This window comes from Sorex fumeus, unplaced genomic scaffold (assembly GCF_029834395.1).
Source record: "Sorex fumeus unplaced genomic scaffold, SorFum_2.1 ptg000055l, whole genome shotgun sequence".
NCBI classification, from domain to species: domain Eukaryota; kingdom Metazoa; phylum Chordata; class Mammalia; order Eulipotyphla; family Soricidae; genus Sorex; species Sorex fumeus.
In genome coordinates this window covers 5,284,143-5,860,858 of record NW_026606112.1, presented here as the reverse complement: position 1 = coordinate 5,860,858, position 576,716 = coordinate 5,284,143, and the positions used below count along the sequence as shown (strand labels likewise).

Below are 576,716 nucleotides of genomic sequence, written 5' to 3'. Positions count from 1 at the left end.
AGCGCCTGACTGGTTCCACCCCTCTGTCTGGGCATAGGTTAGTGGGGCAGGGTGTGTATGTGTGTGTATATGACAGAGAGAGAGAGAAAGAGAGAGAGATCTTCCTTCTTCCTCTTTGTTTCTCTGTTGTCATTGTTCCTATGTGTCCATTTCCTGTGTGAGGCTTCCTCTTATCTGCTGATATTCTCCACCCCAGTCATTCCATCCTCTATTCCTTATTGGATATCTTTTTCTGGTGGATGCAATTAAAATGACAAATTAGGTTACTTTTAGATCAGCTAGTTTATCTAGCACTCCACTTTTCCACTTCCAACGTGTCATATAAAATAAGGTTGCTTCCCTGTTCCCACAGTAGAAAAGAGACAGACCCTCCACAGCAGTTCCTGCAAAGACAGTATTAGGGAGCACTTGGTCTTTGATTTAAGGGAAATACATTTATGTTTTATTATGAGCCTATGGGCTCGAGCGATACCACAGCAGGTAGGGCATTTGCCTTGCATATGGACAACCCATGTTCGATTTCTCCATCCCTCCGATTGACCAGCAAGCTGCCAATATATGAGATATGCCCACATGGCAGAGCCTCACAAGCTCTCTGTGGCGTATTTGTTATGTCAAAAACAGTAACAAGTCTCACAATGGAGACATTACTGGTGCCCACTTGAGCAAATCAATGAACAACAGTAAGAGAGTGCTATGAGCCTATATTTTTCAATCCACCATCTTTGTAGAATAAACCCATTTTATTGGTAAAAATAGTTCCTTTCTGTTTGAGATAAACACGAGTAAGCTACAAAAGCAAAGTTCATTGATTAGAAATAAAATCTCCTTCTGCTAATATTTTATTTAAAAGAATTATTTCGTTATAACATCTTGTCATTCAAATCTCAAACTTTGAATTTTATCTTCTTCATAGCAACAGAAGCCTATAGAACAACACACATAGACACGTGCTCGCACACACACCTGAGTCTCTCTAGAATATTAAAAATCTTCTAATCAGGTATTTCATAAACTGCTTGCTAGAATTGTGATCATAAAGCTGTTTTCACACAGAGTCTCTGGGCCAACTCTACCAGATGTTTATTTCATGAATAATTGTTTTCTACTAAAATTAGTTTATTTCAAAGCAAGACACATTAGAATGTTAATTTCTGTAAGACTGCTGTGACTTAGGTAACATACCTCCAATGTTGTATTCATGAAGAGCTAAGATTCATTTAATTGCAATTAAGATTTCTCTAATTTAGAATTAAATTTGGTTAAAAGTAGGCAATTCAAATGTGGCAAAAATCTTTAGACATTATTAAAAATCTACATAATTTTTTATTTCCTGGCTTGATTTTTTTGAAAGCATGAATTTTAATATATTTCCATTGGAAAAGGAAGAAAAATAAGAGTCAATCAGAAGTCAAATTCAGCTTTTTTGTTATTGTTGAAAGAGCTAGCTAATACACTTTGGGGGAAAAAATTAAACTTTTCAGAAATATTTCATTCTTCTTGAAATTATTGGCCTAGATGAATATGACTCCAATCATAACTCAAATTCAGTAAACCACCTCTCTAGGCATTTTTTATTTATTTTAAGTGTTAGACTGGTTTCTTCCTAAACCAGTGTCTTTGAGATATTTAAAGCAGATGATAAAAAATACAATTCTTCTGATAGATTTTTCAAATAATAAAATGTAATTTTTCAAATAATAAAATGTAATTAAATAGAATAAACATTTTAATATATGTTCTATTATAGTGATTCTCAGTTAATAAATTATTTTTTTCTATAAACTGTGAAATGCTATAAAAAGAAGTCATCCCAGAGCACTCTGGATTCTTCAAAACTACAGATAACAATCAAATACAGACTGATAAAAGAAAATAAGGAAGATACATGGGAGAGACCCAGTAATACTACCCCGACTCTGAGGCCTCAGTCACCATCTAAAATAACCTCAGTTAGAACTAAGTATGTTTTGGGGATGGGGGGTTCTTATGGGAGGTTTCTGGGTAGGGTCTAGTAAACAAAGCCATGACTGTAACAGGAGATTTTGTTTACCTCACTAAAAGGTGAGCTAAGAAAATGAGGTCTTTACAGTGAAGGAGACACCCCCTTACATAGAAAAATCTTCCTTAATACACATAAATATCTCCTAAAACTGTGACTTCCATTCAACCATTAGAAGCCTTTCTTGAAATAAAACTTAGGTCAAAAATATATTTTGAACTGATATATTTTTACTCAATTGTAGTTGCATGTGAAATTATTTCCAAATATAAAACACTATGGATAAGCAATCCATATACATTGTCATTTGTAAATACTCATTTGCTTTTTAGCAAGTGAAGTCACTTTACAGCAAATAAAACTGAAAAGTTTACTAAGTACTTTGCATTTCTTTTAGAATTGAGACCACTAAGAGCAGAATAGGTAACTTTTCCAGGCAGAGATTAGAACTACATCAGATGTGACCTCTAATTCCATGTAATCTCTCTCATTACATACCCACTGTTTCTAGAAAGTAAAGCCTAGATTCTTACTCAGCACCAAGAATGGCAATAATTCACAGGCACCTCAAGAATGACAAATATGGTGTTATGTTCTGAGCTACTGCTATGGACCACAGATGCTCAAAAAGTTAAAATCTAATTGGAGGGGCTGGAGGGATAGTATAGGGATTAAGGATCATACCTTGCGTGGAGCTAATACTGATTCAGCTCCCAGAACCACCTGTTCCCCCCCAGCACTACTGATTGTGGTCCAGATAATCCCTAGAACTACAGGGCCTGAGCGACAGGCCTATGCATTGGACCATTCCCAGTTGGCTGAAAGGCCCCTGGTATTCCTGAGCACTATTTGGGAGATCTCCCACATTTAATGAATAAATACATTTTTAAAATTAACCTAATTGGAATAGTAACACTGTCCTCTTGTTGTTCATCGATTTGCTCGAGCGGGCCCAGTAATGTCTCCATTTCGTTGTTACTGTGTTTAGCATATCGAATACATCATGGGTATACCTTGCCAGGCTTTGCTGTGTGGACGAGATACTCTCGGTAGCTTGCCGGACTCTCTGAGAGGGGCAGAGGCATCGAACCCAGCTTGGCCGGACTGGCTGCGCACAAGGCAAACGCCCTACCGCTGTGCTATTGCTCCAGTTCGGAATAGTAACAACTCTAGCAAAATAATAATAATAGAGGACAATAATTTCCAGTTGGGAAAAACAGGGACAACTTTAAGGAGATTTATTTTAGTGAGTTTTTCACATGGTCATACAATTTTACAGAAAAGAGTAGCAGGAGAAGATATGTCTGATGCGATAAACATACATACGTGACAGACATGTAACAAACATACAAAAGGAAGAAATAATAGCATTGTTGGAATAATGAAAACCATTTTTACATGCTATCATGATTTGGATAGCATCTGCAATGAGAAAGTTAAGAAAGGTATTTGGAGTTTGATGATCTTGGCACGTTACAAATTTTTAAGGAATGTAGAAAGATCATACCAGTTGCTACTGGAAGCAAATAATGAACAGAATGCACCAACGTGGCTCATTTAATGACTCTACAGTTGTGCTGTTGGCTAGACTGCAGCTAAAAATGTGAGGAAAATTTTTGTTTATTTTAGGAATTTTGGTGTTACATTCTGTAGAAATAGGCAATGAGATGAAATATTACCAGGTTACTAAACTCAGTTTGCATAATCTTTTGAAGTCAAGTCTTGTAAACTTTCTGATGATTCTTTACAAATTTGGTGGTACTCCTGACATTAATAAGTGATGTTTTGAAAGTCAAACTAGAAAGTTAGTGAAGTAATAAATTACGACTATAGTTGATGTCGTTAACTATTTGGAGTTCAACAGTCAAGGTTTTTTGGTGTGTGAGAGAGAAAAAAATATAATAATTAAGTGACTAAGCTACCCAATAATTAAAACAGAGTTTTATTATAAACCTAAAAGAGTATTTACATCTTTTTGTTCATGTTTTATAATCTAGGGGCACCTTTATGGAACAATTTTGTCCCATTTTTAACGAGTTCAGTATTCCTTTGTATTATTTTTTTATTGTTGTTGTAATTAAGGTAACTGATATCACAGCAGTAGGGTATTTGCCTTGCGCACAGTCAGCTCGGCTCAGCCGGGTTCGATTCCTCCACCACTCTCAAAGAGCCTGGCAAGCTACTGAGAGTATTCAATATGCCAAACACAGTAACAAGAAATCTCACAATGGAGACGTTACTGGGCCCGCTCGAGCAAATCGATGAACAATGGGAGGAAAGTGTTTTTTTTTTTGTTTTGTTGTTTACAGGAGTGTTAATGTTGCTGGTTTTAATATATAATTACCACATTTTCACCACTACCAGAGTGCTCATTATCTTCCACTGATGTCATTATATTATTTCTAAGCCACCCTTTACCTCCATATATACCCAATTTGGTAATTTAAGTTTTGTAATTCAAGGCCACAAGTTTATCATTATCGCTGTCTATTACCTGATTGTTTCTCTATATACCATAGATGAGTGAGATTATTCAGTATTTGTCTTATGCCCTCTGACTTATTAATATTTATTTATTTATTTTCAATTAAGATACTATGAGTTGCAAAGCTGTTCATAGTAGAATTGTTTTAGGCATACAATACTGCAACACCAATTCCACCACCAGTGTTTCCAGGGTCCCTGCAATCCTCCATCCTGGCCCCTTGTCAGGCATATAACAAATTTATTTCAGATTGCTTGCTCAAACTAAAACAAAGAAAGAAAATGACCAATGGAATTATCAGAAGATAAGTCAACAGAAGTCAATTTGTCGTGATTAATTCTGTCTAATGTTAACCCATGTATATAAGAAAATTCAAATCATTTAATATAGTGTAGTAAAATACTGCCTATTCTCATTTACATAACTAAGTTTTCAACTCTGGCATCAAAAACATTGTATTGCATTTTCTTTTTTACTTGAAACTTATTGTGGTAATCATCATATCTTCCCTGTCATAAATGGGGTTCTTTTTAATTTTTTGCTCTCTTGTCAAGCATATTACAGATTTCATATTACTCAGTTCATAAAAACTTAAGAGAATGGCAAATATAATTATTAGAAAACAAATCAATAATTCAATTTGTGATAATTAATTACTGTATATTTTCAATCTTTCTTTATCTAGTAGAGGACAACCATATACAACATTAGTGAGTGCCACATCCAATACCATGTTTCTCCTGTTCTTTAAAGAAGCTCTTTTAACACTTGCAAAACTGATTCCAAGGCTTTGAATTCCCTGAGCTGTTGCCTATCCATGAAGCTTTGTATAATTCCTTGAAATTTAAATGATATTCTAACTGGATAGAGTATTCTTGCTGAGATGTTCAGTTTGTTGAGCTTTTGTACTATGTCCTTCCATACTCTACTGGTTTGCAGTCTCATTTAATAGATCAGCTGTTCATGTTATGAGCTTTCCTTTGTATGTAAATTCCTTTTTGATCTTGCTGCTTTCAATACTCTGTCTCTATCTTTAGATTTTGTCGATTTGAGTATAATCTGTCTTAGAGTTTTTCGAACTGGGTAACTTTTACTGAGACCCTTAGGACCTCTTGGATCTCAGTGCCTATAATCCTCAGCTCTGGGAATTCTTATTGACGATTTCTTTAACTATTGTTTTCTTCATATTTGCCTTCCTGTTCTTCAGGGACGCAAGTGATTTTCACATTGTTATTCTTAAACTCATCCTATAATTCTCTTGGTTTTTTTTTCATTTCTTTGCAGATTTTTTCTATTTTTCACTTTCTGCTATTTCCCAATGGTTTCCTCCTTGGAATTTCTCAATCCTTTGCTCAGCTTCTGTTACTCTGCTGTTTAGAGTTTCTATTGATGTTTTTATGTCACCTACCATGTTCTTTATTTCTATAATTTCTGACTGTAATAGCTTTTTTTTTGTTTTGACTCTCATATATTCTTGTGCTTTGCTTATTACCTATGCTGTCTGTCATTTCTTTCAATTCATTGAATAACCTCATCATAGTTGTCACCAAAGTCACTGTCTGGGGATTTACTGGTGCTATGTCTTCAGCGATATTGTTTCCGCTCATTGAGCTTGGTGGGCTTCTACATGTTTTCCCCAATGGTTTCTAGTGTTCTTGTGCTGGAGTGAGTTTCTGTACTTAGGCCCTGGGAAGTAGTGACGGATTAGCTAGGGATTGTTTTCTGTTTTCTGAGTCCATTCTCTCAGAATGACAGGAAGAATAACTGTGAGCAGCGTGAAATTTGTTGAATGAAATTATCGGTTCAGGAGCTGTTGTGACCCTTAGTATGACACAGGTCTCGTGTGAAGTCTTCTGGGACACACCCACGAGGGAGGAAGCCTCCTTCGTGTTGGAGATCGAACTCCTATTGAGAACAGGCTGGATGCTATCAGCCACAGGCAAGCCTCACCTGGGATGGTGGGACAGCAAGTAGGTTAGGAAGAAGCGTGGTGTGGGCCCTTAATATGAAGCAGTTCTGCTGTACAGGCTGCTGGGACCCACCTGGGAGGGAGAGGCTCAGACTCCTGTCTGAGCTCTGCCTCCAGATCAGAGTAGGCCTGGTGCTATCAGGCAGAGGTCAGTCTCACCTGAAATGGTGGAGCAGCAAGCAGAAAGTCAGCCCTCCGATTTATTTTATTCACAGATCACAGATCACAGATCATCCTGTTATTTGTCGATTGCCTCGAGCAGGCCCCAGTAACGTCTCCTTCATCCTAGCCCTGAGATTATATTCAAGGCTCTTTAGGAGAATGAGACCCATCATTGTTACTGGTATTTGGCATATTGGGTACACCACGGGGAGTTTGCCAGACTCTGCAGTGTGGGCAGGCTACATTCGGTAACCTGCCAGTTTGTCAAAGTAGGAATGAGATGTCATAATAAAATGTCGAGCGGCCCTCCGGGAGCTGGTTTTTATAGTCTCAGAGTCTTGGCCGCTGATGGGATTACACGGCGCCAGGGGGCCAGGTGGTGAGTGTGACCCCCGCCTACTGGAATTTAGAGGATCTGGGTGGAGGATGCTCGACTCCAATCCGAGTAGGCTTGGAGATCTCGGCCCCGGAACCCACGTGGCTTTGTCCCTCTGCCGGTACCTTCAGGTGTGCGGAGAGTGGTCTCAGCATGGTGTGGCTGGTCCTGGAGGTCTTCAGCTGCCGGGGCCCTGGTCAGGGTGGGGAGGAAAGCTCAACCTGCTCCCCTCCAAGTGGCCCCAGCGAGGAATAGCCAGGCGCGGGCGCAGGAGACTGCACTGTTCTCCCTCCGGGAGCTGGTTTTTATAGTCTCTGAGTCTTGGCCGCTGATGGGATTACACCATGCTGAGACCACTCTCCGCACACCTGAAGGTACCGGCAGAGGGACAAAGCCACGTGGGTTCCAGGGCCGAGATCTCCAAGCCTACTCGGATTGGAGTCGAGCATCCTCCACCCAGATCCTCCAAATTCCAGTAGGCGGAGGTCACACCCACCAACTGGCCCCCTGGCGCCGTGTAATCCCATCAGCGGCCAAGACTCAGAGACTATTATTTTATTAAACATGATAAATAACTCTAAGCTCCATCCAGGTTGCAGTGAACTGCTGGGTTTTCCCTCTTTTTTCAACTGCCTAATATCTGTGTGTGTGTGTGTGTGTGTGTGTGTGTGTGTGTGTGTGTGTGTGACAGTTTGTTTGCCCATTCATCTGGTAGTTAGACATTTGTGTTATTTTGAAATCCTTGTTGTTATACCAAGCATTGCAATGAATATAGATTCTTTTAAAGTGATGCTGGCAAAGAAAAACTGTCTAGGGCAGGATGCTTTTGAGTCAGTGCCAGGTTTCAAGTATACATGCATGAAAATGCAATAAGGATTTTCAAATTTGATGATGGTATTTCTATTTCATTTTTGTTTGTTGTTTTTTCTTTTGTTTTTTGTTTGTTTGTTTGTTTGTTTGGGGGGCACACCCAGTAGTACTCAGGAACTACACCTGTCTTTGCACTCAGAAGTCACTTTTGACAGGTTTGGGGGAACACGTGAGGTCCTGGAGATCAAATCTGGGTCAATCATGTGCAATACAAGTGCCCTACCTGCTGTACTGTGTCTCTGGTCCCAGTATTTCTATTTGAATGCATGGTTTCTTGTGACAATATAAAACATGAGTTCCAAAATTAATGACAGTCACTATTTAGTAATGCAGCTTAATGTTATTAAGGGGTTAATGTGTATTAAGTCAAAAATCTTATCCAGTACTTTGTAGCGTAAGAATCAGAAGTGCAGGGTGATTAGGTGACTTGCCTAATGATGGAGTTGGAATATAAATTTAGGTATACTGACTATAGACTATATGTTCTTAACTTCTCTGCCATGTTGCTTCTTTGGAGGAGGGGAGAGGAAGTGAGGGAAATTCTTATTAAAAGGCAATGTAGCAAGAGAGCAGGAATGTCTGTTAAATCAATAAACCCTTATATTAAAGCAAAGTCAAAAGAAACATAAAACTTAGTAAAGATAAAAGTGTGTGTTTCTGTTAATCTTCTGAGAAGAATTAAGGCTCCATGGAGAGTAGGGCAGAAAATGTCAAGGTTAGTCTGTGACATCTTCTTGTTCTCGGAAACGAAGGCTACTTCAAGTTTGTTTATTGTAAGTTGAAATAAAAAAATCTAGATCCAATGAGTTTCCATTAGATATCATTCACTATTGTTCCCAACCAGACTGCAGGGATGGTACTGTGCAGAAATCTTTAGTTCAATTGTTGAAATTAAATGAGGTGGAAAATTACTCTGAGTTGGTGACGATTTTGAAAATGAAAAAAACATTGTAAAACATATTGAAGAAACTCATATACAAGTGAGTTATTTTACAAGTGAAAAATGACCAACAACATGAATCAATAATCTAGGATGGATATCATTAGTGATTTGACTTCTCCATCAAAGTTATGTATTCAGGACCATTGAAATAGCTAAAGAACTATGGTCCCAGGATTCAAGATCAGAAATATCCCCAATAAAGGGCACTAAATCAGAGGGCAGCTATTGATTCACTGCAGAGAAATGGCCTTTCTGGAAGGACATAGCCTTGCTGATCTATCTAGGAGGCATGGAACAAAAAGGGCCTGGATATGTATAAATATAGATGGTTAATAATATACATTTTCCCCCTAAGTTTTCTCTAGTGGTACCCTGATGACTAAAGGTCTAGGCACAGCAAAAAATAAGTTCCGTCTAGAAATCTCTGTCCTTACTCATACATAGTGTCTAGAGACCTCATCTTCAATGGAGACTGCTGTGAGTTGGGGCAGTTATCAGTTCATTTCCAATCACCATTTTTAAAAATTCTTGGTGAATTCAAAACTAAATTGAATCCAGCACTATGCTGACTGTGTTAATAATATCTTCTCTCTGATTTGTTATATATTTGAAATAATATGATATGTAGTGTGCCTTAGTTCTTTAATACTTGGTAGATTTTTCAATGCTCATCTACTCGGCTTTCTGTATCTGTACTTCTTAATTTGATAGATTAATTAGAATCAAGTTATATGTCTATAATAATGGCAAATTAATAGAGAATTGCTAAAGATGGTACCTGGAACTTAATAAAATCTCAAAACTTGTCTTTTGTTACTTTTATTGCCATTGAAAATGTATTAAATAGATATTCTAGAATAATCCACATTATTGAAATAATGACAATAGTTAAGTATCATTGCAAATTTTTTATCATTAATGTTAACTTATGTGTCACAACATTATTACCCAGCTACACTCTAGATCTTTAACTATTATTTGGAATAGGTGTAAAGTTCAATTATATGAAGACATATTTGAAGAATATTATTTTTTCTATTAGTTTCTATTATTTATGAAGCATATACAGTTTCTACATAAGAAACCATGCATAAGTTTTTAATCCAGTAGAGATAGTTATTTTGAATTCATAATTTAACTTCTCCATAGCATCAAAGAAATAACTGGGCAACTCCTACCTCAGTATATTAGGAGAAAATCAGAAAGTTTATTTCATACTTCAATATTAGATAATGTTTATCCAGACAGGTTCCAAACATGAGTTCTCTAGTAGGTCACTGTAATATATGGTATAGAGTATCAAAGTGCTGGGGGCTCAGGCCAGGAGTTCAAAGGACTGAAGTGCATGCTTTGCATGCAGGAGCCCCATGCTCAGTCTCAGCAAGGTCTTCTTAGCACCCATAGTTGTGGCTTCAAATAAATAAAATGTACTAGGCTCTTAATATATATAATTTTGTTCATTGTTATTAAAACTTAAATGATGGACATCAACAGCTCTCTCACCCCCTTCCCTAGATACTGTTCACATATTAATATTTAGTTGACCCTAAAACTACTACAAGGACAATTGGAAGGATTCCAAGTGTTCAAGCAATGAAACACTAGTTACTATTTTAATGAATGCTTAAATGTAATGTGCAAAGTTATCTCTCATATTAACAAAAACTGCTTCCTCTCTTTCTACAGTATATACAATCTAAATAAGCTATTTCAATTGATCCAAATTTTGTATTCATTCATATCATTCAATCATCTGGATATTACAACATGAAGTATGCATGTACTGGAAAATATCAGTTATTTTTTATCCACTGTTATTGCAATCTACCTCAAAAATTGACTTTGGCAATATTCTATCATCCTGTCATCTTCAATTTTACAGCTCTGGTGCCCTTAATAAATTTATGGCTGAGAGAAACCTGCAGAATCAGAATACCACCTTAGGAGGAATTGAGCACTGGCAAAAAGCTAAATGGCCTTTACCCAGCCGGAAAAGATTTCAGACTTAGAGATTAATGTCAAATCCATCAACCCAAACCACAAATCAGATTGGTATGACTTATGACCTCCCTACAAGCTCTTTAAAATTCTACTCATGAACTGGACTGATAATACAGTGGGTAGGTGGCTTGCCTTGCATACAGCCAACTCAGGGTTAATCAAAAGGGTTAATCACATATGGTTCCCCAGTTCCTGCCGGAAATGACACCTGAACACAGAGCCAAAAGTAAGCCCTGAATACTGTGGATTATGTCCCCCCTCCAAGAATTCTACTTCATTTCTAGAAATAATAAATAGAAATGAAAAGCAAATCAAGGCAGTGCTTCTTAATTGGCACATTCTTTAGATGACTCTTTGTGGAAAGAATTCAACTGGTTTCTGTGAAGCAAATATCAATAGAATCTGGCTGCTGTCAAGAATCACAGGAAAGTTGAGATAAACTTAAGACAAAATCTCAAGTGACATATTGAAACCCAACCAAGTTGGATACCAGGTTTCAGGTTTCTCCAGATTGCTAAGTGGCAGTTTTAGTGAAGAAGGTATTTACTGACAAAACATTGTCTTGGATAATAAGCCAGGTAGCCCAAGACATACGCTAGATGTTCAAGGATTGGAGCAGCTCTTAGGAAAACACAGTTTCAGTTTTAGGAGAAAGGATGAAAGGCCTCCAATCACTCCAGAGAAAAGGTTGTGATGAACACATGCAGGGAAGGGGGAGGTGAGCATCCTCAGAGTGCCTGAGTTCAGCTTAAAGCTCCACTCAGAAGTGAGAACATTCTTCTTAATTGTCTCCAAGATGGGAATGTGGAGGAGACATGTGCTCAGTAGGGACTCTCGCCTGTTGTAGGAAAAGACTGGAAATGAATGAGTAGGATGTATTTACATACACTATACTGAGCTTTACAAATTAGCTTCATTGATACATCTTAAAAATGAGGAGTGCAGCTCAAAATATTTACCAGCTACTACTACAATTTGGACAGTACAATTCTGTGCAATTTACCTGACTTTACCAATGAGTGCCAGCAGTGGGCGCTCTGCTCAAGAGGTAAATTGAACACAGTATGGCAGGAAAAGTAGTGGCAAATGGACACTGTAGGTGAGAAAATCAAAAAGCACTCAAGACTTTTTGTCTTTGCTTTTGCAAGGCGAACTCTGTTGTTACAGAGTGATAACAGCCACTTAGAGCCATTGAAAGTTGGCTGTGCTTTGATGGTTTTAAGCCATCCAGAGGTTCCTAGTTGATAAATTCTAAAACATTGGGATCTGGCATATTACTGACCTATTGGAATTTAAGTAATGTTTATAATGGTTTATTTTAAAAGCCTACAAAAATGGAAAGTGCTAAGTGCTGCATGTTGAAATATTTGTATGTGGAATGTGAGGTGTTCCAGTGGCATCCAGTTGTTCCAGTGCTAATCAAACTGTGATTAAGTGAAATGTATGAACGCGTACATCCACACACACACACACACACACACACACACACACACACATGCACACTCACACACACACACACACACACACCCCTCCTGTATATGGATGCACAATTTTTATTCAAATATTATAGCACTTTTTTTCTCTTCATTCTTTCTAATTGCCTACTATTTTACATAATAATTATCATTCAAAACCTTATTTATATCCCTCCTTAGAATATTAGTTTCATAAGACCTGAGCTGGGTTTTGTTTGGTTGGTTAGTTTGTTTGGTTTGATTTGGTTTGTTTGTTTGTTTGTTTGTTTGGCTTGGCTTTGTTTGACTGTTTTTTTCCTGTTTGGGTTTTCTAAGGGGCGGGGCTCATTGTTTCATCCTTCATGGTTAGAACATCTTGGGGCACATAGAGATTTTAGTAGCAAATTTACAAACAATTGATAATGATCTTTGTATTATTAAGGAGTTAATCAGTCTTATTACACATATTGTAGGCAGATAGATAGGGATTCCTGAAGATGTGGAATAGAAAAAAATATATATATCTCAAAGTTAAACTAGCCCAAAGGCTTGGAGACATTTGAAACTTAGGAAACATACTGAGAAGACTGGCGATAGCTTTGAGATTCAGAAGTAAAGGCCCAGAGCAGCAGGTGGACACCCTTGGAGGAGCAACTCCAAGGCAGGAACAAAGGCCATGATAAAGATATCAAAAAGTCAGAAGTTGGGGCTAGTAGAGTGGGTAGGGTGTTTGCCTTGCATGCAGATGACCCAAGTTCAATCCCTGGCACCCTAAATGGACCCTAGGCTGACGAGGAGTTATCTCTGAGCACTGCTTGGTGTGACCCCAAAAAGTGCAAACAAAAACCTCACTAAGTGCATGAAACTTCCCCCATCCAGGCAGTTACTCTCATCTCTATGTGAAATGTGTAATTTCTTTCTTTTACTTCTGAGAAACAGGCTGGAGCAATTGCACAGCAGGTAGGGCATTTGCCTTGCACAAGGCCAACCCGGCCGACCAGGGTTTGATTACTCCACCCCTCTCAGAGAGCCTGGCAAGCTACCGAGAGTATCTCACCCACAAGGCAAAACCTGGCAAGCTATCCATGCCATATTCGATATGCCAAAACACAGTAACAAGAAATCTCACAATGGAGACGTTACTGGGCCTGCTCCAGCAAACCAATGAACAACAGGAAAACAGTGCTGCAGTGCTACAGTACTACAGTGCTAACAGTGCTATTTCTGAAGCATTCTCCATCTTGGGGCTTTGACCATATCTAGATGTGTACTTAACTCTTCTCACTTTGGAGAAGACTGTGTTCTTCCTTGAGTATTTCCTCTCTCCTCTTTTTCACAAATAAATTTACTTTATTTCACTATTCATCTCCTTCCTAAAATTATTTTCTATAAGGACGGATGATGGGCCAATCTAGTCAGAGGTTAGAACTCTCTTTTCCTGCAAAGAACAAACTCCTCACATTTTCTTGAGAAATTGGATGGCAGGGATTAATTCCTGAACCATGTAGAAGAAGTGGAGCTCAGGTGCAGTCTGATAAATTCCTAGTGGAGCTGTTGAGTTGCAAATGTCTATGCCATGGAGGTGCTCAGGGCAGGCCTGGTCGTTCTTGACTCTCCCAGATACTTACCCAGGTAACCAAGGCATGTGAAAAGAAAGGCAGTAGAGTTCCCTCTTGAAGCTACTACTTCTCTTCTCATCACTTCAGGTAAATCACATGAACAGAAAGCATTATATGAATTGCCTCATTATTTTTTTCTATTCTTACGTCCGTATAATATTTTGCACAAAAAATGGGGTGAGTTCAACAATAGTCACATAAATGCTGACTCCACAGCACCCCAACCTGGCATTCCTACAGGGTGCCTCCCCATTTGCTCAAAAATTGTCCTAAACATGCATCACCCTGAGGGAAATGTCTCTGCCATATGTTGTTGTTGTTGTTGTTGTTGTTGTTGTTGTTGTTGTTGTTTGTCCCTTCTCCACCTGATCCATGCCTCAAAACAGAAAATGGCTGTCCAGGCAAACACTCATCCTAGTGCTAGTTCTTGCTTCTCTCGTAGCCAACAGTCCCCAGGATGCAGAGTAGTATATCAGTTCATGCAGGAGGAAGATGCCCCTTTTCTCTTCAGTGCTGCTCCTCTCCAGTCTCAGATCCAAGAAGTTTTTTTTGTTTGTTTTGTCAACTTCTGTCTTTCATTTGTCTACAGTTTGATCAAAATCAAACCCCTAAGACTGGGGCAGTAACCAAGAGCAAAGATCTGTTCCTCGTTTCTTATCGCACTCCTCTTTTCTTATGCCTATTTAATGACTTGTCCTGAAAATTTCTTTTCTCTACATTTAGGAAAACCAAGTCTCATTTAAGTTAGTCACTAACTCACCCATTCTACAAATGCCAAATTCTAAATTCCAGTTTGAATTCTTTTTAAGATACCTTTGTACCCTACAATAATGCCATCAGGTAGGTACTATGATTCACACTTACAGATGAAGAAGTTGACATTTATTCAGTTAGAAAAAAAATTGCTTAAAACCACAGAATTAAGGATGTAATAAAAGTGCATAGTTTTTCTTTTATCTCATATCCGTGTTCTAAATGACTAACACATGTCTGATTAAACAAACATACTAAGCAGCATAATTTTTCCCTCAAGAAACACTCTAATACAGAAAGAAGGGAACAAAGTTAAGTCTTAACTGGATGACAGAAATAGGTGAAGGAACCAGAATAATGTAATAATGTTTGTCATGAGCAAGGGGTAGACTGTAGTCATTTCCCTTGTAGCAAGGGGTACTTTGATTCAGCTTCAATTCCAGAACCTCATCATTCTCCCACTATTAACAAGACTAAGAACTGAATTTATTCAGACAATAGAGCTTGGAAGGATACTAACACAGCCTGGCTCCCATCTAGCCTCTCTCTGTTGAACTCATCCAGTCTATTTTCTTTTCAGCTGTTTTACCTCATTATATTGCAACTTTAATCAGACAGATCACTTTCTTAAATCGTTGTTAATTTAATTACTAAAAACTGTGTAATCAGGTACTTTGAATATGCAGAACTGGTTTGTAATTAGTAAATGAAAGAGACCAACTTAAAGCTTGGAAAATTTTAATTTAATCCAGATGAACTCTTGGACTTCACCCACAGGAAAGATTGTCAATATAAAGGTGGAAACAGCCTGTCTCATTACATTTATTTATAGTGTACATCTTTCTCCATTTTAGATGCACAGCACCTGCTTGTAGTGATTACAAATGTTTTTAATTAATTTAGAAACAACCTTTAATCATCTCATTCATCTTTCTGATAGTAAAAGATGCTCTCTGGTTTATTATTCTTTTTGTTTCATAACTTTAAATTTCTCAAAATTATGGGCATCTTAACGGTTTCCTTAGAAATTAAATCAGAAGAAGAAAAAAAAGTATGTGCATAAAATAATAATTAAGTTTAACTCCAGCTCAGCTCTTCATAAATCTCCAAAAATACCTTGCAAATGCTATAATTCAGGCAAATTTAGAAAGCTACTGTATCAGCGTGTATTAAAAGAGTGTCAAGGGAAAATGCAAATTTACATGCCTGAGGCAAAGACTGTGCCAAAACTGAGGAGGCTACAGAGAAAAGTTAAAGCATTAACAGATGCTAGACTGGGCATATTAGCACAGAGTTTCTCCAGTGTATAAACCTGGGAGAGGAGAAAACTGAATTATTTGTAGTGGGATTGTTCTAGTCCACTTTCAATGACTCTTTCCCTATTTTCCTCCCTCTTTTCTTTGGTAATTCCTTTGACATTGATTCACTTCCAGCATTTTCTTCTCTCCTTTTGATTTCTTCTTTCTTCTTTCAACCCACAAAATCTTATGAAGGCAGTGAACAGGAAATGGTAAAAATGTTCTAGTCCTGGGGCTGGAGAGATAGCACAGTGGGTAGGGCATTTGCCTTGCACACGGCCGACCCAGGTTCGATTTCCAGCATCTCATATGGTCCCTTGAGCACCGCCAGGAGTAACTCCGGAGTGCAGAGCCAGGAGCAACCCCTGTGTATCACCGGATGTGACCCAAAAAAGCAAAAAAAAAAAGTTCTAGTCCCCTTTCCTGTCTCAGATCTCAGGACTGACAGACTAGCTCAGGTAAGATTGAGCCTTTAAAAAGTCAAGATATTGGGGACAAAGAGATTGCATACGTTACAGCACATACCTTGCACGAGAGTCATTCCAGTTAAAGTCCTGGCATTACATGGTGTGATATATAGATTATACATATCCACATATTTGAATAGGGCAAATTAATAAGGTAAAAATATATATAATATTTCAACAAACAAGGAGGATTATGGAGTTGTGATTTCTACAAGCTCTCAGCCAGTTTTAACTATATTTGTTTGTTTGGGAGTTTACCATAGAATCTTACAACTGGGGTATGTGTGTGTGCGTGTCTTTGTGTGTGTGTTGTTTTTATGATGCAAAATGTTTTATAATGTGTGTATAATAAAGCTGAATTTATATGCCATACACTTGTTTCTCCATTTTGAAATTTCTTGACTCCAATTGATCTTAGGTTCCATTAGGCGTCTAGTCTTATTCTCATTTTTTACGGTGTTCTATAACACATTAATTCCTTTGGTAAAAATCATATTAAACATTCCAACATTGTATATGGTCTGTAAGAAAAACCTAATCAAAGATGGAAGGGGAAATAATTCATTACCATTTTCTTGTAAGCAGAATAAAGGTTTACTTAAGGAAGTAACAGAATCTGGTTACGTTCCATAATGGCTCTGTAAAGAAATATTTTCCCACAAAAGGTGTTTAGGGGGCTGGAGACAGGGGTTAACATTCACACATTGCATGGAGTCAATGCAGGATTCATCTCCAGCACCATATGGTCCCCTGAGAGGGACCAGAGTGGGTCCAGAAGCCCCAAGCACACACTAGTGACCTGGGAAACCCCTAGCACCACATCACAGGGCCCCAGCAGTGCCACATCCTCTCAGGTTCTTGCATTGAACTCTGGACCTAGATGACCAAGAATTGTTAGGAAGGGCCCTAAGCCCTCTGTGTACCATTTGGGAGACCAAAATAAGATCCTAAGCAATAGTACAATTGGTAAGGCTTCAATCCCAGGCATCTCATATGGTCCCACTAGCCCTGACAGGAAAGATCCCTGAGCACAGAACCAGGAGTAAGCCCTGTTCATCCTTAATATTGTGGAAGAAAGAGAGGAGAAGGAAGGGGAGGAGAGGAAAATGGAGGGGAGGGGAGGAGAGGGGTAACTAACTTTTATTGTTTTAGTGAATCACAGTGAGATATAGTTACAAAACTTTCATGTGTGAGTTTCAGTCATACAATGATCAAATACTCATCCCTCCACCAGTGCACATTTCCCACCACCAATGTCCCCAATATCCCCCCATCTCACCCCTCCCCCTGCCTCTGTGTCAGGCAATTTCTCCCATACTATCTCTACTTTGGGACATACGGTTTGCAATATAGATATAGAGAGGCTATCACATTTGGTCCTTTATCTACTTTCAGCACACATCTCCTATACCAATCAATCACTCCAACCATCATTGACTTAGTGATCCCTTCTCCATACCAACTGCTTTCTCTCCCAGCTCATGAGGTAGGCTTCCAACCATGGAGCAACATTCCTTTTTCTAGTCTCTACTGTCCTTGGGTATCAGTCTCATATTATGTTATTTTATATTCCACAAGTGAGTGCAGTCATTCTATGTCTGACCTTCTCGTTCTGAAAAATTTCGTTTAGCATAATACTCTCTATGACCATCCACTTCTAAGCAAATTTCATAACTTCATCTTTTCTAATAGCTGCATAGTATTCCATTGAGTAGACATTCCAAAGTTTCTTTAAACAGTCATTTGTGCTTAGGCGTTTGGATTGTTTCCAGATTCTGGCTATTGTAAAGTGTGCTGCAATGAACACACAGGTGCAGATGTCATTTGAACAGTGGTTTTTTGCACCCTCGTGATAAATCCCCAGAAGTGGTACTGCTGGGTCATATGTCTCAGATCTCAGGACTGACAGACTAGCTCAGTTAAAATTGAGCCTTTAAAAAGACCCGTGGCAAAATGGGGATGGAGCCAGTCCTGTCCTTCCCACCCCAATGAGACCCCAAGTCATCGCTCATGATGGTCTCTCTGGTTCCTGATCAAGCTGCTTAACAGCCATGATCCCAGAGACTCAGAAACAAATTTCGAAACCCAGCGGCTTTTGGCAGAAATGCGTCCAGACCATGCAGTCGGTGGGCCACCCCAGGGGGGACAGGGTGTTGTCCCTCCACCTGCTTCCCCTGAAGGCTCTGTGGCTGTCATCCTCCAGAGGCCATTGGACAGTCAGGCTTGGTCCCGCAGTGACGAGACATTTTGGGCATCACGGGATTGGGGTGGAGCCGGTCCTGTCCTCTCCACCCCAATGAGACCCCAAGTCATTGCCCACGAACAGCCTTTCTGACTCCTGATCAAGCTGCTTAACGGCATGATCCCAGAGACTCAGAAGCAAATCTCAGAACCCAGTAGGTTTTGGCAGAAATCTCTCCAGATTTAAGTGTTAAAATTTCGGAATTTCAAAATCACACAGCCACTACTGCAGCCACGCGACATCATATGTTATTCATAATCAGCAATAGAAAACAAATTGTCTACTATTGCCTTTTCAGCAGATCTGAGTGTTGGGGTAAAATATCAAATAATAATGGTGGGTCTGGTGTCAAAATATTGAATGTGATCAAAGTAGAGAGTAATGTGGAAATCATCTGTCCCACATGTAGGAGAAGGGTGTGGGATGGGAGTATACTGGGGTTGTTGGGGGTGGAGAATGGGCACTGGTGAAGGTACAGGTGTTTCATTGTATGACCGAGACTTAGACTCTAAAGTTTTGTAACTGCTCTCATGGTGATTCAATAAATAAAATTATAAAAAATGAAAAAATAAAGTAAGGTGTAGTTCATGTACAAGTCAATCAGCTAATCAGTGGCTGAATAAATAGCAGTACTCCTACATTAAAAAAAAGACCCGTGGTGGTGGAAAATGGGTAGAAACTCAATTTCTAGTTTTTTAAGGAATTCCCATATTGTTTTCCAAAAAGCCTACCCCAATCAGCACTCCCACCAACAATGAAAGAGAGTCCCTTTATCCCCACATCCTCATCAGCACTGATTCTTTTTGATGTGTGTCAGTCTCTGTGGTATGAGATGATATCTTATTGTTGTTCTGATTTGCATCTCCCTGATGATTAGTGATGTAAAATGTTTTTTCATGTGCCTTTTGGCCACTTTTATTTGTTTATTATTTTTTTTGAGGAAGCCTCTGTTTATTTCTTCTCCCCATTTTTTTATGGGGTTGGAGGCTTTTTCTTGTACAATTCTACTAGTGCCTTGTGTATTCTGAATATTAACCCTTATCTTATGGGTCACTTGTCACTTGTCATCCCATTGTTCATCCATTTTCTTGAGCGGGCACCAGTAACATCTCCATTCATCCCTGTCACGTGATTGTGTAGCCCAATGGCATATTGGGGGCTCCTTTAGGGTCAGGGGAATGAGAACCATTATTTGTTACTGTTTTTGGCATGTCAAATACATCACGGGTAGCATGCCAGGCTCTGTCATAAGGCAGAAAACTCTCAGTAGCTTGCTGGGCTCTCCGAGAGGGATGGAGGCTTTTGTGGCTTCCAGGAAAAACTGATGGGTGTTGGGTAAATATTCTTTCCCATGATGTGGGTTCTCTCTGTATTTTGGCAACTGTTTCTTTTGAGGTGCAGCAACTTCTTAGTTTAACCTAGTTCCGTTTGGAAACTTTTTTCACTCAGATCAGTTATGCACCACACTTAGAGAGCTGCTTTCCAATCTCAGAATTGATGATCAAGTGTAACTATTATGTAGAATGTCTGCTCAGAGTTGAGGATCATAGATGATTTGCATACCCTGTAGCAGGTCATCCACACTCTCCAAATCTGGCCTTGAGAAAAGTATGGACCATAAGAGTGAGGCATTGAATGCTGCATGTGTGTCATCTCGTTTATGCCACACAATGGCCTCGAGAGATATTTTCTAACTTCAATTTTTTTTTATTTTTTTATTAGTGAAACACCATGAGGTACAGTTATAGACTTACAAATTTTTGTGCTTGGGTTTCAGCTATCCAATGATCAAGTATCCATCCCTCTGCCAGCACCCATCCTCCACCACCACGGGTCCCAGAATCCCTCCCACCCCCCATTCCCCGCATCCCACCTTGCCTCTGTGGCAGGACATTCCCTTTTGTTCTCTCTCTCTCCTTTTGGGTCCTGTGGTTTGCAAGAGAGGCATTGAGTGACAATCATGTTTGGTCTGTAGTCTACTTTCAGCATTCTAACTTCAATTTTTAAGGATAAAATTGAATTGTTGAAAGAGTAAAAAAAAGTTGCACATTTGTCTGATTATTTACCTACAACTCTTTGTAGTAAGCCATAAAATCATCTGAAATTTCATCCCCTGTCATCTTTCCCATCATTTCCTTTAATTCCAGAAAACTTGATTTACCAGATCCCTCTCCCCATGGATTCCTCTTATTGTTTTCTATTTGTTGTTGTTGTTGTTCATATTTTGTTTTGTTGGGGCCAAATCCGATGGTGCTCAAGGCTAAGTTCTTGCTCAGGCATTATTCCGAGCAGGACAAAACGGACTATATGTGGTGTCAAAAATGGAACCCAGGTCAGCTGCTTTCAACAGAAATGTCATATTCCCAGTACTAGATCTCCTGTTCCTCCTTCTTCCTCTTTCATTTTAGGTTGCTTCTATCTAGTTCCCTTCAATGATCTCATCTTGAGTGAAATAGAGGTTGCCCAACAATGGTCTAATGAGATGAGTCTTGAAGGTGAAGTTCAACATAATTCAAGCCTTATGTATCCAAAGCTAAGTTCCTAAAGTTACTTTATCTCAAGTCAATCTCCAGGGTACAATACATTAGTGCCTTAGACATACATAAACAAGTGACAGATGAGAAAAAAATCAGTCTAAACAGTTGGTGATATACATTTTATGGTATAAATATAATTCAACAAAAATAAGAAAGATGTGAATCCAGAAAAACAGGAGAATATAACATCTGGCTGATGACCTCCTCATCGGAAGCATGGAGTTCTTTTTTCGAGTTACAGTGATAGAAGTAAGTATACCAAAAGAAAGCCATCTGATACAGTACTCCTTTGTTCATTACAGTAGGAGCAGAGATTGTTGTCAGATCTCAAGTCTGCTGTCATTACCATACACCTGACATAAATAATGCAAATAGGAGTTGTGATCGATAACAGACTATAAGTTTATGCTCCTGCAAATTCACCTTTACTCGTTACCTCAATCTTCATAAGAAAATATTTAGAGGTGGGGGCACAGAGAGGCATTTTAGTTTAGGATAGATCGTGAATGTAAAGTCCCAGAGTGGATTTATGTTCCTATAATAAAGAAAGTTCCTATAATAAAGGAGTTGTCTGTATGAGAACACAAGAAGGCAGCTGTCTCCAAACCAGGTTTGGGTACCTCATAATGGATCCAATCTGCTGAAAGATGATCTTAGATTTTCCAGTCTCCAGAACTATGAGAAATAAAAATCTGTTGTTTAATCTAGCATATTCACATATGTTTATATATTATCCGAGGAACTTATGACAAAGTCTAAATATTCTTTGGTAAGAATTTGCTCCAAGCTCTGAACACAGTGTATAATTAGAAACCTACTCACCGAGAAATGCTGGTATGATCAAAGTTAACACAAGAAAGCACTTAAAAGGTAGGGAGGAGAAGAATAAATTTGGAGGGAAAATCATGAAAAAGCTCTGGTTGAGTTGAATCCTGGCATATAATTAAAATGATGCTAATACTAGAAAATAAGAATCCTTGCAGTTGACAGTTGTCCCCAGTTTCTTACTGAGAAGTCTCTTGTCTGAGACCTCTCAGTAAGAAAAAAAAGGCATCACAATGCAAGATCACCAATAATTCTGTAGAAATTTAACTTAGACAAGCTTTCTGGTATTTTCTCCTCCTGCTGCTAAAACCCAGAACAGACACCTTAAATTACAATGCCCCAACGTTCAAACAATAGAATCAGCAAAGACTTCATGGGGGGAAAGTACTTTTTGCCATTGCAATTTGTCATTATTAAGTGAATATTATTTAAATAGACTACTATAAAAAATAGACTTGGGACATTGGTGGAAAGAAGTGAACATGGTTGAAGGAATTGGTGGTGGAACACCATATGTCTAAAACTCAACCATGAATTTACTTTGTAACTTTGTAATTCATGGTGACTGAATAAAGAAAATTAATAAACAAAAAGGAACAGTGATTAATTTTAAATTACATGCTAGAGAAATTCTCTCTCTCTATTTTTCTCTCTCTTTTTCTCTCTCTCTCACACACAAATACACACACACACACACACACACACACACACACATCCCACATTCACATTCACAGACCACACAGTTATCCAGAACTATCTCAGAATTTCCAGATTAGGATTACAGGTTTCTATCAGAAAATTTCTCTTATGGACAATGACTTACTGATCTACCATTACCTAATACTCAGGTTCTGGTGGTACTTTAGTCTGCTTCATCAACTTTTATCAAGATATTAATAGGCAAATGTTTCTCCTTATTGATCATGATATCTTTTTTCCTCTTCTTCATTTCTTTTTACTGTTTTGGAACCCATGTGATGCTGAGTCACTTTCAAGGCTTACTCCTGGCTCTGTGCTCAGGAATCACTTTCCTGGTGGTGCTTGTGGTGTTGGAATCTAAGTGTACTTAGCCTACAGTACTATCTTCTCTCTAGGCCCATGTCACTCCTTTCTTTACTGTTGCCTGAAGGGAGGGACTGAGAACCCCAAGTGGAATTTCCCAAAGAAAACACTGCCCCTAGTAGCTTATGTTAGCACAGCTATCTCTGGGCACCATTGCCCTCTCCCATCCCTGGGTTCTGGCTTCTTAGCCAAGACTTCCAGAAAGCCCTATACAAAAATAAGAATGAACAAATACCTCACTCAACACTTTATGTAACCTTCTGAGGACAATGCATCAATACCAAGTTTAGTAAGTCACTTTATTTATTAGCTTAGACCTTATAGGAATATAGGTTTAAACACTAAGAGGACTCTAAGAACATATGCCTACTACTCTAATGGATTCCAACTTTTTAACAAAATTCTGTTGTTTAGTAATTGCATTTCTTAATAGTTAACTTAATTCTTCTGTAAAATAGGAATACTAGAGTATTTCTAGATACATAATTTTTCTTAGAGTTGTTTTGAAGTTAAAATTAAATGTTTTTTTTGACCTGGTCACAGTGTCTAACATGAGTCTCTAACAAGGCTGCTGTTGGAGAGAGCTTAAGTGTTCTGTCCAAGTCTTCCCGCATGATTCTATGGGGGTGGTAAAGGAGGAAGGGTTTAGGATCTTGATTTCCTGTCTCCTAGAAAGGTGCAGTCTCTTCAGCACTTCTTGGTTTGCAGATGGGAATAGTGAAATTAGAAGGAAAGAAGGCAAAATCAGCACAAGAAGAAATAAAAAGGAGGAAGGAAAGAAGGAAGGAAGGAAGGAAGGAAGGAAGGAAGGAAGGAAGGAAGGAAGGAAGGAAGGAAGGAAGGGAAAAAGAGAAAGAAAGAAAGAAAGAAAGAAAGAAAGAAAGAAAGAAAGAAAGAAAGAAAGAAAGAAAGAAGGAAGGAAGGAAGGAAGGAGAGAAAGAAAGAAAGAAAGAAAGAAAGAAAGAAAGAAAGAAAGAAAGAAAGAAAGAAAGAAGGAAGGAAGGAAGGAAGGAGAGAAAGAAAGAAAGAAAGAAAGAAAGAAAGAAAGAAAGAAAGAAAGAAAGAAAGAAAGAAGGGAAGAAGTAAAGAAAATTTTAAAAACTCCACCGATACTTTCTCCTCCCCTCCCCTGAGAAAAAAATGAGTAGTGTCAGAACTACTGCAGTGACCCAGACAATGATCTTTTATGTAAATGGTAACAAAAGAAAGACTGTCCCTTTTTTAATTTTGCTTATTAGTCAAAACAAAAATAACTCAGCTCTGCCATAGCTAAATTTGGGTTTTCCTCCTTTCTCTCTCTCATCTACTCTGTATCCATCTTTCAGTTCTACCTTCACAATTCCAGGGGGAATTAAACTTTTATTGATAATTGAACTTGAATCTTGCTGCGTAAGATGTCGAGAGCTGTTCTGAGATTCTGAAGACACTGATGTGGAGAGGAAAACCCTGATGGAAACAGGCCTGGAGGGGATTCTGGGTGCAGCTTTGACTCCATCTTCCTTGGTCAAGCCCCACACACCGTGATTAACACATTAATGAGACCTGAGTAAAGTTAGCTGTCTACTTTATTTCCTTAAAATTGGTTATGTCTGTCCCTCTGATTATCACTTACCGGGTGTGACCAATGTTTGAAAATAACATCAAGAGGAAACGGGCTATGGCCATTGATAATTTTCATGCAAATGAGTGAAAAGCACTTTCTGTCAGGATCCACAGTTTAGCTTGCAAAGCATAAGCTGAATTTCAGTTCTTACTTGTCCTCTCTGCCCTAGGTATCTTTGTGCAAAAATAATAATCACAACAGCAATAATGATAGCAGGTGAGTATGACTTTATGTAGCAGTACTAGTGCTCTATTTCATGACCTCTTTCCTGATCTTCCCTTCATAACTGTTTATGTGGCAAGTAGGTTGTGATTTTTAGCAAATATCTCAATGTAGTTTTGAGTTAGATTCAAAGTAATAATTTTTCTTAGTACAGTGAAAAGCTCAATAAGGTACCACATAGTCAAGAACAGAAGGCATAATGATTAGATTCATTTTTTCCTAGACATGTTTGTTAACATTTTCCATGTACTTTTAGCCATGATCTATGAGGACTACTTTTTACTTTATACATGAGAAAATTTTTAGTGAGAGAGAATTAATTTGAGGATGTTGGATCAAAGTTTTGAATCCCTGTTGATCTAACTATTCTTACCTAAATTTCTAGACCAATAGAATACGAGTCATTGCAAATTTTATTGATATGCAGTTATAATACTAAACAGAACAGAATGCAATAGTATCCCTATGGATAAGACTATAATTTTTCAATTTTCAGTTCTTCTGGTTATAACGCAACCTAGTATCAATATGTCTTCAACACATTTCCTAATCTTACCCCTCCCATGAACAGAAACAGATTTTAGCTCAGGACCTTTAACAAATGATAGCATCTCGATAAAATCTACTATAAATCTGAATCATAACAATGTGTAGAGCAAAACACAAAATCAACTATAAATTGATCTTTGTCACACCTATGAAGCTCTATATTTCTCAACTATTCTCTCCCACTCAGCTAACCAGTTTTCCTCGTTCTGTTTTTAATTTCTTAATTCTTGCTTCCTTTATGATTTTACTGTATTTGAAGAAACCACTGTTCTGTTTTTCCCCTCAGCACTGCTACACAGAGAGAAGTGACCTTGAATTTTTCTTGTAAGTTTTGTGTTTGGGAATAATTACGGCTAAATTCTAAATACCACACTCTTGACATTTCTCAAAGCAAGATCATGCAGCACAGAATCTAACTTAAATAATTACAAGGAATGTGGCAGTGTCATGCATAGACTCTGAAGTCTCAGTGGAGTGAGAAGGTCCTAAACAACGCGTTTGTTCATTAAGGAACCAGGCATATCCCCATAGTTTTCTTGTTCACCAATCCGTAGGGTATTGTTCTTGTTCCAAAGTTGGGTTCTGAACACATTATATTTTAGCCTGTAGTAAGGGAAAAGGGAGGAAATTTAGTGTAAGCAGAGTAAACCTTTAATACTGGGGAAACAGCATTGGAAAGATGTCTGAAACATCAAGTCTCTGCTCCTTTTGGTAAGAGCTAAATCAGGAGTGAAGTGGGTAAGACAATGGAATTTTAGCCACGTCAGACTATAGTGGTGTAAACCTGACATCTTTAATATCACACTAAACATCATAATAATGAAGCATTAAGATTGTATGCTCCTGTGCTTCCCATATGAGCAAGCAAGTAAAGATGAAATCTGATAGTTACCGGCAAGCAGTAATACAGGACAGTTTTATACCATCATATTTTTCCCAGACACATATAAACAAGAGGAAAATGTCAGAAAATAAAGACTGCACTATCTGAGGATGGGAAATTAGGTTGCATGCACTTTCTCAACTTCTTATGTGTACATCTAATCCAATTAGGGACTTCACATTTTAATATTTGGTCATCAAGCTAGGAGTCAAAGGAGTATACTTTCATAGAATTCAGAAATAGTTTTGGCATTTTCACCCAGTTTTATTGAAATTTAATTGAAATATATCTTTTATGGTCTAGAGTGATAGCACAGTGGGTAGGACATTTGCCTTGATGCAGTCAACCCCAATTTGATTCCTCCATCCCTCTCAGAGATCCTGGCAAGCTATCAAGAGTATCCCGCCTGCATGGCAGAGCCTGGCAAGCTCCTAGACATGGCGTATTTGATATGCTAAAAGCAGTAAGAAGTCTCACAATGGAGATGTTACTGATGCCCGCTCAAGCAAATCAATGAACAATGGGAGGAGAGTGCTACAGAGTGCTATTGAGATGTATACAATTTTAATGAGACGTATACAATATTTACATCATGGTATAGGTTTTGAGTGTACAGTATGCACACTATGATTTATGTATAACAAAATAATGACTATAGCTACTTTGATTAGCATTGACCACATCAGACACACAAAAAAGGGAACATGGAATTTTTGTTTATTTCAGATTGGATTAGAATGGTTCCAAGTGTCTTTGATAGTTATGAATCATCTATTTCTTTCCAATAATACCTTTGCAGTGAAATTTAATAGCAAGACTGTGGATAAAAATAATGTAGAGAGATAAAGATTAGGATACTGTATAAGGGAAAATTTAATTATAGAATCATAAAAAACATAAACTAGATATCTGAAAAATATGAAAACTTGGAATAAACTATAAGTTTCTGTGAAGAAGAGAAAATGAAATGAGAAGTAGAACTAAGAAATAAATTTATCCTTAAAAAATTAAGAATCTGAGGACCAACTTAACATAAGAAGTAAGAAGACTTATACAAAGAAAATTATAAATAACTACTAGAAGATATAAAAGAGGACACGAGGAAATAGAAAGACATCTTTGTTTTTCTGTTTTTGGGGGGGGGTGTCACACCTGGCGATGCACTCAGGAATCACTCCTGGCAGTACTTGGGGGACAATATGGGATGCTGGGACTCTAACCTGGGTCAGTCACATGCAAGGCAAATGCTATACCCATTGTGCTCCAGTCCCAAGACATCTCTTTTCATGGACTAGATGGATAATATTCTCAAAATGACAATCTTGCTCAAAATATTATACATAGTCAATGCAGTACGATAAAACATTTGTTATTCTTTTTTTTCCCCTTTATTTTATTTATTTTTTTTTAAAGTTGTAGATTTACAATTTTTTGTGCTTTGGTTTCAATTATACAATGATCAGATACCCATCCCTCCACCAGTGCCCATTTTCCACCACCATGGATAATATCCCTCCCACCCCCATCCCCCCATCCCCCCTGTCTCTGTGGCAGGGCAATCCCCTGTGTTCTCTCTCTCCTTTTGGGTGTTGTGGTCTGCAAAAGAGGCATTGAGTGGCAAACATGTTCAGTCCATAGTCTACTTTCGACATGCATCTCCCCTCCTGGGAGGATCGTCCAAACATCCTTTATTTGGTGCTCCCTTCTCTATCTGAACTGCCCTTTCCTCTAGGATACCCGGCTGGCCTCTAAGTTATGGAGTAATCCTCCTGGTGCTGATCTCAGCTATTCTTGGGTATTAATCTCATACTTTGTTACTTTATATCCCCCAGATGAATGCAATCTTTCTATGTCTATCCCTCTCTTTCTGACTCATTTCGCTTAGCATGATACTTTCCATATTGTACCACTTGTATGTAAATTTCATGACTTCATCTTTTCTAACAGCTACATAGTACTCCATTGTGTAGATGTACCAAAGTTTCTTTAATCAGCATGCTGGAACATTTGTTATTCTTAAATTTCATTTTTCATTTCATTTCATCATCCTGTTATTCGTCGATTGCCTCGAGCAGGCCCCAGTAACATCTCTTTCATCCTAGCCCTGAGATTATATTCAAGGCTCTTTAGGAGAATGAGACCCATCATTGTTACTGGTATTTGGCATATTTGGTACGCCACGGGGAGTTTGCCAGACTCTGCCCTGTGGGCAGGCTACATTCGATAGCCTGCAAGTTTGTCCAAAGTAGGAATGAGATAATAAGATGTCATAAAAAGATGTTCTGCTGTTTTCCAGAAGGGCTGAACCAGTGGACATTCCCACCAACAGTGAAGGAGTGTCCCTTTCTCGCCACATCCACGCCAGCATCGGTTGCTTTTGTTCTTTTGAATGTGGGCCAGTCTCTGAGGTGTGAGATGGTATCTCATTGTGGTTTTGATCTGCATCTCCCTGATGATTAATGATGTAGAGCATTTTCTCATGTGCTTTTTTGCCATTCGGATTTCTTCTTTGAGAAAGTTTCTGTTCATTTCATTGCCCCATTTTTGGATGGGGTTGGATGTTTTCTTCTTGTGGAGTTTAACCAGTATTTTGTATATCCTGGATATCAACCCCTTGTCAGATGTGTATTCGGCGAATATCCTTTCCCATTCTGTAGACTGTCTTTGTATTTTGGTCACTGTTTCTTTGGAGGTGCAGAAGCTTCTTAGTTTAAGATAGTCCCATTTATCTATCTCTGTTTTCACTTGCTCGGCCAGTGGCGTGGCATCTTTGAAGATACCATTAGCTTCAATGTCATGGAGGGTTTTGCCAACTTTATCTTCAATGTACCTTATGGTTTCTGGTCTGATGTTGAGGTCTTTAATCCATTTTGATCTTACTTTTGTACATGGTGTTAGGCAGAGTTCTGAGCCTATTTTTTTGCATGTAGCCGTCCAGTGATGCCAACACAATTTATTAAAGAGGCTTTCCTTACTCCACTTCACATTACTTGCACCTTTATCAAAGATTAGATGAGCATATGATTGAGGAGAAATGTCAGTGTATTCAACCCTGTTCCATTGGTCTGCAGTTCTGCCTTTGTTCCAGTACCATGCTGTTTTAATTATTACTGCTTTGTAGTACAGTTTGAAGTTCGGGAGGTTTGTTCATTGCAGCCCTCTTTACAATAGCCAGAAACTGGAAGAAACCTGAATGCCCAAGAACAGATGACTGGTTAAAGAAACTTTGGTACATCTACACAATGGAGTACTATGTAGCTCTTAGAAAAGATGAAGTCATGAAATTTACATACAAGTGGTACAATATGGAAAGTATCATGCTAAGCGAAATGAGTCAGAAAGAGAGGGATAGACATAGAAAGATTGCATTCATCTGGGGGATATAAAGTAACAAAGTATGAGATTAATACCCAAGAATAGCTGAGATCAGCACCAGGAGGATTACTCCATAACTTAGAGGCCAGCCGGGTATCCTAGAGGAAAGGGCTATTCAGATAGAGAAGGGAGCACCAAATAAAGGATGTTTGGAGGATCCTCCCAGGAGGGGAGATGCATGTCGAAAGTAGACTATGGACTGAACATGTTTGCCACTCAATGCCTCTTTTGCAGACCACAACACCCAAAAGGAGAGAGAGAACACAGGGGATTGCCCTGCCACAGAGACGGGGGGATGGGGGGATGGGGGTGGGAGGGATATTATCCATGGTGGTGGAAAATGGGCACTGGTGGAGGGATGGGTATCTGATCATTGTATAATTGAAACCAAAGCACAAAAAATTGTAAATCTACAACTTTAAAAAAAAATAAAATAAAATAAAGGGGAAAAAAATAAAAAAAAAAATAAAAAAAAAAAAAAAAAGATGTTCTGATAAGACGTCGCACCGCCGCGAATGCGGCCGCGCGGTTCCGGGAGCTGGATTTTATAGTCTCTGAGTCTTGGCCGTTGATGGGATTACACAGCACCAGGGGGCCAGGTGGTGGGTGTGACCCCCGCCTACTGGGATTTGGAGGATCTGGGTGGAAGATGCTCGACTCCAGTCCAAGTAGGCTTGGAGGTCTCGGCCCCGGAACCCACGTGGCTTTGTCCCTCTGCCAGTACCTTCATGTGTACGGAGAGTGGTCTCAGCATGGTGGTGGCTGGTCCTGGAGGTCTTCGGCTGCCGGAGCCCTGGTCGGGGCGGGGAGGAAAGCTCAACCCACTCCCCTCCAAGGGGCCTCGGCGAGGAACAGCCAGGTGCAGGGGCAGAAGACTGCACTGTTCTCGTCCAGGAGCTGGATTTTATAGTCTCTGATATATTCTGATATATTCTTAAATATATATGTAAATTAAATGTTGCTTAAATTCATATGGAGAAAAAAATCCCCAAATATTCAAAGCAACCCCAGGGGAAAAAAAAAGATAGAAGGCTTCTCTCCCCACAATTTCAAACTGTACTATATAGCACAGCGGTAAGGCGTTTGCCTTGCATTCAGCCGGCCTGGCAGAGCCAGATTCTATTCCTCTGCCCCTCTCGGAGAGCCCGGCAAGCTACCGAGAGTATCTCACCCTCACGGAAAAGCCTGGCAAGCTACCCATGAATTACTCAATATGCCAAACACAGTGACAACAAGTCTCACGATGGAGATATTATTGGGTCCACTTGAGCAAATCGATGAACAACGGGAAGACCATGCTACCATGCTACTATAAAGCTAGTCATCAAAACAGTGTGGTATTAGTTAAAGGACACACTGTCAGACCAATGGAATAGAACTGAAAGTCTAGAGACATCCTGAGGTATAGGATCTGTTATTCTCCAATAAAGGAAGAAAGAACATAAAATGGTGCAAAGAAAAGTCTCTTCTATAAATGTCTTTAAGAAAACTTTTGTCACATACAAAAAAAAAATTCTGACCCATTTGTGATTCCATGTACAAAAGTCAAATAAAAATAATTAAAGACATCAACAACAAACCTGAGTCCATAGGATATATTGAGAAAAACAGAAAGAACACTTACTCTCATCGAATCTATAGCTATCTCAATGATTTGATGCCATTGGGTCAGAATATTTCCGAGTGTCTTTGGTAGTTATGAAGCATCTATTTCTTTCCAATATCACCTTTACAATGGAATTTAATAGCAAAGCCATGGAAAAAAATGTAGAGAGAATAAACTAGAAGTCTGAAAAAATATGAAAACTTGGAATAAACTAAAAAGTTTTACGAAGAAATGAAAATGATTTTATTAGAATGGTCCCAAGAGACTTTGGTATTTATGAAGCAATATTACCAATATTTCTTTCCAATATTTCTTTCCAATATTACCTTTGCAGTGGAATTTCTTTTGATGAATCACTGTGAGACACAGTTACAGACTTACAAACTTTCGTGATTACATTTTAGTCATACAATGATCGAGTATCCGTTCCTCCACCAGTGCCCATTCTCTACCACCAATGTTCCCAGTATCCCATCTGCCATCCTCACCCCCCTCCCCTCTGTGGCAAGCACATTTCCTTTTTTTTAAATTTTTATTAGTGAGACACCATGAGGTACAGTTGTAGACTTACAAATTTTGTGCTTGGGTTTCAGTTATACAATGATCAAATACCCACCCCTCCACCAGTGCCCATTTCCCACCACCATGGATCCCAGTATCCCTCCCACCCTTCATCCCCCCCCACCCCACTCTGCCTCTGTGGCAGGGCATTGCCCTCTGTTCTCTCTCTCCTTTTGGGTGTTGTGGTTTGCAAAAGAGGCATTGAGTGGCAATCATGTTTGGTCTATAATCTACTTTCAGCATGCATCTCTCATCCTGGGAGGATCCTCCCAACACCCTTTATTTGGTGCTCCCTTCTCTATCTGAGCTGCCTTTTCCCCTAGCACATGTGGCTGGCCTCCAAGTCATGGAGCAAAATTCCTGGTACTAATCTGGGTCATTGTTGGGTGTTAGTCTCCTATTTTGTTACTTTATGTTCCCCAGATGAATACAATCTTTCTATGTCTATCCCTCTCTTTCTGACTCATTTCACTTAACATACTTTCCATTTAGTACCACTTGTATGTAAATTTCATGACTTCATCTTTTCTACATAGTGCTACATAGTACTCCATTGTGTAAATGTGCCAAAGTTTCTTTAACCAGTCATCTGTTCTCAGGCACTCAGGTTTTTTCCAGATTCTGGCTATTGTAAAGAGTGCTTCAATGAACAAACAAGTGCAGATGTTACTTCGACTATACTTTTTAAGCACATTCCCTTTTGCTCTCTCTTTCTCTCTTTTTTGGGTGTTATGGTTTGCAGTACAGGTACTAAGCTCCCATCATGTTTGGTCCATAGCTTACTTTAACCACACATCTCCTATCCCGAGATAGTCCTCCAAGTAGCATTTACTTAGTGGTCCCTTCTCTACCCCAGCTGCCTTTTCCCCCAGCATGTGATGTTGGCTTCCAAGCCGTGGAGCAATCCTCCAGGCCCTTATCTCTAGTATCCTTCAGTGTCAGTCTCACATTCTGTTACTTTATATTCCACAAATTAGAGCAGTCATTCTATGTCTGTCCCTCTCTCTCTGTCTCATTTCACTTTAGCATGATACTCTCCATGTCCATCCACTTACGTGCAAATTGCATGATTTCATCTTTTCTAACAACTGCATAGTATTCCATTGTGTAGGTGTACCAAAGTTTCTTTAACCATTCATCTGCTCTTAGGCACTCGGGTTGTTTCCAGATTCTGGCTATTGTAAATGGTGCTACAATAGACATACAAGTGCAGATGTCATTTCTACTGTATGTTTTTGCATCTCCAGGATATATTCCCAGAAGTGGTATTACTGGGTCAATGGGGGCTCAATTTCTATTTTTTTTGAGAAACGTCCATATTGCTTTACAAAAAGGTTGACCCAGTTGGCATTCCTACCAGTGGTGAAGGAGAGTCCTCTTCTACCCACATCCACACCAACACTGGTTGCTTTTGTTCCTTTGGATGTGTGCCAGTCTCTGTGGTGTGAGATGATATCTCATTGTTTGATCTGCATCTCCCTGATGATTAGTGATGAAGAGCATTTTTTCATGTGCCCTTTGGCCATTCAGATTTCTTCTTTGAGAAAGTTTCTGTTCATTTCACCACCCCATTTTCTGATGGGATTGGATGTTTTCTTCTTGTAGAGTTCAATCGGTGCCTTATATATCCTTAATCTTAACCCCTTCTGAGAAGTGTATTGGGTGAATATCCTTTCCCACTCTGTAGACTGTCTTTGTATTCTGATCAGTGTTTCTTTTGAGGTGCAGGAACTTCTTAATTTAAGATAGTCGAATTTGTTTATTTGTTTCCACTTGCTTGCTCAGTGGCATTTTGTCCTTGAAGATACCTTAGCTTTAAAGTCATAAAGAGTTTTCTCGACCTTTTCTTCAGTGTACCTTATGGATTCTAGTCTGATGTTGAGGTTTTTAATCCATTTTTATCTGACATTTGCGCATAATGTTAGATTGAGTTCTGAGCCCATTTTGTTGTATGTAGCTGTCCAGTTTGGCCAGCACCATTCGTTAAAGAGCCTTTCTTTGCTTCATTTTGTATCTCTTGCTCTCTTGTCAAAGATTAAATGATGATATATTTGAGGGTGTGTGTAAGGATATTCAACCCTGTTCCATTGTTCTGTGGATCTGTCTTTAAAATATCATGTATTTTAATCATTACCACTTTGTAGTATAGTTTGAAGTTGGGGAAGGTGATGCTTCCCATCATTTCCCCCCCAAGAATTGCTTTAGCTATTCGTGGGGGGTTGTTGTTCCATATAAATTTCAGGAGTGTTTGATCAATTTCTTTGAAGAATGTTATGGGTACCCTTATAGGGATTGCATTGAATCTGTATAATGATTTTGGGAGTATTGCCATTTTGAAAATGTTAATTCTCCCAATTCATGAGCAGGGGATATATTTCTATTTCCTCATATCCTCTTTTATTTCTTGAAGTAGCATTTTGTAGTTTTCTTTGTATAGGTCCTATACCTCCTTGGTTAAGCTGATTCTGAGGTACTTGATTTTCTGAGTCAGAATTGTGAATAGGATTGCTTTTTTATATCACTTTCTTCTCTCTCATTATTTGCATATAGGAAAGCCATGGACTTTTGGGTGTTGATTTTATAGCCTGTGACTTTACTATAGAAGTCTATTGTTTCTAGAAGCTTCTTGCTTTAGAAGCTTTAGGGTTCTCTAAATACAGTTTCATGTATTTCATAAATAGTGAGAGCTTGATTTCTTCCTTTCCTATCTGGATTCTCTTACGATCTTTTTCTTTCCTAACTGCTATGGCAAGTACTTCCAGTACTATATTGAATAGAGGTAGTGAGAGTGGGCATCCTTGTCTTGACCCTGATCTTAGAGGGAAGGCTCTTAGTGTTTCCCCATTGAGGATAATGCTTGCCATGAGCTTGTGATAGATGGCTTTGACTATATTGAGGAAAGTTCCTTAAATTCCCATTTTGGTGAGAGTTTTCATCATAAATGGGTGCTAGATTTTGTCAAACGCTTTCTCCGCATCTATTGATATGATCATGCAGTGGAATTTAATAGCAAGGCACTGGATAAAAATAATGTAGAGAGACAAGTAAACAGAAACAAAAACAAACAACTGGGACTAGATCAAACTAACAAGCTTCTTTACACTTACTCAACTATAAAAGAAATGATGAGAAGAAAAAGGTAGCCAAAAAGTTTCACATATTGGGAAAGAATATTTTCTCAGCACCTATCTGATAAAGGATAATATCCAAAATATATATAAAGCGCTGGTAGAATTTTACAAAAAAATAATAACCAACCCATAAAAATTTGGGGGGAAGAGATGAACAAAAACTTCCCCAAAGAAGACATACAGATGAAGAACATGCATATAAAAAAAAGCTCTCCATCATTTATCATTAGGAAAACGCAAATACTTTTCAGACCTATTCATATAGCAGCACATTGCACAATTGCACAATTGCACAAAAACAACAATGAGGTATCATCTTATACCAGTGGGACTGGAACTTCACAAACAACAAAAATAATCAGTATCATTGAGGATATGGGGGAAAAGGACCTTCATTCACTGCTCATGGGACTGTGAACAGGGCCAATCTTTTTGGAAAGCAATATGAACACTTCTCAGGAGACTAAGAATTGAGTTTTCATATGACCCAGAAATTCCACTTCTTGCCATTTACCCCAAGGATCTAAAAACTCTCTCAGAAAAGACATTTGCACTACTTTGCTCATTGCAGCACCATTCACAATAGCTAGAATTTGAAAACATCCCAGGTGTCCATAAACAGATTACTAGATAAAGAAATGATGGTACGCACACACAATAGAATACTACTCAGCTATAAGAGACGAAATTGTGCAATGTGCTGCTATATGAATAGGTCTGAAAAGTATTATCCTGAGTGAAATTAGAAGGATAAGGAGAGACACAGGAAACTCTCTCTCATGTGCAGGATATAAAGATGCATGGTAAAGAAAAAACAGTTGCCTAAAGGCTACTGAGAACTGGTTTTCATCAAGAAGTTTACCACAGTGAGGATGGGGATAGGGGAAATCATGGGGTGAGGAGAAGACATTGGCACAATGATGGAGGGAAGCAGATACTCTGGTGGAGTGTGCGGCTAATGTTTTAATGCATAAAATCCTACTATTATTAGTTTTGTAAACCACAGTGCCTAAAAATACTTACAGAGAAAAAATTAACTGAGTAAAAGAATATGAAAGACGTGGATATCACTTATCTCTGCTTCAGCTAGTGATTTCCCTGGGAAATGTCCTTATTGATGTGTTATTCAATGTCTTATGCTCTATATGTAATAATGACATAATACCAATTGCATTACTGACTTCCTGAGATCAGCTAACAAAGCAAAATATGTACAACATTGAATTAGGCCCTTAGTAGACTCTCAATTATTATTTACAATAATCATCATAATAAACAATAAGTTCTAAGGATTCCTTTGAAAATAAAACTGTATTCAAATGTATATTTTAATAATTCACGATACATATAGAATGCACACAGAAAAATCAGTTTTAGTTCCTATTTAGATATTAATTTCATTTTTAGGTTTTTATGTTAATAAAACTGTATATATGACTGCACAAAGAGGCATCACCTATATTTCAAGATGTTAATTAGTTAGAAACTGACCTTTACTAGAGAGATAAGAATGTATTGAGACTAAATGAAAAGATGTTTTTTCCACACGCACTCAGTATTTTTAGAAAACAAGCCTGATATGCTTAAGACTATTTTGAGAGTGACACTGTGGTGAAAAACAATACAGAAATTCACTTTGCTAATTAGAGCATATGTAACTAAACAACTCTGGAGGGAATTGATCTTGCTGGTTTTCGTGCTAAAAAGAAATACTTCTCAGGTTTCATCCAAGTGAGATAAAGTTAGTGAAAAATCTGGTGAAGTGAGGATGAGCAGAAGTTGACATATTTGAATAGTTTTGCTGGCATATGTCAGAATCTTTTTTTAAAATGCTAGAGGGTCTGAAATCTTTTGGGAATTAAAGGCAACCATGAAAACAAGACAAGAATACCAGGTTTGGGTCAGGAGACAGGGTCACATCTAGTACCTGGAGCACTCTCTAGCCAGAACATCTCAGCACTTTTGCTTCTGTTACTTAATTCCTCTTCCTCCAATGAAGTGGTATTTTTTAGTAAATTATGAAATCCTACTTAATTTTAATATTCTAAGTTTCTTTGTTATTTCTTCTAGAAGAGAAAAAATACTGAATTCAAAATTTTTCTAAGTATAATTAACAGGATAATTCTGAATTTCCGTTTGGGTCAGCTTTACATAATGGGTTAGCAGAAAATGATAGGATGTTTCTCCAACTTCTCCTTTTTCATTTCTGTGAGTCTATTTGTCATTAAAAAAAACACAACTGTTATCTCACACTGTCAGCAAAAATTAACTCAAAAAGAACAAAAAAATTGAATGTTAGACTTTAATCTATAAAATATATCAAAGAAAACACAGAAAACATAAGCAAACTCTCAAGGATGATTGGCCTCTATTGTGGCTGCCAAGATCCAATTCTACTGGCAAGAAAACAAATGCAAAATAAACAAATGGGATTCCATCAAAATAAATAAGTGAATAAATAAATAAATAAATACATAAAACCTTTCCTATGAAAGAAACTATCACTGAAACATAAAGACACTAGTCAATGGGGGGGAAGTTGTGTGCCATATATCTGACAAAGGGTTACTATCCAAGCATACATAACATAAGCCACTTACAAATGCAAGAACTAAAATCAACACCATCCAAAAAATGGGGGAAGAGATGAATGGACACTTCACTGGAACTGAAGAGGAACAAATTGGAAGGAGGAAGCAAATATCACTTGTATGTGGCATGTGAAGAGAACAAGAAAGGAAAACAAACTAAATAAACTGAAAGCAAACCATCAATTTCTGACAATACAACTGAGGTCAATGTGTCGGGGACCAGAATGAACAGAAAGAGCCCAATGTCTCCTCAAATAAATAAATAAATAAAGGGAAATCAGAAAAATAATACAAGGGTCAGGAAACTTTGTTGATCCCCCACTTCAATCTTTTGCACTGTGAGTTCCCCCAACACAACTGGGAGTGGTCTCCAAGGACAGAGCCAGGAGTAACCCCTGTGTATTGCCTGGGAGTGGTATGCTTAATTAAGGTCGTTTATACTAATATATATTGTCGTTAAGGAAACAAAACTGCTATCTCATACCATATGCAAAAGCTAACTCAAAAAGGTTTAAAAAATTGAATGTTAGACCTTAATCATAAAATGCATCAAAGAAAACAAAAAATAACATAAGCAAACCCCTCAATGATAACTGAAAAGAATTATATATATATATGCATACATATGCATACATATAGTGGTTTCCACACTTCAGAGATTAATACAGTATGTTTCTAATGTTAATTTTCAAACTGTGTTCATATAATACAGGGGACCCCAGGAGCAGGTAGCAAATAGTTATCCAAATTAGTTTCTTTTTGTCAAAGCACACAGTTTTGTCTGTATGTTTGTTTCTTTCTTTGTTTGGGGTACCATCCAAGCAGCGCTGAGGAGCCCCCAGGTCTACACCCCATGACTGTGGGCCAACCAGGCCATGCAGTCCAGTGCCAGTGTTTAAAGATGTGATGCTGCTATCACCCCGTGGTGGCAGGTTCACTGGAGATGCCCCAGTGGTGATTGGGGGAACTAGTTGGGCTATAGACCCAGCAATGCTTGGGGTATTACATTGTGCCAGGTATCTAGCTGACAGTGGACAAATGCCTTCCTCACCCCTATATTATCTTTTAAGCCCCTAGAATGTAAACGCCATGTACCGAAGGCATTGTAGCTTCCTACAATAGTAACATTTTTCACCAGAGTGGCACATTTGCTGCAACCATGAACTACATCGATTCGCCATAATCATCTAACACCCGTAGTTTATATTACATTTCTGAAGTCGACCTAGTTTTATACTACTCCCCAATATTTTGATTGTATGTCACTGATTTAAACTGTCTGAAGCAGCGTCCTAATTTAGATTCAGTGTGGGCAGATGGTTCCTTATTTTGGACCAATATATGCAAATAGAGGGAAATTCTCATTATCTTTGTTGTTGCTTACAGTTCACCTGGGTTTTGAAATACAAAGCCTCTGCTTCATTCGACAGGTACTGACTCATGGCATCTGGCATCAGAAGTCGTACCATTCATGTTCTTGTACTACATCTAACATTTTCAGGACTAGCTGGGGCCAGGCCTAGAGAAAGAAGGTTACGATGGTTGTATGGTATTTGATTTATCAAGCACAACTAAAGGACAAAGGAATAAAGGAGTATTATGAGAACATCTTTTAAGAGGACAGACTTAAAGTCAACATTGGCAAAGGTGGGAAGTAAAAACAAAAGAAGAATGTAGGCCAGGAATAAATTAGGGAACACAATGCTGAAAGGAGAAAGTTACATGGCATTTATAAAAATTATTTACCTTTTAGAGTTAGAGATGTAGCTCAGTGGTGAAGCATTTGACTTGCCTGAGTGTGACCCTAAGCTTGACCTCCAGCACCACAAGTTGAAACAGTTGGAAGGAGGAAGCAAATCATTCAACTTTGTTTTTCAGTGTCTTGGAAATCAAAGGATGGGTAAGAACACTGGAAGCTAATCTCCCACAAGGAGAAATTGTTAAAATAGATGCTACATTGAGTTTCAATAGAAATGCGGAAGTTGATTAATCCATGAAGCAATAAAATGCTAAGTGGGATGAAAATCACATTGGAAATAAATTAATTAGCAGATTTGAGATAGTCTAAAAATTGAATCATTATGAGGCGGTGGTTGTCACTTCTCATTAAGCCTTTTTACAATTAAAATTTTTTAAATGCTTCTGTGCTTTTGGAGACAGGAATACACTTTTCTAATTCAATGCTTCAAGACATGGGTAAATGAAAGAGCTGGTGAAGAGAAAAGAAAGAGTAAAATAAATGTGTTCTCTCTTTCAATCTGTACAAATGGACTCACACAATGAAAGATGTTTTAATTTATTTAGCAAACCCCGTTCAGCAGGCAGCAAGTTGATTTCAGAGATAGTTCTAAATCTCTTCATACTTAGAAAACTTTGGTTTATTACTTAGCATAAATTACATATTATGAAATATTTCTTATAAGGAAATGTAGCTTGAGTTATGTCAGAAAATATGAAAAAATGGAAGGAAAAATAAGAGGTTCTAAAATATAAATGTTATTTTTTTCTTTTTGGGTCACACCCATGAATGCTCAGTGGTAACTGCTGACTCTGCACTCAGGAATTACTCCTGGTGGTGCTGGGCGACCATATGGGATACCAGGGATCGAACCTGGATTGGCCACATGTAAGGCAAATGCCCTATCCCCTGTGCTATCACTCTGGCCTGGTTCTAAAATTTTTCATGTCAAAAAATTTCAAGTAAAAGACATGAATAAGGGCTGAAGAGACAGTACAGTGGGCATTGTGCTCTGCCAATCTGGGTACCATCCCTACCATCCTAAATGGTCCCCCGAGCTTGCCAGGAGTGATCCTGAGCACAGGGCCAGAAGTAAGCACTGAACATCACTTGCTGTAACACACACACACACACACACACACACACACACACACACACACACACTACAAACCAAAAAATAAAAAGAAGAGTAATAAAGCATGTGCATGTGAATACTATCTTAAAATAGGAAGAAGTGAGTCCCACAAAATGCTTTCTCTTCCTGAAGCACTTACTTGGACCACCCAACACTTCTGCATTCTGTAAATCGGCACAGTCTTTGCCACGGGGTAGATTATAACTGCTGAATACAGATCACAAAGAACTCATCTCCGTGATACTTGAAATTTATGACAGAGGCACTAGTTTGAAAGAAATAATATTGTGAGAGTCAAAACAAATCCCTGAAGAATTTCAGACTTGAAGTTTATGCCATATGGGAGACAAGAGGAGAAAAGACCAAGCTAACCCTGTCCTCTGAATAAGATCTTAGAAATTAACTGAGGAGAAGTTGGCTAGATAAAAGGGAGTGTTTTCTCCCATGTCCCTGATGAGGAAACTGAACCTTACTCCTAACCTGATATTTAGGGACAATTGAGGAGTTTCTAAAAACTTTCTATACATTGCAGTTCTGTAATTTAATTGATATAGACCAGATGAACTAGATGTTTTAATGCTCTTTTTTTGTTTTGTTTTGTTTTTGTTTTGTTTGTTTGGGGGCCACATCCAGCTGTGCTCAGGGATCACTCTTGGTGGTACTCAGGGGAACTGATGCAGTGCCTTGGGGACCAGAAACCAGGTCTAACTGGAGTTGGCCACATATATTAAATCTACATTTGTATGGAGACACACATTTGGAGAATTGAAAACCAGGTGAAGAAAAATACCTTTGAATCCCAGAACTAAGGCATAAACTGGTTTACAGTGAAAATGGTTACATATGAAATCTCTCAGCCCCCTCTCCTAAAGCATCCTAACCACTCCTGCTACTCCACAGGAAGAAACCCAACTTCAGTGTAGGTTGCCAGGGCAGGCAAGGTGAAGCTGTAGGCCCAAGAGCTGACAGCCTTGAGCCTTGCATCAACTGAGATGCTGAGGTGATTGAGTGATCTCTGGGACCAAAAAGTAGTGAATTGGGGATGCTGAAGGTATCTTAAGGAATGATGCCTGGGGTCAGCATAGGTGCCTGGTGGGCAGTGATTTCTTACCCTTTATCCACATTCCTTGGTGCTAGACCAAATCCTTCAAAATCAGGCAAAGTTTGGCATTGTAGGAAATGATTAAATGAGAAAATCAGGAATTGATGATCAAATCCTAGAACTGACAACATGAGGAGTCATTAGAGGACATAAGATAAAAATTAAAATGTCTTTAGTAAAAGTTAAAATCAGTCTTCTTTCTACTTGGAGTACGTGCTTAAGATATCAAACAACATAGAGTCAGAAAGATAGCATCAAGTTCAAGCATGTCCAGGTTATTCTGGTGGTCCTCAGGGGACTATAACTGCAGGGAGAGAACCCTGGGCCCCTGCAGGCTAAGCACACATGTTAGTTAGTATATTGAGGTACAACTCTGACCTTTGTGAAAGAATTTTTTTATAAAATAGCATATCATTGAAATATTAAAAAATTACTCCATGGAAACAAAGTGTGAATTGAAAGATGCCTAGATTGGATGTGGTATATTAAAACAATGGAATACTACTCAAATATTTTAAAAAAATAATACCTTGCCATTGTAACAACATGAATGGCCCTGGCAGGAATTAAACTTAGTCCAAAAAATCAGGTTAAAAAAAAACTGTATCATTTTCTCTTATGCATGTCTACATAGAAAACAAATGGATGAACCAAATAAAATAAAAGATATTTTTTAGAATAAATACTAATTAGTGAGTACCAGAGGGAAGGGGAAAGAGAGGTGAATCAGTGTGGGAAATGAGAGAAATTGGTGAAGAGTAGAATTTGGCATGTGGTGGAGAACTTGAATGTATTGTATTAAATGTAATATATATATATATATATATATATATACATGTTGACTTTTAATGATGCACAATGAACAATGTTACATTAGAATGCAATGTTGTTACTTAAAAAAAAACAAGATAACACTTTATCAATTTCCATATGGGATTATGTACCTAATTTTGTTGGGTACTAGGCTACAAATTACAAACTAGTCTTTGTCTAAAAGATAAAACATTTTTAATTTTCCTCATGATATAACCAGTTAACTATAATACAATGTCAGCACAATTACTAGGTGAACCTAGGATTAACTATGCATACACAATAGTGCTATTCAGTCATCTTACTTAAAAACAATTTATTGTTTATCTTGAGACCATGTATAGCATTGGTTTCAGCTCCTTGATTATATTCAGGGAATAAGATTCTTTTTTCTATATTACCTGTATCCTAGCAGATTGCTTGTTATGTTTCACATTCATGCTTAATTTTTTAATAATAAAACTTTTCTTTCTCTAAGAAAGAAAAAAACCCTCAAATTCTTAGCACATATAGAATATTGTTGGAATTGTAACTTTTATTAATATATGATTTTTGGAAATCTTTGGTTGTCTATAATATAAATCCATTTCAGACCAGCTCTTCCTTAAAAATATTAATGAAACCCAAGTATCCACATTCCTGTAGAGATGAGGAAACTGAGGTCTCCTTCACTGAGAACCCAATGAGTAGCAGCTAATAGTAACATGAATGAGCAAGTGGACAGGGCTGCCTATGTGGCAAAGAGAAGCCCCCTGCTGAGATGTAATGATGAGGTCTGAGTCTCAGCAGCATCTGAAATAAAGTTCAACTGAAAACGCAGGATAACTCATTTTCAGATAAAGACAGAGAACAACCTGTGCCGCGCGCGCGCGCGCGCACACACACACACACACACACACACACACACACACACACACACAGAAAACATATGCAGGAAAAGGATAAAAGGGAAGCAAGGGGAATCTGTGAGATGTAGAGGAAATCACTGTATGATGATGAGTAGGTAATTCCTCCCAAGTCCTTATTTATGAAACTATTTCTCCTTAGGCAGTGTGAACACAGAAAGTACTTCTCACCATTTTCAGTAGAAAATAGGGACCCAGAAAGTCTAAAAAATTCCCAATAGGCTCTTCCTTCCTTTGGACTTCCATAATCTTTCCAGGGCAGCACTTTCACGTTTTGTGTTCTTTTTACTGGGGCATAAAAAGCAAATATGGATCAATAATTATTTCACTCCTTTGATAAGAAACCAGGCTGGAGCAGGATATGAAATAAAGTAGTAAAGTAAGTAAAGTAAAGTAGAGTATCAATAAAAAGTGAATTTTCTTTTCTCTTTCTTCAAGGCTCCTTAACAATTTTCAGGTCACCAGTATCTCTGGGAAAGGGCAGAACAATAAAGCTCACACATAAGTAATTTACAAGTATGACAAAACATATATTTATATTGGTTCATTCTCGGGTTGGAATGATAGCACAGCGGGTAGGGCATTTGCCTTGCAAGCGGCAAACATGGCTGACCCGAGTTCGATTCCTCTGCCCCTTTCGGAGAGCCTGGCAAGCTACCGAGAGTTATCTCGCCTGCACGGCAAAGCCTGGCAAGTTACCCGTGACGTATTCGATATGCCAAAAACAGTAACAGTTGTCACAATGGAGACGTTACTGGGCCCGCTTGAGCAAATCAATGAACAACGAGAGGACAGTGGCAGTGACAGTGGTTCATTCTCAGTATCCATGGTAAATATATTCTTCAACATCACCAGAATCATTGAACTAGCAAATGCTAAACTATTGTTTCTAGGTGAAATAAGACCAAGTTCCTGGTCATATCACTGTCATCAAATGATGAGCACATAATCTTGCCTTAATTTAATATGTTCTGTATATTCAATAGCATTGAATTCACAAGCACCAGCACTATAGCTTATGTCTGAACAGAATGTACCCAGTGGGTAAGGCACCTCACATTCTTGTTTCAAGTAGACACTAGATAACACTTAAGCACACTTGGAGGGCATTTAAAGAGCAAGCTCGCCAACAAAATAGACCAACAAAATGTGTAAAATATGACACCAAGGAGAAAAGATATATGGAAAGGACACTGGCTGTCAGTATTGAATCAAGAAGGCTGAGTGTTACCTTATTCAATCTTAACTGAGAACATATGTCAGACAACTCATATTTTTCATTACTGAATATCTTCTAACAATTCTAAAAGTCCTGGGAATATTGATCTGGGGTCCACAAATAAATTTTAGTAAGAAAACAAGCTTGAAGTAAGGAATCTGTAAATAATTAACATGGAATGCATCTAAGACTGCACCGTAAGGTGTTAGTAAATGCAAATCAAAAAGGCAATTTCCACAGTGGAGCATTGAAGGGTTTTCCTTTATCTGATGTTCAATCGGATATAGAGAATCTTCAAACCCTCTCCTCATATTGTTATCACGGCAAATAGTTTTTTTTATGAAAACAGCCCCAGCAATAATATAAGCATTGCACCCCAATACCTGCAACTTAGTCAAGCTGAAGAAGGCACTCTTATAGTTTATTTTGCAACAGTCTAAGTGGCATTCAGCAAAAAGATATCATTACTTAAACTAGCAAATATGTAGCTAAAGTGATTTTGCAAGTGTGGTTGCAGTTAAGAATCTTGAAATAATGTGGTTGCCCTTAAGTACACATGTATGTTCAATACAACCACATGAAACGTTAAATGTGGAGAAACTTTCCAGGGTGCAGAGACCCATAAATAAGAAAAAAAGACTCCAAACTGTATATACTGACTTTGAGGGTGGCAGAAGGAGAGCATGCACTAATGAATGCAGAGAGATGCCCGAAGTAGGGAAAGGGAACTGAACGGATTCTCTGCTAGAGATTCCATAAAGAAATACAGAACTGGGGCTGGAGCTAAAGTACGGCAGGTAGGGTGTCTGCCTTGCATGTGGTTGACCCGGGCTCGATCCCCAGCATCCCATGTGGTCCCCTGGACACCACCAGGAGTAATTCCTGAATGCAGAGCTGAGAATAACCCTTGTGCATCACTGGATGTGACCCAAAAAGCAAAATTCAAAAAAAAAATACGGTACTGAATTTTAGCTTGGTGAGAAGCAAGTTGGAATTTTGACCTATAGAACTATAAGATAATAAATGTGTGACACTTAGACAGCCAGTCTTAGATGATTTATTATAACAGAATAGAAATTGAAAATAATACTTTTCAAAGTAGTGACTGGATCCAAATATTAAATTGGAAAATGGAGGTACCTTCTCCAAGAACCAGAGAGAATCTACAGGGATTTCCCTGCAGGAATAGAGATCACCATGGCACCTTCAGCTAACTTCCCGTTTATTGGTCACCATACTGGAAAAGTCATTTTGTTTATCACTATTCTACATCACTGTTTACCGCTGGAATCATTTTTCACTTAAATGCTTTCCTCCCTAAAATTCTTTTCACCAGACCTAACAATTGCACAGCTATTATCAATTAATTCACTAGCAACAAAACTCTGTGACTCACAATAGGACAGTTTAACCCAGCCGAACAGCTGTGACTTTCAGGAAGTGGAAGACCCAAAATAGCTTTCCTGTTGCTCTAATGCCATTAGTTTCCTTCGGAGGGAATATCTGCCTCCTAAACTTGCTGCTAAAACATAAATACAATTCTATTCTTTGTCCAGAAACGTGCTACTCCATGTATAAACATGCATTTCATAAGGGATTAAGTTGTATCACTGTCCTCACCTTGGTCATCGATTTGCTTGGGTGGGCACCAGTAACATCTCCATTGTGAGACTTGTTGTTACTGTTTTTGGCATATTGAATATGCCACAGGGAGCTTTCCAGGTTCTGTCATGTGGGTGGGATACTCTAGGTAGCTTGCCTGACTCTCTGAGAGGGATGGAGGAATCGAACCTGGGTTGGCTAAGTACAAGGCAAACTCCCTACCCGCTGTGCTATCACTCCAGCTCTCATAAGGTATAGTAAATGGTAATCAAGAAAGACACAATCATTAACTCCAAAGAAATTATATTGAAACTCCAAAGAAATTATACCAAAGACAACAGATGATGTTTTAATACAATGCATATGTTCTTTGACAGGTTTCTAATATGACCTTATTGGAGAAACACTCCACCCAATCTTAAAAAAGGTTCTCTGAAAGAATGACACAGAAATTAATGTTGGGATAATGCATATAAATTCCCTAAACAAATGGGATCATAGAGAATATTTTATATATAATAGCTATTGTCATGTTTTCAAAGTTAGGCCTCAAGCTAAGTTTGCATATACAATTTCATTTCACCCTCAAAACAACCCAAATATATAGTGAGTCTATATATTGTTCTGAAGACAATATATCTTTAAGTTATTGGGCAGACTTGAATCCAAATAATTTGAGTCTTTTCAAAAATTTTTAAATTAATTTTTATTAAAAAAACATGACTTACGATGTTGTTCATTATACAGTTGCTTCAAATTTTTAGTGTTCCAACACCACCAGTATGATTGTACCTCCACCAATCCCAGCCTACCCCCCAGGCACATAACAAATTTACTTTATATTGCTTATTCCAACAAAAGTCTAAGAAATTGCAAATAGAATGAACAGAAAATAAATCATTTAGAGCCAATTTGTGATTACTATATAATTTTGACCTTTGTAAATAAGAAAATTAAAAACATCTATTACAACATAATCCAATACCTATGCTCATTTACATATGTAAGTTTTCAACTCTGGAATCTTAGGCATATTACATTAAATTTTATTTTTACATGAATCTCATTATATAATAATGAGAGCTCAAATAATCATATCTTATTTGTCATTAATAAAACTATTAAAGCAATTCTGTCTTAGTGTTTTGTGGATTTTACTGGAAATAAGTAAGGCCTACATATGTACAGTTTTCCCCTACACTATATATAAACACTGAGGTTTGCAAGGTTGTTGAAGATTATTTGTTTCAGGCATTCAATATCCCATTACCAATCCCACCATCATGACAGCTTCCCTGTACTATTGCCTCCTTTTATCTCAAACACCCCTTAAGTCTGACCTTAAAGCAGGCCTTCACTAATATATTTTATATTGCTTGTTAACAATGTTTTGCTAACAGAAAGATCGAAATATGTCTCCTTAGAATAAAATTAATGTAAGTTGTTGTATCTCACTAGGGTGATATTAAGTCCTTATAAGAGAGATTAGTAATATGTTCTTGCAGCTTCAGCCTTCTGATTTTGTTTTGTTAATTGAGATTGGTTGCATTCTATATTACATCCCATCCAATCTGCTATGCCATTACTAGTTTATTGGTGTTGTAGAGTTTGAGATGTCATGTGGTGATGAAAGCAACTGCATGCTCCAGGAAGTCCAGAATTTTTAATGGGGTGGTAACTTTGGGGTGTGGACATGACCGTCAGGGTTTCTGAAAGTACAGGGAGATGCGGGGAGGTAGCCCATGTCAACTCCAAGAAAGCCTAGAGACTTCAAAGTCACAGAAACCGCATACCTGAATTTTTGGCAATTTAATTTCCCAATGAGGTCTGTCCTGAGATGGTGGAGTATGATCCGGGGCATGGCATTGATTTTGAAGTGTAGGAGAGAGCAGCTGCTGGGGATCTCTTTGGACAGGCACTAGGCTGACCCACCCCTCTCTGGGATACCCCAGATATCTCACCCATGTGCAAGTGTCCAAAAGGGTTTTTTTGTTGTTGTTTGTTTTTTTTTTCAGCTTGATGATCTCTTTCAAGACTTATGAGTCTCTGGAGCAAACCAGTTTAGATGAGCTTTCATGGCAGAGCCAGAGGTGGTTCCCTGACTCTGATGATCACATCACGCCATTTTCAACGCTGGAGATGAACTGTTCCTCGGAACCTGTGACAGAAGAGGCGTTGGTGGTGCTGGTGTCCTTGTCAACACAAACTTGGCCATGAGCATTGATTCATTCGAATGCCTAACAACCCAAATCGGATGATTACACTTGAATAGATGTGGCTCACTGCCGGCAGTTTCTATCTTCGTTGTCTATGCACCAACATCCAATTACGATAAAGAAGTAATTGAAAAGTTCTACATGGAGCTGGAGAAGTTCTATAAAGAAGACCACACCTTCTACAAGATCATTGTCGGTGATTTTAATGCCAAGATAGGACCGAGAAGATTGGCCAAAGGAAGAATGATGACAGATTATAATTGTTACATGTTGTGAGGGTTGCATGGCACAAGCCATAGTGGATGTAAAATGAGTGTACAAATGTTCACTATTCCCTTCTTTTCCCTTCCTAAAAGAAACAGGGAAGAGTATCTCTAAATGAATTGAACCAACACAATTACCAAGCCACAAATTTTAAATTATTGTACATGATTTATACTTGAAATCTCAAATTTTATTGATCCAGAAAATCAACAGAGACATTGTGTGATATGAAAGAAGGTCACTGGAGAAAATATACGGATGTGGGAGATTCTAGAATCTGCTATGCTACAAGTAACTGAAGCCCCTTTCTCTTAGCTTCAGTTTCCTCATCTAAAACTTGAGCAGTTTGAACTGCATGGTCTGTGTACCACCAAATTTTAAGATCACTTAATGTCCTGAATATCCGAACCATAGAAACTCAAATGGTTTTCTTAATGAAGCCAAAGCCTCACATAACAAGTCATACATATTTTAACATATATACAAAAATAAAAGCTTGGGAAATGCAAAGAAGCTATGTAGGAGGATGATACATAACATAATGGGGGCGGCTGAGGCCAGATACAACCAGTGCAGGTTGGGATGCAGTGAAGGAGGATCCATCATTCACTGTTGGTGAGAATGTCATATGGTTCAGTTTCCAAGGAAAGCAGGACAGGGACTTCTCATAAGCATTAAAAATAAAAATTCCATGATCCAGGGATCCCACTTCTACTAAGCTACACCAAGTACACAAAACACTAATTCAGGAAGCTACACACACACTTATGTTCCTTGCAGTGCTATTTATCATAGTAAGGCTTGGAAACAAGCCAAGTGCCCCAAAACAGATGAGTAGATTGAGATCATCTTATGCATACACAATTGAGTACTACTCAGCTGTAAGAAAAGATGAAATCGTATGTTTTGCCACAACATAGATAAGTTGTGTTAAATTATGTTAAGCAAAATAGGTCAGAAGACCAAAGGCAACTGTCAGATAACCTTGCTCATGTGTGGAATATAAAGAAACAAAGCCAGGGACTGGACAATGGACACTCTAAGCAAATCTTTAGACCAACAACAGACTTGTGTCTACCAATAGATAGTGAAATGAGGTGGGGTGTGGGAAAGATAAGGGCAGACAAGAAGGGACCCGAAAACAATGTTGGAGGAACATTTACATTTTGATGGTAGGTGTGATGCAGTAGCATCTTATGCCTAAATCATAATAGTAACAATATTTATAAATACAAATACCTTAAAAACTATGTTTCTTTATGTATAAAATGAAAAAAACTTTCTTTTATAGAGAGTTGTATTCAAATGAAAGGGTTTCTCTTCATGCCCCAAAGAAAAAATAGAGAATTTGGGGGTGTTTTCCTGCAAGAAAAATGAAATACATCTTTATTTATTTTTTGCTTTTTTTTTTTTTGCTTTTTACATCTGGTAATGCACAGGGGTTACTACTGGCTCTGCACTCAGGAATTACCCCTGGGGTGCTCAGGGGACCATTTGGGATGTTGGGAATTGAACCTGGGTTAGACACAAGTGCCCTACTCACTGTGCTATTGCTCCAATCAACCCCACATCTTTATTTCTTTTTTGCACGTTTCTCTTGGGGTCTATCTTGTGCTCATCAAGCATGTCTCGCACTCTGGCCTGGTGTCTGCTTTCTTCCACCTTGATCCTTCACGGCAGATACTTTCAGCTTCATGTGCTAAAGTTGGATCTTCAAGAGTCAGTTGTATAAAGAGGCTTTTCAGTGACCACTGATTGTTTAAATTAAGAAAATGTTGAAATGTTGAAAATAACATTTCATTTTTTACAAGTAAGTTGGTTATAATATTAAAATGCATATACTTAATGCTGGCAACAATATATGAGGTGAAGTACCTTACTTAATATCAGTTTAGTCAAGAGTCTTAAGGCCTCTGTATCCTTTGACAGAGGAACTCCACTCCCAAGATTTCAACAAAGTGAGATAGTAAACTGTTTTCCATTAAAAATGCAATGTGTCATGGGAAAAAGATTAAAGTAAATAGAGAAAAATAATTTTTTCAAAAAGTATGACTAATAAGAGTTGTATACTTCAGACCATGGTAGTGAGCAGGTTAAACTTTATATTTTATTTATAAATATCCTATATGAGCATATTTTGCCTTTATAATTGAATAACTTAGTGCAGTTGAGAAAGGGTCATGATCCTTTCAATAATGCTTCTTTTTCTAAAAAAATTTGGGGATTATTTATATTTATAATTTTACCAATACTACTATTTTATACTTGCAGTGTTACTTCACCATGTCCCCAGAAGTATCAGATCGCAGTTTAATGACAATAATAAAATTTTACATTGAATCACATAGAGAATTTAATTGAGAGACTTTCTGGAGTTTACATAATTCTAAATGTATTTAAATCATATCAATGTTTCTAAACTGCCCAGAGTCCTTTTATTTGTTCCAATAGTGTAGCATCTTGAATGTTTCCTTATAAATTCATATATAAATACAAATAGAATTTTACACAAATCTTTCTTCTACTTGAGTTCCTACTTAATATTCCCTCATTCTCTAAATTTAGAAGTACCACTTGACTTTTTTTCTGGCCATTAAATTTTCACAGACATGCAAGTATCAGCAAATTTATTTTTCTCCCAAACAGGTTAATGCTCCAGTTACCTGCTGTCCAGATAGTTTTTATTAAAAAGTAGCACAGTTCTCCCTATGAGATTTCAGCATCACATGGTAGGAGGAACTGAAAAATTAACTAGGTTACAAGGATTTGTTGAAGTGTCTGATCCTTGCTATTTTATTTCTGAGATGGACGCAAATTAAATTCTTATGTTAAAAAATTACTTTGAAAGCACTTCTTTATTAATGTATTTCTTTTTTGCTAATAAATAAATAAGGTTATAGTACTTTTCTTTATAAAATTGTATGGTTTACTGGACAAAGTTTATTCTTATTAAGTAAAGATTTTTGCCTTTTATCAAACTAGGTGTTGTTGCAAATTTTTCTATGTAGACATCTTTGAAACTTTCCCTCATCCTGAAGTTTTAATTACATCAAATAATACTGCTTGAATTTCTATGATTTTTGGAGCTCAGACCTGAACATGATAGCCTAAACCCGAGTGAAAACTTTCCTTTTCCACTGATCTTTTAATATGTTCTTTCTTGAAGTTTTTGGGGGGGGGGGGTGGGAACAGTTCAACTAGATAAATTTAACATTTTGATCCCCTATTACTCTAACTCTTGCTATAGGTTATCTGTATAATAATCAGTTGATTCTTCTTACCAAAGTAGTTGACTGTTTATTTAAATTCTCTAATGTTTAATGATGCTTACCCCCGCCTCCACTTATTGAAACATACAATGTTTTACTTAAATACTTGAAATGGTAGAACAGCAGTGATTCATATGTTGCAATTTCACACTTGTCCCATAATTCCCTATCAGTGACAATCAGTATCTTGGACATGCATTTAATTTTGTAAAATGTTCCAGAAATTAAACATAGATATGCCTGGAATATCATATGAAAAATAGACCATGCGTACATGAAAGTCTGTCTTCCTACCCAAACTCATCCCACTCCTTACTGGTTAAATAACATACTGAATATTAGTCACATGTTTTTTTCTATGTACCCATGTTAACATAATGATACATACACAGAAACATATTTTTAATAAGTAAATAATATAGTATTTAGTTAAAAATGAATCACCTGTATATTTTTTTTCTTAAACCAGATATTCATTTAAAATGAAAAGAAAGAGCTATGAGGGTAGGGAGAACTGGGAGACAAGATGGACAGATGGTTTGTTTTACACTGAAAATATCATAAGAATATATAGGCACATTTTCATGCTGTGCAAAGCTTCTTAAATTTAGCAGTGGAAGATTAAGTGCAGAATTTTCATTTCTTTTTTAATAGTCTTTTCTTACTAATGCTGGAAATGAAACCACAGAGAGATTCATATAAGGGGCATTGATTAAATTCAATTTCAGTTTTTATTAGGTACTTTAACAAGATGACTTATTTCTCTATGACTTAATTTATATAGTAGGCTTTGATCTTCTAAAGAAGGAAGTTAAAGGTACCTATCTATCGATGGGAATAGAAAGAAGGCATTTAAGTACTATTTTATTAATTTATTTAAATTTTTTTTATTTAAGCGTCATGATTTACAACACCATTAATAAGTTTTAGGCAAACTAGCACAGCGTCAGGGCGTTTGCCTTGCATGCAGCCAACATGGCCAACCCGAGTTCGATTCCTCCACCCCTCTCGGAGAGCCCGGCAAGCTACCGAGAGTATCTCGCCCGCACGGCAGAGCCTGGCAAGCTCCCCGTGACGTGTTCGATAAGCCAAATACAGTAACAACAAAGTCTCCAATGGAGACGTTACTGGGCCTGTTCGAGCAAATCGATGAACAACGGGAGGACCGTGACCATGACCGAGGCAAACAATGATCAAAGTCCACACCTACCATCAGTGTCTCAAGATTCCCTCTCACCACCCTTAATCCCACTACTTTGACAAACTCAACTCTATTGGTCAACTCTCAGGTTCTCTGCCATTGGCTATTTGTTACTCCCTTACTGTTTCTTTTCATTTTACATATGAGAGAAATCATTCTGGTTTTGGTTTTTGCCTTTTGGCTAGTTTCATTTGACATGACACTCTCTACTTCCATCCAAATAGCGGCTAATTTTTTCCTTATATCTATATTATATTTATAATTATATTACATTATAATTATATATACTTATATTATAGTTATATCTATGTATATATCATCTATACACATATATACATAGACACACATGCACATATGCACACACAACATCTTGCATACACTTATCTGTTGTTGTTCATTTGTGTTGTTTCCAAATCTTGGGCATTATGAATACTGCCACAATGAACAAAGGAGTGCAAAGAGCATCTCAATTTGAATATTCTTTTCACATAATGATTGTGTTGCACAAGATGAATGGAGTCTGAGTTCACACATACTTCATGTCATAAAAATCGTTAAATAAAGTATGAACAAGGGCGGAGAAATAGTACAGAGGTTAAGACAATAGACTTGCACACAGCTAACTCCAGTTAAATTCTTGATATTGTCTAGAGTTCTCTGAGCACTGCTAGGAATGATCTTTAAGCACAGAGTCAGGAATAGTTCCTGAGACTCACAATGTGTACCTCAAAACCAAAACTAAAAATAAACTTACAAAGATGTAAAATATTTATGTTATTTTGTGAAGCAAGTTAATTTTTATTGAAAAAAATACTTGAGATATAAGGAGAGAGAGAGAGAGAGAGAGAGAGAGAGAGAGAGAGAGAGAGAGAGAGAGAGAGCATGGATTCTCCCAAGGGGTAAAGCAAAGGAAAGAGGCGAATACAACTCATGTTCAAGAGAGAATGTAGTCTTGGAAAAAACTTTCATTAGAATTTATGAATAGATAAACAAGAGATAAGGAGTGCATTGATACATATTTAGTTAGAAAATGGAGAAATCATTATTTTTTCTAAGGTTTATTGAAGGCTTCTGATATCCTTAAACAAGCCAGCATTGACATTTTTCTCTGTAATATATATATATATATGTGTGTGTGTGTGTGTGTGTGTGTGTGTGTGTGTGTGTGTGTGTGTGTGTTTAAAAAGATCTTACTAGTTGAAAACACCCCAGATGTAATTCTCATTTTAATGATTACTGTTGGTCATAATACATACCAGGAACATGGAAGAATAAAGAGAATAGGTTAAAGTTTTAGTGATATTTATAAGGCTTTGTGTTATATATATGGCTTTACCAGGCAAATGGGCTGGAGCAATAGCACAGCGGATAGGGTGTTTGCATTGCATGCAGCCGACCTGGGTTCGATTCCTCCACCCCTCTCGGAGAGCCTGGCAAGCTACCGAGAATATCCCGCCTGCACAGCAGAGCCTGGCAAGCTACCCATGATGTATTCGATATTCCAAAAACAATAACAACGAGTCTCACAATTTGTTGTGAGACGTTACTAGTGCCTGCTCAAGCAAATCAATGGGATGGACAATGGGAGAATAGTGCTACAGTGCTACCAGGCAAATATGTGTAGCTATATATTTTTTCTCAGGAAAGTCCTTCTTGACTAATCTAAATTGTTTTAAATTTTATTTTAGGCATTGTAATTTTCAATATTAACACATACAGAGCAATAGCGCAGCGGTAGGGCATTTGCCTTGCGCGCAGCCAGCCTGGCCGGGCCAGGTTCGATTCTTCCGCTCCTCTCGGAGAGTCTAGCAAGCTACTGAGAGTATCTCACCCCCACGGCAAAGCCTCACAAGCTACCCATGATGTATTCAATATGCTGAACACAGTAACAACAAGTCTCTTGATGGAGACATTACTGGGCCCACTCGAGCAAATCGATGAACAACAGGAGGACAGTGTTTTACAGTGTTTATGTTTTGCAAAAAAAAATAAAAAATAAAAAAAGCACTCCACCTTCTCCCAGTGTCAGCTTTCATCCATCATATCCCAGTGTCCCCCACCCAATCCCCACACACCCATCTATCAATATGCTTCCTACTAAAGGCCAGTTCTCAGTTCTGTTGCCTTTGAGTATTTGTTGTTTGTTTACTTTGTTATCTCCACATACCACATATGAGGAAAATTATTCTGTGTCTGTCTCTCTTTCTGACTAACTTTACTCAACATGATATGCTTTAGATCCATCCGTGCAGCAGCAAACTGCATGATTTTATCTTTTTTATAGCTTAATAATGTTCTAAAGTGTAAATGTACCACAAGTCTCTTTAGCCAGTCATCCGTTCTTGTAGCCTTGGTTTATTTCCAGATTTTGGCTACTGTGAATAGTGCTGCAATGAACATAAAAATTAAAATGTCTTTTTTGAAGAAAATTTTTGGATGCTCGGGGTAAATGCTAAAGAGTGGAATTGTTGGGTTATATGGAAGATCAATTCCTAGTTTCTTGAGAAGTGACCATATTGTTTTCTAAAAGGGATAGACCAGTGAACATTCCCAGCAGCAATGGATAAGACTTCCTTTTTCCCCCACTTCCCCACCAATACTGATTGCTTTTAATCTTTGTGATGTGTGCCAGTATACTGGAATGAAATAATATCTAATTGTTTTTATTTTCATTTTCGTGATGTTGAATGATACTGACTTTTTTTGACTTTTTTTTAATGTGTGCTTTGGCTATCTGTATAGCTTTGAGCAAGTTTCTGTTCATATCTTCCCCTCTTTTGATGGTTGTGGCTGTCCATCTTTTGTAGTTTTAGAGTGCCTTATGTATCTTGGATATAACCCTTTGTTAGATGATAAGTAAGCAAATATTTTTCTCCTAGTCTCTGGGGTGTGTTTTAATTCCGCTCCTCATTTCTTTTGCAGTATAGAAGCTTCTTAATTTGATATAGTCATGATTGTTTAACTTTTCTTTTATTTTCTTGGTCCATGGCACTTGAAGCATTGAAGATGTCTCCAGGTTCGATATCATGAAGGATTTGGCCTCTGTTTTAGTCTGATATCAGGTCCATTTTGATTTGACTTTTGTGTGTGTTGTTAGAAAAGTGTCTGAGATCTTAATCTGAATAGAAGGACTTTTTACGGGTGGTATATCTAACCACCACTACCACAACAAAAAATAAATATTGTTCATATTAATTTTAAATATTATTTTAAAATACTTTACAATCATTTATCTCTACTTAATTAGGGCTCAATTTAAAGAACAGTTTGAATAAATTAAAGTACCTAAAAAGAAAATGTCATGCCCACTCTTATCCAATATTCTTACTCAAATAGTCTAGGCCTTCATACAGGTGAGCACAGATTTCTCAATAGACATTATATTTTTGGTTTTGGGGATACACCTAGGAATGTTCAGGGCTTAGTATAGGCTCAGAGATTATTTCTGATTAGGTTCAGGATACAGTGTGGAGTATCAGAGATCAAATCTGAGTCAGTCTTGTGCAAGGCAAGCATGCTACATACTGTACTATGACTCTGGGTCCTCAATACACATTTCTATATAAAGTCATACTATCACCACAAGCAAATACAAATACTGTTTTCATGATTCAGTAAGAATAATTGAAAAAAACCAAAGTGTTTTAGTTTATGATCTTGATCCAGTTAAGATATTTATTATGCTCTTTCTTTTCTAGTATCTTAAAAATCAGAATTTCTATTTCAAGGCACAATCTCTTCTTCATGCTTTGTGGGCTTTAAATCCTGTTACTTTTTTTAATCCTCTCCACTTGACCCCATGAAAGGAACACTGAAACAACTCTGTCCAAGAAGCTCATCCTATTCCTTTCATAAATGAAAAGACTCAAAAAGCATATCACCCTATGTTGGGTAAGTATGTCACTTCTTTGATTTATTTTCTTCACCTATAAAATTTGGATAAAGGCATCAACCATAACTAGATTCTCCAGAAATGGTGATAGGAACTACCATTATAGCTGCAAAGAATATATTTCCTTATAATAGGTATCAAAATAGTATATTTTATATGCCAACCTCCAAAAATGATTTTATGCAGAAAATAAGAACAATCCAAGCCAATGATTTAGAATTATATATAAGTATCTTGTGTTATATTTCTTAACCATGAGTAATTTTGTTGTCATGTAAATGCTGCTTACCAACAAACAAAGCTAAAATGTCCATCTTTTTTATAAACTAGTAGTGGATAATAATAAATAAATTTATCTTTATTTGCTTTTTTAAATCATGTAATATTTATTATATTTAATAGCTCTTTCCTCTAGTATCAAAATGATAATTTATATCAAATGATAATTTATATCTGGTATAATATGCATTAGTACTTCTCAAACTTATGAATGACCTGGTGATGTGATAAAATGTACATATAGCTCTAGAGCACAGTCTGAGATACAGTACTATTTAAAATTTTTTTTGTTTTATTGAGATAACCTTTATGTCTAATATTGCATAAGTTTAATGTATACAAAGTGAAGACTGATACATATATTGGTGGTGAAAAATTTACACAGTAACACTAGTTAACATCTTCACCACCTTACGCAATATTGTGTGTATGTATAAGAAAACATTTTTTATTTAGTCACTTAAGTCAGAAGTAGAAAATATCGGTATTATTTATTATAGTCACTATGTTGAGCTTTAGATTCTCAGATCTTTTTCATCTCATAACTGGAAGCTTATATCTTTGACCACCCCAACATCTTTCATTTCCCTCAACCCACCCACCCCATCCCATGGAAACTATCATTCTACTCTCATCTTCCTTTTAATTTACTTAGGTTTCACATATAAATTGAAATTAGAAGTTTTTTGTCTTACTCTCTGAATTATTTCACTTATTATAGTACACTGAAGGAATATCCATGTTGTAAAAAACAAGTGTTTCTTCTTCTTCATGCATAAATATTTCATCACATGTACATAATATGTATGTATAGATTATAAAGTCTCCTTATCTGTTGATCCATTGATGGATATGCAGTTTCAATGTATTTGCCACTGTAATTAATGCTTCAATGAGCAGAGGTTCATATTGGTTCAATTTTATTTCCTTGGAATACATATTCAAAGAAGAATTATTGAATCATATGGATATTTAATTTTTAGTAACCTCCATTCAGTTGGTATATACTAACTAAACCAATTTAACTCCCATTTCACTGTATAATGATGTCCTTTTTCCCGAAGAAAATTTCACATTTTTTTACCATTTTTGTAATTTATTTTTCACTGGAAACACAGTAACTCTTATTCTTACCATGTATTTAGCAAATCAAGCAAAAAGTCATGCCTCTCATATTATTTATATTACCTGTCCTTACAGCTGTAAGGTTATATGAGTTTTGATTGGCATTTCTCTAATAATTAGTGATTCTAAGAGCACTTTTGCTGATACCTGTTAGTAATTGATATGCTTTCTTTGAATAAAGGTATTCAGTTCCTCTACCCACTTTTAAATGCATCAAATATTTTCTTACTATTGAGTTATATGAGTTTATTTTATATTTTGTGTTTTAACTCTTATCAGTTTGATGATTTTTAAGTATTTATAAAAAGTTTCACGTAGCAAAACTTGTTCACAAACCTGCTTTGGACATGGAGCAAATAAAACAATAACAATATTTACATAAGTCAAGTAATTTGGGGGTTAAAAGACTTAACTTCTAGTTTTAGATTAGTTATCTATAAAACACCCAAAACAACAAAGTTTAAGTGACTATGATAAAGAAATCAAACGTTGTTTTATTCCTAGTTAGCTGAAAATATTAGAATTTAGTAAACATGCACACATTGGGTACTGAATAAATCAATGGCTGACCAGCATTTGAAAATACCATAGCATCTCTGTCTTAGAATGTTTAAAGATCTGCTTTTCTAAGTGAAAACGATGGACATTTTTTATTAAATACCAGAACTTGAAAATTATTTTCAATCTTCATTTTTTGTGCAGCAGGCAACTTGACAAAATATGTATCAGAACCTGTCATTTTCAATAAAAATGTGTCTATAATTAAATATTTTTTACAGTTGCATAACCTAGAGTTTACACTAACAAAATAAGTTGAAATGGAAGACAAATGATGAAACACATTTCTGACTATGCAGCTCCATGAAACTATACATTGGAATTTGGTTATCAGTAAAGGTAGCTTCTTTTATTTATTTATTTATTTATTTATTTGCTTTTTTTTTAATTTTTATTAGTGAAACACCATGAGTTACAGTTGTAGACTTACAAGTTTTGTGCTTGGATTTCAATTATACAATGGTCAAATACCCATCCCTCCACGAGTGCCCATTTTCCACCACCATGGGTCCCAGTATCCCTCCCACCTCCCACCCCCCCATCCCACCCTGCCTCTGTGGCATGGCATTCCCTTTTGTTCTCTCTCTCCTTTTGGGCGTTGTGGTTTGCAAAAGAGGCATTGAGTGGCAATCATGTTTGGTCTATAGTCTATTTTCAGCATGTATCTCCCATCCTGGGAGGATCCTCCCAACACCCTTTATTTGGTGCTCCCTTCTCTATCTGAGCTCTCTTTTCCCCTAGCATGTGTGGCTGGCCTCCATGCCATGGAGCAAACCTCCTGGTACTAATCTTGGGTGTTAGTCTCCTATTTTGTTACTTTATGTTCCCCAGATGAATGCAATCTTTCTATGTCTATCCCTCTCTTTCTGACTCATTTCTCTTAACATGATACTTTCCATCTACACCATGGAGTACTATGTAGCTGTTAGAAAAGATGAAGTCATGAAATTTACATAAAGGTAGCTTCTTAAAGGCAGTCTTCACTAGAATGATAACAAAAAAATTTTTTTAGTCCTTGGATGCACCCTTACAGACTAGTAAATATATCATTTTAAAATTATATAGCATTCAGTTCAAAATCTGTAGGGTGTAATCAACCTTTTAAACAAAAGAACACTGAATTACAGTGAAAGAAAATAATTTTTCATCAAGAAATGCACAAAATTTATCAAGTTTCAGTCATAGAATTTTCTTAGTACAAAAGATCTGACATTCTTTTATTGAAGAGACATTGAAAGTGAGTATAGTCCTGTGTATCTCAGATAATATCAACGTGATTCATCAGTGGACAGAATAACAAGTATTTAGTTGAATTATTGATGGGATTGATTTGACACGTTTTTAAATTTTTTTTATTTAATCACCGTGAGATACAGTTACAAAGCTGTTCATGGTTGGGTTTCAGTCATAAATGTTTCAACACCTATCACTCCACCAGTACGCATTTTCCATCACCAATGTTCCCAGCCTTCCTCCTGTGATCATCCTTCTCCTCCTCAAGACTGCTCCTTTATGGCGGGCACTTTTCTTCTTTCTCTCTCTCTCCTTTTGGGCATTATGGTTTTCAATACAGGTACTGAGAACTTATTATGTTTGCTCCTTTACTTACTTTCAGCACTCAGATTTACCCAGAGAGATCATTTCCAATTATCATTGTCATAACAGTAACTTCTCTCTTTCAAATGCCTTCTCCCCCAGCCCTTGAGGGAGGCTTCCACCTTGGACCAATCATCCTGCCCCTTGTTGCTTCTGTCCTTGGATATAAGTCTCAGGCTATTTTTTAAATATCCCACAAATTAGTGTAGTCATTCTATCTCTGTCCCTCTCCTTCTGGCTTATTTCAGTCAGCATGCACTCTCCATATGAATCCATTTATAAGCAAATTTCATTGCTTCATTTTTTTCTGGTGCTGTGCAATAATCCATTGTGTACATAAACCATAGCTTCTTAATCCAGTCTTTGTTCTTGGGTACTTGAATTATTTTCAGTTTCTGGCTATCGTGAATAGTGCTGCAATGAACATAGAAGTGTGGATGGGATTTCTGCTGTGTGTTCTTTCACCCCTGGGGTATATTCCCACAAGTGGCATTGCCGGGTCCTATGGGAGCTCAATTTCTAGGTTTTTGAAGAATGCCCATATTGGTTTTCAAAAAGATTGAACCAGTCTGCATTCCCACCAACAATGAATGAGAGTCCCTTTCTCCTCACATCCATGCCAGCACTGGTTGTTTTCTTTTAGATGTGTGCCAGTCTCTATGTCATGAGATAACATGATTGCTGTGTAATTTGCATCTCCCTGATGATTAGCAATGTAGAGCATTTTTTCATGTGCCTTGTGGCTATTCAAAATAGCTTTAAAGATATACCTGAAAAACTGAAATAAGAAAAGCATGTTTATCATAGAATTTTTTTGTCTTGGTTGTGGTTTAATTTTTCCTTCATCAACTGTATTTTGACTTCTTGTTACTAACCAATGTCCTATCAATGCCTGTTATAGCAGTTCAAAAGTAAAATAAAACCTTATGAGTTTGTTTAATTTTCTACCACATAGAAGTAAGTGTGATCAAATGCGCTTTTATATAATGAGAACTAAACTGTTTCAGAATTTTGAAGTTTACAGTCAGTATATTTTATCAACCTGAATGGGAATGTTAAACTATGGCAATCTTTTCATTCAGTGTATCACTAAACAAAAGACAAATAAAAAATTGGTTTGAGATAACTGGTAAGTTTAATATAAATTCCAGGGCAAAATTTTATGCATTTTGAATGACAAAGACAATCCAGAAAGAATTGTCTGCATGGTTGTAGGTAAGCATTTGTCCTTCAGTTTGGAGGTGGTAAAGTGATGCCTATAGAAAACAATTATTTTCAAGAATGGTGTCAAAAACGTGGGAGAAAATACAGATTTTAAAATATGAGAAATATTTTTGGACCAAATTCATCAGTGTTTAGGGTTTACTACTGGATCTGCATTTACAGATCATTTCTGGTGGCTCTGAGAAATAAATGGGGTACTAGGGATTGACCCCAGGTTGCTGGTATCCAAAGCATGTGCTCCATACATTGGACTATGTCTCTAGTCCCCAAGAAATAATATTTTTAAAGGACTATAAAATATTACTTGATCACTTGACTTCTCATTAATCATTGATTTGCTTGAGCGGGTGCCAGTAACATCTCCATTCGTCCCTGTCGCATGCTAGTGTAGCCCAATGGCGTCTGTTTATTCTAGGAACACAAAGAGCCTCAAATCGATTGTTCAAGGTCTTGACGAGGAAATCTGACCATCTTGTAGGTAGGCGGCCATGCGCTCTTTTGACATCCCGTGGAATCCAGTGAGTAATGGCTCTAGTCCAGCTGTCATCTCAAAATGGCATTATGTGTCCAGCCCATCTGATTTTAGATGACTTGGCAAATGAGACAGCATCCCTGATTCTTGACTGTCAACAGAGGTTGGAACTCCAAATTCTTTCTCTCATTTGAGTGAAACGTGATACACCAAGCACAGCTCTTTCGATTCCTCTTTGGGAGACCCGAATAGCGTTCTCATACTGTTTTCATAGGGCCCAGGTCTCTGAGGCATGTGTTAATGCAGGAAGAACAGTGGAATCAAAGAGATGTGCCAGGGCTGGAGGTTCTTCATCCTCTTAGCTCTTTCTTCGACACTGTTGAAGGTATTCCAAGCCGCTCTTCCTCCTGCGCAACTCAGGTGCCAGGTTATTCATCATGTTGATGACCTAGGTACACATAACTGTTGCATTTGGAGATGGTTGTTCCGTTGAGAGTGAATGAAATGTCAGGAACAAGACTGTTTCTCATAAACACCGACTTCGTGAGATTCAGCTGCAGTCTGACCTTTCCATACTCACGGTCAAAGCTGGCCAGCATTTGTGCCACTTGGCTGATGTTTGGTGTTATTAGAACGATGTCATTAGCAAAGTGGAGGTGGTGTAGTTGCTGACCATCTATCTTCACTCCCATTCCTTGCCATTCCAGTCAATGCATGATGTTCTCGAGGGTGGCACTGAAGAGTTTCGGTGAAATGGTATCACCCTGCTGAACCCCTTTCTTGATATCGATGATCACTTCCTTGTAGAATGGTGAGATCCTGGTAGTGAACCCATAATACAGCTCACAGAGGATCCTAATATATTGAATATGAATGCCCTGATTGGCTAGGGCTTCAATGACCGCTTCCATCTCAACAGAATCAAAGGTCCTCTTTAAATCAATGAACGTTAGACAGAGTGGCATCTTGAACTCCTGAGAAACCTCAATGAGCTTGGTCATCGTGTGGATATGGTCGATGGTGCTGAACCCTTTGTTGGACCCAGCTTGCTTGCATAGTTTTCCTTCATCTAGTGTTTTGCCAATCCTATTCAGGATGACTCGAGTGAACAGCTTTTAGATGACAGACAACAGGCAGATCGGGCGATAGTTGCCAATGTCGTGGATGTACAAGAAGTGTACAGTAGTACAGTCCTGCTGGTTTTCCATTGGGAAGGAACCTTGCATTCAGACAGGTAGCACGTGAAGAGCCGAGCCAGAGTACTGATGAGTACTGACAGCAGGTTCTTCAGGTGTTCAGGTCTGACCTTGTCTGGGCCAGGTGCTGTTCATTTCTTTACTGACAAAATGGCATGTCGGATTTCTGAAGGGAGAATGTTGGGAACGACATATCCATCCTGTGGAATTTGGTATGTGGGCAGGTGGACGTGGCTATCGAAGAGATCTGAGTAGAAGTCATGGATAATCTTCTCCATTGCCCTTCTGGAAGATATGAGGGATCCATCAGGACATTGCAGGGCAGTAATCTTGGTTTTGTAGTTGACGAAGGACAGGCGGGTGTTGCGAATGTTTTTTCCAGCTTCTGCCACATCTGCCAGCACTGCTGCTCTTCTCTCTTTGAGGTCTTCCTTTATTGCATCTCTGCACTACTTTGAGGGCTTGGACATTCGCTGGCATTTGCCCGAGGCATTTGCCGAACCACGTTGGAGAATAAGTTCAAGAGTTTTCAAAGACAGGCATTTTTTTGTGGCTAACTCTCTCTTGGCGTTCCACACACAATCATGGAGGTGCTGAACCAGTCGATCATATTCCTTGTCAATGTTGTCAATGACAGCATCTTCCTATATTGCAGCAATAGTGCCAAAGAGCTCCCAGTTCGTGGTCATTCTGGGAGTTCTCTTTACTTAAACTTTGCAGCCCTTTCTCCCTGCTCTGTGAAGTAGAATTTTGTACGGAGATGGTGGTCAGATCCTGTTTGGAATTTTGGGACAACAGTGACATTGGTCTGGCAAAACTGCTGCTTGAATTTTATGTCGTCAATTACGTTGTGGAACCATCCACTTGGAGACTCCCATGTCCAACCTTTAGATTATTTGTGACATTTTCAGGAAGTTTCCATTTTTTGTTTTGTTTTGTTTTTTGTTTGGCTATTTCTTACTTCTATTAATTATGGTCTTGAAATTTTCTATTGAATTGAGAAAGAAGAAAGAGAAAAATGTAAGGAATGAGTTTATTAATTCAGATATATATAGAAGTCTTCCTGATAATACATGATCATGTATAGCATACATAGACTAACAATTTTATTTAGAATAAAAACAGTTTGTATTTAATCTTACACAAATCATTAATATTACCGTATTACCAGTTCATAAAAATCCGACCTCTCCATTTGATAAAAACATTTTATTAGAAGTTGGAGCAATAGTATAGCAGGTAGGGTATTTGCCTTGAATGTGTCCAACCCGAATTCTAACCCTAGCATCCCATATGGTCAGGAGTAATTCCTGAGTGCAGAGCCAGGTATAACCCCTGAATATTGCCAGGTGTTATCCAAAAAGACAAAAAAAAATTATAGTCTTTCCTTTATCTGCTTTTATGTTTTTTTCTGAAGATATGAAGTATACTTTTTTTTTCTTTTTTTATTAGTGAAAAACCATGAGGTACAGTTATAGGCTTACAAATTTTGTGCTTGGGTTTCAGTTATACAATGATCAAGTGCCCATCCCTCCACCAGTGCCCGTCATCCATCCCCACGGGTCCCAGCATCCCCCCCCCAACCCTCATCCCCCCGAAGCATACTTTTTTAATCTTTTGGAGATTACTTAGTTGAGGTTATCCCAGGTAGAACCTTGTCACTTTAGCCTTATCTTGACCACGAAGTAAACATAAGGAAAATAACATGAGAAACTTAATATAACACCTGGCACATTGCATTCATTTATTATTTGCAAAATTAGTATGGAACGTGATATAATTTCTCCATTTGCAGTTGCACAAATTGGAGCTATTTTTTGCAAAATTAGATATTTTTAATGCCTGACACAAGAAAATAAATCTTCGGGCCAGACTTCAGCATGACTGCAAAATATTTAGAAATTTTAAACCCTGACACAGAAACTCAATTTTTTCCCCCTTTAGCAGATGTGAGTAATTTTCAAGACAGTTCTAGTGGCAAGCACTGGGGGCCTCCGCCTTCAATCACATGAGCTAAGATGTTGTTTCCCAGCTTTATAATTAGAGATTATTTCACAGTGATTTTCAGTGTAGATAAAATTGAGCTCACTTGAGATATGACAGCCATCATCTTGTATTTTCACTAAACATGCTCTAGATCAGGTGGTTATAGAAATAAGATAGGAATTAGCATCTAAAAATTTAAAGATGATTGCAAAATCTCTCCCTTAGAAAATTATGGGTTTCCCCTGAGCTCAACATTTCTAAAATAAATCAGCATTGCTCCAAAAAGCAGCCTCTGCTGTCTGATGCATTGCATTCAAACATTCATTTCCATGCACTAAACAGTCGGATTTCTGTTGTTCCCAAATATAAGGTGGGTCTGACGCTTGAGAAGTGGGGGGAAGTTGACTGACGGTGTTATCAAAGCCCATATGCCCCCTGCATAATTTTCCCACTTCTTCCTCTCCAAATGTGTCTCTGTATAATTAATTTCAACTGCTCCCATCTTTTTTTTAAATTTTATTTTTATTAAAAACACTGATTTACAAAGTTGTTCATTATACAACTTTGTAAATCAGACATTTATAGTTCCAATACCACCAGTGTGACCTTCCCTTCACCAATGTTCCCATTTTCCTTCCCATCCCCAATCTGCCCTCTTAGGCAAATAACAAATTTATTTTATAACAAAATTATAATATAGCTCTCGCCGGGCATCCTCGTGAGCGCGACATCGTCTTTAAACCCCGTGTGGCAATCCTTGATGCACCGCCTTGATGCCCAGGGAAGACAGGGCGACCTGGAAATCCAGCTACTTCCTAAAGATCATCCAACTTCTGGATGATTACCCCAAATGCTTCATCGTGGGCTCCAGGCAGATGGATGATCGTGGGCTCCAACTTCTGGATGATTACCCCAAATGCTTTATCAATGTGGGCTCCAGGCAGATGCAGCAGATCCGCATGTCCCTCCGGGGGAAAGCGGTGGTGCTGATGGGCAAGAACACCATGATGCGCAAGGCCATCCGCGGGCACCTGGAGAACAGCCCCGCGCTGGAGAAGTTGCTGCCGCATATCCGTGGAAATGTGGGCTTTGTGTTCACCAAGGAGGACCTTACTGAGATCAGGGACATGCTGCTGGCCAATAAGGTGCCAGCTGCTGCCCGTGCGGGAGCCATTGCCCCCTGTGAGGTCACTGTGCCAGCCCAAAATACAGGTCTGGGGCCTGAGAAGACCTCCTTCTTCCAGGCTTTGGGCATCACCACCAAAATCTCCAGGGGCACCATTGAAATCCTGAGTGACGTGCAGCTGATCAAGACCGGAGACAAGGTGGGCGCCAGCGAAGCCACGCTGCTGAACATGCTCAACATCTCGCCCTTCTCCTTCGGGCTCATCATCCAGCAGGTGTTTGACAATGGCAGCATCTACAACCCCGAAGTGCTGGACATCACAGAGCAGACTCTGCACTCCCGCTTCCTGGAGGGAGTCCGGAATGTGGCCAGTGTCTGTCTGCAGATTGGTTACCCAACTGTTGCCTCAGTGCCTCATTCCATCATCAATGGGTACAAGCGTGTCCTGGCTTTGTCTGTGGAGACTGAGCACTCCTTCCCCCTTGCTGAAAAGGTCAAGGCCTTCCTGGCTGATCCATCTGCCTTTGTGACCGCTGCCCCCGTGGCTGCGGCCACCACTGCTGCTCCTGCTGCAGCCGCAGCCCCCGCCAAGGCTGCAGCCAAGGAGGAGTCGGAGGAGTCGGACGAGGACTTGGGATTTGGTCTCTTTGACTAATCACCAAAAGCAACCAAAAGAAGCCAGCTTCATTTGTGAAACAGAAATAAAGGCTTACTTCTCTAAAGAAAAAAAAATTATAATATAAATCTACTTTATATTATTTGCTCCAACAAAACTAAGAAATGGCCAATAGAAAGAACAGAAAATAAATCAGTAAGAGCCAATTTGCAGCTACTATATGATTTTACCTATGTAAACAAGGAAAATAAAACCCTGTAATACAATTCAATAAAATGCTCCTCATTTACATAAGCAAGATTTCTGGAATCTAAGATATATTGCACTAAATTTTATTTTATATTTGGATATCATTATGGTACTCATACCTTACCTGTCATTAATAAAACTTTTCAAAAAAATCTGTGCTAGTGTATTATGGAGTTTACATGAAATAGGTAAGGCCTATTTATGTAAATCCTTCTCCTCCCATCTTACCACAACTTCCAGTCTTTCAGTAAAATTTTAAAAAATAAGGGAATATTTCTGGTTCTATTTAAAAATAAATAAAATATTTTTTTAACAAATTTTTAAATTTTTAGATTTTCTAATGGGGTTGAAGTGATAGCACAGCGGGTAGGGCGTTTGTCTTGCCCGTGGTCAACCTGAGTTCGATTCCCAGCATCCCATATGGTCCCCTGAGCACTGCTAGGGGTAATTCCTGAGTGCAGAGCCAGGAGTAACCTCTGTGCATCACGGGGTGTGACCAAAAAAGCAAAAATAAATAAATAAATAAAACTGTCTAGTAGGACCATCCTATAAATAAAATCAGTTTTTTCATTACTGATTATATTTTTTTGGTCAATTTACCAAGAAAGGGAGTCCATCAATGTTCACTGGATTTCTAGTTCAATTGTGGGTCTGTCAGTGTTTGGAAACAATAAGTTATTTGCTTGCATTCAATAAGGTTCTAGATTTCTTTGGGAGAAATTCTATGAAATGCTTGAAATATGAAAATTCTCGAAGGCTCATTATTCCTCTTTATAGCTTAATTATTTCCATTATTACCGTTCTCATCTTTACTCTGATACTCAAGTCTATTCCAAAAGCCTTCTTGTCATGACTATTTTTAATGGCTGTAATCACCAAAGGATACTTAAAACAAACAGGATCTGACACTTCATCTGGGTGTCTACTGACTTCTGGAAAACAAAAAAATTACATAAACAAGAACACTTATCTCACTATTGTCTTCTCCTCATTCACTTGAGGATGTGCAGTAGTATTTGTAACAAAGGATGTAACACAAAAGGTAACCTATAGAAAGTGTGGGAGATCATCCCTCTAAACAAAAACCCAATCTCAAGATTGGGATGGTCCCCTGGCAAGACAGTGTTGGTCTTAGAATATAAAGGAGCAGAAAAACTTGCCCAGAAAAGAACAGTTTCTGGTCTTTTAGAGAGAAGGCAACACAGGCAAAAACAGAATAGGAAATTCTCACATCTTTCTTCCCTCTGTACTTTAGGGGTGCCTGATGTTTATCTGCATAAAATATCCCAGTCTCTGCTCTTAATGTACCCATTGAATTTTGATGTGCTGACTAATTGTTCTTAATGTCTCTGTCCATTTAAATAATAACTCACGTATCGTGCTGAATAAATGGCCAACCTGTGTGCTCATTCATGACTACCCAGATTACCCTAAAGCTTCAACAGCTCACATGTGTTTGTTTGTCTCCTCATATGTTTGTCTCATTCTCTGCTGCAACTCCCTCTGGATGGAGGTCAAAGGTAACCAATTCTATGGGGTTTAGTGTGGGAAAGTGGCTATAAGAAAGAAATTTGCAGAACATATATAATAAGTAAAATATATTCAAAATATTTAAGAAATTCATAAAGATCATGGCAAAATATCAAAAACTGTCAAACAGCAAAACATATATAACTCGATTTAAAAAATGGACGAAGAACATGACCAACATACCTGTGAAAAGGGGCTCAGCATCACTGATTAAGTAAGTAGGAAATGGAAATCAAAACCACAATTAAACATTATTTCACACCTTTTAGGATGGCTAGTCTCTGGGGAAAAATAATCTAAAAAGATTTGTCAAGAATGTGTGGAAACTGGAACCCTCTTACACTCTTGGTGTAATGTAAATGGTACAGCTGTTATATAAAACAGTATGGAAATTTCTGAAGAAATTAAAAATAGTACTACCATCTGATCCAGTAATCCCATTTCTGGGTATATATCCAAAGGAAATAAAAGTACTGTCTCAAAGTGATATCTACATGCCCATGTTTTTTTGCAGCATTGCTCACAATATGGTACAGAAATGTCAAACATATTAAAATATGTTTGAAATACAGAAATATTTCTAGGATACAAAAATAAAAAAAAATCCTTAGGTATGGAAACAAAATAAGTGCTCATCAATGAATGAGTCTAAAAATTGACACATATCTGCAATTAATACTATTTAGTCTTTAAAAGAATGGACATGCAGGGCCTGGGAATGTGGATAAAATGGCTAGAGCACATGCTCTTCATGTAGCAATCTGAGAATGGTGTCCACCCCCTAACCCTCAACCCAACATGTCCAAGAGCAACGCAGCTCTGGGAGGAGCTCCCAAGCACTGCTGGGTGCCACTCCAGGATAAAAATCCATGGGGGCTGGAATGATAGCACAGCAGGTAGGGCATTTGCCTTGCACGCAGCTGACCCGAGTTCAATTCCCAGCATCTCATATGAACCAGCATCTGGTTCATACTCCAGCACCACAAGGAGTATTTCCTGAGTGCTGAGTGCACGAGCCAGGACTAACCCCTGTGCATCACCGGGTATGATCCAAAAAGAAAAAAAAAGGTTAAAAAAATCCTATCATTGGTAATAACAACTACCAATTGTGTGCTAACCACAACTACCAGGAACAAAGAATCATCTCATTCAACATGACAGTGGTGCTGAGACTGAGACACTCTAGATAAGACTGAAGGTAATGGAAATGAAGAGAATTGGAATATTAGATATATGGTAATATATCTAATAATTTAAAATTGGTAATAATATGAATAACCCAGAGGATAACCCAGAGGACATTACGTGAAATAAGTCAGTCATGAAAGGACAAACTTTTCATGAGTCCTGTGCAAGTTACATAAAATAGTCAAACTAGTGGACAGAGTCTATCCTGATGATTGCAAATATTAGAAATACAAGAAAATGAAAAGTTATACAAGGGGTATAAAGTTTCAGCAGTACAAGATGAATTCTTCCTAGAGGACTGTATAACACAGTGTTTCTGGTTAACAATAATTTATGCAAAAAAAAATTTAGTTCAAATAACGTTGGTTTACAGCAGTGTAATGTTTTTAAATTTGTTTTACTACACCATCCACTACCAAAGTGCCAATACATTTTCATCACTGTCCATAGAAACCTTCTCTTTCAGACCCATCCTGCTAACCACATTCTTTACCAGATTGTAAGGATTTGTTTTCATTCGTCTTTATCTATTTGTGTGTGTCCTTTTGTAAAATTAAGAGAAAATCCTATGTTAAGTGTGCTTAGCAAAATAAAGAATGGGAAGGTGCAATGGAATTTCTGGAGATAATAAATAAGTTTTTAACCTTGATCGTGGGGAAGTTTTACAGATATGCATGTTGAAATTAATCAGATTATATGCATTGTCTAGTCTAGTCTTTTGTATGTAAGGTACCCCTCATTTAAGTTATAAAAAAAACTGGGAATGTGTTTAAGACGTTTGAATATTATCTTAAAGGCACACAGAAGTTAAATGATGTTTTGAAGGTGTTATACGACAAAATCAGATTCATATCTTTTGGCATGTAAGACAAATTAGTTATGTTGTAATAAATAAAAGGGGAGATAATATCGACTGAGATTAATACCAAAGGGACATTATTGCTTGTCACAACATGTGAAGCAATAAACATATGAACACGTCAGAATGCATCTGCTTATCACAACTCTATGGAGAAGTTTTAGATAGTTAGTGGTAGAGGACAGAGATGTTACTATAACATCTACAATGTACAGAACAACTACCAGGAACAAAGAATCATCTCATTCAACATGACAGTGGTGCTGAGACTGAGACACTCTAGATAAGACTGAAGGTAATAGAAATGAAGAGAATTGGAATATTAGATATATGTTTGTGAGAAAACTTATTGTACTTAAGTTATTAGACTGGGCAGACATAAGAATCAAAAAAAGTTTGAGTTTTTGGCTTGAACACTTAATGATTGGTGATATAGTAAACTGCGATAAGGAAAAATGTTGAAACAGCGGATTTTGGATCGAGTAGGGTGGGGAGGAAGAAAAAATTCCATGTTGAGCATTGGAGCTACATGCATACATTTCCATCATAAATGTAGATAATTCTAGAATTTGGGAGAAAGCAGAGAGGGGTAGAGTGGGAAGAAAAAAATCATGTTGAGCTTTGGAGATACATGCATACATTTCCATCATAAATGTAGATAATTCTGGAATTTAGGAGAAAGCACAGGGTAAAGTTAAACATTTAAGATCTGTTAAGGGGCATGAACTAAATATATCCCATAGAGCACTCAGCAGTATAGAGCTTGACATATACTGTCATTATTTAACAAATGCTCTTGCAATTGATGTTATTGGCATGTAGGTTATAATTTAATCCAGAAGTATAAGTAAAATTGATTGTTTTAAAAAAGTGAAAGAGATGATACTAGAGCCCCGAGCAATACTGGGAGTGGAGGGAGATGGCAGGAGCAGGGACTGGGGTTTGCAGTGGGGGGGGGGGGGGGGGGCGGGGGGGGTTAGGTGCTGGTAGAAGCAGGCAGAAAAGGATTTGAAGAATGTGCCAAGCAGTTGCTGACAGTGGAGGAAGCCCAGGAACAAGCATGCATCATTTTTTAAAGGGAAGAAAGTTTCTCATGGAAGAATCAGTCATAGAAAATCCTTCCTTGAGTCTGAGCAGACTAGAAATATTTTTCCAAGTAAGTTTGAAGAGGATAAATGCAAGTTTGGTCATGATTATCACCCATTGCCTCTTTTGCAAACCACAACACCCAATAAGAGAGAGAGAACAAAAGGGAATTCCCTGCTACAGAGGCAGGGTGGGATGGGGGGATGGGGGGTGAGAGGGATACTGGGATCCGTGGTGGTGGGAAATGGGCACTGGTGGAGGGATGGGTGTTTGATCATTGTATAATTGAAACCCAAACACAAAACTGTGTAAGTCTGCAACTGTACCTCATGATGTCTCACTATTAAAAATTTTTAAAAAAGTATTAAAGAATACTGAATAAAAAAACAAATAATAAGGTAAAAAAAAGGTAAAGGCCCTCCTGTTGATCATCGATTTGCTCGAGCGGGCCCAGTAACGTCTCCATTGGAGACTTTGTTGTTACTGTGTCTGGCATATCGAATACTCTCGGTAGCTTGCCGGGCACTTCGAGAGGGGAGGAGGAATCGAACTCGGGTCGGCCATGTTGGCCGCTTGTAAGGCGAACGCCCTACCCGCTGTGCTATCGCTCCAGCCCATTCAGTATTAAAGAATACTGAATAAAAAAAAAATAATAAATAAATAAAAAGTAAAAAAATAGTAAAATTGAAAGTATCACTGATAACTACAGAATATTCAAGGAAGCTACATAATTGTTTAATTGTGCACACTTGCACACACACATTCAAGACTCTAGAAAAGCAGAAATGCAATTAGCCTGAAAGATTTTCTAAAATGCCCATCAAGTTGTATTACTCCTACCTTTTGCCTTGTGATCTTGGAAACATTTGTTTGCATTTCAGGATCTTAATCCTATCATTTCTAGTTTATGGTGAGATCAGTAAAAAAAATAATAATAATAAAAATGCAAGTTTGGTAAGGTAGTAGGGAGAGATTGAAGTGGTGAAGAATAAACATTGTAACTTTCTAACAACTCTTCTGAAATGCCTCACTAGAAAGGGAAAGGACTGTAGCTCCAGAATATATGGATGGTTCCTTACCATCCTTGTTTAAGATCAGACAGATATGGCATGTTAAAAATTTAATGTCTTTGATAAGTATGACTAGGTAAAAGATGAAGATAAGGATTGGGTAGAAAGAGAATAATTTCTGAAGCAAGATCTCAACAAAAAAGGGGGGGATAGCAATTAAGTAAGATGCCTAATATACCAAAATAATGAACAGCTTGCGGATTTTATAGGTGAAGAAAGTTGATTTAGCGAGCCCTCTAGAGAGAATTTTAAAAAGGGCATTTCCATAGGGTGTCCTTTTGCTTTTCTCAGTTTAAGTAAAGTAAAGGCCCTCCCGTTGTTCATCAATTTGCTCGAGCGGGCCCAGTAACGTCTCCATTGGAGACTTTGTTGTTACTGTGTCTGGCATATCGAATACTCTCGGTAGCTTGCCGGGCTCTCCAAGAGGGACGGAGGAATCGAACTCGGGTTGGCCATGTTGGCTGTGTGCAAGGCAAATGCCCTACCACTGTGCTATCGCTCCAGCTCTGATTTTTATTTTATTTTATTTTATTTTATTTTGGGGGCTTGGGGCCACATCACTTAATGTTCAGGGCTGACTCCTAGCTCTGCATTCAGGGGTCACTCCTGGCAGGGTCCAGGGACCTTATGGAGTGCTGGGCATCAGACTCAGGTTGGCCAAATGCAAGGCCGACAACCTTCCTACTGTACTATGACTATAGTTCCTTAGTTTTATGGTTTTTAAGACAGAGATTCATTAGAAGTCTCTTTTAAAGATTCTTCACACCAGATCAAGATATTGTCTGTGAGTCATCATAAAGAGAATACTTCTGCTCATAATTGTGAATACATTCCAAAATTTATTTGGTTATTGAGAGGAATGTGGCTTTGAAATTTTACTAATGTATTAAAGGGTTTATGGAATGATATGGGCAGAGTGATACCATATCAGGTAGGGCGTTTGCTTTGCTTGCGACCAATCTGAGTTCGATTCCTCTGTCCCTCTCAGAGAGCCCTGCAAGCAACTGAGAGTATCCTGTCCACATGGCAGAGTCTGGCAAGCTCCCCATGGCATATTCAATATGCCAAAAACAATAACAAGCCTCACAATGGAGACATTACTGGTGCCTGCTGGAGCAAATCAATGAACAATGGGAGGGCAGTGCTACAGTGCTACATGGAAGGATATGAATCCAAAGGATTGAAAAATCACCACTGCCTTCATTTTCAGTCTCTTGGAACTGTATGCTGTAGGGGAAGAAGACAGACTATGAGGATCTTATCCCAACTATGTCATTGATCACCTACTATGTGACCTTGAGGCTACTCTCTCTGATCCCAATTTCTTCATCTGAAAAGGGAGTATTTATAAAAATACATGCTCATAGGAATTCATGGAGTAGTAAATGAGACAAAGCATGTTATGGCCCTCAAGAAGCATTACTATTATTAGAGTGGAGGATTTGTCCTTGCTAGGTCAGTGATATGAACGTTCTATTTATTTTTATATTCACTTTGCACCTAGCTTTAAGTCATTCTCTAAATGTCTAACATTAATTCAAAATCATGACAACTGACAAATAGCTTTAATATCCAGAATAATTGAGCAATAAAGCATTCTCTCGTTTTCTCCAAAGGGCATTGTCTATCTAAAAGCATCTACCTAAATCCTGAAGACAAGAAGGAAGAGATAGAAACTGCCTTTGCTGGTCTATTTGGAGGCCTTCCATTGTCTGCCCTGGGGCGCTGGCCTCTCATTCATTATTTTTCTTCCAAGAAGAAAGCACAGAAAGAAAAGTACTCTCAATAAAAGTCATTGATCAGAACACCTTGGTTTGATTGTCATTCCATATATTAAATAACACTGTCTTTTGATAATATACCTTATTTTATGTTTCTGGGAAAAAAACATAGTGAAGAAAACTCAGAAGCAATGAGAGCATCAAAATGGCCTGTTCGGAAGACACAAACAGGGCAAATACCATGATCCTTCATTACTCTAGAACAAACAATCTAATGACTCAGTTTCACTCCTTTGACTCAAACATGCCTAATATGAAAGTTAAATACATTCATAATTCAACATTTCATTGTGCCATATACAAAAAATTGCTGACTCAGTTTCACTCCTTTGATTCAAACATGCCTAATATGAAAGTTAAATACATTCATAATTCAACATTTCATTGTGCCATATACAAAAACCTGCTAACCATCTCCAATATTCAGACCCCATACGATTACTTAAAGAATTTCTTAAATCAAGTAATTTCTGCCTACTTTAAATGTCTTTTTGATTAATTCTTTCTACTCAACAAATAATTGGCTGCTGCATGCTTATAAACTTTAGTTTTTCAAATCAGGGAATTAACACTAAAGGGCAGGAAAAATCACAGAAGGAATAAGGAAAGTCATAGCATGACAACAAAGATCAGAGAAAATAGTTATCAGAATTTTGAATTAAGTTTAAAATTAAATGAAATCCTACTCTTTATTCCCATATTTTTTGAACTAGATCTTATAAAAATAATTAGAGCTCACACATCTAGACCCAAAACACAAAGAGCATCAAATGCTATCTCAGAATATCTATTTTCATTATTTGCTTTTGAATCCATCAGAATATTCTATTCCTATGATGACCTAGACAGTACTTCTCATGCTGTATTTTATATGTACATTCACTAGAATTTTTACTGAATTGATGATTTACTGGATTTTGAATAGGAACCAGGATTCTGTATTTCCAACAATCTGTAGTACCTTTTGGATTTAATGTTCACATATTGCAATTTCTAAGTTCAAGTAAAATCACTTCTGATGATTCACTTCATTGCTGCAGTTTTTGTTAAATTTGCTGATCCAGCATCCAGTGCACAACTTCTATCAGAATCATCATAGAAGTAAGAGTTTTCATAGTGTCTTAATAGTTTTCTAATCTCTAATCAAACATGGGGACTATTTGGACCTAAGTAAAGTAAAAGTAAAGGCCCTCCCGTTGATCATCGATTTGCTCGAGCGGGCCCAGTAACATCTCCATTGGAGACTTTGTTGTTACTGTGTCTGGCATATCGAATACTCTCGGTAGCTTGCCAGGCTCTCCGAGAGGGGCGGAGGAATCGAACTCGGGTCGGCCATGTTAGCTGCGTGCAAGGCAGATGCCCTACCCGCTGTGCTATCGCTCCAGCCCTAATTACCTAAATAATAATAATAATAATAATAATAATAATAATAATTACATCTTTGCTGGTTGGGTACATAATTTTCTAATTAACTTTAATTTTCTAATTTATTTTTTGCTTTTTGGGTCACAGTTCGTAATGTTCAGGGGTTACTCCTGCTCTGCCCTCAGGAATTACTCCTGGCAGTGCTCAGAGGACCACATAGGATACCCGGGTTTGAACCCGGGTCAGCCACATGCAAGACAAACACTCTACCCACTGTACTATCACTCTGGCCTCTAACTTTACTTTTTAAATTTTCCTCAGAAAAAAATCTAAGGTGCAAGTTTATGTCCTACTCATTATATGAGAATGTTAATATTTTTTTTAATCTGGTGGCTAAAAAGATAGTACAGTGTGGAGGGCACTTGCCTTGCACTCAGCCGATCTGGTTCAATCTGGGCATCAAATATGTTCCTCTGAGACTTCTGGGAGTGATTCTGAATACAAAGCCAGGAATACGCTCTGAGCAGTATCAGATGTGGACCCCCAGAACACACACACCCACACACATACACATTTTTAATCTTCAGTGACACAACTAACATAAAAAACATTTCTAATCTGAAGTGACATAACTCACATAAAAGAAATCTAAAAGAAATCAGTACTACGTATTTAATTGAGATGGAGTAAAGAGTAAGGGAGGAATTAAGCTATTGATTATTGTATTAATTGATTCTAGAGAAAATATCTGGTGATATTCATGAACAATGAAGTCCTCATTCAAAATACCTAGATATAGCAGAGGCTAGAATATGCTAATTTTTCAATTGCTCTATCCTGGCATTGTTTTGCCAGAAAAAAAATCAAAGGAAACAAAAACTAATATAGAAAGAAAGCTTTTAAATAAGCAAAATGTATATCTCAAAACTTCTTTCTCTGCAGAATATTGCAGCATCCTAACTCTCCATTGTTTCTTTGTCCTTCTGCTACACATGCTAAGTGCTAACCTTAGATAACCCAAGAGTCTGTCTCTTCAGTGTCTGCATTCTACTTGCTGAGATCCATTGCTAAGCTGATTGATAGCACTTTCAATGTGCAATTCTCAGTCTCAACTGAGCTATCCACATCCCTTATGATTTTATCACATTATTCCAACCAGTACATTCCAATCAGCTTCTGCAGACTCATTCTGCCCTTCACACTCCTCAGATGGCTACATTGTCGCATGGCCTTTTTTATCCTCAGTAAATGGTCATAGTAAAATATGGCTTATAGTTAAGATCATGGGTTCAAAGACAAAACTTTCTGCGTTTGTATTCAGGTTGCAGCTATCTGTCTAAATATAACTGCAATCTAATATTTCTTAAGTAAGTTCTGTGCCTTGGTCTCTTACTGATAAAATGGAGACAATAGTAATAGTTCCTGCCTTACAAGGTTATGGGCTAGAGCGATAGCACAGCGGTAGGGCATTTGCCTTGCACACAGCCAACATGGCCGACCCGAGTTCGATTCCTCCGCCCCTCTCGGAGAGCCCGGCAAGCTACCGAGAGTATCTCGCCCGCATGGCAGAGCCTGGCAAGCTCCCCGTGAAGTATTCGATATGTCAGACACAGTAACAAGAAAGTCTCCAATGGAGACGTTACTGGGCCCGCCCGAGCAAATCAATGATCAACGGGAGGGCCTTTACCTTATAAGGTTATAGTAAGTAGTAAATGAATCAGTATACAGAATACATATTATTTAATTTAGTCACTATGAAGTTACAAAGTTAGTTATGATTGGGTTCAGGCATTCAATGTTTCAACACCAATCCTTTCGTCAGTGTCCACTTCTCTCCATCAATGTCCTCCCATCTCCACTTGTCTCACACCCAACTGTCTGCTTGATAGGATTTCATATGTGACTCTTTACCATCTTTCAGCACCATCTACTCCTAATTGAACGCTTCTTTCCACCACAGGTATCAAACCCCAGCCCTCTCGAGTGGCATGTTTCCTACTTGTGAGTTCAAAATGTGGGCCTCCCTGGACTCCCCAGCAGAGGAACAAAGAGATGGGGGACCACTAACTGATGATCAAAATGGCCTGTTTAATGCAGAGCTGTTGGCATACTTATAGAACTTCTGGAGGGGTCCACGGTATAGGACTGCACGTAGGTGTGATTGACCATTTACAGAGGTAAAGCATTTAAACAGAGACAATTCTCTTGGAGGCATTAACTCAAAGAGACACTCTGTCTCCAAGAGATATCTATGTTGTTTTTTTCTTTCCCTTTAGTTGTACATAGTAAACAATTAAGTTTGCTTCTTTTTAATACTTTCAGTCATTTGGATAATCACAGTAAAAGATATAGATTGTAAAATTTAGTTTTCTTTGGCTCTGAGAGCAAGCAATTTTTTTTTTACTGCAAATCCCAGTCTAAGTCCTCAGGCCAGTACAGTTTTTCTTTCCCCCTGGGAGTCCTGTCTTTTAAGTCATAACAACTTTATCAAGACTGTGTTTTTATGCTTCCTAGCATGGTCCATTTTGATGCTGATATCTGTGCCACTATCTCCTGGTCCATCCAAGACCCACAGCAGTATCCCCTTTTTGGAGGATGTTAGGAATTATGGCAACTGAAGTCTGAGTCAAGTAATTATGACAGATGCCCAGGAGCAGATATATTTCAGAGTCAGTCAACTCCCAAATACTAGAGGCATAGTATGAACAGTTTTTCTGTGCTTAAGCAAAGAACACTTCTCTATGGTAAAATATGAAAAGTCTATAGGGGAAACAGAAAAGCAAGTAATTTACTGAAAATACAAAATTGAGTACAACGAGAAGTTTTGACTGACTTGGGGAATGTAACAATGAGAGTTAAAGCACAAAGGAAAGGCTAACGATGAACTGAGGGAAATAGGGTGCTATAAGAGCACTGTAAGCTTCTCTGAGGAGAGGAAAAAGGGCAATTCACTGATGACGCCTAAAACACTTAGGGTTAATATCTAATACTACTGAATACCAGTTCTCATAAAAAAAAGTATTTATTTTTTAATTCTTTGTTTTTACTCCTCTTTTCCTTTTTAAGGTCACATACAGCAATATTGAGGGGCCACTTCTGGCTCTGAATTACGCCTGGTGAGGCTCAGGGGACCCTATGGGATGCCAGGGATTGAACCAGTTTGGTCGTGTGCAGGGTTCAACCCCCTCATTAAGAGGTAAAAGGTATCGTCGATTTGCTCGAGCGGGCCCAGTAACGTCTCCATTGGAGACTTTGTTGTTACTGTGTCTGGCATATCGAATACTCTCGGTAGCGCTTGCTTTAAAAATAATTCTTCCTGTCAATAAACTGCCAAAAGTTTATTATTATCATCATCATCATGATTATGTTTTCAAAGGAAAAACAAGTCACCACATAGAAATTTCCTTAGCCCCTCCATCCTTATATCAACAAATCCATCCAACACCAAACATTAATCATTACAGTTTTATTATTTTTCTGCTTAAACTTTTATTATGAGAAAATACCATGAAGTTTCATCTTATATGAGCTCTTCTCGGGGATTATTCATGGCCCTGTGCTCAGGAATCACTCCCATTAGAACTTGGGGGACCATATGTGGTACAGGTAATTCCACCCAGTTCAGCTGTGAGAAAGGTGAACACCTCCCCAGTCACAGTATCCCTTCATTCCCAAGCACAGGAAATAGCTTTAAAATAAAAAATGTTGTGAAAGAACAAAGCTGAAGAACTCAAAGCATCAACTTCAAGATTTTGTAGAAAGTTACATCAATCACTGAACTTGTGAAAGTAGAAATACATGCTAAATGGAACAGAACAGACAGTGAAATTATAAAGTTATTCTTAATAAGTTTCAGGCATAAAATGTTCAACACTGATCTCTTTCTTCCACCCGTGTTCCCCCATAACCCCATTTCCCTCCCACGCACCAGTGTACTTCTGTAGGAGGCTCTGTTTTAGGCATACATACATTCTTGTAATGTGGTTTACAGTAGTGTTGCTGATAGAGTTTCATGCATAACACTTTTGCCACCCTTCAGTACCACCTCTTCCCTCCACCACAGACATTACCTCCTCCATGTTCAATCCCCCGGATCTCAAGTGGCATGTTTCCTGCTGAATACTAGTTCTCAGGCCTTTTGTTTACATTGTCTTTGTATATTCATTATTCCACCCTTGTGTTTCTTTATATCCTGCATATGAGAGAGATCATTCTGTGTTGCTCTCTCTCTCTCTCTCTCTCTCTAACTTCACTCATCATGATACTCTCGAGGTCTTTTCAAGTAGTAGCAAATTTCATGACATTATCTTTTCTTATGGCCAAGTAATATTCCACTGTCCATATGTACTATAGTTTCTTTATCTGGTCATCTATTCTTGGGTACTTCGGTTGTTTCTAGATTTTAATTATTGTGGATAGTGCTACAAGGAACATAAAGGTGAAAATGTCTTTTCCACATTTTTGATAAAGGTACAAAAATATATCAATATTCTTTTCAGCAGATGGTTCTGGAATTCATTGTGTTCACCTAGCTCTTATAATTTTATTATATTTGCAATGAAAATTTAGTGCTTCAAGCAAAGGAAAAGAACTTTAAAATTAGTTAATACACACTGTGTAACTGACTTTGCAGTGCCACATTATATATGTCCAAATATAAATTCAAGATAATGTTTAATTTAATAACTTGGGAGAAAAAAGACATGTTCGATAAATCTCAAAAAACTCACCAAGTTGTACCAGAGGCTTAACATTATAGTATTTTTAGTCTTTGGGTCACACCTGATAAATTTTAGGGGTTACTCCTGGTTCTGCACTCAGAAATTACTCCTGGTGGTAATTACGGAACCATATGAGGTTCCAGAAATAGAACCTGCCGGGGTTGGGTCCCTTGGGGTGGGGAGGCCTCTGACCCGCACCACAGCCTGGCATGGAGTACATTACTGGATAATTGTGTGAAATTTATCCCAAAGAGTTTTATGCCAGAAAAAATATGCTCAATATATAGTGATGATTAATTTTAGAACTAGCCCTTCACTGTGGGCTATTTATTCTGTTTTCTGCTTGATTTCAGGCTAATGGACAAAAGAACCTCTCCTTTTAGTAGGATAGAGAGAAGTTCAGATTGTAATCCAGTCAATCACTAACTTTAACCTTCTCATGTATGATACAAAGACAAATATCTACTTCTTGAAATTGCTTTGTGAATAGAAGGAAATATAATATACAAGGTATACTTTAAATACATATATCCTATTTTTCTCTTAAAAAACACATTGGTTCTCAACAAGTTCAAAAAATCATAATTATTTATTATCATCTACTTTACAGAATGTAAATATTTCTCAAATTAGTCTCATTAATTTATTTGACTAGAATTAGAGCATTATTCTAATATTAGATATGGATCATTTCCTGTAAGCTGACTCGTAGCACCCTGTCTCAACCCCAAAATAATTTGACCAGCTTCTGTACCCTTGAGCACAAAGTTCAAGTAGCCGCTGTAATAAAAAATTAGACACCAGGAGCTTTGGCCAAGGAAACAGAAGTTGGCTTCTTTCTTAAAAAGGAAATTAGCAACCAAAAGGTCTAAAGAAAGAAAATTCAGGGCAACTGTGAACATGATTAAATAGTTGGAAAATGAGATTTGTGGAAAACAGTAATTTTAAAAATATAAATTGTTATAGATTTAATGAGGACAACTCATTGATGATCACGAAGCACATAAAAGTTGATGCAAAAAAATAAAATTGCTTCTTGGTTTTCTTCCTATCCAACAAGGACAGGGGCTCTGAACATAATCACAGCTTAAGGGATATAGGAAATATAAATATAGGAAAAATAGGAAAACTGATGTTGAGAATAAGACTCACAGGCTTCTCTGATTCTTATTCAGACCAATTCTGTGTCAGGATCCAAGAATCAGATGGACATGGTCTCTGTCTTTGTGACATTCCAGCCCAACCAGATGTTAAGTTATGTAGAGAGTCCTTAGAAAGGCAGACTAAAGATCATTTCTTAATTTAAGATTTTTAAAATTTTCCACAGCATCTAGTTGGTAAAGATAATGAATTACATATTCTTCTTCATGCAATTTAAATTCCCTTCAAAGCTCTCACTCTCACCATCTCTCAGCATTCCCATAATATACCCCAACCATGCACAGTTCCTTTCATACATTACTTAGAAATGTGTTTTGCCTCCAGTATTTTTTATGTTGAACACACTTCCTCACCATCACTGATTTCCATGAACAGAATCAGTCTTCTTTTAAGTAATGGATGCATTATTTCTACATTTCAGTATGTCTAATAGGCTGAGTTCCAAGGAAGTGAGAATTACAGAACATTATTGAATTAGAGTGCAGTCCATATTATGTGATCAATATATGGGTGATCAGCATAAAAATAAAGGGGAAATGAAAGAAGGGAGGAAAAAGGTAATGGAGAAGTGAGGGGAGGAATGAATGAGGGGAAGGAAGGAAGGAAGGAAGGAAGGAAGGAAGGAAGGAAGGAAGGAAGGAAGGAAGGAAGGAAGGAAGGAGAAGCGAGGGAGGGAGGGGGAGGAGGGGGAGAGTGAGGAAGGGGGAGGGAGGGAGGGAGGGAGGAAGGGAGGGAGGGAGGGAGGGAGGAAGGAGGGAGGGAGGGAGGGAAGGAAGGAAGGAAGGAAGGAAGGAAGGAAGGAAGGAAGGAAGGAAGGAAGGAAGGAATTTATCTTAACAGTAATCCCCCCAACCAAGGCTTCTTTCCACTTCCTGCCCAATCCATCCATGCTTACTTCTGCCCTCAGCTTGTAACCCACTATAGAAACTAAAACAAAAATAAAATTTGCTTGAGTCAGGAAGAATAGGCACACGCCTACAGAGTGATTTTTATATTAATAGATTTAGATAAAGGCCCTACCTAAGAAGGAAAGGAAAAAGTTTCATTTCTCAGATCTGAGGAGAAAACTTTTTAAAAAGAATATCAAAGTCCTATAACAGATCTAGAAAAATTGGCAGGTCAGACCTATGACCTCCTTGACAGGCATCAAAGAAAAATTGAAACTTGTATTTGTTTCCTATAGCATTGTTATCAAATTATCACAAACTGGCTTACACAGTGGAAATTTATTACCTCACTGTTCTGGAGGCCATAAATCTGAAATCAATGCAGCACAGGGTCAGTCTCACTCCGAAGGCTCTGTGAAAATTGCTATCTTCATAGCTTCTTGTGTTGACAATCCTTGCTACTCCTTAGCTATGTACCATAACTCTAGTCTCGGCCTCCTTATCTACATAGCTCTATTCCCTCTGTGTGCCTATATGTGTCTCATAGGATCACCAGTGGTTGGATTTAGGGCCCCACATCCAGTATAAGTACATCATAACTTGCGTCTTAATTTCTTTTTCAAAGGCCTTGCTTCAAAGTTCATCCTCACAGGAATCAGAGTTAGGACTAGAAGGTACTTTTTGGGGGGATGTTTAAAAACCACAGCATATTCCTAAATATTATTTCTTGCTAGTCTACAATGAAACATCTCTTGAGACACTATTGTGTTTTTTTTTTCAGTATAACATGGTTTTGCTGAGCTATTGCAAAAAACTCCATTAAAAGTTACTCAACAGTAGAATTTTCTAATTAGTGATCTGAAAAGTATTATGCCTGAAGCTATAATTAACTGCACCATGTCTTATGTATTATGTCTCTATGAGGTCCCAAACAGAGAATATATATATGAGTATTATAATATAAATTATAATATATTTTATAATATACTATATTATGGGGCTGAAACGATAGCACAGTCAGTAGAGCATTTGCCTTGCAAGGGGCTGATCCAGTTTCAATTCCTCCATCTCTCTCGGAAAGCCCAGCAAGCTACCAAGAGTATCCTGCCCGCACAGCAGAGCTTGGCAAGCTCCCCATAGCATATTTGATATGCCAAAAACAGTAACAACAAGTCTCACAATGGAGATGCTACTAGTGCTCGCTCAAGCAAATCGATGAACAAAGGGACAACAGTGCTACAATGCGACAGTGCAGTGCTACTGTATTATATGTTAAAACTGTAAGTTTAATATAAGTCATATATTCTATATTATATATATTAAATATGCAGGCATATCATCTTGCACATTTACAAGAAATTTTATCCTAGATAATTATAGTAACTTCTTAAGAAATCTTGGTGCCAGAGTGCTGGTACAGGGATTAAGATACTTGCCTTGCATGCAGTTGACCCCCATTCAATGCCTAGCACCACATATGGTCCCTCAACACCACCAGAAATGATCCATGAGCAAAGAGATAAGAGTAGTCCCTGAGCACAGTCAGGTATAGCCCAAAACTTGAAAAAAAATAAATCTCTGTAAAGTATTGTGGTTTTGTCTATAAATAAATATAATTCATTTGTATATAAACGAATATACAGTAAGAAGCACGGCCAACCTGGATTCAATTCCTCCATCCCTGTCGGAGGAAGGATGGAAGGAAGGAAGAAAGGAAGGAAGGAAGAAAGGGAGGGAGGGAGGGAGGGAAGGAGGGAGGGAGGGAGGGAGGGAGGAGCAAGCTCTCAGGGTGCCAATCCTATTCATGAGGGCATCAGTTTCATTCAGCACATCCACCCTTATGACCAGAAGCCCCTCCCCAGATCCTTAATTCCAAGTGTCATGAGAATTTAATGTGGGAATTCTGAGACACAAGCATGTAGTCTATAGAAGCCATAGGGTATGAGACTTTTTTTAAAAATTATTTCTACCATTTCTTAGCTGTATGACATTGTGCAAGTCACTTAATCTTTCTGAGCCTGATTTTCTCATGTGTAAAATGGGCATAATATTAAAATCCCCCTGCACTGGGTTACAATGAATCATTAGAGAATTTCATATCTATAAAGTATTTAAAACAGTGCTTGGCACATTATGAAGTGTGTGTGTGTGTGTGTGTGCATGTGCATGCAAGCATGAGCACACACTCATGCATATGTGTCTAACTTCTCATAGCAATCCTTATAGGACCTGTGCTATTATCCAATTATATAGATGAGGAAACCAAGACAAACAGTAATAAAGTATTCTATCTCAGGTCACCAAGCATGTGGCAGAGCCAGGAATAAACTTTAGATGGCTTTGATTTTAACACAAGATCTTGGAGCCGCCCAAGCAAAGCTCTCTGAGACTTTTTTCTGAAAGTCCCAAAAGACAAGATCAAATTGACAAGATCTGGAAATGGAATTAGTCCCTCTCCCAAGGGGTGCTAAAGATGTTGCTGTCACTCATTCTTGACCTAGACTAGATATGAATGCGGAACTTAGAATGAAAGGCTCCATGGGTCTATTTTGTCCTGGGCTTACTAGGTCCCTAGAAAGTTCTCTAAATACTTTCAATCAAGGGCTCAAAAATATTTTTAAAAATAACCTGGCACATACAATTAGAAACTGGTATGTGGGGAGTTAGCTCTGAGCTGAGATTGTCCATGATTATCAAGAAATACTTAAAAAAATGTGTTTTGAAGAAAATATACTAGACTCAAAACTCACATGGGACTGTGGCATGACTTGGCAGCAGAACCTACGGGAGCTCAAGGGTAGAGACTCTGAGCCCAGAGACCTTCCTTGTTTGCTGAAAAGACCCCAGACCAAGTACAGGGGTAGGATTATATGTATAATGACTTTACAGAAATATGTCAGGGGAAATATTCTAATAGCAAATATGAGCTAATTTCTTTTATATAAAAAATCTGTGTATGTCTGAAGAACAGATAAAAAATGTTTATGCATGGGACTACTATAGTTCCATAAACATAAAGGGTAAAATACTTGATTACTGCATCAATACATGCTGTAATAATGTGAAAAGAAGACAAGGGGGTTAGCTCACAGACTGAAGAAGGCTTTTCTGATTCCTGCTGACAGCTTTGAGCGCTTACATGGAGATTCCTGCAGCCAATACAAGCAGTGTCCCGTTTTAAATCTATGGATCTTCTAGTTACTGACTGAACTAACTGAGTTATAGGAAGAGTTATAGGAAGGTTATGAGTTAATAATCTAATCCACGTTATATTGCTTCTCTTATCCTGTCTCCTCAAAATCAAAATGAGAAAACTAATACGAATCTCATAGGTCGCCATGAGAATGAATTTTGATAATTACAAGAGCTCTTACAACAGTACTTGAAACATAATAAGTACTAAAGGGGTTCTCTCTGTACCCCAGCCTCCTGTCTGCCATAGAACATGATGTGTGATATGCCCACTGTGAAATACTGCGATGTCCATAAGAACAGGGAAATTTCAGTTTCTGAGATTTCAACTACTAAATTATCACTGCCTGTATCAAATCAAGATATTCAGAATCACCCTGTGGGTACCAAATAACTTACAGAAATTAATTTCTGACACATGGTAGTAACTTTGTAAAAGAATGAAGGTATACGTCTTCACCAGGGCAACTCAGAGGGGATCAGATTGAGTTTTCCTCCCCACCCCCCGGCAACCAAAAACCAGTCGATGCTATGCTCATGGTCACTCTCCACAGGCTTGGATGAGCTTCTTTCATGAGAAAATCTGCAGAAAAACCCAGGTATGAGGGATCCATAACTGAAATATCCAAGCTCACTTGGAACAGGAATGGGTCTCTTCCCCATATCTCCCTAGTTTATCGGTAGCTTGGCATTCACACCCACAAACTGCCCCTAGCACCATATAATCTCATCAATAGCCATGATTCAAAGTCTCAGAAATAAAGCTCCAGAAAAAAGCGAAATAGAATAGCCTGACCCCTCACCAGGCCGCTTTTCACTGGGGCAGCCTAGGCCTCATCCATGAGTGAATCTGCTCTATAATTGTATTCTACATTTTAGAATTTCTGCGGTGAACATAAATATTCGTGGCCACCTGACCTCTCATAGTCTACACCACTATTGTATCAAGAGTAGCACACTCCATTTGACTGGCTTTAACAAACGTGTTAGTAACCTCTTACAAAAGGGCTTAATGGCTCCAGGATGAAATACAGCAATCTTCACACAATCTTGCTCTAAGGAAATTTTATTGGAACATCTTTGGCAGATTATTCATAACAAGCAATACAAAATTAATGGTTTTGGGTCTGCGTTTATGGGCACATTTGGGATTTGGGGTGAAAACATTTGAAACATTTGGAAGGAAGGTGCAATGGTGGCAGGGTTGGTGTTTGAACATTGAATGTAATGAATTATTGTGAACAACTTTATGAATATAAAATAAGTTTGAAAAAATGATAAAAGGTATAAACACTTGTGAAAGACAAAACTGTTGCTTAGTTAAGACACTTTTTAACTTTCTTAATTTATCAGGGAATTGCTCGAGCAAATCGACAATCAACGGGAGGGCCTTTACCTTATCAGGGAATATTTGAAAAAAATGAAGAAGAAGGAGGAAGAGGAGTATGTGGAGGATGAAAAGGAGAATGAGTAGTAGCAGCAGCAGTGGTGGTGGTATTTAAGCTCACTTAGAAATTTGGTGAAAATCTTATTTCAGATTATTGAAAAGGTGATCAATGTCATCAGCAATGTTCTCTCTCCTTTTTCTGACTTGCTCTTCTCTGTACTGGCTATATTCTTAGGCAAACCCTCAACTGAGGTGCCCAGTGACCACTGCAAACTCACATGGCCTTAATCCCATGTTCTAATAGTAAACATTTGGTCCATTGACTTTGAATCCCATTTACATTTCAAAAGAATCCATTGAACAGTTTACTGTTTAGCAGGAAATGTTGCAAAAATATAATGATGCACTGGTTCCAATACATTCCAAGGTAACTGATAAACAGTAATATGACCATTTGAAGACTGTATTGGAATGAAAGTGTTGGTAGAATATATGCCACTAGGAACTAAAGGGGTAGAAACAAAAATGGCCTCACGCACTGTCATTCCCAAACACCCATTTGAAGGATGTGTTCTTCCTATCCCTCAACATTAGTCTCTGTGCACCTAAAGAAGCTAGCTCCAGGGGAGAATCTGTGCTTCCCATTTCTATATCATTAAGCCGTGTGGGTATAAGGTCCTAGTTTTTAGAAGAGAATGTTCCCATTAGAGAGGAGAGTAAGGGTCTTATTAAATTCTTGGCTACCACTCCTACTAAATCTCAAGCTGTTCATACCAGGAAACCAGCAGACAAGAAAAGCAGTCCTGTTTTCGAGCACGGGCATCTTGACCCTCAGCGGAGAGCTGTCACCCAGAGAAAGATACATTAACACCTGATGGCCATGGTGGATGTTTCTTGGCACTTCCCAAACCTATTTTGATGCTCCATGTACAAAGACAGGAGTCATAATCTAAAATGAACCTGAGACCCATTGGGTATGCCATGAACCAAGTCAGAAGAGTGAGGCTCTCTAGAGTGTGGAACAGAGGTAGGTTATAAGGGGTATCAGTTCTGACCTTGAGACCAGAACTCACAGCTACAGCTGTAAGAACTAGAGTTTATCCTGTTACCCTCCCTTTTGCTTGTTTGCTATGGTAAAGAGGCCCAGAAATCTTGAAGCATTGATACCAGAAAGATGACCTCTGAATATAGCAAGTGTATGCAAGCACTTCATTGTACACCTCTGTATATGTGGTGGGATCTTTGGTGTATTACCTGGATCCCTCAGAAATGACCTTGTTCACTTTGCAACTGCTGGGAGGGTAACAATTCCACTGAATCAAAGAAAGAATTTTCCTTGACCTGTGGCAAAGGGAGTTTGTTACCTTACTCTAGAGATTATCTCAATTTTGCACATAGGTAGAAGACATCTGCTTCCCTCCCTCTAGTTCAGGATAATCTAAATGTTCATCACAGCATCAGAGATACCCATGAAGTCTCCATAGGAGCCACTCGCCAGAGCTCTTGATCTTTCTAGATGTGTCCTCCTAGTTTGCTGGACAGCAATGTTCCTGAGATGATGTTTCAATGCCTCTTCATCTCAGACACCCCTCATCTGAGACAGTAACTACTTCTGAGGACTGTTTATCATATACTCCATTCTGTGTGCATATTAACTCATTCAATGGTCAACAAAAAATATTTTCCCCAAATGAGCCTTAAAAACCTTTACATTCAGATCCTGGTTCTTTATGAGAAGGTTGTATAAAGCAACATGAACCATTAGCCCTCATTTTGTTTTAAATTGCAGACTAATGTTAATAATTATTCTAAGAACTGGATTTTTTTCTCAAAATTAAAAGTTCTTTTTCTTTTGGATATAATGAAGTATTGCTAGCTGAAGCTAGTTTGACATGGTGACAGATGTCAGACTGATGAAAGGTGTGCAGCCTGATTTAAAACCAAACCCCAAACCCTTTTAAAGAACAATAAAACATATTTTACATGCAAAAGAAAAAAAACCTTTAGATTTAGAGAAGTATAAATGACTAAGGTAAAGTCTACTATTAGGTTTGAAAATTAAATATAGAATAAATATATAATGCATATTTGTCTCATAGAAATGAGGTATCATTTTTATCATTATTTGAAAGTGCATGTGGCCATGCAGACTCACTGTATCGCTGTATCACCGTCATCCCATCATTCATCTATTTGCTCAGGCAGGCACCAGTAACATCTGCATTCATCCTAGCCCTGAGATTTTAGCAGCCTCTCCTTACTTGTCCTTCCCAACGGTGCCTCATTGGAGGCTCTTTCATGGTCAGGGGAATGAGACACATCATTGTTACTGTTATTGGCATATCGAATACACCACGGGAGCTTGCCAGGCTCTGTCATACAGGCAGGATACTCTTGGTAGCTTGCAGGATTCTCCAAGAAGGAGAGCTAGACTATAAGATTTAGTTTTATAAGACTATAACATTAAGTTTATCATTATTTGCAAGTGTATATGACCATCTGTGACATAAAGTATAATTGGTGAGGTTTCATTTATACTCCACATGAACTGAGACTACTGATAGTGCCTAAAACACTATATATTCGTCACTTCTCTATAGGTTATAATGTATTTTCTTACATTCCAAGTGTTCATATATTTATTGAGTCAGAATTACAGTTTACAGGGCTGGTAAAAGATAAAATTAAAAGGGCATGAAAGCTAATATTTAGTTAATGTATACTTTACCCTAAACTACTGCTTTTTAACTCTTTTACTGTAATCCACAGTAAAAATAATTTTTTCATGGAGACCCAGTATGTACATGTATAGATACAAGTATGAGAAGCTGGAACAAAAATTACACTAGCCTATGCAGACTTTCACTGATATGACCTGCATGTAGATATTCTATATTCTATTTCTGTATGTCTTAAAAATAGCTGCTATTCACCATATTATTTTCATGCTAAATAATCATACAGAGAAATTTTAAAAGTATTGGTCAATACAAAGTACTTCTTATTATATTACTTTAGCACTGTGAAGCCTTCCAAAGACCTTATTATTATCATCCAGCACTTTTTTCTCATAAGTTATATGCTTTCAGCTACTCTAATATCCTACAACTAATAAATAACAAAGATGGAATTTAAACAGATTAACTTATTACATGATTTTATATATGTTTTGGCTTAAAAAGAAAAATACCAAGAGAATATAAAGAAATATCCAGATGGGGGGGGGGGGGGCTGGAGCGATAGCACAGCGGGTAGGGCATTTGCCTTGCATGAGGCCAATCCGAGTTTGATTCCCAGCATCCCATATGGTCCCCTGAGCATGGCCAGGTATAATTCCTGAGTGCAGAGCCAGGAGTAACTGCTGTACATCCAGATGTTTTCTCCATTTGGGGTTATCTTTCGGTGAAGGACTCCCAAAGTCACTCTGAACAAAATTTGGCCAATCAAGTTTGGATACCATAGGTGCCAGACTGAACTGGATCTCCACAGGTGGCTTCTGACCCTGCTCCCTACATTGGTATTTCATATCAGCTTCACTATCAGTTGTGGGAGAGGAGTCAGAACTAGAAATTGCCCTAAATGCAAAAAAAAAAACAAAAAGAGCCAGTGACTTAGCCAGATGGTAACTAATCTTTTATTTCTCATGAAAATTTGTGAAATTAATTACACAGTTCAAGAAAACCAACCTTATCTAATCAATGTGTTTTTAAACTCTGTGTGATCTAGAGGTAAAGCTAGCACTGTTTCTCCTCATTCTGGTTTAATGCACCATTTCTTCGGTTTCCTGGGAAGAAGAGAACTGTCAAGTGAGTTGATGCTCCTATTCACTCTGGTAAAAAAAAAAACAAGTAAAAAAAAGTTGTCCTGATGGAACATAAGCATTTTATTCACTCTGGAGTCCTTTGGATAAACTCATGTGATTTAGAGGCTTCTGGTCACCGGGGTTCCATCTGGGGGAGGCGGGATGCGGTACCTACCCCATCTGGGGCTTCCCGATGATCTCAGCTCTTTTTGGAACCTGGTTTTTTTTTTTTTTCCTTCGGGATCTGTGGATCCCGCCCTCCATGTTGTTCTTCTCTTCGGCTGAATTCTGTACAAAACTCATGTGATTTATGGTATATTATGAGAGCATGTGTATGTTTTAACATTTGTGAGAAAGAAAGAAAGAAAGAAAGAAAGAAAGAAAGAAAGAAAGAAAGAAAGAAAGAAAGAATCATGCTAAGCAATGTAAGTCAGAAGGAGAAAGACAATACCTGATGATCTCATTAAAGTGTGGAGAATTAAAAAACAAAACAAGGGAATAGACAAAGCCAAATGAAAAATAAGTACTTGAACTCTTATTGCAAAAAATGAGGTTACCAAAGAGGAGAAAGGAAATAAGATAAAAGGATGGAGAGATTTCTTTGTACAATGTAAAAGATATAATTACTTTGATGGTGGAGGTGATGTTGCAACATACATTTGAAGAGGTAAAAACTGTACTCTTCAAACATATACTACCTTGTAAACCAACCTTACCTCAAACTGTATTTTAAAAAACCTTATCCATCTACAACAATTTACAAGAAATCAGAAATTTATGTTTATTTCACAACAAAAATAAAAATATTAAAATAATTGGATGCTAAGACTGATACAAAGATACAACTGTACTGTTTAGTAAGGGCTTAAAATGGTTATTGTTGAATTGGGTAAATAAATATCCTAACACTCAACAAATACAATTATATAAATATAATATATGTATATAGTATACATATGTATTAAAATACTGGTTGAATTTCTTACATATATAGTATTCATATCTGATCTTTGCTGAATAAAATGTCCTCCTAAATATAAATGTCTTGGCTGATAATAAACTCATGTCCAGAGAGGTTACTTTGCTTGCTCAAAATGACAGATTTAATTAGTCAAAACCAACTTGCCTGATGAAAGAGAAGCACTTAATAATCTTCTAAATAAGAAGTATGTCTTAAATCTCCTTTTATTCTTAATGTTGTTATTAATAACCTCAGCACTTAAAATGTGAAAGTGAAGTGATAATGTCTGAAGTGGTGATTTGGATTTCTGATCATGTTAGGTCCCACAATGTAACTGCCAACAAAGTAGATTTGTGTAAACCTTGAAGTTTTGTGGCAAGAAATAAAGCACCAATATCTCACTATTTGCTTCCCCATATAAGGTAAAGGTAAAGGTAAAGGCCCTCCCATTGTTCATCAATTTGCTTGAGCGGGCTCAGTAACGTCTCCATTGGAGACTTTGTTGTTACTGTGTCTGGCATATCGAATACGTCACGGGGAGCTTGCCAGGCTCTGTCGTGCGGGCGAGATACTCTCGGTAGCTTGCCGAGTTTATTGAGGGTATAGAAGTGTCAAATCAATTACTTTTTTCATCTCTCCAGATTCTGAACAGATTGAGAATTACAAAGAAAAAAAGAGATATGAAATATTGATCTGATTACTAATAAATGTAACACAGAGGAGAGAGCTTGGATATAAGAAACGAGATTGGTTCCTAAAATTTACTCCTATCCACTCACTGGCATTAAGAGGGCAAAGAATTCCTGCTCCAGAACACTTCCACTGGAAAGGAAGAAAGGAAGAAACTATATGGGCTGTGGTGTTCTGGTTAGGCTATTCCCAGAACAAGAGCAAATAAAATGCAAGGCAATGTCATACGCTGACTTTTTCTTATTTCCCTCGTTAGAGAGAAAAAACATAGGGAAGCTCAGAAAGATTTATTTACCATGTATCTTTATGAAGAATGGACTAAAGTATGCCTTGGACACACAATATTGGCAAAACAAGGTTCTCCTTCTATTAGAGTAAGAGAAAGAATCCAATGCCATACTTCGAATGGGAAACTCAGGTATTCAGAGCTTGCAAGTCTATATATAGTGCTAAAGTGAAAGGATGATGATACATCCTAAACTAAAGAAAAGTACGGTATGTTGCATGATCGCTATCTCTCTCGAAATCCTGAAGAGGAAGTGGGAAAAGACTAACAAGTGCTTACCAAAATATGGCCAAAGCTATGAATGAGTAAGGAAGCATCTTGGTATATATGACTGGACAGAAAAGAAAACAGAGAAACAAATACCCCAATCTCTTTTCCTATACATAGTTCTCCTTCCAATGCCACCCACCCTCTTCAAAGACAACTTGATGATGTGTCCCAGAAATGTCAATCTGACAGGACACAGGACTCAAGGCCAGGGATTTTATCTTTCATTTCAACAAAAAATTTTAGGAGGAAACAAATAATGCTGTTTTATGAAGGGAACAAAAGTTTTTGTTTAAGATCACTGTATTGAAGGAGAACATAAGCTTCTTCAAAAAGAGTCATCAAGAGTCATGTAAAGTTAAAGGGATTGTACACCCAAAAGAAAAGTGCATACAACTTCAGAAGAGAGTTTATACAGTTGTTCTAGAAAGTTCATTATTGGGGCTGTAGCGATAGCGCAATGGGTAGGGCGTTTGCCTTGCACGCAGCCAACAGGGTTCAATTCTAAGCATCCCATATGGTCCCCCAAACACCGCCAGGAGTAATTCCTGAGTGCAGAGCCAGGAGTAACCCCTATGCATCATCGGGTGTGACCCAAAAAGCATAACAAAAAAAGAGTTTATTATATAAGTTCTTTTCCATGCTACCTTTCCTTGGGCTCCCTGTGCATGTAAGAATTGTTGCTATGGTGTTGCCAAGGAGAAGGACTCTGAAATATAATCTGTTCTTTTCAGAGGTTTTGTTCCTGTTTGTGAACAGTCTCCATTGGGAATCTTGACTTAGGTTGATTCTTGAGCTTTGGGCAAACCAGAGGATAACTCTCATACAGATGATCATTCCTGGTCTCTCCAAACATCTGTTGGTTTTATATCTTTGTAAAACTTTCCTTACAAGTCCTCCCCCTTCACAGCCTACCTCATTTTCATTTTTTTCTGGAATTATATATAATTTTGATCTCTAAATTATATTAAATATTGTAGCAACTAAAGATTTTCCATTATACTTTGGTTGAGAGGCCAGAGTTATAGTACAGTAGATTAAGGTGTTTGCAGCTAACCCAGGTTCAATTCCTGGCATCCCATATGGTCCCCCCAGCACCACCTGGAGTAATTCCTGAGTGCAGAGCCAGAAGTAGCCCTTGAGTATTGCTGGGTATAACCCAAAAAGCCAAACAAACAAACAGAAAAAAAATGAGTTGACTATTATGAAGTCAATTTGAAATAAAACAATGTCCTATGGTCTGAAAACCAAAGTCAAATATCACTATGTTTTATTGAATAAACTTTTACTGTCTCTACCCATTTTAATGTCTCTGCAAATTTAAAAATTATCTCTGCCCTTTTACAAAGCTCCCATTTTAATTGTAGGAGCAATGTCATCAGCTAAAAATGTTTTATTTTCTGGGCTTCCTTTCCTGAGGTACAGACAATATACTTCTGCCTGTGTGAAAAATGCAGTAGTCCATGGAAAGATTATAGTTTCATGACTGTAGAACCAAAATCTCTCCAGAATAGGTCATTTGACTTCTTTTCCCCTTGTAAGTGTCCTTGCTTTTTACAATGTAGAAGAGAATCCAAAAGCACAACCTTTTCTCAAAACCAGCAGTACAACGACTCAGAGGACAAAATCTTACAGTTAAAGAGTGCATAATAGAAGTACAGAAAAAGAGAAGATGTCCTTTAATTTTCCTGAGCAGCCCTGTGTATCCTCTACCTTGTTAACAAGTGAGGTAAACTATACAAATATTTTAATATTAAATATAAGGCAAATAAATTGCAAACTGTTTAAGTCATCAATAACTTGGGACAGAAGAAAATAGTGATTAGAAGATTAGGGGATTAGGAGAAGTGAAATACAAACACGAAGGTTCATAGCTATTTAATTTTTCTGTAGCTTATCATCTCCATAAGTAGAGAAGAAATAATTGTTTTATTGCATCACATAAGGGTCTCAAATAGAAAGCAGTTATACTGGCCATGCTATTAGAACAATGTTACAGAATTACATGGGAGGTTAAGCATACACATACAGGAGATGGGACTTCGGTCTTAATGGCTACACTCCACAAAACAGCTGTACATTGTCCATACTGGTTGTCTGCTATCAACTTTTTCATGATGAATCTGTATTATCAGTTAATTCCTTCTGGATTAAAAAATAGCTGATCAGAAAAAAAAATGTACTTTCTTTAGGATTTGACTGAGCAACATGCAGGCTGGAGATTTTTTCAACTATCAGATAGCAGCCATGGATGCCTGAGTAGACTGGGCTTTCATTTTGATGTTTATTTATCATCCACATGTATCTTTTTTCTTTGTCACCTCCATTCTGTTATCAGACAGCTCCTATTAGATTGATCACTCCCTATCTCCTTTACTTCACCAAAGCTATTTCTAACTCATTCTAGCTTCTGATTTCCTCCTAAGACTGCTTCTGAATTCATGGGACTTGGTTTTAAACTCTGACATAAGGGAAGGGATAGCAGACAATGAAAAAGAACAGTAAGGTTCCTCAAAGGACTCTATGTCTTCAAGCAGGTGAGTGGGAGAAGGAATGGACTAGACCTGAGGGGCAGTGATGGAAAATTCTGAGCTTTGGTGGTTGTGGAGATGTAATTTTTGTTCACCAAATGTACAGTCATTGTATATCACATTACTGTGTTTCCTCAATTATATAATTAAAATTATATTGTTATAAATTAAATTATAATATTATAAATTTAAATTTTATTTTAATATAATTAAAATTATTTTAGAGAAAATTAAGAAAATAAAGGAGATATGAAAGGATTTCAAACAAAGTAAAATATGCCAGATTTTTTTTTTATTATTCAGGTATGGTAAGGGGAACATTCAGGAAACAACTACCAACTGAGAGTTTCTGCATGGCTAAAGAAACAAGGGCTAAAGTTAAATGATACTCAACTGTATGAGAGAGAATATTCACACTCAACATATCAGATAACGGGCCAATATCCAACATCTAGTAAGTACTCACAATGATCAAGCAAAAAATACAAAAACACTGTAAGATATGGAGAAATGAAATGAAGACACTTCTCCAAAAAAAGACAGACTGATGGCCAACATACATATGAAATACATGCTTATTACCATGGAAATCCAAATCATGACAACTATGATTCATCATCTTACACTAGTGATTATGGCAATATAGGTCTTTAAAAAAATGGAAGCAATCTGTGTTGACAGGGATTTGATGATGAAAAAGAAATTCTCATTTACCAGTGATAGGAATGTTGTCCGGTTCAACCCCGATGGAAAATAGTATGGATATTCCTCAGGAAAGTTAAAATAGGGCTGCCATGCCACCTAACAATTCCACTTCTTGGTATCTACTCTCAGTATACAAAAACATTCATTCCAAAAGACTTATGCACACCATTATTTATTATAGCACTTAACATAATCACTAGGATATGAAATCAACCTATCACATTATGGATGAGTGGATAATGAAGGTGTGGTGCATATGATATGAAATAGACTACTTGACCACAAGAAACTACAAAATCTGCTATTTGTTGCTACATAGACAGATGTGGAAGCAATCACATGAGTTAGGTTAGAAGAGGGACAGGTACAGAATGACTTTTATTATATCTGGATATAAAGATATAGGAAGAAGATAATAAGTGGTCAGAGACTATGGAGGCTGAGCACTTTTTTACAGAACTGAGCTTAATATGGAGATAAGGTTAGGGGTGACTGCTCCAGAGCAGGGTTGAATATTGTCTGTATGAAGCCCTCTCATTAACAATGCTGTAAATCAAGGTTACTAAAATTAAAAATAAGAAAAATTTTAAAAGATTAATATGTGCAATGCCACAATATCATACTATATCTATTATAAAATATATAGAAAAATAAACATTAAAAATAAACATTAAAATAATACTTTGTTGTTCACCGTTACCAAGAGAAAGAAGTACACTGTGCCCTGTAGGGGAGTCCTGGGGTTCAATTAAGAAAGAGAGGGGCTGGAGCGATAGCACAGCGGGTAGGGGGTTTTCCTTGCACGCGGCCGACCGGGGTTCGATTCCCAGCATCCCATATGGTCCCCCAAGCACCGCCAGGAGTGATTCCTGAGTGCAAATCCAGAAGTAACCCCTGAGCATCGCCGGGTGTGACTCAAAAGAAAAAGAAAAGAAAAAAAGAGGTAGAAGTGAAGAGAAAGTATTAGCAAAGGTTTGTAAAAAGGAATAAAATGACAAGCTAAATGGTTTAATTTGACAAGCTTGAATGATTTCTTAACTGGGTATCAAGATGGTCAGTCCCCAGTTGTCTGGTATCTGACCTAGAATAATCAGCAGAATATTGTCTCCTGAGAGTGTTGGAACTGGATAGAAGAGGAAGTTCTGGGGATGATATCCAGATTGGTTGACTTGCCTATGAAACTCAGCAGCCAGACAAATCATGTATTTTCTCTAAAGAACTAGCTAGCCTTGAGAAGGCAAGCCCTTTTCTCATCAGTGAGATTCCCAAGTTATCAAGATACAGAAAATAAAAATATGATCAATATAGATTTAAGCTTCAGTCTTGTTTATGGATTTGCAGTATTAATTTATGTGTGTTTTAAGTTTTATTCTATGGGTGCTGGACTAATAGCACAGCAGGTAGGGCGTTTGCCTTGCATGCAGCAGACCTGGGTTCAATTCCCAGCATCCCACATGGTCCCCCAAGCACCACCAGGAGTAATACCTGAGTGCATGAGCCAGGAGTAACCCCTGTACATCGCTGGGTGTGACCCAAAAAGAAAAAAAAAGTTTTCTTTTATGGCTGTAGATATCCAGTTCTTACAATTTTATGGATGAGAAAATTATAAACTTTTAAAAATATTCTTTCAAATGAATTTACTCAAGTGCTGATTGATTGGCTAAACTGGGAGGGTCTTTATCATCCAGTTAGTTGTTATGATTGAGAAGAAGACTCATCAGTTAAGTCTTTGAATAAAAGGATACTTCCTATTTGCATTTAAACAGGATTATTTGTAGCACAAAGTGTTACTACTACTAATATATAATTATTCTGTGTCATAAGTTCACTCAAACACCAATTACCTGACCATCTTGCTCCAAAAAACTGCATATTTTTTTAGAAACCATACTGTATTTTATTGGGGGAAAAGGGAGTATAATAAACCCCAAGAGTTGATAGAATTACTTTTCCAATTGAATATCATTCTTCCTTTTTTCACTGTCTTTTGATCTTCATTTTCTCCTGACTGTGAGCCCCTTGAACATGAAAACTGCCTTCCTAATATTCATAAGTCAGGAATGGTAAGGCTTACTTACTTATCGAAAGAACTAATAGAGAAGTTGATTTAAAAATATAATAAATTCTCATAATGTATATGAATAGCACTGTAGCACTGTCCTCCCATTGTTCATCAATTTGCTCAAGTTGCACCAGTAACGTCTCCATTGTGAGACTTGTTCTTACTGTTTTTGGCATATCAAATACGCCATGGGGAGCTTGCCAGGCTCTGCCGTGCAGGTGGGATACTCTCAGAAGCTTGCAGGGCTCTCTGAGAGGGACGAAGTAATTGAACCCGGAGTTGGCCACGGGCAAGGCAAATGCCCTACCGGCTGTGCTACTGTTCCAGTCCAACGTATATGAATATAAATATCAATGAGTTTATTTTCAATGTGGGAGAAATTTCTCTATAATTTTGCTATATTAACTATATCAAATTTCTTTCCCCATTTATTGCAAACATAGAAAGCTATTAGTGCTGGAGGGGTGGGTTTTGTATCCAGATCCACAGAGCAGGAGGAGGTAGCCACAGTAAAAAGTTTGACCTTGCACATGGCTGCAGAGATCAGAACTCATAAAAGTCTGCAAAACTTCCTTCAAGGAAACTTCCTTAAAGTCAACTTCATTCAGCTGTGAAGCTGTCCCAGAGACCCACTTGATCTGGGAAGTGTGAGAACTGGTCTCTGCCCCCCAGGGGTTTTGAATAAACTGGGGTTCTCAGCTGGCTCAAGGGCAAGGTCTTTGCAGTGAAAGTCAATCCTTATCTCCACCCTGATTCTTCCCTCTGTTGTCTTTTCTTGCAGAAAGGGATTTCAGAAAAAGACAGTAGAGCAGATAATTTTATTAAAGAATGATGAAAAGGCCCTGTAAGGAGAATTTGTCATGTACCGGGGTGGGAAAAACAGATGTCTCTGCAATGGAGTAGCAGGAGTTTTTTTCCTGAAGCTGATAACACAGGCCTTCCCCAGGCAGCCTTGTCTGGGACTGGGGGCTGAGGGCAGGAACTCCTTTTCAGATCACATCTTGTTTTTTATAGCTTCTTGAAATTTATTGCTAAGGGCCCTACAATCTGAATACCTATTTCAACATGAAAATAATAGATATCTCCCTGATGATTAGTGATGAACAGCATCTTTTTAGCTCATACCACAGAGACTGGCACACATCAAAAAGAACAAAAACAACCGGTGCTGCTGCAGATGTGGAAAGAAAGGGACTCTCCTTCATTGCTGATGGGAATGACGACTCGTGCAGCCTTTTTGAAAAGCAACATGAACATTCCTCAAAAGACTAGAAATTGAACTCCCATTTGACCCGGCAGTACCACTTCTGGCAATATACCCCGTGGGCCCAAATACACACAGCAGAAATACCATCCGCACTTCTATGTTCATTACAGCTCTATTCACAATAGCCAGAATCTGGAAATAATTCGAGTACCCAAGAACAAAAAACTGGAAAAAGAAACTGTGGTTTATCTACACAATGGATTATTACAGTATTAGAGAAAATGAAGTCATGTAATTTGCTTATAAATGGATGGACATGGAGAGTGTCATGCTCAATGAAAAGAGCCAGAAGGAGAGGGACAGATATAGACTGATTGCACTCATTTATGAGATATCACAATCACGATCATCCTGTTGTTTGTCGATTGCCTCGAGCAGGCACCAGTAATATCTCCTTTGCCCTAGCCCTGAGATTTTAAAAAGTGCCATATTCAAGGCTCTTTCACGGTTAGGAGAATGAGACCCATCATTGTTACTGGTATTTGGCATATTGAGTACGCCACGGGGAGTTTGCCAGACTCTGCCGTGTGGGCAGTTTACATTCAGTAGCCTGCCAGGTTGTCCAAAGTAAGAATGAGATAAAAAGATATCGCTTCCGGGAGCTGGGTTTTATAGTCTCTGGGTCTTGGCCATTGATGGGATTACAAGGCACCGGGGGCAGTTGGTGGGTGTGACCCCTGCCTACTGGAAGATGGAGGATCTGGATGGAGGATGCTCAGCCCCAATCCGAGCAGGCTTGGAGATCTCAGCCCCAGGACTTGCATGCCTTTGTTCCTCTGCGGTACCTTCATACGTGTGGAGAGTGGTGTCAGCATTGTTGTGGCTGGTTCTGGAGGTCTTCGGATGCTGGGGCTCTGCTAGGGGCAGGCAGGGAAACTCAACCCATCCCCTCCAAGGGGCCCCAGCAAGGACAGATTTTTTAATATGAGATATTTAAAAAAATAATATGAGACTAATAGTCAAGGACAGTAGAAACAAGGGGCAGGAGGATTGGTTCAAGTTGGAAGCCTGCCTCGAGTGCTGGGGGAGAAGGGAGTTAGGAAAAAGAAGGGACCACTATAAATAACAATGATAGTTGGAAATCATTTCTCTGGATAAGAACTGAATGCTGAAAGTAGGTATAAAGGAGCAAACATGATAAGTCTCAGTGTCTGTATTGCAAACCACAATGCCCAAAAGGAGAGAGAGGGAGAGAGAGAGAGAGAGAGAGAGAGAGAGAGAGAGAGAGAGAGAGAGAGAGAAGAAAAGAACCTGCCTTACAGGAGGCAGGCTGAGGAGGGGTGGGGGTTGATGGCAGGAGGGAACTAGGGGATACTGGTGCTGGGAAATGTACGCTGGTGGAGGGATAGGTGTTGGAATGCTATTCGACTGAAATCAAATCATTAACAGCTTTGTAAGGGTTTAACTCACAGTGATTCAATTAGAAAACTCTTAAAAATAAAAATAAAATAAAAATACATACTTTACCATTTGAAAAAAAAACAAAATAGTTATAGTAACCAATACAGAACTATAGAAATCACTGCTCTTAAATTTCCCCTATCAAAATGCCCAATTCACAATTTTTTCGTAACTCCCAAACACAAATTTGTATTAATTTGACCTTGCATTTGTATAACCTGGTAGAAGCTACAAAGTTCTATTAATACAAGATCTCATTTAATCTTTACAAACACCTTGAGAATTAATTAGGGCCTGCGCATGCTCTCATCAACCCAGTCATTAACTCAATAATGAGCTTCAGAGATTTTGAGGCTCAAAAATATAATCATCTTAAAGCGAGTGGAATTTTTTAGGCCCAGCATTGAACATGTCATTAGGCTACTGTACTTAGAAATCTCAAAGAAGGAAGCAGTAGCTCAAACTATCCTGTGAATCTATCTCTTATATAACCACCACCACCACAACAACAAAAACCCAACTTTTATTCTAAAGGTTAAATAATCCACCCCATTGGTGAACACCAGGGCAGTGATTCAGGTTCAAACTGCCTGTTCCAATGTGCCTGATTAAAATTGGTCTATTAGAATCATCAATACAGTGACAAAATTGAAGACTGCAGGTTCTTTGAAGTTACTGGTGTATTTACCATTTAGTTCCTTCATTCTCTGCACGTTTCTAATTTTTAAGATTTCCCTGCAATTCCATGCCCTTAACTTTTCTCTACCTTCCATAATTTTTGAAAAATAATTTAATAAATGTGTTCACTGACTAACAACAAAAGCTTAGTTTTATATCATTTGACAATTTCTGTAATGTGAACATTCCATCCATTGCAAATGTTGAAGACCGTCATCTTCAATAATGGGTTACAAAACTTCTAAAAGATGAAGTGACTAAATCAATGACAATGATTACTACCCATCTAAAAGCTTTCTGTGTTTGCATTAAGGCAGTACCACTAAGGCAGTGCCTCTCTCTGAAGTGTAAACTCACCAAGCACAACTTATATGGAAGATAGGTGTGAGACAGGTCAGTGTAACTGCGGTACACAATTGACCTAAATAAAAAAGGAAATCTGAGCATTTGTCCTCTCATGGAGAAATATTTCTTTGTACAGCCATTGCAAGCTTACTAACATTCTATTATTCTCTTAAGAGAATGTGCTTGTACAAAGACTATTGTACAAAGACATCAATGTGCTTGTACAAAGACTATTAACTTGTATTTTGTCTTTTAATACTGATAATCCCCCTTTTCTGCTTTTTTTCTTTTTGGGTCACACCCAGCATTCCACAAGGGTTACTCCTGTCTCGTGCACTCAGGAATTACTCCCGCAGTGCTCATAGGACTATATGGGATGCTGGGAATTGAACCTGAGTCAGCCGTGTGCAAGGCAAATGCCCTACCTGCTGTGCTATCACTCTAGCCCCCCACCCGGCAAGCTACCAAGAGTATCCTGCCCACATGGCAAAGCCTGGCAAGCTACCCATGATGTATTCGATATGCCAAACACAGTAACAAGTGTCACAATGGAGACATTACTGGGCCCGCTAGAGCAAATTGATGAACAACAGAACAGTGTTACAGTCACAGTGACAGTTTTTCTTATGCTTATTGTCCTTCCTTTTGGTATATAAGCCATTAAGATATTTTTCAAAAACCATGTGTACAAGGACACCCAAATACATAAAATGAAAGTGAAAGAATAATACATTCTGTAGTTTTCAATGTAATGAAGTAGGATCTTTAGGATCATTCACTATCAAACTGACTTCAGAAGATTTCATTTTAAATGTGTCAGGAAGGGACATTGTGCCACTTTATCCTAAAAAGAAAAATAGTTCCTTACACATACATATAGTTTTGGTTTAGCAACCTAATATATATTTGTTAATATATAATAAAATATTTGCAATTTTTAGCGTGTTCTTCAAGATATCTGTTGTTCCCTAATCTTGACTCTTCTCTGTATAAATTCATTCTGAGTCTTGATGCCATTCATATCCTCAGTGTTTTCATATTTTGTTCATAAGGAAAAGCAAATGTGCAAATCATTTATTTTGCAAGACTAAGGCAAAAGTAACACTATGATCACAAAATTTGTTAGACGGTTTCAAAGAGAAAAAAAATAACGCAGCATCATTAGCGAACTCCCCAGGCAGAAGCTCTGATATATCACCTTTGATTAAATGTAATGCATCACATATTTTTTGTAACTAGATCTGACAGTTCCCTGAGTATATCAACTCAAACTATTTAAATACTGCTTTTGGGGCAACTAGACTTTGTAAATTTAAGACATTAATTTTCTTAGACAAGAATAAAAGATACTCTCATTCTCTTTAAAAATTCCTGGAAAAGAAAACCATAGCATCTCATGAGTAAAGGAACATTGGTGTTGACCTAACAGTATAAAAAGTTCCACTTAATTGGGAATTCCTTCTATACTATCCCTAATGAATAGTCACCAGCCTTTGCTCATTCACTTTCTATAAAGAAGCACTGCTGTTTTTGTAGAATCCTATCAACCAGGATTCTGCAATAATTGAATGATAAAATGAAAGTAAAAATTCTTTGGAAAAGAACACTATTAACTTATGAGGTTGATCATATCTATCTATCTATCTATCTATCTAATGAACAATCCTGAATCTTCCCCTTATACAAGGGGGTAAAAAAGCATGTTAATTTAGACAAGTTGCTTCACTTTTCAAATTACTAATCTATAAAATAATATGCAGCTTGGAGTGATTGTGAGACTTCACAAAATAGTAGTATGAGGTCCCAGAGGATGGTTCAGTGGCTAAAAGTGTCTGCTTTGCCATGTGAGACATGAGTTTAATCCCTGTACTGAAACCTGTATTTAGTATGGTCCCAATAGCTCTGTTTTCTAGAAACCAGCCCCGAACTCATGAACTGCCACAAGAAAACATGAGATCTCCAACACCCAGATATCTATTATGTAATACACAAGTATACATAATCTATGTATATGTATAATAAACTATAATCTATAGTGGGCAGGAGTATGATGTCAGTGAGCACATTCATGAGCATACAACCCCCAGTGAGCATTGCAAAGAGAAAGTGTACAAGCACTGTGGCTGAGTGAGTGTGATTCCCAGCTAGCATGTATCCAAACACTGCAGCCGAAGCATGTGACCCCTGGTACTGTGACTGAGCATAAATTCTGCAATCCAGTTAGCAACCCCCAGCAAGCGAGCAAGTATCACAACCAAGCATGTTTGAGGCCTTGATCAATTGCAGTAATAACAACAGCAAAGGAAAAGGAAGAGAGAAAAATGTATGTATTTTTGATGCAAAATGCTTTACAATAATGAAGACAAGAAAATAGTGCAACAGCAGTAACAGTAATAATAGTAATTGCTATTATCTAAAGAAAAGAATAAAGCTTTTGATGACCATGTACGTACTAGTAAAGACATAGCTTTTTGTAGTTTTTTACAATTTTTATGATTTTTTTACAAAATACATAACTCTGTGGCCGCTAGTACATTTTAATGAATCCTAATATGTCTATTGAATATCATAATTTTATGGCTGTAAATCCCCTATCAAGTCTCACTGAAATGGATACAAATGTCAAGAATCAAAAAATCCACATACCTTCATCTTCTTTTCCAATGAATTCTTTTGAATATATTTCTAGTACTCGGGTTGGCCATGTTGGCCGTGTGCAACGCCAACACCCTACCCACTGTGCTACTGCTCCAGCCCCATTATTAAACATATGTTTTAAAATATGCTCTTTTTTCAAGGCCCAGCTTGTGTCTCTCTCTTTTCAAGAAGCGATCTTTAAGACTATAATATTTTACTAATCATGTCCCAGTTACCCAGGCTTGGCCAATGCATCGATGCGAAAATCAGGTCAGCACAGTAAGCTAGAGGTGGCCTTGGGCCTTTCTCTGGTAGGGACCTGGCATGGAGAAGTCCATCCTGATCCCAACCAGGTAGGGGAGAGATGCTGGTTTCCTCGGCTTTTTCTTAATGCTGAGAGCTGGTCCCAGGTGATGGTCACAGATCTGGAAGTTGCTTATTTCCTATAGAAGAGATGTTTTCCAGTTTTTCATTCAGAGAGCCAGTCTTTAGGGTTGCCCAGAGGTTTGCAGGCCACGAACTGCTTCTGTAGGTTAACCTTTGTACTTAATTTCCCTGAGATCTCACATCTATATTAGGGACAGACTCTACTACAGAAAAGAAAGACTTCCTATCTGATTTATGTAGACATTATTGCCTTGAAACATTTAGAAATATACTAGAGGTGTCAAGATGAGCAGAAAGTGTTTCTCACTTTACTCACAATAGGATGCAATGTACCCATTTTGAGTCAAATGCAAAAAAGTTATTATTAAAATCTGTAGAGGCAGAATGTACAATTTAACAACATTATTATGTTTAATCTATTTAGTCCCATGTTGAAAACCTTTATTTCTTCCATTTGAAAAATAATTGCTAATTTTTTTTTAATTTACTATGACAAACTTGTAGACTGCAGTACTTATTAAAATCTTTCTCTGCGCTTAGCTGAACACAAGGCAAGTACCCCTTGAAGATTTAAAAGGATGAAATTTCTAGGTGGAGGAGGGTGGATAATTCAGGCTAATAGGTGGAGGGTGGGGGATGCTAATGTACTTTTGGGAAACAATACAATTTAAGAAAGGATTGCCTCCAGTGAAGTAGCCCAAAGGCATGAATACCACATTCCTTTGAAACACAAATTCTGAGCTCTTTGGTCACCTCCCATTATTCATCGATTTGCTCAGCGGGCCCAGTAACGTCTCCATTGGAGACTTTGTTGTTACTGTGTTTGGCATATCGAATACGTCATGGGTAGCTTGCCAGGCTCTGCCGTGCGGGCGAGATACTCTCGGTACCTTGCTGAGCTCTCCGAGAGGGGCAGAGGAATTGAACTCGGGTCGGCCATATGGGCTCCGTGCAAGGCAAATGCCCTACCGCTGTGCTATCGCTCCAGCCCATACTGAGCTCTTTGGAGAGGGAAAAAGGAGACAACACCCAGAAGCAGAAATCCTAGGCACCAGCCAGAGAAGAGTGGGCCTCAGAAAAGAAGTTGCAGAGGAATCTATGAGATTATAGAAAGAACCATCAACAGTGCAAGAGATTAGACTATAAACAGATCATCAACAGTTTAAAGTATTTTTTGCAACAATACCTGGATTAATTTATATATATGCAGAGAACTCCAAGAAAAAATCTTTTGGATCAATTGCATAAAACCTCCTCCCAAAGCCATTCAGGGCTGGCTCTTTAAGTCGCTGTTCTCCCTTGAACATCTCTTTTCTTTTCTTTTCTTTTCTTTTTTGTTATAATATTGTGATTTGTTAAAGTAAACACTTGACAGGCAGAACCAAGACAATTATAGAATGCAGTTTATATAAAAATGTAATGTCTATTTGATTATATCTATGTTAACTTCACAATGTATTTTTTTTATTGAATCACTGTGAGCTACACTTACAAACCTTTCTTGTTTGAGTTTCAGTCCTACAATGATCCCTCCACCTGTGCACATTTTCCACCACCAATGTCCCCAGTATCCCTACTCTTACCCATCCCATCCCTTCCTCTGGCAGACAGTTTCCCTTTCACTCTCTGTCTACTTATGGACATTATGGTTTGCAATACAGATAAATGAGAGGCATCATGTTTGGTCCTTTATCTACTTTCAGCACACATCTCCCATCCCGAGTGATCCCTCCAAGCATCACTGACTTAGTGATCCCTTCTCTTTCTCAGCTGCTTTCTCCCAGCTCATAAGGCAGGCTTCCAAACGTGGAGCAATCTTCCTGGACCTGTCAATACCATCCTTGGTTGTTAGTCTCATATTAGGATATTTTATATTCCACAAATGAGTGTAGTCATTCTATGCTCTACATCACTAATCATCAGGAAGATGCAAATTGAAACAACAATGAGATATCATCTCACACCACAGAGACTAGCACACAAAAGAACGAAAACAACCAGTGCTGGTGTGGATGTGGGGAGGAAGAGAAGCTCTTTCACTGTTGGTGGGAATGCTGACTGTTCCAGCCTCTTTGGAAAGCAATATGAACATTCCTTCAAAAACTAGAAATTGAGCTTCCAAATGACCCTACAATACCTCTTCTGGGAATATATCCCAAGGATTCAGAAAATCACAATAGAAATGACATCTGCACCAATATGTTCATTATAGCACTATTCACAATAGCCAGAATCTGGAAACACCCCAAGTGCCTGAGAACAGACGACTGTTTAAAGAAACTTTGGTACATCTATACAACGGAATACTATGCAGCTCTTAGAAAAGATGAAGTCATGAAATTTATTTATAAGTGGTTGGTCATGGAGAGTTCCACGCTAAGTGAAATAAGTCAAAAAGAGAAGGACAAACATCTGTTTTCTATGTCTCTCCTTGCTTGCTGTTCCAAGCTTCCCTTCTTTCTTGAACATGTATCCCCACTTTGCATCTTTCTTTTATTGATGAAAACTATCTTGCTTCATACACACACACACACACACACACACACACACACACATGCACACGCACATCCATAATACTTTTCTCTGAACCAAGCTGTATATATTTTGGTTGAGAAAATTTCTGTGTATTGCTCTTTCTATTTATTGCTCAGGGCTGGAGCGATAGCACAGCGGTAGGGCGTTTGCCTTGCACGCAGCCAACATGGCCGACCCGAGTTCAATTCCTCTGCCCCTCTCGGAGAGCCCGGCAAGCTACCAAGAGTATTCGATATGCCAGACACAGTAACAACAAAGTCTCCAATGGAGACGTTACTGGGCCCGCTCGAGCAAATCGATGATCAACGGGAGGGCCTTTACTTTATATATTGAAAGGCGGGTAGGGTGTCTGCCTTGCACTCAGCCAACATGGCCGACCCGAGTTCGATTCCTCCGCCCTTCTCGGAGAGGCCGGCAAGCTACCGAGAGTATTCGATATGCCAGACACAGTAACAATTATTTGATAGATCTTAAAAATTATTGAGAGGACTGGAGAAATAGTACAAGAGTTAAGGCATATGTATTTCATTTGGCCAATATCAGTGCAGTAAGATCTCACCACAATGTCCCCCAGTAATTTCTGGAGGTAGCCACGGCAACTCCTGACCATCTCCTCTTAGGACATCACACCAGAGGCCTCCGAACACTATCAGAGTTCCCCTGAAAATCTCTGGCACTACACCTTCAAGTCCTCACATTAAATCACCATCCCAGGAACCAAATTCTCTGAGAGTGGCCCCCATCTTAAGCATCATTGGAGAACATTCCATCAACCTAAGTATAAAAATACATTTTTCTCTTGATATGACACAAATGGCTCTAATATCTAATTAAAAGCATTATGTCAACATGAGAAAGTGAACCTAAAATGGTCTAAAATCTTGCAAAACCACTTCCGTTTGTTTCCCTGCCCTTTTATTTTGCGTTCCCTGGCAAAACAAAAAGGAAAGAAATTTTCAAAGCTCTAAGACAAGTGGTTACTTCAAAGGTTAAACAATCAATAATCAGCTGAGATGCATTTTCTGCACAGTTCTTCTCTGCTCTACGGGGGATATCTGTGCACACAGCCATTGTGGATTTAAAGAGAACCAGCTCACTTGTGCGACCCTGTTGGAGCCATTAGAAATTGCTGTTACCTGGTGAGTGTGCTTTTTGAAGACTAGCAAGACCATTACCACATTGTCCCTGTAAGTTAGAGAAACACACTTCATTCAGTTAGTGGATGTCTAAGAACAGTATTATTTCTTCCATATGGACAATTTAAAAAATTGTACGGGAACCAAAATTACTAAGATTCACAATTCTAGGAATCATGGTCTAAATTTCTCAAGTTTGCTATAAAGTTACAACATATTTACATGTGGGATCAGCTTTAGATTGAAATATAATGTCATCAAGTGTCAAATGATTCAATAGTCTAGCTGAACCAACGCCAAGATGCAGGAGGAATCAGTGAAGTTCAAATAGTGTATGGCTAAACTAGACTGTTCATTATTTTAAGAGCTTTCTGTGCAAGACCTGCATTTAAATCAAAGTTGCAGGAATATAAATCTTTCACTGGACTTATCTTTCAAATTAAGAAGCCTGTGAGCTCTATTTATTTTTGTCTCCAGCATAGTTTAAATAAGGCTTGTGGGCTTTTCAGTGGTACAAGTATTCTAGCTGATTGCCTCTGTTCCCAGGAAATGGTGTATTTAAAGTTGGTCCTTTTGTGGAGACAACTGCTGATAAGCAAAGCTGTTTCCTTGGAAACATCTAAGCAGCATCTGTCAGCTTGCTGAACATCTGAAATTCACAACAATTGATCCTCAGCAGCCTGTACCTGGCCAAGCAGTCTCAGAGAAGGGAGTGGTAAGCTGGGGGTGAGCAGCAAATCTGAATATTAATTGAACAGCAAATTTCTCACTGTCAGTCTTCATGAGGATTCTTCCTGACTCATTATATTATACTGGAATTTATAATTACTGACTGAGACACACTATTTAAAATTCAATATATAACAAACCTTTTCTTTGGGAAATGGTTATTTTCTGGTTTATACTTTTGAAACATGAGTGACTCAAAACTGAAAGCCTAGTTTTCCCTGAAATGTGGAAAGCACTTAGTGTGAATCAGGACAGGCCTACAGCTTCTCTAAAATGGACAACATTCACCACAGTTTTTCATCTACTTCATTTAAAAATAAAATTTGTGGGGCTGGAGCAATAGCACAGTGGGTAGGGCGTTGCCTTGCACGTGGCCGACTTGGGTTCGATTCCCAGCATCCCATATGGTCCCCCGAGTACCGCCAGGAGTAATTCCTGAGCGCAGAGTCAGCACTTACCCTAAGCTTTTTGGTGTGACCCAAAAAGACAAAAAAAAAGCAAAAATAAAAGTTGAGTGATTGTTGGAATAACAGAGGGGGAAAATATCATTATATCAAAGTCATTGTTCTGTATCAGTGTAGTGTTGTTGTAAATAACCAGACAACACCATGAGCCAAAACATGTTCATCATACGTTCTCATTCATCAAATGTTGCTCACCTTTGTCACCAACAATGTAAAACACATTGAAAGATAGCTCCATGACAATTGGGCCCTAGCAAAGCAAATCCCAGCCCATATCCCGTCCTGCAGCTACAACAGGCTAGCAACACCAAGTACCCCCATCTCCTCCTTGCATCTGGAATTCACCGGATAAGGCCACAAGGTCGGAGAAGGCCTAATGAGGTATTTTCTTGCCCTGGAATTCACCTAATAGGGCCATAAGGCCAGAAAAGGCCTAATTGACTGCCCGTTGGGAGGGCCTGGTGACAGGTACAGAAAAGAGTGGCTGGTGCTGATGGCTTGTTGCAAAATGATTGGCTGCCTGCGTGCAGCATCTAATGTGATAATTCAAATGTATTGGGTGATTTGTGCGCGGGCTTTCTGAAATGCGCAGGAAGATGCCCTATAAAAAGCCCCCTTTGAAGAGACTTGGGGTTCTCAGTCACTGACGGTTTGCGGTCATGCTGTGAGCCCGAGCATGCTTGAATAAACCTCTTGCTTTTGCATGGACTTGGTCTCTCAGAGTTTTCCTAGACAGGTGAGGCTGTCCTGAGCTCAGACCCTAACAACATAAAGAAAGAGTTAAACATTAAGAATATAAGAGCTTGAATAACAAAGAATATAAGACTGTGTGATAACTTTGCCTTATGTTCTTCTTGAATAGACCTCAGAGTATTATCCCTGGATCAGCAGCAACATCACATGAACATTTGTTAAGAATATCTAGTTTTTGTATGGCCAAGATCTACTAGTCATTAATTCTGGACTAGTCGTCTACCACTTGAATTCTGACAAGCCTAAGAAATTCTAATACGTACTCAATTTTTGGACCCCTTTCCAGGACATTCTGATGTGGACTTGATTTTGAGAACCACTGATATAATTCACAAATGGCAGGGTAGTGACACAATGATCTCTTAACATGGCTGGAGTGGATACTTTGATATTGAATATGTTGTAGACCTACAATAAATAACATAAAGGTATGAAGGCTGTCTTGGAAGAGTATTAGCAAAAGGAATGAGTGAGCTCAGAGCACTGGGCAACCATAGCATGTGAGACCAGAAAATTACCAAGTAAATTATCCTAATAGAAAGAGAAGGAGAGAGAGCCTGGAGTGATAGTACAGCTGGAAGGGCATTTGCCTTGCATGCGGCTGACCCAGGTTTAATTCCCAGAATCCTATATGGTCCCCCGAGAACCTCCAGGAGTAATTCCTGAGTGCAAAGCCAGAGCGACCTCTGTACATTGCCGTGTGTGACCCAAAAAGCAAAAAAAAAAAAAATTAAAAGAGAGAAAGAGGAGACAGAGGCAGAGAGATAATCATTGTTCCATTAATCAAGAAAGAATACATTAGTGAAGGGGACAATAGCATTGTTCAAAATCTTAGTCATGAGTATCCTCCACAGCCAAAGTCAGTGGTAAGAGAGATTGCTATGGAACAGGGCCCTTGCTCTCAATGAATCAATACTGATAATGGTATTCTGACACATCAGAAGCCAGGTATTGCACTTGCCCTTCTGAGTCAAGAGTAGGTAATCATTATAACAGGAGAAGCTAACATAGCAGCAATAAGATAATAGACCATTGAGTTCTATGGCTCATATAGTTGAACAGTCAGTGAGGACTTAGCTTAACTTAACTTCAGCTTTTTTGATCAAGAGTTAATGAATGACGGGTACTTTGGATGATCATGATCCTTCTTCTACCACTCAGATCTGAGTCTCCCTAGACTAGAAAATAAAATGTAGCACTGTAGCACTGTCCTCCCATTGTTCATCAATTTTCTCGAGCGGGCCCTGTAACATCTCCGTTGTGAGACTTCTTGTTACTGTGTTTGGCATATCGAGTACATCACGGGATGCTTCCCAGGCTTTGCCGTGTGAGCAAGATACTCTCGGTAGCTTGCCAGCCTCTCCGAGAGGGGTGGAGGAATCGAACCCGGCTTGGCCGGGCCAGGCCCCGCGCAAGGCAAATGCCCTACCAAAATGTAAAATACCATAAACATTAAGGCCTGACTGAAATAACCTTTTTCTATTATGAAACCCTGTCACTGTAAAGCAAGTCTTTCAAAATGCCTCTATAATGGAATCCACGGTGCAATTTCTACACATGTTGTACTCCTTAACTACAATGGAAACTTCCATATATCTCTTTAATTCATATAATAAAATCTACTGTTCTTTAAACAGTAGCATCAAGAAACATCACACAAAGAGAAATAAAAAGGGAGCAAGAATATACCTCCGGTAGACTGTGAGTTTTTGAAGTGTAGGTGTCATCCCATCCTCTGCATCCCTGTACTGGATATGGCACACATAAAATAACTGCAATTGAATGAGTAAAATGAATACCATGTGTCTAATGCATTGCTGTCTCCCTGGAGATTCATATTCAATCTCATTTGATTCTTACACCTCCACACGTGGGCAGATCAGTTGTCATAATATCTGCTAACATTTATTGAGCCTATTTTAAACCCTCACAGAACACTTCCACCCAGGCAAATTTATTTATTATCATCCTTATTTTACAATTAGGTATTTAGATACAGGAAATTTAAGTTAACTGCACAAAAATCACTCTGCTATTAAGAAGTGAGTTTTGATTTGAATGTTAGTAGCCTGAACCCTAAACTTTGACCTCTTATTATTGACCAATGCTGTTTAATTGACACCCTCGTCTAAAAAAATAAACTGTTTTAAAAGTAACAGATCAGTTCACAAATATTCTAGCACAAGGTTATGAATCATCTCTATTGTCTTGTTTCACATGTATATCTAGCATATCAATGAGTGGATAAAAATGTTAATCACAATGAGAGAATGAAGACTATAATCTCATATGAAAATACTTTTTTCTTGAGTTTAGGGGCCTCCCAGAGGGTGCTCAAGAGGTCCCTCCCAGCTATTCTCTGGAATACTGTGTTCTTTATGGACCTAAGAATATAATGTTGCTTGGACCTTTTAATACCAGGAACTACCCAGGTTTTCATTAGTGCTTTGGGCTTCTAGGGCCATATCTATAAAAACTTTTTTTTTTGAGGGAGGGCTTCCGTAGCAGTGATCAAAGCTTATGATTCGATGAAGGTGGAAAGATGGAGAACCAGGTAAATTTAGTGGTCACTGAATCTCACTCAGAGAAAAGGTAGCCTATCAGATAATGGGGTGGCTGGTGGTGGGATATGACAGCAGATAAAAGAAAGCCCCCAGCCCCATCTTGCTCTCTCTCTCCACTCCCCCCACCCCAACACTCTTTCTAAACTCACTCACCAGCAGACTACAGGATTAGGTAGACCACCCCCTCCTCCCACCTCCATTCCCACCCCCCCCCCCCCACCCCCCGCTCTCCAGACAAATGACCAGGTACAGGCCAGCCTTGTAGGCCCAGACTAGTGCAGAATATTGGCAGGGCTCAGACATCCAGAAAAGCACGTATTCAGGTAAGTTTGAATGCCCAGATAGTGACAAGTTGCTCATCACAGGAGTCTCACTCACTCACACGTGGCCATGGCTGAGACCAGGAAAGACAGGACAGGATGGCAGGAGTTGCTGCAGTATAGGTGGAAGGTCCAGCAATGGGGACAGATCCCAGGGACCTCACCCTTGTACACAAGACTGTGATTGGAGACTGAGGAGAGCATCCATGGGATAGAGGGAGGTATAGGAAACAGGACAGGGAGATCATTCACTGGACGGAGCAGGATCATTCACATCAGGGACAGGATTGATGATATTATTCCAAGGTATAGGAGAGGCCTGGACATTTGGAGAGGGACCCAAACCCATCTAAACTGTACAATAAATTATCTTTGAAGTTTCACGTGCAAATCTTTTATACAATTCTGAAATATCCACCAGTGCAGGAAAATCCTTTTTTGTGCAAACACTTATACTCAGTGATCACTCTTGGAGATGCTCAGGGGACCATATGTGGTGCCAGGGATCAATCCAGGCTGGCCACATTCAAGGCAAATGCCTTTCTCACTATACTATTTCTGGCCCAGAAAACACTTTCCAAGTGTTGTGTTCATTCCTAAATACCAGAATCTTAAACACGTTTATATATAATATATGTGTCTATATGTGTCTATATATGTATTTATCTATCTTATAAATTAACCAATTTTATATATATTATAAATGTTTTTAATGATTTGAACAAATGGTCAAGTGTTTGAGATTAATATTCATTAATATCCATTTGGGTCCAATCAACTCTGATAAATTGGTCAGCAAACCAGGATATATGTAATGAGCAGTCATCGGTTTCTAGTTTTTTGAGTGATTTAGTTCCATTTTCTTGTAAGAAGAAGGTGTTTATTCAGCTATAGAATCATCTTACTGAAAGTAATAACTAGCAAAAACTCATAAAAAGATGAAGAAAATTAAGATTTTAAGTGGGGAAAAAAATTCAGAAGGAATAGAAAATCATTTTCCCAAATATAGTGATTTCCTATGTCAGAGTTCTTTCATTATCTTTTAAAATTATTAGACTAATTAACCATTCTGCTGTGCGTATAGAACTACCCTCTAAGGTGGTCTTTGTTCCCTGTCAAGGTCCTTTTCTTCTGTGCCAGTTTAAGTCATGCAAATGATAGTCGATGAATTCATTCATTTCATTGTAACTGTGACTTGTTCATTACTCACTGTTCTTACAGAAATAAAATGAGTCTACCATGATGTCCATAGTTATCATCTCTCTCTATTTCTTATTTTTGAACTATGACTCCTGTGGTTGTAAAATCAGACTTTATGCAAGACTAAATTGCATCTAATCAAACAGAGGATCTGTTTTACAATAAAAGCAGTAAGTGTATGAAATAAAATCGCCCTTCAAGGAATTTTATAAAATGTTCTCTCGCTTCTTTATCAAAATAGCATTCTTTATTCAGTAGCTTACTGGGAGAGAATGGCCACAATGTCTTGTGTTGTGAAACTTTCTGCAGTGCTTTGTGCTTCCTCTTACCTATGGGAGAAAAATAATCATTAAATCTCTATGAAAGACAGTCAGCAGAAGCCTGATGAAAATGAATATTGTGGGCTTAGTCACTAACCTCAAATTCCCCACAAATCTAGCCTCACTACAAATTTCTTTAAGTGATAAAAAAAACGTATTTCTAATTTTGTTACTTTTATGTTACAGAATTTATGTAAGTGTGCATATAAAACTATAAAATAATAGGTAATTATGTGGACTTAATGTTTCAATAATGCATGTCCTTTTCATGCAAGTAATAAATACCTGTCAGGATGTTTTATATTGTATTTCTAGGTGAATTATATTCCAAAAAGGCACAGACAACTATATAAATGTTCTTTATTTTCCCTATGGACAACCTAGTGCCCTTCTAGAGGAGAAAGACTGTAAGAGAAATTTTGTACCAGAAACTCAGCTAACAACTAAGATTCGCTAAAAAAAAAAAAACTCATGCTACTATTGAAAAGTAAAGTTAACAAAGGAATCCCCACATACTTTTTTTCAATAATATATTTGAAAATTTTTTGCTATCTTTTTGAACCACACCCGTGTGGCTTACTTTCAGGATTCACTCTGGGCTCAGTGTTCAGGGGTTACTACTGAGAGTGCTTGCCAGGAATTGAACCTGAATCAGTTGCATGCAAGGCAGCTACTTTACACGTTCTACTTATCTGCTGTCCTATCTTCCTAACCCTTTAAATGATAGTTTTCAATCGAGACACTGTAATTTGTATAATAGTGATTCTGGAAAAGTGTTCCAAAACCAATCCCACCAACCAAAGTCAATATCCCTCCACAATGCTCCAAATTTTCCACCCACCCCCACCCCCATCCTGAGTCCTTTTTAACATCCACATTTTTTCAGTTTTATTAGTGTACTTTGGATCTTTGGGTTCTGTGATTGCAGTATTGTTGGTTCTGGCACGCACACACACACACACACACACACACACACACGCACACACACACACACACAAACACATACACAAAACATACCACACCTCTACATCAATGCTTCCAAATCTCCTGACTTCTACCTCCTCTCCACTTCTTCTTTTTTTTTTTTTAATTTATTTCTTTATTGAATCACTGTGGGAAAAGTTACAGAGCTTTCGGGTTTAAGTCTCAGTCATGTAAATATCAAACACATTTCCCTTTACCAATACTTATTTTTAACCGCAAACCCCAATAGAACCCCACCTCCCCCCCCTCCCAATTCCTGTGAGGCAGATGAGTTCTAGTTAATACTCTATCTACTTTGACTAGATACATTGTTTCGATAGAGGATGCACAATTATTGTTTAGAGTTTACGACCCCCCCCCAATCAGACATGCTAAAACAGCGTTGTGAAATGATTTGCTTTCTACAGCTGGGTTTAAGAATAAAATGATGTCGCGCGGCCACGATTGCGGCCGCGCGGTTTTGGATTTCTGCTATTTTACTTATTAACCCTGGAAGTATTTCTATTAAAAGTTAGATAGTTAAGAGATTGGTTTCTGTGCTCTGGAGTCGTGGCCGTGCCGGATAGCCGCTTGTGGGGGGCAGCTGGTGACCTCGGTCGGGCGTGAAGGACGGCCCAGAATGCCCCCCTTCCCGTGAGGTCCCTGCCGCTCCCACCCCCGGCTCAAACCTGCTGTCCACAAGGCTCCCGTGCGGCCGCCATCTTTCTTTCCAGAGAGGATTGGACGAATGGGGAAACACCCTTTCCCCTCCGGACAGGCATGCTGGCGCGGTTTAACACATAGTCCATTTGCTTTTCTGCTCCAAGTGGGTGGCTTTCTGTGCTAAGTCCTTGTGCTTCCGGGGCCCTGGCCGTGCCGGAGAGCCGCTCGTGGGGGGCAGCTGGCGACCTCGGTCGGGCGTGAAGGGTGGCCCAGAACGCCCCCTTCCCATGAGGTCCCTGCCGCCCCCACCCCCGGCTCAAACCTGCTGTCCACAAGGCTCCCGTGCAGCCGCCATCTTTCTTTCCAGAGACTCCACTTCTTCTTACTTTCCCCTTTATTCTTTCTCTGGTCTTTTTATTTCTTTTCATTTCAAGTGCCAAAAGTTGCCCAACTTTGATACCTTGCATTCTCTTGTCTTCTTGTTTTACATATCACAAACAAGTAACATGAACCAGTACTTGTTCTCCTTTTAATTTACTTCACAGATATTCTCCAGTTCCATCCAAGTTACAGGTGATTGTATCATTTGATCATTCTTTGCAGCTACATAATATTCGTGTGTGTGTGTGTGTGTGTGTATAAAATAACTTCATTATCCACTCATCTCTCCTTGGACAACTGGGTTGCTTCCATGTCATATTTTACTGAGTGCTGCAAAGAATAATAGTAGCACTGTAGCACTGTCCTCCCATGGTTTATCGATTTGCTCGAGCAGGCACTAGTAATGTCTCCATTGTGATACTTGTTGTTACTGTTTTTTGGCATATTGAATATGCCACGGATAGCTTGCCAGGCTTTGCTGTGCAGGCAGAATACTCTCGGTAGCTTGCCGGGCTCTCTGAGGGGGCGGAGGAATCAAACCCGGGTCAGTCATGTGCAAGGCAAATGTCCTACCTGCTATGGCTCACCACAAAGAATAATGGTGTGCATAAATCCTTTCAAATGATTTTTTTTAATTGAGTTTGTGTGTGTCTATGTGTCTGTGTCTGTGTGTCTGTGTGTCTGTGTGTGTGTGTGGTTTTGGGGTGATACCCAGCTTTTACCCAAGGTTTACTCCTGTCTCTTGTAAACCATGGACTATAAATCATGTATTACATTGCAAAAATTCCTGGTTTTGCAAGCCTAAAATATTCAAAAATAAAGATAAAAATTAGAAATATCTGTATTGGTAGGGATGTGGTGAAAAAGGAACTTTCATACACTGCTGGTAGGACTGTTGTTTGACTCAATCCCTATGGAAAATCATGTGGAAATTTCTCCAAAATGTAAGAATTAAGTATCCATCCAAACCAACAATTCCCATATACTTTTAAACCTTAATGTGTGTTTTGTTTGACTTACCAGTACTGGTTTTCTTAAATAAGAGACACTGAGATGTTTCCAAGTCATATTTAGTACCTCGAGGGATTAGAATGCAAAGTGCCAAGCTGTTAGATCTTCTCCTTCTTCAATTTCTCAAATGTTTTCCATAAGTGAAATAAAAGGGAGAGTCTAAATTATTTCAAAAGCATGGACATCACCAACGAAACAAAGTCCACCACTTAGGAAGAATCTACTTATCCCTGCCAGTGGATTGAGCTCTCAGGATTACGCTTGTCACTACTCATGGTCTAGCAAAAGAGTCAACAGCTCAGCTCTGACACATAGAGCAGTGATTTCAAATTGCTGTAGAGCAAAAGCTTTGTCTCCCCCGAGGGTATAAAGCAAGGAAGCAACTGCAGCTTTTAGCCTTTGAGAATGACTATAATTTCTCCAACCTGTGGAACCATCCTTCTCAAATCCAAATCCAAATGAGAAGTGGAATAAATAAAGTAAAGGAGAAAGGGACAGTAAAGTAGGAATTATTTTGATTTTGCCCAAGATTTGGGGCTTTGAAATTTGAGTTTCCCATAGTAAAATCACACAATTAGAATTAGGAAAAATTTCTCTCAGACTGATCTTTTACTCTTTCAGCATCACCTAATCAATGTAAAATGATACTGGAGGGAAAATTGTGTTTGAAAAAATTCTTATTTTTATTTCAACTGAATGCAATCACCTGATGATTGTTGTGTTTTTGATAAAGCTCCTCTCCAGAACAATCTGGTGAGATATTCAATGATATTCCAGTAAAGCAGGTGGTGTTGTCCTTTCCACTCAATCAGTTTTGCCTCTGATGATTCATAACACATCATCAAAATAATCTGAACTTTAATACTTGCTTCGAACCTCAAAAATATCTTTAAGACTCATAGCCTGCACTACTCTGATTTTAGCAATCAGAATTCGCCTAAAATGACCATCATGGCACAGCATTCCAAAACTTCTAGGTGTTCTAGAGTGGGAAGGGAATATTCTGGCATCAAATCAAAAACATAATTGAACCAGAACTGAGAATGGGATCACTGGTAAAGCTTCACATGTGAGAGGTTTGGAGTTTGATCCCTGGCACCACAGAAAATAAAAATCATCTGGCAGTTCTAATCAAATTGGTGGTTTGTAAATTGGTGGTTTTCAACCTTTCTACAGCTGTCACTTTGCCCTAGGAATGGGACAACTGACTAAAGACCACTGCTTTATAAGATATTTTATAAGCTATAATATAAACTATAATATCCTAATATTAAGACTTAGAACATGCCCAATTTTGCCTACAATGCACAAAAATGAATTTCCTAATTGTAACTTAGTGAATTTAACCTGTAAACAGCTCTGTACTAGTTCATTTGATTCCTGGAATTAAAATAACTGGAAGAAAATAAAACCTACTCTTCTTTTTCTTAATAGAAAAAATTGCATTTCAAAAGCCAAGTACAAGTTAACATTTCAATCAGCATGGAATAGTATTAGTCCTAGGAGATGATTTTCAGCAATAACAAATACCAATTTTTAAACATTGTCAATTTGATAAATGAAAACCTTTAGGCTATTCACAAATTTTTTGCCTGGTTGGCAGTCAACTGAATATTTTCTTATAAGTAGTCACTAATGATATTTTAGTTATAACATCTTGCTCATTTTAATGGACATTTTATAAACAATAATTTGCAAGAATTTTAGATATTAGATATTGCAGATTTCATAATTTTTATAGGCATTCCAGTTTGTAATTCGCTTATAATTTTGAGTTTTTATGAATGTAATGTATAAAATTATTTAATATAAAATACATTGTTTCCACATACACCAATTTAATAATATGTTTATGAATAGCATATCCTTTCCTATCTTGAAACCAAGTTAAAACTTAATTTTTAAATTACAGGTGACAATCTTATTATGCTGAAATTTTCAGGCTAGTGAGGCTAAGAATATGGTTTTTGCTGTGGGAGATGGATTGGCTGATACTCCGTATGTGGTGATGGGGGTGGAGGTTACTCCTCACTCTGTGGTCCAGGTCTCTCCTAGTAGTGCTGGGGTAACAGGCTGTGCTTGGGATGGAACCTGGGTCAGCCAATGCAAGAAAAAACCCTAATCCCTGTGCAATCTCTCTGACTTGAGGTTGGCAGTGTTAGCCATTTAATAGAGTAATCACTACTGCCATATACTAAATATTTGAGCTTATGATATTTTCCAAGTTTTTGATTTTCCATTTCCTTGCTATTCTTTTGTTGCTATAAAATATCTTTATCTTCTCTAATTATTTAAAAGTTATACATGCTTATTTTGTGCTCACAATTTTTTTACCTTTAAACATTCCCCAACTTCTTTTATATGATATTCTAAAATTAGCATAATCAAAAATGAAATAGCAATTTTTATTATATTTGTGAATGAATAAGTCAGGGATTTTAGCCAACTTTCATTTTCTTCCCATCTCATGTCATTTGTATTATTTCATAAAAGATGTTTGGGGTAGTAATTTGATTTTATCATTATGTCACTTCTGTTTCAATGTATTTTCATTCAATTTTGCCTCCTTATTAATAACATGAGAATTCACAGAATGATCAAGACAAAAAAGTATGAATAAAAGGGAAGCTTTGTTATATTGATTAGAAATCATTCCATACTTTAATATATCCTCAAATTATGTTGATTGCATATTCATTTTAAATCTACATTTTAAACTGACTTTATTTCATTGGCTCACAAGCAATTTTCACTGGTAACTAATCTTAGAAGGGATGTTATACTACTAATGGTTTAGTATACATTCCTTATGCCATCTGAATGTAAGCTATGAAAAAAAGCTTAGGACCAACCCAAGACCCGTCAAAATGTTATATGTCTCTCCTTTCAAAAGACAACTCAGAATACCTACAACATAATCATTTCCTGAGATTTACCACCTGCCATTTTTAGAAATTATTCAAGGTTAAATTACCATTGTGCTTTTTTGGACTCCTTAGAGTGTTGTATATATTAGCTTCTCAGCAAAAACTTCTAGAAATATGAAAAACCATTGTAATTTATTTCATTGTTTCCTCAGGGAGGAAAACAGTTTGATGTTATTAAATAAGAGGCAAGTTATCGAAAGAGTGACTTTATTGTTTAGTATCATTTCACAGGTCACTGCTTTTCTTAAGGGAGTTTCTTCTGATCAGCAGTATAAACGTACTTTTTTTAAAAATTAAACTTTATTCTTTTTTTATTGAATCACCATAAGATATAATTACAAGCTTTCATGTTTTAGTTTCAGTCATACAATGAGCAAACACCCACCCCTCCACCAGTGCACCACCAATGTCCCCAGTATATACCCCCTTTCCAATCCTCCCCCTGCCTCCATGGCAGACAATTTCCCCCATACTCTCTCTCTACTTTGGGGCATTATGGTTTGCAATACAGATGCTGAGAGGTTATCACGTTTGATCCTTTATCTACTTTCAGCACACATCTCCCATCTCGATTGATTCCTCCAATCATCATTGTCTTAGTAATCCCTTCTCTATTCCAGCTGCCTTCTCCCCCAACTCATGAGACAGGCTTCCAACTATGGAGCAACATTTCTGGCCTTGTGTCTACTGTCCTTGGGTTTCAGTCTCATATTATGTTATTTTATATTCCGCAAATGAGTGCAGTCTTTCTATGTCTGTCCCTCTCTTTCTGACTTATTTCATTTAGCATCATACTCCCTATGTCCATCCACTTATAAGTAAATTTCATGAATTAATCTCTCCTAACAGCTGCATAGTATTCCACTGTATAGATATACCAGAGTTTCTTTAACTGGTCGTCTGTTCTCAGGCACTAGTGTTGTTTCCAGATTCTGATAATTGTGAACAGTGATGTAATGAACATATAGGTGCAGATGTCATATCTATTGTGCTTTTTTGCACCCTTGGGATATATTCCCAGAGTGGTATTGTGGTGTTATATGGAAGCTCAATCTCTAGTGATAAACGTACTTTTATAAATCAAATAAACTATTGTTTTTTTAAAAAGTTTCTATAAATGTTTTTTATATATTATTGAATAAATTAGTTATTTTAAATTTATCACATAATGGAGGATCTGAGGAACTTTGGTGGTGATGAGTTGTGGTAATTGTAAACCCAGAAGTCACAAACATTAACAGCATAACCTTTTTACCTAAATCACACTACATTTTTAAAAAATAAAAACAAATTTATCATTTGGTGAATCTTCTGTGGAAGTATCATCAATTCCTTTACATATGCTAGTTTTCATATATCAAGATAATTTAGTTCCAGTGTGTTCCTCTTGATTTATGAGATGCCATAATTTAGAAATTATAAATCCAACCTGATCAGGCCTCTTTCCGGACCACTCAGGCCGAGCCTCATGCATGAGTGAAGCCCCACAGAACCAGGTAAAGCAGAACTTTGTGACCTTGGACTTCAGGCTCAATGGGACCTGGAAACAGAGATTCTTTGCCTTCTTCCACCAATCTCCGGCGACCCAGGGATCACACCCAGAAGACCCACTCTGCTGGTATCAGGTAAATACCTCATCGGACAACCTCCACTACCTCCACTACTCAGCTGCCACCATTCTCCAGGCCGCGTGACACATCATAAGACACTTAATACCTTCTTCCATTATCACAGCATCATATTTGATAGGGTTCAAATATGGCGTGAACCATGGGAATACCTGCAAGGGCAATTAGAGGTCACCCTAAAAGCCTCTATCCCTCTTGAAGAGCCTGGCAAGATACTGAGAGTATCCTGCCTGCATGGCAGAGCCTGGCAAGCTATCTGTGCCATATTCAATATGCCAAAATCAGTAAAAACAAGGATGAGGAAGAAGAGGCTGCTAAAATCTCAGGGCTGAACTGGGCTGCCAAAATGAAGGACTAAAATGACTGTCTGTACTTTCAACACATATCTGCTGGCATTGAAGGATTCATTGAGGACCTGATGGTGCAAGCACATCATTGGTCTGACTGAGACGAGAAGGCACCAATCACATCATGCCATTTCAACACTGGAAAAGAGCTGTTCTTCAGAACATTCGACAAAAGAGGCATTGGTGGTGTCGGTGTCCTTGTCAATATAAACTTGGCCATGAGCATTTATTCATTTGAATGCCTAACAATCCGAATTGGGGGATTACACTGAATAGATGTGGCTCACTACCAGCAGTTTCTATCTTCGTTGTCTACACACCAACATCCAACTATAATGAAGAAGAAATTGAGAAGTTCTACATGGAGCTGGAGAAGTTCTATAAAGAATACCACACATTTTACAAGATCATTGTCAGTGATTTTAATGCCAGGATAGGACCGAGAAGATCGGCCAAAGAACTCCACATTGGGACTCATGGCCTAGAATGTAATGAACAGGGTGAGAGACTGTCTGAGTTCATAATGTCGACAAAGACCATTTATGGTAACTCACAGTTCCAGAACGCCGAATCTAAACATTGTACATGGGAGTCCCCAGTGGAACAGTTCCACAATGAAATTGACCACATCACATTCAATCGACAATTTTGCCTGACCAATATCACTGTTGTCCCCAAATTCCAAATGGGATCAGACCACCATCTCCTTTGTGCAAAATTCTACTTCAGGGAGCAGGGAGAATGGGCTGCAAAGTTTAAGAAGAGAACTCCCAGAACAACCACCAACAGGGAGCTCTTTGGCACTATTGCAGGAACATAGGAAGATGTGTCATTGACAACATCAATGAAGAATATGATTGACTGGTTCAGCACCTCCATGATTGTGCGAGGAATGCCAAGAGAGAGAAAGCAACAAAAAGACACCTGTCTTCAGAAACTCTGGAGCTCATTCACCAACATGGCTTGGTGAGAGCTTCAAGAAACCACAAGCGAACATCTGAGCTCACAAAGTAGTGCAAAGAAGCAATAATGGAAGACCTCAAAGAGAGAAGAGCAGCAGTGCTAGCAGATGCGGCAGAAGCTGAGAAAGACATTTGCAATGCCCGCCTGTCCTTCGCCAACTACAAGACCATGATGACTTCCCTCTTATGTCCTGATGAATCTATCACATCTTCCAGAAGGGCAATGGAGAAGATTGTCCATGACTTCTACTCAGATATCTTCGATAGCCATGTCTATCTGCCTATATGCCACAGGATGGTTATGTCATTTAATAGCCATGTCCACCTGTCCAAATTCTGCAGGATGGTTATGTCATTACCAATATTCTCCCTTCCAAAATCCAACACGTCATTTCATCGGTAAAGAAATGAACAGCACCCGGCCCAGACAAGGTCAGACCTGAACACCTGAAGAATACCATCAGTACTCATCAATACACTGACTCAGCTCTTCACACGTTACCTGTCTGAATGCAAGGTTCCATCCCAATAGAAAACTAGCAGGGCCATTCTACTGTACAAGAAGGGAGGCATCCATGACATTGGCAACTATTGCCCAATCTGCCTGTTGTTTGTCATCTACAAGTTGTTCACTCGAGTCATCCAAGGACAACCAATGCGAGCAAGACAGGTTCCGAAAAGGATTCAGCCTGATTGACCATATCCACATGGTGACCAAGCTCATTGAGGTTTCTCAGGAGTTCAAGACACTGCTCTGTCTAACGTTCATTGATTTAAAGAAAGCCTTTGATTTTGTTGAGACTGAAGCGGTCATCGAAGCCCTAACCAAACAGGGCATTCAAACTCAATACAACAGGATCCTCCATGAGCTGTATTACGGATTCACTACCAGGATCTCACCATTCTAAAAGGAAGTGATCATCGACATAAAGAGAGGGGTTCAGCAGGACGATACCATTTCACCAAAAACTCTTCAGTGCCACCCTCGAGAATATCATGCGATGACTGGAATGGGAAGGAATGGGAGTGAAGATAGACGGTGGGCAGCTATACCACCTCAGTCTACCTGGGTTCGATTCCAAGCCTCCCATATGGTCCCCTGAGCACCCCCAGGAGTAATTCTTGAATGCATGAGCCAGGAGTAACCCCTGTATTGCCGGGCATGATCCCCCCTCCAAAAAAAAGCAATGATAAACTTTTTAAAAAGCAAGAGTAAGAGGAATTTTTCCTTCAATAACAGAAAACACTCAGGAGTGATTCCTGAGTGCAGAGCCCATGAGCATTGCCAAGTGTGGCACTAAAACTTAAAAAATAAAATAAAACGTTTGTTAAGCAGTAGCAGTTTTGTTAGTTCCCACCCTAAGAATAACTAGAAAAACAGAAAGGAAAAAAAAAAAACAGAAAAATTCAGACTAGAAAATTCTGCAGCCACAAATGCTACCATAAAAAGATGGAAGTCCCATCATAGGAGTTTAGCACTTGGGGTATGTGTCAAAAATTAACCAGCAAAATATATGTAACTCTCCCATGTATGACAGAGAAGTGATTGATGGTGCAATTGCAATTGATCAAAGTGAGGGTAGCATGACAGGAAATAAGTGAGAGATGGGGAAACACTTCTGGACTAAGAGCAGGTTATTGGGTTAATATTGCCTGACTCTACCCCTTAAAATCAGGCAAAGAGATTAGTTACAAAACCTAAAAGAGAGCTGTAGAAAAGGGCTGCCTTGCAGAGAGATATTGCAGCATATAGGGGCTAAAGACCCAAGTGTGGTCCCCCAACCCTGCCAGGAGTGATCCCTGAACACAGAGTCAGGAGTATGCTCTGAGTAACAACAGCTGTGGGAAAGAAAGAAAGAAAGAAAGAAAGAAAGAAAGAAAGAAAGAAAGAAAGAAAGAAAGAAAGAAAGAAAGAAAGGAAGGAAGGAAGGAAGGAAGGAAGGGGAGGGGAGGGGAGGGGAGGGGAGGGGAGGGGAGGGGAGGGGAGGGGAGGGGAGGGGAGGGAAGGGAAGGGAAGGGAAGGGAAGGGAAGGGAAGGGAAGGGAAAGGGAGGGAAGGGGAGGTGAGGGGAGAGAAAGGGAGGGGAGTGGAGGGAAAGGGAGGGGAGGGAAGGGGAGGGGAGGGGAGGAGAGAGGAGGGGAGGGGAAGGAAGGGGAGGGGACGGGAGGGGAGGGGAGAGGAAAGGTGTGTAGAGGGGAAGTGGAATAAGAATGGGAAGGAGAAACAAAATAGAAAAAGAAAAGCAAGAATTGGGGGCTTTTGTAGAATGCAGCAGTAGGGAAGAAGCTGACAGGTTACATCACGTCCTCACCTCATGTTCCCTCCGGACTCCTGACTCTTAATGGTAATACCCATTATCCAAGCCTAACAAGAGGAAAAGGAAGGCCACTGATACTCTTTGTAAGGGATTAGTTCTTGGGGCTAATTAGAAAAGGGCTAGGTAATTGTTCTGAAGGATAAGGACAGAATAGCTGGATAGCAGATCTGGAGGAGGTGACCATCACCCAGAGCCTGACTAAAGCACTTGGATTGTCTCAATACCCACAATTATGACAGGAAGTCAGGCACAGACTGGGGAGCAGATGAAACCCCCCACTCCAACTCATTCCTTTGTTTCAGATTCTGAATGTTTGCATTTTAGAAAACAAACTCAAAACAGATGTATGTAACACACTGCTTACATGGTTTGAACACTAGATTTGAGTCAGCCTCCTGGCCTAGCTGATTTGGATTGAATTTCCAAATCACTAAAATTGAATTAATTCCAGGCTGATGGTTTTCTAGGCACTGAAAAAAGTAAAAGTAAATTCTTTTTAGTAGACGATTGCATTAGGTCAGATGCAAAATGAATTCTATAAATTATTCTTCAAATGTAATGTTAGGCAGAAATCCAGGAATATCTGCATAAATAACCATGGTTCTGTTAGACACTAAAATTAGATTCAAGAAGGTATTAAGAATTATCAGACATAGACTTGAAACACAAACACCCAACAAACATGAGAAATAAAAAGTATAAAAACTTGGTAGAGAATAGAAAACAGGAAATCAGCAGGACATTGAAAAACAGTTGCATAAAACTCAATAATGTAACTATGACTGAGTAGGTCTAACAGCAGATCAAAGACAACTGAGCTTTACCAATAATGGCAACTTTCCCCATCTCCCTTTCTAGTTTGTTCCTTGGGTCCTTGCTTAATTTTCATGCATATGGCTATCCTGAAAAGTGACAAGGAGACCCAGGGGGATAAATTTACTACCAGTAAGCAGACAACTGCAAATCTGTAGCTCATCTCAATCCAACACAGACAAAGGAATCTCTTACCCATTGAACCGAACTTGAAGCTTTACTTTGTGAACGTTCATGTCTTATTTTTCTACTTTTATCTAGAGATAGAGTCAACGGCACACATTTACATTTATTTCTGGTTAGTTGACTGTAGTTCTTTTTGTTACAAACTTGGAAGGAACAAGACTGGAAAATCAGTGCCAAAGAACTCTGAGAAAGCAGTGAAGATAAACCAGTTAGAATGGGCTACAAAGATATTTGAGTCTTATATGAATATCTGGCTATAAGTTTCCCTTGAGGAGCAGACCTTCAGGCAGGTAGACAAAATGATGCGGTCTTTGCATTTCTGTCAGCTTTTTTTCTCAAGACACAGCTTCCTTGATGGCCAGGGGAGCTGTCGTCATGGTAGCAGGGATAGAGTTTAAATCTCCAGTAATCTTGGTAGCCAATTAATGACATCTTCCTGCTTCTGTCTTGGAGGGGGCAGACACGCATTCTCCTATATTCTGGATTTAGGTTTGCCTACCCTGCCAGGACACTTCCGTCAGATATGCAATCTCTTGAAGTCATAGAATGAATTAGAAGAGGAATAGGTCTCCCAGCCTTTGGGGCTCTTTATAACCCAGACCCCCCAAGGCAAGAAAAGGGTATTATGACAAATAAAGGAATTTGGTATCATTTTCAAGGAGAAATCCAGTTATTCCTACAAAAAAGTTGGGGAGGGGGAGTGGAGCAAGAAAGACAATGTCTTGGAACTACCAGTTTTCAGAAAACTTCACAAAACATCTCTATCTAATAGTTGAAATTCTGAAAAATTACAGCATCCAACAGTGTCAGAACAATTATGGATTGACTCCTTTCAGAAAGGAAATTTTTTTTATTATTTTCTTTAATTTTTTTTATTTTTTAAATTTTTTTAATTTTTTAAAAAAAATTTTATTAGTGAAACACCATGAGGTACAGTTGTAGATTTACAATTTTTTGTGCTTGGGTTTCGATTATACAATAATCAGATACCCATCCCTCAACCAGTGCCCATTTTCCACCACCATGGATAATATCCCTCCCACCCCCATCCCCCCATCCCCCCTGTCTCTGTGGCAGGGCAATCCCCTGTGTTCTCTCTCTCCTTTTGGGTGTTGTGGTCTGCAAAAGAGGCATTGAGTGGCAAACATGTTCAGTCCATAGTCTACTTTCGATATGCATCTCCCCTCCTGGGAGGATCCTCCAAACACCTTTTATTTGGTGTTCCCTTCTCTATCTGAGCTGCCCTTTCCTCTAGAATACCCGGCTGGCCACTAAGCTATGGAGTAATCCTCCTGGTGCTGATCTCAGCTATTCTTGGGTATTAATATCATATTTTGTTACTTTATATCCCCCAGATGAATGCAATCTTTCTCTGTCTATCCCTCTCTTTCTGACTCATTTCGCTTAGCATACTTTCCATGTTGTACCACTTGTATGTAAATTTCATGACTTCATCTTTTCTAACATCTACATAGTACTCCATTGTGTAGATGTACCAAAGTTTCTTTAACCAGTCATCTGTTCTTGGGCACTCAGGTTTCTTCCAGTTTCTGGCTATTGTAAAGAGTGCTGCAATGAACAAACAAGTGCAGATGTCACTTCGACTATACATTTTTGCCTCTCTGGGATATATTCCCAGGAGTGATATTGCTGGGTCAAATGGGAGCTCAATTTCTAATTTTTTGAGAATCGACCATACTGTTTTCCAGAAGGGCTGAATCAGTCGACATTCCCACCAACAGTGAAGGAGTGTCCCTTTCTCGCCACATCCACGCCAGCATTGGTTGCTTTTGTTCTTTTGAATGTGGGCCAGTCTCTGAGGTGTGAGATGGTATCTCATTGTGGTTTTGATCTGCATCTCCCTGATGATTAATGATGTAGAGCATTTTCTCATGTGCTTTTTTGCCATTCGGATTTCTTCTTTGAGAAAGTTTCTGTTCATTTCATTGCCCCATTTTTGGATGGGGTTAGATGTTTTCTTCTTGTGGAGTTTAACCAGTATTTTGTATATCCTTGATATCAACCCCTTGTCAGATGTGTATTCGGCGAATATCCTTTCCCATTCTGTAGACTGTCTTTGTATTTTGGTCACTGTTTCTTTGGAGGTGCAGAAGCTTCTTAGTTTAAGATAGTCCCATTTATCTATCTCTGTTTTCACTTGCTCAGTCAGTGGCGTGGCATCTTTGAAGATACCATTAGCTTCAATGTCATGGAGGGTTTTGCCAACTTTGTCTTCAATGTACCTTATGGTTTCTGGTCTGATGTTGAGGTCTTTAATCCATTTTGATCTTACTTTTGTACATGGTGTTAGGCAGAGTTCTGAGCCCATTTTTTTGCATGCAGCCGTCCAGTGATGCCAGCACAATTTGTTAAAGAGGCTTTCCTTACTCCACTTCACATTATTTGCGCCTTTATCAAAGATCAGATGATCATATGATTGAGGGGAGATGTCAGTGTATTCAACCCTGTTCCATTGGTCTGCAGTTCTGCCTTTGTTCCAGTACCATGCTGTTTTAATTATTACTGCTTTGTAGTACAGTTTGAAGTTCGGGAGGTTGATTCCTCCCATTTTCTTTTTCCCAAGAATTGCTTTAGCTATTCGTGGGGGCTTATTGTTCCATATAAATTTCAGGAGTGTTTGCTCCATTTCTTTGAAGAATGACATGGGTATCCTTATAGGAATTGCATTGAATTTATACAATGCTTTCGGTAGTATTGCCATTTTGACAATGTTAAGTCTCCTGACCCATGAGCAAGGGATATCTTTCCATTTCCTCATGTCCTCTTTTATTTCCTGAAGTAGCGTTTTGTAGTTTTCTTTGTACAGGTCCTTTACTTCCTTAGTTAAGCTGATTCCTAGGTACTTGATTTTCTGGGGCACAATTGTGAACGGGATTGTTTTTTTCATGTTGGTTTCTTCTCTCTCACTGTTTGCATATAGGAAAGCCATGGACTTTTGGGTATTGATTTTATAGCCTGCAACTTTACTATACGAGTCTATTGTTTCTAGGAGTTTTTTGGTGGAGGTTATTGGGTTCTCTAAGTATAGTATCATATCATCTGCGAATAGTGAGAGCTTGATTTCTTCCTCCGGAAGGAAATTTTGACCAAAGCTCCAGGAATGAAATTATGCCTGAGGACTATGAAAGCATGTAATAATGGGTATTTAAAAAATAAGCTAAAATATCAACTACAACCTTAGAAAAAATAAGACTAATGACTATTATAGTGGTATTATAGTGGTTTTGTATTTTCTCTTTGTATGTGAGTGAGAATGATTGCCAGATGTGGGCCCCAAACTCCAAAATAAATAAAAAAGTAATAAAATATAATTTAAGATGTATATCATTTCTAGAGATAAAAAATGAACCCTTCATAGTTATCCAAAGCCCAACTTACCAACACGGTTTTTTTAAAAAATAATTTAGTAACATTTATTTTATTTATATATACATATATGTATATATAAATAACAAACAGTAATAATATAAAATTTTGGCAAATATCACAATCACGATCACGATCATCCTGTTGTTTGTCTATTGCCTCGAGCAGTCACCAGTAACGTCTCCTTCGTCCTAGCCCTGAGATTTTAAAAAGTGCCATATTTAAGGCTCTTTCACGGTTAGGAGAATTAGACCCATCATTGTTACTGGTATTTGGCATATTGGGTACGCTACAGGGAGTTTGCCAGACTCTGCCATGTGGGCAGGTTACATTCTGTAGCCTGCCAGGTTGTCCAAAGTAAGAATGAGATAATAAGATGTCTGGGAGCTGGGTTTTATTGTCTCTGGGTCTTGACTGTTGATGGGATTACACAGCGCCGGGGGAGGGGGGGGACAGTTTGTGGGTGTCACTCCTGCCTACTGGAAGGTGGAGGATCTGGGTGGAGGATGCTCAGCCCCAATCCGAGCAGGCTTGGAGATCTTATTGGCAAATATAGGTATATATAAATTTTAAAAAGTAATAATATAAATTTTGGGCAAATATCTCTGAAGAGCAAAATTAGCAAAGAATTCGATAAGAATATAGAAGAATTAACAGAATTGTTGAACATAGTATGATGGAGATTTAGAGAGAGTTAGACACCTTGTACAACATCTGCTGACTATACATTCTTTTACAGAGCACTCCGGAATGCCAGAATGTGTATTTTTAGCTGAACAAACGCAGGAGCAAAAAGCAAACCCCAACACACTTTTAAATGTTTTAATTTTTAATTAATAAAAAATTCATTTTAAAATGTTTAATTTAATATACATATATAAAAATATATACGATATAGACTGTAGATCTATATATACATACACACAAACTGTAAGTTTAAATAAGATTATAGAAAAGATTGTGCCCATCTTTTCACACTGGCATTAGTGATATCACACTAATAGCTCAAAATTAGATATGTGGGCATTTTTTTAGTTTTCTGGTTTGTTTTTTAAAATATTTGATTTTATTTATTTAAAAAAAAATTTTTTGCTTTTTGGGTCACACCCAGTGATGCTCAAGGATTACTCCTGCTCTGCACTCAGGAATCACTTCTGGCGGTGCTCCAGGGACCATATGGGATGCTGGGAATCGAACCCGGGCCGGCTGCATGCAAGGCAAATGCCCTACCCTCTGTACTATCGCTCCAGCCCCATATGTGGGCAGTTTTTACCTTAGCGATCAGTCAGTGCAGAATTTCTTTATTTTTTTTTGAGTTTGTTGTTAAACATTTGCCAACATACCAACAATTTCAACCATTATGTACCAGCTTCTGGAATTTTGTCTTTGCCTAGTCTTTGAGAGCAATATGAATAGTAAAAATCATAAAGGTATTATTTACATCTAAAAGAAAACAAAAAATGGAGAGTTGTCATAAATTATCAGTTGGTGCCTAAGATACAACTGTCTCCTTTTTACATGTATGAAGATTAATTGTTTAGGAGAATCTGTTTGGTTGTTGCCACAGTAAGGTTTTTGATTACTCTAATATTTAGATATTTATAGTTTACTTCACTGCTGCTATTATTGCTACAGTTCATTCTACAAAATAAGGCATATGTGTGATCACAGTCCTTCATCCCACATATAAATCCTGCTAGTTTATGGAACCAATAAACTCTGGACCACTTTTGAGCATATATTTTTATATAGTTGGAAAAGTAATTAAGTCATCCTTATTTTTCTTATTTTCCACTCCTTTAGTATAAATCATGCTACCTATAATTATACGCTCTTTAAAATTTTTTGGCTTACTCATAACTCTTACAACTTGACTGCAGTTCCAAAAATGATACAGTGAACATGAGCGGCATAGCATTGAAATCAAGATATGCATTTAATTTACCAAAACCAATTTTTCTTCAAACAATGCTCTCTTGGGCATGATAATAAAATCTATCAAGTTTTTCATCTAGCCTAAAATTAATAAACATTTTCTTTCTTCACTAAGCAAGACTGTAATAGTGCTAAGGTTAAAGATTCATTATGAGATATAATTATGAACCACAGGTATTTGGCTTCAAGCAGTCATTCATTTTGTTTCTGTTTGAAAGATACTTTTATTTATCTGACTAGGGGTTCTTCTTTCTGGACTACTGAGTATGAATTACTTCTAGAGGCCAGACATGTCCCTCAGTGAATATTTAATCATGATTAAGAGCTTCCTCAGAAAGCTTGCCAGCATTGAGTGTTCTCTGGTGCAAAATTAAATTTAAACTAATAGCCTTTCATGACTCTCTGGATAATAAGAAATCGAGGGCCTGCATGTCAAAGATAACAAGCTGGTCTACTAGTACCACCCTAATGCTCTTTGCACTATAGGTGAGAGAAACTGCCCTATACCCCCACTTCAAGAATTAGAATCAACAAATATGGGTATTATGGAGCAAACGTTGTTAATGGAAGAGTAATTTTTTTCAAATTTCTTTCTTGTACAGCCTAAAACTTTAAGAAATATTTACAATCTTGTAAACTATTGCTTCTTCAATAGGCAAAAAAAGGATTTAAAATTTTTAAAGAATTTTAAAGAGCTTAATAGAATTATTCTGATCCTGAAAAATCTAAACCATATTGTGTGCAATTATTTACTATTTAATGAGAAATAATAAACACTTGGGGAGCAGGGGGATCAATAAAAAATAAAGGAAACAGACTTTGAATTCTGTTCGCACAGAAGTTTCATGAGAAATGATGTCATCTCCATTAAACAGATGAGGGAAACGGAGGTTTAAGGAGAAAAAGTGACTGAGTTACCCAACTAGAAAGTGCCAAGATGGGACTAGAAGCCTAAAGTGAGAAACACAAAAGATTATCAAGGACTAAGTAATGGCAGAGAAATAGCACAAGAGTTAAGGCAGTTGCCTTGCATGCATCCAGCACTGCTTCAATCCCCAGTATTGCAAATGGCCCTCAAGTACTGCCAAAAGCCAAGAGTCGTGGGATCAGAACAATAGTACAGCAGTTAAAGTCCTTTACTGTGCTTATATATATTATAAGACTTACTAAGCCATCTCTGTTTGTTCTTTCCAGACCAGGAAACTGGAAAATATAAGACTAAGAGCTAGAACCAGGACCAAGTCCTAAGTACTGCTGGGAATGGCACTCCTTCCCAGCCAAGAAAAAAAAAAGGCAAGAATCAGACCTGAGTATCATCAGGTGTGTCCTAATCCCAATCTAGTCATATGGGGTCTTTAATTCCCCTACCCCTAATATTTCTTCATTTCCTTGTAACATTCTCTGAATATCCAAAGGACAAATGGAGCCCTATTTGTAGAAAAGTAAGTTTTAATGGCTGTTACTTTTACAACCTGAGCCATATCCCCTCTATAGTACATTGAGTTCACCTGAAAGCCCAGTGTTCTGAGTCATAGTTCAACTCCATTCTATTTACCAAATTCCAAGAGACTTATAAAAATCACATTACTGGAGTTACAATGACGAGAAAACAAGTTCCACAGAAGGACCTGCTGGGAGGGCAGCTGGAAAGCGTCCTGAGCAATTACAGATCAGCAGCATTTCGTCCTGTTTCATCTGTGAAATCACAGCAGATTTGGAGTCTGCAGAAGAAATATCAGAGAGTGCATGGAAAATCACCAGTGGCTAATGAAAATGTCTCCCAGTGCCATGTGTTGTGTAATTCTTGTGCCCGTCTCACCTGCTTTCATGCCAATTACTAGCAAAGCTCCACTCTAAAACAATAACATGTAAGAAAGACCAGAGGATAGCATCATTTATTCTAGTAAAACAGGAAGATTCTACTTTTTATTTTGTCCAGTTTTTTTTTCAATAATATCCCATTAGCTTTCCACTATCAATGATGATTCCGGTAGATATTCCTATATCTCACTCAGATTTCCAGGCTCCTCTTTCCAGCTGTGCAAGGGTATTGATCTCTACATGCCTGGGGTTACCCTCTGCCATGTATTTGGATTTACCAATGAAAAGCATGCAAACATTACGTGTTCTCAGAGTATTTAATTTTTCCTGATGGAATCTCAAACTCTACATCTTCCTATCGCAGTGATGGTGGACACAGAGTTGGTGTGGACTTGTCATAAGGGTTTAGTAGCCCAGAATGCTGAGCTAAGCTCATGGATGGATATCAACTCCCCAGTGAGTCATCTGAAACCACAACAGCAATGAAGCATGCAGGAAATAAACTCCCCTTTTGTGTCATTATTGGTGAGCCCCCTGGGTGGCCACGTGAGGCTGGGAGGAGATAGAAAGTCACTACCTCCCAATCCACCTCTGCCACCCAGGACCCTCTTTGGGGTTCTTGCAGAAAAGAAATTCAGGAGTAGATGAGCAGTAAAGCAAAAACAGTATTTGAAGGTTTTTGAAGGGAAGGAGGAAAAGATGAGAAAAAGTGAGAGGGAGAGTGGAGAGTAACATGCTCAAGAGAGTGGGCGGGCTTCTCCAAGGGTGAAGAGAGCCCTTACACATATCCCAACATTTGATATGAATGCATGAAAGTACATCCCTCAAGAGAGGAGATAAGACATGTGCTAGGGCGCCACATGTGCTTGGCCACATGGGCACAAGCAGCACAAGGGCTCAGGCAGCATATTCACACCCTTTCTTTGTTCAGGTTTTTCCAAACTGTTCCCCCATGGGATTTCTACCGAGGTTAAAAGGCTGTTGCTAGGGAGGTTGCCAATGGTGGGTAGAATTCAGAGTGGTTGATGGTCTTCTTAGAAATTCCTTCCTTGGCCTTTTGCTTCTGTTAGTGCTGTTGGAGGGGTATCCAGCCTTCTCTGCATCTGTTGCTGGCTAGGTGAATCTTAATCAAGTCTCAGTTCCTGTTTTCAGTAAAGTTGGCTTTTTGCAACTTCAGGGCTATTGATGTTATTATTTCCCAGGAAATTCATTCCATTGCCTTGAGGGAGGGAGCCTTTCCTTCCTACATGCCTGCCTACATCATTGAGGTTTCTATATTGTCAATAATTAGATGTAACAAAAATCAGTCCACCCTATTGCAACATGGGCTATCCCTTATGTTGGTTCTTTGGTGGAAAAGAGTAGAAAACTTTATTTCAACAAATAAAGCAAATAAGAAGTTTTTTGTAACACCTGTTTTATAGAATTCAAACCAAGACAGGTAGAATAGTTCAATGTTATTTCCCATGAAACAATTTCCTTCCATCTCTGGTTGGGGTACTAGATCTCATAATACCATATGGATTTTGCTCCTCAAGGCATCAAGTCCATGTTTCAATCAGAAGGAACAATCAAGGCTTATCTCTTCCTCTGGGAGGAGAATCCTTCCCCTGAGATTTGTGTCTCCATTTTATTGGCAAGAAATTTGTGCTCTACTTTGTAAAGCAATCTGGTAATAGAATTTATCTTTGTACTCTCTAAATTGGAGAAAGAGAAGAATAGAAAAATGGGTTCGGGAATAACCAATCTATATTTCTGTCACTATGTGATTATGAAGAATATTAGTGTATTTTACGTAGTTCCTGGAGCGATAGCACAGCAGGTAAGGTGATTGCCTTGCATGCAGCTGGCTGACCTGGCTGACCCAAGTTCGATTCCTCTGCCCCCTTTGGAGAGCCTGGCATGCTACCAAGAGTATCTTGCCCGCATGGCAAAGCCTGGCAAGCTACCCGTGACATATTTTATATGTCAAACACAGTAACAAGTCTCACAATGGAGACATTACTGGACCCGCTCAAGTAAATCGATGAACAATGGGAGGACAGTGCTACAGTGCTAAGCAGTTTTTAAATTCAGATTATTCTTAAAGAGCAAATAGCTCACAGGACCAAGATTTAAATATAACAATAAAGAAGATAAAGATACTTTGAATAAGAAATTATATGCTATGTCAAAATATACACATATTTACATATTCATAGTAGAAAGAGCAGAGTGAATGGGGAAAAAATGGAGATGTAAACAACAGGAGATGTAAACTTGGTACTAAGGGATTGGTAAAATCTAATGCCAATAAGATTGGCACTGTCCAGCAGGGGTCAGTCACAGAGAATGAGACAAACGTATAAGAAGACTAAAAAAGCACACAAAGACTGTCCAAGATTTAGGTTCCCTGGGTAGCAATCAGTGGTCTCACAGCCTGGCCTCTTATTCAATGCAATACTGCTCCCCCACCCTGACCAGTGTCCCAGTAGGTGGGCCTTTAAGTTCAGAGAGACATTAAACACAGTAAGCACATCAGCATTCAATTGGTAAAGAGGTCTTTCACATAGCCTATCAGACACAACTTTTAAAAAATAAAGTCTGTGACAGATTCCTATTCTATTTTCAACCATGCTGCCCTACATCTGCAAGACCCTAAATAGTCTTATTCTATGCTTGCCTGGCCATACATTTGCAGTAGCAGATACTTGTCACCTATGCTATTCTTTCTTGTTATTCTATTCTTTGCTGGGTGCACATTTGCAAACCGTTTGCATTCTGACCTAAACTATTTTACCTCAAGACATATTCCATTTCTGGGGGGTTTTTGGTTAGAAGGATAAATTCCCAAAAGCTCTTGATAGGAAAAAGGATGGAGAGTTTATTCTAGACAAAGGAGAGAAATATTTATTTTATGTATTACCAGAATTGAAAGCCTCTAAGATTATCCAAGCTTCATAACTTTTAAATAATTTTTTAAATAGTGCAGCAATACTAAAGAGAATATGATTTGACTATTACACTAGTTTCCACCACCCCCACCAACAATAAACTATACAGAGTAATGTGGAGCTAGAAACACGGGATTAAAGGAACTAGAAGATTAGATACAACCTTCACTTGTAAAATGCACTTAAGTTCAAAAGTGTGGTTCCCTTTTTATTGTTGTTTTTATTTGAGGGTCAAACTTGACTGTGCCCATGGTTATTCTTGGCTCTGTCCTCAGGAATCACTGTAGGTCAGGTTTGGAGGATCATATGTGGTACCTGGAATTGATCCGGAGTCAAATGAGTATTAGGCATGTGCCTTACCCGCTGTACTTAACAGAACCTCTTAAAAAGTCTGTTCCTCTTAAAAGTGCAACTTTAATTAAGAATCATAATTTTTTCTCGAAAGGGTCCTACAGGTAGAGCCATATAAGGATCACCAACATTTTCAATTACATCACCTAAGTGTTCTTTAGTTGGTACCTCCAACTTCAAAGGAAACCTCAGTAACTGAATCCATATATTATTCCTCCCTTCCACTTCCTCTTCTCTCCCTAGATACTGGAATACAGGGGGAAAATGCAGACTGTATCACTCATCAAAACTTCTGGATACATACAATTAAATCATGAATGGGAAAAACATGGACTTTTCCCACTGCAACTATACATATTTTATTCATTTGCACCAATTCCAATAGCCCTAGCATCAGACAATTTATCTGAGAGAAGAAAAACCTCTAAGGAAGGCAAGTATTTTGAAAGATCCATGAAAATATAAAGCATGTTCTCCTTGCCTTTATACACCATTGTAACTAATGCAGTTCATGTAGCAGTTACTTCATAAAAACTGATTGACTAGTTGGTTGAATGAGTTCAGAAATGAAAGAAGAGGATATGGAGTTTAAAACGAGCTAACAGAATGCAATTCATTGCAATGGTTTGTACTGTTGCAAATTCTTATAGAAATTGTTCATAAACAAAGAAAGTATAAGTTTATGGAAAATAATCTTATTTACTTTCAACAGGCATTGTTGTGTTTTTCATGTACTAACTCATTTAGTCTTTCCTCCACTGCCATGGAGGCTGACTAAGATTAATCAACTAAACCACATGCCTGAGAACAAAGGGACTTTGAATTTCCCCAAGAGAAATTAGGGTTGTGAGTAATAGACTCGGATGGAAGCCAAAAGTGCCTGCCACACTCACAGAATGAGTAACATCACCGAGACTGAGCCCACATCTTCTGTCTCAGACTAATGAGCCCTCACTATCCCCTGCAATCTGCTTCACAGAACAAAACCATATATGGTGAGTCAAGAATATATTAAAGTTCTTTATCATTCATACCTAAAATATTCCATTCATTCAAATCATGTCAATTGAATCAGATCACCACTTTCTTGGCATGGATGCAAAACTATGTCTCACTGATGTTTCTAACTAAGGTTACCCGATGAGGCAACGATGCTTTTAGAAGTAATTATTCCATTTGCAGGAAGCCTCATATTTCTCCCTGGAATACTTAGAAGTCACTCCACTTGCAGCTCTCAGGTTTGTGGAACACTGTGTTTTCCATAATATTGGTAGTGGTGAATGTAGGTAAGTTGAACAAGGGAAAATTCAGTAAGCCTAGTGAAATGGAGCAGGGAAAACCTCTTTTGCCAGCTGTGCTGGCAAAACTGGATGGCTACATGCAAAAAAGTGGGCTCAGATCTCTGCCTAACACCATGCACAAAAGTAAGATAGAACTGGATTTATGACCTCAACATCAGACCGGAATCCATAAAGTTCATTGAAGACAAAGTTGGCAAAACCCTCCATGACATTGAAGCTAATGGTATCTTCAAAGATGTCACGCCACTGGCCAAGCAAGTGAAAACAGAGATAGACAAATGGGACTATCTTAAACTAAGAAGCTTCTGCACCTCCAAAGAAACAGTGACCAAAATACAAAGACAGTCTACAGAATGGGAAAGGATATTCGCCAAATACACATCCGACAAGGGGTTGATACCAAGGATATACAAGGTACTGGTTGAACTCCACAAAAAGAAAACACCCAACCCCATCAAAAAATGGGGTGAGAAAATGAAGAGAAACTTTTGCAAAGAAGAAATCCGAATGGCTAAAAGGCACATGAGAAAATGCTCTACATCACTAATCATCAGGGAGATGCAGATCAAAACAACAATGAGATATCATTTCACCCCACAGAGACTGGCCCACATCCAAAAGAACAAAAGTAACCATTGCTGGCGTCGTGAGAAAGGGACCCTCCTTCACTGCTGGTGGGAATGCCGAGTGGTTTCTATACTTTTGGAAACCAGTATGGACAATTCTCAAAAGATTAGAATTTGATCTCCCATTTGACCCAGCAATACCACTCCTGGGAATATATCCCAGAGAGGCAAAAAAGTATAGTCAAAGTGACATCTGCACTTGTTTGTTCATTGCAGCACTCTTTACAATAGCCAGAATCTGAAAAAAACCTGAATGTCCGAAAACAGATGACTGGTTAAAGAAACTTTGGTACATCTACACAATGGAGTACTATGTAGCTGTTAGAAAAGGTGAAGTCATGAAATTCACATACAAGTGGTACTACATGGAAAGTATCATGTTAAGCGAAATGAGTCAGAAAGAGCGGGATAGACACAGAAAGATTGCATTCATCTGGGGAACAGAAAGCAACAAAATGGGAGACTAACACCCAGTAGTGGCCGAAATTAGTACCAGGAATTTTGCTCCATGACTTGGAGACCAGCCACACGTGCTAGGGGAAAAGGAAGCTCAGATGGAGAAGAGAGTACCAAATAAAGGGTGTTGGGAGGGTCCTTCCAGGGTGGGAGAAGCATGCTGAAAGTAGACTATAGACCGAACATGATTGCCACTCAATGCCTCTCTTGCAAACCAAAAGGACAGAGAGAGAGAGAGAGAGAGAGAGAGAGAGAGAACAAGGGGGAATGCCCTGCCACAGAGGCAGGGTGGGATGGGGGGTGGGAGGGATGCTGGGACCCATGGTGGTGGAGGATGGACGCTGGTGGAGGGATGGGTACTTGATCATTGTATAACTGAAACCCAAGCACTAAAATTTGTAAGTCTAAAAAAAAAGTCTATAAATGAGCAGAAGTTTGAAATTTTGTATGTTAAAAATATAACCTATTTATCTTTTTTAAAAAAGTGCCCCATCAGTGCTTTGAAAGCACAAACCATATTCTTTTTGTCTTTGTAAGCAACTGAATCTTATGAGAATAAAAAAAATTGTCAAATATATCTTAAGGGAAGAGAGCTGAATCTTTTTTTTTAATTTTTATTAGTGAAACACCATGAGGTACAGTTGTAGACTTACAAATTTTTGTGCTTTGGGAGGGAGAGGGAGGAAGGAGCCAGATAAAGCTGAGAGTAGCTCCTTTCAGATGTGACCCCAAAACAGAGAGATAGAGGAGGGGCAATTATAACTAGTTGGTATTGAAAATAAGAAACCAGAAGCAGCAACTCCACTGACTTTTTACATCCCCTGAGATTAGCCCTTGCTAGGGCCCTTCACTCCTATTTTTCTCTTCCATATCATCCAAAGAAGTCTTCATCCTTCAAACACTGTGCCCCAAGGAATAGTCCTGTGTCCTTTCTTTCCCCTTCTTTACACACATTTTTAAATAATATTTCCAAGTAAGCAAAATAACTAACGAAATAAGAATAAATGAGAATGGGATAAATAAATCATTAAGGAAGCGTCACCACCCTCTTCTGTATGTCACCACCTTCTTCTGTGCTTGAGTGATAATAAGTATAGGGATGAATTCTACTTGCCTAGCATGCAGCCAGTCTCAGTGGAATCCCTTTCGCTTCATATGGTTCCCAGAAGCCTCACCTCTCTCTCTCTCTCTCTCTCTCTCTCTCTCTCTCTCTCTCTCTCTCTCTCTCTCTCTCTTCTCTCTCTCTCTCTCTCTCTCTCTCTCTCTCTCTCTCTCATTATTTGTGTTATATTGGCTGTGCTTAGGGATCTCTCCCGACTGTGTACTCAGGGAACCATATGCAGTGTCAGGGATTAAACCAGGCTCATCCACTGCTGCATTCAGGACAAGGGCCTTAACCCCTGCACTCTCTTTCCAGCTCCTAAATCAATGCCTTTTATATTTACACCTCGTTCCTTCAACAACAATTTATCCAACGTTTAATATGTGGCAGGTTCTCTTTGCACAGATAACAAAAAATATACTTGCAAACTTTGCTCCTGTAATACTACTATAGCATCCTAACAGTTGAGGACCCCTGGCTGGGAAACAGAAAATAATTCAATGCATTACTAAGTCTTTTATAAAGTCAAACCTAAACTGTCAACTGTGTGTCTTCAGTTCCAAGATGTCAGGAACAGAACTCTCTCCACCCACACAGTGCCACAGCGGTATTCTAAGATAATAGAAACTCAGCATCAATCACGAACACTGACATGGTTTGCCTCAAACATTAAAAATTTCAGGCCAAAAGGATTTCAGACACAATACTATCACAAGAATTAGATTTTTTAAAAAAGATGTCTTATATCAGTAAGTCAGATTTTAAGTGTTTTAGGGAAGAACAAACAATAGAGGGGGGCCAGGGATCCCCAGTGGAAAGATGACACCTAAGAAGGAAGAACTGGATGATGTCATGTAAAAATCAGGATTGACGAATTAGGTTTCAGGGAAGTTTTGGATCACTGTCTATTAATACTTCTCAGCAGGCTCTGTCTAGACGTGGAGTGCTGGTCAATTGTCCAGACCCTGTCAGAATCTTATTCTTATTCTGAACCGATGCTTCATTATGCAGGGTAATTTAGTATTATCAATAAAGGAATTTACCAGATGACTCATGGAATTTGCAATGAGCTAAGGAGCTCTCGCCTTTAATGTCTACAAACAAGATATCAGGTTGGGGTCAGGGTCTGATAGTGACCATATTTTATTTTAATTACAAAGGAACACTTTAGGCCTAACAGATAAAATGCCCTTTAATATCTGTGAAATCAAAGGATAAAGTCTATTGTGACACATTAAATCTAAACTCTATTGTGACACATGCAACTCACAGGAATTGCATCAATTCAGTATATAACTGAGAAGTCAGTAATTTGATCCTAGTGAATGGTTAATACACAGCGGATAGCTTGCCAGGCTCTTCCGTGCGGGCGGAATACTCTCGGTAGCTTGCCAGTCTTTCCGAGAGGTATAGAGGCTTTTGGGGTGACCTCTAATCACCCTTGTAGGTGTTACCATATTTGAACCCTATCAAATATGGTACGACAATTCCAGAAGATGGGTATTTAGTGTCTTATGATGCGGTCGCGCGGGTCCGGAAAGCGTCCTGGAGTGTGGCGACGGCTGGGTAGTGGAAGTAGTGTCGAGAGTGGAAATCTGCCAGTGGGGTATTTATCTGGGTAGGGTGGGTCTCCTGTGCACAATTCGATCCCTGGGTGGTTGATGGAAGCAGACAGGGCAGGGTAGGGTGGGGCTCCTGATTAGAATCCCTTTGTCACCTGTGGTGGTGGGAGCAAGCAGAGAAGCTCTGTCCCTGGGTCCGCCGAGCCTGGAGTCCAAGGTCTCAGAGAGTTCCACTTATCTTCCACTGGCAAGCTACCGAGAGTATTCCGCCCGCACGGAAGAGCCTGGCAAGCTATCCGCTATGTATTCGATATGCCAAAACCAGTAACTACAACTGGTCTCATTCACCTGACCCTGAAGGCTTCACCGACATGGCAGCACTGAGAAGGATGAGAAAGGAGAGGCCGACAAAATCTCAAGGCCGACCTAGGCTGCCACAATGAAGGAAGACAAAAATGATCGTCTGTACTTTCAATGCACGTACGCTAGCATCAGATGCATCCATCGAGGACCTGATGGTACAAGCGCGAATGATCAAGTACGACATCATTGGTCTGACCGAGACAAGAAGGCACGAATCTCACCATGCCGTTTTCGACACTGGAGAAGAATTGTTCCTCGGAACATGCGATAAAAGAGGTGTTGGAGGCGTCGGTGTCCTTGTCAACACAAACTTGGCCAAGAGCATTGATTCATTCGAATGCCTAACAACCCGAATCGGACGTTTACATTTGAATATATGTGGCTCACTGCCTGCAGTTTCTGTCTTCATTGTCTACGCACCAACATCTCATTATGATGAAAGAGAAATCGAGAAGTTCTACATGGAGCTAGAGAAGTTCTATAAAGAAGACCACACCTTCTACAAGATCATTGTGGGTGATTTTAATGCCAAGATAGGACCGAGAAGATCAGCTGAAGAACTTCACATCGGGACCCATGGCCTAGAATGGAACGAACAGGGTGAGAGACTGTCTGAATTCATCATGTCGACCAAGACCATTCATGGTAACTCACAGTTCCAGAAGGCAGAATCTAAACGATGGACATGGGAGTCTCCTGGTGGACGATTCCACAACGAAATAGACCACATCATATTCAATCGACGGTTTTGCCTGACTGTTGTCGCTGTTGTCCCAAAATTTCGAACGGGATCGGACCACCGTCTCCTTCGTGCAAAATTCTACTTCACAGAGCGGGGAGAAAGGGCTGCAAAGTTCAAAAAGAGAACTCCCAGAATGACCACCAACTGGGAACTCTTTGGTACTATTGCAGCAACATGGGAAGATGCCATTGTTGACAACATTGACGAGGAATACGATCGACTGGTTCAGCACCTCCATGAATGTGCGAGGAACGCCAAGAGAGAGATAGCCACAAAAAGTCGCCTATCTTCGAAAACTCTTGAGCTAATTCGCCAGCGTGGTTTGGCGCATGCCTCAGGCAACCGCAAGCTAACGCCCGAGCTTGCAAAGCAGTGCAGAGATGCGATCAAGGAAGACCTCAAAGAGAGAAGAGCAGAAGTACTGGTAGATGCGGCAGAAGTCGGGAAAAGTATTCGTAAGGCCCGCCTGTCCTTCGCCAACTATAAGACCAAGATGACTGCCCTCCGACGTCCTGATGGATCCATCACATCCTCCAGAACGGCAATGGAGAAGATTATCCATGACTTCTACTCAAATCTCTTCGATAGCCATGTCCACTTGCCGACATACCAAATTCCACAGGATGGGTATGTCGTTCCTAACGTTCTCCCTTCCGAAATCCGACACGCCATTTCGTTGGTAAAGAAGCAAACTGCACCCGGCCCAGACAAGGTCAGACCTGAACACCTGAAGAACCTGCCGTCAGTACTCATCAATACACTGGCTCGGCTCTTCACTCGCTACCTGTCTGAATGCAAGGTTCCGTCCCAATGGAAAACCAGCAGGACCATACTACTGTTCAAGAAGGGAGACATCCATGACATTGGCAACTATCGCCCGATCTGCCTATTGTCTGTCATCTACAAGCAGAACACTAGATGAAGGACAACCATGCGAGCAAGCAGGGTTCCGCAAAGGATTCAGCACCATTGACCATATCCACACGATAACCAAGCTCATTGAGGTTTCTCGGGAGTTCAAGATGCCGCTCTGCTTAACGTTCATTGATTTAAAGAAGGCCTTTGATTCTGTTGAGACGGAAGCGGTCATTGAAGCCCTAGCCAATCAGGGCATTCAAGCCCAATCCATCAGGATCCTCCGTGAGCTGTATTGCGTATTCACTACCAGGATCTCACCATTCTACAAAGAAGTGATCGTTGATGTCAAGAGAGGGGTGCGGCAGGGTGATACCATTTCACCAAAACTCTTCAGTGCCACCCTCGAGAACATCATGCGACGACTGGAATGGGAAGGAATGGGAGTGAAGATAGATGGTCGGCAACTACACCACCTCCGCTTTGCTGATGACATTGTTTTAATAACACCAAACATCAGCCAAGCGGCACAAATGCTGGCCGACTTTGACCATGAGTGTGGAAAGGTAGGACTACAGCTGAATCTTACGAAGACAATGTTTATGAGAAACAGCCTTATTCCTGACGCCCCATTCGCTCTCAATGGAATGACCATCTCCGAATGCAACAGCTATGTGTACCTAGGTCGAGAGGTCAACATGAGAAATGACCTGGCACCCGAGCTGTGCAGGAGGAAGAGAGCGGCTTGGAACGCCTTCAAGAACGTCAAAGAAATAGCTAAGAGGACGAAGAACCTCCGGCTCCGGGCACATCTCTTTGATTCCACTGTTCTTCCTGCATTAACATATGCCTCAGAGACCTGGGCCCTACGCAAACAAGATGAGAACGCCATTCAGGTCTCCCAAAGAAGAATAGAAAGAGCTATGCTTGGAATATCACGTTTCACTCAAATGAGAGAACGAATCCGGAGTTCTGACATCCGTCGACGATCAAGGATCAGGGACGCTGTCTCATATGCCAAGGTGTCGAAAATCAGATGGGCTGGTCACGTAATGAGATTTAAAGACGACCGTTGGACTAGAGCTGTTACTGATTGGATTCCACGGGATGTCAAGAGACCGTGTGGCCGCCCACCTACCAGATGGTCAGACTTCTTTGTCAATATCATGAACGATCGGTTCGAGGCCCTCCATGTTCCCGGAGCGAAGAGATGCCATTGGGCTACACTAGCACGCGACAGGGACAAATGGAGACATTACTGGCGCCCGCTCGAGCAAATCGACGACTAACGGGAAGTTAAGTGATTAAGTGATAAGTGAATGGTTAATGAACTATATTTAGATGCAGTAATCCAGGTAAAAAGAATTATTGGGTGCTCCCCTCCCGATAAGTTTCTAAAAAGAATGAAGAAGAAATCTAATGTTTATTAAGTGGCTCCCATCTTTACTTTTATCAAATAAATCTTTATAGAAATCCTGAGTTTAATAATACAATCATTTAACAAATAACCTTAGACAGAAAATTTAGAACACTTGAATAACTTACCTTGGTCACACTGTCCAAAAGGCAGTGAATATATAAAAACAAGACTTTCTTCTCCTTGAATGCTCAAATGCGTGTCTAACATTGTTTGCCACTATCTGAGTCTCCCCAGTGGGTGGCTGCTGTAATCCCCAGACTTAGAGGAATTATAATTTAGTTAAGAAGTTTCTCTATAGAAGATAAAGAAAAGGCAAAAATGTAAGATACTGCCTTATGTATATATAATGTGTTGCAATTCCAACATGCAGCATCTATATTGATAATCAGCAAGCTCCTGGCACATATATTTCAAACGAGTATTCTCACATTTTTAAAGATTTGATATTTGAAACCGATCATCTTTAGATTTATAAAACTTTACTGGGGTTAAAACAGAAGATTCATCATGAAAACATTAAATCAGTCCATTCCTATACAAGGTCAGGATCTACAATATTCAGGGCAACACAGCCCTTTTTGAAAAGGGCTATTAAATAATGTCCCATTAGTTCAAGGTCAAAAATAAAAGGATGTGCAGTGATGGTACAGTGGTAGATTACTTGCTGTGCATGCAGTCAATGTAGGTTCAATCCGCCACATCCCATATGTTTCCCTGAGCTCACCAGGAGTGATTCCTTGACGCAGAGCCAGGAGTAAGGCCTGAACACCACTGGGTGTGACCCAGACAATGACAACAGCAATAATAATAATAATAAAATTATGTGCTACATTGGTATCATAGTTTGTTAGCATAGCTAAGAGAGAGTTATTATCAATGATTTAGAAAATTCAGTCAGGGAAAGGGTGCTTAATATTGAGGATTGATCTTTCATAGTGTTCTGCTGACATTTCTGCAAATCATGTAAAAACCGCTATGTCAATCATGGATCACTTGATGTCCTGGAAGGGGAACTCAGATCATGAATGGTGGTGGGTCAGAAATACTGACTACTGAACCATCATTATCATTATTGACTTATCAAACCATAAAAACACAGTTTACGTCCAACACAGCGATCATGCCCTCTTTAGGCTCAAATTTCCATTGAGAGATTTAGGCTCTGTGTGTATTAAAATAGAAATTATTGTCATGCTCAATATCAGGTTATTTATATAAGTATATAAACTTCTGAACTGCCATTGTCACTGTCCTCCCATTAATCATCGATTTGCTCGAGCGGGCCCAGTAACATTGCGATACTTCTTGTTACTGTATTTGGCATATCAAATAAGTCATAGGTAGCTTGCCAGGCTTTGCCTTGAGGGCGATATTCTCTCAGTAGCTTCCTAGGCTCTCCAAGAGGGGTGCAAGAATCGAACTCGAGTCGGCCTGGTCAGTTGCAAGCAAGGTAAATGCCCTACCCACTGTGCTATCAATTCCTCCGTCCCTCTCAGAGAGCCTAGAAAGCTACTGAGAGTATCTCGCCCGCATGGCAAAGCTTGGCAAGCTACCTGTGACATATTTGATATGCCAAATACAGTAACAAGTCTCACAATGGAGACATTACTGGGCCCACTCAAGTAAATCGATGAACAACAGGAGGACAGTGACAGTGGCAAACTTGTGAAGGAGATACTATTATCTTAATTTTTATGGATTGATTCGAAAGCCTTGAGAGCTTGTTTGAAGGTTCCAGCAGGGGAGCGCAGATACTTGTATACCCTCGACCGAAGACCAGTCCATCTCTATTCAGGGAAGGCCATCCTCTTTGGCCGAGCACGCAGCTTTGGGAGGGACACACATGGAGCGGTGAGGGAGGAAGGGGACACCCGCCTAGCTAGCCAGATCAGCGGAATCAACCCTGGCGATCAATGGGGTGACAGATAACACAGCCGGTAAGGCGTTTGCCTTGCATGTGGAGGACACGGCCAACGGGAGTTCAATTCCTCCACCCCTCTAGGAGAGCCCGGCAAGCTACCGAGAGTATCTCGCCTGCACTGCAGAGGCTGGCAAGCTAACCATGGTGTATTCAATATGCCAAACACAGTAACAAATCTCACAATGTTACTGGGCCTGCTCTAGCAAATCAATGAACAACGGGAGGGCAGTGATAGTGACAGTGATTTGAAAGCCATGTCTAGCAGTGCTCAGGGCCTACATAGAGTAGTTCTTAGCATTGTTCAGGGAACCTTATACAAGGACTTGAACCCAGGTCTCCCACATGCAACGCTTGTACTAAGCCTTTTGAGCTATCTCTCTGGCTCTATCTAATATTTAAATGGAGAAAGTAATATTACTAGATCCCAAACCCATACAGGTCAGTAAATAATAATATCTCACTATCCACGATGATAACAGTCTTGTTAGTCTTATAAAAGTACATTAAGAATTAAATAATATAATAAAAGACCGTATCTTCTTGATCATAAACATTTTAAAACAATAGTATATATTATTAAGGAAACTCTACAAGGAATAAGATATCAACAGATTAAATATGATGGAAGAACTTATATAATGTTCTTATTACAAAAAAAGGATAATTACTGGACATGCTAGAGATGTTAGCAAACCCTAAGTTGGTAATAAATTGTAATATATGTCTATGAAACCAACACATTGTACAAGTAAGCTCACACAATGTCATATATATGTGCATTATGTGGCAATGTATTTGAAGGAGCAAATACAATGACTGGGAAAATAATTCTAATGATAGAAAATACACCCAACATTTGTAAGGCCCTGAATTCTCTCACTATAACCTTGTGATTCCCCAGGCTCTGTAATGGGACCTATTTTTAAAATCTCACAGTACAAATAGATGTAATCAAGCAGGTGGAAATTATTTATTTTCACAAATTATAAGGAAATATACCTGAGAATAAAGAGACACCATTTTTACCTTCTTGAGTAGTGGAATCGAAGAGAGAGATGTGCCTAGAGCCGGAGGTTCTAGGTCCTCTTAGTTATTTCTTTGGCGCTCTTGAATGAATTCTAAGCCACTCTCTTACTTCTGTACAACTCAGGTGCCAGATCATTCGTCATGTTGACTTCTCGACCTAGGTACACATAACTGTTGCATTCGAAGATGTTCATTCCATTGAGAGTGAATATACGTCAGAAACGAGACCATTTCTCATAAATATTGTATGATTCAGCTGTAGTGCGACCTTTCCACACTTATGGTCGAAGTCGACCAGCATTTGTGCCACTTGGCTAATATTTGGTGTTATTAGAACGATGTCATCAGTGAAGCAGATGTGGTGTAGTTGCCGACCTTCTATCTTCACTCCCATTCCTTCCCATTCCAGTCATCACATGACATTCTTGAGGGTGACACTGAAGAGTTTTGGCGAAATGGTATTACCCTGCTGAACCCCTCTCTTCACATGGATGATCACTTCCTTGTAGAATGGTGAGATCCTGGTAGTGAATCCGTCATACAGCTCAAGGAGGATTCTGATGTATTGAGTTTGAACGTCATGTTTGGCTAGGGTTTCAATGACCGCTTCAGTCTCAACAGAATCAAAGGCCTTCTTTAAATCAATGAACATTAGACAGAGCAGCATCTTGAATTCCTGAGAAACCTCAATGAGCTTGGTTAGCATGTGGATATGGTTGATTGTGATGAATCCTTTTTGGAACCCGGATTGCTTGCATGGTTGTCCTTCATCTAGTGTTCGGCCAATCCTATTCAGGATGACGCGAGTGAACAGCGTGTAGACAACAGACAACAGACAGATTGGGCAATAGTTGCCAATGTCGTGGATGTCTCCTTTCTTGTACAGTATAATAATTCTGCAGTTTCTCCATTGGAATGGAACCTTGCATTCAGACAGGTAGTTTGTGAAGAGCCAAGCCAGTGTATTGATGAGTACTGATGGCAGGTTCTTCATGTGTTCAGGTCTGACCTTGTGTGGGTCAGGTGCTGTTCACTTCTTTACCAACAAAATGGCTTGTCGAATTTCGGAAGGGAGAATGTTGGGAACAACATATCCATCTTGTGCGATTTGGTATGTGGGCAAGTGGACGTGGCTATCAAAGAGATCTGAGTAGAAGTCATGGATAATCTTTTCCATTTCCTTTCTGGAAGATGTGATAGATCCATCAGGACTTTGGAGGGCAATCATCTTGGTTTTGTAGTTGGCAAAGGACAGGCGGGCATTGCAAATGCTTTTCCCGACTTCTGCTGCATGGGACAACACTGCTGCTCTTCTCTCTTTGAGGTCTTCCTTGATCGCTTCTCTGCACTGCTTTGCGAGCTTGGACGTTCACTTGCAGTTGCCTGAGGCTTGCACCAAGCCACATTGGCTAATGAGCTCAAGAGTTTTCAAAGACAGGCATCTTTTTGTGGCTATCTCTCTCGGCATTCCTCACACAATCATGGAGGTGCTGAACCAGTCGATCATATTCCTCATCAATGTTGTCAATGATGGCACCTTCCCATGTTGCCACAATAGTGCCAAAGAGCTCCCAGTTGATGGTCGTTCTGGGAGTTCTCTTCTTAAACTTTGAAATAGTGCCATCAGTCAGGCAAAATCGTCTATTGAATATGATGTGGTCAATTTTGTTGTGGAACCGTCCACCAGGAGACTCCCATGTCCAATGTTTAGATTTGGCGTTCTGGAACTGTGAGTTACCATGGATGGTCTTGGTCGACATGATGAACTCAGACAGTCTCTCACCCTGTTCATTCCATTCTAGGCCATGGGTCCCGATGTGAAGTTCTTCAGCTGATCTTCTCAGTCCTATCTTGGCATTCAAATCACCCACAATGATCTTGTAGAAGGTGTGGTCTTCTTTATAGAACTTCTCTAGCTCCATGTAGAACTTCTCGATTTCTCTTTCATCATAATGAGATGTTGGTGCGTAGACAACGAAGATAGAAACTGCAGGCAATGAGTCACATCTATTCAAGTGTAATCATCTGATTCGGGTTGTTAGGCATTCGAATGAATCAATGCTCATGGCCAAGTTTGTGTTGACAAGGACACCGACACCACTGACGCCTCTTTTGTCTTATGTTCTGAGAAACCGTTCTTCTCCAATGTCGAAAACAGCATGATGTGATTGATGCCTTCTCATCTTGGTCAGACCAATGATGTAGTACTTGATCTTTCGTGCTTGCACCATCAGGTCCTCGAAGGTTGCATCCAATGCCAGCGTATTTGCATTGAAAATACAGACAGTCATTTTTGTCCTTCTTTGCTTTGGCAGCCTAGTTCAGCCTTGAGATTTTATCACCCTCTTTTCCTCATCCTTCTTAACACTGCCATATTAGTGGCTCTTTCGGGGTCAGGGCAGCTGGGTAGTGGAGGTAGTGGAAGTAGTGGAGGTCTTCCGATGAGATATTTATCTGCTACTGGTAGGGTGGGTCTTCTGTGTGTAATCCCTGGGTCGCCGGAGGTTGGTGAAAGCAAGATGAACTGGAGATGCTAGTGGAACGTCTGGGGGAAGACACATCTATTGAGTAGTAAAATATTAAAATAATGTTACCATTCTAACAAGTGTTTGGTAAAACCATTATTTCTAATGATCAATGCCAATATTTTGGGAGAATATTTGTTGGAATAAATCTGGAACCACAAGTTGCTACTGTGAAAAGTTTGGTGCTATCTCCTAAAAAGTTCAAATGACAGATTATAGAAAAAGAATTTTGTAAATCACAGAATCATAAGAAATTGTGAAAACTAGGTCTTACTAATATGACTGTTGTAAATAATATATATGAACTATTAGAAAGCTGTTAGAAATATGGATTCTAATTATCATATATAATGAGACTTACAAAGGTTGTGGTTTAATGTTGGTGAATTAGAAATAAAATCTATATTTGTATAAATAAAACATGGCGGGGACTGGGCATAGATACACACATAGATATATAATGCCCCATCCCTGATTCTGGTGTTTTCCGAAGAAAGAGTTCATGGAGGGCACTAAATATTTAAACCAGGTGTTTATTTAAGGAAGAAAAGGAGGCAGCCACCATACTGTGGCTAAACTGAAGCAGTAATTTAAGAAAATAGGAAGTAGCAAAAGCAATCTGCAAGCACAGGAAGAGGGGGTCCAAAAGGGAACACCAAGGCTGTCTTTTGTTTCACTTTTTTTTTAATGGTTCCAGATTTCTCATCTTTTCTATTCCTTTCCACTCTCTTCCCCAAAAGTGTGAGGGTATTTTGGCATGAGAGGTCCTGAACCTATCTGACTATTTCCATGGGTTTCCATGGCAACTCTAACTGTCATGAGACTGGTAGGCATGATTCTGCTATATTAAAGGATTGTAGTGATCGTGTAATGAACTAGAATCACTCAGTAGTCCCTGACTACACAAAAGAGACCTTGTCAGGTGTCATAAAAGTCTATTGAAGCTTCTTTGCCACTGAATTTGGACTGGTGCTTGGTTTGGGACCTTTCCCTGGCACCTTTGTTCCATGCTGTCTCATGGTCTCATTACCTGACATCTACTATTTTCTATTTACCACCCTAACAATATGTATGTTGGAAATAGTTAGGTCCCATATGAATTTTGAAAACCTAGAAAGACATTGGAGGTAGGGTGCTGGTGGAGGGATGGGTATCATTGTATAACTTATCATTGTATAACTGAAACCCAAGCACAAAAATTTGTAGGTATATAACTGTACCTTATGGTGTTTCACTAATAAAAAAATAAAAAATAAAATATGTTGCTTGTAGTTGGGTTGATATGCTGGTGATAAGCATATTTTGTCCTTGAATTCCCACCACTCTTGCTTTCTTCTTAGTAGTCTATGTAACAAAAAACTAATTACTGAATTGCATTTTCATCTATTTTTCTCCTTCTCAGGTTAAATGAAACCATATTGTTGACGTTTTGAGAAGACAGTGACTTTCACTTTAATTTTATCTTCTATACCAGTGTTTATGTTTTTCACACCCCTATCCTACTTTGCCCCTTACCGTCTTCCTACCCTAGGTAACCTCAGTTCTGTTGTCATAGTCTAAGAGAAAATAATTCTTTTTTATAATTAAAATTGTCTTGGAGAAAACTATGTGAAAGTCAAGCAAAGTCATTTTGATGCTGATATTTATTATCAGTGATTATTTTGCTAATGATTCTTTTAAAGTGACCCACTGATGATTATGACTGAGGGCAATATTGATACTAATTATGATGATCATGATACTGTAAGCTCAGACGAAAGCCTAAAATTTTCAAAGTTCTTGTACTGTGCCATTCCTTTGATCCTTAATATGATCCTAGGAGATCAGCAGGACAGCTGTGATCCTTTACAGTGAGGTATTATTTACTGTATTTGGCTTTCAGCTCTAGCGATATTGCTTTCTTCATCTGAAAATAAGGACAACAGTGCTTCCTCAGTAATTTGTATATTAAGGAAATACTCTGAGTAGCCTTTAGGCATTCTGGAGAGTGTTTTGAAATTTGTGAACCTCATTGCCAAATGTTCTATCCATCACTAGAAGAGAAGTAGAATTGGAGAGGATGGTATAATTTCCTAAAAGCATGGGTGCCTCAAAGGGAAGTTCATTCTAATTGGACCCTGTGCTGACTACCTTAGTACATTCACTCAGGGCTTGGACCAGGCCTCTACTTAAAACAAGCACTGCCCAGAATTATTCTTGGGACAAAACAGTAATGGCCTCTGGCTCCAAAAGTATTGCTTTAATCCAATTACTCTCCCAAGCATTAAACTTAATGATTCTAATTAAAAGTTTCAGGGGGTTAACTTACTGAAAAAGTTAATCAAAAGGTGTAAGGATTCCCTTTCCTTCTTCTGGGAAGTATCTTTAAACTGACTGTAGGATAACATTGGTTTGTCCTTTCTCCCTGGCTGCAGGGAGTTTAGGTTTAGGGAATAATACTCATCACAATGCTCCAGAGGCACTCCCATTCCTCTGTGTTTATGTGGAACCTCTTTCTTCAGCTCTCTTCTCCAACCAGTTAATCACCATTTTCCCCTAAGCAGTACCTGTGACTTGTAAAGCCAAATTCCTCAGAAATCTCTGATTTTGTAAATATTGCTTTTTTCACTCCTCTTATGTCCTTTTGCATAATTTACTTCAGAACAATGTCCTTTTTGTATAGGAACAGGAAGACATTTAATGCTATGCTTTTGTAACTTGGGAGTTAACTGACTCCGAATAATAATTCACTCCTGGGCATCTGTTTCCTCAACTTAAGCCTCATTTGCCCTTAGTTCCTAGCACCCCCAAAGCAGGGTCCTGACGAGGGACTGGATGGACCCAGGGCAAGCTGTAAGTTACCCTGGCATCAAAATGGACCAGGCCAATCACCATAATACTTTATAAGTTAAGAGCATGGTCATGGACAAATTTTGTCATGATCCAAACAGTAACAACTGAATTAGAACCCTGCGAGGATTAGGAAAGACTAATCTGGCCTGAGCACTGTAGTCAGAGATCTATAGCAAGATGCCCCCAGGAGAGCCATCCTGTAAGCTTAATTACTGTGTACATACAAAATTATTAATATTATTAAGAAGTAGAATTAAGATGAATGTTTAAATGGTTGTTGGACTAAGGAAAGGAGAAAAGCACCCATAGGTGGTATTTTCCCCTTAAACGGTTCATCTTACTGAATAAAACTTTGTCCTGGAAGAAGCTTCCCCTGAGACAGGAACCTTACATCCATTGATTATATGTCCTCACCTATGTGTAATTGCTATCCCAACCCCCTCATGATTTGGGAGATAACTAAGGCTGTAAGAGTGGGCAAGAGGAGAATCAGAGGGAAGAATGATGAAACAGGATCCACAGGATCAGGGGGAATGAAGGGGAATCAGGAGAAGGAGAATCAGGAGAAAATGAAGATGAGATGGGAATAAACTGCAACTGATCACCAACCAGCCTGGCCTTTGTTTCCTCCTTCATCCGACCATTGCCATCAGCCGTCCTCAGTGGGGGAAGCGGAGCAAGACCACCAAATGCAGGCGGAGGTGGGTGGGAGGAGAGAGCCTGGGCTTTTGTATTTGTTTTTTGAATACACAACTGACCCTCAGCCACTTACACTGGTCTATAGGAACCCTTCATTAACCATGGCCTCTTAAATCCAAAGAGACCATTAGCCACAGGATACATTGAAAATTCTCATTTTATATGTGAAGCCATTATTTTTGGTTCCCTTTCCCTAGTAATTTAGAATTATTGCTCAGTGACTCAGTGCTTCCCTTTCTAAACCTATTTGCTAGAAAGAACAGCAATATATCTTGTGGCTCAAGACAATATATCAATGTTTGGGAAGAGGGAAATTATGCACTTGACAATTTCTCCTCCCATTTTTAGAATCTGTGCAGATCCACAAAATGTTACTATGTTACTATGGTAAAACCTATCTTTATGTCCTATTAAACTTTTCTTTTTAACCAACTTTCATTATAAAAAAGGCTAAAGCAATTCTCAGGAAAAACAATATCAATAATTTGAAAGAAAATGTCACAAAACAACGGAATGATAGTAAAAAGTCACACTATGTAATGAATCAATATGAGTTATAAAAGCAAAATAAATCTGGGCATTTAGACAAAATATTAAAAATATTTAAGTTATAAGAGCATAATTTTTCATCCTAAAACCATTATAGTACTCACTTCTTAAAAGTATAGGGAAATTAAAATTAGTACATGCTAGTGAAGCTATCCTGCTTTTTAGAATGAGATTATACCATAAGAGAAGAAGGAAATAAGTTTAATCATTTGTATTCAAAGTTATCCCAAAGTACACAGTCCTGATGGCCCACCTGTTCTAAAGCCAAAAATGGCAGAAAAATGTCTTTTAAAATTTTTATGTAATAAATGAGATTGTTTATTGACCAAAGATGCAAAAGAGTTTGGAGGCTAATCCTGGACTCAATAGGAAAGACTGTTAGGATTAATTAGGGATATTTAACACTGGGGTGGAGCAATAGCACAGCGGGTAGGGCATTTGCCTCACACGCAGCCGACCTGAATTCCATTCCTCCATCTTTCTCAGATTGCCTGGCAATCTGAAAGTATCCCACCCGCACTGCAGAGCCCGGCAAGCTCCCCGTGGTGTATTCAATATGCCAAAAACAGTAACAGCAAGTCTCACAATGGAGATGTTACTGGTGCCCACTCGAGCAAATCGAGGAACAATGGGAGGAGAGTGCTACAGTGCTATTTAACACTGGAGGAGAAAGTGGTAGAAAAAATATTGAATGAATTTGTTCATCTTATCTCTAGATGCATATCTGATGACATGGGTGAAATGTCTGCACCTTCTTGTGCATCATTCAGCTATGCATCACTTACCTCACTCTGGGTTCCAGAGAATGCAAATTTTCAATTTTAAGAGATAATACCAAATTGCTTTTCCAAGTGTTTGTACTGATTCACCTTTTCACTAAGAGGGCTCCTCAAGATGAGGAAATTTTCTCAGGTGTCTTATCATAAATTTCATGGGAAAAAATGGATCCAGCCATTTTGCCCCCCAAACCTTTCCCATTTATTACAATATGAACTACAGAGGGAGGATATATTTAGCTACTAAGAAAGAGAAACTTTATAATGGTGTTGAGTAGAATTCTGGAAACACTAGAGCTTTCAGTAAGTGGTTTGACAGCAATAGACAGAGCAATATTGATCAAAACAATGGTTTATATTTAAAATTTATCATATAACGTGAGAATTCTGCATTATAGGGAAAATATTGAATTTTACATCCAATTAAAAGTTAAATATTTAGAGTAGTCAGAAAGCCAATTCTATTCCACCCTTCTCAATCTATGACTGCTTTGAAAATAATTGAGTGTGATAAATCCAGCTTCGAGAATAATTTACACATCAACAGTTTTTCACTTAAATATTATTTGCCTTGAATGGGGAAGGGGTGCTTTGCATGCTTTTGTGTTCTGTAGGTAAACTGAATATAATAATCTAAAAAACCCTGGGAAATCATGTTTACAACATCCTTTCTAGGACATTTCTGATCTAATGTCTTCATAGAGAATTGCTCATCATTTAAAGATGTGCTGGGGCATAGTGATAAACCACCTGTTTTAAAACATATTAGATATGGTTTTCAGCTAGTTCTGCAGTAAGAAAGCAAAGTGAGAACATCTAAAAATGTTGTATGTAAAATATATTAATAATAGACAAAAATGGTAAGGTTTCAGTCTAGATTAAATATCTGTCATTATAGTTTATATTTATAAATGCCAGCCTGTATGTATTTAAACTGTATTGGAACTTCAGAATCTCTTGATATTAGAGTAAAAATAAAAGGACACATTTCAAACCACGCAGTGTGCGTATTTCACATTTTTAGAAGTTGCTCCTTTGGATTTGCTTGATCAGATTTTTAAATACAAGATATATTTTAAATACAAATATACCTAAAATATATTCTCTTATTAAATATTTTAGTTGGTCCTTGCACTTTAAAATGGGTTCTTGGTTTTACAATAGCATGCCAGATTCTTTCTTGATCTCAATCTCAAAGCAACTTGAAAAAAATCTATCTTGGGGCTGGAGAGATACAGAGAGGTGCTTCTGATCCCATTTGATCCTTGGTACTGCATGGTCCCCTGAGCATCACTGGGGTGGCCTTGGTGAACCCCAGCACTGCAGAACTGAGCACGACTCCATCCACAGACCCTCACATTAAATTCTCCAGTTGGCTGAGTATTGCTGACACTGACCTCTAGGTGTCCTAAACATCACTTGATAGGACTCCCAAATAAATACATTAAAAAAATGTAAATAACTAAAACTATTATTTTAAGGTTTAGTAAAACATAGAACTGGAGCGATAGCACAGCGGGTAGCGTGTTTGCCTTGCATGTGGCTGACCCAGGTTTGATTCTTCCACCCTCTCAGTGAGCCCAGCAAGCTACCGAGAGTATCCCTCCCTCACGGCAGAGCCTGGCAAGCTCCCCGTGGCATATTTGATATACCAAAAGCAGTAACAACAAATCTCACAATGGAGAAGTTACTGGTGCATGCTCGAGCAAACCGATGAACAACAGGAGGACAGTGCAACAGTAAAACGTATGAAGTTTTGAATAAATACATAGTTTTAAATGTAGAAGTACTGCTATTTATTTAGCCATTGATTAAGCTGATTGAATGGGGCATGAACACATTACTTTTTTTAAATTGAATCACCGTGAGATACAGTTACAAAGCTTTCATGTTCGAGATTCAGCTGTACAATGATCGAACACCCATCCCTCTACCAGTGCACTTTCAACCACCAGTGTGCCCAGTATATCCTCTCCCTGCCCCCCATCCCAGACCACACCCTGCCTCCATGGCAGTAAATTTCCTCAATACTCCTCTCTACTATGGAGCATTATGTTTTGCTTGAATTTTCCGACCCATTCAAGTCTGCCTGCCAGGGGCAGATGCTAGATCATGGTTGGGTTCCACAGACATTTCTGTAGGGCACTAATCCATTTTGGGATTCGATTGGGTGTGTCTGGACCAAGGCTGTTGGTGCTCAAAGGTGGCACTCAGAGGCACATTGTGGGCTGACAGAGCAGGCAAGGAGTTGGGGAGGGACAGCCAGGCACCTGTGCCATGGTGCAGCATGGCGATTTAATCCTGGAACCCACATACCTGGGCCTTGCTTGTGGAAGCTCTTGATCATCAGGATTCCACCTGGAGTAGGCAGGGACACTGCACCTGCTCCATCTGGGATGCCCTGGTGAAATTCGCTTGGTATGGGGTCCAAAGAGATCTCCGGCTCTGTGCTGTCTTCCAGAACTCACTACTGCATCTCTGGCATTTGATCTCTTTTGAGATTTATTTATGGGTTTCTGAAGCACGGCCAGTAATAGAGTTTACAGGATGGCGCTAAAGTTGGTTCGTGGGGATGACTGCCAGTGCTCCCATGTGTATTGGGAAGTGTGGGGAGGTAGCACACCTCAACTCCATGAAACCCTGGATATTTCAGTCACAAGACCCGCATACCCAAATTTTCAGCAGATTATATCTTGATGAGGTCTATCCTGAGATGGTGGAGTCAGACCAGGGGTATGGCAATGATTTTGGATTGTGGAAGCAAGCGACTGCTGGGGCCTCTGCTTAGGCAGGCACACGCCAACCCACCCCCCTCCGATTTACCCAGTCCGTTCATCCATGCATGGGTCCAAGATTAACCTTGGCTTTTGGTCTCTTTCGAGATTTATCTATGGGTCTCTGTAATAAGACCAATAAATGAGCTCATGTAGCTGAGCCAGAGGTGATTTGAGGGCATGGCTTCCACATCCCTAAGTTTTGGCCCTTTAACTTCTTGGTAAACTTCGTCCCAAGTTGTTGGGGTCAAACCAAAAGCACAGAGGCAATTTTGGGGTGTCAGGAATCCTGAAGGCACCATCAGGTTGCTGATACACTCAACCCGCAGGTGCAGGTTGACCTGTTGGTGGCATCATACCGCCCCTTGAATAAATACATTTTTAATTTTAAAAATTGTTCTTTAAATTTTTTGTTGTATTTTCAATTAAAGTTTTATTTGTAATTAATTTAAAGTAAGTTAAAGCTACTGATTTTCCTAAAATCGCTAAATGTAATCTCTAGCTGATAGAAATAACAAAACTGAGGGCTACTATTTAAAGATCTGTTTCCAAAGAAGCATCCATAATTTTGCTGACCTTTATGATATCAGATTCGCTTTTTATCTCATTTTAGTTCAGCACCAATCATTTTTCTTTTCTTACATTATAGTCTTTGTGTGTGTGTGTGTGTGTGTGTGTGTGTATGTTGGATGGGGGAAGGGGAGAAAGCGTGGGAGAGAAACCATATCTTTCATGTTTTATAATGTTGAAGACAAAGTCCACATGTTCCAGTGGCTAAGAAGACCTAAAATGCGAAATCAGTATTTTTCCTGGCTGTGGGTAAGCAGGTTCTTCACTGGGATTGTCAAGGTCCATCTCCCCCATTACTACAGCTCATTTTCTTTATGGCGCCGAATTTGGAGATCCATCTGCCTTTTTTTATTCCTTTGGAACTGTGGTTTCATCTAGTTTGTGTCTCATCCCACTTGCACAGATTGACTCTGTTAAACCACTAGAGCCGGTTTGTGAAGTGCTTTTCTTTCTCACATGTTTTTTCACCATTATCCAAGTACTACAGTCATACTACACAAGTGTGGCAAGTCCAAGCAAATCCAAAATAAAGACTATTCAACAGTTTGGATTCAGATTCCAGTAGCATTCTCTTTCCAAGCCAATGATAAATGAGATATGTTGCCTATCCAGAAAGTGGTCATTTATCACCCATTAGGTAAAGCTCTGTTATAACTGTGACCATGGAAGGATCTGGTAATGAGAAAAATATCCTTTTCCTCCCAATCCTGTTCTTTTGTACAATGATTTTGATCCATAAGCTTACTTACCAATTAGGATAGCAAACCACCCCCTGAACTGTGTAAACAATCTTTTAAACTGGGAATAACATCTAGGACTCAAACTTCTCTGTTTTAACTAATTTAACAGAGTTACCTCTTCCCTTACATAATTTAGATTTCCCCCACACCAATATTGAACTCCTGCTGACAGTAATGTGGAACACATTAATTAATCATTTTCTTGTCATTGTAATCTGGGGAGGTGGAGGTGGGCAGAGAGATATTCATTTCCAAACATATAATGCTTCTTTCTATTATCAATAGGAGAAAACTGTAATGAACATGTTATATTTGTCATGAGCAACTGTTGTGAGAAGAAACATATGATATTGATGCAGAATATCTATATGTTCTAAATATGCAATACTGAGTGTGTAAATACAGCCTAATTAAAATAACTGATTTTAGGAAATAACCATGCAAACATGAACTCCTAGTGATGTTAATAATTTCCAAATCAAGAAAAACTACATTTTCTAAGGTTTATGCATGAAAACTGACAATTGAGTTTTTAATCATTTGTACACTTAAAAAAGACTTGCTTGTATGTGTGTATGTGGACCAATTTTATCTTTCTATGCATGTTTGAAAAAACCTCTGGTGATGTACCTCAGCATTTAAGGGGTTATAGAAGATTGTCATTGCACACAAATCCAACATCATAAAGCTAATACATTTTAAGAACTAAAATCACAGGGGTATGGTGTGATTTTATCCCAAAATTTCCACTGTGCCTTTGGCCAGACCAAACAACTTGGGGCCAAGTTTGCCAATAAATTCAATGGCCAAAAGTTAGGTATGTGGGAGCCATGCCCACAAACAACCTCCTGCTCAGCTATACAAGCTCATTTACTGGTCTTATTTCAGAGACCCATACATTTTGATAGATATCAAAAACCATAGTTAATCCTGGACCCGTGCATGGCTGTACAGACTGGGGTAAATCAGAGGGGGAAGCTTGGTCAGGGGTCTGCCCAAGCAGAGCTCCTGGCAGCCACTTGCTTCCACAATCCAAAATAACCACCATACCCCCGGTCTGACTCCACCATCTCAGGACCTACCTCACCAAGATATAATCTGCTGAAAATTCGGGTATGTGGGCTTTGTGACTGAAATCTCCAGGTTTTTTCAGAGCTGGGTTGGGCTACCTCACCCCTCCCCACTTCCCAATTTTTTTAGGAGCACTGGCAGTCACCCTCACAAACAAACTCCAGTTGGTATGTAAGCTATGCACGGCTATACTATGTAAGCTATACTATGGGCATTGCTTCAGAGATCCATAAATAAATCTCGAAAGAGATCAAAAGCCTCAGTCAATCCCTGACCCATGCATAACTGAACAGAACAAAGGTAAATCAGAGAGGGGTGGGTCATCCTGGTACCCACCCAAGCAGAGTCCCCAGCAGCCACTACTTGCTTCCACAATACAATATTACCTCTATACCCCCGACCTGACTCCACCATCTCAGGACTGACCTCACCAAGATATAATCTGCTGAAAATTCAGGCATGCGGGTTTTGTGACTTAAATCTCCAGGCTTTCTTGGGAATCAGGATGGGCTACCTTCCCCCACCTCCCTGTACTTCCAGAAGCCTCAGCAGTCATATCCACACCCCAGATTGGCCAACCCATTGAAAAGCTATTTCAGCCTTACCATCCTGATAAAAATACCGAATGTCCTGAACAAACACCATGATGTCTTAGAACGTGTATTGCAAACCATAATGCACAAAAGAAAAGGAGAGAGACCAAGAAAGAAAGTGCTTCCCATAAATGAAGGCTTGGGGTAGGGAGTTGGGGTATTGGGGGATGGTGGTAGAAAAACAGGGGACATTGCTAGAGGGAAATGGATGGTGCTGGATCATTTTATTACTGAAATCCAATTATAAACAGCTTTTTAAGGGTCTATCTCACTGATATTCAACTTAAAAAACTAATGTGGCATTCATGCCCCATTCAATCTGCTTAATCAATGGCTGAATAAACAGCAGTACTCCTACTTTTTTTTTGGGAAAAAGTACTAAAAAAGAACTAAAATCAGTTCTTTTAATCAGATATAAGTCCTTACTGCCACATATTCATTCTGATACCAAGAAAATTAAAGCTCGGGAAATTACTATTCAAGAGGCTGGAGCTCCTTTCTGTCCCAAGCTTGTCATTCATGTTTCTATTGAGCCTTTAGTGTGACAGCTGAGACAGCAAAGAGAGATGGTGTGGAAGGTTCTCTAATTCTCTGCTCTAAGCCTTCTGTATTGTACTGAAGATATGTTATCCTATTTTTCAGTTGAGGAGGCATAATCAGAAAAGTTGAGTTCATTAATTAGAGACAGCAGTTAAAGTGAAAAATAAACAGGCTACCAACAACTATAACTGAGCAGTCTTGTTATCAAGTGCCTGATATTTTGCTTCAATTTTTGTTCTTTTATTGAGGAGAAAATTTATTTTCGGCATGTCTGTAAAAGTGACCATGCTTTCATTCATAATAGTATAAATCAAATAAGGGATGAATGGGAATTGCAGAGGCAGGAGTCTGTATATACCTCTTGGATTACTCTTTCCTATGCTGTCAGTGGTTTCTCTAGAGACTTGGAGTTGTTCTGGGGTTACATGCTTTACTGAAGGGTGATTCTAGAACCATTCCAATTGATTTTGGTTATATCCATCACCATCTCTATAAAATAACTATAACAGCAAACAACACTTTTGGTGCTCAATATATTGGCTTATAGATGAAAAACATAAGCTAATCAATTTAGTTGATATATTCAGAAAGAGAATGATGTACATGCAGCTGACCCCTGCTCACAATGTTCTAGAGCAAAGTCAAGTGGGAAAGACCAGCCAACCACCTGCAACCGAAAGCACCATCGATTTTCTTCCATTTGTCTCTTCCACTCATGCTTCCTTTCCCATTTGAACCTCTAATAGAGTGTTATTTTTCACAAAGCAGAGACCAACTATTTTTTCTGTAAATAAGTCCACAATGTTGCTTTAAAAGCTATTTCTCACTGATTAAATAAACCATATATTGATGAATATAAGAATATAGAAATAATAAGTACTGATTCTACCCCAAATAAAAAACTGGGTTATCATGAATAAATCATGTAATCTGTATGAGCTTATTTTTTCCACCTATAAAAATGAGAACTGTTACTGTGTTTGGCATATCGAATACGTCACGGAGAGCTTGCCAGGTTCTGCCGTGCGGGCGAGATACTCTCAGGCTCTCCGAGAGGGGCGGAGGAATCGAACCCGGGTCGGGCATGTTGGCTGCGTGCAAGGCAAACGCCCTACCGCTGTGCTATCGCTCCAGCCCTAAAAATGAGAACACGAACCCTAATTGCAAGATACAAAATAATGAATAAATGTGACCATTCATAGTAAATTACATTCCATATAAGTATTACTCTTTCAAACACTATCAGATTGAGATTTGTTTCCAGCCTTGTTTCAGATGACAAGATAAAAATCAATGACTATAGCTCAAGTTTATTTCAGTGATACTTGTATATTCTAGGTTTTGCACTAATATAACTTGGAAAAGGAAATTATTTGTATTACTTGATACCTAAATTAAACGTCAATAAAATAAGTGACTGTTGCAGGTCTTCACATCTCTGCTGATTGTTTTTTTTATGCAGCCACTGTTGGTATGGAAAGAATCTTTGCTGTCAGCATAGAAGTGAAGATTAAGAGGGGAAACGGGCCCAAGTGTAAATTGTGTTTAGAAAGTTTATCTGACATCAAAACCTTTCTAAACTTCAGCTAAAATTTATAGCACAGTAGGCCACACCATCTCATCAGCACTCCAAGCCACATTGGGTATTCTTATCTTCGTGTGTCTTATCTGATGGTCTGCAGAGCAGAAAGAGAATTATGTGCTACTTCCCGCTGTCCTATCTTTCTGAGCTAAAAGTGTCTGACTCACGGTTGTAACCATCCATGAGTCCAGAAATTTGTCAAGAACATTTATCCAGAATGCCTTTATTGTATAGGACTATCCTGAAGTGTTTCTACAGGATTCATTTTCAAGGAATTGACCAATTTGCAGGAAAAAAATTACAAAATGTATGTGTAATAGCAATATATCAGCAAAAGTGGACAGCAGCAGATTGTTCCCAGGGAATTAAGTCAAAAAGTCCATCTTGGCTGAAATGCAGATTACAGATTGAGGAGGAATAGCAGACTGTGGAAAAGTCAGGGAAAGCAAGTTGTAAATGCAAAATAAATAAATAAATAAATAAATAGGAAAAACTCAATTATTGTTTGTTAAATAAAACTTTCCAAATGTGAAAATGATTCAGTGAAAACTTTCAGTGACTTCTACTTGTATTCACCATAAAGTCCAAGCCCCTCACAAAGCACAGTGATTTGCAGGTAGCTGGAGAATCCGCCCTCTGGTATGAGTGGTAGGAAGACCAGAGGAACATAGCTTCTGTGATTGGTTCCTTTTATCTTTACTCTTTTTGCTCTACAACAACAACAAAAATCCCTTCACACATCTATAATGTTCCCACAACAGTTCACTCATCTTTCCTACTTATTCCTTCCTTCCGTTGAAGCCTTTATCTTTTGAGATTTACGAGGGCACTGCCTTCATAAAGTCTCACCTAACCCAGCATTTCAACATCTAAAATACTTGCTCATATTCTTCAGTTTTAGTCCATTTGAGATGTTTCACAAAAAGTACCACCAACCAGTGACTTGTAATGGACAGGAATGTATTTCTCACTGTTCTGGGGGCTAAGAAGTTCAACAGAGAAGCAGTCTAGCTGGAGTGTCTAGTGAAAGCCCACCTCCTGCTTCGTATATAATCATCTACTCACTGTGTCCTCACATGGCACAAGGACAGGGATCTTTGGGCGCCTCTTTAATAAGGTGCAAACTCAACTCAGAGGCTCCACTCTTTATCACCTACTCACCAATCTCCCCTCCAATTTTTTTCTTTACTTCTTTTTGTCATTGTTTAAAATATTATGGAATTCCAAGGGTTTTAGTTTCATACCTCTGCTGTGTATAATGTGTACATACTGCCACACTCACCAACAAAGTTCCACCAAAGAGATGCCCCTGCTTATGGTCCAACTTGCTTTCCTCTCCCTCTGGTAACTACCATAGTTCATACCATGTCTAGTAGTACTTTTTTTTTTTTCAATTCATTTGCTACAGTTATTCATCATCCACTTCTCAGTGCATAACCATCTAGGAAATGTGATGCACTTCCTAGATTACTTTATTTAACACAACCACCTCAGCTACTTTATCCGCTCACCTTTCAATGAGCAGCTTATAGGTGGGTTTATATATTGGTGAAAGTATCATTCAAATGATTGTTTTCATCACCTTTTGTTATATGCCCATGATAGATATTGCTGATTCATATGGACATTTCATTTTATTTTTTCAAGAACCTCTGTGATTTCCCTAGAGGCTGTGCTGATTTATATTCCCACCAACAGTATCCCAGATTTCTTTATCTCCACACCTCTTTGTTTCCAATCTTTTTGCATGGCCATTCTCCTGCTGTGAGGTGATGTCTCATTGTGATTTTCATTGGCACTTCCCCAAAGATAAGTAGTGTTCAGGTTTTGCATGTTTGTTGTTAATGAGTCTATGCACCATTGCATGTTTTCTTTAGGAAAGTGGGTGCTTTTTTTTCCCACTAAAAAACAAACAGAAAAGGTTGCTTGCATATTGATTGTTGAATTTTATGAGTTCTCTATATATTTTGGATAAAAACTTTATCATATATACAATGCAAAAATTTGTCTCCCAATTTCTAAGTTGTCTGGTAGCTTCTTTTTTATTTGGTGGGGGGAGAGGGGAGGTTGGGCCACACCCTATGATGCTCAGTGGTTACTTCCAGATCTGCACTCAGCAATCTCTCCTGGCTGCCAGGAGAGATAGGATTCAAGGGATTGAACCTGGGTTGGCTGCATGCAAGGCAAATGTCTTATCCACTATACCATCTCTCCATTCCCAGTTTGGAAATTTGTTGAACTTTATAAAAGCTATATGATTAGACATAGTCCCATTTGTTTATTTTTGCTTCTGTTTCCCTTGCCAAAAGAGTTCAGTCTCCAAATTCATCTCTGATGTGAGGTCCTAGAGTCTATCTTCTCTGTTTACTTAAATGTATTTTATGGTTTCAGGCTTAATATCTAAGTCCTTAATCTGTTTTTAATTCATTTTGATATATAGTATTAAGTAATTATATAACTTTACTTTAGTTTTTGCATGTGGTTGTTCATTTTCCTGGAGGTCTTAACATTTAAATTGGAGCACACAGACATTGAATCTATAGTATGTCTATGATCCATTTGTTAAAAAGCACTTAATAAGCAAAGTTGTTGACAAGTATGTTAGAAATAGAAGGGAAGCACACTTTGGAGACATAGTATTAAGGATCTAACATTAAACTATTCACATGCAAACAAAGCACACTCTCCCACCTCCCCCATTCTTTTCTCTGAGTAGCTTGCCAGGCTCTCTGAGAGGGACAGAGAAATTGAACCCATATTGGCTGTATGCAAGGCAAACACCCTACCCACTGTGCTATCACTCCAGCCAGGCATGTAAAATAAATATTTTTCATTGATAAATATTTTAAATACTTTATATAAGGCATTTTTTAATGTACACAACTTTAAAATGGCATAAGGGTACTGGGTAGTTCAAAGGATTAGAGGGTATATCTTGCATGCATAAGAACCCAAGTTCCATCACCCCAAATACCCTTAGGTTTAATCTTGAACACACCGAAGCGTTAACAGGATAGCCTTAGTGGTGTTCAGCATCCTGGACATGAGCATTAAACTATCCACCCCAGAAGGCCAAGCATCACTAAGAGTGACCTCTAAGCCCACTGATTATTGCTTGTGAAGCTCTCAAAATGACAGTAAAATGATCACTTTGGCCAATGATGATGGGTAAGAAACACGCTTCTTTTTGTGTGTGTGGTGTGACTAAAGAGAAATACTTTTCTGAAATGTGAGCTAAAACTTAGGGTGACCAATGACTCCAAGGAGAAAGTAACTCATCAGAAATATGTAACCATCATTTATGATTCAGATTTATTAGACAACCCCCTTTCAATTTCCTCTTGAGAGAAATCTATTTAGAAATAATAAATAATTAAAACTAATATTTGAAAGCATAAATCTTGTTGCAATTCCCCCATTTTTTGCTCTATTATTTCCTTATAATTTATTGGTAACAATTGTCCTAGACCCTAGAAATAAGGACATTGTGGCATATTTGCTCTCATTAGTCACTAGAATTCCTCACAAGACTACCAGTTGAATTTTATAATCACTAAGTAGTCAATTAAAAAAAATACTGAGGAACTGGAAAATACAGTGGATAAGGTACATGCCTTACACACAACTGACTGGGTGTTCACCATAGTAATCCATTCTCAAACCTAAAAGTTATCTCTGAGCACTGCTGGATGTGGTCCATTCCCCCAAAATGAAAAGAAATAAGCCATAGATATAGTCACTGTCACTGTTACTGTCCTCCTGTTGCTCATCAATTTTCTCAAGCAGGCCCAGTAACGTCTCCATTGTGACACTTGTTACTGTGTTTGGCATGTCAAATACGCTATGGGTAGCTTGCCAGGCTTTGCCGTGCGGGCGAGATACTCTCGGTAGCTTGCCGGGCTCTCCGAGAGGAGCGGAGGGGTTGAACTCGGGTCAGCCATAGATATAGTATGGGGTAAAATATTTGCCTACATATGGTTGACCCCAGTTGGAATCCTGGTAACACATATGATACCAAGCACTTTCAGGAGCAATCTCTAGGAGCAAACCCTAAGCACCATCAGCTAAAGCCCCTAAACAAATATAAATTTAAAAAATCAAAACAACCCACTGATTCCATGGAAGAGAATATACTACAGAGACACTATGCAGTTTCTAGCATCTCTGGGAGAATGGAGAACCAGGTCAGGAGACTCTAGGGCCAATAGAATGCTTACTTAACAAGGACATCCATATCAGAAACCCAGCACAACTAGGATACAGCAGGCTTCACCCAGGAAGCAACTTCCAGAGCCTTCTCTTCTGCGGGCTCTGAAAGTCATATCCCTCTGGGGTTGCCTGTGCCAAAAGTTCTCTGTGCTTCTGCATCGCCTACTTCTGTATTTAGTACTTGTCAATCTCTTCTTGCAGATGCTGAGACCCCAGATGAATGCCACAACTGCAAAGAAATAAACATAAAAAATAAATTAGTTTCCAATACTTTCTAAAAGGACATACAGGCTTTTCAGAGAATCTTCAGGTACTTCCCCAGGGTCTGTGCCTGACTGTCTAAGCTGGAGTGTCAATCAACATTATAAATCTGGGAGAATCAGAGTGGCAGGAGGAACTACTGAATGTCCATGCCACCATGCTCTCTCTGACATTTGCCACATGCTCTTGAACTTATTAGTGAATTGCCTTTAATTAAATTATTTAGAACTTCTAGTTAAACCCTCCCACTCAAGCGGAGTCTCTCTGACTCTTCACCCTCTTCAGTAAACTCATTTCCACCCAATTGGGTTTTCTGTTAGACGGGTATTTCTGCTAGAAATAGATCTTCCAATGGTGGTCTCAGCCTATCTTTCTAGCCAGAACCACCTTCTAGAAGCTGGGCTAGATTCCCTTCAAGCCATCAAGGCCCACTGAGCATCAGCTCTGCTACTCTTGGAATATAGGCAGGTTCATCTTAATTCAGAGCCCCTTCACTTGTGTTTTTCTCTACATGGAATGTTTCTTCCCCAAGTCATTGCATGTGTGGGTCCTTTATCATCACTCAGTTTTTAGTTCAAATAGTACTTTCTCAGAAACCTTCCTGAAATTTATCAGATACCCTTTTGACAATTCTATAGCATAGCATATTTTGAAACTATATTTTTAAATCAATACCTATATTATTTTATGGAACAATTTATGAGACCATTCATTTTCAGATTATTAAAAAAATTAGGTGAATGTGTATCTCACTATACCCAATAGTGCAATACCTGGAAATTAACCTTGACTCTGTATTCCCAATTTCTAAGCTTCTGGCGCCAATAGTTTTATACTCTGCATAATTTTAGGCTTTCCTTTGCCCCCACTTGCTCATAGACTGAGTTCCCTGTCTTGTGTTTGAGCAGATGGGAACTCCTACTCCCCTTGAAGCAGATGGTATCCTCCATGGCTAGTGTAGGCAGGATATCAGTAGCCTGGGATTTGAGCACACGATCCCAGTGTGTGGGGCTGTGAAAATTGAGTGGGAACAGGAGGAAGAATGACTGGAGATGTCAGACAGGCTGGAAGTCAAGTGGACAAAGATGTGACAAGAGTGGTTGTGGAGAGAGTGTAAGTGAAAAAGCTGGTTGACTTGCTGTCAAGCCAGAGCTGTCACTTTTTTTCCTGGGTGAGCACAGCAGAGATAAGCAGAAAAAAACTGGACATACTAGCTATGTGTCTCATCAAGGAACTGCTTCTTAGAGATACAAGGAATCAGGATTAGTAAAACAACCTTAAGCCTCTTAAGGATTTTGTTACTGTAGAGTCCCAAGAACTATAGTTCTCAGAGAAGTCAGTGGACACAGGGTGCACTTGGGCTTGAATTATCTCTGTGATATCTGGGTTACGTGCTTTTTTTTGTATCTGAGTTATAAGTTTTTGGTTATAATATTGAACCAAGGAGCCTTTTCCCATTGCACACCTTCAAATGAGCATCTCATTCATTAGAGATAGGCATTCACTGAGAATCCCTATGTTATAAACTTCGACATGAATATTATAACAAAATGAATAATAGTATTCAGTCATGCACTTGCTTTTAATTATGTAAAATAGCTATTTAAACTGGTATTTTACTCTCTGAATGGAAAAATAGTCATGCTATTGCAAAAGATTCAGTATGTATTAGTTATAACCCTTTGGAGTTGTGTTGAGTCAATTGCAGCCTAAGCCCCAATATAAAATCAAATCTTCTGTTATTTAATCAGAGAACTTATCAGCACCCAGGGCTTTTGGATGGCAATTAAAAGACAGTGATAGTTGTCCTGACTCAAAGTTTTCACCCCTGTGCCTCATAAACCTTTATCGCCCATTGTTAGAAAAGTTCCAGCCTTTCCATCTTTCCCTTCACTTCAAGTGGGAAGAGGAGAACTGGGTTCTTGAGTGAGCATCTGATCTTTCACTTAAGTAGAATGGTCACTTTGAATCATCTCTTCTGCTTGGGTATTGTAGAGAGGAACAGAGACTCTCTGATGAATTAAGGAAGAGAGACAAAAGGGCAATGAAGCCCAGAAACAGCCATATATATTGTGCTTGGAAATACAGCATTGCTTTTATTTCAAATAACAAAAACCACTTGAGGTCCTTGGACAGATAGAGACTTCATTATAGAGGAAGATAATTTTCTATAGATTCAAAAGGCTGGGATGCAAGTGGACCCCAAGAGTTAACGTGACTTAGGGATCAAGCTTTCTCTTCACCTTTCTCTCTGTTTTGTAGCTTGTCTATGTGTCTTCTGCATTTCTTCCCTCTCTCTCTGCCCCCACTCACTTTTTCTGTTGCTTTCTGATATTTCTGTGCTTCTCATACTTACTCCTATTCTTAGCCTAACTACACCTGTCTAGATCAGTGTTTCTCAACACTTTTTCAAACATAGCTCTCTTCCCAACTTGCTCCTTTCTTGTGACACCCCTGTCCAAATGGTCCCTGAGTCTCATTCCATGAGCCCCCACTTATATAATTTTCATCTCTGAACCCTTTGGAATATTCTAGGGACTCACATGGGACCATCTGGGCCCTCCTCTATCCCTGTTCAGTAACACTGGTCAGGACCAGCTTCTACTGCTTCTCTGATCTCAAGAGATATTGATGCTCCTTGGATTTTTCTTGCTTCATGTATAGCAACTCAAATTCTAGGAGAAAGACTTTTGGCAAGTTCCCTCTTAAGCCAATCAACTGGAGATGTGCTTACACATAAAGAGGTGTTAAGCTGTATCACTGAAATTCTATAGTATTGCAAACCAATGATAAATCAAGATAAAAGAGAGAAAATAAGGTAGGTGATGTGTTAATGTTATATGAACATGGCAGTCAGAGTTAATCCTAAAACCTTGTGAAAGAAAGTCACATTGGGAAAGCAAGAGACTGAAGATGAGTGACATAACCAAAAATATGTACCATATAATTTACTTAGCATACATGTCAAGCTGTCTTCCTAATTTATGGGTGTCCTATTAGTTGCCTAGTGTATTTCATCTCACTAGAGAACAAAGAAGAGAAGTAGAGTCTTAGAAATAGTTGTAGCCATGTCTATCTGTTTAGTACAGATCTTTCAGAAATTTGTATCAACTGCACTTTTAAATGGGATCCGGTTTAGTCATTTCCATTGTGAAAAATTTCTTGGTGCTCTGTGTAGTTGCTCACCAAATTAAGTACTTTATCCTACATTTTTAGCAGATGGAGATCTTTCTTCACTTACTATAATTCTCACATCACTGAGCCATATGGGAGTAAGGGGACTGGAAAACAATGAGTGATAAAGTAAGTATCAGTTGCTGTTCCTTCTTTTTTTAGCAATAAATTTTAATGTCATTTGATACTTCCCTCTGTCCATCTTTCTCAGTAAAAAGAGAGGGGGTAGTACATGCTCAATGAATTCTTTTTTTTTCTGCTTTTTGGATAACACCCGGCAATGCACAGGAGTTACTCCTGGTTCATGCATTCAGGAATTACTCCTGGCAGTGCTCGGGGGACCATATGGGATGCTGGGAATCGAACCTGGGTTGGCCGCGTGCAAGGCAAATGCCCTACCTGCTGTGATTTTGCTCCAGCCCCAATAAATTCTTGCTGAAAAAAGCCTGTTTATTTAATAGGTGCAAAGTATCTCTTGATTGACATTGCATTTCATCTCTGATGAGCAAGAAAATGGATAAGAAATAAATGATTAAGTGTGAAACAATACATAAGTACACATAGTAAATCACATATGAATATTACCGGTATATTATTTATCATCATCTTTGCAACTCTACGATGCTACCATCACCCTTTTTTTTTCAGAATTAACAATGGGTGTGGTTCCCTTAGAAAAAGTACTAAAAATTATTTTACTTCACAAATGACTTTCTTGGTCTTACTGCAGGTATGATAGGTGTAACAGTCAATCTGCTATTTTGAACATCGTCCAAGATCACTTGCAGGATATAAGCAATTCATTATAGAAGCAGCAAACATCTCTGTGCTACATGCTATATAATTCCAACAAAAAAAAATTAAGATAAATGGTTTTGTTTGGGAAATGGTTTTACTTTCCTCCACATTCTATATCCTTCTGAAAGCCATAACTATTCAGCTAGTGTGTATAAATTCTACTTTACAGCTTATTCACTAGCCCTATTTTCAAGTGAGTCATAGTCCCCTTATTCTTTTCCTCATCATAGACTATTTTTCAAAAATTAAAATATGTTCCAACATCCTTAGTTATTTTTTTCTCATGTTAAAATAGATTAAATTAAGACTTACATGAGTTAATGGGAAGTAGTTTATTTTATTTATTTATTTTTTGACTCTTTAACTGATATTTTTACTGATCCCTTCTGGTGGGTGAAAGTAATGAATATTTTAACCAAATATTTTTAAATGGAAAATTTAAAAGATAAGGAACAATTGAACATTTGGGGGTTTGTTTGTACCACACCATTGGTGTTCTGGGGTTACTCCCAACTCTGTGCTCAGGGATCACTATATGAGGTGCTGGGAATTGAACCCATGTTGTACTATGTCTCCAGCCCTTGAACATTTTTGAAGAGTAGGCTAATTCTTCTATTTTTGCTTTTGCACATCATCTAGAGGAAAATGTCTAGTTCATTTAATAACTATACTGAAAATGGAAGCCCAAACAAGTTGTGTTGAGGGAAAAGATCATTTTCTGACCCACAGAAACTAATGAAGACATATATCTAATAGCCATGTGAAGGAAATAAAGTTTTTTTATTTTTACCAGCAAACTTTGGCTTGAAAATCCACTGTGATTAAGGAATTAGCAATGCCTTGAAAACACTCTCAGCGTTCCTCTTAATGGAAGAACCTCTTCATAATATAAAAATGACTCAGATTCATGTATAATGGTCCTGCCTAATGCATTTCCAGAAATAAGGTGGCTTCATAAAAACATTTCTGTGAAAACTTAAAATTCAGCAGAGAACAACGTTGACCTCCAGGTTTGACATACAATGCCAGATCCATGAAGCACTATTTTGATCTCTAATAGGGTTTGTACACAATACTCATAGCTTCTTTTATCACAAAGCATGAAGGTGTTTCAGGGCTACATTTTTACAATCTTGATTTGCAAATGTTAAATGATCCTAGATCTTGTTCTTTTTTGTCCTCATTAAGCTGGCAGGACTCTGCCCATGCCATATTGGGGAAGAAAACAAACCATGACACAGATAACATCATCCATCTGGGTCACTGCAGCAGCTCCTAGTGATCCATCTGTACTGATACAAGAGATAAAGGCTGGCAGCACCGATTACAGAGCCACTGCCTCTTCAGCTTGCCTTGATCTCCTCTTCTCTGAACTCTCTCTGTAGTCATCCGTAATTCACACACAGAGCTCTTAACTCTTCACCACTCTGCCCTGTTGCCTAATCGTTTCATGTTCAGTTATTCAACTGGCATGAAATTATGAAACATGGGCTGCAAAGAAATCACAGAGCTAGGCTGGTGTGTTTGGGTCATTTTCGTTTTCATCTTACTTGTGTAAATACCTCCACTTTCTTCAAAAAGAAAAATAAAAGAATTCAGCTTGGTTTTCTATGAGAATGAGGAGATATGGAGCTAGTGTTCTTAGGAATTAAAACCTGATAAAAGAAGATAGGGCTAATGTGGTGTTTCATTAGGGCTCTCCCAAAATATCCCAGTTCTCTTGACTGAGGCATATGGTTGAGATGAAATTAATAATCCTTCTGAACTTTGGTATGCCCATGCAATTTAGTCAGTGAAATATGAGCTGAAGTGAGCTGTATGAATGGCAGGTGTAAGTTTTAAGGCCTGAGAAACATTTCATTCATCTTATCCTCGGTGACTACAGTGACCAGAGGAATATATAAAATACAGGGTCCACCAGCTAAAGTCTAAATTTTCACTATAGAGCCCCTCTCCAAATCTTCACTGGTGATGGAAAATGAGTGATACTGCAAGCAAGAAAATAGGAACCTGTGGTAATTTGGGCTGGGAAAGTCACTGTCTCTAGCAAAACCAGCACAAAGGCAACAAGGCCTTTTGAAACACAGGAATCATCTGAGAAGCCAAGAAAATACAGAAATTTTAAGATGCGGAATTCCAGGCCCAGAGCATCTGCTGAACACCCCTGGGAGGAGAGGCACAACTCTGGAACAAAGACCATGCTAAGAATATCAACGAAAAACCAACATCAGTTCCAAGCTCACCCCCATGGCAACACCATAGCAACAGACTTTGGGGGATAGTTTGGCAAAACCTCATAAAAATTAACTTGGCAGAAGCAAAGGTGCACAGTTCCCCATTCTGGGGGCTACCCACATCTGTGCCTAAGATGTGTACTTCCAACATATTTCCTCATTCTGGGAGTCACCTATATCTCTGCTTGAAGGTTTACTTGGCTTTCGCCACTCTGAAGAAGCCCACATTGTCTTGAGAATATAAATCTCTTTCTCTCCCTTCTATTTTCCAAATAGACATCTTAATTCACTATTTATCTTCTTCCTGAAGTTATTTTCTAAGGGCAGGTGATGGGCCAGCCTAGTCAGAGGTTAGGTAGAACTGACTTTCTTTTCCTGCAAAGAATAAATCTCTCACTCAAGCCAAACACCACAGTTCCTTTATAAAATGGATGGCAAGGATTAATTCCTGTACCATGGAGATCAAAGGGAACTCAGAAACAGTCTGATGAATACCTAGTGGAGCTGGTGAGATACAAGTGATCATGCCATGGAGGTGCTCATGACAGATCTTATCAGTCTTGATCCTTCCAGAGGATCCTTCCTTAGGTGATCAAGGTGGGAAAAAAGGAAGGTAGTAGAGTTCCCTCTCAAAGCTACTGCCTTTCCTCTCTCTACTTGACATAAGTCACACGCAAGAGAAGGCACTTTATATAAATTGCCTCCTTAACCTCATTAATCTTGTCTAATATTGTGTCCCTCCAAGATTTGGGACAGAAATGGGATTATCAAGTGGGATTTATATGCAATTTTGTGGATTTTTTGGTGCATTTCAGTGTAGCCATATACACTATATACACTTGTAACCCACTGGAGACAAGTGTCCACATCAGGCCGGTGGCCACTGCGAATTTACCAACTAGAGTCACTATGAGTTTCCCCAGTGACAGAAATGGATTAAACAGAAAAGGGGTAACACTTTCCACCTCTTAAAGCTCCAACCTCCCTCGCTCCCCACTTCATCTAAGTCATCTGCAATACCACAGAATCTCCTGTTTAAAGTGATGCTTGGTACTGGAGAGATAGCTCAATCATTGTGTGCATACTTGGCACTACAGGCAACACTGGCACCCCGGGTTTGCAAGTGACAACCTCCTCCACCAAACACCAGAAATTTTGTGTAAATTTCTAATTTTAGAGCATTTTCATTTTCCCATTATTCCCTATTTCTCCCTCATCCTCCCAGTCTTAAGGAAGAACTACTTCTGTCTCTGACTCTTCTGTCTCTGTTAGTTTCCATATTCAGAGCATTTCCCATAGGGTCACTTCTACAATATGCAGTCTTTCTGACAGGTTTCTTTCACCAAGCCTAGTGTAGTGGAGGCTCCCACATGGCAGCATTTCTCAGTAATGTATCTCTTTTTGTTACTGAATATATCATATGTGTGCACCACATTTTGTTTATCCATTCTTTATGTGGTGTGCATGAGGGTTTACAATTTTGGGTATAATGAATAATGCTTTTACAAATATTCATGTAGAAATTCTGTGCAGATGCATATTTTTGTTTTATTTGGAATTCCTCTAGGAATGGAATCATTGGGTCATACAGTTATAAATGTGGCTGTGTACGGTGCCACAGAGTAGGGAGTAGTGGCCACAATAGACAGAGCAGTACTGTCCTCCTGTTTGACCCATCATGAGCTTGCCAGTGAGTGCTAAGGAAGTTTAGAACTCATGAAGTTGGCATGAGTCGTGGCACAGGACAGACAATCTGCTTCTGTGAGCCTGTGAAATCAACTATCAGGAGTTCCTGAGACACACTTGAGCTATGAAGAGTTGGATCTGGTATTTTCCACCTGAACGTTAGGGGTACCCTGGTTCTCAGGCTAAGGTAAGGTTGTGTACTTTGCAGGAAAAGGAAAAGTCAGTCTTGACCCCTACAAGAAGGAGAAGATCAATAGTGAAGCAAAGAAATTTCAAAAAGGGAAGTGAGGAAAAAGAAAGGTGTTACAATAGAGAAAGTGGACTTCTCCAGGGAGAAGAAAGAGCAAGCAGAGAGGACCCTGTGAGATAGGCGATATAGGGCTGAAAACACAGCACTGTGGTTAAAGCACTTGTTTTGCAGGTGGCCTACTTGAGTTCCATCCCTAACAACACATATTGTCCTTAAGCACTACAGGTCTAACCCAGAAGACAAAAGAGGGAGATGGGAAATTATGCACCTCACTTTGAGACAAGGACTGGCCCCTGACATGGTGTACATCCATAAACTAAAGGGGAAAGTTGCATGCTCAGAGTAGAGCGATGTGGGTAACTCTGCTCAGATTGCTTTTTGCAAAGGGGGTTTTATAGGCCTTTCCCTAACTTCTCTGGCTTGACACTTTCTGCATAAATAAGAAATTTCTAGGACTTTTTCTTTTTCTTTTAATATTTTTATTAGTGAAACACCATGAGATACAGTTGTAGATGTACAAATTTTTGTGCTTGGGTTTCAGTTATACAATGATCAAATACCCATCCCTCCACCAGTGCCCATTCTCCACCTCCAATGCTCCCAGTATCCCTCCCACTCCCCATCCCCCCATCCCACCCCACCCCTGTGGCAGGGCATTCCCTTTTGTTTTCTCTCTCCTTTTGGGTTCTGTGGTTTGCAAAAGAGGCATTGAGTGGCAATTATGTTCAGTCTATAGTCTACTTTCAGCATGCATCTCTCATCCTGGGAGGATCCTCCCAACACCCTTTATTTGGTGCTCCCTTCTCTATCTGAGCTGCCTTTTCCCCTAGCATGTGCGGCTGGCCTCCAAGCCATAGAAAGAACCTCCTGGTACTTATATTGGCTATTCTTGGGTGTTAGTCTCCTATTTCGTTACTTTATATCCCCCAGATGAATGAATTTTTCAAGGAAAAAAGACTACCCAGGCTTCTGTAGCACCTCAAACACCAAGCACAAGCATTTACTATCACTGACCATGACTAATAGTATGCTTCATTCCTGGCTCAATTTGACCTTGAACACTAGGGTTTTTCCATTCCAATTTTCAATGTTAATATACTTGTTGATAATTTCTCACATTATTTTGCTCTAGCTTCTTTCTTACCTATATTCTCTCATCTCAATTAGACTATGTCCTCATCTCTTATTCAAACTCTGCTCCAAACTACACACCAGCAAGAGGTGAAGAATCTCAAGTGTTTTTTATTGATTGGTTAGCTGGTTTGGACTGGTTTGCTATATCACTCTTTGGATATAAAATAGAAATAACAAAAATCATAAAGTTTTTGACATTTGACTATTACAATCTACTGTTGAATCAACAATGGTGAATTTTATTTATTATAACTTTGCTCCTCCATATAGTCACTTCTATCTAATTGGTGTCCAGCATTAGATGATTTTCCTAAGAACTGGATTTGAATTAGCAATATAGATATGCTTAAAATCTCTGATGACCAATTTAACAGTAAATACAATGGATTAGCATGAGTATAAACACATGTCTATTGGCTCTTTTTTTCAATGGACATTTGTACACTGGGTGGGACAACACTACCTTTAACTTCAGGGGTCAGGCACAGAGATTGAACTCTAACTTCACTACTTTTAAGCATTGTTGGGACAGTATATTTGTAAAAACTCTTTAAATTGAAGATTGTTAATTCATAAAATGAGTAATAACATCATATGACACATGAGGAATGAAGGAAGTGAATGTGCACAAAGCAGATATTCTTTGAATATTGCTTCCCTTTGACAACAAGTGTTGTCACTTGATTTTCCTCTTAGTTTCCTTGTCTTGAGCTATTTCTTAGCCTGGGTGACTATTGGGATGCTATTTAGGTTGCAGGAATGTGGTATACAATTGTTTAAACTTATATTCTGGACTCAGAGTACCTGCATGAAAGTTCAGGCCCCAACATAGTATGTCTGATCTAGATCTAAGGAAGTATCGTGATGTCACTTTTTTTGTTTTTGCTTTTTGGGTCACACCTGGCAATGCACAGGGGTTACTCCTGGTTCATGCACTCAGGAATTTCTCCTGGTGGTGCTCAGGGGACAATATGGGATGCTGAGAATCGAACCCAGGTCAGTCGTGTATAAGGCAAACGCCCTACCCTCTGTGCTATCACTCCAGCTCCTCGTGATGTCACTTTGCCTTAGTCTCCTCCTATGAAAAAAATGGGAATAGTATTCTCCCAAGTTATGACGACTAATTCCTTAATATGTTGCTGTCTATAAGTCTCAAAGTACTGTATCTAGTTCAATTAAAGGTCAACTTTATTACTGTTATTATTATTGTTATGATTCCTCCTCCTTCTCTTGCTCTTTCACTTCTTCCTGTTCTACTCTGACCACCACCACTACAAGTTCAGGTGCTTACATAAAATAACCCTAAAATAGTCTTCATAGAGTTAAAATAATCCCCAGCTACTCCTTTGACATTTAATAGTTGACATCTCAAGCACCGGTTGTCCATGTATGAAATCTCTGAACTGTTACTAAAAACTGGTCTCAATTACTTAGAAAATCCTGGGAGTTAGTTTGTCTGAATTTGAAAGCCTTGATCGGTCCCACTTTGAGATGCACAGAGTCTTATTGTGCAAAATCAAGTGACTCTTAGGTGTCTGGGTGGGGTGTGTGTGTGTGTGTGTGTGTGTGTGTGTGTGTGTGTGTGTGTAGGGGTGGGGGAAGAGACTCATACACATCTACTGCTATATCTTTTTTTTTTTGTCTCTGTAGTCAGCAATAATTTCTCATTTCTACAAAGAAGTTCTTTCTCTTCTAGTTCATCATCTCTAATATGTGATGGTTTTGCCAACTTGGAAAGCCCAGATGTTAGAATTCTGTCTGCATTAAGTGTGAAACGATCCTGACAGAAAGCCTCTGGAGATCTCCTCTGAGTCAAGAGAGGGATGCCCATGTGTCAAAGGAGTGAGTATCAGTGTATGAACACTTTAACACAGAATACAGCTGTTTGGAGCATCTTTTGTCAAACAATATTTCATTGAGATTCTATAGTTTTCCATATGATTAATAGTGATTTCTCAGGTACATAACTCCAACGCCTCATGCTTCACCAGTGAATCTAACTCTCTTTGAGGATCTTTTTGATCTCACATTCTTATTCTTGATCAATAGAATAAGAGAACTTTGCTAGACATTTGAGCCATGGAGAATTATAGTATCACTATTCTAACTGTATTGCTATGAATGTCAAAATCACTCAATCTTGAAGCCAAGAGATAGCTCAAAAGGCTAATGCCCATCCTTTGAGTGAAGAAGGCCAAGATTTCATCCCCAGTACTCCCTGGTTCCCCAAACACTGACAAAAGCAATCTATGGGCACTGATTGAAGAGTATCCCCTGAGCACTGTTAGGTGTGGCACAAAAACAAAACAAAATTCTTTCAATCTCTTGGACAACTTTATCTAAATTTTCTGAACTCCATAAGAGCAGAGGAATTGCTCTTTGACTTTGGCTGGAGGAGGCTTGTAAGGGTATGGTGATCTACGCTCTAGCCAATATTTGAGGATGTGGTATAGTATGGGTGTAGATGCAGGACACTCTCCCTGGGCTGCAGAATCCCGGTGCAGGGAACAATTAGGAGGATAGTGACGGAAATGTTTAGTGCACTGTGGCAGTTTTGTCTGCAGTGGCACCCAACAATGGCAGCAGCAGGGGTGTTCTGCGATGTTCATTCTTGAGCAGCAGCACTGCCAATGCTCTCCTTGATGTCTGTTCCTGTGACACTTCAGGTGTGGATCCACTTGGCTTACCTCTTCTGTGCTATCCTGTTTCCCTGGCATAACACTCCAGGCCACCCAATAATATGGCTGCTATTGAATCATTTTCCAGTGAATTACTTATACACTTAAGTCAGCCAGCACTAGTTTCTATTATTTTCAGTCGAGAACTCTATGTAGGGAAGGTAGATAATTTTCTAATATGTTTGTTTGTTTATCAAATGATTTTTAAGTCTTGTAAAACCTTTTATTAACACTGCATCATAATAAAACATATTTTCATACACATAATATATAACTATACAGGTACACATTTGTACATGTCATGTCACCACTAAAAGAATCATTTCTAAAGAAAGTTACCTGATTTAAAATTTCAGCTATATGTTAGATCATGGTCAGTAACATTTACTATCATCTCATTATTGACAGAATGACTTAGAGATTATGGCAAGAGTCTATTTTGATACACCACTGTCTGTTTTGTTTTACTCCTCTTAGTATCTCATAACTAGTGAGTAGGTTTAAATCACTTTTTAAAAGTCACTTCTCCCATCCTCTATATTTTATTCTTGTAGTTTTATAGTTTCAGACATATCTAAGTTTTATATTGATTTCGGGGGGGGGGGGTCAGTCTTCTGTGTATAATAAAAAAATAAAGGCCCTCTCGTTGATCGTCGATTTGCTCGAGCGGGCCCAGTAACGTCTCCATTGGAGACTTTGTTGTTACTGTGTCTGGCATATTGAAGACTCTCGGTAGCTTGCCGGGCTCTCCGAGAGGGGCGGAGGAATCGAACTCGGGTCGGCCATGTTGGCTGCATGCAAGGCAGACGCCCTACCCGCTGTGCTATCGCTCCAGCCCTGTGTATAATGAAAGAAAAGAACACATATATTTCCATTGACTATCTAGTGGATAGTCTATGGATATCTAGTTTGTCAGCAACATTTATTAAAGAAACTATTCTTTCCCCATTCAGTATTCTCTGAAATCTTGTTGAAAATTACTTTATCGTCTATGTATGGCTTTATTTTTTCTATTTTTTCTTTTCAATTTCATCTGTTTATGTAGCTGTTGGTATGCTAGGTCTGTACTGCTCTGATGGCTGTAGTTTTGCAATGGAATTTAATGGCAAAAAATGTGATGTAAAAAAATTTGCTTTATACTACCAAAAGCATTGTATAAATTCAATGCAATCCCTATAAGGATACCCATGACATTCTTCAAAGAAATGGAGCAAACACTCCTGAAATTTATATGGAACAATAAGCCCCCACGAATAGCTAAAGCAATTCTTGGGAAAAAGAAAATGGGAGGAATCAACCTCCCGAACTTCAAACTGTACTACAAAGCAGTAATAATTAAAACAGCATGGTACTGGAACAAAGGCAGAACTGCAGACCAATGGAACAGGGTTGAATACACTGACATCTCTCCTCAATCATATGCTCATCTAATCTTTGATAAAGGTGCAAGTAATGTGAAGTGGAGTAAGGAAAGCCTCTTTAATAAATTGTGTTGGCATCACTGGACGGCTACATGCAAAAAAATAGGCTCAGAACTCTGCCTAACACCATGTACAAAAGTAAGATCAAAATGGATTAAAGACCTCAACATCAGACCAGAAACCATAAGGTACATTGAAGATAAAGTTGGCAAAACCCTCCATGACATTGAAGCTAATGGTATCTTCAAAGATGCCACGCCACTGGCCGAGCAAGTGAAAACAGAGATAGATAAATGGGACTATCTTAAACTAAGAAGCTTCTGCACCTCCAAAGAAACAGTGACCAAAATACAAAGACAGTCTACAGAATGGGAAAGGATATTCGCCGAATACACATCTGATAAGGGGTTGATATCCAGGATATACAAAATACTGGTTAAACTCCACAAGAAGAAAACATCCAACCCCATCCAAAAATGGGGCAATGAAATGAACAGAAACTTTCTCAAAGAAGAAATCCGAATGGCAAAAAAGCACATGAGAAAATGCTCTACATCATTAATCATCAGGGAGATGCAGATCAAAACCACAATGAGATACCATCTCACACCTCAGAGACTAGCCCACATTCAAAAGAACAAAAGCAACCGATGCTGGCGTGGATGTGGCGAGAAAGGGACACTCTTTCACTGTTGGTGGGAATGTCCACTGGTTCAGCCCTTCTGGAAAACAGTATGGACGATTCTCAAAAAATTAGAAATTGAGCTCCCATTTGACCCAGCAATACCACTCCTGGGAATATATCCCAGAGAGGCAAAAATGTATAGTCGAAGTGACATCTGTACATGTTTGTTCATTGCAGCACTCTTTACAATAGCCAGAAACTGGAAGAAACCTGAGTGCCCAAGAACAGATGACTGGTTAAAGAAACTTTGGTACATCTACACAATGGAGTACTATGTAGCTCTTAGAAAAGATGAAGTCATGAAATTTACATACAAGTGGTACAATATGGAAAGTATCATGCTAAGCGAAATGAGTCAGAAAGAGAGGGATAGACATAGAAAGATTGCATTCATCTGGGGGATATAAAGTAACAAAGTAAGAGATTAATACCCAAGAATAGCTGAGATCAGCACCAGGAGGATTACTCCATAACTTAGAGGCCAGCCGGGTATCCTAGAGGAAAGGGCAGTTCAGATAGAGAAGGGAGCACCAAATAAAGGATGTTTGGAGGATCCTCCCAGGAGGGGAGATGCATGTCGAAAGTAGACTATGGACTGAACATGTTTGCCACTCAATGCCTCTTTTGCAGACCACAACACCCAAAAGGAGAGAGAGAACACAGGGGATTGCCCTGCCACAGAGACAGGGGGGATGGGGGGATGGGGGTGGGAGGGATATTATCCATGGTGGTGGAAAATGGGCACTGGTGGAGGGATGGGTATCTGATCATTGTATAATTGAAACCAAAGCACAAAAAATTGTAAATCTACAACTTTAAAAAAAAATAAAATACAATAAAGGGAAAAAAAAAAAACTAAAAAAAAAAAATTTGCTTTTCCTGGGACTGGAGCAATGGCACAGCAGGTAGGGCATTTACCTTGCATGCAGTCAACGCGGGTTTGATTCCCAGCATCCAATATGATCCCTCGAGCACCGCAGGAGTAGTACCTGAGTGCATGAGCCAGGAGTGACCCCTGTAAATCGCTGGGTATGACCCAAAAAGCAAAAAAAAAAAAAAGTAAAAAAAAATTTGTTTTTCCTGCACAAAATTTCCTTAGCTCTCTGGAGACTTTTATGTGTGTCTCTATATAAATTTTTAAATTTATTTTCTATTAGTCTTGGTAATAAACTTTTAAATATTGACACTAAAGTACAGGAAACAATAGTTAAACAAGACAAGTAGATTACATCAAACTAAAAGACTTCTGCAGAGCAAAGGGATTAATAGTAAATACACCTACAGAATGAGAGAAAACATGTAAACCATATATCTGATAAGAAATTAAAATTTAAAATATAAATAAGCTTATACACATAATAGCAGAAAAGGTAAGTACCTCTTTAAAACATGGATAAAGATCTTAAATAGATATTTTCCAAGGATAAAAATAGTCAAGAGGTATGGGAAAATATATCCAACATTGCCAATCATCAGGATAATACAAATCGATACCATAATGATATATTTTTACCTCATACCGATTATGGGGTTATTATTTTAAGAAATACAAGCAAAGATGTGTTGAGAATCCTTATACACCACTGGTGAGAAAACACATTAGTACAACCCTGTACAACAAAAGAATAAACTTACCAGTACACCTACCAGGGGAATCCACAATCTCCTGCTGAGCTTTATCCAAAGAACTGAAATCAAGATCACAAAAGTATACCTGCAGAGCCAGTATCAAAACTAAACATCCGGGGATATGGTTAACCTGTACCTGCTAGGCGTGTGCAGCAGCAATCTCATGGTGCCTTCAGGCTTCCTGATACTCCAAAATTGCTACTGTGCCTGTGTTGACCAGACCCCCAACAACTTGGGACCAAGTTTCCTGAGAAATTAAAAGCCAAAAGTTAGGTATGTGGGAGTCACACCCACAAACCATCTCTGGCTCAGCTAGATAAGCTCATATATCAGCCTTGCTTCAAAGACCCATAAGCAAATCTTGAAAGAGATCAAATACAGACCATTTAAGTGCACTCATGGCCATGATTCAGAGACTCATAAATGAATCTCAGAAGAGAGTAGCACGCAGCAGAGATCTCTCCCCACCCCACACTAGGCTAGTTTCACCTGGGCACCTTGGAGGGGTACAGGTGTGTCCCTCCGCCTGCCCCAAATGAACCCTGGCAGCTGCAAACCTCCAGAACCCAATCACTGCCACGCTCACGGCACACCTTCACAGGCTCGTCCCAAGTCCCCCCCATGCATAAAATGAATCTGCTGAAAAACACATGTAAGCGGAATTAGTGACTGAAATCTCCAGGCTTCACCAAGTTGGAGATGGGTGATCTTCTCTCATCTCCCTGTCTTTCTGGTTTCCTGGCAGGCATGCCCAAGGACTGCCTCTGGGCACCTTTTAAGGACATTAATGGACATGATTCAGAGACTCACAAATGAATCTCTCGAAAGAGAGCAGTACACCACAGAGATACCTCCGTACCCCAAATATTTAAAGAATTTTAGAATTCCAGGAACATGCTGCTGCAAAAGTGGCCACATGACATCTCATACTATTCATAACAAACAATGCAAAATAAATTATTTAGCATCTGTCTATGGGGCAGACTTGAGTGGTGGTGGAAAAATTAGAAATAATGGTGGTGGGATGGTGTAATGGTCGTGGGATTGGTGTTGAAATATTGAGTGTAAACAATGACTGTGAAAAACTTGATGAAAATGGAATTTAAAATTTTTTAAAAATAGTAATGTGGAGTTCATGCCTACTTCAGTCGGCTTAATCAGTGGCTGAATAAATAGCAGTACTCCTACATTTAAAATCAAAACAAAATAAAAACTAAATATTTAAACCCAAATCATAGGTTACGTATTATTACATGGTCACTGATGTTTTACAAAACCTATATGCCCAATTCACTGAACATACTTTTCATCTCACCTTAAAAATAATGACAGGATGTTAGGCAAGGTGAATTACATATAGGATCTAAAACGCTTGATCATGCACATGCCGCTAAAGTCTTTGGGTCTGATTTTTCATATAAAAAATGGAAAATATGGTAAATGTAGGGCTTACTTCACAGGATTGAAATAAAGATGAGCTATCATGTATTAAACTGCATTGTAAGGGGCCAGGGAGATAACTTAGTGGTCAGGGCCCAGGTTTAAACCCTGGCACCACATGACTCCCTGAGCACTGCCAGGTATAATTCTGGTGGCCTCTGAGCACCTCTATGCATGAGAACCCAAGCACTGAGCCATTCATCCAAATTGGCTGAATATTTCTGGAAGTCGGAAATGGTTTCTAAGACACCCTAAGCACTTCTTGGGAGGGATTCTGCCCTCCCATACCAAGTACATCATAGAAAGCAATTCTCCAAGAAGGTGTTGGATGATGGGATAAGTGAGAAGAGGGTGTTCAAAGGCACTATCTATAAAACTAATACCACAATGGGGAAAACAACTTGTCCATCATAAAGTGAAAATAAATCTTAATTTAGAAATATCAAGAATTATAATTTTATTTTTTAAATTTTGCTCTACTTTGTGTGGAATGCATAATGCTCTTCTAACAATGTTTAGAAGACTGTAAGAGGCAGATTGATCAAAATATATCAAACAGATTTGGTAGGGGGTGGATATAAAGTTAGAATTTCTGAGTCATGAAAACATCAGATAGCGATTTCAGAAAGGTGTAACTTTATTTAAAACCCAGCTGCTGTGAATTCTATCATGCTGCAGACACCTATAAATCAACGACCTCTGTTGGCAAATTGTTATGCTGACAAATTCTCACATAAATGGAAATTTTCCATTTTGTAAACAAGTAAGTGGGTTCTTGATTGTCTCACTTATATACTGAGCTGGAATTTTGGGAAACTGAACCATAGCTGAGATACACTGCATATTCTACCTCTCATGTTAGCAAAGCAGATTCAAACTTCCCTCAAAATGGAGAGCCACTATGAACGTTAAAGAACTAATAAGTCTTATTATCTACTTTAAGTTTTGGAAACGTGAAAACACATCATTAGCTTGACTGACAAGATTTACTGAAATAGAGTACTGTGGAATATTGGTGTGTTCTTTCTAAAATTGGTTCTAAATCACTTTCTATTCATACTAGGAAAAATACAGAACATGGGTCCCAAAGTTCTTGAACCACAATAACTGATGCACACAAAAGTGAGAATACATACATGCTCTTACAGGTGAGGTAGTGGATCTTTACTCTGCTGGGTGAGCATCTCAGGGGCCCTCATTATGTGCTTCATGATCACCATTGCCATCCCCTAAGCAGGAAAAGGAAGTAGATGAGCTTTGTGTCACATAAGCATTGGAATGCACATTGCGTACAGACTTCACAAAAGATAAAATGCATGCATCCAAAAGGTAGATAAAAGTCAGCACGCTCAATATGGACAAGGGGATAAATAAGTGATTAGGCTCAGACCTCAGAACTCAATGAGAAAACTATTGTCTAGTACAATGCTTAGCATTTCTAACACTGCTAAAAGTGTTAGAAATAATCAGTTACCTTTTTTCCATTTTTTATAAAATTATTTTTTAAGTTACTCTGCATCAGAAACATCATCTGCATATTAAGGGAGTGTGAATGTGAAAAGCACAAAGTTTCTCTGAGCTTTGTGTGTAGGTAGGGTAACCTCAGAATGAGGGTATTTTTTTGGTTTTGGTTTTGGTTTTGGTTTTGGTTTTTTGTAATTGAGTCACTGTGAGAGACACAGTTACAAAGTTGTTCTTGATCCTGTTTCAGTCATACAATGTTCCACCACCCATCCCTTCACCAGTATACATTTCCCACCACAGAATGTCCAGTTTCCCTCCTGTCCTCCCTTCCCACCCCTCTAGCCTTCCTCTATGGCAAGCACTTTTCTTCTTTCAAAATGAGTTACTTTTGAGCAGCTCTGTTTGATTGAGGACTAGGGCCTTGATTTTATACAGAACCCTTCTTGGTGAACCTCTGGCCTTCAGACTGGGTGAGGAGGAGAGGAAGGGGCAAATGCTCATTCCAGATCACAAGCTTGGATCCAGAGCCATATTTTATGTACTTTTTGGTTTTCTATTTCTAGGTATTTAAGTTTTTTTCAGTCAATTTCAAGAATATTCAACCTTGCCAACATTCATGAGGACAGAACAGGACCCCAAAAAAGCAAGAAAGTCATTGTCATCCAATTAGCTTTCTACAAGTAGAAGACTCAAGTCTTATGTGATCTTACATGGACTTAGGACTGTCTTTTCTAATCAGAAAGCAAAGGTGATGACGAGCCTTCCATATCTCTGAACACAGGCCACCTCATACCTATTTCCTAGTAACTCAGAGCTGGGCATAGGTAGAGGACACAGTGAGCACAGCCAGGAGCAAAGGGTCCTGAATGCTAGTTCTATTACCTGGTGCGATGACCTTAGACCAGACATTGCTCTATTTTGAGCCTTGGCTTTCTTATGTAAAATGGGAGTAATGAAAACACACTTGATATTTGCCAAAGAGAACATGTTTGTCAAGTGTTTCAGACACTGCAAATAAGGCAGCCTACAAACATCATGTGTAGAGCCAGCTTTCCATGAGTATACCTTCCCCTCCTTTCAGTGGTGCATGTTCTCTCTCTCTCTCTCTCTCTCTCTCTCTCTCTCTCTCTCTCTCTCTTTCTCCCTCCCTGTTTCTCCATTTCCAGCTCCCTCTCTTTCCCCCTCTCCCCCTCCCCCTTGTATAGCCAACAATTCCTCAGGTTGGGAAATAAATCTAGTTAATTCACAACAAAATGTTAGTGCCATGTGTGACTTTTCCTTTATGCCATCTGCATGCTAATGAATGAATCTCTGGTTTCAATGCATCCATTTCTAGAAAAATACAGAATTGAAGAAGGTAGAAGAATGTGTGTGTGTGCGCGCGCGTGCGTGCATGTGCGTGTGTGTGTGTGTGTGTGTGTGTGTGTGTGTGTGTACATGCAGATGGCCAGACTAGGTATCCTTAGCTGGAAACCTCCAAGAGAAAGCAATCTGCTCTACCTGCAGCAAAGCTGCCTCAGCAGGGAGCTTTTATAGGCATGAACACACGGATCAAGTAAGATTCTTTCTCCTCTGCATCCCTTGGTCTGCAGTGACAGTGGCAGATGTTAAACTTCGACTGTTCGTCTAGAACAGTTAATTAGGTTACGGAGGCTGCCAAAATCCCAAAGTCAGTCTAAGAAAGTGCATCGCATTAAGATCAGAAGCAAAGGTCAGGAGGCACAAATAGAAATCTGATTTTTAAGGAGAGAAATCATCAAATGCACGGAAGTAAGAGAAATCAAGGTCCTTGATATTCAAGCAACTCCTCTGGAGTTTTATAAACCATGCTGGGGCCAGAAAAGAGTGTGTGGGGTGGGGTGCAGGGTGGGGTGGAGAATGGGTTTGCTCTGGTAATAAAAACACTGTATATTTAGAAAGGATGTGACTCTAATCTTGTGCATTCTTTACCTGAATGCAGAATGTTTTCCAGAACCCTCCATCCACATCTTCTGGTTATCAGGACCTTCCCAGACACCTGCTTCCTGCTAGAGAAGTTCCCACCAGGGAATTATGAAGCTAGAAAGGAAAGGCCTTGGGCTAGATGGAATCAATCGAACAAATAGCTGAATAGATTCCGGATTTCTTTATGGGCTCATCAGATGATCACAAAATAAAAACTGCAATCTGCTTCCTGCGTTTCAGTAGTGGAACTGGCAGTCTTTAAAACCTAGACTCAGTGGGGCCCTCCTGAGCTTACTCCACTCTCAGTGCAGGGATGGGGAGGAAAATGAACAGCGGCTACAGTGCGTCACTGCCACCAGCCGGGCCTCGGAAGTGCAGGCCAGGCTAAAGTAGGAGCTGCCCTGAGGGGAGACCCTGTGATAAAACTATAGTAGAATTGCTCCCCCTCAAGTCCCCCCCCCCCCATCCCCGTGTCAAAACTTGGGAAAAGCGACTATTCCTTTAAAACAAAAAAAGTCACGCCCTGAAGTTCAAACTGTTCAGAAATCAAACATGCCCTCTTTCCTTCCTTGTCCACCCCCGGTCCCAACACCATCACGTGTCCTTGAGAAGTCCCCGTTCTGGGATATGCATTCTTGATAGCAGACTTGGATGGAAAGTGTGGCCCCGCAGGTTGCAATTTTGTGGTTGGTTCCTTCTGTGTCTGCATATCACCACGCACGTGTCGCAGACCCCTCCCACTGCCCACCTGGCTGCTCAGAGCCCAGGTAGGACCTAAGTGGTAGGCCTCGGCCACGTTGAAATCAGAGTTACGTTGACACGCCTTCCACTAACTTGGAAAAGTGGCCACACTCCAACTGGTATCTCGCACCCTGCTCCAACCCAACCCGTGGTCCCTGCGCTTTGCGGGTTGTCGTGTAGCAAGCACCCTTCAGATGAAGTGGGGAGCGCATCTTGACTGCACCAAGTCCGGCACATCCTCCAATCGGGCGGGGCCCCGAGCTGACCAGCTGGCGGAACTGGCGAAAGTAGGAGCAAGAGGGAGCCCCTGAAGCGTCTTGAACACTTCGGAAGGGCTCCCCGCGGAAAACCGCTCCTGGAAAGGTTCCACTACCACGCGACGGCTGGGAAAGCTTGCGGAGCGCAGTTTCCCTATACCGCACCCCCCACCCAGCTGTGCTGCGCACTGGCAGCGGCGAGGCAGGCGCAGCCACCTGCGCCAGGACAGATGGGCTACAGAGACTCTCCTTCCAAGAAGCCCGCGGGAGTGCAGAGGTTTGACTGTGCAGACCCTCGGGTCCGACCTCACCTCGGTTGCTTACGTGGAACCTGGAGGCCAGATTCCCGGCACTCGGGCCAGAACGCGCAGACGCTGGCACGCGTGCGCTCCGGGGAGATGCTCGGGGCTGGCTTGACCTCTAATCATTTTGAGGGGGATCGCAGGATCCCGGGGCTAGATTCTTGAATCATCCTCCACCGGAGAAGCGGCAACACCTCAAAGAAGCTCAGATCGCGCCCTGGGGCAGCCGAACCCCGGCCACCGGCCCAAGTCCCCCCTTCCAGCCCCCCGCTGCTCTCACGTTCGACAGCGGGTATTTCCCTGAGTCGCGCCCGGAGTCGGGTGTCGGGAAAGTCTCGCAGGCCTTTCGCCGAAAAAAGTTTGCCAGGTCTCCGGGATCGGACGCGCCGTCCCCTCCTCCCGCAACGGGCGCGGGCGGGGAGCGCGGGCGGGAGCTGCCCAGGGCTGGGCAAGCGGGCGCGGGCGCTTCCCGGCGCAAAGGGGCGCCGCGCGCGTAGCAAGCGCCACGCTGACCTCCGCTCCGCTCGGCAGCCGCGCAGAGCCCCCGGGGACGTCCCTAGGCGGACCGGAGGAGGAGGAGGAGGAAGAGGAGGAGGAGGAGGAGGAAGAGGAGGAGGAGGATTTGGAGAGGCGGCGGCGACCAGAGCCCGGGAGGTCCGTATGGCCGCTCCCCGCCGGTCGGTGGCGTGCGCTCCGCAACTCGCCCGCCGCGCCCCGGGCTCTGTGCGACTCTGAGCCGCCGCCGCCTGCTGGCCCCGAGCGAGCCGCCAGCCGAGGAGAGCCACTCCCCGGGCCCGAGACGGCGGAGACCGTTCCTCCCGCAGGGCGATGTGGCCAGCCGGTGCGGGCACCAAGCCGCCCTGCGCCCGGGACTCTGCGCTCCGCAGGGCGGCTTTCTCCGGGAACCTCAGCGCCCTGCCTGCCCACCTGGTGCCCGCCGGCCGCAGCGTGCGGGTCTTCATCAGCGCCAACCCCGAAGGTGAGTGGCTCCCGCTCGGCCCGTGCGGCTCGGGTCTGTCCGCCCGCGGGCGCGGCCCCCCGCGTCCCCTTCCTCCAGCTCCAGCCCGGGCTGTCCCGAGCGCGTGGGAATTCCGCGTGAACCTCCCTGTCTCCTCTTGCCCCGGGCGCCGGCGAACTCCCCTTCGGACACCCCCGTTCTGGCTCGCTCGGGGGTTACTCCCCCTCCGGGCCGAGCCGGGAAACGTGCGAAGCCGGAGACGCTTCTGGAAGCTCCTTTCGGCGGCTGCCACCACTCCCTTCACCTCCTCCCCGTTTTCCTCTTTCTTGGAAGCGTTTCTTTCCCCCCTCCCCAGGTAGTCGCAGACCAATCTCGCTATCCGGAGCCCGTGAGCCTGTGGTGGGTTCTCTCATAGGATGCCCCTTGCTTTGCCACTTGTTCAGGCCCCGGGAGTGGGGGGGGGGGGGTGTGAGAGGCGCGGAATTGCCTTTTGTGGGGGGCGATGGTACAGGTGCCTTGCGTGGCGGGGAAGCCCCCTTGCAAACCCAAAGTCCGCAGAGGTCGGAGCGATGTGCGCGCTGTAGAATCAGGAGAAGCACCGGGCGCTCTGCTGGGCTGGGCGGTGCTGGCAGGATGGAGCGTTCGGGAGGAACCGTCTCCACTTGCGGGGTTCCCTGGCCTGAACCCCAGGAGAGTCTGGTTTACAGCGTCGCGTGCACGCTCCAGACTCTGCACCTGGAAGGCGACAGCTGAAAACTTGTTGATTTCTTGCATTCTCCGCTGAACGCCAGGTGGGGAATCCCTTCCTTTTTTTTTGCTCAGCCTTTCAACTCTCAGTCATGTTAACTTTGATTCCTAGTTAGTGAAGAAAAAAGGAGGAAGCATCAGAACTTGGTAAAACGACAGCTTTGGCCCTTTTAGGAAGGTAGGACAAGTTCACAGACAGAAATAGAAATGCAAGATCCAAGCCTTTTTTTTTTTTTCCTGCGCTGTGACAAAGCTGTGGTCTGATCCGACCAAAGGGGAAAAAAGGAGAATCGTTATTTGAAAACCTGAAGCTCTGGTTGCTTGTGAGAAAGAGAGAACCAACAAAAATAGGCTTTCTCAAACATTTTTTTCAAAGTAGAAGCAGAAATTTCAGCAGGGAAAGTGGAGTATTATGACAAGGGGACTGATTATAAGCAGAATTTCAAAAGGGCAACTGTTCTGGTTTCAGGACTGGTGGGTGGCCTTCTGTCATTTTTCTACTCACTTTAGCCGAATTTAATAACCAAGAAAGCTTTTAGGAAACTTTGAAAATCCTCTTATCTCGAATATGTCTTCCAGGATTTTTACTTGAATCTGGATTTAAAAAAAAAAAAACTTGGCACTACACAACCTTTTTAAGGAAATCTGCGATTTGTTTTCGGTATTTGAAATAATATTGATAAAGCATTTTTAAATGTTTGAGGAAATTGTCAGAAATTGTTTCCTCTTAACACTTTTCAAGTCTCATACATGTTTTTAAAATGTACTGTTTAAATCTATTATAACTCCAGCCACATTACTGGTTTTTAAACAAGTTGCTTCTAAAGTACATGTAACTTGTGTTAATATAATATTCATAGTTTTTTAATATGTAATTACCAAGTAAAGGTCATTAATGAATTTGTATCTAGTTCACTTAATATTGAATTAATATTAAAGCTTTGTGTCATTCTCCTTACGCCAGTCATATGCTTCTACAGATTCTCTTGTTTCTTGGGGGTTTTAAGGAGTGGGGTGGGAAAGGGAGTTTCAGCACTTGTGAATCTTAGCTAGTCAAGCAGGAGAAATTGCTGCTCTAGCCTCCTGCTCTCTGAGAGAGGCAGCTTGCACATTGAAATTCAACGCTTACCTGAGAAGTTGCAAATAGAGCTCGAATTCAACTTTCATCCAAACTGAAGAGCAAAGGGTATCTCAACTGGAAAAGACAATGGCTTTGAAGCTGGCAGTCTTGTAAATGCTCTGCCTCAGGCTGCATTTTACCATAAGATCTTTATGGAAGCCTTTCAGGAAGCAAATGGTTATGTCTTAGTACGATCCAATATTACATTTTTGGCTAATACTCAAGAGCCTCTCTGTTGTCAAATTGAGACAAAGAACATGATCTCATGCTTCCTTTCTACAAGTGGAAAATCCGGCTTATAAATAAAATCTGCTTTGTGTTGAACTCATGGCAATACCTTTCAGAATTCAGCAAGGACTCTTTCTTCATTTACAGCTTCAGGGAGGTAATGCTTTACAAGGTTGGCATGAACTTACTCCTCTTGAGAATGACAACCTGTACTTTCCTATATAATAGCACATTTAGTATTTTCATTCTCAGACTTGTCAGGATGGTGAACCCCAGGGCTGTGCTTCCTATTGTACAGATGAGAAAACTGAGGCCTTGTCTGCTTTCTGAGCTCGCCCAGCAAAATGAAATGACGTTTTGAACAGGGGACTCAAACCTCTTTTTATTCTTTTTGTGCTTCTTGGCCCAGGTTAGGCTCACGACACACATCTTGGTGGCATATCTTATACCCATACTGACAAGAAAGTGAGCGGAACATAGATTATTGCTACCCCTGCTTTTGGAACCTGGCAGCCAGAGGCCACGTGGCAGGCATAGAACAGCAGACCACCCCCTCAGCCCCAGCAGGAGGTGGCCTATGGACTTTCAAGGAGATACCAGAATGTCTGGGGTATGGGTGGAGAGGGCTGTCTTTCCCTTCTTTCAATACAAGGGATCAGTCCCAGGGCCTCACACATAAAAGGCAAGTGCTCTGCCTCTATTTCTGCCTCTAGCTCTCCCCCTGGTCCCCATATTCTGAAAACTCACGGAGGCGCAGAAGCACATGTCCATCCCACACTGCCCACTGTGTAAAAGTCACTGCAGATAGAGCAGCGTGGTAAAGGCAACTGGCTCTCAGGGGTGGGTCTTGGACTCCATCTAATCCCACCTCCCACCCAATGTAGCAATCCCATCTGGGGCTTCATTATGGGTCCTTGGCAGTTTCCTAGTCATTTAGCCACTGTCTCTCTGCCAGGGTGGCACTTACTCCTCCTTGGAACAGTGAAACTCTAACACATATAAAATCCTCCACTGTGACTAGTATGACTTGTCTTTGATTGTATACAGGAGAGTCTCCCGCACAGTTCTCTTCCTATAACTGAAAATTCAGGGGGTCTATTAAGTACTATCTCTGCCTCAATTATTTTTTTTTATTGTGGCAGAATGATGCTTAGGGTCTATTACTAGCTATGGGCTCAGGAGTGATTCCTTGTGGTGTCCAGAAGACTGTATGTAGTGCTGGGAATAAAACCAGGGTCAGCCACATGTAAGGCAAGTGCCTTAACCCCTAAACTATGTCTCTAGCCCCTTCAGTTCATAACCAGTTTAGAGGATGGTAACAGATTGGTTTGTCATAGTGCTATAACCGATCTCTTTCTCCCATTCTGGAAGCTGGAAAGGTGCTCACAGGTTCGTTTCCTGTTAAAGGCACTCTTCCTAACTATCATATGCCAATTCTTATCATATGCATGGAAAGAGAGAGCCTGTGTAAGATCTGTACTGTAATGATTCTTCTTCAAAGGAAACTCATTCCATGACAGGAGCCTTATCTTAGGGACCTCACTGGAACTTAATCACCTACCAAGTCCTCAGCTTCAAATATAATCACTCTGAGCTTCAGCATATGAATTCAGGAGATACAGTCCATAAAATCATGCCCCTGCTACCTCAAATGCCTATTCTTTCACATACAGAATGCATCCATCACAGTAGCTCTAAAATTCTTCCTTTGGTTCCAGGATCAGCTCTATGGGTTACATCAAAATGCCACGTAAATCAGATATGGGTAAGACTTCGAATATGATGCACTCCCGGCACTGGTCATCTTTAGCTATGAACAGAGTTGCATTTGCCCAGAGTGGATGATACCAAACCTCTCTCCATGCCAGAATGATGATGAGAGGTCATAGGAGCATGGAGCGCTTTCTATTTTTGAGTTAAATGAGGTAGATTTCTAGGGTCATTGAGTGCTTGTTTTTCTCTTTGTTTTTGTTTTTCTCTGGAAAAGAGGAGAGAGATAAAATAGGTTTGGGAATGTCAAATTTTAGAGTATTTGTTCTTGGTTTGACATTCTGCTTATGGAATCCTCAAGGGTTAACAGTTCCATGATTTGGGGCAGTGGCCAACCCAGCACCTTTGCCCCTTGAAATCAGGGAAGAGTGACGCAATGCTTTCCAAATCTCATTCTTGCCTTGTCTGGAATACTAGCACACATTCTCAGTCCCATAGCCCTGTGGTCCTGTCCTGGTCTGACTGCCTCCTTTATTTCTTCCTGTTTCCATCTCCACAAGTTCAAGTTAACTATGTTGGGTCAGAAAGACAGTACAGCAGGTAAAGCATCAGCCGTGCATGTAACTGCCCCTGGTTGAATCCCTATCACCATATCTGGTCCCCCAAACACCACCAGGAATGATCCCTGAGCACAGAGCCAGGAGTAAGTCCTGAGTATCACCAGATAGCATCCTCCAAACAAAAGAAAACAAAAACCAAATTGGCATTGTTTCTACTGTAATGTTTCATGGTTTCACTCACTGATTTCCTTATCAAATAAGCTGAACTTGAGATACTACAGTGCATATGGAGCTTTCCGTGCATGAGCACACAGCCAGGAGTAATCCTTGAGCACTGTTGGGTGTGACTCCACACCCTCCACTGCACCTCCCCCAAAAAAGTTAGTTCAGCTGTGCCCCTGCCATCTCTTCAGAACAAACCTAACCTCTGCCAGTTGGATAGGCAAAGAGTTTTCATGATTCCTTTTTGCTCTACAAATTTCCTTCCTTAATTCTCTTCTCTCCTCCATATCATAGTAAGCAATCAGGAGGAACCTTCTAGTCCCATAGCACTTTTCTTAGAAACCTCACCCAGGGCTGATATGCCTGCCTAACTCGTGGAAGACTTTGAGTGTGAGCCTCAGTGCCACCCACACACGTCATGAAGCATTGTGGGGACCCTAATACCTGGGAGCTTCAGAGCCCAAAGAGCATGTGAGAGCCCTGCTTACAGTGTGTGTACAGGCAGTGCAGCTACAGCCAGTGGGGGAGACTCCAGAGAGAGCAAAGGAACCCTAGGCACAAACATGTGTGAATGCCACAGTGACAATCAGAGAGCACTGCACCCGGAGCACAGCATGAGCACCCCAGCTGAAATGTGCAACCCCAGGCCAGCACTGCGGCCGAGTAGCAGCTGCAAAAAAAGGGAAGGGGTTTGGGCAGAGAAGCTTCTCAGCTGCATCTCCAGTTTCATTGCTTCTACTTTCTACCATACACCCAAACACAGGTTAGCCAGATTGTTAGCTGTCGCTGATCATGACAGCAATTCCCTACCCCTTATTGTCCTAGAATGGACCTCATTTCTATCTGATTCTTCACCAGAATTGCTTTTATCGACTGAGTTCTGTTTGTGACCATTTATGTATTCTCAGAGAGAATGCAAATGCTCCCCCCGCCCAGTACCTCACTGCTTATTGAGCATGCACCAGCATTACCCTACACAGTTTCCCTAAGGAAATACTGTTTTTTCCTAGCCCAGCCCTCAGAATGCTTCTGACCTTTAGCCCACTATGCAGTTTCACGGTTGCTTCCACCTCTTTGGACGTCAGTTAAGATAGCACCCCACTTTTTGATGCCAAAATCTTCCTTTTCTAAGAGTTGCTATAACTAATCACCATAGATTGAGCTTTAAACTAGAGAAATCTTTAGTCCCGAGGTTCTTTCATCCAACGAAGGGTAGATGGGTCGTGCTCCCACTGAAAACATGAGAAGACTCTTTTAACTTTTCCTCATTTTCCAACCTCATTGGCTTGGAGCTTGTCATTCCACTCTCTGCCCTGTGGTTTTGGGTAAGAACCACATCCTTCCATAGTAAGGAGAAAACTCATTTATCTCTGCCTCTTCTTTCCTTTTTTATTTATTTTTTTTTTGCAAGGGTGGGGAGAGAGCTCCCAAGCAATGCCCTACTAAAAATTCTCATCCAACCCATCTGGTGATTGAATGCATGGGTTCAAGGAGAAGGTTCTGGGGCCAGAGCTACTGCAGATAGGGTGCTTGCTTTCCATTTCGCCAACCCAGGTTGGATCCTCAGCATCCGCCTATGATCCCCTGAACACCACCAGGAGTAATTCCTGAGTGCAGAGCCAGGAATAACATCTGAGCATTGCTGAGTGCCCCCCCCCACCAAAAAAAAAATCAAGGAGATGGTGCTACTCAGACCCTATGGTACTGCGGATCACCCAAACCACCCTATGGTGCTGAGTGGTAGCAATGCTTGGAGTATGGGGATCCTGTGGTGACAGGAATCAAATCTGCGTCTGATGCATGCTAGGCACATGCCCAAACCTCTGATATCACCTCTTCCTCCCTTTTTTAAAAGGGTAAAAACCCAATTCAGTTGTGGGGCACCAACCACATGACCTCATCTAAATGTAACTATTTTTCAAAGGCCTCACCCCCAAAGCTATTACATCATGGAATTAAGGCTTCCACATACAAATAGCATTTATTCCATTCCAGGTAAGACTGAGATCAGTAGGGGTTCTGCAATACCACTTTGATGCCTGATGGAAGACAGAAAACCTCATCCTCTCTTTTATGCACCCCTTCAGAATGGGATGCAGCAGTTGCAGACTTCTTCAATGTAGAGAGGGGAAGTGAAGCAGATACTATCTGCTCTGTCTCAGGCACCTGGATCAGTAGCTGTGCATCAAATATGTCTATCAAGAAACTCAACTCCACTCCCAACTGTGCACTGGAATTTCCCGAAAAGTCAGGACTGAGGATGGTGGGAGAGGGTGTTCCCTAAGGTCGAGAGGTCTTTTCTGGGTTGATCTATGTTTTTTTTGTGTGAGAGTTCTAGTCACCTACAACAGTTGAATTTGTGAAATGTGACTCCACTGACTACGGATGCATTTTGAGTGGTTGATTCTAATGAGTATACATTTAAACGGACCCACACAGGTTCTGGCAACCACATCAGATACAAAGCTGCAAGCGGAGTACTAAGAACAGGAATGCACTTTAAGTCGCTGAAGCTCAGGCTTGGCCACTGGGGACTTGAGGCATTCTGGTTTGCTGATGAAATGGAAAGATTTTTGTGTTCAGAACTTTGGCGATTCTGGGGTTGGCAAGTAAAGACTAAGGAACTTTATTTGGGGGCCATACCCAATGATGTTCTGGGTCATATAGGTAGCTGGGGACTGAACCTGGGTCAGCCATGTGCAGGGCAAACATCTACTACTGTAGTATCACTCCAGTCTCAGGAATGTGTCTTTTGTTTTTTGGGTTTTTTGGGTTCGTTTCTTTTTTTTAAATTTTTTTTAATTGAATCGCTGTGAGCTACAGTTACAAAACTTTCACATTTGAGTTTCAGTCATATAATGATCGACCACCCAGTGTACATTTTCCACCACCAATGCTCCCAATATCCCTTCCCCCATCCCACCCCTCCTCCTGCCTCTATGGCAGACAGTTTTCCTCTTTCTCTCTCTCTACTTATGAGTATTATGGTGTGCAGTACAGATACTGAGAGGCCATCATGTTTGGTCCTTTATCTACTTTCAGCACACATCTCCCATCCTGAGTGAACCCTCCATCCGTCATTGACTTAGTGATCCCTCCTCTATCCCAGCTGCCTTTTTTTCCTGCTCATGAGGCAGGCTTCCAACTGTGGAGCAATCTTCCTGGCCCTTGTCTCTACCATTCTTGGGCGTTAATCTCATATTATGATATTTTATAAGGAATGTGTCTTTTTAACTTTATAGACAGTTGGGTCTCACCCAAAGCTTAGAATTGCACAGACCTATGTTGAGGAACTGTTATCCCTAATATGCCTGGACACGTTGCTCACCGGGTCTGGGCAGGAACCTGTTTGTGTGGCAAAGGAGGGTGGGTATGCAGAGAAACACCTCTGAGAGCCAATTCAGTGATCACAGCTCAACTTTATTGACAAATACACATATTCTTTTTTTAATTTTTTTTATTAGTGAAACACCATGAGGTACAGTTGTAGATTTACAATTATTTTGTGCTTGGGTTTCGATTATACAATTATCAGATACCCATCCCTCCACCAGTCCCCATTTTCCACCACCATGGATAATATCCCCCCACCCCCATCCCTCCATCCCCCCCGCCTCTGTGGCAGGGCAATCCCCTGAAATACACATATTCTTTTTTTATTTTAAATTTATTTTTAATTGAATGAATCATTATGAATTACAATTATTCATGATTGTTTTTTTTCTTTTTTTTCTTTATTTATTTTTTTTACAGTTGTAGATTTACAATTTTTTGTGCTTGGGTTTCAATTATACAATGATCAGATACCCATCCCTCCACCAGTGCCCGTTTTTCACCACCATGGATAATATCCCTCCCACCCCCATCCCCCCATCCCCCCCTGTCTCTGTGGCAGGGCAATCCCCTGTGTTCTCTCTCTCCATTTGGGTGTTGTGGTCTGCAAAAGAGGCATTGAGTGGCAAACATGTTCAGTCCATAGTCTACTTTCGACATGCATCTGCCCTCCTGGGAGGATCCTCCAAACATCCTTTATTTGGTGCTCCCTTCTCTATCTGAACTGCCCTTTCCTCTAGGATACCCGGCTGGCCTCTAAGATATGGAGTAATCCTCCTGGTGCTGATCTCAGCTATTCTTGGGTATTAATCTCATACTTTGTTACTTTATATCCCCCAGATGAATGCAATCTTTCTATGTCTATCCCTCTCTTTCTGACTCATTTCGCTTAGCATGATACTTTCCATATTGTACCACTTGTATGTAAATTTCATGACTTCATCTTTTCTAAGAGCTACATAGTACTCCATTGTGTAGATGTACCAAAGTTTCTTTAACCAGTCATCTGTTCTTCGGCATTCAGGTTTCTTCCAGTTTCTGGCTATTGTAAAGAGTGCTGCAATGAACAAACAAGTGCAGATGTCACTTCGACTATACATTTTTGCCTCTCTGGGATATATTCCCAGGAGTGGTATTGCTGGGTCAAATGGGAGCTGAATTTCTAATTTTTTGAGAATCGTCCATACTGTTGTCCAGAAGGGCTGAACCAGTCGACATTCCCACCAACAGTGAAGGAGTGTCCCTTTCTCGCTGCATCCACGCCAGCATTGGTTGCTTTTGTTCTTTTGAATGTGGGTCAGTCTCTGAGGTGTGAGATGGTATCTCATTGTGGTTTTGATCTGCATCTCCCTGATGATTAATGATGTAGAGCATTTTCTCATGTGCTTTTTTGCCATTCGGATTTCTTCTTTGAGAAAGTTTCTGTTCATTTCATTGCCCCATTTTTTGATGGGGTTGGATGTTTTCTTCTTGTGGAGTTTAACCAGTATTTTGTATATCCTGGATATCAACCCCTTGTCAGATGTGTATTCGGCGAATATCCTTTCCCATTCTGTAGACTGTCTTTGTATTTTGGCCACTGTTTCTTTGGAGGTGCAGAAGCTTCTTAGTTTAAGATAGTCCCATTTATCTATCTCTGTTTTCACTTGCTTGGCCAGTGGCGTGGCATCTTTGAAGATACCATTAGCTTCAATATCATGGAGAGTTTTGCCAACTTTATCTTCAATGTACCTTATGGTTTCTGGTCTGATGTTGAGGTCTTTAATCCATTTTGATCTTACTTTTGTACATGGTGTTAGGCAGAGTTCTGAGCCTATTTTTTTGCATGTAGCTGTCCAATGATGCCAACACAATTTATTAAAGAGGCTTTCCTTACTCCACTTCACATTACTTGCACCTTTATCAAAGATTAGATGATCATATGATTGAGGGGAGATGTCAGTGTATTCAACCCTGTTCCATTGGTCTGCAGTTCTGCCTTTGTTCCAGTACCATGCTGTTTTAATTATTACTGCTTTGTAGTAGAGTTTGAAGTTCGGGAGGTTGATTCCTCCCATTTTCTTTTTCCCAAGAATTGAGAGTCTTGGCTTACAGGAAGTCCAATAACATAGAGCTTAGCACTGTTGGCCTATTACCTTTTCCTCTCTGCTTTGTCTCTGGTCCAACCTCCTTCAAGACTATATGCTGCTGTTAGAATGACTTGCTTATGGCATAGGTGATGGTTTCTGCATTTTAAGCCTACATGACTAGAGGGTCGAGTGAGGCTCCAGGTCAGGTTAAAGACGCAGGCAGCCATTTAACGATCTCTGCCCAGTTACTCCCCCTTGTGAGATTTCACTTCAGGGTCATTTTGCAAAGCTGGGTTTTTCCTGCTCCAGCCTCTGTCACCCTGCTCCAAAGATTTACCTTCTTAGTGACTGTCTGCCAAAAATGGGTCCCATCCCTGCACTCCCCACTCCACCAGGGGACAGGTTTAATGCTGTCTTCAGAAGTGAGGGGTGTGATGTTGCTCAGGGATGCTTGGGTCCTGTGCTCTTGTCCTGGCGATGCTTGGAGGATCATCTGAGCATCAAACCAGAGTTACCCACAGGCTCTACATGCATAACCTCTGTATTGTCTCTCTGGACCAGGAGTTGACACTAAAGTATAATCAAGGTGGAACAGAGAACGACAGATGTACTTACAGGAGGGAAGACGGTACTGGGTTTCTGTGCTCAAAATTTTCCCTCTGAATGCCATCTATCCCATGTCCCTGGAGGAGTCAGTGAAGGACAGCAGCACCCCTGCACCCACACAGCTCCTGTGACCAGAGACAGTCTGAGTGGAGCAGAGCACGTTCCCTGAGGGCTGGCTCTGGGGTGGTGCCTCTGTGACCCTTTGAGCACGGGCTTAGTCCATCCTGACTTCGATTTTTCCACTTTGCATCTCTCTGCCCCTTCCCCAACTCTCCTGTGTCTTCAGAGTCTTGCTAAGGAAGCTTCCTCGCCTTCCTTTTGCCAGAAGCCAAATGAGGAGAAATATTTTTCCTGCAGCTGCGGCAGCAGTTTCTGCAGGGCTCAGCTTGTACCCCCAGAAAGAAGGGCAGGAAGTTGTGCAATATTAAATTCTCTGGGAACCTGTGGCTGTTCATCATCATGTCCTTCTTATGTCCTGTACATTCCATAGTAATGGGAGAGCATGTCCATGGGCTCCTGTGCACATACACAGCTGTTGCGGGGGGGGCGGGGGGGGTTATGGCCACACTGGGTGGTGCTCAAGCACATTGTTAGCTCTTGGCAAAAACTTACCTCCTAGACTCTCTCTAGTGCTTCATGCCTCATTTAGCTCTTTTGATGCTCCAGGAATATTGTGGGGGGGGGGGGCATTTGAAGTGCCAGCGTTTGAACCCTGGTCCGCTACCTACAAGGCAAGTACCTTACTGCTATAGTATCTCTCTGGCCCCCAGAGTTTAGATTTTTGAAAGGAGAATGTTTTTAATTGTTGTTTTAAGAACAGCACAAGGGGCTAGAGCGATAGCACAGTGGGTAGGATGTTTGCCTTGCATGCGGCTGACCCGGATTCGATTCCCAGCAAGCATCCCATATGGTCCCTTGAGCACCGCCAGGAGCAATTTCTGAGTGCATGAGCCAGGACTAACCCCTGTGCATTGCCGGGTGTGACCCAAAAAGGACAAAAAGAGTATCACAAGGCTCTTGAGTAATAAATGAGCTAAAAATGTTACTGCTTGTTTCATAAACTTCTTCAGCAAGCATTGTTCAGCCAGGAGAGAGAATCAGAAGACAGATTCATGAGTGTGAGTCTGTCTGGGTTCTGATTTTCTATCCATCATTGGATGCTGCGATTTCAGGAGCAGAGCACTTCACTTCTCTGTTCTCAGTTTGGACATCTGTCAATGAGTCCAGTGATGGTACCTGTCTTGCAGAGTAATTGAGAAGCTTGAATCAGAGAATAGGGGAAGATGCTCAGAACAGTGCTGGGCGCTCAGAAAAGATAGAGTAAGTATGTGCTATTCGTGACCTTTTTTCCCCCGGTCGTCTGGACAGTGTTCCTCGGCCATACTCCAACCACATCCTCCTTCCAGCCTTGTTCCCTTCCTGTGGCCCTCCTTCCCTCACCAGTTGGCCTCCTGGTCTCATGAATGACTCCCCTCGCCACTTCAGCTGTTTTTCTTCCGTGGTTCTTTTGGAACATCCTGAGTACCCACAGCCGGGTATATGGCCTTGGCTGAGAAATGCCGATCTACACTCTGCCGATTTGGGGTTGCAAAGAGAAATAAAGATTTCCTGCCACCCACGGAGGCTTCATCTGACAGTGATGTGGACATCACAGTTGAAAACCACAGTTCTGTCACAGTTGTCATTCATTCACACCAGGGCCAGTCCATAGGTGTGAAAGGGTTGAAAACTAGAAACAAACACCAACTCCAGACACTTCAGAAGAACTAGATATTCCGCCCGTCATCACTAAGAACTGGAGAAGTGAAAGGCAGGAACTCCACTCTACCTTCCTGCCTCCTTGTCAAAGCACTCACTCGGAGGTGGACAGGCATGGAAGCCGTGGCCAGCATCACAGTGCTGAGAAACCCAGGTGAGGAGCTGGCTAGCATCTCCAGACTGCCTCTGCCACCACAGTGGGCCACACTGGTGGCGAAAGAGCTTGTCCCCCAGCTTCCATGACAGCTCTAGCTCAAAGGCAAGTATGCATTCTAGCAGAGCTAAAGGCAGTGCCAGGAATCAAACCCAGCTTGTCACAAGGCTAGTGTTCTGCTCCTGAACCAGAGCCGTAGCCTGCTCTGGCTGAACTGAAATCAGACTCAGCGAGAAGTAAAAGCCGCGAAGGCTTCCAGCCCGTACACCCCGTGAGAGAATGAATGGAAGTGCAGCAAGGGATGTTCACCACTGAGAAAATAGGATGGTGTCCCTGGGAAGCTGGCACGTCCCTTGACTCCAGCCACAAAGCACTCCCCAAAGTATCAGTGCCATACGGAGTACTGCGCTTCATTTAGAATAGAGCAGACACAAAGCGGAGCAAAGACAATCTTGAGGGGAGGCTCATGAATAGTCTGTGCTCATGTCACAAGGGATGAGCAGAGCATTAAGTGGGCACTGAGGAGGAGAACCAGTGTGGGTCCTTGGAGGAAGGACTTTGGAGTGCTCAGGAGAATGAGTGAATGAAGGCAGCAGGTGAGTAGGGACCGTTCACAAGACTCGGAGTGATGCTCACCTAGTGTGACCTGCAAGGAATAGAGAGAATCCTGATTATTCCACAAAGAACTTTTATCCTGTTGAATAGAGAAATGGGGATGTGGACTGATACCATCTGTCCCTTGAGAGTCGCTCATGTAGAATGACCTTTACTATTTTTATTTATTAAGACATCACAATTTACAGTTATTTATAGTTGAGCTTTAGGCATAATGTGTTTCAGCTCCAGTCCCACCATTGTGTCAACTTCCCTCCACCCATGTCCCAGGTGTCCCCGCCCCTGCCCCGCCCTGCCTGTCTCCTGACTGGCGCCTTTTTAAATTTTGACAATGCGGTTGGATCCTGCTTTTGTGTTGTTGACACTGTGTTTTGGATACAGAGCTATATCACTTCTCTCCCCTGACAAAGTACTGAGGCCCTTGACCCCGCCCTGTCATTTCCCATCTAATTCCTCTTGCTACCGCTGCTTCAGTTTCTTTGTTTTCTATATCCTTTATCCTATATTTTAGGGTGAAGAGTGATCAAGTTGGGGCTGGAGTGATAGCACAGTGGGTAGGGTGTTTGCCTTGCACGTGACCAGGTTCAGTCCCAGCATCCCGTATAGTCCCCTGGGCACGGCCAGGAGTAATTCCTGAGTGTAGAGCCAGGAGGAACCCCTGTGCATTGCCAGGTGTTACCCAAAAAGAAAAAAAAATGAGTGATCAAGTTGTCTTCCCTTTAATATCTTGCATTTCCTCATTCTGTTATTCCATTTTGTTATTCTAGCTGTAATATATTGAGTAACTAGAATGACCTTTAAAAGAAAGCAGGACCTAGATCAGAGGTTTTTAACTTATGGTTCACAGGAATTTTGTGCTGACCCATGAAAAATTTATTATTGCTTAGCACATAATAACTTGGATCATGTAGCAGCACTCTCATAAATATATATGCATATACATACACATGTTCTTACTATAAGTAATGGTTTTATTTCTGTCTGAGCATTAAATGAAATAGCTCTCCTATTTTTTCAGTATGCAAGTGTCAGATTGAAAATCCCTGACTTAGACCATCTATGTTCACTTGTATGTAAATTGAATTTGATTTTATGGTTTAACAAGTCATCGACAGGTATTGTTAAATATTGTTAATGGGGGCAGGGAAGTAGCTTAGGTGGCAACACTTTATGCCAGAGGCATTGGTTAGATCCCCCTATGGCATGGACACACACACACATACACACACACATGAGCACACGTGTGCAGACACACACACACATCAGCACTGCCAGATGTGGCCCTGATTACTTTTCAACACCCCTGGGTATGGGTTCCACATAATTAAGAGATAAATAAGAAAAATTTTCATAAAAACATGTTAACTGTGGCAATAACACCATTTGCCATTTTACTTATTATCATTATAATTTGTAGGGAGGGGGCTGAGTTCACACCTTACTGTACTTGGCACTTACTCCTGGTTCTGTGCTCATGGGTCATGCCTGGTAGTGTTTAGGGAACCATATGCAGTGCCGGGATTAGAACCAGCGTCAGCCACACGCAAGGCAAGGGTCCCAGCCCTATCCTGTCTCTCTAGCCTACCATTTACCATTTTAAATAGTAAAATTTGTATATCTATTTCTATTTCAGTTTGTTTCTTGCTGTGTATTAAAACCACTACAAAATACAGTGGGTTAAAGTCTCTCATAGTTCTGTGCTGGAAAGTCAGGCCAGGCTTGCCCTAGGGGAGGTGATGTTTTTGGATGCAGATCTTTGGCTAAGCCAGTGTTCCTCAACCTTTGCCCACTATGACCATCCCTTCATGCCCCATGCCCCCCACCCCCTCCCGACCTCCTGACCGACTCACTTGAATGGATTCAGCAAAACCTGACCTGAGCTAGCTGGAAGGTAAGGCTTCACTCAGGGAGGACTGGCTGGTCAATGAGCTACTTAGGACTCACAGTCTTTCACTTCTCTCATTATTCAGGAATCTGGCTCACACTTCCTTAAAGGTGGAAGGAAATGCAGCTGTCAGGCCCCTAAAGAGCCTCAGCTAGGAAGTCCCCAAATATCACTTCTTTTGAATCTTGTCTGTTCTCATTAGAGAGCTTGTCTAGATAAAAAAGGAAGAGGAATAGACTCATCTGATTTGAGCCAGAGCACTTGCATGCAGGCAGAGGAGTAAACGACTTACTGGAATAGAACCCCAGGTCCCCAGTGATCTGGGCAGTTTCTTTAACCTGTTTTCTTAAATGGATTAAAGAATTCACCAAAAGTCAGTAGATGAGGTAGATAGACTGAAACAAAACAAATGCTTAACAAGTGTTAATAGAGTTAGTTGTCATGAGAAAGATGGTAAGGACTTGTAGAGGTCTAATAGTGACTTTAGCAGTCTTCTAGAACTTTCCAAATTTTAAACTGAGTAAAAAAAAGACCAAAAGGTCTGCAGAAAAGATATATATCGCCATTTTCACAGATACTCTGTGGCAGAATTGACCACTCCTGACCATCTGCTGATTGTGGTGGGCCTTCGAAGGGTATCAATCCCAGAAAAGGCCCCCTTTATAGCAATAGACAATTAGGAACGAGAAATACAAGCTCATAAACATCTTAAAAAATGTCAAATGGCGCAACTTTGCAGTGGACCAGGAACTCATCTACAGACGAATCTTGCTTGAGAAAGCAAGCTCTTTTAAAAGGTATTCTTGGCTTTAAAAATGCTTTCAGCTTTTCATTTTAATCATTGTATGACTTAAATGTAAAATATGTAGGAGGACCTTGAAAGTAGATATGAGTTACATTTAATAAAACCAAAAGAAATCTAGTGATTCTTAGAAACCTTTATATTGCTTCTTTGAAGTTTTAGTCTACAGTGTATTTTATAATTTAATAAAACAATTTATTTTACAAATTAAATTATGTTGGCTAGTGTACAATTATAAAAAAAGAGTTATGTGATTGAAAGGTAATAATAAAGTTTAAAAAAATCCCAACCTGCAGCTTTGGATGCAATTCAAAAGAAATAATTTCCCTTCTAATAAAATACTTCCTTGAAATCTCATTTTCAATCCAAAATATTTTGAATCCTTTGACATGGGTAGATACAAAATACAGAGCAAAACCCAGATGCCAGGTGTCTTATTCCAAGAGTGATTACAGAATCTGACTCATATGAAACCACAGAATTGAAAGGGGATCCTTCATAATGCTTAATCTGTTCCATTATGTACAGTGTCATTTAGAGACTCTTGCCACTGGATGTATTTCTTCCAGATTTTATTCTAAGCATCAGTTGCAATATTTATTAGATGTCCGTTGTGTATAGCCAGACTCCAAACTAGTTGGTGTGGAGCATTACAAAGGAAGGAAGGTGTATGCTGCTGGTCTGTATTCTTTAGAGTCATCGTCTAGGACCCAGGACAAACACAGCTGCCAACAGTGCAAGCACTGCGGATGTGAGAGAGGATGGAGGTAGAAGCCAAGTGGAATAATTGGACTCAAATCGACTTTTCTGATATCCTAGCAGAGCATGAGCTGCTCAAATTTAGTGAAGAGGGCAAGACCAAAATGCTTCAAGTGTGTGTGTGTGTGTGTGTGTGTGTGTGTGTGTGTGTGTGTGTGTGTGTCTTGGCGGGGGAGGGGGGGGAAGGGGAGGGAGTCGTTCAGGGGAAGACTCCTAAAATACTGGAGTGAGTGGTAGGAAACTGGCACAAAGGTAAGTAATGGGGTCAAATCTAGAACCAAGAGAGGAACAGTTTTGGAATCGAAAGCATTTGGTGTCAGAGTTTGACATAAAGGGTCATACAGTGGGTGAACGGAACATATACTATAAGGTGTTTCATTTCCTTATGTAACAGTTGGAGGAGTTTGGACAGTCAAAGTCTGAATGTGAAGTGAGAGTTTGGGAAAGTGAATTTCATCCTGTGTTAGGGATGGAGTGTTCAGGAAAGCAGAAAATAACAGGCAAAAGCAGGACCCTGGCCTAGACAGAAGATCAGACCAAAGTCCTGGGATAGAGTCCAGGGCTTCTCTCAGGACCAAACACAAGACCACAACCATAACTCCTGCCCGAGGGACCTGACTCTGAATCCCTGAATTTTTGGATGCCAATTATATGGAACATTTCCTGGATAAGTCTCTCTTGAACCCAGGAGCTAGGAATTGCCACACAGTAGAAGTCACGAAGCATGACTCTGGGTCTATCAGAATAGATGCAGGCGCTGAGCAGCAGGCAGGGTTAGAAAATAAAAATAAGGAGTTGGGAAACTGGAGAGTACAGCAAGGCCCTTGCGTGCAGCTGACCTGGGTTCCACTCCCTGGCACCACATATGGCCCCTTGTGTTCTGCAAGGAGTGACCCCTGAGCACAGGCCAGGAGAAACTCCTGAGGACCACTGGGTGTAGCACCAAATATAAACAAACCAAAAAGAAAAAGAAGGTATGTCGAACCACATTTGAAAAATTAGAAAAATCGCTTATCCCGGAGGAAGAAGATGACCTGTACTCGAGAGGGAAGGAATAGTCCATATCCTAGAAATCAATCCAGTCTCACTGACAAATGTTTCAGCCACAAAAGCTTGGGGTTACATCCAGACTCAGTGGACGGGAGAGCAGAGATGGATTAGTCCTGTCTGAAGTGGACAAGGAATGAACCAAGTGTTCTGATGTTAGTAGTGTCTTTGCAAGCTATTACTATTGGGGTAAAGGAATGAAGGAGGTCAATGTCAGGCCAGAGGGGAGACTTTTGATTGGTTTTACTTGGCTAAAGTAGGACAAGCCAGAAATAGTCAGAATTCACCCACGAAATTTTTTTGCCCAAATGACAGAACTGGTATAATTATCACTTTCCGGGACAGGGGAAAATGTGTTGAAACTGTTAAATAGACTGAAAATCTACTTCTATGGTATAGAACCTGCTTTCCTGTTAGTTTGTAAGAGTGTCTGTAGCAGATGTCATTCGGCTGACAATATTCTAGAAAAATTCTCTAATTAAAATGAAACATAACCAACTGCTGAGGCTACTGTGTAGTGAAAAATGATAAAATTGGCCAAATACATCAAACGTTGAAAAATGAAGAAAATAATGGCTGAGAATGCCAGACAGAATACTTGAAGGTTAAAAGACCTTTTTCGTGTGGGGATAAAGAAGTTTCTTGGGTGGGGGTGATTGGGACTATACCTGGTGGTGCTCAGGGTCTGCTTACTCCTGGCTCTGTCCTCAGGGATTCCTCCCGGTGGTGCTCAGGGAACCATAATGTGGTGCTTAAATATAAATAGTTAAAACGGTTACAGTAACAATAAGGAGACTATGTAGGAAAAAAAGACAAAAGATTAAAACTCTCACCTTTGTGAAGAAGCTACAGATCTTGGGGGATGTGTTGGTGAGAACATTCACAAATAGGAATTTCACAATTTAATGAATTCACTGCTGAATTGAAAATTGTATAAGGTAGGGGGTTTATTCTTCCCCCAACACACAACCACATACACATATACACACACACACAGTGTTTCAGCACACTTCCCATGGAGATGCGGCATCTACATTTTTCTTAATTCTGGTCATAACACCTGTTTTGGCCAATAAAATGGAGAGAAAATGGTAGAGCCCCAGTTTCTGGGACTAGGCTTTTAAGAAGTTTGCTGTCTCTATGATACATATACAGATCGCCCATAGTGAGACCCTGTGACGGAAGCCGGCAGCCAGCACCAGTCTTCTAGCAAGGAGGATAAATGTCTGAGAGGGGGAGGTCCTGGAACTGACTAACTAACTGTGGCTTTGTGGAGCAGAAACCGTCCTTCCCCACTCAACTCTACCCATACTTGCAAACTGAAAGGAAAATGAATGCTTGTTATTGTTTTGAGCCAACGATTTTAATTTGTTATGCGGCATAGATTAAAAAAATAGTAAACTAGAATATGCACTGTAGTCTCTCCAGGCTACCAGGAAAGAATTTAGGGTTTCTATTTGGATTTGAGTGCTAAAATTTGTGATCTTCTGAGGTAAGCTATTTAATCACTTCAAACTTCATTGTGCCATCTAAAAGCTTGGCATAAGAATCATTACCTCATGAGATAATGTGACAAACTCAAGCATGTGCTCCTAAAACAATACCTGGAAGACAACATGTTCTCAAAAAATTCCCATCATAGAATCTGGGAGATAGTACAGGAGTTAAGGCATTTGCCTTGCATCCTCCTCCTGACTCTGGTTTGACTGTGTATGGACCAACCACACTCCTCTCTCATAAATTATAGTTCAAAATGAATTTAAAGCCTCAGATTATTAGAGGCTTTAAAATCATTTTGAACCCATTTAAAGCCTCAAGGTATTAGATTTAAATCCACAATATACAATGAAGAAAACAGAGAACTCCCTGTGACATCAACTTCAGAGGCATCTTCAGTGATTCAGTGCCTCTGGCTAACAAAACAGAAGCAAAAATAAATAAATGGGATACATCAAAGCAAGAAGTCTGCACTAAGCAAAAACATGGTGACTAAGACAAAACACCCTAGTGAATGGGAGAAGATATGCACTTACCAAACATCTAACAGAAGATTAATACCCAAGATTTGTAAAGCACTCAAAAAACAACAGAAAATAGGGAAAATTGCCGAGCAGACACTTCTTCAAAGAAAACATATACATGGTTAATAGATATAGAAAACGTGTTTTTCATCACTTGCCAGAGAAGTGTAAATCAAAATTACAACAGGGTATCACTTCACATCCACATAAATATCAGAGACCAGAAACAACCTGTGTTGTTGCAGATGTGCTGATAAAGAGATCCTCTGCTTCCACTATTGATGGGATTGTCATTAGGTTCAGCCTCCATGAAAAACAGCATGGAGGAAACTCCTCAAAAAATCAAAAATAGAGCTTCCACATAATCCAGCAACTACACTTTTGGCATCTACCCCAAGAGTACTGAAACATGAACTTGAAAAGTATATGTACACGCCTCCATTCATTGACTGCAGTTCATAATAAGCAAGACTTGGAAACAACCCAACTACCCAAGACCCAATGAGTTGATAGTATATTATTGTTTTTATATCCATGGAATTCTGTTTAGCTAGAATAAAAGGTGAAATCTTGTGGTCTGAAGCAATTTGGATGGAACTAGGTGCTATGCTGAGAGAAGTGAGTGAGAGGGAGAGAGCAAATACGAAACTGTCTTATTCAGAGGTGGAGTGTGAAAAACCACTGTCAGGAAGTGAACAATGGCCTGAGAATTTTCCTAGCAAACTGAGTTTGCTAAGGGGCCTAGAGGCAGTGGTGGAGGGATGCCGGTCTTCTGATGGAAAATGTGTCATAGCAACATTGTATTCCTGAAAATTAATAGTAACACTATTATAAACCATAATTCTATATTTTTCAAAAAAACCAAATTCTAAATAATTTTATTTTAAGTAGTTAACAATTTAGGCAGTACTGGCATCTCCAGAATATCAGCTAGACACAGGAAGGCCATAGCCTGCCACCACACATGTCCCTCTCCTAAGTCCCCAAAGAAAAAGAAAATAGGACTTAGCCACGTGCTTTGATTCTTGGACTGAGATTTTAAAAAATATTTGAAACTCATTCTTTGTCTTCTATACCTATAATCTTTTCTTTTTTTTTCCCTTACCCTTTTCCTTTCAGAAAATTGCAATCTAAAGTGCGCAGAGAATAAAGGATTTCACTCTTGCTATTATAAATGTGAGCAAAGGAGACCCATGCTCAGGGCAGCCAAATGGGTGTGTTAGCAAGGGGGCTGGAAGGGTCCAGACACCAGAATTATTGATTGAGCACTGACCATTGTTTACCAGCTGTGTGGCCTGAACCGCCAAGTCTCAGCCTTCCCGTCTGTCTAAACAAAGTCATCAGAAAACACCTCAGCTGTCTAAGGAGCTCTGAAAAATCCATTCCCGCGTCATTTCTATACAAGTAACCTGCCACAGAAACAGCATGTTCTTAAAACCTGGCCAGAAACTTACACTGACTATGAAGCCAGTATTAATAGCCACATAACGCTAGTCTAGACCAAATAATATTTAGTATTCAACGAAACTAGTTACTCATGAAATATTTTGTTGAGTTGATAGACACCTTGAGAAAAAAGGAAAGCCAAGATTAGGAGATAGGGTGGAGGCAGTCTTCCTCCCACCCACCTTCCAGGATTCTTGAGAATCCTGCTACTGCCTGAACCAACTCTGCCTCATGTTTCACAATCCTGCAGCCCTCTGCTCACCAATTACACATGTTAGCCATTGAGTCATCTCCCAACCTACCAGTGAGACTTTGTGGGAGTTAGTAGTTGAATAAGTGGCCCTATCTAAGGAGACCCTGCCCTGTACTGAGTGGTCATACCATTATTCGTCTTCACAGGAAATGTACAGGGACAAGTGAGGACCAGAGCTAATGGTGCAAAATCTGGATCACACACTCTTGGATTTGTGATGTGCTCTGTGCCCTTTCTGGAATCTATGACTTTAATCTAGTTACTTCTTTTCTCTCTGGCACCACTTGCTTATCTATAAAATTGAAACTATCATTAATAGCTCCATTAGCTAAAGCTTGTGACATGCTTTTCCTCTGGCTGAATAGTGATAAATTCTGACCAGCATTAGCAAAACTGACCACCACGCAGTGCAGGGAGGAGTCGGAGGCAGTTAAGATCAGACTAGAGGTGTCAGAAACAAGGATGGAGGGTCTTGGAAACCTTGTGGTGCAGTAATCAGTGTCACAATACTGTAAATTTTAACACAGTATCACTATGTTACCTATATATACATATATATGCATAAGCATATGTGTATAACCTATAGGTACATATTTTTATATATAGGCATATATAAACATATATTTGTATATATACATTTATATTTTGTGTATATACAAATATATATTTTTAATGCTAACTAGGGTTCTTTCCATTCTTCTTACTACCTATATATACCCATATATGCTATGTATATATGCCTAAATATACATATATGTATGATCACTTGATCACTTGACTTCCCATTAATCGTCAATTTGCTCGAGCGGGCGCCAGTAACATCTCCATTTGTCCCTGTCGCGTGCTAGTGTAGCCCAATGGCGTCTGTTCACTCTAGGAACACAAAGAGCCTCAAACCGATCGTTCGTGATCTTGATGAAGAAGTCTGACCCTCTGGTAGGTGGGCAGCCACGCGGTCTTTTGACATCCCGTGGAATCCAGTTGGTAACAGCTCTAGTCCAGCGGTTGTCTTTAAATCTCATTACGTGACCAGCCCATCTGATTTTTGATGCCTTAGCAAACAAGACAGCGTCCCTGATTTTTGATCATTGACAGAGGTAAGAACTCCAGATTCTTTCTCTCATTTGAGTGAAATATGATATTCCAAGCATAGCTCTTTCAATTCCTCTTTGGGAGACCCGAATAGCATTCTCATCCTGTTTGCGTAGGGCCCAGGTCTCTGAGGCGTATGTTAATGCAGGAAGAACAGTGGAATCAAAGAGATATGCCAGGAGCTGGAGGTTCTTTGTCCTCTTAGCTATTTCTTCGACGCTTTTGAAGGCGTTCCAAGCCGCTCTCTTCCTCCTGCGCAGCTAGGGTGCCAGGACATTTGTCATGTTGACCTCTCGACCTAGGTACACATAGCTGTTGCATTCGGAGATGGTTGTTCCATTGAGAGCGAATGGGGCGTCAGGAACGAGGCTGTTTCTCATAAACATTGTCTTCATAAGATTCAGATGTAGTTCGACCTTTCCACACTCACGGTCGAAGTTGGCCAGCATTTGTGCTGCTTGGCTAATGTTTGGTGTTATTAAAACAATGTCATCAGCAAAGTGGAGGTGGTGTAGTTGCCAACCATCTATCTTCACTCCCATTCCTTCCCATTTCAGTCATCGCATGATGTTCTCGAGAGTGGCACTGAAGAGTTTTGGTGAAATGGGATCACCTTGCCAAACCCCTCTCTTGACATCAATGATTACTTCTTTGTAGAATGGTAAGATCCTGATAGTGAATCCGTAATACAGCTCACGGAGCATCTTGATGTATTGAGTTTGTACGTCCTGATTGACTAGGGCTTCTATGACAGCTTCCATCTCAACAGAATCAAAGGCCTTCTTTAAATCAATGAACGTTAGACAGAGCAGCATCTTGAACTCGTGAGAAACCTCAATGAGCTTGGTTATCGTGTGGATATGGTCGATGGTGCTGAATCCTTTGCGGAACCCGGCTTGCTCGCATGGTTGTCCTTCATCTAGTGTTCTGCCAATCCTATTTAGGATGACTCGAGTGAACAACTTGTAGATGACAGACAATAGGCAGATCAGGCGATAGTTGCCAATATCATGGATGTCTCCCTTCTTGAACAGTAGTACGGTCCTGCTGGTTTTCCATTGGGACGGAACCTTGCATTCAGACAGGTAGCGAGTGAAGAGCCGAGCCAGTGTATTGATGAGTACTGATGGCAGGTTCTTAAGGTGTTCAGGTCTGACCTTGTCTGGGCCGGGTGCTGTTTGTTTCTTTACCGACGAAATGGCGTGTCGAATTTCGGAAGGGAGAACGTTGGGAACGACATATCCATCCTGTGGAATTTGGTATGTCGGCAAGTGGACATGGCTATCTAAGAGATTTGAGTAGAAGTCATGGATAATCTTCTCCATTGCCGTTCTGGAGGATGTGATGGATCCATCAGGACGTCGGAGGGCAGTCATCTTGGTCTTGTAGTTCGTGAAGGACAGGCGGGCATTCCGAATGCTTTTCCTGGCTTCTGCTGCATCTACCAGTACTTCTGCTCTTCTCTCTTTGAGGTCTTCCTTGATCACATCTCTGCACTGCTTTGCGAGCTCGGACGTTAGCTTGCGGTTGCCTGAGGCATGCGCCAAACCACGCTGGCGAATTAGCTCAAGAGTTTTCGAAGATAGGCGATTTTTTGTGGCTATCTCTCTCTTGGCGTTCCTCGCACATTAATGGAGGTGCTGAACCAGTCGATCGTATTCCTCGTCAATGTTGTCAACAGTGGCATCTTGCCATGTTGCCGCAATAGTGCCAAAGAGCTCCCAGTTGGTGGTCGTTCTGGGAGTTCTCTTTTTAAACTTTGCAGTCCTTTCTCCCCGCTCTGTGAAGTAGAATTTTGCACAAAAGAGACGGTGGTCCGATCCCGTTTGGAATTTTGAGACAACAGCGACATTGGTCAGGCAAAACCATCGATTGAATATGATGTGGTCTATTTCGTTGTGGAATTGTCCACCGGGAGACTCCCATGTCCAACATTTAGATTCGGCCTTCTGGAATCTTGAGTTACCATGGATGGTCTTGGTCGACATGATGAACTCAGTCTCTCACCCTGTTCGTTCCATTCTAGGCCATGGGTCCCAATGTGAAGTTCTTCAGCTGATCTTCTGGGTCTTATCTTGGCATTAAAATCACCCACAATGATCTTGTAGAAGGTGTGGTTTTCTTTATAGTACTTCTCCAGCTCCATGTAGAACTTCTCAATTTCTCCTTCATCATAATTAGATGTTGGTGCGTAGACAAGGAAGATAGAAACTGCCGGCAGCGAGCCTCTATCCCTCTCAGAAAGCCTGGCAAGCTACTGAGAGTATTGCGCCCACACAGCAGAGCCTCACAAGCTATCCGTTGTGTATTCGATATGCCAAAACCAGTAATTACAATGGGTCTCATTCACCTGATCCTGAAGGCTTCACCAATATGGCAGCACTGAGAAGGATGAGAAAGGAGAGGTCGATAAAATCTCAAGGCCGAACTAGGCTGCCACAACGAAGAAAGACAAAAATGGTCGTCTGTACTTTCAATGCACGTACGCTAGCATCAGATGCATCCATCGAGGACCTGATGGTACAAGCGCACAAGATCAAGTACGACATCATTGGTCTGACCGAGACACGAAGGCACCAATCTCATCATGCCGTTTTCAACACTGGAGAAGAATTGATCCTCGGAACATGCGATAAAAGAGGTGTTGGAGGCGTCGGTGTCCTTGTCAACACAAACTTGGCCATGAGCATTGATTCATTCAAGTGCCTAACAACCCGAATTGGACGTTTACATAATGTATATATGCACCTATATGTTATACATGTATATAGGTAAAGGCCCTCCCGTTGATCGTCGATTTGCTCGAGCGGGCCCAGTAACGTCTCCATTGGAGACTTTGTTGTTACTGTGTCTGGCATATGGAATACTCTCGGTAGCTTGCCGGGCTCTCCGAGAGGGGCGGAGGAATCGAACTCGGGTCGGCCATGTTGGCCGCTTGTAAGGCGAACGCCCTACCGCTGTGCTATCGCTCCAGCGATACACACATGTATATGTGATGTGTGTATCCAAATATATACATAAGTGTATATATATTTTTAAAAGCTAACTAGAATTCTTCCCATTTTCTTTACTAGATTTCTTTTCTCCTTCTGGGCTCTGCTGGAATCTCAGAGGGTAATGAAGGAATATCTTGGTCTTGTAACTGGTTTCAGTAACTGCCAGCCATTAAAATAAAAAATACTCATCTGCTAATGGGACCTCTATTGTTAATTCACTAGGAGAGAAAGAAGTGTGACATAATGATATTGTCAAAAAATATTTGTCTTCTGCTTGTTTATATTAATCCAGAATGTTTACTTCAACTGTCTACAAGTTTAATATCTTAAGAGATTATAGTTATCATGAACATTTAAAAAAAGCTTTAGTAGGGGGCTGGGGTGACAGTACAGTCGATAGGATGCTTGCTTTGCATGTGGCTGAGACAGGTTCAATCCCTGGCATCCAATATGGTCCCTGAGCCTGTCAGGAGTGATTCCTTAGTGCAGAATCAGGAGTAGCCCCTGAGTATTACCAGGGGCCATGAGCATTGATTCATTCAAATGCCTAACAACCCGAATTGGACGTTTGGAATTTTGGAATTCAAAAACAAACCAAAAAGCATTTGTAGTACTTTCCTTGGAGTTAAGTTTAAAACTACAAGAGATCACACATGCTAAGCATATTACCTTTAAAGGTGGACCAGGGGACAGGGAGATAGCTCAGAGGGCCAGAATTACATGTGATGCCCTGAGTTCAAATGTTGGTACCACAGAGCATCAGAGGGGTAGCACCACATTTTAATGCTAACTATGGATCTAAGATCACACCTGAGCTTTCACCTTTCTGACCCTTTGTAGACCAAGGATCTCCAGGGGTGCCCCACTTATCTACTAGGGTACCCCACTATCACCTATAGAAAATCAGGCTCCATTTATTTACCCAGAAATTTACAGCATTTATTTATAGAGGGTTTTCCACATTCTGGGCACCATACTGAACCCTGTGAATATAGTTTAACATAGTTAAGTGAAAAAATATAACTAACACTACCCTTCCTTCTTGGGGTTATTGCTTTCTGCTGGGACAAAAATGTTACCATGCGTTACCATGCCAGTAAAATAAAATATGTGAACTTTGTGGAAGTGATGCTCCATACTTTGAAGGAGATGAAGCTTGGCTCGGAGAATAATGAGCAGTTTCTCTCCCACCAGTAATAAGTTGTCAGAGAGGCCATTTGGGTGAGATGATATCTGAGCTGAGATGTAAATGGAGTGAGGAAAAGAGCCATGCAACTCTGCCAAAAGGGAATTTCAGCAAAGCTCCAAGAAGTGCAAAGGCCCTGTGGCAGGCAAGACTTAGATGTCTGTGGACCATTGAATCAGTATGGTAGAGAGTAGGTAAGGACAAGGCAATCATCACCAAATGTAATACCCCACCCAGAAGGCACCAATCTACCATGTCTCCAACATTGTTTAATAGGAGGTGGTCTGGTGCTTCCTTGGATATGTGTGTTCTGGTAAAGTTTGTCTGGCCACATCTTATCTGCTTAAGTTTTTTCCCTCTCAGGGGAGGGAGACTCATCATCAGCTTTCAGTGTCTTAGTAAGAGAGAGTGATGAGGATCCCAGTTCGCAGCCCCTGCTACCCTCATCCTCATGAATGAAAATCAAAAGGAAGAGAGCCGGGGCCATAGGGTATTTAATTTTTTTCTCCACATTTTATTTTATTAAAGCAATGTGAGTTAAAAGGAAATACTATTCATGGCAGCACTCAGTACAGTAGCTATGATTTGGAATAAACCTAAGTGTCCAACAACAGATCAGTGGATCATGAAGATATAGTGTGTTTACACACACACACACACACACACACACACACACACACACACACAACTCTGGGCCCTAGAATATAGGGAGGAGAAAGAAAGAAAGAAAGTGAAGGGAAAGGGGAGAAGAGAGAGATGAGAAGCAATAGGGCTGGGGATAAGCGGATTCAGGTACCCTGGTGGTGTTAAGGAATGACAGAACCAAATATCCAAGTCACAGGTTCTTTAGAAGTAGCACATGACAAAGTTCCCCAAACCCGGGGAGTGAGATTCATGTCACAGGAAGAGATAATCCAGATACTAGCCGGAGACTGGGTGAGATAAAAAGTTCTCTTGAAGCTGGGGAGGGAGATCCATTTGGGGCTTGGGGTGCTAGAAAAGGACTCAGGCTATTTCTTAGTATAGTTCCAAGTAGATTTCATGCCACATCCTTCTTATGAAGCTATGAGGGAGGCTGGTAAAATTTTTTGCACACTAGGGCGATCATAGGGAACCCATTATCCATGGAGCGGGTTCCCCTGATCTGGCTGTGTCTGCTTGCAGAGAGGTTAGCAGCAGCCAGAGGCCTGATATGGGTCTCATGGGAGGGCTAAGTGGTTGTTGCCTGGGGCAGCTTGTGGCTGGGTGGCTGCCGTGATGTGTCCCTCTCTGTGGCCACCAGAGCTATATGGCATAGACTTCATAGCTACGAAGGTCCCAAGACATTCTTCACAGTTTGAACCTTCAGTTGCAGCCCATGTTCCAGGAAAATCAATAAGCCCTGTGTTTGGTAGCAGATCATCCCCCAAGGATATCAGAGTCCCCTCCTGGCCATTTTCTTTCATAGCTAAACATCCATTCAATTAGACACTAGCACAGCTGCAGCTCTCCACCACTTCCCTTGCCCTGTCTGGTCTGGAAGGTGAGGGAGGAGCATGAGGTGTGCAAGCTTCTAGCGTGCCTACAGCAAAGAAATGTGTGATCTTGAGCACTGAAATCAGAAAGTACCGGGTCTGGGTTCCACCACTTAATAGTGGTGTGTTTTTTCTTCTATCCATGAACCTTAATCTCCCCATCTTAGAGATGAGGTTCTGTTTGACTTGTAGAGTTCTTATGAGGAGTCACAGAAAGCAGCAGGACTGCACTTGGGATAATAGATACATACATAATGTTTGATGTGATAATTCAAATGGAAGTAGAATTAAAGGCATGAGAGGAGGAGGAAAGAAGAGGAAGACAGATCAAGGGAAGAAAAATGCATGGAGGGAAAGAGAGAATAAAAGTAGGGGGAAGGAAGGAGTCCACCAAGGATACCAAATTGAGTGAAGACAGAACATTCAAGTTCCCTATCAACTTGAATCGAGCCCCAAATTAAAGATGAGAGGATAGGGAAAAGAAATTATTCTAAAACGAGAACTTTGGTGGAAAGAATGAGGCTTATACACATAGAGAAGTGCAGACCAGTGGCAAATCAACAAACATTTAATTAAAAAAGTAAACTGAAAAAGCAAATCATTTTAACAATAGGGTTTTGGAATGTTATTGGAAGCATTCAAAGGAGGCCTTTTCCAGGAGTGATTAGTGAGTTACTGAAGCAATGAGATTAATAAATATTTTTGACTATTATTGGAACAAGATGGCAGTTAAAGAGAGCCCTGCGATTGTTTGGTGATGGTTATTAAGTTGGAGATGTCAGAGTGGAGCAGAACAGATAATAGCCCACTAATTTGTTTCTGATTAAGCAAGTCATTTGAAGATCTTGACAAGTTCAACCTATCTGTCCACTTCCAATTCCAACAAATAACAAATAACTCTGAACTTAGTTCAGTTCTTAGCTGAATTCTAATGTGATAGGTGATTATTTTTTATTAGTATCTTCCTATGTAACAGGAAGACAAAGAGACTTTGAGTGGTTTGCTGAAGGGTAGCTAGCTCACATAAACCTCATGTGGCACTAGCATTTCAAAAGAACTAGCTGCTGTTGGTGGATATGTCATTTTTGTAGATATTTCCCTTAAATAAAATGATAGTTCTTGTTCCATCCTCATTCTGGAGTCATTTTATTGTTTTTTTTTAATAACAACTGACCCTTTCCTGAATAATTAATTTTGTTGTGCAGCCATCAAACTTGGGTGTTTTTCAGATTTTTTTTTTTTGCCCAGAGAAGTTGAGTTTATTTATATCTGAATGAGTCCATGTGTCAAGCCGATATTTCAATTTGTATTTGAAAGCTGTTGAGGTTATAGAACTATGAAATTCTCCGTCCCACAAAAGAAATGCCCTTAATATACAACTAGACACATTTAAGGATTCAAAGCTATGGAAAAATAAGTCTTGATAGGAAATAAAATCAGAAGCAAACACATTTTCATTATGTTTATATTCTGTGTGCAAATGTTTCACTTCCCATGAGTTCCATAAAATGGAGATCATATTTTTAAAATACTTAAAACATAATGTGGCTATTTATTGCCATTTTCTAATCAAAATAATATCTGCAAATACAATATAAAATGAAGAATATTATTTGGGGCATAATGTTTCTGCCATAAGCTATATTATCAACATAGGCTACAGGGTCTATAGGATGCAACAGACTAGAAAGTACCTTTGCTCTTAAATGCCCACACTAATGTGATTTTCAACAATATTAATGTCAAATAGAAGCAAATCTATAGCTACTCATTCAAAACCAGTGAGAGACAGAAGGAAAAGAAGAAAGACTTTTTTTTTATAGTGATGACAAGGTTAAAATTTCCTAAATAGGAAAATAGGGTCATAAAATCTAGATATAGAATGATATACCTTTAATAGGGTGAGTGCACTGACCTACACAGACTTCAAGGGTTTCTTGCTCCTACTCGCACAATCTCTATGTAAAGACACACTAGGATTTGAGGAATTACTTCCAGGCACTTACACGATAGCTACTACCATCTAACTGAAATGCTAACGTCTAACCAATGACGCCTGAAAAGTGAGAAAGCAGTCTACCAGAAACCATTCATATTAGTTTTTTATTGCTTCTGTCACAAGTCGCCACAAATGGAATGACTTTAAGACAACCCAACTTTAATATCTGAAAGTTGTGATCAGATCTCTAAATTCAGTTTCACAGGGTGGAAGGGCACCATGCTGACAGGCCTATGTTCCCCCTGGAAGATCTAGGGCAGAGCCTTTTGCTTTGAGTTTTTCAGCTCTTGGAATCTCCCTGCATTCCTAGATTGATGACCGCATTATCTTCAAAGCCAGCAGTGCAGCATCTTCTCTCCCAGATCTCTCTGGAATCTCTTCTCCGATGGTTACTTCTTCTCTGATTGGGCATCCGTAGTACATTTCTTCCCCTCACTTGGTTGCTTATAATGATGTTGACTCTACCAGATAATCCAGAGTAATGTTCCCTTTCAGGGTTCTTAGTTTCATCACATTTTGCAAGTCTCCTTTGCTGTGTAAGATAATACTCATAGATTCTAGGGCTTGGGGCATGGAAATTGGGGTGGGATGTATGGAGCGGTAGGGGGAAGGGCGAGTGCTTAGCCTTCAACTTCAAGTACAGGATGTCTTTGCAGCCTTAGCTTCAGGATTGCGATTCCTCCCCTCACACTTCCCATGAACCTGGTTGTCCTGCCCTTCTTCCCCTATGACTTTATGGATACTTCTATTTCCTCATCACTTTTCATAAGCCTACCCTGCCCTTAAGACCACTTTTAAATGCTGCATTCTTTATCCTGTATCTCTGATTTTCTTCCAAATTATCCAGGGCATATTGTTTGATGGTGACAAAGATTTAGGTCAGACTCATTTTACCAAGAACAAGAGACTTCAAAGTATCACATAAAGTCAAGATATCAGATTGTATAAGGGTGGGTCTGAACTCCGACACTTCCAGGATCCATGTCTTAGCTCAAGCTGTAGCACTGTAGCTCTGTCTTCCCTTGTTCATTGATTTGCTCAAGTGGGCCCAGTAACATTGTGAGACTTGTTACTGTGTTTGGTATTTCGAATATATCATGGGTAGCTTGCCAGACTCCGCCATGCCAGCGAGATATTCTCGGTTGTTTGCTGGGCTCTCTGAGAGGGGCGGAGAAATCAAACCCAGATCAGCCGCATGCACAGCAAACACCCTACCCACTGTGCTATTGCTCCAGCCAGCTCAAGCTACTATCACAAAATACCCCGGATTAGGAGTGCTTCGCCAGTATTAGCACTGTAGCACTGTCTTCTCGTTGTTCATCGATTTGCTCAAGCGGGCACCAGTGATGTCTCCATCGTGAGACTTGTTGTTAACTGTTTTTGGCATATCCAGTACATCACAGGGAGCTTGCCAGGCTTTGCTGTGCGGGCAGAATACTCTCGGTAGATTGCGGGACTCTCTGAGAGGGGCGGAGGATTCAAACCCAGGTTGGCTGCATGCAAGGCAAACACCCTACCAGCTGTGCTATCGCTCTGGCTCGCCAGTATTAATTTTTCATAATTCTGGAGACTGGCAAGTCTAAGATTAAGGTGCTGTGAGATTCAGCCAGTTCATGGTGAGGATCCTCTCCCTGACTTATTTGGGGTGGTGGTGGGATACCCCCAGCAGTGCTCAGCACTTATTTCTAACTTTGTGTCAGGGAGCAATTGGCAGTGGTTGGGGAACTAGGAAGCTGGGTGAGAGGCCTAACCCTTGAACTATCTCTCCAGCCCCTTCTTCCTGACTTGTGTCAGGAATACTTCCTGCTCACACATGGAGGAGAGAGGGTTTTGGTCTAATCCCAACATGGGTCTCCACTCTTATGCTCCTATCTAAACTGAATTACTTCCATAAGACAACCCCAAATACCTGCTCACTGGGGATTAGGTCTTCGATCTATAAATTGGCGGGAAAGACAAATAATTAGTTCATAGTAGCATGAATTTGAACAAGACAAGGACAATCTGCTTACTTTTGCTTCTCTCTACATTGCTACTAAATTTGCTCAGATAAGAGAGTTAATTTTATAGATCTAAATTTAGTAGAAGTGAACATAGCCACAAACTCTCCACTTCACAATTTTTAAGCAGAAAAAAAAAGGAGGATCTTTTTCCTTAACTAAAATGGTGAGATTTCCAAGGGAAGAACTCTGATTGGTTTGACTTAGGTCACATGTCCAACCAATAGACCAGTCACTGTGGTCAGATGGTTATGTCTTAATGCTGGAAAGTGAGAATCTTTTAAAAGAGGAAAGGAAGAGAAGAGGTGTTAGGAAAAAAGTGCTTGTTGTCGTCATTATTATGGTGTGACTTCTTCTCAGACCTCATTATATTTTATTTATACTCTTCTGCGTAAACTCCCATGGTTATACTATTTTATTGTTAATGATATCATCTTTACCTTCTGTTTCTTTCACCGTATGATCCTATGTTGCTTTTGGTTATTGTACTAACATTCTTAGTCCTTAAGGGAAGTGCTATGTTTTTCTCATTTTCACCCCACCCTCCCACCTTGCGCCCAATGCTGTGTAATACTGATAGTAACTGTACAGTAAATGTGTTAAATTGGGTTGAAAATAACACTTTAGAAGAAGACATAGCTTGAGGCAGCTCAAGGTTAATTAAAGTAAGTGCTAAAAATTCAGAGAAATCAAGTGCACTACAGAGTTCAGTGACTTGAGATAAAGTCATTACTTAAAGCTGGAACTTGAAAGATGAATAGAGTTTAAAGTAGAAAAAAAGAGAAGAGTGTGAATTGGGACAGAAGATATGTTACAGGAGAGCAGAAATAAAAACTATATTTGGAGTTGAAAAGGTCTCCAAATTCTGGGGCCCTTTCTTTAACACTTGCCATAAATCATAAATATTTTATGTTCTCATTCATTAGAAATTATTTGTAGAATAGCAGTTTTCCTAAAGATTGCAGTTCACTGAGCCAGTTAGATAGCAACAGTGGACATTGACTGTGGTCATATTTGTGCACTGTAAAGAGTTACTCATTCTAAGGAACCACCATTTCAACAGGGAGACCGGGATATGTGGGGGAAGAATCACGATCACGATCACGACCATCCTGTTGTTCTGTCGATTGCCTCGAGCAGGCCCCAGTAACGTCTTCTTTGTCCAAGCCCTGAGATTTTTAAAAAGTGCCATATTCAAGGCTCTTTCAGGCTTAGGAGAATGAGACCCATCATTCCAGAGAATACTTGGGAAAAATAGGAGGAAAGCAATGCCATTGCTGGACATATTAACTCCCATCAGAACCTAAAACATTCAGAATTTAGGCATGAGAACAAAAAAAAGTATGTTCAGCCTCCATGCAGACACTCAAGAGCTCTCTGTGGTTTATGATAAGCATCTTCTCCAGGAAATGTGACACCCAGGATGATAAGACCATGCCTGATCTTTGAAATGAGGACTTACCCCCAAGGATGCATCTGGCTACAATCTATAAATCCTTGGACATAAGAGATTGTAAATTTGAAGTAATAAAATGATTGAGATTCTTGTATTATCTCTTAGTCCTGATTTAAATGAATAAGATTGGTTTTAAATAACCAAATACAAATTTTTAAGTGAAAAAAATACAAGATCTTAATTTTTTAAATTCTCAAAATTAAAGAATGGAGATAATGAGAGAATCAGGAAACTTGAAATTTATTATTTTGCTTATTTCCTCCATACTGTTCTCCTCTCCCATACTTTGCATTGGGCATTTTCGTACTTCTAAATGGATTTTTGTATCCTTTTCTTAATTTGATTTACCAAACTGCTGCTATGGCCTCTTTTATCTCCCAAAAGACTCCTCAGTACAAAGATCATTTTTTTCTTTAGAAGTAACAATCTTTCTTTTCTGTCCATTTTTTGCCTGCCCCTATCCTGATAAGCCCCCCAAATGAAGTCTTATGTTCTACTTTCAAGGTCTAATTTCTTTTTTAAAAAAATTGTTTTATTGAAAGAGAGAGAGAACAAAAGGGAATGCCCTGCCACAGAGGCAGGGTGGGATGGGGGGGGATGGGGGGGTAGGAGGGATACTGGGATCCGTGGTGGTGGGAAATGGGCACTGGTGGAGGGATGGGTATTTGATCATTGTATAATTGATACCCAAGCACAAAAATGTGTAAGTCTGCAACTGTACCTCATGATGTCTCACTGTTAAAAAATTTTTTAATAAAAAATTATTTTATTGAATCACCGTGAGATACAGTTGCAAAGCTTTCATGATTGAGTTTCAGTCATACAATGATTGAACACCTGTCCCTCCACCAGTACACATTTTCTACCACTAATGTTCCCAGATCCCTCACACCACCCCCACCCCATCCCATCCTCACCTCTGTGGTAGGCTCTCAAGGACTAATTTCTATAGGAAGAAATTCCAAATTAACTACTATGGAAATCTTTGCCAAATATTGATTTTTCATTACTGTCCTTTCATTTTAATGCTTTATTTTTTTAACTTACATATTTTTCTCCAGAATTTTTTATTAACTGGTTAAGAAATAGTTAAGGCTCTGTTATATTCATCTCTTGATTGTTACTACCTTGGACAGTGCCTGGACAGAATGGCACATTATAAATATGCAGCATTAGAAAATTAACTTGAATGTTGATAAGTCAAGTATAAATATAGGTCAAACTATTACATTTTATGTAGCAATACAACTAACTGACATTACTGATTTTACTGACATTACTGGCATTACTGATTTGTTTTGTAATTACTAAAAGTTTTTTAAAGCTCTTAGTAATGTTTCTGTGGGAGGAGAAGACCATAGCATGTGGAAGAATGATTTTACGAATATCATTTTGGCAGCTCCATATTCATGGTGGTTTGAGGAAGTGAGGAAAGTAGGAGATAGGTAGACTGTCACAGGATGGTACAGTACAGTAAATCTAATATAATTACTAAATTACTAAATACACAGAAAGTATATTTAGGCCAGAGTTCTTTCAGACACCTAACTTAGCCATTGGTGTCCATGTTATGAAATGTGGGTTGAAAAATGAGAACAAATCATCAGGAATCATTTTCTTTAGTTGATCAAAGAAAAGTCTGTATTTGTCAAGTAAGGTCAGCTAGGGCAAACTCTATATCTGGAGTACCTTTAATGCTTGAGGAATTGCTTTTTATTAATATTGTATAGATGTGTACATTGACAGTTTCATAGGAGTTGACAAACGTGGTCTGTATTGGGGGTTGGGTAACAAATACATCATTGTCTTACAGTAATCTGTAAGTTTAAGTGGAATTGTGGGATTTTGAGACTATTGATGCTAGCCATAGTTTGGTTTGATATAGGAATAAGCCCATACCTATCTTCTCTCATACTGCTCTCAGCAGTGCTTTGCACTTGTTCTAAAAGAGTTACATGAGACTGATGTCTAGAATATGGAAGTAAAATCTTACTGCTAACCGTTTTTGTATGAGTTTATATACAGAAGATGCAGAAAGTTTGCATGCACAGTTTGAATTTGGACAATGTATCCATTTGGGTAACAACACTCTGAAGAACACAGAGGTCTCCCGCAGAAACTTTCTGCACTCCTACTTTTCAATCTCCACCCTCCTTAAGAACTTCTTGTGGTACCCATCACCACCAATGAAATTTTGAAATTCAGGTTTCTATCATCACTCAGCAGAAAGTTTTTGGAGTTTTATCAGTAACATTCTACAAGTCTGTCGATATGTTTTTAAATTTTTTTTGCCCTTTTTTTTTCAATTTCTTTTGATGGGCAGTTTTAAATTTTGGTACAGTCTCTTCTATCAGTTTTTTATAGTAGTGCTTTTTGTGTCCAAAAAAATCTTGTCCTGTTTCACAGTGCACTTGTTATAAACTTTTCTCATAAAAACTCGAGCTTATTTGAGTTGGTTTTTATAGAGAGTATGAGCTAAGGCTTGGGATTCATTCCCAACCATTATCTAGTTGACCTGTGATGGTTTCTTGAAAGACTTTCTTTTCCTCCATTTAATTGCTTTGACAGCTGTGTTGAAACTCAGTTGGTGCTATGTGTACGGATTTGTTTCCAAACAATTTTCTCTCCTGTTGGTCTCTTTTATCCATACTTACCTGGTTAATATAGGTCAAATTAAGTCTTGAAATCAGGTGGTGTAAGTTCTCCAACTAATTTTATCTAGTTGGGGATTCTCTTGCCTATTTCATATCATTCTAATTACCATATAAATGTTTGAATCAGTCTTCTAATAAAAAAGTAAACAAAGACTTGTTGAGGGGAAGGGTGTAACTCGATAGTAGAGCACTGGTCTTGCATGTGTGAGGCTCCGGTTCATCCTGATCACCATGGAGACCCCAGAGCACCACCAAGGAGTTACCTCCAAGCAGTGAGGTGGGTGGGAGCCCTCAAACATTTCCAGGTAGGACCCAAAATCCAATAAAGGAAAAAAAGTCTGGGACTTCATATTTTACTTATTGTGGGTTGATCATCATAAACATAGAACTTTAATATGCCCACTTATTTTTTATAAAGATTCACCACTGCCACCATTTCGCCCCTAACACTTCAACTCAGGTTTCCTTCATTCTATAACCGATATTCACTGGTTTTGTTTCTTGTGGGGAGAGTGGGGCTGGACTTCCAAGAAGTGCTCAAGGAGCCCTGGAATCACTCTCATGATCTCCCAGTCATGTCCACGCTGTTTGGGGACCAGAGAGAGAAATGCAAATTCAGACCTAGTGAATGTCTTATATGTGCTCCAGCTCTTTTTGTTTGTTTGTTTGTTGTTTTTTGGGTCACACCCGTTGTTGCACAGGGGTTACTCCTGCCTCTGCATTCAGGAATTACTCCTGGTGGTGCTCATGTGATCATATGGGATGCTAAGAATCGAACCCGTGCCGGCCGTGTGCAAGGCAAATGCCCTACCCGCTGTGCTATCCCTCTAGCCCCATGTGGTCCAGCTCTTACTCTCTCTTCTCTGCCCCCAGCTTTGTCATTCTCCTCTGGTTTGTCTGTTCACCATTTTTCTGCATTATATTGCATGCCAGATGCATGCAGTATACTTGATCCAGTACTTGTCTTTTTATTTCTAATATCAATACACCTAATTCCCTCAAGCTCCTTCCATGTGCTCTGAATGGCAAAATTTCATTTTCTTAGACCCGAAGTATACACCATTGTATAAATATACCGTGTCTTCTTTACCTAGTCATATATTGATGGAAACTTTGTTTGCTTCTGTATTTTGGCTATTGTCTATATTGCTGCAGTGAAACATTGGGGAGGGTCAACTTTTTATGTCAATGTTTTTCGTATTCTTCAGATAGGTCCCAAAGTTATATTGCTGCATCCTATGGTAGCTCTTTTCTCTAACTGCTTAAAGGCACCATAGTGTTTTCCAAAGTGGCTGCACCAGCAGTGAACAGGAGTTGTCCTTTTTTCAACACTTCTCCACAATTACTGTTGCTGATTACAATGGAAGCCCTTCTTGCTGGTGTGAAGTGGTAGTGTGAAATAAATTGAAGATCATTTTCATCTCGGTACTACTGGATCTGTCAGTCCATGAATATGAATACTTCAAAGTTTATTATAAATGTCAGTGAAGAGGCCTTGTACATCTTTTTAAAACTGTGTCCTAAGTATTTTGCAATTTGTATGTTTTTGTTAGTGGAATTACACTGTATACTTTTCTAATTGTTTACTGCCAGTCTATGAAAACGCAATTGACTTTTTTTCTGTTGATCTTCTATTCCCTGTTGTTTTGCTAAGTTCACTTAGGAATTTGAATAGTTTTTAAAACTTTCTTTTTATGTTCTAGGTAATTATGTTATCTGGAAGTAAATAGTTAGACTTCTGCTATTGTGTCTTTACGGGGTTTTTTCCCCAAGTTCTTTCCTTCGTGCACTGGTGTATTACATTCCAGACTAAGTTGTGACACAGAGGTGAGAAGATCAGTAATTTTTCCTTGTTCTATATCTAGGGAGAAAGTTTTACAGTATCTCACCCTAAAATATGTTAGATGTAGACATTTTATAGTTGCCCTTATACTGAGACAGTCCCAGGTTGTTCATGATTTCTAAGTGATTCTCTTAGGAGTAGGTTAGAGTTTTATCAAAGGGTTTTTTCTGACTTATTTGAAATGATTTATATGAGCACTTTCCTTCCTTAATTGCTCCTGTGGTGAATTATATTGTTTATTTTCAAATGTTATGCCAATCTTTCCTTCCTGAGATAAATCTAATTGGGTTATGATGTATTACCTTTTTTATGGATGCTGAATTTGATTTGCTAATATTTTAAAGGCACTCATTTGTGTTTATGAAGGATATTGATTTGTAGTGTTGTTTTCATTTCTTGTCTTGGACCTTGATGGTGTTGGCTTCTTACAATGTTAAGATGGGTTTCCACCGTCACTATTTTTAATATAATTTGCATATGATTGATATTTGTCTTTATTAAATGAATGACAGTATACCATGTTAACCATTTGGGTCAGTATTTTAAGGAGACATATAATAATTCATTACATATTAATAAAAATTTAATTTAGATTTATTGAAGTAGTATTCCATTATAACATAGAAGTTTCAGTATACATCATTAAAAATTAACATGTGCCAGCCAGAAAAATAGTACAGGGGTTTATCTTTAATGTGGTCACCCAAATCCTGGCACCACATGGTCCCCAGGACAGAGCTGGGAGCACAAACAAGTGCAGCTCAAACCCCTTCTCCCCAAAAAATAAAAGAAAAAAACTCACCTTGCTTCACGCCCTACCGAGGTCACCAGTTGCCCCCCACGAGCGGCTCTCCAGCATGGCCACAGCCCCAGAAGCACAAGGACTTAATATAGAAAACCAGTAGCTTGGAGCAGAAAAGCGAACAGACTATGCATTAATCCGCGCCATCTTGCCTGCCCGGAGGGGAAAGGGTGTTGCCCCATTCGCCCTCTCCTCTCTGGAAAGAAAGATTGCGGCCGCATAGGAGCCTTGTGGAGAGCAGGTCTGAGCCGGGGGTGGGGGTGCGATGGATACCTCATGGGATGGGGGGGGTGGGCGGGGAAGGGCGGGGGGGGGGGTGTTCCGGCCCGTCCTTCATGCCCTACCGAGGTCACCAGTTGCCCCCCACGAGTGGCTCTCCGGCATGGCCACGGCCCCAGAAGCACAGAAACCAATCTCTTAATTATCTGACTCTCAGTAGAAATACTTGCAGGGTTAATAAATAAAATAGCAGAAATCCAAAACCGCATGGCTGCTATTGCGGCCGCGCAACATCATTTAATTCTTGAACCCAGCTGTAGAAAGCAAATCATTTCACAATGCTTTTTCAGCATGGCTGATCGGGAGGTGGGGGTAAAGTCTAAATAATAATGGATCAACTTTTATCAAAACAATGAAGCTAGTCAAAGCAGACAGAGTGTTAACTAGAATTCATCTGCCCCACAGACATGGGGGGAGGGGGTTATTGGGGTTCTTCGTGGTGAAAAATAAGTATTGGTAAAGGGAAATGTGATTGATATTTGCATGACCGAGATCTAAACCTGAAAGCTTTGTAACTTTTCCCACAGCGATTCAATAAATAAATTAAAAAAAAACTCACCTTGCATATGCACTGCATTAAATTCACCGCTAACATTTTAATTCTATTTATAACCCCATTCAACCATTTTTATCTGATTTATTCACTCCTCTCCCTCCTTCCTTTCTGGAAACCATCGTTTTGTCTTAAAGTTTCAAAGTTTATGTTACTTGGTTGCTCCATTTATTAGGTTTTATATATATATCACAGATGAGTGAAATGTATGTATTTCGCACCTTTATCCAGCCACCCCGAAAGTCCATTAGATAGTTTCTAAATAATGCTGCAGTAAGCATGGGACTGCATATACTTCTTCAGGTTAATGTTTTTTTGTATTGGGGGTAAACGTTTGTTCCAGAAATGGAATAATTGAATCATAATAAAATTTCTGGAAAATTTTGAGAACTCCCCATATTGCTTTTGTCATTGGCTGCTCCACTGTTTACATCAGTGTTCCTGCAGGATTTCCTTCTCTCCACCCTCTTCCTCTCTTGTTTCTTGTGTCCCCTGCTCATTTTTCAATCATTTATTTTTGTGTTGTTTACTTTCATGAATTCTCTATATATTTTGTCTTGGGCAAGGAATGAAATGTGGAAATGTCTCCCTCACCCCCAAATTGGTTGCTTTGTATTTGGATGCCAGTTTCCTTCGTTATGCAGAAGGTTTTGAGTTTGCCGCTGAACCATCAGTTTGATTTTAACTTTGGTTATCTGACAATTGAAGTCATGTCTCCTAACACTTCTCTGAGTCCAGAAGGGTATTGTCTACATTTTCTTCAGTCACCAATCTTAAGGATGTCACTGCACCCGGTCTGCCATGAGGAATGGGATCCCCAGAAGTAGAGCGTCTGAGAACTCTCTCATTTCCTCACAACTGTGTGGAGGACCCCAGCTTTTCCATTGAGAACTTCAGACAGCCAAGGGTGTGTGTTTCTTCACTCACTCTTTTGTCCTCTCCCCAGAGCCCCCCATATATCTCCTGATCCCCAAGTGCTGCCAATTGCCACCAATTTCTCTCCACCCTCCTTCCATGTACACCTTCCAGCAGCTCCTGTCTGTGTGGTCTCCGGGTGAGGGGCACTATTACTTTGCACCATAATTCTCTCTGTGGTGTTTCTACCTGGCTCTTTCTTAGCTGTTACTCTGGGAATGCGGAAAGGAACCTCCTCTGTCACCAGTGATATCTCAAGTCCGGTTTCTTAATAGACACTGGAAATTCAGATTTTCTTGTATTGGTTCTGGTGGACTGAAGTTTTCAGTAAATTTATCTATCCATTAATGTTAGTGAAATTTATTAGTATAAAACTGTTGGATTTTTTTTATTTTAATGAAATCTCTAGTTTTCCTAGTGATTTCTGCTTTATTCCTGATACTGGTCACTGAGATGTTTCTGCATTTTTAAAATCAATTTTGATTATATTAATCATTCTTGTATTATATTTCAATATTATTCATCTTTTTGTTTAATCATATTTTTTACTATCTCTGTTTGCTTTCTATTTCATTGTTTTCTGCCTTGTTTCCTATATAGTATTTACCTAGGACTTAATTTATTCTTTTAAAAAAATCTTCTTCAGGAAACATATTGAAGAAGATTGATGTTTAAGCCATTTTTCTAGTATTAAGCATTCATAGCCTAGTATATATTCTCTCATGGTCTCTTTACTTATCCTGATATTGTTGTGCCAGGAATCAGGATAAGGAAAAAAACCACTCTCGTGATGCAAAGTCAAGGAATTTTATTGCTAGCTCGAGCTAGGGCCCAAGTCCCCACCAATACAGCAGCCTCAGGACAAGGACCCAGACTCTAATTTTAGTTAACATTTTATTGTATGTAGTTAAACAAGCTACCCATTCTTTGCTTTAACAAAAGACTGGTACTAGCATTGCTAAAATCGCACATGGTGATTGGTTGAGCCCACTTGCTGGGCCCAAGGACTTTCTGGTTAGCGAGTTTCACATTGTTTTGTTTCCCGGAAATAGAAACTCTTTCAGTTCCAGAACCCAACCTGAGACCTAGCTGATTTTTCTTCTTTTTGCTGCCTCTCATGGCATTGCCATTGCTCATTGTGTGGCTCAGTCTCTTCAACATCAATTTTGTCTACATTGTAAATTCTAAGTATTAGGAGCTGGAAAGATGATGCAGGGCTTAGCACACATGTGTTACATGAGGCTGACTCTACTGAGTATCACTGAAGTCCAGGTCATCTCTAGCACAGCAGGTCCCGAGTAGCACCACATTCTCAGGACCTTACACTGAACAACTGACCCGGTGGTTGAGAACACCAGGCCTCCCAAGCACTGAGACCCGCCCTGCAAACCTCCAAGGGAAAATAAAACAAAATAAACATTAGGACAAGCTAGGGAAAGCTCTATGGACTTAATTATTGGCATTTACCCCCCATTAAACTGGATACTTTTGTAGAACATCAAATAAAATACCATAGTAAAGACAGACTGCAAAGGAGGGTGAAAATAATATGAACAAATAAATGAAGTTAATATTAACTCATATTAATAAATAGAGATGTAGAACTCAGCAGTAGGCTTTGGGGGGTTGAAGGTTCTATTTGTGTCTGGGAACTTTATTTTTTTTTTTTAATTTTTATTAGTGAGACACCATGAGGTACAGTTGTAGACTTACAAATTTTTGTGCTTGGGTTTCAATTATACAATAATCAAATACCCATCCATCACTCCACCAGTGCTCATTTCCCACCACCACGGGTCCCAGTATCCCTCCCACCCCCCATCGCCCCCATCCCACCCTGCCTCTGTGGTAGGGCATTCCCTTTTGTTCTCTCTCTCCTATTGGGTGTTGTGGTTTGCAAAAGAGGCAATGAGTGGCAATCATGTTTGGTCTATAGTCTACTTGGAACTTTATTATCTAACTTTTACAGGTTTCTGGCTTCCTGTTTCAATTGTTTGCCTTTGTTTTGGATATCGTCCCCTTTGGAAGCCAAAATAAACAGAAAGATTAAAAAAAGCTTTAGTAAAAGATCCTTCTCACCAAATATAAAAGGTTGACTTACAAACAACAAAAATCTTATGTATAGGACTATAGCTGCAGAATAAAATTAGCATAGTGATTTGCTGTTGATTTTTTCTAATCCATTGTGTAATCTTCTGGAATCATCTGTAGAGTCAGAGTTCATTGTAAGTCACTGTCAGTTGTGTATTCTCAAATGTATTTTAAAATTGCTAAAACATCTGGACGAGGTAGCAAGATAATGAGAAGTAAAAGTAATCCTCTCATGTCTAGAGTCTCAAAATAATTTATATTTCATTATGTTGCTTGTTGTGTAAGCTTTTTAAAACTTTTTTGCTAAAAAATTCAGTCACAGCAAAAAGGTTGACATTTTTCTACTTTGTATTCTGATTATATTATCTACAACAAATTTTTAGCATGCACAGAAGAGTATAATCAAGTGAAATGATGCTGCAAATAGAATTTTAAAAATTAGAACAAGAAATTATAATAATGAAAAAGTGAAAAGGGGGCTGAGAGATAATCCAGTGGATAAGGTGCTTGTCTTGCACATGGTCAACCTAGGTTCAATTCCTAGCACCACCTATAATCCTCCAAACCCCATGAGGAGTGATCTCTGAGCACAGAGCCCTAAGCACTGACAGTGTGATCCCAAAGGCTTGCCTCCCCCCCCCAAAATTTTTTAAGTAGAAATGATTCCTAAACTATAACAGAGATACTTTCTCATCAAAGAATTCCCTTAATGATGAGAATAAAGAGAAAAGTGTTTATTATTTCAAAATCCACAGGGAGATTTATAGAAATGGCTGGGGCAGAGAAGGGGTAGCATTTGGGTCTCAACTAGACATAAAAGAGGGCAAGTAGCTGTTGTCCGGCTGCAGAGTGAGCACAGACTCAAGCATTGTATCAGATCAACTCTTCTCTATCAAGTCCTGGCTCTACCCACCTCCAAACAGAAACACTAACCCTCAAACAGAACTGTCTGAAGCATCTCAACAAGGAGTAGTGAAGTACAACAGAGGGGACAGTGTAGCCCCCTGGAGTAATAGTAACAGAGCAGTTGCTGCCCAGTTTGAAAGGACCCAGGAGAGCTGAGTACTTTCAAACTCCAAGGGAGCACCTCGGCCTTCCAGTGAAGGGAATGAAGACCCTGACTTCCCTAGGTGCTCTAGTCCCCCATGTCCACACACTGCAGGAAACTGGAAGGCAGGGTTTGCCAAGTGTGCCCAGGGCCTCCTCCTGGTGCGGGGCAGGGAGAAGAGAAGGGTCAGGAGTGGCTTTGAAGGACAGTGGACACAAGCTGACATGTGCTCTTGGGTTCTGAAGCTCTGCTGGTTCCAAACCTCTGAAGCTAAAGGCTATAGGGAGAAGGGCAGAGGATTATAGGTCTTCCATCCAATCTTCAGGAAGGTGCTCTTTTCACTCGGGTCAGCACCGCAGATGGTGTCCCCTGGGCGCCCTCTGTGGACCCCTGTCTTTTGAGTCTCAACAGGGTGTTTCTGAGGCCAGAGAAGGAGCTGAGCAGAGAACTTTCTCCAGTCTTTGACATGCACTTCTGGACTAAGGCCTTTCTGTGAAAAGAGAGTATTAAGTTAGCAAAATGAAGACTCACTTGGAGCCCAGAGGGCAGGAGAGATGGGCATTCTGAAACTGTCTGGACACATGGAGGAGGAGAAGGCTGCAGATATGGGAAAGAGGAGGGCCCATTTGGTGTGACGCTTTCTAGAAACCTGTTCGGACTCGCTCCTTACGTCATTTCCGTAGGAGAGTGCCAAGCACATAGGGTTTCAGCAATACGCCCAAGGTCATACAGAAGCCAGTGGTGAGATTTGAGCTAGTTCATATTGCTCTAGTCCTGAGGTACCCAATATTTTTGGCCTACCACCCCTTATTTTCAGAAAAAATAATCCCTCAATCTAGGCCCTTTCCCATCTGACTTCTTTTAGCAAGCAAACAGAAAGCTCACCATAATTGCACACGTTAGTACACCCTGCCTTTGTTCCAGTGGCCCCCAATGCCACCCAGTCCTGCCAGAAATGGACTTGACTGCTTGAGGAAACACTGTTAAACTACCCCCCTCCCTCCGCAGATTTTAATCATTCCAATGTCTTCCCACTCCATTCCCAACTCTGAAGGGGAAAGAAGGAAGGGAGGGAGGGAGGGAGGGAGGGAGGGAGAGAAAGAAAGAAAGAAAGAAAGAAAGAAAGAAAGAAAGAAAGAAAGAAAGAAAGAAAGAAAGACCACCATTATTTTGAATTTTCCCACAACCACTTAAGCCTGCCCCCTTGACAGATGCTTAATATGTATTTTGTAATGCTTATGGATAGTATAGGGTGTCGTGCAGTCACTTTCACGGCCACGCACTCCTGGAATTCTAAAATTTAAAAAAAATGGGTCCAGAGGCATCCCTGTGGCATGATGCTCTCTTTTGAGTTTCATTTGTGAGTCTCTGGATCGTGGACATTGATGCGCTTAAATGGTGCCTAGAGGCAGTTGATGGACTTTACTGCCAGGAAACCAGAAGGGTCCGGAGATGGGTGAAGGGGTCCATTCCCAACTCCTTGAAGCCTGAAGTCACAAGTTCCACATATCTGGGTTTTTCAGCAGATCCATTCTCATGATTGGGAGGCTGAGGACGAGCCTGTGAAAGTCAGCCGTGAGCCAAGCACTTGTGGTGCTTGGGGGACCATATGGGATACCGGGGATCTAACTCCGGTGGGCAAGCAAACGTCCTGCCCACTGTACTTTTGCTCGAGCCCCAGAGGGAAGTATTTTTTATTGAATCACTATGAGATACTGTTAAAGTTTTTATGTTTGAGTTTCAGTCATACAGTAATCAAACACCCATGCCTCCACTAGTATACATTCTCCACCACAAATGTCCCCCAGTTTACCCCCGCCTTTGCAACCCTTCTCCTGCCTCCATGGAAGACAGGTCCCCCATACTCTCTCTCTGCTTTTGTGCATTATGGTTTGCAATACAGATACTGAGAGGTTATCATGTTTGGTCTCTACTTTCAACGCACATCTTTCATCCCAAACAATTCCTCCAACCATCATTGTCTTAGTGATCCCTTCTCTTTTCCAGCTGTATTTTTTTAAATTTATTTATTGAATTACTATGAGAGCAGATACAAAGCTTTCAGGTTTAGGTCTCTGTCATACAATGATCAAACACCCATCCCTTCACCAGTGCATATTTTCCACCACCAAGAACCCCAATATACCCCCCATCTCAGCCCTCCCCCTGCCTGTGAGACAGATGATTTACACTTAACTCTCTCCACTTTGATTGCATTCATTATTTCGACAAAAGATGCACCATTATTATTTGGAATTTTCCTCCAACAATCAGACCTGCTGAAAAGGCATCATGAAATAATTTGTTTTCTATTGCTAGTTATGAAGAGTGTATAGCAGTAGCGGCTGAGCGATTTCTGGATTTCTGATATTCTACTAATTAAATCTGGAGGAATTTCTGCCAAAAACCGCATAGTTCCAAGATTGTTTTGTGTGCCTCTGGGGCCATGGCCATGTTGGAGAGCCACTCGGAGGGTGAAACTCATGGTCTCAGCAGGGCAGAAAGGACGTGCTTGTTCCGCGCCCCCCACCCCCCCATCCCATGAAGCTGCAGTTGCCCTATCACTGCTGCTCATACCTGGCTGTCCAAAAGACTCTGAGGTGGCGGCTACAGTGCCGCAGGGTGGGGGGAGGGGGGAAAGGTGGAAGAGACAGGGATAGAGACCCTTTCCCTACTGGGGGCGGGGAGGGGCATGGAGCCATAGCTTATTGCATAGTCCATTCACATTTCTGCCAAAAGTTATATTTTTAATGGAGGAAAAAAATACACCAATTTGTGACATTGTTCAGAACTGCTCTGTGTTTGTTCAACCCAATGGGACCTTAAACGACCATTAGTCACACCATTGTTAACTATAAAGTAATTAAAAGTTCAGTCCTCATTCTTATCTTGTCTCACACATAACTTTACGAGTACTATGTGTATAACGACACAATGAGATCATCACTGCTTATAAAATAGATCGGTATGAAAACTTCCATTTCCAATATTTGTTTTATTCCATTTGTTCACTAATATTTTGAACATCCTGGTATCAGCCCATGACTGTTTCTGAAAGACCTCCATGGAGCCTACTCCGATGCAAGTGTGAGAGGATCTTTATTGGCTGGCTTGGCTGGTCAAGCTAGGGCCTCCATCCAACTCACTGACACAGTGGCTTCCTCCAACGGAGAGGCCCCGAGCCACAAAAGCGCAGAGTATTTATCTTCCAGCAGTATACAGTGGGGGCTTTCCATTGGCAATGATCTAGGGGATTTTCCTGTTATTAGTTCCTTTCTGATTCAGTCAAGGCTGAGGTTACATGGCGGGCATAGTGGTGACCTTTCTGCTAGTTACTAACCTTACCATTGCTACATCATTTCAAGGAAACCGTAACCTAGATTTTAGGGAACTGAAACTCAGGCCTACCTCCTTTCTAGTCTCTCATCAAGCCTGCCATAGCACTGCCTAAGCTCCTGTCTTTCAGTGGTACTTATAAAGTATTTTTTATCTTGAGCTTTCTTTGAGATATAAAGTCATAACATTCTCATTTACACAAAAACACTAACATTCTAGCAACTAAATCAAAATTCTGGTAGCCTTACCTTACTAATGTTTCTACATTTGACTACTTAGAGAGATAGATTTCTTTTTCATATGTACACTGTCAGGAAGATGTCTTTTCACAGTGGTGAGTATATTGCTGCTACTGAGACAGTATTTCAGACGGCTCTGCGTAGCCCTTCAGTCATTAAGACTACAAGTTTCTCTGTCATTTTAAATGGCTGGCAGGGTCTTGCTCTCCCAGCCTGTGCTCTCCGTGAAACATGTCTTTTTCTCGCTTCTCTCTATGTTTCTTTGCTTGCTTATTTCCACTCTGTAGAATCCTGTGGTAAGTCCCAAACATGTATTTATTTCTTTCTCTCCCCTTTCACACTTTTTCTAGATAACTTTCAATAAAAACTATCTTGCTTCACAAAAAAATGTTTGCTCGCAGGGACCAGGGATGTTGCTCAATAGTTAGAGCATGGTGATGCCCTGGGCTTGATCCCTGGCACAGCAATTAAAATAATCATGGTGAAATCATGTACAAAAGTGCAGACTGTAGGTAATAATACTGTCTTTGTCACAGGTTTGAAAGGCACTAAGAGAATATTTTTAACAAAATAAAATGATTAGCATAGATTTTGTAGTAGTTTTAGTTCTTCCCAGAGAGACCTTACACATAGGGTATATAATCTACTACCCAGACTGATTTTTAAAATTCTTGCTTATATAAATTGACTTCCTGGGGAAAATACTGCTTATAAGCTGCTTATGTTGCACTGTTTAACTTTGGGGGGGGGAGCGCATTCCAGGTAGTGCTCAGGGCTTAGTCCTAAGTGCACAAAGGTTCACTACTGACAGACTCAGGGGAACCCATGATGTGCTAAGGATTATACCTGGGTTGGCCACGTGCAAGACCAGTGCCTACCCACTGTATATCTGGGAGCCATACTTTATTTCCCAAAGTAGAAAAATAATTCTAAAGTAACCATGATTTTTCTCACCTGTGTCAGCTTTGTTTCCTAACCTTGAAATAACAGGTACTTCAGAAAGCATGTGAAGACTTTTAGTCTTCCTAGGTACAATTTCTTGCATAGTGGATGCAGTTTGGAGCTATAAAAATAGTAAGCCTCCTCACTGTTGAGCATCAGTTATTTAGTAACTCAGATCCATTAGCCTTGCTGAATCATTGCACAATTTGACTTGCAGAAATATTCAGTGCATCCCCATCATTCATAGTCATGGGAATTTGACTTCAACTACTATGCTAGGCATGATATATCTCGACTTTTGATTTTGCTTTGTGACATCAGCTTCTCCTCCCCTGGGTTCTGCTTCTATAGCTGAATATTGCAAGTAAAATTGCACCAGGAGTACTCTTCGATAAATTATTTAAAATCTTTGTGCTCTAGGTTCCATAGCTGTAACTGTTGCCTCATCATTTTTCCTTTCAGTGTTGTGAGAAGTTAATAACAAATGTCAGTAATGTTATTATAATAGACCCCATTTAATTAACACCCAGAGTTGTGCTTGATTACTAAATTATGTACACGTTATTTGGGAACTACTGCTACAGTAAAGCAGTCCTATTTTACTGATGAGGAAACTGAAACTCAGATTTGGGAACATGACTAAGACGGTGGGTGCTGGAGGCAGGGTGCTGGTGCTGGGTTCTCTCTGACTCTGAAACTCCAAATTTCTGACTGTGATCCTTTGAGGTCATTGTAGAATAATCTTCTGAACGCAAATCCAACCCACAAAAAAGTCTTCCACTGAAAGCATGTACATTATCAGAGCTCAGATCGGCAATTTTTTAGCATACAGTAATCTTTTATCCAATTATGGAGGGGCATTTTGGCTTAATATATATGGACTTAGGGAAAATTTTCTATGAGGACTGATCCACTTATTTTTGTTTTTTTGGCAAAGTCTGTCACTGTCTCTCCCGTTGTTCATCGATTTGCTCTAGTGGGCCCAGTTACGTCTCCATTGTGACACATATTACTGTGTTTGGGATATTGAATATGTCACAGGTAGCTTGCCAGGCTTTGTATATCTAAATATCTAAAGGAATAGCACTTATGTTCTTTCCTGTGTTTGTTTAATTTTTTACTTCAGTGAGTATGTATATATCATCTAAGATTTCTTAGTGGCATTGGAAGGTTTTAGCTCTTTCTTATGGTAATGTAATGTCAGTATTTTACTCAGTATAAATGCAGAATTGTGTTAACAGTAGTTTGTTGAAACCCTAATGTTTTTTGAGCTTAGGAGTATTACATTTTTTCAAATACTTTGTATTGTAGTGGTGATTTGATACTTAAGATAACAGCAGTGCTTATTATATACCACGATTTAAGTAGTTTTCTAAAGAATTGCAACCTTCATTAATGTGAACAATACTGAAGTGCACATGTGCTGGTGAGAGTCACATAATTTGACCAAGATATCTTTTGATATTTCAATAAGCTCTGAGCAGTATAAGGTAATGGACCTCTAGGATAATTCCTATGGCTCAGCCCCACATGATCATTGCAGCCTGTTTTTTGAATCCAGAAAAAATTGATATTTAATCTATCATCTCATAATTGTAGATAGTAAAGTAATAATTTTAACTTAAGACATTTCTTAAACTATAACATCAAAGTCTTTAAATGAGAGAATATACATTGCCATAAACTTACGCATCCAATACAAAACATAATGACCGTCAGTGCTTCTTGAGATTTGAAATTCATTCATTTTCTGTTGAATTGGTTGATTTTTACATAACAGCAGCACAGTTTGAGGTGGGGGCAGAACCTCCAGAGTGGGGCTCAGAATGCCCAGGGCCACTGTCTTTCTGAGGTTGAGTGCTCTTGTCTCAGAATGCATCCTTGCTCAGGCCCTACTGGGGACTCCTGGGCCCCTCCCCTTTAGTCTACCCTGGGAATTCAGGGTCACAACCAGCAGTGATGGAGGGAGAGGGCCCTCCAGGGATACATCTGGCAGTGAAACATGGATCAAATCCAGTTGGGCTCATGCAAAGCATTTTTCCCGAACCCTTGTACTATTTCCGTGGATCCAGCAAAGTTTCTTTAAAAGCTTCAGATATTGACTCCGTTTCAACATTTTTGCAAAAAAAAAAAAAAAAAAGACATAAGTCTTCAATAATGATGCAGTGAAATCCAGGGCATGTTCTGGATCTTTCTACATGCTCATAGTAGTGTACAAAAGTGGGCTCTGGGGAATGATTCCATGGCTCTTGGGGCTTCTGTTTTCACAGTCTTTAAATAGAGGGGATGTTCTTGGCCTAATTACTATGTACAGTTTATGAAATTGAAAACCACTGCCAATATTTTAATTAAGTTCCTTTCAAAATTGTGTTGCCAATGCCATTATACAAGGTCATTCGTGTTGCTTTAAAATAAATAAGTATGGCACCTCCAGTCCAAAACTCAGGATATTCCATCTGCCTAACTTAAGGGACCCTACATTCCTACATTCCTGGTCTCCCTCACTGCCCCCCTGGATGCCCTCATAGGCTCCAGTCTTCATGTATCTCCATATACCAGAGTGGCCCCAGCTGTCTGACTGTACTATCACCACATCCCACTTACATGAAACTTCCTCAGCATTAGCTTCTTAAAAGTACAGAATGAAAGAAGACATAGTTCAGGTTGGCTGAGTAAAATGAAATATTGATAAAGGACACGTATCTTTCATATTTTTCTCTGTCCAGCCCAAGTGAGTACCAGGTGCTCTGTAATACTTAGTACTTGTGGTTGACCGACTTTGGGGCCTTGGTAGCTGGATGCTCTCCTGTGTCCTTTCAGTGGCCACCACCTGAGATTTGGGGAATGTCCCACTCAGTGGTGGTTTAGCGGGTAAAGTTCTGCTCTCTGCTGATTCCAGTTAGATATTTACTTCCATCTGGAAAGAACTGATGTCAATAAAAATACATTTGAACTATAATTGATTCTGCATACCACATAATTTAATGGATTCTTCCTCCACAGCTCACTCACCTTCATGTACTTTGTCAGGGAGAAACATAGGGCCAGTGTCAAGCATATCAATTATTGGCAGACTCTGAATTGACTTATTGCTTCTCTTTTTGTGGCCAACTTTATAGCACATTGTGTAATTTTTTAAAGAAAGTGGACGAGTTTTGTGGGTTTTATTTTCTTTGAGGTGCCATCCATGGCAGTTCTCAAGGCTTACTCCTGACTATGCATGGAAATCACTCTTGACAGTGCTCAGGGGACTGTATTCAATATCAGGGATCATACCAGGGTCGGCTAATGCAAGGCAGATGCCTTACTCCTGTGCTATCTCTTTAGCCCTTGTGTGTCTGTGTCTTTTTAATAATTTCTGGTATGTGTTCCTTAATTCAATAATATTTAGTGATTTCTTCCCCATAGCTCTGGAATTCTTAGATGAAATCAACAGAGCTGCCAAAACAAATTTCTAAATAATTATGTTTAGACTCCTGTGTTTTAAAAAAGTAACTTTATTGGCTCATCTCCAAGATTCTGATAATTTACAATATCATATTTATTGTAGTATAGAAAATAACGGGCTGGAGCGATAGCACAGTGAATAGGGCGTTGGCCTTGCACACGGTCGACCCGGTCGACCAGAGTTCAATTCCTCTGCTCCTCTCAGAGAGCCCGGCAAGCTACCAAGAGTATCTCGCCTACATGGCAAAGCCTGGCAAGCTACCCGTGACGTATGCGATATGCCAAACACAGCAACAACAAGTCTCACAATGGAGACGTTACTGAGTCTGCTCAAGCTAATCGACGAACAACGGGAGGACAGTGACAGTGACAGTGATAGAAAAGAACAATAAAGCTACTTTGATTTATAACTCTTACAAATACCCAGGAATATATTAAAAAGATTAGGAATGGTTCTTCCACACTCATTTTCATTAACAAATGACTGTCCTCATAAATGTACTCTTTTATTCTAATTTATTTTATTTAAAGGAGCACATACGTTTTGACTTCATTGGGATTAGATAGTGTTTTCTACATTATCTTCAGTTAATAAGATATTTTTACTGTATTTGGGATCTTAATATGTCAGCCTATTTTCTAATTCTGCATCAAGCTGTTGAAAGCTTTATTCGAAAGTTTACAGTGTCTTGATTTTTTTAACCAAAGACTATATGTGCAAAACACTTTCTCTCTGATGTTCAGAAAATGTGATAGTGTGTTAGTTATATCATCATGTCATTCAAAGGATAGCAATTAAAAAAATTACTTCGAGAGGAGAGCATTACTTCAATGTCAAACCTATACTGAATTTCACACCAATATTTTTGAAGACTCATCAGGATAAATATGAGACTTTAGGAGAGGCATGGAGTTAGAATTTTGACATCGAGTCTGGAGCAGTAGCACAGCAGGTAGGGCGTTTGATTCCCAGCATCCCATATGGTCCCTTGAGCACCACCAGGGGTATTTCCTGAGTTGCAGAGTCAGGAGTAACCCCTGCATATCACCAGATGTGACCCAAAAATCAAAAAAAAGAAGAAGAATTTTGACATTAACTAGCTCAGCAACCTTTCTAGCCCTATGCCCCCTTGCACTGGCCTGCACACTTGCCGTTGCAAACACCGGACTAACCCAAGGTCGTATGTGCACAGACAGACTATTTAAAGGTACTGGCAATAGAAATCTGTGCAGAGCAGTTTCCTGTATTTAGTTGAATGCTTCAATAGAATACAACATCAATAGACTGTTATTTAATGCACCATGGTCATTTTCAGATGAACTTACATTACCATCCGTGAAAGAAAATTTCACTTTCTGATATGCCTAAGCTAATTTGTGTGTTGTGTTGTGTTTATCATCTGCTTTAGAGACTCCACTTTCCACTGCCTTCTTGTTAGTAATAGAGGTGATGACAAAATTCCCAAGTCTCCTGGTGTTTATTGGGCTGAGTTCCCCCTAGTGTCCAAGGGTGCTTCGAGAAGTGCTGCATTTACTTCTTGCCAAGCTGCTTGTTTCCTGGAATGCACTCATTCCTTTATTTGACACCCCATTAGATATTAGTTAGAAAGAGTCCAATTTGCATTAAAGTGTATTAGTATAAACACAAATGCATGGGGTTAAGGATAAGGAAGTTGAATTCAGTGCTATGGGGCTTTCTATCGCCCCATACCTCTCGACTGGATTCTGCAATGTATGACCCAGGCTTAGACCATGAATTTTCCAGTACAAATTGATGTGCATTTGGGTAAGTTCCTTAGGCACTTTGAGTTTCCTTAGGTATAGTACAGAGATCATGTTCTGGTGAGAGTTAAGGTGATGCATGTCAGTGTGATGCATGTCTGAAGCAGGTGCTGAGGAACTCAATATACATTAGTGGAGTATGAGTCTTAACTGCTTGCATTCGCAAAGATTTGTTTAGGTTAAAGCCAGTAAAAATTTTAAAAGTCAGCATAAAGAGGATGGGATATTTCTAGTGCGTAACCTTCTATCTGGATCCTTTGTGTCAACAGGAATAAATCCAGTGAAAGGAAAATTAATTTCACAGGTTAGTCTACAGCAAATGCCTCCTGTTCCAAGATCTCTTTAGCCAGTCTCACTTAACCCCAAGGTGAAAATGAATATAGCAAGAGGGAGAAACTGTTGTTAAATTTATTGCAATAGCCAAGTCATCAGATTAAACATGTTATTTATAGCATTTCTAATTTCCAAACTAATTTATGTATGAATATTTCAAGATGGCATGGGTAGGAATTTAATTAGTACCTCACATTATTTCCATGGCGGGCGGGGGGGAGTTATACTAGTTATAATCTGGGAGAGAATTCAGGTTTAAATTTTCTGCCTCCTCTGGCAGAGTTCACAGGCAAAGGATTTGTCAGACAGTGGAAGGTGCTGTAGGCTTCTCGTTTTACCATATAAATTGTAGAGAAGTATCAGTGATAGTTGGTCAGTTATTATCTGTTCACGGAAGCAAATTGTTTTAGGTAGAGAAAGGAGTAGATATGATCATAAAAAATGAAACATAGTTATTTAAACAAAACTGGGCTCTAGAAAAAAGGTCATAAATTTGTGCTGAATTATTAGGTACTGATTTTTAGATTGTGTTTTTATTCAGTCCACACATGGTTGACATTCCATATTTTAGCTTTGTTTTTTTCTTTTTAATCGCTGAAATTTCCAATGACTGTTCATAATAAATCTCTTAATCTAGAATTCAAGGTTCAACTTAGATGCTGTTTTATATTTAGATGTTATTTTATATTCCACAAATGAGTGCAGTCATTATATTGATAGGTTTTAAAACAAATACCTCAAATGTGACTGGTGTATCCCAACTGCACTGCCTCAACTAATAATCTCATTTTGGGCAATAAAAATTGGAAACTTCCACATAACGTCTGTTGTTTTATGAGTTAATCGGAGCAATTCTCATTTTCAATGTGTTTAAACTACATATTTGCACAGAAGCATCATTATTCACAAGCTATACTAATAAATGGGTTAATCAAAATAATAATTTATGTCAGAAATTGAAAAACTAGTATTGTCATTGTAATAAATTAGGCCAATTTACTTAATTTTTCCAGCATATTTTTTCACATAGAGGACAATTTAAAAAAAATTTATTGAATTACCGTGAGATACAGTTCTAAAGCTTTCATGATTGACCTTGAGTCATACAATGATTGAACACCCATCCCTCCACCAGTGCACATTTTCCAGCATCAATGTTCCCAGTATCCCTCCAGTTACCCCACTCCATCCCACCCCCTGCCTCTGTGGCAGGCATGTTCCTTCTTACTCTCTCTACTTTGGGGCATTATAATTTGCAATAAGGATACTGAGAGGCCATCATGTTTGTTCCTTATTCTACTTTCAGCATACATCTCCTGTCCCCAGCGATCGCTCCAACCATCATTTACTTAGTGATCCCTTCTGCATCCCAACTGCCATTTCCCCAGCACATGAGGCAGACTTCCAAACCGCAGAGTGATACTCCTGGCCCTTGTTTCTACTGTCCTTCTACAGTATCTACTGCCTCTACGGCCTCTACAGTCTCTAATGTACAGTCTTTACTGTCCTTGTACAGTCTCATATTATGTTATTTTATATTCCACAAATGAGTGCAGTCATTCCTTAAAATTCCATCCGTATTTTTCATGTACAATCTTAGTTCCTGACTTTGCCTAACTAAAGGACTCCACTGGGGCAAATCAATATTTAACATATGGGTACCTGCATCTAAGGGACTCCAAGCAACCATTTCTTCCAACAATTTTAGTGAAAATTTTCAAATGTAGGAATGTTTATAGACTCGTACTGTGAACAATCTTCTTCCCACCATTTATTTTACAATGAACATTTTATGTACTTGTCTCCTGATGTTCATTTCTCTATCAGTCTTCTTTTCTAACATGGGCATTTCAGAGTATGTTGTGAACCTTGGTAAATTCCATTCTGAACACATCTTGTAAGTAGATTTCAGTATGTTTGTTGACACCTTTTATTTGTACTTTTTAGGTAAATTTGCTTTTGGTGAGATATGCATATATCTTAAATGTACCAGTGAAACAGTTTTAATAAATGTCTATAATAACCCATAAGCTAAATAGTATTTTCTTGGCCCTAGAAATTCCCTTAAGTCCCTTTCTGGTCAACACACTTGCCCACCCCATAGACATTCACCACTGTTATTTTTTTCCGCCATAGATTATTTTTGGAACCAGTTATTAGCATTGGTTGAATTTTACCAAGCATTCCAGACCGGCCTGAGGGTTGCTGAGAGTTGAATAAGTACACCACATTCAATGTTAATATTATTGTAATTTTCTGAAATTATTTCTCTCTATCTCTCTCATTTTGTACATACATCTAGCTGTTCTCAGGAGTTATTCCTCATTTTGTGCTCAGGGATCACTCTTGGTGATGCTCTGGGAGCCGTGTGGGATTCCAGGTATCGCAAGGCCCTACCTGCTATACTATCTCTGGCACCTCTGAGGTTATTTCTTCCTCTTCTGATACCTTACTTGCCCTTCTCCATAATTGTCTCAAAGAATCTTCTAATTCCTTTCTTATGGGTAACATAAGGGGAAAGGAAGCTATTGCAGGCATATATATTTCAGAATTAAATTCAACCAGCATTTTGAAATCATTTTAATTTAATCATTTTATTTTGACATTCTGTAGCTTGCATTCTGTACTTTACATTCTGTAAAGTATGCACCTCATTTTATATTAGCATTTGTAATTACCATGCTAAGTTCACACCCTAAAAGTCATTTCAGTCCTTCAGCATACAGTTTACACCTTTTACCTGATTTAATTTCCCCCTCTCCCTTTCTGGTAACCACTAATTTATTTTATAGCCTGAAAGTTTGTTTTATTTAGTTCATTCATTTTACTTCTTTATATGCCCCATGTGGGTGAAATCATGTTGTGTTTGTCTCTCTGTTCTCTATTTTACTAAGAACAATACCCTCTATGTCCATCTATGTTGTTGCAAATGAAAGAATTTCATCCTTTGTATAGATGAGCAACATTCCATTGTGTATGTATCATGACTTTATTGATTACCTTTCAGCGGACACCTAGGTGGTTTTCAAATCTTGGCTGTTGTGAGTAACGCTGTAAAGAAATGACAATGTCGACATCTCTTGAAATTACTGTTTTGTTATTCTTTAGGTGCACAGCCCAAAGTGAAGCCAGCCTTTATTAAAGGTTTACTGTGCATCTGGTTCTGAACTAGATGGAGGATAGCAAGATAAAGAAGACATGTAGAGCTTATGACCTGGGAAATTGACACATAGCTATATGTCACTGTAACATTCATTTACTGTGTTTAAAAAATACTTGTTGAGCCTCTCATACATGTCATGTAGTAGTTATGTAACTCTGAACATGAAGTGTGTATGGTTCCAATCCCGCAAACTTCAACCTAAGGATAATGGCAATCCATAGTGACTATAAGTGTGCTAGGTGTCACAGTCACGTGCGGAGCATCCATGGAGTGTATGGCCAACAGGCATGAGCCCTGTGAGAGGATACAGCTAGCCAGAAAGATTTCCTAATAGAAATTAAAGTTTATAATAAAAGGACAGGAAGGAATAAGTTAGGGGAAAGGGACAGGCAGGAGCTGGATTACTGTCACGTAGAACCGCTGGAAGTAATACATGGCATATTGGGAAAAGATACTAGAGAGCAGAAATCAAGGAGGAAAGCAACAAAAGGTGAAGGCTGAGGAACTTTGACTCTTACACTTTAGGTACTGTCAACTCTTACATGTATCATGAGAAAGAAAGTCTTTGGCATGTTGGGCCATCATCACTTTCACTTTTCACACCCAGGATAATATCTGATTTATTGGGTTAGCTTTGAGTTTCCAGAATGGATTGCATTGTGTTTCCAAAAGAAGCAATTCTGATTTTCGTTACTAACTCTTAAGTACATGCAAATGAAAACAACAATGAAATATTAGCTCATGTCAGTTAGACTGGCTGCCATCAGTAAAACAAGTGTTGGTAAGATGTGGAGAAAGGGAACTCGAATACAGTCTGGGAAGGAAGGTAAATTGGGGCAACCGCTATGGGAAGCAGGGTGGAAATTTCTCAAAAATAAAAAAAACACCTGAAAATAGGATAGCGATCTGATTCAATTATTCCATCTATGTTTATCTATACAAAAGTGTGAAAATACTAATTTAAAAAGATATATGCACCTCTGGGCTGGAATGATAGCACCGCGGGTAGGGTGTTGCCTTGCATACGGCCAACCCGGGTTCAATTCCTCTGACCCTCTCGAAGAGCCTAGTAAGCTACCAAGAGTATCTCACCCACACGGCAGAGCCTGGCGAGCTCCCCATGACGTATTCGATATGCCAAAAACAGTAAAAGTCTCACAGTGGAAACGTTACTGGTGCCCGCTCAAGCAAATTGATGAACAGCGGGAGGACAGTGCTACAGTGCTATATGAACCTCTATTTCATTGTAGTATTATTTACAATAATAGCTAGATGTGGAAATAAGCAAGTGCCCACTCAGGGATGTGTGGATCAAAATGATATGGTATATTTACACAGTATGATAATACTCAAGTATTCTTTTTTATAGATGAAATTTTGGTCATTTTCTACAGTAGAAATGGGTTTTTGGAGGTTATGGTAAGTGAGAAAGATAATTATAATGTGAGTTCACTTGTGTGGATTTTTAAAAATGCAAATGTACAAACAAAAGAAAAACAAAAACTTGAATCTGACAACAGAGAAGAAGGACTGGGCAGAGGCGGTTGAGAAAAGATGAGAGGCCAGTAAAGTGGATATGTCATATGATGTGGATGGAAATTATACTCTTGGTGATCATAATGTCATATATGTGGATAGTTCACTATACAGATTTACACCTGAGACTTTTAAGTGAATAAATGAGATCGAACATGTGCTATATGAATATATACCATAGTCTTTTTAGCTTGTCATCTGTACTTGGAATACACAATGGAACATTAGTTAGCTATAAGAAAAGAGAAAACTGCAATTTAACTGCTTCATGAATGGATCAGGAGAGTAGTATACTGGGTGTAGTCAGAAGGAGAGGGACCAATACGGAATGATCTCCGTCATACATGACATATAAAGAAACATAGTTTGGAAATAAATGTTCAGAAAATAGCAACTGATCACTGGTCCTCAGTAGGAAGCTCATCAGGGGGTGGGGGAGAAAACACTGGAACAGTGATGAAGGGAGGTAGACATAGATGGAGGGTGTGGTGCTGGAAGATTTTATGCATGAAACTCTACCATTAATAGTGTTGTAAATCATGGTGCTTAAAATAAATTTTTAAATATATAACTATATATTTATATATATTCATATAATTATATATTATATAATTTTAAATATATAAACATATATAAATAAATATATATAAAATCAAATTGCTGCATCCTTCCCCCATACCTTACTCTGTGTGTCCTCTCCATCTGGATATTCATCTGCAATTTCACTAAGTCTTTTTTGTAATTTATAAAAAAGAAGAGAACTCATTATGAAATTATGAGAACAAAATGGTAAACATCAGTGAGAAATAAAGGAAGATGGCTAGACAAATTGGATGGAGGTACTTAATTGCATTGTATATAGAAAGAAACTGGATTTTTGGTGAAGATTATTATAATGCTGTTAATCTGAGGCCCTATATAACATTATTAGCCAATTTTACTTTTAATAATTTTTAAATTTTTGTGAGAGAGAAGGAAGAATGACATGAAAAAAAACAATCCCGTTCACAATTGTGCCCCAGAAAATCAAGTACCTGGGAATCAACTTAACTAAGGAAGTAAAGGACTTGTACAAAGAAAACTACAAAACGCTACTTCAGGAAATAAAAGAGGACATGAGAAAATGGAAAGATATACCCTGCTCATGGGTCAGGAGAATTAACATTGTCAAAATGGCAATACTTCCCAAAGCATTGTACAAATTCAATGCAATCCCTATAAGATACCCATGACATTCTTCAAAGAAATGGAGCAAACACTCCTGAAATTCATATGGAACAATAAGCCCCCACAAACAGCTAAAGCAATTATTGGGAAAAAGAAAATGGGAGAAATCAACCTCCCTAACTTCAAACTCTACTACAAAGCAGTAATAATTAAAACAGCATGGTACTGGAACAAAAGCAGAGCTGCAGACCAATGGTTGAATATACTGACATTTTCCCTCAATCATATGATCACGTAATCTTTCATAAAGGAGCAAGAAATGTAAAGTGGAGTAAGGAAAGCCTCTTTAACAAATGGTACTGGCAAAACTCGATGGCTACATGCAAAAAAATGGGCTCAGAACTCTGCCTAACACCATGTACAAAAGTAAGATCAAAATGGATTAAAGACCACAACATCAGACCGCAATCCATAAGGTACATTGAAGACAAAGTTGGTAAAACCTTCCATGACATTGAAGCTAATGGTATCTTCAAAGATGTCACGCCACTGGCCAAGCAAGTGAAAACAGAGATAGACAAATGGGACTATCTTAAACTAAAACACTTCTGCACCTCCAAAGAAATAGTGACCAAAATACAAAGACAGTCTACCGAATGGGAAAGGATATTCGCCGAATACACATCCGACAAGGGGTTGATATCAAGGATATACAAAATACTGGTTGAACTCCACAAGAAGAAAACATCCAATCCCATCAAAAAATGGGGCGATGAAATGAATAGAAACTTTCTCAAAGAAGAGCTCCAAATGGCTAAAAGGAACATGAGAAAATGCTCCACATCATTAATCATCAGGAAGATGCAGATCAAAACCACAATGAGATATCATTTCACACCACAGAGACTGGCCCACATCCACAAGAACAAAAGCAACCAATGCTGGCGTGGATGTGGCGAGAAAGGGACCCTCCTTCACTACTGGTGGGAATGCCGACTGGTTCAGCCCTTTTGGAAAACAGTATGAAGGATTCTCAAAAAATCAGAAATTGAGCTCCCATTTGACCCAGCAATACCACTCCTGGGAATATATCCCAGAGAGGCAAAAAAGTATAGTCGAAGTGACATTTGCACTTGTTTGTTCATTGCAGCACTCTTTACAATAGCCAGAATCTGGAAAAAACCTGAGTGCCCAAGAACAGATGACTGGTTAAAGAAACTTTGGTACATCTACACAATGGAGTACTATGTAGCTGTTAGAAAAGATGAAGTCATGAAATTTACATACAAGCGGTACAATATGGAAAGTATCATGCTAAGCGAAATGAGTCAGAAAGAGCGGGATAGACACAGAAAGATTGCATTCATCTGGGGGACATAAAGTAACAAAATAGGAGATTAATACCCAAGAATAGCCGAGATCAGTACCAGGAGGATTACTCCATGGCTTGGAGGCCAGCCGGGCAGTCTAGGGGAAAGAGCAGCTCAAATAGAGAAGAGAGCACCAAATACAGGGTGTTTGGAGGATCCTCCCAGGATGGGAGATACATGTTGAAAGTAGACTATGGACCAAACATGATTGCCACTCAATGCCTCTTTTGCAGACCACAACACCCAAAGCGAGAGAGAGAACAAAAGGGAATGCCCTGCCACAGAGGAATGGTGGGATGGGGGGGATGGGGGTGGGAGGGATACTGGGATCCATGGTGGTGGAAAATGGGCACTGGTGGAGGGATGGGTATTTGATCATTGTATAATCGATACCCAAGCACAAAAATTTGTAAGTCTACTACTGTACCTCATGGTGTTTCACTAATAAAAATTAATAAAAAAAATTTTTAATTTTTCTTATATTGTATTTTAGATGGGCAAGAGTGATAGCACAGCAGTAGGGCATTTGTCTTGATGCAGCCAGCCTGGTTGAGCCAGGTTTGATTCCTCCGCCCCTCTCAGAGAGTCCGGCAAGCTACTGAGAGTATTTCGCCTGCAGGGCAAAACCTGGCAATCTACCTGTGACGTATTCGATATGCCAAACACAGTAACAAGAAGTCTCAAAATGGAGACGTTACTGGACCCGCTCGAGCAAATCAATGAACAATGGGAGGACAGTGACAGTGACAGTATTTTAGATGATATAACAATAGTGTTAATGTTTGTTGTTCATGCACAAAGTTGCTACACCTTCAACAGCACCAAAGTGACCAAGACCCTCCACCATTCTTTTTATGTAATTTTTCATGTAAAACAATTTCTTTAAAAGAAACAGCTCTGTTGTGTATATATACTACATCTTTATAATCCATTCTTCTGAACACTTAGGTTGATTCCAGGTCACAACTATTGTACTGAGTGCAGCAGTGAATATTGGTGTGTATATGTCTTTCTGAATGTGTGTATTTATGCCTGAGGGTAGATTCCCAAAAGTGGAATTGCTGGGACCTCCCTTGACCCCAATTCTTAGAAAGGATAAGGACAGAGAAGAAAAGAAATTGAGGGAAGAAGAAGAGAATGGGAAGGAACGGGTGAACAAGGGTTGGGGCTTCAATTATTCCGGTAATATGGAGGGATGGTATAACCATATACGCAAAACACAGACTCAACAACACTGAAAACATGAGATCTAAGCTGCAACCACTGGATCTCTGTAATATGCCTGTCAAGTTGACGAGTGGGGGATGGGACAAGGGTTGGGGTTGAGGGGGTGGGAGACGGACTATGAAGACACTGGTGGAAGGAAGAGTTGCCAGTGGTGGGGGGATTGGTGTTGAAATATCATATACCTAAAACTCAACTATAAATAAATTTGTAAATCAGTTATTTAGTTAAATTTTTAAAATTTATTAAATTTTAAGTCTTAAAAAAGAAGGAGACAGCTCTATGAGGAAAAGAGTCCTAGAGTTCGGAAGTGAGACAAGGTTTTCAGTTAACTACGCAACCTAAAATGCAGCTCTGTATAGTTGAGAATCCGAAAACAAACCCAGAGTGGATAGCAGAGATCCTTTAACTGAAGACCCAAATTTAGCCTTCTTTAAAGACCCCATATTAGCCCTGGGTGTGTGTTGCAGTGATAACTGAACTCATGGCAGGCCTTCTTCTTTGAGAGTCAATTAATTCAACAATTTAGAAATAATTCAAGTTACCAGACTTCTTACTTTTGATTACTTTGATTTCCTTGCCGTAATAAAACCATAATCAATGTAAGGATTGTCATGAAGAGTTTACAAAAATTGTTTATTCCAAATAATAGAATATAGGGGAAAAATCAGATTAATTCAGCTAGTGCACTGAGTTGTATGCTATTGCTGTAAAACCTCTGTTACATTTTTATAAATTTAACTTTAATTATATCAGTCTAGTGAACTCTGTGAAGGTATTTACTTTCCTATGATGGATTTTAAGGGAAAATGTTCCATGGAAGCATTCAGTGCTGAATATTTTATTTGAAAGCAAATGCTAAAAGTATTTTCATAACATTCAATATTGATACTTGGGGGGAAAGTAAAGTGAAAACATCCTTTAATGGATGGAAAGGAAATAGTTATAACCTTTAGCTGTGAGTGGTCTTTAGTTCACCCTTGTAATAATCATAATCATAAATGCATTAATGTGAAAAAGTAACTCCTACTGAAACTTTTTATGTTTTACCATTTTCTTTGTGAAAACCCATAATTATGTCCTTCTTATGTTGTGATAGGACAAAGAGCTTTTTTCTTTAGCGATGAAACAAGATGGATATATACATTCATAAATTTATAATGATCGAGGTATTCAAACTTACCTCCAAGCATACAAATCAATGCACATCCATCATATATCTCTGTTGTAGCTCACCTCCTTTTCTCAATTAAGTTTCTTTAGTTTGTTTCTTGGCAACGTGAGAAACATTTGGTATCAACTGACTCCCTCGAGCTAGAGTTCTAGTTTAAGATCACTTTACATTCATATCCAAGCAGAATCACACAGCATTAGCTTAACAAAGCTGTTGAAATCCAGACTTAATGGTTTTCTTAAGTATTTCAAAGTATATTTGGGCACTGGATGTTCATTATGACATTTGATAACTTTTCCCCTTGAAGATGCCAGCATAAGTCCCAGGTGCTCCCTTGCAAAGAAATGGGACTTCTGAGTCTCACCTGGCTCAGATCCTTCAAGACAAACAGGTAGCAAGACCCCAAGGTTTCCTGACATACAGGGAGAGCCATACCACATTATCTAAGATGTCTGTGCCTTAAGTATATTAAGTCTCTTTTGGAATATGTAATCAATTGGTCAGTACCCAACCAGTGGGGTAGCACTGGAGTTAATATTAACATCACCTTCTGTTTGTTTCCTGTTTGGTTTGGTTGTTTGAGCCACACCCCTGGTGCTCAAGAGACCATGTAATGTTGAGTATGAAACCTAAGGCCCCACAATAAAACATTCACTCCAATACTTTGAGCCATCTCCCCAGCCTCTATCATCAACATCAAAAGCTGAAGTTAAGGGGAGTGAGGTATCAGAGAGAGGGAGAGAGAGTTTTGTTTTGTTTTTGTCTTAGTGATTTAAATTTTCCATCTGATTCTTGGACCCAGGCTGGAGAGATAGCTCTTTAAAATAGAAGGCTGTTTTGAATTATTGTCTTTAATTTTAACATGGAATTCAATAAAGTATCTTTCTCTGCCTTGACCCTCTGAAATGATAGATGGGGTTATTTGTAGCATTTAATACCACAATGCTGTCTTAGTTTTTAGGCATTTGTATCAATATCTACTAATTACATGCTATCTTTCCTAACTGCAAGGATGGGGATAAAATTTATTATATTTTCCATGCTTCCATAGGATGGTTCTGTGCACATGCAAGTGTAAAATGCGTATTTGCCAAAAATTAAACTCATTTATGATACCTAACAAATTTGTTTGTTCTAGAAAAGTCATGGAAACTATTTAACTAGTCAATGTCTCATTTCCTTATGAACAATTATGTGAACTTAAATATAATCTTCTAACTTGCCAATTGTTAATTAAAAACAGCTCTGCCATATGAATATTTTATCATTTTAGTATTTCAGACGTTAAAATGGATTAATTATATTCCTCTCTAGCTGTGTGCATTATATTAATTCCCTGTACAAAATATATCTCTTGCGATTTGTAGAGTTTATTTTGTGATCAGATGTCCAATTGCATGTTTATTTAGAGAATTGTATTGACAATATGTAATGAAAAAAATTATAGGAAGATGAATATTTGCTTTTGCTAACAATGCTAAGTGTCTTAAGTGCTTTCTTATTGATGTGGAATGAACCTTGACCTCTTGTTATTCCTATAACTGTTGCAAACCATATTATTGGTTAGCATTGAACATATCTTAAGCTTGAGATATTGTGTAAATTTTAAAGAGATTTTAAACTTCAGAAAATCAAACTACTTTTACTTAACCTGAACCCTTCCAGCTTCATCCATGTTATATCAAAAGGCAAGATTTTACCTTGCTTTGGAGCTGAGTAGCATTCCACTACAAATTATATAAACACACCATACATCTTTATCCACTCATCTGTTGTTGGGCGCTTAAGTTGTTTCAGTATCTTAGTTATTGTAAGTAGTACTGCAATGAACAATGAACATAGATATGTATCTTGGTTTTGAATTAGTGTTTTCATGCTGGATGAATTACTACCTAGGTGTAGAATTGCTGAGTATTTGGGGAAGCTTCCATACTGTTTTCTATAGAGACTGGACCAATTGACATTCCTTTCAGCAGTGAATGAGGATTCCTTTTTCAACACATCATTACCTGCTTTTGTTTCTGGCCCTCTTTTTTGAAATAGAAGGCTGTTTTAAATTATTAGTGGGCAGGGGGTGATGGTGGTAATTTAACACCGGCAATGCTGGGGGGGTGGGGGTGGTTATTTCTGTCTCTGCACTCAGAAATCACTCCTAACAGCACTCTGGGAACCTTATGGGATGATGGGAACCCAGGTTGACCTTGTACAAGAGAAGCACCTTACTCACTGTGCTCTCTCTCTGGCCCCCCCTATTTCCAATTTTGTGCTTTACCAATAGTTCTCACTTCCCCAAGGACATCTGCACACCATTGGAGAATCCTGATACAATACTTTGAGAGTTGTTGTTAATGTTTAACTTTAGTCTATACCTAACTGGGCCCAAGAATGATGTTAATTCATATTTAAAAATTTATTTTTGGCACTATGATTAAATCATCATCATCAAAATCAAAATCATCATCATCATCATCATCATCATCATCATCATCATCATCATAGCAGGGTTTCATGCATAAAACATTCCAAACGCCACACACTCAGCTGTGTTCTTTCACTATCCCAGTGTCCCCCATCCTGTTGCCCCCTATCCCTGACTGTGATATGCAACAAATACCCTCATAATTTTTTAATCCTCATTTTTGTTACAGATTAGACGCAAATCTGACTCTGCTTTTGTTCTTCTTATGACAGTATTGCTAAGGTGCTATCGATAATTCCACCAACTTCACCTACTATGTTACATGGCTCTTAAATTTCCAAGAATGTCCAAGATATGTTTGGAACAGTGCTTCAAATATCTGATGTCTCATATGAAATCACCTCACTATTTCCTTACCCACAATCCATCATTCATTTTGTTACACTATCATATTTTAGGCTTCCAGTTTGGAAGTTTATTTTTTTAACTTTCACGTTGAGGCCCCCGCATCATTTCTCACAGGTTATGTTTTTGGATTCATCCTTCTTGTTGATAAGTTTGTTACTCCAAAATCCATACAGCAGGTGCTCACATGACATGGTTTCATCACTGTCACTTTATTATACCATGGATGACACAAAAAAGAAACTCTGGCTTGTGTTCTTGCGGGGTCTGATTGGGTTGTACCTTATTTGCCTAGAGTCTGCCTCTAAGACCGGTCAATGATACTAAGCAGGACTCACTCTGCCTCTCATGCTTTCACTGTCTTCGTGGGCATCTTAGAGCAGGGGAAACATGACTTTCCCATCTGTATAAAACTGAGTTTGAAGTCTATTTTAGTGTCATGCTTTTTATGTTGTATTTTCAGTTTTCGGTAGGGCTGGAGTGATAGCACAGTGGTAGGGCGTTTGCCTTGCACGCGGCCAACCCAGCCAACCCAGGTTCGATTCCTCCGCCCCTCTTGGAGGGCCTGTAAAGCTACCAAGAGTATCTCGTCCACACGCCAAAGCCTGGCAAGCTACCTGTGTCATATTTGGTATGCCAAAAAGAATAACAACAAGTCTCACAATGAAGACGTTTCTGGGCCCACTTGAGCAAATTGATGAACAGGAGGACAGTGGTGGATTAAAAATAAAAGTGACCCCAAAGTATTGTGATAAAGTGCCATGTTGTGTCCCTAAGCACAGAAAAAAAGACTTAGAAACACCAGTGTACTACTAATCTTTATTCAGGCACAATTATAGTGCTGTTGGCCAGTATTAATAAACCAACAATAACTTAAACAGAAGCTTATATAGAACAAAGTTATGATGGATTGGTTGTTGACAGTGTTGGAAACAGAAGCTAGCAGGGACCTGACCATGTACTTTGTCTTAGGAGCAGCTTTTCAATATTCACTAGTTCAGTGTCCACAGCAACTTCATAGGACAGAATACTCAATGACAAGAAGTGATGGTAATTCCAGACTTATTAAGAATTTGCAATGATACCTGCCCTCATATTTTTAACAAACTGACAGCAAAGATTATGATTGAAACAATATTATTCTCCTGAAAGACACAAGGAAATTAGAAAATTTTCAGTTTTTTTAAAAATTATTGATTGAGATTCTGGGGCTTATGATACTATTTCATGGCAGAGTATCCTGCCCACATGCCAGAGCCTGGCAAGCTCCTTGTGGCATATTCAATGTCAAAAATAGTAACAATCATGGGTCTCGTTCCTCTGACCCTGAAAGAGCCTCCAATATGATGCCGTTGGGAAGGACGAGTAAGGAGAGGCTGCTAAAATCTCAGGGCTGGGACGAATGGAGATGTTACTGGTGCCCACTCGAGCAAACTGATGAACAACTGGATGACAGTGATACGGTGATACAGTGATGATACTATTAATAATGGTTTCTCATGCGTCTCCCATTCTTCTTCCTCTGCACACACTCAGGGCCAGCCAGGAAGGCCCAGCTAGACTTTCAGCTCCTCTTGTACTTGTGTGTCTTCCAACCAGGCAGGATTTACAGTTCATCAAGACTCTCTGTGACTATTGGTGTCCTTGCTCTTATGAAGCCACAGTCTCACTGAGTCACCAGAAGTGTCTATTTGTCTCCTCTAAGACAGAAACTGACTTTCTGTCTTAGTCTTCCACTCTCAGTTCTGAAACCATTGAATCTTCTCTGGCAGTGATGTTCATCTTCACTGCTTGACCTTTATTGACCTGACCAGTGGAGAGTGTGAGTGGGGAGATCTGTAGTTAGTTGAGGGTTTGCGCAGTGGGGGAGGGGGAAAAGGGGAGGGGGGCACCTCAAATAAGAATCCTATAAATAGCCAGAGTTCACTTGTTTTTCATGCATAATTGATTTTAAATTTGGTTTATACCTCTGGCATTTGGTTAGTTTACAAAGCTTTAAGGGTTTATTTTGACAGTTTGTTGGGTTTTGTTCTCATTCTTGGGAGAGAGGATATGCTCTGCTCCTCACTTCGATACTCATTCTTAGATTATGCAACGTTAGCTCATACTCTCACATGACTAATAGTGCTGTCAACAGTGGTTCAAAAACTATTACTTGAAAATTGCTTTGGGTTTTGATTTATTGCTAGCTATATGTAGACAAAATAATTCCATTTAACATTGCAATAACATCCTTTTGTTTATTCATATGTGGAAAACTCAGTCTTGTGATCTGCTGTAGTTTTTATGATAATAGAGAGATGGCGTTAGAAAGTTTCCATCACTGTATCACTGTCATCTGGTTGTTCATTGATTTGCTCAAGCGGGTGCCAGTAATGTCCCAGTCCTGAGATTTTAGCAGTCTCTCCTTATTCATCCTTCCCAACACTGCCGTATTGGAGGCTCTTTCAGGGTCAGGGGAATGAGGCCCGTTATTGTTACCATTTTTGGCATATTGAATATGCCACAGGTAGCCTGCCAGACTCTGCCATGCAGAAAGTTTCCATATTGCATGAATTACAACTTAATAGGTAGACTACCTAAAAATAAAATATAAGACATGATATTGCATAGAAGTTAATGAAGTGTTCTGAGGTGTCCTGGGGTGTGCATACTTGTCTCTGAAATACAGAAGTTTGTTTAAACAGTAGGCTGCCTTTGATTGGGACTAAGAAGAGTAGGAGTTTGCCAGGTGAAGGAATTTCAATAAATAAGGAGTTCTGAGCTTGGAACTGAGTTTGCAAAATAAGAAAAGCCTCTTAAAATGTATAAAGATGAGACTTGGGTTCAAGTGAGACCTAAAAATGCATACTTTGGAGAGGACATGATGAAGAGTGGAAAACAAAATGTTGCTAAAAGAGGGATTTACATCAGCTGAACATTCTGGTTTTTATCATCTTGATCACCACTCACAATCCATGGTCTTAATAATAAAATTGGATCTTAAGTTTATTTTGTCTTGGGATTTCTATCTTCAGCTTTGCAGAGCATAAAACTATGATGAGGGGAGTGGAGCAATAGCACAGTGGGTAGGGCGTTTGCCTTGCATGTGGCCAACCCGCTTTGATTCCCAGCATCCCATATAGTCCCCTGAGCGCCGCCAGGAGTAATTCCTGAGTGCAGAGCCAGGAGTAACCCCTGTGCATTGCTGGATATGACCCACAAAAAAAAACTATGATGAAAGACAAATACCAAATGATCTTTCTTATCTATGGTATGTAAAGAAACATAAGGGAATGGAAGGGCTAGAGAACTAGTACAGGTTCTTGCCTTATATGTGGCTGACCCCAGATTCTATCCCTGACATCACATATAATCCCCTAAGAACTGCCAGATAATCCTTTTCTGCAGAGCCAGGAGTAAGCCTTAAGCGCCATCAGGTGTGACCCCAAAAGACAAATGTAGCATTGTCCTCCCATTGTTCATTGATTTGCTGCAGCAGTCACCAGTAACATCTCCATTGTGAGATTTGTTGTTACTGTTTTTGGCATATCGAATACGTCATGGGTAGCTTGCCTTCCGGGTTTGATTCCTCCACCCCTCTCAGAGAGCCCGGCAAGCTCCCAAGAATATTCTGCTCTCAGGGCAAAAAACAAAATCCTAAATAAATAAATAAATAATGGAATAAAAGAATGGCCAATAATGATGGCTTGTGATCTGGATTTATAAAGTGGGGCTTTGGGGGCTGAGAGGGTACTTTAGACACCATGGAGGAGGCTAACACTCTGATGGTGGGCATGGTATAGAAACACTATATGCCTGAAACAATAATGGCAATAATTTAATTCATGGCAAAGAAATCAAAAAATAAAAACATTTTTTAGAAGCCTGTTAACGAGTTACAGATACAACTGTTAGCCAGGCAGGTCACTATTGGATGTGCAGGATTGAGAGTCTAAGTGAAAAACATAGAACACCCGAACAAACATTTTATTACAAAAATGACAGGATTTGGTGGCTTTCAAATTAGAGAGAGTGAGTGCAATGGTAGGGCACAGAGGACTTTGAGGGCATGGAAAGTAGAATGTTCTGGAAGGTCATTCAACAGGCAGTCAACCCAAACAATAAAATCCAGACAGGATGCACAGATGAATGACTGGCTAACAAGTAAAGAAGGAGAATCCGGGCAAGAGAAAACCTCCAGAAACCTGGGAGACCAGAATGGAGTGACGACTTGGGGTGAGAATGTTTTGGGGATCCTATATAAATGTTCTGAGTTGCCAAGAGGAAAATGACTTAATCTGATATCCATGGCATTGAGTTTAGAGACATGCAGGACAGTAATATTTTCTAATCTATGATGCCCTTTCTGACCCTCTTTAATTTGTAAAAAAAAAAAAAATTAAAATTAATCTAAAAAACTTTTTGAAGTAAAATTAAGACTTTTTTTAAGGATAATGGTATTGATGAATAGTTCTCCCTTGACAAATGTTCTTCCTGTTGGTAATGCAGGCACCGCATAAACACCTTCATTAACTCTGAAATCCTCAAGGAATTATTTAGAAAGCAGCTGCTTTAAAACCTAATAGTGCTGCCAAAGTGTTGTACTGCACCTTTCAAAGCATTAAGATGCTAGATAGCTACAGATGGGAGCAGTGAGTAGAAGTAGAGAATTAATGACTATATACTTTGTCTCTGCTGTACACTTTTTAAGAGGTCCGTTTTTATGTGTAGCATTCTGTGACTTAATTTTTCCTGTCCCTGACATTCTAATGATTTACAATTGCCAACCATCTGGATTTATTGTCAATATGAATCAAGTTCTTCAATTTAATTAAGCCAACTTATCTGCCACCAATCCTGATTAAGCCATTTTATCTTAATTCTCTTTCAATTTTCAGAGCCAATCATATTTTAATACAAATATAGGAACATCTGAATCATTTTAGTAGTGTGATAGCCCCAAATGCCTGCGGTATCTATACATAGGCTTCCATGGCGTTTTTAGGAAGGTTCAACATAACTTGGCAAAATGAATTTTAATAGTTTGCCATAAATGCAAAAACCAGAAATCAGCATTTGAGTTCAATCACTAACTTCACAACACTGAATCTCTACACTGTGTTATTTGTTTTCCAGAACCCCACATTCTTTTGATTCTATATTCGTTCAGTGGCCTTCTGTGTCTGCAGGTAATTACAGAGAAGAATTGCCTGTCAGTTCACTCTTGTCACTGGTGTATGTGAATATTTTTTCATTCACTCCTTGCTAGATTGAGCCAGACTCTAATCTTTGAGTATGCAACAGACAATAGGATTCCAGAGCTTTAAGTATACCCTTTTGTTGGGAAGATAGTCAAAAAGATCAATCATGGAGGCATGAATATACAAAACTCATAGCTCAAGAAAGTTTGGTGGCTTCAGGAGATGCAGGGCTGAGAGTAGACCCAACCCTGGAATGACAGAGATGCCTCAGTGTCATAAATGAAAAAGGACCAAGAACTCTAGGAAGAAGTCACAGATAGAGCAAAGCTCATGACTATGAATGGAATTCAAAACCAAATGAAGACCAGTGCTGGGTGACAAGACAGGCATAGGGAAAAGAAAGAGAAGGTAAGGAATGTGGATTTCATCTCAGTTCTAGTCAAGAAGTGTGGGAGAGTTTAAACAAGAAAGATGTGATCTGACTTGCAGATATTTAAAATCTAGTCTGATTGCTCTCTAGGGAATGGACTGAGGGGCACCAGGGTTGGAAACAGATGAAAGGTGATTTGATTTGCACACAATAGCTGAAATTCAACTAAATTAGATTCATTCAGTGACACTTTTCAAGAAGACTAGAAACAATCTTTGTTGAAAGTGATGTCATGAGAAGGGAAATCTCTTGTATTCTCTGGTTCACCCTGCATGAAAACAAGTATAGATCTTCCTCAAAAAAGTAAGACTCTCTGGAGCTCCCATTTGACCCAGAAATTCCACTTAATTGATATCTGCACCCCCCTCAAGATATGAAAACAGGTATTTGAAAAGAACCGTGCACACCTACACTCATTGCGGTGCTTAGTACAATAGCCAGTATATGGAAACAACCCAGATGTCCAATGACAGATGAGTAGAGAAAGTTGTAATAAGTACACACAACAGCATACTGTGCAGTCACAAGAAATGATGAAAGCATACAATTTACAATGACTTGGAGCTAGAAATTTTCAAGCGAGAATCAAAATACAGATATTTAATTTTCGGTACTCCATGGTACATAGAATAACAAGTATCAAAGATGGGAAAACCCTTGGCCTTAGATTACAAAAACAAATGCGAGGGAGGAAAAGAGCAGAGGAAGGAAGAAGAGGTAATCTGCAGGTGGCATACTTGAAAACATGTAGGGTCATGGTATGTGTATGAGTCTAAACTGCCAAAGCCAACACTATTGCAAGTTTGTACAGATACATTCTAAAGTACAAACTTCAGGCCTCAGAGGATAGGGGATGGGCTGGCCCTTCCCATCTCCCCACCTCCTTGGGACCCTGGATGTCATACCCACAAGCTGCCTCTGGTGACTATTTAAGCTCACCAATGGCCACGATCCAGAGACACACAAAAGAATCTGCTTGCTGCAGAGATACCTCCAGACTTTGCTCCAGGCCAATTTCACCAGGGTGCCTCAAATGGGAATAGGTATTGTCCTTCCATCTGACCCCTAGCAGTCCCAGCAGCCGCCATCTTCTAGAACCCAACGGAAGGCCAGTGTACTCAGGATTCGTGACAGCAAATTTCAGGCCTCATGGGATAGGAGATGGACTGGCCCTTCCTATCTCCCATCCCCCATGGGACCCTGGATGTCATGCCCACGAGCTGCCATCCAATGACTATTTAAGTTCATTAACAACCATGATCCAGAAACACACTAAAGAATCTCAGAACCGAGCAGTTAGCTGCAGAGATTTCTCCAGACCCTAAATATCTAAAGTTTTAGATTTCTAAGAGTGTTGGGCCACAAGAGCAGCTGCACAACATCCTATGTTATTCATAGCAGGCAATACAAATAAATTATCTAGCATCTGCCTGTTCAGCAGATTTGAGCAGTAGTGGGAAATTCAAAGTTATGGGGGTGGAAAGGTGTGATAGTGGTGGGACTGGTGTCGAAATATCGAATATGAATAAATAAATAAATAAATAAAAATAAAAAAGAAATATCGAATATAATCCATTATTGTGAACAACTTTATGAAAATAATAAAAATAAAGAAAGGTAAAAATAAAATAAAATCTGTAGAGGTGACAGGTTGGGATGTAGTGAGAAAGAACCTGGGGTCATTAGTAGATGGATATAGATACTGCTGGTTAGGTAAGGGTTGGGGATCATTAGGGTGTAATGCTATTGTTAATCATTTTGTAAATGACTGTGCCTAAATAAAATATATTTTTAAAAAGACTCACTCAAGATTTATTTGGGGATGTGGCAAGAGAACTTGTGAATGGAAGAACCCATCAAGGATGACTCAGATACTTTAGTTCATGAATATTAGGGTGTCATTATGCCTATTTTTACATGTAGTTATTTCAGTGGTCATTTAGCATAGTTGCATATTTTCCATGTACTTCTTTGGATTTAAATCCACGTTCTTTATCTTAGTATCTGTGTGACTTTGAGAAAGTTTCTTAGTTCCTCTACATTTCAGTTTCACATTTCATAATGTGCTTTCAGGTATATTCATAGATATCTTGTTGTAGTGACTAAGAAAGTATACATAGAAATCCTTAGTACACTACTAGACTACAATAATCAATCAGTAACTGCTAGTTATTAGATACTATATTCATATCTTTTTATTCTTACTAGATATTCAGGGCTTGGTATGTAATAAGTCACAAAAACATTTTTCAGAAACAATTCCTCCTACACCATATATCATTTAATAATTCTTCATCTTTTATTTAATACCGGGGTTGGAGCAATAGCACAGTTGATAGGGCATTTGCCTTGCATGAGGCCGACCTGGGTTCCATTCCTCCATCTCTCTTGGAGTGCCCGCCAAGCTACCGAGAGTATCCCACCTGCACAGCAGAGCCTTGCAAGCTCCCTGTGGTGTATTCAATATTCTTTGGCAACAATATGCAGTAACAACAAGTCTCACAATGGAGACGTTACTGGTGCCTGCTCGAGCAAATCGATGAACAACGAGACAACACTGCTACAGTGCTTATTTATTACCATTTAAAATACAGTTATTTAAAACTATAACTATTGTTTTTGTTTAATTCTTTTTCCTCATCATTCTGAATAATGAGGAAATTTTTCGACCAATTGATTCCTTAGAAATGTGGTGTGCAAGTATTTATGAATTTTGTTTCTTTGGGAACCTCCCCAGTGGTTCTAGGGGTCATTAAGAATAGACCCAGAATTACTCAGTAGGCCATGTGATTCCAGGGAATATTATCTTCTCTTTTATTTTGAAAACATAGTTACAATTCTGTTAATTTTCATGGTTTTAATGTGGAAAATTACTGCACTTTCACTTCCATAGAAGTACCCAAGAACCCTCACCACAGTCCTTATCTTATGCCTTCTCTTGTTCACTTAATCTCCTCCTACTCCCCAATATCTCCCTCCACTGTTTGGTAATCTCAGTTTTGCAATCTCAGGCCAAGGACTTATTGTGGTCAGATACTGTGTATTCCTTTATTTCTCTATGCATGATGGATGAGTGATATTGAGCAGTATTTATTCTCCTCCTTCTGGTTTATTTCAATTAACATGACCCCCTTCAATTCCATCCATGTTGCAATAAACTGCAAGACTTCATCTTTTCTTAAAGCTGTATAATAATCCATTATATTTCTATTTCACAGTTCTATTGTGAAATTAATGTTTGGGGCCTTTCATTGGGTAAGGAAAGATGTGAATATGATCCCAGAATTGTATAAATCATATAAAACCTTCATATATTATCTCCACCATCATCCTTAGATGTGAAACTGTGTGCTTGGTGCTGCCCTATCCTATTGATCTTTACTCTGTGTGGAATCCAAGGTAAGGGATGCTATTCACTGGAATCCCAGGGTAATTCAGCTCCTTGTACGCTTTCATTCCCATATGAACGCTGGTGGCTGTCACTGCCAGCGCACAGCAGCATTTCAGAATCTCAGGTTTGTTAATTTGCATCTGCAAGTGGGCTGGAGAAGACAAGAAAAATAGAGTAGGTCAATATGCATATGTTGGGTTTGTGTGCACAGATGTACTGCAGAATAAGGAGGAACGTCTGCTGCATCACTTCCCAAGTTAGAAATGTGGTGTGCAAATATTTCCAAGTTAGACTGGGATTTTGCTATATTGACCAAATGGCTCTTTTCATGAGATTACACATTAACCAAATTTAAAAATACTCTCTCTCAGCCTTCATGGGAGTTAGTTGGACAAGGAGCAGCTTCTCTTTCTGGATGTATTAGGGAGTCATCATGGATGTGAAGAAGCTTCCAGCCCCACTGGCTGTGGATTCTTCTGTACCAGATATCCTGCATAAATAGATGCGTCTCTGTCATGTGCTCCTTCTGCTTGCAGGCTCACTATTTCTTGTTGCACTTCCCTATGGCTTGAATCCTAAAATGTATTTTATCTAGAAGTTTTTTCCATGGAGTGACACATGTAAACTAGCTCCCCTCTGTGATATAACAGGAAGTCTCTATGCCCAGAGTAGAGAATGTGACTGTGGTGGACGAGCCAATCAGGAAGTTCTCAGTTCTGGCATCTGCTCATCTGGATGTTTGCTTCCATGGTTTGTTTCTCTTAATTAACTGCTACCCTGACTTCCTGGATCCAAAACTGAATTTTTAAAGTGCCATCATAAAAAAAATAATTTTATATAATTTCTAAGTACTCCAGGAAACAAGGATAGAGCTGGGATTTGTTGGGGTTTTTTTAAATCAATAAATTAGTAGGTGTGTGTGTGTGTATGTGCGTGCGCATGTGTGCACATGTGTGTGTGTGTGTTTAAATGTTTCATACATTTTGGGCCTGACCCCCTGACTGTCCTACACTATTTTTTGCCTCTACCAGAGCATGGCTGTTCAGGAGCTTTTTGTGAGAATGGGCGTGGACAGACACTTAATGCTACCAGCTCACGCAGCTCACCACCAACTGATGGTGCAGAAGAAGGTCAGGGCACCCCTACACTATGTTGAACTCTTGACCACGGCAGATGGGGGGTACATCTCTGCTCCCCTGCTCTGTGATAGACCGGTCTCCCAGTAGTCAGATAGCCCATCATTTCACAGAAAAACACTCCACCTTTATTATATTAATGTCACTGTTTGTGAGCTTTTAGTTTTGCTCAGAAATACATATATATGGATATAACTCACTTTTATGTGTTTATTTTTCTACCGCAGACACAGGAGCCGAAAGACAGGCATTAAAAGAAAATGTGTATCCTAAGTTGAGAGAATTCTGCAGAGAAAACTATGGACTGGAATTTCAGGTAACTCTGATAATAATCTCATTTTTAATTATGTCAATTACATTTTTTAGAATGCTTGCATTTGTTTCTTGTCGTGGTTTGGGTGTTAGAAGACAGGTTTTAAGCCATGAAAAGTTTCATTTCTTGAAGGCAAAAAAGGAACATTGGGAATGGAACAAAATGTTTGGCTTATTTCTTTTGATGATTAGCAGTTTAATGTTCTGATTCTTGGACTCTGCCAGGTCTGAGCACAAATTTTCTTTAAATCATGTTTATTTTCTTCTTCTGATGGCACTCTCTATTATAAAACTGAAGGCTGCTGATTATATACTTTTAAGCTGTGGTTTCTAGTGTACAGAAGCATTCTGTTATATAGAAATTTCTTATGGATGCCTTATAATGTCTAGCCATGTTTGCAGATGTTTTCTAATATATAAAAATGTTTGCAGCTAAAAGTTAGGACCCATTTTTCCACACTATTACTTTTCAGCAACCTTGCCAATCTTGCCTTTTCCCCTTGCTTTTTAGTTTATATCACACTGTAATATCTTCTCTTACCTGAGCATTTTAGTAATTTACCTTTTACCAAAAATAGGTAAAATAAGTAGTGCTCTTACCTGAGCATTTTAAGGATTTGCCTTTTACCAAAAATAAGCAAATTGCACTAGCCTTTCAAGAGAGGGTAAATGTGTCTGTCACTGTTGAACTTCAGGCATGCACTGGTGTTGGTAGCATCCATTGATTTTTGTCACCTCGTAGAAAAGCACTTGAAACCTGGAGTATATCTTGCATCTTTTGATGGCACTCTCTACTATGGTGTGATATGGTGAAAAAGTAATTGATTCCCACAAGATATTACTTAGATCTTGTACAATGTAATTTCATCTACAATGGAAATCTTTAATTAGGAGTGAGTGGGTTACATCACACCTCGGTTGAGTATTTTTGGTTCTATACTCATCAGTGACCACTGGCAATGCTGGAGATTGAATGCGGTTTCAAGCATCATACCTCCTGTACTATCTCTTTGACCCTACAAGGGAAATCTTAAATATTAACATGCATGTTACCTTAATTTCCTACTCACATTGTGATGGCTATATATCCGAGTTTTGTGCTCTAAGAGTCCAAAATTCACTCAGTGAAAAAAAAATTGCATCTCTCACTCCATTTCTTCCAGATATATATTTTAATTTAGTATGTTTCATGATGCCTTCCAATGTATACATTAATATTTTTATGCATTTATAAAATTTTGATGACTTCACTCTCAGTTCATAGGGTCTGTCAGCAGCAGAGTATCACAAAATGCATATTGAATCATTACTCCTAAATCACCATTTACTTGACAGATTTTGAAACTAAATTAAAAATTTTGATAAGAATTCAGTACTGGAGCTAGAGCAATCGCACAGCAGGTAGGGTGTTTGCCTTGCATGTGTCTGACCCGGGTTGGATTCCCAGCATCCCATATGGTCCCCCAAGCATCACCAGAAGTAATTCTTGAGTGCATAAGCCAGAACTAACCCCTGTGTGACCCAAAAAAAATTCAGTGCTACCTTTTCTGAGGAATCTGGTTCTATTGATCATAAGATCTCAATTGTTAGAAAATTTCTAATCTGTTAAGATTCTTAATGAGTGAGACCATGGTTTTGGAAATGTTACAAAACAGAAGGAAATGTGTTCAAGATTCTTTCAATTGACTCACCATGAGATGTGCAGTTACAGAGTCGTTTATAATTGCATTTCAGTCATACGATATTCCAATACCCTTCACCAGTATACATTTCCCAACACCAATATTCGAAGTTTTTAGCCTGCCCCTCACTTCTCTTCTCCCCCGCCCCCTTTCATTGTGTTCAAGCCTCTTAATATCATCTTTGTGTTAGTTTGGGCTTGCATCATTTTTGTCAGTAGAACAAGAAAGTCATTGAGCTACAGATTAGCTCCCATAAAATGTGGTATTGTATTAACACTTGGAGAAAAAGGAAACCATATTCTCTAAGTCTAAAATATTTATACAGAAGATAAATGAAGCCAGTGGGAACTGTTCAGGGAAAAGTCCATAGAAAACCTGGATGGCAAAGATCTCACTTAACAGGTACATTGCTGCCTTAATGCTGGACAGCACCAGGAAAAGCAGTGAACAGAATAGTGGAATGGAGTCCCAGCTCTCTACGGACACAGATTTGACCTGCTGGGCTTGCAATTGGTGTCCAAACTGGTGGTGGTGACAGCTGACACATTTGAGGTTGTATTTAGAATGAAATAAATTAGTCAGGGCTGTATTTGCTCTATGACTTAAACACTTAACTGGAATTCAAGTACATATATAGAGGTGGTTCTATAGTGACAGTAAACCTAAGAACCTCAATCAATAAAGAATGGGGGAATGTTTAAGAATAAAAAACTCTTGTACAATAAATAATACAAATATAAAGATATGGTTCTCTTTTCTCAAATAGAAAAATATGGTGCTGAAAACGTTTAGGGGCTTGGGTCATATCCAGCAGCGTTCAGAGCTACTCCTGCCTTGTGTACTCCAGAATATCTCTGACAGTACTCCAGGTACCAACCATTTGTGCTACCCTGGATTGAATAAGTGTAGGTGAGATTTAAGGCAAGCGCCTTACCCTCAGTCTTTCTCTCCAGTTCCTTGCCTGTGATCTTAAGACAAACTTAATTATTGCACATACTGAATGAGAAGCCCTCATAGTGCCCAGTCTTAAAGGATCCACCCTCACAGTTAAATGCAATAAGGGAGGCTCAGAGCAGAACTTCCAAGAGCTACCCAGCCCTGTTCCGTCTCTCTGCAAGATAGTAACAGGCTTTCCTATATGCAAATAGTGAAAGAGAAGAAAGTGACATGAAGAAAACAATCCCATTCACAATTGTGCCCCAGAAAATCAAGTACATAGAAATCAGCTTAACTAAGGAAGTAAAGGACCTGTACAAAGAAAACTACAAAACGCTATTTCAGGAAATAAAAGAGGACATGAGGAAATGGAAAAATATCTCCTATTCATGGATCGGGAGAATTAACATTGTCAAAATGGCAATACTTCCCAAAGCATTGTACAAATTCAACGTGATCCCTATTAGGATACCCATGACATTCTACAAAGAAATAGAGCAAACACTCCTGAAATTTATATGGAACAGTAAGCCCCCACGAATAGCTAAAGCAATTATTGGTAAAAAGAAAATGGGAGGAATCAACCTCCCTAACTTCAAACTCTACTACAAATCAGTAATAATTAAAACAACATGGTACTGGAACAAAGGCAGAGCTGCAGACCAATGGAACAGGGTTGAATATACTGACATCTCCCCCCCAAGCATATGATCATCTAATCTTTGATAAGGGGGCAAGAAAAGTGAAGTGGAGCAAGGAAAGCCTCTTTAACAAATTGTGCTGGCAAAACTGGACGGCTACATGCAAAAAAGAGGGCTCAGATCTCTGCCTAACGCCATGTACAAAAGTAAGATCAGAGTGGATTAAAGACCTCAACATCAGACCGCAATCCATAAGGTACATTGAAGAAAAAGTTGGCAAAACCCTCCATGACATTGAAGCTAATGGTATCTTCAAAGATGTCACGCCACTGGCCAAGCAAGTGAAAACAGAGATAGACAAATGGGACTATCTTAAACTAAAACACTTCTGCACCTCCAAAGAAATAGTGACCAAAATACAAAGACAGTCTACCGAATGGGAAAGGATATTCGCCGAATACACATCCGAAGAGGGGTTGATATTAAGGATATGCAAAGTACTGGTTGAACTCCACAAGAAGAAAACATCCAATCCCATCAAAAAATGGGGCTATGAAATGAATAGAAACTTTCTCAAAGAAGAGCTCCAAATGGCTAAAAGGAACATGAGAAAATGCTCCACATCATTAATCATCAGGAAGATGCAGATCAAAACCACAATGAGATATCATATCACACCACAGAGACTGGCCCACATCCACAAGAACAAAAGCAACCGGTGCTGGTGTGGATGTGGCAAGAAAGGGACCCTCCTTCACTGCTCGTGGGAATGCCGACTGGTTCAGCCCTTTTGGAAAACAGTATGGACGATTCTCAAAAAATTAGAAATTGAGCTCCCATTTGACCCAGCAATACCACTGCTGGGAATATATCCAAGAGAGGCAAAAAAGTATAGTCGAAGTGACATTTGCACTTGTTTGTTCATTGCAGCACTCTATAATAGCCAGAATCTGGAAAAATCCTGAGTGTCCAAGAACAGATGACTGGTTAAAGAAACTTTGGTACATTTACACAATGGATCTGTTAGAAACGACAAAGTCATGAAATTTACATACAAGTGGTACTACATGGAAAGTATCATGCTAAGCGAAATGAGTCAGAAAGAGAGGGATAGACATAGAAAGATTGCATTCATCTGGGGAACATAAAGTAACAAAATAGGAGACTAACACCCAAGAATGGCCGAGATTGGAACGGTACTCAAACACTGTCTCCTCTCGTTGTTCGTCGATTTGCTCGAGCGGTCCAGTAACGTCTCCATTTTTTTGAGACTTGTTACTGTATTTGGCATATTGAATACGTCAAGGGGAGCTTGCCAGGCTCTGCAGTGCGGGCGAGATACTCTCGGTAGCTTGCCAGGCTCTCCGAGAGGGGCGGAGGAATCGAACCCGGCTCAGCCAGGCTGGCTGCATGCAAGGCAAACACCCTACTGCTGTGCTATCATTCCAGCCCGGCTGAGATAAGTACCAGGAATTTTGCTCCATGGCTTGGAGGCCAGCCACACATGCTAGGGGAAAAGGAAGCTCAGATAGAGAAGGGAGCACCAAATAAAGGGTGTTGGGAGGATCCTCCCAGGATGGGAGAAGCATGCTGAAAGTAAATTATAGACCAAACATGATTGCCACTCAGTGCCTCTTTTGCAAACTACAACACCCAAAAGGAGAGGGAGAATAAAAGAGAATGCCCTGCCAAAGAGGCAGGGTGGTTTGGGGGGATGGGGGGGTGGGAGGGATACTGGGATCCGTGGTGGTGGGAAATGGGCACTGGTGGAGGCATGGGTATTTGATCATTGTATAATTGAAACCCACGCACAAAAATTTGTAAGTCTACAACTGTACCTCATGGTATCTCACTAATAAAAATTAAAATCAATAAATAAAAATAAAAAATAAATTTAAAAAAAGATAGGTAACAGGATTCAAGGTGTGTTGGAAACTCAGTGATTCTGTGGAACTGCCAGCTGGAATATTGTATTATATGATCTATTTGCTTCCAATAATGCTACACAGAGTCCAAAGGGCAGATCTTCATTCTTGGTTCCCGTGTTAGGATGAAGTGACCACAGAAAAGCCTTGGGGGACTAGAGAGATAGCACAGCGGGTAGGGCATTTGCCTTGCACACGGCTGACCCAGGTTCAATTCCCGGCATCCCATATGGTCCCCTGAGCACCGCCAGGAGTAACTTCTGAGTGCAGAGCCAGGAATAACCCCTGTGCATCTCTGGGTGTCACCCAAAATGCAAAAAAAAAAAAAGAAAAGAATAGACTTGGGTGGATCTCTGGATGACACAGGGGGTGCTCTGAGTTGCAGTCTTTATTCACAGCGGGGAAGGTTGCAGGCATAGGCTTTGACCAAGTGAGAGGGAAAAGTCCTCCTCCAGGCACACCTGCACAGACTCCACCATGACAAACAAGCCAGCAGGCCGATGAGAACATCACCTCAGTCTGGTCCAAGAGCTGCCTTTCCCCCTTCAGATAGGAGACCACACAGACAACATCTGAGAGAAAGAAGCAGAGCCTTGGGGAAGTCAGTCCTTTGAAGAGCTGGAGCTTCTTATTCCCGAGAGAATAAGCACCAATGACAAGTCCCTGTCAACACTAGGTCAGACCAAGAGGTAGAGGAGGAAGGCTACACAATGAAGATCAGGCAGGAGGCTCAGCTGGTTCTAGACTAAATGAAGATGTAATACCCTCATTTTCAATTGTGAAGGTTAGATGAATCATATGAGTCTGACAGCAGCTTGACCTGGCTAATAATGACCTCATCGAGGAGCTCCAGAGTGTCATAGTGACTGGCTGTTACACACTTTCAATTTTTCTCCCATATCATTCATTCTCTCTCCACTGCCTCTGTCTGTGCCCCTGGACCCTTGTGCAGTCTCCTCTGTGCAGAGTTTGCCTCCCAACTCCCTGCTATTACCAGACGGCATCACTGCCTTTATGATTGGCGGGATGTGTTGTGAGGCCCTGGGGGTTTCCTCTGGAGTCAGCTCCTCACACCTTCTCCATCTTAAAGCCACCAAATGGTGGCTTCTTTCTGAAGTGAAAGGGATATCTGCGCATTGCACCCCACATCATTTCACTGGGGCCAATACCCTTGTTCTGGTGCTGACTGTCAAAGTCTGGCAGTGTCTGACCAAGTGTATATTCCCTAAAAGTATTATAAGCATCTTCCACCATCCTTCTCTCACTCATGAGCCATTTATGAATAGGGACAGATTATGACCATAGATGACAAATGGGGAAAAAAGCACAGTGTCATAATGTCCACACATTGCTCATTTTATTATAATGGTTGGCTCACTGCTCTGCAGCATGTAATTGATGGCACTTCCGGAATTCTCAGCCCTGATTTCCCAACACTGTGTCATAGTACTTCCTTTATTTTGTGTGAACAACCTTTAACTCAATATTTCTTCTACAGATGGAGCCATGGCATTATGGGCGTTTGAAACTTTACTGGAGGAACTCCTCTTTACAGAACATTTAAGTCTGCTAAATTGTGCCTCTCTCATTACCCAACACTGGGAATCACCCCAGAGGATCAGTCCTACCATAAACAAAATAAGTGATCCCCACTTGCCAAGTGACATTAAAGTCTCCCATCTGGGTAGAGTCAGCTCTGCAGGGTCTATCTCTGTCACTGTCACTGTCCTCCCATTGTTCATCAATTTACTCAAGTGGGCCCAGTAACATCTCCATTGTGACACTTGTTACTGTGTTTAGCATATAGAATACGTCACAGGTAGCTTGCCAGGCTTTGCCATGCGGGCGAAATACTCTCAGTAGCTTGCCGGGCTCTCCAGAAGGGGTGGAGGAATCGAATCTGGGTCGGCCAAGTTGGCCGCGTGCAAGGCAAATGCCCTACCCTCTGTGCTATCGCTCCAACCCATTCTGAATATGAAGGAGTTCTTTCTTCCCAACTCTCTTCTGTTCCTTGGGAATATGAGGGACCTTTTACAAGTCTACACTGTAAATATAGCATCCATTGGGGTTGGAGCAATAGCACAGCAGATAGGGCGTTTGCCTTGCACACGGCCAACCTGGGTTCGATTCCCGGCATCCCAGATGTTCCCCCGAGCACTGCCAGGAGTAATTCCTAAGTGCAGAGCCAGGAGTAACCCCTGTGCATCATCAGGTGTGATCTAAAAAAAAAATAGCATTCATTTAAGAAGGCTCCTTTGTTAACAGCTATGAACCGTTGAAAGGGTAACTTAAAATGTTTTTCTTCAATCTAGAAAGACTTCTATCTTATCTGTGTTTCCTTTTAGCTCCCAACATATTTGATGCTTCCATTCTGTCTCTGTGGGAGCAGGTCTTATCACATTTTTAGCCTCACATTGTGGCTCTCTTGCTCACTCTGAAGGGCAGACTTGTATGCATGTGTACTTCCAGCCCAGAATCCTGTCCCACTTCCTCATTGATGTCTACCCCAAAACTCTAGGGGCAAGTTAAAGTACTTGGTCCCTCCAGATTTCATTCAATTGTTCATTGGCCTGCTTTAAGTCTCTGATCCATACAGAGTTGATGAAACAGCAGACACTAGTGTTGGAAACATAGTCCCTGGCCTCACTAAGAGCATAACCTCAAAAGATGGAGACATGTGTGACTACTGAGATGTTTGCCACAAAGGAATAAAAGGATGCACAGTGGGGGACCTTGTGGCAGCTGGAAGCAACTGGAAGTCCTGCTGAGGAACTGATGACTGAGGTCAAGACTGAAGAATGGAGAATGGAGGTGACCTTGTTTAAAAGAGGAATTATATTTTCACAGGTAGATCTGGACAAGAACTTTGACGTTCTCTAGTGCTCACTAGCTGCCAGGCACATAGTCTAAGTGCTGTGCGTGCATTATCTGATTTGATCTTTGCTAGGTGTTTAGGAGGGAAACTTTATCTTTTTTTCATTTTATTGGATGAGGACACTCAGTAACACAGATGTCAGTGTTGACCTTCTGTCGCTAATAAGCCAGAGTCAGGAGTTGAGCCCAGGCACTGTGACTATAGAGTTCATGTTTTTAATCACCGCACCAAATAAGCTCTTGCGTTTACATATCCATGAAAGTTTATCTAGATATGTAAATGTAGACAAGAATACTGCTCAGCAGGGTGGCCCGTGTCCCTGCAGCGGCAGCCTCCAGCTGACCTCCATGGACAAGGTGGAGCACTTGCCCTAGGGAGGGGAGGCCCAAACTCTGCCAGAGCTTCTCTGAAGGGCTTGGAGGAGAAAGAAGGGTCGTGCACATGAGGGAATGAGAAGATCACTTATCTCTGGCCACTTCCTGCCCCTGCACCCTGTTTGATCGACCACATCAGACGCACCTGGTTCCCAGCTGTGTCACGTCTGAGTCAGCAAGACAATCCGCACCTTCGGACAGACAACTGAGGTCAGATCTCCAAACTGTTTGACAACGGCAATCTTCTGCCCCCAGCACTGGCCATTTGTTTTCTGTTCTGTGATCAGTGAGGTTCACGGGACCTTCTTAAGTAACGAAATGAACCAGGGGCATGGAAAAATATAACTTTTATATTGGTCTTGGATTGGCTATGAGCTCCAGCATATTCATTGGGGGGAGCTTCATTTTGGAAAAAAAAAAAAGGCCTCCTGCAACTTGCCAGGAAAGGTTCCTTGAGAGCAGGTCAAGGCAGCCATGCATATCTTAAAGAATATCTATGGTGGGCTGGACTGCTGTCAATGGGAGCAGGCGAGGTGGCCAACTTCGCCGCATATGCCTTTGCCCCAGCCACCCTCGGGACACCCTTAGGAGCACTCAGCGTTCTGGTAAGTGCCATACTTTCTTCATACTTCCTGAGTGGAAGACTTAATCTTCATGGGAAAATTGGATGTCTGCTAAGTATCCTACGGACTGTTATGGTCATTCATGCTCCAAAGGAAGAAGAGATTGAGACCTTAGATGAAATGTCTCACAAGGTAGGGGATCCAGGTTTTGTAGTTTTTGCAACACTTAACGATCATTGTATCTTTGATACTAATCTTTGTGGTGGAGCCACACCATGGTCAGAGCAACATTCTTGTGTACATCACCATATGCTCTGTGATCGGAGCCTTCTCGGTCTTCTGCGTGAAGGGTCTGGGCATCACCATCAAAGAATTGTTTCGCGCGACATTTCCTTATATGCAAAGTGATCAATGGAAAGTGAATCATCCAGCGTTTCTCCCTGAAAATCAGGCTTGACTCCTTTGCAAATCACAACACCCAAAAGGAGAGAGAGAACAAAGGGGAATGCCCTGCCACAGAGGCAGGGTAGGATGGGGCACTTGAAGGATGGGAGGGATACTGGGATCCATGGTGTTGGGAAATGGGCACTGGTGAAGGGATGGGTATTTGATCATTGTATAATTGAAAACCAAGCACAAAATTTGTAAGTCTACAACTGTACCTCATGGTGTCTCACTAATAAAAATTTTTTTAAAAAATTTTAAAAAAGAGAACTGTTCCCCCAAGAAGCCTGTGCTGCGCCACCTGCTGACCTGGGTCCTGCGACTGAGTCTCATCGCCTGTGTCAGCACACAGATCAACTACCTGAACAGGGCCCTGGACATCTTCAACACGTCCATCATGACGCCCATCTACTACGCCTTCTTCACCACCTCTGTCCTGACTTGTTCAGCCATTCTTTTTTTTTTTTTAATTTTTTATTAGTGAAACTCCATGTGGTACAGTTGTTGACCTTACAAATTTTTGTGCTTGGGTTTCAGTTATACAATGATTGAGTACCCATCCCTCCACCGGTACCCATTCCCCACCTCCAATGCTCCCAGCATCTCTCCCACCCCCCACTCCACCCCCATCCCACCCCACCCCTGTGGCAGGGCTTTCCCTTTTGTTCTCTCTGTCCTTTTGGGTGATGTGCTTTGCAAAAGAGGCATTGAGTGGCTATCATGTTTGATCTATAATCTACTTTCATCGTGCATCTCTCATCCTGGGAGGGCCCTCCCAACAACCTTTACTTGGTGCTCCCCTCTCTCTATCTGAGCTGCCTTCTCGCTTAGCATGTGCAGCTGGCCTCCAAGCCATGGAGTGAACCTCCTGGTACTTATCTCCAGCCATTCTTTTTAAGGAGTAGCAGGACATGCCCACCGATGATGTCATCGGTACCCTAAGTGGCTTCTTTACAATCATTGTAGGAATATTCTTGTTGCATGCCTTCAGAGACGTCAGCTTTGGTCTCGAAAGTTTGCCTGTGTTTTTGCAGAAGGAGGAGAAAGCCATGAATGATATAGTCTCTCAAACGTGTATGAAGTGCTCTGCTATGAGGAAGAGAGGCTCACCTTGTGGGATGGAGTGCCACACTCGCGAGAATGTCTCCCTCAGGAAAGGCACCCTGATGGCTTTCTAGGGGAGACCGATCACCAGGCAGCTGAGTGGCTGTTTCCAAAAGCATCATCCTCATATGTGCTCCCGAGACAATCTTTTTAAGGTGTCACTAATTGAATCAAGAAATTACTTTTTCTTTAAGTGATGGTAGCTCACCAAAATGACCTCAGCACATGGCCAGTTTCTATTAATATTGTATTATAGTAGAGGTATTTTTGATTTTCCATCATCAAAATAGAATGCATTAATGACAGTTCTCAATCTAGAAAATGCTTTATTTTTCCATTCGTGGTGTATCTGAGGTGTCCATCTGCCCTCCCTCTCCATCCTCTCTGACCATTCCAAGACTTTTTGATTTAAACAAGAATGAAGTGACCCCATATCAAATTTATATTATCTGTCTTTTGCTATTAAAAATTACTTCTTTTTGATTATTGAACTTCCGAATTGGTAGTTCCTGGGCCTCCTGAGTTAGGAAGTAGAGGAAAGTACTAGAAAGTACAAAGGCAGCCCCGGAACCCTTCCCAGGGTCTTGGCAGCGCAGCAGAGGTTCTTCCACAGTGCCCCTGAGAAGCAATGTCTGTGCATCCCAGGTGCTTCCAGTCGCTCCCTCTGACCCCTTCATGTCCACCACCTGGATTCCTCTTTTTCGTCAGCGCTTGTATTTTCCAATATATTTTCATAATGATTTCTATTGTTATTTAGATCTTCTAACAACTCTGGGAAATAGAAGTCTAGGTAAATTTCCTAGCTTGTTATAATAAAAAAATAAATTGAAAAACAAAAGAATATTGTTCAGCAGCACAGCACATGCCTTGGTTGCAGACAATCTGGGTTTGATGGCAGGCACCAGAGAAAGAAAAAAATGGTATGCAAAGCTATATAATATATGGTGTAAATATACATATGCTTCATGATGTCATATATATAAGCATGTGAAGAATATATTGTTATCTAAAGACAAATGGATATTTGTTACGTGAACAATGAGAGAGAACATGATATGGGGAATTTGGCAGGAACCATCAGATAATGCAGGATCTCCTAATTCAGACCATGGAGGACTCTCTTCAGGGTAATCTGAAGCACAGAAAGCAGTATTACAAATTCCGCTCTGAAACCCACTTCTTGCTCCTTGTTCACCTTGTTCCCATGACTTCATGTTTTTACGTTTCAGCTTTCATTCACAAAATAGGGATACTTTCTACTTCATTAAGTTTATGGAGTAAATTACTCTGGACAGTGCCTAGCAGACTAAAAGGAAACCTTAGTGATACTGATAAGATTCATGTTTTTATTTTAATGTTCTTTCAAGGGTCAGTACCAGCAGTGCTCAAGCTAGTGGTGTGGGCCTGAGGGTTCATGCTGGGCAATGTGGTGCTATGGCTCAAACTCAGGGTCTCACTCAGGCTGGGCAGGTCCTCTGTCATTTGAACTATCTCTTCTCCCCAAGACCCTCTCCAATTTATGTGTTAAAAATCTCCATGTACCTAGAGTAGAGCAACTAGCTTAGAGACACTAAGATAGAAGCAAGGTGACAGTTCAAAACCCTCTGGTTACGAAGGGAGCACCAAATAAAGGGTGTTTGGAGGATCCTCCCAGGATGGGAGATGCATGCTGAAAGTAGACTATAGACTGAACATGATTGCCACTCAGTGCCTCTTGTGCAAACTGCAGTACCCAAAAGGAGAGAGAGAAGATCTTTTTGGGGTCACGCTCTGAAATCAGGAATTACTCCTGGTGATGATCGGGGGACCATATGGGATACCGGGAATTGAACCCGGGTCCACCACATGCAAGGCAAACACCCTAACCACTGTGCTATCGCTACAGCCCCTCCTTTTTTTATAGCCAACTTACAGTCACCTTAAAGCCCTTTCTTATAAGTGCAAAGGCTAGGAAGGCCATAGAAATGTCATTTTTTAATGAAAATTAACTCCAGCTATAAAGTGATAGCCCTTTTTTCAATGGAAGTGTCAATTCCTAGAGAGGAAAGACCCTGAGCAAAGAAGCATTGTTGGCATCCTGGTGTAGTAACTTTGAGGAGTATCTTCATTTCTGTACAGTTTGTCCAAACACTGAGTCAGAAGCTGCTCCTTGGTAATGCAGAGTTTAATGGCCTAAGAAAATTGAAAAGGAAAATATTTCATAAAATATACAAATCAAAAGGCTCATTCTGAAGAAATGGTGTTGTTAAACCATCTCAAATTCAAATGTTCCCCCTTTTTGGGTAAAGAATGAGGTTATTATTTGTTCCTCACAGATTGCTTTATTGTTTTTTAGGTAATCTTGGTATTTAAATTATTGTCTGGTTTCAAGGGGTAAATTTTTTAGGGCTTTTATTTTCTGCCATTTTTGTTTGTAGACCAATTCAGTGCATTATAATAAGCCTGATAAATTAGCTTCCCTAAGAATATTTTTAAAACAAGTAATATGGTTTTAAATAAAAAGAGATAAAATCAAATTACTTTGCTGAGCTTTTATGCCTAATGGTGAAATAAGGAAAGGCACATAAAATGTGCTGTCAACAAGTTAGTATTCCAATAAATAGGAAATTAGATCCCAGTGTCTGCAGTGCTTTGGACATTAGGTTAAAAGTGAAACTTAATTTTTTAAGTATATAATAAATCTTGTCTTGTTGAGCTATTTGGCTTCCAACTGCCTTTTGCCAGTTATTGATCATGCAGATATATAGCATGTCTCTTGGCCCCAAAGAATGTTTCATGTAGCATAAATTAGAAACTTCATTTTACTTATTTCCTTCCTGTCTTCATGGTTGCTTGGTTTTTATCTTTTTTTTCATCATTTTTGCCCATTAAGACTGTTGAGAAAAAACAGTTCAAGGAAAAAAGCTGCAAGTCAAAGCATATTTAAACAAAGCTGCTAGGAAAGAAGACATAGTGAGAAATGAGAAGTTAATGAAAGCCTGAGAGAGGGCAGTTCTGGCCAAAATTTAGGGCAATAACATGTAAGACCAGAGTAGCAGCAGATAAATCAAAGGACACTTGCATTTCTACTTAAATATAATAATTGAAAGCTTTGTTATGACTTTTCTTTGACCATTGTAATATATGTGTGAGAATATATATGTATATATGTGCACATATATATACATATATAAAGGATCAGAGAGATTTAAATATGTATTTAGATTGCTGATTTGTTTGTTTGTTTTTTTGTTCTTTGGGCCACACATGGTGGTGCTCAGTACTTACTCCTGGCTTTGTGCTCAGGAATCACTCCTGGCTGTGCTCAGGAAATCATACATGGTGCGAGGGATTGAACCAGGTCAACCGTGTGCAAGGCAAGCCACTGTCACAGACCTCTCTGATTTAGACATACTATTCTTTCTCTAATTCTGCTGTGTGTAGGGGATATCAGACCTACCAAAAATCATAATAGATATGGGGGTTGCTATCATTTCATTGTGTTTATAGGCAGTTTTGGTACTCACATGCTCACTGAGGGTAAAACCCCTGGACACCGTGTTTACACATCCTTTGTTGTAATGCTCACACACACTTGGCTATGCACGATTGCACCAGCTTTTGCAGGGCTAAGGGTTCTAAAGAGTGGAGTTGACAAGGCCACCCTTGATGCATGTGGGCAGCACTGGTGATCAAATTCAGGACCTGACTTTTAGCCTCTGAGCAATTCCCCAGGGACTTATAGTGTAATTTCTAACAACTATATCAACACAATTCAGGGCACATACCACACTAAAATTTACTACATACTAGAATTCACCCATTTAAAATGTACAATTGGGCCAGAAAGATAACACAGGAGTTAAGACACTTGCCTTGCTCACAACCACTTGGGCACCACATATGGCTCCCCCAAGCACACAGGACATATCAGGATCAGGAGTGATCCCTGAACACAGAGCAAGAAACAAGCCCTGGAAACCCCCTGGGTATGGCCCAATCCCTCTCCCACCAGATACATAGAATTCTGTGATTCACTTTCAGTATTTATACAATTGTATCATTATTCCCAATATCACCTGTAAAACATTGCCAAACTTGCAAAAAGAAATTGAGTGTGGAGTGTTGGCTAATGCTAAGCAAGCACCTTACCTCCTGTATTATCTCTCCATCCTATTCAAATATGTTGGAATAAAAAGTTGTCTACTATCAGCCCTCTGAAAACCCAGGGTCCTGGGATCTGCAGGGCACACCATGGCCAAGCCCTGTTAGATGCAAATCTTTCCCTGAACACCAAAAAGACAGCCAGTAAGGAGAAAAGGGTTCTTTTTGGGATCAAAAAAAAAAGAAGAAGAAATCTTCAAAGCTACAATTGGAAGCATTTACCTTATGCAGACAGCAAAGGAGTAAAAAGAATGAAACTCCCCAGCATGCTGCTGTGCCTAGCAAATCTTTCAAAGCTGTACTTGTGGAATGAAGTTCTTACAGGCTGGGAATCTTCCCTCATCGTCTTTGAAGTATGGAGACAAAGGGTCCCATTATCCTCACTTTTCATACCTCACGCGAGTTTCCAGTACCTCTTTTTCAGATATATGTTGATGAAAGCCAAACTGCTTACTGACAAAACAGACATAAATAAAATGTCTATCACTGCGGGATAATGCATAATCATAAGAAGGGGGTTGGACTCTTAAAAAATAATAAAGATATTTAATTGTAGGTCAGTGTATGTTTAGCCATAGTGAATAATCTTCTATGCCTTCATATGAGATATGAAAATGGCGATTAATTGTCTCAAAGAATATGGTGGTAACCTTGCCCTCACTGCTTTCATTTAAAAAAATAAACAGAAACCTTTTACCCTTGCAATATAATGAAAGCCATCACTGCAAAGCCTCGAGAGACATTTAGCTTTGCATTTTCTTTGGACCCATGTCAACAGCATAGTGACGAACAAAAGAAATAAAATATAGTGTTTTTCTCCATCCCACCACGGGATACATAGAGGATGTGTCTTTAGGATGACCCTTAAGCATCATTTCCCTTTTCTAAGAAAATCATCCTACAAAGAGTACGGTTGGGGCACATTAACTTGACATTGGGAACAAGAACAGAGTCCCCAGACAAATTAAATCTCCCAGGGGTGAATTAAAGCCGTCTCCTCTGTTCATTCTGCAGGTCATAGATCTGTACTGGGGCGTTGATGAAGATGAATGGGACAGCCCAGAGCTGCAGAAGACCCGCATGAAGATGCTGGAGGATTGTTTGAAAACTTCTGCAGGTCCATGTTTTGTTGTGGGTATAAAAAACTAATGCTTTCTTTAAAGTTGTAAATGAATGTGAGAATTCTTGCTGATTTGTGATGCTTAAGGGGCTTTTTAAAATGAGAAAAGTACTTCCTTTTTCTATATCTGTTTATAAAATTTAAACTGCCAGGCCCGGCCCAGTCCTCAGGGCATGAGAACAAAACTCATAGCTTTCACTGCAAATTAACAGTGAATAATTTGAAATGGTAATCAGAGGGATGACTCGGATTTGACAGTTTCTGCTGCATCCTGTGATGAGTGGTAAGGATTGTGTGGTCTTACACTAGTTATTTTAGTTTTTCTTCAGTTCTGCGATGTGCTCGGTTATACTGTCTCTATTTCTCAATATTAGAATGTTGGGCCTTTGGTAAAGCACCGTTGTTGAAGTAAACCAAGTAAACCATGTCAGATTCATCCATAGAAACAGAATCACAGGGAAAAAGTTGTTTTGACAGAGATGATTTTTGACTACGTGTTCTGTATAAGCTACATTTTTTAAGCTACAAATTACAAATTTATCAAGTGAAAGGTTCTTGTTAGCTCATCATTATTTTACAAAGAGCAACAACTCCTCTGTGTGAAACCAGTGGTCAGTCTGTGGCAGGGAATTGTTCAGAATTGCTGCCCTAAGAAAGAGGAGGCATATTTGTACTGCAAACAGATCCTGCCCATCGATGGGGAAGTGACCCATTTCACCAAGAGAAGTTGTAAAGTTGGTTAATTCAATGAAGAAAATACAGTTAATAGCTAGGTTCAGTCTAGAGGCAAAGCTTGGAATATAACACTGTGTCCATTACATAAGGTCAAGTTCTCACTTCTTCACTTATGTGCCAGCTCTCATGCCCGCTCCCCACTCAGGCACAGCATCCTTCTATCCCAGCCTTTGGCCCGCCTCACCCTTTTCTCCCACTTCACATCCTCAGTTCACCAAGAACCCCAGTTCATGGGTCATGATCCAAGGGTTGAGTTGGATTGTTGATTTCCTTGCTTGTGACAAGAATGTTTAATATCTGCTTACATCACTATCACTGTCACTGTCCTCCCGTTGTTCATCAGTTTGCTCGAGCGGGCCCAATAACATCTCCATTATGACACTTGTTACTGTGTTTGGCATATCGAATACATCATGGGTAGCTTACCAGGCTTTGCTGTATGGGCGAGATACCTCGGTAGCTTACCGGGCTCTCCAAGAGGGGTGGAGGAATCGAACTCAGGTCAGCTGAGTCGGTCGTGTGCAAGGCAAACGCCCTACCCGCTGTGCTATCACTCCAGCCCCATCTGCTTACATACCAATCAATATTCTTTATCTTATAGATGATTTAAGGAAACAACAGATGCCATCAGAATTCTGAAAAGTTGATAGTAGAGTTTCTATAGAGGATAATAAAGTGCATAGGGCACTCTTTTTTTCCCCTTATATTTATTTATTGATTCACTATGGGAAAAGTTAGAAAGCTTTCAGGTTTAAGTCTTGGTCATACAATGATCAAACACCTCTCCCTTCACCAGTACTCATTTTTCACCACCAAAAACCCCAATATACTCCCCCTCCCAACCCTCTCAATGCCTGTGAGGCAGATGATTTCTACTTAACTCTTCTCTACATTGAATACATTCATTATTTAGACAAAAGATGCACCATTGTTATTTAGAATTTTCCCCCCAACAATCAGAATTGCTGAAAAGGCATTGTGAAATACTTTGTTTTCTATAGCTGGTTGTGAGAATCATATAATGTCACGCAGCCACAAGAGTGGCCACGTGATTTTGGATTTCTCCAAAGAGATAACTATGAGATTTGTTTCTGTGTGTCTGGTGTTATGGCTGTGCCGGAGAGCTACTCGTGGGGGGAAACTCATGACCTCAGTAGGGCATGAAGGACGAGCCAGTACCGCCCCCCTTCCCATGAGACTGCAGTTGCCCTGTCACCGCCGGCTCATACCTGGCTTTCCTATAAGCTCTGAGGCGGCGGTCACCTTGCTGCGGGGAGGGGTGGGGGAAGATGGAAGGGATCAACACCCTTTCCCTCCCGGGGAGGCATGGTGCCATAGTTAAACGCATGGACCATTCATTTTTCTGTCGCAAGCTGCCAAAAGCACTCTTTTTTTTATATTACATGTGGACATAGTATTCATTTAAGTCGCCAGCTACTTATTAAATGCTACTCTGAGCCAGGATCTGCTTTCAGTGCAGAAGGTTGGTGATTAGATTCAATCATAAGAAATTGGCCCACAGCAACGGAATTTCCTTAGATTGTAACTAAGAAGATTAGGGAAAAGAGCAGGCAGAAATTTAAAAAATCACTGAAATAATATTACAAAAAGTGCTAAGGAGAAAAATATAAACAGGAAGAAGGAGGAAGGGATACTGCAAGGGAATAGATTTGTTGTGTTCAGTAGAGTAGTTGGAGGGAGTCTTACTGATAAGCTAAGCTCAGACAGAAGATGGAAAGAAAGATGGGAAAGAACAAAGTGAAACTTCCTGATGATCACAACCTTTCAGAGAGAGCAGCTAGATATGCTGGAAACAGCAGGGTGGCAGACATTCCTGAATTCAATAGGAACAGGCGTCACTTGGACCTGGACTGGGTCTCCTTCCCTCAGGTCCCCAGTTTTCCAGTAGTTTGGCAGTCACACCCACAAACTGCCCCTGCTGCCATGCAATCCCATCAGTGGCCTTAGACCCAGAGACTCTAAAGTAAAACTCCCATAAGAGAGCGCCGCAGAATGTCCTGGACATTGTATATTCTATCCATAAGCAATACAAAACAAATTGTCTAGCATTACCTTTTTGGCAGGTTTGAGTGGTGGTGGGACTCGTGTCGAAATATCAAATGTAACCAAAGCAGAGTATATGGGGGGGGGGGGAAGTATATGGGAGTATATGGGGCAGGGGAAGGGTTGGAACGGGGCAGGGTTCTGGGTGTAGAAAATACTGGGGATTTGGGTGGTGGAAAACGTGCACTGGTGAAGGGATGGGTGTTTGATGATTGTGTCTCATGGTGAATCAATAAAAAGGGTGAATAAAAACAATAAAATAATTAAATAAAATTAACATTCTGAATAGAAAAAAGTAATGTGGAGTTCATGCCCAATTCAATCAGCTTCATCAATGGCTGAATAAATAGCAGTACTGCTACATTATTAAAAAATAGGAATGGTCATGAGGCTATGGGAGTGGAGGCCACTTCCCCAGCTTCCACCACTTGCATGTACAAAACTTACACTTTCACTTTGACAAGAGAAACTAAATATTTTGAACAGAGAACTAAAGAGATCTGGCTCATTTGAAGACCTACCTTGGCAACTGAGTGTAAGCTAGAGGACAGAGAAAAGATACCCATTAGTATTTCTATAAACCTAATAAGAAAAACATATTGTTTTGGAATTTTGATGAATAGGCATGTAGAAATCATGCCCAGTGGTCTGAACCCAACACACAAAGCCAGCCTGCATGCATGGAGAATGAACTGTCCAAACAACTAGTAGTTAGGATTTAGGACTTCTATCATGGGAGCTTGCTTTTCAAGCCCATGTTCTCCCTTGAATATGTATGTTGCTTGTCTAGAGATAACCCTGCCTGTTTTCACTCTAGAGAAGCCTGTGTTCTCTCTCAAACATGTACTACTCTCTCTCTCCCTTCACATCATTCTAAATAAACTTAAATAAAACCTATCTTGCTTAATTAAAAAAGGGGGAAGAGGTATCCTGAGAGAATAGAATTAGATCCATAGGAGAAAATTGCCTGACAGACTGGTGCCAGATCAAGTTGAAGGATATAGCTTTCTCTCAAGTTTAGGTTTAACATAACCTAGAATTCTGACTGACGTTTTCTTAGCTATGCCACTTTGGAGGGGTGATATGCCTGTTCTAAACCTAAGTTTCCTTATCGGTACAGTGGAGATAATAATAGTGATCTACTATTCCTGAGGTTGGAATGAATTATAGGGCCCTTCAAAATTTCTTCTATAGACTAACCCACAGTCGGTTTTCTTGTTCATGGAGAGCTGTCAAAGCTGCCTAAAGTTGATATCACCTGGCTCCACCGGAAAAGAATGCATTGTCATCAAATTACGATAAAGTTATCTAAATGGAGACTAAGATCACTCTAGCAGCATTATGCTTCCACTGAAATTCAAACACTGGAAGACATCAGGCAAGGAAAGCGCTTTGGTAGGCAGAACGCACTGTGAGTCTGCGCCACTCATTTGCCATGATACTCAAATCCTAATGCAGGAATAAGAGATGTATGTCCCCCCTCTAATAACCACCACTTCCCAGGAGGATTATTTCTCCAAACTAACAAAATTTTGTGCTGGCTATTAATCTCAACACTATCTAGTCGGGAAGTGAGTAATTTAAAGACCTTGCAATTTGGTGCAGATTCTGAGAATAAAGGTTAACTGATAGCATTTCAGTAATAGCTTTATTGAGCCAAAATTGCAGCGCTCCTGCTCCCAGCTCCGTTGAAACTCATGCAGCCTGCAGATAGAGGTGACTTACTCACCCCAGCAAGCCTAAATCACGCAAGATTTAATTCACAGCATATAGTCTTTCCTGTTGTAACTATGGCAACTACAAGAGTATTTTTGTTGCTTTTACTCTCCAGTTTCCTTGCCCAGTACTACCTTGTGATATTTCTAGAAGTCATGATGACCCCTGCAGGCTGCATAGTATGACATCTTACTTCCCCTAAGTAAAGTTTTGGGCAAGAAAATCTGTCATTGTTGAATAAAAAGTTAAAATATTGTCTTCAGATCCTCAGACATGTTAACCGTTATGTTAGATAAGTAAATTCAAGACCAGAGTTTTCAGGGCTGGAGCGATAGCACAGTGGGTAGGGCGTTTGCCTTGCACATGGCCAACCTAGGTTCGATTCCCAGCATCCCATATGGTCCCCTGAGCACCACCAGGAGTAATTCCTAAGTGCATGAGCCAGGAGTAACCCCTTTGCATTTTGGGGTGTGACCCAAAAAGAAAAAAACAAGACCAGAGTATTCATTTGAAACACCTAGAACATTGTGGTCTATACAACTAATAACTATATATATGTACAACTAATATGAAGTGGTATATATATAACTAATTACTAGTATGTACACCTAATAATTAGTATGAGTATAATCACAAAAATGGAAAAAAGTTAGCGGAATAGATAAGATTTATCTGTAAAACAAATTAAAACAAATCAAATGCATATTTTAGAACTGAAAGACATGGTATCTAAAATTCAAAGTTTATTTCATAAACTTAATAGTAGTCTGAACACAGTATAAGATTGAATTGGTGAACACAATCAGAAAATAACCATATTGAAGAACAGATTTTTAAAAATAATTAGGAAAAATAATAAAAAGTCAAAGAGACATGTGAGGCATCACCAGACCCAGAAAGTGTACGTGGAGTACCAGTGAAAGAGACAGAGAAGGAGTCTGGGAGAGAAATGACAAATGAGAATTCATTCCAACACCATTGAAAGACATCAGCCCACTCAGATCCAAGATTTAACATTTTTCTCCAAGCTAAAGCATTGCACCCTGAGCACTTCATAGCAAAACTTCAGAAAAAACAAACATTAAAAGGAAAAAATTCAGAGGCTGGAGAAGTGGCACAGGGGGTAGGGCATTTGCCTTGCACACGGCTGACCCAGGGTTTGATTTCCAGAATCCCATATGGTCCCCTGAGCAACACCATGAGTAACTCCTGAGTGCAGAGCCAGGAGTATCCCCTGTGCATCACCAGGTGTGACCCAAAAAGCAAAAGGAAAAAAAAGGAAAAATTCATAAAATGGATAAGTAAAATCCGCTGCCTTTAGAAAAACAATAAAGAAACTTGTCTGTAAACCTTTTTAAAAAATATATTTTGTAAAGTAGTTCACAATATTTGATTACATTTACATTTGTTATATTACATATTATATTCACGCACCAATCCCAGCACCATTACACCTTCCCACCATCATATTTTGCATGTGTCCATCCAAACCCCACCCCTTCCCCAAAGCAGAACCAGAATAATATATTTTGTATTGTTTGTTATGAAAAACCACTGAAAATGCTACAGAAAAGTTTCCTTACAGGAAGAGTGTGAATAATGTCGGATTTCACCCAGAGATATTTTGTAGAAGTCAAAAAAACAGTAGGATAATATTTTTAGAGACCTAAAAAAATAAAATGGCCAATCCTGAATGTTATACTTAGTATAAGTATCTCCAAAAGCTAACATGAAATGCAGACGTATTTTCACAGTAAACTTGAATTATAAGAAAAACTAAAAGTTCCTCCCCAACAGCACCCCCAGCCTTAAGGAAAATGAACACAGATAGGAGTTCAAAATGGTAAGAAGTTTTAGGAGCATTTGAAAAAACTAACTTGAAAGAATCTAATCTATGTTAACAGTGCTAACACCTTGTGTGGTTGGCAACAAGTAAAGATGAAATGAAGTCAGAGTAGTTCAAAGGACAAATGGACAAAGGTGGTATGATAGTAACCTTTTTAAAGGTTGTCTTATTTATTTAGGAGATAATAGAAGTACAAATCTAAGTTTAAATATAAGACAGATTTTATTGTATTATATTACATATAATAATATTTTAATATCCCCAGATATAAGGGAGGGAAGTCTACTACAGAGAATTATAAAACAAGGAAAATCTCGTGAGATAAAATTGAATAATAAAATAATGCCTTAAGAGGACTAAGGACCACATAGTTATGGACAAATAAAAGATTATAGACAAAAACCCAACTATTTCATTAAATTTAAATAGACCAAACACTTCCATTCAAATGCAGGTTCAGCTATAAGCTGCCCTTGTGCCAAAAGATAGCTCTATCACATTGGAAGCTTCATGTTCAAAAGACGAATGGGACATTTCATAATGGTGAATAGGAAGGTGTAAACCTCTTACATTTTGTGAGCATCTAGCTTCATAGTTTCAAGATTTGTGAATCAAAACTTGACAGAATTAAAGAAATATAGATAAATCCACACCATATTTCAGGTTTTTAACAAAATTTCTTTTTTTCTTCCAATTTTTATTGAGATGCATGATTTACAATGCGATCAATGACAGAGTTTCATGCATTATTAGAATATATTAGAATATTATTATTCTAATACCACACCCTATTTTAGAATATCAGCTTCTTTTAATTATGAGCTGGAGTGATAGCACAGTGGTAGGGCGTTCGCCTTGTGCGCAGCCAGCCTGGCTGAGCCGGGTTCGATTCCTCTACCCCTCTCGGAGAGCCTGGCAAGCTACCCAGAGTATTCAATAAGCCAAACACAGTAACAAGTCTCACAATGGAGACGTTACTGGGCCCGCTCGAGCAAATCGATGAACAACGGGAGGACAGTGACAGTGACAGTGTTTAATTATGAGTATATAAACAGAATGCAAATCAAAAAGTTTATAGACAATATTTATAATGTGTTTTATGGATGGTGATCTAATTGATATTTATAGAGAGCTACAAACAGTAACTACAGAATATATATATAGATTTATTGAAAAAACATATAATTTTTGATTACACAAAGAACATTTTACAAAGTATAAAATATGTCCCATCCATGGAGTGGATAATAATATAATCTCAGCAAATTTTAAACAGCTGAAATCTTACTAAATATATGGTGTTCTAACTTCAGGAATTAAAAATTTAAAAAAGCAGTGATAGATAACTACAAAGTCTCAGATCTGTATCTGTCAAGCAAAATAATTCTAAATAAACCATGAATCCAAGAAACCTATTTCAAGAAAAATTTTAAAACATTCGAAAGGTACTACCCTGAAAATAAAGCTTATCAAAATATTTAGAATTGAACTAAGGCAATTCTTAGAGAAAAAGAGAAGGAAATGCATAATTTTGGTTTTAAATTAAAATGATGCATTTCCGGGGGCTGGAGCGATAGCACATAGCGCAGCAGGTAGGGCGCTTGCCTTGCATGTGACCAACCCAGATTAGATTCACAGCATCCCATACGGTACCCCGAGCACCGCCAGGAGTAACTCCTGGATGCATGAGCCAGGAGTAACCCTTGTGTATTGCCGTGTGTGACCCAAAAAAGCAAAAAAGAAAAGAAATGATCCATTTCCTCAAAATTAAAATTTTGAGAATTCAAAAATTAAATATTTGGCTTTTCTTTTTATCTCAAAAGAGTAGAAAAAGAAAAGAAAAGTAAGTCAAGAAAAATTAGAAGAAAAGAATATCATTAGAATAAAGTTGTAAAACATTGTCAGGGATTCTCGGTATTATTTTGTCTCTAAGGGGAAAAATTGGTAACAAAATTATTTTAATTAAATCACTGTGAGGCACACAGTTACAAAGTTATTCATGACTGGGTTCCAGTCATACAGAGCTTCAACAAGAACCATTCCTTCACCATTATACATTTCCCACCACCAAAGTACCCAGTTTCCTTTCCACCCACCCCCAACCTGCAGACACTTTGACACTTTCTCTATCTGTCTGTCTGTCTATCTATCTATCTATCTATCTATCTATCTATCTTTCTCTCACTCTCCTCTCGCTTGCTCGCTCACTTGTTCTTGCTTGCTCTCTCTCGCTCTTGCTCTTGCACGCCCTCACTTCTACTGTCCTTGGGCATTAGTCTTCCATGTCTGTTCAAGAGAAAACTAAAACTGAAATGATTTCTGCAGTTTACTCTAAGTCCCCCATCTAGTGAGAAATACAGACAGGATTGCAACTTTGGTGTCTTCCACTCCAAAGCCAGTATTCTTCCTATAAGTCCCCAGATGGTTTCACTAGAGATCAAATTGTTTCCCAGAACCCACGAGCCTTTCTCCTGGTCTATTTTTCTTCAACTGCAAAAGTACAGGAATTGTACCAAAACATCTAGCTCTGGTTCACGGAATTCATTCTCAAACAGTTGAATGAAACAGATCAAACAATCAGTGGTGTAGTGTGCAGTGCATTCTCTGGTGGGGAATGAAGCTGTGTTGTTTGGGGCTTTATTAAGAATGCTTAAGCCAACCATTAAATTCTATAGTACGCTTGAGCTTTATCATTGAATTTCCCTGGACAGAGAAGGTGCCAAAGCCTGTGCTTGAAAATGCCATATGTGCAAATCGTGAAAATAAATATTTCTTAGGTTCCTTCCCCTTACAATTCCTCAGATAAAGGCAAGGTCTGCTATAGCATATCACCCTAAGGTCTCTATGAGATTATTTACACTATCAGAAAAATAAACCGCTGACCTGTGTAGTTCTGATCATCTGTAGCTAAGTCCCCTGTGCTTAGAGATACACAAATAGCACAGGTTCTGTGTTCCTATCTACCTCTCAGTGCAGAGAGATGTGTCTGCCATTGGCTTGATCAATGAGAGAATGTATGTTACACAAGGCAATGTGCATGTTACACAAGGGAATGTGTGTGAATCAAGGGCAGGAAGGGATTTATTCTGACTCTACCTTCAGAAGATACTTCCAGCAAAAGTGATGGCTGTGGGGCCGGAGCAATAGCCCAGCAGGTAGGGCTTTTTGCCTTGCATGCAGCTGACCCGGTTCGATCCCTGGCATCCCGTATGGTCTGCCGAGCACTGCCAGGAGTAATTCCTGAGTGCAAAGCCAGGAGTAACCCCTGTGTATCACCGGGTATGACCCAAAAAGGAAAAAAGAAAAAAAGTGATGGCTGCTCTGAAGCTGAGGAACAGAGAATTTTCCATCTCTCCACCTAGGGTAGGGAATTGGTGGATGCTTCATTGCCGGAAGTGAGCGGTTCCTGCATGGAGTCAGACTACGGGCTTGGTGACTGAGAACTAGAGGGCAAGCACTGCCATTTGAGTACTTATGGCTAAGTTTTCACATGGAGCAGTGAGGAGGACATCGGGATCGAGGGCGTAAATCCAGCAGTAAGTGAAAGTGGAGGCAAGGAAACCAATCAAGGAGCCAAACTAACATCATGATATAGGTGAAAGGTAAACTGGTGTGGTGAAAGGTAAAATGGAAGACAGGTGTAGATTTAAGAAATGCTCAAGAAATAGATTGATATTTCAGTATTTAAAGGTGAAGGTGGAAAGAGAGGCCCAAGTGATGATGCTAATACCCAAGGTGTTAGCTCTCTTCTGCTCACCCACCATGGGTGCTTAAATATCCACACGAGAAGTTAACCCTGGTGGTGGGATTGGTGTTAAAATAGTATATGTCTAAAACTCAGCTATCAGTAATTTTGTAAATCATAGCTCTTTAATTAATTTTTTTTAATATCCACACATTTATAGAGTAACCTACAATCCAAAATATATTAAAGGCCATGAACCAACAATAAAAGATTGTTGCCTTCATTGCTCACGGTCATTCTTTTCTTCCTGGTGCCTTTCTGTCTGGGCCAGATTGGTGAGTGGATAACCAAGAGCAATCTGAGTTGTCAAATCAGTGTGGGTCCTTAAAATTCTGTGACTACCTCTCAGTGGTTCTGACTTTTCTTCACAGTATTAGGGAAGCAACAATCGTGTGTCTCATGGCTCAAACAGAGAAAATACTGAGGGTAGAGGTCAAAGAGGTATCCTGGCTTGGAAGAATGCACAGGTATGAGACAACCTTGTGTGGTCCTGTCTTATGATCCCTTCTGTGTTCTCAACTGTCCATGGTAGCTACAAAGTACCAGGAGAGTCCTCCAGCTTTCTTTTCTTTCTTACGCTTCTTTAGTACCTATAATGCAGAGAATGTGCAGATCTCGTTATCAGGTTATCATTTCTACCTAGCTGAAGGACTATTATTTCCTGCCAGGCTCTGACAAGTTGTGAAAACCTCTTCACAACTATTCTCCAGATCAGAGCTAAGTGACTTGAAGGAATTTTAAATATCTCAGCATTTTCATTTAGTCACACCTGATATCTCTGATTGTGAAAGAGTTAGTTATTTTAAGTATTTAATTTTAATGCATGGCAGAAATGTCCACTAATTTCTAACCGGATTTAAGCCTTTGCACATTGTCTGTTGCAAAAAAAAATTTTAAAAAAACCGCTTTGTTACCAGTGAATGCTGCAAATTTTCCTAATGTATCAATAATATTAGTGTTTTTAGAACCAGTACTGAATAATCATTTTCCACCAACATTCTTAAGTCTAACTTATGTCACTTAATGAACTTGGCCATAGAGCTTTCACTTAAATACAAAATTATTTCCTTGCCCCCAGATGGAAACACTATAAAAAGAACTGAGTAAGCATTTAGAAGGGGCTTTGAATTATGTCCTTGTGAAAAGAGGTATTAATGAGTGTCCAACCTGAATCGATTATAAGTATGGAAATGACCTTGATTAACCAACAAGGGAAGTAGTTGTATCTTAATCCCCCTTAGTCTCATTGAAGCATTAGATTGAACCTTTTTCTAAAATGTTGCAAATGAGGTAAGTGTAAAGAGAATCTTACTTCTCAATCTCTATACTTCTTCAGGCAAAGAGGAATAATAAAACCAAAGCTTAAGTGCTACAATATTCTGCAGAAAAATTGTTTTAACTTGTTTTATAATATGTTCTTTGACATACACAAACCTGTAGATCACATTAAGGTGCTGGGTGTCCTCTCTAGCTCTGGAACCTTCTGTAGTTAGTGCAAGCTGGGTGACTAGATACCCCCTACCAGGTACCACATCACTTTTACTTTCCTATTAATTACAAACACTTTGTTTTCTTTTTTTTTAATTTCCTCTTAAGAGGTAGTCAAAATAGATGGTTAAACAGTTTCTTTAATAAAGTTCAGGATGGAAAGCTGTTCCATTCCGTTTTTATCAGTGCTGTGAGAATAATTTCTGCTTTGATCCTAATTGAATCTGCTGAGGTTTCTCAGGAAATTAAGGAGGCAAGAGGCTCGCCTTTTCTCACTTTCCTAGGTATAATTGATAATTGTGGCTGACAGCAACTGGCTCATTTCACTCGAGGGCACCCACTCTTTCACCAGTGCTTGTTTTGACATTGCAGATAAATCAGCTAAAGTTGCCCTCTAGTTTTATTATTCTAGAGAAATATTAAAGTATATATTCGGATTCGATATTCTACTTTTTCCTGTAGTACAGGATTTTTCCTTACAAGTTTTTCTAATGCAGAGAAATGAATTTTTATAATGATCTACATTTTGAATTCTTTTTTACAGTTACCTAAAATAAGACATAACTGTATTCATAGCAATTTCTAACATGTGAGAAAAGAGTGGAGTAGGCAACCAAAAGTCGTTTTTCTTTCCTTAGATAACATGTAATTTAATAAGGTAAGTGATATTACCACAATTCATACAGTATGTTCAAATATATATCCCTTTTGAGACATTGTCAGGCAAAATTAAAATATATCTGAATAATTATATGTTTGAATAACTTTTTAATTAGAATCTAATTTCCTTACTGCTGTCACAATCTCTACTTCAGCATTATCATTAAGACTAAACACATTTCTTTGATTCATTTGCTTTATTTTAAATATATATTTGTCTTGTTCAGTTTGTATAATTAAGGGTCCTGTATACCATTAGTAGTACACTTAATTTGATTGTATTGTGGTACTTTCTTTGGATTAATTCATTTACTCTTGTGAACATTTTGTGGGAAGTTGTTGTATAGATAAAGCAACAAAGATAAAAGAGGGTTCTTGGTCTCAGCAGGACACAGGGAATATAGGGGACAGTGCAGGACATGAATGTAGGTGATTTATGTGTGACCACTCCGTAGTGTCACTTCTGAATTTTTTTCGCTCAGATTTTGTTCCCACTGAAGTAAGATGTGTTTATTTCAGCCTACAAAGTCCTCTTAAATAATGAGTCTTGAATTCACCCATAGAAGAAAAGTATTACTAGTAATTCATCTTTTTAGTGTGTCATTATCTCATATACGTGTGTGTGTGTGTAATGTATTGATATATAGCCAAGACAAAAAAAAATTTCTAACACTGATCCTTACCCCAGTTCAATCTTATTTTTCATTCTATATAAGGGCAGACTCAGTGCTCAGTGCTTGTGAACTCGCAAAGTTTGTTTCTGGGATTGATTATTCTTCACTTCTTTATCTTCCATAAAATCCATTGCCCCTCTAATTCTTTTTTTCCCCCAATTTGAAGTACTTTTTTTTATTTTTTATTAGTGAAACACCATGAGATACAGTTGTAGACTTACAAATTTTTGTGCTTTTATACAATTTTGTGCAGTTATACAATGATCAAGTACCCATCCCTCCACCAGTGCACATTTTCCATCACCACAGGTCCCAGTATCCCTCCCACCCCCTCATACCCCCATCCCACCCTGCCTCTGTGGCAGGGCATTCCCTTTTGTTCTCTCTCTTCTTCTGGGTGTTGTGGTTTGCAAAAGAGGCATTGAGTGGCACTCATGTTTGTTCTATAGTCTACTTTCAGCATGCTTCTCCCATTCTGGGAGGATCCTCCCAACACCCTTTATTTGGTGCTCCCTTCTCTATCTGAGCGCCCTTTTCCCCTAGCATGTGTGGCTGGCCTCCAAGCCATGGAGCAAAATTCCTGTATGAAATTTACGTACAAGTGGTACTACATGGAAAGTATCATGTTAAGCAAAATGAGTCAGAAAGACAGGGATAGACATAAAAAGATTGCATTCATCTGGCGAACATAAAGTAACAAAATAGGAGACTAATATCCAAGAGTGGCTGAGATTAGCCCCTTTAATTCTTTTGAGAAAGCAAATGAATGAATGACTGTCCACAGTAGGAAGAAAGTGAGGCAAGAACTTCATGATCCCTGTTCCATCAAGGTCTTTTCTGGCCAGACTTAAACTTCTTTGCCAACTTCTTCAGGTAATTCCATGGGCTGCTGTGCAATTATCTTTCTGCCAGCCCTGGTATTGCTGCTTTATTTCCCTGGATTCTTTTTCATTAGTGTGACCTTTGAATCAGAAGGACTTATAATTCAGTGACTGTTGTAAAAGTGCTTTCAATAGACCTCCCCCATGTCCTTTCTCAATGTAATTTTATAATTTTTTTAAATGACTTTCTCTAATACTGGGCTCTTTAAGGAACAGAGTGTGTGCCGAAAATCCCAAGGACTTTTTGTTGCTTGAAACTGCTGAAAGAATGGGCATTTGTTTTTACAGTTTTACAATTAGAAACCATAAAATGAATGGCATCATTGGATTTCTTTGGTGTTGAAGTTATAAAGCTGGCCAGATAGTTTCAGTTCACATTTTACAACTCAGCTTTCAAAGTAATTGTAAGAAGAAAAGCTAAAGCTTGGGGAAATGCTGCATAATTTGAACGCCTCCATGCCCCGCCTCCCCACCAAAAATCTTTTCACTCCAGTTGTCTGGGTAAGTGGGTGGAAAAACCAGATGACAGGGTTCATGAATCGGCCCGACATGTTGTTGTAGTTAAGGTTCACCAAAGGACAGAATTTTCTGGTCTGTGAACAGGGTTATTACAAGAAAAATTGTGATACGCCTAGCAAACAGAAGTAGAAGAATGAGAATAAATCTAATTATCATGGAACAGTGTTTCCATCTTTTCAAACCACGGAGGCCTTCCAGCAGTATGGCGAAGAATTGACTCTTGTCATCTCCACTTTATAGAAGAAAATGAGGCACAAAGAGTTTATATGAATTGCCCGGAGTCACCCAGTAAGAAAAGGACTCAGGATGCCAAAAGATAGTATGACAATTAGGGTACTTGCCTATCATGCTACTGACCCAGGTTCGGCTCCCAGCACTACATGGGCCCTGTGTTTGCACAAAAGCAGATTTTCCTGTGCTCATAGGTTCTTGAAAATTGTATGAAAGATTTCATACAAGGGCCTGGAGAGATAGCACAGTGGGTAGAGCGTTTGCCTTGCATGCAGCCAACCCAGGTTCGATTCCCAGCATCCCATATGGTCCCCTGAGCACCACCGGGAGTAACTCCTGAGTGCAGAGCCAGGAATAACCCCTGTGCATCACCAGGTGTGACCCAAAAAGCAAAAAAAGAAAAAAGAAAAAAAAGATTTCATACAAAACTCCAACTATTCGGATTGGGGTCGAGCATCTTCCACCCAGATCCTCCAAATTCCAGTAGGCGGGGGTCACACCCACCACCTGGCCCCCTGGCGCCGTGTAATCCCATCAGCGGCCAAGACTCGGAGACTATAAAATCCAGATCCCGGACGAGAACAGGGCAGTCTTCTGCCCCCGCGCCTGGGTGTTCCTTCCCGGGGCCCCTTGGAGGGGAGCGGGTTGAGCTTTCCTCCCCGCCCCGACCGGGGCTCCGGCAGCCGAAGACCTCCAGGACCAGCCACCACCATGCTGAGACCACTCTCCGCACACATGAAGATACTGGCAGAGGGACCAAGCCACATGGGTTCCGGGGCTGAGACCTCCAAGCCTACTCGGATTGGAGTTGAGCATCTTCCACCCAGATCCTCCAAATTCCAGTAGGCGGGGGTCACACCCACCACCTGGCCCCCTGGCGCCGTGTAATCCCATCAGCGGCCAAGACTCAGAGACTATAAAATCCAGATCCCGGAACCACGCGGCCACATTTGCGGCCGCGCGACATCTTATCAGAACTTTTTTTATGACATCTTATTGTCTCATTCCTACTTTGGACAAACTTGCAGGCTATTGAATGTAGCCTGCCCACAGGGCAGAGTCTGGCAAACTCCCCGTGGCCTACCAAATATGCCAAATACCAGTAACAATGATGGGTCTCTTTCTCCTAAAGAGCCTTGAATATAATCTCAGGGCTAGGATGAAAGAGACATTACTGGGGCCTGCTCGAGGCAATCCACGAATAACAGGATGATGAAATGAAATGAAAATGAAATACAAAACTCAGTAGATGAAAAGTAAAGTTTATTGTACAGATAAAGACAAATGTCTACGTGAAAGACTTCCCTGGCCTGTCCCTGCTTGGCTCTCTCTGTCCTGTGTACGCTTTCCCCAGTCTCTAGTCATGGCCTCGTGTGCGAGACCCCTGGGCCTTGTTTTCCACCCCTATTTGGGCCTATGTGGCCTGCCTATACTAGGCCCTGTTTCTGGTGGGCACAGCCCACCCGAGAGAGGAATAAATCCAGAGCTTAAGAGAGAGAGATTGCTAGGGCTGGGGGGGCTTCCTTTTATCTGCTGCCGAATGCCACCCCCCTTTTATCTGCTGTCGAATCCCACTCCCAGCCATCACATTATACATTCTAACTGGCTACCTGTACCATGGGCAAAAATTCAAAGTGAAAGGGCACTCCGCACTTCAGCTCCTGTTGTTTTACCTGGAACATGCCAGGGGCTTCTCTAGAGGTCCCAGCACCACATGGGTAGAGAACATGTATCCCCAGTATCTTAGGACCAGAGCAGCATCACATCCTTGGGTCCTTGCAACTGAAGCAATGACCTAGCTGGCCAAGAATAGACATTGGGGCCCCTGGACCTCTTTAGCATTGCTTCTAAATTGCACATTCTCTCTTGTGTTACCCATCTGTGTTCCATAAATTACTGTATTTCAGTCTTCTTACATATTCCCAGGCTAGATAAGGTACTTGTCTTGTATGCTGTCAACCCACATTCAATCCAGACACACTATCTGGTCCTCCAGGCACTGCTAGGAATGATCGATCCCTGAGCACAAAGCTGGGAGTAAGCACTGATCACTGCCAGGTGTGGTTCCTCCCCACTAAAAAATAAAATAACCAAAGGTCATATGAAGATTTTATTATTCTTTGTCTTCACTTGAGTGAACTGAGACATAGGACTTTAAAGCAGGAATTTGAGGGACTGGAGTGATAGCACAGTGGGCTAGGGTGTTTGCCTTGCACACGGCCGACCCGAGTTCGATTCCCAGCATCCCATATGGTCCCCCAAGCACCTCCAGGAGTAATTCCTGAGTACATGAGCCAGGAGTAAACCCTGTGCATTGCCGGGTGTCACCCAAAAAGCAAATAAATAAATAAATAAATAAAATTTAAAAATTTAAAAATTTAAAAAATAAAGCAGGAATTTGAGGTGGAACTCAGTGATAGAATCCATGTCTAACATGTCTGACTTCCTAGGTGTGATTTCTACTGAAAAACGTGAGGACATAGAATTACCCGAATCCACATAGTGGTAAAAATGAAGTTGTCAAGCCCTAGAACTCCAGATTTTTCTTTTTTTTTTTTATTAGTGAAACACCATGAGGTACAGTTATAGACTTACAAATTTTGTGCTTGGGTTTCAGTTATACCATGATCAAGTGCCCATCGCTCCACCAGTGCCCGTCATCCATTACCACGGGTCCCAGCATCCCCCCCACACCCCATTCCCCCCGTCCCATCCTGCCTCTGTGGCAGGGTATTACCCCTTGTTCTCTCTCTCTTCTTTTGGGTACTGTGTTTTGCAAGAGAGGCATTGAGTGGCAATCATGTTTGGTCTATAGACTACTTTTAGCATGCTTCTCCCACCCTGGGAGGGTCCTCACAACACCCTTTATTTGGTGCTCTCTTCTCTATCTGATCTTCCTTTTCACCTAGCACGTGTGGCTGGCCTTCCAGTCATGGAGCAAAATTCCTGGTACTAATCTCAGCCATTCCTGGGTGTTAGTCTCCCTTTATGTTGCTTTATGTTCCCCAGATGAATGCAATCTTTCTGTGTCTATCCCGCTCTTTCTGGCTCATTTCACTTAACATGATACTTTCCATGTAGTAACACCATGCACAAAAGTAAGATCAAAATGGATTTATGACCTCAACATCAGACCAGAATCCATAATGTTTATTGAAGAAAAAGTCGGCAAAACTCTCCATGATATTGAAGCTAATGGTATCTTCAAAGATGTCACGCCACTGGCCAAGCAAGTGAAAACAGAGATAGACAAATGGGACTATCTTAAACTAGAAGCTTCTGCACCTCAAAAGAAACAGTGACCAAAATACAAAGAGAGCCTACAGAATGGGAAAGGATATTCACCAAATACACATCCGATAAGGGGTTGATATCAAGGATACACAAGGTACTGGTTAAACTACACAAGAAGAAATCACCCAACCCCATCAAAAAATGGGGCGAGGAAATGAACAGAAACTTTCACAAAGAAGAAATTCGAATGGCAAAAAGGCACATGAGAAAATGCTCTACATCACTAATCATCAGAGAGATGCAGATCAAAACCACAATGAGATATCATTTCACACCACAGAGACTGGCCCACATCCACAAGAACAAAAGCAACCAATGCTGGCGCGGATGTGGCGAGAAAGGGACCCTCCTTCACTGCTGGTGGGAATGCCGGCTGGTCCAACCCTTTTGGAAAACAGTATGGACGATTCTCAAAAAATTAGAATTTGATCTGCCATTTTACCCAGCTATAGCACTCCTGGGAATATATCCCAGAGAGGCAAAAAGGTATAGTCGAAGTGACATCTGCAATTGTTTGTTCATTGCAGCACTCTTTACAATAGCCAGAATCTGGAAAAAACCTGAGTGCCCAAGAGCAGATGACTGGTTAAAGAAACTTTGGTACATTTACACAATGGAGTACTATGTAGCTGTTAGAAAAGATGAAGTTATGAAATTTACATACAAGTGGTACTACATGGAAAGTATCATGTTAAGCGAAATGAGCCAGGTGGTTTTTTTTTCTCTCACACCGAGAGTGTTTGTTAGGTGTTTTGGGTTTTGTTATGTTTTGTTTTGTTTTTGTCAGGAAACATTTTCACTATCTGGAAACCTAAACTCTAAGATAACTAGAACTCTCTAGAAGCAGAACTCCCTCAGATGAGGAGTGTAGACAGGGTTCTAGGACTTCTCTTTGACTCCAGACCCTTTCCTGTCTACTGAAAGATTCCTAACAGCTCAGTGGAACACAGTGGGAGCCCATCGGTTCATTCTATGGTACCTTCTAGAGGTGAAGAACAGTCAAGAGCATTTTGAGTTCAAGAATCTTAGTATGTTGTTCCACTTAATATGGATTTGTGGGGCAGATTTGTGGATCTAGTGAATATTGGTTTTCCTAGAAACCACAGATGTAAACAATGCCATGGTGAGGTCATTGCATAGTAGCCTCATTTCCGGAAGAACTAAGCAACTAGGATAGAGTTTCTTAAACATTGTCCTCTTGTGACTGAGAAGTGCATTGCTGGAGACCCCTTTCAGTAACCTGACCCTACATGGGGTCTTGACCCACAGTTTAAGAAGCTAGTGCATGAGGGAAATTAGTCCTGAAGATACCAAAAAGGACTGAAAAAAGGAATAACATATGGGGGAAGCAAGTTGTTTTTCATTTTCTAAGTCAAGATTTGACTTTGGTTTTCATTTTTCTTTTTGAGCCTATTTGTCAAATGGAAATAAGAACTGATTCATTTAGTCCATTGCTTCAGGTAGGGCAGTTGCTAAGTCATCTCTCATGGGGTCTTTAACAGTGGACCTCTGTGCTGTGGGAACTATCCCCAGACGAAGTATTGAGACATAAGAAATTAGCTGGCTTTCCCAAGGTTATAGGATTATTGCACTAGAATTCAGAACCACATCTGTTTGACTATCATTTTCTCTCCTATAAAGGGTTGAAAAATTGTATGAAATAAAGTTCCTAATCTGTGCTAACCACATGGTAAACAGTAAGAGCAGATGTGAGGACCCACAAATGCTGCTGCTGCCTGTACCTACTTGGGCACCTTGTCCAGTGCCAGTACTGACAACAGCAAACTGGACTGCCATTTCTCAACTGGGACCATTCCTGTCAGCCCACAGGATATTCTAAGGATGCCACAGTGGGAAAGATGGCACAAAGCTAGGTAGGGCAGGGGGACACAGGAACTAAATAAGGCCAGAAGAAGACACAGTCAAGAGTCCAAGTGTTAGTATAGGGGGTAGGTGTTTGCCTTGCACACAGTCGACCCAAGTTGGATTCCCAGCACCCCATATGGCCCCCTGAGCACCACCAGTAGTGATCCCTGAGTTTAGAGCCAGGAGTACACAAGCCCTGAGCACTCCCAGGTGTGACCAAAAATACAAGCAAACAAAAAAAAAAAGAAGTCACAATCAGAAAATGGTTGAGAAATGCTACTCTAGATCGGTTTCCAGGCCTTCCAGAGGAGCAAGCATAGTAATAAGACAGAGACTGTGAATCCTGAAGGATCAGTCAGAAAGCCTTAGTAGTACTCCTTATCCAACACCAAAGCCCCTGGGCCCTCTGCAATGCAAATCTTAATCCTCTTGATGGTGTCCCAGTCTCTTCATTCTATATTTTTGTATTTTTCTTTCTGCTCATCTTGTTGGATGGCTTCAACTGCCTTATCTTCTCATAATTTTCTGCTTTCATTGTGCTGTTGAGCCTCTGATATTTTTTCATTTCCACTATTTTAGCCCTTAGCTGTGTGATTTTTATTTGGACATTTGTTGTGTTTTTTATCATATGGTCTGTGTTCTTGAATGTCTGTTCAACTGAACTCCTTGTTCCAGGGAACATTTCTAGAACTGTTGCTTTGAAGTCCTTTTAACAGAAAGCTTTTCTCATGGATTAGGCACAACACATGCACGTCTGTCTTCACCACTATTAATCAACATGGCACTGGAAGTCTAGCCAATTCAACTGGACAAGAAAAAAGAAGTAAAAGGGATTCAAATTGGGAAAAGGAGTAGAAGCATCACTGAGCTATGGTCCACCAAAAAAGAATGATAAAAATATTTGAATATCAAAAAATGATAAAATGCAGGGGCTGGAGCAATAGCACAGTGGGTAGGGCATTTGCCTTGCACGCGGCCAACCCGGGTTCGATTCCCAGCATCCCATATGGTCCCCTGAGCACCGCCGGGGGTAATTCCTGAGTGGAAATCCAGGAGTAACACCTGTGCGCCAGGTGTAACTCAAAAAAGCAAAAACAAAAAAAATGATAAAATTCAATGAAGGAAAAAATAGGCAAAACTCACTATGAATTCAATTATGCCTTGGGAGTTCAACTTCAATAATAAAGGAAATTAAGGGAAAAATAAACAAATAGTATTGCATCAAATTGGAAAACTTCTATACTACAAAAGCTAGTATTGAAACAAGACATCCTACTATATGGGAGAAAATGTTCACATTCTTTACATCTGACAAAAGATTAATATTCAGGATATACAAAGAATGCACAAAAATCAGCAACAACAAAAGCAACTCCGTTTTGAAAAAGTGGAGAGGAGTGCTGAGTATGACCAAAGAAGTTATACAGATGGCAGTTAGACACAATTTTTTTTAAAATGCTTATTATCAAGAAAATGCAACCCAAACAGAAGGGCCATATCACCTCCTACCAGTGAGAATGGCCTATTTCAAAATGTCCAAAAGTGGTGAGGGTGTGAAAGAAAAGAACCCCTGATTTCTGTTGCTGGAAAAGTAAATGGGTCCAGCTTCTATGGAGATTTCTCCAAATATTATAAATAATCTACTTTATGACCAGTAACTTTTCTCCTAAGTATCTATCCAAAGAATGCAAAACTGCTCGCTCAAATTCACACTTGAGTTCATTTTACTGCTACTTACAATATCCAAAATATTGAAACACCCACAACCCTAATGTCAGAAGAGTGGGTAAAGATATGGCACAGGTACAATATGGAATACTTCTCAGCTGTAAGAAAAATGGAAGGCTTGCACTTTGTCAAAACGCACTTGAAACTGGAGGAGGTCATGCTAAAAGCAAGTAAATCAGGAGAGAGACAAGATACTATCTCACTCATACGTCTTCTACGGAGAAGCGAAGCAGTGGAGCGGGGGAGGGCTGGAATGATAGTGCAGCAGGTTGAGCTCTGCACTGCAACTGGCCAACCCAGCTTCAATTCCCAGCTCCCATATGAGCACCTCCCGGAGTGATCCCCGAGTGCAGAGCCAGGAATAAGCTCTGAACATCACCAGGTGTGACCCAAAAATCAAAATAAATTTTTTTAAAAAAAAGATCAAAGGGCAGAGCTGAAAACAGTCCCTTGGAGGTCTCCAGAAGACGGGTAGGATGGGGATTGAAAACAAAGGTTAAGGCATCTGCCATGCCTGGGACTGATCCCAGTTCTACCTCCAACACCATGTTTCCTTAAGAACAGAACCAAGATATGCCCCCCCCACACACACACACAAAAAGAATGAACAAGAGGGGGCCCGTAGACACTGGTGGAGGGACATTAGTACTTGGATGGTGGTAATTATGCTTGGAAAGGACATGATACTGTAGCACTAAAACATAGTATTGTAAACCAACATTACCTCTGTTTTTAAAAGAAGGGGGAAAGCACACAAATAGCAAGTGTTATTTTGGCATATTATTTAGAGGTCTGGACTCAGAATTCAGGCTGTTGAAGTTTAAATTTATTTAAATTTAAACATGTAACCATGAGCCAGTTTTATAAGCTTTCTAGGTTTCAGTTACCTCATTTATAAAATTAGAATGATATTTGCACCTTCCACATGGTTTTTGTGATATGAAGTCAGACTGTTTCTTAGCACAGGGCCTTACCATAGTATGCATTAGAAGTTACGGTTATTATTAGGAACTCTGCTAAGGAACAGAAGGAAAAAGTGGAGTTGTATAAGTAGCCTGCGTTACCTCGTTTTGTTTTCACCAAAACTTTTATGAAGTGGGTACTACATTATTCCCACCTTACAAATTACATACAAGTTTCTTTTTCATTGTGGTGAAATGTCATATGAGCCAACCCAGGCTCAATTCTCAGTCCCCAGATAGTCCCATAGGCACCTCCATGAGTGATCCCTGAGCACAGAACCAGGAATAAGCCCTGAGCACCACCATGTGTGACCCAAAAACAAAATAAAACAAAACAAAAAACAGGCAGGGGGAGAGGGACTGAAAACAAAGCCTTGGAGGCCTCCAGAAGGGAAGTAGGCTGGGAGATTTAAAGGAAAGGAAGGGAGGCTCATATGAACATTTGATACATGGGATTTAGGACCTTACTCCGTAATAAGTTTATTCTCACAGTGTAATTTGGAAGCCACACCAGGCAGTTCTCAGGGATCACTCCCGGTAGTCCTCATAAGCCATATGCAGTGCCAGAGATCAAACCAGGGTCAGCCTTACACAAGGCTTTATCCCTGTATTATCTCTCATCCCTATCACAATCATCTCCTAACAGACAATCCCCTCAGGCAAGATGGAGGCCCATGTGAGGGCCAGCAGATGAGGGAATGCCCTAATGCATCCATTCAGACCCCGTGCAGAGGTGGTTGCAGGAATCAAATCGAAATTTAGGTAGAACGATGGGGCTGGCAGCCATGGAGGAGGCGGTGGGTGTTGATTTGGCAAAAGTGTGTTTCCTGGTAGGTTTTGGTGATTCCTTATCTATTCAGTGCAATAGTACCAATATAATCATTTTATTCTGGCAGTGCTACCACACCCAACCCTCCAGCAAAGTGCCAGGATCCTCCACCATAGTCCCCAAGTGCCACCCCCAGCCTCAGACACCCTCAGTTCACAGTTCTCTGGACATTTTGTTTCTGATGGATGTTTGTGACCTTGGACTCCAGGCTCAAGGGGAACCAGGAACAGAGAAACTCCGCCTGCTCCCACCAATCTCCAACACCAAGGAATTAAAACCAGAAGCTCCACCCTACCCTGTCCTGTCTGCTTCCACCACCTCCAATGACCCAGGGATTACACAAAGTAGACCCACCCTATCGGTACCAGGTAAATACCTCATCTGCAGATCTCCACTACCTCCATTATACAGCCACCACCATGCTCCAGGACGCTTTCCGGACACATCATAAGACACTTAATACCCATCTTCCAAGATTACTGCACCATATTTTATAGGGTTCAAATATAATATGAACCATGGGAACACCTGTAAGGGTGATTAGAGGCTGCACTAAAACCTTTGTTCCTCTCAGAGAGCCTGGCAAGCTACCGAGAATATCCCACCCGCACGGCAGAGCGTAGCAAGCTATCCGTGGCATATTCGATATGCCAAAACCAGTAAATACAATGGGTCTCATTATCCTGACCCTGAAAGAGCCACCAATACGGCATTGTTAATAAGGATGAGGAAGGAGGGGCTGATAAAATCTCAAGGCCGAACTAGGCTGCCAAAATGAAGGACAAAAATGACTTCTGTATTTTCAATGCACGTATGCTGGCATCAGATTCATCCATCGAGGACCTGATGGTGCAAGCGTGGAAGATCAAGTACAACATCATTGGTCTGACCAAGACAAGAAGGCATCAATCACATCACACCATTTTTGACACTGGAGAAGAACTGTTCCTTGGAACATGCAACAAAAGAGGCGTTGGTGGTGTTGGTGTCCTTGTCAACACGAACTTGGCCATGAGCACTGATTCATTCAAATGCTTAACAACCCGAATCTGACAATTACACTTGAATAGATGTGGCTTACTGCCAGCAGTTTCTATCTTCGTTGTCTACACACCAACATCCAATTATGATGAAGGAGAAATTGAGAAGTTCTACATGGAGCTGGAGAAGTTCTATAAAAAAGACCACATCTTCTACAACATCATTGTCAGTGATTTTAATGCCAAGATAGGACCAAGAAGATCAGCCGAAGAACTCCACATTGGAACCCATGGCCTAGAATGGAACGAACAGGGTGAGAGGTCTCTGAGTTCAACACGTCGACAAAGACCATCCATGGTAATTCACAGTTCCAGAAGGCCGAATCTAAACATTGGACATGAGAGTCTCCCCGGCGAACGGTTCCACAATGAAATAGACCACATCATATTCAATCGATGGTTTTGCCTGACTGATGTCGCTGTTGTCCCAAAATTCCAAATGGGATCGGACCACCGTCTCCTTCGTGCAAAATTCTGCTTCACGGAGCAGGGAGAAAGGGCTGCAGAATTTAAGAGAACTCCCAGAACAATCACCAACTGGGAGCTCTTTGGCACTTTTGCGGTAACATGGGAAGATGCTGTCCTTGACAACATACATGAGGAATACGATCGACTGGTTCAGCACCTCCATGATTGTGTGAGGAATGCCGAGAGAGTGATAGCCACAAAAAGACACCTTTCTTTGAAAACTCTTGAGCTCATTCGCCAACATGGCTTGGCGCAAGCCTCAGGCAACTGCAAGCAAACGTCCAAGCTCGCAAAGCAGTGCAGAGAAGCTATAAAGGAAGATCTCAAAGAGAGAAGAGCAGCAGCGCAGGCAGATGTAGCAGAAGCCAAGAAAAGCATTTGCAACACCCACCTGTCCTTTGGCAACTACAAGACCAAGATGACTGCCCGCCAATGTCCTGATGGATCTATCACATCTTCCAGAAAGGCAATGGAGAAGATTATCCATGACTTCTACTCGCATCTCTTCGATAGCCATGTCCACCTGCCCACATACCGAATTCTTCAGGATGGATGTGTCGTTCCCAATTTTCTCCCTTTCAATATCTGACATGCCATTTCATCTATAAAGAAGGAACAGCACCCATCCCAAACAAGGTCAGACCCAAACACCTGAAGAGCCTGCCGTCAGTACTCATCAATACACTGGCTCAGCTCTTCACACGCTACCTGTCTGAATGCAAAGTTCCATCCCATTGGAAAAACAGTAGGATTGTACTACTGTACAAGAAGGGAGACATCCACGACATTGGCAACTATCGCCTGATCTGCCTTTTGTCTGTCGTCTACAAGCTCTTCACTCAAGTCATCCTGAATAGGATTGGCAGAACACTAGATGAAGAACAACCATGCGAGCAAGCCGGGTTCTGCAAAGGATTCAGCACGATTGACCATATTCACATGATAACCAAGCTCACTGAAGTTTCTTGGGAGTTCAAGATGCCGCTCTGTCTAATGTTCATTGATTTAAAGAAGGCCTTTGATTCTGTTGAGATGGAAGCGGTCAACGAAGCCCTACCCAAACTCAAGATTCAGGATTCTTCATGATATATTACAGATTCACTACCAGGATCTGACCATTCTACAAGTAAGTGATCATCCATGTCAAGAGAGGGGTTCAGCAGGGTAATACTATTTCACCGAAACTTTTCAGCGCCACTCTTGAGAATGTCATGCGACATCTGGAATAGGAAGGAATGGGAATGAAGATAGATGGTCAGAAACTACACCACCTCCACTTTGCTGATGACATGATAACACTAAGCATTAGCCAAGCAGCACAAATGCTGGCCTACTTTTACCTTGAGTTTGGAAAGGTCGGACTACAGCTGAATCTCACAAAGACAATATTTATGAAAAGTGGTCTTGTTCCTGACGTTCCATTCACTTTCAATGGAATGAACATCTCTGAATGCAATAGTTAGTGTACCTAGGTTGAGAAGTCAATATGATGAATGACCTGGCACCTGAGTTGCGCAGGGGAAAGAGAGCAGCTTGGAACGCCTTCAAGAGCATCGAAGAAATAGCTAAGAGGATGAAGAACCTCCGACTCCAGGCACATGTCTTCGATTCCACTGCTCTTCCTGCATTAACATATGCCTCAGAGACCTGGGCCCTAAAAAGAAAAAATGAGAATGCTATTTGAGTCTCCCAAAGAGGAATTGAAAGAGCTCTGCTTGGAGTGTCACTCAAGTGAGAGAATGAATCCAGAGTTCCAACATCCGTTGACGATGAAGAATCAGCAACACTGTCTCGTTTGCCAAGGTGTCGAAAATCAGATGGGCTGGCCATATAATGAGATTGAGAGATGACCACTGGACTAGAGCCATTACCGAATGGATTCCACAGGACATCAAAAGATCGTGTGGCCGCCCACCTAGGAGATGGTCAGACTTCTTTGTCAAGACCCTGAACGATCGATTTGAGGTTCTTTGTGTTCCTAGACTGAGCAGACGCCATTGGGCTACACTAGCATGTGACGTTACTGGCGCCTGCTCAAGCAAATCAATGAATAACGGGATGTCAAGTGATCAAGTGATGGATATTTAAATATTGCCATTTCCCTGATCAAGCTGGTTGAGATGTGATGCCAAGCAAAATGGTGAAATCTTTCATGAGGCAGACTTTCTGCAGCCACAGAGATCCCAGTGGAGAAGGGGCGTTCCCTGAATTCTCTCTTTCCTCCCACTTCACCACTGAGTGAGTGACTTCCTTTTCTGAGCAGAGGCAGAAAATGCAAGGGTACCTCCTCCAAAGGAGCACCCAAGTACAAAGTAGGATGCCCAGGAGAGTTTCTGGATTTACCTTCTCTCAACCTCCAGGTGTGTGAGTTCTGTGCCCCCACCCCACCATGAAACAGCTTTTGACCCAGAAACAGCTTTTTCATTTTTTCCTTAGACCGTCACTTTGGAGCATTTTGTCTCTAGAAAATCCTAGAACAAGTTATAAATGTACCACTATTAATACCAAGGCTGTGGTATTCTGTGTCTAAATCTAAAATTTCATCTGCATTCCATTTCCCTTCCCAAATTATGTGCTGTCCCACTGTCCCACATAGCCCTTCACAGTTTCTGCAATCATTAAAATTATAGCCATTCCAATCATGAAATGCTGATAATAAAAAAACATTTTTTTATATCTGAGATTAAATCTCATCCCATTATTAGTTACACAAGGAGATATTAAAGTTAAGAGATCACCATTCAGAAAATGAAAGTTCAAAGTAATTAAGTCAAAATTCAAAACAATAGAAAATTCTCTTCATTTTGTTCGATGAAAAAATTTTAAATTAAGAACTCAAATTGACCTTAGCCATTTTATTCGCTTTACACTCCCTCAGAGAGATTCCTAGGACAAGTTTGAGCTCCTCTGGATGGATGTTACCAGAAATAAATTACTTATTTATTATCTCAAAAGAGATAATAAACAGCATCTCATCATCATGGACCTGGCCCTTCTCCCACTGCTGTCAAAAACACGCCAACCCCAGGTCCTAGAACTTAGTGCAGGCACCTGTATATTCCTCAAATCTAGCTCTTTGTGGTCAGATAGTGTGGCAGACATTCAGGGCTAGCAAGTGAAAGAGAGTAGGCAGAAATGCTGGTTTCCACCTTGCCCAGATGCCTGTTGGTCTTTGTGTGTATTCCATTGATGATCACATGTGAGCCTAGATTCATTTGAAAGGAAATTCCCACCAAGAGATTCACTTGGGGGCTGGAGTGATAGTACAGTGGGTAGGGCATTTCCCTTGCATGCGACCTACCCGGGTTCAATTTCCAGCATCCCATATGGTCCCCGGAGCACCACCAGGAGTAATTGCTAAGTGCAAAGCCAGGAGTAACCCCTGTGTATTGTCGGGTATGACCCACCCAAAAAGCAAAACAAAAAAAAAAAGAGAGAGATTCATTTGGCAGCTCCTTTCCCATCAGGAGACCCTTCCTCCCTAGATGTTCTGTCTCTTCTGCTGTGTACTATCTTTCTGTTGAGACATTCCTGCTGTGCAAATGAAGATACTTGGACTGCTGACAGTTCCAACATCACACTTTACTTGAAAGTTGCTTGTGTCTTCCACCAGGCATATGAATGTGGGAAAAGGTGCTCTTCCATGCCTTTCCTGACTCCTTGCTTTCTCTCTGAGCTCTCTCCCCACCCCTGATATAGAACCCCTCCTCCCACCGACCCAGCATAGCCTTGAACTGTGGATATCAGTGACATCATCATAGCTTCCGTAGAAGCCCTTGACGGATGGCTGTTTCCGTCTCATGGTGGCGTTGCGTGCATCTGTGAAATGTAAGGCAAGATCTTCACTGAATCAACGAATCTGTTCCAAATGGAGCGTTGTCCTCAAATTCCTGACCTAAAACTACTCTTGATGTCCGAGGAGCCTGCTGAGAACCATTTCCTCTGCCATGTTCTCTTTAAGTATGTCTTCACTCCTTGTGAGGCTGTTTGAAGGAGGAGCCCTTCTCTGTCATCTTCCTTTGCAGAACGTCATCTTGTCTTTAAGGAAAGGTCAGGCGAATTTCCAGCCATGTTAACTTGTCCTTAGCTTGATCTCTTCCCTTGTGCAGCAGACACAGGACTAATTCTTATGTGCTGAATTTGAGAATCTCCCCCTTTTATTTATAGACAAAAAAATCTGGTGTATAAGAATATATCTTTATATTTTATTACACAGGGATGGTAAACGTATTGCTAAATGGTGGGAAATGTGTAAGCTCTCAGTAGCCAAGACTTATCTTTTATAAACAGCTCCATTTTGTTCACCCTTCCGTGGTACCTTCATTATACAGGGGTTGGGGGGATGAGGGGGGAAACTAGTGGTAAAAATCCAGCCACATCAAACCGTAGTGATGTGGCTTGGTGGCATAGCCGATATATACCTCAAGTGCCTGAGGTCCTGGGCTTGATCTCCAACACCAAAATAAAAAACACCAACATACAACATAGGTTATAAATTGTCATATGATAATATGCATCCCCAGACCCTTGTTTATATGATAAACATGAACTGATGAGGGAGTTTCTGGTATTAACAAGAACAATAATATTTACCAAATGCACACTCCAGACCAGAAACTGCCGAGATTATTGAGATTATTCATTGACTCGGGTCTGGTGTCGATGTTTGCTCTGACAAAGAAGCTTTTCATTATTTGACTGTTCTTTGTCAGAACTGAATGATCCGAAGAAATCCTTAATGGAGGGATTAAATGAAGTTTTCAAATCCCTGAAAGCATGCCCTGCCCCCCTCCACAAGAGGCAGCTGCTTGAGGATGTCACTTGAGAGCTCAACTGCATTAATTCTTCCCTCTGTGTTGGATATTTAGGGATTTTGTGAGATTTATCTCGCACTTGTTTCTCATATTGAGTTCTGTTATTTCAGCGTATAGGAGCTTTCCAGGGATTTCTGTAGCTCGGCAGTATTAATGTTGTGTAGAGAAATAAGAAAAGCAATCCTAAGTGTACATGGAAATAAACTACAGTGTACCCCTGCCAAAACTGAGTAATTATTGTGCCTGTGATCATAAAAAAAAATCTGTTTAATTTTATATTTTAGACCAAGCATACATAACTGTGGTTTTAATTGGGGATTAGAGGGTTAGTGTGTGCATGTGAAGCTGCTGGAAAGATAATGTATATCTTTCCCCGATGTCTTCTGGCGATCAGGTTCCTAAGAAAATAAGATTGGCATTTTAATATTATGTTTTTCATGAAATAAATTATCATTAGCTTCCTTCCTATTTGCTGGGCTTGCATTTTCAGTAATTGAGAGGACTCCACTTTAGGGGGAAAATGTTATATTATCATTACAAATGTTAATATTTACTTTCGATGTAAAAAACATAATATAATTAATGGAAAAACAAAGGTAAAATATGAATTCCAAACAAAAATGCATTGAGATGAAAACACAAATGAATTTTCTTAGCTAGAAAATAGGAGTCAGATATGCAGTTTCCTTTCTCTTACTCTCTAGCCACCTATTTAAACCAAACCCTAACTGGCAGGGTGTGTCTGGGCTTGGTCCTCCGTGTCCAGGGTTGGACCTCAGTGTCCAGCGAAGTCCTCCCATGTGCAGGCTCTAGGGAGATGCCTCTGGCCTCATGTAACTCTTGGTATCTCTGAGGGTTACTGGCCCCAGCTGTCAGCTCCAGCTCCGTAGTCTGCTCCAAGCCTGAGCTGACTATCTCCACCAGCTTTATCTCATTCACACTGTATGCTTAGTACATCTTAAGCTCAGTTGTTTATTATCATCCTAAACTTCCCTCTCCCATCTCTTCCAGATCAGTAAATGTAGCCCCATTAATTATGAGTTCAAGCAACTCGACAACTGAAACAAAATTGTTTTCCCCATTTTACTTTAGTTTCATTAGTTCTAGCGACCACACTCTGCAGTGTTCCAAGAACTAAGACTTTATGCAGTCATGCTTGTGGGGGCAGGTGGTGCCAGGAATGGAACCCAGGAAACCTTCCTCATGCAAGGGATATGCTTATAGCTAAGCTACATCCCAGGTCCTAAGTGCATGTGGCTTTAAAGATTAGATGCTAGATGCATAGGGGGAGAAAAATCAGTGTGTTCCTGTTCTATGCAAACTTAATCCGCATCAACAATAAGGACCTGAAATCTGCCACATTTCCTCTAGAAGCAAGAGTCCAACACGTTGGGACTTGAGTTCCACTTATCTTCGTTAAGTTTGTGACTGTGTTTCAAACTCTGCTCTCTCCTCTCTACTAGCTCATTTTACCAACATCACAATCATTTTCTTATCAAATAAATAACTTTGTTACTGGGTGTAAAATTAATATCTAATTATGCATGTTTATTTTAAATTTGCCTTGCGGAGTTGAGAATCCAGACCCGAGCTGTTCATCTTTCAAGCTCCAGGGCTCCATCTAGTGGCTACAATGTAAGATGTAGCCTGTGACAGGGCATCTCGGTTGTTAACAAAAATAAATTTTTTTACAGAAAATAAGAGAGTTATGAGAATAGATTTGTCTATGAAATGTAACAGATACATCCCACTGAGTTCTTTTCTTGAAGATTAGTATGAAATGGAATGTGGAGTGCTTTTGTGACAGTAGGGTTTTTGTTTTCGTTTTTATCAAGACACTAGGATTTACAAAATTATTCATAGCTGAGTTTTGTCACTGTCACTGTCACTGTCATTGTCCTCCCGTTGTTCATCAATTTGCTCGAGCAGGCCCAGTAACGTCTCCATTGTGACAACTGTTACTGTGTTTGGCATATCAAATACGTCACAGGTAGCTTGCCAGGCTTTGCCGTGCGGGCGAGATACTCTCGGTAGCTTGCTGGGCTCTCTGAGAGGGGCGGAGGAATCGAACTCGGGTCGGCTGTGTTGGCTGCTTGCAAGGCAAATGCCCCACCCTCTGTGCTATCGCTCCAGCCCATAGCTGAGTTTTAGGCATACTATTTTCCAGCATCAATCCCCACCACCAGTGTCAACTTCCCTCCACCAGTGATTTTTTTTTTTTTAACAGAAGGACTAGGAAACCAGGTTTCACTTAACAGAACACTGGGATGATCTGGGAGCTTAAAGAATATTTAAGCAGGGAGGAGGAAGAAAGACTCTTGCTTTGTCCCACTTTCGACAATTCCTACTTGTTTGGATGTCACCAGCTTGGATGGTACCTCGGGACATTTCAAGGTACTGAGATGACTTCCCCAGAGGCCAAGGAGGACGCACCAGCCAAGATCCCTAGAAGGTTAGAGTTTGTGAGAGCCCACGTCCAGGGCCGGACCTTAGTGTTGTACCTTAGTGTTGGGACCCAGAGTTTAAATAATTGCCCAAAGTGACTCAGTGGTAAATACGGAAACTTCAGGAAGGATATGATAAATATTAGAGAACCTGTCCAAAGCTTAGGATATGTTTTGTTTCTTTCTCTTTTTTTTTTTTTTGTGAGCTCTCTTTCTGACCCAAAACTCAAATTTTTCCACTCTTTTTTCTTCTTTTTTAAATTTTATTTTATTGGAGCTGGAGTGATAGCACAGTGGGTAGGGTGTTTGCCTTGCACGTGGCCGACCCAGGTTCGATTCCCAGCATCCCATATGGTCCCCCAAGCACTGCCAGGAGTAATTCCTGAGTGTATGAGCCAAGAGTAACCCCTGTGCATCGCTGGGTGTGACCCCCAAAAAAGAAAAAATGATTTATTTTATTAAAACTCCATGAGTTACAAAGTTATTCAGAGTTGAGTTTTAGACATACAGTGTTCCATCACCAATGCCACCACCAGTGTCAGCTTCCCTCCACCAGTGTCTTCAGGGTCCCTCTCCTTCCCCTTCTGCCCAACCCTGACCTGCTGTCTTGACAATCATCTTTTAAGTTTGGGTATTAAAGTTTGGGTCTCACGATTTTAGTGTGTTTGGCTCTGTGGTTTGGATATTTAGCTCTATCATTTCTTAACAGGCTGGAGCGATAGCACGGCGGGTAATGTGGTTGATCCAGGTTTGATTCCTCCGTCCCTCTCGGAGAGCCCAGCAAGCTATCAAGAGTATCCTGCCCACACGGCAGAGCCTGGCAAGCTCCCTGTGGCGTATTCCATATGCCAAAAACAGTAACAAGTCTCACAATGGAGACATTACTGGTGCCCACTCGAGCAAATCGATGAACAATGGGATGACAGTGCTACAGTGCTATCGTTCCTTAACCTCACTGATATACATTGAGCCTGGCCACCTGTTGCTTCTCATCTGCCTCCTCCCCCCGCCCGTGCCCCAGTCTTTCCTTCTCCTCCCTGTACTTTGGGACCACGGGTGATCTAGCATGCGCCACCTTTAAATTATTGCATTTTTTATTTAATTTTTTGTTTTGCTTTGTTTTATACCCTTGATTTATAATACAATTATGAAGGGTTGCCTGCATACAATATCCCAGCCTCACACCTCTCTTCTGTCTGCGTTCCTCCATCATGGCATCAGGCTTCTCCACAAAACCCTCTCACCATCTCCCCACTGTCTCCCTGAAACAATAAGCGCAATTCTGTAGACCAGGTCCCAGGTCCTGTTGCCTCTGGCTATTTGGTTTTCCCCTACTCTGTTTCTTTATATCCCACAGATGAGAGGTTGTTCTGCATTTGTCCCTTTCCTTCCATCTGACTTCACTCAACGTTTCATCCGTGTAGCTGCGTATTGGATGATTTCATCTTTTCCTATAGCTGAGAAATATCCCATTGTGTATGTATACCATATTTTCTCTGTCCTGTCCAATGTTCCTGGATACTTGAGTTGTTTCCAGATTTGGGCTATTGTAAGCAGTGCTACAATGGACACAGAAGTGCAGGTGTCTTTTCTGAATAGTGTTTTGGGAACTTTGGGGTAGATTCCAAGAAGTGGGATTGTGGATCATATGGAAGCTCAAATTCTTAGACTTTTGAGGACTATCCATATTGTTCTTCAAAATGATTGAACCATGGGCACTGGTGGAGGGATGGGTACTTGATCATTGTATAATCGAAACCCAAGCACAAAACTTTGTAAATCTACAACTGTACCTCATGGTGTTCCACTAATAAAAATAATTTAAAAATGTAAAAAAAATAAAAATAAAAACAGAATGATTGAACCAGGGGCTGGAGTGATAGCACAGCAGGTAGGGTATTTGCCTTGCACACAGCCTACCCGGATTCAATTTCCAGCATCCCATATGGTCTCCTGAGCATTGCCAGGAGTAATTCCTGAGTGTGTAAGCCAGGAGTAACCCCTGGATGTGATGCAAAAAAAAAAAAAAAAAAAGATTGAACCAGTCAGCATTCCCAGCTGCAGTGAATGAGGGTCCCTTTTTCCTCCACATCCATGCCAACACTGGTTGTTCTGTTTGTAGTGTGTACCTGTAGTGTGTGATGCTATCTTACTATTGTTTTAATTTGCGATACCCTGCTGATCAGTGATGCAGAACATTTTTTATATACCTATTGGCCATCTGCATGTCTTCTTTGAAGAAGTATCTGTTCATCTCTTCTCATTTTGGGGGATGTTTGATATTTTCTTGTTAAATATTACAAGTGCTTTGTGTATCTTGACATTAACTCTCTATTAGGTAAGTGGTGGGCAAATATTCTCTCCCATTCTGTGATATATCCTTGTATTTTGATCACCATTTCTTTTATGATGTAAAAGCTTCTTTATTTTATGAAGTTCCATTTGTTTATCTTAGCTTCTGTTTGCTTAGTCAGTGGCATTTAATCATTTAATTGTTTTAAGGGCTTTTTTTCTGATGGTGCCAGGATTGAACCCACGGCCTCACAAGGAGAAGGCATGTGCTCTACTGATGAACCATAACAACTGCCTCATGTTTGAAAAACTTTTAATAGAGAGAAAGCGGTTTGGGTACCACACCCAGAGGAACTCAGAGACAAGGGATGGAACCTGAGTCTCAGCTCAATCCAATGAGCTGTCTTTCTAGCCCCCCTAGAAAACTCAATCCAAAGAAATGAGCTAAATTATAGACTAGATAATGGCTAACTGGTCTATCTGTTTTCTAAATTATAAATTGATTTTTATATTTCAATAAAATGTGGACATTAGCTGTTAAACTTGTGTTAACTGAGTTAACTCAAATAGATTCTGTCACATCAACACAATCTGTGATTGATTTTTTTGTTTTCGCTAGCATCATTGTGGGGAGAAGGACGTTTTCCTCCTTCTTTTATGAATACAGTTAGCTTATTTTATCTCATTGCTTGATCCCTCTTGGAAACTGTGTATGGTTAGAGGTGTTTTGTCCATTACAGAGAGCCAGAAAAGCCTTGGGACCATCAAAAGCTCCACAACAGGCAAAGCTTGGTGATGAATTACAGGTCCTGGAATTCACATTCAAAAATTCTCTCATCTCTGGAGAGACCTCAATCTATCTTTTTAGGTCAAAAGGACATAAAACAGCGGCATAAGACAAGCATGTTTATTCTTTATAAAGAGGCCACAGTCAGCTAATCAGGTAATAGACAAAAACTAGAACTGGGATGTGCTGGGGATCAGGAGACTTTTAGAAGGTGAGGTGTTAAGTGGGGGAGAGAAGAAGGGGTTCAGATTAAGTGATGACTGAAATAAAGTTAACACTGTCCTGTCCTCCCGTTGTTCATCAATTTGCTCGAGCGGGCCCAGTAACATCTCCATCGTGAGACTTGTTGTTATTGTGTTTGGTATATCAAATACGTTACTGGTAGCTTGCCAGGCTCTGCCGTGAGGGTGAGATACTCTCGGTAGCTTGCCGGGCTCTCTGAGAGGGATGGAGGAATTGAACTTGGGTTGGCCATATTGGCTGTGTGCAAGGCAAGCACCCTGCCCACTGTGCTCTCACTCCAGCCCAAAGTTAGGTAAAGGCCCTCCCGTTGATCGTCGATTTGCTCGAGCGGGCCCAGTAACGTCTCCCTTGGAGATTTTGTTGTTACTGTGTCTGGCATATCGAATACTCTCGGTAGTTGCCGGGCTCTCCAAAGTTAACAATATTATTTAAATTTGCAATTAAAAAAATTTTGGGGGGCCAGAGTTATAGTACTGCAGGTAGGACACCTGCCTCCCATGCGGCTGGCCCAGGTTCAACCCCCAGAATCCCATATGGTCCCCTGTGCCCTGCTAGGAGCAATTCCTAAGTACAGAGCCAGGAGTCACCCCTAAATACCAACAGGTTTATTCCCCACCCCCAAAAAAGATACAAGAGGGGAAAAATATCCTTTGTATCGAAAAGAGAGAGGAACTATAGAGATAGCAGAAGGCTTAAAGCATTTGCCTTGCATGTGGGTGACCCTGACTCATCCCCCATATCACATATGGTTACCTGAGCACTGCCAAGAGTGACCCCCAACTGTGGAGCCAACAGCAATCCCTGAGTACCACAGGCATAGCTCAAAAAACAACAAAAATAATAATTCAAAAATAAAAAAGGAGAATCTTGGGAAAGGTTCTTTGCTAGATGTGAGAGACGGAAAGAGAAGTATTGAGTGAGGAGATGTGTTAGCAAGTGTCCATTTAAAAATGTCAGCACCCTAATGGAGTGTAGCTGGTCTCCCCATCTCTCCTCCTTCCGCAGGAGGCAACTGAGAGCACCCCAGGGATGATCCCCTCACAAAACTCCTGTCTATGTGCCACTAGCTCTCACTCAAGAAATTTGTCAAGTTTACGCAATGGTAATGAAACAGTGTGATATGTACATATACCTATGATTTTTTAAAAAAAATTCCTAGACTGAATTAAAATATGGAGGCAAAAATAGCCTCTTAATCCATTTGTTTTGTTTTGATTTGATTTTGTTTTATTTGAGGGCCACATCCAGCGGTCCTCAAGGCTTGCTCTTGGCTCTGTGTTTAGGAATCATTCCAGGTAGTGCTTCAGGAACTGTATGCAGTGCCAGAGATTAAACCCTGTTTGTCCATGTGCAAGGCAAGCACCTGACCAACCTTACTATCTCTCCAGCCCCCTCTGTCTTGATTTTTAGGTCAATTTGTTATTTATGTATTGCCACCTTCTCCAGAAGTTACAAACATATATTGTAACTTAGGTAAAGATTAAATAAAGACTGAAATAAAGTTAATAATCTTATTTAAATTTACAATTAAAAAAATCTTTTGGGGGCCAGAGTGATGGTACAGCAAGTGGAGCACTTGCCTCACATGCGGCTGACCCAGGTTCAATTCCCAGAATCCCATATGGTCCCCTGGCTCAGAACTTAAAAACAACACTATTAATACTGATGTTTCAGGCATATAGTATTACTGAATTCCACCCACCGCCACCAAAGTGACAATATCCCTCTATCACTGTCACTGTGTCTCTTCTCCCTGTTTCAATGTTTTAAGAGTTTATCACATAGACTTGGGCTTGATAAAAAAAAAAAAAGCTATATAACACATATAGGCAAGCAGTAGACCAAAGAGCATCAATCATGGCACCATTAAATCAGGGTCCCCAGAACTTGTCTGGACTAGTAGTTTTGGGGTGGGGGATGAGGGATTGCTGTTTGTGTGCATTGCAAGGTATTAGCAGTCTTCCAGGTCAGCTTTACGTTTGATGGCAGTAGCAACGCTGACCATACCCGACAACCCCAGGTTGACACCACTGTGCCTTCCCCCCTGGATACCTTAGATGTGGATGATATAAGAGCTTTGTAAGCACCATGAATAAGTCTTGGACCATGACCCACAGGGGCTTGAGGGGAACCAGCAGTGTCCCCCACAGTGAGGATAGATACACCTCAAATAAAATTTTGGCTGATAGCTGGCCCCACTCCCAGCCTTACACTCAGCAGCACAATCCACAAGCTCCTCTGTGGGACCAGGCAGACTTGGCAGGTGGCAGTTCATTAGCCCTCACATAGTTTCTACGAGTCCAAGTTGGCTGACCTTTCCAGATCTCCCGTGATCCCCAAGCCCAGCTAGCTTAGAGATTGGCCAAGTGCCCAGGGATTCTCCCATTCACACTCAGTGCTGCCTCCTGACCCCAAGCTCAGTCTGACAGCCTTTTCCGGCCAGGAGAGGCTATGCCATCGTTTGGTGCCCCTCTCCTAAAGTTTTGGCTTCCACCCACTGAGCCACAGGAAGTGGCACACAGCAGGCAGGAAGGCCAAGCCATGAATGTTGGGTCATTTTTTTTCTCTTTTGAGAAAACAAAGACGCCACTTGAGGCTAGTAGGAAACATCCGGGAAAAAAAAAATGCGGACCTTGATTATAATCTAATTCAAAGATGGGATTCAGAGAAGCCGTCTTTTATGCCATGAAAAACCATCACTTTGTTGAATCGATGAACAACGGGAGGACAGTGCTACTGTGCTTGTTGAACTGTTTCTCATCCCATTTCCCTGTCACTGTCATCTACATTACCTAATTTAGGAAGGAAGCAATTAACCCTCAGCAACATTTTGGAAGAGGTTCTCCCAGGAGCTGTAGTTATTTTTGTTTATTTTTTTTATCAAAACATTTTATTATTCCTTCATCTCTATGTTGTCAAGAGGAAGAAAAAAAATAAGTCCAACTATGGTAAAGAAATGTAATAATGCCCTAATACAAGTATATTGTGAAATGTTCTTAACGTAGTTCAGGCATATATATATATATATATATATTGCTTTTTATATATATTGCAATATACATATATATATATTGCTTTTTTTGGGGGTAACACTCAGTGATACTCAGGGGTTGCTCCTGGCTCTGCACTCAGGAATTACTCCTAGTGGTGCTTTTGGAGGACCATATGGGATGCTGGGGATCGAACCCAGGTCAGCTGCATGCAAAGCAAATGCCCTACCTGCTGTACTATCACTCCCCCTCAGGCATGTTTTTTAATGCAAAATGGATGCAAATAGGGCCGCAGACTTAATGAAGCTTAGTGTCTCTTTGTCGGGACCTCTTTTTCGGTGTTATTGTTGATGTGAAGGAAAGCTACACCCCTCTTAGCAACTCTGCAGCTGTGAATTTGTGGCTACTGGCTCCTAACCCCCTCAGCTGCGCTCTTCATTACTCTTGGGGTAATTTGGGCTTTGTGGTTCTTCTTCCCCCACATGGTTTTCCTCTCAGTCATCATCCCTCTCTCCCATCAGAACTTTCTTCTAAAGACACAAAGCCATGCATTGTGTCACTTTCAATGAGTCTGGTTCCCTTAGTTCCTAGGCTGGATGCCAAGATTAATCTTTCTAAAATAATTCTCAACTTGAGTAAAGCATCACAAAACCATGACCCTCCAAATGGGAGGCTAACTCTTTGCGAGCATCTTCTTAGAAAGTGCAATCCTAGTGTGGAAGAAGAGAGGCATTTGATGTGAATAAATGGAAGGCTTTGCAGCCGTTCACCTGAGTGCCCGTTCCACAGTCATGGTAGGCACTCTTGTGACTTTCCTGCTTTTCTGTTTAGCATGCTTTCTTTCTTTGTCAGAATTTTCCTTCTGGAGCCAGTACTTTTCTCCTATGGAAACATAGGTACTGTTTTCACCTAAATAAATAAATTTCAAACGTAGGTTCTGTTTTCACCTGAATAAATAAGAAGTCCAGTGTGCATGGCAGAGGAGACCAGGCTTTGCAGGGAAGAGAATAGGATTGGTTCACCCCAGGAAGACTCAGAACACAATGTGGAGAGAAAGTCGAGTTGCAAGTTCCTACAAGCTGGAAATGAGTCATCTCAGTAAGCACTTAAATGCCTATTTCTGGGCCTACTCTGTCCCTTGCTGGGTTATACATGCCACAAAATAGTCCCCAGGAACAGGCAATTAAGTGCTTACTGAAACAGTTCCTCCGTGAGGATGGCGATGGGAGAGGGGCATGCTGTCCCCATTAAACTATGAAAGGGCTTACACATTAGCCAGAGTGCTGGTGTTCTGCAGTCCTCACGACCCCTTTGCTCGTTTCCGCACTAGAAGCTGGTCCAAACCCTGAGGAGCAGAAGGTTGCAAAGGGCTGAAGAGAAACCTGCATGCAGGAATTTGCTCTTTATCCTTGTGTCCCTGCGTGGCTTGATGAGCTGAAAACTGTACAACCTGACTTATGCTCCTGTCTTCTTAGAAACAACCTTTGTTTTCTTTGTTGACCCAGATGTGCTCTTCTCCTGGCTCTCAGTTGACCAGCGGAGTCCCCTAACACAGAAGGAGGGCAAAGCACTCTGAAATATGTGACAGATCCTGCCAGAGTGACCTACGAGACTCGCATGGTCCCGAGTCTTTTTCATTTTCTGAAAAAAAAAAAAAAGGAAAGGAAAGAAAAAGAGTGACCCAGGATTGGAGAGATAATACAGGCACCTAACTCAGTTTTTACCTTGCAGCAGCCTAACTTAATTTAACCCTCAGAACCATGCATATGGTCCCCCAAGCACCACTAGGAGTGATTCCCGAGCACTGAGTCAGGAGTAAGCCCTGAGCACAGAGTCAGGAGTAAGCCCTGAGCACAGTCAGGAGTAAGCCCTAAGCACAGCCAGGTGTGGCCCAAAATCCAAACAACAAACAAAAAAGTGTCCTTGAGACACTGAACCATTCAACTGGAGATACCTCAGGAAATGTGTTATTTTTTTTTCTTGCATCATTTCTTCCCAGCATGCTTTGCTAAATATCTTCCCCATCCTATTACTACCAAACACCATCACTGCCAAACACTATCAAAGCTTAATCTCAAGTATTAACATGTCCAGGTGAGTGAAAACTCAAACGTCCTCTTCCTTTGCCTCTTCTTGGCTCAGGCACTTGGGTCTGCATGGAGAATGTGATCTGGTCAGTTCTAGCAATTTTGTCTTTCGTGGTCCATCCCACACGCAGCCCTCTGTCCTCAGATTGCTGCTTCTGGATTCTTCCAGTCAATCCATGGGGATGGAGGGAAAGAAACCGAAACTAAGAGAGGCAGGTTCAACCTATCTGCCGTCTTGGACTTCCTTGTGGCTGGTGTCCAAAGGCTGACTCTCTCCAGGGAGCACATTGTGAGAAGGTCTTCCATGGAAACACTGCCTGGCAGAGCTGATAGCATCTGACTGTCCTTTGGGGACTTTCCCCTCCTCCAACCAGACTTACTCTTTCTGAGAAAGCACTCCTCTTCACTGAAGCTCCATCAGGAGTCCAGTGCCTGACTGTTGGGACTGTTCCTGGAAAACCCAAACACTCCTACCTCAGCATGCCTGTCTCTGGATGAATAGGCCTAGCTCTTCTTCAGGTCCTGAGGTTCATGTCTTCTTAGGAGAGAAATGGGAGCCCATTTCTGCATCTGGAAATTCTCCACGTTCCTGACAACATCTCAGGTTCTCTCGATGATTCTCCCAGAGGATGTCTCCTGAACCATGTTCCCTGGAGAGACATTATGAGTTTCTTTAACACACTCGGTCAGAAAGTGAAGTCAAGGACTTGGTGTCCCAAGTCCCTACAGATAGAATATCCCTCACTGGGGTGTTGGTTCTGCAGTAGGTAATTTCCCAAAGCAGATTCTGTGAAGTCTGTTTCTCCCAGTGAATCTCTCTCCTGTCTCTAATCTTCTGGAGGAGGATGTGATGGGACTGTAGGTGTCAAACACAGTGACCTGTTTCAAGGCAGCACAGCGGGTGCTCCTGGACTCCTGTTCACATTGTCATAGTAGCCTCTTGCCTTCACTTTTGGTTTCACTAAAAATGCTGAGATTTCAGGGCATACCCTTGTAATCATTCATTTTATATGTCAAATTGACCAGGTCTCAATACTCAGGTTTTTGGACAGACACCTGCCTATATGTCATTATGGGCATATTTTAGAGGATATTATACCTAAATCAAGAGACTCTACATAAAATAGATTATCCTCGTAGAGCATGGCAGTCTTTTCTAAGTCAAAGATTAAGCCCAAAGGACTAAGATCTTCCAAGGAAGGTGGATCTCTACCTTTATTCTTTGTATTGAAGTTATGTTTTGGTGTCCTGCCTTCCCTCTGCTGTCATTCCTATGGACCAGGGTTCATGCACATTTGGTTGCAGTGTTGCAAGTTGGTTGGGTATTGCATGGCTGGTAGCAAAACCAGCAGAGCTGATAATCACACTGGGCAGGGATGTGGGCCAGTGCCAAGGCTTAAAACACACAGCTTCATTCATGCTAGGAGACTCTACTTCTGAGCAATCCCTGGGCCCTACAAGATCCCTTGGACTCAAGCTGGAATGGTAGCAGCTCTCTGGATCTCCGGCCCAAAGCCCTGCCCTGCAGACTGAGGACTTTCAGCTCCACAATCTCCTCTTCTGGTTGTTAAAAACAGAAATAGATAAGGGCACATGCACACACTACACACACTCCAGCTGCTTTTTTCCCTGGGAATGTGCTGCCATCCTATGTGCCCTTGTGTATCCACTACACAAAGAGCCATGTCTAACTTTTTCTCATTCAGGATGCTATGATCATATCTCCAATATCAGGAGATTCTCTTTACATGGAACATCGGTTCACACTAACTTGGAATGACTCTCCAACTCAGAACATTATGAAGAAATCAAAAGGATTAACTGAAAATGCCAGCAAGTATCATGAAATGAACAGTTTGTGATTGCCTGTCACATAATTTTATAAGGTCCTATCAACTAGCCATCCAATTGTGAGTTTCCATCCCACAAAAGACTTAAATCATAGTCAACTCCAACTTCCTTGACATGCCACCCAAATTCAACTATCCTCTTGTAGTTATTGTCCATACCATAAGAGATCCCTGCTGGAATGGGGCTGAACCCAGAGCCCTTTTTTCCAATTCCCCAACATTCTTGGGTTGGCTTCAAACTCACTTCAAGTTCCCTGTCAGTGCAGATTATTTTCATTAGATGTTGTTCAAGGAATTTGCATTTCTTCCGAGCTTTTTGCCAAATACTTGCCCCTGGTAACCCGTTTCCCTGGGTATAAGCGCTCTCCCTCTCTCTGAGTTCATAGCTTTCTGTCACTCCCTCTTCACTGCTTCTGGGTTCTGTGCTGGCCACAGCAGGACTGGAGAAAGGTCTCCCCAAAGTTCTCATTTAGTAGGAGCAAAGATGCCAAGTACACCCATGTTAAATGCAGAGACTGTGTGTCCTTGAAACGGGTCTGTGTGGAGCGATTTCACTACAGCCCTGAGCAGGAGACACAGTCTTATTACTGGTTTGGGTTGGTTTGTCGGTTGGTTGGAAGTGGGAGTTTATGCTGGGGCTTACTCCTGGCTCTACTCAGGATTCACTCCTGCTGGTGCTCTGGGGACTATATTTGGTGGCGGAGATTAAACCTTATCAGCTGCATGCAAGGCAAGTGCTTTACCCACTATGTTCTCTCCAGCCCTCCCCACTCACTGCTGTGCTGGCTTAGGCTTGTTCAGAATACGTTAACTCAAAGCACTAACCCGCACAAGAGTCTTTAAAAAGTCTGGCATGCTCCAAGGCTCTGAGACAGAGCCCTTAAAACTGTGACTTCTGACAGCTGGTCCGTCCACAAAAAAGCCAACTGGGCAACCCCCCCAACCCTCCGAGCCCCCCCCCCCCCTTCAACAAATCCGCAGGGTGATTTAAAAGGTTTTTCAAAATAAGCTGCTCTGGCAGAGTGCATTTTTGAGCCAAGCAATTCAAAAATACAATTTCTCCTCTTAATAAAAATTATCTTGTAAGCTGGAGCCTCCTTACAACTCTGAAATGTGCAATAAACAATACCTGTCTTTTAGTTAAATGTAGCTGCTACATGATTTAGAGTGTCATGAGAAATATGAATATTTCCTGTGGAAATGCTATAAGAACATGTATTTCCATTATATTTTTTTAGTGTACACCAGCTGAATTTAGAGTAATGGTGTTTATAAGCTTTTTTAAAAATAATAGAAAAAGAATATTTGGTTGCAAAGACTGTTACGCTAACTAAAGACCACTGTCACTGTCACTGTCCTGTTGTTCATCAATTTGCTTGAGCGGGCAACAGTAATGTCTCACAACAAATTTTGAGACTTGCTGTTACTGTTTTTGGCATATCAAATACATCACGGGTAGCTTGCCAGGCTTTGCCTTGTGGGCAAGACACTCTCCGTAGCTCGCTGGGCTCTCCGAGAGGGGTGGAGGAATCGAACTCGGGTCGGCAGTGTGTAAGGCAAATGCCTTACTCACTGTGCTGTCACTCCAGCCCTGCTAAAGACCACTAAAGGCAATAAATAAATAAATAAATAAAAAGTCTGGTACATGACTCTGGTGTCAGGCATGTGTCCAGCCCTGAGTTCATTCTCCATGCACTACACACACACACACACACACACACACACACACACACACACATACACAGACCGGCTCAAATGGTCCTGTGTCTGGTTCAGGGCAGGGAAAGAGCCCAGATAACTGGAGCACATGTCTTACATGCAGACACTCCGAGTTTGATCTGCTCCATCACATCACATGGTCTCCATAGGTCTCCCCAGTCTGAGTCCCTCTGGTACATCCTAGTATTAGGCCATGTAGTTATGAGTTTTCATAATGTGCCCCCACCACCACCACCACATATACCCCCATAGTGAAGAACTGACCTGTCATCATCAACTTAGCTTTCCAGATGCACCTCCAGGTGGGACCATGGTAACCCCAGGACCACTGTGCCAGAGCAGTGAGAAAGGACTGCTCAGGGGCAGAGAGGTCAGAGTCCTCAAGCCTGCACAGTCAGGCCAGGTCTGGGGAAGCGACCCTGGGTTCCTGGAGCACTGCTTGAGAGAGAGAGAGCTTTGGGAAATGCTGCGTAATCAAGGCCATTTTGCAGATGAGATCTGAGACCTCTAGAACTTAAAGAGGACAGCTTAGAGTGCATTGTCAACGGGGCAGGCCCGGGTCTCATCCAAGCAATCTGGCTTGAGTTCTATGTTCTTCACATAGTACAGGGCTTAAGACACTTAACCCCTTGCATGCAACTGACCCTGTTTTTATCTTTGACACGACATGGTCCCCTGAGCACTTCTGTGGTTGCCTGGTGAACTACTGACCTGATTGGTCAAAAATCACCAGGGGTCTCTAAGCCTCCTGAGCGCCACTTGGTAATCTCCCACCTTGCCAAAAAAAAAAAAATGTTGTTATTGTTTATGAGCCACCCCCAGCTATGTTCAGGCCTTACTTCCGGTTCTGTACTCAGGTGGAAGCAGGAGACCATGTGCCAGGTACGGTGCCAGGCCTAGACCCACCACTGGCAGGCAAGCACCCTTTACTGCAACGTTCCAACCTCTAAAAAAATCTCCTGCCTGAAAGTCAGCCTTGTTAACTATGAATTTTATGCATTTTACAAATATTTGTCTCTTGGTAAATAGGATTATATATTCTTTTTTTTCTTTTTGGGTCCCACCCAGTGACGCACAGGGATTACTGTTTTACGCACTCAGCGATTACTCCTGGCAATGCTTGGGGGAACAAATGGAATGCTGGGAATCAAACCCTGGTCGACCGCATGCAAGGCAAAAGCCCTACCTGCTGTGCTATTGCTCTCAGCCCCAGATTATATATTCTTACATATATTATGTACTCATGTTTTTTACCAAACAAAAAAAAATGTTTTGCCAGAATCTCCAGTTAAGAAAAACAATAAAAAGAGGAAAGATGGTACAGAGTTAAGATATTGTGCATGCAGTTTTATTGGGGCTTGGTCCCCAGCACCCCATATGGTTCCAGGATCCTTGAGCTCAGAGCCAGGAGTAAACCCTGAGCACTGATAGATGTGTACCCCTCTCCCCCCCCCAAAAAAAAAGAAGAAGAAAGGAAAGGGAAAAAAACAGTTTTCATTTTGCTTTTAATTTTTTTTCCATTAAAAGAAACCAAAATGTTACCAGCCAAGAAATAGTGGGGTAAGAAGAGGCACCTGCCTCAGGAAAGATCTTCAGGGGAAGTTCCAGACTCCTGCAGGAAGCTGAGCCCAAAGACTCCCGTGACAGAAAGAGGAACGGGGTCGATTTGATCTCTTTCTCACGTGTAAGAGGAAGCCCTGCAGTTTGTGGAGAAATGGATAGGTTTTATAATCTGAAATTGTGCAAAAAAACTTATCCTTGCCCTGCCTTTAAAAAGAGCACTTATGTGTTCGACTGCATTTGGGAGGAGGTGAAGGATGCTCCCAAATCGTGCTCGAGGGGATTCAGGGGCCAGTCAGGTGATAGCCACTCAGGCTGGGAGTCCAGGGACTGGCCCTTGCTATGCAGTGCTACTAGAGCCCAAAGGGTCTGGGAACCACCAGGTTGTACTGAGCAGGGAAGGGGGTGGGATTCAGTACCTGAATCAGTACCTGAATCCAAGAACATACCCCTGACCTCTGGGCAGCTCCCTTGCATTTTTTTTTTTTTTTTTTTTTGCTCTTTGGGTCATACCCAGCGATTCCCAGGGGTTATTCCTAGCTTTGCACGCAGGAATTACTCCTGACAGTGCTCGGAGGACCATGTGGAATGCTGGAAATCGAACCTGGGTCAGCCGCATGCAAGGCAAATGCCCTACCCACTGTGTTATCACTCCAGCCCTCCCCCCCCCCCGTTGCAATTTTAAGACAAGTTCCTTCACATTTGAAAGCCAATGAGAAGTTGATGCCTGTGATTTTCTTACCTATTCCCCTAAAGAAAAAAATCAGCTAGTTTCTCTCATAGGCAAAGTCGATCACATTTTCATTTAACTGGGAGGTTCTGGCTCTGAGACTTGCTGTCTGACATCTGGCTCCAGGAATACAGGAAAAGAAATGAGGTTTCAGCCAACAGGAACTCCTTCTGCCAAATTTTTTTTAATTATTATTATTACAAACATCTTGGTTCACCTAAGTGCTTTTAATACTATTTTCTGCTTCTTTCAAGTGTCCATCTCAGAACTACTGATCTTAGCCACTGCATTTGAATTAAAATGATAAAGAAGTTTCCTTTTAAAACTCTCACTTGGAGCATCCAAATTTAACATTGGCGGCAAACTGTCTCCCTAACCTGAGCTCCCCTTCAGTGCCTCCCAAGATCACTCTCTCCAAGTCTTCCTGCTGACAATTCTGCTCTAGTCCTTCAGACCACAAACAACTTTGCCCTCTTCATCCTTTTTCTCCAGAAATAATTATAATTCCCTTCACCTTTCCATAAGGTCTATACTTTGACCTAAAATCGGAAGTTTTCTGCTACTTCTTAGGATAAAGTCCCATTTAGGATACAGATTCCCCATTAGGGGATCTCTGTCTCCTCGGACTTGCTCAGAAGTGCAGGTTCTGGGTCTGGGAAGATAGTCCCTAAGGGATGAGCACGAACTTTGCATGCAGGAGACCCAGGTTCAATCCCCAGCACCATAGGGAGTGACCCTCAAACATAGAACTTGGATGTGCCCCTGAAGCACCACCAGATGTGGTCACTCAGAAAACTCCAACAGATGCATATTCCCCTCACCCGACATAGGACCCACCAAATCAGCCGCTCTGGGGTGGGGTCTGCAATCTGATGCAGCCCACTGCCTAATTCTGACACACACTCAAGTTATAAGACCAGAGCAGCGTAGGGCTGCCTTCTTAAACTTTCTGCCCCTCCTGTTTCCCACCTCAGTGAATACCAGGTAAATAACCAAAGCTGAACCTACCTCTCTATCCGTCTCACCACAGGCCCCCACCGGGGGAAGTTGCTGTGTTCTCAGCCCTCATCACGGGGGACCATCCTGTCCTCTCTAATGTTCCTGGTGTTCGTATCCAAAGATATTTTTGTCTGTCCTCGAATTTTTCAGTAATGCAGTAGCACAGTCCAGCGTCTCCAGTGTAGACAGTCCAGTATCTTCCCCTAAGTTCTTCATGGGAGAAAAACAAAGAGAAACCCCTTCCCAAACTCTTGTTTGGGGGGGGGGGGCCATCTGCCTTACTCATGGATTTTTCCATTTGCCTCTGGCTAGTTACCAAACCGCAGTGGAAAGGAATGACCCAGACCTTGTCAGGAAAGTGGAGTGATGGCCTGTATTTCCCGTCACCAGAGACATCATCAATTCACCTGGAAGGGCCATTTTTAAAACAGTGATAGCCCCAATTCTTGCCAAGGTTTAGAAAGCTACTGCAAATCCTCATTTCAGCTTTGTGACGGATTGCCTTGTGTGCCAGGTGCTGACAAATAGACATTTTATGGAAACCCAGAGGCAGTGCTTTGCTTTTATTGTGACTATTAATGCATTATAAACAAAATGGGAAGTGTACATATTTCACCTCAATCAATGGGCATTTCTTGAAATGAGCTTTGGAAATCAGATCGCCTTTCCCTTTTTAAAAATAAGTATATAGATATAGATATAGATATATGCATGCACACATATATATTTTTTGCACTGCTATGCTTAAAAGTGAACTTAAATAGGAATCTGGCAAGAAAGTTTATTAAGGATTCAGGGATGTGTGCTCTTATTGATGTTTCAAGTCATTTTTTGTGTGAGTTTTGTTTTATTTGGGGGCCACACCCAGTTTTGCTCAGGGCTTCTCCTGGCTCTGGGCTCAGGGATCATTGCTGGCAGGTCTTTGGGGGACCATATTCAGTGCTGGAGACAGAACCAGGGTCATGGGTAAAGCAACCATACACAAGGCAAGTGCCTAAGCCCATGGTACTATCTCACAAGCCAGTGAATCATATTGTAAAAGGAACTCAGCAGAGCACGTGAGGAGAATAACATAATTTTCTCATGTTAGAATAACAATGAGCAGAACATTGAGAATAACATCATTTTGTAACCAGCATATATGAGCAATACTACATGCTTAATGTATGTTGGTATTTTTTTTTCAGCTACATATCACTGTTCTCCCATTGTTCATCGATTTTCTCTAGCGGGCCCAGTGACATCTCCATCATGAGACTTTGTTGTTACTGTGTTTGGCATATGGAGTACGTCATGGGGAGCTTGCCAGACTTTGCCGAGCGGGAGAGATACTCTCGGCAGCTTGCTGGGCTCTCCGAGAGGGGCAAAGGAATCGAAATTGGGTCAGCCATGTTGGCCGTTTGCAAGGCAAATGCCCTACCGGCTGTGCTATCGCTCCAGCCCAGCTACATATGCATACAAGTATGGATTGAACCACTCATTAAGCTATGGGCCACATCGCCTAGAAAGTCCCATCCAGTGCGTAGTGTATTCTTTTTAACACTGTGTGTTCTTTTTCTCTTCTTCATTTTCCTTTTTATTGAGAATCCTCCAAATCTACTGTGGACTCCCTTAGTTCACTTTTTTCACTTTCTCACCTCCGCCTCTGAATATACCCTCACCTCCTATCCCCACCCAATTCACCAGTTGTCTCCCAAGAAGAGGTCCTTCCTCTCCAAAGACAGTGCTGCAGCCTCAGGATGTGTCTTCTCCACACATATCTTCAGTTTCTACCTGACAGTTCATGTTTCTTTCTGAACCTGATCTCTCTCCTGTCTCCTCTACCCCATGACACTGGGCACCATCTTGATTCAGACACTTCTCTCACCTAGACTATTAACCAGTCCCACCCATTCCTTCTCTTCCACATTTTAAACCAGAATTAGTCTGTCAAAGTAATGTCAGGGACATTATCATATCATTCAAGAAGAATGAGGAGAAAATTTTTTTCTAAGACTCTCAAAGGTGGTGCCAGAGTAATAATACCTCGGGGAGGGCATTTGCCTTGCATGTGGTCAACCCGGGTTCGATCCCTGTCATCCCATATGGTCCCCCAAGCATTGCCAGGAGTAATTTCTAAGTGCAGAGCCAGGAGCAATCCCTGAGCATCGTTGGGTGTGACCCAAAAAGCAAAAAGCAAAAAAAAGAGTCTCAAAGGTTCTCTACAGTTCCCCTCAAGGCTTTTACCTTTCTCTCATTCCCCGCCCCTCCTAAGTGACTGCTCTTCTCAAAGCATCCATCCCAAACTCCATTCTCTGGCCCTTTCCTGATCTGTGGTGTCTTTCCTCTGCTTCTGGAAATTCTTATCTTCACAGAACTTCCATTTCAGATTAGTGACACTTTACTTTTCATTGTGATTAAGTGTTTGTGCTTGAGATTAGGGACAATATCCTTTTATTTTCTTTTTCTTCCTTCCTTTCTTTCTTTCTTTCTTTCTTTCTTTCTTTCATTCATCTTTCCCAGTGATAAACATGGAGATTTACCAAAATTAGGTGTCTAAGCACAGAACTAACTTGTGTGATATTCGCCAAGTACATAATCACAGATGTACTATAGAAGAAAAAGTTAGTCCATTTTTATTTGTTTTTGGATCACACCCGGTGATGCACAGGGGTTACTCCTGACTTTGCACTCAGAAATTACTACTGGCATTGCTCAGGGGACCATATGGGATGCTGGGAATTGAACCTGGGTGGGCCGCGTGCAAGACAAACGCCCTACCCGCTTATAACTCCAGCCTCTAATTAGATCATTTTTATCAGACATTTTCTTCTTTTGTGATATTACCCAAAATATCCAGCTACGAGCACATCTCTTTGATTCCACTGTTCTTCCTGCATTAACATATGCCTCAGAGACCTGGGCCCTACGAAAACAGGATGAGAATGCTATTCGGGTCTCTCAAAGAGGAATCGAAAGAGCTATGCTTGGAATATCACGATTCACTCAAATGAGAGATAGAATCCGGAGTTCTGATCTCCGTCAACGCTCAAGAATAAGGGACGCTGTCTCATTTGCCAAGACATCAAAAATCAGATGGGCTGGACACGTAATGAGGTTTACAGACAACCACTGGACTAGAGCCATTACTGACTGGATTCCACGGGATGTCAAAAGATTGCGTGGACGCCCACCTACAAGATGGTCAGACTTCTTCGTCAAGACTCTGAATGATCGGTTTGAGGCTCTGCATGTTCCTAGAACGAACAGATGCCATTGGGCTACACTAGCATGCAACAGGGATGAATGGAGACATTACTGGCACCCGCTCGAGTATATTGATGAATAACAGGGGATCAAGTGATCAAGTGATCAAGTGATATTACCCAAATGTGATATACTTCACCACCTCTTGATTAAGTTTTTATTTGAAGAAAGTGTCATAGAATCTGTGTCAAGTGGAAAATGAAGATTAGAATTAGAATTTTATGGGGAGGGGTTGTGGGAGGGAAGTTTCAATCACACCCACAATCCTTGGGGCTTACTCCTGGATCTAAGCTCAGAGATCACTCCTGGAAGTGCTCTGAGGACCATATGGGCTACTAGGGGTAGAACCCAAGTTGGCCACCGGCAAGCAAGCATCCTACCTGCTGGACTATCCCACCAGCCCTGAAAGTAGAACTTATAATTCAGATTTTGGTTCTTCATTCACCTAGTGGCATAGATTTTGACATGTCAGTTCATCTTTTGGAAAGATTGATCTTCTTCATCTCTAAAATGAATAGTTGGTATTACATTACAGATTCAAGTCTCTTCTATTTGTATCTCCAATTTATAATTTTTAGTTTTTGTTTTGCAAAATCTACTAGTTATTAATTTTGATGAACCTTTTTTATAGTACACATAACTGTATTTTACACACTGAGGAATTCCTGATAGCCTAAAGGCCCCAACTCAAGTAATTGAGCTCCTGGGGTCACAGGGAAGGGGAAGTATCAGGATATTCACTTCTGATTTTCCCATGGAATCACCAAGAACTAAGTCAACTGGAAGCAACAGTATGCGAAATTGGGGCTGGATCTGTAGTACAGCGGGAAGGGTATTTGCCTTGCACACGGCTGACCTGGGTTCCATCCCCAGCACCTCATATGGTCCCCAGAGCACGGCCAGGAGTAATTCCTGAGAGCAGAGCCAGGTGTGGCGCTTCCCCCTCACCGAAAAAAAAGCAAAAAAAAAAGTATTAGGAATATTGACAAGCCCATAGCACACCTTTCCCATTCACTGCTGCTCTTTCATCCCATGATACTTATTGAATCTTTACTTTATGAGAATCGTGTTCTAGGCATGAAAAAGCAGTGAGAAGTCATGACTGATAAGGACTCTGCATTCTTGTTGCTTAGAGTAGGGAAGGAAATATATCAATGACAAGAAAATACGTGAGTTTATAAAAAGTTATACTAGCTGAGACTAAGGCACAGTAAAAGGCACATACTTTTATGTGCTTTTATACTTTTATGTCAAGGTATGATTAGTAGGTGCTTAAATGAGTAATCTCACTTCAATGGAGAGAGAACATGACTCCTAAACTAACACCAGAATCACAGAATCAGACACACACGTGGATTTTGCAGTACTAAGTAAACCCCAACAGTAATACAGAATTTTAGGAGACTTTCATCAGGCAAATTCATTTTCTCCAGTAGGGATGACTTCTGTAAAGGTGAGACAACTTCAAAACCAATTCAAAATCCAGATCATCGCTGAAATAAAACTAGAAAGTGTCTTTTTATCCACAATCCACTTGCTTTTCCAGTACATACCTTTCAAGATGGGCAAACATTTATAAAACACTGCCCTCGACAGATACAGGAGATACAGATGTTTTTCTGGCCTGTGACATAAAGGTGAGTCTTCAAGACTCATGTGATTTGTGAAATTGTCCCTTATACTCCTGGTCAGAAATTTCTGGCAGAATAAAGGTTAGTGGAACTATCTCTGTGAATACCCAGATAACTTTATACTGACACATTCTAGCCATTCCTTCTCAGTCACCAAATCCATCCTTTAGATGATCAAGTCCTCAAAATCAGAGGCATGAATATCAATCCCTCACATTCCTCTCCAGCCAGCCCCTAATCATCACCCCAATTCTATAACTGGTAAAATAGGTCATGCTGCTTACACAGGCTCCGTTCCCTCATGCCACAGGGCAAATCGTAAATGCTGTGAGCTTTGTAGCTCTGTAGCTTCACCTGAGCTCAGATTCTTGCACTGGCACATACTTGTGTGAGCAGGTTAATTAAACCTTATCAACCTTGAAAGAGAATAGCAGGGCGAGCACTGTTGTTGATTAAAAACAAAATCTCTGTGGTCGTTTTTTTCAGCTATCTCATCGCCTCTTGAGAGGGCTGCAATTCATGAACACACACGCTTGCTTGGCTGCTCAGTCTATCTGGGAAAACCTTCCCCCTGCACCCCAGACTGTTTCTTCAATCAGTGCCACAGGGACCAGTTCAGATTTTCTTCCTTCCTCATCACAGTCAACCTTCTGTTGCTCGGCAGCTTCTGAGTTGGATGAGGCTGACTGAGTAGGCTCCTGTGCTCTTTCTGCTGACCTGCCCCACACCTCTCCTTTCCTCATCTAGTCTGAAACCTTGAGAAACCTGAGAGCAGTCTTTCACTTCCTGCACCTCCGTCTTGACTTCGGTGATTGCATGCCTTCTTCCCCTTCATGGGAAGCCTTACTGTGAACCCTTCTTAGACGTTCTTTTACCTGCCACACACCCTCTGAGTTGGATGCAGTTAGTTGTTGCTTGCCAGTTAGTTGTGTGTGACTGAGATCATGAATCTCTTCCATACAATTAAGAATAAGAATGACACCATCTTATCAAGTTCATTTTAGAACTATGTCATAGCGGTTTTTCTTTGAAAGATTACATATCTAGGCAGCAGAGATGGCAGAGTGGATAAGGCACTTGCTTTGCATGCAGCCAACTTGGGTGTGATCGCTGCCAAATGCATCTAATCTCCTGAGCACCACCAGAAGTGATCTCCAAGCACAGAGCCAGGAATAAATCTGAACACCACTAGGTATACCCCAGATAAAAAATAAAACTCAAAATAATAATGATTACACATCTTTGAAATCATGTATTGCTGTCTAGAAATGGATTGCCACAGAAGCTTTTAGTGGAATGGAATAGAATAGGACAAAAGGAACTAAGTAGAAAACTTCAAAATTGAGTTGTACATAATACAGCTGTAATGGTTGTATTGCATTACTCAATCTAGTCCCAAACTTTCTAATTTTCCATTTCCAAGAAATGGAGGTGTGTGTGTGTCTGTGTGTGTCTGTGTGTGTCTGTGTGTGTGTATCTGTATGTTTGAACAGTCTCTGTATAATTGAACTTCTTACTATAGGTCTCCCCAAAAAATGTGTTGAAAATATGATTGTATTTCAATAGGTTAAAGAGACATGTTTTTATAATTTCATCCAAAACTCTCCAACATAGATTATTTCAGAACATTTCCAGATTCGTATCAGGCAGGTAAAAAGTCTGTTATAACTGTACTAATGGAGCCAAAGAGTCCGAGCATTGGGAGAGAGCACAAATGAGCAGTTCCTGTTTAACTTAACTGGGTCCCTGTGGATCCTAATTAGTTCAGAGCAGAACCCAGCTTCAGTGCTGCCAGGCTGCCATATCTTCACCAATTCAGTGACTCTTTTTTAAGCAAATGCAGTCATGCAGTATTGACTATAGGGCCTATGAATATTGCTAAGGGTTCTTGAAAAGATAAAGATCCTCTTAATATTTTTTGACAGGGTGAAGAGGTAGAGTTTGGGGTCACTCCTAGCAGTGCACAGGGCCTATTCCTGGTTCTGTGCTCAGGAGTAATTCCTGGACATGCTCGAGGAACTTTATGTGGTGCTGGGAGTTTGAACATGGGTCAATAAGATACAAGGCAAATGCTTTATCCCATGTACTATCTCTCTGGTTCTAAAGATACTTCTTTAATTTGTCAACAAAAAGCATGCAGATTCATGCTCATTTTATATTGCCAATGTTCCAGGGAGGTTACCATGGTCCCAAATGAGAAACGAAGGCCAAAATTATTAATGACTGCAGAATATAGAATACTAGAAATCATCTTCTCGCCCCAAAGTGGAGGCAGCAATTACAAGTTAGTAAAGTGTCAATATCAGACCAATGCCTCCCAAGCACTGATCGGTTTCACAGGACTCACATTGGATCATCGGGCACACCTGACTCATGATGGATGCAGAGGAAAGCACAGCGTCTTCTGATGCCCTGGAGTATGCTTCTCCTAGCTCAGTGCTCAGAGGACCATCAGGAAAAGCAGCCATGTTCAGATGTCTGTTCCTTTTCATGAAAACCATGTGAGCGCAATTTTTTATTGCAGTCACATTGATTTTTACAACACTGTTTCAGGAGTAGAGGTTCATGCAGCTTAAAATGTTGGCATTAGGCACACAGGAAGATTTCAGCAATATTATGAATCACTGAACCTAAACCAATAAAAAATAGATTGGTGTGTATGATATCACATATATATATGTATGTATGTATGTCATTATCCCATAGCCAGCAGCAAAGTGTCACTCACCCTGCCTTGAAGTCCACTGCACCTCAAACCACCCACCCGACCTCAGTCCTCCAGCCAGGCATAAGGGAGCCTTTGTTCTGCTGCTGAGTTTCTTTGTTCATATATCAGCATTTCTCCACTAGGGTTAGAATAGCATCAATGGGGACATCACCACAGGAGACTAGGGGGCTAGAGAGACCAGGGCACAGGAAGGGCAATCCGAAGGGTTCATGGGGTGAACAAAAATGAGAAACACCCTTCTAGAGGATGAGATCATCAGTGATTAAACACAGTTTTCAGTTCTGGGCAGCTTCAGACCATCTAAGGAGACAGACTGTTGGGACACGGTTGGTCTCTTCCATCTGCAACACCTGTGACGGGATGCAGACCTGTGAGATCCAAAGTAAAGGGTGAAGCAGATGGGCGCAGGAAGGGACAGAGTAAGTTGCAACAGACTTTGTGGTGCGCAGTTTAGTGCTCATTCCTTCCTCCCAGTTCCCAGGCCCATGGCATTGCTCTTTGGCCTGTGTGTTCTGTCCCTGGTTCAAGCAAAAGAAATGATTCTTGAGCCTGTGGACCAGCAGTTGACAGACATGACTTGACTTTTTTGTAAGACTTTCAAAACAGCACTGAAAAGCCTCGGCAGGACTTGAGCACAAATGGTTGGTTCTGAAAGAACCCTGAGCCCCACTGGCTAGAACTGAGCCCTGCAGGGCAGCAGGATGGGCAGGGAGAGTCTGCAGTGGGCTAGGTATCCATGGACCCAATCAGCTGGACCGTGTCAGCACAAAGCTCCCTGGGCACAAAAACTGGACCACAAGTACATGTTGAAGTATGAGGCTAGGAATCGGGTCTGAACATGGCCTTTTTCTACACGCTAATTATAAATCCAGACCTGGAGAGGTAGCACCAACTGGCCCCCTGGTGCCGTGTAATCCCATCAATGGCCAAGACCCAGAGACTATAAAACCCAGCTCCCAAAAGAGAACAGCGCAGAGTCTCCTGCCCCCGCACCTGGCTGTCCTCGCCGGGGCCCCTTCAAGGGGGGCGGGTTGAGTTTCCCTCCCCCCCCCCGAGCAGAGCTCCAGCAGCCAGAGACCTCCAGAACCAGCCACAATCATGCTGAGACCACTCTCAACATGCATGAAAGTACCAGCAGAGGAACAAAGGCATGCGGGTCCCGGGGCTGAGATCTCCAAGCCTGCTCGGATCGGGGCTGAGCATCCTCCACCCAGACCCTCCATCTTCCAGCAGACAGGGGTCACACCCACCAACTGACCCCCTGGCGCCATGTAATCCCATCAACGGCCAAGACTCAGAGACTATAAAACCCAGCTTCCGGAACTGCGAGGCCACATTTGCAGCCGCGCCATATCTTATCATCTCATTCTTACTTTAGACAAACTGGTAGGCTACCAAATGTTACCTTCCCACAGAGCAGAGTCTGGCAAACTCCCCGTGGAGTACCCAATATGCCAAATACCAGTAACAATGATGGGTCTCATTCTCCTAACCCTGACAGAGCTTTGAACATGGCACTTTTTTAAATCTCAGGGTTAGGACAAAGGAGATGTTACTGGGGCCTGCTCGAGGCAATTGACGAACAACAAGATGATTGTGATGGTGATCATGATCGAAGAGGTAGCTTAGCCTTCTGAAGCACGTGCTTTGCTTGCAGGAGGCCTAAATTTGATCCCTAGCATCACATGGTCCCCTGAGCACCCAGCAGGAGTGACCCCCTGAGTAACTGACTTTGGCTCAAAATAAACAAATAATAATAATAAATTTATGCCACCCACTTTTACTGCCATAATGTCATAATTACTTGCTCACTTATTGATGGGTGTTTAATATGCTATTTTTTTAAAAGCAGAAAATAGCTCCAGAGAGATAGTACAGTGGATAGGGTGCTTGACTTGCAAACAGCTGACCCTTGTTCCATCTTTGGCACCTCCTATGTTCCCTGAGCCTTGCCAAGAGTGATCCCTGAGCACATAACCATAAGTAACACCTGAGTTAGCTGGATATGACCTTAAAATAACAGAAAAATTAATTGGATAAATTGATTGTTTAGTAAGAAAAATGATAAAGAAAATATATAATGGTCTTATAAGATATTACATCCAACAAAGAAATAAACTAAATCTAAATTTATCAACATAGAATTATCACAAAAATACACCAGAATTTTTAAAAGACACAGATTATATTCTACATACAATTAACATACCTCTTAAAATAGAATATCTATGTGCACCTTCATATATCTAAAACATAAAAACTGGTAAAAAAATATATATATATAAGAATTTTAATTCTGGAAGGGGGAGGCATCTGCCTGGATTTGATAGTGGGGAGTTCAACTTTATCTCCTATGTTTGACTTCTTTTATTTAAAAAAAATATGTTGGAGAGGCTTGAATCCACAGCATTGCGTATGGTCCCCTGGACACTGTCAAGGATCACTCCTGAGCACAGTTACTGGGTGTGATTCATAAATCTTAAAATAAATAACTATTCCTAACTTCAAACTCATTACAAGAAAAACAATCAGGCAATTTCCAGTAGAGGGCTACCTTATAAAATCCTCAAAATGGTCAGGTCCCCAAAAATACAGAAGAGCTGAGAAAATATCCCAGCCAATAAGATCCCATGTGTTATCCTAGATGAGATTCTAGAACTAAAGAGATGTATTCAATAAAAAAAACTGAAGACAGGGGCCAGAGTGAGAATACAGTGGCACTTGCCTTACACAGAGCAGACCTCCTTTGCTTTGGTTCAACCCCCCAGCATCACAAATGATCCCTGAGTTCTGACAGGAGTGATAACTGTGCACAGAACTACAGATAAGACCTGAGTGCAGCTGGATGTGGCCACAAGACAAAAGCAACTAAGGGCAGCTGCTGAATAAACCCTGAACTTTAAATTATAAATTTTATATTGACAACAATGTATCAGTACTGGCTCAAAATTATAACTAAGGTACCATATGAATATAAGATGTTAAAATAGAAATAAATGGGGGAAGGTAGTATATGGGATTTTTCAGTATATCTGCTTAATTTTTCTGTAATATTGAAAAGTGTAAAGAGTAGTCTGCTAAATTAATAAAAGGAAAAACTCTCTTGAAAATATGACCACTTGAACTTGTAACTAGGGGCTCTGGGTACATAGTTGCTTGTGTTTCTTGTTTTCTCTTTTTACTATCTTTTTTTTTTTTTTGGAAACAGAATTCACTGTCACTGTCACTGTCCTCCCATTGTTCATCGATTTGCTCAAGCGGGCCCAGTAATATCTCCATTGGAAACAGAAATTAGAGAATTTTGTCTTTCCCCCCCAAAAAAATTTAGTAATGGTCCCCCATGCACTAGTAATCATGATGGGCAATTTTACTCTCATTTAACTGCTTATAACACAAGGAGATTAAAAATCTCTTAGAAATAAGGCCAGAATTAAAGCTAAATGTTGTTGTGCTGATTTGTCCAATTTGTACCAATTTTTGTCCAAGGAGTAGAGTGGATTTCTCACAGTAGAATTATATACTTCTGGTCAACTGGCATTCTCACAAAGGTTAACCCATCTTATTGGTATCTGTGTTTTAGAAACCCATTTCCTGCTGCCAACACACCACTTGGTTTTATTTTCCTCTGTCAGTCTGATAAGCAAAGATTTTTATCACCATGTTTTCATTTGCAGTTGTATGATTATAAGTAGTGCTGGAGTTGTGCCTTATCTCTCTCAAATACTGACTAGCATTTGTCTTTCTTTTGTGAATTATCTGTTCCAGATCTTGTCCATTTTTCCCTTGGACTCTAAGAGCACTCTATAAAACTTTTAAATATTATCATATAATTCTTCCTGGGTTTCTGTGACATCATTCCGCTCTTCCTCTTCCTGCTTCTTCCTGCCACAGAGGGTTTTGTGGCTCTGCTCTCCTTTCACTCTGATTCTCCCTTGAGCTCTCTCATCTGCCCAGTTATCTGATTGCTCCCTTAAATGAAAACTCAGAATAAGCAGGAAGCATGATTGTCTTGATAGCCTCACCATCTATCTCAGCTTGCTCAGAACTGAAAAGGGTTCAGCAACTTTCAGTCCTCACATGAGGCCAGTCTTGTGCATCGGGAATGGTTGGCCACCCTATCAGGCAAATATGTTGTCTGCATGAGGTCATCCAGGCCTCTTGTTCTCAACTGAATCCCTCCAGTCCTCTCTTACGAACAGCTTCATGCATAGTACATCTGAGTAAAAGCATCTAACTTCTAATACATGCAAAATTTTCTCACTACTCCTGCCCTTCAAAAAAAAACTCTTTTGTATTCACTTTCTTAACTCTAATATTTTAGAATTCCAGTTGCACTTATACATTTCTCACTCCAGGGTTAGGGTGATAATTAGTAATTGGGAACTGATAAAAATTAGCTGCAAACTCCAAAATCTCCCACTCCTTAGAACTCTGCCATCCCTTCACCGTTGTTGTTCCCTTTGTTCTGACCCTACAGATTAATGGTTGTGTGTTCAATATGTTCTAAACTTTGGGGAAGGTTCCTAGATGCAGGGAGGATTTCCTCCAGCACCATCAAACCTCGGTGGTGTCCATTAACTGGGTGTCTATAGATCAACTTAATGCTAAGACCCACAAAGAGCACTGGATTCAGTGGGATAAGGGTACCCCACCTATTCCTTTGATATCAGGTCATTAATCTGAGCTTCTGAGCTCCTGGCTAAAAATTGAGGGGCTCCATGGAATAACTCAAATACATCTTTTAAAATCATGGTTTAATCTAAAAGGATCAAACTCAAAAACAGCCAGAGAGATGCAGAAGGTAATTGAGGATAGCACAGAGCTCGTCACCCCCAAATCCCCACAACTCCATGACAGAACATTGGGTCATGGTGCCATATGGGGGTCATGAGAAGTTTTGAGGAGTTTTTTGTCTAAAATTTCAATTTATCATTACGTGTTTTGTTTGTATACATATTATAGACCCAGAATTGCATGAGAATTTCTTGGGAAAAAGGGGGTGTTGAGTAAAAAAAAGTTTAAGAATTCTTGGCTTAGACAACATAAATATTCTCCCAGTTTTGGAGTCTGGGAGTCCTAAATCAAAATACAAGTGTAGATGGCTCAGATGAAAAGGCAGCCACCTTTTTTGCTGTGTCCTTGAAGGACATGGAGCAAGTGTCCTAGTAACTGTTCATTTCCCATCTAAGGCACCAGATGAAGGTCCCACCTTGATTACCTAATCACATCCTTAACACATCGATGTTGACACTACAGTTTGTGTTAATTAAGCCACATCCAAGTAGTAGCCACTGGAGGTACATATGGCCCTATCCCCACTCAATCATATTGTATTCAGAATATGAACTTGGGGGGGGGGGGCATTATTCAGTCCAAAGCAGTGCTGGTCTTTTTTAGGAGAGTTAGACTTCAGTAATTCAGTTCCTGCAGCAAACAGAGCCATTTTTTTTTCTTTTGCAAACTTATTTTTATACATGGTTTGTCAGCTGCCACTGGAGTGTTGCCTGCGTTCTCGGTAAAGGTTGACTCTGTACATCTATTGCTGTGGGGCCAGCTAGCTGGAGCAGTCAGTACCCATAATTAATTTTATCCTCTTTTCTCTACTCTTGGAGAACTGAGAAGCTTGCCCTGTCTAACCATCTCACCTACCTACCACTAGTCAGAAACTGTTTACCTCCTTTCTAGCTTTTTTTTCCCACTCATTGAATATGATAAGGGAATAATATATTTCTCTATCCAACTGTATTTCTCAGTATTAATTCCTATAATGTGTGTTCATATTTAATTTTCAAAGTTTCTCTGTAAACTATGGTTAAGGAAAGGAGTGCTACCCGCATATTGCCAAGTGCTTGCCATTCCTAGTCCCACGTGATCCTTACCACAAACCGAAGGAGATGTCTGAACAATTGAAATACACAAGGCCAAGCTATTATTGTTGCCTTTTACATATACTAAAGCTAAGACTCAAACTGTGTAATTTGTTAAGCTCACTTCTAACAATTTGCCTTTTTCACCCTTCACATGTTCTTTACCTGTGGATTATTTGTTACATGAATGTATCTCTCTGTCATTACACCCTATTTCAAAAACCTATTTTTGTGGTTTGTGAAATAAATACTCATGACATACAAATTATGTGAATTGGATATTTTGCCTATAGACAGATCACGGTGAATATTAATTATTATATATTATCAATGTCTTCATGGGTACCCGGGTAATTAGATGCTGTGAATAAAAAATACTAAACTTCGTTTGCTAAATATGTCTGCTAACTTCATTCTTCGGCAGCTCTACATGCCTTTATTTCTCTAATGATGGGACATAAACAGTTTTCTAAAAATAATAACTTTAGGGGTGCTAGAGAGATAGTACAGCGAGTAGGGCGTTTGCCTTGCATGTGGCCGACACAGGTTCGATTCCCAGCATCCATATGGTCCCCTTAGCACCTCCAGGAGTAATTCCTGAGTGCAGAGCCAGGAGTAACCCCTGTGCATCTCCAGGTGTGACCCAAAAAGCTAATAATAATAATAATAATAATAATAATAATCTTTATTTCTGTTGGTGTCAAAGACCTTCTTAAAGATAGTTTCTAGGCTATCTTTAGTGTGAACATTATTTAATTTAATGAACTTTTTTTAGTCCTTTGTCAATATTATTTTTTCATTTTAGTTCATCATTCCTTGTATTTGTCACAGTTCTGCAGAGAAACAGAACCAATTGGAGACTAGATATACAACTGCCAATGCTACATATTATAAGGAATTGGCCTAGAGCTAAGAGAAAGCTCTGAACACCACTGGACGTGACCCCAAAACAAAAGATAAATCAAACAAACAAATAACCAGGACAAGTACTTCAGCTTGCTCTTCTTAGCGCATCAGGAGACCAGGGGATGCAAACAAGCTCACTTTTCCTTTTTAACTGCCCCTCGGGGTGATGCCTTACTAAGAGGGACATTGGGAGCTCTTGTCTACCTCTCTACAGAGTATCACATGCTTAGCCCCCCACCAAAGACTTTATCCTCACCCATTTCCTGCTAACCCACAATGTACCAGATTCACCAACACTTTGGGAATACTTCAATCCCTCTGTCCTGTTTGCCTCAGTGGAAACTGCAAACCCTCTGGGTCATACCTCCAGATTCTCAGTCACAAGCCCAGGCAGCAAGAATTGCACACACAGAGCAAAAGGGAAAGGGAAGAATCAGTGTTCACCTGATTTAAAAAAAAAAGTGACTAAGGGAAAAGAAAGTGTTGTCTGAGCCTTTGAAGGTCTGGCTGAGATGGGACTGTATCAGCATAAAAAGAAGGAAAGCAAGACGCAAAATATAGCCCCCTTCAATATCCAGTTTTAAAGAACTCTGTAGTAGAGTGTATTTTGGATTTTGTTTTTTTCAATCCAAAGAGAAATTCATGTAATATAAAATTAACCATTGCATGAACAATTCAGCAGCACTTAATATGTTTGCTGTGTTGTAAAAATACTATCTAGTTTCAGTGTATGTTGTAGTATTTTTTATGCTAAACTTGTATATACAGAAACCACATTTAACAATATTAGAACAGGGCCAGGATCGCCAGCACCATACACAAATAGATATTTTTTTCTTGGCCTTTTCGATCATTTGGACTAATTCCCAGATAATGTTTGAGCACTCAACAGGCTTGTTTTATCCTGCCTAATTAATGTTACCTTTGTTCCATGCCTAAGGATGGGAGAGTTTAAATGTATTTTAAACTGTCAGGTTTAAAATACAGGTGGAGGGATGGGCACTGGATCAATGTATAACTGAAACCCAAGCACAAAAATTTATAAGTCTACAACTGTACCTCATTGTGTTTCACTAATAAAAATTTAAAATAAAATAAAATACAGGTAGGGTACTTGCCTTGCATGCAGCCGACAGGGTTGTATCCCCAGCATCCTATATAGTCCCTCAAGTATCCCAGGAGAGTGCAGAGCCAGGAGTGACCCCTGAGTATTGCATGGTATGCCCTACACGTATACACAAAAGGCTGAACATTGTGCAGCTCTGTCCCTTCTCTGACCACTGACCACTGGAACTAGACTTTGCATCTATGCTGAATTGACTCTCAGTATCCTCAATGTTCCCATTCTCTCTGTCTCTCTGTCTCTCTGTCTCAGTCCCTGTCTCCCTGTCCATTCCCCCACCCCACCCCACCCCACACCTCTCTCTCAGATACCATAGTAACACAATTTATACGTTACCTTTGAACTATGAGTGCCTAGAAAATCCTATTAAATCTTCCTGGAAAACGTGGTAGCAAACTTCTCTTGCGATGTTTCGCCTTTTTTTTTTTTCACTATTTCTCAAAAGGCAAGATAACACTGAGGCAAGATCCTGTCTTGGACTCCTGAAAAGTAACTACTTCATGATTTATGAGCTTTCCACCTAAAAGAGGAATCAATAGAGGGAAGGAAAAGACTTAGGGAGAACAATCCAATAAGTAACTTTAAGCCTAGAGCACATTATTACTTTTCTGAAGTTTTCTATTACCACTTTATATATAGTAGGCGCTCAATATATATTTATTTGAATTGAATCAGGATATTTTCTCTTCTTTAATAATCTACTCAGAGGAACATTTTGCCTTACTGTATTGATCAAATAATTATAGTATTTGGTGCCAGCTGTTCAACTCAAATAATTATTTTTAAATAGCCTTCGATTTGTGTAATGATCCCCTGTGTTTCCCATCCTGCCCTTTAGAATCTGCTAGCCATTATTCATGAGACTGGATATTCTTTTCCCATTGCTGTGGTTCTCAAATTCTAGGCCCACTTACAAGTTTTTTTTTAAAGTGCAATTTCTTGGGATCCCAACTTTTGGTCTGAAACGGGATTTGGGTTTGGTTTTTGTGGCTTTGGGGGACATACCTGGCAGTGCTCAGGGTTCACTCGTGGCTGCATTCTGTGGATCTTATGTAATGAGTGCCAACATTTGAATCATAGTCAACCGCGTTCAAAGCAAGCACCTAAACCTCTGTGTACTATCTCCCTGGCTCAGCTGAAAAGGATTTTAGAAACTGCATGGAAGCAATCACCCTGGATGATCGGGATGCAGGTAGTCTGTAGAACACATTCTCGAAACTGATGCAGAGATTTCACTCAGTAGGAGATGCTGAAACCAACCTATTCACTGCAGGAAGAAGATTCATAAAGCAACAGATTTTTGGTTGTTAGTGAAATTTCACTGCTAGTGAAATTATCAGTGGTCCCATCCTGGTACAGAACATTGTTTTACTATTTAATCCTTGTTCCCACATCACAAATCATATAATCTTGCCCAAGATCTTGGCAGTTGGCCCATGGCATTCCTGCACTTCACTGGCTACTGGTGGGAGAACTGTCAATAAATAACTAACTTCCAAATTTATGGTTCTGCCTGTCCACAAGATTGCCACAGGTGGCCAATCCCTATTGGTTGGCATTTAGGGTTCCTCCAGTAGCTACTAGAGAAGTCCTCTTATTCCTTACCTTACCCTGTGTGGGTTTGCTGGATGGCTCAGCCCCAAACTGAAACCTCATTCCATGATCACACCCCTACTGAGATCTCTATTCATCTCTACAAACTTGTCAGAATTCTGACCCCTTACTCAGAGTTAGCCAAGAAAAAAGCGGAATCACAAGTAAGAGGGCTACCTAAAAAGATCAATCATCTCTGAGAGCAGGAGAGATAGTACAGAATTGCACTTCCCGTGCCAACCCTGGTTCAATCCCTGGCACCGCATATGGTCCCTCAAGCCCCACCAGGAGTGACCCCTGAGCACAGAGCCAGAAGTAATCTCTGAGCACTGCCAGGTGTGGCCTCAAAACAATAAATAGTAAATACATGTGAGAAACAATATAATGATTTTGTTGCAGCCAGCCTGTTATCAAGAATGCTCAAATTGGGGCTGAGGAGAGAGTTCCAAAAGGCCAGGGCACATGCTTGCCATGCAGAAGACCTTTGGTTCCATCTCAGCACTGCTGGTAAAACACTGGAGACACTCAAGCACCACCAGTGTGGCCTTGATGACTCCCAAGAGTACTGAGCCCGAGCACACTATATCACTTGTCGGATCATTGAAACTTCTGACCCATACAATAAGCCAACTCTCACCAGGTGTGGTCCCCAGACTTCCTACGCACTGTTTGGGGGGCCCTATTTCCCAGAAAGGATTCTCAGAACATACAAATCACCAGAGAGATAGTGCAGCGGATAGGGCCCCTACCTTGCTCACATTGCAGCTGACCTGGATTCAATCCCTGGCACCACAAGTATGACTGGGGTGATCCCTACACTTAGAACAAGTGTTGAGCATTGCCAATGCGGTTTCCAAAAGCAAATAAAAGAAGTGAGTCAGGTTTCCCAAGGACTCACTCCCCTTATTTCAGAGTCAGTCCTTGGGAAACCCGACACTCAGGCCTTTCCAAAAGGACTTGTGCACCCAAAGAAAACCAACAGGGTGCGCATGATCTTAGAGGATAGTACCGAGGAGACCTGAGCTGGGAACGGGGACTCACTGAGCTGTAGAGCCTGCAGCAAGCCAACTATAGGATCTAGAGCATGTTGGAAGGAAGTAGAGAAGATTTGTCCTAACCTGCAAGGTGCTCAGATAGAATCTGCTGAAAGACAGTGGCTCAAATAATGGTATCTGACCGCTGCCAGCCACAGCCCCCAAAGCACCAAAACTAAGTTCTTCATCAGGTGTGTAAATTGCCCTGGCTAGTTACCCATCCTCCCCACCTGCATCCCAGCCCTCTACCGAAAGGCAAGCTCCTCCCAGCATCTCGCCAGGGCCTGCATCCCCACTGCCAGCCACCCCCAAAACTCCGAACTTAAGTGCTCCATCAGGTGTGTGAACCCCTAGCATCACCCAACCCCCACCCCTTGATCTACACATCCAGCATACCTTTTAAACCTCTAACCACAAAACCACGAATGCACTTTGTCTGCACCCCTCATTTTTTTAATTTGTTTTTTATTGAATCACCGTGAGATACAGTTACACAGCTTTCATGTTTGAGTTTTAGTCATACAATGATTGAACAACCATCCCTCCATCGGTGAAGATTTTTTACCACCAATGTCTCCAATATCCCCTCTACCCATCCCAACTCTCCCCCTGCCTCTATTGTAGACAATTTCCTCCATACTCTTGCTCAACTTTTGGGCATTATGATACTGAGAGACTATCACATTTGGTCCTTTATCTACTCTCAGCACAAATCTCCCATACCGAATGATACCTCCAACCATTGTTGACTTAGTGATGCCTTCTTTATTCCAGATACTTTCTACCCCAGCTCATAAACCAGGCTTCCGATCATGGAACAATATTCCTGGCCCTTGTCTCTACTGTCCTCGATAGTCAGACTCATATTATGTTATATTCCACAAATAAGTGCAGTCATTCTATGTCTATCCTTCTCTTTATGACTCATTTCACTTAGCATGATACTCTCCATGACCATCCACTTATAAGCAAATTTCGTGACTTCATCTTTCTTAACAGCTGCATAGTATTCCATTGTGTAGATGTACCTAAGTTCTTTAACCAGTCATGTGTTCTCAGGCACTCAGGTTGTTTCCAGATTCTGGCTATTGTGAATAGTGCTGCAATGAACATAGGAGTGCAGATGTCATTTCTACTGTGCTTTTTGGCACCCTCAGGATATATTCCCAGGAGTGATATTGCCGGGTCATATGGAAGCTCAATTTCTAGTTTTTGGAGGAATGTCCAAAAAGGCTGGACCAATCGGCATTCCCACCAACAATGAAAGTGCGTCCCTTTCTCCCCACATCCGTGCCAGTACTGTTTGTTCTTGTTCTTTTGATATGTGCCAGTCTCTGTGGTGTGAGATGATATCTCATTGTTTTGATTTGCATCTCCTTGGTGATTAGCAATGTAGAACATTTTATCATGTGGCTTTTGGCCATTTGTATTTCTTTTTTTGAGGAAGCTTCTGTTCATTTTTTGCCCCATTTTTTGATGGGATTGGAGGTTTTTTTCTTGTACAGTTCTACTAGTGTCTTGGATATCCTGGATATTAACCCCTTATGAGATGGGTATTGGGTAAATATTCTTTGCCATGGGCTACTTTAATACAAGAAAAGCCTCTCAAATACACCAAACTTGGGCAGAAAGATGGTACAAAACCCCATAACAATAATCTCTCTCAATGTCAATGGACTAAATGCACCAATTAAAACACAGAGTGAGCTGCCCCTAGCGTGTGTGGCTGACCTCCAAGCCATGGAGTAAACCTCCTGGTACTTACCTCTGTCATTCTTGGGTGTTTGTCTCCTATTTTGTTACTTTATGTTCCCCAGATGAATGCAATCTTTCTATGTCTGTCCCTCTCTTTCTGATTCATTTCGCTTAGCATGATACTTTCCATGTGGTACTACTTGTATATAAATTTCGTGACTTCATCTTTTCTAACAGCTACATAGTACTCTATTGTGGGGGGATGGGTACTCAATCACTGTATAACTGAAACCCAAGCATAAAAATTTGTAAATCTACAACTGTACTTCATGGTGTTTCACTAATAAAAATCTAAAAAAAAAAAAACAGTGACGTGATGGATCCAAAAATTGAACCCAACATTCTGCTGCCTGCAAGAAACACATCTTAACAGTCAGAGCAAAGACAAATTCAAATTGAAAGAATGGAAAACAATTCTACAAGAAAACAACTCCCTCAAAAAAGCTGGAGTGTCCATACTAATATCATACCACATAGACTTTATACTGAAGAAGGTTACAAGAGTCAGTGAAGGTCATTTCTTGATGATCAAAAGATCTGTACACCAGGAAGAGCTCACACTCCTAATTGTATATTTACCTAATGAGGAACCAGCAAAATACTGGTTTTTTGTACTTGTATTTATATTTGTAAAAAATGACTTGAAGAAAGACATTGATAACAACACAATAATAGTTGGAGATTTCAACACCACTTTATGATAGAACAATCAGACTTAAGCTCAACAAGGACATATTTTATCTGAGGGAATAAATGGAAGACAAGGGTTTAGTAGATTTATATATGCACAGATATATATAGATATATATGCATCTACTAATCTATATATAGGACATTTCATCCCCAAAAAGTTGAGTAAACATTCTTCTCAAGTGCACATGGGACATTCTCCAAGATAGACCAAACTCTGGGCCACAAAACATACCTCCATAAAATTAAGAGGATAGAAATTGTATCAGCGATCTTTTCAGACTATGATACACTGAAAATTGAAGTGAATCACACTCAGAAACAGAAACTCAAACCAAATATCTGGAAATTGAACGGCTCACTACTGAAAAACAAGTGAGTTAGGAAGGAAATCAAAGAGGAAATCAGAAGATTCCTGGGAACAATGAGGATGAAGACACAAGTTTCCAAAACCTCTGGGACACAGCAACAGCAGTGTTAAGAGGAAAGTTTATAGCTCTACAAGCATTCCTCAGGAAGTAAGTAACAACACAGAAGAGTAAGTAAGTAAAAACACATAAGTAATTTAACTCCACAGTTTAAGATCTTGGAGAATGACCAACAAAAGGAGCCCAAACCAGACAGGAAGAAAGAAATAATAAAACGTAGAACAGAAATTAATGATGTGGAAACTAAAATTAAAAAAAAAAAAAAGTCCAAAATATCACTGAAACCAAGAGCTGGTTCTTTGAGAAAATAACAAATTGATAAACCACTAGCAAGACTCACATAGAAAAAGAGAGACCCTGTAATAAACAGAATCAGAAATGAAAAGGGAGACATCACAATAGAACCCATAGAAATTCAAAGGACAATCAGAGATTACTTTGACAAGCTTTATGCCACAACACTAGACAACCTCAAAGAAATGGATAAATTCCTGGACTCCTACAATCTCCCAAAGCTGATCCAAGAAGACTTGGAATACCTGAAAAAATTTATTACCAATCAAGGAAATTGAAAAAGTAATCAAAAGTCTCCCCAAAAACAAAAGCCCTGGCACAGAGGGATTCACTAGTAAATTCTTCCAAACCTCCAAAGAGGACCTACTCCCAATCCTGTTCAAGTTTTTCCAAGAAACAGAAACATTTTCAAACAGTTTCTATGAAACAAATATTACTCTCATACCAAAAGCAGTCAGCAACACCACAAAAAAAAGAGAATTAAAGGCCAATATCCCTGATGAATACAGACTCAAGATCCTCAACAAAATACTAGCAAATAGAATCCAACAACTCATCCAGAAGATCATACACCACGACCAAGTAGGATTCATGCCTGGGATGCAAGAATGGTTTAACATTCGCAAGTCAATCAACATAATACACCATATCAATAAAAGGAAAAATAAAAACCATATAATCATATCAGTAGATTCAGAGAAGGCACTTGATAAGATCCAGCACCGTTTTATGATAAAAACTCTCAGCAAAATGGGAGTCGAAGGAACTTTCCTCAATGTAGCCAAAGCCATCTACCACAAGCCCACAGCAAGCATTATTCTCAATGGGGAAAACCTAAGGGCCTTCCTTCCCTCTATGATCGAGAACAAGACAAGGTTGCCTACTCTCACCATTCCTATTGAATATAGTACTGGAAGTACTTGTCATAGCACTTAGGCAAGAAAAGGATATCCAGGGCATCCAGATAGGAAAGGAAGAAGTCAAGGTATCACTATTCGCAGATGACATGATACTATACTTTGAGAACCCTAAAGGCTCTATAGAAAAGCTCCTAGAAACAATAAGTTTATATAGTAGAGTGGCAGGTTACAAAACCAATACCCAAAAGTCCATGGCTTTTCTATATACAAATGATGAAAACGAAGAGATATTTTTTAAAAAATCCCATTCCCATGGCACTGGTGAAGGTACGGGTATTTCATTGTATGACCAAGACTTAAACCCGAAAGCTCTGTAACTGTTCTCACGGTGATTCAATAAATAAAATTATAAAAAAAAATGAAAAAAAGTAAGGTGGAGTTCATGCACAATTCAATCAGCTAATCAGTGGCTGAATAAATAGCAGTACTCCTACATAAAAAAAAATCCCATTCCCAATAGTGCCTCAGAAAATCAAGTACCTTGGAGTCAACTTAACTTACAAAGAAAACTACAAAACACTACTTCAAGAAATAAAAGAAGACACTAGGAAATGGAGACACATCCCTGCTCATGGATAGGGAGGATTAACATCATCAAAATGGCAATGCTCCCCAAAGCATTGTACAGATTCAATGGAATCCCTATAAGGATACCCATGACATTTTTCAAAGAAATAGACAAAATACTCCTGATATTCATATGAAGTAATAAACCCCTATGAATAGTCAAAGCAATCCTTGGGGAAAAGAAGATGGGTGGTCTCACCTTCCCCAATCTCAAACTGTACTACAAGGCAGTAGTAATTAAAACAGCATTATTTTTGGAATAGAAACAGACCTGCAGACCAATGGAGCAGAGTTGAAAATTCTGACACAACCTCTCAAGTATATGGTCACTTAATCTTTGATAAAGGAGGAAGAAACGTGAAGTGGAGCAAGGAAGCCTCTTCAACAAGTGGCGCTGGGAAATCTGGACAGCTACATGCAAAAGAGTGAACTCAGACCTCTGTCTAACACCAAGCACAAAAGTCAGATCCAAATGGATTAAAGACCTCAATACCATACCTGAATCCATAAGGTACATGAAGAAAAATGTGGGCAGAACCCTCTATGATATTGAAGCTAAAGGCATCTTCAAGGATGAAACACCACTGACCAAGCAAGTGGAAACAAATATAAACAAATATAAACTTCTGCACCTCAAAAGAAACAGTGACTAAAACACAGGGAATGGGAAAGAATATTTACCCAATACCCATCTGATAAGGTATTATATCCAGGATATACAAGAAACTAGTAGAATTGTGCAAGAAAAAAAAACCTCCAACCCCATCAAAAAATGGGAAGAAGAAATGAACAGAAGCTTCCTCAAAAAAGAAATTCAAATGACCAAACGGCATATGAAAAAATGCTCCACATTGCTAATCATCAGGGAGATGCAAATCAAAACAACAATGAGGTATACATTGTATTCACCACAGAAAACTGACACACATCAATAAGAACAAGAACAACCAGAGTTTGCTTGCGCTGATGTGGGGAGGAAGGAACTCTCATTCATTGCTGGCAGGAATGCCTATTGCTCAAGCTTTTTTGGAAAACAATATGGACATTCCTCCAAACACTAGAAATTTAGCTCCCATATGACCCAGCAATACCATTCCTGGTAATATATCCTGGAGATGCAAAAACACACAGTAGAAATGACATCTGCACTTGTATGTTCATTGCAGTATTATTCACAAAACAGCCAGAATCTGGAAACAACCCAAGTATCCAAGAACAGATGACTGGTTAAAGAAACTTCGGTACATCTACACAGTGAGGTACTATGCAGCTATTAGAACAGATGATATCATGAAATTTTCATTTAAATGAATGGACATGGAGAGCTTCATGCTAAGTGAAATGAGTCAGAAAGAGATGGACAGACATAGAATGACCACTCATTTGTGAAATATAAAGTAGCATAATATGAGACTAACACCTAACACCTAAGGACAGTAGAGACAAGGGCCAGGAGGAGCATTCCACTGTTTGGAAGCCTGCCTCACATGCTGGAGGAAAAGGCAGTGGGGATCGAGATGCAACCGCTAAGTAAATGATGGTTGGAGGCATCACTCGGGATGGGAGATGTGTGCTGAAAGTAGACTAAAGACCAAACATGATGGCCTCTTTAGTATCTGTACTGCAAATCATAATGCCCAATATTAGAGTGAGAGTAAGAAGAAATGTACCTGTTACAGAGGTAGGGGGTAGGATTGCGGGAGGGATACTGAGAACATTGTGGTGGAAAATGTGCACTGGTGGAGGGATGGGTGCTCAATCATTGTATGACTGAAACATAATCACGAAAGTTTGTCACTGTGTCACATGGTAATCCAATAAAATTTTTAAAAATAGAGGTATTTGGCACAGCTGGTACCTTCTAAGGGCTGGGGAGCTAGTACGGGGCTGTAGGTGCTTCCCTTGCATGAGATCAACTGTGTTCCATCTCTGGAATCCTGTATGGTCCCCTGAGCACCTCCAGGTGTTACTACTGAGCCATAGAGTCAAGAATCACCCCTGGGCAAGTGATTAGTATGGTCCCACCTCCACCAAAAAAATCATAATTTTTAAAAATTGGCACCTTCCCAGAATGTTGTCAGATGTGTTAAGAGAAATGGTTTCAAATACACTAAACTTCTAGGAACTATAGAATAAACCCCAAGGATATTTTTATCCCCATTTGATTGTTTATTGATTCAACAATGGTTGGTTGTCTTTTTAATTCTTTAGTTTGAGCTCTATGGTTTATAAACTGTTATTAATCATATTTCATCCCTGACCTATTCCAGCATCACCCTGTTTTCCCAGGTGCCTGCTTCCCTCCACCACTGCCCAAGTGTCCCTCCCCAAGTCCTACCCACCCCATGGCAAGCTTCCTGCTAAAGACAAGTTCTTAGTTTCTGTTGTTTTGAGCATTTGTTATTCCCCTGTTCTGTTTCTCCACATCTTGCATATGAGAGAGACCATTCTGCACCGGTTCCTCACCTTCTGACTTCACTCATCAGGCCACTCTCCGGGTCTACCCAGGTGGCAGCAGATTTCTTATTTTTTTTACAGCTGAGTTGGATTCCATTGTTGGATTCCATACCAGTTTCATTATCCAGTCATCTGATCTTCAACACCTGGGTTGGTTCTACATTTTGACTATTCTGAATAGTACTGCAATAAATTATAGGAGTGAAGATGTTTTTTTAAATTGCGTTTTGACCGTTAGGGTAGATACACAGAAGTATCATGGTCATTTGGCTCATTAATTTATTTTGGACACAGATCTACCCAGGGCATTTACTCTCTCACCTGTCTGAGTTGCAAGGAATGCTAAAATGCAGCAGGGGCTGAGGGTGGGGGCAAGAGGGATAGCGTGTGCAAGGAAGTCCAGCCACACTTCCCTTTCCACTGAGTGTACAAGGCCAGGGGGCTCAAGCGAGGTACAACAGGGAACAGGCAGTAGGTAGATGCTCCTTTGTCACTATCCCTACAGACTCTCACACTCTAGCGTAGCCCATTCTGTCCTTCCACGTGACTGATATCTCAGAGTTCCTTTTATGTTCCTCCTTTGTTTCTACCAGATAAGATGTTGCAGAGCCATTTAAATGTGCTAGGTGCTACATAAGCTAAGACTTTCATTGCTAAAAGCAATCTCCGCACAGTTCCTGATGCCTTAGCAAAGGGGAGGTTCTATGCCTCACAAATTCCCGGTGGCCAGGGAGGTACCTTGAAAACCTTAGACATAAGCCAACATTCAGTGCATCCTTCATGGTTAAGGTTCACCATGGATCAAGGCACCACTTACGTCATACACCTGATGATTTTCTCAAGATGACATAATAGTTAAGTGCCGTGAAACGGCTCCTAATTTAAAAAAACAATAAATATACAAGACATCTGGAGGAAATTAAGAAACACCCACTCAAAGATAGCCACAGATAATCTTGTGTATTCTTATAAAATTTTTTTCCTGTGATATGGATGATAGTGTATACACAGAGACACAATAGTCTCCCATGTATTCATAATGCACACACATATGAAACATCAGAATTATGTGCACGTACTAATAATGTGACCCATCTTCTCACACAACAGTTGATTATAAACATCTTTCTATGTCAATAGAGTTCTATGATATTTTTGGTGCCTGCTTTGCATAGTTGGGACTAGAATATATTTCAAAGTGCCCATCTGCTGCTGGACACTTAAGTTGTTATACAACTCTTTTCCTGTAAAATGGGTTCAGCATAAATATTCTAGTAAGTCTTTAATTACACCCTTAGTTGTTTTCTAAAGAAAAATTCTCAGAAGAAAAATTTACAAGTAAAAACTATATATATGTATATACATATATACATATATACACGTATATGTATGTACACATATCTATGACTTTTGGTGCATAATTGTCAGGATATCCTTCTAAAAAGTAAAAAATATTCAATTTATTTACACATCCATTGGTTCTAGATATGAAGATACTTCCTCACAACTTCACCTGGTGCATGTGTTTTTCATTCACAATCTTATGGGAGAGAATAATAGCTTGTTTAACTTGTACTAGAAAGGTTTTCTAGTACAGTGAGTTGATGGTTCTGTCACAATTTGTTTGTCACTGTGTACATGCCTGGGTTAGAGTTATTCCTAAGTCCTTTACAAAGCCACCCTTCTCTTGGATAGTTAGCATGTGTGCTATTACATTCAGCCTAGTATGTTATTTTTCCTTCTTATTTTTCCTTTCTCATGAACAAGCAAAATAATTCAAAGCACACCAATACTTATGGTATTGTGTAAACTTTGGAAAGTTAATTTGCCACAACATTTGAATTTATCTGATGAGATAAGCAACATCAGTTCTCCCTGTGTGAATTTATTGCCATTACAGTGAGATTGTTCTAATTTGCCTTGGGCAATTAATCATAGAGGAGAGTATCCACTGTAATTAAAAGAGAAAATTGATCAAACTGTGACTCTTGTTTGTGAGCCCTAGTAACTGAATGGCCACATGATAAGAATTCTAAACTGAATTTACCTGGCGACCCACTAACCTGAACTTTCTTGTGAATACACAGGGACTCCTAGGTGAAAAATATGGGAACATCCGAATCCCTGGAGAAGTGGAAGCCTCAGAGTTTGAAATGATTTTGGACGCTGCTGTGGAGGCCAAGCTGGAGACCAAGTTACTGGAAGAGTGGTACTGTCGTGATGAGAACTCGGTGCCGGCAGTTTATTACCTCAGACCCAAGTCAGAAATGCTGAAAAGCAATAAAAACGCGGTAAATTTTTATTTGGGGTGGGCGCTAGAGCTCATACCCTACAGGGAAAGATTCCAAAGCACTGATGAGTGTGGTACAGCCCCGACCCCACCGACATAACACACACACACACACACACACACACACACACACACACACACACACCCCCCATTCTCCTATAGTATGCATGTGTACTATTGCATACTTCAGGCAATAAAGTATGTGTCTGTATTGGGGTTTTTTGTGGGGTTTTTTTGCTTTTTGGGTCACCACACCCGGAGATACATAGGGGTTCCTCCTGGCTCTGCATTCAGGCATTACTCCTGGCAGTGATCGGGAGACCATATGGGATGCTGGAAATTGAACTCGGGTCAGCCACGTATAAGGCAAATGCCTTGCCTGCTGTGCTATCGCTCCAGCCCTGTATTGTTTTTAATGTTTCCATTTTCCCTCTCATTTTCAGAGTGTCACACATAACTTGGTTGTGGCACTTACACTTTCCATGTGGTGCTCACACCTATGCTCGTGCAGCTTGCACACCCGGCTATGGTACTCTCAGTTTTTAGTTGCAGTGCTCAGTTGGGAGCACGCTGCTTTCATTGTGCTCACACACTCCTGGCTGCTGTGTACTGGAAAAGGACAGGTCCCACTCCCCACTGGGCATCCCAAAGACAGAGCCCCAACAACCTTAATCAGCACATGTGGGTAGCATCAGGGATCAAACTTGCAGCCCCTCACCTCCTATGAGCCATCCTGGGCCCCCATCTAGTACTTGAAGCTATTTATATTACCTAGGACTAGACTCTTCCATCGCAAAAGCACATGATTTTTCCCCAGCCCTTCATTCTCTTTTAAAAAATAAAATCCTTCCCATTTGACTCATTTTGGAGGAAGCATCTCAGACTTTGCTTCTGCACAATTTCCTTTATCCTCAAAAGTCTCTTTTGAAAGTTCCATTAGTGAAGGTCTGGTAGGTATATAAACTCAAAATACTTGAAAATAGTCTTATTTCACCCGTTTTTCTGTAGCATTTCTTCTCCTGGTGGATCACAAGCACTGCTTATATATTACTATTTTAATTGGCTCCGATGTCTCCTTCCTTCATGACTATCAGCTCATTTGTTTTAATTATCCACTGGGGAATTCGAAATTATTCACTAAACCCCACGTGATATTTCAGCATGTATGTGGTGGTAAATAAATAATGTGTGCATATAATTTTCACCAAGAATATAAATACTATTATCTCAGTAGGCAGTTCTGGCATTGAATTTGGAGAAGCAAGGGAAGAAGAAACAGCTAAAGACAAATAGTAATGTGTGAGAGCCTCCCTGTAACTCTCTCTTGAGAAGGCACTGAAGAGATGATTTTGCCATGACCTGTGTTATCAAACCTTCAAGGGGAAATAAACCGGTATAGTAAGAAAAACAACAACAAAGAAATCCTGTTTGGATTTACAAATTTACATATAGGATAGAGACCATTTCTAGCTCTCCAGGTTAGTAGAATTTAAATGAGAATCTGTCTGTTAGGCATTAACAATAGGATTGGAATTCAAGAGACATTCAAATATCAGTAGTTCTCTCAGGGGTGCAGTAGAATGATGGGGACACTGGGACAATGGTGAAGGGAAGAGACACTGCTCTGGAGGATGTGGTGTTAGAACAGTATGCATGCAGCTGAATCCATGAACAGAATTATAAATCATAGTAACTAATTTTTTTAATCATTTATAAATAAAATAAAACTGAACCCAGAGCGACACAGCAGTGGGTAGGGCATGCGCCTTGCACGCAGCTGCGCCCAGTTTGATCTCCAATTCTCTGATCACCACCACGAGTGATTCCTGAGGGCAGAGCCAGGGTAAACCTTGAGCACCACCAGTGTGGCCCAACAAATCAAAATTAGATTAATTAATTCAATAGCTCTGTTGTTCTGAAAGATTGGGGGTTTCTCTGGTGATGATATTAACACTGTCTTATTGTCACGCCTTGTAGATGCCACCTTCTGCCAATGCCGAGAATGAGAAGACCTGGCAAGAGATCTCTGAGGAACTCAAGACGATATTTAAGGCTGCTGTGAAGCTGTTGCATGAAAAGGGAAAAATGAAACACAGCCAAGCTAAGAGGTACCTGTTTTCAGGTAATGGTACTTATCCTCAGTAAATTACAGAATCGATGAACATTAGATGCCCCCATTGCTTTCTTTGTAGAGTTTTACATCTTTCATTCCATTTACCATCTCTCATAAAATTTATTTTTTTGTAAATGTTTACATCTTCAGGGAAAGCAAATATTCTGTTGTTTTAACGTGAAGTGCTCACTCAGCTGGGAAGTTCAGCAGAAAATGTTAAATTTTTAAAAAAAAAATAGATGGCAATAAAGCAGACTCTGCCATTGTCTCTCAGTTTGGGCTGTCCATTATTTATTCATTCGATTAGCAAAATTTACAGAGGACATACTACGTGCCAGACACTGGAAATCAAATCAGTAAGAGGCAGTCTCAGCTGTCTTGGGACACTTTTTGTAGTGGGGAAAATAAAAGCTAGGCAGGTCATCAAATGGAAAAAAAAGGTCACTCCAGAAAGGATAAAGGGTCATAGGTAAAACAAGCCTATGACCTAAGACAACAGGCACTGATGAAAGAGCTAGGAGTCCATATTTGTATAAACTCCAGGGCGGCTAGAGAGAGCCCCAATGGCTCTCCCTCTCGCTGTCCAAGTTCGGTGGGCTCAGGCCGCTCGCCTAGCTGGGCAGCCTGTGTCATGGGGCAGAAGAAGGAGGAAAGGAGGGCCAAGCTGGTTGGTGGTCAGTTGCTGTTATTCTACTCTCCCCACGCACCTGCTCCAGTCTCTCTGAGCCTCCCATTCCAGTCTCATACTAACCCTCATTCCTGTCTCCTCCTGTCTCTCCTACTCATCTCTCCATGCTCCATCTCACAGCCTTGTCTCTCTCCACTCCTGTATTCTTCTTCTACATTCTTCTCCCTCTGTCCCCCTTGCTAGTCTCTCCGCTCTCCATATAGCTGCCCTGCTCTCTCTCTCTCATCTCTTCAACACCCCAGCATTGGGAGTAGACACTACACCCAGTCAGGTAGCAAAATTAACATAAGAAAGCCCTTCCTGGCTGCCCATCAGGCTCAAGAGCAGAAACACCACCTAGGGGCCATTCCTCCTCTCCTTAGTCCAATAACTTAAATAACATCTTGATTAACATCTCAATTCTACTTCTTAATATTAGTTATTTTGTATGGACACAGTAAGAGATACATTGAGCTAGTAGGGTGGCTCTCTGGGAAACATCTCACCACAGACTCAGACTACAGTTCTCAGGCCAGGTTAATCTTTCCTAACCCTAGCAGGGTCCAAACCTAGCTATTACTTTTTGGATCATGACAGCATTTGTCTATGACCAAGCTCTTAACTTATAGTTAAGCATTATGGCACTTTGGCCAGGCCCATTTCGATGCCAGGGTAGCACATAGCTCACCGCTTACCCTGGTCCATCCAGTCCCTCATCGGGACCCTGCTTTTGTGGTGCTAGGAAGTAAAGAAGGGCAACTGAGGCTTAGGTTGAAAGAACAGATGTCCGGGATATATATTATTGAGAGTCCATTAACTCCCAAGTTACAAAAGCATAGAATTAACTGTCTTCTTGTGTCCATACAAGAAGGACATTGTTCATCTGTTCACCTCTTTGCATGAATTCTCTGCACTGTCAGCTTGGAGTCGTTCTATTACCTCAAACAGCTGTATCTTCTTGGGCTCAGGGTAAAGTGCCTGCCTTGCAGGAGTGAGGCCTCAAGAGTGATGTCCTGAGTCGCCTACATATACTGAGCAAGGCTAGGGGAATTTGCTGTCTGGGACCTCTAGTACTGCAATACGATCTGTGATTTTGGGAGGAGTCGAATGTGTGTAAGCACCTAAACTAAAGGTGTGAAACACTCAAAGAGCACAGGCACAAGGTCCATAATTAAAGGGGCAACCTCGGTAAGCTCAGTGGTCGATTGTGTGACCATGGCAACCAGATGGAAGATGTCTGACCTACAACGAGCATAAATGCCACTTCCAACCGTTGCACCAAAATCAGTGAAGAGAAGAATTCTTCATCTTGTTTCCCAACACATCTAAATATGTGCAGGATAACATTGGTTTGTCCTTTTTGCCTTGCCACAGGGAGCTTAGGTTTATTGGGTTACTCCCATCACAGTGCTCCCATTCCTTGGTGTTTATTTGTAACTTCTTTCTTTGTGCTCTATTGACTTGTAAATATTGTTTTTCTCTTCTCCTTAAGTTCTTTGCATAGTTAATTCTGAGCCCAAGAAGATACAGCTATTTGAGGTAATAGAACGACTCCAAGCTGACAGTGCAGAGAATTCATGCAAAGAGGTGAACAGATGAACAATCCCTAAGACAGAAATGAGCTTATTAAGTGTCAGGAGAAGAAAGAAAGTAAAGTAGCCAGGCCCAGGGAGAGAAATAAGGTTAGGAGCTGGGCACAAGCCATCATAAGAAATTTGTTCATCGTAAGAAATTTGTTTTTCAAGCATCATAAAAGATGCTCAAAAGGCTGGAATAATGCTTTGCATGCAGAAACACTGACTTCAAATCCCAACATCATTTGGTCTCTTGAGCACTGTCTGGTCTGGAGAGAGCAGAGGCAGTAATGCTTCATGAATTACATATGCCAGAATTGGAAATTTCATAATTTTTAAATGACTTGTTGGTTTATAAAACTCTAGAATTTCAGTGCTATAGCTTCACATCTCTCTGTGTAGAATATTCACTGCCCCACCACCAACATTCCAGCCCCATCCCACCCTCCAGAAAACCCAACTATCCATTTCTCACACCCCAGCTTTCATTCTGGTACCTACAGGAGTTTTCACCAAATCTAGGCATTCATTTGTTGAGTTCTGCCAATATATTTGCTCTAGAGCAATGCTCTCTTCATCATGTGCTTCATTGTGAATTATTGACAAGTTCAACATTAATGATATTAAGGAAAATGCAGAGAGAGAGAACGATTATTCTTTCTCTGAATTTTGTTTTCTTTGGGGGATTTGGAAGCCATATATAGTTGTCTAGGGGCTTACTCCTGGCTCTATACTTAGGGATCTCCTGGAGTGCTTGGGTGGACCATATGTGATGCTGGGGACTGAACCAGCATCAGCTGCATGCAACGCAAATGTTTTAACCTCTGTAGCCCACTCTCTGCACTTTTGTACTCTAATAAATCATTACAATGTAATTTGCTTCTAAAAATAACTCTGTTGAATTGACTTTGTCTCACATAGTGCATTGATAGCTGTGTCTATAGGACATCAGTCCCAGAGCCAGGCTCTCTGTACACAACTTCATTTTCCCTGAAACCATGCTTCTGGGACTCCACCAGCTTGACTGGTATATGTCTTTTAACCTAGCACTTCCCAGTGACACACTCGTTCCATAGAGGCAGTGACAGTATTTCCTGGTGTGCAAGCAATGGCAGAGCTATGACTTTTTCACCCAGGATGAAAACTCTTCTGCAGCTTGAGTCTCCCTTTCCCTTCACGATACTCGGCAGTGACACTAAACTCTTCCTAGAATTGTGCACAGATGATTAGAGAAGAAAAGAACCAAGGGCTGCTGTCAGCAGGAGCGCAGTGTCAAGGCTTCTGTCTTCCTGGTCTACATGATAGCAAGTTCTTACCCTTCCATAAAGATAGACTTTTGTTGCCTAAGTTTCTTTTTTCTGGCTTTTCCCACTCCCCCCTGCCTTCACTGTTCTTCTTTTTTTAGTGGTGGTATTGCTGTGATGATGAGGGTGACACTTATCTGGCTGGGTGCTCACATGTTTAGGGGTGTTGCTCTCCACAGGTCTTGAATGTTCACAGCAACTGCACACGCTAGTGCTGTGCTTACAGACTCGGCTGCTGTCTTCACCAAATGCCATACTCTGAGTTGTGGTGCTTGCATGAATGTTAATGAGAGTAGACATGGTTTTACCCTTTTTAGTTGTGGTACACACACACACACACACACACACACACACACACACTGTAGTGATCACTGGAAATTGCTAACATACATGCTGCCCACGAGTCACATTTCCTGGCCATGGTACCAATCTATTTAGCGGGGCTCACTGGAAACTGAACCTCTTTAGTGCCCTCACACACATCTGGCAGTAATGTGACCAGAAATCACTTAAGGCACTATTGGACCATAACTAGCAGAAACCATCAGATTCAAACTGTAGGGTTCCAGGCTTACACATGTGGTGGCACCAGGGTGAGGGCTCATGACCTTACATTTGCAATTCAAGCACTCCACACCATGGAGCTATCTCAGATGACAAGTATCCCAGCTGGGTCACTTGCCTCCTCAATCCGCCTGCCAAAAACCATTTGTAAAAACCTACTGAAGAGAAAGACTCGACAACATTAGTAATCCTCCTTGGGTCATACAATTTGATTTGAAACAAAATGGTGTCCAGAGCCTGCCGCTGAGAAGCACCATCTTCCTATAAATTCCCACCTGCCTTAATATTTCCTTAGAGAATCCACGTGTGTTCTAGATGATGTTTGATGTTGGAGCTGTGGCCAGCACATAAAAGAGTTTTTAGTTTGGGGCTGGAGCGATAGCATAGTGGGTAGGGTGTTTGCCTTGTACGTGGCTGACCCAGGTTTGATTTCCAGTAATCCATATGGTCCTCTGAGCACCACCAGGAGTAATTCCTGAGTACATGAGCCAGAAGTCACCCCTGTGAATTGCTGGGTGTGACCCAAAAAGCAAAAAATAAATAAAAAGTTTTCAGTTTAGGGCCAGCCTAGTCCTACATGCGCCGAGCCCCAACTCTTCCCCTAGTCCATGTGTCCAGCCTGAAATAACCTCCTTAGAGAGGCCTTTCCTGACCTCTCCAAGTCAAAAAATTATTTTCTATCACTTTTTAAAAAAAATTTATTTAGGCAGGGGCTGGAGCAATAGCACAGCAGGTAGGGCATTTGCCTTGCACGTGGCAGACCCGGATTCAATTCCCAGCATTCCATATGGTCCCCTGAGTACCGCCAGGGGTAATTCCTGAGTGCAGAGCCAGGAGTAACCCCTGTGCATTGCCAGGTGTGACCCAAAAAGCAAAAAAAAATTATTTAGGCAGCACAATTTGCAATGCTATTAATAATAAAAGTCCAGGCATACAATATTCTACCACCAGATTGTCTTCTCTGGAAGCACTTCACTGTTCTTTTTCACGGATCTTGAAACATTCTTTTATTATTCTTTTAATTATTTTACTGAATCACCGTGAGATAGTTACAAAGCTTTCATGATTGAGTTTCAGTCATACAAGGACGGAACACCCATCCCTCCACCAGTGCGGCTTTCCCACCACCAATAATATCCCCAGTATCCCTCCCTCCACCCTCACTCCAACCCATCCCCTGCCTCTATGGTAGGCAGTTTCTTTCTTATGCTGTCTCTACTTTGGGACATTTGGTTTACAATACAGATACTGAGAGGCCATCATGTTGAAACATTCTCTTTTTTGTTGTTGTTGTTGTTGTTTCAATTAAATAACTGTGAAATACAGTTTCAAAGCTTCCATGTCTGAGTTTCAGTCATAAGGTAATCGAATTGAAACATTCTTAAATTGAAACATTCTTCGTTTGTGTGCTTGGGTTTGAAGGCCACAACTGGTGGTGCTCAGGGACATCTCCTGGCTCTGTGCTTTGGAATGATCCCTGGCAATACTCATGGGAACATATGTGGTGCTGGGGATTTGAGCCTGGGTTGTCTTCATGCAAGACAAGGGTACTACCACTGTTTGTGAGCCTTAACTCTGCATATGATTCACCAGGACTGACCCCTGAGCACAGAGCCAGAGTAGGTCCTGAGAACAAACAGGTGTGGCCCAACTACCCTTCCCCAAAGAGGTAAAAACCATATTCTCTGAGTTCCAGGATGCTTATGAAAAGACAAACAGGAAATAGAGATTCGTCTGTATTCCCTGCACACTCTAAGTGAAATAATCAACCCCTAGTGACAGAGGGCTAAGTGCAGCAGTGGCAGTGACTCCTTTGTTCCAGCCAATAAACTCGTCTCATTGTCTTTCAGCTATAGAGGATGAATTTGACTTTGCTCTTGGAAAGCAAACGCCCGCATTCCTGAAGAAGTGTGTGTGCTACATTAGGAAAATCGCAAACATTGAGCGCTTTGTGAAAATTCCAGAAATGGGAAAATACATGGATATCACAGGAACAGATCCGAGGATTATCCGGGACCCAGAAGCCCAAGAGAAGCTGATAAAACTCAGGGATGAATTTATTCCTACTATCGTTGCGTCCTCTAATTTGCGAGTCTACACCTCTGTTACTCATTGTGACATGAAACTCGGCTATTCCCAAGAAATAGAAAATCATTACATAGAAGGGCTTGGTAAGCAATTTTATGAGGACATGATCGATATCATCCAGGCAACGGTACAACAAAACTTTGACACAGAAACTGATACTCTCTATGATGAAATTCTCCAGCATTCCTCCTTGTGTAAGACCTATGCCTCCTTCTATGAGTATAAATGCGAATCTCTAAATATCGTGCATAAGTACCTTCTTCCAAGCAAAATCGGGCACATCAATCCTCTTATTATATATGGTGGGCCTTGCACTGGAAAGACCCTTCTGCTGGCTGAAGTAGCCAAGAAGGTATGAGCTTGTTCTTTTCGCTTACTTGTGAAACCTTTAACACTGGGAAAAGAATAAATTGTTGAGATTCACTTTCTGTGTTTCCTTGGCAAATGAGTCTGTGTATAATGGCTACTTCCAGCTTCCTCTTTTGCTGTTGTAACAGAATAAGATTCCAGGGGGCAAGTAGAGACCAATTTTCTCTTTTCTTTCCATCCTCCACATTCATCCTAGGGGTTGGGCGGAGCCAGTGTCCACTTGGCTGAAAACAAGGGCTGACCCACAGCTTTTCTCACCCCTTCTCGCCCTGTTGGAGGGCAGAGACAAGCCCTTCCTGATCTCCTGCTCTCTCAGCTTGGCTGCGATGATGATGAAGTGTCTACAGTGATGATGCAGTGTCTGTCTGCATTGCTTTACTCCCGCTGAGACTACCATAAGCATCTGGTGTGGGGAACACAGGCACAGCCGACCCATCTCTGTCTCCACACAGCACCAGAAAACCCATAGGGCTGCATTTTAAGGAGGTTAGGAATGCCAGGTTGCTACCCATTTTCCTTCCAGTACTGAATTTTTCTGAACTGGACTCTTCACTCTTAACTTTTTTGACTGGCTTAAACTACCTCCCACCCCACCCCCGCTCTCTCCCCTGAGACCTGTCGCTGCTTTCCTGGTGGTCATTCCCCTACTGTTCCCCAGACATGGACCATCATCTTCCTCCATAATCACGCTTTGACCCCTACACATGCAGCCATTCATTTTATGTATGTTGCTGACAAAACCCCCTCCCGAATCCAGTAAACTCCTTGAACAAGATCTGGGAAGGAATGACACCAATTAAAACTGAGTGAGCCAATTCCTGCCTGTGGCCCATCTCTAGTACATGGGAAACAGCTGGGTATTGTTTGGCTGTTTGGCTGAGAATTCTGGCTGCACAGCCAGTTCCATGATGGCTACTCACCACCCTTTCCCAGATACACTCATCCCATCACTCTATCTCACAGGGACCATCAGCTATCAAGTGGCATACCCCACAGGCTGCAAGGGATGGTTCATAGTGAACTTGTTCCCTGGGTTAGAAGTGGGGATGAGCATCTATCAGCCCCATCCCTGGGAATGGAGCACTGAGAGACACAGCCATACACCCTCGTCTCTCTTTCCCCCTCTTGGCCTCCAAACCTGTTTCAGCATAGAGTTGGGATACTCAGTTAGAGAAACACCACTGGCTTTCTTATCTGGCACTCTTATAACTCTTTGGTCATGGCACCCGAGTGTGCCTATTCACAGTGCAGTATCATGGCACCCCAAGAGTCCTCACTTTAAACCCCACTCCACTCCACCCCCGCCTGTGCTCCTAGGAATGTCTTTGCCCGCAACCATGTGTGTGCTCTTGTGACACTGATGGGGATGGCCAGAGAACCATGCACACACTCACCAGAAGCCAGCTGCAGCAGCTGCAGAGAACTGACTAGTTGTTTGTCCCATTTCAGTGACCACCAAAGGGCAGTTTTAGAATGACAGCGCAGGACAATCTCCTCCAAAGAAGCCTCAAATGTTGGTGCTCAACAACACTCATGTGCCTTAATATTCATTCTGACAGCAATTAAATGAAGTTTCCTAAACTTCACTTGACGATCTTTTGGAGAAAACTTAAATTTAACTACAAATGTACAAAATTATACATTCTGTGTTTTTAGGCATTTCCTTGGTGAATTACAGAGATTACTCAAAGAACTTTACCCTTCTAAAATACACTTTGATCATCTCCCTACCTGCCTGTACCTTTCCAGACAAGAAAATACTAAATTTGGCAGCCCTTCTCTTTATCTCCACAATTACAGAGAGAATGAGACAGAGAATGCACTAGAATGAAAGTAAGAAATAACGTCATCTCCCAGTAACAATCTGTCTCCTAGCAAGTCATTTACCCAGCCTGTGGCTCAGTTTCCTCTTTTATTAAATGATCCTAGAATCCCACCTGCCCTGTGAGAGATACCGTGAGAAGTGATGAGTGCCTGTTTATATGTAGCCAGAAATGTGTTATCAACACAAAATAACAAAATCTCTTTTAACCAGCATTCTGTAGTTTTTTATGACAAGATAAATAATAATCACAGTGAGGACCCTTTAACCAGAAAGAATCTCTTAAGGGGGCAGAGAGATAGGACAGATAGTCGAGCACTTGCCTAGCTAGCTTGCCAGCAGTGGGTAGGACTCTTGCCTGCAGGCTGACCTGGGTTCGATCCCTGGCATCCCATTTGGTCCTCAGAGCATTGCTAGGAGTGATTCCTGAGTGCACAACTAGGTGTAACTCCTAAGTATTACCAGGTGTGGCCCCCCCAAAAAACAAAAAAAGTCTCTTAATCATAGATTATACTCTATACTCAGTATCACTTCAATCCTGAGCATTTATTACTGAATTCTGATTAACTTGAAATTTGGTCAAACATATACGCCCTTAAGTGACCTCAGTGAAAGCAATTGACTTGAGATAATGTATAAGTCATTATTTAATCTATGCCTTAAGCAAATACTAAGCATCTACTAGGTCCCAGGAAACAGGAATTAAGCAATGGCCTTAGTAGGTACTCAGATTTACAATTTATCTTTAATACTTTGTGGCTTCTAACCTAAAAGCTGAAAGGTAAACATTAGGGCCAGAGAGCTAGTACAAGGGTTATGGCTCTTGTTTTGTGTGCAGCCAACCCTGGTTCCACCTCTGAGCACAGAGCTAAAAGTAATCCCTGGGCACACACTTGATATCATCCAAAGTGAAAGAAAAAAATTAAGCTAAATGTTGCTTTATGGCAAAATGATACATGGATATTACTGCCACTGTCACTTTTTAGTGTGGTGATCTGACAATCTCCTTGCAATGTGCCTGAGCCATTTGATCTTCCCAGAAGGTTTTTCTCTTTCTTGAATGTCAGCTAGTTTCTTCAGTGCCAGGGTTATCCAAAGTCTTACCTCGGAAGAGCTGAAAAGCTGTTGGATGCAACTGTGTGATTGTCTGACTATATATAGACATACAAAACCATTCTAAATTCCACCTCTATGTTTTAGGCGTATGGCTGGCTACAGGAAGACACGGGACCTGAATCTGACCCTGTCGTAGTTGTGAGATTTCTCGGAACCACAGACATGAGTACGGACCTCAGGCCTCTCCTCCTAAGCGTTTGTGAACAGTTGGCAGTGAACTATCGGTGCCTGGTTCAGAGCTACCCCAAGAAGATCCACGACCTGCGGGACTTGTTCATAAACCTCCTGAATGAGTCTTCCCTGCAGAGGCCACTGGTGATAATATTCGACTCCCTGGAGCAGCTGTCAGACAGCGACGAGGGCAGGAAGCTTTGGTGGCTCCCCGCCCACCTGCCCCGCTTCGTCCGGATCGTCCTCTCCACACTACCCAACAAGTACGGGATCCTGCAGAAACTCCGGTGCCTTATCCACGAAGAGGACAACTACATTGAGCTGGTTCCCCGAGACCGGAAGATGTGCAGTCAGGTCCTCAAACACCAGCTGCTGCGGGTGAAGCGGAAGGTGACCTCGGGCCAGCAGATCTATGTGAACAATGCCTTCTCCAAGTGCACGCTGCCCATGTTCGTGAACCTGACCTTCCGAGAGGTGAGACACTGGCGATCGCACAAGGACGTCAACGAATCGTCCCTCTGCGTCACCGTGCATGACAGCATCGAGCAGCTCTTCGGGTCCCTGGAGAAGAAGTGTGGTCCGAAGCTGGTCTCTAGGGCTCTCGGCTACATCACCATGGCCAAAATGGGCTTGAGTGAAATGGAACTGGAGGATGTGCTGGCTCTGGACAACAGTGTGATGAATGAGCTCAACGAGAATGCCAGGCCCAGCAACCCCCTGCGAGTCCCTTACCTGTACATTGCCAGGCTCAAGGAGGGGCTGAGTGGCTACTTAATAGAGAGACACATAAAGAACGTGACATTGCTGGTCTGGGCCAATAGACACCTGCATCTCATAGCCCAGAAGCTGTATCTGCAGGGGGACAAAGCCCTTCGGGAAATGCACACCATCCTGGCCGATTACTTCTTGGGCGTCTGGGCCGGGGGCCGGAGGAAAGCTTTCTGCCTCGAAGATCCCTACTTGAACGGCTGTCTTGACTTGGAGAACCGCAGCCTGCTGGAGGAGGAAAAGCACTTCCTGGAACAGGCTTCTTTCGACAGGCAGGCTCCAGACCAGCCCTGGGTGTTCCAGTGCAACCCCCTGGAGCCGGACATCTTCTTCGTCAACCACCGGAAAATGTCGGAGCTCCTGCACCACCTGACGCGGTGTGGGAAGACAGATGACCTGCTGTACGGCATCATCATGAACTTCAGCTGGCTCTACACCATGATCAAAATCGGCCAGTTCGACAAAGTCATCTCAGACATCGAGCTGGCCTACAACTACTCGCAAGAGAAGGAGCTCAAGTTCCTCGGCAGCACCCTGCGCAGCATCAAGAACAAGGTCATCGCCTTCCCCGGCTCCCTCTCAGCCGAGCTGCAGCAAAGGCTGCTGCCTGTTGTGAGCTCCCTGCCCAAGCTGAGACATCTCCTTCTCGAATGTGACAAAGATGGGCCCAAGTATTGCTCCATTGTGCCGCTGCATTCTTCCATGGACGTGACCTACAACCCCGAGCGTCTTCCCTTATCTTCCAGCCACCTGCATGTCACCGAGATCCTGCCCACCTGCAACCCCAGCACCGTCCTCACCGCTTTAGAAAATGGTTCTATCAGCACCTGGGATGTGGAGACGCGCCAGCTTCTCAGACAAATCACCACTGCCCAGTCGGTCATCCTGGGCATGAAACTGACCGGGGATGAAAAGTATCTGGTGGTGGCCACCACTAACAACACTTTGCTGATTTATGACAACGTGAATTCCTGTCTCCTGTCTGAAGTGGAAATCAAGGGGACCAAGCATGGTGGCGGCTCTAGCTACATCAATGGCTTCACGCTCTCTGTCACCCATGCCCTGGCCTGGCTCGAAGCCAGCAAAGATGTCACAGTCATTGATCTGCTCTATGGATGGCCCCTGTACCAGTTTCACTGCTGGTACGAGGTGACCTGTGTCCAGTGCTCGCTGGACGGCGTGTATGCTTTCTGCGGTCAGTACCTGAACACCACTACCATATTCCACTTGGGCAGTGGAGAAAAACTCTGTACTGTGACCTCTGAATTCTCAGGGGGGTTCGTGAAGTTCCTGCTGATCTTAGACACGGCTCAGGAGATGGTGATGGTGGACAGTGAGGGAAGTCTGTCTGTCTGGAACACCGAGGACATGGCCAACCCACAGCTCACGGATGATTTTGACTGCCGGAGAGAAGACAGCGAGGTGGTCAGCATCGAGCTCTCAGAGGACCAGAGCGCCATTCTGATCTGCAAAGCCCTAGGCCTGGAGCTCCTGGATACTGGCATGTGGAAAGTGGCTGAAAAGTTCCGAGCTAAACACAACGAACGCTTCATTTCTGCCGTGCTGTCCAAAAACGGAGACTGCATCATCGCCACCATGGAGAATACTTCAGCCGTGTTTTTCTGGAGACGGGACACAGGGCAGTGTATGGCCAGTTTACAGGAAGTCTCAGGTTCCATCGTCAAGTTGGTGAAATCGAGCCACCACAATATGCTCCTCTCTTTATCCACCAGTGGGGTCCTTTCCATCTGGGACATTGATATCATCACAGCCATGTCCAACATCGATAAGACCGGCAAACCCATCCAGAGTCTGGTGCTGCCCACCAGAGGCGAAATCATTTACTCACTCGATGGCTCCGACTGTGTTCACAAGTGGAACTTCAGCAGCGGGTTCATTGAAGCAGTGTTCAAGCATGAGGGCATCGTGGAACACTGCGTGCTGACATCCTCAGGAGACTTGATGGTGACATCAGATGACAAAAGCAGCCAATATGTCTGGCACACCAGCAGCGGCGAAAACCTCTTCCGCATCAATGGGCAGAGGATCTCTCAGCTGCTGATCACACACAATGACCAGTTTGTGGTCTCCCTCTGCGAAGAGCACGCCTCCAGGGTTTGGCGGCTGGCCACCGGCCACCGGGTGTGCAACATCCTCACCACCCTGCAGAATGCCTTCATCACCTCTGCCAACACCTTTGTGGTGGGGATGACCAAAAGCAAAGTCCTGGCCGTCAGTCTCTGGACAGGAAGCATCACCAAGAAATTCTGCTGTGAAGATGGCACCACCATCGTGAACTTTAAACTGATCCCTGATTGTCCGGACATCATTGTCTTCATCACCTCAGCTGAGACAGTGAATATCTGGAGTTTGACAGAGGAGGTGATCTGTCGCCGGGTGCAACTTCCAAACAACTTCCTGAAAAATCTGGAGGATTTTGAGATTTCTCCCAATGGGAAGCTCGGCATCATCGCCAGGGGCGATGAGAACATCAACGTGCTGGATCTGTACAGTGGTAAACTCCGGGTGGTGCATGCCTCCGGCATCATTTGGCGGCAGAAATTGTCTCGGGATGGTCGCTACCTGGTATACATTTGTTTCCGGAATGGGGAGGAAGAGGATGAAAATGGAGCCATATCCAGCTTAATTGTAATGAGACTGGCCGATGGGAAAAATATTGGTGCTTGTTCCCTTTACAAAACACCCACATTCCTTGCTCTCTCTCAGAGACACCTGAACATCATCGTCGGCTTTGATGACGGAAGTATTGGAATCTACACCGTGGTGGACCGTGTAGATGCTGCCTTGAAAATTAAAATTGCCACTTCCAATAGCAGACAAATCTTCAACAATGCAACACAGACATCCAGACCAAAGTCGAACAGTTACTGTTTCAAAGTGTCTGTGGATTGCTTATGGAGAGAGTCTACCGAAGTCTTTGCAAGAGACAGTCCCATCACAGTCAGCGACTCCTCGGAGGCTAGTGAAGCCACACCCTCCAAAAAACACAATTCCTGCTATGACCGGATGTGCTCAGTCCTGGAGTCCAGGAGCCACAGCTATGCCCCTGATAACTAGCAAAAGGTTTATCCTGCTCAGTGAAAAGATGTGGTGTGTGGGACAAATATATATACATATATGCATTATATGTGTTGTGTGTATATATTTATATATATATATATTCTCTTCTATATCCCAAATGACAAACTACTCATTTCCTAAAAGGCAGGACGGGAGGCTGGAGTTCCTGTGTTAATTATTTCTGTGCTCGTGGAATATAGAGAAAAGGTGAAATTGGTTTTTATTTGGACTTTTGGCAAATTATGAAGTCCTGAGAGATGATGTTTCCAAATTGTACTTCAGTGGCGACATCACCGTACAGGTAGAGGGTAGTTTTTAAGTGATCTGTGTGGGAAGGAACAATGCAACTCAGCACTCTGGTTCAGGCGAGAGAGGCATGAGCATTAGATGTAGACCGTTTGGACCGGATTGAGTGACTCAGAAATCACAAACCCAGCTTGCTGTTTGACATCAGACGATTGAGTGGCTCTAAATAAACAGCCTTAATCTCTCTTTACATTTTACAATCCTGACAACTGTGTAAACCCAGTCCACACATGGAAGGTCTAAAGGTGCAAAATAATGTAACAAAGCCTGTCCAGATGTCTTCCCCCATGTCTCAAGAGAAAAAGATAGTGAGTGAGGCCTTGGATGGGACTGGGCCGAGAACCTACCCTCGCCACCATAGGGCTACAAACACACAGTACACCATTCAGCCATGGCTGTTGCATGTGAGGGCTTCTATATAATGGAATATAGGGTTTTTAAGCTATTTCCTGGGCTGCAAATGAATACTTAATTTAACAAGAAACCACCATCTTCTCGTGTCTTTTCTGAAATAACTGTTTGTGCTGGTTGTAAAGCATTGCAGAAAGGGCATTCCAGATATGGCCAAACCACCTGTTCATTTCCCCCGTTGTCCTAGCAGGTCTGTGCTACTGGGTCAGCTGGATGGACACACGAATTTTTTCTCAAACCCCTGCAATCTTAATAGAAAGAGAGCACTCTCGACATGCCATCTGTGAAATACTGATGACATTTGCCTTACTCTCATTTCTCCTCTTTCCTGTGCAAAACGCAGAGAGATGACCAAATACTCGGGGACAAACTGAATATGCCTGTCTTTGTGCTAAAATATTCTACAAATCTTAGGGGTGTCCAAAGGTTCTATACTGTCCCTGTTTGTAACCACTTTCTTACTTCGACACACTGTGTATGCTTCTCTTTCACACTTCTGCTGAAAGATTCTGCAGAGCCCTTGACAGTTTTAGCTATTTCAAAGCAGATGCTACAAAATGATAATCATTATGGTTTTGTTTTTTCAAAAACTACTCAAAAAGATGCCATCCCAAGAGGGGAAAGAGATTTCCTTCCCTCCAGATCCTCCGTGTGCCACACCCTTGGATGACTTTTCCAAAGGATGTGGGTGGGAGCTGGTTTGGTTTGAAAGTGGCCCCAGTGGCCTGAGTAGTAGGTAGGACAGTGAGCAAGCAGCTGACCAGCTTCCTGTCCAGCTCTGCCGCAAACTCACCACAGATATGCCGACGGATCTCTCATCTCTCCCATGCGTTGTTTTTGTAACCTGCAGAATAAGGCAGTGGTCATGTCTGCGCTGGCCCTCAGAGAGAGATTTGGGAGCAATAGGAGGACAAATAGAACATCTTGAGTGTTGACGCTCAGGAAAAACAACTTGATCTAGAAGCGATCTAACCCATAGGGAATCAGAGCCCATTAGATTTCATTTTAGGAAGCAGTTTGACAGCTATTTGTAAGCAGATTGTAAGCATTCCAAGATGTGATTCGACACTAAACCCCCCTCTGCACAGTGAAATACATCCCCCAGCCCCCTAGGAACTTCCTCCCAGCCAACTATACCCTTAGTCGATTGTGTCATTGCTTTTCTTTTCCTTTTTGAGCTTTTTCAGAGGTAAATGCATTCTCATTCCTCTTATTTGTTGTCCTTATCAGTGAGAACTTCATGCCACACGTTCCTAAAAATTAAATGCCTAGATGGCTTAAATGTAGTTTGTGAATGTTCTCTGTAAAAGTCAATAGAGTTTAACAAGTGACTTGAATGATTTTTTCCTAACTTGTTTGCAACTGATAGCTCATATTGAATGTTTTTATGTAAACTTTGTATTGTTGGGGAGAACTACCCAATCAGAGATTTATATTTTCATAAATGTTACATTTAGTTAAATTTTGTTACAGAGTTGTTACACTAGAAAATGATTGCAGTCTTAAGCAATGTATAGTCTTGTGTATGTATTGTTTGTATGAATAAAAGATAAACTAGTTTTGTGTGATGTTTGTTTTTCTCCTGGCTGCAGCAGAAGATTTCAGTAATAATTATTGTCCGTACTTACTCAGCACTGTACACTATACTATACACTAGGCACTATTTTTGGAGATTACACATTAGTCATAAAATGCTCATAACAGTTTTATGAGCTCGCAGCAGGCCAGGTTTACACATGAAGCAATGTAGAAATAGAAATCTAAGGAAGCGGCTGAAGAGGCTCTCAACATAATAACAATGCCTGTCTCGGTAACTTTCTCAAAGCTCATACAAATTCAACACCAAGTATCCAATAGGCATTTACTGATAATGGCTTCCTAAGACACTTTCTAATTGGAACATTAAAAGGTCTGGCTAGACATAAGGATCACTCAAGCTCTTGGAAATGCACTAGAATTTTCAGTATAGTGGATATAGTGTATTCCACTTCAGAAAATATTTACTTGGTCATGCATCTTGCCAAGATTACAAAGGCAAATAAAACAGCCAGTGCTCTCTCGTAGTTTACAGGCACGACAAGAAAACATACAGGAAGTGAGTTTTCTGTGTATATATGAGGATGATCCTTCCCTTTGGGCTGGAACAAAATAAAAGGAGGCTGACGGGGAGGAGATTCCCCACTTAAATTTTCCCCCTAGAGAGAGAAGACCAACTTATCTGCTCTCTGTTTTTTTTTTTTATTTTCTGCCTTCTTGGATTTAGAGCACACATACACACGTTTAATCTTTTTTTTTTCTTTTTGGGTCACACCCGGCAATGCACAGGAGTTACTCCTGGTTCATGCACTCAGGATCACTCCTAGCAGTGCTCAGTGGACCATGTGGGATGCTGGGAATCGAACCTGGGTCCGCCTTGTGCAAGGCAAACACTTGCCAGCCCCACATTTAATCTTTTTAAATTGTTTTGGGACCGTATCTGGAAATGCTCAGCAGTCACTCCTTGCTCTGCACTCAGGAATTACTCCTGGAGGTGCTTGGAATAAGGAATGCCAATATCAAAACCAGGTCAACTGTATGCAAGGCGAATGCCCTACCCACTATACTATAGCTCCAGCTCCACACACCTAATATTTTTTAATGGAAGCAAAGAAGAGCTTACCTCTAATTTAATGAAACAATCATTCTTAGGGGAACTTAAAACTAAAATGTTACAGAAAAAAATGAGTAAGGTATCAATACACTACTCCCTTTATCTTCATGTGACTAAGATGAACTTCTGCTTAAAATTGACCCCACTGAAAAATATTTATCACCTTTCCTGGGGTAATTCCTTCTCTGCCTATAATCTAACTCCTATAGATAAAACTAACTTATCTTTAGTTTTCAGAGGAGATAAATAGAAATTAATGCTCCATAAATGTATTTCACACACAGAATTTTTTGTTTAAATATCTCTCATCCTAGGGCAGAGCATGTCTGCTGGGTTCCAGGTATGATACATTTCCCTGGAATGATTTACTAATTACTAAGTCCCTCCTACAATGTAAAGGAGATATAACTAAGTCAGACTGAAGGCCGGCTTGGATGGCTAGTTGCTAATATACCAGGCACTCATTTTTAGGGTATCAACACAGGTTGTGATTCAGAGTTGCCATCCCATCCCCTCTGGCTTTACAGAAGCCCCGCCTTTAGCAAATGAGGGTCATAGTAAGCTGCTGCTTGAGCAGAGAGCAGAATTTCTCAGGCTGAATTGTGCATCACTGGTTAAAATACATTTTGGGGGGCTGGAGAGAGACCTAAAGGCATTGGAGTGCGTGTTCACATACAGGAACCCCAATTTCAGCTTGGTACAACCAAGCATGAAATGAAAAACATTTTTAAATTGCACATTCAGATTTCTTCTTTGCACACTCTGATTTCCCAGTCCATCTGTCCAGGGAAGGATCCATGAACTTGTATTTTTACTAAATTCCCACACATAATACCAGTCTGGTGAGTGTGGGAACCACACCTTAAAAATCAAGACAGGGACTGAAGAGATAATACAGGGATTAAGGCACTTGCATGCACACAGCTGGCCCATGTTCAATCTCTGGCATCACATATAGTCTCCGGGCACCACCAGGAGTGATCCCTGAGCACAGAGGCAGGAACACTGCCTGGCATGACCCCAAAACAAAAATGTAAGAACTGAAGAGTCAGTCAGAATAGCCTGACTGACTATTAGCAAGGACCCATGGCTAGATACTGTACCTAAAGTTACCTCATTGTGGCAAAGGGCTCCATTAAAAATAATGAAAAGCAACATGTAACTCCACCCATAAATCTTACTTCCCCTTTCCCTTTGGTGTTCTGGGACCAGGAACAACTCACACCAGATAGCCTTGTTTGCAGCACATTCTTTATTTTTTTAATTTTTATTAGTGAAACACCATGAGGTACAGTTGTAGACTTACAAATTTTTGTGCTTGGGTTTCAATTGTACAATGATCAAAAACCCATCTCTCCACCAATGCCCATTTCCCACCACCATGGGTCCCAGTATCCCTCCCATCCCCCATCCCCCCATCCCACCCTGCCTCTGTGGCAGGGTATTCCCTTTTGTTCTCTCTCTCCTTTTGGGTGCTGTGGTTTGCAAAAGAGGCACTGAGTGGCAATCATGTTTGGTCCATACTCTACTTTCAGCATGCTTCTCCCATCCTGGGAGGATCCTCCCAACACCCTTTATTTGGTGCTCCCTTCTCTATCTGAGCTCCCTTTTCCCCTAGAATGTGTGGCTGGCCTCCAAGCCATGGAGCAAAACTCCTGGTACTAATCCTGGCCACTCTTGGGTGTTAGTCTCCTATTTTGTTACTTTATGTCACCCAGATGAATGCAATATTTCTATGTCTATCCCTCTCTTTCTGACTCATTTCACTTAACATGATACTTTCCATGTAGTACCACTTGTATGTAAATTTCATGTCTTCATCTTTTCTAACAGCTACATAGTACTCCATTGTGTGGATGTACCAAAGTTTCTTTAACCAGTTATCTGTTCTCAGGCACTCAGGTTTTTTTTTCCAGATTCTGGCTATTGTAAAGAGTTTGCAGCATATTCTTCGTGGTTGCTGGGGAGACCCCGGGTAGTAGTGCCACAGCATTTTCACTTATCACGTTGTGTGGTGGCAGGGACCCAACTCTGACTTCACACCTGCAAGGCAGACATTCAACCTCTGAGTCACCCCAAACCCCAAAGCTATCATTTGAAATGTGTAGAATGAGACAAGAAGAGTCATTTCAAAAAAATAAAAAAAAGTCTCCCCCTCACTGTGCACCCTGGCCCTGTCCCAAAGCATGGAAAATGTCCTATAATGACGATGGAATCAGGAAGGTGAACCCACTAGAATCCAAAGGCACACATGTGTCCATCCTTTAGTCTTTGGTTTGGGGGCTGCACCATCTGTTCTCCCGACTTCACTCTAGCTCTGGAGCTCAGGGTCACACCTAGCAGGGCTCATGTGGTGCCCAGGACCAAACCTGGATCCGCAGCATGCAAGGTGAGCCCCTTACCACTTGTACCACTTACCCTCCAACTCTCCATGATCTCTTCCTGAATTATCCTAAAGAACTGTGATTGTCTAAGTTACTGGGAATCGAGTTGTGGAAACACAGTGTTCCAGCATCAACCCCACCACCAGTGCCTACTTCCCTCCACCTGTGTTCCTAAGACAGCCTGCCTTCTTGTCCAGGATACTTTCAAGTTTGGCTGCTGTAGTTTGAATCTCCTGTTTTCATTGTTTTTGACTGTGCTTTGTGTATGTCCTTTACATACCATCCCCCACATTAACAAAGTAGCTGGGCGGCCCCTGACCCCTGCTCCCCAGTTATTTCCCTTCCTCCTCCTCTCACTTACCCCCTCGATTTCTTTCCTTCTCCGTCCTCCCTAGACACTGGGCTCTCCCTCCAACATCTTTTTTTTTTTTTATTGAATCACCTAGAAATAGTTACAAGCTTTCATGTTTGGGTTACAATCACACAATGACAAAAGCCCATAAGTAGAAAGAGACTATGGGGAATATTGTCTGCCATGGAGGCAGGGGAGAGTCAGAAAGGGGGGATAGGAGGGTATATCTCCAACATCTTTAACTCCATCCAGGGCTTCTGCCAGCAGCGGGTCTTTCACCCTAGAGTGCTGGAGGCGACCAAAAGGTCTCTAGGTGGCGCAGCTGTTTAACATGTGTCATCAAGCCCGGCCCTGGACTTGGGTTCAGAGTGAACAGAATTTCCAAAGCTTCAGTAATACTGACGGCGATTGCCGCCGGCCCTCCTCCCGCGCCCCCCGCCAGCATCCCGCTCAGGTGCATGCATTGCAAATAGGCGGGCGCGGAGCTCAGCAGAGCGCATCCAGGACGGCCGTGGTGTGCACGGAAGCGTGCGTTCTCCGGGCTCTGCCGTCCCTCGGGGCGCGGGAGACGCGTGCAGGTTCCTCCCCCCACTCCCCTGTCCCCCAAATTTCCCACCCCGTAACTCCTGCGCAGTTTCGCACACGGGCTCGCTTGAAAACAGGAGGTCGCGCGTACACCACAACTAAGGTAGAAACAAAGGCGCGAATATAGGCGGGCGAGGGGTCCAGGTCTTTTTTTAATTTTTAATTTTTTAGATTTTTGCTAGTGAAACACCATGAGGTACAGTTGTAGGTTTACAAATTTTTGTGCTTGGGTTTCAGTTATACAATAATCCAATACCCATCCCTCCACCAGTCTTTGCGCCAGTAGGGTGAGGACTTGGGAGATGCACTGACTTTAACTAAACCCTGAGTTGCAGGTAATTCGCCCCCCCCCCCACGCCCTTTCCCCTGCAATAAGACGAAAGAAAAGAAAAGAGAAAAGAAAAAGAAAAGCCGCCCCAAAGTTCCCCCGCACGGCTCCGGGAGGCGTCGTGCCACCTGCACGGAGGCTGCTCCGAGAGGCCGCGCCGGGCTCTGCGCGCTCAGGGATCCGGGACGCGCGAAGGTCGCACCGCCAGACTCCTGGGGTGCTCCCGGATGCAGCGGGGACCCCCCGCGCGCAGGTAAAGGGTTACGCGTGGCGGGCGGCCGGAGGGCGGGCCGGGCACGTGACTCGCGGACCCAATGAGGGCGCGGGGCGGCCGCTGCGGGCCTCGGGTCCGGGCGCGGCGCGGCGCGGCGGGCGAGTCTCCGCACGGCCCGAGCCATGGGCGCCCCGAGCCCGCCGCCCTCGCCGCCGCCCCGTCCCAGGTAGGACGCGGCTCCCGGCCCCGCGGGACGCGCTCGGCCGCGGTGGTCCCCCGACTTCCCGGCAGCTCCTTTCTCGAACTTCATGCCCCTGTCGCCCGCGGGGCGGGGGTGGGGGTGGGGGTGGGGGACAGGTGATGACACCCGCAGCAGGTGTTGATCCTCTTGGGGACGGTCAGCCGATTCCCAGGCGCCTTCGGGAAGGGGTGTCCGGGAGCTGGGCAAGGTGGGGTGGGACTTGCGCCAAATCCCTGCCCCACGGAAGACCGTTTGGTGAAGCGCTTTTGTCACTAAGTGAACTTTCCAGCGGTTGCGTGAAGTCTTGAATTGGGAGGGGAAAAAAAAAATAAACTGTCGGAGTTTGATTTCTCGGACTCCGCCCTCCCCCCTTCTTCCCCTTTGCCCGCTTTTAAGAATCTTGAGTGTTGTTTGTTTAAATAATAAGAGAGATGGAATGCGACCGCCCCAGTTTCTCTGAAATGTCCTTTGGGGTCCCAGGATTCCTCTTCTCCCCGGGGTGCCGGAGAGGGGGAGTGAGGAGTGCAGGAAGGGGAGCTGCTGGGCGTGGTGGAGGGTGCCGGGTGCAGACAGTTCAATGGGCACAAATTTGGCTGTCTGCTTAATAATTAGGCAAGCATCTCTCAGGCCTCCGACCTTAGCAACCCCGGGGGGGGGGGGGTGAGATTTTTATTATTATTATTGTTGTTGTTATTATTATTAATTATTGCAGACCATCTACCAAAGAATTGTTTTTCGGTAATAGAAGGCAGAAGTCAATAGGGCCCCCCTCCCCCCACCCCTCCAGCTCTCAGCCTGAAAAACAAAGCTTCCCGTGAGTAACTCAGTTGACATTTTATTTTCCACCGGTGTTGATATTTGCCCAGTGATTTGGAGGAGGTCGGGGTTCCAGGAACGTTAGAGAAGAATGAACTTTTCTGGTGGTGGTTTAGGAGAGAAGTGAGGTGGGTAGGGGTGCTTCATCTTCTTCCTGGGCTGGTAGATGTCCTGGGTGACTGGACCTGTGCTGGTCTGAGGAGTGAAAGCTGGAAAAACGTTTGGGAGCTGGAGGAGACAACAGCTGGTAAGAGGAGGCTGCTGAGGGTTGGTTCTGCACTTGCTGCTGAGTCCTGCCTTTCACCCCACTTTGGAGCACGGGCGAGTGGTTAGCCTCTGGGGGTCCAAACGCCAGCGCTTATAGAACATCCTGATCGCCAACACAATCTTTGAAGCTCTAAATGGAGTTCTGTTGGGGGTTTTGGTTTGTTTGGGTGTGGGGGGCCACACTTGGCAGTGCTCAGGGCTTACTCCCAGCTCTGCACTCAGGGATAACTCCTTGGCAATGCTCAGGGGGACCATATAGGGTACCAGGGATTGAACCGCAGTTGGCTGCATGCAAGAGCCTTGCCCTCTAGACTATCTCTCCAGAGGTCTGATGTTTATATTTCTCTAAGTATGAATACTGTGCTAGGAAGCCGCCTGGCTCTCAGAGGATCCAGGGAGCAAAAGGACAAATCAGTTTCCTGATAAAGAAGGCTAATGTGGTCCACTCTCTTCCTTCAGTTTCTCAGTGATAAGCCCTTACCTACCTCCTGGCACCTGGTTCTTGAGGGTTCTTAAGATCTAGATACCTAAAGCCTTCCCAAGATAAAAGTGACCAATCTTATGTTTTAAGAGCTTTCACTTATCTGGAGGTTTTTTTTTTTTAACTTGCATAGCAACTAAATATGCTCCCTTATCCCTAAAACTGGAAGAATTCCCACGACTTCCCACCTGAGCTTGGAAGCCACAGGCTGTTCCAAAGGCAGCCCCAGCCAGGGCTGTGCAGTCACCACGTTCCCTGACTTACTGCTCCAGCAGCTCATCACCACAATACGTGGAAGAGTCTCAAACCCACCTCGCACCTGTAGAGCACACCAGATGCCCAGTCATGGCTGGTCCTAGCCTGGCTACTACCTGCATGAGAATAAAATAAAAATGAAGTTTGATGACTCCTTTCAGCCTTTTTAAGAATCTAAAGGCTCCCCTGATTTTGGGGTTCTTCAGAAGGACTCCGGGGCAGTGCTGGAGTATAGTACAACTATAGTTGTATATACTGGAGTATAGTACAAATAGGGTGCTTGCCTTGCACATGACTGACCTGGGTTTGAGTCCCAGCACAGCATATGCCCCCCCCCGAAAACTACCAGAAGCATAAAACATGGAGTAAGCCCTGAGCATGGCCAAGTGTGACTCCCAAATAAAAACAATGGAAGGACTCGAGATGACTCAAGTGATACTCCCCTTGAATATAGTTAAGACAGACTCACCAGATAAGCCTGCATCCTTACGGAGGGATGGGTGTTTGATCATTGTATAATTGAAACCCAAGCACAAAAATTTGTAAATCTACAACTGTACCTCATGGTGTTTCACTAATAAAAATTTTAAAAAAATAAAGAACTTAAGAGAAAAAAAATTAAAAAAAAATAAAAAGAACTCAGGAAAAGAACTCAGTGTCATAGAGCATCAGAAGATGTTTCCAGGCTGCAGTGACGGATGGTAGATGAAGGGTAGATCTGATCTCTTTGAGCGTGAGCATGGGCTTCTACTCTCATCAGTGAGCAGGTGGCACTTGGCAGTTAAATACAAGCCTGAGCTGACCTTCGAGATAGCCGGAGACGCCAGCGAGGCACTGGGGATACAGCCCCTTACACACCGGTCTCAGTCTTCATTGAAGTTCATGGAGGATTCTCAGATAAGATGTGAACTTGAGAAAGTTTTCTGGAGGGCTGGAGAAATAGTAGGGCAAATAGCGTGCTTGACTCTCACATATGAGACTCTGGGTTCTACCCCCAGCACCACACACAATTTCCAGGAAGTAAACACTCTCTATTTCATTGCTATACTTCCCTGCTAGGTTATCCTAGCGTCCCACATCATTGGCTTCAGCCACAGAAAAGTGTTCTGATTAAGCATGATCCAAATATGTTTCATGTTTTCAAAACCCCTATGCTTCTTTCTGTGGGCTTGAATATATACTGCTAAAGACAGAATAAAGAGAAATTGTCACTCTCTTACCATTCCCTGATAGAGCTTTACTCCTTCTAGGAATAAAATTACCAAGACTTTTGATTGTGTAATAGTCATGGACGTAGACCGTAGAACAGTCTTTAAAAAAAAAAAAATTGAAGTTGGCCACCATGTGGCCTGCAGTAGGTGAGTGTGAGGATAGTATCACGTTTGTGTGAGTGTTAGCATGCGTGCTGGGCTGGTGGGGAAGGGGAAGTCACTTTTTAGAGAGCAGAAAAGGCACCAAGGTCCTGTCACTGCCATGTGTCAGTATCTCATAGGCACCATTTGGGGCAGTATTTTTAGTGCACATTTCCTAGTCTCACAGTCTTTGCTCCCAGAAAGTTTTGACCCTTTTTTGTTTGGGGTGTTAAATCTCCACTCACACTCATTGCATCACCGAGCACTTACTGTGGGCTACTTAGGTGTGGTAAATCCAAAGTGATTCACACTTTGAGGTTATAAAACAGTTTCCCTGTGACCTAAGAGATGACTCAAAGGGCTGGTATAAATGCTCTGCATGCCAGGGAACCCCAAATTTGATGTCCCAACCATTGGTGTTGGTGACCTTAGTTACTCCCAGCACTGCTGGCCTGAACAACACTACATCCCTGCCTTCAGACTGACACTATCTTCTGAATATTGCTGGTGTGACTCCTGGGGCACCCTGTTGGGGAGTTCCTCCAAGAAAAATGGCCAGCAATATTCCCCTTGTTTGGTAATCAGAGAACAATCCCCTCAGCTCTCTAGGATTTATGTTGCAACCTAGAAATGAATCAAGAAATCCACTTGCACCAGCAAATAGTCAATCCCTGCAAACCAAGGAGATGTTCCAAATACTGAAGCACCTGTTTTGCATGTGAGAGCCCAGAGTTTGACCCCCAGCACCACATGGCCTCCTGAGCACTGCCAAGTGTTCCCCCACCCAATAAAACATTAAAATTAAAGGGTTTTATGTTTGCACTATTATGAAAGGGCTGGAGAATTTGAAGGGCTGTGCACATGCTTTGCATGCTTGAGACTGGGTTTGATCCCTGGCACTTCATTGTCCCTTGAGCAAGACCAGGAGAAATCCCTAAGTACAATGAGCACGCCCAGGTGTGGTTCAAACACTAAAGACAAACAGACCAAAAAGCTGCCTAGAATTTGATTCTCCTTAGGACCCCAATCACATGTTTTCTCTTGAGTTTGACTGAATTCGACTCTTTGGGTTCCTGATCCAGAGCAAAGACATCCAGCTTACCAGTTCAGTGAATGGGTGTTGCAGTCAGTATGAATGTGGGCACAGCCAGCTGGCACACAGGGATGGCAGTGCTGTGAAGGTTGTTTGTGATTAACCCCTAAGTCTGCAGCAGAGACAAATGGGCTTCAGAGCCATTTGTTAACATGGAATTAAATATGCATATTCCCTGAATTCATGAGAATCCCAAAGTTGATCTGAAACCAGAACTAATACCCAACTCTACATAACTATGACTTTTTTAGGCATGCGTATCTGTGATAAAGTTTATTTCACAAATTTAGTACAGCAATGGATTAACGACACCATGAAAATGTAACAGTTAATATGCTGTAAAGTTAGAAGAAATGGTGGCAGGGCTGAGTGCTACCAAGAAGCATATTTTAAACAATGCTCATATATGCTTGGGCGAAAAACATCTCAGTCTTGTGAGGAATTGTGTGAGAGGTTGCTTTATTCCTATTATTGTGAATAGGGTGAAGCATTCAACAAAGATTTTAATAGTTTGGTTTTTGCACCTGTGTTTGATTTCTAAAATTAATAGTTTGAGTATGATACTGGATACGTATTTTTTAAAAAAAATTAATCTATGCCCCCCCCCCAAATCTTGCTATTTAAGTTATTTGTATGTGCTTCCCCACCCCCACCTCCATTATACTGCCCAAGATAATACTTTTAACTGCAGGTTGATTGCAGATAACTGAAACAGCTAGCGATGTTGTGGAGGCACTCCGATTTTTGAGAAATGTACCCCCCCATACACCCACACTCCTGGCTCTACAATCAGAAATTACTCCTGGGGGTACTTAGGAAACCATATGGGATGCCAAAGATCAAACCCAGCTCAGCCACATGTAAGGCAAGCACCCTACCAGCTGTACTGTCACTCCACCCCCGCCCCCCAGTATTTTCAGAGCCGGAAAAGAACCTGAGAAGTCCTTCGGTCGACCCACCTTAATTTACAGATAAGAAAACTGTGATGATTAAATGATGGGCTCCAGATTCACTGGAAAGTTACTGGGAACAGAGTAAAAAAAATCTCAGATCCCAATAGTTTACTAGCCAGAAATTACATGTTTTAATAACATCGGGAAAAATTATTTTTTCAAGTAATTTTCCCAAAAGATATTCTTTTTTTTTTTTTTTTGCTTTTTGCTTTTTGGGTCACACCCGGCGATGCTCAGGGGTGACTCCTGGCTCATGCACTCAGGAATTACTCCTGGCTGTACTTGGATGGAATGCTGGGAATCGAACCTGGGTTGGCCGTGTGCAAGCCAAACATCCTACCCGCTGTGCTCCAGCCCTTCCAAAAATATTCTAAAAAAAAAAAAATTCTAATAGCCACACCTGACAGAGCTTATCCTTGATTGACACCATTACTGCCTCTGAACACTGGCTACTCACAGCTGAGTCAACCTGAAGGTGTTTGGGCTTCCTGCCCCCCTTACTGGGAAGGTTTGCCTGGGCTTCTGTGGCTGCAATTGAGCCCAGGAAATCAGCCCCCAAAGGCAAGGGCTTGGACAGACACATGGTGCCTCACCCTATCTATCTTAAGAGTAATTCCGGGGCTAGAGAGTGTAGTGGGTAGAGCACACAGCCAACTCAGGTTTGATTTCTGGTACCATATGGTCCCCTGAGCCCCACCAGGTATGATCTCTGAGCATAGAGCCAGAAGTCAGCCCCAAGAACTGCCAGGTTCCCCCCACCCCAAAATAAACAAGTCAAAAGGGCAGCCCCGATTCTAGGAGAGGAGCTGTGGGGATGCCTTGTAGATTCCCTTCAGAGACAGGAGTGGGCTGTAGAGGATGGGGGCCTATGGGCACAGGGGCAGAGACTTCCCAGAATTGAGGCTGGCTGAGTTCTCAGAGCACTGTGGCAAAGGCGGGATACCTATTTGACAGGCAGACCTGCGCAGTATGAGTGAGGCGGGCACACAGCCGGGAGACTGGCATCCCGCTGAGCTCTGCCTCTGCCCAGAGGGAGGTCTGGACTTGTCCAGTATCGGGCAGCTTCGCTTTGTGCAAATGAAACTGAACTTCAGACCTTTGCAGAATTCATGTGGAAAAAAGAAATAGAATCAGGTAAGACTGTGTTCTCGGAAAAGAAAAAGTTCCAAGGGCCAGAGGGATAGTACGGGGGACAGTGTACGTGCCTGGCATGCAGCCGACTCTGGTTGGGTCCCCAGCGTCATGATCGCCTGAGCACTGCCAGGAGAGATCCCTGAGTACTGAGGCAGGACTAACCTCTGAGCACTGTTGAGTATGGCTCCCCCCCACCCAAATTTCTGATTTATGTATATGTATTCTTGTGCACACAAATTATTCAAGCGGTAATTTTAGTCAAGAGTGAAGCCAACAGGCTGGTCGTGGTATCAGAGAAATGTTGTAGGGGACAAGAAGATGAGCTTAAGGCTTGAGTGATAATACAGCAAACAGGCCACTTGCTTTGCACACGCCAACGTGGGTTTGATCCCAACTCCCCATATGGTCCCTGCAAGCCCCACCAGAACTGATCCCTGAGCACAGACCCTGAGCATTGTTGGGTGGTAGTCACCCTCAGCCCTCCAAAAAAGAAGAAAATGAACTTAGGAGAACCAAGGAAAAGACAGAGGTGAAAGACCAATGACTGGTACATCTGAAAAAAATCTGTCATTGGTGTAAGAAGGTCACACAGCCTCACCTGACCAAGAAGGCATGCAAACCTGGGTCTCCCTGTCCATTCAACCAGCCCCTGTCACATTTTCCCACCAACAGGCTTTACCCCTCCGGGAGTGCTGTGGTCTACCAGGTCTACAAGGTGGTGAAAAACACACCTCATATCCTCCTATCATAATCTGCATTTTTTTAATTTAACTTTTGGTTTGGGGGCCACATCCAGCAGTGTTTGGGCCCTGCTTCTGGCTGGATGCTTGGGGACCACATGGTGCCAGGAATCCAAAAGAGCCTCCTAGTTGAATTCCTGGCACACAGGAATTTGTGTGCAGGCTGAGCATGTGCTCAGCTCCTTAATCCACCTCTCGAACCCAGATTCTGAATTTAAAGAAGATTCCAAGAGGAGTGAGAAGCAGAGTGGAGCATGAGAAGCACCTAAGGCTAGAGGAAATGCCTTGTATTAAGGAAAGCCCGTAACACAAGGAGGTGATCCCGAGGCTTTGTTTTGGGAACTCCTGGGTCCATTCCTGATACCACATGGCCACCTGAGTACTGCCAGGTCTGCGCACCACAGCCCTCCCCACAAAAAGGAGCAAAGAACTAAATATCCAAGGATGGAAGAAACAGGGGCCAGGAGGATTGGTCGAGGTGGGAAGCTTGCCACAAGTGTATGAGGGGCAGAGGGTGGCTAGGACAGAGAAGGCACCAGTATGACATTGATGGTTGGAAGTGATCGCAAGAACTGAGAGCTGAAAGTAGGTAAAGGGAAATATAGATAGATAGATAGATAGATAGATAGATAGATAGATAGATGATAGATGATAGATAGATAGATATGATATGATAACCTGTCAGTATCTGTATTGCAAACCATAATGCCTAAAGGGTTTGGGGGGCATGTGGAGAGAGAGAGAGAGAGAAAGAGAGAGAGAGAGAGAGAGAGAAGTGCCTACAATTGAGTCAGGCAGGAAATAGGTGAGTAAGAGTAAAACTGGAGACATTGGTGGTAGGAAATATACACTGGTGAAGGGACAGCTGTTGGACCATTGTATGACTGAAACCCAATCACAAACAACTTTAAAACTCTAAAAATAAATAAATAAATACAACTTTAAAAAATAAAAATGATGGAAGAATGTTCCAAGCAGAGAGAGAGAGAGAGAGAGAGAGAGAGAGAGAGAGAGAGAGGAGAGGAGCAAAGCACTGAACACTGAAGCTGGACTCTACAGACAAGGTTAGGCGGTAGGTGACGTCACAGCAGTGCAGCGCTTGCTCTGCATGTTGGAGGACAGGGCTTGGGAGGGGCCATTTAGGGAGTGGAGGGAAGCGAGTCCAAGTGGATCCTGCTGAAGCTGCATTTTAAGGAGCAGGTGTTCTCAGCCTGCGCAGCAAGTGGCCTGCAGAGGGGCCGCTCCCAGGGCAGTGGTCAGGCCATTCACCGTCAAGGCATGTTGTGAGGAGAGCTGGGACTAAATGGAGAAGAAGGATGCAGTCCCAGACATTTGAGAGCCTGCCCCCATGCACTGGATCCATAAATCCATGCCAGCGTGGATTCCGAGGGCAGAGGGAGCGGAAGTGTGGAGGATTATAGAGAGCCAAGTTCTGACTCGCCCTGCAGACTGGAGGCTGGGATTGGAGGACCACGTTCCTGGCTACCAGAGAAGAGGTGTGTGCAGTGGGGGCTTCGCAGTTTAGTTTTTTGCTTTTGTTTATTTACTTATTTATTTGGCTTTTTGGGTCACACCTGGCAATGCTCAGGGGTTCCTCCTGACTGCGCTCAGGAATTACTCCTCGCGGTGCTTGGGGGACCATATGGGATGTCGGGAATCGAACATCCCAATCGAATCGACCCAGATTGGGTCAGCTGTGTGCAAGGCAAACGCCCTACCCACTGTGCTATTGCTCCAGCCCCTTCGCAGTTCAGTTTTAAGGTCAGACTTACTATTGGATGGTAGCGGTTTGTCAACTTTGGCCAAGAGATAATTCCAACCTCAAAATTCCAAATCTGGGAGCTGGAGAGATGGCTCAAAGGGCCAGAGTGCATGCTTTGCATGTGGGAGACACAGGTTTGACTCCACCCCTCCCAGTGCTGCCTGGTCCACCAAGCACCACCAGGCTTGATTCCCTGAGCACCGAACTGAAAGTAGCCCCTGAGCACTGCAGCATATGACCCCAAAACAAATCTGGATGCCCATGTAAATTGATATATCAGAGACCAGAGAGATAGTACAGGGCTCCAGGCCTTGCATGCTTCCATCCCCAACACTGCCAACGTTCCCCCAAGCCAGGAATAGCCCCTGAGCACTGCTGGGAGTGGCCACAATAACACACCCCTGCCGTAGTAAATATATCACTTAATCACTTAATCACTTAACTTCCCGTTAGTCGTCGATTTGCTCGAGCGGGCGCCAGTAACGTCTCCATTTGTCCCTGTCGCGTGCTAGTATAGCCCAATGGCATCTGTTCGCTCCGGGAACATGAAGGGCCTCAAACCGATCGTTCATGATCTTGACGAAGAAGTCTGACCATCTGGTAGGTGGGCGGCCACGCGGTCTTTTGACATCCCGTGGAATCCAATCAGTAACAGCTCTAGTCCAACGGTCGTCTTTAAATCTCATTACGTGACCAGCCCATCTGATTTTCGACACCTTGGCAAATGAGACAGCGTCCCTGATCCTTGATCGTCGACAGATGTAGTAACTACAACTGGTCTCATTCACCTGACCCTGAAGTAAATATATCATAGGAAGATTTCTCGGCTGGCCAATATCATGCGACAGTTTTTCATATAGCTTGATTCCGGCCCCTTTCCAGCCACTGTGCCTGCCACCTGCACAGGCAGGAATAGCAGGCACCTTTCCAGGAGGCCACTGCATCAGGTCACCAACTCCTGTCCTGTCTGCACTTTGTTCCCCAGGATGCTCTGCAGGTCTTAGAGTTGGATGTGGGGCTAGAAGAGAGGGGTGGCGAGGGGGCATGATCCAAGTGACCAGTCTGGGATATGGGCTTTGTTGTTTGTGTACATGTCCATTGTGCCAAACCCAGATGCTTGGAAGTCAGTAGGGAAGTTGTTGAAGTGCTTGTTTTATGGAAACTTGAAAGTGTCCCGTGAAAACTAGTTTCCCCATCACGTGATTTTCTTATTGAATCTGATCCCCATGGGAGCAAGCCTCATTTTATAATTAAAACAAGTTGTTGTTTTTTTTTTTCAGTCTTTCCCCCTTGATGCTTTGACCAATAAAGCATATTTTGAGGGCTGGCGAGATGGCCCAAAGGGCTGGAGTGCATGCTTTGTGTTGGTGGTGTCTCGGATTCCATCTTAGGCACCCACGGTCTCTGGAGCACCATAAGTAGTAGCCCCCAGACACTCCTCTGGATGTGCTCTCCCCACCCCCGAAATGCAAGCAAGAGTTATTCCGAAAGTTTTCAAATGAACAGAACAGCTACTTACACAACTACAATGAGACTTTTTTGGCAGGGTGGGATATGAGGATGCCATATAGTAGTGAACAGAAAACCTGCTGGACAAATTCTAAAAGAGTTGTAATGCTTGGCGAGATTTTTAAATGTTTATCAGTTGGGGCTGGGAGAGAACTCAAAGCGCTTCTGCACAGGCTTTGCACTCAGAAAGCCCAGATCTGTCCCTGGCCCCACATGACCACCTGAGCACCCCTAGGAACAACCTGCCCCCCTCCTCAAGTACCAGCAGGTATGACCCCAAATCAAACAAAGTTTTCCTGAGATTATAGAATCCGGAAGGGCCTTCCCTGGTCCACAGGATTTGTTTTCTGAAGCTGGGAGGGAGATAGGGATGGATTCGAGGCCAGCCACAAGTCAGAGGCAAAACTAGGAACCTCAGCCCTTGCAAGTGCTTCAAAGCATTTTGTTTTGCTCTGGTCTGGTTCCCCGGCCCCCAGGGAGTAAGTTGAAGAGGCTGAGAGGGCTCACGTTTGTGTTTCTCATTTTCCTCAGCCCTTATTCGCAGTTGTTGTTCGGCAGTGGCCAGAGGCTGCATACACTTGGTCTGTGCCCATATGCCTGTGGCATGGTCCTGGGGTTCCATCTCGCTGTCTCCCCACTCTCAAACTTGCAAGCAGGTTCTCTTCTGAGTCAGTCTTCCTGGGTCCTAGAGTTCCTGTGGTAAGATCTAGACATGGGGGACAGGGGAGACAGTGCAGTAGGGCACTTGCTTTGCATGTGACCAACCAGGCTTGATCCCCATATGGCCAGTATCCCATAAGGTCTCCCAAGCACCACAGAGAGTGCAGAACCAGGAGTAGGCCCTCCCTGAGCATCACTGGATGTAGCCCCAAAACCAAATTAGATCATTCATTCATTCATTCATTAAAAAATAAAGTCTGGATGAGGGATATTGTCAACTGTTGGACCGCGGATCAATGTGAGAAAATTTCCTGCTGGTGCTTGAAAAAGGTACAGTGACTTAACAAGCCTGGAGGTGGGTTTGAAGCAGATGGGGGTTACAAAACACTGTTGTAAATAATAGTTTTTCTCTTCACCTTCACAGCTGTAGAAATCATTCTCTTTTCCCCACCACTGGTCCCAAGAATCTGAGTTTGAATCCTGGTCGACCAGCTGACTGGCGTGTAACTAAACGCCTTTGCAGCTAGCATCACTCCTAAAGAGAATCATAAAGCAGTCCACAGAGAGACAGTCAGATTGTGTTTAGCAGGTGCAGTTTCTCTGCCTTCTCTTGGAACTTGACAGGACAGGTTTTATGATCCTCACAGGGATTTCACTTTGGTAAGGGAAGCCAAGTGTTCCTGGAGTGGACATAATAAAAAGCTTCAAAGCGATCCTGCAGCCCCAGCAAAGACCCACCCTACAAGACCCTTGGGGGTGAGGAGGGGGAGGGAAGGTTTGTCTTCCATTAACGAGGCCGTCTATATTGCTGACGCAAAGCTTTCTCTGTGTAAACCTAAAAGGCCCGTGTTTCCTGGGTCGGCAGCTTCGGACAGGGCTTGGGGAGCTGAGCCTGGAAATAGAAGAGAGATCAGTCACGGCCCAGTGGTGCGGAGTGAGCCCCGGAGCTGTGGGCTGCCTTTCTCAACTCCCTACCTAGATTCAAAGATACCAAAGGCAAGAGGAGGGGCTGGAGAAAGTGTACAGTGGGGAGGACGTTTACCTTGCCCACCTGAGTTTGATCCCTGGCATCCGATATGGTCCCCTGAGCACCGTCAGGAGTGATTCCTGAGTGTAGACTCAGGAGTAACCTTTGAGCATCACCAGATGGGACCCAAAAAAGCAGGAAAAAAGGGGGGCAAAAGGAGTGTGACTTTTATGTTATAAAAATAATCAATAAAATCAGCTTCAAGAAAGTACAATGGCCAAAATTGCAAGCTTGGCTGGGCAGTTGCCCCAGGAGAGTTCATCAGACAAAGCAAAGGCGGGAACACAAGGATTTGACCTGTCAGCACTTTACAAGGCCCCTAGTGGCAAGTGAGACAGCCCCATGAACGTGCATGCACACCCTCAGCCAGAAAGCTTCAGCATCAGCCTCACAGGTCAGTGACAGCATCGCTTGGTCTCATGAAATCTCTTGACTCAATTCTGTTTATTTTGCCATCGTTGAGTTTCTGTATGCCCTTTGGAAAGAAAATGGGGATGGAGGTCTTCCCTCATAAGTTCTTTGCCCTGTGTGCCTATTGGTTTATTTATATTTTTATTTTTTCAGTGCTTGGGAGTCTACTCCTGGCTTGGTGCTCAGGGGTAACTTCTGGCCGTATTCCAGGGTCTGTGTAGTGCCCCGGGATCAAACCAGGACTCCCACTTGCCAACCATGTACTTGGGCCCTTTGAGCTGTCTTCCCGGCTCTTCCATTGAGCTTTTCAGGGAGTCTTAAGAGGGGGGAATCCTCCGCTGAGAATCAGGCTGGGCCCTCCAGAAGAGACTGACTGGAGCTGAGCCTCCTTGGGGTTGAATCTCCGTTGGGTGGGACCACAAGTTTCCAGGCTTCACCTTCTTTCTCTGTGAAACAGGGGGACTCAACACTTCCCTGCACTTATGTCTGCTCTTCAGAGCATGTGTTGAATAAATCTGATTCCCATGGCCACCAGTTTTCTTGAATATCAAATGAGTGGTTTGGAGTACAAGGTGGACAGAATGGGAGTCAGGGGATGGAGAGGGAGAGACGTTTAGGTAACATACTTCTCTTCACATCCACCTAATCTTTATGGCTTAAATAGAAGCCAAAGAGATAAGTCAAGGACCTGAGTGCATACAGAGCTTGCCAGAGGTCCAGGTTCCATCCCCAACACCATGTGGCCCCAAAACAAAGCAAAACAAAAGAAAAAGATAAGATGAAATGAGGGTAAACTTCAAATTGAACACCTAAGATTTCCCCAGGTTTCGACATGTATATATAACTTTCCTTACTATAATTGCCTTCTCTTTAGAGGGCAGGGGTGTTTGGGCAAAGCCTGGTGAAGTTTAGGGGTTCCTCCTGACTCTGCTCTGGAATGATCCCCGGTGATGCTCAGTGCCACATGCAGTGCTAAGATGGAACCAGGGTCAGCCAAGCAGTTGCCTGCAAAGCAAGCGCCTTACCTCCTGCACTACCTCTCTGGCCCATAGAATTGTCTTAAACATCTGTTCAGAGGTGCTTCCCCATGCAACCTGTATCTCAAGCATGTGAAGGTCCTTGGGGTTCATAAAGTCACAGTTCCATATTTGTATCTGTGGGCTGTGAGGACATAGCTTGAGGAAAGAAAGTGAAAATAAATTTCTTTGAGCAAGCAAAAGTTATTTACCTGCAAAATGATCCCTTTGTGAGTGTTGAAACCAAATGGCAGCTGCAAACAGCACAGAAAGGAATGATGAAGGAGGTGAAGCTTTCTGCTCCTCACTTCCATGAAAGACTTCCAGAGCAATTTCGGTGACATTTATAGTATTTGAAAGAGGACTATTGGGTCAGGGTTGCTCAGCAGTACAACACTTGCCTTGCTTGTGTGAGGCCTTGGGTTAAGTCCTGGTACCATAATCTTATAAAAAATTAAAAAGAAGGTCATAACCTCCCCCATCATACTTTTTATTGTCTTCATCCTTTACCTTAAAAATATATATGGATTATCACTGTCACTGTCACTGTCCTCCTGCTGTTCACCGATTTGCTCGAGCGGGCCCTGTAACATTGTGAGACTTGTTACTGTGTTTGGCATATCGAATATGGGTAGCTTGCCAGGCTTTGCCATGCGGGCGAGATACTCTCAGTAGCTTGCCAGGCTCTCTGAGAGGGGTGGAGGAATCGAACTCAGGTCGGCCGTATCAGCCGCATGCAAGGCAAATGCCCTACCCACTGTGCTATCACTACAGCCCAGATAGATTATATTTTAAGAAAAAATATTGGGGGATGGTGGTGTTGAGGCCATGCCCAGCAATGCATAGGGCTTACTCCTGACTCTCTGCTCAGGGCCTTAGAGAACCATATGAGCTGCTGGGGATTGAACCCAGGTTGGCCATGTGCAAGACAAGCACCCTCCCTACTGTACTTTTCTCTCTGCCCTGGATTTTTTTAAATGTACAGTGTTTTCACTCATATAACTGATTGGCAGTAAAAGGATTTTGTTATTGTTTTTCTGGGTAGACTCATATTGGGATGTTCTTCTGCTGAGCAAATGTCCTTGGAGATGTATTTGAGTGGTAGGGGAGACAAACAGAAACCAAACAGACTTGGAGACCAGCTCAGAGGGGTTGGGTACAATCTGGACCCTGTAGACTGTCCCTTATAGGCAGGCCAGGGTTACGGGGGGGGGGGGGGGGGGGAAGTCCAGGTGCCCAAGTGCCAAGCGGACTTGGTAGAAGAGTAGAAGCACTTCCCACAGGAGGTGTGTCCAACAGAACCAGAGAACAGGGGGATCCAACCAGACAGAAGGTAGGACGCACCGGACAGACTCGAAATGCAGGATATAAAGAAGCATCGTTGGAGAGTAACTAACGCCTGATGGCAACATACATGAAGAGCAGGAAAACTAGTCCTTAGCAGGAGCTTGGCGCAGTCGGGGCGGGGGGGGAGGGGAGGAGGAGGATAGGTCAGGGAAGGGACCTCTCTGACTGTGATAGAGGGAAGGGGCAGGAAGGAAACGGGACACTGGTGGAGGGCTCGGCATTGCAACATTGTACACCTGAAAGATAATCATGGAAAACTCTGTGATCTTGGTGATTCAATTAAAAAATAAAATAATAATAATAATAAGGATGAAGATGCCCCAGGTGCCAAGGTGACAGAGTTCAGGGATGAGGAGCACCAGGACAGGTTGGTAGAAGTTACCTGTGCCGCTGGCAAGCATATGATTTCTTTCTCAGTTAGGTGCTCATTAGGGATCTGCCGTGGGGGGCAGCGGGGTGGGGGGTATGGTAGTAGATGTTGGAAGGTCTAATGTTTAGTGGTGAGAAGTAAAGGTTCTCCTTGCACGTCTCAGGCTCAGCCCCACCTCCCAAAATTGACTAGCAAGCAAGGATGAAGACACCTGTGCAGCCTGTTTCCTCGGCTAGGTGGAGTCCTTTCTGTTAATTTTCATTTCTCTGGCCCTAATTTTCATAAAAAGTTGGTGTGAGGCTAAGGCGGCACTCCTCTTGGCAGGCTGAGCTAGTGTCAACTGTAAGACACCTATAAAAAAAAATGTATCTTACGCACGCGGGGGAGGGATGTGAAGATGATGATGTGTGTTGTTGGCAGGCTCTCGGGGCAGCTCTCTCTCGCCACCCATGTTTGGTGCTCTCGAGCTGCTGTGTATGGACCAGATTGGGATGGCTCCTCCTTTGTGCTTTGTTTCTGTGTGTGCTGCTGTGCTCTATTCTGTCTGTCTCTTTATTTCTGACTCTGTCTTTGTAGTCTCTCCTCTGGTCTCTTTCAATGTCTCTCTCTGGAGCTCTTCTGCTTCTCTCTCTGTAGCCCTTCGCTCTGGATTCTGACTCTCTCCCCGTGGATTCTGACTCTGCCCCTGGATTCTGACTCTGGCCCTCTCAGCTCTTACAGTCTTAGTTTATATAGCAATCACATAGGGTGGTGACACAAAGGTGGGTTGAACATTAACAAATCAACAGAGAGGTAAGACCACTCCTCCAGGAGATTAACTCAAAGATAAAATCTCATCTAAAGAGATTACTCTGGATTACTAGGATATGCTTAAAGGTGATCCCATTCAGGGTGTGTCGCTTTTTTCTTTCCCAGCTAGTAATCCACTTAAATAGTTGTAGTAAATCTACTTCAAATATTTCTAGCAATGTCATTCTGTATGAGCACAGTAAGAGATATATCAACTTAAAGTTAGGTTCTTCCTGAGGATGTCTTATCACAGTCCTCAGGCCAAGTTAGTCTTCCTAACCCCGGCAGGGTCCTAGTCTCGTAGTTACTTTTGGATCATGACAGCATTTGTCTATGATCATGCTCTCAACTTATAGTAGAGTATTGTGGTGCTTTGGCCTGGCCAATTTTGATGCCAGAGTAGCTCACAGCTTGCCCTGGGTCCATTCAGTCCCTCGTCAGGACCCTGCTTTTGGGGTGCTAGGGACTAAGGGCAACTGAGTCAAGAGCAGATGCCCAGGAGTAAATATTATTGGAGTCAATCAACTCCCAAGTTACAAAGCATAATATTAACTGTCTTCCTGTATCCATACAGAAAGGGCATTGCTTTAAGGTAAGCTAAGTTCCCTGCAGCAAGGCTGAAAGGACAAACACATTGTTATCCTAAAGACACCCATGAGTCCAGGCCAAGGTGTGTTTTACAAACAGGCACTGAGAACTCTTGGGAAGGAGGCAGGTTATTGGGGGACCTGCCCTGTGCCTTGCTGCTGCAAGCATGTCTCTGTCATTCCCAGCCAGTTCACACATCTTACATAAAACCGATGTACAGAGTAATTGAGATGGCACAAAGGCTGAGCACCTACTTTGGATGAGAGAGATCATGGTTCTGGTCCCAGAATCATCCTGAACACAGAGCCAGGAGTATACTGAGTATCTCTGAATGTAACCCCCAAATTTAAGAATAACATTTTAATAAAGAAATTTTGGGACCTAGGTATACAGGAATTTTGTTGATTGTGATCAAAAAAGAAACAATTTATATGTTGTTGGTATAACTTGATTTAAAAAAGCACAATTTATAGGCACTCTGCAGCACTGCACTGATGAAAAGTAGTGAGTTGTGGATGTAATGACTGGAAATATGTCCAATATAATCTTAAGTTTTTCCATTTTAAATTTTGTTGAATAAGTATATTTTTTGTTCCACTTTACTTATTTTAGGGGGGATGGGTCACACCCAGCGATGCTCAGAGGTTACTCCTAACTCTGCACTCAGGAATTACTCCTGGTGGTGCTCAGGGGACCATATGGGATGCTGGAAATCAAGCCCAGGTTGGCCCCACACAAGGCAGACACCTTATCGACTCTGCTATCCCTCTGAACCCTTTGTGTTCCACTTTAATACAAAGTTAATAATGCAAACTTTGTAAGTTTAATACAGATATTAATGTCTGTTAATTCGAATAAACATTAATGTCTATAATTCTTTTTGATACAATTATCATAATCAGTGCCCAACTTACCAATGGTTACAATTATGATTACACTTCCAATTAAAATATTTGAAAGAAATATTTCAAGTAGTTAGCAGTAGTTGATTAATCTGTGGAGAATTTTTTGATTCTGTATTTCACACTTCTTTTTTTTGTGGTTGGGGAGGTCACACCTGGCGATGCAGAGGGGTTACTCCTGGCTCTGCACTCAGGAGTTGCTCCTGGTGGTGCTCAGGAGACCATATGGGATGCTGGGAATCGGACCTGGGTTGGCCTCGTGCAAGGCAAACGCCCTACCTGCTGTGCTATCTCTCCAGCCCCTGAATTTCACATTTCTTGGCTGTGAATCCTTTGCAGCTGAGAAGTTAAACTTTTCACCAAAAGAGAGCACTACCCTGCCTCCCTCTCAAACACTTGGGATCCTTCTATCACCAGTCACTCGTCTCCTGAACACACAGACCCCATTCACTCCAGGATGCTCTCAGTGCCTTAGAAGTCACTAGTCTCCGTTCCTTGACTTCACAGATAAGAAAGCTGAGGTCCAGATGGGTTAATGCTTGATGAAAGTCAGCTCGCCCTAAAGTACAGGACTGAGAGCAAACCTCACGGGATTCCAGCTCCCCGTCTAGAGTTTTGACTCCCGCAGAAACTCTATCTCTCATAGCACGTGCTGTGTCAATGAGTAACAGATTCTTGCATTGGACTATCAAATAAATAAACCCATCTCTCTCCTCCAATAAATTACATGCTAAGGCTCAGAGAGTCATTGTCCAGCTCGAAACACTGTGAAATATTCAGTAAAGCATCAAGAGATGAGCCAGGCTTCAGATCCACAAAGCGAGAGTAGATCATTAAAGGAGAATAAAGTAATTCCAGAGTACTCCCGGGTATGGCTGACAAACAAACAATAAAACCAAAACCAAGATAATTCAGGGAGGACACCAATTCCTGTGCTTAGCTTCTGTTCTCTCTCGCTCTCTCCCCCCTCATACACACACACACACACACACACACACACACACACTCACACACTTTCATTCTTTCTTGCACACTCTTGCTTTATCTCCTCTCTTGCATTCTCCCTATCTCTTATTCTCTCTCTCATTCTCTTTCCTCTGCCTCCTCTTCTCACTTCTCTCTCTTGCTCTCTCCCACTCTCACTCTCTCTTGTCCTAGAGGAGGGGCAGCTGTGCTGTGCCCTGCTATGACCATGGGTTCTCTGCTTCCTGAGGAAATGACATCCTGTCCAAGGTTGCATGGATTGATCCTTGGTAATGTACAGGATTTCCCACAGCTCTCTTCAGAATGGGTCTGTTCAGAACTCACTCTACACAACTCCCAAAGGCCCTGTTACAGGCTGTGTTTGGGGGTGTATCTTATCCTCATGAACTCAGATTATCAGAACAGCCGTCAGCACCTGTTGGTGACACTGAGAAGAGAAGCTTCTGTCTCCGCAATTGGATGGAGCAAAGCTGTCTGGTCTCAGGGGTCTGGGTGCTGTGCCCAATGTGCAGAGCTCAGTCTTTTGTCGTTCCCACCTTTACCACACTGTCCTCTTCTCCCCTGGAACTAACCAGTGTAGTTTTTTCGACACTGGGCAGCTAGTGTCTTCACCTAAATGCACAATTGCCTTTCAGAAACTGTTCTGCTCCCATTTTGCCAGTGTATTGAGGCCGTTTCTGGTATTTCTTTCATTCACTTCAACACAGCAGTTTGTATCTTTAGTGTTTGCTTTTCAAATAATCATCTTTGTCAACTCTCTACAGCCCTACATATTTTTATATCAAGTTTATTTTCCAATTATTTTCAGACTAGTTTTTCTACAACAGCTAATCTTACCGGAGTTCCCAATGTTTTAAATATTTAAGGTGTCTGGACAATGCTCATCCACATTGTTTCTGAAAAATCTGGAGAAATGCAAACTGTTCAGTATGGCAGCTCTCATAGACCTGTCACCTGCCTCGCTGGTGGTATTGGACACAGTGAAACTAAGGTCAGATTGAATATCTCATCAATAGGGACTGGAGTGATAACCCAGTGAGTAAGTTGTTTGTCTCACAAGCAGCTGACCCAGCTTTGATCGCTGGGCACCCCAAATGGTCCCACCAGCCCATCAGGAGTGATTCCTGAGTGCAGAGCCAGGAATAGGCCCTGAATACAGCCTGGTGAGTCAAAAAAAAAAAAAATGAAAGTCTTCATAAGTATTATCCGCCTTGGTCTGCATGAGTATCTTTCAGTCAGCTGCCATGTGCTCTCCTGAAGTGCACACATGTGCCTCTCCATGAGCATAGCCCTGTCCCGGGCAGCTGAGATACAGTGGTGGGCTTATGTAGGTGAGATATGTAGGTGGACTTGGCTAGTAGACCACTCTTGCAGATGTGACAGCCAGACATATAAAGGAACCATAGTATAACATGTTTTAGAAAATTCCAAGATGACAGAACTGTGGAGCGCTAGGGGATCAGTGGAGGGTGATTGAGGTCACCGTGTCTCCATCTCTTCACTGTGAGACAGACAGGGAAATATCCTCTTCCTCATTCTTCTTCTCAACTACCAGCTACCCCCAGGCCAGGCAAACACCTCTCTGGTAGCAAGCTGGGATGAAATGTATTTGTCCAATTTTCTAGTAAAATGCACAAAATGCTGGCTGGACATGATGACTTGAAGTCAATCAACCCTGAAGGTTCAGCATTGCCGTTCTCGGTAACTTGCACTGTTTCTTTGTTTTGGGTTTTTTTTTCTTTTTTAGCTTTTTGAGTCACACTTGGCAATGCACAGGGATTACTCCTGGCTTTGCACTCAGAAGTTACTCCTGGCGGTGCTCGGGAGACCATATAGGGCGCTTGGAATTGAACCCAGGTCGGCCACGTGCAAAGCAAACGCCCTACCCGCTGCACTATCGCTCCGACCCCGTAACTTGCATTGTTGGGCCACACCTGGCAGTGCTTATGGGCGATCCCTGGCTCTGTACTCAGGGATCACTTCTGGGGGTGCTGGGAAGACCACATTGCTGCTGGACATCAAACCAGGCTCCACCGCATGCAGGCTCCTGCCTTACCTCCTCTACTTTCAGTGGCATTTTTATCCTGAACTGGAGACACTCTGGGAGGTGCAGTTACTGTGTTTAAAACTGGATCATTCTGGTAGTTAAGGGAGGTGATAACCTCAACAGGAAATCTAAAGTTTAATAACTTGACTCTGAATCCCAGTAGCAAACTTCCCCTCTACCAAAAGAGCAACCCCCAAGAGCACATTGCCCCAAGAACTTGCAGAGGGCTGGTGATGGCTTTCTCCTGGGAGGAGGGGACTGCGAGCACTGAGGACTGCTTTCAAGGAATGGTTGGGAAGGATGGAAAGACCCCATCTCACTGCCTCAGCTCACATTCTCTGCTGGAGGAGAAATGCTGCACAAGGAAACAGAGATTGCGACAAGAGTAACGAGATCTCACTGTAGCTCTCACTATGACCTCTGTCAGAACTCTCCCCCAGGAGAGTACCAGCAGTGGAGAATAATTAGAACATGAAGTCAGTTTAGGCATAAATGATACACTCATCCTAGTCTCTCTGGAGGAAAACTTTAGTACCATTTCCCGGCTTTTGGGGGAGACCTTATATGCCACCAAAGACTGTATGCCAGGACTTTGATATCTTACATCCCACATGTCTTCTTTCTTTGCATTGCCTTCTGATCCAAGTAATAATAAAACAGGACGGGAGGGATAGTACAGCCAGTAGGGTGCTTGCCTTGAATGTAAATGACCCAGGTTCAGTCCCTAACTCCACATATGGTCCCCTGAGCCCTGCCAGGAGTGATCCAGGAGCACCACTGGGGATGGCCCAGCAACAAATACTACTGCTCACAACAATAATAATAAGTATCAGAAATATCATGATCATGGGAGTTTGCATTCAAGTCGCTTTAGTGTACTTCAGTACCACCTTTCTGTTTGATCCAAAGAGACACTGCTCAGTTTCGTCTCAGTCAGTGTGTTTTATAAGTCTGGTGACCACAGCCTGAAACCAGCTGGAATTTGAAGCTTGGAAGCAAAGGTGTGACGGACGAATTTGAACAAAATAGCAGGTGGTCTGGCTGGTTTGATTAGGGATGGTGAGCTCTTTGCTTGGTTTCCTCTCAGGGCCGCGCCCTGGTGCAGGGGAACAAACCTGGTCCCCATGTATGAAGCATGTGTCCCAGCCCATGAAGCTCTCTCCTGGCCTGCCCTTCCTCCCCCTCCCTCTCCCTCTCCCCTTCCCCCTCCGCCTTTCCCTCTCCCTCTCCCTCTCCCTGTTGTAGTGGAGCAATTATTCCTGGCTCTGTACTCAGGAATTACTCCTGGTGGTGCTCAGGGGACCATATGGGATACCAGGAGTTGTACCGAGGTTGGTCACAAGCAAGGCAAATGCCCTACCCGCTGAACTATTGCTCTGGCCCCTGGCCCTCTTTTTTTTTTTAATCTATTTTCCCTTCTCAACTACCTTCCCTTCCTTGCTCCTCCCTTCCTTCCCCTTCTCTTGTTCCTCCCTTCTTCTCCCCTGCCCACCCCTGCCCAGTTAGGTTGACTAGAATTTGTCCTCGTTTGGCTGCAGTACTTGCTTACAGACTCTTCGGGGGGTGCACTCCTTGGTCATGATGCTCCTGCACACTTCAGCGCTCATACCCTTTTGGTCCTACTGCATCGAAGTTCACATAATGCTGCTGGGGTAGTGCTCAGAGCACACAGAGGTCGTCCTCAGCCATGGCAGCGTGTGCGCGGGACTCAGCCTTCTGCATGCAAGGCAGGGGCTTTGCCCTAGCTCTCCCCAGGGGACCTTACCCGATTTTCTGGTTGTCAAAATGTTGAATTTTAATAAAATATTTAATGTACCATTTCACTTTTTTAATAGAAACTGTGTATATAAACGATCTTATTTAAAAAGATGCATTTGAGCTCCTTAAGTTATTTTTTCCATGTGATAATTAGAATGGAAGGGTCTGTGGGTATAATTACGGTCTGGATCAGGTCAATTCTGTGATCTTTCTCTCTCATTCTCTCTCCCTCTCTCTTTCCTTCTCTCCTTCTCCCTCTCCCTCCCTCCTTCTCTCCTTCTCTCTCCCTCTCTCTCCCTCTTCCCTCTCTCCTCTTCCCTCTCTCTCTTCCTCCCTCTCTCTTATATCCCCTCTCTCTCCCTTTCCCTCCCTTCTCCTTTCTCCCTCCTGCTAATTCCCTCTCTCGCTCCCTTTCTCTGTCTCTGTCTCTCTCTGTCTCTCTCTCTCTCTCTCTCTCTCTGCCTGGAGGTGCTCAGAGACTACTTCCTGCTTGGTACTGGAGGTCAGTCTTGGCAGCACACAGAGTGGTATTGGGGAACAAACCCAGGCCCCTCCCACATGCGTATATGCTCAGCCTCTTGAGCTCTGTCTCCACCTCCACCACAATGTTTTTCTTATTTGTTTGGAGGCCACACCCACTGGTGCTCAGAGATGATTCTGCACTCAAGGAGCACTCCTGGTACACTTGGGGAGCCCTATGGAATGCCTGGGATGGGTTTGAACCCAGTTTCGCCTTACCCACTGCACTGTCTTTTTGACCCCCATGTTTTGTGATACTCGTAAGAGCCTTCTATCCAGTTTTTTTCTTCCTAAAGATTTAATAGTAAAGACGTGAAATAAAATTTGTTGCTTCATGAAAAGAACAAATGTTTTGCTACTAGAACTTCTAAGTTGGTTTTTGGTTTGAGGGCCGTACCGGCGATGTTCAGGGGTTACTCCTGACTCTGCACTCAGGAATCACCCCCAGCAGTGAACACGGGACCGTGTGGGATGCAGAGGATAGAACCCGGGTTGGCCTCATGCAAGGCAAGCACCCTACCCTGTAACATCATTCTGGCCCCTACAAGTTCTCAGTTGGCACTGATCGGGAGTTAGTTTCTGAGACAAGGATGGGGGCAGCAGGGGAAAAAAAAAAGAGATGCTGTGTCTTTAAATCTGGAGAGATTTTATAATGGGCCTTGAAGTTTCTGTTTTCACGTGTTTGCTTTAGGTGGGACATAGAGAACTATTTGCCTAGTGGATGGGACTAATCTTCTTGCACATATTCCTGCATTTCCTTCTCTGAGAAAGGAAGGTGGTAGGCAGGACACTGCAGTGCCTTCCTTGTCTTTTGATGTTGGCACATGCGTGAATTTCTGTATTATGAAGGGCTGAATTCATGTTCTCAGAGTCTGGTCTAAGAGAGAATAGCTGAGACACTTCAGTGTGACACCTCAGGAGTGAAGCACTGGGTAGTTACTGAGGATATCGTGAGCTCCCTTAGTTATGTGATTCATATCTTCATGTTAACTCAGTGATTAATAAAGGACAAATGATCTGTGTTCTTTGATCCTAGATAACATCGCTTGAGTACGTTTAAATTGACTTCTGCTTTTATGTTTTGGTAATATCTTGAAATCATTTTTCCTGGCTTGGAGACAAGATTTGGTTTGGTTTTACCTTAAGGGAATGAAAGGTCTAATTTAAATTGAGATATTTCACTGCATTCAATAAATACATATTGAATATTTAGGTACCCAACCAACAGAGAAGGCGGAGGTCAGCCTCCCTGGGGACCTCACAACGGTCATTTGACATCAAGGTAGAACTTTAAATTTACAGGAGAGATAATACAGAGGTAAGGTGCTTGCCTTGCACACGGCTAACCATATGGTTCCATCCTGGTCCCACCATATGGTCACCTGAACACAGCCAGGAGGGATCCCTGAGCACTACTAGGTGTGAACCAAAAAATAAATAAAAAATGTTAATTTACAAACAGGTTTCCAGAGCCTGGTGTTCCCACTAGGGATATTCACTCCTTCATAGGTACATGCAGTAGAACCCATGGGAGCTCATGGGATTTTCATATCTCCTGGCAAAGAGGCACATTCACTAATCACAGAAAATAAAACTAGCTAGAATATTGCTCCATAGTTGGAAGCCTGCCTCATGAACTGGAGGGAGAAGGCAGCTAGAATAGAGAAGGGATCACTAAGTCAATGATAGTTGGAAGGATCGTTCGGCACGGGAGATGTGTGCTGAAAGTAGGTTAAGGACCAAGCGTGATATCCTCTCAGTATCTGTATTGCAAACCATAATGCCCAAAAGTAGAGAGAAAGTATGGGGAATACTGTCTGCCATGGAGGCAGGGGGAGGGTTATAATGGCAGGGGCGGGGGGCGGTGGCTACTGGAGACATTGTGGTGGGAGATGTGCACTGGTGGAGGGATGAGTGTTCAATCATTGTATGATTGAAACTCAAACATGAAAGCTTTGTAACTGTATCTCACAGTGATACTCAAAAAAAAAAAAAGTAAAGAAAAAAGAGAAGAAAAGAGAAAAGAAAAGAAAAGAAAAGAAAAGAAAAGAAAAGAAAAGAAAACTTGGACTTCAGGTGACAGTGCCCCAGAGGAACAGCATGCAAGGCCCCTCAAGCCTTGGTGGGATCTGATTGGCATGCGGAGGGGAAGAGAGGGCAGAAAAAAAGTTTCCCAAGAGCCAGAAGAATGAGGAAAAAGTAGCCAGGGAAAGAGGTGGGGACATTTTTCATTCAAGAGTGGCGGTGGGTGGGGATAACTCTTGGGGTGACCAAGATGCTTGTGGTTCAGCGTCACCTTTGGCAGCCGAGAGGCAAAGAGGAGGCATGCCTTGCATTTCTCCCTTGCTCATGGTTCATAGGAACTGCAGCCCAGCCAGGAAACTTGCCTCCCTCTGGGCCGTGCTGGGCGATGTCCACACAGCAGCCTGAGTCAGGAACTTCCCAGAAGCCCTAGGCAGCATCCCTGCCAGGCTGGCCGGGGCTGACCAGATCCAGGCAGTTGACTGGAGCCACACCACTTCCTGCCCCCCTGCCGCTTGAGGTTATCTGCCTTCGCATCAAGCTTTTCCTCATTCCCTCCATTCTCAGAGGAGAAGGTCATCTGGATCCTGGTCAAGGTCAAACTTTCCATGGGGCCTACCTTGCTTCTAGCCCCTCGAAGGTACTCCTGCAGCAAAGTCAGGCCCTGGGCTGAATCCTCAAACTCTTCTTCCAAAAAAGGGCATGGGGGGCTGGAGCGATAGCACAGCGGGTAGGGTATTTGCCTTGCATGAGGTCAACCCAGGTTCAGTTCCCAGCATCCCATATGGTCCCCCGAGCACCGCCAGGAGTAATTTCTGAGTGCATGAGCCAGGAGTAACCCCTGTACAATGCCAGTGTGACCCAAAGAGCAAAAAAAAAAAAAAAAAAAAAAAAAAAAAGGAGGGGGAATCAGTGTTTCCTTAGGAAACACTTTCTCTCTCTTCCCCACCCCCCACCCCTGCCAAATTATTGCTTTTAAGTAACTAAAGAGATAGCACAGAGGTTAAGGCACTTGCCTTGCATACAGCTGACCCCAGCACCAAAGATCATCCCCCAAGCACCAAGGGGGTCCTCCTGAGCACAGAGACAGGAGTAGCTCCTGAGCATTTGTGTGCATGTATACACAACCCCATTTTTTTAAATCCAAATAAAACACAGAACAAGTATCTGTTCCTTGAACTTCATTCTCCCCCACTTGTTTTTTAGGGTGAGGGGGTTGTTATTTGGATAACCTGACCCCAGGTCACACACACATATGTCTGATTGTGTTGCTCATCAGAGGACTCACATCTATCTGGTTGTGATCACAACAGCTGTGGTACTTCCCAGAACTCACACCCATTTTTTCCATGTGCTTGCACTTGTGATCACCAGTGGTGATACTTTTTAGTTGTGCTTATACACATTCTGGCCACAGTGTGATTACTGGATCATCTCACTGCTTAATGGGTCATCATATACCTCTCTCTCTCTCTCTCTTTCTCTCTCTCTCTCTCTCTCTCCCTCCCTCCCTCCACACCCCTCCCCCCCCCTCCCTCTCTCTCCTCTCTCTCTTTCTCTCTCTCCTCCCTCTCACTCTCTCTCTTTTCTCTCTTTCTCTCCCCTACCACCACTTCCTACCTTCGTCCCCATGCTATTAAGTCATTAAAGTCCTCATGTATCCTTGAGGGATTGCTAGCTCTAAATGCGCTCCCTGATCTCTCACTTCCAATTTGCTCTTAATATATAGCTCTTTGTTTTCTCGCCGTTTCCTCTTGTGGCCATTTATCCAATTCAGTGTGATTATAAAATATGACCAGCACTTCTTTGTCTACTGTTCTTAGACTGCTGACACTGAGGAGGCCTGCCGCTGTGAGGTTCAGTCTCTGATTGCACTTTCTCAATTACACTAGGACGCTTTTTCCTACTGGTTCTTTTGCCTCCCTGTCCTGTCGGTCTTGATGCATCAGCTGTCGCAAGGCTCATCTCACCTGGCCGTTGGCTGCTGGGGACTTCCTGCAGGTCTCAGGGTTACCTTGCAGCGAAGACTTTATTTTCAAGGAAAGGTGGGTAAGGAATTCGGAACAGATGGAATTCCTAGATTCTGGACTACTGGTTAGGGGGCCTCTGTGGGAAGCTGATGAATCAGAGAACTTGAGAATTAAGTAATTGGTCATTTGAACCTTGGGGAGTAGATGAGGGGGCCAAATACTTTGTATGCTGTGGCTTAAGTGTTAAAGCAAACTATTTCCTTACAAGATAGTATTTTAACTCTGGAAGGGTTAGAACTAATAGACACAGTGGGCCAAATAAATCTTGAGTATTTACATTTTAGATGAGTTTGTGGGAAAAGTTTGAAATATTCCATATTTGGACACCTACAGTCTTTATATAATATTTAAGAAGATTTGTAAACCAGCATGAATAATATCCTGATGATGTCAATTTTAAATATGTCATTGGACAGTTGATTGATACTTTAGGTCTTTATGTGGAAGCTTAAGATAATTTTGCTGTTTCGTAATAGATTGAAATGTTTAACATGTTGACTCCAGAGCTGCAATTTATGTTATATAGACCATATTCAAGTGAGTCACCAGTGGTATGCACGAGTATCAACATCTTAAGAGAAACAAAGTTTCACCAAATTTATGAGGGTATGGGGGGGGGGTTGTGGTTGAGCCACACCCAGAGGGTGGTACTCAGGAACTGCTCCTAACTCTGTGCTCAGGGATCACTCCTGGTGGTGCTCAGGTGAGCAGGGCTTGACAAATGCCTTACCCCTATACTATCTCTCCATCTCCACAAATGCCCTATTTACAAATATTGTTTAATTAACTAAATGTGTGTGGTGTGCTTCTGGGGGGAGATGATCACGACTCATCTATGATTAACAAAGCTTTGAGAAATAAATAGAATATAAGATCAGTAGTTGACCTCAGATTAAAAGAAAATACAATCTTGAATTTGATCTTTTTAATAAGTGTTCATTTAAAACCCCAAGTAGCTACCTAGACTGTCTTGGGGTGGGGTGGGTGGGTTGCAGGAGTCCAAAATGACACCCCCCCCTTCCTGTAAAATCTCTTATTTCTTCTCATTCCCCAGCATTGGGCAGCCCTGCCTCCTTCTCACCTCTGTTGTTTCAAGCTTACGAGCCCCCCAGCCCAGAACTGACAGTGTCAAGGTGTGTGCCCGGCTCCTAATTCCTGGGACCCAAACACTTGGCTCCCCCTGCTCCCCACACTCCTCAAAGAACTATTGGAAACCTGCCTGTGTGGGACCAGCTGCATATCCCCTCCCCCTTTAAACCTCAGCCAGCTAAGACTGAACCATGCTCAGCTGACATCCTCCTCTAAAGACCCTCCCACAAGGCTTGGGTGCACAGACAGTCTACGAATAGAAAGTTCCGATAGAATCTGAGGTGACAAGAGAACATATTTGAGGGTGGGTGAGGGGAAGAGTCCATCAAGTTGATAAAGACTCCTTTCCAAAGAGCAGGAACAGATAGCATTTACTGAGCACCTACTGTGTGCCAAATGCTCTTAGCAGTTTATACACAATATCTAACCTCGAGGGCTGGGCTCAGAGAGAGGTGAGCAAGGACGAAAGTTCAAAAGAACAAACTTAATAGGTTCAAGGGGACTCCATCAGGGTCCGAACCCGGTACTCAGCATGCACTGCTCTGCCCACATACTCAGCACTGAGCACTTAGTCCTAGCACCTGGCCAACAGGTGCAGCTCACTGAAGAACAGTTACTTTCATTTGAATTTCGGATCCTCTGACTTACTGTTACCAATGGCTTTTCTGATGTGACTCTGAAAATCCAGTTTTGCATGAAAACACAGATTGGCTTGAGAGAGAGAGAGAGAGAGAGAGAGAGAGAGAGAGAGAGAGAGAGAGAGAGTCGTTCTTTTTAATTTCCTTATGAAGGAGCTCATTTCATCTTTTTAGACAAATCATGATACCAAAGCCTTAGCATTTCCACCAATAACACTGGTGTTTGTTGAAAATGCATCCAAAGAGCCGATTCTCTTAACCTTCCTGTTTGACCTTCTGCTGGTCTAGAAAAAAATTGTTCTGGAGTATATCCCTGGGCTGTCGACAGAGAAGGATGCATTTCAGTCAAACTGCGCACTGCTGGGTTTAGAGGAAAGTCAGCCACAAGAGTGCTTTATATGAAGTAAACTTAAGAAATCAGCCTTCTGACACTTCCTCCTTCCCCCTCTTCTGTAGAGCACATGGAAACAATGCTCCTTTTTCTCCCCTGCTGAGTACTTCAGCCCTAATGCAAAATTTACCAGAGCGGTCCAGCTGAACTGTTCTCTTATCCACATCCACTCCACCCATCGCCTCACCCCAGCACCCCCAGGAATGATTAATCGCTTTGTATACTTTTGGCTGCTTCGTAGTACAGGTTAAAGATAAGGGGGATCTTTTGCTTAAAATAAACATTTTTGAAAAGAATGAGCATTCTAATCTGTTCTCATTCCTGAATTAACTCTGCCCCATGCCTAATCATGCATTTCTTAGGATTTTGGAAGTTTCTGAAGAACCTTCCGTTTTATTTTCACAGCATTATATAAATTGACACCTTGTCACTGCAGGGCCTCTGGGGGTCACAGGCTGTGTTGCAGTGCCCACACACGCTTGCTTGTGGCTCTTACACTCTGGCATGGGGCCAGCGCTGGGGATCAAACTCATGGTTGCAAGGCAGATACCACTGAGGAGACGAGCACCCAAGCTATTCTCTTCCTCTGTGTCGTTAAATATAGACAAATGTAAACAGTGGAAGGCACAGACATATAAGCAGTATCTGCAGTATAATATAGAGCACATATTCCCTTTCTTAAGCTAAAACACGTTTATACTTCTATTGGCCTGTTCAGATTTTCCCCTTAAAATTTTCTTACTCAAAGAGTGAAATCTCACTTTTACTAAATTACACACTTTTTGGATGTACCTATTTTATGTAAATTTTAAAGTGTATTAACATGAAATTACGCACAATTTTATTTTAAAGCATATTCTCTAAGAAAAGAAAGACACTTTTTGAAAAAATCACCCTTTATCAATTTATCATTGATGTACAATTTTGAAGAATTCTAGGAGATTAGTTCTGCTTATCTGTATGTTTGTAGGTGCCATACCTCCAACAATCAGAGAGAGAGAGAGAGAGAGAGAGAGAGAGAGAGAGATCTCCCATAAGTGAGATTTTTTTTTTTAAGAGAAACATCATAAGGCAACATCAAATAGCCAAAGTCATGGAAACTGAAGATTTTGTCCATAGACCTGAGCTTACCTAGGGGGTGGGCCCTCCAGACATAGGTGGCAGGAAGTGGGTTCTCTAGTAATGGGTTATGGTATTGTACTAATTATGCAAGAAAAGTATGATTAACAGCACCTCAATAAAAATTATTTAAAATAAATACTCTTCTGGTTGTGAAGTAGGATGGTGCCTCTACTTTGGAGGGAAAAAAGGCTGGCTTTTTATTCCTTTTAAGGGCAAATATAGAATTCCTGCACTCCCTAGTATCTTATACCAATGTTTGTACCTCCTAATAGAGAACATTGGGGTCAGAAAGACAGTACAGTGGGGTAAGGCATTTGCCTTGCATATGGTCAGCTCTTGTTTGAAGCCCAACACACACATGATCCCCTGAGCACAGCCAGGTGTACCCTCCCGCACCAACACAAAACAAATGCTAAAACGAGGATATTTGCCCAGACAAATGTTCACCGAAGCTTTATTTCAAATGAACCCAAAGCAGTAACGCCCCAAATCCCCATGACTAATGGGATTAATAAAATGGAACCCTTGCAGTATTCTGTGCTATGGCCGTAGGAAGAAATGCAGCACAAAACCAAAAACAGACGAACAACCTAAATTTGGCTGGAGCAATAATACATTGAGTAGGGCATTCGCCTTGTATTCAAGAGATGCAGGTTCGATCCCTATCCTCCCATATGGTCCCCTAAACACCACCAGGAATAATTCCTGAGTGCAAAGCCAGGCATAACCCATGAGCACTGGCAGACATGGCCCCCAAATAAAACAAAGCCAAAGAAAAAAATAAGAAGGAAATGCAGCAGCAATGCCTGCTGCAGTGTGGAAGAACCCTGGGAACATGAATGATTGGAAAGAGCCAGACACGAAGGCCACATGGAGTGCGCTGCCCTGGAGAGGAAGCATCCAGAAGAGATTAGACCAGTGTCAGAGATGTAGATGGGAGAGTGCCCAGGGAGGAGCAATTGGCAAAGTGCCAGGTCTCCTTTGAGCATCTTGCCAGGGTCTCACCTTTGGCAGGTGAGCACCTGAGGCCCATTCCGTGGTGCTCCGGATGTGGAGGACTGCCAGATGAGGGTGTGGGCTCCGTCTCAATAAACCTGTCAGACCTAATAAAGTGACAGCCGTCCAAGGAACACCAGCAATCTTTGACGCTTAAAGGTGTTTCGATAAGGTTTCATCAGACGTCTGCTAATCATTCATCACAGTTGTGTTCCCAAGGCCCTCGGCTCTGACCAGCCTCTAGCTTCCCTTTGCGGTTCTTCAAAGCAGCCATTCTCCCATCCATGAACATGAGAAGATTTAGCTCTGGTTTTTGTTTAATACAGAGAGAGAGAGAGAGAGAGAGAGAGAGAGAGAGAGAGAGAGAGAGAGAAAGAGAGAGAATGTGTGTGTGTGTGTGTGTGTGTGTGTGTGTGTTCGTTCCTGACTGTCAAACTAATATATACTAATATATACAAATTGCAGGAGGTTGGGATTCGGTAAAAATTTTGCCAATTTTTTGGGGGGTATAAATTTTTAAAGTATGTCCACAAAGGTCTTTTCTATTTCCCCCAATACCTAAGATTGAGTCCAAAATATTTCTCTTTTTCTTTGGTTCTAGTTCTCAGTGATCACTCCTGGCAGTGCCCAGGGGACTCTGTGTTTTGCCAGGTATCAAACCGGGGTCAGCGGCATGCCAGGCAAGTGCCTTGCCCATTGTTCTCCTTCTCTATTCCACAAAATATGACTTGGTTGATGATGGCCCCACGTGCATGGCTGGTCCTTAAGAGGATGTGCACATGCAGTTCAGCCACGTCATGTCCCAGTCTCCAGAAGGGCATCGTCAGGGTTGTAGCCTCCCTGGGAGAGCAGAGCAGCAGGTTTCCAGGACACGATCCGAATACCCAGGCGCTCCTTCGGGCGGCTCATGGGCACAAGGAGGCTTTTGCTCCTTCCGTAGTTTTGAAAATGTCCAAAAATTTTAAAATTTTCACCGCTCACTTATATTTCCAAAATTCAAACCCTGTTATCATCTCCTTTCCCCAAATCAGCTTTCTCCTCTGGTCTTAATTTCAATGGAAATTAAATGTCAGGAAGTCACTGCACATATTGAAAGCCCAGAGACCTCTCTCCATGAGCCCTGGGAAACCACTTTCTTGCTTCGTAAAGAATCTTCTCAGGATGGCTCACATATGTCCACCCCAAACCCTTAGTGAGTTCCCAGAGACATTCTCTGAACAGGGATCTCAGTCTGGCAGTGGGAATCCAGGGACCAGACAACTGGGGAAATGAATGTGTATTTGAAGCAGTAACAGGTGCTCCTTGAATCAGTCACAGAGGAAGGGAACCCAGTTGGGGAAACTGAGCAAGAGTGGGGTATTAACTCGGTCTGATCCAAGACCCCCAGGCAGCTGAGCAAAACATCAGGGAATCCCTGGAAGGTCAGACCCTTAAAGAGCGATGGATACAAAATTTGTGTAGCCAAAGGAAGGCATCTTTTAAAGCATCCTTAAAATTCAGGTGCTGGGAGTTGGAAAGATAGAATCGTGGGTAGGAAGCTTGCTTTGTGTGTGGCAGACTCAGGTTTGATCCCCAGCACCCCATATGGTCCCCCAGCCTGCCAGGAGTGATCCCTGAGTGCAGAGCCAGTAGCAAATCCTGAGTACAGCTGGCTGTAGCCCCAAAAACCAAACATAAAGTAAAGTTTGAGTTCTGGCATCACACAACCTGTGGCAAAGTGTCTTCAGCTGTGTGTGGAGACACAGACTGGAAACATCTCAGGGCTGTGAGCAGTGCCCAGTGGTATGGTTTGCTGTGGATGGCACCAGAGACACTGGCAATTCTCTTTAGGCTTCAATGGCGACCCAGCTGAGAGCAACCATCTCATTCAAGAAATACTGAGAAGGGAAAATTATCGGGCAGTGTGGGTGGGGGTGGAGCTCACCGTGAAGAAGTAGATACAGTGGATGACTTCAAGAAGCACTGAGAAGATAGTCATCGGGATCAGGCAAGAAGGTGGAAGTAGACAGTGGTGAGAGAGGAATTGAGGCTGACACTCACGTGGCATGATCAGGCTGATAACATGTGATGATAACATGCCCTGAGACTCTGCCCAGTTCCCAGTGTGCTTCACCATGGCTATGAGGACCTAACCCAATACCTCTGTCAGGGGCCTTTAGCCACAGAAATTCATTTTCTCTGGGTCTGAGTACAATGGGTTGGGCACTTGCTTTGCACACAGTTCAATCCCCAGCATACCATCTGGTTCCCTGAGAACCCCCAGGAGGAATTCGGAGTGCAAAACCAGGAGTAAGCCCTGAGCATTGCTGGGTATAGCCCCGAAAACAAAACAAAACAAAAAAGGAAATTCATTTTCTTCCAGCTCTAGGCTGGGCCCCCCATTACCTCTGCAGATCTTCCTCCCTTGGCCTATATGTATATCGTGATCTTTTCTTTACCTTGTTTTTTTTTTTTCCTTTTGGGGCCCATATTCGGAGGCTATTCCTGGCTCTGTGGTCACAGGTGACCCCGGGCAGTGCTCAGGGAACAATTTGCAATGCTGGAGATCCGACAGGGGTCCTTGGCCACATGCAAAGCAAGCCCCTTGGCCCCTGTGCCATCTCTCCATTACAACCAACCTTGTAAATGGCATCATATTCTCTTTTTAACTAAGCTCCAAGTGAATCACAAACCCATGAAACCTGCCCGCTCGGCTGATGATTCGATGCAGTTTCCATTCAGGAACGAGCCAGGATTGTTTTTCCTCTCAGTCCTGTTCAGTTTCCAAGCCTGCAGCTTCCTGAAACCTGGATGTCATGAATTGAGCCGTTCTATGAAATGCTGCCATGGTTTGATGCCAGCACAACGGACAGAAGGGACTTGGTGTGCACATCCCAGTGTGGGCTTCTCTCAAAGAACATGTTTTCCAAAACAAAAACCATCACACTCACTACTGCCAGGAGCGAGCCCCTAAGGTCCTTGCAAAAAAAAAGCAGGCTGGTATCCCCTGGGTTACCATGACTGAGCCAGTGTGGTCTGCTCTGTCTGTCCCTGAGCACTGTTTCATGAGTCAACTTTGAATCATGGCCTCTATCCCTACTTGCCTCTGAATAAAGTCAGTCGGAGACTCATGTGTCTTTGCTCAGAGCTGGTTCCATGCCTTCTCTTTTGCCAAGCAGGTATTTACCTAACTCATAGATCTTTCTAGTGCTAACACTGCTGCCCTCTCCACCCCCCCCCCCACCCCTGCCGTTCAAATCTGCTTCTGCAGCCGCCACACATGGGCAGTGGCGCTGTGTGGGTGAGACTGTGGTGGCCGGGCCTGCTGCTCTGCAGGGCTACGCTTGACCCTTCACTCTGGGCCACCCGGGACTGACACTGTCTGTCTGCTGGTTTCACACAAAGCCCAGCCAATTCCAGGCATGCCACCAGGCAGGCGTTAAGGAAATGGAGCCCCGAAAGCTTCACTGAAACTCCTTATTGACGTTCAGGGACACTGAATCATTCTGCCAAGGGAGAAACAGACCAAACAAGGAAGAACCCGCGTCTCACTTACCAGACCCTTGTCAAAGGAAAGGAAAGCCGCAAAGGGGCTGGGGGGTGCCGGATCTGGGCGGGCTTGGGCACACCCCTGCACGTGGTGACTGTATCGGATGGTGTGGGCCCAAGGGAAAGCAGCGAGGGGAACAGGTGCAGAGATGGCATTCTAGTGCCTTCTCCCTCTGGTGTGCTCATGTCCCTGTTTTCTGAAGCATGTTTTCCTTCCACTTGTGCTCTCTCCACACACTCAAGGACTTTCACAATAGTACAGTCTGCCCCAGCTCCCGCCCCCTCACGTTTTTTTTTTTTTAACAGAATAACAATCCATCATCCTAGATATTGTCTTCTGCTGGCACATTGTATTCTCCTCCCTGTCCTGAAGTACTAAAAGTATGTATGACCCTGTCGAGAGTGGCTCCTTAAACAAAAAGTGAAGTCATTAGGGGTCAGAGAGATACAAACAGGCTGGAGGACATGCTTTGCATGTGGGAGCCTCGCAAGGTCCCCCAGCACTGCTGTGTTTGGCCCCCAAAATGAACCAAACCAGAGGGGCTGGAGAGATAGTACAGCGGCTAAGGTGTTTGCAATGGAGCTGATGCTGGTTCGATTCCTAGTGTCAATGCATGATCCCCAAGGGGTCACTGCACAGAGTCAGGAGTATCTCCTGAGCACTGATGATGGTGGCCGCACCCACTCCAGAGCCCCCCTCCCCTTAAGAGAGAGTCGTTCACTTGTTCAGTTCCCCCATGTGTTGATAGCACCTGTGGTTAGTGTGGTGACCTGCGACAGCCTGAGTGTTCCAGAAATGGTAATGGAGATGGTGGTGAGATAGACAGTTGATCATTGGCACAGGGAGATGATCTGTGTGACATTTTTAGATCCACTTATTATAATAGGGCAAAAACCGTACAATGCACTTGCTTGTTTAGAAGGCACTTACTTTGCCCAGAGTTGAGCGAACTGTTTTGTTAAGACAAAGAGATTCATTCCACACTCACATTGTTTAGAACGAGACATGTCCGAGGAGCAGGAAAGTTGAAAGAACTGCACAGCAATCCCACTCACAGTTCAGAATCTACAGTGAGTATCTTGTCTGTATTGCATACCTAACTATCCATTGAGCTGTTGATTTTTTTAATTCTGTTAGTCCTGTAGACATCAATTCATTTCACTAAATAATGATTTCCTTTACTACAAGTTAACTTTTTCTTATAGTTCTTTCCCTCCCCCCCCCCCCCCCCCCCGCTTCCTCTGGTATAATTCCATGCAGTGAAATGCACGGACCTAAGTATTGGTAACATTCAGGAACCGCATACCACCAAGTAGCCCAAGGGCCCCATCAGGATGTTTCGATAACATTATCATTCCCCCCACCCTGGGTGAATTCCCTCAACCACTTCCCAGCCAAGCCTCATCCCCACCCGGTGGAGTCAGTCTTTATTCCATTGAAATGTTTATCAGCAGAGATTAATTTCATTTGTTCAAAACCTAAAAAAAAATGACTCATACAGCCTGCAAGTAAGATCTCTTTTGTGCAATCCTGCCTTTACTCAGCATGTTTTTGAGTCCCATCCGTGTTGCTGTGTATATCTATAGTTAATTTGTTTTTTATTGCTCAGTCATGTTTCATTGTGTGACTATGCTTCTGTGTGTTATGTGGTTGATAAGTGTTTGGATGATTTCCAACCTGGGGCTATTATGAATAAAGCTGTTGTTGACAGGCTTGCAAAAGACTTTCTGTGATGGGGCAGGGCACAGGGACCTAGGGCACACGGGTGGTTAGAGGTATGGTGTCTGAGTGTATCCAGCGCACCATAGCATGAGACCCACGCTTCAACAACCAAACTCAAAAATGGACCTGTCAAGGAAGTAGGCTGAGTGTGTGAAGGGAGCCTCATAGGAGGAAGTTACTGGTGGTGGGTTTGGTGTTGGAACCTTGTATGCCTGAAACTCTGTCATGAACAACTTCATTGACAAGTGCCTCCAGGCTGGAGGTGTAGTACAGCGGGTTGGGCATTTGACCCAGCATCCCATACAGTTCCCCTAGCACCGCCAGGAGTATTTCCTGAGTGTAGAGTCAGGAGTAACCCCTGAGGCTCACTGGGTGTGACCCAAAAAGCAAAAAAAAAAAAAAAAAAAGGCAAAAAAAAAACCCAAAAAAACACAAGTGCCTCCATTTAAAGTCATTATTAACTTAAAAATAGTAACTAATAAATGTTCATCTTAAATCATAAAAAAGTTAATTTAGAGGAAAAAAGCAAAACAAAAAGTCTCTATGTGACAATATTTTTCATTTCTCTCGAGTCCAGTCTCTGCTTCTTCAGGCTCTGCCTTATCCTTCATACACATTCATGCCTACAGGCTGAACTGTTTTTTATTGTGGAATAGTAGATTATGGGCAAAGTAGCGTTCATTTTTGTTGCTAAGGTATTTTGTACCCTTCCATTTAAAGACGAATGAGAGGTGTGTGAAGACTAGTTGGCTTGAGCGCTGGTGTGTGTGTGGTGGTGGGGGGGGGGGGTCGTCTCTTTTCATCCTGGGTAAGGCAGCTCCCGCCACAGAGGCTGCACATGGGGGCCTGGCTGCCCCTGGGATGTTATTCTCAATATGTTCTGAGTGGAAAGAAAACCAACAGAGAAAAGGAACCCCTCTGCTCTTTGCTGTGGCCACTGCGTCCTGGTCCACTTCAGCTATTTTCTCCTTGGGCTTAGAGAAGCATATCTCTCCATTGACCACTGCCCCTCTTTTTAAAAAAAAAAATTTTTTTTTTTATTAGTGAAACACCATAAGGTACAGTTGTAGACTTACAAATTTTTTGTGCTTGGGTTTCAGTTATACAATGATCGAGTACCCATCCCTCCATCAATGCCCATTCTCCACCACCACTGATCCCAGTATCCCTCCCACCTCCCCATCCCCCCATCCCACCCTACCTCTGTGGCAGGGCATTCCCTTTTGTTATCTCTCTCCTTTTGAGTGCTGTGGTTTGCAAAAGAGTCATTGAGTGGCAATCATGTTTTGTCTATAGTCTACTCTCATCACGCATCTCCCATCGTGAGAGGAACCTCCCAACACCCTTTATTTGGTGCTCCCTTCTCTATCTGAGCAGCCTTCTCCCCTAGCGTGTGCAGCTGGCCTCAAAGCCATGGAGTAATCCTCCTGGTACTTATCTCGGTTATTCTTGGGTGTTAGTCTCCTATTTTGTTACTTTATGTTCCCCAGATGAATGCAGTCTTTCTATGTCTGTCCCTCTCTTTCTGACTCATTTCGCTTAGCATGATACTTTCCATGTAGTACCACTTGTATATGAATTTCATGACTTCATCTTTTCTAACAGCTACATAGTACTCCATTGTGTAAATGTACCAAAGTTTCTTTAACCAGTCATCTGTTCTCGGGCACTCAGGTTTTTTCCAGATTCTAGCTATTGTAAAGAGTGCTGCAATGAACAAACAAGTACAGATGTCACTTCAACTATACTTTTTTTTGCCTCTCTGGGATATATTCCCAGGAGTGGTATTGCTGGGTCATGGTCTGAAAAGATTGTTGATACTATTTCTATCTTCCTGATTCTATTGAGGTATGTTTTGTGTCCTAGCACATGGTCTATTTTGGAAAATGTTCTGTGCGCACTGGAGAAGAATGTGTATTCTTTCTTTTGGGGGTGTAAAGCCCTGTACAGATCTTTAAGCCCTTTCTCTTCTATTTCTTCTTTCAAAGCCAATGTTTCCTTGCTGAGTTTTGTTCTTGTTGATCTATCCAGAGGTGATAAGGTGATGTTAAAGTCTCCAACTACTATAGTGTTGCTAGCAATGTCCTCCTTAAAATCTGTAAGTAGTTGTTTTAAATATTTAGCTGTTCGCTCTTTTAATGTCTCTCTTTAAATCAGGTCCAGACCCAGTCACCTCTGATCCTTTACTTTTAATGTTTTTTGGGCTTTTTTTTTGTGGTGGGGGTGGATGGTGTTTGGGCTCCACACAATAGTGGTCGGGTCTGCTCCTAGCTCTGTGCTCTGAGACCACTCCTGGCAGGGCTCAGGGGACCATATGCGGTGCCAGGAACTGAACCAACAAGGCAAGTGCCTTTCGCCCTGTGCTGTCTCTCTCTGCCCATTTCTTCCCAGCGGTATTTCTTTCCGGGGTCACTTTGTTCTGCAGGTGACAAGTCTCTGGTTTTCACATACTTCCAAAGAATGGGATTTGTTTACAGTGAGGCTAAGACTGTGGCACATCCTAGAGTGAAAAATGGCCGGCAGTGGTGCTGTTTAGCAATGTGCTCCACAGGGAAGAAACAGAGACACAGAACGAACTTCTGAATTTTTTGAAAACTTTATTTGTTTTTTTAATTTTTATTTTTTATTGAGTCACCATGAGATACGGAGTTACAGAGCTGATCATCATCAGGTTTCAGTCCTACAGTGCTCCAACACCCACCCTTCCACCAGTGCACATTCCACCACCAGCGTCCCCAGTTCCCTCCCACCACCCTTCCCCCAGCCTGTCTCTATAACAGGCACTTTCCTTCTCTCTCTCTCTCTCTCCCTCTCTCCCTCTTTCTCCCTTTCTCTCTCTCACCCTCCCTCCCTCTCTCTGCCCCTCTCTCCCTCACTCTCTCCCTCTCTCTCCCTTTCTCTCCCTTTCTGTCTCTCTCCCTCCCTCATCTCTCTCCCTCTTCTCTCTTTCTCTCTCCCTTTCTCTCCCTCTCTCTCCCTCCCTCTCTCTCCCTCCCCCCCACCCTGCCAATTTTGGGGCATTATGGTTTGCAGTTTCCTGCCACACCCAGCAGTGCTTAGAAGCTCATGCATTTCTCCAGGGATTGAACCTCCTAAAGGCAAAGCCTGTGTCCCAGCCCTTGACCTATTCCGCTTGCCCTGGACCAAGCTCCTCGGTGTGTTTCATGCCAAGGTTACTACGGTGCTTTATGCTTTGTTAGCCTGTTGAAGCATTTCTGAGAAAGGGATCCTTGCTCAGAAAAATACTTGCAGGTGGTGTGACTGGGTCCCACCTGGTTGTGCTCAGGGTCACGCACCCCCAGTGGTAATCACAGGACCATGCAGTGCCTGGAATTAAACCCAGGCCTCCTGCATGCAAAGCCTGCACTCGGACTTTGAGCTCTCTCCAGCCCTCAGAAAAACACTCACAAATGCATAAAATAATATCAACAAATACAGCTGTCATTTTTTTTCTTTTCTTTTTTCTTTTCCTTTTCTTTGGGGAGAGGGGGGCACAATCAGGGCTTACTCCTGGCTTTGCACTCAAGGAAACTGGCAGTGCTCCGGGGACCAAATGAAATGCTGGTGAGTGAACTTGGGTCGGCCACATGCCAGACAAATGTCCTACTCTCTGTACTATCTCTTTGGCTCCTAGCTCTTCATTTTAAATTATAATGTATGTTTCCTTATAAATGCATTGAAGAATGAGATCTCTAATCCATGCTAGTAAATCTCATGGTTATGAGAACATTCTTATTTTGGTTTGATGTGGGGATCATACCTGGTGGTACTCAGTGTTATTCTCAGCTCTGTGTCAGGAGTCACTCCTGCTGCTCGGAGATGGTGTGGTGCTGACACCAAAGCCCAGACCTCCTACATACAAAGCCCATGCTCCAGCCATCGGAGCTATCTCCCCAGCCCATGATTATGAGAATAGTGCGAGATCTGCAGCAGGGACTCGAATATGAAAATACCTTTGCTTTCCTCTTAGACACAGAGACACAGGAACAACTAACATTGCTATAGTTGGAGGCCCCCATTCAGAACTGAGCCCCCAAATGCTACGTGTTAATTAGATGTTAAGCTACCGAGAGTATTAGATATGCCAGACACAGTAACAACAAAGTCTCCAATGGAGACATTACTGGGCCCGCTCGAGCAATTAGATGTTAGCCCACACAGCAAAGCCTGGCAAGCTACCCGTGACATATTCAATATGCCAAACACAGTAACAAGTCTCACGATGGAGACTTTACTGGGCCCGCTCGAGCAAATTGATGAACAATGGGAGGACCGTGACCATGACTGTGACTTTAAATGAATATGTGACTTGTTCTCATTTAAGTTTATAGCTGCCCTGAATCTTTCCTACGGGCCCCCGGTGGCTCTGCAGTGTTGGCATTTGAGCCAGGGTCATGGGCAAGCAGCAAAAAACCAAACAGAACAAAATAAAACCCTGCCTTTGAAAAGATTGCAATCACCAAAAACACTTCTTTCTATCTCTCTATCTCCCTCTGTGCCCATCTTCTCTTCCTTCCCTATTGATCGGAGATAGAGGTTTCTCTGGGTCAGGGTTACTTACAGGAGCTGTTTCAAGGGTAGTGTCATCCAGACAGGGCCCTAAATGCTTCCAATGCCCCTCACAGTCTCAGGGTAGCCAAACACCAAACCAGAACCAGACTTTGCAGACAGCGGCCCTGTCTTCCGTAGCCAGAAAGGGGATATGAGCTGGGAGCTGAACCCTGCTGGTTTTTAGCTGGTTCTCTGCTACCAGCAATGGCCCCAGATGACCCTAGACTGCAGATCTCTCCCACCTAGGCACAGAACACCAAAAACGCCCTCACTTCTGTCCCCTTGGCATCTGCAAGGCATCTGGATACTGAGCACTGCTTGAGAAAAAAATCCAGGGTGCTCTCTGAGGCAGAAAAAGCAGGAACCGCCTGAGTCCAGCTATCCCTCCCTCCCGTCTCGTCTGCCTTCGGATGGTCGGGGTAAATCCAGTATGGGACCCTTCCATGAGAAACCGATAACACATTCTTCCTTTCTGGACCCTGCAGAACATGAAGACACTGAACACAACACGGCTTATTCCTCATCTAAGGATCTTCCCATGTTTGGCCACCCCTTGTTCCGTTGTCAGACCTTGTTCAGATCGCTCTATCTCGTTCCCCTTCTTTCAGCCTCTCACTTTCCCCCAACTGCCTTATAACAACTCAGCCCTCCAACTGCTCTTCTCTCACTTCAACGCAAACAGTTTTCTTCTAAGGATCCTCAGTGTTTCACCCTCCTTACCTCCTCCCACTGATGAGTTCCGCACACAGTCTGCCTTGTCAGGTCACTGTTTACCTTCCCAGACTCAAACGAGAGAGGCATTTGTTGTCTTTGGGTTACTTATCCCTCCAGTCACTGTGCTGACCATTCCTTTCTCCCCGAGAACCTTTCCCTGCTTCTGACATGTCCCACATTTACTTCTTTTTATTTTTAAAAAAAATTTTTTTCCAAAACTAAGGATCTTGCATATTTATTTCTGAACCAAGCTACAAGTGTGTAAAAATAGAGAAAAAAAAAAGCAGAGAGGGTCTAAGAGAGATAGTACAGGGTTTAAGGCACTGATTTGCATGTAACTGATTCTGGTTCAATCCCCAGCACCCCATATGGGCCCCTGAGCATTATCAGGAGTGATCCCTGAGCACAGAGCCAGGAGTAAGCCTGAATACTGCCAAGTATGGTTTCACAGCCAGCAACAGAAAAAAACAATTTATTTGGGCACTACTTTATATAAAGAACAGTTTTTATTTGTTTATGGTTTGGGGGCCATAGCTGGTGATGTTCACAGGTGAGTCCAGCTCTCTGTGCTCAGTGGGTGATGGGGTGGGGGGGATGCAGACAGTGCTGATGATTGAATTCAGGCCTCTGGCAGGAAAAGCATATGCTTAGCCCTCTGAGCCAATTTTCCAGACCAGCCTGATAAAAATATTTTGAGAAGGTCCTCCCAAGCAGTGCTCAGGTGACCCTGAGGCGCCTCCAGGCAATTCTTGGCCAACAGCACTGGTGGTTCAATGCAGCAGTCTGAAGATGTGGTGCTGCTCAGGTCCTGTGGTGCTGAGGACCACCAGGGCCACTCCAGGGACCACTCTGAGACCTCAAGGTTGCACCGGTGATGCAATCTTGAGGTCTCAGAGTGGTCCCTGAAGTGGTCAAGGTTGCACCGGGGACCATGCAGTGCCTACTGGAGGTGGAGCTGGGATTATTGCACATCAGATATGAACTTCATAACCTCCACAACTCCCTAATAACAGTTGCTAAAGAGAGACACGTAATGTATTTGTTTTCTCATAAGGAGAATTTTTTTAATGCACTATATACCTTGTAAAATGCAATAAATAAATAAATAAATAAATAAAACTAAAATCACAAATCTGAGATTAAAGAAACAACCAGAGGCATTAAGAAAGCAGTAAGAGAGGACAGTGGAAGAGAGATTCAGCATATAGCACTGTAGACTATAAAGATGAATGAAAGAAAAGACAAAAATAAATGGAAGGCTATTTCGTGTTTGGAAGATGTAATACTGTAAAACAGTGTCCTTATTATGGCAGCCCATCTACAGATATAATATCTGTCAACACCTCACTGGCATTTTTGTTTCATTTGGGGGCCACCCCCAGCAGTACTCAGAGCTTACCCCTAGCTTTGTGATCAGGGATCACTCTTCATGAGACTCAGGGGACCATATGGGGTTCCAAAGATTGAACCCAGATCAGGCAAGCACCCTATTTTCTGTATAATCACTTCCACTTAAAACTGGCATTTTTAAACAGAAATAAAATGATCAATAAAAAGCTAATATCATCTAGAGAAAGAAGTATCTCAGTTTCCAAATGTGTTACAAATCTATGGTCATTAAAATAGTGTGGTGTTGACATGAAAACGGATGTAGAGGATGCAGAATAGAATAGAGATCCCAGAAATGAATTCTGTCCTATAACTCCGTGGTTCATCGCTGAGGCTTTGTCCATCTTGGTCTTTGTCTTTGTCCAGAGACTTTGTCCATCCTGACTACTCTAATGAAATACTATATTTTCTTATAGTATACTTATAAAAATGAGAAATTTATTTATCACAGCTCTGGAGACTCAAGGTCTGAGATCAGAGTTAGCAAATTCAGTGCTTGGTAGTTCATAGACAGTTGTCTTCTCACTGAACCCTCATCTAACAAGAGGGTCACAGAACACGCCCAGTCTGTTTCATAAGAGCACCCTCCTAATGCCATTCATTAAACCTAATCACCTCCCAAAGACCCCACCCTCAGAAACCATAGCATTGATAGTGAGATTTCAACATGAGGTGTTTAGGGTTTTTTTTTTTTAATCACCGTGAACTACAGTTACAAAACTTTCATGTTTGAGTTTCAGTCATACAATGAGCAAACACCCATTCCTCCACCAGTGCACATTCTCCATCATCAATGTCCCCAGTGTTTCTCCCCCCTCCCCCATCCCACTCTTCCCCCTGCCTCTCTGGCAGACAGTTTCCCTCTTACTCTCTTTCTCTACTCAACATGAGTTTTCTTGGGTTTTTTGTTTGTTTGTTTGTTTTTGCTTTTTGGGTCACACCCGGTGATGCACAGGGGTTACTCCTGGCTCTGCACTCAGGAATTACTCCTGGCGGTGCAAGGGGAACCATATGAGATGTTGGGAATCGAACCTGGGCCAGCCTTGCGCCAGGTAAACGCCCTACCTGCTATCGCTCCAGCCCTCAGCATGAGTTTTAAAGGCACATAGACATTCAGTCTATACCATAAACTCAACTGATCTTGGGCAAGGGTGCTAGTACAAACAGGATTAGCAAAACTGAATATCGATACGCTTGATAATGAAACTATACCCATATGCCATGCACAAATATTAATTCAAAAGGAACTAATGTAAACATAAGTCTGAAACTAAAAAGTCCAAAAAGAAAACATAAAAGTGATGAAACCTCACAATATTGACCTTGGCAATAATTTATTACATTTGACATGATATGAAATTTAATTGGACACAAGTAACAAAAGGAGGAGTACAGCATGCAGCTGAAATGTGTGGAGATAAAAAGGTTTTTTTACAAGGGCCAGAGAGATAGCTCAATGGGCTAAGCACGTGCACTCTGAGAGGCCCAGATTCATTCCCAGCACCATATGGTTTCGTGAGCTGCCAGAGCTACCCCGGAGTCTCTCCCACGCGTCCCCCATTGACCTACAAACAAACAAATAAATAGACCGTTTCTTTAAGAGAAAAGGAAGCAATCAGCAGAGTGAAAAAGCAACCAACAAAAGGAGAGTTAGAATTTTAAACCAGGAATTTGATTAGAAATTAACATTCTGTTAGTTTGGGGAGACAACTAATCATTCACATCTAAAGAATTCCCTGCCCTGGGATTCTAGGTCTTCTTTATCAAATTGTTATTAATCTGGGGAGAAAAAGGGTTGGGCCATGCCCAACAGTACTCTGGGGCTATTCCTGGCTCTGTGCCCAGGAGTCACCTCTGGTGGTGCTCAGGGGATCATGTGCTGCTGGAGATCAAACCAGGGTTGGAATGAAGCAGCTGTGTACAAAGACAAGTGTCTGATCCCTGTATCCTGTCTCTCACCCTATCCAACTTTACCCCTGTCCTCTGTCTCTGACCCTATCAAATTTTAAAATTAAAATTACACATTTTATAATATAATAACGTCGAGCAGGCCCCAGTAACATCTCTTTCATCCTAGCCCTGAAATTATATTCAAGGCTCTTTAGGAGAATGAGACCCATCATTGTTACTGGTATTTGGCATATTTGGTACGCCATGGGGAGTTTGCCAGACTCTGCCCTGTGGGCAGGCTACATTCAATAGCCTGCAAGTTTGTCCAAAGTAGGATAAGATGTCATAAAAAGATGTCCTGATAAGATGTCGCGCGGCCGCAGATGCGGCCGCGCGATTCCGGGAGCTGGATTTTATAGTCCCTGAGTCTTGGCCGTTGATGGGATTACACTGTGCCAGGGGGCCAGGTGGTGGGTGTGACCGCCGCCTACTGGAATTTGGAGGATCTGGGTGGAGGATGCTCGACTCCAATCCGAGTAAGTTTTTAATATAATAACATTCCACTTAAAGTGGTTTACTCTCTGCCCCTCTCAGAGATCCCGGCAAGCTACCAAAAGTATATTCAATATGCCAAACACAGTAACAAAAAAAATCTCAAAATGGAGATGTTACTGGGCCCGCTCGAGCAAATTGATGAACAATGGGAGGACAGTGACAGTGATCCTACAATTTTATATAAGCAGAAGATTGGGGAAAATGAGAGTGTATTCTTAGATGAGAACTGTGTGTGACCTGAGATTTGCATGTGTAGCTTTTGTCTGTGAGAGGTGACGCCTCAATTATTCTCCCACTTTTAATTTGACAAGCATGTATGAAGCACTTTCTCTATGTGCCAGATATTGTTGAAGACTTGGAATAACAGAAAAGAAGGAAAGAGTGTTCCTAAACCCAATCACTGAGCTCCCCGACTTGGCATTAACACAGAGTTTCTCCAGCTTCTCCAAGAGTGCCAAACGCATCTGCCAACCGAAGGACTGCTTTGGTGTCAGGTCCAAAATGTTAGTCAAGTGAAGGTAACCTGAGATTTTACCAAACAGGACGCGATAGTCAATGAACAATATGTTCCTTGACTTTTTAAGATTGACTTGTCTTTATTTGTCATGGGAAATTCTCTTCTCTTAGATTGTCTATTATTCTGAATACCACCAGGTTGCATATATGAGGGAGGGAGACAGAGAGACAGAGACAGAGACAAAGACAGAGCCTAAGGATCCTGCAAACCAATTTTGTTCTTCGTATTTGATTGTTGTTGTTTGCGTTTGGGGGCTGTTTATGGTGGTGCTGGTTGGCTACTCCTAGCTGTGCTCAGAGATTGCTCCTGGCAATGCCCAGGGAACCATACAGTGCCAGAGATCTCACCTAGGTCTCTGTTGGGCAATCTCTCCAGCCTTGCATGCATCTATTTGTAGAAAAGCTATCAGGACACAACTCCTAGTACTCTCCAACTGTTCGTACATATAATTCTTCCAGTAAGAATATAGAAAGCATGGAATAGGTAATTTGTCCTCAGTTTATGGACAAATAACCCAGTGAAGAGAGAAATGATAGGATTAGCCTATAGACACAAGGGTAGGTAGTAATAAATACTATCAACTGGACAATCTTCATTTTCGTTTTTAACTCAAAGCTCCAAAACCCCTTCCCCATATAAGTGCTGGCATTGTTCATGGACTAGTCACTCCTTCCTGAGCCTGTGCTGGAGAGAATGTAACTTTGCAGTGCATCCAGAGTCACCACTAACTTCAGCAGAGATCTCCACCAGCATTTATAGTGCATTCCTTTCCTTTCCCCCACCATGTTTTCAAGCAGAGTTCAACTCACTAAGATGGATAAATATTAACTTTTAGGTCAGCAACACTGTGCGTCACAGGCCAGAGTCTAAAAGCAGGGAACTTTCATCTCTTCCCAAGTCTTCCCTTCAGTGGACAAAGGAAAACAGAAAGGCAGGGTTGATGTTTGTCTGCAAACCAGTGGGCTATCCCACCACCTTATTTCACCTTGTTCACCATATTCTTTCTGACGTTCAGCAGGACCAGCTTGTATCTCAGGAGATATATGTGGTTTCTGCACTAATTTTAATGATCCAAATAATCAGCCAAATGCCATTGTTGATAATCAGGTGTGTGTGTGTGTGTGTGTGTGTGTGTGTGTGTGTTCACAAAGCCAGGGAAATACAGAAAACGTGCACATTTTGAAGTTAAGGGATGCTAGAAATTATTGAGTCCCGACCTCTCTCCTCTCTGTTCATACTAAAGAAAGTGAACAGCTATATTATTTACCAGAATCGTGTAGGTGGTCATTTGAAAATGCAGGGGCTGGAAAGATGGAGATAAGTCACTTGCCTTGCATGTGACTAAGGCGACCGCAACTCTGGTTCAAATCCCCAGCACCACACATGGTCCCCTGAGCATCAACAAGGGTCACTTCTGAGCAAAGAGTCAGAAATAACCCCTGAGTACTGCTAGGTGTGGCCCAGCACCAGCCCTACGACCCCAATTTTGAAGAAACAGTTACATACATCTTAGCCCTCTGTTTAAAATTACACTTTCAGTAATCTTTGAGCTTTTCACTGAAGTTGAGTAACACTTAAGGGACCTGTGAATTCTGTGTGACTTCTTAAGGTAAGGGGCAGATGCCCTTGGCAGCTCTTTATTACCTTATCCTAATGAAACCACTTTCAACACTTTTCTGGAGGTTTATCTCCAATGACAAACGACAGGCAATTATTGCCTGCTGGTTTTTCAGTTCTGGACACTGACTTCCCTGGTGAAAGATGAAAACATAACTCTATTCTCGTAGTCCACACCACGCACAGTCAATTCCCATCTTCACAATGAAGTTCTAGTTCACATTGGAGACTTTTTGTTTGTTTTAGAATCATACACAAGAGGCTGGAGAGATAGCACAGCGGGTAGGGCGTTTGCCTTGCACGCAGCCTACCCGGGTTCGATTCCCAGTATCCCATATGGTCCCCTGAGCACCACCAGGGGTGACTCCTTAGTGCAAAGCCAGGAGTAATCCCTGAGCATTGCCAGGTGTGACCCCCCCCCAAAAAAAAAAGCAGAAAAAAAAACCACTAGAATCACACACAAATGTGTTCAGAGCTCTCTATCTCTGTGCTCGGGCATCACTCCTGGCATATGGTTAGGATGTTGGGAATCAAACCTGGGTCAGCCATGTGCAAGGCAATCACCTTACCTGCTATATTATCTCCCCAGGCCATATCTTACTTTTGTTTTTAAAAAGTTCACTGTGGGCAAGAGAGATAAGGGAAGGCGCATGCCAACCTGGGCTCTATCCCTGGCATCCCATATGGTCGAACACTGCGAGGAGTAATTCCTAAGTGCAGAGTCAGGAGTAACCCCTGAGAATCGCCAAGTGTGACCCCAAAACCAAAATAATAATAATAATAATAATAAATAATAAAATAAACTGACAGTTAACATTATAACTATAGATGCTAGTTAGAAATGGAGACACACTACTTCCTCGAGTTAATTTTTTAAAACTTGCTTATATTTTTTTTTTTTTGGTTTTTTTTTTTTGGTTTTTTTTTCTTTTTTTTTTCCCTTTATTTTATTTTATTTTTTTTAAAGTTGTAGATTTACAATTTTTTGTGCTTTGGTTTCAATTATACAATGATCAGATACCCATCCCTCCACCAGTGCCCATTTTCCACCACCATGGATAATATCCCTCCCACCCCCATCCCCCCATCCCCCCTGTCTCTGTGGCAGGGCAATCCCCTGTGTTCTCTCTCTCCTTTTGGGTGTTGTGGTCTGCAAAAGAGGCATTGAGTGGCAAACATGTTCAGTCCATAGTCTACTTTCGACATGCATCTCCCCTCCTGGGAGGATCCTCCAAACATCCTTTATTTGGTGCTCCCTTCTCTATCTGAACAGCCCTTTCCTCTAGGATACCCGGCTGGCCTCTAAGTTATGGAGTAATCCTCCTGGTGCTGATCTCAGCTATTCTTGGGTATTAATCTCATACTTTGTTACTTTATATCCCCCAGATGAATGCAATCTTTCTATGTCTATCCCTCTCTTTCTGACTCATTTCGCTTAGCATGATACTTTCCATATTGTACCACTTGTATGTAAATTTCATGACTTCATCTTTTCTAAGAGCTACATAGTACTCCATTGTGTAGATGTACCAAAGTTTCTTTAACCAGTCATCTGTTCTTGGGCATTCAGGTTTCTTCCAGTTTCTGGCTATTGTAAAGAGTGCTGCAATGAACAAACAAGTGCAGATGTCACTTCGACTATACATTTTTGCCTCTCTGGGATATATTCCCAGGAGTGGTATTGCTGGGTCAAATGGGAGCTCAATTTCTAATTTTTTGAGAATCGTCCATACTGTTTTCCAGAAGGGCTGAACCAGTGGACATTCCCACCAACAGTGAAGGAGTGTCCCTTTCTCGCCACATCCACGCCAGCATCGGTTGCTTTTGTTCTTTTGAATGTGGGCCAGTCTCTGAGGTGTGAGATGGTATCTCATTGTGGTTTTGATCTGCATCTCCCTGATGATTAATGATGTAGAGCATTTTCTCATGTGCTTTTTTGCCATTTGGATTTCTTCTTTGAGAAAGTTTCTGTTCATTTCATTGCCCCATTTTTGGATGGGGTTGGATGTTTTCTTCTTGTGGAGTTTAACCAGTATTTTGTATATCCTGGATATCAACCCCTTGTCAGATGTGTATTCGGTGAATATCTTTTCCCATTCTGTTGACTGTCTTTGTATTTTGGTCACTGTTTCTTTGGAGGTGCAGAAGCTTCTTAGTTTAAGATAGTCCCATTTATCTATCTCTGTTTTCACTTGCTCGGCCAGTGGCGTGGCATCTTTGAAGATACCATTAAAAACTTGCTTATATTTTTGTCTGTTTTTCTTCTGTGGTAGATTTTGTGTGGTGGGTTTTTTATTGGGGGGGGGGGGGCGATTGGTTGGTTTTGGGTGTTTTACTTGGTTTGAGGGTCACATTGGCAGTATTCTTTGTGCTGGGGGAGGGGTGTGTTGCTACTTGAATTGTTTAGGGGACCATGTGGTACTGGGGATTGAACTCAGGCCTCCTACATTCAGAGCCTATACTCAGCCCGTTGGGCTAGCTCTCCAGCCCTTGTGGGTTTTCCTTTCTGTTTAATGTACCCATCCTTTTATTCAGCCCTGAAATATTTGTCGTTGTATAAATATCCTCTCCTGATGTTTCCTTCTTCCTAGCAGCTTCACATCAGGCATTGTATGAGGTGTGTGCCTTTTATTTCCTTTTTCTTTTAAATGTAGGGAGTACTGGTATTTATTCAGCCACTAATTAAGCTGATTGAAGTAAGCATAAACTCCACATTACTTTTTTAAAAAATCTTTTATTTTGTTCACAATAATTGTTACATTCAGTGTTTCAACACCAATCCCACCACCATTGCACCTTCACACCACCATTACTTTGAATCTTTCCACCACCCTAGTTCATATTGCTTGCCATGATTCGTATGAGGTATCACACAGCCACAAAAGTGGCCAAGTGCTCCTGGAATTCTATAAGTTTTAAATGTTTGGGGTCTGGAGGCATATCTGTGGTGTGCTGCTCTCTTCCGAGATTCATTTGTGAGTCCCTGAATCATGGCCGTTAATGTGCTTAAAGGGCACCCAGGAGCAGTTCTTGGTCATGACAGCCAGGAAACCAGAAGGGCGGGGAGGTGGGGGGGATGTTGCCCATCCCGGGCTTCATGAATCCTGGGGTTTTTAGTCACTGGTCCCGCATACCTGGGCTTTTCAGCAGGTTTCTCATGCATGGGGGCTCGGGACAAGCTGTGAAGGTCAGCCTTGAGATGGTGGCAGTTGGGTTCTGGAAGTTTGTGGCTGCCAGAGTTTATCTGGGGCAGGTGGAGGGACATACCTTCCCCCCCACCCGAAGTGCCCAGGTAAAATCAGCCTAGGTGGAGAGACATCTCTGTGGCATGCTGCTCTCCTCCAAGATTTATTTGTGAGTCTCTGAATAATGGCTGTTAATGCACTTAAATGACCCGCTTTTTCTCTCTTTTGAGATTTATTTATTTATTTATGGGTCTCTGAAGCAAGACGGATAAATGAGCTTATATAGCTGAGCCAGAGGTGGTTTGTAGGTGTGATTCCCACATATCTAACTTTTGGCCATTCAATTTCTCAGGAAACTTGGTCGCAAGTTGTTCGGGTATGGCCAGAGGCACAGTAGCAATTTGGGGGTATCAGGAAGCCTGAAGGCACCATCAGGCTGCTGATACACTCGCCTTACAGGTACAGGTTGACCTGCTGGGTGGCACTATAACCCTGTATGTCTTTTCTGCTTTGGCAGCAGACCCTCTCAGAGGTTTCCAGCCTGCAACTATCGATGATTCCCTCCTAACTTGAACCATTTCCTGTCAGTTCATGCCCCTGAGTCCCTTTGCCTCTTAATTGTGTGCAGTGTGAGTTTCTCTTCTCCATGTCTCCCTGTTCCTTTATGCTCTCATTTCCATAAACCGCATCCTCCAGTAGCTTCCAAAGCAAGAGTAGACCAAAGTCAGATTTGTTGTATGCCCTCTCTCCCAACCAACCGCCATCCCTTGTTAAATTCAATTCTGCAGACCAACTCTCACACTCTTTGGGGGCATTTGTCAGCCCTTTCCTATGGATATGTAGATTCTTGATATCCTCCACATCCTGAGGATATGATGAAATTTCCCAGTGCTATCCACCATGTGGTTTCTTTCCATCTATTGTAGAGCACTCAGTGAACCAGTAACTCTTGAAAGTCTACCTTGCCCAGTGTCAGCGCACTTTCTTGATAGTATTTTGTTAATAACATCTCCTCTGAGTGTTTGGTTTTTACTTTTGAGATCTCCTGGAATTCATTGATTATTCATCTATTTTAATCTTGAATTATTTATCTGTCTTTTGGCTCAAATTTCAATTTTGCATTGGCTTGTTCCACTGAGATTTTTATTTTTACTATCAGGTTTTCCATTTCTAAGGACTCCTTTTGGTTGTCTTAATCTCCCCCACCACATTTTTTTTAAAAAACAGCTTTATTTTCCTATAATACAATGTCTTCCCACCTCAAGCCATTTTTTTTATACAGCATCATTTTCTTTATAACACAATACCTTTCTCTTACCTCTGCGATTTTCTTTTTAATGATTGTTCTTAAAGCTCCCTTTTCCCATTCGATCCTTTCCTGGTGTCTGCTGTTACTGGGGGGCCCTGATTTTCTGCTCCTTTATCAGAGGTGCAGACTTGACCCTCACTGTGGCCCCGGGGACAGGAAGTGCTCCGAGCTGTGACTACTCTCTGGTGATCTGGCCAACACGTTGTTAGGGAGCTTTCAGTATCACTGTCTTTAACATGTTCTTCATGCACTGATCAGACCCCCTAAGAACTCCCCCCGAATCCTACCCCCCACAACGCTTGCCTGGAGGCTCAGTGCCTTGCTCCCAGCGAGGGTGAGGTTGGCTTATTTTGCTGAACTGCCTGTAGATGTAGCTTATACTTCTACCTTTATGGAGTAATCTTCCCTGCATCTGGCCTGGTGCACAACCCCAGCTCAGAGACTTTTTTCTGCAATATGGGGCTGGAGCAACAGCACAGCAGGTAGGGCATTTGCCTTGCACACAGCCGACCCAGGTACGATTCCTCCGTCCCTCTCAGAGAGCCTGGCAAGCTACCAAGAGTATCCCACATACACGGCAGAGCCTGGCAAGCTCCCCATGACGTATTCGGTATGCCAAAAACAGTAACAATAAGTCTCACAATGGAGACGTTACTGGTGCCCGCTCGAGCAAAATCGATGAACAATGGGAGAACAGTGCTACAGTGCTATGGTTCAGTCTTTCTGGGCTCAGCTTCACAGCCTCTTGCTCACTTTCTAGCTCCCAAAAGACTGCTCAGCATTGGTGGTACAGTGGTGGCATAGCTACCTTCCAAGTACCAACTGGGACTGGAGAGACACTCACCAGGCTGGGCACAAACTTTGTTTGCAGGAGTCCTGGGTTCCATTCTCGGCTCTGCCCGGAGCAACCCCTGACACTGCTGGGTGTGGCTCCCCAAACCAAACCAAACCAAACCAGAATACTGTTACGGTTTTCTCTGCCAGTTCTATTATTTAACAAATACATCAGTATATATTGGTGCCTAGGATTATTTTAATAAGGTTCATTTGGCCCCTGTGGCAGCCACCGCTGAGCACTGAAGGGTCAGGCCAGCAGAACCAGCCTGCCTATCATCAGGAGTGACCCCCGGGTTCCACGCACTGCTTGGAAGCCCACCCCCACCAGCCACTTCCCTCAGAGCATATATTTAGTAACTAACAATCGATGAGATCTTATTAGGTGGAATGTTTCTAATGTTTCTAACTAGGAGAGATCTGAGTTTCAGATTTTACCTGGTAGCAAATTAGATTTTCCGGGTCAGGAGTTAGTGGTCCTCCTGCCTTCTCACTCTGACTTTCACCAGGAAAATAGAAAATCCTGCTTCTAACAACACTGCCAGTTCATACAGACACCAAGAGCAAAATGTAGCTGACTTCTGAGACTGTATAACTGAGCACCCCCGAACTTGGTAAAATTGCCACAAGTCTTTCATTCAGGAGTCAGCGGGGATGTCTGGTATCTGTTTCAGCAAGTTTGGTGATGCCTAGAGGCCCCGTTCCCAAAGTGGCACCTCGTTGTACCAGTGGTTTGGTGCCAACAGTTGGGAAGCTCAGTCCAGGTTATGAGCCAGGTTCCTGCCCAGGGACTGATTGATTTCAAGAACAAGCATGGAGGAGAAGGAGAAGGAGGAGGAGGAGAAGGAGGAGGAAGAGGAGGAGGAGGAGGAAGAGATAGGAGGAGGAGGAGAAGGAAGAGATAGGAGGAGGAGGAGGAGGAGTGCTATACCAAGAGTAGCACTAGTACAAATGGGAGCCATGGGTTCCAGAGGAGATGATGGCTGATCCAAGCTCAGAAAACACACAGTGTATCTTTTGCCATATTCTAATGGCTGCGGCAATCAGAGACTGCCACCCACAAGGACTCAGCGGGTGTAGTATCAGGGTCAAACTGCAAGAACAGTGTTTAGAATGGGAGATGTTATGATGATCAGCTGTAGGCAGTAAGGTCCGCCTCTGTAGGCTTACCTGGTACTATAATGTACTACATTCTCTTATTCTTTATTACAGTACATTCTGATCTGTACTGCTCTATAATTGTAAATGCTGATAACTACCTACTAAATTGTTCTAATAACAATCCATTAGTGGTTTGCCTACTTCAGTTAGAAGAATAGTCTCTACAATAGCACATCGTCACATTTGCCATATTTTCTTGCTCACCCAGATCAGCTATTCAATGTGGGAATAGAATTACATGAGAATGTGGTGCCAGGAAGCAGAGATCATGGGGGGAAGCTGATAGTCTGACTGCTTCACCTAATAGCTGTTCTGTGGTAGTTTCTCTCACTGCTTAGTGAAGAAAAATTTTGTTCTGAATAAAATAGAGATTAAATATTCTCTTCTTATGTGTACTTAAATCCCTAACATCTAAGGAATCATGAAACCCAATTATGAACAGCTTTGTAACCACATATCATACTGATTCAATAAAAATAGATAAATAAAAATAATAAAGCAGGGGCTAGAGTGATAGCACAGTGGGTAGGACATTTGCCTTGCACATGGCCAACTGGGTTTGATTCCCAGCATCCCATATGGTCCCCCGAGCACCGCCAGGAGTAATTCCTGAGTGCAGAGCCAGGAGTAACCCCTGTGCATTGCCGGGTGTGACCCAAAAAGTAAGAATACAAATAGAAACAATAAAGCGAATGATGGAGGTAATGTTGAGAGTAGAAATCAAAGCGGCAATCCCACAATGGTGGTGGGGTTGGTGTTGAGCTATTGAATGTAAGAAATCATTAACAACTTTATAAAAATAAATAAAGCGGCAATCCCAGGGAGAATCCAAGAGTAGAACTAGTACAAATGGGAGCAATGGGTTCCAGAAGAGGGTGAGGAAGGCGGGAGGTTCTGGGACAGAGTAGAGAAGGTGGAAACCAAAGAACTCTATAGTCTCAGATGATTCCAGGCATCCAGATTTCAGATGGAGTATGTACAGGCACCAGGGTTACAATTACGGAATGTGTTTCGTTCCGAAGAAAGTAAAGTTGGAGCCCAGCAAGAAAGAAGCTCTTTGCTTCAGTCTTGTGTGTTTCTTCTGGAACAGGAAGAGGAGAGCAGCGAAACAGGGCTGAGGGAGAGACTGACAAGGAGCAAGCCAATGGGCGGCTGTGGAGGGAACTGCTTTAAATTTTTATAGAAACCCCTGGACGTAAATATGGCTTTCCCCCTTTTAATGGACATCAAATTCAACCTAGATGATTTTTGGGAAGCCACAAAACCCATTAGTAAAGACCAAAATGTGCACCTAATTTTAAGATAGATCTTCCCAGCATCTAAAAATCAAACTAAATTGGATAACTGTGGATCACTGAAGCTACAGGGAAGCTTAAGGTGGGTGAGAATTAGCTGCTCTCTAATATCATTCTGGCCTGGATGTCGTGAAACTGATTCTCAAGCCAAATTTTCCATACGTATATTTTAGGCGTTTATTTGTTTATTCTTTGTGACAGTGGTGCCACCCAGGACTTCATGCCTATGTGGCATACAGTCAGTTTTGAACCATATCCTCTATCTGTTCATGCATAATTTTTTTTAATTGGGGGGAGGTGGGTTAGTCATACTCCAGGGCTATTTCTGACTCTGTGTTTAGGACTAACCCTGCAAGTACTGGAGGATTTGAAGTGGGTTGGTAGGATATACAAAAAGTGCCTTAATCCCTGTACTATCTCTGGCCCAATACAGAGATTTTGTTTGTTTATGGGCCACATGCAACAGTGCTCAGCACTCACTCCTGCCTCTTTGCTCAGAGATCACCCTTGGAGGGGCTCAGGGGACCAAATATGGTGCCAGGACTCAAGCTGGAGTCAACCACATTGTTTGGTTTGGGGGCCACACCTGGTGATGCTCGGGGTTACTCCTGGCTCTGCACTCAAGAATCACTCCTGGTGGGGCTCAGGGGACCATATGGGATGCCAGGGATTGAATTCAGGTCACTTGTGTGCAGGACAAGAGCCTTACCCTCAGTCCTATTGCTCCGATGCACAGATTTTTAAACCAGCAAGCAGGCACAAAGCAATATATCAGCTTGTTCCTAAACTGCTCTCCCACTAGGTTCTCCTGCTATCACCCTGCAGAAAAGATAGGCAGGTTAGCACTGGGAGTTTGTTAATCCCAAGGGCAGCCTGAGAGCCAGAGCCAGGCCCCAGGGATACCGCTCCGCAAAGCTCCACCCCAGGCAAAGCCTCAGGACTCCGTGGATGCCTCATCCTTCCAGAAACAGGACGGGAAACTCACCTGGTACCTGGAATTCCACAAGCAGTATCTTTTTTCCTAACATGTATTTTCCTAATTAATAAATCACAACTTTGACCAGTGCAAATTCCTTTTCGGTCATTCATTGATTTGTTCATCAATGAACTATTTCAGTCAAATTTAGTAATCACTTCCATATATGATTTTCCTGATCAGATACTTGTTGAACAGCTCTGAAGTATATAAAGTTCCAACTTTCCCTAGGCCTTCATAAACTCAAACATACTTTTTTTTTTCTGCTTTTTGGGTCACACCCGGCGATGCACAGGGGTTACTCCTGGCTCTGCTCTCAGGAATTACTCCCAGCAGTGTTCAGGGGACCATATGGGATGCTGGGAATTGAACCCGAGTCAGCCGTGTGCAAGGCAAATGCCCTACCTGCTGTGCTATCGCTCCAGCCCCTCAGACATACTTTTATTCACTTTTGTTTATTTTCACTTTGGGGGGCGCCTGAGGTGGCTCTGTGCTTGGGGTTTGCTCCGGTCACGGTGGGGGGGGAACATGTGATGGCAGCCGTGGAACTTGGGCCACCCCCACAAAGGGCATGGACACCCACACATTGAGCTCTCTCTGGCCCTGAAACTTAAATTTGTATCATAGAGCTTATGGTGAAATAAATTACTAACATCTAAGAGTGGATGCAGGCAGAGTTTAATGGAGGACCAACAGCTCTCACCCTAGAGTTTAATATCTTATTGCTTTATGGTTTATTGTCAAATTGCTTTGTATTCTGTCTTCTGAATCAGATTACAAAATCTTAGAAAATGAGAGTTATATACATTTTTATCCTTCCACAATGGTTAGGACAATACGAGGTACCTATAGGTGTTGACATAGACTTTAAATTATTAAAGTTTGTGGTGATACTTTATAATATATTTAGGCCTTAAGACTCCTTGTTTGCTTTGACATTCTAAAGTGTCTCTGTGAACTTGATGTTACAAAACTGTGGTTCACTTGAACAAATTCAAAGTAATTTGGGATTATAGTGAGTGGCATGGTATGGATGACTGGATGAATAGAGCCAAGACAGTGTTATATATGGTTCCAACATCTATTAAGCTTTATCGGGGGACCACTAGCAAGTATGAATGACTGGGACTGGAGGGATAGTACGAGGTTAATGCACTCGCTTTGCATTCTGTTGACCCCATTCGAATCCCTGACATCATTTATGGTCCTCCAAGCTCTGCCAGGAGTTGCTCCTAAGCACAGAGCCTGAATACTGCTGAGCGTGGCCCAACCTCACTCCAAATCACACAAAACACACACACACACACACACACACACACACACACACACACACACACACACCTTCGTTTCAGAATTTTTAAAGTTGAGTTTACCCATTTCCACCAACTTTAGTTACTTCAGACTATCAGCTCCAGGAGTCAAAGCCACACTAGGTTTGTTCTCATTCCTGATAGTACTTGAATCCTGATGTTGGAAAGTACTGTGGTTGACCCTGAAACACTTTGACTGAAGGGATTTCATTTTTCCCCTGAGCCAGGCAAGGTGTACCATTCCTTCTGTTTACCTTATAATAACAGCAGCTAGTGCATCTAAGTGTTTGCTTTTGTTAAGCAATAGCCTTCAGCCAGCAGCCAGACTTCAGCCACACCCCAGTCAAGATGCCCAGGGCTGGGCTTTCTGTTGGATTTTTAATCATTGCACAACTGGGTAAAGTTCTAAGAACAGGCCAGGATTTAGCCTTTAGGATGCAAACTTCTGGAGCACCCTCTCTGGGGCAAAGAAAGAACTGTGAGGTGGAAGCGTCCTGAGTTAGAAAAAAGCTTCCGGTGTCAGGGAAGGTGAATCATGGGGTAGAGCATGCCTTGCATATGTAAATCAGAGTTTGCTCCCCCAGAACTATCAGGCAGAGAGCCCTGGTGTCCCAGCAGGAACCCCAAGCTGTACTAGATGTGTGTTCCCTAATTTTTTTAATTATATTTTTAAGCTCTGGGGGGAAAAATACAAGCCAAACAACCCAGTGTCTCCAGGAAGCTCCCAGAGAAAGAAGCCCATTTGAATTCACAGCAATGTTTGCCAGAAATCCGCCACCTCCTGTCATCAGAGGAAGAAAGGGTTCTGGAGTGAATTAGAAAAAATGGGTCCCATAAAGCCACTTTGCATTCCCTCCAGATTCGCTTAAAAGTAGAATCACAGTGTATACGCAAATATAAAATACCACACTGTCACAATTGTCCTGAGTAATTCTGGTCCTTAACTGTTTCTCCCCCACATAGAAAAGCTTCTCACTTCATCCCAGCCTTGCAAGTCTGAGTATACATGCGAACACACATCTTATTATGACTTTACAAATTGCACATTTAGATTACCTGATCCAGTGCTCATGGTTTGAAATTTTAGGTGTGGCAAGTCACATTTGATGTGTCATGATTTATAGTTAAAAAAAAAAAGTTTTTGTTTTTGAGCCATACCTGGCTGTGCTCAGGGCTGACTCCTGACTCTGCACTCAGAGATCACTCCTGGTGGTGGGGGGTGGGGGGCTCAGGGGATTGTATGGGATGCTGGGGACACGGGTCAGCTATGTGCAAGGAAAGAGCCCTACCCACTCCTGCCCTATCAATATATTTTTTAAATTTTTTTGTATTGACTCTCTGTGAGATAGACCCTTACAAAGCTGTTCATGATAGGTTTCAGTCAGTTCAGTCAGATAGTGTTCCAACACCCATCCATCTAGCAGTGAACATTCCATCACCAATGTCACCAGTTTCCCTTCTGCCACCTCCCCACAGCCTGTCTCAATGGCAGGCACTTTCCTCTCTCTCTCTCTCTCTCTCTCTCTCTCTCTCTCTCCCCCCCCCCCCCCTTTTGGGCATTGTGGTTTGCAATACAGATACTGAAAGGTTATCAGGACTATCCCTTTACCTACTTTTAACACTCAGTTCTTGTCCAACATGATCATTTTCAGCTATTATTGTCATATCGTTTCCTTTTCTATGTAGCACCGCACTGTAGCACTGTCCCCCCCGCCCCCCCCCCCCCGCCGTTAATTCACTGATTTCCTCTAGCAGACATCAGTAACGTCTCCATTGTGAGACTTGTAGTTACTGTTTTTGGCATATCGAATATGTCACAGGGAGCTTGCCAGGCTTTGCTGTGCAGGAGGCATACTGTTTTTCTACCCAGAATCAAGCTTGAGTTGTTTGCTTTACTTTGGGTCACATCTGTCAGATCTAGAGTGAAGGATGGGGTGTTGGGACCGTGGTGTTGGGGAATACTTCCAGCTCTGTGCTTAGAATTCACTCCCAGTGGTGCTTGGGAGTCACTCCTGGTGGTGCCGGGGGAGTCATATGCAGTATTGAGATCAAACCGAGGTCAGCTGTATGCAAGGCAAGGCCTTCTCCGCTGTTATTGTCTCTGCAGCCGCATGGCCTACTTCTTAAGGAAGCTTACACTCACTTCTGGTGTCCATTCTATGCTTAAAGAAGAAACCCATGTTTGCTGAGATTACCGGAGGCTTGCCTACTGTGCCCCTGAAATTCAGAATAAAGAACAGCATTTGCAAGTGTATAGATAATACAAGACAGCTGAGGTCTCAGGACATTTTTGTATTGCTTTATGTTTAAAAAGAAAAAAGAAAAGAAAAAAAGAAAAGAAAAGAAAAGAAAGCAACTGTTCGAGATCAGTTAGTACAGGGTTAAGGCACTTGCCTCCCCAGTTCAGTCCCCAGCACCACATATGATCCCCTGATCCCCACCAGGAGTGACCCTGAGCACGGAGAAAGGAGTAAGCCCTGAGCCAAGTGTCATGCAAAAACCAAAGCCAAAAATGAATTTAAGGGGGAGGGGGATGGAAGGAAGAAAGAAAGGAAAGAAGGAGGGAAGGTGGGAAGGAAGGAAGGAAGGAAGGAAGGAAGGAAGGAAGGAAGGAAGGAAGGAAGGAAGGAAGGAAGGAGGAAAGAATGAGGGAAGGTGGAAAGGGAGGGAGGGAGGGAGGGAGGGAGGAAAGAAGGAGGGAAGGTGGGAAAGAAGGGAGGGAGGAAGGAAGGAAGGAAAGAAGAAGGGAAGGTGGGAAGGAGGGAACGAATGAAGGGAGGGAGGGAGGGAGTGAGGAAGGAAGGAAGGAAGGGAGGGAAGGAGGGAGGGAGGGAGGAAGGAAGGAAGAGAGGGAGGGAGAAAGGGAGGGAAGGAGGGAGGGAGGGAGGGAGGAAGGAAGGAAGGAAGGAAGGGAGGGAAGGAGGGAGGGAGGAAGGGAGGGAAGGAGGGAAGGAAGGAAGGAAGGAAGGAAGGAAGGAAGGAAGGAAGGAAGGAAGGAAGGAAGGAGACAGAAATGAAGTGTTCCTGCCTGCCCCATGTGTGCAAGTAAAAGAGTGTTTCACCAGCATCCAGCCTCCGCGGCCCAACCCTGGCTCAGGTGAGCCTTTCCTTAGAAGAGCTGAGGGTGCTGACGGATAGCAGATAGGGCGTTCACCTTGTATCCACAGACCAGGGTTCAATCTCTGGCACCCATATGGTACCCTGAGCACCGCTAAGAGTAAACCCTGTGCTCAGAGCCAGAAGTAAGTCCTAAGCACTGCTGGGTGTGGCCCAAAAACAGAAAAGAAAAAAAAGAAGAAAAAGAAGAAGTCTGAGGACAGCTGTGTTTTTTTTTTATGGGAAGAAACTGAGTAGGGCCTCAAAGTCTCTCTACTGTGCTGGTCATTCCCTGTTACTAAACGTTAATACTCTACCCAGACCCAGACACCTGCCTCTGGACACTGATTAACTGCAGCAGGGCAGCCTGCAGGAGGCTCTCTGGGGCACATCCGTGGTGTGTGGCTGAAGGAGGCTGGAAAATTGCCGACCCCCTCTGGCTTGGCACCCTGACCCAGGTGCTGTAGCCAGCCGGGGCTTGGGGTCTTGGGGAAGTTTTGTTAGATGATACTGAAAACTAAAGTGTCCATAAATAAGTGATATGGAAGACTAGGCGAATAGTACACAGAATGTATCCTTTTTTAATTTGATTTTTAATAGATTTTTTATTTGAATTAGTGTGAGACGGGCCCTTGCAACACTGGTAATGATTAAGTTTCAGTCATACAGTGTTCCAACATGCATCCCTCCGCCAGTGCACATTTCTCATCACCAGTGTCCCCTGGTTCCCTCCCATCACCCCCCTCAGCCTATCCCTATGGCAAATGCTTTCTCTCTCTCTCTCTCTTTCTCTCTCTCTCTCTCTCTCTCATATTCTTTGAGGCATTCACATCTCTCATAAATGTGGTTGATAAAAGCAGTGACAGAGTGCAGTTGTGGCTTTATATTGATTCCACATTGAAATCAGCCACAAATCTAGACTCCAGTTCGTGGTTTGTTGCTTGTCTACACTGAAAAATACGGTGGAAGAAAATGTTTGTGCAAATGGAACATGAAACATTGCCAAGTGGGTAGCTGTTAGGTGAGAATATTACAGAAAATTCCTAAGGAAATTTTCCTGCCAGAACTCAAAAACCATTACCTGATGCAAGGAATTGGCTCATGCCACAAATAAGCGAGTCAAAGACTAACAGAGGTTTTCACTTTTTCACTTTTGCCAACCTTGTTAATTTTCATAAAAAACATTTACGTGGCAAATGCACTTGTAGTTGTAAACGTGGCTGCAATGGAGATTCAAATTCAGCAGATGCATTAAAGTATTCTGTGAAGGTCTATTGTCTGTATAGAATTAACAAGAAAAAAGGAAGTATTATTAATTGTATTCTTATTTGGAAACCCTATGTGACCTGTTCTTTATTTCTAATAAGCACTTTTTCCTGTCAAACCAGTTGTTAAACATTTGCCAGCACTGCACTGTGTGTGACCTATAACAAGTCCACAGACTTTGCACCTGACAGAAATACAGAGCAAAATTCGGGCTTTTCACCAGGGCAAATGAGTTGAAATAAGAGCACAGCTTTTCATACTGTAGATAGAAATGCAAAACTAAAAAGCATGCCAGCTTCTCTTGGCGCTTAATTTTTTTTTCATTAGTCCACCAGTGAGAGAATATATTGTTAAAAGGTCTTCAGACCAACCAAAGCAGGTCACAGGTCATTTTCTCCTGAAATATGCATTTTTCAGCAATGTTACATGGACTCTTGAAGTGGGGGGGGGGGGTGTGAAGGCATCTCCACATGTGCTTCAGGGGCTACAGAGTGTCTGGGATCACTCAGGGTCTAAAGCACGCACTACAGTCCTTTGATCTATCATCTCACCTATAGAGACTCTTGTTCTTTTAATAGATATTATAGGATGTAATATTTCTCCAGAAATAGGGGTTCAGGTGCCTGCCTTGCATCGTCCTCATCCTGATTTGAATCCCAGGCATCATTTATGGCCTCTTGAGCACCAACGAAAGTCACTCTTGAGTGCACAGGATGGAATAAGCCCTGAGCACTATGGGGAGTGGTCCAAAATATAACAAAGCAAAACAAAAAGATTATGGGAGTGGTTTATAGCTCTTAAGACAGTTGGATTGTATTCTCTGCCCACAAAGGACAGTAAGTTAAAAGGCATAAGTTAGTGTTATTGATTTATGCTTAATACAACTGCACTGCACCCACCACAGGTGGCCGTATCACTCCCCCACTGTTCCAAGGTCTCTTCTCCCCACCTCTCCCATAGCTGCCTCAGTTCTCTGTTTTGTTGGCCACAATCTCAGAGTTTGTTTCCACTGGGCATTGTCTATGCCCTGGCTTTGTTTCTTTATATTCCTCTAACAAGCAAGATCATCCGGTATTTGTCTTTCTCCTTCTGACTCACTTCACGTTGCATGATGCCCTCCGGTTCCATCCCAGTGGCGGCCACCTGCAAGACATCATCCTTTCACATAGCTTAGTTGTATTCCATTGTGTATATAGATCACAGCTTCTTTATTCACTCATCTGGTGTCGGGCACTTGGGTTGTTGCTAGCACTTGGCTACAGTGAATAGCAGTGAGGTTCCCATATGTCTTTAAGATTTCATGTTTTTGTGCTCTTGGAGTTGGGTCACTGGTACACATGGACGTTGTATTCTCAGTGTTTTAAGATGTCTCCAAGCTGTTTCGTTTTGGTGGGAGTATTGGGGCTTTTTGTCTGGGACTGGCTTGGTTGTCGCTTGGTTTGATTGGGAAGCCACACCAGGCGGCACTCAGGAACTTCTCTTGGCTCTGCATTTGAGGACCGCTTAGGAGACGGCATGGTGCCAGGATGGGACCTGGGCTTCTGTGTGCTCAGAGCAAGTCTCAGCCAGTTGAGCTGTCTCTTTGGACCCCGTGATAAGTTTCCTATGAGGAGGTTCAGACAGAATGAGCACTCTGTAAGTGAGAAAAGAAATGTCGAAGGGGCAGAGACCACAGTCAGACTCCAGCAGGACTCTCAGCCACTGCTCCCGGGTCCCTGCAGCTGAGACACGCATTGCCATAAGACCCTCCTCTGGAGAAGACTGTGCTTCAGAAAGAGAAAACACATGAATGTCACTGTGTGATTTAGAAAAGGTCAGACTATATTCTCACTGGGGGTTGGGAACAAGACTTGGGCTTCTTTGTGTACACTTGATGGGGAGAAAGATTAATGGAGTGTAGGTGAAAGGTTTACTACCCAACACAAGATTAGGTAACGTCTTTCCACTCTCTCCCCAAACTTTGTATGCTCATGCCTAAGTACATGCATGCTTACAATTATATCTATTTTATATGTATAACTTATATATCTATATACAAATATGCCTCATATATCTCAAGAAATGGGGTCTTTCAGAATTTAGAACACTTTAGAGCTATTTATGAACAGAGCAGATGTAAAAGAAGAAAAAATCTTCATATTTTATAAAAAAGCACTTGGAATTTGGCATAGCCAAAGAATTAAATGTTTCCTTTTTTGTTTGTTTGTTTGTTTGTTTGTTTGGAGGCCATATCCAGCAGTGTTCAGGGCTTACTCCTGACCCCACACTCAGGGATGGCTCCAGGTGGGGGAGCCACATGGGATGCCGGGGATCAAACTCAGGTCAGGCGCATGAGTCAAGTGCCCTACCCACTATACATCACCCTGACCCCAATAACCAAGTCTTTAAAATTCATCCCTATAAGATGGAGGCTCAAGTTTGCCTTACATGGTTCTATCCCTTGTACCACATATGATCCCCAGTGTCCTGCCAAAAGTGATCCATGAACACAGAGACAGGAATAAGCCCTGAGCATTGCTGATGTCGCCCATAAACACACACACACACACACACACACACACACACACACACACACTCAAAGTCACCCCAAGACTTTCCCATTTTTCCCTGATGTGGATTATCCTTTTCTGCAGGAATTATGATCTCTCTTTTCTTTTCTTTTCTTTTCTTTTCTTTTTTTTTTTTTTGGTCAAAAGTTCTAGATAGAAATCGCGATTTTGTTTTCCTTGGTTTAAGTGGCATTCCTCTTTGATCATTCTATCACACAAGGAAAAGATACTTCCTGGTGTGCTCCAGGGGTTAACTTCTAACCTCAGACAACAAAGGGCCCCTGTGTGGGGAGGCAGGAATTTCTCTTGGAAGGCAGGGCAGGCCCCGCAGAACTGACTCCAAGGAATATGGCACAGAGCAGATTCAGAGAAAGGTACCTTACTGGAAACCTTCGCGTCCCATTCAGATATGTTCCCCTGCTTGCAGGTGGGGTTGCAAGGAGCCCCATCAAAGAAACACATACCTCCCCACCAACAAATTGGAATGCATTTATAAATGACAAGGAAAGTTCAAGCTTGCAACAGGTCCAGGTGCCAGTGCCAAGTCAGGCTTCTCCTGTTTCCAATTGAACTCTTCTTGGGAAAAAGCATTGCTTCCCCATCCCCCTCTTCATGGTGGCAGAAGAAGGTGACAGATGTACTGTCATTCTGTGAAGTAAGCTCTGAGGGAGTCTCAACTGCCTGAACCTCACACCAACGCCCACTCTTGACCCTCCATGAGCCCACCCAGCTCTCCCCAGCTCCCAACTCCTCCCCTCCTGCCCAGGCCCACCCCACCACCCACAAACTTTCACTTCCTTCTCATTGTTGTTAAAAAAAAAAGTACCATTGACAGGTTGATAGAGACCAGGAGTCTGAGAATGCTCACAGACATACAAGCAGATTGGGAATGGTGAGGAGTGAAGACAGACATCCGTGGAACAACTCAAGTGTCCCAATAAGAAGGTGTTCCAGGAGCACAGCGGGTAGGGCATTTGCCTTGCACATGGACGACCTGAGTTCAATCTCCAGCATCCCATATGGTCCCCCAAGCACCGCCAGGAGTAATTTCGGACTGCTAAACCAGGAGTAACCCCTGAGCATAGCTGGGTGTGACCCACTGTCACTGTCCTCTTGTTGTTCATCGATTTGCTCGAGCAGGCCCAATAATGTCTCCATTGTGACAATTGTTACTGTGTTTGGCATATCAAATATGTCACGAGTAGCTTGCCAGGCTTTGCCATGCGAGTGAGATACTCTCAGTAGCTTGCCGGGCTCTCCAAGAGGGGCAGAGGAATCGAACTCAGGTCGGCCATGTTAGTTGCGTGCAAGGCAAATGCCCCACCCGCTGTGCTATGGCTCCTGCCCAAAAAGGTGTCCCAGCCTTCAGCTGAAACGGCCAGCACTCTTGCTCTTTACTCTCTTCCCATTCCTGTCTTTGAACAGGAAGCCCCGCTCCCCCCATCCCAAACACACACTGCCTCCTGTTGAAGGTACTTTCTGATCAAAGATTCATCTTGAAATGTAATGGAAATCGGACTAGAGATGCTAAGAATTAGGAGGAGGGGAGGCCAACCCAGCCCTCTTCTCCCACCTGCTTTTGGAAGGGAACTGGGAGGTTAGGAACAGTGCGAAGGATGGAATCTGCCATTATTGTGGTTCTGCCACTGGCATATTCTGATCCTGCGTTTCTGATGTGCTGCATATCTGAAAGAAAAGCCCAGTGTCAGACTTGTTTGAGGTCACACAGCTAATAAGTCTTGAGACTGATACTTGACTCAGAAGTTCTAGGTTCTCTCAAATTCTTCTTTCTGCTGCAGGAAAATGTGTTTTCCCAAAGACTCACCAGCTTCTAGTCACCAACAGTATTCGCCTTATGGATCTGAGTGTTGGAACAGGCTTGGGGGGGTGTAAGAAATACCCATCCCTAGCTCCAGGGTGAACTAAATTTCTAAAAGAGTGAAAATCACACCCTAGGGACAGACAGCTGGTGAAATATCAAGGTTTTATTGACTAATATATTTGTCACTCCATAGGGGTTCAGTGTACTTGAATCACGATCATGATCACGACCATCCTGTTATTCGTCGATTGCCTTGAGCAGGCCCCAGTAACATCTCCTTCGTCCTAGCCCTGAGATTTTTTTAAAAAGTGCCATATTCAAGGCTCTTTCAGAGTTAGGAGAATGAGACCCTTCATTGTTACTGGTATTTGGCATATTGGGTACGCCACAGGGAGTTTGCCAGACTCTGCCGTGTGGGCAGGTTACATTCGGTAGCTTGCCAGTTTGTCCAAAGTAGGAATGAGATGATAAGATGTCACACAGCTGCAAATGCGGCCGCGCGCTTTCGGGAGCTGGGTTTTATAGTCTCTGAGTCTTGGCCGTTGATGGGATTACACGGCGCCAGGGGGCCAGTTGGTGGGTGTGACCCCCTCCTACTGGAATGGAATTTGGAGGATCTGGGTGGAGGATGCTCAGCCCTGGTCCGAGTAGGCTTGGAGATCTCAGCCCCGGGACCCGCGTGCCTTTGTTCCCCTGCCGGTACCTTCATGTATGCGGAGAGTGGTCTCAGCATGGTGGTGGCTGGTTCTGTACTTGAATATGCCAGAAAAAAACACCATTGTAGACAAGCATAATCCTGTAACATATCCTGTAGTTACATGGTCTAGGTGCCCTGGGGTTCAGTTAAACAACGAGGTCTTAGACTGATGAACATCATAGTGGTCTACATAAGCAAATCGAAGTCCAAGCATGCAATGCCTCAGACTGGCCAGATCAAAACTCAAAGAATAACCAATCACACACAGCCACCCAAGTGTCTCGCTCCATCCAGCCAATCATTTCCTTTCTTTGGCTCCCATGCTTCTTCTCTACATCTGCCCCAGGATCCTATTGGAAACATGCTCATAACCACTTCCGGTTTGGTGCTACCCAAGTCAAAGGGATTTTTGCTTATATGAATTCTTCACAATCCACCACCGAATCCCTTCTTTCACTGTTGTTATGGGGAGGCGGGGGAGCAGTTGTTTAGGGCTTTGAATGGGTGTGGGCCATATCTGACTGTGCTCAGGGCTTACTCTTGGCCCTATGTTCAGGAATCCCCTTTGATGGGGGCTCAGAGGACCATATATGGTGTCAGAGATTGAACCAGAGTCAGTCACATGCAATACATATGCTTTAACCCCTGTACATTCTGTCCAGCCCTGAACTCTTGAGATCATTTTGATATGCCCCAGTTTATCTTTTAAGAGTAGCCACTAAGTCATGTGTGGCTTTAAAGTATTTGAATATGGCTAACTTGGATAACCAAGAAGTTGAATTCTAGTGTATTAATTTTAAGTAATTTGAATTTCAATAACCAGACTATTCAGCTCTGGAATACTGAATACTCTGGAGGGTTGATTGCTGGTCCCACATTTCCATAATGATTTGCCTACACACTCTGTTGTATTAGTGAATCATAATTGTCTTTTCAATACATTTTGTCCACCTCACTAGACTGTAACCTTTTATTCATCCTGTGATGCTTTCTTGCACATGGTCCTGCCGGGCTCTTGGGACTGGATGTGACATAATTCATGTTCCTAAATCAGTGGACATGGAATCTCCTTTATCAAAAAAAAATCTCGTTATTGAGCTGAAAGATAGCTCAATGGACTGAATCCAGTTTTAATCTCCATCATGTGGTTCCCAAGCATTGAGCCAGGAGAAGTTCCTGATCACCACCAGTTGTGGGTTCACCTCCATTCCAACTTCCAAAAAAGCCCCCTTTTTTGCTATGATGTAGTTCTACCCTTTATAATTATTTTAAACAGGTGACTATTTTGGGTTCCAAAGCTTCAAATATCCCAAACTGCTCAACATTTTTTGTGGCTGGGGATGGAACCCTGAACTTCATGTATGCCACACATGTGCTCAGCATCAAGTTATTGTCCTCACTCAGGGTCTAAACATACCTTCCTCCCTCCCTCCCTCCCTCCCTCCCTCCCTTCCTTCCTTCCTTCCTTCCTTCCTTCCTTCCTTCCTTCGTTTCTTCCTTCCTCCCTTCCTTTCTTCCTTCCTCCCTACTTTCTGTCCGTTCTTCCTTCCTTCCTTTCTTCCTACCTCTCTTTTTCACTCTTTCTCTCCTTCTCTCTTTCTTTTTGTTTTCTGGGCCACACTTGGCGGAGCTCAGGGGACCATCTGTGGTGTGAGGGTCCAACTATATTCAGCTGTTTTTCAGGATGTAACAAATGGTTCCATTGTTCAGGGCTTGAGTGTTTGCTGAGCTTGCAGCTGGCTCAACTCTCCAGTTCTTTCTCTGATCTATCAGTCTTTCTTGTTGGGACACTTGAGTTATTCCAAGGATATCTGTCTTCTCTCTTCACCATTCTATATCTGCTTGTGTACTGTGAGCATTCTCAGATTCCTGGTCTCCATCAGCTTGCCAATTATACATTTTTTGGGGGAGTGGGGAATGCTGAACCACAACCAGGAGTGACTCCCGGGTAGCGCAAGGGAGACTATAAGTAGTGCCAGGGATTGAATCAGAGCATTGCAAGGCAAGCGCCCTGCCCCCTGTACTCTCTTTCTGACATTGTCAGTAGCACTGTCTGTAACTCTGTCCTCTTGTTGTTTATCAGTTTGCTCAAGCGGGCACTAGTAACATCTCCATTGTGAGACTTGTTGTTATTGTTCTTGGCGTATCAAATACATCACAGGGAGCTTGCCATGCTCTGCCTTGTGGGCGGGATACTCTCGGTAGCTTGCTGGGCTCTCCTAGAGGGACGAAAGAATTGAACCCAGGGCAGTCACATGCAAGGCAAACACCCTACCCACTATGCAGCTGGAGCTGGATCTTGTCAGTATACTTTGAAAAGAAATGTAGGCAGTGAACTACTCTAAGAGAGTCACTGTGACATGACCTACAGCATGTAGGTTTACAATGAGGAATGACCAGAGCAATAGTCCAATGAATAGGGTGCTTGCATGAAGCCCACCCAGGTTTGATCCCCAGAATCCCATATGGTCCCCAAGCACCTCCAGGAGTGATCCCTAAGCACAGAGCCAGGAATAAGCCCTGATCACCACTTAGTGTGCACTCCTCAAAACAAAAAGCGATGGGTCTTTAGCTGCTCTCTACTAAGAATTTATACACTGATCAGGGGAACATTGTAACATATCATGTGGATTATTATGCTATTATCCTCATGTCTAAACATTCCAAGAGATTAAGAGATTTTAAGTTTCTATAGAAACTCAAAGAATGACGTTGTTCCCATTAGTTGGATAAGAACAAAATTCAAGGAGGAAGTTAAGCATCAAATGAGTTTTAAATGATCTTTAGAAATTTTTGCAATAATCAGTGTGGAGGTTTGGGGGTGGACTGGAGAGAGGGCGGGAGACAGGACACTTGGGCTGCCATGGCCTGGCCGCTGACACCACAGATGAGCCCCTGTGCACCATTCTTGAGCAAAGAGCCAGGCATAGTCCCTGAATACCTCATGTATGCCCAAGCCTCCCTCCCCCCAAATTACCAAGTGGGCATCAAGGCAGGCCACCTGGAGGAAATGGCATGTATAGAGGCCTGGGGACTTACCTGGAAACCGGAAAATATAAGCTTGCTTAGAAGAGAGCGAAAATCAAGAGGGTCTAGCAGGAGGGGTCCAATTCAGAGCTAGTTCTGGAAGCCGGGGCCTCACTGTGGAAGGCCTGGAGTGGGTGCCCGAGGACTCGACGGATATTAGGCGATGTGTATTTAGGCAGCTTCTCAAACTGTTCTCCCCTCGGGGTCCCAGTTTACTCTCTCTGCAAAGGTTGTATCCCTCGGTGAGGAGAGCTCTCTCGTCAGTTTGAGCTGCCTGCTGCAGAGGGAGGCCTGCCACCTGCCAACCACCTTGCAAGTGAGGCCTCGGTTTGGTTCACCTTGTTCTCTCGGTCTGTGGCTCTGTGGGTACACCCCAAGGACCCTGTCATTTCTCATCAATGCCAGAGACCAGGGGGAGATTTTAGCAGTCAATTGGATCTTGGTTCAAAACGACTGAGAGAGGAGTTGGGGGGCGCGGTGGGCAAGTCTTGGCTCAGACCATACATGATGCCAGGATTAGATGTAAACAAGGCAAGTGCTATTAGCTCTGAACTGTCTCTCCAGCCCTTGAGTTGAATCATACATGATTTTTTAAAAATTTTTATTAGTGAAACACCATGAGGTACAGTTGTAGACTTAAAAGTTTTTGTGCTTGGGTTTCAGTTATCCAATGATCGAGTACCCATCCCTCCACCAGTGCCCATTCTCCACCACCAATGGTCCCAGTATCCCTCCCACCCCCGCTCACCCCCATCTCGCCCTCCCTCTGTGGCAGAGCATTCCCTTTTGTTCCCTCTCTCCTTTTGGGTGCTGTGGTTTGCAAAAGAGGCATTGAGTGACAATCATGTTCAGTCTATAGTCTACCTTCAGAATGCAACTCCCATCCTGGGAGGATACTCCCATCACCCTTTACTTGGTGCTCCCTTCTCTATCTGAGCTGCCTTTTCCCCTAGCATGTGCGGCTGGCCTCCAAGCCATGGAGTGAACCTCCTGGTACTTATCTCGGCTATTCTTGGGTGTTAGTTTCCTATTTTGTTACTTTATATTCCTCAGATGAATGCAGTCTTTCTCTGTCTGTCCCTCTCTTTCTGACTCATTTCATTTAGCATACTTTCCATGTAGTATGTAAATTTCATGACTTCATCTTTTCTAACAGCTGCATAGTACTCCATTGTGTAGATGTACCAAAGTTTCTGTAACCAGTCATCTGTTCTCGAACACTCGGGGTTTTTCCAGATTTTGGCGAATCATGCATGATTTTTGATGTTTCCCGTTCTGTGTTTACCATAATGAAACACAGATATGTAGCATTTGAGCAATGAATTTGATTTTAAAGAGTTGTCTTATTCTGTTCCTATAAAGTGAATTATTCCATCAATGTTAAGGGAAAAGGCGTTGCTATTAAAAACATGAAGTTTGGAGGTCAGAGTGATAATACAGCAGTTAGTGTGTTTGCCGTGCACACAGCCCACCTGGGTTCCATCTCTGGCACACCATATTGTCTCCCAAGCCCATACAGAGCCAGGAGTAAGTTCTGAGCACCACTGGGTGTGGGCCTAATACAAAAATAAACCAAAAAAATGTTTATTTTGGGGGGTGGAGTGATAGTATAGTGGGTAATGCGTTTGCCTTGCACGCAACCGACCCAAGTTCGATTCCCAGCATCCCATATGGTCCCTTGAGCACCACAAGGAGTAACCCCTGAGCATCGCTGGGTGTGACCCAAAAAGCAAAAAAGAAAAGAAAGCTGGAGCGATAGCACAGTGGTAGGGCATTTGCCTTGCACACAGCCAGCCCAGCCAAGCCGGGTTCGATTCCTCTGTCCCTCTCAGAGAGCCTGGCAAGCTACCGAGACGTAACAACAAGTCTCAAAATGGAGACGTTGCCAAATACAGTAACAACAAGTACCAAAATGGAGACATTACTGAGCCCGCTCCAGCAAATCGATGAACAACGGGAGGACAGTGAGAGTGACAGTGACTTTTTTATGGAATCACCATGAATTACAAAATCACAAAGATATTTATGGTTGAGTTTCAAGCATACAGTGTTCCAAAACCAATCCCTTGTTCCACTGTCCCCAGTGTCCCTCCTGCCTGCCAGCCTGCCTCTATGACAGACTCATTTCCCCTCCACGATTGTCACTTCTGAGCCACGTTTTGACTACTGAAGAAGGTAAGCACAGGCCTCAATTTCCCACTTTTTCTTGTTGCAGGAAGAGAAGTTAACCTTCCGGAGACCGCAGGGACACGCTCCACGCCAGGTGAGTTCCCGCCTGTTCTCTCCGAGGCTTGGAGAGGCAGGGCTACGGCGCTTTCTCCTAGTTTCCTCCTGCCCTGGGTTCCTGCAGCTGCCATTACCTAAAACTTGAAAGTCGGCAGACAGAGCAGTCCCCGAAGGCTTTTTTCTTTCTGGCTTCTCCTGGTCGGAATTGGATTCTGTAATTTCCTTTTCACGTTTGTTGTTTGGGAACCAGTTTGCAGGCATGCGAGATGGAGCCTGACCCGAGCAAGCCAACGGAAAGATGTTTTCAGAGTAGCTGTCCCCCGAGGCGGGCTGAGGTTTCTCCAGTAAAGGCCGGCCCTCCAAAACTGAGATTTTTCCAAGAACCAGTAGCTTCAGTTTCTCCTGGGAACCTGAGGGGGGAAGCTCAGGTACTTGGGCCGCTCCCCAGGCTACTCAGTCAGAAATCTGGAGGGATGCCCAGGCCTGCAGGACATCCTGGTGGACGGCAGTGGGAGCCAGGGCTAGAATCCAGACCTGCCCCCCCTTACCTTCCTGCCGCCTCCCCCAAACTCTCCCCCCCCGCCCACACACACACACACACACACACACACACACACACACACACACCAGCGTGGTGCATGACCTGAGCTCACTTCCACACATACGCCCACGTGGTCCCTGAATGCTCACTTCCACGCACACTCCCGCATGGCCCCTGATCTGAGCTCACTTCTGTGCACACTCCTGCGTGGCTCCTGATCTGAACTCATTTCCACACACACTCCCACGTGACCCCTGATCTGAGCTCATTTCCATGTACACTCCCACGTGACCCCTGATCTGAACTCACTTCCACGTACACTCCCGTGTGGCCCCTGGCCCTCTGTCAGTCATGCTCCCTGGGAACACCCCCTCCCCCCCCCTCGCTCCTCCCTCCCTCATGATGCTGATCAGAGATGCGAGTTTCATTCTTGCTCCCCTCCGTGGATTCCATACAGCTAAACTCTCTCCTCTGTGTGGGACTGACCTTCCTTGAGACTCATGTCATTGTCTTGTCTGTCCTCTCCCGAGGGGCCCTCACATCTGGCTCTGCTGATCGTGGCTGGTCCGTGTCTTCCTGGAGTGACGCTCCGCACTCCAGAGTTATTCTTTCTTCCCCTGCATTTCAGCCTCTCCTCGACCACATTCCGGTCCAGGCCATTAACAATGAACTTGTCCAAACTCCGTTTCTAGCTTTCCAAATGTTTCATATGCAAGGAATCCAGGGAACAGACTTTTGATTATATTTTTTCTGTTTCTTTTTTGCACCCAGTGATGTACAGGGGTTACTCCTGGCTCTGCACTCAGGAATTACTCCTGGCAGTGCTCAGGAGACCACATGGGATGCTGGGAATCAAACTGGGTTGGCTTTGTGCAAGGCAAACGCCCTACCTGCTGTGCTATCACTCCAGCCCACTTGACTTTCCTTTTAACCTCATTAGACCTCCAGCCCCCAAGACTAGCTCTCCCCATTCTCCAGACCCTGCCTTCCCCACAGAGCACAATTGGCCGATAGCCCGGGCCCCTTTGCAGTCTCCAGCCCCACGTACTTCTGCTTTAAGGCACCTTATTGAACAGATGGCCTGTCCCTTCACAGTGCTGTGACATGCTCCTGAACGAATTTGCTCTCCCCAGCAGATCCCAGCCTTCTGGCTGCAGGTGTCACTTCTGCCCTGTTCTCAGGGCCCTGCTAAGTCACAGCATTGCCCACAAAAATAAAAGTCTCAAACTGGCAAGAAGGTGGCATCCAAAAGCTCACAGAATAAGCGGTGCTAGTGTCTGCTCAGAGAAAACGTGTGCCAGATCAGAGAATTATGGGTGTTCCCTCTCCACGGCCAAATCCCAAAAGGACACAGGTCTTTAAGACTTAAGTTCCATGAGTAGATGGATTCAGAGGAGCAGAGTGCATGGGCAGAGAGGGGAGAGGGCACGTGTGGGCATAGAGCTTAACTCTGGGCATCCAGGGAGCCCGGGGCCATTGAATACGTTTGTCCTAATGTCTGGATTTGGGAAAAGCATTGGGCATCTCTGATGGGCTTCAGGAGATGGGAGAGCCCACGATTCTCTCCAGTGCCCGAGAGCCCCCATGGCCAAGGTGTCAGACACTCCCACGCGGCACAGATGCGAGAGGATGCTACAGTCATCCTGTGCAGGAAGGCGGTGCTCGTCAAGGCGATGGCTGGGTGGGGAAAAAAAAGACAATGGTGATGAGGCATGGCTCCTCCTCCTCCCTGGGCCTGAGACTTCTGCCAGCACCCCATCTGCTCTCCAGCACCCACAAGGCTTTTCTATTCCCCCCTTGGCTGCTTGGGTGCTCCCCGCCTTAGGGAATGTTTGATATGACAAGTCAGTCAATGCCGATTTCCTGGGCAGAGGGTTGGGGACACCCAGCGCTGTGCTCGGAGGTCATTGCCGGCAGTGCTTGGGGACCGTGCAGTGCCAAGAGATCCAACTCAGGCCTCCTGCCAGCACTGCAGGTGTTGCAGCTCATGTGCTGTTCCTCCAGCCCGGCGGGCAGCAGATCCAAGTCATTTCAGGCAGTGCTCATTTGTCACTGGTAGCTTGTAGCACTGTCCTCCCGTTGTTTGTTGATTTGCTCAAGCGGGCCCAGTAACATCTCCATTGTGAGAGTTATCACTGTGTTTAGCATATCAAATACATCACGAGGCTTTGCCGTGTGGGCGAGATACTCTCACTAGCTTGCCGGGCTGTCCGGGCTGTCCGAGAGGGGCAGAGAACTCAAACCACAGTCGGCTGGGCTGGCTGCATGCAAGGCAAATGCCCTATCACTGTGCTACTGGGCCGTTAGTCACAGTATTTTATAGTCACCACAAATACTCTGCATACGGAAACTCAGGTCTGCTCCCTGATCAGGGCTCTGGGGGACACTAATGGAGGAGCTCAGAGGACCCCAGGGAGCCAGGGGTAGAATTCAGGCCTCCTATTTGACAAGGATGTGCTCTAGACCATCTCTTTGAAAGAAAGACTTGGGGTTCTTATTTTTTTAACACAGCCGGGGTGGCCCCCAGGCTCATACTCACTAGGTATTTGCTCTATGACTGAGCCACATTCCTGGCCCCAGCCTCCGTTTATTGCCAACACACTTCGCCAAGTCCATCCCAGGCTAAGGCTACGTGATGCTCGTAAAAATCCTGGGGAGGAAAAACTTCCTGTTTTCCCCAGGCAAACTGGGCAGAACTGAAGGTGGCTTGTCTGGGTCAGCTCCTGCAGCATCTCCTTCCACCTTGGGTCCAGAGCCCGCTCCTCCCCTCTGGGATCAGACTTTCCTCCATGCCCTGCTCTGTCTTTCCCGTTTATCCCTCTTCCCCACCCCTATTCCATCGTTATGCAATAGAACTGCCTCACACTTGCTTGTGGTCCTTGCACACGTGCTCACCTGGGTTGGCACACTTGGCTGCAGTGCTCACAAGTTGCTGTGCTCGCCCAGGTTTGCACGCCATGGCTGCAGAGTTGTTTGCACACATTTGGTTGCAGTACCCCAGAGAAGGTGCATTTGCCTGTGTGCCACCAATCCCAAATGGCTTAGCCCATCCATGTGGGCAGTGCTGCGTGCTGAGCTCAGGGTACCCCGACTTGCAGCTGGCACCTTCGCACAGAAACTTCCAGGGCCTCCTGGACTGAATTCTTCAGGCCTTCCTCCCTTTCTGCCCCACCCCCTTTAGGATTCCTTCAGGGTCTTTGACTAAGTCCTTCTGGGAATGGGACACACAAGTGACCACAGTCTCATAGTGGCAGCAGGAGTGTGGGGTGTTGTTTGGCAGATCCCTGCACGGAGCAGTGCTTGGGGTTTCTCTGCACCTAGGGTCAGCCGCGTCTCCCCACCTAGCAAGCTGAGCTGAGATCTGGGAGCTGGTCCTGTGACCAGAGTACTGCAGAGTTCCCCGGAGGAAGCCCACAGCATCCTCCTGAAGAAGACCCAGGACACGTTTATGTTCAGTGAAAACAAATCATTCTCATTTCAGGGTGCTCAAGTCTTCTCAGGGCCAGACAGAAAGCATGGGGGCAGAGACGGTGGGTGAGTTGCACTTCCCCCTAAGTAGCTGACCCCAATTCGATCCCCAGCACATCCCATGAGCACTGCCAAGAATGGTCCATGAGCACAAAGCTAGGAGTAGCCCTTGAGTAGCTGCTGGGGGTAGCCCCCAAACCCCACAACAAAATATAGCAAAATCAAAACCAGAGTGATAGAACAGCAGTTAGGGCATTTGCCTTGTGCACAGGAAACCCAGGTTCCATCCCTGGCATCCCATATGGTCCCCCACCACAGCCAGGAGTAACTCTTGAGCGCAGAGCCAGGAGTAACTCCCGAGTATTGCCAGGTGTGACCCAAAAAGTGCATATATATATATACATATAAATATATATATGTATCACTGTCATTCCATTGTTCATCAATTTACAATTTACTCAAGTGGGTGCCAGTAACATCTCTATTCGTCCCAGCCCTGAGATTTCAGCAGCCTCTTCTTACTCATCTTTTCCCAATGATTGGAGGCTCTTTCAGGGTCAGGGGAATGAGACCTGTTTTCATTACTGGTTTTGGCATATTGAATACACCCCGGGAAGCTTGCCAGGCTCTGTCCATGTGGGCAGGATACTCTCGGTACCTTGCCGCTCTCCAAGAGGCATATATTTATATATTTCTCTCTGTGATTTGTCAACTACTGTCTGAACCCCGCAAATATGGTGTGGCAATTATGGAAAAGGGGTAGAAAGTGTTTTATAATGTCCAGAAAGCGGCCTGGAGTGTGGCAGTGGTTGGGTAGTAGTCAGCTGCTGGGGTTGCGTCCCTTGGGGCCAGGAGGGGCGCCCCGAATGAAAACAGCCTGGCGCTGTTTTTCTGAGAAGATATATACATATTTTTTATATATATATATAAAATATTTTTTTTTCTCAGAGTTTGCCCACCTGCGAGTCTCCAACAGTGCGCTTGCTTTGGTTTCCTGTGACATGGTCTATGGGTCCATCAGTGACCAGGAGCCCCTCCAAGTCCCGGCACTGCGGCCAAATGACAGGGCTCAGCTGGGGGACGGCTCTTTCTGAGTCACTGGCGGGCCTCCTCCTGCCTGCCAGGGACGCCCGGGCCAGAGGGATGTCAGGGTGTCGGTCCTGCCCCATCTCCTCGCGGCGCTGGCAAGCCCCGAGCAGCAGCAGCAGCAGTACGTGCAGAGCTCTCTCTCCCCCGCACCCCTGCAAGCCCAGCACCACCTCGCGCCCCGCCAGAGTGAGGTCCTGTCGGATGGCGGTGCCGTGGCCGCCGGGACTTAGAGGCGGCACCCCCTGGGATATTGACTCGTCACCCACTCCGATGGCGCGGACGAAGCGCCCACAGTTTTCGCACCCCAAGCCTCGGGCTTCTGAACTTTCCCCTAGCAAGTCCCCTCCCTTGAAATTAAACTGCTGCTCTGTTCGCCATCTGCTGGTGAACGGATGAAACCACACCTGTGAATTCCCACAGCCCCAAATCAAGGAAAATGAATTGGGTATGGTTTATTCTTTTATTTTATTTCCATTTGCAACAGGGAATTTTTTGCGTGAAAAACTAAACCAGGGGCCGGAGCGATATCACAGCGGGTAGGGCGTTTGCCTTGCACGTGGCTGACCCGGGTTTGATCCCCGGCATCCCATATGGTCCCCCAAGCACCGTCAGGAGTAATCCTGAGTGCAAAGCCAGGAGTAACCTCTGAGCATTGCTGGGTGTGACACAAAAAGAGAAAAAAAAACTAAACCACACACTTTTTTAGTTTTGTGTGTGTGTTCTGTACAACACCTGGTGTTGCTCAGGACTTACTCCTGGGTCTGAGATCACTCCTGACAGGGTTCAGGTGCTGGGGATTAAACTCAGGAGTCTGTGTGCAAGGTAAGAGCCCTGACCCCTGTACTATCTCTCCAGCCCCTTTTTTTCCTTTTTCAAAATTTTTATTTGAGGCACCATGATTTACTATACTACCAATGAACAGAGCCTGAAGCATACAAACTGCTTCTTATCATACAGCACACTGCACTCGGAGTACACCAACCTCTACCAAAGCAGATTATGTTAAAATAAGCAGAAATAGTATATGAGATGTAAGGATTATACAGTCTACAAGCAGGAAGTGCTAATAATAGCATGAACTATAGCAACAGCCTGTAATGACAAGTGCTTATTACTACTTTTTTTTTCATTTTTATGGCCATTTTATCTTTTCTATAAAATATAGCTCCTTTGGGGCCTGACATTGACCTGGTTGTAAGGTGGTGAGTTTGATCCCGGTGCTGAGTGTAGCTCTGACAGCTCTTCAGTGTCCCGAGCACTGGGAGCACTCGGCCCCAGTTTGCCAGCCCTGGGAACATGCGTGGCACCACCACACCAAAGCCAAGTGATGCCCGGCAAGCCCCACAGTCAAGCTGTGTGAGACCATCACAACAAAATGACAGGAGGAGAAGGCGGGGAGGAAGACAGAAATTCTTCCCCCAAAGAATTTAAAAACTGGGCTGGAGCAATAGCACAGCAGGTAGGGCATTTGCCATGCACGTGGCCGACCCAGGTTCAATTCCCAGCATCCTATATGATCCCCCGAGCACTGCCAGAAGTAATTCCTGAGTGCATGAGCCAGGAGTAACCCCTGTGCATCACCAGGTGTGACCCAAAAAGCAAAAACAAACAAACCAACCAAAAAAAAAGAACAAATGTAAAGACCATGTCAATGTTTCATTTCTTTTTTGTGGGGAGGGGGAAGTAAGGGGGTGCTCCAGCCCTTTGAGTCATCTCCCCAGCTCTCTTCCTGTTCTTCTTGAAACTCCAGGCACATTGGGAGCTGTTTGTGAGGTTGTACAGGCAGCTGTTGGTCTCCTGTACAGAGCCCCTGCTCCTTGCTTCAACACTGCTGAGTATTTTCGTTGATTCTTCTTGAGCCCAGGCACTGGGTTAGAGGGAACTCACTCGGTATTTGTCTCCTGCACCCATTGGCAGGCCTACTGAATTCCCACACTGTTTTCTAAACATAGACAAGGTGGTTTTGCACAATAGGACTGAAATGAGAAAGCGTTTCCTTTTATTAGCTTTTCCTTACAATTTAGCTTAGCTCAGGTCCCAGCAGCTGCTCAAAACGTGCTCCTTGAATAGAAGAATCCCTAAATCAGGGAATGCCTGGCCCTGGCACTGCTGTTACCCATCACCTCCGCCCACGGTAGAAAAGCAGGAACCCACCCCCTCCCTTCCCTCTCGGTTTCCACCCTTGACTTTTCATTTTGGATCACCGTGTAGTGTGTGGTGCAATTGTGAGAAGAGCTGGGCTCTCTCTCAGAGTCACTTATCATATCTCAGCCTCACCCTTGTCCATTTCTGGGTGGTCACCTGGGAGGAGATGGTATTTATAAGGGACAACTGGTCGACCTGCTAAGTTCCTTCTCATGGTGGGGCCATCAGAGGTAAAGAACCAACCAAGCTCTTGTTTTCCAGGTACTGATACTTGAGGCAGTAGGTAGAGGCCAAGACAGCATGCTCACTGATCCAGAAAATCTGGGAGAGTTTAATGCACCCTTGTCCTGGCCCTTTCTCTGTGTTTCCTATTCCAGAACAGCCAAATACCAATCCTTTCCTGTATGAGATTCTGATCTAGAAGAGGCCGCCCAGGACAGACATTATTTCTCTCTTTTTCTTGAAACTTTCTCTTTCAACATTCAATCATACTTCACAGAGAAGTTGCAAGAAAGATATAGAGAATCTTTCTCTCCCCACTCTCCCCAAATTGTCTATGTTCAGTATGCTTGCTTTATTCTTCTGTGTCTTGACAATCACAGTTTTTTATTTCGGTATCAGTTTAATGCATTACAAATACCAGATCCTTTATTCCTAAATATTTCCCATGTATTTGCAAGCAAGGGCATACTAGGACAAGGAGGGAAAGCAGGACATGGAGACGGATGGAACAGGGCACCATTCCACACGCCTTACTCAGATTTCTGTTCTGTCAGTATCGGCTGTTTTAGCCCAAAGATCAGGCAGTGCATTTGGTCATGGGCCTCTTTCGTCTCCTTCAAACTGGAATCCTTCTCCAGTACACCTCTGTTGGGGTTGTCAGCGCCATGTGATACTGAGGCTGGAACCAGAGTCAACCTGTCTCTGGTCAGAGGTCCACGTGGTGCTGAGGATGGAGCCATGCCAGCCAAGAGCAAGGCAAGAGTTTTAATCCCTGACTGTCTCTCCAGCCCCATTGTAACATCAAGGCTTTTGGTTTCTGTTTTCTGGGGAGAGGTCTCACCCAGTCATGCTCAGGTCTCACTCCTGACTTTGTGCTCAGGTATGACTCCTGGCAGTGCTCCAGGGACCCTTTGGGAATGGAACCAGGATGAACTGTGTGCAGGGCAAACCCTGTACCCCTGAACGAACTCTCTGGCTGCGTCGTAACATTTGGGTTTTCTGAGAGTCTCCCTGGGTTTGGGTGTGACTGAGCCACTGCCTTTCTGACGCTCCGTGACGGGAAGGCCAGGGCTGCAGTGCTGGGCTCTCCCAGCACCTCACAGGCCCCCACAGAGCCCACCGGAGCTGAGTTTCCTTTGATTCTTGGACTTAGGTGCAGGATTTCTCCACAGTGAAGACTTGGGCCTGCCCTCTACTCTTGTGCTTCTTGTCACTGCCTCAGACAGTGTTGCAGAAACTTTGCAGCCCCCTGGCGTGCAGCAGCCCATGCTCACCTGGACTCTGAAGGTGTTTTATTTATTTATTTATTTATTTGGGACTCCTGAGCAGTGCTCACAGGTCCCAGGGGTCCCTCCAGAGATACTCAGTCAGCCTGACTCGATAGTTCAAGGTGAGGGTCCATGGATCTGCTCAGACTCTCGGTGCTTCACAGGGCCACATCCTGCAATGCCCAGGGGACTGTGCAGTGCCCTGGCCCTAACCACTGTATTCTCCTGCCCCCTGTCTGCGTCACATTTAATTCAGTTCCGCACGTGGTATTTGCAGCCATGGTGCTATTTTGCAGCTATGAGAGCAAGATGGTGTCCACAGAGTTGTCCCTTGTACCAGGACACGAACATTTCACACTCAACAACAGTGCTCACTAAGGGGACGGTCAAGAAATGGCCCCGAGATGGCTCCAAGCCTTTGCCTCTGTTGCCAGGAGATGCTTAAAGTGGTTCTCCAGCCCCCACCTTGCGCCCACGAGCCTCGCCTCAGTATTCACTCATGGCTGTCACTGGAATCCATTGTGAAGGCGCGTGTGAAATGATGGGGAGGGAGCGTGTTTTTTTTTTTTTATTAAACCCCCATTGTCCCCCGTCTGTTTACTGGCTCGCCCTCTGCTGTCAGGCGCAGCTAGCTTTTCAGTTCATTTATCTCCAAGTGGGCCTCATCCTTCTCGCTGGATCTCAAGCATTGATACTGGTATCTAACTTGAGGGCCCAGTGCTTCCAGCTCTGGCCAGTAGGATCCCTGCCAGCGGGTGCCGAGGCATTGTGGGCAGCATGGTAACCCCTCCTCACCCTCCCCCAGTGGCCGGAGCCTTTCTCTGTTACCCCTTGTCCTTCTGAAGAATTGTCTTTCTCTGTCACTTTCATTGCCTGCTTACAAAATCCCAGCTCACCCTGCGCCCCCACGAGACCACCATCTCCCTGATTTCCCCAGCCTCCCCCCAACCCTCCTGGCGAAGCAGGGTTTTCCAGCACGGAGACGTGACTGGTAACTGACAGGACAATTGTGTGTCCCTCTTCAAACATGGGACTATTTAATGTCAGCACAAATCCCAGGGCAGAGTCAACCCCCGCGCCGGGGCCGCCGAGCAGACAGGCAGGAGGCCGCGGCGCAAGGACGCCCCATCCTAATGGTGTTTGCTTTTCCCCTGTGTAAACCAGATGATGGTTGCGAAGGACTTGCCCTTTGCTTCACTTTTTCCGTCCAAAGCGAAAGCGAATTTCGATTAATAAAGGGCATCTGACAACTGAGCTCTGACCCTGTGTGCTAGCTGTTGTCAGAGGAGCAAAAGAGAAAGCAGCCCAAAGGCCTGATTGGGACTCTGTTCAGGAAAATCTGTGTCCCCATACCAACCCCACCTACCATTTCCAGCTGAGTAGAGACTTTTTTTGCACTAGGAAATGGGAGACCCCTTACTAAGAGCACTCAGTAGATGGGGATGTCAGCTTGGTCAAGAGAAATGGGGGGTTGGGGGCTGGAGCTATAGTACAGCGAGTAGGGCATTTGCCTTGCACGCGGCCAACCCGGGTTTGATTCCCAGCATCCCATATGGTCCCCCGAGCACCGCCAGGAGTAATTCCTGAGTGCATGAGCTAGGAGTAACCCCTGTGCATTGCTGGATGTGACCCAAAAAGAAAAAAAAGAAAGAGAGAAATAGGTGGGATTTTTTCTTGGCGTGAGAAGAACCATTGCTGGGCTGGCAGTTGGGGGTGGGTGTGAGCACGCTAGGCCACTTGCTTTTAGACTGTGGCTGCACAGCCTTGGACCTTAGCACCTGTTTCCCTGAGAAAAGGAATGTCTCGAGGACTGGAAAGCGAGCGGCTGTGGGAGCGAGGGCAGGGTCGGAGTAGGGAGGGCCAAGGGCATGGTGCTCTCGGAGGAACCAGTGTGGGAGGAAATGTGGGTACTCAGCCGTGAAGGGAGAGGGGACAGGTTGAAAGGGGGACCATCATGACCAATGGCTTCGGACAGGCACAGACCCCTGAGCTGACAGCGGTGCTTCCCAGCCGGGCTCTGTCTAGAGTCTCACAGCCGCAGCCACAGCAGGTGGGCAGACACCAGCCCCCACCTGGGCAGGGCTCCCCAGGGCACTGCCAGCCAGTGGCTCCATCTTACATACACCCTTGCCTTCAGGAGGAAAGCAGCCAGGGACCTCGCCGACACCTGCCCTTGTGATTGGGGACGCCCTCTGAAGTCTGCAGTGATCACTTTGCCACGGTGCTATTAGGGCCCAGCTTTCAAAACACTTTTTTTTTAAGCAAATAGGTTTTATTTGGAGGATTTTTAAGGTATGGAGGGGAAGAGAGAGAGAGAGAGAGAGAGAGAGAGAGAGAGAGAGAGAGAGAGAGAGAGAGAAATGCACTCAAGAGAGAACACATGCTTCTCCAAGGGTGGAAAGAACCCCTACACACATCCTAGCATTAGACATGAAAGTACACATCTCAAGAGGGGAGATGTGGGTGACACGTGTGGTTGGGCACCACATGTGCTCGGCCATGTGGGCACAAGCAGCACATGAGCTCGGGCACCATGTGCACTCAAAACACTTTTGACATTTCCTTTTGATTTGTGTTTCAATGTCTTTTATCCTCCCACTTCTCTCTTTCCTACCCTCTCTCTTCCTCCTTCTCTCCTTAATGGCCTCCCTCCCTCCATCCCTTCCTCTTTCTCCTTTCTCTCTCTCTCTTTTTTTTTTCTTTTTTTGGATCACACCCAGTGATGCTCAGAGATTACTCCTGGCTCTGCACTCAGTAATTACCTTTAGTGGTGATGGGGGACCATATGAGATGCTGGGGATCAAACCCAGGTTTGCACGTGCAAGGCAAATGCCCTACCCGCTGTACTATTGTTTTGGACCTTTTTTTTTTCTTTTTTAAGATTCCAAAGGTGAATCCTGTAAGGGCGGAGAGAGGCGGGATCCTCAGTCAGGTTGGGAAGGGAGAGGTGGGGAGTTGTCTGGAGGAGTTGGTGAAGGGCAGAGGTGCAGGAGGGGTGGGGGCCAGTGCATATGGTACCTTCTGTTTCTGATGGATGGGGGGAGATCATTTGGGGAGGGGACAGAATGTGCCTAAGCACAGAGCGAAGGCTGGAAACAAAAGCCTCTGGTTTTACGAGAGTGCTTTGGGATGCGTCTTCCGGCTAAACCTGCTGAAGGGTCTCTCGAGAACACTGGCTGCTTTGGAGTTTTACCTTCAACAGGTCCGATGGTGAATAGGAACGCAGTCCAAGGGTTCGCTTGCTGTTGTTAATGCTCTTGTGTGTGTGCCTGCCAACAACTCGAGGACGTCTTCCTGGATGCAGGGCGTCCATCTTTCCATTTTCTGATGCTGCGTCCCTCCCCCTTCTTTGTGAATGTGATAACCAGGGGCTGGACACACCTGGCTGTGGTTTCCATATGCGTGCTCTCCAGGGACCACACTTCTTAGGTGTCTTCACACGTTCCAGCTACAGTGATCCTTGTACACATTCCTTGCGTGGCTCACACACACTTGGAGAATCACACTTTGCTGTAGGGCCAGGGGAGGGGAGTTCCCCTCATGGCAGCACCACCTGGACTGCAATTGGCACGTATGAGCCAGCACTGGGAATCAAGCCTGGAGCCTCATGTTTACCAATCATGCCAATGAGTTATCCCCACTCTTTGCTCACCCCCCCCCCCCTTTTTCTTGGTGACATGCTGAATCTAGACAGGGTTAAGGAAACATAGTGGTAGAGCACAAGTAGAATTGTTTTATTTCGGAAATAGGAGAGAGGAGAAAGAGAAGAGGGACCCCCCCCCCTCCCATAAGAGAAAAGAAAAAGCCCACATCCCGGGTTGCATGCTGGACCCCAGAACGGGAATATATGTCTCTGCCTTTTGCTGAGTTGGCTCACTGATGGATTTTCCCAAACTTCCCAGGCTTGGGGCTTTTATTGTGTAGGTAAAATTCCCTTGCTAGGTGTGGCGAAGGGCAAAGGACTTTGGCTTTTGGGTGGTCTTCGTTCATGTTCTTTGAATGGCCTTTTGTTCCTGCAGAAGCTTCGTCCCTCCTGAGGGGATCGGCCTTCTTTCAGCTGGTGTGAGGGTCGTTCAGAGTCTTAGGAGACCCCGATTCCCATGAGACCAGTCTTCATTCAAGTTCTGTGGGTGTCAAAGGCTACCACGAAGAAACTTCATTTCTTTAAATCCTATCTCGGTTGTATGACTGCCCCAAACTTGTTGCCAGGGGTCGGTTCCTTACCTCACTGCTTGCCTGCCTCATCTGGTATTGAGAAGAAAAAACGAAACCAGCATCATCCCCAATAGTGCCATATTTTATCATTATTTTATCATTGTTTTATTATTTTATTATTATTTTATCATTATTCCTGTTTACAGAAGAAATCGCCCCAACCGCAAATCACACAGTCAGTGAGATGTAGATTCTGAACGTGGTAATTCAGGCAAGCCTCCATATCTCAGAGCCCTGATCAGTTCTATAAAAATAAAATAAGCTGGCTCTATAAAGAGGCACTCACAGGTCCCAGAGATTAGAATATGATTGCCTTGGGGAAGCCATGTTTCCGCTATCCTGAGGAGGTTAGCTCACGTTTTATTTCTCAGTGGAGACCTCGCTCCACCTTCTTCCTTTCCCTTGCTTCCTCTTTCCTCTATCTTCCTCCCCCTTCTCTCTCTCTCTCTCTCTCTCTCTCTCTCTCTCTCTCTCTCTCTCTCTCTCTCTCTCTGTCTCTCCATCTCTTCCTCACTTTCTCTTTCTATCCCCCCCCCCCTCTCTTTCCCTCTCTTTCCCTTCCCCCTGGAAATTTTCTGTGGAGATATGACTCCCTGGGCGAGCCCTCACATTGCATCTGTGAAGCCCTGAGTTCCGTCCCCTGGACCGCAGTGAAAAATACATAAACACACAGGAAGTAGATTTTAGATGTGGAAAAGTATTTGAAGGCTCTTGTACATCACCCTTGGATTTTTCAGAGGAAAGATCAGAGCCAATGCAGTCAGGTTTAGAAGTCTGAAAAGAGAAGATTTGATTCCAATGACAATTAGCAAGGAAAAAAATGCAACCTGGGAAAGGATGGTCAGTGGGTAGGTGGGAAATGAGAGGGCACAGACCCCCCAATCCCCCTCTGCCTGGCCACCCTTGGCCTCTGGGAAGCCTGAAAAGGTGCGTCCTTGAATTTCAGAAGGGTGGAGTCCAGGCTTAGTGGCCAGAGGAGGTTTAGGGTAGAAAGCAGGCGGTTTTAGTTCTGCTCTATTTATTTTTCCCCCTATTTATTTATTTATTTATTTATTTTACCTCTATGGCAGACAATTTCTCCAATACACTCTCTACTTTTGGGCATTATAGTTGCTTGAATTTTTCCACCATCATTCAAGCCTGCCTATCAGGGGCACACGCTGGATCATTTAATTTCTATTGCTCACTTTGAACATGAGAGGGCACGCAGCCTCTTTTGTGGCTGTGCGCTTCTGGAATTCTAGATTGTACATGGTTGGGGTCCAGAGACATCTCTGTAGGGCACTAATCCATTTTAGGATTCAATGGGGAATCCCTGGACCAGGGCCTTGGTTGAGGAAGCTCATGGTCATGGGGGCTTCATCTAGAGCGGTGGGGAGAGTGCACCCGCTCCATCTGAAGTGCCCCAGTGAAATTGGCTTGGTACGGGGCCCGGAGAGATCTCCAGTGATGTGGTGTCTTCCGGGACTCGCTACTGTGTCTCTGGACCACAGGTGTTGGTGCACTAAGATGGTTCTGCTCAATCTTGTGCGACTCTGGCTATAACCAACTTGGGTCTGGACCAAGGAACGCAATTTTTTCACCATCCCCTTTCCCATTGCCTTTTAATTCTGGAGGTGATGACGACTTCTCTAGGTTCACTGAGATGGACAGTGCCTGGTGGCAGTCCTCACCTGCGGATGGCCCCAGGGAATAGAATCCAGCAGCTGCCTGCAAAATAAGGGGCTTTCCTCCAGCAGGGGAGGGAGGATGGGTGTGGCAGCTGCGTGTCTTGTTTGAGAACTGGGAATGGGTGGTTCCACAGATAGATAGGATGGTACTGCCACACCTACACTTGCCCTGTTCCTCAACACCACCAGGTGTCCAGGAAAGAACCAGAAAGAGTCCCAACATGGCACTCACTCCTCTCTCCTTCTCTTCCAGATGCTAACACAAAATAATCCAGATGGGGTGCAGGTGCTGTAAGATGATACAAAGGTAAGTCAAGCTGCCAACGAATTGGGAGTGGGGTGGGGTGGCAGATTCGAAGTCCCTGTGTCCATCCACACGGTCCTCTAGGACCTGAGGAGCATGTCCAAGAAACTCCGAGCCTGGAGCGACTTTCCTGTATCTTTATTTTTTTAAAAATTTTTATTAGTGAAACACCATGAGGTACAGTTGTAGACTTACAAATTTTTGTGCTTGGGTTTCTTTTATACAATTATCAAGTACCCATCCCTTCACCAGTACCCATTTTCCACCACCACGGGTCTCAGTATCCCTCCCACCCCCCATACCCCCATCCCACCCTGCCTCTGTGGCAGGGCATTCCCCTCTGTTCTCTCTCTCCTTTTGGGTGCTGTGGTTTGCAAAAGAGGCACTGAGTGGCAATCATGTTTGGTCTATGGTCCACTTTCAGCATGCTTCTCCCATCCTGGGAGGATCCTCCCAACACCCTTTATTTGGTGCTCCCTTCTCTATCTGAGCTGCCTTTTCCCCTAGCATATGTGGCTGGCTTCCAAGCCATGGAGCAAAATTCCTGGTACTAATCTGGGCCACTCTTGGGTGTTAGTCTCCTATTTCGTTACTTTATGTTCCCCAGATGAATGCAATCTTTCTATGTCTGTCCCTCTCTTTCTGACTCATTTCGCTTAGCATGATACTTTCCAGGTAGTACCACTTGTATGTAAATTTCATGACTTCATCTTTTCTAACAGCTACATAGTACTCCATTTTGTAGATGTACCAAAGTTTCTTTAACCAGTCATCTGTTCTTTGAAGGCCACACCTGGCTACTTCTTTCTCTCTTGCTTTTCTTTCTTCTGTTTTGCCCTCTCTCCAGAGCCTGTGGGAGAATGCTGTCTTTTGCTCAGAGTTTTTGATTGGGGTCAGATGTTAAGCTCCTTTCTTCAGAGAGCTTCAACGCGAAAGGGGGGTGGGGGGGGTGGGAAGGGGGCTCCGCTTCTGCCTTCAATGACGTCGCAGAGACTAAATTGCCCCTGTCACATCTGTGTCTTTTAATTTTTTTCAACGTTCTATTTGATGACAATGTTAAGACACAGGAACTGGAATTCAACATAAAATAACCAGGGAGGTGGTGGGGAGAGGTAGCCTAGTAATATTGCCCCCTTCCCAAATGCAGCTCAGCAGGGCTGGACACAGGCACTGATGTGGGAGCTGAGGTTTGATCCCCGGGAGAGTCTGATCCCCTGAGCATCCCCTGGGAGGGGCCCTGGGCCGGGCGCAACCCCCAAAGGCAGCAATGAAATTCAACTCTATTACTCTAGTTCCTGCTACAGAAAAGGAGTTTGATTCAGCCGTAATCATACCTCCACATTGATGAGAAGCATCTGTCATGCTATTCCAGACTTCATAGCACTTTAATGACCAGAGCAGTCCATGGAGGGCGTGTACCATCCGTAGTTAATCACTTATTTCTGTGCTTATTAAGCATTTCTTTTCCTTTTTTTTCTTCGTGCCTTTAAATTTCATTATCCACTTCCCCCACCCTACACGGTGCCAGGGATCAAACCCAGGGCCTCTGGCAATCAAGGCAAGAGCTCTACTACTGTACCACATCCCTAGTCTCTCAGTGAACCACTTTTTAAGAAAAACTATGCTGGGGCTGGAGTGATAGTACAGAGGGGAGGGCATTTGCCTTGCACGCAGGCAACCTGGGTTTGATTCCCAGCATCCCATATGGTCTCCCGAGCACTGCCAGGAGTAATTCCTGAGTGCAGAGCCAGGAGGAACCCCCGAGCATTGCTGGGTGTGACCCAAAAAAGCAAAGAAAAACAAACAAACAAAAAAAACTATGCTTTCTTCTCTGCCCCCTTTTGCGTCTCTGTTGAAGCTCCCCGTGGCAGAAGGAATGCCTCATACCAACCATCTCTGTTTCACAAAGACACACAGAAATGCATGTCACCTTATGTTCCCCAGATAAATGCAATCTTTCTATGTCTATGCCTCTCTTTCTGACTCATTTCACTTAACATACTTTCCATGTAGTGCCACTTGTATGTAAATTTCATGACTTCATCTTTTCTAACAGCTACAAAGGGGACTAACACCCAAGAATGGCCGAGATTAGTACCAGGAATTTTGCTCCATGGCTTGGAGGCCAGCCACACATGCTAGGGGAAAAGGCAGCTCAAATAGAGAAGGGAGCACCAAATAAAGGGTGTTGGGAGGCTCCTCCCAGGATGGGAGAAGCATGCTGAAAGTAGACTATAGACCAAACATGATTGCTACTCAATGCCTCTTTTGCAAACCACAACACCCAAAAGGAGAGAGAGAACAAAAGGGAATGCCCTGCCACAGAGGCAGGGTGGGATGGGGGGGAAAGGGGGGGTGGGAGGGATACTGGGACCCGTGGTGGTGGAAAATGGGCACTGGTGGAGGGATGGGTACTTAATCATTGTATAATTGAAACCCAAGCACAAAAATTTATAAGTCTACAACTATACCTCTTGGTTTGTCACTAATAAAAATTTTTAAAAAAGAAAAAGAAATGTATGTCACAGGGAGAGTAGACGGGAGCCGAGCCGCAGCGAGCCCTGATGATACGGATGGGGGATCTGAATCTTCCGTCTTCCCCCCCGCAGCTATCTCTTTGATCCGGTCCAAGTGCCCTCCCCTGGCTACATTAACGAGGTCAACAGCTGCAAGTTAGAAGAAGACGAGAATGTCAAGTTCAAAGGCAGGACGAGCAGCCAAGCCTTGGTGCCGAAAACCGAGCATCCGAGTGAGGGCTTGAAGCGCACGGCCAGCAGAGCGGCCGCTGCGCCCACTCGAGGGGACCCGGGCGAGGGACACGGCGCAGACAAGACCTGGGGCTCCTCCAACGGCGTGGGCCCCGCCCCAGCGCTGCAGCCTGCGGCGGACGTAGGGGGCCCCCAGGATGATCGGGGCTCCTGGGCCAGTGTGGAGAACGGGGTGCACCCGTCTCAACCCTTCCTCGAAGGACAGGATGTCGGGGGGCAGGACGCGGGACCCGCGGCCTGGGAGGGGAGCCCCGACACCCTGAACGGAGACTGCCCCGCGCTGCCCGCCCCGGATTACCCCGCGCCCGGAGAAAAGGACCATCTCTGCCCGGCCGAGGACGGGCACCCGCAGCCCGCGTCCATGGAGCCCGGGGGACCACCGGCCGAGACCCCGCAGGCACGCCGGGACTCCTGCGAGGCTTTGAGCACGGATGGCCTGAGCCTCTGCTGGAAGGACGGGGACCCCGCCCCTCCCGCGGCGCCCCTGGTGGACTTGGGGGACACGTGGGCACAGGCGAGCGGGGACCCGAGCGCGCCCGAGGCCGATGAGGACGCGGCCGTGGCCGAAGCGCTGGCGGCCCTGGAAGCGGCCACGGCTGGGGAGGAGGTAGATGAGGCCGAGTAGGGGCAGAGGGTGCGCGCGCAGAGACTCTGGGGGTCCCCGCTGCCCACCCTGGGGAGGATGCGTGGGGTTCCCGCTGCCAGCCCTGGTGGTGTAGGGGGTCGCGTGTGCGCGCAGAGACTCTGGAGATCCCTGCTGCCGCCCCGGGGTGCGGGACGCGTGTGCGCGCCCTGGACATAGAACTCAGAGGGCTAATCTTGCAGGCTGGGTGACCTCTTCCTTGGGTGCCTGGACCAGGTTGCATCCGAGAGCATCCTGAACAGGTTGGAGGGAAGAGCTGTGGTTCACAACTCTGGAACTTCTCGCAGCCTGCGTGCCAGCCCCCACCTCCCACAAGAAATCCGAGATGGTCCGTTCTAGAACATGCTGGTACAACCCAGGGCTGGGTCCCCAAGAGCTCAGACTCTTCCCTTCGACTGTCCATCCTATCTCTTGCATCTGAGACCAAATACTGTATCCAGGGCAGAAGGTGACACCTTCCACTTGAAGTGCCTAATTCACCCCTCATCCCCCGACCCCCACCAAAGCATGGCTTCACCTTCAGGGACAAACCACCCAGGAAACTAATAAGACCCGACCACTTGTCTGGCCTCAAGTGAAGCTGGGCAGCTCTCTCCTGTGTGGTCAGTCACTGAGCTGTGATATTAAGACACCTTGACCTTAACTTTTCTTTTTTCTTTTTTTTTTTTTTACATTCTTACTTTTTAATCTCCTTTTGGGGTTCGAGAGGTTGGTTCAAATCTTCAAATAGATCGCATCATGTTTGGGATTTCAAGCCACTGAGATTCAGAATGTCTACACAAGCTGTCCATGGGTGTTTATTAAATGTTGGATTTTGATTCACCCTTCACAGCTGTATCTGTCTTCACTGGGGGAAGGGGGGTGGGGAGTCTCCTCTCCCCAGGCTGGCGGGTCATGGTCAGCCCCAGCAGAGGAGGGCAGTGCATGACCTCTGGACTCTCTCCAGGAGGAGGAGGCCCAGCAGACCAGCTGAGGGAGGGTGGGACCCTCTGGGAAAGCAGCTGTGGTGCTTGATGCGAGCTCAAAATCTGACCAGCCCAGGTCTTGGTTTCCAGCGATGTGACCTTGATTGAGCGAGTCGCTCATTTCCTTTCTCTTTGTTTGTCTCTTCAGAGAGAGAGTCGTGATAGTGCAGGCATGGCAGGTCACAGAGGGCCTGTGCAAATCCGTGTTCCAGGGCACAGGGGAGAGAGCTTCTGCAACACACCTTAGTGTTTTTATACCCTCCAATTGGAAACTGTAGCACAGTGAAGCCATCAAACGCATGGTGAGATTATTTCATATGAAACATGGTTTCTATTCTTTCTTTTAAGGACCTGCACACCCTATAGTGCTCAGAGGCTACTCCTGCTCTGAACTCAGGTGTGACCACTGAATTTGGAGGACAGTGAGGGGTGGGGATAGAAGCAGGGTCAGCTACAATACAAGGCACCATACTATCTCCCTGGCCCTAACACATGATTTTTGCCCCCCCCCCCCACCCGTACATCTGTAAGATGTACTCTTTCTTGGGCCAGAGAGATAGTAAAATGGGTAAAAATGCTTACCTTGTACATGGCTGACCTGGGTTCAAACCCAGACCCCACATATGGTTCCCCAAGCATTATCAGCAGTGATCCCTGAGCACAGAACCAGGAGTAAACCCAGACCACTGCCAGGTGTAGTCCAAATACCAAAAAAGAATGGAGGGGCCAGAGTGATAGTATAGCAGATGGGGCTCTTGCCTTGCACGTGGTCAACCTGGGTTTGATCCCCATCATCCCATATAGTGCCCAGAGCATCACTGATGTGGCTCAAAAACTTTTTAAAAGATAAATGGAAGAAGTGGCACTCTTCTTTACAGCGCAGAGGCCAGGCAGCGTCATATCCTCGGGCCCTTGCATTGCATCACTGGCCCAGTTGCCCGAGAATGGCCAGTAGGACCTCTGGATGTACTGAGCACCACTTGGGAGCACCACCACCACTGGAAAAAGAAATTACACCAAGAGACCAGGAATGTGGCTTACATGGCAGAGCACCTCCTTTGCAGGCTTGAGCCCCTGGATCACATCTCAGACACTGGTTGGACATAGCGTGGTGGCCTCCAAGTACCAACCACCATGAGCACACCTGGGCATGGTGCCCAAACAAGAGAAAAATGAAAGGGCCAGGGAGATAGTACATGAGGCTGGGACCTGCTTTAATTGTGGGCTCCGAGTTCATTGCCCAGGTAGCACCTGGAACGCCTAAACTATCAGGCCTGCAATTCAGGTCAAAGGCGCGAGGGAGGGCCTGGGCCCAGTCCCTGAACTGTCTCGCCAGCCCCAGATGCGAACTGAAGACCGCTTATGACTAATGGAAGCATTTCATGGTAACTGCATCTTGCTAAGATGTTCCCGCACTCTAGATCACTTCTAACTATCTCAGACGATTTGCAAGCAAAAAAATCCCTTTCCTTTCATTAACAACCTCCAGGCAAGAACGCAGCCCTAGGGGACTTCACATTTTGTTTGTTTTCCTTCTCATGACTAGCATCTAGATTCACATCATTTAGATTCACATCATTTTTAGCATTTTACCACAGCTTCTTTCTCAAAGTGCTGTCGCTCCTAGGACAGGATTTGGTAGGATTTTCTCCATCCGTCCAACGACGTTCAAACTAGCAAACTGTGGGCATAAAGCGCCCAGGTAAGGATCTGGAAGTTTCTGATGAGAAAGACACCAAACTGGAATCTTTGTTTTCTTATCAAATTTTATCCTATCATTGTTGTTATTTTGGTTTGTGGGTGCCACACAGAAAGATGCGGTGTGGGGAAGGGTACGCAAGTAGATTTTTGCTTATTGATTCATTCATCAGCGCTTTCTGCGGGGGAGGGGGAAAGGGGACTGGAAAGGTTAATTTCGGGCCCCATGACTGAGAAGCCGCGTTCTCTGCAGTTTGCCTCTTGGGCCAGCAGAGGGGGCTGCTGTCCCGCTCCGCCCAAGGGCCTATCTGGGCAACAGCTAAACCCGGTGGACAGCGACCCCTGCTGGGAAAACACAGTGCTGGCGCCAAGGAAAGCTCTGTGACCTGGTGTTTGGAGTTTTGCAGAAGTCCAGGGGGCTGGAGCGTTAGCACAGCGGGGGTAGGGCGTTTGCCTTGCACGCGGCCGACCCAGGTTTGATTCCCCCGTCCCTCTCGGAGAGGGGAGCCCGGCAAGCTACCGAGAGTATCCCGCCCACAGGCCAGAGCCTGGCAAGCTCCCCCGTGACGTATTCGATATGCCAAAAAAAGTTAACAACAATGGAGACATTACTGGTGCCCGTTCGAGCAAATCGATGAACAGGAGGGCAGTGCTACAGTGCCACAGAGGTTCAGACTGGTGATTGGGGAGGGATGGTGCTGGGGAGGATCAGTGACGTCAGGAACTAGCAGGTTCCACAGGTGCTAAGCATAACCCTCTCTGACCATGGCCAGACCCTTAATGATGGCCTTGAATCCATGGGGCCTCAGTCTGCGCTTCCCAGTTCGCGGAGGCCTGGAGATGAAGGTGGGTTGGTTGCAGGAGGAAGGGCAGGCTCATGCCCCCTCATGTCCCGGCAGCTGGAGTCCACTGCAGTATCTCCACTAAGCACGTTCCATGCGCTGCTCACAGCCGCTCACCCTGTAAGGGGTAAGGGGGCTCAGCCTTACCCCTTCCGCAGGGAGCCTGAGCCAGCCACTTACCCTTGGGCAGCACCTGCCCGGGTCTACCAGAAGGTGAGGGATTAGGGATATTGCCACCTCCTTGGTCTCTTGGTTTTCATGAGCTGAAAATGATTACCTCAAGATCTTCCCTTCATTAGCATCACCCATCCTGTTTCTAAGGCCACAACAAATCAGGATTCTGGGAGAGGGCAACAGGCTGAAGCTTTGCATGCCGGAGCCCTGGATTTAACCCTGTTACCACATGGTCCCCCAAGCCCTGCCAGATGTCCACCCCAACAACAACAACAACAACAACAACACACACACACATACACCAAACAGAACCCCACAAAAATCCAAAGTCTAGTGAAGCACCACAAAGCAAAGCTGGCTTTATATGCACTGTAAACACTGCAACCAGGACGGTAAGGAAACCCGAATGCCAACAGTGCCGAACGGAGGCAAGGAGACTCCCTGGAGGAGCTGCTGCTTTGGCAAACAGGCTTCCCTGAAGCCTAAAGGCATGATGGCAAACTGGCTTCTCGTAGGGGTGCAGCGTCAGTAAAAGTCAGGGTTTCCCACCCCAGATGAAACCTGTCAGAAGTTAGGCAGGGAATTTGGAAGAAGCCGAGGGAGCAGGGCTGCAGGCAGGGCTTTTGGATACAAACATAAAGAAATGCGTGTCCAAATATATGGAGGCACGAGGGGCTGGGACACCCCAGGTCACTCCTCGAAGCCTTTATTTGTATTTTTATTTTGGTTTTGGGGGCCACACTTGGGCAAGTGTGTTCGGGGGCTACGCCTGGCTCTGTGCTCAGGAGTGCCCCTTGGTGGTGCCCAGGTGCAAGGCCCTTGTCTTTCCTCCTGGCGTCTCTCCCCATGTGCCCAAACCCAGCTCTCCCATATAAAGCCCCAGGGAAATACAAGATGCGGGGTGAGCAGTTTAGGGGTCCACAAGAGGGAAAAACAAAAGTGGGAGAGGAAAGATGGGAGGAAGGAGAGAGGAAGGGAGAGGCAGGGGGAGGTCAGAAGGGCTATGGCTATGGATGAGCCCCCAGCAGAACCTGCACACCTCCCCCAAAGCAGCTGCTGACCAATGAGGTGAGTGCCACGGGATCTGCTCGCAGTGGGGGGCAGGGAGGGGCATGGGTGGGAAGTAGTGGGGGCATTCGGGCATTTGGATGGGGTCCCCTAAAATGTGAGGTTGAGTTCAGGCTTGGGGTGAGCCCGATAGCAAACGTTCAAGCGAAGACAACATCTTAACGTCTTGCTGGAGGGAGGGTAAGGTAGAAAGACACAGGGACGCAAGTGTCTTTACAAGAGGAATGGGCAGGAGGGCATGCAGGGGGCAGGGGCAAACAGGCAGGGTGCAGACAGGCTCAGGCGCGCGCATGTTTGTGTGTGTGTGTGTGTGTGTGTGTGTGTGTGTGTGTGTGTGTGTCTGGTGGACAGGGGGTTGTTGGGGGAGGGAACCCAGGTTCCCCAGCCCCACCCCAGAGCTCAGGGAGGGCCACAGAGCTTTTGGAAGCGCACCAGCTCAGCGGTCACTCACTCCTTCTCAGGCTCCTGCCTTCTGAACAGCACGAGACTCAAATTTCTGCGTGTGGAGGGACCCCCTAAGAAATGAAACTAATAGACGAGGAGGATTGGAGCAGAACTGGGTATTTATCTAACGTCAGTTTCTCTCTGGAGGGGCCGGAGAGACAGTAGGTGTTTGCCTTGCACATAGCTGATGAGGATTCCATCCCCACAACCCATAGGGTCCCTCGAGCCCACCAGACGTGATTCCTGAGCACCACCAGGTGTGGCCCCAAACCAAACAAAGAAAAAAAGAAAATACCTTTCTCATTTGAAATACTTCTATTAATGATTTTTATTTTTTTTTTAAGCAGCAGCTTTGCCAGAGGGAGACTTGAGGGCCACCACTGGGAGCTGGACATCACTAGCCTTACCCGTGAGCCCCACATTAACCCTCCTCCAACACTCTCTGCCACCCTCACCAGAAGACCACGGGAAGGAGTAGATCATCTGCATGGGCCCCCATCGGGGGAGACAGCCAGGAACTCCCGGGGCTGAGCCCTTTCTGGGAAGTGGGGGATTTGGAGCTGATGGCACACAGGAATCACCTGACGAAGCTACAAGTCTTGTAGCGGGTGGGGAGCGTGGACCTCAAGGAAGATTCTGATGTTTCTGGCATTCCTGTAGCCTGACCAGCAGCAGTCCATTGTTAGGAGTATTAGAGATCAATGATTCTATTGGGGGGGGCTGGGGGGAGGTCGCACCTAGCTCTGGCCTTAGGGTTGCTCCCCACAGTGCTCAGTGTTCTTGGGGCCAAACCTGGGCCCTCCCACACTCAAGGACATTGGGAATTCTTAAAGCTTTCCAGGTGAGGGGCTGGAGCATAGCACAGCGGTTAGGGCGTTTGCCTTGCATGCAGCCGACCCAGGTTCGATTCCCATGCAATCCCCCGAGCACCGCCAGGAGTAATTCCTGAGTACAGAGCCAGGAGTAACCCCTGTGCATTGCTGGGTGTGACCAAAAAAGGCGCAAAAAAAAAAAAAAAAAAAAGAGAAAATGAAGAGAAAAAAAAAAAGCTTTCCAGGTGATTCAAGTACACACAAATCACACAAATCACAAATCATCCTGTTATTCGTCGATTGCCTCGAGCAGGCCCCAGTAACGTCTCCTTCATCCTAGCCCTGGGATTATATTCAAGGCTCTTTAGGAGAATGAGACCCATCATTGTTACTGGTATTTGGCATATTGGGTACGCCATGGGGAGTTTGCCAGACTCTGCCGTGTGGGCAGGCTACATTCAGTAGCCTGCAAGTTTGTCCAAAGTAGGAATGAGATAATGAGATGTCATAATAAGATGTCGTGTGGCCGCCGGAGGTCTTCGGCTGCCGGAGCCCTGGTCGGGGCGGGGAGGAAAGCTCAACCCGCTCCCCTCCAAGGGGCCCCGGCGAGGACAGCCAGGTGCAGGGGCAGGAGACTGCACTGTTCTCTTCCGGGAGCTGGTTTTTATAGTCTCTGAGTCTTGGCCGCTGATGGGATTACACGCCGCCAGGGGGCCAATTGGTGGGTGTGACCCCCGCCTACTGGAATTTGGAGGATCTGGGTGGAGGATGCTCGGCCCCGGTCCGAGTAGGCTTGGAGATCTCGGCCCCGGAACCCGCGTGGCTTTGTCCCTCTGCCAGGACAAAGCCAAGTACACACAAACCTCGGATATAAAAAACCAGCCAGTGTCTTATGAAGAGGGGGAGATGAGGGCAAGGGGTGGGGGGAGAGCCCAGTCCCACCAGAAGACTCTTGGGAGATGCCAGAACTAAGAAAAGGACGCGCGAGGGGAACAGTCAGCTGACCCTCTGGGTGAGGAGGATTTGCCCGTGCCAACTCGCTCCGGTCATCATGGTTCTGCTGTTATGGAACAGTAACAGTAAATACATTAAGGGAAATGGGGTGAAGGTATCCAAGCGTATTTGAATATAATGATCAGGACCTGGTAGGTAACGTTACTACAGGGGTTAGGGAAGGGCAAATCCAAGACAGCACATCAGTCTAATGATGTCTTAACCAGAAGGCAGACATAGAAATTAAGTGCATTCTAATGAGGTAATACCTTCCAAGGTCTTATTAAGGCCGGCCTGCTAGAGCATTCCAGTACGGATGGTCTCACCAGGATACCAACCACTGCATCCATTTAAAAAAAAAAAAAATGTCAGACCATACTGAAACATTTTTATTTTTAACTCTGCTTTGGTAGTACAAAAGTCGGAAAAGTACAAACCAGACAGTTAAAAATACATTTGACACTGAAAAAATGCTGAAAAGGTTTCCTTTACAAATTTTTACATCAAGGTGGTAGCCAACTCATGTCTGCGTCTCGCGGGTAGTGTCTTGCGTTGGTGTGAGCGTGTGCGGGCCCCACCTGTCCGGAGCGTGTAAACATCAGCTGCTCTGGGAACACTTACGGATTCTTAGTGGAGAGTATAAACCAGTACAAAGCTTATGTGTTGAAAATTTTCGATGCTTAGCTTTTGGCGTATCGGAAGCCAGCCAGACAAAAACTGCTCAAGTATTAGAAAATATTTAAAACGCACTCTTGGTATATAAATACAATTTTAAATAACTGCGTATTCTTTTGCCTGTTGTATTGCTATTGAAACAAAGTGCTCTAACCTGAATAAAGTTTAAAAATAATTAAAGCTGTACAATAGCTTACAGTCCAGCCCTCAGCGTTTTGAGGCCGTATTTTTTAAGTCCTACCACCCCACCCCAGGCCAAAATGGTGCTTTTTTTGTTTTCTCTTTTTACTAAAACTACCAGCTAGACTGCATATGTTATTTACACTAATACACACCCCAAAAAATCTCTATATTGATACTTTTTGGACCTCAATCAAATTTATTTTCCCACTGATTTCCTCTAGTCTCCTATGTATATGATGTACCTATGTGTACACACACACACACACACATATACACACACACATACACACACCACACACCTTTCAATTCACTGTAAGAATTCACATGAGGCCACACCTACTGCTCATTTCAAAAGTTAGACATTTTTAACTGGATGGCAGACAGAATGGAATGAGTATATTTACAGTAAATACTCTGAAGGACATGTTTGTGAAAATCGTCTTTTGGAAGTCACATGAGAAAAAGTGCTTTTTGTCGATGTGATAGAAATGCCCCAGGCCCAACACACAGCCTCATCTGGACCTCACTGGACCTGGAGTATTTCTTGGGGCTGGACGACCCCCTGTGGACAGACCCTGTGGCCTACCATAAATGCGTTACCATCTTGGCGTCTGAGTCCTTTGAGGTGTGTAAACTGTTGAGTTTAAAAAAAAAAAAAAAAGAAGCAACAAGTAGTTTTTCTGGGCCCACAGGAAAGAGACCGCCAAGGGTGGGAAGTGATGAGTGTTAGTTCAAAAAAAAGGAAAAGTAGCCAGTAGCATGCCAGGAGAAATGTGGCAGAAGCCACGCTGACCATCTTGCCTCAGCAGTGGGCATTTGGGGTTCTGTTCTGGCCCCGGGTTGTCAAAACATTTTAGAAGTGACTTTCACAAGGAAAGCGTTTTTCAGCCTTTTTATACCTGCCCACAACACTTGCCCTGCTGGCCTGTGGACCGACACTTAAAACCATGGCAGCAGAAGAAAGAAAGTAGGGTGGAGAAGGAGGCTTGAAGCTGTGCCCCCACCACCCGCCCCTTTACTCAATGACTAAGTCGCTTAGCCTGAGTTTTGTAAGAATGATAACAGCATTCGAACGGCCGAAGAACAGCGTGGCCACAGCAGGCTTTGGAATCTAGAGTCTGGAGACCAAATCTTTCACCATCCGAGTCTGGTTTGTCCTTCGTAACAGCGAAACCGTAAGAGGATCCCTTCACTCCGGAGCAAACTGGAATGTGAGAGTTGCACATACACACACACACACACACACACATGCACACGCACACAAACACGCACACGCGCACACACACGCGCACACACACAGACACACACAACTGTAAGAGAATTCCTTCACTCAGGAGCAAACTGGAATGTGAGTGTTGCACACACACACACGCATACAAGCACGCACACACGCACGCACACATTAACTCAGACTGTACACGAATCGTCCCACTGTGCAGAGTGAGAGTACTGGAAAGATTGCAGTGTGTACCCAAGCCCAAGGAAGACGGGAGCGGAGGGTGGGGAGGGATGGGGAAGGGCCATGGCCAGGGGTGATGGGGAAGATCAAAAAGGAGCTTTTCAGTTCCTGGGAAAGTAACCCATTTTCCCCAGCAACTTTGAACAAAACTGCTTCCGAGCAATTTTACACGCAGCTTAGCCACGACATTCCCTTTCGGCTTCGTCCACATGCCTGATGCCTCTGAGAGAAACTGTACAAAAGGTAGCGAGAAGTATTCCCTAGGCAACTTCCTATCTCTCAAGTTTTCAGAGGCTGGGGTGTCTTCAGATACAGTCACTCCTGCAAGAGAAAACAGAAGCAGGTAAGTGACGGCCAGGTGCCACCCGCCAACCCTCCTGAGGACTAAACACAAGAAGGAGATGCAATCCCCCCGCCCCCACCCCTGCCAACTGTTCTTCTAAAACATAGTCTCAAGACATCTTGGTGCCTGCCACCTGCCCAAAGCTGTCCTTATCAAGGCTTTGCAAACCAAAAAGGAATCAAATTTGAGCACCAAGTGAACCTCGAGGGCTGGTTGGCTTTGAACCTGGGGGCTGAGGGGACCCTGGTGCTCTGTGAGGTGCTCTGTGAACATTCATTCCATCTTGAAACAGGCAGGTGCCTTCTCTGTGACAGTCTTCCCCAGCCACGCCTACAGGGTCAGTCCTGCACTTTCAGAGGAGGCTGGCATTTCCCCGGGGAAATGAGAAGAGTGAAAAAACATTCTCGCTGAGCACTTGCTGAGCACTTCCGGGGCCTGCAGGGCTGAGTTTTGAGTCATTTCCTACAGGCTGTTCTTGCCCCAGGCTCCATCTCCAGACCCCTGTGTGCTTATGAGCCCGACCATTCCAAAGAGGTGTTGTTGCTGGCCAGTTGTCCCGATGACAGAGTTGCAAATGTCTGCATGCCTTTTTCTCTCCTACCTGGAAGACCGGGCGACCCCCTGGACAAGACTTGCTTTCTGGGGCTGTCCGGGCAGGTCAGAGCAGAGACACCAAGGAGGCCAGAACACTCGGGTTCAAGACCCAGCCACGACTCACTCTCAAGCCTGTGTTCTTCCAACACTCATTCCTCTTCCTTCTCTCTTTAAGAAAATTTCATTCAATAAAAAAAAAATGCCGCTTCACTAAACAAACAAAAACCAGGCGAGTGGGCCAGAAGTGAGCTTGTTTCTACATGCCAACCGGACAGAAAGGAAACCAACTTGCAAGGACAGCGAGAGTAAAAACACAGTCAATGAACAGGTAGTGATGTGTCACTTGACCTTGATCCACAACTCAGCCTTCAGGATGCACAGTCTAATCCAGCAAACCATTGCCTGTTACTCTGTTACTCTGTCTTTTGTAAGATTTGTTGTAGTTGAGAGAGAGAGAGAGAGAGAGAGAGAGAGAGAGAGAGAGAGAGAGAGAGAGAGAGAGAGAACAAATACGCCAAGTCAAAGGCCAGTATATGGAACCTGTAAGGTTCCTTGGGACCCCAAGGAAAATTCCAGAGCTAAACTCTGCTAATTAGTAACTCTTCCTTTCCTGCCCCCTCCCTAGTAGAGCCTTAGCTGTGAAACCATTTGTTGACTCTTCCTAATTGGGATGAAATTCTGTCTCCATTTGTTGACCCTTCCTTATCTGTGCCTCTGTTAGTAACTTTTCCCTTATCCACTGCCACCGGAATGCAGGTGCCATGAGCTGTAAATTAAAGGGAGCCAGGTAAACACAGAAGATAACCAAATGTCTGAGTTACGAGATACCCGCTAGTCGCCCATGAAATGTGCGGGCTCTGCTGTAATGGCCAGTGAAGGCCTATATAAGATCCCCTTTGAAGAAGTTCGAGGTCTTGCCTGACGGCTGAACCCTGGCTAGCCAGCTCAATAAAGTACCTGCTTTCTGACTGCATTCCTGTGTGGCCCTTGCTTGTGGTCGGAGATCCAGAGTTGTGCCCTAACAGAACCTTATCCTCTTAGGCAAAAAAAAAAAAAAAAGGTAACAAAGTAATATTATGAAAAAGGAAACAGAACAAAGCAGCAAGAGCCCAAGTCATTGCCACAATGGGACTCATTCCCTGCTCAGCAGACCAGGACTTCATGGGGCTTGAACAGTGCATCTGCCCTGAGTGATGCCACAAAGCGGAACCAGAAAGACACACGTGTGCTGGAGTCAGGGGCTCCAAAACATGAGCAGGGGCACAGGAAGGAGGGTGGCGATGACCCTGCGAGAGAAGACGGTGAAAAGAGAAAAGCATGTCTCCCATCAGCCTTGCAGCACGGAACTGGAGAAAGCAGCCATCCAGCTGTCTTCCAGGTCTTCCTGCTTGTTGGCTGCCTGAGCCCCAGAGACTTTTGTAAGCGGGATCATAGGAAGGTCAGGACAGGGAGTCGGAGTCTGAGAAAGCCGGGTTCCATGGCGGGAAGAGCAGAGCTGGCATCCTGACACGGCAGGAACGTCCCATTCAGAGCCCCCCAAGCACCGTGGCCTGACAGACTTGTTCTCGGCTCCTGCCCCACCTCGAGCACTCTGCACTGAGGCTGGGTCCCCACTCTTGGGGCATTTCCACACTCGGCTCCCTAGCATGGCTTACCCTGGGCCTTGCAAGGCTCGAAACCCTTACCCCATGTGCTACTTGGATCCAAACCAGCACCCAGAATCTGGGGGCTGTTCTCCACAGCTGCCTTCTGTATCTCACCGAAAAAGCGGTGCTGAGACCCCTGGGGAGGAAGTGAGACCCAAACCATGGGGGCATGTGTGCGCTAGGAAAGCCAGACACTGGCATCAGAAGGGGAAAGTTCATCTTTTACAAACTCAGGGGGAAGCATTCCAGCACTGCCCTACAGTCCCCATAGAGCCCCCCCGCACACACACACACACACACACACACACACACACACACACACACACTCACATACAGACACACACACAAACACACACACACTCAAACACACACACTGAAACACAAACACACACACTCAAACACACACGCACATACACTCACATACCTATACTCACACATACACAGTCTCATACACATACTCACTCTCACAGACACATTCACACACATACACATTCTCTCACACACTCTAAAACAATCACGTACACAATCACACACACACACACACACACACACACACACACTCACGTCAAGGTGGCGCTCACCCTGAAAAGCTGCTCTCAATTTCACGACAATCAAAGGGAAAAAAGAAGACACCCCACGTGCCCTGACTGGTAAATTTCCAACTGCAACCTTCTTTCTGTCTCCTCAACCCAGTGCATTTCCCCTCGATGAGTTTTCTCTCCGTTCTTTCTCTGCTCTCCAGTAGATTCATTTAAAAACCGGTTGTCCTTTTTTTTTTATTTTTTTCTTTTGGTTTTGAGACAACACATCTGAGGTGCTCAGGGGTTACTCTTGGTGAAGAAGATCACGCATCAGTGCCAGGGACTGAACCCGGAATTCTCACATGCGAAACAAGAGCTCCAGCCGGTTGAGCCATCTCCCTGGCTCAGGACTAGTCCCGCCTGTCGAGGCTAAAAGGTTCCTTCCAGCCATGAGAAGCCACATGTGGGCTGGCATAAAGACCGTGAATCAAAGGACCAGGGGGACAGCACTGCAGCTGGGGTGCTTGCTTTGCACACGGCAGACCCAGGTTCAACCCCTGGCATCCCACAAGGTCCTGTGAGCCCTACCAGGAGTGATCCCTGAGCACAGAGTCACGAGCAAAATCCAAAGTACTACAGAATGTACCCCCAGCCTCCTCACCCCCCAAAATAAAATAAAATAAAATAATAAAAACGGATGTGGCTCCTTTAAGCAATCAGACACACTCAGACCTCAAAGGGCAAACTTGTTAGGGAAGGAAGCAGCTGATGAGTAACAGGAGCTGACATTTATAGGGCACTGCCCGCCGAGCACTGCAGACGCAGGAACACCGTCGTGCCAATGACTCGTGGCCCTCGGCTTCAGCCGGAAACAGAGGCTGCCAGGATAGACAGAGCCCCACAGTCAGAGCGCCACCCACACCCGCCAGGTGCCAGCCGACGCTGCTCTCTCCCTCTTCCTCACCACCCACTGCCAGGAACCCCACGGGAGCCTTGGATTCCAACACGCGAGCCATCGGCAGGGTCCTTGGCAGGGAAGGGACTGACGTGCAGAAAGTCTGAGTTCAGGTTCCGGAACCCATCGCCAAGGCTCTGAAGACCCTCACCTGTGCCCAAAGAGGGTCACATACACCAGCTCCACAGCTCGGCCCATCAGCATCCCCTGGAGGACAAGGGCCAGGGGTCTGCCAGGCCCGGCCCTGGCACCCAGACCATCACTGCTGGCAGCTGGACCCAACCCAAGCAGGAAGCTCTGCCCTTGTCTGAGAAGCAAAGACGCCCCTCAAGGTTGGCACTGCCAACACGACACCTGTAAGGGGACCGTGAAGGTGGGACAGAGCCCGGGCACCCAGCAGGAATAAGATCAAGCGCAGAAAGCCGCCCGGCAGCAGCCTCTCTTCACCCCACATCAGGATGCGGAGAGTTGGGGTCCACAGACAGCTTCCCAAATGCCCAGCCCACCTCCAGTTGGAGCCAATGACAACATCTAAACCCAGGGAGATCCCTGACACCTCCTGATCCCCTGAGCCGGCCAGGAATAATCCCAGAACACAGAACCAGGAGTGAGACGTGAGCACCACCAGGAATGGCCCCGAACAAACACAAGACAAAGAAAATTCCTAGAGGGGTGGAGAGGGAGTTAGAGCAGGTAGGGCACTTGCTTTACACCTCACCCCACCCCCACACACACCACATATAACCCCCAGAGCCCTGCCAGGTGTGATTCCTGAGCACGCAGTCAGGGGTAAGCCCTGAACACTGAAGGGTGTGACCCCAAAACCAAAAGCAATAACAACAGTTTCAAGGGGCCAGGGAGATTGCTCAGTGGTCAGGGGGATATGTGCTGCATAGGCAAGGACTACACTGTTGAGCAGTCTTGGTGGCCCCTGAGTATCACTATGGTGGCCCCTGTGTGGTCCCCAGCACCACAGGGCCTGAACGACACTCCCATCCTCGGCCAGCATCGAACTGCAAACTCCTCTGGCCAAGAACCCCCAAGATGGGCTCCTGATCACCACCTGGGAGTCCTCACCAGCGCCACCAAATGAATGATCTCATTAATAAAAGAATTTAAAGGAAAAATGATGCTACCACCAATGTCCGCAGAGGGAAATGTACGCTGGTGAAGGGACAAGAGTTGCAACACTCTAAGGCTGAAACCTAATCATGAACAACTTTGTAACTGTGAGCCTCACTGTCAATCAATTAAAAAATTTAATTCTTTATTACCACACCATATTTGATGGGGTTCAGACAGTAAGCAACAAATCATAGAGGGAAATATATGTATCTATATAAGTACAGATATACATGCCTCTTGGAGAGCCTGGCAAGCAACTGAGAATATCTTGCCTGCACGGCAGAGCCTGGCAAGCTCCCTGTGGTGTATTCGATATGCCAAAAACAGTAACAATAACGGGTCTCATTCCCTTGACCCTGAAAGAGCCTCCAATACGACAGTGTTGGGAAAGACGAGTAAGGAGAGGCTGCTAAAATCTCAGGGCTGGGAAAAATGGAGGTGTTACTGGCGCCCGCTCGAGCAAATCGATGAACAACAGAATGCCAGTGACAGTGATTCAGTGAATTAATTCTTTAAAAAGTGGAAAAGTAGATTAAATATAAACTTTAATGAACTCCCCCTCCAAAAAAAAAAAAAGAAGATGCATGCTATCGTAAATGTAAATGCAATAACACTATTCAGCAGAATACCAGATCAGTGTTTTCCATACCACACTTTTCTTTTAGAAGGAATTTTTTAAAAAAAAGCTCCAGAAAGACGTGCTGTGAATGCCTGCTACAGAATCATTTTGGAAACCCAAAGAGCAGTGATGGTGAAGACAAGGCGGTGGCATGTGGAGGCCGGCATGAATTTGATTTATTTAACTTTGAAAAACAAAAGCTTATTCTTCGAAGAAGAAATCAAAACACATTTCCTGGGGGATGGGGGGGAGCCATTTTCACAGCACTGCCAAAATAAATCAGGCAGAAGACAATAGATATGACCACCAAGAAGAACTCGAGCCAAGGAAGAAGGATGGAAAGAACCAGGGAAAGAAGACAGAAGCAAACAACAGGCTTTCTGCTTCTGAAGGCCACACCCAGGGTTGCTGAGGAGTGGTCCAGCCGGAGGGGCCAGCGTTCCCATTCAGGGAGTCTGCCACCTGACCACATCCCTGGTCCCAAGATGTTTTATTTGTAAGAGAGTGAGAAATTCTTCCACAGTCTTGACAACTTTCTATTTCAAAAACTTAAGTCTTTGGGGCAGGAGTGACAGCATAGCAAGTAGGGCACTTTCCTTGCAGGAGGCCAACCCCGGCTTCATCTCCATATGGTTCCCGGAGCCCACCAACAATGAGTCCTGAATGCAGAGCCAGGAGTAAGCCCTGGGCACCGCTAAGTGTGTGCCCCCCAAACAAAACAAAACTTAAATCTACTTCCCAGTACCAACAATCTAATTTTTTTTTTAAAAAGGGGGGAAGATATATATTTGCTTTTGTATATTTGAACCTATTCAAGGAAATAAAACGGGCCAAGTGAAAACAAGCACTGACGGCTGAAACGATCGGCCAGCGGGGAGGAGTGTTGCATGCGTCCGACCCAGGTTCGATTCCCAGCATCCCATATGGTCCCTCGAGCACTGCCAGGAGTAATTCCTGAATGTAAAGCCAGAGTAACCCCTGTGTATCACTGGATGTGAGACAAAATGAAATAATAATAATAATAATAATAATCAGTCACAGTCACAGTCCTCCCGTTGTTCATCGATTTGCTCGAGCGGGCCCAGTAATGTCTCCATCATGAGACTTGTTGTTACCGTGTTTGGCATATTGAATACGTCACGGGGAGCTTGCCAGGCTCTGCCGTGCGGGCGAGATACTCTCGGTAGCTTGCTGGGCTCTCCGAGAGGGGCGGAGGAATCGAACTCGGGTCGGCCATGTTGGCTGCGTGCAAGGCAAACGCACTACTGCTGTGCTATCGCTCCAGCCCCAATAATAATAATAATAATAATAATAATAATAATAATAATAAAAAGCAAGCACTGAGTCAAAATCCAAATTTAAAACAAAACACCTGTTGGGGTGGGGGCAACACAAAGCTAAGGCAGAGCAGGAGACCAGCGCGAGTCAGACCCAACTTCCTGCCTTCCCAGCTTCCTTCTAGGACAAATTCGCATATCGGTCCAGAATCAGAGGCCTGGGCCCCGGGGGGGGGGGGGGGGGGGGCGCCGGGGGGTAGATCACAGGATTTCTCTACTTGGAAACTCACATCCCAACCCTCACTCTCTTTTGAGGATGAGAAGCACAGGTAACAGAGGCACCAACAACCAGTACTCAGAGGAACGTTTTCAATGTCTGCAAAAGCCCGGGATTTTTCAGAGCGTGCTTCTTGTCAGGAGACGCAGACATCAGGGCCTGGCTGGACCCGATCACACACGCACTTTCCCGCCTCCTTTTCAGGACAGACTCATCGGGTTCTTGCTGGAAACTCAGAGCAAGGAGCTTCAATTCTCCGGGCTTGAAGCTTTGACCTAAACATGGGGTACAAGTGGGGTATCGAGGTTGATGGCTATTACTCCGGAATTAAAGATGAGGAAATCATCAGATGGCAAAGAATAAACTCTATGTTGAGGCTCACACTGCAGGAAACAGGAACTGATTCTTGAGCCTGGGTCTCTGACAACAAAGTCATCCAGATCTTCCTAAGACACTCAGGGTGGGGAAAACCTGCAACCAAGGAACGGGAACCACCACACCAATGATCAAGAACCTCAGGGTCAGATATGGCGGCCACCAGTCAACCGTGGTTAATAACTGCAATTAATCTAGACTCAAAATCTACTCCTGAACATTGCACTGGTCCCAGTGAATGTGTTCGTAGCTGTAGAAGGCTAGGGGCTGCCATACTGGAGGGCACAGACACAGAACACTTGCATCCTGGCAGAAATTCTCAACCAGAGTAAAGGAAACCCTTGGTGTCAGACTAGGAACCATGAGTGGGTTGGGGGACTCAGAGAGGCTTTCGGCGACGAAATTCTTAAGCTAAGGAAGGCCTGGCCAGCCTGGCTGCAAAGCAAGCATGGGTCATAGAAATGGCACCAATGGGCCGACAAAACACTTTTATGTATTCATTCATTTATTTTGAGTTTTGGGGGCCACATCCGGCGGTACTCCGGGCTTACTCCTGGCTCTGCACTCAGGGATCACTCCTGGTGGGCTCAGGGCATCATAGGGGGATGGAACCCGGGTTGGCCACAGGCAAGGAAAACACTCTACCCCCTGTATCCTGTATGATTGCTCCAGCCCACCAAAAAAAAAAAAAAAAGTAGATTTGTATCTAGTTAGAAGGGAAGAGGGTTGAGTGTAATGAGAAGAGAAAGAAGCATGTGGTGAAAGGTGGTTGGGGATCCCCATGCTGGTCTACAAAGGCCAAACCACAGGCCCAACACTTGAGATTTATGTGATGTCCCAGACCAAGGATGCCACCAGGCAAATTTTACTACAAATTTTAAAAGGCAAATACAGACTGCAGCGACAGTTCTGACAGAAGACAGCAGCCTGGCAGGGCGGTGGGCACTGGTGCTGTGCAAGTGTTGGAAGCCGGTTGGCCTTTGTCAGGAAGTACACTCGACTGGAGAGTGGCTGACCCAGGCCAGCCCCTGGCACCACAGAACGTCCACTGAGCACGGCCAGGAGTGATCCCCGAGCATCGCCCAAAGCCCTAAACACTGCAGGGTGTGGCTCTAAAAAAAAAGCAAAACAAACCAAAAACGAGGGTCAATGATACTGTACAGCAGGTAAGGCCTGGCTTGCATGGGGCAGCCCCTGGTTCCATCCCTGGCACTGCATACGGTCTGCCAGGAGTGATCTATGAGCTGAGTCAGGAGAAGCACCGTTGGGTATGGCCCCAAACAAAAGCAAGCAGAGCAAAGACCAGACATGTGCCACCCACACAGTCACCCAGGGGGCTGAGCATATGCGCTGCCGAAGGAGGTCAATGTTCAACCCCTGGTCCCACATGGTGTCTCCTCTACTGCCCATCCCCGCAGAGCCAAGAGCAAGGCCTGAGCACAGAGCTGGGACTGAGCATCATGGGGGGCGGGGGGAAGGAGAGATAGAGAGACCCCCAAACCAAATAACTGAGTAGACAAAAGCCACGTATCTCCCCCACTCAGCCAGAGACAGGAAGTGAATCCGCTTATAATGACGAGTGCTTCTCAGGTGCCAACACGAAACCCCGGAGCCCTTTGGAGGAAATGTCATTTGCCACGCATGGAGCCAGGCACAGCAGAAGACCCTGCCAGGGCCCAGTGTGAGTGGGTGGGGTACCACCCCGCTGACACCATCCTGCTCCACTCCCCCTCAATCCCATGCCCAGGCTCTGAGGTTGCCTCATAGCTTCTGGAACCTGTGCCCCACCCAACCCCAAGAGAGGGCTTGGAAGAAAGGGCTGATGCAGCTTAGCCAACAGCACGTGACCAACCACGGGCTCCGGGGGTCTTTTTTCCAAGAGCTACCTTCTACAATTAAAACTGCTCAGCATCCACTCCTGGGAATAAATCCCGGAGAGGCAAAAAAAAGTACAGTTGAAATGACATCTGCACGTCTATGTTCATTGCTGTACTGTTCACAATAGTCAAATTTTGGGGAAAAAAAACCCAAGCGCCCGAGAACAGATGACTGGTTAAAGAAACTTTGGTACACAATGGAATATTATGCAGCTGTTAGAAAAGATGAAGTCATGAAATTTACATACAAGTGCTTCTACATGGAAAATATCATGCTAAGTGAAATGAGCCAGAAAGAGAGGGACAGCCATAGAAAGACCACTCATCTGGGGAATATAAATTAACAGAATGGAAATCGAACACCCAAGAATAGTTGAGATAAGTACTAGGAGGTCTGCTCCATGGCTTGGAAGCCAGCAGCACATGCTGGAGGAAAAGGCAGCTCAGATAGAGAAGGGAGCACCAAATAAAGGATGTTTGGAGGACTTGCTTGGGATGCGAGATGCATGCTGAACGTAGACTATAAACCAAACATGATGGCCACTCAATACCTCTATTGCAAACTACAACACCCTAACGGAAAGAGTGAGCAAAAGAGAATGCCCTGCCACAGAGGTGGGGTGGGGTGGGGATGGGGTGGGGAGATGGAAGGGCTACTAGGATCATTGGTGGTGGAGAATGGGCAGTGGTGGAGGGATGGGTACTCGATCACTGTATAACTGAAACCCAAGCACGAAAGTTTGTAAGTCTACAACTGCACCTCATGTTGTTTCACTAATAAAAAAAAAAAATAGCTGTTGGAACGAGTATGATTTCTCCGCGGAAGGCGCTGATTTCAGAACCGTGGCACATACAAAACAAAACAAAACAAAACAAAAAAAGCGGACTTAATGTGCATGAGAAATTCACAGTATCATAAAATCACAGAACCTCATTCAATCTAAAAACCAACAAACTGACTTCCGGCTTAGGGGAGGAGAAAGCACTGGCCGCTTGCTCCGGCCTTGGGTAAGTTACGGCGACAAGACAGCAGTGTTTAGAAATGCCCCAAGGTGACTGACTCTCGGTTGGGTCAGCACAAAGTTCTGAAGAAAATCCACCAGCTGCCAACACTGCAAGACTGACGGTGCTTTGGCCTTGGGAAAGTGTGCGTTTCTACCCATGGTTGCCAATAACACAGCAACATTGAGCGACCCCCATGGAACATGGAGCAAACCCCACAGGTGGGCTCAGAATGTCCAGTTTGACTCACTCCCCACCATCCCACCAGGGCACTCAAAGTCGTCCTGCCTCCCGTTACTGTGCAGCCTAAGCCCCCCCGCAGACGAGGAACCTTGCCCAGTCCCCCGGGGTCCCGCAATCAGCATTCCACGTCCTTGCCACATGCTGCCCAGAGAGGCTGGCGTGTCCCTCCCCCCATGCCTCAGGGCACCCCTCACCTGCTACTCGGTGCCACTTCGCTCTCTCTTCACAGGTGTCACAGGCACCTCCCCGTTGATGCTCTCCGCCCCGGCGACGGACATCAGACTTCTCCGCTCCTTCTGACTGGCCTTGGGCTCCACTTTGGTGACACGGAACCTGGCAGGGGAGAGAGGGAGGATCTGAAGGTCACGCCGTGCCAGGACACAAGGATTCTCAGCAAACGCGACACCCACCATGTGTCTAGGGATCGCCAGGCAAACTCAGCCCCCAACTCAGTGGGCCCGGGGGCTAGAGAAATAGTACAGCAGGGAGGGCACTTGCCTTGCATGTGGCCGACCTGGGTTCAACCCCTGGCACCCCGTATGGTCCCCCAAACCTGCCAGGAGTGATCCCTGAGTGCAAAGAATGGAGGAGCAAACCTTGAGAACAGCCAGGTATGGCCCCCAAGCCACAAACCAAAATCAAAAAAGTTCCATGGGCATTGAAAAACACCCTCTCCGGGTGAGGGACAGTCCACCCAGCCGCTGTCGCCTGTCGCCCTGTTCCCGGCCGAGTCTGCCCGTCATCAAGGCTCTGCTGGATGTCTTACAGAGCGTGAAAAAGGCCTTGGGGAGACGGGGACACAGACATGAACCAGCCTCAGACCTGCGGTTTGTGATAATGGACTTGAACTTCGGCTGTTTTAACCACAGACAGCTGCCGAGCACAGGCCCCCGCACGGCACACACAACCAGGGTGACCGCCGCACACTGAGCAGCAGCGGCGAGCGACTGAGCTTGGCTGTTGCTGTTTTTGGACCCAGCGGTGCTCAGAGCTGCACCCAGCTCCATACTCCTCGAGGGGGTGTGTGTGTGAGGGGGACAGGTATCACCTGGCGACACTTGGGATTGAACCCAGGCTGCCAGCAGGCAAAGCATGGGTTGCAAAGCTAGAGAGACAGTCCAGGGCTTCGGGCACTTGCCTTCAATGTAGCGGATCCCCACACAGACTATGATCCCCAGCGCCCCACAGGAGAGATCCCTGACCCCAGAGCAGGACTAAGCTCTGAGCACCACTGGGAGAGTAACATGCCTCCCCCCACCACCATGAAACAAAACAAACCAACGCTTGAGTCTGGAGTTCTTGCATCTAGTTTTCAACCTGTTTTGTTTTCTTTTCAAGTAAATTTAGGCATTTAGGAAAGATTTAAGGAAGTCAGAAAATATTTCCATTCACAATTACCCAAGAGGAGTGCAGGGGCTGCTGTGGCCTGCCTTGCAAGCATGTGGCCCCGAGTTCAAATCCCTGGGGACCCCCATGTGCTGAATGGGATCGGGCAGCTCCACTGGCTGCCCAAACTGGCCTCAAACTGCCCAGAAAACACGGCAACTAAAAGATAGGAGGGGGCCCGTTCCCAGGAAGCGAGATCCCTGGTGAGTGTGCCCAGGTGAAGCATCACACCGAAAGGAGTGTGGCCACAAGCCTCAAGGCCAGGGCTCCCGGGGAGAGTGAAGGGCTGACAGTCACCTTTAAAGATCAGGAGAGAAATTACGGGCGGGAGCGATGGTACAGTGGGGAGGGCATTTGCCTTGCAACAGCTGCCTTGGTTCCACCCCCAGAACCCCAGGTGGTCCCTGGGCCTGCCAGGAGTGACTCCTTCCTGCAGAGGCAGGAGAAAGCCCTGAGCATCTCGCAGGGTGTCGCAACAAAAACAAAAGAAAAGATCAGGGGAGAAGTTAAAGACTTCTGTCTTCCCAGTACACCCCCAAGAGTCCCTGAATTCAGGATCAACTCTCCAGTTCTACTCTATAATTTCCCTTTGAACTCTCCAATGCAAATTCACCCTCTTTGTCTCCACAAACAAACAAACCCAAACTGAGATCTAAGGCTAAGCTAAGGGCGTGAGAGAAGAAGAACGGGGAGAAGCTGAAGGCTCATCTGTCTCTCTTCGAAGGCTCTGCCACATGACCAGTGTGTCGTGTCCCCCCACCCCCACCCGCAGTCACACACCCTCCAAAGGCAGCCGGGCTGGGCCACGGGAGAGCCAAGTGGATGTGAGTCGGGCATCTCAGCATTTTTTTGAAGCAAACAAAATACCCTTTGTCCGAACGAGGGAGGGCTTCTCCTTGCATTCTGCATTCACAAATTCCCATGACTCTGTTCTTAATAAAAAACAGTGTGGCCACAGCCTGGGCCCTGCTTTGCTCTCCAAGGCCAGCACAATGGCCCACACTGCTGCTTCTTTGTCTTCTTTTGTTTGTTTGTTCTGCAGTTCTGCAGTTCTGAGGATCCAACTCTGGGTCTCACACCTCCAAGGCGCATGCCCTCCTGCTGAGCTGCCCTGGTCCCCAGCCCACCATTCTGGAGTGGGTCCGTGCCCCCAAACTGACCCACACCCTTCCTGAAGTTGCTGTTGGGGGGGGGGGTGTGTCTACAGAACAATAGATGGTTAGAAAGTGCCTGTTGGGCCATTTCTAGAGGGGGAAACTGAGAGAAACAGTGGCTTGTAAGCGCCAGTGACAGGACACCTGAGAGACCAGTGCCTGAGGTCAGGGTCCTTTTCCAGAGTGGACAGGGCAGCCCAGGGAGAAGACGAGGGGAAGCATCCACCCTGAACGCTGGTCCTAGCACACACGTGCTGACCCTCTACTCTCACCACCAGAAACTGGCCTGGGCGTGGGCGTGGTGAGAGCACGGCCCACAAGAGTCACGGGGAGTGGATGCTCGGGGCCACGTGGCGTTGGGAGCCCAAGATGCAGCAGAGGGGAGACCTATGGCCGGGGCTGGCCAGCAGGGTCCGGCCAGAGGCTGGATGGCATTACCAGCTCCCTAGCAGACCCCCAGAGCAGGGGGGTGGTCAAGTGATTGAGTCTGTTTGCAACTTGGCCCCCTCTCCTTCCCCCTGAAGACTTACAGGGACTCTCGGGGTCAGGAAAAGCTGAAACAGACTGGCCCGAGGCTGGCGGCTTGAGAGTGACAACCTATCCCCAGGAGAAGCCGCCTTGCTGCATCTATTGGCTGGGATGGGGCCGACACGGAATCCTGAGAATAACTTCTGCTCTGAGGAGCCCAGGCCCTGCTGGACAGGGCAGGCAATGGACACTGTGCAGGAGAGCCCGTCTCGATACCAGCCTACTTGCTCTGTGACCAGACTAAACACAAACCCCTGGGGACGTGTCTCCCTATGTTCTGTACACGGGCTGTATGTTCAGTGTATGTTCCTCAACAGTGCATGCTCCTGTCTCCCACATGAACACTTATGAGGTTCCTGGAAAGCAACTATATTATGTACAAGGTGATAGCACAGTGGGTAGGGCATTTGCCTTGCATGCGTCTGACATGGCTGACCCAAGTTCGATTCCTCCGCCCCTCTCCGAGAGCCCGCCAAGCTACCAAGAGTATCTCACCCGCTCGGCAAAGCCTGGCAAGCTACCCGTGACGTATTCAATATGCCAAACACAGTAACAACAAGTTTCATGATAGAGACGTTACTGGGCCCGCTCGAGCAAATCGATGAACAATGGGAGGACAGTGACCATGACAGTTGTATTTTAGTATACAACTAGGCTGGTTCTCTCTCTCTCTCTCTTTCTCTCTCTCTCTCTCTCCTGGAAAACTAGATTACGTACAATGTGTCACTTATACATAATCACATAATCTAGTTGTATTTTCGTATACAACTAGGCTCTCTCTGTCTCTCTGTGTCTCTCCCCCTCCCCGCCCCCTCGGCTGGCCATGAGACCAGACCCCCTCCCCCCATGACTTCCTTTCTTTGAAGCTGTTGTCCATCCTTCCCAATGGATGGCTGTTTCCATCTCCAGTTGTTTTCATGCCAGTCAAGCCCTCTTTTCTGTCCAGGAATTCCTGTGCTTTTTCTTTTTATTCCCCCCCTTTTTTTGGAGGGGTACAGGGAATTGGGGCCACACGCTGCGATGCTCAGAGCTTTCTCTCGTCTCTCTGCTCAGGGATCACTCCTGGTGGTGCTCAGGGATCAAACCAGGGCTGGGCTGCAGGTAAGGCCTGAGCCTCAACCCCTGCAATCTTTCTTCCTCTGTGGCCCAGGCGGTTCTCTCACCTCCGTGAACACCTCCACCAGCTAACCCAGCAACCGCATCCCAAGACTCCCCTCCGCAGTGGGGGCGACGGGGGAGGGGGAAGCAGGAGTCAGAACCGGAGAGGAAGCTTGGTGGGACAGAGGCTGCGCTCCCGAGAGGTCCGGCTTCCACCCCCAGCACCGCCCGGCCCGGTGCCCTGAAGCCCGATCCGGAGCGACCTCGTACGCGGAGCCAGAACAGCCCCAGTGTGACCCCAAACCCGAATCAAAACTCCAATATTAAGCCCATAGAGCTACACTGATCTTCGATTTAGGTGGACACGGCCTCTCTTTAACACCGGGTGACCCCACCCCCAACATCCCCCCCCCCCCCCCCAGCCAAGCCCCCGAACTCACCTGCCCACCGAGAGCACGGTGACCTCGCCTTGCCGCCGCGGGCGGGCCTCTCTGGACCTGGACACAGGCCTGATGAAGTGCCAGCGCTTGTGCCGACACCGGTTGCACACGTCCCTCTCCACCACGCCGCCCACCGTGTGCAGGTGGTGGCCGCAGACATGCTTCCCCGGCGTGGCCCCCGGCGACAGGGGCCCGGGACTCACCGGCGGGCTGCCGGGAGTGCTGGGCGTCACGGGGCTATGGGAGAGGAGAGGCAGGTGTGGTTACTAGGCTGTTCCCTGGGCACGAATGACCACAGAGAGAAAGGCTCTTCCGCAGCCCGCTTACACACACACACACACACACACACACACACACACACACACACACACACGTGCGCGCGCCCCCTGCAGGCGAGGCTGAGCCCTGCAAAGGGAGTACAGGAGCTGACCAGCGGGAAATAGTCAACTCTAAGGCCACAGTGCAGTTTAAAACTGGATGTTTCTTTTCTTTTTTTTTTTTTTTTAATTTTTCCCATTTTGTTTTTGGGAACACACCCGGCAGTGCTCAGGGCTTACTCCTGGCTCTGAGCTCAGAGATCACTCCTGGTGGGTTTGGAAGACCACATGGGGTGCCGGGGATCGAACCCGGGTTGGAGATGTGCAAGGCAAATGCCATCTAAATGACTGTTCTCCCTCCTCATGCGGGCAGAAGCTTCCCTCTCCCGCTGGATTTCTAAGCAGAGAAATGCTGGCATCAAAGTGCTCTGAAGCAGAGGAAACCTGAAACCCCGCTCAAGTATCAGATGACCAGGGGAGCCTGGCTACTTAGAGCTGGGACATCACTCAATGGTCTGGAGTGATGGACAGTGTGCTGATCTCTGAGCACTATGGATAGGGGTCCCCCCAAACCAGAAACTAAAACCGCACCTACGAAAGACATCAATCCAGGGGCCAGGGGCTATAGTTCAACGGCAAAACACCTGCTTTGCAAACGTGGGGAATCAAATTCAATCCGAGGCACCCACCGCACATGGCCACGTGTCCAGGGCCACGTAAGTTACTTTCAGTAACTGAATATGCAAAGCCCAGGTATCACAGCAGCAGCAGTGACAGTGACAGCCATCAAGGAAGAGTGTGTGTGTGTGTGTGTGTGTGTGTGTGTGTGTGTGTGTATGTGTGTGTGCGTGGGGGACGGGGGAGCAGAAGAGAGAATATGTACACGACCAGGTAATGACCAGAGCAAAGGAAAAAAGCTTTGAAGTCCAGATATCAAGAGTGACATTCCAGAGAAACGCTTATGCGCTTATGCTGATAAACGCAGTAACAGGAGCAGCAAAGTCTTCTAAGTCCCCGCTATCCGGGTTACAAAGCCTGAGACGGGGGTACTCACTTCCTCCCCCCTGGGGCTCAGAGACAGCTTACTCACTTGCCTGAGGTCACACAGCTAAGGACACATGGATCAGCAATCTAGAAAGTTCTGAGGTCACTTTGATCACCGGAAAGAAAACCAGTCAAACGATCCGATCCAGGCTATAAAAAGCACAAATGAAAGGGGCCAAGCGGGCTATTCCAGAGGCCTCGGTGAGGGCCCTGGTTCCCAGGAAAAGGAAGCAGAGAGAAAAAGCACAGCTGGCCAGGCAGTGGCCCATGACGGGCTGGAAATGAACTCCAAGTCACGAAGGGCCTGTCCCCAGCCACCCAACAGCCCCAAGGCACATTGCCCTGTGGCCACAGCCGGTGAGGAGGTGGCACAACCGGTCTCCTGATGCCCTTTAGAGGGCCGGAAACGCCCGCAGAGGCCTTTGGAGGCAGAGGGGAATCCCATGTCAAGCTGAGGCGCTGTCTGAGGCTGAGTCAGGTCAGCCATGGCCATTCATCACTCAGCAGAGACAGGTCGAGTCACGCTGCTGCTGTGCCTGGGGTCAAGGGACAGAGGACAGCTCCCTGGCACATCCCGGCAGACCCTCCAGTTTGGCAGATGTGTGCTCCTACCTAAGGTGTTCGGGGTCTCCTTGCCATGGCACTTGGTCTTTGGGGGCCTCGTGGCCCTCCTTGGTCCTGTCCACACACTGGGCACTCCAGGCCATGCCAGACCTTCCCAGCCGTGCCCCACCCATCCCGTCCAGGCTCTGCCTACGAGCATCTCTGTCTCTGCTCTGCCTGCTGTCCACTGCCTGGCTTGGGGCACTGGGTCTGCAAAACTGGCCCTTACCCCTGGTGGAGGGAGGCAGACCCAGTGGTGGGACTGGTAAAGAGTATGTTAAAAAATTATATATAAATACTGCAAGGATGACCACAGAAAGCAAAGAAACCGGCCCTGTTCCTATAGCGCCTCCTGCTGGCCATCGCAAGGCCTCCCAGACAGTTTGGTCCAGCAGCCCCAGACCATCCTCCCCTGGTTCCAGCCCAGGCCTGGGCGAACACTCGCCTTGCCTTAGAAGTGAGAGCCCGCAGAGAAAGGAAACTCTCTGAGACGAGTGAGGGGCAACTGGGAGCTACGAGTGGTCACCACACAACAGCTGAGGGCTGGGGCTGTCATCCCAGTGACCAAACACACACTTCGCCTGGCAATATAAAAAAAAAAGAAACAACCTGAGAGCAGCCTGCAAGGCTCTGTGTGTGTGTGTGTGTGTGTGTGTGTGTGTGTGTGTGTGTGTATGTGTGTGTGTGTGTGTGTATGCTCACACATATCGGGGATCATGGAGGTACTTCACATCCTCACAATAACCCAAAGGGGTCGGTGTTACGGGCATCTCATCCAACAGCTGTGGGGGGCTGAGCTCAGAATAGCTCATTAACTCGCACAAGAAGAGGCGGCTGAGAAGGCCATATTGGTCCAGTCCCCATGCTGTCACTCATTCTACCACTGTCCCCTAGAGCAGGGACTGGGCTCTTCTTCCTCCTGGGGTGGGGACATCGTGGGCTGTGGCACAGAGGCAGGAAACCTGGGGACCGTCCCACCCTGCTTGGACAGCTTCCACAGCAAAGGGCGCTCTGGTCCAAATGTCACTGTCACTGTCCCCCCGTTGTTCATCAATTTGCCCGAGCGGACCCAGTAACATGTAACATCTCCATTGTGAGACTCGTTGTTACTGTGTTTGGCATATCGAATATGTCACGGGGAGCTTGCCAGGCTTTGCCGTGAGGGTGAGATACTCTTGGTAGCTTGCCAGGCTCTCTGAGAGGGGCAGAGGAAACAAACCTGGGTCGTCCGCGTGCAAGGCAAACGCCCTACCTGCTGTGCTCTCTCTCCAGCCCCAAATGTCATTCGTGCCAAAGTTGGGAAACCAGATCCAGTAGAGAATGGGGGCAGGAGGAAGTACCCACCTTTCAGGGTCACACAGGCTGTTATCTGCCACCATGGCCTTTAAGACATCTGCATTGGCTAAAAAAAAAAAAAGAAAAGAAAAGAAATTAAGCGGAGTTAGTCAGACAGGTAACCTAGAATCAGCACAGATGAGGCCGTGGGCCCCGGAGCAGGAAAAGTTCTTCCCGGGTAACCCTACAACATGGCACCCATGACTCTCCCCACAGGCAGGAATTCAGGGTGAGGGACAGATCTGGGCAAAGAAACGAGCTTTGCTCTGAATCATTGTATCGAGACATTTCTTCCCTTAAGCCACAGGGACACATACATGCCATGCTATATTGCCTTTGACCTTGTTGAATATGGACTGAAGACTGTATGTCCCAAAGACCTATACTTCAATCACCTGTTTATCCCCAAATAACCAGCCCTAAGCTCCGCTCACCCGTGAAGTACTCAGTTTACACCATATTTCATCAGGGCGGTGGAGGGCTTACTCCCCTGGTGGGCCAGTCAGCTTAGCTCTCCAGCAAGATGGTACAAAGGCTTAACTCCGGCCTGACATCTTAAAATTTCTTCACACATAAGTTAAGCAATATGCGCACATAAAACAATATATGTTGAATTAGACTTCTAATGTAAATTTTTTAAAATTCAATTGAGTAGATGGAAGGAGGGGACATCAGGCTATCAACAAGAGCAAACTGAGTCCAAACTCTTCTTGGGTCCCTAACACACACACACAGAGAAAGAAAGAGAGAGAAAGAGAGAGAGAGACAGAGACAGAGAGATGCATGAACAGACAGAAATATGCAAGAAATCTGCATGCAACAGATACACATGGATGCATGAATGCACACAGGAGCATGCACACAGATACTCATGCATGTATACAGGGAAATATATGTACAATAGAAATACACACATGCACACATGCGTGTACACAAAGAAACAACTGCAGGCCTACATGTACAGAGATATATGCACTCATGCACTCACAGAGATACATACACACATGCATGCACACACAGATACAAACATCACAGAGATCATGCATGCACAAATACACACTCATGCATATACATAGATACATACCCTCCACATGCATGCACACAGATATACACACACATGTAAGAGTGCTTCGACCACCTGTAGGGTGCTCAAGCTCTCAAGAATAAGAGAGGGAAATGACTGTTGCTGTTACATATTTAACGGGCAAAGTCAAATGCTATCAACTTCACATTGATTTTCAAAGTGTGGTTCTCAGTCTTGAGTTAGTTAGAATGCTCAAGAGATGCAAGAATTTTAAAAAGTCACTATTTACTGTGTGAACCAACACAAACATTTCGCCTTTACCACCTCACATGATCTGCCCTGAGATGAACATTAACTCATTTCAACACCCATGTTCTCAGTGTGGTCGGTTAAGTGTGACAATTTAATTGCTAACACCAATGGATAAGTATAATTAATTTGTTAGTTTTTCTCAATCTTTCAAAATTAAATTTAGGACCAGAGAGATAATGCAGGAATTATATGCAGCCAACCTCAGTTCAATCCCTGATACAACATAGCCCCAAGCATCACGGGGTACAGCCTTGGAGACAGTCCCTCACCTCTGACCTCTGACTTTTAACCAGAGCCTCACCTTTGACACTGAGGGGTAGGTTGGGGACAAGCCGAGAATCACAGAGCAACACTCCACTGCCTCAAATGAGCCTGAGCACCTCGGGAGGAACACCCCCTCCCCAACTACCCTACCTGCCTCTATTTGAAGTCTTCGGCACAGAAAAGATATTTTTGCCCTTCAAGACCATGAAGTTGCCTAAATGCACTTCCAAACACAGTGCTTTTCCTAAGAAAAACTCCGGAAGCCCCCTGAAAGCCCTCCTCCCACACAGCGGCCACGCACCCATCCGTCAGATGAGTCTAGGCCCAGCCCTCCCGTTCCCTCGCCACGACGATGACAGTCATAACACGGCCAAATAACAGGACTCAGAGGAGCCGTTGTCCCTGCGAGAAAGTGAACACACAATCATCTCCAGCTGCAGTCACACTAGGCCGTCATTTACCAGACGTCCAAACTGTAAACAGAGCAGTGGGGAAACGGTTACCGTGAAAGGCACCGAGACAGAGTTCACGGCCCGGTTCGAAGGGAAGCGGTTCAAACAGAAGTTCAAACAGTTGCCAGGGGGAAGGCACGCTCACCACGGCCTCCTTTAGAGTGTAAATGGTCCCAGGCAGGTTACTGACACCCCGCACCTCATCACTGAAGCCTGATTTTGGTTTCTGCTGATTTGTGTTGCCTGCTGTGCACCAACAACCCTAACCCAGCCAAAGACTATTACTCCCACTTCATAGATGCAGAGACTGAGAAGCCAGATAGAGATGGGGGTGGGATGGGGAGAGATGCGCCAAGACACAAGGCCCATGTCTTTTTCCACCCGTCTTTCCCTCACTGTCCAAATCTCTAGCCCTGATGAACGGCTTCATTGTTCGCCACAATGTTTGCCCAATCGTTAAGGCAAGTTTCAGAAACCTACTCCGTGATGATAGCAGTTCATAAAGGAATCCTTTATGTTAGAATATGAATCGGGCCCTGAGATAAGAATGCCACAACAGCCACTATGCATACTCCAGGGTGCTGGGGAACGATCAGAGTCCTCCTGACTGCTCCTTCTTCGGATGGTGCAAGAACCTGGCCAAGGAGCCCAGCGGTGGAATCACGGGGGACTTTCGAGCTCCCACACAGGGCAAGGATGCCGCAGGAACCATCCCAGCACTCGCTCTCCAACTCAGCACTGCTCGGACCAACGAATGGGAGGCAGCGGCCGAGAGACCAGTAAGAAAGCCAGGCAGGTGCAGACCTCTCCCGTGGAGAGACGCACACCTCGAGGAATTTGCCACCCTCAAGATCCACACAGAAGCCATATGCCAGAGCACCACCATTAGAGCAGATGAAAAAGGATCCCATCCGCCCAATTCAAGAGGCAAAGCTGAGGGACTTGGAGCGATAGTACAGCGGGTAGGGCATTGGCCTTGCACACGGCCGACCCGGGTTTGATTCCCAGCATCCCATCTTGTCCCCTGAGCACCGCCAGGAGTAATTCCTGAGTGCAGAGCCAGGAGTAACCTCTGTGCATTGCCAGGTGTGACCCAAAAAGCGAAAAAAAAAAAAAATGAGGCAAAGCTCTATGTTAGGACTACATACCGTGACTGTGGTTCTTTTGGGAGTTTGATTTTTGTTTGGGGGCCGCCCCCAGTAATACTCAGGGCTTACTCCCTGGCTCTGTGCTCAGGGATCATTTCTGGCGGGGATGTGGGCACCATATAGGGAGCTGGGGATTGAACCCAGATTGGCCATGAGCAAGGCAAGTGCCCTGCCCACTCTGGTCCTTCATGATTATGTTGTTTTTTTTTTTAATGATTATGTTTTAATGTATGTGACTACAGCCAAAGAAAATCTAAATGAACATGGGGAAAAGAGAACGGACAGACTGGATTTCATGTTATTCCTTTAAGTTTTTCTCATACTCAATTGCGATACTTTAATGCATAAATTAAAAAAATTATATCATGGTATACTCAGGACTTGTTTTCTTTTGGTTAAATTAACATCAACCATGTCTAATGAGCCGGCTGCAATTTGCTAATGTCTGATTTTTTTGGTGCTGGTGGTGGGGCGGTAATTGGGGTCACACCCAGCATTGCTGGGTGTGGGGGAGGGTCACTCCTCGAGGTGCCAATCAGTAAAGGGGAAGCCAGTGAGGCCACAGGTAGAAGTGGGTGTCTGGGGAGATCAGAGGAGACAGGGAAGCCACTGAGCAAGGCGAAGCCCGGAAGAAACCGCTGGGAGCCGAAGGGAAGAAGCGGGCATCAGAGGGCTCACTCAAACAGACCCTCAAGGTGGGCGTGAAATGATGCCTTCCGGGCCGGAGAAGGCCACTGTTCAGAAAGAAGAGAACATGCGGCAGGCAGGGTGCCGACCTCAAACACAGCCGACCCAGGGTCAATGACCAGCACCCCATGTGGTCCCCTGAGCACTGTCAGGAGTGATCCCTGACACAAAGCCAGGAGTCAGCCCGGAGAACCGCCGGGTAGGGCCCCAAAACAGGGGGAGGGGAAAGAGGAGAAAAAAGAAGAAGAGGAAGAGGAGGAGGAAGAAGAAGAGGAGGAAGAGGAGAAGGAGGAGGAGGGGAGGACAGTGCCCCCTATTCTTGTGTGTGGAGGTGAGAAAGTTAGCAAGTGTTGCCCACACACTTCTCTGTGGTGAGAAGGGGTGCCGGATTGGCATTCGGCTACCACACTCGACTCTGGACCCGGGGGCTTCTTCCTCACTGGGCTGTTTTCTCATCTACAAGCAGGGTGCCCACGGGGCTGGGTGGGGCGCATCGGGCAGCTGGGAGACTGTCTGAGGTTCACTTAAGGTGCTCTCCAAGGGTGCCCGGCTCTCTGCCTGCTCCCCGGGAGAGGAAAATAGGAAAGTGTGTTTCTCTCTCTCTCTCCACGCCCACCCCCCAAAGTCAGACTCATGACTTCAAAACCCTGAGGGGCGGTGAGGTAGGCAAGTCGCTTCTGTTCCTCAGCAGCAACGCCTGGCAGCAGTTCCCAAAGCCCGAGAGTCCTGGAAAGTCCGCCACTCAGGCGTGGCCCGCAGCAAGCGACCAAGCCCTGGCTTCGGCTCAAGTTTGCATAGCGGACTTCTTTCCAGTGCTCAGCTGTCACCCGCCAGCCCCACACAGCACGCACACACAGGGCAGCTGCTCTGGCTCTCCGAGCTCTGACCCGGTCCCCAAAGCCTCCCTGCTCCCCTCGTGCCACGCCCGGAGTGGGGGTGGGGCCCCACAGGCACCAGGCACCAGGCACTGGAGGAACAATGGGAGGGCGGTGAAGCCGAACAGCTGAGGCTGCTGCAGGCCAAGATGCTCTTTGCACATTTCTGGTGTGTATGAAAAGGCGCGTATTAATGCAAAAGAAACACGCAGGGCCCAGGGTCTGAGCACGCCCTTGCCCACGTCACCCCTCTGGAAGACGGGCACCCAAACCCAAGGACGCAGGTCATTTGCGGTTGTTCTCCTTCATCCTTCCGTTAGACCTGGTTAGTGGTCTGACATCCTGTGGCCACAGAAAGCGGCAGCTGTAGAGGAGGAGCAGCTGAGCAGCCTGGCTGAAGGAGACCAGAGTCAGGCTGCTCGCCAACACTGCCAAGTCAGCCCTAGGGAGCCTCCATTGCCCCATCTGTAAAATGGGCATGATAATAGCACACTCAAAGGGATGTTTTGGGGATGAAGTGAGATCACACCTAGAGCACCAAGACCCAACTATACCTGGGGCCGGAGCGATAGGACAGTGGAGAGGGCACTTGCCTTGCACGTAGCCGACCTGAGTTTGGTCCTCCGGCATCCCATAGGGTGGTACCCCAAGCACTACCAGAATTAACCCCTGCATGAAGAACCAGAAGTAACCTCTGAGAACTACCAGATGTGGCCCCCAAAATACACACAACCCCCACCGTCATCAAAAATGAACCCAGATAAAGGAACCCTTCATTCACAAAGACGGGGTTTACCCATCAAAAAAATGGGGCGACGAAATGAACAGAAACTTTCTCAAAGAAATCCGAATAGCTAAAAGGCACATGAGAAAATGCTCTACCTCATTAATCATCAGGGAGATGCATATCAAAACCACAATGAGATAACATTTCACATCATAGAGACTGGCCCACATCCAAAAGAACAAAAACAAGCGGTGTTGGCGCGGATATGGCGAGAAAGGGACCCTCCTTCACTGCTGGTGGGAATGCCGACTAGTTCAGCCCTTTTGAAAAACAGTATGGATGATTCTCAAAAAATTAGAAACTGCGCTCCCATTTGACCCAGCAATACCACTCCTGGGAATATATCCCAGACAGGGAAAAAGGTATAGTCGAAGTGACATCTGCACTTGTTTGTTCACTGCAGCACTGTTTACAATAGCTAGAATCTGGAAAAAACCTGAGTGCCCGAGAACAGATGACCGGTTAAAGAAATTTTGGTACATCTACACAGTGGAGTATTATGTAGCTGTTAGAAAAGATGAAGTCATGAAATTTACATACAAGTGGTACTACATGGAAAGTATCATGCTACGCAAAAAGAAAGAAAGGGACAGACATAGAAACATTGCATTCATCTGGGGAACATAATGTAATAAAATAGGAGACTAACACCCAAGAATAGCCGAGATAAGTACCAAGAGGTTTACTCCATGGCTTGGAGGCCAGCCGCACACTCTAGGGGTAAAGGCAGCTCAGATAGAGAAGGGAGCACCGAATAAAGGGTGTTGGGAAGATCCGCCCAGGATGGGAGAAGCATGCTGAAGTAGACTATAGACCAAACATGATTGCCACTCAATGCCTCTTTTGCAGAGCACAGCACCCAAAAAGAGAAAGAGAACAAAAGGGAATGCCCTGCCACAGAGGCAGGGTAGGATGGGGGGATGGGGGGTGGGAGGGATACTGGGATTAGTGGTGGTGGAGAATGGGCACTGGTGGAGGGATGGATGGGTACTCAACCGTTGTATAACTGAAACCCAAGCACAAAAATTTCTAAGCTACAAATTTGAGCTACAACTGTACCTCATGGTGTTTCACTAATAAAATTTTTTTTAATTTAAAAAAAATAAAAAGACGGGGTTTAAATCCGTTCCAGGGCTGGAGCAATAGCACAGTGGGTAGAGTGTTTGCCTTGCACGCAGCCAACCCGGGTTTGATTCCCAGCATCCCATATGGTCCCCTGAGCACTGCCAGGAGTAATTCTTGAGTGCAGAGCCAGGAGTAATCCCTGTGCATCGCTGGTGTGACCCAAAAAGCAAAAAAGAAAAAAAAAATCCATTCCAGAGGGTAGCATCCTTAAATCCTGACAGTGAGGTGTGTGCAAAACAAACCCAGGGTCCCCAGGTGGCTCAGGACAAGCCCCTACTGTGCCATCATCAGGTCAAGGGTTGAATCCCTGGTGCTGCTCACATGTGCAGGGGACCCTGATAGCTCAACCAAGTGGTGATTTGGGCCCATACCTGGCGCGCATGAGTCCTCCCCCAACCACCAGCACCAAAGGGAGGCACCTGGGATCACTTCAGTCTGCTGTTGCCGGTCACGGTCAACACAGGAAGCCCTGGAAATGGCGGTGCGACCTCCTGAATGGACTTGAGCCACGGACTGTATGTTCCAAATAGTCACTTACGTTGGAGTGGATGAGAGGGGCCAGGGAATTGGATAAGTAACTGGTCATTTAGCTCTGGCCTGCCAGAAAGGTCACCCACAGTAGAAACGAGGACCAGGAGGAGTGGTCCACAGTTGGAGGCTTGCCACAGTTGTGTGTGTGTGTGTGGGGAGATGGGGGGGTTGGAGGGCAGAGAGCAGTTAGGACAGAGAAGGGACCATTATGACAATGACAGTTGTATGATCACTCTGAGCAAGAATTGAGTGCTGAAATGAGTTAAGCACCTATATTGTAAACCACAATACCTAAAAGGAGTAGGGAGAGAAGAGAAGAGAAGAGAAGAGAAGAGAAGAGAAGAGAAGAGAAGAGAAGAGAAGAGAAGAGAAGAGAAGAGAAGAGAAGAGAAGAGAAGAGAAGAGAAGAGAAGAAGAGGGGAGGAGAGAAGAGAAGAGAAGAGAAGAGAAGAGAAGAGAAGAGAAGAGAAGAGAAGAGAAGAGAAGAGAAGAAGAGGGGAGGAGAGAAGAGAAGAGAAGAGAAGAGAAGAGAAGAGAAGAGAAGAGAAGAGAAGAGAAGAGAAGAGAAGAGAAGAGAAGGAGGGGGAGAGGGAGAGATGGAGATGGAGAGAAAGAGATGGACAGAGAGAGATGGAGAGAGAAACAGGACAGGAAAGTGTCTGCAACAGAGGAAGGCTGGGGACAGGGTGCTGGTGGGGGTAAACTGGGAACACTGGTGGTAGAAAATGTACACTGGTGGAAGGACGGGTGTTGGGACACTGTATTATGACTGAAACCCAACCATGAACAACTATGTGACTGTGTATCTCACTGTGATTCAATAAAAAGAGTTTGGGGGTGGAAATAAAGCAATTCTAGTTTAAAAAAAATAAATGAAGCGTACGGTGTTGTGAACTGACATTACCTCATTGATAAAATTCAATTTCGATTTTTTTCAAGAAACAAAAAGCAAAACAAAACAGCAGGTCACCTCATCAAAATAGGTAAGGAGACAGCTGGGGGCGGGGGAGAGCAGGTGATCAAAGGGAGCCCCAGCCAAGTGCTCTCCACCCCTCACCTCTGCCCAGATGGACGGCGGGACAGCAGGAATTGTCTTGGGACAGCAGGAATTCTCTCCTACACGCAAAGCAAGCCCAGGGCACAGGCAGCTGCTGGACACAGATACAGAGGCCAAGCAGCAGGTCCCAGAGCAGTGGCCCCAGCACGGGGACACAGGGGACGGGGTCCGGCCGTGGGGTCCAGACCAGGAGCACACACAGTGGTCGAAGAACAGCACAGGGCCAAGGCCTCCATACGCAGGAGTGGGCAGATATGGACAGGACCAGAATAACTTCACCTGGACCAGGCATCAGGGATAGGACAAATGGCATCGGACAATGGTGAGATGACCAGCCTGGACATGGGACTGGAATCCGGACCATCTACTTAGCCTGTACAATAAGCCTGGATGACTGAAGCATCTGGGTTTCCTGTGCAAATCCTCCATGCAGGACTCAAGGAAGCCTCGAGCTTGGGGCGAAGCCCACTTTGGGGAATTGTCTACGTGGGTTTCTTTTACAGTATTCTTCTGTGCCCAGGACTGGGGGTCCCGCCTGAGACTAACACAGCCCGCAGCAAAGTCTGCAGTGACGGGAAGGACACACGGCTCAGTGCTGGAATGCAGGAAAGAACGAGACCTGATGACAAACCTCCTTCTTCCTCTCGGAAACAGCTTGGCCCTCCTGACTTCGGTGTGACACTACAGGTAGAAACCGCGCTGGAAACTCCCAAAGCGGCCCACCAAGGTCAGAGAGAATGTAGGAGACCCCGCAGGCCGACGCTGATACAGATGCCCAGGGAAGGTTTACCGGGCCAGGTGGGAAGACAGTCCAGTCCCCAGAGAGGCAATCACCCGTACCTTCATTTTTCATGATGTAGTGGACGATCTGCCCCACGGTGTCACTGTTCTCGTTGACACTGTCGTTGAGCTCTGAAAGAGAAGGGAGGAAAGGATGGGTCCCTGCCTAAGACCACCCGGCAGCAACCAGCCCATGAGCCTGGGCCTCCTTCCTTCGGGCACTAACTGCCCGACACCTGGCATGAGGGACAGCAGGGAAGAATCAGCAGGGTCTCACCTCCCCACACCGGTCAGCAACCTTACTCCTGAAGCTCTGGGGTGCAGGGAAAGAGCAAGAATGGAAGGAGGGGCTGGAGCAATAGCACAGGGGAGAGAACGTTTGCCTTGCACACAGCTGACCCAGGTTCAATTCCCAGCATCCCATATGGTCCCCCGAGCACCGCCAGGAGTGTAATTCCTGAGTGCATGAGCCAGGAGTAACCCCCGTGCATGGCCGGGTATGACCCAAAAAGCCAAAAAAAAAAAAAAAAAAAAGAATGGAAGGAGACACAACGCTTCCTCCGCTTCTCTTCTCTTTCCCTTGGAGTCATATTATATTAATGAACAATATGATTTGGGCCAGGGTGATAGTGCAGGGGGGTAGGGTGCCTTGCATGTTGCTGACCCAGATTCAGTCCCCAACATCCCATATGATCCCCTGAGCCCAACAGGAGTGATCTCTGAGCTTATGGCCCCCAAATAAAAGGATATAATGAAATACTTTTCCCCGTGGCTTGAGTTTCTGCCCATGCTTCTAAGGTGTTCCCATCATTTCAATATGCTTCCAAATGATGGAAACACTCACGGTGCCTATCTGCCTATTTGCCCAGACTCCGTCCACCTTGAGAGACTCGTATAGGGCATCAGTCCTTGGAAAGTTTCATTAGCCTGAGAGACAGTACAGGGGTTAAGTTCTTTGCTTTGGACACAGCTAATCCTGGTTCAAACAGGGTTGTTTGAGCGCGGACAAGAGTGAGCCCTGGCAGTCATACCCACAACTGCCACCCCACCCCCACCCCTGAGCCATGTAATCTCATCAACAGCCAAGACCCAGAGAATATAAGCTAAAGCTCCCGGAAGAGAGCATTGCAGAATTTCCTGAAGCATTTGCGGCCGCGCAACCTCTTCTACTTTAACTCACTTACCAAAAGTAGCACACTTTTGTTTGGTTTTACATACTTGCTTGTATTCTCTTATATTCGGGCTCAAATAGCTCCAGAATGAAAGACAACAACTTTCACACACTTCCCTCTTATTGTAGTGGGGAGGTGCTCTGTAGTGGGATTGACGTTTGAATATTATCTGTAATGAACTGCTGTGAACTACTTTTATGAAAATAAAATATATAAAAATTGAAAAAAAAAAGAGTGAACCCTGACCACAGAGCCAGGAGTAAGCCCTGAGCACCGCCATGGAGCCTCTCGCTAAAAAAGCAAACTAACAAATAGCATAACTCGAGCCTCCACTTGAGGAACCGAGATGTGCAGTTTGATGGAATAAAAGAAAAAAAAAAGGAAGATTGTCAGTTCTGCAGTTTATATAGATCCACACAGCACATGTGCTATGTGCCTATACCACAACCCCACGCGACCCACAAGCTGGCAACAACACTGCCCACAGGAGATTCAAGCTACAGCAATCAAACCTCAAAGTGTCAGTCACAAGGCACCAGGGGACACTGGTGGAGGAAGTGGACACTGGTGGTGGGACTGGTGTTGGAACGTTCTACTCCTGAGGCCCAACTATGGATAACCATGTAAATCACTGCCTTAATAGTTCATAATTTTTTAAAATAACTTTAAAAGCACAGCACTGCAGTGCTGTCCTCCCATTGTTCATCGATTTGCTCGAGTGGGCCCAGTAACGTCTCCATCATGAGACTTGTTACTGTGTTTGGCATATCGAATACGTCACAGGTAGCTTGCCAGGCTTTGCTGTGTGGACAAGATACTCTTGGTAGCTTGCAGGGCTCTCTGAGAGGGGCGGAGGAATCGAACCCGGCTTGGCCGGGCAGGCGGCTTGCAAGACAAACGCCCTACTGCTGTGCTACTGCTCCAGCCCAATTTTAAAAGAAAGAAAGAAAAGAAGGAGGAAAGGTTCAGACACTCCCCGGCCCCCCACTTCTCAGAGAAGACTTGGTGGTGTGTGACATCTGTGATGCCCACAAGTGACATGGGCCCTCTCCTCCCAGAAGGCTTCTTCTGAGGTGCCCAACAGGGTGGCTGGGGAGGAGGCGCTGCTCTCCGCTAACAGACTCTCAGCTTTTGTTGGGTCCTTGGCAAGGACATGATTCATACTGCAGCCAGGCTCGAGCCCTGCCTCAAAGGTCAGCAAGGCTGGAAGAAGCCATCACCAGTGAGGAATGAGGAAGCTTGCTCACCTACAGTAGCCACCTCCCAGGAAGGTCACCTCTCAACAAAAGCTGAACAAAAGCTGCCCTTTGACCACCCGCCTCTTGTCAAAGTCAGAGCAGGAACTGCCCCTCTAAGAGGATGGGGAAGCCCTGGGTAGAGAGAACTGATGTCTCAGCGCTTCCTTGAGAGTAACGGTGTGGCCCCAGGTGTGGCCTGGGGTCCCTAATCCTCTCAGGCCGGTCCCACTGGGTCAGTACTTAACCCATCCATCAACCCCAGGCTCACAGATAGACATCCCCCAACAAAAGTAAAACTACAAAACACGTTTTAGACCCATCTCACTTTTCCTTCCCTCATCTCCAAATGTCATTCAAGGGGCCAGACATGTGGCTGAGCTGCACAGGTCACCTCAGCTATGGGGGACCGGGGTACCACCCCTGACACCACACGCGCGCATTCAGCCAGATTTGCCTCAATCGCAAGAATGAAGAATTAACAGCTGGTGTCCGGGCTGCGAGGTGTCGCTCTCACCATCGGGGCTTCGTGGAGGAAGTGCTACTTTCTTCCCATGAGTGCAAATTAAAATTTTGCCAGCTCTCAGCAGTTAAGTAAATTAATTTCCAATGCTGTGGCAGTTGTTTTCTTTTTTTCTATTTACTAAATCCAATTTGAAGAGCCACTGTAAGCTGTGTAATGGGACAGTCTGTCGGCTGTGCCATCAAAGTGTAAGAAGAGCTCAGGGCTCACATCACCCCCCACTCCCCCCGAATGCCCCAGGAGCCAAGTCATCCCAGAGGCCCTTGGAACCCCAGAAGGCCCCAGCATGGGTGAGCACCCGTGCACCCTTGAGAGCTACAACAAAAAACAACAAAGGGAAGGAAAGAAAGGTTTATTGTTAAAAATCAGAGTAAGGATTGATATTTACTGAGTGGTTCTGCATGCTAAGCACCAGATCCATTTTACGAGGTGGCAGGTATGGGACCTTGGCCATATCCGGCAGTGCTCGGGGATTATTCCTGGCTCTGTGCTCAGGCTGGAGCAATAGCACAGCGGGCAGGGCATTTGCCTTGCATGTGGCCGACCTGGCCAACCCAAGTTCGATTCCTCCGCCCCTCTCAGAGAGCCCAGCAAGCTACTGAGAGTATCTCGCCCACACAGCAAAGCCTGGCAAGCTACCTGTATTCAATATGTCAAATACAGTAACAAGTCTCACAATGGAGACGTTATTGGGCCCGCTCGAGCAAATCGATGAACAATGGGAGGACAGTGCTACAGTGCTGTGCTCAGGGATCACTCCCGCAGTGCTCGGAGGACCATCCACAGTGCTGTGGATTCTAACCGTCTCAGGCAAATAAGGGCCCTTTCCCCTGTGCTTTCTCTCCAGCCCCTCACCAAAGGCATCTTAATTTCAGAATTATCCTACCAGCTGGAGATGACTCTCCTCATCTATGTTTTCATCAGGTAGGAGCTAAAGCATGTTTTTCCAGAGCTTGAGAAACGGGACAGGGAGCACAGCCGAGCCTGGTTTGGTCCCTGGCACTGCATACAATCCTCCATGCACTGGCCTGAGCCAGAAGGAGCCTCCCAATACATTTTCCTCCACTTTCTCCTCAAAACTAGGGACACAAGACTTGCCCAGATGACAAGCAGCAGTAAATGCCCTTTGCCTGGGAGCGAGGAAGGTTCAGCACATCCCGCATGATGTTCTTTTGCCTCTTTCAGATGGAAACTGCATCCCCCCACCATGACTCCTCCAGTTACACGGCCCCTCCCAGGCCCTTGAAGCCATCCCGACCACTTACCAATCTTTTCCACTTTCTCCTCCTCCACGTCCTGCTCGGCCTCTGTGGTGCACCGGTAGCCTTTCTTCTTGAGCAGGTGGCAGATGAGAACCCCGAAGAGACCCATGAGGAAGAACACGGGCACCAGCGCGTACGCAATGTATTCGGGATGGCCCCCATTGTTTGTGGGGGACGGCGTGGTCTCCGTCCTGGACTGCAGCGTGTGGCCGCCCCCGTTGTCTGTGGAAGAACCAGGCAGGGCTGGGTTAGAGTCGGGGCTGGGACGCCTGAGAGCCGAGGGGGAAGCTCGTCCGCACGTCCCATCAGCTGACCCCGGAGGCTGCACCCTGGGCAGAGCCGGCCCACAGCAGGAAAGGCCCAGTTTATGTCCTGTCTCTGTTTCTCACCCACCCCAGAGAAATGCATTTCCAGTTTTGTGATTTGGTGGTGGCGGTGGTGTTTTCTGGTTTTTGTTTGTGTGTGTGTGTGTGTGTGTGTGTTTTGCTTTTCAGGTCATACCCGGGAATGCACAGGGGTTACTTCTGGCTCTGTACTCAAGAATTACTCCTGTGTGCTCGGGGGACCATAAGGGATGCTGGGTATCGAACCTGGGTCAGCCGCGTGCAAGGCAAACTGGTGCTGCGGAGCAAACCCAGAGCCTCACGTGTGCAAGGCAAGTGTGCCATCTCTGAACTATACCCCCGGCTCATTTTTTTCCAAGTCAGCTTCTGTTTCTTCATTTCAGAGTCTCCACAAAGAGTGGCAAGGCTGCAGAGAGCTGTGGGGAAGGGTCCTACACAGGGCAGCACAGAAGCATTAAGAGGTTATGACAGGGGGCTGGAGAGATAGTGGGTGAGATTATTGCCTTTCATGGGGCCCACTTGGGTTGGATCTCTGGCATCTCGTGTGGTCGCCTGAGCACTGTCAAGAGTGATTCCTGAGTGCAGAGCCAGGAGGAACCCCTGAGCATCGCCACGTGTGACACCCTCCCCAAAAAAAGGAGGAAGAAGAGGAGGAGAACAAAGAGGAGGAGGAGGTAGAAAAGGAGGAGGAAGAAGAGAAGGAAAAGGAGGAAGAGGAAGAAGAGGAAAAAAAGGGGGAGGAAGAAGAGGAGCAGATGGAAAAGGAGGAGGACGAGGAGGAGGAGGAGGAGAAGAAACAAGAAGGAGAAGGAGGAGGAGGAGGAGGAGGAGGAGGAGGAGGAGAAGGGAGGAGGAGGAGAAGGGAGGAGGAGGAGAAGGGGAGGAGGAGGAGGAGGAGGAGGAAGGGGAGGAGGAGGGGGGGAAGAGGAGGAGGAGGAGGAGGAAGGGGAGGAGGAGGGGGAAGAGGAGGAGGAGGAGGAGGAAGGGGAGGAAGGGGAGGAGGAGGAGGAGGAAGGGGAGGAGGAGGAGGAGGAGGAGAAGCAGAAGAAGCAGAAGCAGAAGAAGAAGAAGAAGAAGAAGAAGAAGAAGAAGAAGAAGAAGAAGAAGAAGAAGAAGAAGAAGATGATGATGATGATGATGATGATAGGGCTGCTTAGTGCTAAAGAGCATGGACTCATAAGATTAGGGCTTAAGTGCAGGCTCTGCCACTTCATGGCTGTGTGATACTGGATGATGATGTCCCATCTCCATGCCTAACTTTCTGGTGAAACAAACCCAAGTGAAATTATTAGGAAAATAAAATAAATTGAATATGTGCGAAATATTCAAGGCTACGTCTGCAGGGGCAAGAGAGATAGTATATGAGGTAACAAGCTGGCCTTGCATGCAGCCAACTCAGGTTCATCTCTGGCATCATCTATGGTCCCCTGAGCACCCCCAGTATCACCACTGAGCAGTGAGCCAGGGATAGCCCTTAACCTCCCTCCAAAAATGAGACCATTTCTGCAATACAGTAAATGCTCCCCTAGGTGCCAGGCACCGTGGCAAGGACACTTGGGATCTATCACTGGGCAAGACAAGACAAACATGTTTCTCCTTGGAGTGTATGGAAATTTAGTAAACTGACTGGTCTGGAGTATGAAAAAGAGAAAATGCGAGAATGGCATCAAAAATTTTGGCTCGGAATCATACACATTAAAATGCGGGTATGTGCATTTGCTCGTTTGCTCACGGATGCAAATAATCTCTTCCTGTATGAAGGGCTCTGTGCTGGGGTTGGACAAGGAGAGTGACCCGTGACAAGATCTGGGCAGCACCAGCCGAGGCAACATGAAACCATCAAGAGAACAAGTCCACACCGGGGGCACATCTCTAGAGATGGGAAGAAATGACGTGGCAGAGAGACATGGGGGATGGCAGGGAATGACAGTGAGAATGACTTCACAGCAGCGAGGAAGGGGCGTCTTTGAGAGGAAGCAGAATTTAAATAAGCCAAAGAACCAGGGGGACAAATGTCAGACGGGGCCAGGTGGTATATCTGCAGAGGTTGCCATGGAGAGAGGGAGCTCTCAGGAAGAACCGAGTCACCCCTAGGCAGACGTGAGACAGAGAAAGACAGGGAGTCTAGAACACAAGAGAGTCCATGGTCAAATAATGAGCCAGAAACGGAGGAGGAAGATCAGTCCCGTGCTGGGGCACAGGCACAGAATGAGGGGGAAACTATCAGCTGAGGGAAGGCGCCAAGGAAGCAGAGGAGACTGCAGTGAAATCTCACGCTAAGAATTCGAGTGATGAAACGGGGTTTCCCACACTGAGATCCAGACAGACGGCTTAGGAAACCCAGAATGCGACGCCTAGTTACAAACTCTCTCAGGAGTCTCCAGGTGAATAAAGAACGCACGTTGGAAAGAGGGGATGAGAAGCAAAGGCAGGTATCCCTTCTAGCAAAGGTACAAACCACATGGAAACATCCATAATCTTGGGCGAAAGAGAGCTCAAAGCACTGAGGCCCCGGGTTCCATGCCAGCATGGGGCCCTGGGAGCACCCGTCTGGGAGTAGTACCCAGCACCTCCAAGTTTGCCCCTCCCAAAGAAATACCAACTATCTTTCAACATGAAGCGAAACTGCTAGTATCTCAAGTCTGTACAAAGCTGCCTTCATATTTTATCGTGTTTTCTATGTCCCATCTTTATACAGTCTATACATTTTTCTGATTTCTAAAAATAAGGATCTAGGTATATGCACATAAAATGTATACTTATGGGGCTGGAATGATTGCACAGTGGGTAGGGTGTTTGCCTTGCACACGGCCAACCTGGGTTTGATTCCCAGTATCCCATATGGTCACTGGAGCACCGCCAGGAGTAATTCCTGAGTGCAAAGTCAGGAGTAAGCCCTGTGCATCACAGGGTGTGATCCAAAAAACAAACAAACAAACAAAAACCCAAAATGCATACAAATAACCTGACAATTTAGAGTTATAAGAGATTCTTTTTCTTTTTTAGTGAATCAAAATAATTTTTACTGAAAGACATTTACTTACAGAAATATGAGAGGAGAGAAATAGATGTGTTCAAGAGAGAACACAGGCACACGGAGAAAAGCTGATAAAAAGTTTTCAATTAAAGTAATGCTTGAATTTGGGGTCAGAGAGATAGCACAACGGGTAAGGCACTTGCCTAGCCGGCGGCCAACTCAGGTTGGATTCCTGACACCCTAGATGGTGCTCCAAGCCCTGCCAGGAGTGATCCCTGAGAGCAGAGCCCAAAGTAAGCCCTGCTAAGCCCTGCGTACTGCTGAGTGCAGCCAAAGGCTTGTTGTTAAACCTTAAATGAAAATACATATTTCCAATGCCTATGGACATCTGTGTGGGATTCTGTGAATACACCCTCAAGTGTCTAGACAATATACTAGACTCTAGTCATAAGTGCTATTTAAAGTATATGCCAATTTATAATAAAATTAAATTAAAGTTTTACTCCTCGGGGGCTGGAGCAATAGCACAGCGGGTAGGGCGTTTGCCTTGCACATGGCCAACCCAGGTTCGATTCCCAGTATCCCATATGGTTCCCTGAGCACCGCCAGGGGTAATTCCTGAGTGCAGAGCCAGGAGTAACCCCTCTGCATCGTTGGTGTGACCCAAAAAGCAAAAATAATAATAATAATAATAAAATAAATAAAATTTTACTCCTCAGTTGCACTGATCACATTCAAATGTTTCTGAGTCCCACGCGACAAACTGTTGCCAGACAGACCAAAGCAGCGGGAGGTGCAGGTGCCCAGAGAAACATACAGAGGAAAAGCTGTTGATCATTGAGGAGTCAGAGATGCCTTGTTGGATGCTATGGTTCCAGTTCTACAACACTGAGGTAGTACAGGGGCCTTAAGGAGCTTATTGTGCACATGGCTGACACCAGTTAGACCCCTAGCACTGCACATGGCTCCCCAAGCACCGCCAGGAGTGTGAGCCCTGAGTGCTGAGCCAGGAGTAAGGCCTGAGCACTGCCGGGTATGGCCCCAACACCCATCACCACCCTCCCACCCCAAAAAAAAAGCAAAATCTTGGTTTATGGTCATCTGTCACAGCTTAGACTTCAGGCTTTCCAATGTTCAGTGCCAATAATTTCACTATTGACACAGCAATGAGAGACCACTGAGAGTGGTGAAAAGCAGAACATGGTTTGAGAACGGTTTGCTCTCCAGCAGGCGTCAAAACAGTTCCCCACTGACTGTCCGTGAAACCCAAGCACATCCTCACCCTCCCACCACCCTCCCCACTCCCAAATCCTGGGCCACTTCAAGCAGGATGCGACCTGGGGCCCCCTCAGACTCCTGAGAGACAAAACCTTCGCCTCTTCTCAAGTTCCTCCTAAATATGACAAGGGCCCCTGGGTCAGGGAGTTCTCCCTTCCGCACTGAGAAAAGATTCCCTGAGGAAACATCTAACTAAAGCCAACACTGATCAAAACCCACTAGAGGGCTAGAGCAATAGCACAGCGGGTAGGGCATTTACCTTGCACATGGCCAACCCAGGTTCGATTCCCAGCATCCCATATGGTCCCCTGAGCACCGCCAGAGGTAATTCCTGAGTGTAGAGCCAGGAGTAACCCCTGTGCATCGCCGGGTGTGACCCAAAAAGCAAAAAAGCAACAACAATAACAACAACAACAAAAAAAAAAACACTGGATATTTTGCTAGGCCCAACCAGGTTTGTTAATTCGTTGAGGACTTCTCTGTATGTTGTATTCACCTGTTCAGAAAGTCACAAAGACGTGAGATTTAAAACAAGGGGTAAAAAAGGAGGACAGAGAGATAGAATAGTGGGCAGGGCACTTGGCTTGCACGCAGCCAACCCAGGTTGAATCCCTGGACCCCATATGGTGCCCGGAAGCATCCCTGAGTACAGAGCCAGGAGTAAGGCCTTGGGCATAGCTGGGAGAGGGTCAAAAACAAGAAACACAGAGAAAATGGGGGAAAAAAGAGAAAAAGATCAAAGACAGCAAAAAAGAGAGGAAGGGGTAGCAGGAACCGTGAGAAACAGCCCATCCCCACGCTCCATCGTCTCATTTCTCCATAGCTCTTCGATTTCCACGGGCACCTGGGGCAGAGGAGGCGGAAGGGAAAGGCAGGGGAACAGCTCGCCCTCAACCCACTGGGAGTTATTAAAATCATGGGGCAGATGACGGCCAGAATCAGTGAGTCCAGATAAGGAGACCTAGTGACTTTTCCCAAGCACTCATGCCCAGAACGTACTGATGGTACTGACAGCGAGGCCTCTTTCATCAGGAAACTGTGTTCCAGCAGTGGGCTCTCCCCGGAGAGAGGACTGCCACAACAAGGGGGAAAGGCCAGGGCTGGTATGTAACCCACACCCCGCCTGGGTAGGAAAATCTCTCTCTCTCTCTCTCTCTCTCTCTCTCTCTCTCTTTCTCACACACACACACACAGAGCAAACGCATGCTCACACACAATTGCTTACACACAATCACACACATGCACATGTATACGTGCATGTGCGCGCACACACACACACACACACACACACACACACACACCCTTTTTTTTTTTCAATAAACAAACACTCTGATTGGAATAACCTAGAGTAGTCTATCTGGGGTCTCAGTTACTTAAGATCACTAGAAACGGCTTTTTCAAAAGGTTTTTCCCTTCATGCAGCTTTTCTACTCACTACCCTTGTGATCTGACAAAGTCATTTCTCCTCTCTGCCTCAGTTGGCTCGGCTCAGAAAAGACAAGCTGGGACCTTGCGGTTCTCAGCATCTCCTATGCCCCCAACCTTGTACAGCTCCACGCACTGAAGCTCCTGGAGACAGAAACACAAGCCTGCCCTCCCGTGCTCTCGGGACAAAACTCGAAAAGCTCCTCAAATGCACTTCGCTATGAAACCTAATCTGACAAACTCATCAGTAGCAAAACATTCCCAGATCTGATAGGCTGCATACGCATTCGCAGGTGACTGCACCCCAAAGGGGACAGGCTACAGACGCCAAGAGAACATTCCAGAGCACCACAACACTGAACTGAGGACTATCATTAAGAGGAGAGAGTTGGGGCAAGTGACAGAAAGTCCCCAAGCTTCCAAAGAATCTGTCACTCACCCAAAGCCACACAACTAGCACACACAAAGTCACAGCTAGTACACACAACTAGCACGCCCAAGTCACACAACTAGGAAGCACATGGCTGGAACCCCAGGCCAGCCAACAGCACTTAGAAGCAGTCCACAAAGCATGTGGCACCCGTCCTCGGGTAGAGCCGACAGACTGGCTCCTGCAAAAACGACTTCCTGTCTTCATGGTTTTAGACGCCAATTCCCTAAACCAATAAAAGGAGAAAGCAAAGCACATTCTAGAAAACGAGATCTCTCCCAGTGATTTCCACTTCCTTTGCGGGCTTATGGGAGGTAGAACCCAGGCACATGCTCGGCGTGGAATCACCCCCAGATGTTGGCAGAGCTATACAGGGCTTTTCAGCCCATCCTGTCACTGTCTATTACTTGAGACCCCGCATTTGCCCAGAAAAACTTTTAAAGGCTTCAAGGGAAGGGAATGAGCAAATGTGCGGACAGGGAAGTGAATATACAAAGAGCTCGACTTCCTGCGGAAAACCCAAGCAGTCATACCCTCCCTGCAGCTGAGATTGGACCAGGAGGGGCACACAGACAGAACCAGCCCACCCTGAGTCCAGTCATCCTGGAAAAACCCCTGCTACTCACTAGACCCAGTCACTCAGTAACCTTTCCTTTGTCCAAGTCCTTGAATGGACATGCGGGCGGACACACACACACACACACACACACACACACACACACACGCATGCACGCACGCACGCACGCACCCACCCACCCACCCACCCACGGCAGCTATGAATGCTGATTACAGGAACAAGTGGCGAAGAGGATTCCTAGGAAAAAATGCAGCTTTTTTTTTTCTTTTTTTGCCTTTTTTCCAATTCCTCAGAGAGGCCAATTCACACCTCACTGAGACTGGCCCCATCTTGAAGGGTGTCAGAGTAGAAGCCCCAGGACCTGGAGGCAGGTGTTAAAAGCAGTGGGGGGGGGGGGGGGCAAGAAAAAAGGGATGCGTCATCCAGCACTGCAGGTATCCAAAATGCTCCTCCCCCCACCCCACCCCCCCACCCCCGCCCTCTGTGCAGGGCTCCACACGGCTCCAGCTAGGTGGTCCAGCTTTCGCTAGAATGAACGCCACCAGATGTGGTGCACATACTTCTGAGTCTGGTTCAAGTAATAATAATAATTATAATAATAAAGTTCAAAATCATAATAATGAAAAACCGGTTCAAAATCATAATAATGAAAAACCAGTTCAAAACCGTAATAATGAAAAACCGGTTCAATATCATAGTAATGCAAAACCATCAACCCGTAATAAAGGATATTTTGGGAACAATTGAGGAAACTAGGTAAGACAACACGGGAGACTAATTATTTGTTTTCTTAGGTAGATAACAGCATTGTGGCTATGTCAGAAGGAAGTCCTTAATCCTGCAGGTTTACGTCAGAGGTATTTTGGGGTGAGATGTAACAATGTCTGCAATTGGATTTCAAATCACTCAGGAAATAAAAGTAGACAGATGAAATAGGGCAAAGGAGGGAAGATGGCCAGATGATAACTCTGAGCGAGTGGTATTTGGCAGTCTATTTTATTATTATTATTATTGGTTCTATTTTTCTGGTTTTTTTTTTTAAATATACTTCTTGAAGTTTCATTTTATCACGTGTCTAAATACCCTTTGTGGGAATCAAATTATTTTCAATAGAAAAATGTTTCCAATTCAGTTACTCAAAAAGCAATGCCTGGAGCATGGCTGTCCCTAAGCAGAGAAGCTGAGAAGTGATTCATGTGACCAGGAAGAAAGGAGGCTTCAAATTGGGTGCCAAATAAAAGAGCTGGATTTGACTGGGCATTCTTGACAGGCAAACGGTTCAGGAATGAACTGAAATCACTCTAGAAGCCCATGCTACCACCAGAACAAAGAACTGGGACTCAGGTGACCTCAACATAAGCAAAGCTAATTAGAAAGGAAAATAGAAACCATACATACGTGCCATCGCGGGTTCCAGTCTCAGCTAAAGATGATGAGAAATGAACATGAGAGAGTTCGAGAAAGTCCCGAGCATTCTCTCCACCCGTGTCCAGTTTCCAATGTGAAGCTCTTACAAGGCCAAGAAACTCCCTCAGCGATCACCGACTTCTGCCCCAGGGTACCAAAAGTCCAAACAAAGACTACATTCACAGCTGTCCCCAGGAGGGGACAAACTTTAGGATCCCAGTGTTTGGAGAAGCCTAAGAGCACGGTTTCTAGACTCTTCCTGAGTCTTCCAGAGCGCCTGCAACAATGGGTCGTATTCAGATGTCTAAGGCTCAGGGAGCCTGGCCTCTCCCCACACCTGGCCTGCTCCAAGTTCAGCACCGGGAATGGCCTGGAAACCCACAGCCGTATCTCTGAGCGCAGAACAGGAGCCCTAAGAATGAGGCCCACGAGGAGGTTCTCAGTGCGGGGTATAAGCAAGGGGGACGGATGTCATTTGACACAGACGGGATCTCCCCCTTCTCCTGTTTCTACTCCACCAGGGCACCCTGTCAGGTCACCTGACTCAACAATGGTGACCCTGGGGGCCTTGGGGGGGGGGGGGTGCACCCTGTGATGCTTAGGGGATCAATTGATACTGTAGCACTGTCCTCCCATTGTTCATCGATTTTGCTCGAGCAGGCCCAGTAATGTCTCCATTGTGAGACTTGTTACTGTTGTTTGGCATATTGAATACTTCACGGGTAGCTTGCCAGGCTTTGCCAGGCGGGCGAGATACTCTCGGTAGCTTGCCGGGCTCTCCCAGAGGGGCAGAGGAATCGAACCCGGCTCAGCTGGGCTGGCTGCGTGCAAGGCAAACGCCCTACCACTGTGCTATTACTCCAGCCCGCACATGGTACTATCTTTTTAAAATTTAATTTGATTTTTTAATTTTTTTTTCACTGAATCACAGTGAGATACACAGCTACAAACAACAGTTACACTGTTCATGATTGGGTTTTAGTCATATAATGTTGCAACACCTTCACCAGTGTATGTCTCCCCCCACCAATGTCCCAGTTTCCCTCCTGCTCCCCCCAACCCATAGGCACCTTATCTCCAATCCCCTGCTTGGGGGTTTTAAGTCTGGTCTGTCGCCAGGGGAGAAAAGAAAATCTTCAATCATACCCACTGGCTGGAGACACGACAAGATGTGAAAGTTTTTATCCAAATGACTTTAACGTCATTACCTATATTTTAATGCATGGCTATCTCAGATTTGACATCAATTTTTTAAAATATAAAAATTGAGGTATGACATCCTGTGAATCTTTTTTTCCTTTTTGGGTCACACCCAGCAATGCTCAGGGGTTACTCCTGGCTTTGCACTCAGGATTTACTCCTGGCGATGCTGAGGGGATGCTGGGAATTGAACCCTGGTCAGCCACGTGCAAGGCAAACGCCCTACCCACTGTACTATAGATCCGGCCCCCCTCCTGTGAATCTTTAAAAAAAAAAAAGATAGCACTGTCCTCCCGTTGTTCATCGATTTGCTCGAGCAGGCACCAGTAATGTCTCCATTGTGAGACTTACTGTTACTGTTTTTGGCAAATCGAATATGCCATGGGGAGCTTGCCAGGCTCTGCCGTGCGAGCGGGATACTCTCAGTAGCTTGCAGGGCTCTCCGATAGGGATGGAGGAATCAAAAAAAAAAAAAAAAGAAAAAGAAAAGAAAAGAAAATTCTGCCGGTATTACTTGAAAACGGGGTACTATATCAAATGTTCTCCGGCGAATCTTGGTGTTTTACCTGCCACCTCTAATCCCAGTGCAGTAGCTGCGAGGGTGTGGGAAATGTTTACTGTGCCAGTGAATTGTGGTCTGAGGAGAGAGCAGAGAGGCCAAGGGCAGAAGGAGCCTCTGGGTCTCGCAGGCCCCAGCATCAACTCTCGGCACTGGCCACATCAGCCAAGTCCAGAGTTTGCAGGACACAGAGCTTGCAGAGAAAGCCCGATTCAGCTCCAACTCACCTGCTCCTCCAAGACCAGAGGAAAGAGGTCTGCTGTGTCCCTCTCATCCCGACCACCGCCCTGAACACAGTGGGAGCCCCTAAAACATCTGCTGCCAGGCACAGGGGGCAGGGGGTGTCTTCAGAAGGGCTCAGGGTAGCGGGTCGGGTGTCCGCTTTCCCGGTAACTTGAGCAGTTTGGCTAAGAAGCAATTCGGCGGGACAGAACGTCCCATGTGCTTACTCACACCCTCCTCTGTTGCCAAATTCCAACCGGCTTTAAAAACATAAATAGATTCCCTCCCGAGGTAGACAAGCCATGTATCCAGACAGATGGTATCAGTCAAGGGGACACGTTCCAAGCACCCCCTCCCCCAGCAGATGGCTGAAATGGTGGAGGGGGGGAAAAATACCAACCCAAGACAGAAAATGCGTTTCCCCATGCTTGCACACCCACTTTACCAGTAAGTAAATTAAGTAAAGTAAGTACTGTCACTGTCACTCCCATTGTCCATCGATTTGTTCGAGTGGGCCCAGTAATGTCTCCATCGTGAGACTTGTTGTTACTATGTTTGGCATATTGAATACGCCACGGGTAGCTTGCCAGACTTTGCCATAAAGGCGAGATACTCTCGATAGCTTGCCGGGCTAATAAAGGGGCTGGAGTGATAGCACAGCGGGTAGGGCGTTTGCCTTGCATGCGGCTGACCCGGTTTTGATTCCCAGCATCCCATATGGTCCCCCGAGCAGCACCAGGAGTAATTCCTGAGTGCAGAGCCAGGAATGACCCCTGTGCATCATCAGGTATGACCCAAAAGGCAAAAGAAAAAAAGCAAAAATAATCATAGTAATAATAAAGTAGAAGGATGATAATGATACACAGTAATAAATATTATGGTCAAAGACCCTTCTGTGGGCAAGCCCTGGAGGGCCTGGCTCTGCTGCAGGAGGTCTGGTTGGCTTCCCAGAACCCCAAGCACTGAGCAGCTAGAAGCAGCCCCCAAAAGCTCCAGATGTGGCTAAGACACACTGCTTTAAAAATGATTCTATGTAACGTCCCCAGACTGCGGCTGAGTCCCACTAAACCCAAAGCAGCAGAGCTGAGCTGCAGAGAAGCAGGGAGCACTGGGCCCGGCGTCGGCCTCAGCACTGCCTGGCTATGACCATCAGGAGCCACAGGAAGTTCCATCGAGCAGAGATTCCACAGAGGCCACACAAGCACCAAGGCCAACTCGACACTGGCCTCCCGGGATTCCAAGCTGAGCAGAGGAGGGGATCGGGGCTGCCAGCCCACCCCAAGCACTGCCCGCCTTCCCCGAGGGGCTGCGTCTCCTACCAGGGCCCGGGCGAGAGGAAATATCGCTTGAACTCTGGGACGCAGCTAAAAGGCAAGAGCCAGACCCAAACCAGCCTATGGAGAGAGGACGGGTCATAGGGCCTGCTGCCAGCAGAAACAGCTGGGCGGCGGGTGGGGGTGGGGGTGGGGTGCAGGGGTTGGCTTAGGAACAGTGACCATTTGGAGTTTCACAGAGATGGAGGGTGCGGAAGGCCAGGCCTGGGTACAATCTGCACAGCAGTTCCCACTACTGTGCAGAAAACAGCATAAAGGCACCATGACCATGAACAAGGGGTCTCAGAGCCCCAGGAGACAAGCTCAGATGGCTCAGAAAGGAAAGGGGGGGGGTAACATTGCTTTGTCCCTCTACAAGAAGCTTAGGTTTATCTGGTTACACCCATCAATCTGGTTACACCCATCACAGTGCTCCTGAAGCACTTCCACTTCCATTGTGTTTATCTGTAAACAGTCTTCCCTATACTCTCCTTCCCACCCAGTTAATCAGTTTTCCCCTTAATCAGACTTTGTTAATTTGTAAGATCAGTTTCCCAGAAATCTATGATTTTATATGTATAAGTGAAATAATGCCTTTCTCTTCTCCTTATGCCTTATGAATAGTTTACCTTAAGTAATATCCTTTTTGTATAGATACAGAAAGACCGTTAACATTATGCTTTGTAACTTAGGATTTGATTGGCCTTGAATATTATTCACTCCCGGGCATCTGCTTTCTCGACTTAAGCCTCAGTTGCCCTTAGTTACTAACACCCCAAAAGCAGGGTCCCGACGAGGGACTGAATGGACCCAGGGCAAGCGGTGAGCTACCCTGGCAGCGAAATGGGCCAGGCCAAAGTGCCACGATTCTTAACTATAAGTTAAGAGTTTGATCACAGACAAATGCTGTCATGATCCAAAGGTAACGACAAGACGAGGATCCTGCTAGGGGTGGGAAAGATTATTTGGCCTGAGCACCGTAGTCTGAGATCGAGATGGCCTTAGGAGAGCAATTCTATAAGTTTAAGATATTTCTTACTGTATCCATACAAAATGATTTATATTATATTATTGTATGCTTGTCAAACAAGGAGAGGAGAGGCACACCCATGGGATTCTGCTCTAGGGTGGGTCCTCCTGCTGAGGAAGGATCTGTCCTAGGAGCAGTCTTCCCTGAGGCCAAGATTTCTACCCCTGTTGATCTCCACCCCTATTGATTGTGACCGCACCTACGTGTAATTGTTCCCCCAATTCCTCATGGAGAGAGGATTTAACTGTACTGTAGGAGTGGGGCAGGGGGCAGAAGGAAGAAGCAGAGGTTCAGAGAGGATCAGAAGGAAGAGGAGGATGAAGGGGGATGGAGAAGGAGAATGAAGTAGCTGGGGGAGGAAGATGGGGCACAGAGAGAGAAGGAGAGAGGGAGCAGAGACAGATGAGGAGAGAATCAGAATAAACTATGACTAATACCTACCAGCCTGGCCCTCGTTCCTTCCTCTGCCTGACCATCGCCATCGACCTCTCCGGGGTGGGAGAAGGGTGAGACTACCGAACGCGGGCGGCGGGAGAGATAGAGCCACCGCCGCTGTGGGTGGTGCGCGCCCCTTTTGGGTGAGCTTACACAGGGGGGGAGATCCCAGCCAGGAGCAATGAGTCTCCCAGAGCGAGGGGGCGGGGGAGGGGGTTTGGAGTGGGGCCACCAAATTCACATTTCCACTTTCTGGGAGGGTCAGACTCTCCCTCCAGCTGCTAACAGCTGCAAACTTCAGCTGAGTGCTTCAGTTTGTGCCTGGGGATTTGCTTGCTCTCTTGCTCTGTCTATCTGTCTGTCTGTCTCTCTCTCTCTCTCTCTCTCTCTCTCTGGCTCTCTCTCTCCCTTCTCGCTCTGTCTCACTCTCTGGCTCTCTCTCGCTCTCTCTCTCTGTCTCTCTCATTGTCACAACTTTGAGAAAGATGTTTTTACTGAACCCACCTTAGAAATGGACACTTTAAAGAACAAAGTGTGAAAGTCAAGGTCATCTGGGAGTGACCAGCATCTGACTCGGGCGGGGGTGGGAGGCACACCAGACAGTGCTCGGGAGTTATGCAGTGGCCGGGATCAAACCCGAGTCCATTATCATTCCTTGTACTATTAGTCCTGCAATCTGTGGCTCAAAGCATCAACCCCGGCACAATTGCTCCCCAGGAAAAATGGAAGTCAGAGGCAGATTTTCCTTGGCCTGGCTATATTCATGCAATACCCTTCCCTGCTCTGAGACCTCAGAAACGTCCATTTATTTCCCTTTGCTTTGGCGTCCTCATCTACAAAAGAAAGAGAACACCGTCCAAATTTTTGCTAAAGGCATGAAAGGATTCCCCCAGTGCTGGGTACTCGTGCTCTGTGAAGGTCAGTGATCTCTGCGAGAACGGGTATGACCATCAACAGCACCGCTGTCCCACATGAAAGAGAGAAAGAGAGTGTCTGTGGTGAACCCTACCACAAAAACACTTTTTACATTCTGTTCAGTGTTGCATCTTGATATACAAGGAAAGGCTACTGACTCTGAGTCAGCGAGAGCCCTCTCCTCCTCCCCCCGCACCGTGTGTGTGTGTGTGTGTGTGTGTGTGTGTGTACACCTAATTTGGTCTTTGGCTTCAAACACTTAACCTTTCCTGAGTGGAGTGTCTTTTGTTACTTACCAAAAAGGTCCCTTTAAGATATCACCTGTTCATGCTGATGAGATAACTTGGTCAGCCTTAGCTACTGTGAGGAGGGACCAGCCACTTGCTGAGAGCACTGAGCTAACAACTCCAGGTCCGGTCTCAGGAAAGAGAGAGGGCTGGGAGACTGTGGCCAATGTGTACTGGTCATTAAGAACTCTGAAATAAGGAGGGAGCTCCTGAAAGTCTGAAACAAACAGGGAGCTTCTGAATGGGCAGGCCCTGGCATGTGTTAGGAGGGCAGCCCCCTGGGAGAGAACATGGAAGTTCGATAGTTGCTCCTTGATTTATACCTTACTAGATGCATCACTTCCATTTGGTAAAGCTGTAAGCATAGGCAAAAAGCATTTATTTTCCTGAATCCTGTGAGTTGCAGCAAACAGTCAAGGTGGGGAAACAATGAATTTAGAGTTGGTTAACCTGGGGACACCCTTTGCAGCCAGAACTTGAAATTTGGGCAATCTTGGGGGGAAGGGAACTGAGTGCTTAGCGCCCTCTGAATTTGTACTGACTTCACATAGCTGATGTCACAATTGAACCGGAGGTTACCCCATTGGTGATGGAGAACTGGGTGTTAAAATAAAAGAGGTCTTTGCTATTGCAAAAACGCAACTCATAATAACACATACTGCGCCCCAAATGTTCTGTGCATTTATAATGGTGTACTACGGAGTACTGATGTGCACTACACATAGCACTCTGCATGTGCATGGGGTGCACTGTGTACAGCACTCTGCAGGTGTATAAGGTGCACTATGGTGTACTGACATGCACTGTATACAGCACTCTGTGTGTGTAGTGTACTGATGTGCACTGTGTACAGTACTGTGTGTGTGTATGGTATATACTGACATGCACTGTTTACAGCACTATGTGTGTATTGTGTGTACTGACATGCACTGTGTACAGCCCTGTGTGTGCATGGTGTGTACTGGTGTGCACTGTGTACAGCACTTGTGAGTCTGGTGCATACTCATGTGTACTGTGTATAGTACTCTGTGTCTGGGGTGCACATGCACCATGGTGTATGTAATTATAAAATTACATTATAAAATTAGTAATATTGAGCATTCTTTAATGTACAACATAAGTATCCAATGGCCCAAACTAATAGGGAGGTCCTTAGTGACTTTCTTTTTTGTTTTTTTGGTTTTTTTTTTGGGCCACACCTAGCAGTGCTTGAGAGTTACTCCTGGCTTTGTGTTCAGGGATCACTCCTAGGGGTGCTCAGAGGACCATGTGGGGTGCCAGGGATAGAATCCATGTTGCCCACATGGAAGGGAAGCGCCCAACCCACTGTACTATCACTCCAGCGCCCTTACTGACTTTTTATCTGTCACTGTCACTGTCACTGTCCTCCCATTGTTCATCGATTTTGCTCAAGCGGGCCCAGTAACGTCTCCATTGTGAGACTTCTTGTTACTGTGTTTGGCATATTGAATACTCTCGGTAGCTTGCCAGGCTCTCCGAGAGGGGCGAAGGAATCGAACCCGGCTCGGCCGGGCTGTAGTGAAAAAAAAAACTAGTGATTACCATCAGGACATTTTATAAAATCCAATATGTAGAAAAATGAAAGAATATTTCTCAAGTTTCACCAAAAAAAAACAATAAAAAGAAAGTAAAAATAATTATACTTTTATTACTCAGAGAGGACTGGAGTTTTGGTGTCTCCTGGAGCGGAAAAATTGGCTCAAAATATTGCTGTTTATTCACTAAATATTTTCACTAACAACTGTGGTCATTTGAACAAAGGGATTCAGAAAACCTGATACCTACATATAGAACACTTCTATTGTTTCAAAAATCAAAGGGAAGTTTAGGATTTAAAGGGGACTTTGGGATTTCTGAGAAGGAACCAACGGCTTCAACAAGAGGAACAGTAAGTTTGTGATTTGCTACTAGTTAGTGGTAGCCCAATTAAGCAGAGATAATTACTTGATGGCTAAAATACAGATACAGGAGGGGGCTGGAGCGATAGTACAGCAGGTAGGGCGTTTGCCTTGCATGCAGCCAACCCGGGTTCAATTCCCAGCATCCCATAGGGTCCCCTGAACACCGCCAGGAGTAATTCTTGAGTGCAGAGCCTGTGGATTGCCGGGTGTGACCCAAAAAGGAAAAAAGAAAAAAGAAAAAAAATAGATACAGGAGAGGATGTAGTTTAAATGTACCTTTCCATCCCAATGATGGACTAAGGGGGGCAGTGCAAGTGCATGTCATGACCCACGGGCTGTCTATTCAGGTGTCTACCTCGACCAGAAATGAGCTATGGAGATGGGGGTGATGGAGCACAGGGATCAGAAGGGGCTCTGGAGTCGGACAGGACAGAATCTCACTCCCTACGAGCAGCGGGCCTGATGGAAGTGACTTGCTCTAGTTTTCACATCTACGAAACAGACTGACAAAATCTGACTCCACGAAATGGCATCCATGTAAGGGTACTTCTCCTCATCTTTTCTTCGTGTCAAACCCTTGCCACTGAATCTCTGAATTTCCTAATAACCTCAGCATTCATTTCTACCCCTTAAAATCAGCTGCTCAAGCACTATTTACAATAGCCAAAATCTGAACAAAACCCGAGTGCCTGAGAACAGATGACTGGCTAAAGAAACTGGTACATCTACACAATGGAATACTATGCATCTGTTAGGAAAGATGAAACCATGAAATTTGCATATAAGTGCATCAACATGGAGTAACATGCTAAGTGAAATGAATCAGAACGAGTGGGACAGACACAGAAGGACTGCACCCATTTGTGGAATCTAAAATAACATAATAGGAGAATAACACTTAAGGATAGTAGAGATAAAAGCCAGGAGGATCGCTCTACAGCTTGGAAGCCTATCTCATGTGCTGGGGGTAAAGGCAGGTGGGATGAAGAGACCACTAGGAAAATTATGGTTGGAGAGATCATACAAGATGGGAGATGTGTGCTGAAAGTAGGCTATAGACCAAACACGATGGCTGCTTAGTGCCTATGTTGCAAACCATAACACCCAAAAAGGGAGAGAGAGAGAGAGTAAGAGGGAACGTGTCTGCCACAGAGGCAGGGGATGGGAAGGGGTGGGGGTGGCAGGAGGGACATTGGGAACATTGGTGGTGGAGAATGGGCACTGGTGGAGGGATGGGTACTTAAACATCGTCTGACTGAAACGTAATCACAAAAATTTGTAATTTATACTCTATTTGAAAATTTGAAATCTATCTAACGATGGTTAATTAAAATAAAAAAAAATTAGAAAAAAGAAAATCAGCTGCTCAGTGTCTAGCGTTTTTCTTAGTTCTGCTGTTTCAACTCCCTTCGATGGTCTTTCTGTGACTCAATCTTTATTCCCGACACACACACACACACACACACACACACACACACACACACACACACACACACACCCTATTCCCTCTTTCTCACAGCTTCAGCCCCCGGTACCCCCTTTGACTCAGCTTTGCTTTCCTGTTCCTTTGGCCCCAGAGGACAACGGGCGGGCGCCTACCTTTGCAGGAACTCTGCCCGAATCACCAGGCCTGGCGGGGAAAGCACTGGAAATTCTGCATTTCCCTTGGGTGGCTTCCTGTGACCGGCCCTGTTCCTGGAAGGAGAGGTAGCGCCACCGCCCACAGCTGGCCCCAGGCTTCCCGGCCTCCAGGCCTTAGGCACTGATTCTGCTCCCCTCATGAAAGCTACAGGCCTGGGCATCCTTCCTACATCTCCATTTCCTGTTGCCCCTGAGGGTCCTGGTCCACCCCACCCAGGGACTGAGAAACACCAAGGCTACTCTGAGTCACGACTCTCCCTACTAAGGAAGGAGGCAGCCTCAGTTCCCCCAGTGAGAGAGGAAGCCACAGTTTTCTCTTCCCAGATGCTTCCTCTCTCCCGCTGAACCTAACACAGACTTCATCTTCAATGTCCATTCCAGGAAGTCCCCAGGACCATAAAATTCTGCCCTGCAGCTTAGGCCCACAGGAAGCCCACGAGGCCTGAAGCAAATGGCTAGAAAGACAAACCAATAACTTCTCACATCCTCTGTAACATTCTCCAATTGATAAGAGACGTGAAGATCCCAATTTTCACATAGAAGGATCTACAGGAAGAACCTTTACCTATAACTTCCTTGCATCCTCTGTAACATTTGTCAGTGGATAAGAAATTCAATTGATCAAAAAACCTTTAAAAAGGCTTACACAAAACTCCCTTACTTTTTTTTTTAAACTTAGTTCTGTACTAAGTTCCTCTCCACTTGGGGAGCTCCTTTTTCTTTTCTCTTCTACTTTCCAATAAACTTTTCTACTTTCCAAATCTGAGCATCTTTATTACTCGATATTCTCTGTCACTGTCACCGTCCTCCCGTTGTTCACCGATTTGCTCGAGCGGACCCAGTAACATTGTGAGACTTGTTACTGTGTTTGGCATATCAAATGCGTTACAGGGAGCTAGCCACGCTCTCCGAGAGGGGTGAAGGAATCGAACTCAGGTCAGCAAGGCAAATGCCCTACCTGCTGTGCTATATTGAAGAACCTGGGAACCATGAACAGAGACCTGCACGGCCACTTCCACCTTATCTGCATCACTGTCTAGACCCCGGATGCACATTAAATTATCCTCAAGAGGGGTTTCCCTCTCCCAAATCTATCTGCTCACATGGTAAGAAATAGTGGGACTAGGAATCAGCCCCTCAGCTAAGCCAGGCTTCATACATCACCGTGGGGCTGACTGGCATGTTTTATTTAAAGGTAATGTCAGGGGCTGAAGCAATAGCACAGCAAGTAAGGCGGTTGCCTTGCAAGCGGCCAACCCAGGTTCGATTCCCAGCATCCCACATGGTCCCCTGAGCACCTGAGTGCAGAGTCAGAAGTAACCCCTGTGCATTGCCGGGTGTGACCCAAAAATAAAAAATAAATTAAAAATAAATAAATAAAGGTAATGAGCAAGCATGGCGGGGCCGAGCCCGCCCTCTTGACCTGGAAAGAGAAGAGAAATGATGCAGACAGGGCAGGCACCTGCACACAGAGGGATGCACTAGTCTTCTGGAAGTGATGTAGGCAGGTAGACAGGGAGGGCCCCCTCCCGGGCAACAACAAAAGCCAGCCCTGCAGAAAATAGCAAAACAGGAACTAAGGCTTGATAAGACCCTCACCTGGCTCCAGCAACAGACCCAGAGAAGCTCCTCTAGGAACAAAAGGCCAGGAAAGGAATTTCAAAGAAGACCATCACCACTCCCATCCTCCCTGGCAACCTCCTTAGCAACGGGACATTTACCTGGGAAGAAGCCCCACGTGGGGGCAGGTTGGAGGAACCCTATAAAGGCCACCTTGAACAAAGGAAGCGCGCGCATTTGCTGCCCGAGCCCATGTGCTGCTTGCGCCCACGTGGCCGAGCACATGTGGTGCCCGAGCACATGTGTCGCCCGCATCTCCCCTCTTGAGATGTGTACTTTCATGCTTTCGTGTCTAACTTTACTCTCTCACTCTCTCTCCCTCCCTCCATACCTAAAAATCCTCCAAATAAAATCTATTTACTTCACTGCTTGTCTACTCCTGAAATTCCTTTCTGCGAGGCGAGACAAGAACCCAGCAACCCTGGGTCCCGAGTGGCAGAAGCGGATGGGGAGAAAGTGACTGTCTTTCTCCTCCCCGCTTCATATAAGTCACCCGTGGGGCCCACCGACATCAGAAGGAAATGGTTAACAATGACAGGGCACTGGGACTTCAGTGGCAGAAGTCAGGACAATAACACTCTGAAATGCTGATATGTTGTAAACTCATGAAGAGTTTTGCTTTACAAAATATCGTGAATCACTGTCACTGTCACTGTCACTGTCCTCCCGTTGTTCACTGATTTGCTCAAGTGGGCCCAGTAATATTGTAAGATTTGTTGTTAGTGTGTTTGGCATATTGAATACGTCACAGGTAGCTTGCCAGGCTTTGACGTGCATGCAAGATACTCTCGGTAGCTTGCCAGGCTCTCCAAGAGGGGCAGAAAAATCGAAAGCAGAGGAACTGAACTCGGGTCGACCCGGTCAGTCACACGCAAGGCAAATGCCCTCCCTACCTGCTGTGCTCCAGCTCATTGTGAATCAATGGGGGGGGGGGGGGGGGTGTTCATTCAGAAATCAAATGGTTTGTATAGTTTCAGCTGATTTCCTCTAAGACAAATCCATCCCCAGCTAGCACCTACCATTAATGGACACTCAGACTTCAAACTATCAAGACTGTCTCTTTTCTTTTCTCTTTTTTTTTGGTGGGGGGGAGGGGGTTGGGTTCTTTGGTGCTCAGGAGTTCCTCCTGGCTCTGCACTCAGGAATCACTCCTGGCAGACTTAGGGAATCACATGGGATGTCAGGGATCGAACCCAGGTTGACAGCATGCAAGGCAAATGCCCTACCCACTATACTATCACTCCGGCCCCTGAGACTGTCTTCATAGCATGATTCCATCTTCTCAGCTCTCCTGAAACTCTGAAAAGTAGTTTTTGTGTCTAACTCATGTTATTATATCAAACCTATACATATGTATAGGTCTATATGTATATACCTATAGATGTATATATTTGTTTAATAAGTGCATTTAAATATATACAATATTTGCACCTCCTTACAAAATTCAGATTAAATACTCCCAAATCTACAACCTGGAGACAACAAAATAGTTCTATCCCTTCCTGTTCGCCTTCCCTTTGCCCCCATGGGGGACACAGGACAGCATCCCAACAGCTGTGCCCCCAACTCAGGTCTCACTGTGCTCATTCTGGGGAGCTGACATCACAGCAGAATGCTTCAGGGTGCCAGTCTGGTGCCCTGTGTTCTACTCCAGCCCATCCTCACTGCCCTGTGCAATAAAGAGGCTTCAGGAACCCCAGCAGTTGCTTGGTCATCTCAGGCAGTTTCAAATTTCACTAGACCCTGAGGCCCACAGGCCCACAGGCCCACTTACCTCTGCTCTTCACTTCAGGGATGCATCACACCCTTCAAGGCCCACCCCACAAGCCTTGCTCTCAGCTATTCAGGCCTTTTCCAGGCCTCTTATCAGAAGGAAGTCTCTGTCCATAGTTCTCCCAGGACAGCAAACTTAGTCTCCATTATTCTAGAACCATTTGGCATTCATAAGCTTATCTCCCCCTTCTCAATCACAAGCTGGAAGAGAACAGAAAGCTAGGCAAGCGGGTGGTTCATTTTACATCCCTATACAACATCGACAAAGGCCTGCAGAAAAAGGCAGACAGGCCTGTTCTATATAAAGAGCAATGTGTAAGGTATACTCCCATTGTGTGGAGGGTACGCCCCCAGGTTTTCCCTGCAAGGATGCTTTAAAAAAAAAAAAGACAAGAGACGAAGCAATTGACCTGGGAAATGCACAGTACTTTCAAAACCCAGCTCCCAGACTCAGCACTGTCCACACCTTTTTCTTTTTACCCCTAGGGGTGATTGTTTTCTGTGTTGCCTTTAATAGCAATAGGGGGTGGGGGGGGATGGAAAGACTGAGGAAGCAGCAAAAGCATTCAGGCCATACAAGTGTAGAGTGCGGAACAGGCAAAGAAAAATGAAGCAATGCCTGTTCCTTCGCCATCTGCAGCTTCCAGCATGCCAGGAAATTCCGGGCTGCCCTTTCTCATGATGTGGATAATTCACACAATTGTGTGAGGGGCTAGCAGCTATGAAGGGTTGCTGGAGCATTCGAAAATTCATGTTCCCAACTTACACTGTGAGACAAAAAAAAAAAAAAAGCCCAGTGCATTCTTCAAATTTCCCCTCTGTACAGGAATCTCAGAAACTGCATTATGTTTATATTAGACGCACGGGGGAGAGAAGCTGGGCATGCGTGGTACTATATTGAAAAGAAGTTTTTGTTTGGTTTTAGCCCTAACCGCGTGACACTATGTATTGGCTCTTTGTAAATTCTCTACCACCACTCGGTTAAAATAATGAAGCCAATAAAGAAGGGAAAGAGCAGAATTAATGAGGTATGGCTTGAACATTTCAGGAAAATGAAATCAATTTTCCCTTACTGTCTCACAAAATCACAATCAGGCCAAAATGTAATCAAAACTTGTTCATAAACCTACTGAGAGGTACAATGAATTATTTCCTTTAAATATTTACTTGAAAAGCAGACGAACATGTCCTAAAAAAATTCCTTCGTCAATAACCCAATTTTTTCACCAAAAACAAAATCTGCAGTGAATTTACAAAATGTTCTGGTTTTCTCTTTGAGTGGATGGGCCAACAATTTTTAAAGTGTTAAAAAAAAAGGTTTTTTTTTAAATATAAAATCTTCCTTGATACCTTTTACGCACACACAGAGTACATGAAAAGACATTTTAGAACAATAAATATAAATCTGTCTAGCTTTGGCTTCTCCTCATCTGTGACATTAACAAAAAACTTTTCACTCTTCTTCTTTATGGTTAATCCTCATCTCTGTAAATTTGCTAAAAAAAAAAAAAAAGAAAACACGGCAATCTGCTCCTCATAAAGGCTGCTAGAATTAAAATCTGACCATAAAAATATCTGTGTCATGCATACATATATATACATATATGTATATATGTACACAGAGTGTGTATATGTATATATATATGATATATATACGCACCTCAAGAAGTTCCAGTTAGATATTACAAGCAGCATAGAAACTGTATGTAACAACATGTTAAATAACATGAAACAGACATGTGTATTCACAGAAGGTGATAAAATCAGTGAAAATGCCTAGGAAAGGTTCAGGGAAGTGTTATCCTTGACCTCCACTTAAAGAACTGAGAATAGGCCAGGGGTGGGCGAGGGCTGTGGTTTTCAACCACTGGTCCTAGGACCCCACAGATGAGCAGGTATAGAAAGGCCAAAAACCACAAGCCAAATATACGTGGGAATCACCTAAACAGACTTAAAATCCTGCCGCTTGGGTTCCACACTCAGAGACGACATCATTGTCAAGAGTTGGGTCTGGCCTTCAACCGTGTTATGAGAAAGAATATTACAGAGATGTTAGGAGTCAGCCAGAGAGATAGGACAGCAAGCCAAGCATTTGCCTTGCACACAGTAAACCCAGGTTCGATCCATCGGTACCCTATACAGTTCCCTGAGCCCACCAGGAGTAATTCCTGAGCAAAGAGCACAGAACCAGGAATAACTCCTGAGCACCACCAGGTATGACCCAACCCCACACCTCCCCGCCCCCCCCCCCCCAAAATAAAAAACTTTGGTTTTGTTTTGGGGCCAGACCTGGTGGAGTTTAGGGGCTCTTCCTGGCTCCATGCCTGAGTGACCCTGAGGTGGTCCAGGGTCATATGCAGTGCCCAGGATCAAACCGGGATCAGAAGTAAGGTGAGCATCTTAATCCCCATACTGTCCCCCAGTCCAAACTATGAAGAAGGTTTACAGTGCTCCAGGGACTCCAAAGAAGAAAGTAGCATGAACTTCCAGTTTAGAAGAAGGGCAGAATTTCCAGGCGAAGAGAATTACAACTCAACTACCATTCTCCTCCCTCTGTCTCCCCTGTTCACTGAGGGGCAGAAACAGCAACTGCACCAGCCCCTTCCCAGAAGGGAAGGCTCCACCCACTCGCTAGATCATTCACCCTCAGGCACGCTCACATCTGCAAACTGCTGTAGCTTCACTTCTTTCTCATCTCTTGGTAGGGCCAACAATGCCTATTTTTTTTCTTTTTTGGGTCACACCCGGTGATGTACAGGGGTTACTCATGGCTCTGCACTCAGGAATTTACTCCCGGTGGTGCTCAGGGGACCATATGGGACGCTGGGGATCGAACCTGGGTCAGCCGCGTGCAAGGAAAACTCCCTACCCGCTGTGCTATCGCTCCAGCCCAGCAATGCCATTTTTCCCCCCAACTATTCATCACTGTCTGTAGAAAGTCTTGCTCAACTCTTCCTGGAAGGGGGCAATGCCACCCTCAGCCTCAAGTTAGGTGCTGGGGAACTCGGGACTCCCAGCCAAGACTGCTCTCACTCCTCTTCCCCACAACTGCCTGGCTCTGCCGAGGCACAGATGGAGTCAAAGTTGTTCCCACTGCTTTGTCCCCAGTGCCATGCTCCTAACAAGACCCTTTGCTAATACTAGCAGAATAAATAGATAACCCAGATTAATTTGTGAAACAAAGCTACATAGGAAAGAGTGCTAGAGAATTAGGAATATGATTTATCCATAACCACTGGAAGCGGGGCTTGTGAAAACAACTGAATGGAATTCATTTTTGAAAAGAAGCTCATGATGGGAACTGGAGTGGTAGGAGAGCGAGTAGGGTGTTTGCCTTGCACGCGACCAACCCGGATTCAATTCCCAGCATCCCATATGGTCTCCCAAGCACCACCAGGAGTAATTCCTGAGTGCATGAGCCAGTAGTAACCCTTGTGCATGGCCGGGTGTGACCCACCCCCCCCCCCCAAAAAAAAAGAAAAAAAGCTCATGAAAGAGTTTGGATGGGTTTTGGTTTCTTGAGGGGAGGTTGTTGTGCCCAGGGGTGCTTGGGAGACCAGGTGGTGGTCAGGGATTGGACCCAGAATTTCCACCTGCAAAGCCTGCCCACCCCCCCACCCCCCCGCCTTCTGAACCATCTCCCCAGCCCCTGGATTGGGTACTGAAAACTTCTGCAATGAAAACCTCTAACACTTTCAAATGTATCGATGCTAGTCTTCTGGATAATGTGGCACTTGGGGACTTTATTTTGTCATTCCTTTTTTTCCTCCATGACAACATTTTTCCACCTTAGGTTTCTGGAGCAATACAACCCATAGTAACTGGCAGGAAACAACACTACCACAACAAAATACTACCTGGAAAGAAGACAGCTAACATTTGGAAGTAACGGAAAGTGTAAATCTCTGCTTCATTTTATTTTAATTTAATTCATTTTATTCTAATTTAATTCATTAAAGAGGCAGTTGGGAGACTGGAGAGATGATAGTACAGTGGGTAGGGTGTGTACTTTGCATGCAGCCAACCATGTTCAATCCTAGGCACTCTATGTTGTCCCCTGAGTACCAACAGGAATAATCCCTGAGCTCAGAGCACCGCAAGGTATGGCCCCAAAACAAATTATATATATATATATATATACACACACAAAGGGATGAAGTCACCTCCAGTGGTAATCAGAGCCTGCTTCTAGCTCTATGCTCGGGGACTACATGTGGTGCTCAGGGTTACAGTGGGGTCTGCTGCATGCCAGGTAGGCACCTGACCCAGAGGACTATGTCTCTACCCTCTGCTTTATTGTAAACACAAAGCCCTGGGCTAGAGAGTCAGTATAAAGGGTGGGGCATCTGCCTTGTACACTGGTAACCCAGAGACAAACCCAACCCACCATGGTCTCCCAAGGCCCACCAGGAGTGATCCCTGAGTGCACTGCCAGGAGTAAGCCCTGAACACTGCCAGGTGTAGCCCCAAATAAAAAGACATGCAAAAAAAAAAAAAAAGTTGGTACATCTTGATTCTGGCTTTCTTCCATCAAATATTTGAGATACTATTCTAGTTCCTGTGCTTGGATCTATGCCTTGGGCACTGACACCACTGACACCACACACAAACACACACACATATACACACACACATACACACACACATACACACTGTCCTCTCTTATCAAATCTAATAGTCCTGCTCCTCCGCCAGTTCCAGTTCTTCCTGACTCCTGCTGGTCACAGAACCTCTCAGAACTGTTTCCCTATCTGCAAAGAGTGGGAGTTAATTGCGAGAGGACCCCCAAAGTTCCCTCTGACTCTAAAATTACACAACCAAGAACCCATGATTAGTCTCCTAAGTCAGTAGACCGAAGCCAGGTTTCTCAGGTCCTGCTTACCAAAATCGAGAGAGCTGGACCCAGGACCCAGGAGCAAAAGGACCAGGTACATATGAAGAGCAAAGAAGCTGGACAAAAGCAGACAAGCTGTGGCCACTCCAACGTGAAAGGGCAAACTTAATACTATGGGGACCATCCTGACCTCAAAGTGAGACAAAGCACCTCGATTTTAAAAAGTGGAGCCGTAGTACAATGGGAACAGGGTTTGCCTTGCACGCGGCCAATTGGATTGAATCCCCAGCATCCCATATGGTCCCCCAAGCACTGCCAGGAGCAATTCCTGAAAGTAGAACCAGGAGTATCACACCCTGAGCATCACTGGGTGTGACCCCAAAGCAAAAAAATAAAATAAAAAATGGAGGTTGGGTCGAAGTCATACTAGAGTGGGAAGGGGGGTTGGGTGTGGCTGGCCCAGGTTCCATTCATAGCATCCCTGAGCTTGCCAGAAGTGATTCCTGAGCACAGAGTCAGGAGTAAACCCTGAGCACTGCCAGGTGTGGCCCAAAAACAAGTCACTGTCCTCCCGTTGTTCATCGATTTGCTCGAGTAGGCCCAATAATGTCTCCATTGTGACACCTGTTACTGTGTTTGGCATATTGAATACGTCACGAGTAGCTTACCAGGCTTTGCTGTTTGAGTGAGATACTCTCAGTAGCTTGCCAGGCTCTCCGAGAAGGGTGGAGGAATCGAACCTGGCTTGGCCAGGCTGGCTGCCACAAGGGCAAACGCCCTACCGCTGTGCTATCGCTCCAGTCCCAAACAAGTATCAAAACAAAAACAAACCGCAAACAAGCAAATAAAGAGGGCAGCAGCCAGGAAAATCAGAGGGGCAGCTATAGTAGATTCGGGTGATTAGGAAGTGCCTTGCCCCTTGGAGCCAGGAGGTTTCCAAGGGAGGGTTTGGATTTGTTTTCCTGAAAAGGATGAGACGCGTTTGGCCAAGTAAACTTCTGTCCCAGATAGAGAAAAAAATCCATTTAAGTGCTGGCCTAGCCAACTCTGTTTCCTCATCTACCAAAGGAGCAGCTCCTCCTTCCATTATAGTTCTTTGTCTGGGTGTGGTGTTTCTCCCCCAATATGGTCCTGATTAAGACGATTCTCACCCCATCTACCTGATGTAGACAGACTCAGATCCTAGGAGTTCAGAGCTCAAATTTATGAAATGGCCAAACACGAGCTCAGTTTGCCATTTGTGTTTCTACCCAAAGCCCTGTTCAGATGCCACTGGACAGCAGAAAACATTCTGGAATTATCTGGATAACTGAAACAGCCTACAGGGTCTTAGTGAGGGTCTGCCCCAGGCATCACCAGGTACCTATGCAAGTTCTGGCTTGTGCTCAGCATCCATCTGACTGCAGCTGGCTGCTGTAGACCCCAGAATCGAAACTGACCAATCACGCCTTGCTATCCAGTGATCGGCACTTGCTCTCCACCAATCTGAACTGCACAACTGCAGCCCTCATCTGCATAGGGCAGACCTGTGAGGACACAGCCCACCTGTTTGTTCATACATACAAGCATGCCACAGTTCCAGGACATCAAGCACTTCCCTGGGTCTATGCCTGCAATGAGAAAATTTTTTTCTTCCTTACCATGACTCGATCATGCTTCAGCTTCTCGGCATACTCACTTGTGAGAGCAACTCAAAAAAGTATTTTATCGACTAGATTAAGATTTGTTGTAAGTGGCTTAAAGGTCTGGAAAACAGGTGAAAGGCAAAGAGGACCAGTCAGGGGCCCTCTCAGGCATCAGCCACCCTAAGTTATCTTTTATTAACATATGCTCAAAAAGGAGTCCGTATGAATGACAAGATATGGTTAGCATTTGGGGAATTCTAAGAATATGCAGGGTTTTATGCCCGGAACCAAGGACAAAGATTTGACAAAGACTAAGTATTTCTACCTTTAGTTCTTTCTTTCACTTTTTTTTTTTTTGGCAGTTCCAGGCACAGAACCCAGGTCTCATACATGCAAGGCATGTGCTTTGCTGATAGATTACATCCACAGCCCTAAAGTATATATTTCTTATACACTCTCATCATAAGATTCTGGTTTTCATCATAAGCTTTAATAAAAGCTTAGCACTGAGCAATGAGATGAACTGTGACCGGTCCAACCTTGGATAATTAGTCCAACCTTGGTGGAAAACCAACTAACCTGACAATGTGATAATGACATCAAGTGCAGGGAGGAAACTCACAATTCTGCGACTATACTTGAGGATCCAGAGGTTACTGGAGGTGAACCAATCAGTGAGTCCCTTGTAAAGGTAATAGTAGTGGTTTCTTTCCTGTTCTTTCCCTTTTAAAGGCACTTTGATTTTTGTCTCTATTTCCTCACAAATGGCTTGCTAATGGCTCCGTATATCCCCAACCTCCCAAGAAAACTCCCAGCCAAGCCTAGGAGGGGTTTGCTTGGTTCCCTGCTCAACATCCCATCCCCAAAGCCCCCTGCCCATTATTCCAGAAGCATCAGCATCCCAGGACCAGACATGGGACATGATGGGGGACTCTTCCAGCAATGGCAGTTGACCCGAAAGGCAATTCTGGAGCTGCTACGCATTTTGTCCCACTGACAGCTTGTGACAGGCTGGTATTAGGCTAAGGACCAATAGTAAATTTTACAGCACTCTCTGTGGAGCCAGCACTGTACCACGCATTCTCCCATTTTGTCTCTGGCAATCGTCAGAGCAAACCCATGAATGTGGTTGGGTTTGCTCTATCTCTGCTCCATCTTCTCCGTAACAGAGAAGCATTTTCAAGATTGTTTCTCTCTGGATAACAAGCACTTCATTCACAGTTGGAATGTAGGTGTACACAGGAGTGTGCAAATAAAGTGGGTGAGGACCCAAGTCACCTGGCAGCTCTTTGTGATCTCTGGATGAGCAAAGATAAGAAGGCAGTGGCCCGGAGGTGGGGGGGGAGGGGTTGTTGTGAAGGAGAACAGAAGACCAGTTCCACAAATATCAGTGCCACAAATAGGGCAAAATGATCCTCAAAGTGAGAGTGGGCTCAAGGAGTTTGCTGGGATACCTGCCACCCTCTCTCCTTCCCACACCCCTCAGCCTCACAGGTGGATTGATTGCATTTCTGTTCTCCCTCACAAAAAGAGCTGTGTCAATAGCCAGCAGTCAAAAGCAGGAGAAATGGGCCCAGTTCATTCATGAAGTGATGAAGTGTCCCTTATAATGGGCACCTTCCCTCAAGCCACCCAGAACAAAACCTCCACCTTTCCAAATAGTGTTATTTTACTAGACTTCATACAAAATCCTCAAAGGAGTATTTCTTTTTCTGCAGGGCCACTTGTTGGGGAATTATCCCCTCTACATAGGATGGCTTACTGGTTTGAGCAGTTTCATCTTTGGCTGCCAACATCCACAGAAGTATGTTGAGTCACAGAAATACAAATACAGGCCTCAAATCACTCATCTAAAAACCTGAAGGTCAGACGGGCTTCTGAGGTCACACAAGTGGACTCCAGGACGGCTGTGCAAGGCACTGAGCTCACAGCCTATGACTGTTGGCAATCAAATTCATTAATACAATTGCTTTTCAAACAAAGCAAGAGAAATGAAATCTCTTCTTGGGTCAGGTTAGAAATTAACACCGTGTGGACCATGCCCAAAGTCTCAAAAAAATAACTTTCCATATTCAAAGCTTCGAAGATTTCAGAAATTGCCCATCAACAATCACAGATATGAACAAATCACTCAAATATTAGACACAAACGGTCAACCTAACAGCAATCAAAGACATACAAATTAAAACAAAGAGGTGACTTTTTTTTTTTAGGTACTAATTTTTGTCTTACAAAGTAGCAATTAGGATTTTTCCTAAAAGAGAAAATGCCCATAGGGTGGAAAGTGAGTTCTTCTACCATAGCTGAGGCAATCTAAGCTGTGACTCCCTACAGAGCATCAACAAAATGCCCTCAAAAATGTGTGTATCTCTGACCCCAAATGACCTTTCCAGCAACCTGTTCTCCATAGAAGACATGGAAATATAGGCAAAGCTTTTACACATACACGTTCACTGAAGCAATGAGTTTATCTTTCATATAAAAATAATTTGCATCACCTGAACTCTCCTAAAAGGAAGGCATCGTGAGAAAAAATATACAGCTAAATCCATGTAATAGAATATTAAGCATGCATATTTCAAGTATATTGGAAAATGGAGAAATCTGGTATATACCATTAAGTGAAAAGAGCAGGACACAAAATTTCATTCACAGATGATCCTAGCCAAGTGGAAAATATATATAAAGAAAACCACAACGAAATATGCAAATAGTAGCAAATGCCTTGGAATAAGGAAATCAAAGGTGATTCACTTCATTTCAAACTTGAATTCTTTGGGGAAATTTTCTCCAAAATACCAGGAGTACTGAATCGGAGCTCTGGGAAGCAGGAAAAGAAGGCCTGGCTCTTAGGTGCCCAGTAAGAGTCAGCAAACCCCAAAATCAAAGATGTCACTCCGAGTTTTTGTAAATTTATAGTAAGTCTATCATTGCAAGGCCATCAGCATCTGCCAAATGAAGACCTGAGAGCACGTGTAGTCTTTATTTATTAAGTCTGCTGTGGGTCAAGATTCCTGGGGGCAGCGAGATGGAAGAAATACAGAAACTAAAAAGATACACAGGATAAAAGATAAATGCCACTTTGCCATTTACCAAGACCTTTCAGGGACACAGTTCATTTGATTTCACTGGCAGCAATAGGCAAATCAAGCCAGGAGTTGGCACAGCCCACTTTCCAGGTGAGGAACTGGATTCAGAGACTCACTCTCCCCAAAGTGGCAGGGTCTCATCTTGACTTTGAACTTTAAGACCAGGGATCTGATTTAAAGCCTGGAGCTCTTTCTACCCTATCATGCCCTATTACGTTGTGATTCTTTTTTGTTGGTTTTTGCTTGGGGGCCAAGGCTGTGTGGGGCTGACTCCTGGCTCTGCTCTCAGGGATTACTCCAGGCAGCACTCAAGAGATGGACAATATGGGGTGCAGGGGATCAAATCACAATTGGCATTGTATGTGTTACCTGCTGTACTAGCTATGCGGCCCCCTGCATCATGATCTTCTAAAATATCTTGGGCTAAAAAGAAACCTCTTATTTGAGGGGGGGAGGGGGGGAAACCAAAGGTTTAGAAACTATTAAGAAGCTTCAAAATTGAACTGACCTGACTCAAGGTCAAAAGCTGACCTAAAATTTGGATGATTTGTTCAAAGTGACTTCTCAGAAATTCACTTCCTCACCTATAAAGACAGGAGTAAAATGATAAAACTGACAGTTCTGTAAGAATTAAATAAGATGAGTTACCTCAGCTAGAGTCTGCCACACAACTGATCTCAAAAGCACAACATTCTTCCCTCCATAAAGGTGAACTGCCCACCAGATATTGGGCACTTAATGGAAACACAGAATTCAAAATCCCAATTTCGGTACTTGTTAGCCACCCAAACCTCATTATTCTACTCCCATCAGCCCACCAACTTTTCACCAATAACTCAAGTAACTGTCCTAAAATCTTTAGAGACATCATCATTTTACCCAGGGCCATGGACGTGACTCAGTGGTAGAGGGCCTGTCTTGTATATGGAGGAATTGAGGTCAATTCTCGACACAATATTTGTAACAATAATAATTTTACCCAATATAACCTAAATCATGTTTGGTAGTTTTAAATTAAACTTTCTTTTATCCCAATAAATATCACCATCAGAGCTAAATTTTTTTCTGAGGGGGGGGGCACCCAATGGTGTTCAGGATCTATTCCTAACTCTGCTCAGGAATGATATCTGGCTGTGCTCAGGGAACCATATGTTGTGCTGGGGATTCAAACACAAGTCATACCAAGGAAAATGCATTAACCTTGTACCACATCTCTGGCCCCAGAGCAAATAATCCTTAAAAACAAAATAGCAATGTCAATTTTTAAAATTTTAAAATCACCTGGGGCTTAACTTCTCTTAAACTTGATTTTAAATTCAACAACTGATACTCTTAAATTATTTTAGGGGCCGAAGCGATATTACAAGGCGTCTGCCTTGCATGCAGCCAACCTGGGTTCAATCCCCAGCATCCCATATGGTCCCCCAAGCACCGCCAGGAATAACTCCTGAGCATTGCTGGGCGTGACCCCAAAAAAAGCATAAAAAATGTATTTTGGGGATGGAGCAATAACACAGTGAGTAGGGCATTTGCCTTGCACGGGGGCCAACCCGGGTTTGATTCTCAGCATCCCATATGGTCCCCTGAGCACCGCCGGAAGTGATTCCTGAGTGCATGAGCCAGGAGTAACCCCTGTGCATCGCTGGGTATGACCCAAAAAGAAAAAAAATAAATTTAATTATTTGTGGGGATCTGGAGTAGGGAAGACAGAAAAGAAACAAGCTCTTTTCAAGTTTTTCATTTCCTCCTTAAAACCAGGGATGGAAGTTCCAAGCTCCCAGTGGGCTCTCTAGATGTACAAATGGCCAAAGGAGAACCCAGAATTTAATAAAGCTTATCCTAAGCATCTAACTGAGGAGTCAGAAAGCTGGCCGGGAGCCACGGAGACCAGGGAGAATGCCTGCGCCACTAGCCCCTGAACCTTTCACCCGCTCCTTACTCAACAGCCACCATCTAGGAGGGAAACCAATAAACCCAAATGTTAAGTAAACAGAACGTAAGGGCATAAATAAGCCACGATGTGGAAAGTTGTCCATCTGCTGCTTGTAGTGTAGCATTTCGAATGGTGCTGCTAAGAGCCAGGAGTTTAATGAGCTCCTTCGACTAGGTAGCAAGAGATGGACATTCGCCAGGACTCACAGAGAAGCTTTATCTGCCCTTCTCTCTCCTTCCCGACTCCTGATAAGCACATGCCTGGTGTTTTGTGAAGTCCTAAACTCCTAATCTGAGAATCTCTGAGACTACCGAGGTTGATTTCTGTTCCAGTTTCTCTCCTAGAACAGCAGGATATCAGGAAAGAGAATGAACTTTGGAATCAAGCAGACTGAGTTATCAAAGGCAAAGATGGAAAGATAAATGGACATATACAGACACACACACACACACGCACATGTGCACACACACACACAGACACACACACACAGACACACACAGAGCCCTTCTCTGAATATTGACTGATGCCCTACTGAAGTCAGACCAGTTAAGTGTCCTGTATTTCAATGCCTCTAAAACAAAATGTTCTTATAAGATGATGATGGGAAGTTAGTGTCCAACTTAAAGCTTGGCACATAGTAGGGCTCAACACAACTTCCCCTCTCTTCTGACGTCCTGGACAAACCTAAGCACAGCCCACGGGGATGGTGGCTGGCTGTCCAAACAGGCCTCTGGTCACTTTGGCACATTGATACTCTGTCTCCTTTCTTTTCTCAACACCTCATTGCACCTTTACCCAAAGGTTACTGTGCAATATATAACCTTTTATGTTTTGTTTTTGTTTGGGGGCCACACCCATCACTGCTCAGGGTTACTCCTGGTTCTGCACTCAGGGGACCATATTAGATGCCAGGGGTCGACTATCCCTCCTGTCCCATTCCAGTCCAGAGAGCAGGGTGTTGTGGAGACGTAAGCAAACATACACTTGCTCCAGATGGATTTCTCCTGCAGGGGGCTGACAACACACCATGCGCTCCCTGTCTCCCAATTTCACTTCTCCAAGCCCTGGAGCAATGAACCCTATTCCACTGTGTAGAACTAAACCCTAGACCAGATCTGTCAATACAGTCTTAGGCCTCTGGCTGCAAACTAAAATAAATCCCTAAAGAAACAGCTGCTGTTCCCCCAGGAACTGACGGAAATGCGGGTCTGCTAATAAAGACCCAGGAGACCTGAGGCCCATCCCGCATCTTTCTCACCGCGTCTGGTTTGTATGAAAATAAGGACAAAAAAAAAAAAAAAAAAGAAAAAATTCCCCCCCCCCCCCGCCCCCCCATTGAGTCATTGCCTTAGAGGCTGCAAACAAGGGATTGGAGAGATACTACGGAGTTAAGGTACTTGCCTTAAACGCAGCCCCCCAGAGTTTGATCCACAGCACCCCATATGGCTCCCCAAGCCTCATCAGGAGTGATCCCTGATGACAGAGCCAAGAATAAACCCTGAGCATTGCCGGGTGTGGCCCCATGCTAAAAAAAAAAAAAAAAAAAAAAGCTGCAAAGGGCGGGCGGGAAGAGCTGCAGCGTGTCTCTATAAAGGAGACAGCGGCGTTGGAAGGTTTCCAGGAGCTTATTATCTACATGGGAAGAGTTGCGAGCAAGAAGCGCTTGCTGACGTAAGATTCCAGGCGGTGGTAACCCCAAATGGCCAAGAAGGTATAGGGGTTGTGTGTGTGCGTGTGTGTGTTTTAACTATTGCAGTAAGGTGGCAATTAATAGGAGATGCTAAAGAATCTCTTGTGCCTCTATTACTCTTTAAAAAACAAACCCGAAACGAGAACTTCCTTAAAAGTTACACCTCCTCTACCGTTTCAATCAGGCGCATTCCTGCTCCGAGTTCATCATCTGGGGACCACATCGTCTCAAAAAGTGGCTTCCTGCTCTAACCACAGAAGGTTCCTTTTGTGGTGACAAGCATCGGGCCCCAAAGAAGGGCGGGGCGGAGGGGAAGGTGTAAGAAGTTGCAAAGGGAGCCTTTCCCCTTTCCAAGCCTGACTTACTCATGCCCAGGTGTGTGCGGGGAGCAATCTGAAACCCCCCCACCGGTCCCAAAGACCCCCCCGTCCACGGACACCTGGAAAGCACTGGTAACCCCCGAGGTTTCAGGAGCCGCGTTCTGAACGCGGGGGGGCTCGGCACCCCCCGACCCCGGGGGATCACGATCATCCGCTGGCGGGGCTTTGGGGAGAACCTGGGCGGCGAGAAAAAGGGTCTGCGGGTTCGGGGTGCGGGGGTCTCAAGGAGCTCGTGCGGAAGCGCACCCGTCGCAGCACGCAGGGACAGCCCAGGTCCCTGCACGCGGGACAGCTCTGAGGCGGGGCGGGAAGCCCCCGGGCGCCCGGAGGAGCCGGCGGGAGCCCCGCGGGCGGGAAGAGAGGGCGGGGAGCCCGCGGCGGTGCCCAGACCCGGGCGGCTGGGGGCGCCGCCACGCTGCCACCGCCCCCCTCACCCCTCGGTTCCACTCACCCGACGCCACCAACGGCGAAGCCACGGCGCCACCCACGAAGACAGCAGCGGCGAGGACGGCGGAGCCCCGCAGTGCCCGCGGAGCCATCGCCGCGTGTCTTCGCCCTCCTCCCCGCGCCGGGGCGCGGCGTCCCGGCCTCCGCCTGGCGGTGCAGCTCCCGGGCCCGCGGGCGCGCAGAGTGCCCCGGCTCGGCCCCCCGCGCGCGCCCAACCCAGCCCCGCCCCGCCAGGCCCCGCCCACCCTGCCCCGCCCGCCAGCACCGCCCACTCGGCCGCGCACTCCAAGTAGGCCCCGCCCACCAAGGCCTGGCCCCGCCTCCCCCGCCGCTCCCACTTCCTTTCCAAGTCCCGCCACCAGTTTCAACTGCCGGGAATCGACCGAGGCCCCGCCCCCGTGACACGCCCACCCTCGGCCACGCCCTCACGGAGCCCCGCCCCAGCCGCCTCTTCTTCCCCCTCCCATTTCCTTTGCCCGCTCGGCTCCACTGGGTGGCTTGCAGAAGGCGGGAGCCCTAGGGCGCGGGCAGTGTCACCGGGGGGCCTGCGGGCATGGGAAGAGGGAGTGCGCGGGAAGAAACTCTGGAAGGGGCCCGCCACACACTCTTTGGCGAGGGCACCTTTTCTATTAACATCTCTTTAAAAATTTTTGTTTGTAATTTGTAAGTCTACAAACTGTACCCGATGGTGTTTCACTAATAAAAATTTTCAAATAAATTAAAAATAAATAAATAAATCTATAAATAAAATAAATAAATAAAGTTTAATCACCAAAAAAAATTTCATGTTTTTCCAATTTTCCCAAGGCTATTTATTGAAGATATTACACTTCACTTATTGTAAGTTCTCGACTTCTTTCCCATAAATTAGTTGACCCTATACACATGGGTTTATTTCTCGTCCATTGATTACGTGTTTGTTTTTGTGGAAATGCCATTCTGTTTTGAATACTGGTAATAAATTTTGAAGCCGTAAAAAAATTTTTTTTTTAATTTGGGTGCTTACTCCTGGCTCTTACGGCCAGGGGACCAGATGGGGTGCCGGGAATCAGGCCAGAGTTGGCCGCCCCCTACCCACTATTGAAATCCAGCCCCTCTGCTGACATCTCTAAGCAGCTGGCATTTCACCTGGGTGTAGCTTGACAAAGTCACACCCTGTATGTATGTGTATACACCCCCAAGAAAAAGATACACATCATGTAGGTTTTTTTCTATCCCTGGAATCATTTTAAGATGCACTGGGGTGGGGGGGGGGGGCTATATGTTCCTGCCACCATCAGGGAACAAGTGCTCCTGAACTACATCCCCAGTCCCTAATTTATTTCGCTCTTGACTGGAGTGCTCATACACTTTTCACAAAGTAGCTTTACAAACATCCACGCACTTATGATCACCTTCTATCCTCACACAGACTCAGGAAGGCAAGAGTGTCTCCAGTTCACAGAGTCGGGAGGAAAACCAGGCAAAGAGCTAGAATCCGTGCTGACAGCACACAGGAAGCAGAAGTGGGGTTTGGAGTTGAATTATCACCCCAAGTACTGACCAGTGGGACTGGGAGCCTAATCTGGGGTGTCTCCTAGGACAAGGTGCTCAAGTTCAGAGCAAAAGCTAAGAATACCAGCAGGACAGACTTGGTGGGGCCTGACACCTTGGCCTGGTAATTTTCAAAAGAGGACTTGCTGACATCCAGTAACCTGTAAGTCTTTTTTTTTTTTTCAGAAAAAATGTATTAGTTAATAAATGTTTATATTTACAGCAAGTCTACTGCTAGATTCTAAAGAACATTTGCAATGGGTTGGAAATTCCCAGGGCCAATGCTGGACCCCTAGAAGTGGCTGAGCTGAAGATGGATTCCGTCCTTGAATAGTAAAGTCAGGATGCTGTGTCCAGTGCAGAGTCTGGGCACTTTCTGCAAATGGGTGTGCAAATAGCTACATCCCAACATAGAAAAGAATGTTTTTCTCAGAGGAAAAAGTCTACCGTGGTTCCTAACTAAGAGAAGGAAAGTACCAGTACCTAAATATTAAACCATAATTGTAAGTAGAACAAGAAAGTCACATAATTTGCAGGGTAAGTTAAAAAGTTTTAATACTTTTTTGTTTAAAAAAAAAGATAGGAATTTTGGACTGAGGAGAGAATACAGTAGATATTTGCCTTGCTTTGCCTGCAACCAACCCCAATTCAATCCCCTGCATCCAGAGGTCCCCTGAGCATCATCAGGAGACATCCTTGAGTACAGAGCCAGGAGTAAGCCCCGAGTACACAGTCAAGTGTGCCCCCCCCAAAAAAAAAAGAAAACAAAATGTTTCCCTCTCACACTTTGAATTTACTGTTAAAAGACAGACTGTATCTAACAGCATCCCTGAACTGGGAGTTGGCTTCTGGCAGGAAATAGGAACTGCAGGCAGGGAATCGTAATCATCTACTAAAACCCTTATTTTACAGTTGACAGTTAAGTGACTGCCAAATAACTTATAATTTAGTACCAAGCATGGGTTGGAATCTAAAGTTCTGAAATTTACCTTCTCAGACTTTTCTGTAACATCTAGCCATTACAGATCTGTACCCACTAAAAGCTATCTGACTGCTCTGTTTCTCCATAGACACACATCTGCACACACTGTTAAAAGAAGGAAGGAAGGGAAGAAGCAGGAAGAGAGGAAGGGAAGGAAGAGGGAGAATGAAGTATAGCTTCAATGATTTTCAAGGCGCTTCTCCCTACAGATTTTCCACCCAATTTTGAAAGCCTTGAAACACTATCTACAAGTGTATGCCATACTGTGGCATATCTGAAAATCATTGCTTATTATTGTATTTTATTTTAAAGGGTCTCCCAAGCACTGTGCAGGAGGTTCAAGGGCCCTCTAGGCAATTCTCAGGCCAGTAGTTCAATGCAAGGAACCAAGGTTATTATGGTGGTGCTCAGGGCCTGCATTTCAGGCAAGTCCAGTGCCTCACCAGTGATGTTCAGGGGCTCTGGGACCCCACCCCGCTGTGTTCAGAAACCACATGGTGTCAGGAATGAAATTAGGGCCTGCAGCATGCAAGGCAAGCACCTTAAAGCCTGCCCCATTATTTTAAAGGTGAAGACTCTGGTGTGTTGAAAGATTCCTTCAGTGCTGTGAAGAGGATATCATATTTCTTCTGAAGCAATAAAATTGACTTCCTAAGACTAAATGATCTTCCCTCTGTTTTTCAGAAAAAAAAAATTTAAACTGAAAGGATAGTTGTAATGATAGTGCACGTGTATTCATCTCTTAGACTTAGTCCAATGGCTAAAGTTTCTCCTATGTTTCTTCATCAAATATAGACTCATAGTTCTGTGTTTTGACAAGTAATTATTTCTGATCCATACTTCAAAGCAAGGGAGGGATAATGCATTAACTCAAGTTCCCCCAGCTGTTCTGTGGTATTGCCAGGACTCAAATCCAAGATCAGCTTGTTCCAGGCCTGAACTTGAACTTCTGCTTCTGAAATGCAGAATACTATCCAATCAGCATTCTTTGTCCAGTATAAAGTCTTCTATCATTGTGTGCTTCACCTAACATTTTTTTAACTCTGTAGCAACAATTGCTTACAAGTTTTATTTCTTCAAGGAGAAAAATTTACTTCTGGGAATGGGCTCAAAAAAATATTCATAGAAACCAAACAAAAAAGTACATAGTCCTTTCTGAGTTTTGCAGAGTTTTTTGTTTTATTTTTCAGTTTCTCCGTAAGAATTCAGTTAATCATTCCCCTCAGTAGAAACCTTTCCTGTTTTCCCCTCTGCTGCTACAGTGGTAATTTTCATCATCATTATTTAAATGAGTAAGACTCAGTTGGCTGGTGCTTAATTAATGTTGAAAAGACTTCCGTAGAAGGTCTTGGTAGAATTTTTTTCTTTCTGTGATTTAAATGTAGTAATCTGTTCTTCTGTGAGATCATGCCCAGGAGAAGAGCTTGAAGTTATCTAAAAAAAAAAAATACATTAGGGGCCAGAGGAATAGTATTGAGGTAAGTCATTTGCTTTGTGTCATAACAACTATGGTCTGAATCTCTGGTATCACATATGGTCCTCTGAGCACAGGCGGGGCCACTTCTGAGCATAGAACCAGGAATAACCCCTGAGCACCACCAGATGCTCCCAGACCATAAACAAATAGTTATTTAGGAGAATACAAAAATTTGACAAGATTTAGGGTTATTGTGTTATGGCACAGAATATACATATATATGTATATGTATATATATGTGTGTGTGTATATATATATATATATATATATATTCCTAGTTCTGACTGAAAGTTGAAGTTGGAGAGGAGAATCACCATACAATTAATCAAATATTTAATCTTAATATCTTCATCTTTCTTTTAGAAACTATGTGTTGTGTTGTAATGTGTCGTGAGGCCTGAGTTTTACCACTGAGCCACATTCCCAGTCCTAGAATAACCTACCTGGGAGAAAGGCAGCAACAGCGTAGTGAAAAGGACATGGTCAAAGACCCAGAAGGCAGAAGACAAATTCCTGCCAGCAATTCCCTCATTCTGTGATTTTATGCACAGACTTAGAGCAGTTTCTCTTGGGTCGATCTTCTTATCCTTAAAATGGAGGTGGAGGGGGAGAAAGAGCAATGGAATGACTCTTTAAGGTTCTCAACTAGTCCTAAGAGGACACACTATAATGGGCAATCAAAGGGCAGGATGTGTCATGCCAAAGTCAGCAGAGACTGTGAGCTTTCTAAAAGTCATCAACACCGGGGCCCGATCAATTTCTTTTTGGTGACTGTCTTGAGCACTGTAGTATGTTGAAGCATATCCTTGGCCTCCGCCTACTAAATGCTAGGAGTAAGTACTCTACCACACCGTCAAGTGGTACCAACCCAAACTATCTTCAGATATTGCTAGTTTCCTCTGAGGGACAAAATTGCTCCACCCTTGAAAATCTCTAGAGGCATGCCAAGAAAACCAAAAATCAACTTGAAGTTCCAAGCAAGACTCATAGTAAAGGTGTTGTTTGAATGGAGCCTGGATGAAAATGCAAGAATTCATACAAGGGTGATAAGAGCGTCAAGCAGATGGACAATGACAGAATGTCTGGTGCAGGTCACACAGGGATAAGAATACTTGTGGGAAGGTGGAAGTAAGGAATCAGGCAGCAACAACTGTGGGTCACAGGTGAGAATACAGAGAACTTCAAATGTTCAGGAACTTCCACAAATTATCAGCAATAACACTATCACCAACATAGATTTTAATTTATGGTCACTGCTTTTGTTCAATGATAGATTTTTTTTTAATCATAAGTCAGGAAACTGCAAGAGATTTGTGCTCATTTAGCTAGTATGTACTGCAAAAGTCAAAGGAACTTGCAAGTTAGGTCAACAGAGATTTTCATGATGCACAGATCACCACACTGGGCTGTGCTCCTGGGGGTAGTAGTCTCCTGAGGATTACAGGTCACTGACTCTGATCACTGCTACGAGGTTCTCAAAATCCAGGTATATTTACATTGGTCTGGCTATTTTCAGTCAAGCACAAGAAAGAATTATAGTGGGGAACCCCCCATGTTCAGAACTGATAAAACTCACAAATGAACATTTCAGAGAACAGATTTTATTACTAGACATGAGGTATCTATATTGGGCTGAAGCGATAGCACAGTGGGTAGAGCGTTTGCCTTGCAAGCAGCCAACATGGCTGACCTGAGTTCGATTCCTCCACCCCTCTAGGAGAGCCCGGCAAGCTACCGAGAGTATCCCGCCCACACTGCAAAGCCTGGCAAGCTACCCGTGACGTATTCAATATGTCAAACACAGTAACAAGTGTCACAGTTGGGACGTTACTGGGCCCACTCGAGCAAATCGATGAACAATGGGAGGACAGTGACAGTGAGGTATCTATTTTAGACAACCTCCCTTTTTATTACAATCAACAAAGGCTTAAATGTAAGTTTCAATATACTCTATTATAAATTATTCTAATAATGTATTATAAATAAATAAAAATGTATTATAAGAGTTAAGTACTCTCACAGGTTAAAAAAGTGATGGGTAGTATAGTCAAGTAGCAGGCTACAAAATCAACATGCAAAAATCCATAGTTTTTCTATATGTAAATAATGAAATAAAAGAGAGAAAAAATTTTTAAAAATCCCAGTCACATCTGTGGCCTGGAAAATCAAGTACCTAGGAATTGGCTTAACAAAAGAGGTAAAAGACCTATACCAAGAAAACTACAAAATATTACTAAAGTAAATAAAAGAGGATACAAGGAAATGAAAACATATCACCTACTCATAGATCGGAACAATAAATATTGTGAAAATGGCAATACTCCCCAAAGAATTCTGTAGATTTGATGCACTCTCTATAAGAATACCCATGGTGGCATTTTTCAAAGAACTAGATTAAACATTCCTGAAATAATATGAAACAATATTTCCTTCCCCTGAAAGGCTAAAGCAATCCTTGGGGAAAAGAAGCTAGAAAGCATTGTTTTTCCCAACTTCAAACTACAAAACAGTAGCAATTAAAACAGCATGGAATAAAGACGGACACTCAGATCAATAGGATAGTATTGAAAATCCAGAGATAGACACTCAAACATATGGACAGCGAATCTATGATAAAGCAGCAAAAAATATGAACTAAGCAAGAAAAGCCTTCTAAGCAAGTGGTGTTGGGAAAACTGGTGGTTCACATGCAAAAAAAAAAAAAAGAAGAAGAAGAAGAAGAACTCAGGCTTTTTCTAATACCATGCACAAAAATACCATGCACAAAAATAAAATAAAAATGAGCGAATGATAGCCCTCAATATCAGATTTTAATCTGTAAGATACATAGGACAGCGAGTAAAACATTTGCCTTGCACGCGGCCGACTGGGGTTCAATTCCTCCATCCCTCTTGGAGAACCTGGCAAGCTACCGAGAGTATCCCACCCACACAGCAAAGCCTGGCAAGCTCCACGTGGCATATTTAATATGCCAAAAACAGTAACAACGGGGCTGGAGCGATAGCACAGCGGGTAGGGCGTTTGCCTTTCACGCGGCCAACCCGCGTTCGAATCCCAGCATCCCATATGGTCCCCTGAGCACCTCCAGGAGTAATTCCTGAGTGCAAAGCCAGGAGTAACCCCTGAGCACCACTGGGTGTGACCCAAAAAGCAAAAAACAAACAAACAAACAAACACAAACAGTAACAAGTTTCATAATGGAGACGTTACTGGTGCCCACTCAAGCAAACTGATGAACAACAGGACGACAGTGCCACTAAAAGACACACAGAAGAAATATATAGGTAGAACTCTCCACAACACTGAAGTTAGAGGAATCTTTAAGTAAATAATATGACTTGCCTAGAGAATGAAAGTAAAGATATACAAATGGGACTACAATAAATTAAGAAACCTCTGTACCTCAAAGGAGACAGAGACCAAAATACAAAGACAGCCCACAGACTGGGAGAAACTATTTGCCGGCTCTTCATCTGATAATGGCTACTATACAAGATCTATAAAACACTGATGGAAATTTACAAGGAAAAAAAACACCTAACCCCATCAAAAAATGGGGAGAAGAGAGAACAGAATCTTCCTCAGAGAGGAAATAAAAATGACCAAAAGAACATGGAAAAATGCTCTGCATCACCAATCAGGGAATTGCAAATCAAAACAACAATGCGATACCACCTCACATCAGAGAGACAGGCAAACAGCAAAAAGGAACAATAGTAACCAAGAGTTGGGGTGGATGCAGAGGAAAGGGACCTTTATTCACTGCTGGTCGGAATGTTGATTGGTCCGACTTTTTTTGAAAATAATATGGACAGTCCTCAAAATAACTGAAAACTAAGCTTCCATATCACCCAGCAATTCCACTCCTTGGAATATATCCCAAGGGCTCAAAAACATAATGCAGAAAAAGACATCTGCACTCAGTGCAGCACTATGCACAATATCCAAAATCTGGAAATAACCCAAGTGTCAAAAAACAGATCACGGGATAAAAAAAAAAAAACTATGGTACAGAGAACCCAATCTCCGGAATACTCAGGACCAACTATCACAGGTTTGTCCCAAGGTCTCCTTGAGTGAGAATGAATCCTCTGAAAAACTCAGGAATGTAGGACTTGTGACTGAAATCTCCAGGCTTGCATGGAGTTGAGAATGGGCCCCCTCCTCCCATCTCCTCTGCTTCCAGGTCCCTGGCAGTCATACCCATGAACAGCCTCTGGGCACCATATAAATGCATTAATGGCCATGATCCAGAGATTCACAAATAAATCTAGGAAGAGAGTAATATGCTGCAAAGATGCCTCTGGACCCCAAACTCACCATCCAGTTAAAAATTTAACTCCAACTCTATAAATTCTAAAATCTTAGAATTTCTGGAGCCCACTGCCACTTTTGTTGCTGCAACACATCTTATACTTTATGCCACTGATATACCAAGAGTAGCACACCACATTTGATGGAGTGTAAGGTAGAAGGCAACTGATCTTGATTTTAAATAATATAATATATATATAGTACTGTAGCACTGTCCTCGTGTTGTTCATCAATCTGCTCAAGCAGGCACCAGTAACGTCTCCATTGTGAGACTTGTTACAGTGTTTGGTGTATTGAATACGTCATGGGGAGGTAGTCAGGTTCTGTCGTGCGGGTGGGATATTCTCGGTAGCTTGCCTGGCTCTCTGAGAGGAGTGGAGGAATCGAACCCGGCTCGGTTGGGCTGGCTGCACGCAAGGCAAACACTGTACCGCTGTGCTATCACTCCAACCTATACACACACACACACACACACACACACACACACACATACACACACCTCATTCTCATTACTATTCCCCATTTATCTTGACCAAGGTCTTCCTGGTTCTATGCACCAAGGCCTTACTCTGCATGATCTCCTGTCTTGGTACAATACAGTCTTGCCCAGTTGGGGACTTTGCATGTAACTGAACCTCCTAAGACAGGCCACTGGCCATGCCCTTCACACTGACTTGTGGTTTCTGACATGGAAGTATCATAAAAGCCAATAGAAGCAAAAGTTTCCTGAAGAAAGAAGTGATCATTGGTGTCAACTATATAGATTAATTTTAATAGGAACTGAAAAAATTATCTGGCAAGTCAGGAGTAACAAGGACATTACTGAGGAGTCTCATGAATATACATTAAAGGGGAGGAAGAAAGTGGAGTGATAGTAGAGGAATGAAATAAAACTAGCAGTAGAGTTCTCTTTTCAAAAGAATGAATAAGATCAAAGAGAGAAAGAGGAGGAGGAGGAAGGGTGGGAAGAGAATGGCCTTGGGAATCAAGAAGTTTTATGAAATGCAAGTGATTTTATGAGACAAGTGAAAAAATATACAGAAAGGAAGATGTGAAAACACGGTTCAGACAGAATTAAGAATTGTTGGCCTGAGACAAAGGGTCATTTCATGCTCTGAAATTGAAAGGGAAAGGAAAAAGCATGGCACTGATGTGACTATATTTGCAGGTAGGGAAATAGAAAGTTGAGGAGGTTCACATTAAGGGAGGCAAAGGTGTCTTCTGACCATGGAAGGGATGGGGGTGATGAGAGGCATTTAGGAGACCAAGATTTAAGCAAGACCTATTTGCAGAAATGTATTATACCTGACTGAACTGTATCATACTCTCAGAATGTACCCTACAGAAGTGGTGTATATCATACATTTAGTATAATACACAACGTATATTGTATCATGCATTTGTAGGTGTAATTACTAGTTTGGAAGTGACCTTTTGCAGCAGCAAAAAGAAAATAATCCAGCTGAATAACTGGACCTCCATGAAATGTCTCTTAGAGAATTAGTGAAGGCACCAGATGAGGACTCTCTTAAACTCAGCTCTCTGGGTCTTCCTTTGGATTAATGTCTGGGTGAGTAGGCAGGAGCTAAGAGCTATAACCATTGGACAACAATGACGTGGTGCTACGGTTCAAGACCAGCAAGGGATCCTGGGAACATATCTACAACTTTCAGAGTGCCATCCCCATCAGTACTGACATAGGGACCAAAACACACAGGAGCTTTGAACTGTTCATTCTCTACCAGGAGATCAGGAGTAGAACAGTTCCCACCTGGTGTCCCTCGGTGTTTATGTTGGAAAATAATAGACATTTACAATCACTGAAGCTGATTATAGCTATCATTGTAGCTGGTATTGAAGCAGGGCACCATTTACTTATTATGCACTCAGTAAAGATGTTAACATGATAACTTAGACTGTCTTGTGATGTAAATAAATGCAGCAGTTCTATGAGAAGTCGTGCGAATTGAAATGACAGTCTGAGCTAAGATCATTATGCAAAATTCTAGGAAAATATAGAATAGGCAAATGATGCCATTTTCTCTAATGAGCTTTATTATAACTCCAAATGTGGAAGTATCATAAGATGAGTTGCAAAATTCCTGATACCTGCATTTTGCTGATTTAAAGTGCTTTTATTCAAAATTGACATTTGCAAACATTGTATTCTTATGTTTGTATAAGAATATTCTTATACATTTTGTTTTCTTATTCTCTCTCTCTCTCTCTCTTGCAGTTGAGGACTGTCAAAAGTGTTAAGCAGGGGCCAGAGAGATAGTGCAGTGGGTAAGGCTTGTATCTGAGCAAGGTTTGATCCCTGTACTACATTTTTCCCCCCAAGCACTATCAGGAGGGATCCTTGAGCACAGAGCCAAGAGTAAGCCCTGAGCACCAGCAGCTGTGGTTCAAAAATAAAAAGGATAAGCAGCCTTTGTGCCAGTAACGAAGTAAAATAGAAGATGAAAATGTCACTGGAAAAAATCAGTTCCTGGGGCCAGAGAGATAATGAAGGGTTTAAAATGCCTGCCTTGCGCATAGCCGATCTGGGATTGAACAATGGCACCACATATGGTCATGATCAGTCCCCCTGGGTCCCTGAGCTCAAAACCAAGAGTAAGGAATAAATTTTAAAAGTCAAATTTATAATCTATTTTAAAAAATATAATCTATTTTAAGTCATCAAAATTTAGCAAAGAAAAATGTTTTTTAATGAATGGATTTGTTTTTTGACTGGAGAAAGGTGAACTTTTGAATGAACTTGCTTTTTATGCTGAGAAATTTTGATTTCTTGTGTTTGAAATTGTTTCCTTATTGCAGTCTACAGATGGCCTGGTATGTTACTCTTGGCTTTCAGATCTTCTTCCTCGACAACTCCAGCCAGAAACCTATCTTCTAAATCATACTGATTCCTAGCAAGAACGAATGCAGACTAAAAGCAGAGGCTACACCTGGAGACTGCTATCAAAATGCTTTTAACTTTCAATTATACTCTGAAACAGAGAAGGAGTCCATTGATCATTCGCTCTGTGCTTTGCATTTATCTGCCCCCAAACTCAAGCATTTGTATTTTTTAAAATGTATCTTTTTCTCTTTCAGGGTCAGGGGAATGAGACCCATTGTATTTACTTGAGAATGTCATGGGACAACTGGAATGGGAGTGAAGATAGACAGTAAGCAACTACATCACCTCCTCTTTGCTGATGACATCGTTCTAGTAAGACCAAACATTAGCCAAGCAGCATAAATGCTGGCCGACTTCGACCGTGAGTGTGGAAAGGTCGGACTGCAACTGAATCTCACGAAAACAATGTTTATGAGAAACGGTCTCATTCCTGAAGCTTCATTCGTTCTCAACGGAACTAACATCTCCGAATGCAACAGTTATGTGTACCTAGGTCGAGAAGTCGACATGACAAATGACCTGGCACCTGAGTTGCGCAGGTGGATGAGAGCGGCGTGGAAACCCTTCAAGAGCATCGAAAAAATAGCTAAGAGGATGAAGAACCTCCAGCTCTGGGTACATCTCTTCAATTCCACTGTTCTTCCTGCATTAACATACGCCTCAGAGTCCTGGGCCTTACAAAAACAGGATGAGAACGCTATTTGGGTCTCCCAAAGAGGAATCGAAAGAGCTATGCTTGGAGTATAACGCTTCACTCAAATGAGAAAAAGAATCCGGAGTTCCGACCTCTGTCAACGATCGAGAATCAGAGACACTGTCTCATTTGCCAAGGTATCGAAAATCAGATGGGCCGTACACATAATGATATTTGGAGATGACTGCTGGACTAGAGTCATTACTTACTGGATTCCACGGGTAGTCAAAAGATCGCGTGGCTGCCCACCGATGAGATGGTCAGACTTCTTCATCAAGACCCTGAATGATCGATTTGAGACTGTTCGTGTTCCTAGAACGAGCAGACGCCATTGGGCTACACTGGCACGCCACAGGGACGAATGGAGACGTTACTGGCGCCCACTCAAGCAAATCGATGAGTAATGGGATGTCAAGTTATCGAGTGATCTTTTTCTCTAGAAACCAGGTAGTTTTTACACATAAAAGAAGTATTAAAAATATATTTTATGGGCACCAAAGAGATAGTACAGCACGTAATGTGCTTCTCCTACATGCTCCCAACCCATGTTCAATCCCTGCACGATACCTGGTCCCCTCAGCTCAACTAGGAGTGATCACTGAGCACAGCTGGGTATGTTCCAAAAACAAAACAAAACCAAACAAAAATACTATAGATAGACTAATTGCTGAGAAAGCATGTTGAGTTTTCATTGTATCGTCTTGCATTAATAGGTAGTATTTAAAAAGAAAAAAATAATATTAGTAATTTTCTCAAGTCTTTAGTTTCTAAAAATATTCTCTTGGAACAAAGAGATAGTATAATGGTAAGACACTTGCTTGCACCCTTGTACCTGGTTGACCCAGGTTGAATCCCCACACCACACATAGTCCCCCAGCACAACCAGGAATGATCCCTGAACACCCCAGGTGTGGCCCAAAAACAAAACCAAAACAAACCAAAAAAATATTTCCCTTTGTCACTGTAAATCATTAACAATTCTTTTACTGTGAACATTTTTCTCTATAACAACTGCCATAAAAAACTTTTTTATTAATTAGCCATTTGTTGAATAGCTACTTTTAAAAGGATGTATTTATGAAAGTTAAGTTTAGCGATTCTTAATATTCTTCTAGACAGAGGGAAAGAAAGGAAAACCCACTTCATCCAGTTTGTGAAAAATGATTCCTAGTTCTTTTTCTCTGACTAGACCTTCAAAGGCAGTATTGACCCCAAAGAACTTTTGGTGATGGTAAAAAGCGTTTCATATTTGTATTAATAGATACCCACTAACCCTTTGTGGCTGTTAAACATTTAAAACATGACAAATCTCGTTTAAATAGCAATACGTAGCTGGTATACGTAACCAGATTAGATAGAATGATGGGGAAAAAGCCAAATTAATGGACTGAACCTGGAAATTACCAAGTAATATTTTAAAATTTTATTTCAAATGAAAAAAATCCACATTTTCTCTACTGACTTTGAAATTCACATTTTAAAGCTATAGTACCTCTCCTCTGCCTTGTACTTAATTTAATAATGGTTTTTGATAAATGAAAATGAACAAATGATAGGCAGCAACCTAAAAACTTACAGCATTTCAGAAACAGAAAATTTTAATTATAACAAAGCATCTAAGGACTCTTAAGAAATTAAGTGTGACAAAAATTATGTTATTCAGACTTTTAGAAGTAGCTTGAGGTATAGTTAAAAATGACACGATTCATAACACCATAGAGATTTGAAAGATAAATTATTCAAGTGTTGCCAAGTGTTCCACATTCTCGAAGAGGAAGAGCAAAAATCAGCCCAATTTGTGGTTTTGTTTTTTATGAAGAACAATTAAAGGAATTCATCCCTGGGCTGGAAGATAGCTCATTGACTTAAATGCCTGCCTTGAAGGCATCAAACCTCCAGTTCAATTTCTAGGGCTACTGCTTATGCTGAGGTTGAAAACAGACCTGGAGACTCTGCTGTCTGGGATTCCCAGTGCTGCAAGCTTTGGGGTGAAATTTCGGAGGCAGCCAGGTTTGGGATTTAGCATCACTAAACAAACACTTTCAGAAATATTTAAGGAACTTTTGTGAAAGGGGAGGAACCTCTGCTAGAATAGCAAAAAACTCAAAATAAAATATGCTCTAGAAAACAAAAGAGCAATTATGAGTTGAGTTAAAAATAAGGGTAGTTGGGGACTGGAACAATAGCACAGCAGGTAAGGCGTTTGCCTTGCATGCAGTCGACCCGGGTTTGATTCCCAGAATCCCATATGGTCCCCTGAGCATCGTCAGAAGTAATTCCTGAGTGCATGAGCCAGGATAATCCCTGTGTACCACCAGGTGTGACCCCAAAAGAAAAAAAAAAAGTAAGGATAGCTTAAAATAAAGAAGCAAAAAATAAGTAGCCTATTGTAAGGCAGAGAAAATAATGGACACTTTAGAAAATGACAGCCCTTCTGGGTCTAATGCCCAACGTCTCTTTACATTCCTCCTTCCAGGTAATTAATAACCATCTGCTTTTCCACATCAGTGCTAGTACAGGAAGCAGCTTGTGGCTCATGTGCTCAGAAATGTCATATGGAATCACAATGAAAGGGCATGTGCTTAAAATAACAAAATGCAATATTTTGGAAACCATAAATTTTTTTAAATGGCTGGAAACAGAACATATACCTGTCATCTGTTCCTGCGGAGAAGGAGCTCTAAAGGGACAATATCAGGAGATGCCCTGGGATCCTGATTTGGGCTTTGTACTAGAGACAGGCTTACCATACATGCTCTTGTTACATTTCCAAAGCATTAGCTTTGAATCTTGATTGGTAGATTCTTTGCATGCTATATAGTATGTAAAATACAATGATAAACTATTATGTGTGTACCTGGGCTGGAGTGATAGCACAGCATTTTTATTGGCATAGTCAAAGACCACAGACGCCTGTCCGGAAAGCAGTAGGTTGCCTGGTCTCATGTTTCCTCATGGTTCCCCCTTGGTACCATGGGTCTCTTCATCAAGACTGTCCAAACTGGTCCTCGTGGCTAAGACAAAGGAACCAGAGAAAGAGCAGAAATACATAAGTGCTTGTTCCTGCTCTGTGTGCAGAGGTTTTGCGAGTGTGACACTGAGAAGGGTCAGCTCTGTTCAGGGATGATGGTGTGTCCTTTCTTGTGAGGCCAGGAGGCTTGGAATCCTGAGACCATCGGTGCTTTCAATCCACAGAGATAACGAATTTTGGTTTCCTTGATTGGTCTTCAGAGTGAACATCTTTTCACATGCTTATTGGTCATTTGCAGGTCCTCTTATGAGAATTCTCTTCATGTTTTTCACCCCCTTTTATACCAAGATATTTCTTTTAATGCATATAGAAAAGATATCGGTGGTTAATTGAAATGCTAGTCCTTTGTCAGGTAGATGAATGTTTCCATTTCCTCTTTCAATTTTTACCCTTCCTATTTCTTATTAGTTTCTCCTTCTTTTTTGGGGGGTATAGGCATATACTTTTTAAAAAATATTGATTTCACAGCATCTTTTATACCCTCGATCATAAGGATGCTTATATCTTTTCTTGATATTTTTACATTGCTTTTTACATTTGGGACTTTTTTTAATATGTCAGGAGTTGATTTCTGAATCTGCTATGAAATAGGTAGTAAACTTTCCCTCTTTCCATTTTGGAAAATCACCACATCTGGACACTTTTGTGGAATGTAGTCCCCTCTTCTGCCTGCGGATCCCAATTGCTGTGACTGTCATGTGTCAAGTTTCCATCTTTGTTCTCTGCTTGTGCTTTCTGTTATGTTCCACTAACCTCTTTGTCAACCCATATGTCAATAACACACTCTCATTATAGAAAGATAAGATGCCTGTTTTAGGAAATATATACACTTTGTTCTTCTTTATGACTGTTCTTGGCAATCAATTTTTTTTTTTATTCAAGTTTTCGAATCAGGTTGCCAAGAACTAAGAGAAGCCTGTTGGGCTTTGAATGTGAACTGTATTGTCCCATAGATCAAATCAGAGAAAATATGACATCTTTTCTATGCTGTGTCTTCTTTGACATCAACATGATATAACTACATTTACCTAGGCTGACTTTTATATTTTTTGAGTAATCTTTAATAATTTTCTTCCTTAAGAGCTGGCTAACTTGGGACTGAGGAATATCACAATGGGTAGGGCATTTGCCTTGCACATGACCAACCTGGGTTCAGTCCCCAGTATCCCATATGGTCCTCTGAGCACTGCCAGGGGTAATTCCTGGGTGCAGAGCCAGGAGTGACCCCTGTGCATCGTCGGGTGTGACCCCCCCCCAAAAAAAAGGAAAAAAAAAGAGCTGGCTAACTTGGTTAGATTTATTCATAGTTGTCTATTGCAAATATTATTTTTGTTTGCTTGGGATCACACATTGAGAGCCTTGGTAGTTACTCCCAGCTGAGCACCTGAGGGACCAAGCAGAGTCAAGTATTGAACACACGGATGCCACATGCAAAGCATGTCCCTCAGCCTATTGAGCTATCACCCCAGCCTAAAACATGCTCTTAAACTGTTACTCATCTATAGAAATAAACTAATATCTATAGAGTTCTTTGTGATATATTTTGTGTTGTATATGCATGCAAATACTCATATCATCTACAGATTATTAGGTATATGTTTCTAGTCCTCAAAGCTTATTTATTTTATTGCCTTGGCTAGTCCTCTAGTTTGATGTTAAATAGACCAAAAGTAGTGCACATGGTATCTTTATTTTAATTCTGATTTAAAAGAAAATGATAATTTTTCTTCTAAGTTTCTTCTTTCTTTCTAAAATAATGGTGTATCTGATAAATAAAGACAATTTTGATTCAATGAAATATGGAATTTGACAATTAAAGATGACAAAGGGTGGGCTGAGAAATCTGAGGTCATTTGGTCAAAACGTACAGTGAGCAAATGGCACGAAGTTAAATCTATCTCATAGCAAAACCCATGCTGTCTAGCAAAAGGGTACACAGAATATTCAGCAATTAGGATATGATCCTTAACTGTTAGTTCCAAGAATAGTGATTGCCAATGACTTTGCATATCTATTGTCTAATATATTGCTTTTATAAGCATGCAACTTTAATAAGGAACTTCTATTAATATATATCCGATGAGGAATAAGTGCAGTATTTAAAAGTTATTTTCTCTTTCAAAAAAAAAAATCATTCAGGGACAAGAGAGAGTACGAAGGATAATATGATTACCTTGTATGCAGCTGACCTGGGTTCAAACCCCAGCTCTGTATGACCTCCACCCCTAGATCCCTGATTACTGCTTTTGGATGTTACCCAAAAGCAAAATAAATTCATTGATATGTATTCTATATTTCCTGTGCACTGAATATTTTTCTTGGAACTGTGGATCTGAAGGTCAGTAGCAAGGTAAAGAAAATTCAATAACTCTGAAAAGATTCTGGCAATACTTTTCACAAATTGGAAAAGTTAGCCAAGAGTTATGAAACCCTTAGTCAGTTGCAGAAGTTGAAGCATCCTAGAGAGAATTCCCCATGCTCAGAAGATACGTGATTACCAATTGACTTGCCCGAGCCTGAGCACATAATTGATGAGACATTTGTTAGGTCCTTCCTAAGCTATTAGCAAGCAAGAACAATACCCAAGCTACTTAAGTATGATTAAGACATACTGTGGAATACGAATCACATAGTTTACTTAATCTAAATGTAAGTGTATGCCAACATAATATTCCCCCAGACACAGACTTCAGAACAATTGGTTTAAGTAGGAGCTTATCACAGAAACAGCTAGTAATTGGCATGAACCCAAGACTGTCTTTGCCTGAAACCTTTGCTGTCTTTCACAAGTCGCACAGAATGGGAACTGGGGAACTGAGACTGAGGCTCCATGATTGTGCTTCCAAATCAATCTCTACTACATGTAGCTGGGGACACTGGGAGAATGAGCAGCTTCTCTGAGTCTCTACTGAGTGATTACAGAGCAGGATTCCCTCCTCCTCCTGCCCCATTTCCCATTCACACTGGTCAAGCCGACTGAGTCATGTGTAGGAAGTGATGGAGAAGCACTGTGGATTCCTAAGTGTCTTTGGATGCTAGGGAAGGTCCTGGAGACTTAGATAAGCAGTTGTAAGTTTCATCTGTCACTGTCACTGTCCTTCCATTGTTCATAGATTTGCTCGAGTGGGCCCAGTAACATCTTCATTGTGACAATTGTTATTGTGTTTGGCATATCGAATGCGTGAGGGGTAGCTTGCCAGGCTTTGCTGTGCGGGCGAAATACTCTTGGTAGCTTGCTGGGCTCTCCGAGAGGGGTGGAGGAATCAAACTCAGCTTGGCCGGGTTGGCCATGTGCAAGGCAAATGCCCTATCTGCTGTGCTATCGCTCCAGCCCGTAAGTTCCATACTGGTAGAAAATATTTCATTTTAACACACTGTTATTTCAGAAAAAAAGAAGAAATTAAGAAGAAAAAACCCTTATTTCTAATTTTATTAAATGTTATCAATTTTGAGGGCCTTTACCTTTACCTTTTAATTGAATCACCATGAAATTCAATTGTATTACAAGTTTGTTCACGAATGGGTTTCAGTCATACAATTTTCCAACGCCCATCTTCACCAGTGTAATTTCCCAGCACCAATGTCCCCAGTTTCCCTCCCACCTCACCCCCATATCACCACCTCTCAGCCTGCCTCTAAAAAAGGGGTTGGGGGGAGGCTGGAGTGATAGCACAGAGGGTAGAGCATTTGCCTTGCACACAGCCAGCCCGAGTTTGATTCCCAGCATCCCATATGGTCCTCTAAACACCGCCAGAAGTAATTTCTGAGTTCATGAGCCAGGAGTAACCCCTGTGCATCGTGGGATGTGACCCAAAAGGAAAAAAAAAGTTCAAGATTAATCCAAGGCAATCTGGTGGTGCCCATCTCCCATAACTAACATGCTGCCTGGTTCCCATTTTCATCCCACGCTTTCCCTGTGGAGCAATGGAAGAAACCTTATACTGCATGTGGGCAAGTCTTTTCATTCCCCTTTGAGTTGGTTTCTTTGTGATGGAGGAATCTGCTTGCTTGGAAGTGGTGAGAACTGCCTTGGCACTTGTCATGCTGCTGTAGAATTTCTCTTCATCTGCCTGTTTCTTAGCATCCTCATTGACGAATGACTGAGGAGGGATGTACTCCTTGGATAAACATGCTTTGTAAAATGCCTGCACCAGGGCTATTTTGACCCATTTTTTCCCCCTCCAGCCACTCTTGTCATGGTCCTTAGAGCTTAGTTAAGAGTCAGGGGTTTGGAGAGTAATTCAAAGATTGAGGCACTTGCCTTGCACGTGGCCCACTTGGGTTAGATCCCAGCACTGCATATGGTTCACAACTAACCCGAGAAGAGTGATCCCTGAGCACAGAGATAGGAGCTGGCATTGAGCACAAGAAGTATGACCCCCAAACTCCTCCAAAAGAAAAGAAAACTGCGATAGAAAATATCAAGACATCTTTCCCACAAACCATGAAAATTTTTGTTATTGTTGGGTATCCCCCAGCAGTGCTCAAGACTTACTCCTGGTTCTGTGACCAGGGATCACTCCTGGCAGGGCTCGGGAAACCATTTGGGGCTGCTGGGATCAACCCCAGGTTGACTGTGTGCAGCACAAGTGCCCTACTTACTATAGAATCTCTCTGGCCTTCATAATTTTAGGGCGGGGGCACACCCAGCAGTCTCAGAGATTATTGTTTGGTCTAAACTCAGGAATCACTCCTGCTGTGCTCAGGGGACCATATATAGGATGCCAGGGATCAAATTGTTCAGCCGCATGCAAGACAAGTATCCTGCCTGCTATACTATCGCTCTGGTCCCAAGAGGTAATAAATTCTAGGAACGCACAATAACTCCATCCTGCTGAGTGGCCAGAGGCCTTTTGCCTGCTTTATGGTTTCAGGCTCTCCATTATGAGTATTCTGTCTCAAGACTCTTGCCTTTTCTTTTTTTGTTTTGAGTTTATGTCTGGTGGTATTCAGGGGTTACTCCCTGTTGTGCTCAGGGAACCAGGCAGTGCCAAAGATGGACCCTGAGACTTTCACTCGGAAAGCATGTGCTCCAGCTCTCTGAGCTGTCCCCCAGCTCCAATAAGTGGTTTTATTTTGTCTATTTTTTACTGAGGGCCACACTTGACAGTGTTCAGGGGCCACACCTGGTTCTGTGCTTAGGGGTCATACCAGTCCTGCTGGGAAACCATATGTAGTGCCAGGATGGATTCAAACCCTTACCAAATGCTGTAGCTACATGCAAAGTAAGTGCTTTAAGCCCTACTATCTTTACAACCCATAATACAGCTTTTAATACATAATCCTCAGTTGCTCTGTCATATGCCATACCTAACTCAGGTCTGTGAGTTGACAAAGACTGTTGATCTTATAAGGCACCATGCTATGTTTTACCTCTTAGTCACCAGAGAACCCTCTGGGTGATTACTTCCTTGCTCTTCCTTTTCTTTTCTTTTCTTTTCTTTTCTTTCTTTCTTTCTTTCTTTCTTTCTTTCTTTCTTTTTGTGGGATGAGGGTGTGTGTTGTTGGGGCACCATGCAGTGTCAAGAACTGAACTCAGGTCTCCAGAATGCAAAGCATGTGCTCAAGGCTTTTGACCCATCTTCCCAGTTCTAAGCTATTAACTCAATGCATTAGCTCAGGTCTGAGGTGCCCTTTCATTTTCTAGTGAGTCTCTTACATTACCTAACAGTTCATGTGAGGAAAGGAAGAACTGCAAGGAGGTGGCAGACTTCCAAAGACCTGGTAACACAGTTGAGATAAAAATGTAGGGTTTTATGTGGGATGATAAGATTGGGTTTTTCTCCAATACAGCAAATGGCTCTGTCCTCCACTCTGTCTGCTGCCTTGCTTGCTTCTTGGCAGGGCTTCACTTCTCTTAATACAAGAAAAGGAGTATTGTCATTCTTGCTCTTAGAATTAGCTCCTTTTATCCTCACAACAATCTGGCAAACCCTATGGAACAAGTGGCTTTGTCCATGTTTTGTATCTTACAAACCTCGTCACGGTTGGGCTTAATATTGGGAAGCTAGTTATTTTCCATCTTGAAAATAGGGCTGACTCCTAGAGTCATTTGGGATAGAATCATGACATTCTCTTTCACTTAACCTTATTTTTCAGACAGGAGACTCAAGAAAATAAAAGAATAGCAAGACAACAGTAAAAGTAGAAAGTAAAACAAAAATCCCTTGAGTTTGAACCTAGATATATCAATGACCTGCCATCTCTGTTGTGACTTCTGGCCAGATTAGTCAGAGGGCCTGAGAGATAATACAAAGGTTAAGGTGCTGATCTAGCATGTGGTTGTAACTGCAGCAACCCTAGTACCATCCCCAGCATATGGTCCCCCAAGCACTCCTAGCAATGATCCCAGAACACAGAGCTGGGTATAGCCCCTGAGCACAGCTGGGTGTGGTCCCCAAACAAACAAACAACAACAACAAACAAAAGAAACCAAAGAGCCTTGCACTTTTGGACAGGGAGATTCTACAGTTGGTAAGGTGCTTATCTTGCATGTAGCCTACCTAGGTTCCATTCTGGGCACTGCATATGATGGCCTGAGCATCACAAAGAGTAGTTCTTTAGTAGAGAATCAGGAATAAGCCCTGACCACAGTTCAAAAACTAAAAGAAAAAGGAGAGAGAGAGAGAGAGAGAGAGAGAGAGAGAGAGAGAGAGAGAAATAAAGATGACTGAGAAACCTGGCAAAGTTTGCTTCTCAGAGAGTTTGCTCCTCATACTGCTCCACAGGGCTGGAGCACTAGCACAGTGGGTAGGGCGTTTGCTTTGCACACAGCCGACCCGGGTTCGATTCCTCCGTCCCTCTTGGAATCCAACAAGCTACCAAGAGTATCCCACCCGCACAGCAGAGCCTGGCAAGCCCCCCGTGATGTATTTGATATGCCAAAAACAGTAACAACAAGTCTCACAATGGAGACGTTACTGGTGCCTGCTCGAGCAAATCGATGAACCACAGGAGGACAGCGCAGTGCTACTGCTCCATAGAAACAGAAAGAGAGAAAGTGGGAGAGTTCCAGAGGAAGAATCAGCTGAGATTCTCTCAGGGATATGGGACTGATGGGAACAGGGCAGCAGGAATAACTGTGTTTGTTAAGGTGTCAAGAGGCTGGGCGAAGGGAGAGAAAAACAACAGATCTGGAGCATGAATTCTACTTCTCTGAGATCATTTTATTTCTTCTATAAAAGGAGACACCAGCAGGGCCAGAGAGATAATATACATGCCTGGCATGTGATCCCAGCACCACATGGTCTCTTAAGCATTGCCAGGAGCAGTCCTGAGCACAGAGCTGGAAATAGCTCCCAAGCACTGCCAGGTGTGTGGCTAAAAATGCTTTTTAAATTTTTTAATTAAAAAAGGAGATGGGGGGTGCCGAAGCAATAGTACAGTTGGTAGGGCTTCTGCTAAGCACGCACCTGACCAGGTTTGATCCCCAGCATCCCATATGGTTCCTTGAGTAGTGCCAGAGTAGTTCCTGAGTGCACAAGCAGGAGTGGCCCATGAGCATCGTCGGGTGTAGCAAAAAAAGCCAGAAAAAGGGGTGGTGGTGGGGGGATCAAACACATTATAGAACAGGTAAGGTGCTTGCCTTGCATGTGACCAAACTGGGTTTGATCTCTGATACTGCATCTGGACCACTAGGAATGATCCCTGAGCACAGAGACAGGAGTAAGCCTTGAACACCAACAGGTTTGGACCAAAAAAGACTGTACCAAAAAAAAAAAAAAAAAACCATGGCAGGAAGTGGGGAGTTTGGTTTTTGGGTTGGTTTGGGGGTTTCGGTTGGTTTTGGGGTTTGTTTGGTTTGGGTTGTTTTTTGGGACATGTCTAGCAGAGTACTCCGGAGATACTCCTGTCACTGTAGGAGATCATGCAGGGCTGGGCATGGAACCCAGGGCTCTCCCATAAAACATGTGCTTACCCTTTGAACTTTCTCCCTGGCCCCATAGCCTAGAGTCAACAGTGTCATTCTAGCAAGCCTAGAAGAAGAAGGGATTGGATCAAAATGACTTGGATGTGGGGCTTTGCGTAATGTTTGGATTCCACATGGATTTATAAATTCATAAAGGTTTTCCTTCCCCTTTCTCTTTCCTTGCTTGTGGCTGCTGTGTGGTTGCCTACAGCCCTTACACACACTTGAGTTATACACTTGGTTGCGATACATCAGAAACCTCACATACACTGGGGGTGTAACTCAGCAATGAGGGGTGAAGCTGGAACTCACACTTACAACCTTGGGGATGGAGAGACAGTACATGGGCTAAGAAGGACACTTGCCTGCATGTAGCTGTTCCCTATTAGATCCCCCGCACTGCCTATGGTACCCTGAGCACCATCAGGAGTAGCCCCTGGGAACAGATCCAGGAGAAATCCCTGAGCATCTTCAGGTATGGTCCCCAAACAAAAACTTGCAGCCTCCAGCATACAAGGCATGCATACAACTTCTAAGCGCTCCCCAGAGTCCCATTAAAACCTCCCAGTTTTTTTACAGTTCGTACTGACCTTTATGGTTTGTACTAAAACAGGCCAAGATTGCACTTAATGAAAAGAGATTTGGAGGCACGAAAACAACTATAAACAAGAAACTCTGAGAAAATGATTCTGTTGAAAACGTGGCTGCTTTTATTAGAAGAGGGAGCAGAGGTGGCCAGACTTACTTGGCTTACCGACCCCTTTGCAGGAAAAGAAAATCACTCAGCACCAACTTGGAAATCTTGCCTTCTTTAAGCAAACAAATGTGGCACTTCTTTCTGAATTGCACCAACGCTACAACCACCCCTCTAGATGGTTTCAACAGAGCATTCCCCTGGGGGCCGTCTTACCCACTTTAAGAAACACTGACGAACCAAGTGTCCAGAGCCTGAAACAAATTATTTTCTAGCCACAGGATAACATTCAGATGAGGAAGGACCAAGACCAGCACAAGCCCAGCTGGGTGAGCTGCGTTTCAGACCATGGTATCTGCAGTGCCTCTCTAGTCCCCACTTTGCACAAAACCTATTGCAACTCAACTATGATCGCTCCATTGCTGTATGTTGGGAATATGTAAGAAGATAATTTTAGTTCTCTGGTTTTCATATGAAGTCATGGTCCTCAAGTAGCTGTATTTGTTATAGCTTATGAGCTCTTGGGTGTCAAGTTTTAGATATTGGTCACTGTCACTGTCACTGTCCTCCCGTTATTCATCGATTTGCTCGAGCAGGCCCAGTAACATCTCCACTGTGACAATTGTTACTGTGTTTGGCATATCGAATACGTCATGGGTAGCTTGTCAGGCTTTGCCGTGTGGGCGAAATACTCTCGGTAGCTTGTGAGGCTCTCCGAGAGGGGCAGAGGAATCAAACCCAGTTCAGCCGGGCTGGCTGCGCACAAGGCAAATGCCCTACCGCTGTGCTACAGGGGGTTGGAGCGATAGCACAGCGGGTAGGGCATTTTCCTTGCACATGGCAGACCCTGCTGACCCAGGTTAGATATTGGTAAAATGAAAAAAGACATTGGGGAATATTTGTAAAGAGTAAGTATAGTTTGCAAATGAGAGGCCTGTGAATTGTGGCCAAAGGACATACAGGGTAGATTTATCTCCTCCAGATTTCCCCACAACACTGAGGGCTCCCCATGAACTTCAAAATAATTTTCATACCCTCAATAAGAGGTAGGAAGCAGACTTTCGTAGGAGATCAAGATGTAGGGTGCACCGATGTTTAATTATATTGCTGCATACCTGAAACTCGTGCAATTTTATAAGTAACCACAACAAAAACTTTCTTGAAAAATAGGTGGAGTCTAAGTTTTCTGGTTTTAGAGTAGGTGTGTCTTTGTAACTGTTTCCAGTAATACTGAATGATATCACTGAGGCAACTCCTGTGACTAGACTATAAAAGGTGACTACACTAGTATCTGGATTATTCTCCTGGGACATTTTCCTTTTGGAGCCCTAGGCCTCCATGAAAAAAATCTAGTTACCCTGAAGTCAGAGAGAAAGAGAGAGAGAGAGAGACAGAGACAGAGACAGAGACAGAGACAGAGAGAGGAAGAGAGAGAGAGAGAGAGAGAGAGAGAGAGAGAGAGAGAAGCATCTAAAGAATTCTGAAGGATCCCCCCACAGTTCCAGTCACCAATTATTAGAGCCCAAGCACATATGATGATTTAAGATTTGAAATGCAGGGGCTGGAGTGATAGCACAGTAGGTAGGGCATTTGCCTTGCACGCAGCCAACCCAGATTAGACCCCGAACACCGTCAGGAGTAATTCCTGAATGCAGAGCCAAGTAAGTCCTGAGCATTGTTGAGTGTGACACAAAAAGCCAAAATAAATAAACAAATAAGATTTCAGATGATTCCAGTTGGGGTCACTATCTAAGTGCAACCTTACCAAAAACAAACAGACAAAAACCAGAGTGAGTCTAGCTGCCTACCAGAGTTCAGTACATACTCAGAATCAGGATAGTAAATGTATAAATGGTTGTTTTGTGTCAATAAGTTTGAGGATAGCATATTAGAGAGTTATTAATGCAGCGATCCAGAATTTCAACAAATTGGTCAGAAAAAGACATTTAAGAAATGGGCAAAAGACACCTCACCAAAAATAGGAATCCCAAATAGTCAATACATATATTTTTAAAGGGTTTAGCATAATTATAATTAGTCATTTAGTAAAGCAAACTAATGCTAGTAGGTAACACCTTGTATGCCTCGGAATGACTGAAATTAAACATTAATAATAACCTCTACTGATAATGTGGAGCAAGTTGTACTAGCTATCAACTATCAATGCATAAACTGACATAATCATTTTGGAAAAAATGGCTTGGAAATATTTACTAACATATGTATGCCTTTTTCATGATCCTATTCTTCGGCCTTTAAGTACAGATTTAAAAGATGTCCATCAACAAAGATATATGATGGTGGTGAAAACACTACCAATAATAGCCTGAAATGCAAAATAACTCAACTATCTATCAATAGGACTATGGGCAATCAAATCTGAACACAATGAGAAACTGTAAAGAAATAAAAATGAATTGCTCCATGAACTACACAGTTTACTTTCATATACAAAGTGTGTTTCTATTTATGCAAAGATGAAATATATGCAAAATATGGGCAATTATTGTCTGTTCCCAGGTGTTGTCTGGGAAGTGAGGTGAAGGCATCTTGTTGGGTGTTGGATACATGCTGCCTCAAGACCTGGGTGGTGGATACACATGAGCTAGTTATAAAAATTAATTGAGAGTTGTACTGTGCAACAAAGATGTATGCACTTTTATTGCATGCTATACCGCAGACAAATTGCTTAATCATAGACCAAATTGCCTACATAGAGCAAATATTTAGTCATTGTTTGCAACCCAGATGTTCCTTGTCCCACTCAATTGGTACAAGGTTTAAGAATTTAGACCCCCTCATGCTTTCCAGTGGGACCCTGTGAATTCCCTGAGAGTTCTGGAAGTTTTCTGAGTTGTTGAATGCTGCGAAGATGGGAAAAACATGCTGATTTGTCTTCTCAGCTCTAGACTTGGTAAAGCTCCCAGACCAACCTGTCCTTAGGCCAAGTGAGAGTCAATAGCAGAGGTCCCCCAAAGAGCAAACCTCAAATCAAGCTCTGTCTGAACAACCCCAGAGTTGGGCCTGAGGGAATTAAAAGACCAAAATAAATGTAATATCTGTCAATTCAGTGTCTGCTTCCTTACTCACTAAACAAACAAAAGCACTTGAATAGAAGCTGCATTTGATAAGGAGTAAGACCAGTTAATTGCCCCGAGATAACTGCAGGGTCTCAGGGACCTGTGAATCTCCCTGATTAAGAGGTTTTTTTTTTTGTCACCGATCATAAGGAAGCTATAGGGACCATCAACAACAGAATGGAAGTTATGGCCTCA

General features: G+C 42.8%; 4 protein-coding genes and 2 pseudogenes across 7 annotated transcripts; 4 read left to right on the top strand and 2 right to left on the bottom strand.

The window, feature by feature from the left end:
• Nucleotides 1–66,084: 66,084 nt before the first annotated feature.
• LOC130033985 (60S acidic ribosomal protein P0-like) lies at nt 66,085–67,168 on the top strand. Its single transcript, XM_056125579.1, has one exon. The coding sequence runs from the start codon at nt 66,152–66,154 to the stop codon at nt 67,157–67,159; it is 1,008 nt and encodes a 335-aa protein (XP_055981554.1). The 5' UTR covers nt 66,085–66,151; the 3' UTR covers nt 67,160–67,168.
• A 124,642-nt stretch (nt 67,169–191,810) lies between these two features.
• Nucleotides 191,811–376,444, top strand: NWD2 (NACHT and WD repeat domain containing 2). 4 transcript variants are annotated; one of them, XM_056125543.1, is made up of 7 exons: nt 191,811–192,172; nt 268,819–268,907; nt 284,605–284,721; nt 359,298–359,501; nt 361,478–361,622; nt 367,573–368,162; nt 371,202–376,444. In XM_056125543.1, exons 1-7 carry the CDS (start codon nt 192,022–192,024, stop codon nt 375,132–375,134), a joined length of 5,229 nt encoding a protein of 1,742 aa, XP_055981518.1. In that variant the 5' UTR covers nt 191,811–192,021; the 3' UTR covers nt 375,135–376,444. The 4 variants fall into 4 exon arrangements, with proteins under 4 accessions (XP_055981518.1, XP_055981519.1, XP_055981520.1 ...); XM_056125544.1 differs by lacking the exons at nt 191,811–192,172; nt 268,819–268,907 and having other exon boundaries at nt 284,602–284,707; XM_056125545.1 differs by lacking the exons at nt 191,811–192,172; nt 268,819–268,907 and having other exon boundaries at nt 284,694–284,725.
• On the top strand, nt 277,655–279,521 carry LOC130033949 (magnesium transporter NIPA2-like; annotated as a pseudogene).
• A 6,094-nt stretch (nt 376,445–382,538) lies between the features above and the next one.
• On the top strand, nt 382,539–474,064 carry CUNH4orf19 (chromosome unknown C4orf19 homolog). The gene is made up of 4 exons (XM_056125595.1): nt 382,539–382,593; nt 454,903–454,950; nt 469,785–469,838; nt 472,445–474,064. Exons 3-4 carry the CDS (start codon nt 469,807–469,809, stop codon nt 473,226–473,228), a joined length of 816 nt encoding a protein of 271 aa, XP_055981570.1. The 5' UTR covers nt 382,539–382,593; nt 454,903–454,950; nt 469,785–469,806; the 3' UTR covers nt 473,229–474,064.
• LOC130034052 (uncharacterized) lies at nt 393,009–393,081 on the bottom strand (annotated as a pseudogene).
• Nucleotides 474,065–482,575: 8,511 nt separating the features above from the next.
• Nucleotides 482,576–550,100, bottom strand: RELL1 (RELT like 1). The gene is made up of 7 exons (XM_056125592.1): nt 549,910–550,100; nt 514,556–514,774; nt 510,421–510,492; nt 501,328–501,385; nt 498,020–498,256; nt 493,608–493,746; nt 482,576–482,880 (listed from the first exon to the last, which is right to left on the bottom strand). Exons 1-6 carry the CDS (start codon nt 549,995–549,997, stop codon nt 493,611–493,613), a joined length of 810 nt encoding a protein of 269 aa, XP_055981567.1. The 5' UTR covers nt 549,998–550,100; the 3' UTR covers nt 482,576–482,880; nt 493,608–493,610.
• Nucleotides 550,101–576,716: the final 26,616 nt, after the last annotated feature.

Excerpts from the sequence above, each read along its gene's own strand:
- LOC130033985 (XM_056125579.1), top strand. The coding sequence starts at position 66,152 with ATGCCCAGGGAAGACAGGGCGACCTGGAAATCCAGCTACTTCCTAAAG.
- NWD2 (XM_056125543.1), top strand. The coding sequence starts at position 192,022 with ATGTGGCCAGCCGGTGCGGGCACCAAGCCGCCCTGCGCCCGGGACTCT. Across the intron at positions 284,722-359,297 it reads CTGCAGGTCCATGTTTTGTT|GGACTCCTAGGTGAAAAATA; the intron begins GTGGGTATAAAA and ends GTGAATACACAG. Across the intron at positions 368,163-371,201 it reads TGGCTGAAGTAGCCAAGAAG|GCGTATGGCTGGCTACAGGA; the intron begins GTATGAGCTTGT and ends TCTATGTTTTAG.
- CUNH4orf19 (XM_056125595.1), top strand. The coding sequence starts at position 469,807 with ATGGGGTGCAGGTGCTGTAAGATGATACAAAG. Across the intron at positions 469,839-472,444 it reads TGCTGTAAGATGATACAAAG|CTATCTCTTTGATCCGGTCC; the intron begins GTAAGTCAAGCT and ends TCCCCCCCGCAG.
- RELL1 (XM_056125592.1), bottom strand. The coding sequence starts at position 549,997 with ATGGCTCCGCGGGCACTGCGGGGCTCCGCCGTCCTCGCCGCTGCTGTC. Across the intron at positions 514,775-549,909 it reads TTCGCCGTTGGTGGCGTCGG|ACAACGGGGGCGGCCACACG; the intron begins GTGAGTGGAACC and ends GTTCTTCCACAG. Across the intron at positions 501,386-510,420 it reads CTACATCATGAAAAATGAAG|CCAATGCAGATGTCTTAAAG; the intron begins GTACGGGTGATT and ends TTTTTTTTTTAG.